The 576,716-nt window shown below is 47.1% G+C and overlaps 1 long non-coding RNA gene across 1 annotated transcript; it reads left to right on the forward strand.

Moving 5' to 3' along the window:
* The first annotated feature begins 24,393 nt into the window (after positions 1–24,393).
* LOC138468531 (uncharacterized) lies at positions 24,394–390,277 on the forward strand. The gene is made up of 4 exons (XR_011268307.1): positions 24,394–24,506; positions 125,292–125,426; positions 221,304–221,361; positions 390,143–390,277. It is a non-coding gene; the product is annotated as an uncharacterized lncRNA (long non-coding RNA).
* The last annotated feature ends 186,439 nt before the right edge of the window (positions 390,278–576,716 follow it).

A 576,716-nucleotide genomic window follows, 5' to 3' on the forward strand; every position in this document is an offset into this window, starting at 1 on the left:
CTATGCCCTCTCTCCCAGTATACAGCTGCATACCACCTATGCACCCATTTTCAACATAATGGCCCTCATTACGACCCTGGCGGAAATCGGAAAACGATGGCGGAAATGCAATACCGCCATCGAATAGCGCTCGGTGCGACTATGACCCGTCACCGCAAAGTACGAAGCCATTAGCGACACCGTAGTGAACGCCAACGCTAACTGCACCAAGCACGCGCGCGCGCGCCATGCGAAACCGCAAACACCACCATGGCGCAAGGGTACGCCAATTCCGACCCTAGCGGACATGTACCTAACGCCATCAGGCATGGCGTAATGTACCATTCCGCCATGGTGAGAAGTACGGCATCGCGAATCAACCGTAAACGGCCCCACTGAGTGCCTGTACACCGCTCCCTGCCCACAAAGTACAACTCCCCGTAGGTGCAATGAAGTCACAATGCAACCATTGAAATGTACAAGTCACCCATGCATGGCAACGAAGAAAAGAAACACAAGAGGGGCCAATGGGAGCTGCAGGGCACAGATGGCACGAATACAGAAGCCATCCCAATGGACATGACCACAGTCCCCCACCAAGAAACGCACGCAAACACAGGCACCTGTGACCAGCAATATTCCGAGATTCACATCATTCCACCAGTCCACCTGGCTGACCGGCATCTGTTACACAAAACCCAATCCCCCGCCCCTGAGCATGACAACATTCAAACTGTCATATTGGCAGCCCCCATCCCTGACCTCACGGGCCTAGTAGGCAAACGCGCCCAGTACAGTACCACGCAACTAAACTCCGAAGCTGGAACCCAATGCAGATCTCCTCACAATACATCGCCCCCCAAATAGGCATATGCCACATCACTTGCAAAGAAAAACGCTACACGGGCCAAATCAGAATAGAAATTTAATGCACATCAAAGTCACCAAGCCCATACAGCCATCAGGCCATGAACTCCAAAACACTAATCACCATTGTGGGCTGCATCCGCAAGAAATGACCAGCCACTACTTGTGTGTCGCCCTGTTCCCCCATGGTACACAGAGCCACATTCACGTACGAAAAGGCAACATGGAAGCGCACAGAACCGCAGGGCCGTCCCAATGGGGAGGCACTAGTCCAGCTGAAAGGCCGAAATGTTGCTCCGAGCCACCAGTACTGCGTAAGGGCATGTGGGCCATTGGCGATCGTCCCATAAGATCGTAATGCTGCTCCACTGATTAACACGAAGCAGCAGGTGTCGGGAGTAAAACCCATCTGCAGGAGTGGCATACAGATGGCAGTGGCAAAAGGGGAGGAGATACCTGTCAACCAAAAGAAAAGAAAAAGAACAGAATGGCCATCAGAACTACATTCCAACAACTCACTTCAATGATCACACGAAGTCCACAGCCATATGCATGCTAGCCCACTCCAAAGGATCATCACCACCCCAAAACCACTTGCGACTCATAACCATCTATATCGAGGTGCAAACACCATCACAAACGAGTGTACCTGTGCATGCGTCTGTCAAAACAGAATCCATCAGATGGGAATGTTAACGTGCATGGACACAAGTGTCTGAGGGCGCGTCGAGACAGGGAGGGCTCAACAAGGCCAGATAGACGATGGTCCCACTATGGCAGCCCTGCATCACATAGCGCAGGGGAGGCGGATAGATCCCAAGAAGCCCTGTACATGGCAAACTCTGTATCGAATCACCTGCCCATGCATCCATTCATCATTCCCTCATCCCGGGATCAAAACGCCTGAATAATTACTCACATAACATTAGAAACATCCATTGAGTCTGTGCGTTATGCAGCCTGCAAAATCCACAGTGCCCCAGCCCGTAATTCCAGTGTTGTGAAGTAACATGTATTTGGGAACGGCCGGCCTCATCGCCCACGTAGCTATTGCGCATCCCAAACTATTCATATCAATCATTGCTTCCTCGCCATGGGCCCTGTCTCAAGGACATTGAACAATAGAACGTTATATTTGCAGTCAGACCTGTGGGCATCTCCTCGCCGCTAGCTGGAAACCGAAAGCGCCGCCCTTCGAATTCCTCATTTGCAACATCACGTCGAAAAGGCATCTGTGGCCGTTTGAAATCACTAATTATTCCATCGAGTGCGGCTCTGTGTGAAAATGGCAACTGCCTTCACCCACAAATGGGACGCCCCGCCCGTCGTTGCAACTCGGTACAGTGATGCATGAGGGCCCACCGTTACTCGAGTACTACGTTCCACTGACCCTTCACAAGTCTGTTCGCGACTGCACAGATAGTATGTGAAACAATGGGACCACAGCAGAATGAACATATCAACCAATCTTACACGGCCATCGGGTACAAATACATGATTGCAATAGCAAGATGCCATTCCCCGAATTGCAGCGTTGTGCGCGGGACGTGCTCGGCCAAAGGGGAGAGCAGTTTGCACAGGTGGAATTAATCACCACAGGTGGAGGCCATACAGCCTGAAAACACATAAATTGCACAGCCAGTCTCCTCCCACAACCACACCGAAATGCTACCGACAGGACTCGCGATGTTGGCCCTGGGGGACCTGATAGCACTGCAAGTGCTCCAACTCCAAGAAGAAGACGAACACCAACTACAACCAGCCGCACGGAGGAGACGCAGGAGGAGGAGGAGGCCAAGGCAGGGCCAGCAAGGCCCACCAGCACAGCCACTACCACCACGCAGGCAGCCCGCAATCCCACGCCTCCGAGCACATCCGTTCAACCTCACTGATGAGCAGATCCACACCCTCTACCGTCTGGACCGGGACACCATAGCCGCCATTGTGGGCATGACACAGGCTGACCTTGTCAGCATGATAGATAGCCCAACCGCCATCCCACCCCTACTGAAGGTGGTGTCTGTACTCCACTTCCTGGCCACAGGCACCTACCAGCACACAGTCGGACAGTTGCATGGCATTTCTCAGCCACTGTTCTCACGGACACTATTTCAAGTGCTCGATGCCCTCCTGCAGCACGCAGACGACTACATCTCTCTACCATGCTCGGAGCAGGAAATTACCAACACAAAAGTGGGATTCCATGCACTTGCCGGCATACCGGGTTGCATTGGTGCCATCGACTGCACCCATGTGGAATTGGTCGTCCCACATGCCATGGAGGCCCAGTACCGCAACCGAAAACAATTTCATTCCCTGAATGTACAAATGGTGTGTGACTCCAACAGGATCATTACACATTGTTGTGCCCGATTCCCTGGATCAACCCATGATTCTATGGTCTTGAGGAACTCTACAATACCACGCTACATGGAGCGACACGCAGGGAACAGATCCTGGCTACTCGGTGAGTCTCATTACATGCACGATTATGTGGGGTATGTGATTTGGCAATGACCTGGCAGGAAGGGGGGGGGGGTGTGCGTACGTATCAATGGCATTCCACATCATACGTTTCTCGTCCACATACAGGTGATGCTGGATATCCACTGAAGAGATGGCTCCTCACACCAGTCCGGAACCCACGGGACCAGCATGAGGAGGACTACAACCATGCCCACTCACGTACCCGTGTAGTCATTGAACAGGCATTCGGCCTACTGAAGACTCGTTTCCGCTGCCTCAGCAGGTCTGGCGGGGCACTCCTGTACCGCCATGAGAAGGTTGCAAAGATGGTCATGGCATGTGTCATGCTCCACAACATGTGCGTACGTAGAAATGTGCCCATGCCCCCTGACGCAGAACTGCAAGCACCTGATGATGGTCATGATGGGGGTGGGGATGTGGCTGCACCTCATGTAGTCTGCGAGGCACCGGAGGCCCGTGACATTCGTCAGCATCTCATTGATGCATGCTTCTAGTACTCACGCCTGGTGGCTGATACATGGACACGGGACTCGTGGCACTGCGTGTGTCTGGGACATGCACAATATGGACTGTACGCCTATGATGGCCTAGTACACAAAGATCAATGTCCACACATCTCATTGGTTGATCGTGCACTTTTTATGGCATATGTGATGTCATGTTGAACACCCTATCGACCCGCCACCCAAGTGAGCCCAACACACCCCCTCCACCCTCCTACCTCCCCCCCGAACACCAGTGTCCAAAGATGCTCATTGTCAGTGGGCTGTCGCTATTGCAAGCCCCCTCTGCGGGTATCAGGGGCACCCCTGCCTGTGGAGCGCAGGTTCCTTCCAGATCTACGTTGGGGGCTGCCCTGGACGGAACTTGCAACGGATGATGTGTCTGCCTGCTCACGTCCATGCATGTCCCTAAGGGTTTGCGAGAGCTCAGTGAGCACACGGCACACTGCGGCAAGTTCGGCACATACGTCTTTGGACGTCGCATGCAGTTCCCCCCTCAGGCTCTCGGTGCTTCTCTCCATTTGGACTCTCAGGCTCTCGGTGCTACTCTCCATTTGGACTCTCAGGCTCTCGGTGCTACTCTCCATTTGGACTCTCAGGCTTTCGGTGCTACTCTCCATTTGTGCCCTTAGCGTCTCTGTACCTCTCTCCATTTCTGCCCTAAGTGTCTCAGTTGATGTTTCTATGTCTGCCTTAGTGGCCCCACATTCATCGGCATGGTCCTTGAGGAGTGTGGCCAGTTGCTGCTGTTGTACGATTAACTGGTCGAGGGACTGTTGCCTCTGCTGGGCCATGGCCATTTGCGGGGGTGTCACAGAGGGGCTGTTGTCCTCATGTTGCCTTGCCACAGGGCTTGTGGGGGATGGCCAGTCGTCGTCTTGTGGGTGCCCCTGCGTGGTATCCTCATGTTGTACGGGATGGGACAGACAGGGGGATTGGGACAGGTCATGGATGGATCTGACTTCGACATCCCCGTTTTCTGTGTCCGAGCATGCTGCCATCAATGGGGTGTCACCTATGGTGCTGCTGCCACCAGAGGCAGTGCCTTCTGTGGCATCCATTGGGGGGACCTGTGGTGGTGGTGTTGTGGGCATGCTGGCTGCTGGGGTGCCTGTTGATGTTCCCTCCTCTGTGCTGCCACCTGATTTGTGCTGCTGCCGTGTCTTGATGCGTGCAGCTGAGGTGGAGGGTCTCTGGCCGTTGGTCTTGGCCCTCTTTGCAGGTGTGCTGGTAGGGGTGTCCTGTAGCTCGTCGTTTGGATCGGACCCTGTGGTGGATTAAAGGAGGGCGAGGGTTATTGATGGGTCTGTGGGAATTGGAATGGCATTGTATCACATGCTTTGGGGTGGTACCTGAGGGTGATTTGGGTCGGGGCCTTGGAGGTGCTTTAATTTGTGTGTGGAGTGAGGGTGCAGTTGTTTGGCAGCCTGCAGTTAGGGTGTGCCTGCTGCACGTGTAGTGCGTGTATTAGGGGTTTTTAATTATTTATGTATTTATTGTGGGTTTTAACGTGCGCTATCAGGCCGATGTGTGTGGACGTTCTCCTGGACATGTGTTTCTGTTGCACTATGTGGACGCATGGTACTTCACATGGATGGACTGTGTGGATTTGGCATTGTTTTATCTGGCCCACCTACCTGTATCTTCGGATGTCTGCACTCCTTTCTCCATCCCTCCGACTCCCTCTATGCTCTCCATTCCGATGGTGGAGGCACAGATTTCTTCCCAGGGGGTCAACTTGATGGGTGATTCAGGACCTCCCCCGGTGGCTGTGGCAATGTTGCGGTTGGCAGAGAGTATGCTGCGGACGCGTATCCGCAGGTCGTCCCATCGCTTGCGGCATTGCTGTGGGGTGCGGGGTGCGGTCCCCACCGCACTTACCCGCTGTGCCACCAGAGCCCATATGGTCTTCTTGTTTGCAAGTGCCGTTCTGGTCATTTGCGTGGAGAAGACGACGGCAGCATTCTCCTGGAGGGTCTCTGTTAGCACGGTGAGTTCCTCACGGGAGAAGTGGACCTGCCGCTTGCGGTCGCACGCTTTCTTCGCTACTTTTCCCATTTTTCTTGGTTTCGCTAGGGTGGGTGACGGGTTGGGGTGTGTTTCAGGGTAGTGATTTTAGTGGTTGTGTGGTTTTAGTGGTTTTATAGGTGTACGGCGGGATGTTTCCCGTTCCGGGCCCATGTTTTTACTTCCGTTTCCGTATATTTCCGGTCACCGTACTTTCCGGTAGGTGCACACTGCGGTGACCGCTAAGAGGGGTGGCGGTATAGCACCTAGGGCGCCGTACGGCGGCGGTGTGGGCCGTTTTGGGGTCATTTCCGCCATCGCGGACTTTGCACTTCCGCTGTGGCGTGGTGCTCGTGCCCGATGGGTCGGAATGGGCCGCACTTTGCTCCTTCGTGCAATGGCGGAAACGCTATTTACGCTGTGGCGCTCCGGTCAGTCACTTTCCGCCAGGGTCGTAATGAGGGCCAATGTGATTAATTCCGAATTATACAAATTCCAAGTATTGCTCTATATGCCCTCTAATACATTATTTGAATATAACAAATGTTATAATAGAGATTTTACCTTGAAACGTTTGCTGCTTTTTATTTTGCTCTTTGTCTCCCAACTAACTGGCTTCCAAAACAAATGCTTTACTAGACACATCATTCAAACTCTCTGCTGTTTCCCTTTACAGTTTATTTTTCCATTTTGTTTTTGCTGATACTATTTATTTATTTTATGTTGTTATTGTTGATTAATAAGGTGCCCCATGGTAAAGGGGTGTGGGTGAGCTGGAACCAAAACAAAGGAGTGGGAGTACAAATAGAGCACATCATTCACACCTCCTCGGTGCACACAGAGCAGCTGAGTGGTTATGAGAGAAGGAGGGAGGAGAAGAGAGACCACTGTGAACCTTGAAGGGTTTGTGAGTGTTCCTGTTTAGGTTCTTTCGTGTTACACTGAACAAGGGTTGGAAGTGCTATAGGTTTACTGCCATTTAAGGGTGCAGAAAACGGTAGTTCGCCACATCTAGGGTGTTCTGGTGATAAGTGCTTGCATAAGCTGAAGATGGCTTGGCAGGCGAAGAAGGGTGGTCTGGATGGTTGCCCACGGCCATGCCAGAGGTTAAGATTAATTCTAAACCTTCCAGTCAGCAGCCCTCTTGTTAAGCTGAAGATTTTAGCTGCTCCTCCCATGGGCGTCTACTAGCCCTGGTGGGGTGGGCAAGCCCAAGATTTTTGGGGGAAGGAGTTGACTACCCTGGCCCACAGTCAGCTGAAGAAACCTTTGCGGGGATGGAGATTGGCAGGAAACCATTACTGTGGGGGGTGGTGGGGAGCATGAAAACAATTACTTGACAGAACAGGTGTGTATTAATTGTTCCTTTGCAAGCATTGGTAATGTCATTTAAGAGCCCAGCTGTATAGCTTGCCATGCGGAGGTACAGTAGGGTTACACCACATTGTTCTCAGGAGAGGGTCGCCTGAAGAGAACAGTTCTGAGTTGTTTTCTGAATTTAAGATTGTTTTCTCTGGCCTTAGAGCTATAGAAAGATTATTCCAAAGTGTGGCCCTGCTACCAGTTAAGGATCTGTCAGATGCTGGAGTTGGGGTGGACACATAGCAAGGAGCTAGTTGAAAGGACGGGGTTAAGGAATGCTGTTGCTCCAGGTGTTTTTCTCAGTTATTGCTGTGTTAAAGCATTGGTAGTTGTCAACCATCAGGTCTTACGTTTGAGCCGGACACTTTGATATTTTCTGTGAGGGAGAGGCAGGGTTTTCACACTTGAAGCCGTTTTGTGTATCATCAGAATACACCTGGAAAGTAGATGATGAGGACTCTAAGACATTAGCCAAAGGTGTTATGCAGTAGATAAAAACCCACAAAGAGAGAAACAAGCCGCGAGGGACATACTCTTCATTGAAATGGGGTGATGAAAACAAGTCTTCAGATTTGACTTGAGATTCCCTGTTTTACAGGTAGGAGAGGAACCATTGTAGGCCAGTTCTTTGTGTACCTCTGTGGAGCAGGATGTGCAGGATGTGATTATTAACTGTGTTAGCAGCTGCTATACGGTTGAGAAAGAAGGAGATGACTGACGTACTCATGTCTTCAGAGGCTAGGAGGTCTAATTTCATATTCACCAGGGCCAATTCCGTGCTTCTACAGGGACGGACCAGGCCGTTATGTTCACAGTAATCCTGTAATTGTTTGGATGTCATATTGTCCAATATTTTGCCAATACATGTTGCCCATTGTGTGAAGATTGGTGGGGATGGAAGGTTCAGCTGTTGGCTTTTTTTGTAGGGGGGTGATGGATTCCTTAAGGCACTTCGGAAACAGTCCATAGGTAAGTGAGATGTCCATCACAGTCTCTAATGCAGGAGCTAAGGGGGCTATATTTTCTTTTATACTTACAGTGGACCTGGGCTAGTTTTTTCACATGCATTAATTTCTTCGAACATCTTGATAATCTCTTCATTGGAGAAAAGGCTGTTGTAAATATATCTGCCACGGACCAGTGAAGATAAGTGGCATAGTTAATCTGGGTTGATTCCTGATATTATTTTTGATCTCGTTGATCATGTTTTGGAAAAGAGTGACAAATAATCTGCTTTTTTTCTGAGAGGCCAAAGATTTTCAGGCACACACAGGGGGATTTCTTAGTTCATTACATATTGTGAAAACTTCTGCATATTGCTTCTGCTCCTGGGAGATACAATAATTAAAACATATAAACCAGCAGTGATCTTATTTATAAAGGTGAAACATGGACAACATGAATGGTAAACCCCCCTTTGCCTCTTGAAGGTAGCATTGTCTAAGGGTGCTCTATAGTCTCCAAGAGCATAGCTCAGGTGCAACGCGCTTGCCTTGGTTGCAAGAAGACTCGGAGCAACAGAGGTTCGAATCCCTGTTCCGCGCTTAGAAACTTTTGGGTATGAAGCGCATCATAAATAACCAATTATTATAATAATAATAAAAGAGGATGTGGGCCATCATGGTAGCATCCACACAATAGTACGGGAATTTCATCAAAATAAGGCTTTATAATTGAACTGAAAGGATACAGAAACTATTAAAAACACTAGCCAACCACCCTACTAGTACACATTATGCAGACATTTGAAGAGAAGGGGCACCCTGGGTAAAGAATAACAGGGGTTTCAGAGGAAAAGAGGCTATGAAGCAAGTCCAATTTCAACATTACAACATTACGGGTCTCATTGCAACTATGGTGGTGTGGCGGTGTGGGTTAAAATCGCAGTAAAGTGGCATCACACCACCGTACTACTAGGTTGGCTGGCAAAAGTTGGAGGTAAATCTTCCTCCTTGTGAGATTTAGCACACAGTAATTCTGCCGATGGTAAATCTGCCAGAAATCTATGGAATCCTATAGACTCACTTTGTGATAACACCATCGGACCAAGTAGCGGTAACTAATGAGTGTGGCAGTAATTCAGCACATTTACCGCTGAATTACTGCCAAACTCATAATGAAGCCCTATGTCTTTGAAGGTATAGTTATAGCTGGGGTACTACCGCCAATTAGACAGGGGGACAGAACCACTGTAGATAACTTAATATCTTCTTTCTGGAGCTCAACACTAGTAAGCAGATCTTTAGGGCACTTTCTGATCGGTCAAAATGGGTTTGAGATGCTCTAACTGCTGCTTTGATGGCATTCAGCAATATGGTGCCATTGAACAAATTGAAATGGCTTGAGGCTTGAGAAGCTTGGGGCAAGCGCTGGGCTCCATGCCATTTGAAGGTTCAACGGGGTCTCAAGGTGGCAAATCACTTCAGCATCAAGATGGGTCTACTGGATCTGACAGACCTATTGTGTGCCCCAGGACGCTAGCTATCAATGGCAGAGCCAAGCTAAGTAACCCCATATGTGCTAAGTGGGTAACCACGTCTAGACGGTTGTAAGGACCAAGGATTCACTGTTGGCAGTTTTTAGCCATGTCAGTGGGTACAGCTATATTCTGGGGATACGCCTAATGCTCTTCCTGCTACATACCATTAGCATGGTCCTACCACCATGCAGTTGGACAGTATGAGTGTGACATAGATGACACCAAATATTGCCATCTTTTCCTTAGGCAGCACAAGTCAAGACCAGATAGAACCAAAATGAATGGGATATATAGAGTCATGAGTGAATCCACAATCTGAGAGTTTCCCTGAAAGAGGCATGCAAAACCTAAATATGTAGAGCATCTTTCGACTCTGCTAAAATGTTTGAATGAATGCAGCATTCTGTTTTAGATTTCCAATTCCTGCAAATATGGTGGATCTGTTTCAGTTATTAGCAGTCATATGGAAGAAGAATCCTGTCACAAAGGTGAAGTGAGGAACTGTGAAGAACACCCTGTAAAACTCACCCTACAGCAAAGCTCCCCACCTTGAATAACCAGACATAGGATCTGTGAGGAATTGCCATCCGGCCAGGGTGCAAATCCCTTGCATTTTGTATTTGTATTAATAAATAGAATATTGAGGGTAATTCTGACTCCAAAAGTCGTAATCTGCTAACAAATTCCCCTTGTATGTCCTTTTCCCCTTTTTGTTGACTCCATGCCAAAAGCATTGTGCATTTGTGCTGTGCCGCATCAGTAGCCTGATCTGTGACACCTGCTCTACTTGTTGCACAGAGCAGGTTTGAAGGTCACAAGATGCCCACTTGACACCCTCAGAGACAGCCAAGTCCCTACAGCACAGAGACAACATTTAAGATATGTATCTCTGTACCCACAACTATGAGAATCATAAGATGCCCATGCTGGTGTCAGGGTACACTCTAAATAAAAGCTATTCCTACAGTTAGGCACAGTGCATGGTGCTATTTATGATTGCAAACTCCACATTCAAATTGATATCGCACATGTGTTATCTCCTGTGAGTCAGCTCCACTATGGAAGAGGATGTGTATTCTGGTCAGCCGGTTGTAGCCCACTAAATGGCAGGACAAGAACGTGAAAGGCCGGGCCTCCTCTTCGATCTCTTTGTGAGGGTTGGTAATACCCTCCAGCTGAGACAGACACACAGCAGGCAGCTGTTCTAGGAATGGGTATCAAGGGAGCACACCCATTCAAAAGGAGTAGCCTCTCACCAGGGTGCTGCTTCTTTAAAGGTCTTTGTTCTCATTAAGGCAGGCTAGCTTTTGGCCAATCACCTGAGGACTTTTACCTTTCAAAGAGTGGTCTTCCACCCCTTCAGAAGATTTGCTCAGTTCCACGTGGATCCTTTAAGGCCCCAGATTCGTTCTGGAGATCTCACTGGACTTCCTTATGGAGAGTTGTACTCTTCAAAGCCATCAGCCTGAGGTGAAGAAGGAATCATCGAAGGCAGAAGCATGATCTGCCCACTCCCACTCCCAGGGCACATCAGGAGTAACCTCTGCTGTGAATCTGGACCTACCACTCTGTACCAGAATTTCCTAAGCTAGGAGAGCAAACCCTGAACAGGAATCAACCTATAATCGAGTCCCCCTGAAAGTACCTCACAACAACCATAGGACCAGACCTGCCAAAACTCCCTGTTCACAAAACCGAACCTGTCACTCCATGTTCACTGCATCTGCAACAAGAGGGAAGTAGCCAGTGCTGGTTGCTCTACTCCTCCACCAATCAAACAAGTGTTTGCACCTTCGACCAACATCATGTCCCAACCTGAGCTTATCACCTAGTAGGCCCGAAGTGACTGCTCAGTGCCGTTACCTGAACCGAAGCACTGGAGAGTCACTCACCGACTCTAACCAGAGGTTACATCCACGGCTCGGCCCAGCTATGCCTGTGAATCACCGCCTCATTTATCGCACATCATCGCATCTAAGATTAACACTTCACCGACTGTCGACGACTGACTCAAACTGCTGGAGTGTCACTCATTGGCCCCTCCCACGGCTAAAGCCCAACTCGGCCTGGCCAACTGCAAAGCGTTCCTGGTACCACCCTGACCTGCATCTTTGAAGAGTCACTGTTCTACCACAAAGAGCAGCTGCCTTCACCCCTACGTGATGCTCGGCTGCTGCCGGGGCCTTCATGATCATGCATGCCCAAACCCGAGCCTGATCAGCTTGCTTCATTGTTCAAGCCTGTGTCTGATGTTGTCAGTCCACCAAGGAGTGAATTCAGGTACTGTTGACTCTGAACTGTCCCCTCAGCCCACTTGGACCATAGGCACTGGTAAGGTCACAATCTCTCCTCTTTTTTACAAGATGTCCTTTTTATGGTAGTACCTTTAACTACCATCCCTGAAACCATGCTCAGATTGCTACGTTGTCCAGTCTGTTGCATCTTATCTGTACTTCCTTGGGGATCACTTTTTTGTATAGTAATCTCTTTTTGTTCTACGTTCAGATGGTGTGTTTAATTAAACTGCTTATACATTTAAAGAACCTCTTGACTGGACATTCCCTTAATTTTGGACTGTGATACTGTTTTATTTGGGTCACTAGTGGTTCACCTTCACACCCGTTTTAAGGGCACAGTCTTCCCTGGGGCCATGTTACCACAAAAGGCGAAGTAGGTACATCTCTTAACGGTACCTGTTTTTCATTTATGATTGTGTTGTGTTCTGGTTTGTAGAAGTGTGAGGGCTGAGTGGGCCATTTTACCCGTACTCATCCTTTTACTGCTGTGGAATAGAGTCCAATTCGTCATAGGACCAGTGCTCTATTCTCATAACTCAGCATGATCAGCCAGGAGGGTGAAAAGCTTAGCTAACACGTCTCACCAGCTCTGACAATACTGATGAAAGAGAAAACTGAGATGCCTTGTAGCTGACAAAATCAACAAAAACTTCACTGTTGAAGTCAAAGAAGGCAAAATTCACCCATGACACTCCCATGTCACTTAGTTCCCAGGGAGTGTGTCCTTGCCCATTTTAAAAATGTTGGTTACCGCTGCACCATGCAAGTTCAACCATCACAGCCCTGTGGATGTTCCCCATTGATCTGGAAGCATTAGCAAGCATGCTTCTGTAGCCGATGTGCTGCTGTAACACTGTAAGACTCAGCTCAGTAATGCCTCAAAGAGACAAACCGGAGAAACAAGTACAATGACTCCCACACCTTGGCTGGCATAGGACATTTGATTAGACAACAGAATAGACATAGCAACAACTTGGGTGAAGATGACTTCTGCAGGTAGTGGTTGGAAAGAGGTTTAGGGAATCAAATGAATATTTAGAGGGATTTCTTGGCATTTTATACAGCAGTGCAGTAATGTTTGTGGAGGGAGGGAGGAACTTTTATTCATTTTTAGTCCAGGATGTCCCTGGAAATGGTTTTCAAAGTTGCATCAGATTACACAGTGTCAGAAAGCCAACCCCATCTAGTTTGAGCTTGGGGCAGGGCTTCTCTGTCCAAGAAAGGTTTGGAAAATGGGTCCAAATAGATAGTGAATTTCAAAGCACATTTGTCCCTAAATGGACATCAAAAGATAGTTAAACATAAGAAAAAAGATATGAAATATTTGTTACGATTAAGGAAAAATTTGCTGGAAGATTTATAACCCATCTTTTGCTACCAGGACATGTGGGAGACAAAGAGGGGGATGGAGGGGAAATGGGTTTGGGGACTGGTAGAGAGGGTAAGAGGAGCAGAAAACCAAAGTGCCCACACAAAATAAGCCCATGAGTTAGAGTCCCACAGACAAATCTCCAGAGTTCCCTCTATGCCAGTCCACCACTGGGTTTATTGTAGTAGTGTGTGGCTGAGTAGGAGTTTAGAAACCATTTCACATCCGTTTACTTCTGTAGAGCAGTAGTCATTTTGATACAGATCGTATTTGAAATCACATAATGGAGGTAATTTTGTGATTAGTCCGAATTGCATGGAGAGGACCACCAACGTTACAATTTATGTGCCTTTGGGCCTCCTCTATCCAATGTTTCAAAACAGAGTGCAAAAGCAAAGTGTTCATACACGTGGAATATCCTTTATGTCTTGCTTTTATACTCACTTTTGTAAAAGTATAAGTGCTAGCCTGCCTTTAGTTCATGGCAGAGAACATCTACACTGGATTCCTATGGAATCCACATCCCTTTAGCAGGTGCAGACAACAACCAGATTGCAAAAGAATGCATTGGTTTTACGGAAGCATGAAAATGCTGCATAAAACCTGGGGGGGAAGATCGTGACTTTTCAGATGTTTTTATAAGATTGTTCAGAACTCTACGGTGGAAAATATTTTGTAACATCATTGTTTTGGATTGCTTTACCGTGACTATGCTAACACTGGTAGATAGAGGATTGGGTTTGTTATTAGGTGCGCTTTTCTTTTTACATAATGTTTTACCTTTTATTTTTGGAAGAGGGTCCTTGCCTTTTTTAGTTGTGGTTTGTTTCGTTTTGTTCAGTGAGGCTACTAGCTCTTTTGTTGGAAGGTTTTCTGTAAACGTTTTAGAGTTGGATGACTATATGTGCTGTACATTTAGTCTTATATGCTCTAGTTTTTCTTTCGTTTTTCTTTCTATTCTACAGAGTTGCTGTTTGGTAGGCATTTTGTTGTGTTTGAGAAAGGTTTTATTGGGAAGTTGTGCAACGTATATGCACGTATGGTGCATGGCTGTGTGGGATATGAATAGAGCACTGTTTGATTGTGAGGTGGTATATAAGTTGTGGTTGGAAAGGTTGTGGGAATATGAGAGTAGAGAGGTGTGATGGTGTCCAGTTAGTGAGGAAGACAGTGGTAGTGTGATGGAATCTGTTTGGTGATTGTGCATTTTTGAGGAACAGTGTGGGTGTTGCAATGATGGTGTGTAGATGAAATAGCAGGAGTGTGTATTGTGGAATATAATGGGCTAGAGTGAAAGAAATGTTGGTTTGAGAAAAGTAGTCTGGAGTAATATATATAGTGGCACTGTGTTGCTATAATAACATACATATAACTGGTCAATTAATGTACTTACTTTGTCCGATCCAAAGGGTATTCGTTTTTCGCTTCTTGATTGCAGTGATGTGTTTCTTTCCTGTAATTGTAAAAGAAATGTAGTGGGTATATTTGGTAATGGTGAAGTACTGTTAGGAAGGAATGGTTATATTTGTAATTGAAAGAGAGGGGTGGGGAAAAAGTTAATAAAATTATTGGACGGTTAAAAATGGTTGCTTTTAGGAGCATGTTCTTGAAATTTAAGAAATGTGTGTGTGTAATTGCAGAAGCTCTGTAACAATTTGTCAAAGCGTAGAAAGGTTGATGGAAAATATTTGTAGTATAGTCGCAATGGCAGTTGTGTATAAGTTAAATGTGTTAGGAGTATATGAATACTTGCCAACATGATGCATTATGATCTGTAGGTGTTTATGTAGTCATAGATTTGTTTTTTTTGCATTATGGGACTTGTAGTTGCACTTTTAGCATTATAAACGTTGGAGTGCAAGTCACCAAATGTAGTGAAAAAAGTAGGACTGCATAAGCAGCTGAAGATTGGAATGGGTTCTGTTAGGAAGGATACATGTACTGTTAATATATTAACCTTTTAACTGCCATGGGTTTCCCCCCCAGTGCCAAGGCATTTTTTGGTGATTTCAGTATTTCACCATGCAAAGCCTTCTAAAATTTTCTCCTTCATTAACCCCTTAAGTGCCAAGGACGAGATATCTCCAGCGCCATTAGAAATGGTGTACCAATACATTTTTCCTGCTTTTGCTTTGTTTTATGCAAAAGTGACACACTGCTGCTGGAAATGGAGATATGCATGTTTTAACTTTGTTTAAAAGGCTTCCCAAGAAATAATTAGAAAAGCACAGCATTACATATGTTTATTTGGAAAACATGTGACAGTTTGGAATTTGCGAAGTTTAGTAGTGTTTTTAACTTTGCATTCTGGGACGTGTAGTTGCAAGTTTATAATGGGCGAAGTAAATTGGAATTGACAGAATGAAAAGGAAAAAAAGAAAGACTTAAGAAGCACCTATATATTGGAATGGGTGCTGTTGGGATGTATGCATGTACTGACAATATGTTAAATGGTGAGAAACTAAGTGGCATTTGAAAATGGTGTATTGGTGTATTTTATTTGGTATTCCCTTATTTTATGGAAAATTGATACAGTACTGGTACTCCTAGACATATGCACTTTTAACTCTACGGAAAATTCTTGCAAAAAGAAACATTTTGAATTGAAGACCATTTTAATCGGTTGCTGCTTTATGTGAGCAGGTGATGACTGCTGCACTGCATGGCATTTGCCGGAGTGGTTGAAAAAGACAATGGGCCGGATTACGAGATGGGTGGTAGCCATGATGCTATTAGCTCCATGGCTGCCTCTCATACCGTACCCGTGTCCAGTCCCGTTCAATGGGGATTTGCCGGTATAGTCCGACCCTGGTGGGACCGGTAAATCCCCATTGAACGGACCATTCCCCATTCCCATTAGAGCTCCCATACGGCTCAATGGGAATGGGGAGGGCGCTAATAATGGGCTCGCGACTTGCAAGCCTGTTATTGGCGCCCTGGTCCCTTAGCAGGACCCATAAGGGACGTGTGGTCAGACCACACGTTCCTTACGGTCCCCGCCAAGGGACCTTACCACACGTTCCTTACGGTCCCCGCCAAGGGACCTTGGAATAGGGCGGTAAGGGATTACCGGCACCAGTCACCTTACCGGTGCCCGGTATCCCTTACCGCCCAGGTCGTAATGACCCCCAAACTGCGTATTGCGAACCTAATTACAAGGTAAGTAGCATATTTTTGAGAGTTCAAGAAAACATTTTTTAAAATATAAGCATACTTGTATTATATTTTCTTAGATGCAAATCTTGGTGAATCTGGAAATAGAAATGTTGGCCAGTTGCACAGTCGTTTTTGATGCAGTTGTGTTTTATTAAGAGGAGATATGTACTGTGAGAGTTCAAGTGTACATATGAAGTGTTGAAGAGAGATGACAGGGTTAGATGTAGAGGTTTTGGATGTGATTGGTGGATGGATATGTGACTGTTTGAAAGCAGCCAATCAGAGAGTGTTAAGAGCATGGAAGTGGAAAGGGTGGAAAGGCTGCACTCTGCAAGCGGGTCCGGAGACACTGCGGCTGTTTGCGGATGGCACGTGCCACATCTCTGCCTTTTGTGGATGGCTGCTATGGAAAAGGGACTGTTGGGAGTAGCCAATCAGGTTTGCTGGGTGTGGTGTACAGGAACAGAGAATGTAGTAGACGTTTTGTTTGCAGGAGTTGTGAGTGCAGTGGTAAAGGCCATGGCAATGTCTTTGAAAAGGCAGACAGTGTGGATTCTGGGGGACTCTTCAATTAAGACATTGAAGGTATATGCTGATAATGAGGGTATCCTTGGAAATATTGGAATGGCAGAAGTGGAAGTTTCCTGACATGCAGTTTGTGACTCAAACTAGGCAAGCTTGCTTTCACTTTGTGAGATTATTGCTCACTTCAAACATCAAGATACTGTGATTGTCCATTGTGGAGGTGACAGTATGGGGAAGTTGTTTTGAAGGATTTTTTTAAAAGCCTAATGCAACTGTTTCCGGCTGCTCAGATTATGTTTTCAGAAATAAATCAGATACGCTCATGGAAAGGCCCAACAAAACTTTTCAGTCCTCAAATTGAACAATCAAGACTATTTGTAAAAAAAGTGTATTTTTTGTATGCTTCAGGAATGTCATATTTTGAGAATGATAATATCAATTCTCATGATGTGAATTTTTTTGGGCGAGATGGAATTCACAATACAGATGTCAGAAATGCAATTTACCTTTATAATGTAAGGAATGCATTAAAGAGGGCCATGGAAGGAAAAAAAAACATAAATGCAAAAAGAAAAAATTTAAAGTTGTTTGTTTACAAACCCCCCAAAGAAAAGGTTCTTTTCAGAGCCACCACTAAAGATTAAATAGCTTACATTGGGTTTAATTTCCCTCCCCGCCCTGTTCAATTGGACAAACTGTCCGCGAACAGCGCTGGGGTCCGCAGACAGCACGTACCACATATGGGTCTTTTGAGGTTACCTTGCATGGAAAGGCGACTGCGCAGGCTGCGGACAGTTGGGGAGGGAAGATCAGCCAATCAGGTTTACTGGGTGTAGTGTACAAGAAGAGAGGGTAGCAGGAGTTTAGTTAGGAGTTGTGAGAGGATTGAAAAGGGCCATGGCAATGTCTTTCAGCAGGCAGAGTGTTTGGATTTTGGTTTACTCTTGGGTCCACTGGGTGAAGGTGTATGCTGAGCATTGTGGAATAGACAAATATCTTGGATTTCCTGAATTGGAAGTGTTCTGGTACGGAGTGCGTGGGAAGAAGCGGTTGGACTTGCTCCCATTTTGTGCAAATATGGTTCAATTGAAGCATCCAGACATTATTATTATTCATTGTGGTGGGAACAGTTTGGGGAATGTGATTGGAATCTCATTGCAGTTTACAATGAAGGACACATTGGGAAAGTTGAAGGAACTGTTCCCTAATTCCAAAATAATTTGTTCTCGAATTTCCCAGAGACAGATTTGGATGCGCTCCAGTTCATTTGGTCCGCAAATGGAAAAAGTGAGGTACAATGTCGATAAAGCTGTGTGTGCTTTTATTCGCGATGTTGGCATGACATTATCCCATGATGAGAACATTCAATTTGATAGGGCAAACAATTTTCAGCGAGATGGAAACCATCAGATTTTTGTGTAAAACATTCATAATGCTTTAAAGCATTTTTTGTGAAAGTGAGAAGAAATAATGAAAATCAGTTAAATGCTTTCTTTGTTTAATTTGTAAAACCAAAAATAAAATAACAATATAAATGCCCAAAACCCCAAAAAACGATTCTTTTAAGAGCAACTCTTTTTGAACGCAAAACAATTACAATGTTTCCAAATATGTTGCCCCGGCCCGACATTTTTAAATGCCTGCAGACTACTGCGCTGTTCACAGGCTTAACGGGATGCACAGGGGCCTGCAACTTTTTTTTCGCACTTCTATTTTTTAAATGTGAAAGGTGGCTGCTAAAAGAAAACTTTTTTTCATTGTTTTTGTATTTTTTGTCACTTTTTCTCAGGAGAGGCAAGATACAGGAATGAAGGGGCACCAACCACAGGGACGAAGGGGCAGGTACAGAGAGGAAGATGTTGGGCAGGCCTTAATCTGGTAGGTGGCAGTGTTTCTCATGCTCCTTGACCACAGCCTTGAAAGCATTCTGAAACTGCTTCCTGCGACAGATCGGAGCTTCACAGCACATACATAGCACTGTGACCCTTGAAAGATAAGGGTCAACAGCATTTTGTATGACCTGTGAAGACGCTGCTAGGATCTTCTGCCCCAAAGGAGTATCCTGTGTGGTGACAGGAGCAGATGAAGATGATGGGGTGGAGGAAGTCAACCTGCTCTTACCTGAGAAAGGTATTGCCTTTCTGAGAGCACTCTGGTGGGCCGATTTGGTGTGGCACCTCATGGAAGTAGTCCCATAGGAATACAAGCCAGGTTTCCTGCGACTGAGTACAACTTTACACTGAGTGCATCGAACCTTGTTTGCATGTGCCTTTGGAACAATTCCAACGGTGGTGAAATTTTTTTTAATCAGGTGGTTTTTCACGCTTTGTACAAGTTCATTCACATTATTAGTTAGTATCGCCTGCTCCTCATCTGTCCCTTCTGCAGCCACCCCCTCCCTCCTTCTCTGCCTTTCCCCTTTTCTCCGCAGACAATGTTTCTAGACAAGTCTGATCTATGAAAGTCTCATCAAAACAGGTTCACCCATGTTCGTCCAAAACCATCAAGGACCACATCAACTCCCTGGCTCCTGCCCTGGCTGATTTATGCAATCACTCCTTCGACCCGGGAATCTTCCCATCCCCTCTGAAGCATTCCCTTGTGCACCCTCTTCTTAAGAAGCCCTCTGCCCACCCCTCTTGCCCGGCTAACTACCACCCAATCTCCTTCACTCCCTTCCTGGGCAAGCTCCTGGAGAAACTGGCCATCTCCCAGCTTATTCTCCACACTGAATCTGTTAGTTGCCTCCATGACCATCAGTCTGGCTTCAGAGCCACCAGAAGCATGGAAACTGCTCTCCTGAACATCCTTGAAGACCTGCTCTCCAACCTCGACTCCAACACCCCTTGAATCCTCATCTTGCTTGATCTCTCTTCTGCCTTTACACTGACAACCATGCCATCCTGCTCAACTGCCTCCGTGATAACCTGGGTATAACTGGTCAGGCTCTGGCATGGCTGTCTTCCTTCCTCTCCGATCGACCCTCCCAGGTCCAACTTGGGTCCTTCCTCTCCGATATCTTTTTCTCTACCTGCGGTGTCCCCCAGGGATCTAACCTCTCTCCCTGGCTGTTCTACCAATACTTGGCACTCCTTGCCCACTGCATCGCTGCTCTCTGCCCCAATTGTCAGTGCTATGCGGATGATACCCAGCACATTTTCAGGCTACCCTCTGTCTCCTCCTCTCCTTCCCTCTTCTGTGACTGTCTGTCTGCTATCCAGGTGCGGTGTGCAGCCAATGACCTCTGACTTAATGCCAGTAAGAGATTCTACTCATCGGCACACCCACTCCCTCCTTCCCTGCAGCCCTCTGGCCTGCCTCTCTTGATCCTCTTCCTGCTCCCACCTGCAAGGCAAAAAACCTCAGGTCATCTTCGTCTCCACACTCTCCTTCTCTCGTCACATCTCTGACGTCTCGAAGAAGTCCCACTACCATCTGCACCTCCTCAGAGGTATTCTTCCTTTCCTCACCTTCCCCCAGAAGTTCACTGTCTCCAGAGCCCTGGTTCTTTCTAAGCTGGACTATTGTAACAGCCTCTATCTAAATCTGCCTGCCTCTACTCTCCGCCCTCTGCAACTTATCCAGAACAGGACTGCAAGACTTGCCCTTGGCCTCAAGCCCAGTGATTGTATCTCTCCAGGACTGAAATCTCTGCACTGGCTCCCAGTGGCTGCGAGGATTAAATTCAAAACCCTCTTCATTGTCCACAAGGCCTTCTGGGGGGTGGGGCCGAAATACCTTCAACTCTCTCTTCCTAAATATCTTCCTTCCCAAGCTCTTCGCTCATCCGCCTCCAACTCCCTCAGGGTCAGTCGCTTCTCCAAGCAACGAGTTGGTGGTAGATCTCTCTCTTCGGCAGGGGTCTCCCTCTGGAACAGCCTTCCTGCCTCCCTGAAACTTGAGGAGAACCATCTCCGGTTCCGGAAGCACCTCAAAACCTTCCTCTTTGCTTCTGCTTCCTCCCTTGCTCTCCCCTGCTGATTCCTGGCTGAAACTGCACTGGTTACATGGCCTCCCTCTCTGCTCACAGGCCCGGCCCTGCCAGTTGCTCAACTGCACTGCCTCCCTGGCAACCCCCTCACTTGGAGACTGGTTCTGTATCCCTACAGTCCCCCTACCTGCACTTATGCCTACACTTACCTTGCACTTGCCACTAGCTGGACGTTTATTTATTCTTATCCTTATATCCCATGTACTGCACTTTCCCCTCCCCCTGCACCCTTGCACTTTTCCCTTTCCACCTTCCCATGCACTTGCGCGATCTCAATGACACCTGGCCTAGTAGGATTGTTATCTGTCTTCCCCTGTCCCCTGTGTATAGGCGGATTATAAATGCCATATCATATCATATCCAATTTTGTTGACAAGTTTTTGATTTATTTACATTTGGGGATGCAGATTCTGTTTATGATTGTGGGGACTGAAAATAATGCACCTGGGGTGTGCTTTCGTCATGAACACTATGTTCTCTAAGAGAAATAGAAATAATTATTTTAATATGGGGTGTACAAAGTATATTATTTGTTCACAGAAAAATATCTATTGCATACTATTGGAGATGTAATTGTCGCTCATGTCATCCCTTGGGAAGTTCTCCTCCAACCATTCCAGTGTGCTTGCCGTTTCCGTGGGAAAGAAAAGGGCTTCTGTTTCACAACACATGTTTATGTAACGAAATATTATAAAACAAAGAAAAAATGCAATGCACTAACTATTTAATAAGAATGTGTTGTCCAGTAAGCAGCTGATGTTTTTAATATGTATCCAAAGTTGTACAGGGAGATTATATGAAGTGTACAATTATGGTTTGTGATTAGAGCATTCCAGAGCAATGTGTGTCATCTCAACAACAAATAGTATTTTTGAACGTATTTGTAGGAAAAGGTATATTGCATGTTGTAAACATTACTTGTGATTTTAGGTACATCTGTTTGTTGGTTGATGGTTATATTATTTTGTGTCTTCCCTATGATTTTAAGTATTCCAAAACCTGTGCCCTGTCCGTGGACTACCTCACTGCTCACGACCTCCATTGCTGCCACACTGGGGGTGGGGGAGTACAATATAAGGGACTTGTAGCACAGAAAATGCACTAGCAAAAACCTATGAAATTCACTGAGAAAACCTTGTAAAGGGACATTATGGTTAAGTTTCACTAATAAAAACCCATGAAATTCAGTGAAAAACTTTGTTAAAGGGACGTTATGGTTAAGTTGCACTAATAGAAACCTATGAGAATAAGTTAAAAAACTTTCATAAAGGGACGTTATGGTTACATGTAGAACCGAAAAACTTCAGAAATTCGCCAGTTATGGTAAGCTAAGCAACCATAAATCGCGCCACCACCATGCACTGCTACGACTATCACCCAGGACATCAAAGATAACATCACAAATATCTGTCTGGTTATGTGGGTCTGAGATCATGATTGGTAATTCCATCTAGCACATGAGACGCTTCAAGATGCCAGTGCACAAATACATGTTGCCTAGAAATCTCAACCCGCATGGGCTATCTATCAGAAGATGATCCTCTTCTAATATGCATAACACAGCAAGGTGACTTCATGGCAGCGTGTCTCATACTTTCAGTTCTTTGAATGCTGATGGTCCATATGTATGCACTTTGTGGCACTATTCATACATGTATTCCAAGTGATGAGTGAGTATGATATCTATTTATTTGACTAATTAATTGACTTGTCATTGTTTCAAATTACTTTACAGTCTACATGTCCAACAATCTCATGTTTTTGCTAAGTTTGGTATCTAATATTCCTTGTTTGTTTATTACTGTCAACCAATCATTGTTTTCTTGTTACTTTTTTAAGATACGTTTACAAAATGTATTTTCCAAACCAAAATCCCCAAACTATATATTCCTTTTTATACTGCCCCTGCTGATTTATATTGCTTTGTATTTAATTAATTTTTTTTTATTTTATATCTGTTTTTTTTAACAGTGATGCTTGGTTTTTTACCCTTGCCTAGTTCTAGCAGAGTCTAAAATTAAAAAGAGAAATTATAAACTATTTAACGTAATAGTTCTCTACTGTCTATTGAACAATTTCTAACGTTATTAACAGATGGTAGTGGCATGTGGTGCACTGAGCCTATACTTGGTGGATTAATGGATGACTGGGAGCCAGAGTTCATAGTTATACAAACAAGTGTTGTATGAGCCAGCGGTGATATGTTTCCAAGTGTAACTGGTGGATACAGAGTATTTGTTAACACACAGGACAATCCTGCAGCATATACCATTGTTTTTTTGCTAAATAAATCTGAATTTATTTTCAGTTTTAATTTCTGGTTCCTTTTAAACACGTGAAACAAAAATCTTAAATATATATTAATTCTATGAATTGCTTAGTATTATATGAAAATCAAATTATTGTTTTGAGAATTATTATTGGTCCCAACATATTGGCCATAATTGACCACATTATACACACACGATGTGTGACTGCCATTCTGCTGTGAACCCATGATTTAAAAAAAGAAAATGAAGAAATAATAAATATGTGAAAATACCTCGTGTTGATGCTTATACACCATTCTACAATGTTCATTTGTCTAATGCTACATCATTGTGTACATGGACATGTCACATTACAAAGCAAAACCATCACAAAGTTATTTGATATCAAATTGCTTTTCATCAAGTCAAATAGATCTATTCAACTCACAATAACCTTTTTGGATTATGTACCAATGGTCCACAATTGATCACAAAATGTATCTGTCAAAAAGAGACTACCACAGACAATTTGTCTCATGCTTGTCAAGATATGGCTTATTGAATCCAAATATCCATTAGCAAACGTGAAGACAAGTCGAGAGTTGCATTCACCTAAACGACACCACCTAAAAAAAGCCATTAGTAGGTGTTTTTGTTCCGTGATTATATCTTTGCGCAAATATGCCAAATAGATGCAGCATGTACATAAATGCCATGGAGCAAATGTTATTTCTTCAATGGTAAGAGAGCATACTGTGATGAAAAAAATACATATTTTTAGAAATAAGGAACATGATACACAGTGCATATATATAAATGTCACTGCTCACATGTTGTCTCGATATTCCCATTGACAGTCGTACATCCAAATATATTTTAGGATAAAACTGGATGTCTATGGTTTCATTAGCTCCATATCACCTTTCAAATGTGAAGTAAGTGATATTGTAAAGCTTCTGATCCCACTCGGCACCATTAAGAACCATGAGGGTTCTATCTCCCCAAGATGGTCGCCGTCCTCGTCTTTCCATAACAAGTCCTTCTTCTGCCTGCCAGTAGCCTGCCACAATCAGCTGATTGGCTACACTGTGGTACAAGAAGCCAATCGCAAATCGCCAGAAGGCGAAGCCGGCCCTGAAACAAAGGCACGAAACAAAGACAAACTACCTGTCCAAGCCTGTCCTGAGCCGTCCGGATCGTCGGCCAGACACGCTGCCTGACCAGCCCCTCACTATGTGAGTACCCGAGCTCCTCAGACTAACATTGTTGATTCTATCATTTTGCATTGACGTCTCGGCCATCCCTAATTTCACCTCTCATGCCGCCAAAGAGCATACTGCTCTGCATGTGTTGTGCCTAATGCTCTAGCATGATAGAATGCATGAGGTTGTTAATGCCCGTAAACTGCTTGTCGTGCCATGTTAACACTACCAGGTCCATTAATCAACGATCTGCATTTACTGTGGAAATTTATACAGACAAATAATGGGCATGCCCCCTGCCATACCAGTATATTTATGCATAATTGCCTACATTTATCACTGTAGCCTATACCATGATACTCGAACCAAGTATACTATAAAGTGACCTATCTCCCACTTCTAACATTGTACCTAGCTATCTGATTACTGTACTACTTAGCCTATATGGTGACTTTCGAATTTAGGTGAACCCCCATGTTGAATCTAGCCACCTGCATATTGCATTTTTTGCAGACACTGTGATTTTCGAATTTAGGTGAACCCTCTCTGTTGAGTCTAGCCACCTGTTACCTGCATTTTTAGCCTACACCCGGATTCTTGAATTTAGGTGAACCCCCACTGTTGAATCTAGCCACCTGCATATTGCATTTTTTGCCTACACTGTGATTTTCGAATTTTGGGGAACCCCCTCTTTTGAACCTATCCACCTTTTACCTGCATTTTTAGCCTAAACTGTGTTTCTCGAATCTAGGTGTACCCCCACTGTTGAATTCCTTCCACCTGCATATTCCATTGTTAGCCTACACTGTGATTTTCGAATTTAGGTGAACCCCCTCTGTTGAATCTCGCCACATGTTACCTGCATTTGTAGCCTACAATGTGATTCTCGAATTTAGGTGAACCCCCACTGTTGAATCTAGCCACCTGCATATTGGATTTTTTGTCTGTACTGTGATTTTCGAATTTAGGTGAACCCCCTCTGTTGAACCTAGCCACCTGTTACCTGCATTTTTAGCCTAAACTGTGTTTCTCGAATCTAGGTGTACCCTCCACTGTTGAATTCCTTCCACCTGCATATTGCATTGTTAGCTTACAATGTGATTTTCGAATGTAGGTGAACCCCCACTGGTGAATCTAGCCACCTTTTACCTGCATTTTTAGCCTAAAGTGTGATTCTCGAATTTAGGTGAACCCCCTCTGTTGAACCTAGCCACCTGTTACCTGCATTCTTAGCCTAAACTGTGTTTCTCGAATCTAGGTGTACCCCCCACTGTTGAATTCATTCCACCTGCCTATTCATTGTTAGCCTACACAGTGATTTTTGTATTTAGGTGAACCCCTACTGTTGAATCTAGCCACCTGCTACATGCATTCTTAGACTAGACTGTGATTCTCGAATTTAGCTGAATCCCCATTGCTGAATCTAGCCATCAGCATATTGCATTGTTAGCTTATACTGTGATTTTCTAATTTAGACAAATCCCCCTCTGTTGAAATTGCACCTACCTATCTGTACACTGCACTCTTAGCTTCTATTGAGACAGACCAACCGAGGTGAACCCCCACTGCTGAAACTGCTCCCTGTCATCAGTATATAACAGCCTTTTAGTGACACCTAACGCTAACTGCAACTATTGACAATGCTAGCCAAGTACCTACTGCCTACAACTACCCTACCTAATATGAGTAACAAAATAAATACCCAGACTCTCATATTCACGATTGGTCTCTTCACAATCATGTCCTCTGCTACCTATTGCACAAGCCCACCCATAGACAGAAACATGAGACTTAGGTCAAGGTTACCCTGTATCTATGAACCCAAAAGAAATAATATAAGCAACACCACTGGACTCCTCTCCACCAATGACCACCTGGCCAAGTGAGCTCAAGAAACTAAAACAGACACCCCAAACTCTGTGCCTGCCCACCCTTACACAAAGAAGCACTTGAGCCAAATTAGACACACAATTAAACCTTCTCGCAATCCCAATCCCAAGAGTACCTTGACGCTAACTGGGTCAATCATTAACGCCAGATCCATGGTAGCCCACTCCACTGAAATTGCGGACATCTTAAACAACGGTAGTCTGGACTTACTTGCCATAACAAAGACCTGGCTCCACGAGGCAGCAGGACCCACCCTGATGATAGCTATACCTGACAGCCACCAGATCCTCAGAGTAGACATACCCAACGCCAAAGGCGGCGGCCTAGCCATCATTTCCAAAACAACCTTGCCAATTAGGCTTGCCACCTCTCCTATGTGCTCATCCTGTGAAATACTTAAAGCTAAACTGCTGCTATCCAATAACCACACGTTGACCATCCATTTGATTACAGGCCCCCAGGACCACTAGGAACTTTCGAAGACAACCACACCAGCTTCATAGCAAATGCAAATAACACTCAAAACCACTCCCAAACCCTGCTGATGGGCGACTTCAACATTGGCCTTATCGACCCTGACAACAAACATGCCAACTCAATAGCAGCCCCACTCAATGATGACGAGCTCACCCAAAAAGTACTCTCTCCTACCCATATCAAAGGTAGAACCCTCGACTGGGTATCAGAACTCAATTGTAACATTGCCATCACCGACATTATCCCACAACTCTGGACGGACCATTATCTAATAAACTTCACCGCCACACTTGATCTCCTCAGCCCTAAAAATAAAAGATATGACTGTCAAAAAACTCATCCCTCTCCTCCTCCCGGCTATTAATGGCCTGGAAAATAACACCGACCCAGACACCTTAGTGGACACTTTCAACAAAGCTATGACCACTGCTTTAGACACTATCGCACCAACCAAACTGTGCAAAGGCAAGCAGGAAGCACACTTGAATGCCTGGTTCACACCCCAACTCAAGGACCTAAGAAAACAGAAAAGAAAGCTTCACGCTATCTGGCGCAACTCACCTACCGAGAACAACAAAGCTAAATTAGCCCATCTATCCAAATTTTATAAGAAAGAAATTATCAACACAAAAAAAGAAATCTATTCGACGATAGAATCACAAAAGCCAAATCAAACACTAAGGAACTCTTTTCCATCCTCCGGGAAAGGAATCCCCCTACAACCAGCAGATAACGTCCCCAAGGACAAGATATGGTGTACTAACATACAAAATGCCCTATCTAATAAAATCACCACCCTCCAACTCATAATAACAAAAAAAGGACTCTCTGTCCCTCTCTGATCAACAATGTCTACTGCTCACTGAGACTAATACTATCCCTCCCTTCAGTTTCAAAACAATCTCAATTATTGACATCGAAAAGGTTATTCTCTCCTTGGAACCCTCCAACTGTAAGGGTGACAGTTGCCTGGCGCAAATAATAATGGATGCAGCTAGAGACTTAGTCCCTTTTATCTTGAAGCTTATACATTCCTCCTTCAAATCAAACACAGTACCCGCCAACCTGAAAGAATCTTGGGTCCTCCCTTTACTCAAAAAACAAACCCTTGATCAATCCATCCTAACCAACTACAGACCTATCACCACCGTGCCATTCCTACTAAAAATCATTGACAGAGTAGCCCACTTTCAAATTCAGGACCACCTGGAAGCCAACCACCTGTTAGTCTCTCGGCAATCAGGCTTCCGCCCCCTCCATGGCACTGAAACAGCCTTGCTAGACCTCAAGACAAAAATTGAGTAGTTAAAGGATAGTGGAAAAACATCTTTGCTACTTCTACTGGACTTGTCAGCAGCCTTCGACCTGGTGGATCATGCAGTTTTATGCAGCCACCTCAGGCTCGCTGCCAACTTCACAGGGGAAGCTCTAGCAGGGGTCCAATCCTTTCTAGCTAACCGGACTATGAGAGTTATCTCCACCTCAACCTGCGCTGATCCCATCCAAATAACATGTGGAGTCCCACAGGGATCCTGTGTCTCACCCGCTATGTATAACATTTTCACCAAGCCACGTTTGACAAGCTGGACAGACTGGGCGTCACCTACACTAACTATGCAGATGACACCCAGATCCTCATACCCCTTTTGTGCAACTATGAAGCAGACTCGGCTTTGGTGAATAAGATATACACCCTCATTCAGGCATGGATGGCGACCCACGGCCTCTGCCTGAATGACGATAAAACCGAGATACTCCTCCTCGGATCCGATCCCAACCTAAAAAAACTATCCCCAAACTGCGCGTCCTTTAACATTGATAACAATATCATTAAGGTTATGCCTGTGGTAAAAACCCTAGAATTTTATCTGGACTCCTCCCTCACCCTTAAGAAGCAAGTCAGCTCCCTCGCCTCCACAACAGTTTACACGTGCAAATCAATCCGCGCTGCCAGACCATTCCTCTCCAGCGCCAGCAGTGTCACCTTGGCCAACGCTCTTATCATGTCCAGGCTAGATTATTGCAACGCTCTGTACTCAGGAGCCAACAAGTATGTCACTGACAAACTTTAACGATTGCAAAACAATGTCTTAAGAGCAGCGCTGAACGTCCCATCTAGAGATCACATCTCCAAATTCAGGAAAGAGACCCACTGGCTAAAAATAAAAGACAGAATCCTCCTTAAAACTATCTCTATCACATCCAAATGCCTAAACAATCTAGCACCCCCGTACTTAGTGGAAAAAATCTCCAGGAGAACTACGACCCGACCAACGAGATCTGCCAACTCATTCATGCTCGAAATCCCCAGATTTAAACTGACCACGGCTGGAGGAACCAGTTTCACATGGGCAGACATTCGGGACAAGGTGGTGGCTGTAAGAAATGTCCAACGCGATGAGATGGACATGAAAAAGCGTTGGAACAACCTCACGTCCAGGGTACGGAGCCTGATGGCCGTACCATGCAGGGAGCCAGCTGCCACTGGAGACGGCACTGTAGAACAACTCATGCTCACACCATGGGAGGAGATGGTCGCTGGCATCATCCACATGGATGGCATCAAGGGTGTGGGCAATACAGAGTTTGGAGCCAGCGGCCAGTCAGAATCTGGTGAATACCTGTGTGAAATGTGCGTCCATACATGGACAACCCTGCATGCATGCCGCAAAGAATATAAACCCATCAAAGTGACATGAGCCCCAGCCATAATACACAATCCAGGCCAGGTCAAAGTCCACTGTAATACCAGTCAGCAAACCAATGACCCACAAACAAGGAAGCCGGTAGGAAGTGGAGGGGATGACATCCAACTATCACCATGGGCATGCAAACCCGAAAGTCCAATGCACACCCACAGCACACAGTACAATCCCCCCTGGCACATGGTGATCACCCATGCACATGCAACACATACATCATGCAACCATGTGAAAATAGCATGTGCATGAATGTCGGACACACAGCCCATCAGCAGCAATTTGCAATGGAGACACTCATTGCACACTCCATGCCCATCATCACGTCCACCTGACTCACACACAAATCAATGCAGTGCAATCACCTAACTTCTGTTTCACAATCAAAGCCTCAACAGTCCTGACACACATCTGGACAGGCCACCCTGTTGGTCAACCCATGCCAAGGTTGCACATCCAGAGTAAGCAGTGCACCCCACACCTGTCACCTGGTTGCCCCTACATGATACATGGTCACAACACAGTGGCAGACACATGATGCATGCCCCCCCTGGAGTAACAATGCACAATCCCCCGCTACAAGTCCACCACGTTCCCCTCCTTGCCAGTTCTCCCCAGAATCCTCTCCCCTGCGTAGCCTCTCCCCATTGCACATGCGCCTTCCCATCAGGAATCATGCTGGGCATTCCAGTACCATCACAATTCATCCTCTGATGGCCAGGATGAGCCAGGTCTCCATTCACACCCTCAACTGTGGCAGACCAACCATGGCGCCGGCCATTCACCACAGCCATTGCCTGGCCCCACAATGCAGGCCATCTCTGACCGTCTCAACAGGATGGAACAGAGGCAGGCTGAGATACAGTCGATGGCCCAGAAACAATTGGGTAATTCCAGGCCATGCAGGACTGTGTCCAGGAGGGAACAGGTGGTTGTCAAAATCCATGGGCAGGAGCACAGAGCACAGCAAAGCAAGCCAGTGTCTGATGAGCCAGAGGGTGCATGATTTGGCTGAACAATTGTCTTCCTCCCATGAGGCCATGGTCAGTGCCATCCACCTCACCATGGAACATGTCCATGAGACCACACAGGGGTGCTCTCAATCCACGACCCCTACTGAGGGTTCATTAGCGAGCATCCCACACAGGCGCTCACAGTGCTGTGCAGCACATTGTGCAATGGCTGATGACAAGGGGGACATGAGATTGCACTAATGGGTTCATGTCCATGGACTAGGTTGAGGGGTCAGAGCTTGTGTTGGGGATCAGCATGTGGGGTCAGTGGTGGAGTTGGGCATCAGTGTGTGGGGTGGGTGGTGGAGTTGGCGATCAGCGTCGGGGGGTGGGTTTTGCAGTTGGGGATCAGCATGTGGGGTGGGTGGGGGAGTAGGGATCAGGGTATGTCAAGTTCTGAATAAATCACTGAAGTTAGTGTTCACGTAAGGTGATTATTCTATGGTTGAGTAAGTTGTGTATTCAGTGCCTCATTGATGACCTTAATGTTGCATAGGAGCATGGTGAAGGCCAATTGTCCATGAGGTCCTTGCAGGCCATCGGGCATTCCATCACATCACAATGTATGCCCTGCGCTGACCTGCTTACTGCTTCAGAGACATTCTCATCTGAGCTAGGGTGTGACTGGGCCTCATCTGATGGCATTTAAATATGCCTTCAAGTGCACAAGTAGTGTATCTTTGCAGTGATGAATACTATCTTTCTTACTTCATCCGGTTTGTACATATGGGCACCACCTGTGGGACATAGGCACCTGAATCTGGCTTTCACAAGTCCAAATGTGCACTCAATTCATGGCCTTGTCCTCATCTGCACATCCCTGTAGGCTCCCTATTGTGGTTTGCCATGGTTCCTCACATGCGTCCTTAGCCATGGTGACTGTGGATGGCCAGCTTTCCATGCAAGACATACATGAACTGTGTGAGGTTGATGTGACTCTTCAAACATGGTACAATTGCAGTCAGTCACATTGCAGGATTGATCACTAATCAAGGATTTGTCAGTGTCATGTCACCTGCAAATCACTTTTCAGTTATGGTTTTGCAGTACATTTGTAGAATGGTTGTGGTGGGTGGCCTGAATGTGTTGTGCTGCATTACATGGCAGGATACCCTGTGTTACCACATGAGTACTGTCTGTGTACTGGGGTGGGTCAGTCAGTGTACTAGATCTGTTCTGTGCATTTCTGGCGTTGCATCATGGTACTTGTAGTAGTTACAATTTGCTGAATATTATGTACCCCAGGTGTTTGACGGTGGTCCTGTGCGTACAGTATGCCTATTTTGTACCCACTAGCCAGGTGAGCTGTGTTCTGTGTCTCTTCATGAACGCTGGCAGGGTGCTTTTCCTCAGTATCATGGCATCATGTGTGGCCCCAGGATACCGTGTGCAGCTGAGGGGAGTGTGAGGTCTCTGCCACATGGCATTTGCACATTAATTGATTGGTACTGTTTCCTATTCCTGTATGCCCGCTCAGTTGCCTTAGGGGGCTAACAATGCCACATGTTTGTAATCCAATGCTGCTATGGTATTGGTGAAATGGACAATGTAGTTGAAAAGTGACTTAGATGCATACACCTGCACCTGGGTGATGTGCATGCCTCATTAGCTCATCCATTACTTGGTCCAGCACCTTAGCAAATGCGGGCTGTGACATCACATGCAGTGTACCCACGTTATGCTGGGATTCACCCATGACACAAATATGTAGAACCGAGGCCAACTTCAGAAAGAGGGGGTGGCAGTTCTGATTCCAATAGCATTCTGAAGATTGGCCTGGATCAGGGTGTGCAGGTCTGTGATGGTCGGGCGGTCTAAACGGTAGAGGGTCACTGATTGGCTGGATCACAGAGTCTGCGAGTTTCGAAGTACCTGAGCAGCAGAGTGTGAGACACCAGAGTGACGGTGTGCAGGACTGTAATGGAAGCAGTACAAACAGGAGAAGAAAAGGGTATCTGGTAGTGGCACAACCACACATGTAGAGTGGTGGGCAGGACACACGAAGAACAGCACAGAGACTACTACTGCAACAGGAATTCTGAATGCTTTACGAGCACCAGCGCCTGCAGGCAGCAGATGTCTGAAGAGGAACTGAGAACAGGAAACTGAAGAATACTGAAGAGACTGAGAAGCAGTACCTGAGCGAGAGTCGAGCCCTGCAACCGTTCCCTGCATAACAAGAGGTACAAGGGGAATTGGGAACAACAGGAGACTGCCTGGGTATCATTATCTATGTGAAGGAACTAGTCCCAGTTCCAAGGATGAAAGAATGTCTAGAAAGTTGAATGATTAGAACTGTACAAATCTAACAGTGCTAATAACAAATAACTCAGTAGGGAAAGACCGTGGGTATATGAGGAGAGGAACTTTTCTTAATCCCGAGGACGAAGTATCATTGAAGACTACAGTTAACAAAGGAAGTGAACAAGATGTAAGAGGGAGATTTAAACAATCCAGGTGGGGAGCCAACAAAGACTGGGAAAATAACCCCTTGGAGGAAGAGCAGGAACATTACATTCAAAGTTGAAGCCTGAAGAACGTGTAACCCTGAAACATATAACGAGAAAGAGGAGATAAATGTAAAAATTGAAAATGATAAAAAAAATATTGAGCCTCAGAGAGGGAGTATCACTGGTAAAGAAAGCCTCGAAAGAAATACAAGTCAATATTATTTGGAAAAGGCTAAACAAATAGACCGTGAGGAGCATATATGTGGTGACAGGAGTGTGAGGAACTATTGTAAGGAAAGGTTCTGCAAAGAGAGGACCACAGAAAGCACAAGATTCAAGAGTTATTTTGAGGAACTGTAAGAGCTGATAAGAAAGACTATCAAAGGAGATTACGCTAAGAAGTATATAATCCAAATGGCAACCACTATATAAAATACTATTCAGAACAAAGAGAAGACCATGGGAAGAAGAGCCATTTTCTTGGCCTATTACTTAACGTATTTAGTGGTAGGGTCAGATAGGGTTAGTTTGGAGGGAGAACATATTTACTTTGGACTGCCTGACCTCAGACAAGCTCCTTTAGTTTCTTTAGTTATGCAGGGTATTAGAATTAGAATTAGCCATAGGAAGAGATAGGCCTTATTCTTTAGTTGTAATACTATTTATTTATTTATTTATTTATTTATGTATTTATGTATTTATTTATTTATAGTTGTATTTAGTTCATATTGAAATTTCTCAACTTACATTATATATATATATACATTTCCATTTAAAACATATAATTCAAATAATACAAGTATAAATACATTATTAATCACACAAATCTTTACATCCTTATCAATAAAAAAATAAAATGTATTATACTTTTATATGGGTCATTCACTGAAAGTAATATTGCATTTTGCCATACTCTATAAAGTGCTATGTGAATCACGCCTGTATCAGTGTTCAGGCAGTATACCCGGAATTCCATGGTTTTAATCGTGTCATAGTTGTGTACAAAATCGGCAAACAGTATCATGTAAATGGGACCTAGGCGAGGACATTCAGTTAGAACATGTTTTGCAATTTCAAAATTGGTGCTCCACATGCACATTCGACTACATGTTCTTTTGTCTCTGGGTAGTTTACATTTTGAGCCCCATAGTGCTCTTACGGGAAGCTGGTTAATATGCAAGAGTAATCTAAGTTTATGGACTCCTGGATCTGGACATCTTATCAAAGAAGAAAGTGTGTAAAATACCCTCTATTTGTTTGTAGTTGTGTAACTTACTTAAGTGGTTGAAATTATTTAGACATTCCAATTTCTCAAAGCTTCTTGTAAATGCTCCTTTCAGTGTGTTATCATTTCCACATTGAGCTGTATCGAACGACCAATTCAGATCTGAATTTAATTCACATACCAGCTTCTTGTATTGGTCTATGTAACACACACTTTCTTGTGACATGAAGTTTTCCCCCAGAGCTTTCAACACTGGACAAACAGGGTGGATTTCAGAGAAAGGCGACCTCTACATAATTGCTAAGGGAGAGTCGTCCTAACTCCAATCTGACATATTGTATGAAACAGGATCGGGGTAGATGTATTATCGTTCGCCAGAAGAAACCTTTGATTTTGTCTACCATTTCAAGTCTCTTATGGCTAAGGCCTCCAGCCCATAGGATATCACAGGGATAAACTGTTGCTATTACATCAGTATAGCTCCCAAAGAGTAACCTGCATATTCAGTTACAAATCTGTGAAACAACAACGTGATTTTCTTTGCGCGACCAGTCTTGGTTTCAATTATATGATCCTAATTGTTATTACAGTGCATCACAATTCCCAGATATTTGTAACTGTCTATCAAGTTTAGGTGATTCCAGATCAATTGAATGGTCACTAAGCTTTGAGGGGCGAACTTAAAGTCAACTACTTGTTGTAACAATGGGGAGTTAGCACATAAGTAGTCCAGCGTCGCATTTTCTTACCGTTGGACCACATGGGTCTACCAGGTGTATCAGCTAAAGTCCTGACATTTAAGTACCATAGATCTCACTCCATCATTAACTCATTCCATTCCTTACATTTGTTATTGGTCTTCAAACATGAGAATACATTTAGGGAGGCAATATTTTGATATATACCTTCCAACGTGAATGGACCACATCTGGCATTCAGATCACCTCCCAATGATATCATATTGTTATTAAATGACATTCCCCACTTAGTAATTATCGCATTGTGTAAGGGATTTGAATCAGGCACACACCCAAGCCTCGCCTAATATGTAGTGCGCAAGTGAAACCCTTCTTTTATTTTTGTCTGTAAGTTCAATATTCTGAATGAAATACCACTCATATCACACCCTTTCCAAAATACCCCCAGGTCACACTGAACCAGGAATCAGGCTAGTTTGTAAAGGTAAAGATGTATTTATTTATTTTATATTCAATCACACATAGGTTTAATATAGATATATATGGGGCAGCAATCACCCAAAGGGTAACAATACAATTCAGAAAGGTAAGAAAAGCAATTGAATTCACTTATAAGGAAGCAAAATAGAAAACAGAGGGAAAAAGAACAGTTTGTTTTGCACACAGATAGCATTTAGGTTAATGTTCCGCCTGCAAAGTTTTGTTTAAATACAATTGAGCAGTCCTACACCAATGTGAGTAATCAGCAGGTATTCAGGAATGAAACACAATGTCTAGAGTTATAGGCAATCTTCCCTCCCTAAACAAGAGAGGAAAACCGTTTTGGCAAATGACACTTGTAAATTGGCAGAGGAAAAATGGCTTTGTGAAAGACTGCAAAAAGGTGCAAAAATGCTTAAATGGAGACAAGTTCTAAAGAAAGCAACACTAATCAGGTCCTAACATACATAAGCTATAATATAAACAACAATACGCACTTGAGATCAAGATGGGATGGAAAAGGCACTTTGAAATGGGGAAATGACACGTGTAAACTTGGGAACTTTGCAAATTTGTGGCAAACTTTTACTTTGCGATATTGAAGAAAAACGGGCCAAATACACTGTTCCGCGATGCAGCTTTTAGTTGTGGAGGTAGCTAAGGATGTTAGCTATCAGTGAGAGTTGAAATGTGCTTTTGAAAATGACAGATGGGTTTGATATTACTATTTCATGACTATGAAAAAGAGAATGCCACAGATGGATCTAATAATCACGTGATCAGCGTAGCCCGTCCTTTTGTGGATACTCTACTTCTTCCTGGGATTTACTTTAGTTATTCAGAATCACTATGGAGTCATGGTTTTGGAACACAGGTAAGACAATCAGCGCAAGAAGGATTCTAACACTACAGGAGTTCTGAAATAAAGATGGGATGGGTTGAGATAGGGATAATACAATGCAGATATACTAAGGGACACTGTTCTTCCTGTTAATACTTACAGAAGAAGTTATTAAATTGGACCGTCAGCGCTGCTCAATGAATTGGATCTGGTCTACCAGCAGCAAGGCACCTCTATGAGATTGGATAAGCAAGGCGGTTCTGGTCAACTCGACTGCACCTCAGCCTGGATTTGGAAGGGCCCCTTCTGGTTACTGGACATGGTAGATAGCAGGATGCAAGTTTTCAGTGAGCAAGCCTTAGTGGTAACAAACCAAATTGAATCAGAATTAAATCCCTTCAAGTTTGGGATGTTTGCAATTGGGTCAGGCTAGCAATAATTTTGCAATGCTAGAGTCTGGATTCTGCAAAGAAATCTGGATCTTTGAAGAACTCTGGAGTCAGCTACAAGTTGAAGAGTTCTGGAATAAGGTGGCGGCATCTGGAAGGGTTCTGGAATCAGTGTGTTGTGGAAGCAGTCTCCTTTTGTGTAGTGAAACTTCTATATTTATACATTACAAATGCCATCCCCCAGTTTATGGTGTGGGCAGAGCTTCAAAACACACCGCCATGTCTGTGAGTGGCTACTGGCATGTGCTTTGTCCTGGTTGGCAGTCTAAACAGAGCTGTCATCTTATGACAGGATTTAGGAACTCCCACCTGGATTTTTACCCAAAACATACGTTTGCATAAATGTACATTTCTACCATTATGTACCCACATATAATTGTACACATATACTTTATACTCAATTATCTACATTTACATCCCCTTCCAATCTTTGTGAGAGCTGTATTGGTAATTCTATGGATTTTTATCAATTTTAACCATAACACTTTGGATTAATTATTTCTAATTAGATACATCTCTGGGCGCTGATCAGGGGATCATGTACATACAATTTTAAGCTTGCAACATTTATAGTTTTGCCACAATCAGTGTTTTAGTGTATCTTTGGTTCCTTATGTAGTATGAACTCTTACCACATCTTCAACTGTCAAGCACGAGTTAAGATTTATAAGTTTGTAGTTTTCACTTGTCTACTTATTTTGGCTGTTCTGTCAAATGTCATGAAGTTCTGAAGCAAAAACAAGTAATTTCCATTTAAAAGCCAGTCCAGGTTTTTTTTCTTACTTTCAAAGTGAGCAAATGGCCAGTCCTTTGAAGTTCACTGAGAAACCTCCTCCACATCCGGCCCCTCCTTTAGGAAGGTGGGTGTCCAAGCCTTCCTTTGTCCTTGGGTCAGTTAGGAGACAAATGTCTGAGGCTTTCTTTGTTTTTATTATGCTGGAACCATTAACATCCATTAGCCTTCCTGTTCTCAAGGAAGTGTCAAGCAGAGATGTCAGTTTTCCTAGGCCAGGTTATAAGATCCGAATTACATAGTGGATTGGTCCCAGACTGGGCCCTTTGACATTAAAGTTTTTTCGTTTCCCATATAAAATATAAGCACAGTTTATAAAGGATTTAAGCATTTTAAAAGAATTAGCCCTTCACCAACAGAGGCAATTTTTGCCATTTTAATCAGGAAATAGAAACACTTTTAAACAGGGTTTGACAGCTAATTTTCTGATGTAGCTGTCAGTCAGTGAGGCCTGGATTCCTCTGAATGCCTGGATAATTCATTATTTCAACACACTTTCCTTTCAATAATTCACTGGGGAAAATGATTGAATTTAGCGCCAAAACAGCACTTTGAAGGTTGCCATTGATTAGGAAACTATATTTAAGAGCATTTTTGGATTTTAGCCCTTCTGTGACCTTGTTTCAAGTGACAGTGACAGATGACAGTTGACAGATGACAGCAGTGATTCCTGTTTTTACACCAACTTTGCCTGTGCGTGTGGCAGGGTGTGCAGCTCTTTGATGGTTTATGCACCATGCGCAATTTTTCAGATTTGGCGCCCACAGGGTTATATCCTCAATTTTTGACAGTTTTCTTTCCCCATTGGCAAAGGGGTGCAGGGTGGCGCAGTGGTGTGGATAAAAATATTCCACAATTTATACAATCAAAAATATCACTAGTGCAGTTTGTGGTAGGGGGACCATATACATTGAACATCAGTCTATTAGGGGCATCAGGATTTGACTTAGCTTTAATTTAAAATAGACATTGTCATTGGTGTCAATCGTGTCTACTCTATTTGAGAGGAACTCATGACTGACACCAATGATCAGACCACCATAAGGATGTCCCTTTAAACCTTTTTTAGCTTTACCTGATGTACCACATGACTATCAATGTAAAAGTTATTATTTAACCATGTCTCTTGGAACATAAACACTGGGTAGGCAGTAAGGATGCTTAAGGATTGACCATTCTTTACAAAATGAGAGTGGTCTCTTGTGTTCCACGATGCCAGTTGTAATTCTCATTCTGGAGGTCCCTCCATTTTCTGTACTATGCACTTCAACCACTATCACCCCATTTGGTTGTTGAGTACTTCCGGCTTTGCGACAGTAGACTTCTTATGAATAGTTGGCACTTTCTGCTTCGTAACATTGCAGTGTTCACAGCAGGGTGTTGTAGAGGTATGTATTATTTCTTTGTCTAGGTTGTAACCATGGTAGTCAAGTGATTCATGCTGGCTCTGAATTAGGGTGGCAGTTGCTGGAAAGATGCAGTGAATCCGGGATGCTGTTCCAAACCCTCTTTTTGTGGGTTCTATGAAATCAAAGTCACATGATTTCAGGATACGGAGAGAGTGTATTTTTGAGAATAGGTTCACCAATGCAAATCTATTTATATGTTTTTTTGATCTTAGATCAATTTTTACACTGATTACCATCACTCGTACATCTAACTCTTGAGTTGTTGCTTCTTTCTCAATGTTATTTTCTAGTTCACTCATGGATACATCTGTAGGTCGTGAGCACATTTTCTTGATGTTTCAGAGACTGGGCTGAATTTCATTTGCTGTACTTTCACTTTGATTTGTTTGTTTAGGTGATGATACTTGAAGGTCAGCATTGCTGGTGTTTTTTTCTTGTATTAGCCCGCTAGTTATTGTTCCTGTGGTCTATTGTCTGTGTTTCTTTTTCCTATTCTCGCTTCCTTGTTTTTTTAGACTTCCCACACAATGGTCTGTTATCAATACAATTTTTGAGTTTAAGTGTTGCTGCTGGATGTCCAACTCTAGATCGATTGAGTTACGTTTCTCAAGTAGTTTTTCTTGCAGTTTACGTACTTTGGAATTCCTGCATCTCTGTTTGGGAGTTGGGTATGTAAGGGGGTAGCCCATCTGGTTGTTTGTTGTTGTAGGCCTTCTGTCCTCATCTTGGGTGATGATAACATTCGGAGGCGAGTTTGCATTGTGGGCCACTGTTATGTTGATTTGATCTGTGCCAACTGTAGAAGCCCATGGACAACTGATAATGATATACAGAAACAACTTGTCTGGAAACAGAGGGTCACTAACCTGGTCCTGAAGGTGTTGCTAGACGGGAAGAATGGAGAGTCCACCCATTCACCCCTCTTCACTCTACGAAGGGTAAGAGCAGAGAGGGATTTCCAGGGAAACCCTTGTGGGGGAGAAAACTCTGAGCAGGGCTGCTATGGAGCAAATAGTCTGGATGTCTGATGAATTCTGATGCCCTAGCTTGTCGGGACTCCTCTTGCAATGTAGTCAAGGTTCTGCTGCAATATAAAGGAACCATTAGAATCTAGACTTGCGACTCTTGAATTCTTTATGGGTCTGAGACTATGCCTAAAGCAAATCTTACCAGATTACCTGGCCCTAGCCAGACCCTTGGAATAATCGTTCAGAGCTGATCTTCGGTCTGGAGTAGAACCCTCAAATTGCGTCCTTTAACAGAGATAAAGGTAAGACAAATGAAAGTTGAAGTAGACAGTAGGTCAAGGTCAGGGTGAAACTTCAAGAATGTAGGGAGAATCACTATGCCCTGCTCGGGGATTAGACAGTCCATCAGGTTTGCCGTGTGCAGTCAGAATGGGAAATACCGGAAGAGTCCTGCTGCGGGCTTCTGGGAAACTAAGTCCCTATTGACTGGCGCCACGTAAATAAACACACTTTGGGGATGGTGAGACAAATCAGCATGAGAGTAATTTCACAGACCTTCTGATTTCCTGTCTAAATATCAGAAGCCTGGCCCGACTCCGGGTTGTAAAATGCAGCGTTCTTGGGAAAAACACTAAGGCAAGAAAGGAAAGATGAGAGAGGTAACACAAGAGAGGAAAAGTAGTAGAAAAGGCTTGTAAGGTGCGCAAACGAATTTACAGAGCGTGGCTGTACATGAAGAGTAGCAACGTGCAGCAGTGTTGTTGACAGGAACTGAAGTATGCTTTCCTGTGTTAGGGGCGTGACCCGACGGATGCGAGTAGCAACGTGCAGCAGTGTTGTTGACAGGAACTGAAGTATGCTTTCCTGTGTTAGGGGCGTGACCCGACGGATGCGTATCATGCATACAGCCGGACCGATGCACATTGGACGTGGCTCCGCTATCTTGGAAGGTCTCCTACCCCACTCTGCAGGGGAACGGAGTCTCAAATGTCTCAGACCCTGATGCTAATGCAGCAGTCGATACCTAACCCAATGCACAATCACAGTGTGCCCCCTCCTATGGGGACTCTCCCCCGGGTTTCCTGGGTGAAGAAGATGGTAGGTCCACACCAAACGTGGTTCATGGATTGCGGTAGCCGGCTCCTAGGTGCGCTCTGCAGGAGATTAGCCCTTCCAATCGACCAGGTATTATAACACCCCCTGCGATAATGAGAATCACATATTTCTGTCACTTCATGTTCGGGACCTGCAGAGGTAAGTATTGGAGGGAGTTGTGAAGCAACTTTAGGATGGAAGTGATTGTGGGTTTCAATTGACAGACATGAAACACTGGATGGATGTGAACCCATGAATCCGGAATGCAAAGACAAAAGGCTGCAGGACCAATTTGAGACAGAATTTGAAATGGACCAAAGTACTTGGGCGACAGTTTAGATGGAATCAAATGCTGTGGTAAAAATCGGGATGTCAACCAGACGTAACTGCCCACATGGATCGTTGGTGCAAGAGATCGGTGGCGATCCGCAAATTTCTTGAGTTTTTCATGCGCTTCTTGAAGAGCCATCTGGGCTGCTTTATGGCTTTGTTGGATGTTCTCGACTAGCATGTCCACATCCAGAATGAAGTGGATGGGAGAGCCAAAGTAGGAAAAGATGTTGAGTGGTATCCAATAGTACAAAAAAAAGAACTGGTTTTAATCGAGGAATGGTATGAATTGTTTTATGCGTATTCCGCTACGGCCAGAAGAGCCTTCCAATTATCCTGGGCAGCTGATACGTAACAGCAGAGGTAGCCTTTGAGTGTCTGGTTTAGCCGTTTCATCTGTCCATTAGACTGCGGTGTTACCCAGAGCTGAGTGTACCTGAAATACCAACAAGAGATCACACTTGTTTCCAGTAACGGGAGGTGTAGTGGGACTCCCCGATCCGATATGATGACTTCTGGCACACCGTGGAGCGAGAAAATGCGTTCAAAAACGACTCGGGTCATCTGTGCAGATGAAGGGAGTCCCGTCAAAGGGACAACATGTGCCAGTTTAGAAAACAAGTCTATGGTTACCATTATCGTTGAACAATCTCCTGAAGGAGGTAACTCCACCACAAAATCTGTGGATATGATCTGCCAAACTGGTTGGGATCCTAACAAGTTTCCTGAAAGGGGAAATCCGTGGGGTCTTGGACTGTAAACAAACTGCACATGACGCCACGTACCCCTGCACGTCTTTGCTCAAAAAAGGCCACCAGAAATGTTGTTGAACCAACTCCCTGGTATTCAAAGAACCTGTGTGTCCTACGGTGAGTGAGTCATGGCATAATCGTAGTATTTCCTTTTGCAAATCTTTCCTTTGGATGTATAACCATTGTCCCTGAAAAAAACATCCTTCTCCTTTTGTCAGCTGGTGATGTTTCAGGAAGGGTGCCTGCTGGGTTTCCAGATGCCTAGAATGTTCCTTGATTTGGGATAGAAAGGCTGAGACTACTTGAACCACTACAGTCTTTGGGAAAATAGGCTCTGACTTGAACTAAGTATTGGCAACAGGTCCTCTCTGGGACAACGCATCCGCCTGTAGGTTGGTTCTTCCAGGAATGAAAGAGAAATTAATCCGATAGGGAGAGAAAAAATGCACCCAGTGGGCCTGCTTGCTATTACGTGTCTGGAAGTTCTGTAAGGTCTGAAGATTATGGTAGTCGGTTCTCACCTCCACCGGGTTTACTGCCCCAAGAAACAGATGGCGCCACTCCTCAAAGGCCCTCTTGATCGCCAACAGTTTCTTCTCCAAGACGGTGTAATTTAATTATGCCGGGGATAAAGTCTTGGAGAGGTAGGCAACTGGGCCTTCATGGCCAAGTGCATGTTGCTGAAGAAGAGCTGCCCCTAAGGCGTGGTGAGAGGCATCAAATCTGCAGTTCCTGTCTGGAGTTATTAGAATCGGTGTACTTGTGAACAGCTTCTTCAACTTCTCCAAGGCTTACTGAGTGTCCGCAGACCAATGGAAGGGAACCCCCTTCTTGAGTAGAGATGTCATAGGCTGGGTAGGAGTTGAGAACTGAGGAATAAAGTGTCTATAGAAATTAGCAAATCCTATAAAACATTGAATATCCTTAACTAAGGAAGGAGTGGGCCAGTTCAGGACTGCGGAAATCTTATCAGGGTCTATGCCTTCTGTGGATAGAACAAATCCTAGGTAGACCACCTGGGGTTGGTCAAACACACACTTTTTCAACTTGCACAAAAGGTGGCTTTACTGCAGCCGACGAAGTGCTTCTTGCACATGGTGCCCATGTTCTTGGATAGACGCAGAATAAATCAAGATGCCGTTGAGATACATGATTATATAATACCAGGGTCGGTTAATGTCCCTAAGGACTTTGGGCCTCATTACAAGTATGGCAGTATTTTGGCAGTAAATCTGCTAAAATATTGCCACAATCATTTACCTTTACCGCCACTTGGTCCCGTGGATTTACTGGGGGATTACATGTAGTGGCGCAGGTGTGTAAATCACCATTTTGGTGATCCATGAAAACCCAGTGGAGTCTATAGGACTCCATTGGATTTTCATGGAATTACTGCTGCGGTAATTCTAGTGATTTTTAGCGGAAAAGTGGAGGATTTACCTCCAGCAAAATGCTGGTGGTAAATCCTCCACTTTCTCTCAAAATTCGGAGTTCGGTGGTGCCTTAAAAACAGTGGTACTTCCGTTACGGACCAACAAAAAGTGGCGGTTACGAAATTACCACCAATTTGTTACTGCAGTGATGAACTCATAATGAGACCCTTTATCTACTTTTTAGGACAGGCTAGGAGCCGGTGGAGTCCATAGGGAACCACTCAAATGTCAGCAGCCATGTTTTATCACGGTGGCTACCTTTAACAACCACAGCTATGTGTGCATGCCCAACCGCCAAAGCCCAGTCGGATTTTCCGCCTGAGCATTAGCCAGGCATGCAAACCTGGCGTCCGCCTGGATTCCTGTTCCAGTATACTGCAATGAGAATCTGGCAGAGAATCCCCCAGTGCAGAGGCGGTAGAGATAGGACACATCTGATGAGTTCTCCACCTCACGGAAAAGAAGGGCTGTACATTGCTCATCATCCAGAAAACGCATCTTTAAGATAAAACACAGTTTGACTACTTTGTCATAGCTCTGTCGCTTTGTTTTTAGACAAGAAAAAATCATTCACAGTGGGGTAGTGGCCGCGTTATTTTAAATATGCACTTTGAACTTCTCAACTGTACCATGACCGATAGAACAGTTGCTATCTGCTTATTCTCATTCACTTTTCTAACTCATTATTTCCGTACATTTTTGGAGAATTGATCAAATATGTGTAATCCATAGCGGGTTATGGTTTGCAGGCTTTTTCATTAGAGACTGCTTGCACCGTGCCCGCGGTCATGGTCCGCACACTGCCAAGGTCAGAGGGCAGCAGATTTAATAACTCGGGATAGCCACACTCTATCATGTCAGTATGCTGGGGCGGGAAATGGAGCAATTAAGAGCTGCAGACGCTGCTGACAGTTTTTGGTTTAGTGAGCCAATGCAATTTTACAGTTGGATGTAAATCTTCTAATCTCTACATGACAGCCATTTCAACAGAGGTTTTATGATTTATTGTCAACCGAAAACAATATGAAATTGGTTCTTACACAGCACATGTGCAGCCAAAATCACATATACATTTCGGGTACCTGATAGATATATATATATATATATATATATATATATGTATATCTATGTATTTTGTTTTGTAGTTGCCTCTCATCTTCAGAGATCTTCACATGCTGTAATCCTTCTTTATTTTTGATAGAAATGTAAATGCCAAATGAAAACATGCAGCTGCTGATTCACAAGGCTAAAGAACAATTTGCGTAACTTGCACCGATGCGTAATTCATGCTCATGCCGCTGCATGGAGTCCTCATTTTTTTGTAATTCGTATACGTTTCCTTGAGGAACTTGAGTACATTTTAGAGGTCACAAAAACGAAGAACATTTTGGACACAGGCTCCGCTGCAAGCCATGAGCTGTGACTGCTTTATGACCACGTGCAAAATGGTATCCTGCCTACAAGACAGGAAACTATTTGAATGAGGAAAGGGTGTCTTTTCTTCAGTAATAAATAATAAAGGCATATCCATTTCAATTCCTCCGACTTTCCATGGTACAATTTCAGAATGATGCCACGCTGAACCGAGAATACTTGAACTCCAAGGATAAAACGAAGGTGATCGTGTGATCTGGTTTTGGGAATCTGCAGCACTGCTGTACCATTTTCTCCTTCTGTGTGCACATTGCAAGTCCCGAGCGAATGAGCAAAGTGGGCTTCTGGGGTGGAGCCTTGCTGGCTGCCAACTGTATATCAGTCAGTTTAAGGAGTGCAAAGACTCATCAGCCATGTTAAAATCAGTACACGGGTCCAGTCACACTCATGAATTCTGAACATGAACAACACATGCCCACATTTTTGGAAACTGACAAACTTCCCTTTACGAAATTGAATGCTAATTGAAAGAAGTTGCACACATGCCCCGCTGCACACAAGAAGGTAGGGCAGTGTCAGGTTGAACAGGAACGAGGCGCACTTTAGAGGAAAGTAGACAGGGCAAGGGGAGGAAAAGTGTCAGGTGAGTTTGGGGGGTGGGTGAGCACCCCATAAAGAGAAATGAGACCCAGAAGAAGACTGAGACAGAATAGGTACCCCGCGGAAAGGTGCATCAGAGCAGGCAACGGACTAGCGCAAGACGGAGCCGCGGGTCTTCGGCACAGTGGGATCAGGTAAGGGTGAGTGGGGGCAGGGGGGATGGGCTTGTGTGAGACGCATACAGACAATGGAAGGTAGGTCGCTTAGCAGCTGCACCAGCCCCCAAAGGGGCGATAGATGTGCATTTGGCATTGTGGGCTGCCCCTCTGACTCGCAGGTGGCCCCACTCAGCTGAAGGGCACGCCAGAAACAGAGGGAAGAGCCTGTTAGAGGCAGGAAGCTGTAAGAAACCCCTTCCGGACCAAAAGGGCCATGTATTCTCCGGCTGCATAGAGGCACTGCTCTCTGTTTTGCACTCTGGTCCAAGGGGCCTTACAGTTGCTATAAGAGTAGGACAACTGTAGTGATTATCTGGTGTGCACAAGTAATATATGGAAAGACACGCACATTAATATAAGGGTTATGGTTTAATGCACAGTCGGAAGGCACAGGTGCGGTACAACAAATTCTGCTAGAGAATTGGCTACAATAGTATATGTACAGGAGATGTTAAAATAGCATAAAAATAAGAAAAGGATGTGGAATGTAGTAAACACATGTCCGGAGTACGCGATACACCAGGTTTCAAACATTAGGAGAACTGTTATCCCCTGAGGGTCTGAATAACATTGAATTGTAAGGGGGCAGAGATGGGTGCACAGGAATAGTTCCATTTACCTGACCAAAGTCAGGTTAAATGTGCTGGGGGAACAGAGAAAGTACACAAGGGTAGCGAGGTCGGACTAGGTCTACAAGACGCTACTTCACAGGTAGTTTAGTGACCTTGCTACTGCAAGGCTGAAAGTAAAGTTGCTGACAGAGCAGCACACACCCCAGCTAGAATAATAGAGCAAGAAGCATCAGGTGTGAAGTTGGATGGGAAAGACAAGGAAATAAATTCCAAGACAGGACCAAAGTAAGTTTTGTCAGGAATATAAATGGTCAGGCGATGGGAGCTCTTAAACTCCTGCTTGCAGCTAAGGGTAGCTCATTACCAACGGCAACTGCCCGGGAAAGGGGTGTCAGGCATGTGACTGCCCAAGAGAGGGATGGTGGAATAATAATAATAAGGAATACAAATATTATCTGATTGTGTAGGATATGATGAAGATACCCGTTCCTCGAACAGATGTTCAAGATAGCCATCACCATTGCTTTTGTTGAGGGAAAGGAGGCACATAGCTGGTGGCAAAAACAAAAAGGGCTCAGCAGTACCAGCATTAGGTCTTGGTTAAGTAGATGGAGGTAGTACTTAAAGAAGGTAGTGCTAGAATGACAAAGGGTGAACGACAAATACACCATCACAAAGTGGTAGGTGTGGCAGGCCACAAGCAACTTCATGGGTACAGGTCCCACTGCACCCCCTCACAGGTGGAATTGGATGCCAACAGCCTTAAAAAAAATTAAATAAGATTCCTCCCAGGTGGGAATGGAGGCCAACAAGATGTTTGAGTTGCAGCCATAATTGGGATATTGCATACACCTGGGAAATGTATTTGATGTTTCTCTTTTCTTTGCAAATAGTGTATTAGTAGGATTTCTCTTTTCTTTGCCTACAGTGTAAATGTCGTAGGACATAATTGCTGACGTAGTGCAGTCCCTGTCACAAGGAACATCTTACATCACAAAATCCTTATCAACCTTTTATTTAACAAAGAAATGAAATAAACAACATAACAGTCTGGTAGTCCTGGTACATTTGGACTCCACTCACTCCATCACATAGTGCTCGAAATGCCCTTGTGACTTTTTCTCCTGCCTTCTTGAGTATCGAGACATGATATGTCCCCCCGCATGTGATCGGAATCGTCCCGACCTATCCTTCACCTTACAGCAGTCTCCTAGTCTGACTGTGGTGGTGGTTTCCGGCTCAGGCATTAGCACAGCGTCTTACTCAGGCTCATGTAAGTTAGCCTGGGCATCTCCATGGAATCTGCAGAACCAACTGCTGTATCATGTCAGCGATTGCTTGCCTTTCTCGGCTGTTACCATTGAGTCCTGTTTCCCGGTAATGGTCCATGGATTCGTCTCATAAGGTAAACACGGCTTGTGTTGTGGGTTTCACATGCGTACAAGTGTTGTGGGTTTCACATGCGTACAAGTACCGTGTCTCCCACTTCCATGAGTGCATCTCCTTAGCATTAACTGTCTTCTGAAGCACACAAAGCCTCTCTGGATCCAACATCACCAGTCCCCTTGACCCATGATCAGGGGTTAGGGATCAGACTTTCAACCCATGAAACGCATCTGCCTGGACAGCCCCAGTGATAGCATGTCGGGTGGTATGATATGCCATAAGAAAAGTAGTAACAGAGTTTCTCAAGTGTTGGTCCTTACCCCGGGCAATACGGAACTCCTTATTGAGAATTCTCATGAAGTGTGCCACATTGTTCCTGGGCTAGCAGGGCGTGATGCATTGTTGCTGAACCCTATAAAATGCCAAGCAGAGTTTAAAATCTTTTCCTTGCAAGGGCAGTCCATTGTCAGATTGTATGGTCTCTGGGATTTCATGGACATCAAACAGCTCTTCCAAAATCAGAATGACGGTGTCCATGGCCATCACAAAATGCACAACTGGAAAATGAGAGAACTCATTGAGCACAGGTAGGAAATGGTCAGATTTCTGCACTATTGCAAATTCAATGCTGAGAACCGTCCATGGGTACATGGCTCTTGAAGGAGATGCAATGGGGGCCCCTTTGCAATGACCCTAGCCACTTGGCACAAGACACACTGGCCAAGTGCATCATTGACCTTGGCCTCCAGCTCCCTGAACCACACCTCTCGCGATTGCGAGCTGTAATTTTGCTCAGCCCTTCGAGTCCCACAAGGGCCAGGTCCTTGATTCTTTCTTGTAGCTTGAGAGGGATGACCAATTGGGACCCGCATAGCAGTACACCGTTAAGGCTGATTTACAGCTCACCCCTCACCATCCATGGGCCTTGGAGGAATGACTGAAACTCTTGCGTCCTATGATGCGTATGTGTCAGAAACGTCTTTCACTCGTCTTTATGCAGCTTGGTGAGGAGATCCTGCCACCCTTCGTTGTGGCAAATGGCATCAGCAACATCCATCAGGGTCATTGACTTTGGGATGACCGACCTTGTGACCATTCTCATGTAGCCTTTCATGTCCAGAATAATCCGGCGTTCTGTCCAGTCTCACCCTGTCACTCTGATGTTCAGCTGCATCTCCTGCCGTGTCCCCCATTGTGGCTTACTGCACAAAAACCCAGACTCATTTAAAAGTGGAAAAGGTCGCTTTAATGTGACAGGCCAAAGCTTACAATCAAAACGCTTAACTGGCTCCATGGCCTAACAAGCTAAAGACATATTTGAACAATCAATTAAATAACTTAAACATGTCCATTTTCCCCCAACAATTAAATAATTAAATAACCAATTTCCTCCCTAATGATCCCTTGGATCCTACCGTCTCCTTGCCCCTTTTCCAGGCGTCCCGCTTTCTCCCAGGGGCCATGCCCCTCCAGGCTCAATACCTGTTCCCCCGGGGTGACCTGCTTGTGCAAACAGCGCCACCCCCTCCTTTCCCGTGTCATTCCCCCATTGTGCTTCCCTCCCCCCACATCAAAAGGGGCCATGCCCCCGGCACCAGAAAAACCCTCCCCCGAGGAGTTCTTTCTGCCCCAACCCCCCCCCCCAACTTTTCTACCTCAAACTTTTTACCCATTCTCCCAGCCAAGCACCGAAGTCCGCCAGGTAGTGATTATTCCCCTACACGGACAAGTGTACCCCAACCTCTCTAAAGATAAGGAGACCCTCATATGTTATTTCCTTATGGTCCATGACCTGCACTGCCACCGAGGCACAAACTGTTACCCTTTCTCTGTTTATCCCCTTCCTGGCCCGTTCTATTGCTCCCCCCTTTTCACTCCCCTTCACACTCATCGCGGCAACAACTTAGTCCATACCACCACTGCTTGAGGCCACATTTCCCGCAACCCCCCTAAGTCCCTCTTCATTTTCCTTAGCAGAGCCAACCCCGTATCTCTCACCAGGTCATTCTCCCCTGCATGCATAATCACCACCTCTGGAACCCCAAGCGTTCCCTCATCCCTGCCAATATAGAAAGCAGCTGATCCCACCGCAGGCCCCCCAACCCGTGCCGTCTCACCACCACTTACTTGTAACTGCACCCCTGTTACCTTCCAAACCCCTTTTCTCCACTTCCTTCCCAGCCCACTTAACAATTGAATGGCCAACAAATCAAAACTTGCGCCAACTCCCCTTCCTTTCGCGCAGCATCTGAAAAAGAAAATACAAAATCACTGACAAGTCAAAAATATTTCAACAACAGCTGGCCCGCAAAGTCCTAACCACCTTTTCAGACCCCCATTATCAAACTCCCTGCCGTACCCCTTGTATTTCCCAGACCTCCAACGTCCCAATCTTTTCACCTTGTCTTCTGAAAAAACCCCGCCCGGTACCCTCAGATGCTGCGCCCATCCTAAAGTAATGAGTCCCAAAATCCTCTTCCTTTTCTCCCACTGCCACCAACTCCTTCCGCAATACCCCTAGCACCTGGAACTGGGCATAAAACCCTGCTCCCATGACCCAGCCGAACCCAAGAGCCCCTTCCCTTCTTATCCGTCTTAGACCTTTTAATCTTGATGTCTAAACCTTCTTCTGTAATTTGAACATCTTCCCATTGCAGTCCCCCTACCCCCCCTTTTCCCCCGACCAACTCGGAAACCCTGAAAGCCCCCAAACAATACCCACGTAAAACAAGTCGCAAACAGCACCCCTACAAGCAATAAACCATTTGTTCCACTTGTTGTGCCCAGTTTGTTCCTTTACATTCCTGCATTGTCCCCCCTGCACCCATTGTCCCCCCTGCACTGGAGGCCCACGTGCACCCCCGTCCATGCAGGCCCTTTAGTTTATTACTCCTCTCACCATTGCACCAGGGGCCAAACCTGCACCCCCGTCCATGCAGTCCCTTCCATATAACTCTTCAAGCTCCTTGCATCCATTACCACCTTTTTCCCTCCTGCACCAGGGGCCCTAATGCACCCCCGTCCATGCAGGCCCCTTTTCTTCCTTACTCCTCTCCACCGCTGCACCAGGGGCCAAACCTGCGCCCCCGTCCATGCAGTTCCTTCCATATCACCATCTTCAAGCTACTTTCGTCCATTACCACCTGTTTCCCACCTGCACCAGGGGGCCTAGTGCACCCCCGTCCATGCAGACCATTACACATAAATTCCTCTTCCGGCACCTCGCTTCTAAGCTCCACTTTTTTTTTTTTTTTTTTTTTTTAATTTAGCTGCACCAGGGGCCCTAGTGCACCCCCGTCCATGCAGACCCATCTCCTCACTTCCCCCCTGCTGCACCAGAGGCGCTCCTGCACCTCCGTCCATGCAGCCTGAAGCCTACTCACCTTGTCGTGTGGCAAGCGTGAGGGCTTCACCACCGTCACCCTACCCTCCAAACGACAGCTACCTCTCCCTTAACAATTTCCACCGTTACCTCCCCCCTGGGCCCTCCCCTACCTACGTATCTTCCTCCTCACCTTTCTCCTGCCCCCTTTAATTTTGCTCCCAACACCTTTCATCACACCTTGTGCCCCCCACCTCCTTTACGATAAACTGAGCCCGACCTACCAGCACACCCCAATTTACCTGGCATGCGGTCCTTCCCCCCCACTTCCTTGCCCCGCTCCTCGCCCTGACCCACTGTCCCCTGCCTGAAAACAATCTGTAACCGGCCGACCCGCACACCTGCTGCACTCGTGTTTAAATTTGCACATCCACCTTGTGCAGCCTTCTTTATTGAACGCCCAACATGCTGTTGAGGGCTGTCCTCCGCCTCCTTCCCCCGCCCCCTCATGGGCGGGGCGACCACGAAAGGGCCGGTAAGGCACAGGCAGCCCACTTGCTGTGTGTAATGTCGGGGAAGGCCTCGTTGGAGCCATCCATTGCAGCCAAAGATCCATGTCTATCTCCCCCCAGACCGCCTGACTATCCTCCGCCATTCTCGCTCTGAATTCCTCATCATAGCGTACCCAGGCAAAACCCCCAAAACTCGTGAAAGCCTTCCTAATTACGTCCATATATTTAAGCAGGGCCACGCAACGCTCCGGGAATTTTTCACAGTACACACTGGCATAAATAATAAACGCCGACGTCCAATTCTCAATAGTCACCGGGACCCTTGGGCGTGAAGCCAGTTCCCTCTCTTCCTCCTTAGACCCCTCCTTTGCTCTCACTTCCCTATGGAGCAATTTAAAGACATCCACAAATTCCCCTGCCTGAATCTTCTCCCTGGTCGCTGCCATCAAGTGCGCCCCCAATGGTTTTGTAATCCCCATGTATGGCCATTTTTTCTCCTTTCTTTTCATTTCACACTCCTTATCCTTTCTGGCTTGCACTTCGAGCACCAATGGCTCCACCACCTTGTCCGTTTGGACCTCCACTGAGCAAATGCTCTTTTCAACCCCCTCGGCTCCAATGGCCTGCACACCAACTTCCTTCCTTACACCTTGAAAACCAGCCTGTTCCTCCCCTGTCCACCTATTTGTAACCCCTCTCTGCCATGCAGATGACCATTCCCTTTCCCGCTCACCTCTTTCCACACCTGCCACCTGCAGCCTGGCGTCCACACCGGTGCTCCTCCTCTCCATTCTTAGAGGGCTCCTACTGTGGGGACAAAACATGTCAGCACACTCACCCAGCCAATAGTTCCCTTGACCCCTTTCACCCCGACCACCCTGCACTTCCCTTTCCCTATCCCACCTTGAACTTCTTCTCTCCTCCCCCCTTTCCCTTTCCGCCCTGTAATCTTCCAACTCCCATTGCCCCACATATTCCTTCCAACCAACTTCATCACCCCTTAAATACCATTGTGGATGCGAGCTCATGCCCGAGATGATTTGCTGATCTTCTTGACGTTTTCTCAGCGGGGTTGTGGGAACCCCTGCCTGGTCCTCTTCTCTCGGGCGAGGCGTTCCGACCTCCACCCTGGAATCCTCCTTGCTAGGGGCTGTGCTGCGCCCTCTAGGCTCTCCTTGCGTTGACCGAGGAGGGGCCGTTTTAAAACCCTCTACCTCCACTTGACCAGCGGGGGCTGCGCAGCGCCCTCCGCCCTCACTCCTCCTACCCGGGGGGGCCGTTCCACGCCCCACTTCATCCTCCTCTATTGATGGGGACCTCTCCCTCCTTCTCCCACCTGCACTCTTCCGCAGGTATTTGCCCCCTTTTCCCCTCTGTCCAGTTGCCCCACTCTGCGCCCCATCACCCCCACTGACATTACTCTCCTGACCTGCCTCATTTTGGACACTCCTGATATCCCCCACCTCCTCCTGGTCATTATTGACCCCAACCCTAACTGGATCCCCATCCAACTGTATTTCTCCCCTGTATGCCCTCCTGTCAATCTCCCTCCTCAACTTCCTTCCTCTGCATTCCCATGCCTCCCCTCTCCCGGCCGCAGGGGTGCAAGCCACCACTGCCGCGAGAGCCCCATCTGCCACTGCTCTACGCTGCGGCCTGCCCCCCCCCCCTTCCTCCCCCTCTCCCAAAACCTCCACTACCGCCCCTTCAAGCTGGGCCTTAGATGCCCTGTTGATAATTTCTAGGGCCTCCCTCAGCACCCTGGCATCCACCCAGCCCTTCTTACTAGCTCCCTGTCCCACCATCGTGCCCGGATAAAATGACAGTGCACTGAATATTCCTTTTAATCTTACACCTAGCCACTAAAACCCCCGAGCCAGCCCTACCCGTGGGCAGCTACCCAGTGCAAAGGAAAGCCCCGAAAGGGGGACTGAGCTAAGCAAATAAGGTATCCCAGAATGTTAATTAACCTAAATCCACTGAATAATACCCCAAAGATACCATTGTATGTTTTATTTTTCTATTATTCTTATTATTATTTATTATTTTTTTTTTAAACCCTTTAAACTACCCTTTGCCCAAACAAAACTTCTTCCTTATGTTCTAACAAATGCCCTCCAACAAGAAACAAACCCAAAAACCAGGAGCCACAGCACAGCCTTGAAACACTTGTGTATAGGAGCGTTTCAAATGCCATATCATATCCCTGCTGCTGAGAAACCCCTACCCACACCCCCTCCCTTCTCGCCTGCTGTGTGTTTTTTTTTTTTTTTAACTGGGCCCCACCGTGCCCTTCCACCACCACAGCCTGCCCCCTGGTGGCTCACCCGCCGCACCGCAGCGCCTAGCAGCCCACTACAGGAAAGAGAGAGCGGCCCCTTTAAGAGGACCGCTCTGCCCCCTCACTGCAGCGAGCCAGCACCGCACGCGAGGACCAGGGAAGCCCGGCCCACACTGGCTCCAACAACGGCCCCCCCAGCCGACCCACTGACCACTAACCCCCACTAGCGAAGCAGGGACGGCACCGGATCCTTAAACCCCCCCCCCGTGACCACACTACGCCCAACGAGGGATGCGCCTCCCAGCGGCGCTCCTGTTCCCTCCCCGGCAACCCGAAACCACCTGCAAAACCGCGGCCCCAGCTGGCGCGACCCGCCCTCCCTGATGAAAAACCACCGACGGCTGCTCCGGTAAGCGGGGGGAGGGGGGGTACCTTATATACAATACCCCCCAATATGCGGAGTCCGCAGACACCAACCCCTTTTCTTTTTTTTTTTTTTAAAAAACAAACGCCCGCCGACACACCTCCACCCTCCCCTACTAACCTAGCCCCACCACTAAACCCCTACCTCCTCTCCTACCGCGACCCCAGGCCCAGCTACAGGGAAGGCTCGGGAGCAGGCGACAGGACAATCACCAAGTCCTAACCGTCGCCTGCCTCCCAAACCTTCCCTGATCCCTTAAGTACCCCTAGGGGGGGCGCTCTGCATCCCCACGGCCACTCGCTGGCCGTGTGCAGCGCCAAAAAACTCCCCGGGGGGAAACGCTTTGCGTTCCCCCTGGGGCCCCCCTTGTGAGCTTTGGATTGCAAAGTGTGTGATTAGACCTGCAAAACTTTAGCCACTCCTACAAAACCTCCAAAAGGCGCGTAGCGCCGGCACGTGAGTCCGGCATTGAGTCCAGTTTCACCCCAGTCACACCCAAGTCACGGCCCAGGGTACATTGTGATTTCAAGTCTCTCCTTTGTGATGACAGCTGTGCCTGTAACTGCCAAACCCACGGATCTCGCGCACACGGCATCAGCAGGGCTTGCACAACATTTCCTCACCACAACCACACAGGGAACTGAACGGAGACCCAAAGGTCAGTGTTCCGTCCTTTATTTTTGGACCTACTGCTTTGTATGCTATGTCTTGTCTCACAAGTCTTGACGTGACCGACCCAGAGTTACTCGACGTAAACAGTGTGTTTGAACCTGCAAGACCGGCTACTCATCATCTTCAAGTCGCGCGGCTACACAAATACTGTCACAAACAATGTCCATACACAATAATGCCAGCTGCAGCGAAAGCTGCGACCCATTACTTACCATCCTGACACAAAAAGAAAAGGAAGTCTCTCTTGTTGCTGCAATGAAAGCGATACTATCTCAGGCATAAGAGATACCAGAGATACCAGGGACATCAGAGACCTGTCTTTCAGACACCCCCTCATTTCAAGACCCCTTTTCGGAAAATCAAGCAAATAATAAGCCAACAACTAATAACCAGACACAAGAACACGAAAATAGTGGAGAGGCAAACAAAAATCACCCTTCTGACTTGTTTGCAGCAAGACTGGCTAGAGACATCTTGGAGTTGAAACAGCAGCTGGGTCAAAGCACCCCATGACCATCAATGTTGAACAAACTGCTGAACGAAATTCAAACAACAAACCCCAGCTGCGAAAACAAAGTGCAGCCACTAAAATCATGAGGTGACAAGCGGTCCTGCCTTTGCCGTGCAAAGCATTGACATAAACCAATCAACTTCTTTCCATGCCATTCCAGCTCATGAAACCTCAAGTCAGACTCCTCTCTTTAATCCGTCCTCTTCATCAACCCATCTACATTCAGTGAGCAAACACCACCATGAGAGACTAACAGACACAAATCCCCCTGGTCAGTAGCAGCAGGAATTCAATTTCACAACAACGTGATGGCTGCCTTATCTATATCTCTGACTCAATTCCTGAAATCTCTTAATGATAATCTCAAAGATCACCCCACGCTACTTGCGATGATTCACTCACTTTTCTTGGAGTGTTTTACTACAACAGTACAAACCCGACTTAATCATGAAGCAGAAACATTGGCAATGTGCCAATCACGACTGTGTGACTTGGCCAGCAGTGATCGCTCAGATAAGCTGATCCTAATGGAAGTGCTTCTTGACTCCATCAAATGGATGAGAAACGAATTTAAAACGACACCTCAAAGTTCAGAAATGGAATACCCTGTGAGTCATGAGTCCACTGATAAATCTGACACTCGCAATTGCACGTTACTTATACCCAACTGAGCTAGGCACTTGAAGCAGTATTTTCTTATTGTATAAGCACCTAACAAGCAAACAATAAAATAAATGAATAAAACAACACAAAAGGGTTGCAAAGAACAATGCTCTCACTAAACAACTAAGGCAACAGACAAGGAAATCTGAACCCAAGTCCACGACAAGATGACAAATGGGGAACTGGCGATATACAAGACCACCACACTAGAACTGGCTCTAAGACAACCTGTGCAAAGCACAGACAAGAGAGAGCCTCCTCCACTCTCAGACCAACTTACAGTTGATAGAGACTCTGACGTGACAACTTCCAAAGGCATCACAGTCTCCTCTACTAGTAGCCAGACTGAAGTGCGCCAAGCAAATGAAGAGGTGTTTGCAAGTTTTAATAAACCACACAACAACAAAAATAAATCATTCTACCAAAGCAAATTGATAACAACCAAAATCAAAAATGCTTGAGGGGGGCCCCAAACCGAAAACAAATGTCTCACAAGCGTTTTTACGGAACCTCTCTTCTCCACCCCTTCATTCTCGCACTCGCTACATCAATACAAAGGAAGACTCCATAAAATGCAGGATACTAGGGATGCAAATGCAACCAGAGAGATCACAAGCCAACCTTTTTTTGAGTCAGTCACAGACCTTGATAAAGATCCTAATATCGATGATCAAGAAACCTGTAAAGCAGACATGTCTGACAAGCAAGATCTCTTGGAAAATGTATCATACTACTTAGATAAAAATGAGGAGACCTCTGAGAGACGACAAGACTCTACTAGAAACGTAGATCTCAGATCTCCATCACCACCAGCCAGCACACACTGTCAGCACAGAAGAAACGAGGTGATGAGACCATTCCGCCCTACTCTCTAGGCAACGAGAAGTAGATATATCACTGACAGTTTTAACGCTGTCATAAAAGCGACGTCAGCTCCATACTAAGCTTCCGCCTATGGCAACAAATGAACTAAACAACAAAAAAGAACTTAACAAAGATCTCTTTAATCCAACAGGACCATAAGGCAAAAAAGAAACAAAACATCTAAACCCTGAAACATCTGAAAAAGTATACTATTTGTAGGAAACCAAGTTAATTTAAACTGGAGCAATGTCCTGCAACTCCTACATTGTGTTCCCTCACTTAGACTAATTGTTAGATGCTAAAACAGCATTATTACCATTTGGTTATGAGCTCAAAGATTGCTGAACATCCACTCACTCTTGGCAACAAAACAAAATGAGGCAACACAGATGCACACAAAAACATTCAACAACAACATCGAATGAGTGTGCCACAAGCTCAACAAATGTACTTTTGGGAAATGCATCAAATCAATATGAAACTAAACTTTTCATAAAGCAAGACTCACAATCAGGTCCCCTGAAAGTCATCTTTTTAAACAATGTTGTTCCCAGTCGCCATGTCATAGAAGACACGCCTGATGATGCAAGGCCAGGAAATAATGCAGACCTGTCATGGCTAACAAGGGTGTTGGTGACTTCTAACAATCACTAGCCAACAGCCAAAGAAATCAAGGACAGCAGAAGCTTAATATCCTGGAACACAAGAGGATTCAAACACCTTTTCAAAAATTCATCCTCAGACCTGGAGCATCATATGTCTTCAAGAAACTTGGCTGAGCTGTTTGCCGTCACAAGACGGATATTCAACATACTTAAACGCAGCATTATAGGGTCAACGAGGAAGACCATACACGGGGCTACTAACCATGATAAAACATGATCATCGACTGATAATTGTGAAAACTGAAAATCCAAATCCATTTGTTCAGTGGACACTGCTTCAAAATGATCCACCTGAGCATGGCGGTGCGACACACACCATAGTGCTGAACTTATAGTGAAACCCAGTCTTGATCAACACACGGAAATGTCTGTGAAGTGTGACTAATATATTACATGAGTGCAATACAGTGCTAAACAATACTTGTTTCATCATTTGTGGTGACCTCAATATAAACTGCCTAGACACAAATGGCAAATCGATTAATCAAACAAAGACCACAAACAATGCTGTAGATACGTGATTGAATGCATGGCTACAGGAAATGACTCAAAGAAATGTTCATATGCTCATTGGGTATGTGAATGGTGGCATTCCTGGAAGACATACTTGGAGACGTAATTCCACCTTCTTCACATTAGATTACATCTTAGTTTCCCGAAACTTTCTTCATAACATTGACACCTTGGTAATCGCTCCCATGCACAACAGTGATCACACTCTCCTAACACTTACTTGTAATTTATGGCTCATCCAGTCATCACCCTTTCCATTAGGTCTGGTAATAATAAATCAAGGGAGAAACTGCCTAACAACTACCAGCAACATTGTAAAATCGATTACATCAAAGTACCTCGAAATTTTGAATGTGGGAAACCCAGGAGTATCCTATTCTCCGCTCCCAGCAATCTACAAAGAGGGGAAAACTGGATTTAGCCAGCCACAATTGAAGCCCAAGCATCAATACAGCAGAATTATGGTCGAACAGAGAAAACTTCTTAGAACAGATCTTAGACGACTAAAAAGAAGTACAAGACCGCCAATGCATGACGCAATAAAACAATGGAAACAACGCTATAAAAACTGTCTACTTTCATTCAGACAGAAATAATGTTAAGAGCCATTTGCAAAACAAATACTAAAGTCACATGGTCACTCATCAACCATACCACCACTCTGCAACAGGCTCTATTAAGTAGTGGGTTCACTGAAAATCAGTGGGTTGACAACTACAACAAGGTGTTTGCCTCAACCAGCAGAGTCATTAAAATTGTGACCAAAAAAGTCACCAAATCATAGTCCTTCGACATCGACAGAAATGAAAGCTTACATGCCATCATGCAATTAAAATTCTCACATGCACCGGGTTCAGACGGACTTACAAATTGTATGTTAAAAGCGGCACCCGGTGCATGGTCTACGTTTATCTTAGCACTATTCAAATAAATTATGACTATAGGGGATCTACATCCGTCTTGGACCACAGCCATCAGACTCCCAATATTTAAGAACGGAGATAGATCAGATCCAAGAAATTACAGACCTATATCACTCTTGGATGTGTTAGGGAACCTTTTTGCTTCCTTTCTGCTGAAATTAATTACGTCTTGGGCCCATAAGGAATATCTTAATGACCCACAACAGACTGGGTTTACCAAAGGAGTCGGCAGGGTACTTAACCTTTACCCTTTGAATGCTCTAAAACTCCAAGCCATCAAAACTAAATCGAATTTATTTCTGGCATTCATAGATCTCCAACAGGCATTCAACAGTGTCAGCAGATCCCAACTGTGGGGCAAATTTCGATCTATGAATCGCCATTCTGATCTACTCCAAGCTATTAAAGCTATTAAAGCTTTTCATACTTACACCTCAATACGCGTCAGAGTCAACCACCAAAGAGCCCTGTCAAGGAACATCAGAACAGAAAGAGGAGTCGGACCTTGCAAAGGAGAAACGTAAATCTCTCTTTCAATGGAAGGAGGGACGAGAGCATTTAGAACAAGTACATTCCATATTCTATTTGGGGATCTGATACAACAAGAGCATCAGTGAATGACCGTGGATATTAGAATTGTGTATCCAAAGTCAAAATGTTAGCCTCACAGGGTGCAATTCTACACGCCAGATATGGCAAGCTAACAATGGTGCCCGTAATCATATTTTACAATCAAAAAGTTGTCCAACTTTAACACACGGGGGCTGAAACTTTAATTGGAAATCTGGAGTGCCGTTTAGGGACAATACTGGAAGAAAATGTTACACCTACCAAAAAATCTTCCCCTTGTGGCTCTCAGATTTGAACTAGTGCTACAATCATTACACTCAGTTCTACTGTGGAAAGCACGACCGAATCTGCCCGTCCATACAACATACTAAAGGCCACATACTACGAGAAACAATCATGGCCCTTGACAGAGTGGAGCGTCAAATGTCTGGCCCACTTGAAGCATCTAGAAATGTCTTTGAAGACCCTAGTAAGCAACCACAGTGCGGTGAAGCGGAAATTGAGAACCCAAGACTGGATTGAAACGCAACAATTTAGAGCTCAATACAAAATGGTTCTTGACTTGTCATCTGAATCTGAAGCCATACACAATATTCACAAATACTTGATGAAGTTTCCCAGCCAATACCATCATAATCAATTTCTGCGCTTAAGACTAAACCTGTACCCTATAAAAGAACTGTTATTTTGCCCGGAAAACAAGACGGATGGAATGAAATTCATTGCTGTTTTTGTAAAAATCCCCAAATTATAGAGTTGACGAAACACCTACTAACATTGCCCTGCCTTGGTCCTGAAGCGAACACTGCATCTAAAAATACATGTGGGTAATATAACCTCCTTATCATGCAATGAGTGATGGAGACTATTTCTCTTGGGAGAAAATCCATCTTGTGTGTGTGCGCTGGTATGGACTTTTTAGAAAAAAGAGCTAAACATAATACCGAGAAGCTAACAATGATATTTTTTAAACCTTGACAATGGCAGTGTCCTCTTGCTCATCTACACGTAAATGCTCATGGTGTGATCATCACATGTGCACGGGATCTATTTGTAAGAAGTTGCTTTAAAATGTAAAACGTTTGTAATAACTAATTGTTAAAATAAAAAATAAAAAAGTAATCTGCCCTGAACAGTACGGTGTCTTCATACTCTCGGAGCTAAAGCAACTATTGTTCAAGGTAGATGGGAGCCTCAGCACCGAACCTTGCATGATTGAGATTAGTGGCTTGTGGTCCGTAAACATGGTCACTAGGTGACCAAAGATGTAGAGGTGGCAGTGACGGCTGCCCATAGGATGGCTAGGGCCACCCTCTCGGTCTTCGAGTACTTCCTCTCTATGGGTCTAAAGATCTTTCTGTCATAGGCAACAGGTTGCCTATCACCTTGGGGGGCCACCTGGATGAGCACCACTCCTAGCCTGACTGGACTGACATCCACCACCAACACTGTCTCCCTGAATGGATGGGTCAAAGTACGCCATGGAGTGGTCTGCAATGAGGACACCATTGATGTTGCAGAATGCCTTCTGCTCTACCTGGCTGCATTTCCAGTCATGGTTCTTCTTGGTAAGAATCTGGAGTGGTTCCATCAGGCTGGTAAGATTGGGGATGAAGTGTCTCCATTCCCAGGAAGCTGCACACCTCTAATTGGGATGTATGAGGTGCTGCATCCTCGATATCCTTGAATTAGCGGGGACCCAGAGTCAGACCCTGCTCATGAACAACAAAGCCAAAGAAGTCCACTGTGGCTGAAGACATTTCCTCTGGTTGAACATTAGCCACTGCTGTTGCAATCATTAAAAAAACTGCAGCCAGCCTCCCCTTGTACTCCCTCTGCGAGGTTCCAAAGGTGAGGACATCGGCACACACATTCAAGACTCCCGGGAGCCCTAGCACACACCCCTGATTGTGTGTTGAAAGACCTTTATAGTAGAGGGCCCCATGATACTCAGTCTCTTATAGTGCAATAGCCCAACTTGTGAGAATAAAGTGGTTATGTGACATCAGTCAAGATGCACTGGTATTCAGATCAATGGTCAAGAAGACTATGGCCCATTGCAGATCCTCAAGGATGTCATTGAGGGTGGGGGTGGGATGCAATTCCAGAAGAGGGCCCTGTTGGGGATCCTCAGATCTACACAGATCTGCACCGCTTTGTGGCACTTTGGCTTGTTACTCACCATGACCGGGGTCACCCACACTGCAGGACCGACCACTTTCTCTATAATATCTGCAATTTCCAACTTGTGGAGTTCTTCCTCAACTTTTTTGCATAGTGGAATGGAATCCTGTGGTGATGAAGTGCGATTGGCTGAACAGTGGGGTCAACATGCAGCAGTACCTCCTGTCCCTTCAGGCAGCCGACACCTTCAAAGAAAGCCTTTAATTCCTCCAGAAACCAGTCAATGTCACTCTGATAAACCTGGTATGCAAAATGAACGAGCCACACAATCTGCCGTCATGGAGCAGCTGAGGAGTGTATCCTTTGTGGCTGGTGTCACATAAAACTTTGCAGGAACCGAAAGCACCTGAGTGTGGAATGCACCATCTATCAGCAGAGGCGAAACACATAGGTAAAGATATGGATGCAAGGCTTGGCCAAATTCAGAGATGGGCTCAACCAGCAAAACTGGGATGATGGCATTACATTTACCGGTGCCCCAGTGGCAATGAAGATCAGCATTACTTTGGAGAGTATGGAGACTGAGCAGTGAGGTTAACAACGCACTCCTCGGGCATCGAAGCTGAACGCTTAGATAAAGTAAATGTCCTCTGCATCATCCATCCCCTTCAAACTGTACAGGACAGAATCGTGGTCATCATCTACAGCAGCAACCCACTGCTTTTGTTGACCTGTGGCGGCGGTGGACGGCTGGGCTGTGAGACTGGCCATGAGCTGCAGAACAGCCTGGCCAAATGTTTGGGTTCTCACACTGACCACAGGTATGGCCACTCAGAGGGCATGACTGAGGATGTGGGAAGATGTGCCCACAAGCATCAATGGATTTGCATCGCTCATCCGACGCTGTGGAAGTCGCCTCCAGTTTGTGAGCCCTCCCTAGCTCGAGGATCGGGTTGTAAGATTCTTTTAGGATCTGCCACTGCATTTGCGAGGATCTATAGTGCTGGATGATCTGTGTCTGTATGTCTTCTGTCTCACTACTCAGCTGACAGGACAATGCAAGCTGGGGAAGATGGGCGTTATAAGCATCAAGGGATTCTGCTGGATCCTGGTGTGCCTGGCGTAGGCGCAACCTGTCATAGTCTCTATTGGCCATAGGGCAAACTATGTTTATAGGGGTTCATTGGCTGCTTTGTATGAGTCATCTCTCATCTACAACATTTTAAAATGTTGGTGAACCTTGCCCTCTGCCCACCTCGTCACCAGTTACAAGCTCTTAGGAAGGACTGTCGCCTCGTATGAATTTGCACAGTGAATGGTATATATCTATCTGAGACTTGTGCCCGTTCTTGGGGATGTCCCCTATTTATTTTCTACAACGACGTACGGTGTACCTAGGTGGGAACATGGTGAAGGAGTCTTGTTAAAATCACTGAAAAATGTCATTGAAAAGTGGGACTGGGCAACTAGTCACGATAAGGTCTCTACCATGAGTCCTCGACATACCTTTTCATTGATGCCCTTTAGATATAAAGAACCCCAAAGATATCTCTTACTTATGCCATCACAGACCAATCGCAGAATCGTCATGGATATTAGACTTAACCGTCTTAATGTCCTGGGGGTTCGTGGAACGTGGATAGGTCTAACCATCGAAAAAAGGACCTGCAGACTCTGTGTGTGGTCAATGACAAGGTGGAAACTATAAGACATGTTCTCACATGTTGCTATTCACTGAGATATACCTATGATAAATACTTTGCTAAACTTGATCGGGAATATAATGATATTGAAAGTGAAAACTTTTGGTTATACTGTCTCTCCGGGAGGAGTAACTATTTGACTATTGTCATTACTCAGATCTGGAAAGTGGCAAAAGAACGTCTATGTAAATTTGAAGATGAGGTGACATTGCTTATGGGCCTCGAGAATGTAAATGAATAGGGCCCTGTTTTTGGCACTGCTGTGTAAGATGTTTACCTACATTGTTGTCCTACTGTATATATTACTCCATGTTTGGGTTTACTTCTGCTTCTTTTTATTTCTTATTTCTCCTTTTTGGTGTGTTAACTGTTTTGATGAATGTAATGTATATGTTAATTTTGTTGTTTTGTAATTATGTTTCTTTTTTCTTCGTTTTGCTTTGTGAAAAGTTCTTTTTGAACTATAACACTATAAAAAAATAAAAAAATAAAAAAAGTAAGGTGTACCCTGTCACCGGGGACATCCTATGTACGACAGGTCTATCCATAAAGAGATGGGTATTGATGCTGGAGGTTCGGAGAAAGGCAGACGGGTGAAGGGCAGAGGAAAGTCAAAGCGAAGAGAGCAGGTCATTTGTCACAGTAAGTGTGGTGAGCAAAGGTGATGGTGAGCAAAGTTTTGCCATGAAGGGCACTCGACACCCAAGCATCATTATATGCATATTATGGACACAAGCTGTAGGGACTGGCTTAGAGATGTAAGAGGGTTGTTTTGGAATTGCTAGTGTCAAGCGTATGTTTCTCTCTCTCTCTCTCTCCTTCCGTACTGATTACGCACAGCTTACTAAACGACTGAATCACTTTGCGTCGCGTTTACTAATTGCTATTACTAATGACCCCTGAGGAAGAGCCCACACATAAACATGCGTCAACTCCCCTGTTTGCTTCTGTTGTAATATTTTGGAAAATACAGAATAACAACTATTCTAGCCAAATACTCTGCAGCCCCGTGCTACATTATCCTCACTATTGGAGAAGGACGAAATGGAATTATAAGTCCTCGTTTTTGCATGTGCTCATCTGTAGGTGGATAGGGGCCCCCTTTGAAGTTTATTCTGTGTATTTTAAATAAATCCAACATTTAAAATACCACCTGGTTATACATTTGTGCAAAAAAGCGACATTTAAGACCTTACATGGAAAGTATTGCAAGGGACTTCAAGACTTTCTTTCTCATTGGGGAGCAGTTTGCACTTTCAGTTCAATGGTTTTAGGACAAATGAAAGGTCAGGGCTTTATAATATTCTTTCTCAATTACAGTATTGTAGACACTTTACAGCACATAATTCTACAGTGACATTAATAAGTGATGTATTATCTGATCTTTTAAATACAAATATTTCAAGTCCTTGCCTAGTGTTTTATCCTTTCCATCCTACTATTAATATTCCACAGTATGATCTCTTTCATTCAGGGCTCAAGTCGAGGGCTGGGGGGGGGGCTTGGGGGAGGGGGGGTGGAGGGGTACTCAGTCCCCCCAGCTAAAATGGGAAGCATGTAATGCCTTCTTTGAATTCATGAATTAAAGCCGAACTCATGGATCGAACAGCAGTTGTCAGGTTTGCAGACCAAACACTTCACCACTGCACTATATAACCTGATATCAGCCCTCCAGATGTCTTCGCTCAAGGGACCAAGCTTTGTTGATGATACTGCCATCTACATTTGTATCAAGAGGGGACAGAAGATTCGCAGTGTTTGGCCTCAGATTCTGGAATAGTATACCTAGGGAGATTAGGACCCTTGACTCACTCTTCAAGTTCCGCTAGGCCTTAAAAACGTTTTTATTTAAATAAAGTTCTAGTCAGCTTTGGCCCTGTTGGGAACTATCTGGCCCTAGGACGGGATACTGAGTTTTTTTATAACTCTGGTAACTAAATTCTTTGATGTCACCTGCGCCATTACACGGTTTAGTCCATTTTGAGCGTGTTATAAAAGCCTTAAAATCAAAAAAATCAAAACCAAAAGTCGCAAACAACTAAAGGTGAAATGTCCCATTTCAGTACTGCATGTTCCAGGGAAACCATTTGTATTGGTTTTTGAAGTTTAAAACATGTACACCTTTTTAACGTTTTCAAAAACACTATTAGAAGAAAATATGCCTTCTTGGTTTTGTGTGTGTGTTGATTTTATGAAAGGCAAATGCCATTCGTCCTGTGCAATTTGGGTAGTTATTCAATTACAAAGCCAATGTAATGAAATGTGCATATTTCACCTTGATACGCTAATTTCTGGCAACGTCCCACCCCATTGACTTTGTTGTTGAGACCCCCCACTTTCATTTTTAGGACTTGACCCCTGCTTTCATTCAGCTCATTCCTGAGTCTGTGTTCCCAACTAAGCAATAAATACAGGTTGCAAAGGCCCCTGGTGTGTTAAGGGAGTGTTTTAAGAAATATTTCCTGTGTCATCGCAAGCACGTGACCCATGGATTCATAGTTAAAAAATGAAATAAATGCCAGACCGACCTAGTGAAGGGATGAAGCCTGAACCAACCAAGAGGCGTTTGGTGGAGGACTTCCCGCCCCCCACCTCCCACCCTGAGAATTTGTTTTGAATAATGGGTTAAAATTGTGCATTTTACGGCACATTTTAAGTGAAAAATTGGGTACAAAGCTTGACAATTCGTAATTGGTTTTGCGGGTAACTCATGGAAAAATCCAATAGATGCAAGTCTCCAGCCATGCTCAGGAGCATTTCCCAATGCATTTTCATGATGACACTGCCCACAATATATGCCAGTGTGAAAACATTTTCTTTTTTTTTTTTTTTTATTTATTTATTTACAAGTATATACAAAAATAATACCAAAGTACAGAGGAACAACAAGGAATATAAAAAACGGATCAAATAAAATCATTGAACATGTTCCAAATCTTTTCATATGTGGACAACTTACATTTCAATCTGTAGATCATTTTTTCTGTACTAGACAGGCTATGCATTTCTTGAACCCACTCCTCAAATGACGGACGGACCTGACCTTTCCATCCTCGAAGGATCAACCTTTTAGCAACAATGGTTGCTCTGAAAAGCCATTTCTTAAGGGAAGAGTTGACTTCAGCCAGCTCGGAATCCTACCCTAGGATCATTGTCTTAAAGTCCAGGACACACCCTACACCCAAAATTCTGACACACACATCACAAATGTCTATCCAGAAAGCCTTGACCCTCTCGCAGGCCCACAGCATGTGTTCCAATGTTCCCACTTCCTGGGCACAACCCCAACAATCAGCATTGTCAGTCATGCCCCTTTTATGTAACGTTTCTGGACACCAATACACACGGTTCAGGATCTTAATTTGTCTAGACCTTTCGCCCAGATTCAGTGAACATAATGAGACATTTCCGCATATATTCTGCCAGGCCTCAAGATCAATATCAGACCCAATCCTCTCACTCCAGACATCCCGTAAATTGTCATTGTTCCGAAAATACGACATGAAAAGTTTGTATAACCTACTGGCTAAACCACCTCCCTGTCCATTAGAATCCGTCAGAAAAATAGTCAAGTCAAAGGAGTCAGACCAGTCCACCTCACCGATAGACCTCTTGAGTCGTCTATAAGCCGAGTCCGACAAGTCCTCAAAACTCCATCTCTCTCTCAGCTCAGCTGCAGTCAGCCACCGATCATCGTTCCCCAAGTCGGAGACCTTTTTAACATTCATTAGGAACCAATCGGGCCAAAAAATTGTCCTGGAGTTATCTCTAATCCTAGGATTCAGCCATATAGAGGCATTCTTACACTTAAAAGCGTCCCTCCCTATCAAAGTCAAGACCTCAATCCAAGAGTTGCGCAAAAAGGACATGGTTAACAGACTTCCCCCCGTAATCTTTGTGTTAGTGGTCAACAGTGCTTCCGGGCCCAATGGCCCATATGCATTCGACTCCGCCACCGCCCATCCGTCCAGTTTACCATCTAAAAACGGAACAAAAGAATGAGCAGAAAATGCTAAATGGTAGGCCTTAAAGTTCGGAACTCCTAGACCACCCAAATAAATTGGACGCTGCAATTTCCACAGACTAAGTCTGGGCGGCTTCCTGTCCCATAAAAATTCTTGCATAAGGCGGTCTAGATCTTTCCAATAACTACACTTTATTCTCAGTGGAACCATGCTGGTTATAAAGTTAATCTTGGGAGCCAAATTCATTTTCAAGGCATTGACTTTACCCCATAGTGAAAGTTTAAGTAAAGACCACCTTTCCAAAATCAATTTGCAATCTCGTACTACCACACTCATGTTTTCATCAACCATACGGGAGACTGGAACTGTCAACCATACCCCTAGGTAGCGTAAGCGCCTATCACACCAAGTTAACCCCAGACCCTCAACCAGGGATTTATCACATCTATTGGACAGAGGCAACACTTCTGACTTCTGGCGGTTAACCTTGTATCCAGAACAATCATGAAAATTCGACAAAATCCTCATCAGACATGGCAGGGATATGTCCAAACTCTGCAACACCAACAAGAGGTCATCAGCATAAAGCCATGCCTTTTGCACCATACCCCAACATTCAATGCCCTGTAAAATCGGTTCATTCTTTATGTAAATAGCTAGGGGTTCAATCGCCAAAATAAATAACAGAGGAGAAAAAGGGCAACCCTGCCTCGTGCCCCGCTTCAAACAAAACGATTCCGACACCACTCCATTAGTCTTAACGTCAGCCGTTGGACTGGCATATAAAAGAGCTACCCAGGAAATAAAATCCTCCCCCAGATTCATTTCCCTCAATACCGAGTATAAATAATTCCAATTAACTCTGTCAAAAGCTTTTTCAGCATCTAAGGACAGGATGGCTGCATCACCTACCAGTCTGTCCGCCATTTCCATGGTTAATAACAATTTCCTGATATTGCTGGACGTACGCCGACTCTTCATGAAACCAGATTGTTCTTCCCCTATCAAGACCGGCATGAACTGTCCTAAGCGAATAGCAAGAACCTTGGCCAAGATCTTGTTATCTGTATTTATAAGGCTGATAGGACGATAACTTGCTGGTTGATTGCAATCCTTATCCTTTTTTAAAAAGACCGAAATCGACGCATGATTGGAACTCTTAGGTAACAACCCAACAATTCTACTTGACACAAACATATCTCTCAGGAGTTCCAAAGCCGAGTTCGGAAGGACCCTATAAAATTCACATGGAAGGCCGTCCGGCCCCGGAGATTTACCTACATTCAGCCCGGAAATTGCGCCTTTAATCTCCTCAATAGTTATCATTTCACCAAGCCTATCACGCTCAGCATTCTGGATCCTGGGCAAATTCAAATTACCAAAAAAGCTCTCACCCCTACCTGTAATACCAGCCTCATCGCCATACAGATTCTCATAAAAATCGCGGAAGATTGAGTTAATTCTAATTGGATCAAAAGTGATCCTACCCTCCTTGTCAATCATGGAAGCAATAGCCGATTCTGAGATCCTTTTTCGCAGCCGGTATGCCAGCCATCTGTCACAACGCTCCCCTTTCTCAAAATATGTACACCTAGAGTAGAACAAACTACGCTCGGACCTCATTGTCAAAAAATCTTCCATTTCTTTTTTGAGCTTTTTCAATTCAGCAAGTTTCAATGAATCTGTTGGATCGAACATCAGATCCCGAGAAATTTCACCAATACGTAAGTCAAGCTCACGCCTCTTACCTTCTTCTCTCTTCCGTTTGCCACTAGACAGCCCCAAACACACACCACGCATACAGCATTTAAAGGCTTCCCATGTATTTGCCACACTGATCTCTTCTGAGCGATTCTCCTTAACAAAATAATCAGCTTCAGTAACTATCCGATCTAAAATATCATCATCTAATAGAATAGAGGTATTCATTTTCCATGAGAAGCTTCTTTTATACTGAAATTTAAGTCTCAATTGCAACACAACAGGGGCATGATCACTCAGTACAATGTTACCAATATCGGAAGAGACCCAACTGTCTGAAGCTGTCCCACCAGTGAAAAACATGTCCAGTCTAGAAAACACTGCATGTGCACTGGAATAAAAACTGTATTGCCTCGTATCTGGATGCTCAAGACGCCATATGTCATTCAAACTATGTTCCTCTAAAAGCGACCTAAGTGCCCGGTGATGATAATCACAACGAAGTACACGGCCATTCTGACTCTTATCCATCTTTGGATCAATCACTGTATTAAAATCACCACCAAGCAGAACATTAGAATTATTCAACTCTAAAAGAGTCTGTGCCACCATTCTGAAAAAGGATCCATCATCCACCGTAGGAGCATAGACATTGCAAAGAGTTAATAATTCCCCCTGAATCTCGATCAACAACGCAATCATTCGACCTTCTTTGTCTGCAATTCTGCGTATAACTTTCATAGGCAATTTCTTTCTAAACAAAATGACCACCCCCCTTGATCTTGAAGTAAAGGAAGAGCCAGCAGCTACGCCAACCCATTCCCTTTCCAACCCAGATATCTCATCCTCCAATATGTGAGTCTCCTGTAAGAAACAGATGTCTGCATGCATGTCCTGCAACATTTGAAACACCTTCTTTTTCTTGAGCAGGTTATTGATCCCATTCACATTCCAGGAGATAATACGCAGGTCATCCGAAGTCCCACCTGAGTGGGAAGTCATCATGACACTACGAATATCAAAAAACTCAAAAGTAAAAGAAACACACAAAAAATGAAAAACAATAAGCAAAAAATAAAAAGAACGAACAAGACAGTGAAGTCTATTCAGCCCAACAAGAAAATTGAACAACATTGAGAACCATCCCCAGGACCCCTCCCAATGATGCAATAAAAGACATCTATGTGGTCAGAAAACCCAACCCAGAAGATAACAACATTTAGTAATGAATGAAAAACCTGAACCCCAGTCATCCCCCCAAAAAGAAGAAACCCCACCACCGAGAATCACGTTGAAAACTCAGAATAGGTATATCAAACAATCACTACTTCAAAACATACAGTTGAACCCCACCCCATACCAATTTGCACCTATCCACAACATCTAAAGAGCCATGCTAAAACAGTGAGGCTAGACAAGGCAACTTCAAATGTATATACACTGTGGCCATACCATTCATAAATATCTAAACAGAGTCCTGGAACCAGGCTACTCCATCACTATGGTGTAAACAACGAAACATCTGAGGCGGCTAAAAAAAAACGTCAATGGCAACTTCTCAATAAAAGTTAAAAGGTAATGAGTAAAGGCAGATATGGACATCCCCATATAATACGTGAAGGATAACACAGAAAAGGGAATGCCTCCTGGTGGTTGATCTAGCCAATGCAATGAGCACATGTACTAAAAACGGCCAAAAATGACCAGAAGTCTGATCCACAGTTCCCTTGATAAACAAGGCTAGGCAAGGGACTGAAGATTGCCGGAATTAAAATAACACTAGCAACCCCAACTTCAAGAGCAGTGAAGGGATTCCAATGTGACCGCAGCGGAGGAAAAGGAAGAACTGCATCCTGGGCACCGCTGTAGTCATGGCCATGAAGAACATTATACCATCACATATCCAGTGAGGAGCAGATGACTGCATGCTCATAAGATGACTGCACTGGGTCAACTAAAAGACCGGGCAGGCAACCTGGCAGTCAAACAGTCCCCCAAAAAGTCTTCCGAAAAAGGCGCTAGATTGCAGTTGGTGGGATGTGAATAGCATATGCCCCAGTAGCACCGAGCGGCAAGGGAATCCTGTGCAGCCCGGAGCGCCCCCACGGCATCCACAGCCCCCGACACGAGGGAAACAGTCCCGACAGTACCGAGCTCCACATGGACATCTCATACCTCAAGCGGGAGACAATGATGCTGTTCTCTGTGACCGGGGGCGCCACTGGAGAGTCCGAACACTGCCCTCCAGGGGGAATCCGCCCAGCACCTACCGGGGAAGAAGAAGAGTGCAGTCGAAGCAGGGCCGCATACGCAAGTCACCGAACCATCCACTCCCGAAGTCGAAGTTGAAGCGAGCGGCATTTCCGTATTCGACTGCCGTGACGACGACGTCTACACGCACATGTCTCACGCAGATGCTGTAAGGTCCTTTCCTCATGCCGCATATCACCGTGAGCCTGGATCCAGAGGCATTCCATCGAATGGCACAGTGCGGGGGTTCCACAATAATTTCAAACAATGCAAACTGCCAAAATCTGGCGGCGCCATTAAAAAAAAAACCTGAATATGAAAAAGAACATACTAAAAATAAAAATATATACAGACATGGTGGGGCGGGGGGACACTAACAATGTCACTCACTGTTCATGGGAGGCGCTGGAAGGCTCCTCTTGTATGTTTCTAGCCAATCTAAAGCCAATGCAGGATCAGATGTGTTTCTGTCCCCATCAGGAAACACAACAGTAAGAACATTATTTCTGCTAAGAAAAGCTTTTAAAATTAGTTGACTAGCCAGTTCTTTAGCACTCTGGAAAGATCTTCTTTTATGTAGGATCTCCTTAGGATAATCAGGATAGACATAAACCAATCTACCGATGAATAAGGCTTTCCCAACCTGTCTGGCAGCTTTCATCAAACGCTCCTTAGATCTTATATGTAAAAAGGTGACCAAAATATGCCGAGCTCTGTTCCCCAGATGTTTACCAATCCGAAAGATATTATCCATGTCTTCATTCCTGATTGTAGAGCACTGGAAACTGTCTTTAAAAATCTGTAAGACCAGGGATGGCAGATCCTCCTCATCTCCATCTGACTCCTCTACACCAACCAATCTGATGTTTCTTGCTCTGATTCTCATCTCCAAATCCAAGCGTTGTTCCCTTTCAGTCTTCAAGTCAGATTGTAGGTTTTTGTATGCCTGGAAGCTGCCAGCAATCTCAGAGCTCATAGTTGAAGAGGATTTTTCTAGTGCTGTGACTCTGCCATCCAGCTGACCGGTTTTCAGATTGAGCTCAGCCATTGTCAGTTTAATATCACTGACATCCTGGGCCACCTGAAGAATGGTTTTGTAGACATCGCCAAGGCTAGGGGTTTCTTCCTTCTCAGGAACTTGTTTAGATTTCTTGGAGGCTGGATTTTCTGCTTCCCCAATCTTTTTCTTGGAGCTCATTATAATTTCAATATAAATAGCTTCAGGGAGAGGTCCAGAGCAGTTGAGTTAAGCTGCTACTCCACTGACAGCCATTCTAGAATCGTGAAAACATTTTCATCCTGACTGTGCCCATACATTTCCATGCTGCCTGCATCGATATGTGCCGGTATTCTCATATAAGGACGCACACATTTTTATTTTGGGCATAATGCCAGTAATGATACTATGAGAAAACATGTCCATGCTGGTTCTGCCAGTATTTGGCAGTATCACTAGATATGAACATACTTCTGTTGGCTTTGTCAAAAAAATCACCTTGCCACAATATGAAAACATGTACAAACTGGCTGCATAAAATCCAGTAAAGTCATTTATTATGTTTGCTTGATCATAGAGTCCCAATAAAGAATGCAATACCACAGTAAGTTATTGTACCTAAATTGGCTTCCTCAAAATGCCAATATAGTCATGTAATAACACTTAACATGCTTGCTTTATCATAAATGCCCTGTAAAAAATGGCATGCCACATTAACAAATGGCCTGACTGGCTGAACAAAAATGCTAGTCGAGCCATGAAATTTCACTTATCATGCTTGATCTATCGTAGATGTTGAGTAAGAAATGTCATGCCACAGTAAGAAATGGCTAGACTGGCTGCGCCAAAATGCCAGTCTAACGAAGTAATAACACTTATCATGTTTCTTTTTTACAGATGTGGCCCCTGCTGTTGTAAAATGATATCCAACTACCCTGCCCAAATCAGCACCCGGGGAATGCAGAAACCAAACAAAAGCACATGCACGCATTCACTCACTCATTCAACACACTCACACAGCATTCACACAGAATTCACTTGCTCATTCACATGTGCAACCATACACTCACTCATTCACAAGTGCAGCCATACATTATACACTCCCTCATTCACACACACATGCATATATGCATAACATACACATTAATACACATTCATATATACAAAATGCATACTTGCCTTCAGCACTTGTCCGGATGCTGCTCCCTGTCTCAATGTTGCCTCCCATAGCCAAGGCCCATCAGATCCCGCGCACAGAGTGCTTCTTGGTTCCTGTAAATGCAGTACCCCATTGAGTCTGAATGTGCAGGAAGGCGCAGGGGCGCCCCTTCGCACATTCAGAAATGCAGTTCCCGAGCCAGCATCCCCAATAGGTCATGCAAGGCTGGGGTGGCAAAACACCCCCAACCTTGCATGGTTGATTGAAGATGCACACTGTGGAACAGGAACTGCCAAAGAGAAACTGCCAAGGAAAACCTAGTTTCCCTTTGACAGTTTAAGCCGCAGCTTCTCCATAATGGGCAAGGGCACTGGAAGGTAGCCGTTGGCTTATACATTATGGATTAACCGCTCCTGACTCTTCCATTTCTTTGACATTTGGAGGCAATGGCTACAAGGAATGACATAGCCACCTGTGGCTTGATAATGGCATAAGGAGGTAATTTGGTCTGAAGGTGTAGAGGGTGGTGTTGGTACAGGCGGTGGGAGGAAGAAGGGAGAGGTGGCATGAGTCCTTGAAGCTGGCCGATTAATGGAGTCCTAGGGAGGAGGGTGTAAGCCGGCAGGAGCTAACACAAGCTTATATCACTGAATCAAGCTTATATTCCAGTACTCCTTATTAGCGCCACCTTCTCCCTTTTTGTTAATTTAAGAGTTTCCATCAGTTGTAGGGCATGAAGTTGAATGATTATGTACTACTTGAATGGAATTAAATTCCTTCCCAGACCACATCAACATTTGGTGATACACTACAATGAGCAACAAAAGCCTCCTATCTTCTCCTCCACCTTGCATGCAGTTCCTGACCAGCAATCCCTGCGTTCCAGACCCAGCATATCAAATATTTCCCTGCCTTGCACTAGTGCCTGTCTCTGCTCTGGTAAAACAGGCATTCATTGAAATTGTGACTTTTGTTTTGGAACTGCAAGTTCTCTGCTTCCTTTATAAACTCACTTGTAACTGCATATTCTGCTGCACTATTTATGAACTCACAGCAAAGTGTTGTTGTCACTGAGTGAAGCTCATACTTCCTGATTCCAAATTGTGTCACACTGAGCACATGTATGGCCAGGCACAATTCCCTTTCACAAACACACATCATGCAGTGGTATCCACGGGCATGATGCGCCTTTTGTGTATGATAATGTGGACTTCTTTTGCATCCCATCAGTGTATGAGCTTTCGTTTGCAATGTGTGAACACTGTGAGTTAAATCATTTTACAAGTGGGAAGTAACTTCTTTTCTGCGATTATACATGTTGAGTTTGTGTCGTGTCTTTGCAAAAGACATGTGAGCAGACCCTCAATGACATTGTCCTCTGTTATATTAGTTAAGAATAATGTTACAGAGAAAGGCCTCATCCATCATCTGGCTCATCATAGTTGGCCTCTCTGTCAAAGACTCCTTTGCCACATTCCATCCAGGGACCTCACTCCAAGTGGCCAAGCCTGTGAGGCATGATATCACAGCACAGTGCATGCTGCACACCTTCCCTCTCACAATTGTGGCAATCTATGCAGTCGTTAAAAGAGGTGGGTTTGCCACACAACCTACTGGGCCTGACCTTGGTCTGGACATTGTTGGTTCCCTTCAGCCTCCATACATTTTTGTTTCTTAACACTATATTTGTTGCAACCGAGGTGTGTTGGTTGGGACTGCCAGAAGCCTTCCATGTGTCCCCCCCCTCTTGGTAATATTCTACACACGGCTATCCTCAATCCTTATTGCTCTATGCAGTATCCCAAATACCTTTATGGTCTCCCGACCACAACATGGTGTGGCTGCATAAAGTAAGCTGTAACGTGAGTCTCACCCTTACCCTTATGGTGGTTTTCCTATATGCACAGGGAAAGATAACATACACTTATTTGCAGACCGACCTGAGGAACCTTGGTCAGATCATCATTGATGATTGGCATTCCCTACCAAAGATCTAGGAGAAGATGAGTCGTATAGTTGGGGCAACGGTTTCTCTTGCCATGTAATTGGAACAGTCTCTCAACAAATTGAATTGCCTGAAGAATACAGAGGCTTATCAGCATGTGTCACAGTGTTTACGCCTCTTAGCATGTTGTTTGGCATAGATTCTGTGGCTGCTATCTTCAGCGCCGACAGGACTGTCTGCGCAGGAATTATAAAGGAGTTATGTATTTCCAGCATTATGTGGTGATAGCAAACACACATTACAGAAATGTGTATTCATGCTTTAAGTGGAAAAGTGCAGGCTGTTTTGGCACTAAGTTGAATACCTGACGTCATACAGTTTTTAGCAGTATCATATGCATGAGATTTAGTGGAATCAGTACGTTCGACTTCATAGGCAAGAGCAAGAATGAACTGCTATTGTTCTTAGGTATATGTGAGGACTAATCAAAACGTGGAGTGGATTTTGTTTCAAGGTTTGATTCCCTATACAGGCCTGTTAAAAAATCAACAAAGTCTATAATCCCGACCTCTGCATAGCCATTGTATCATCGGACATTAGTTTCATATGACCAGGTACTCACTGCACTGCCAGATAATTACTCAAAATGCCAGATTGTACCAAATAATTTCCAGCTACTAAATTTAACATTATGCCAGGTGTGACCATCACAAGGCAGGTAGCGAGCGAGAAAGTGTGGGTGTGGGTGTGTGTGCGCGTGCATGTGTGTGTTGTTGGGTGTCCTGACCCACGTTTAAGCTATCATGCTGCAACATTTGGTGCTGTGGGCTTAGAAAATTCAAGATGGCGGAAAACCCACATGTGCGCTGAAATCCAGGAAAGCTGCGCAGTTTGTGCGCACACTAAAATGGTTGCCTCACTTGCCACCCACCAGTGCGAGAATGAAAGGCCGGGTTGCCATGAGGGAAATGGGTTGCCAAAGGAAAAACAGTAGCGCCGGTTAGCTTCAAAGCGCTTTAAAACCACCATTGGACTACCCGCACAGTAGTCTGAAACCATTGGGAATGGCAATGCTGATTGCCAAATGCAACCTAGAATTGTTGGGAATTCATTTTCTTAAATCCCAAAAATGGGTGCAGTACCAGTACTCACCACTATCCAAAAGCCGGCAGTTTAAAACCACCCTGTGTTTCTCTGAAGGCAAGCCAAAGTGCCTATTTCAAACATTGCAATATGTGCAAAATATTCACTGAACACCAGCAGACATTTGGTAGAATGGAGTTTTGTGTGCCTACAAAATCTGGGAAATGAAGATCATAAGACAAGGTTTATAACAAGACTGGCTGCGCTGTGGATTTCAGCAGTTTAAGTTGCACTGGATTGAAAGACACTAAAAAAAAAAAATCTAAATGTTTAAATTGAAAGAGTGACCTACTTTTGAGTGTCACATAGGTTGCAATTGTTTAAATGTCATAGTTTTGTACTTAGAATCAGCATTCTAGCTGCATGTGTAAAATTGCAAGTTAATTTAAAAAGCAACAAATAACATGACAGTAGCTGAAAGTCTGGCTTAAGGAACTTGATTCTGCCTGGCAACTACCCCCATCAGCAGTGAAACTTGAGTCACCACTGTGTTCCCAGGCCAACCTTCCTTTTGCTGCCCCCACTAAGGATATGCCATCTATCTGATAACTGAATTACCTGGGCTCTGTAAGAGAGTGGACAAAGCCCTCTTCACTCAGGCAAAGGTTTTTATTACCGCAGTCGTAAAATGTAGCTTCCTCTTGGCAGGAGCTGGGAGGAGCACTGCCTGTGAGAGCAAGCTGGCTTGGCAGAAACTGGAAAGACTGGTTTCTATACCATGTGACCTGGGAAACCACACCCCTTTGGAGCCAGAACATAACTTTAAAAAGATGAATAACTCATAGAGCGGACATGTGAAAATTTTATAAATGATACCATAATTCTTGTGATTTTTCTGCCCACATTTTAAGAGGTTTTTCGACCCGGTGGCATGTTCAGGGGGGTGTCAGCGGAAAAGTGGATATTACTCTAAATGTATGCATGTTAAAAATCTGAAACTTCATCAGTTAATGTCCCTACTCCCTGCACACATGTATGTAAAGTTGGGTCAATGTCAGAAATTGCAAAATCAGTTAAAAAGTGAAATATGTGCCAGTTCTGGATGCAAGCTCCCAGGAAGAGCAGAGTTTGAACAGGGGATACCTCCTGTAATGCATGATGGGTGCATATGATTTTAAAACAATATGTACCTCTGCAAATATGTATTTGTTTCAAATCTAGATTTGTGTGTAAATTGACAGGAGGAGTGGACTTTCTGCAGGCTGTAAAATGACATCACTCTGACTCACAGTTCATTCCCCAATCAAATGATAAATGGAAGTTTGACCAATTAGAAGCTGAGAGAGAGGTAGGGTCAGTGATGCTAGAACACACCCACATTCTAAACACATAAAAGCAGACAGACAGGACAGATAGACTTTCCAAATCCATCTGCAGCGGGACGCTCTGCCGGAAAATCCATACTTACCTCCATCAACCTCCAGAAAGCCAAACTAGAGACTTCAATCTATCCAGAACTAAGAGAACCAGAGAGAAAGCAGTGCTGTACCCAGAGAGACCCAGACCAGCAGAGAGAGCTGACCCAGATCACTGTGAAGTGCAGAGGCCAGACCAGACCAGACCAGAGTCCAGTCTAAAACCCTGACCAGATCCTTGGCGAGGCCCATTTCACTCAAGAATATAGTGTGAGTACCTAGAAAACTGTGCAGAACCAATCTCTTAGTTAAAATAATATAATTCAATCCTATTTTAATCTAAGTAGAACTGTCTCCTAACTGTCACCTGTCACTTGTAAAGCTGTCACCTGTGATTTGCTAGTTGCAAGCTGCACTTGTCATTTTGAGCTTTTGAAATTTGCAAACCCAAAAACGACCTTTATTAAATCGCTCATATCTCCGCAACCGTTTGTGCTAGAGACTTGCAGTAACTTTCCTCTGATAGCTTAGAATCGTAGCTTTGAATCGCACCAAGAATCGCATTCCTACCCCTTATAGTTTTACCGCAATCGCGGAACACGCATCCGCGAATTTTACCGCGATTTGCAATTTCTTCACATGTAAAAACTGCTGCTGCTTGCCTTCCATTTGCCAGAAATTCGTTTAACCTGCTAACTATCCCTGAATCATTGCTAGTGTGAGCCTGGACTAATATTAACTAGATACCACTCACCCTGAACCTCTGAAAGGGAATTAAAAAGCATTTCCAGCATATTTCTAATTCATTGCCAGCACATATCAAAGCAATTTGGGCCTGTGTTTTCAAACTTCTGTAGTCTAAGCTTGCTGGATTGAACTGAATCACATTTGATTGCATTTCTGAGAACTGTGTGCTTCCTTCCATTTCCTTGCATTACATCAAGGGGGGGAGTGGATTGCCAGAGAAAAGTGATTACATTGTTTTGTTGAAATCATATTGAGTATTTCTATACTGCATTTCATTCATTCAGCCTTGCATCCATTTGAACTCTATAAGCATTTTGTACCACCTTCTTCTTTTGTTCCTATTCACCTGTGTGCTACCTTATCCATTTCATGTCAACTCATTAGTGATTATAAAGAAGTGTGCTAGTGCCAGATTCTCCATTGTTAATCTTTAACATATCAGATTAAGGGTGATATTCAAGTATTAATTTATTATAAAGTGTGATATATCTATTTTAAATTTTCAAATAAACCTTTTAAACTTGCAAAACAGAACTACTTCTTGGCTCAGTGGGGTCAGGGGGATTCCAAGAGAGGGGTATTATATAGGGGTAGTCATCCAGAACGCATGAACTGGACCTAAAGATATATCAATAAGGGTTTTCATTCAGTATTATAGACTAGGCGTTGACTTAGCTGTAGTGTTGAATTGAATCCTCTTACAAATTGGGGGCTCGAGCCGAGACGTTGGGTTAGATTTACCACTTGTGCAGCTTAATACAGTGTGCTAACTGACGGGATACATACATCCGGTCGGATCACCACGCTGCATTACGCTGTGAAGCATTCCTCAAAAGGGACACTCCAAGAAAAGTTCTGTTCTGCAAAAATAAAATACAAACTTCTGTAAGTCAGGACAGAGACCAATCTCTAGAATGACGACCTTAGTAGACATGAAAATAGCCAGAGAGCACCTCTTGCACAAGCTATTTGTGAGAGGTGAATGGACCGAACAGGGCCAGGATGCGTGGTTGCAGGCCATCACACAACAGGTCACTGAAACAGGGTCAGATATATATAGAGATCAGGGTCCCTTACATGTGGCCCTGAGTGAACTATATATGGCTCCTAAAGCCAAAGATGAACACAATAAGATTGCCAGGGTAGCGGCGTATTTATATTTACATATGGGAGCCGTGCAGGACAAATGTGCTGAAGGCCAAGATCTGGCGAGTAGGCAACTGCTGGCATTACAGAAGGTCCAATCTGACCTGGTCTCTTCTGAGCAGAGGCTGCAGAGGAGCCAGGAGTCAGAAAATGACAGCAGACTGTACATCACTAAAATGAGGGAGGATATGGATGTGCTGCAAAAGGAAAAGTCAGAACAGGATACCAGATTTCTGGCCCTGCAGAAGGAGCACCAAGACAGTTTGGACTCCTTACTGCAGAGCCAGAAAAAGCTGGAGCAACAATTAGACTTTAACAGGGCATGCACAGAGCAGGTAGCCACCTTGCAAAGTCATCTAGATAGAGTGAAGGTAGAGAGCAACAAGCTGATCTTGAAAGACCTGGATACCCAGGCAGAGTTTGATGAGGAACGCCAAAAAGCTGGTGCCCTTCAACGGCAAAGGGACGACCTGGCGGCACAAATGCAGGCTCTTAGTCAGGAAAGAGACGCCTTAGGCCAGGAAGTCTGCCATTTAAAAAGAAAAATGGAAGAAAATCACCTGGCCCACCAGGGACTGGGTGATCTCCAAAAAGAACACCAGAACTTGTTAGAGCACACCAGGAGGGTGGAGGATGCTCTAGCAAGAAAGGAGCAGGCCAATAGGGACACAGCTCAGGAGGTAACCCTCCTGCAGCAAAGACTGGCCCAGTTCTCCAGGACCAACCAGGAAGCACAGAGGGAAAACGAGGCCCTCTGTGAACACAATGATAGGCTCCAACAACAGGTAGCGATGCAGGAGAGACTGATAGAGTCCAGTAAGGCCTTAACTGAAGAACTGAAGGCACAAATGCAGGCTCTTGCATTGCAACAGGGAGCAGGGGCGGATAGAGATGAGGTTCGCTGGGAAAGGGAAACTCCGGAGCATAACCTCAGGAGCCCTAGTACCAGAGGCCCTCATACCTCTCAGTCCCTGGACTCTGCCACCCCCATGTTCCCTGGCGCACATGAGCACAGGGCCACAGGGATGGCAGATTACTATCCAGCTAAGAGTATGGGGCTCATAGGCCAGAACCACTCAGGAATGGAGGGGTGGGCATCCGGGTATGGGCACCCAAGTACAGTACAGTTCAATGGGGAACCCCAGGAGAGTAGGCCCATTAATGGCATCCTGAAAACCTCTGCCCAGTTAGGTCAGTGGAGGGGGTACCCATCAAATCCTGGCCGCAAGGAGGAATCTGAAGACTCCTCTGAACTGCGCAGGGCACAGGAGACCAGGTCCCCACATTCTGCCAGCCATTCCCAGGCTCGCAGAATCCGGGAAAACCCGGAAGAACAGACGGGAACCTCTGGGAGCAGTGCCTCTGAGTCCGAGGAAGAATGGACAAGGGTTACCCGGACCAAAAAGGCCAATAAGGCAAAAAGGGCCTTGCTTAAGGACCCCTTAAAGCAGATTAAGGCGATCAGGAGCGTCATCACGCCTTACCATCAGAACGCTAAGTATTCTGTTTGGGAGCACTTAGAGTTGTTTGAACAAATGATGGAGACTTTCCATTTGAAGGACAGCCAAAGCTGCATTCAATATGTAAAGTGGACCTTCTCCCCGGAATACTCCAGTTTCTTTGCGGGGCTGGAGGACCAAAATCATTTAAGATGGTCCACCTATAAGGCGGCCATCCTGAAACATTTTTCTGTTCACAGAAATCCTCAAGAGGCTCGCAAGGCAGCCTACAATTTGCAATGTGGGGAGGATCAGGCCCCACAAGAATTTGTGCAGGAGTTAAAGCGTGCTTTTGCACAGACCACAAGAAGGGTGCGCACAGATAGTAGAGAGTTTATAAATACGTTTTTCCATGCCTTGCCCAAATATATCATGACCCAGCTCGTGAGGGATTTTCATGAGAAAAGATCTTTAGACTGGGTCATTGAACAGGCTACCCGGATCTATGAGGTGCAGAAGCCCATAGAAAATAAAAGCAATGCCCAGAAAAACCCCAAAGCCAACAGCACCCCTGCTGCTGCCAAGGTGGCAGAGGTAAAGGTCACCCCCGTTTTGGATTTGGAGATGGGGGGGCCTAAAAACCTACCTGCACCTAATAATGCTAGGCCCAGAAGGTCCTCGGGCCAGTCACAGACAGGGAGCCAGGGAGGCGGCCCCACAAATGGGGTCCCTCGCTCTCCTGATTATGTAAGTCCCCGTTACAAGGGAAATCGACCCATCCTGGGTTATGTGTGGACTCCTCCAGCCCAAGGGGGGGGATCCAGCCAAGCACCTAACCCAGGGAACTTCCCTCCAAACTTCCCACAGGAGGGCAGAAATTTACCAAACCCTGGGCAGAACTTTTTCCCCAGATATCCACCCGACTTTCAGCCCCAAAACCATCCATCCTTCTTTCCCCAATTCCCTGAGCCCAGACCACTGAATCCGGGAGAGGGGAGGCCAAGGGTGGAGGGGTACCCAAATCTTCCCAACCCGGGGTATTGCCAGAGGAGGGACAGCTACCCTTCCCGGGATCAGCCCAGGGGAGAAAACAGGGCCCCGTATCAGCCTGAGCGGGTTTCCCAGTTAGAGCGCCAGGTTCAAAACATGGCGCGGGACCTGGGTCACATCCTGAGGGCTCAGCAGAACCCTCAGATGGGCGTGCCGGCGCAGAACGCACCCAACTCTGGGCCTGGTGCTCCAGAACAATGACGGGGCAGCACCCCGATAACGCACCGGTTCCCAGGGAGGAGGCACAAGGGGAAGGGGGGTGTAAAGCCTTGGAGGAAGCTTCCTTCCTCTCTTGTAAACAGCCCCTGGAAACCCAGGAACCGGAAACAAAATCTCTTGCCCCGGAAAGTCTGCCTCCCAAGGAGCAGAGGGGGGGTAGGAGAAACAAAAGACCCAAACAGACTCAATTTGAGGAGGAGGTACAGATCTTCCAATTTGAGGGAGAGGGATCCTCAGAGGATCCTGGGAAAAGGATCTTCTCCTTCAGAGAGGGGGGAACTCCTCCCAAAGAAAAATGGGTCCTTAGGGATGAAAATCCAGACTGGGGAGATGTGGAGACTGAGCTACCGCCGCCCACCATCTCATCCCAGAACCAACAGCAAGAAAATCCCCTGGTTCAAACCCATCCTGGTGACTGCCTCCAAAAAGGGGGGGGCGGCCCGGAACCGGAGCCAGGGGAACCCACAATGGCTCTGATCTCCAGTTGCCAACTTTTTCTTTCAGATTCCCAAGGCTCTCCACAGAATTCTGCCCAAAATTCTTCTCTCGCGATGTCCAAAACCAGAAAATTAGCTCACCAGTTGTCCAAAAATGTGCATTATCTGTGCCCCCTTGAGGAGAAGGAGGGAAGATATTATGCCCCGGTACAAGTACAGGGGCAGGGTACAATCTCGGCACTGGTGGACACTGGATCTCAAGCTACCCTTCTGTCCAGAAGGGCCTTTGACGAACTGAATGCAGGAAGGGGAGAGAATTACCAAATTCCTCTCACCTCTCTTCCTGGACAACTGCAGAACTTTGACGGGAAGGAAATTCCCGTCGAGGGGACGGCAGATTTGGACATTAAAATTGGCCGACATAAGTTGAAACACCCGGTCATAGTTGTGACCCCAGAGGGCACCCCTTGTTTACTAGGGAATGACCTCCTGAGAAGGTTGTCACCCCTAATAGATTGTGTAAACAAGGTCCTCTGGACCCAGACTAGCCGACCAATAAAATTAAAACAGAGTGTCAACCATGTTAGTTTAAACGGCACATGCCACATGGTTGAACAAAAATCTGACCAAGTAGAATTTCACTTCCAGAACAACCAGATTCCAGACGTGACAGTCATAGCAGTAGGACAACAGACCGGTGGTGGGGGGTCCTCTCTATTTCTGAAAATCAACCTTCCTTCCAGTTTAAAGTGGTATTCCACGCTGGAAGGAAACACTCTGAAATTCTTTACTAATCCACAATCAGAAACTCCCACTCCTATAGTCCAGAAAGATGTGAAATCAGCTCAAAGCCTGGCTGATATTCAGCAAATTGAAGAGCAGTTGTTCATCCCTGTTCAGTTAAATGATGGGAAGGACTCTGTTCTCGCTCGAGTGTGTGTAAACAACGGTAAGAGCTTCATCAGCGAAGCCATGTTCCGCCAACTCCCAAAAGATCCAGCCATTCCCACCTTCAAACTGATAGACAAATGGGAAATGGACCTGGAAGCACCTAATTCCAAACATCTCCTGCCAAGCAGGTGTATGCTCAAAATCTCCATTGGCAACAAGAGCATAGTCCACAATTGTTGGGTCGTGCGAGACGTCACTGCCGCCTTTTACTTAGGCAGTGACATTCTCAATCGCTTTGCCATTAGTTTGGACCTAATAAACTTCAAAGCTTGGTCCCGATTAGCGGATAATCCCATGGGCTTTGATGATCCAGAAAAAGCATTTAGGTCAGCTCAATTGCTACCTTATGCAGTTGAAATTCAGATCAAAGAGGAAGTCACCATCCCAGAAAGGACCCGACAATTCTCCCTGGAAGTGAAAGTTAAAAGGGGACAAGAGTTGAAAAACCCTGATGCTTACATACATCTAAATGCTTCTTTCCAACAGCAAGGGTTGGGGGTAAACCCAACTCCATTAGTCAACATAGAACATGACACCATTCTAATAGAGGTGGATAACAGCGACTTAAAGAGTATTACTCTAGCCGCAGGCACCATTATTGGAATGGCGGTTGATGACCGACATTTTTCCATCGACTTAGTAAATGAACTGTTAGGACCAATCCCCAAGGATTGTTTTGACAGTGACAGTGAGGACAATACAACACCAGACAGGATTTTTACCCGGCATGGGGGGAACTTCCTGGTGTACACTTCCTGCCCCTATGGTAAGGAAGATGTGACTTGTGATTTCAGGAGGGATGAGGTGATTTTCCAGGTCCATGAGGGCTGCCTTTCCCACCTGAAGCCTCCAGTCCAAATCAGCACTCTGACCAGGGACTTCTCCACCCAGCTGGAGGAGGCCGCTGAAATAGCCAAACCAGAAGTCTTTCCAGGCTTCAGGCAGATGGTGGAAGAGAGAGTCAACCTAGCTGATGCCTGTGGGACTCTGGAACAAAAGCAAAAGTTGAAACAAGTTTTCTTGGATTCCAAGATCTCTTTGCGGTAGACTCATATGACTGTGGTCGCACTGACATCCACACAACAACAATCCCCACGGACCCTGGCATGACTCCTGTGTTTGTGAAGCAATATCGCTTGCCTCTCGCATCAATGGAGTCCCTTACTGAAATAATTAAGAACCTTGAGTCCAGGGGAATAATCCGTCCAGTCCACAGCACCTTCAATAATCCGGTGCTGGGAATATTGAAGCCAAACGGCCAGTGGAGACTCTGCGCCGACCTTAGGGAACTCAACAAACGGGTCCATACTTCCCGATGGCCTCTGCCCTACATTGACCAAGGGCTGGCCCAGATCCAGGGGTCACAGGTATTCACTGCAATAGACCTGACCAATGGATACTGGACCGTGCCTGTCAGTAGGGAGGACCAATACAAACTGGCTTTTACCTTTGGGGGCCAGCAGTACACATGGACCCGGACTCCCTTCGGATACCTCAACTCCGGCAATGAATTCAACATTTTCCTACATAAGGCCATGCCCGACCTGGGTGCGAGGGGTAACCTGGCTTATGTAGATGATGTCCTCATCAAAAGTTCATCTGTGGAGGAACACATAGCGGAGATCCGTTATGTTCTGACACAGTTGAGGGCTGCCGGAGCAAAACTTTCCTTTCAGAAAGCACAGTGGTGTAGAACCCGTGTTAATTTCTTGGGGCATGAGATTACTCCTCAGGGTCTCTGTCCACAGGAAAAGAAAGTGGAAGCACTTCAGAAACTGAAAGACCCCACAACTCTGCGGGAACTAAGGAGCCTCCTTGGACTGACTAATTACAGCAGAAAGTTCATTGAGGGCTACGCAGAGATCACCAGACCCCTGATTCATCTCCTGAAGGGGGGGGGTCAAGTGGGAATGGGGTCCAGAACAAGCCGAGGCAGTAAAACAACTCAAAAGAAGCCTCTCACAAGCGCCTTGCCTAGCTTACCCTGTCAGAAACAAGGAGTTCTTCCTGGAGACAGGGTTCTCTAATACGTGCTTGACGGCCGTATTATACCAAAAGCATGACAAGGTCAATAAAGTAATCTCCTATGCGAGCAAAACTTTATCCTCTGTGGAGGAAAAATTCAACGATTGTGAGAAGGCACTCCTGGCAACGGTGTGGGCATTGAAGAATTACCGCCCGTTTATCCAGGGGGAACACATCATAGTGGAGACTCCACACCAGCCTCTGCAATATCTCCAAAGTGACAGAATCCGGGCCGGAAATGTGAGTAATTCCCGAATTACTTCCTGGATTCTGTCAATGCAAGGCTTTCCTGTGGAGGTCAGATATGGCCAAAACAAGAAGAGTCCCCTCGTGCAAGGTCTGGCTCACTTGCATGATTGTGCCAGAGAAAACTGTCTCGAGGACGAAAGTCTGAAAATCAAGGACAACATGGAGGCATACCTTAATTCCCCACACAAAGTCTTTGAAGAAGACAAGTGTGAGGGCATGCCCACTGTCTATGTGGATGGATGCTCTTACCATGTTGACAACGACGGGGAGAAAGAACTAGTGGCCGGCGTAGGGAATGCATGGGTGAATGAGTCCCCAGAACCCTCCGCTGGATACAAAATTGGTCCCCGAAGTAGTCAGGTGGCAGAATTGATGGCTGTGCATCAGGCCATCCTCACTGCTGTCCAGCATCAACTCCGCGAACTGGTCATAATCACAGATTCGGATTATGTACGGAACGGGTTTGTGAAGCACCTGGTTAATTGGAAAACCAGAGGCATGTTGTGTGCTAACAACAAACCCTTGAAACATGGGAAGTTGATCCAAAACATTGATGATCTGGTCACCTCGAATGGGATGACCATCTATTGGAAGAAGATCAAGGGTCATTCCAAAGTAGAGGGACCAGACAAAACTGGAAATGACTTAGCTGATCAGCTGGCCAAAACCGGGGCCATCCAAGGGGATCTAATTGAGATTGAGTCCCTATTGGGGGTAATCCAGGTCACTGCTATCACTAGGTCCCAGACCAATGCTCACAACGACCTTTCAATTGCACAATGGAGTAAGGAGACCCCTGATGCTGATTTGATTACCGCTCAGAAGGGGGATCCAATTATTGGTAAATTTTACCAGCACCTTGAGGACCCTGAGAACTTTCCCCTGACGGATACCGATTACATTGGGAAAGAGGACCTAAGAGTGTTGATGAAATGTCCAAAAATGTTCCGGATCCAAGACGGTTTGCTGGTAAGGAAATCCAAAGCTGGCCACGATCAGTGGGTGGTTCCTACCTCATTCCGAAGCCTGATGTTAAGTCACGCCCATGATGCGGCCACCGCCGGTCATAGGGGGTTTCACACAACATTGGAAATCTTAAGAGAGGTTGCATACTGGCCACACATGGGCCAGGACCTCAACCAATATTTGAAGGGTTGTCTTGTGTGTGCACAATTTCAGCCGACATCCCTCACACACCGGGCGCCTTTACAAAAGAGGGGAATGACACTGCCATGGTCAGATTTACAAATCGACTTTGTAGGCCCTGTGATTCGCTCGGCTAGGGGGAATAAGAACATGTTGACTGTGACATGCTTGTTTACCAAGTGGGTGGAATGTCTCCCAGCCCCAAATTGCAAGGCAGAAACTGCAGCTGCCTTGATGATTAACCACATCTTTTCCCGTTTTGGTCTACCTCAAAGGATTGAGTCAGACAGAGGTAGCCACTTCACCAGTGAAGTAATGACAAAGATGTGGGAGATACTGGGGGTCAAGAGAAAGCTGCATATTGCTTATAGACCAGCTTCTTCTGGGGCAGTAGAGAGATATAACCGGACAATTGTGAGCATATTAAAGAAGTTTGTGGCAGATTCTGGGCCAAGTTGGGATATCCGATTACCTCTGGTCCTAATGGCCATCAGATCTACCCCTTCATCTGCAACCAAAATGTCACCATTTGAGTTGATGACTGGGCGCAAGATGGTGCTTCCTCAGCATTTGCTCTATAGGACCCAAGAGCAGACACTGATAAATGCCTCCACTACTCATGAGTATGTAGAGAATTTAAGGAAACACCTCCAACATGCTTTTGCTTATGCTCAGCGGAATCTAGAAAGATCAGCTGATAGCATGAAGACCCACTATGACCTGAAAACTTCCAGGAAGGAATATCAGGTGGGGGACCGGGTCTATCTATACAACTTCCAAAGGAACCAGGCCAAGCAGCGCAAATTTTTGCCTACATGGAAAGGACCCTTTGAGATCGTCGATAAGATCTCCCCTGTGGCCTACAAGATCCGCATCCCAAAAGGCGGTTCGGCAGAGGGGGAAGACAAGTGGGTCCACATAAACCAGTTGAAGTGTTGCCATCCCAGGCACACTCTGCAACAACTGGAGGAATCCTCTGGAATCCTAGCGGGTACTGTCTTAGACTAATTCAGTTCCAATCATAAAACATACCACATCTAGTCTCTAAAATATTGTGATTTGCATGAAACTGTCTCTTAGTTATACTGTTTTTTTTTATCAAAGTAAGAATGTAATGTTTCGTCATGATGAAATGCATATGCTGTCCCACCATCTCAACAGTGGTGGAAAAACGTCTATGAGTAGGTATTGCCGCTCTTCCTTTGTCGTCCTAGGAGAAAAAAGACCTTGAGACTGGCCAAGGAGGATGATCCGGAGACCGGGAACGAAGATCCAATGGGCCCAGTGGACCGCCCAATACTCCCATCAGGACTGGCGAGGAGAACCGATCGATCAGTACCGGATGGAGAAGAAGATGCTGAACTGTGCCATCTACAGAAGAGGAAGAAGATTATGCGGACAGACCGGTGCGTGGGTCAAAACCCATGGGCACGCGACTCCCCATCGACTCAAATTCAAAGTGCAGTCGCGTGGGGGGGGCTTGTTGGGTGTCCTGACCCACGTTTAAGCTATCATGCTGCAACATTTGGTGCTGTGGGCTTAGAAAATTCAAGATGGCGGAAAACCCACATGTGCGCTGAAATCCAGGAAAGCTGCGCAGTTTGTGCGCACACTAAAATGGTTGCCTCACTTGCCACCCACCAGTGCGAGAATGAAAGGCCGGGTTGCCATGAGGGAAATGGGTTGCCAAAGGAAAAACAGTAGCGCCGGTTAGCTTCAAAGCGCTTTAAAACCACCATTGGACTACCCGCACAGTAGTCTGAAACCATTGGGAATGGCAATGCTGATTGCCAAATGCAACCTAGAATTGTTGGGAATTCATTTTCTTAAATCCCAAAAATGGGTGCAGTACCAGTACTCACCACTATCCAAAAGCCGGCAGTTTAAAACCACCCTGTGTTTCTCTGAAGGCAAGCCAAAGTGCCTATTTCAAACATTGCAATATGTGCAAAATATTCACTGAACACCAGCAGACATTTGGTAGAATGGAGTTTTGTGTGCCTACAAAATCTGGGAAATGAAGATCATAAGACAAGGTTTATAACAAGACTGGCTGCGCTGTGGATTTCAGCAGTTTAAGTTGCACTGGATTGAAAGACACTAAAAAAAAAAAATCTAAATGTTTAAATTGACTGAGTGACCTACTTTTGAGTGTCACATAGGTTGCAATTGTTTAAATGTCATAGTTTTGCACTTAGAATCAGCATTCTAGCTGCATGTGTAAAATTGCAAGTTAATTTAAAAAGCAACAAATAACATGACAGTAGCTGAAAGTCTGGCTTAAGGAACTTGATTCTGCCTGGCAACTACCCCCATCAGCAGTGAAACTTGAGTCACCACTGTGTTCCCAGGCCAACCTTCCTTTTGCTGCCCCCACTAAGGATATGCCATCTATCTGATAACTGAATTACCTGGGCTCTGCAAGAGAGTGGACAAAGCCCTCTTCACTCAGGCAAAGGTTTTTATTACCGCAGTCGTAAAATGTAGCTTCCTCTTGGCAGGAGCTGGGAGGAGCACTGCCTGTGAGAGCAAGCTGGCTTGGCAGAAACTGGAAAGACTGGTTTCTATACCATGTGACCTGGGAAACCACACCCCTTTGGAGCCAGAACATAACTTTAAAAAGATGAATAACTCATAGAGCGGACATGTGAAAATTTTATAAATGATACCATAATTCTTGTGATTTTTCTGCCCACATTTTAAGAGGTTTTTCGACCCGGTGGCATGTTCAGGGGGGTGTCAGCGGAAAAGTGGATATTACTCTAAATGTATGCATGTTAAAAATCTGAAACTTCATCAGTTAATGTCCCTACTCCCTGCACACATGTATGTAAAGTTGGGTCAATGTCAGAAATTGCAAAATCAGTTAAAAAGTGAAATATGTGCCAGTTCTGAATGCAAGCTCCCAGGAAGAGCAGAGTTTGAACAGGGGATACCTCCTGTAATGCATGATGGGTGCATATGATTTTAAAACAATATGTACCTCTGCAAATATGTATTTGTTTCAAATCTAGATTTGTGTGTAAGTTGACAGGAGGAGTGGACTTTCTGCAGGCTGTAAAATGACATCACTCTGACTCACAGTTCATTCCCCAATCAAATGATAAATGGAAGTTTGACCAATTAGAAGCTGAGAGAGAGGTAGGGTCAGTGATGCTAGAACACACCCACATTCTAAACACATAAAAGCAGACAGACAGGACAGATAGACTTTCCAAATCCATCTGCAGCGGGACGCTCTGCCGGAAAAATCCATACTTACCTCCATCAACCTCCAGAAAGCCAAACTAGAGACTTCAATCTATCCAGAACTAAGAGAACCAGAGAGAAAGCAGTGCTGTACCCAGAGAGACCCAGACCAGCAGAGAGAGCTGACCCAGATCACTGTGAAGTGCAGAGGCCAGACCAGACCAGACCAGAGTCCAGTCTAAAACCCTGACCAGATCCGTGGCGAGGCCCATTTCACTCAAGAATATAGTGTGAGTACCTAGAAAACTGTGCAGAACCAATCTCTTAGTTAAAATAATATAATTCAATCCTATTTTAATCTAAGTAGAACTGTCTCCTAACTGTCACCTGTCACTTGTAAAGCTGTCACCTGTGATTTGCTAGTTGCAAGCTGCACTTGTCATTTTGAGCTTTTGAAATTTGCAAACCCAAAAACGACCTTTATTAAATCGCTCATATCTCCGCAACCGTTTGTGCTAGAGACTTGCAGTAACTTTCCTCTGATAGCTTAGAATCGTAGCTTTGAATCGCACCAAGAATCGCATTCCTACCCCTTATAGTTTTACCGCAATCGCGGAACACGCATCCGCGAATTTTACCGCGATTTGCAATTTCTTCACATGTAAAAACTGCTGCTGCTTGCCTTCCATTTGCCAGAAATTCGTTTAACCTGCTAACTATCCCTGAATCATTGCTAGTGTGAGCCTGGACTAATATTAACTAGATACCACTCACCCTGAACCTCTGAAAGGGAATTAAAAAGCATTTCCAGCATATTTCTAATTCATTGCCAGCACATATCAAAGCAATTTGGGCCTGTGTTTTCAAACTTCTGTAGTCTAAGCTTGCTGGATTGAACTGAATCACATTTGATTGCATTTCTGAGAACTGTGTGCTTCCTTCCATTTCCTTGCATTACATCAAGGGGGGGAGTGGATTGCCAGAGAAAAGTGATTACATTGTTTTGTTGAAATCATATTGAGTATTTCTATACTGCATTTCATTCATTCAACCTTGCATCCATTTGAACTCTATAAGCATTTTGTACCACCTTCTTCTTTTGTTCCTATTCACCTGTGTGCTACCTTATCCATTTCATGTCAACTCATTAGTGATTATAAAGAAGTGTGCTAGTGCCAGATTCTCCATTGTTAATCTTTAACATATCAGATTAAGGGTGATATTCAAGTATTAATTTATTATAAAGTGTGATATATCTTTTTTAAATTTTCAAATAAACCTTTTAAACTTGCAAAACAGAACTACTTCTTGGCTCAGTGGGGTCAGGGGGATTCCAAGAGAGGGGTGTTATATAGGGGTAGTCATCCAGAACGCATGAACTGGACCTAAAGATATATCAATAAGGGTTTTCATTCAGTATTATAGACTAGGCGTTGACTTAGCTGTAGTGTTGAATTGAATCCTCTTACAGTGTGTGTGTGTGTGTCTGTGATTTATCCTGTATGGCCTCCTCAAAAAATCTGCCGGTAGCACCGGCGGGTTACCGGCAGACTCGCCTTACCGTTTCCACCACCCATATCCCGGTATTCCCGGGATAATATGGGTTGCAGCTGAAGGGTATGCTCCCATTCCCATGCAGTCCAATAGGACTCCATGGACATGAGAACCCTGAAGCACTGGCACCATGAGTAACAGTGCCAGTGCGTCAGTGAAAAATGTGCCCGTAGGGGCCAAAACGTCGGGCAGGTCAGACCTGCCAGTAGTACTCAGCCCCTACCGGCAGACATGTAGGTTGGCGGTCCGGAAAAGGTGCCGGTAACCGTTGTTACCGCACTTTTTTCTGGACCGCCAACCTTGTAATGAGGGCCATGGTCTGTGACTATATTTGGAATAAGGATACATCTGTATTCTATTTCTCGCTCATTGATGACATCGTCACAGGAAACATGAAGGGAGTTCATAAAGGAGGATTGGAAACAGGTGTTAAGACTGCACCAAGCTCAATTGCTCCAAAACCATTCATGCACTCTGAAAATCTCATAGTGATGTCAATAATACAACATTACAAAGCAAAGTAGGTGTCATCCCAACCCACCAATAGGAGTACGAGTGCAAGTACGGCACTACTTCATGAGTAAATCGGTTATGAACACTGTGAGTTGGTTTGGTCCAACACTTAGACACAAGAGGTTCCCAATAAAATAATAGAGTGGTCTGAGCCCAATAGATTGGCTGCTTTTAAAATATACAGGGAAATCACTGGGCTGTTGTGACAAGAGAGAACAGAGGGTTGCCCCAGATATTACCAGTGGAGCGACAGGGTGTCGGGCTGCGGGGGGGGTCAATGGGGCTCATCCCTCGGAGTGTGTGTTTGCTGATAGAATCCTGATTAAGATCACGATTAACTCACAATCAGAGTCCAAGAGGGTAATAGCTGTGCAATCCACCCCTCGATGTACTCTACCGCAGAAGGAAAGTTGGGGGTGGTTGGCTGGTACTTTGAATGCAAATAGAAACCATTAGTGCCGGGAGCCCCTCACCAGAGAACAGGTTGTATTTGATCCTGGAATACGAGGGGCTTCAGCCACTTGTTTAACAACAGCTTGAATTCTCTTGATGGCTTTCATATTTTGTGTTTTCAGGAGACATGGCTTTTGGCCGTACCAGGGGTGGATGGTTTTAACCTGTTTCTGAATTCCACAAAGAAGTGCGTGAAAGGGAGACCCACTATTGGCCTCTTAACACTGTGTAAAAAAGATCTGGGAATAAAAATCGTAGAGTACCGTAACTTGGGAGGGAGGAAGGCGGGGAATCCCTGATGTTTGGTAGTTATAAACATGTATGGGAATCCGTTGGTTTGGGAAGATGGTTTTTTGTGGACAAGGTTATGAGCCTGGTAGACGACTATTGAGTCTTACTGACCCTATGATCGTATTGAGTGGGGACTTTAACATGAATTTATGAAGGCAAAGAAGAAATTGGTAGGGTAAAATCCTGAACCAAACCTGGGACAGAAGAAAAAGCAAGGGGAAAGATTTGGTTGAGTGAGGTGGCAGAGCGGAACTAAATGGGCATACCCCAGGGGATATCCCCGGGGCTCCCACGTGGAGCAGAGGCAGACAGGGCTCTACCCTAGATTACTTCTTTGTCTCATCCAATGTTTCCCCCTGGTTAAAACATTAGATGTCAAAAGTATGATCAAAGTGACCACGAAATGGTTCTGGAGATATCGACCTGCAGGGAGGTTAAGCGATGGAACATCAACCTGGACCTTGTCCCGGGAAGAAATCGGCTGTGCCTAAATCGTAATGAAGTGGTTGCATTGAACAACCGATATATTGCGGCCCTGACCGAAGAGAGCATAAAGTGCGACTATGTATCCCTATTGAGCGTTTACTGGGAGATCAAAGGGCGAGGGGCGAATCCTCCGTTCAAACCGAAACATCAATATGTTCAAGAAGTTGTTGAACTTGAAGGGATGTTAGAAAATTAAGGCTCTTCACTAGAATGGGAAATGGGGAACTGAAAAAAAAGTTAAAACAGCAATTTAAAAATGTGTTATCGTCGCATAAAGCAATCATCCTGCAGTCTGATGTGGAAAACATTTTCAAAGTTCTCTCTAGTAAAGGCTTCCGAAGCCGGTGGTTGTTGCTGAACGAGACAGGGGGTCCGCAGAGAGCACCTCAGTCTATTTCAGTAAATGAGGATGCTTGGGTGACTTTTTTGGGAGGCTTGTATGAGAAATCCCTGACAAAGGAACCCTTGGCCCTACCTCATAGGTTAAAAGGGGATGGGCATTGAGCATTTAGAAATAAGAGGCTATAAAGGATTAAAAAGGCCAGTAATTACAGGGCACTGCCCAGGCGGCCTATCAAACATTATGCTGAAAGCAGCCCTCGAATAGTGGACGAAGTTATGCATGAACCTCTTCACTGAGATCATGACCCACAGAGAGACCCCCAAATCCTGGAAACGGGTCGTGGTGATCCCAATCTTCAAGAAGGGCATTAGGGCAGACCCAAAAAACGATTGCCCGATTGACCTTCTGGATGTTTTAGGAAAGATTTGTGCACCCCTCCTTTTGACCAGATTGAAGAAGTGGGTTATCGAATCTGGGCACTATAACTCGAGGCAACCAGAGTACGTAAAGGAAGTAGGGTGCATATTAAATCTGCCATTGTTAAACATCCTTAAAGTTAGGGCATTAAAGGAGGGTAGGAAAACCTATATCGCTTTTGTCAGTTTTGCACAAGCTTTTGACAGCATAGGAACATGGGTCCCTTGCTCGCTGCACCATAGGGAACCAAGATGCACCTCACTGAGGAGGCCCAACAAAGCCGAAACATGTCTGGGATTGCTTGTGTTTCCGTGCAGAGGGTACCTGGCCTAGCAGTTCAGGCTGGCCTGCTACCATTGGTGAAGTACCTGACTGATTTGCATATGGCTGGAACCTTTTGCAATGGCGCAGATGGGCTATAAACGGTGGTGTGGAAGGTTGCCCAGAGCATAGCCAGTGGTTTAGATTAATTCAAATCCTTCCCCCCTTCACTTTTTTGTTGCAGTTTCTCTCATTCTCTCACCATGTGAGAGAGAATATGCCCAGACGTGGGCCCCTTGCTCACTGTGTCATAGGGAACCAAGCTGCACCTCACTTCGGAGGCCAAAACATCTCTGGGATTGCTTGTGTTTCCACGCAAAGGGGACCTCGCAGTTCGGGCTCGGCTGCTACCATTGGTGGCAGTAGCTGACTGATTTGCATATGGCTGGACCCCTTTTGCAATGGCGCAGATGGGCTTAAAAACTGTGGTGTGGAAGGTTGTCCAGAGCAATGCCAGTGGTTCAGATTCATTCAAAACCTTCCACCCATTACTTTTCTGGCTGAAGTTTGTCTCACTATGTGAGAAAGGGTATGCCCAGATGTGGGTCCCTTGCCCGTTGCGTCATAGGGTACCAAGCTGCACCTCACTGAGGAGGCGCAACAGGGCTGAAACATGTCTGTGATTGCTTGTGTTTCTGTGTAGAGGAGACCTGGCCTAGCAGTTGGGGCTGGACTGCTGCCATTGGTGGCAGGACCTGACTGATTTGCATATGGCTGGACCCATTTTGCAATGGCACAGACGGGCAAAAAACGGTGGCGTGGAAGGTTGCCCAGAGCAATGCCAGTGGTTCATACTCATTCAAAACCTTGCACTCATCACTTTTTTGGTTGCGGCCTGAATAACAACACATGGATCACGTGATCACAAAATGTGTCCTAAGATGTAAACATTGCGGTCCCATTGCGACTCAAATGTGTATCTTCCAAATTACACCAGATCCCAAACACTTACATATTAGAGTCATTTAAGGTGAAACTGTTTTACCCATTCTACCCAATAACGGGTTTACGGAAACTATCGTCCTCCCCCTTACACTGCGGGCCTCTATGTAATCAAAGCACGGGCACTGAGATCACAACACGTTTCCTACAATGTAAGTCAATTTCAAATCTGATGTTTATCTTCAAAATGACGCCAAATGACACAAGAACTTATCCCAGTCTTTGTCACTATTATAATTCTGTCTTTCTCCTCGATAATGCCACCACTCAATGAACGGAGTGGGATCGCTGATAATACCTCTTTATCACCTTTTTTAAGGACTTAACATGATAAAAAGAAAAAGGTGGCTAGCCCTCTCCTTAGAGGGGACATCCTTGTACAATAACTTGTGACTATGGTAATTCACCATCATAATGTTGTAAGTTCCAGGCTCTTTCGATCGGTCAGTGTCGCAGAGGGCTTTAGAATTGTAGTAACCTCATGATATTATAACTCAAAGTTGTAATCTTTTTACCTATGAAGATGACCACACATGGAAAAAAGTGAATGGTGTCTAATCATTGTCCACAAAAGGGGGGAATGGCAGAAATATATCCAAAGTATTATATAGCAATGTTAATACATCTTCATATTGTTATAGGTTCCATTATACCGAAACAGTTCAGCGACACCTGGAGAACGTGCAACCTTTTAGGAACACCATCATGTTATGAATACTAAGTGGCAGAACATAAATATATCACTTAGTAGTAACCTCAAAACATCATCGAAAGCCATACACAAATCATTTCAGAAAACATCACATCATCTGTATTAAAACTTTCCTCATGTCCTAGTCCCATCTTTGTCTAAGATTGTAGGTAACATCTTCGCCATGTTTAGCAATCGTTACAACAAACAGAGGACAATCACATATGGTGTTAACAGCCTCATTAGCATCCGAGTTACCATACTGCTGTTATCCTATCATTATATAATGTTGTGCCACTCCACACTTTCGTTTAGACCAATCACATGACTTTTAGATTCAATTGTTTCCTATTAATTTCCTCCTGGGTCCTCCCTTTTATACTCTTAAGAATAACCCATTTCAAGTCTGTGAAAGAGTGTGAATGGTTAATATAATGCTTCACCAGTTCAATCCTGTACTTAATGCAGCTGTGATGCTCAATGAGTCTGGTTTTAGACTTCCTGTTGGCCTTGCCGATATAACATAGGCCACACAGGCATGTGACCAACTGCACAACATTTGAAGTGTTATAATTGGTATGTTCAGTTATGACCCAATCCTTCTCTAGGCCGATGTTGACAGTTGAGGTTTTGGTAGTAAAAGCATGCATAATGCATGACTCACACGGTTAATGGCCCATCACCGGATTAAAACTCCATAATGTGGTTTGTCTTCTCGTCACTTCAGTCCTTTGGGAAACATCATTCCTGACTTTCATATTCTTAATATTCCTGCTCCTCCTAAAGGCCACTATATGACATGGGTAGGACTAGGGGAACACATTTCTCCAATTTCTGCTGATGATTTGCTTAATCGTGTATGATAGATTACTAAAGCTACGTACTGAAAATAAACAAGTCATCTACCACCTCCTTAGGTTTATGTTCCAATAGAGTTTCTCTGTTGGCTGTTGTTGTAGGCTATTTTGGCCGAACTCTCCACTAGTTTATAGGGATATCCCTGTGCTCTTAATTTCGTAGTTAGTTTGTCAACCTCTACTTGAAATGTTTCTCTTGTACTGCTTTCACACTTTAACCTTATAAATTGGCCAAACGCAATGTTATCATTTACGTGCTTAATATGGTGACTTGCATAATGAAGTAAAGCATTCTTATCTGTATCCTTGCTAAAGGGTTTAACCGAATGTGTACCATCATGGTGGTATATGGTGATATCAAGAAACTTCACTTCCTTCTCACTCAGAAAGCTTGTGAATTTCAGGTATCAATTCTGTTGATTTAACCACACAACACATTAGTTGGCCTCACTCGCTGTACCTTCCCAGAGCACAAACATGTCAACAATATATCTTAGCCATCTCACAAGATGAGAAATGTATAGATTCAACTCTGTATACATATTTACATAAAGGTTTGCTAGGTTCTTAGCCATGGCTGCCCCCATGGCTGTCCCCTCTATTTGTAAATAAAATTGACCCTTGAATTTGCAAAAACTATTAGTCAATTCTGTTTCCATACACCATAAAATAAAGGAGTTACTAACTGGATGGTCAACTGAATGTTTTAACAACGTCTCTTCCACAAGATCACTCGGTGTGACGTGCACATTAGTAATTGGCTGTCACGATCATGGATTTTGGGGAGAATGTAAAACACAGGTACCCTACCATTCTCCCTAATGAGAAATGATGCCTCCTATTTACTTATCATGTTCCTTTCCACAGTAAGGCTCACTTTGGTTTTAATCATACTAATCAATGCTTTACTGGGATCTGACTCAATTTCTGATAGCCACACTCATCTGTGAATAGGACATTGCATTCCTGTACACAATCAACTGCATTCATGATAACAATAGTGCCTCTCTTGACCACCTGTTGGATGACCAATTCTTGGTTCTTCCCTAATATTTGAATTACATTATTTTCCCCTGTACTCAATTTAGAGTGGAGTACCCTAGTGAAGTGGGAAAATGGAAGAACAGGCTCCCGCCCTTCCCCTCTCGCGCTTGGCCTAGAGGATCACGGCCTAGACACCCGCCACGAGAGGAGTTTGCCTATCTACCAGACGACCAAATACCCTGGTACAGGAACATACGGATGTGCCCACCTACCTGCCCAGCAGCCCGCCCTGCCCATGCCGACACCTGCGGCATGGATCAACTCGACTAAACCTACAGGTCGTTAGAGATGCCATGACGACCTAGCCAACGGTCAGCACACCTGTGCAAACATGCACACCGGACACTCCCACACCAATCCACACGAAGAACATACTCCGTGCTATGACGTAGGCGACAGACATACCCACGGACGTGCATCTTTATTATTTTCCACATAGGCTCTCAAAATGCAGAAACGCAAGACGCATAATGAACTTATCTAAAAAGGCTTGCTCACGCTTCTTCTAAAAACCATGTACCATAATGAAGAATATAACGGAGACACGATACTGGGGATAGAGCAATATGATACCGTAACCTAAAGCGCTCTGCATCAAACGGTTCCACCTATGCACCAGGCCCAAGTAGGCCGCAAGCAAAAGCTTCCATGAACATTGAATGAGCAAGAGCTCGGTTGCTGACCCTGCAGAATGAGCCCGGCGAAAGCACACAGCCAAGGGCACGATGTTGCAATCTCGCACGCCGCAAGCCGACGCCAAGGTCGCACCTGCAAGATAAACCAGGCACACAGTGGGAAAAACAATATTAATTGTGCAGAATTCTGCCTCAAACACGGTCCCACCTCACGTGACAAAGCCAAACCTGACAGGATGCCAAGCCCAGGAGGAAGGAGACGCCTGAATCCCACGTTTCAAGACACAGGCAGATACAATTAAAAGACTCAATGGACATCTGCAGCAGTGGGAGTAGTCGACCTCCCAACATATGAATAAATCCTCACATTGTTTACACCTACCCATAGTGAAACATTGTTGCAAATGACAGGTGCACCGCGAGCTGGGAACAGCGATAGTCCCAGACTGGGAGGCTCGCGAGCGGACCAATCAGAACATGGGGCTCTTATCACTGACGCCATTAACATTGACCAATCCTCAGAGGTCTTCATGTAACAATTTTCATGTATCAAATTGAAGGGACAGCCCAAGTATATCACCTGACTGACCCTCAACCACTAACACCGTTCTCTATATGTATGCTATACTAACCCTACCACTCGAGTAACCAATCCAGAGTGGAAATAGGTTTTTTGCTAAACTTTCTAAGGTGACGCACGTAGCGCGTCATACTAAGGTAAAAAGGGCCTGCGAGCCCCACGATTGTGTGTGTGTCAGGACGGACGCGTACGATCCTTGACCCATCCCTGCCGTTTTGTCTAATAAACAGCAGAATCACCTTGCTTCTTGCGTGTGTCTCATACTCTATCTCTTTTGGGATATACGGGAGGAGTTGGGGCCTCCCTGCCCGGAGGTCTGCGGACGGCCCGGCCGACCCCGGCAGAATTTCCCCCCGACAAGTTGGAGGCACTGCTGAGATCTGTTTAAGATCTGCTTTTTTATTTTTTATTTTTCCAGGTACTCCCGTTGCGAGGAGGCCCGGCGGCGCGGCCCCCTCTGCCGCTGCCCCCTTCTGAGGACTACAGGACCATCGCGGAACTGCGAGAAGACCGGACAGCGCAATCCGGATATTGGCCTTCGGGAGCCGGTTGAGAAGTATCCCGCCCGCGGTTGGCGAGTGTCCAGACGTGGTCCAGACGAGGGGAGGTGGCGAGCCGCTTGGAGGGGTGCACGCAGTCGAGCGGCCCCGCATCAAGAGAACTTGGTGAGCATGCCACGCACAACAAGCAATGTGAAATTGTGAGGGAGGGGGGAGGAATTAAATACGGGAGGTGGGAGGTGTTGCACAGGTGCGCGGCGAAGGTTTGACAATTTAGTGTTGGCAATGAATTGAATGGTAGCCGAACGAGTGCGAGAGCAGTCGGCTACGTTACGCGAGAGAGGGGGGTGGAGCACGAAAACATCACGTGCGGCCGCTCGTAGACACTGATTGGCCTAGGTCGCGACTACGTGTAAGGGTGTGTGTGTGTGGTTTCCTACGATTTGGCATTTAGTGATCAATGAGTAGATGAGGATCCCTATTGTTCGAGCAAGAAACTCGATAGGTAGATGACGTTTCCCTGTAGGCGGTAGCTAGTTAGTTGCCCAATACGGAAGATAATTGGCTGGTTAAGCCCTCCTGTCGAGGGGCGTATCATACGCGAGGCGACGCAGCGTGCGCAGTCCGATTATATTATTGATTACCTTGTTCCAGGAGTGACAGGAAGACAGCTGTGAGGTTAACGGGGGTAGATTGCAAGTGTATTTTGGACTTAAAGAATATATGAAGAACTTACCAGTAGTTCGAAGAGATCGGTGACGTCACCAGTAGGGCTTTCATAGGATATCCCGAGCACAAGGCATCTTTCTTTCTGAGAGTGGTGGGGAAGAGAATTGTGGTAAGGGAGTGGAAACGGAGATAAACGGTAATGAGTTGATCGGGGAAAGGCGAAACGGGGGACGTGGCTGCGCACGGAGAACGCCGGCCACGGCAAGTGTAGAAGAAGGAGGAGGAGCAAATGAAAATAGGACGACTGTATAAGAACGCCACAAGGGGTACGCAGCCGCAGGGGGCTACGTGCACCTCGGCCGCAGGGGGCCGTAAGGGTGTTCTGTAAAGGAAGAAAGAAAGAAGAGAATATACAAATGTAAATACTATATTGTAATAATTTTCCTTAGCGGACTATCGCAAGTCCCCAAACTTACGGGGCCAGGTAAAGGTATAAGGCTGTGTATTGTAAGTGTTAGTAAGATAATAGCTACCAAATAGGGGAAGGATAACAAGTGGAGCGCTACTATGTCATACGGGACAGGATCGGGAGGGTGGGGGAACACCCTCACTACCCCACTACAACACATATGTACAACACTGTCACCCCATAGGGAGAAACTGATCAAGTATAGCATAGAATGGACACAGGGGACGGACAACAAAATGACAACACCATGGCCGCCTAATGGTAGCTTCGATCATATACCCAACATTCACTATTAAACCATCTGCATAATACATACAAAGGGAAGAAGTTGACACACCACGTGGAGGTGTTTAACTTATGGAGGATGTTCCAAGGGTCCCGACCAGGACCAAATGGAATGTTCACTGTGGGGGAAGTACCGGAAGAAAAAGAGATTAAGGAGGAAGGAGAGAATGGGGAAAAGGGGAGTGACGGCCCAAAGAACACGGGGAACGGACAAGAGGGAGGAGAAAAGAATAATAACTCAAAAGAAAATGAAATAAAAAAGGAACAGAGCAACGATATACCCCTAGCAAAGGTAGTGAAAACAGTGGGAGGGGGGTTGTACCCTTTAAGAGAATTAGGAGAAATAGAAAGAGGACAGTTAAGGGCGGCTGAGGGGTACTCGAACCCGGCATACAGCCCGCCACCATATGTGGCTCATAGGAAGATGCCAGCAGGGGAGGGGAGGACTGGAGAAGAACCAACTGCGGAAATAGGGCATGATGAGTGGGTAGCTGCGCAGATACTATTAAAATTACGAGGTTCATTAACAGGAGAAGAGAAGGAGGTAGTAAGGAAAATAGACGAGGAAATAGACCAGGGAGAGTGAAATGAAAGGGGAAGAGCTTTTACTACAAAAGGAAGAGATTTTGGAGGAACGACTAGCAGAGTTAAGGGATGAGCAGAATGAACTGATCAAACAGCTCGAGAGGGAGGAAAGAGAGAGAGCGAGGGAAAGGAAAGAAGGTAAGAACGAATTGGAAAAAATAAGGGAACGAACTGAGGAGCAAAGGAGAGAAGCCGAAAGGGTAAAAGCAGCAGCAGAAAGGGTATCAAGAGCAGTACTACGAGAGAGGAAAAAGGAAGAAGAAAAGAAAGAAAAAGAAATGGCAATGTGGAAGAAGAGATTACTATCAGAAACGACTAGGAAATACGAAGAAGGGAGGGTGATAGAGAGTATATTAGAACGGGAGAGGGTGAGATGGGAAAGGAAGAAAGAGGATGAAAGGATATTGGAAAAGATGAGTAGTGAAGTAATGGAGGAATTAAAAAGGAAAAGGGAGGAAATTGGTAGAGAGATGGAGGAGAGAAATGAAGGGGAAAGAGAAGATAGGAGAGGGGAGAGTGAAGTAAGGAGGTATGTATATAGAGACACAGAAGTAGCAACAACATCAACGCAAGGGGGAGCGGTTGGTAAAGAAGAAAAGGGAGAACCGGACGTAATAGACTTAAAAACAGTAACAATCAAGGGGAAAAAGACAGAGTGGGGGCTGCCATTTACGAATGACTTTTGTAGTGAGGAAGAAGAAGGAATGGAGAAGGAAGGAAGAAACAGTGAAAGGGAAAGCCTAGATAAACTATACACCACCCGGACCAATACAGACTCACCATGGATCTGTAGGAGAAAGGATGAACTGGAGAGAAGTGAGGAGGAAGAGCAAGGAATAGCGGAAAGACAGACACATAAAGCCACACCGTCACCATCACACCCTCTCCCATCCCACCCTACATGCTCAACCACCTCACGCTCATTACGTACAACCAAACTCGCGCCCTTCACAAACGAACTGACACCCTATGCAGGTAGGCTTAGAGACCTCCCTAGACGCAGGCAGGAAGGACGAATACACACGCCCACATTAAATACAGGAAATGATGGAAGAAGGGGAAAAGATGGAGAAGAAAGAGTTACGAGCAGGGGAAATGCGGACGAAATTGACGATGTAGGAGAGAGGGAAGAAGAGGAGGGGTGTGAGGACTCGATTATATGGAACCCAAGGGGTAAAACGAGACACAACTTAATGCCACTTCTGGAGAGGGGAGGGGTTAGACCACAATACGTCCCTTGGAAGCATACAGACAAAGAAAATATAAAGTGCAGGCTCCCATCATTAAGTGGAGGTGCGGGTAAATGGATATATGAAATGGAAAAACACACCGCAGGACAGAAACTGGCAGTGGGAGATGTAAAGGGCCTTCTAATATCCATTTTAGGGGATGAGGCGGATGATATTTGGAAGAGAGCGGGATTCACTGGGGTAACAAACTGCAGACATGCACTATGGCAGGCATTGAGGGTACAGTACCCAGACACATCAGACATAGGAGCAATTACCTCACGCAAGATGCGTGAGAACGAAGATCCTGTTGATTATATCCAGGAAATCCAAGAGAAGTGGCGCATGGAAACTAGAGAACAATGGGACAAAACACCAGCAATATTCTATCATATACAAGGGCTCCCAGAAGGAGTTCAGAAACAACTGAAGAAAGTAGTGGGAATGGAAGCAAAAGCATGGCCAGAAATACAACTGACAATAGTGCATCATTGCAGGACATGGCAAGGAAAAATGAAACAAAAGGAAGAGGACAGGAAAACGGAAGAGGCTAAACTAGTACAGAAAAAACTTACTAAATACACAATGGAAGAGGCACTAATAACTACACCTACAACAATGACCCAAAGCCCCACACAAGTAGTGGCTGCACAAGATCCCTCCCAAATACCACCCTCACAGACTATAACACAACAGGTGCCGCCACTCCAACCATACACGACCAACATGGGAGGAGGATACTCAATGCCAGGAGCTGGGTATTATAATTACAACAGGGGAAGAGGAGGAGTTATGAGAGGGAGAGGATACGGATATAACACACAACAGCAGGTGGGAGGACTTAGAAATTCCTACCCCACCGGGCAACCAGTATACCAGGACAACACAGGAAGCTTTCCATGGCAGAGTAGGGAACCACCGGTGTGTTGGAGTTGTGGATTAGTAGGGCACATGTCACGCACGTGTAGAGTAAGACCAGGAACACCATCATGGAGCGAACAGGGACAACCAAGGCCCACACAGGAACAGCAGGGCATACAGCAACAGCAGACGTTGCAACAGGGAAATGAACAGCAACAACTAATAACACAACAACAGCCACAGACATATTCACTGCCACAACAACAGGTAGCGATAACACAACAACCCCAAGCACAACAAACACAACTGGGTAGGGTGACGGTCCTGGGACACAACCCTTACACAGGAAATGGTCAATCGTTGTACCCTCAATAGGACAGCCCACAGACGGCCTTGGTGTGTCCCATCCTGTCAGTAACACCTAATAGTGCGGAGGAACCACGCATAGAGGTAACGATAGGTGACAAAAAATTATCATTCCTTGTTGACACCGGGGTGACCCGGTCTTGCATAAGGGAAGGTAAATTTAAGATGTCAGGCGAAGCCATGAACACCCAAGGATTCTCTGGGGCTAGAGGGTTGGTTCCCTTTACTGATAACATTCCCTTATCAATAGGGGATTATGACATGTCAGTCCCACTTTTATATTATAGTGCCTCACCAGTAAATATACTGGGGAGAGACATCATGAACAGGTTGAATATGACGATCTCCTTTATGGAGGACGGCATAATTTGCTCTACTCCAGGAATTAACATGCTCACAGCACGACAGATTATGCAAGCATACTGCGGACAGACAGCGATTAGGGCTGAGCCAGTAGATGGCGAACTATTCCAGTACGGGACAGACATGGCATTTGCATGGATGCCAGGGATAGAGGGAAAGATCTGGAGGAGGCCAGCAGCCTATTTGTTCAGACCAGAAACACCAGCCAATGAACCAGAAGGAAAGGTGGTATCAGTGGACATTGAGAGCATTATAGCAACAGCTGATTACATTGCGGTACATGCCCAAGACAGAGAAGGAAGAGCATGGAGGGCAGTGATAGCACTAGCAGAAGGATGTAGACTCACCCAGGTGTCAGATGAGGAGCTGTTCTCAGAAGAAAAGGAGGAAGGTGAAATGGTGTTTATGATGAGTGTGGAAATATGGCTAAGAGTGGCGTACAAACAAGTGGCACAGAAAATTGCAATGGCACTTGAGGCACCCACATCCACCCCAGTTCCCTTCTTTGAGGAGGATATGACAAAAGTACCCACATCATTATGGACTACTAGCCCCTATGACGTGGGGTGCATAAAAAGCATAGGGGGAGTAAGGATAAAATTAAAAAAAGGTGCAATACTCCCCAGAGTGAAACAGTACCCACTATCAAAAGAGGCAGATGAGGGCATATATGAAACCATAACGGCCCTTATAAATAATGGCATATTGGTCCCCTCAGAATCACCATGTAACACGGCTGTATACCCAGTGCGCAAGGCTAGAGGGGGGTTTTGGCGCTTCATACAGGATCTCAGGCCCTTGAACAACATAGTAGAAGCAGAATACCCCATAGCCGCAAACCCGGCCACAATATTGTGTGGCATTCCAGCAGAAGCATCACGATTTACAGTGATCGACCTTAAAAATGCTTTTTCTCAATACCATTGCACCCAGACTCACAACATCTGACAAGCTTTACTTACAGAAACACAAAGTGGAAACACACCAGATTGCCACAAGGGTACTGCGAATCACCCTCAATCTTCAACAGAGTAATACAGATGGATTTGGGTAACATTGAAGTGGAAAGCACAGTGTTGCAGTATGTCGACGACATAATAATTTGCAGTACAAACGAAAGAACATGCAGAGAGGACTCATTAAAGATGCTGACAATATTGGCTGAAAAAGGTTACAAGGTAGACATGGAAAAGTTACAGTACTGTCAAGAACAGGTACTTTACATTGGTCAGCTCATATCCCAACATGGAAGAAAGATTGCACCACAAAGAGCACAGGCCATTTCAAAAACGCCAGTGCCACAAACAGTGAGGGAACTGCAGCTGTTCCTGGGTCTGTGCAACTACTGTAGAGCATGGGTATTTGATTACAGCTCATACATAGGACCCCTGCTTGAGGCGTTAAAGGAAGCTAATAAAGGGGAGAAAAAGTTGGGGTGGACAATGGAAATGAAAGAGGCTTTTGATGAACTGAAAGATGCGATATCAACTGCTCCGGTACTGGCAACCCCAGACTATGAGCGACAATTCTTTATATTTTCACATTGCGACTCAGCAGTAATGAAAGCAGTGTTGGCTCAAAAAACAAGCATGGGCTACAAACCAGTAGCATTTTACAGCGGCCACTTAGATCCTGTGATGTTAGGTAATTTCCCTTGAGAACAAGGTCTCGCCGCAGTTGCTTTTGCGGTAGAGAAAGCATCAGCAATCACCATGGGGTGCCCAACTACACTGTTTGTGGAACATGCACTATTTGCAATATTGAATAAACCTAAGTCCACCCTAACCACGCAAAGGGCATCAGGTTATGAGATCATCTTATCCAGAGCTGAACTATCAATTGTTAGATGTAGCACGGTCAACCCTGCAAGGTTCCTAGCAGAAGTAATTGAGGAAGGAGATTATGCACACGATTGTACGCAAATCACTGAAATGTACTCATGTACTAGAAAGATTGAAGAGAACGCACTAGAGGGAGGTGAGCTCCTGTTCATTGATGGGTCATCAACTATCGACCAAAGGGTTGGTATAAGGAGGACTGGGGCAGCAGTGGTAAAAATGATGGAGGTACCGGTGTGTGTGGCAATGAAATGTGTACAACTACCACAGCATTATTCCGCTCAAGCAGCAGAATTAATTGCACTAATCTTGGCATTGAAGGAAAGCTTTGACAAACGAGTGACCATATATTCTGACAGCGCATATGTTACGTCCACTGTCCATTCAGAGCTATCGAAATGGAGAAGAAGAGGGTTTAGGAGAGCTGATGGCACTCCAGTGCAGCATGCCCTCCTATTGGCTGAACTAATTGAAGTAATAAATGACCCCCAAGAATTAGCTTTGGTCAAATGCACCGCACACACTAATGGTGAAGACCACATTTCAAAAGGGAATGCAGCAGCAGACGCACATGCGAAGTATGCTGCATATTTTGGTGAGATATGGAACCCCCCAGAGTCAAAGAGAGGGAGAGGGAGGGGAATGGCTAAGGAGATGTTGATAAGAGAAGGGTACACACATCTCCCAGCCACACAGATAATGGAGCTACAAGCGGCTGCACCAATGGCAGAAAAAGAAATATGGGTAAAACGAGGATGCACAATGTCACCAACTGACGCACTATGGCGCCAGGGTGACACTGGAATGATTGTAATACCACTGGCACTATTGAACACCGCCCTGAGCCAACTACACTACCCAGCCCACACAGGCAAGGAAGTAATTGCAGCACGAATTAGGCACGAATCTGCCCCGAGTTAAATTCTCATGTGTCAAATTTTATCAGCAATTGTCTCACATGTCAACAGTTTACGGCCGGTCACACTCTGAAGGTGATAAGAGGTACTATACCCCGGCCAGAGGGACCCTTCCGACATCTCCATATTGACTATGTTGATATGATCAACGTATGTCAAGGAAATAGGTATATGATTGTAGTTGTATGCCCATTCTCGAGGTGGATTGAAGCAGGGCCCTGTTCACACCCAGATGCATTCAGAGCAGCTAAATTCCTAGTGAGGGAGGTCTTCCCCATGTGGGGTGTGTGCGAGGTACTGCGGTCAGATAATGGCCCACATTTCGCAAACGAAATGTTCCAGCACATCACATCCTTACTGAACATCAAGCATAAATTTGCATGTGCATACCACCCACAGGCCAACGGTATATGCGAACGCCTGAATGGCCTATTAAAGGAGGCAATTGCAAAAATACAGCAAACAACAAAGAAGAGTTGTTTGTATTGCCTTCCACTAGCCCTATTTGAGCTAAGGAATAGACCAGGTTCCGACCACCACCTCACCCCTCACGAGGTGGTTACCGGACGTCAAATGCGCCTTCCCCTAACGCCAACATCAAGAGCATTCACCGATCACGAAAATACTGCAACTGTTCTTGGTGATGAAATGTACCAATATGTATCTTCTTTGATTACTAGTGTAGTGTTTGTGTCTCAACAGCTCGAGCGCACGCAGGGCGGGTCTAACAGTGATCAACAAGAAGACGCGGATAAAGAATTGGAAAAGGAAAGACTGTGCAAAGTTGCTAAAGGTGACCACGTACTACTTCGCAATTTCAACAGAAAGTGGAACAGCCCACGCTTCACTGGCCCCCATCTGGTAGAGGAGGTATCAACGAGAGCAGTAAAGCTACAGGACAAACGTGTCTGGAATCACGTACACGACGTAAAGATCTACAAACTCCAGACCCGCCCCAGCGCCACCGACAGGGCCACTGGAAGAACAACAACAGCGTCACCAATGGAGGAAGAGACTTCTACCACAACTAACGGCCTAAGTGTCCCCATACCCTGCCACCCCCCAGATTCCCCAGAGACAACTACTAGAAAAGAAAGGGGTGATCCCCATACCGCCCACCCCATGGTCACACGATTAAAAAGTAAAGAGACTTCCGCCAGTTGAGCCCCAAACCCTCTGCCCATTGACCCCCTACCCACTGCAGTAATAACTGAACTGAAGGACATTGTCTTGCACATATACACATGTAAACACCTGAATGTTCTCTTTCTTTTCTCTAGCACATGCAGGTACAGCGTATTATTGTACTGCTAAGAAAGTAGATAACTAACAAATTCACTGCCCAGGAGTAGATGGTACCCTCAGACGATAATTACTCGGAAGAATTGTCACACCAATTTGTATATGAAATAAAAAGGCCAACGTACCTGAAAAGAAGGAGGGTACATGTCCACGTGCCATGTTCTATGGCCATTCCTCTTGGCCATAGAACATTCAATGCCCCACCTCCAACCATACTTGCCTGCCCTAAGAGATAGATCGCTTAGATTGGCGTGGGAACAGCTATTTGCCTGGGCACTGAATGACTTGATAGGGAGAGCTCAAAAACGACAACTAACACTAATAACAAGCATATTAAGAGGTTTCAGGCGGGCAACTGTAACGTCGCAAGAATAAGCTGCCGGACTGCAGCAAGGTAAGAGCAAAATGCCGGTGAAATTAGCCTCTGTAATAAAATTGATAGGGATTTTAATGACCACCGGGTTCTTGGCTGCCTCTGTATGGCAGTACAGCTATGCTATCAATATTATTGCTGTACCCAAACCTAATACACCCCCACCCCCAGCTGCAACAGGTGTTACGTCAGGTGGTACTAGTAAAATTCCACACAAGGAAAATAGCGTTAAACGCAGCACATACTCAGATAATAAAGGTATTGACAACTACATACAAGATTCAGCACACATCTCAAACAACATATGGTACCAACACATGACCCACATAGGTAAGCAGACAACAGAAGACAGCTGCTACGTTTGCTCATTAATCCCATACGCCATGAGCGCTTCTCGAACATTTGTTGCCACGGAGATAGATGAAAAAATAGCACGATGTATAATATACCTGGCACTGTTCCAGACGAAAGTAAGATTTCAAGGGACAGCGGTGAAACTGGTGTGGAAAACACGAGATACATATCCATATGAAAACAACTTCCTCAAGACTTATTTGAGTTACCACAAGAGCAGTTTACATGCTGAAGCATTCAGATACATAACATGTGGTCCTGAAAAAGGAGAAACAAAGAAAGTAACACTACAATACCTACCATGTGATTGGTACGCCACTGAAGTCCCTGGTAAAAAAGGATGTTGGGAAAGACCACTGGTGACAATAACAGGGAAGGTGTACATGAACAGCAAATGGGACATAGGAGTGGTTGGCAGCAACATGGTAACAAGAGAAAATATTTCAACTATTGATGGACACAACCATAGATGTTGGATGACTTGGGTCAAGTACGTACCCATGCTCACGTGGATGGAGAAGGATGAAGACCCAATAACAATACTGCCGCTAACTGCGCCTAAGGTATGCTACCAACATAAAGGGGAGGTGGACGTAGGATACAACACCAGCTGTGCAAGCGTGATGGAGTTACCTGAGGGGGGAGCAGGAACAGCAGTAGTAATGGACCATTACTGGGCCTGTGGAGAAAAGGCATACCACACACTGCCCCCTCTGTGGAATGGTATATGCACTATGGTGCACGTTAATGTACCATCACTAGTGGTACCCCAGAAACATGTCAATGTGGCGAACTTCCCCAAAATGGATGAAGGGAACAAGAGGAAGAAGAGATCTGTACAACCTCAGAAGGGGCCAGAGAGCAAAACCAACGGCAATAATACTGTCCTGAATAGAAAGAAAAGACAAGGAGAACCTCTGACAGGAAATTACCTATGGGGAAGGTCGGAAACAGCACTCACTTCAATTCCACCAGAACACAGACAATTCAGCAGAGCAGCAATGTTCTTCTCCTCAATAATACATCCAGGACTACAGGCTTACGCAAACGCAAAATGGCTCCAGATAACTCGATGGGAACTAATGATGACTATTAATTATACAGTAAATGGATTCAACGCAATAAAAGAGGAACTGCGAGCTGTAAGAATGGTAGCACTTCAGAACAGATATGTACTGGACCTCCTCACAGGAATGGAAGGAGGAGTTTGCGCTAAGATAGGACAATCATGCTGCACATTCATCCCTGCCAACGATGCTGACAATGGTACACTGACAGAAGCAGTTTCACAATTGGCCCAGATGCACTCCAAAATGATGGATGAAAGTAAAGGTGTGAAAAAGGATGAGAGCTGGTTTTCAATATTATGGTCATGGATGCCATCTTGGTTGTCAGATGGACTGAAGATTATAGTTGGATGTACTATTTTGGCTGGAGCTACACTGATCATAATAAGATTTTGGAAGGCCCGGAAGGCACGCACCACAGACGAGATGATCGAAATGGTTGGTATGCACCTCTTGATGCCAACAGATGACGGCCAACACACAGGCACAATCATAAAAGTGAGAGAGAAGTTGCGCAACCAGATCATCACCAACCACCTGGACCCACCATCTGTGAAGCTCGAAAATCCAAGAAACCCAAGGAGCTACATAGGGAAATGGGTATACTGCACTCCTGGAGGAACCTGTGCATATATGTATTGGTCATTTGAAGACCATGTTAACCACTATGGACATTTGGGAGGAATAACTAAAATATGGAGAGTGAGAGGAGATAAAGAAAAGGATATGTTTGTGGTCGACAAGTCGACCAGAGGGGGGACTGAAGTGGGAGAGTGGAAGAACAGGCTCCCGCCCTTCCCCTCTCGCGCTTGGCCTAGAGGATCACGGCCTAGACACCCGCCATGAGAGGGGTTTGCCTATCTACCAGACGACCAAATACCCTGGTACAGGAACATACGGATGTGCCCACCTACCTGCCTAGCAGCCCGCCCTGCCCATGCCGACACCTGCGGCATGGATCAACTCGACTAAACCTACACGTCGTTAGAGATGCCATGACGACCTAGCCAACGGTCAGCACACCTGTGCAAACATGCACACCGGACACTCCCACACCAATCCACACGAAGAACATACTCAGTGCTATGGCGTAGGCGACAGACATACCCACGGACGTGCATCTTTATTATTTTCCACATAGGCTCTCAAAATGCAGAAACGCAAGACGCATAATGAACTTATCTAAAAAGGCTTGCTCACGCTTCTTCTAAAAACCATGTACCATAATGAAGAATATAACGGAGACACGATACTGGGGATAGAGCAATATGATACCGTAACCTAAAGCGCTCTGCATCAAACGGTTCCACCTATGCACCAGGCCCAAGTAGGCCGCAAGCAAAAGCTTCCATGAACATTGAATGAGCAAGAGCTCGGTTGCTGACCCTGCAGAATGAGCCCGGCGAAAGCACACAGCCAAGGGCACGATGTTGCAATCTCGCACGCCGCAAGCCGACGCCAAGGTCGCACCTGCAAGATAAACCAGGCACACAGTGGGAAAAACAATATTAATTGTGCAGAATTCTGCCTCAAACACGGTCCCACCTCACGTGACAAAGCCAAACCTGACAGGATGCCAAGCCCAGGAGGAAGGAGACGCCTGAATCCCACATTTCAAGACACAGGCAGATACAATTAAAAGACTCAATGGACATCTGCAGCAGTGGGAGTAGTCGACCTCCCAACATATGAATAAATCCTCACATTGTTTACACCTACCCATAGTGAAACATTGTTGCAAATGACAGGTGCACCGCGAGCTGGGAACAGCGATAGTCCCAGACTGGGAGGCTCGCGAGCGGACCAATCAGAACATGGGGCTCTTATCACTGACGCCATTAACATTGACCAATCCTCAGAGGTCTTCATGTAACAATTTTCATGTATCAAATTGAAGGGACAGCCCAAGTATATCACCTGACTGACCCTCAACCACTAACACCGTTCTCTATATGTATGCTATACTAACCCTAGCACTCGAGTAACCAATCCAGAGTGGAAATAGGTTTTTTGCTAAACTTTCTAAGGTGACGCAAGTAGCGCGTCATACTAAGGTAAAAAGGGCCTGCGAGCCCCACGATTGTGTGTGTGTCAGGACGGACGCGTACGATCCTTGACCCATCCCTGCCATTTTGTCTAATAAACAGCAGAATCACCTTGCTTCTTGCGTGTGTCTCATACTCTATCTCTTTTGGGATATACGGGAGGAGTTGGGGCCTCCCTGCCCGGAGGTCTGCGGACGGACCAGCCGACCCCGGCAGAAATTCCCCCTGACACTAGTATTTGATTATAACTTCTCAACTTCCTCCAATACTTTTTTTCTCAAAATCAAGGGGTTCTCTCTATTGAGACTATGTGAATTTATATTTTGTGGAGGTAGTTACTTATTAGTATTAAGAACCATTTAGACTAAAAGTGTGTTACTCGCGCTCTTTTTTATAGTGTTGATGTGATGTAGGAGAATCATAATTTGGGTGGAATCGATATGAAGTGAGAATAATACCCTTCCAGAATTTCCAAATAACTAAGATATCGTATCAGAATAAGCTAGTGGAATCTCAGTTCGTGCTTGAGTAATCTTTTGGGCCCCTGAGGAATGTCCAGCATTGGGTGGCAACATAAGGACAGAAAGATGTAGGATAATGAATAGTTTAGAAAATTGTATGGATACATGATTTCACTGAATACTCAGGAACAAATGTTTTTGTATTTAATGTCTTGGTGTTTATGTTTAAAGCATGTAATACTGATTGTTATACCCTAAGAAGAAAGTTCTCATGTTTCCTACATTATTTTCTAATTGTATGTGTATAGTTTATATATATGGTGATGTATTTGTTTTGCATGATAAAGTTATATACTTTTTCAAATAAAGTGTGTGAACAACACAAGTCCATTATTTCACCACTAAGTAAGGTTAGTTGAGAGAGTACACTAGGTAGTTTGTAGTTGTTTGAGATTCTCCCTTTCTTTGTTTTTTGTTTCAGTTGCCCAGTAAGTAGGAAGGCATCTGTATACCCTCTCATTTAGCGTGGGTTTACCATTTTATTTGTTCGTCACATCTTTTGAAACAACCATCCATCTTTTGTTTTTGTGTCCATTTTATTCCAAACTACTGTCCAAATGGTTGAAACCCTTACTTACAGATGCTGTTGTAAGGCATCTACAACAAGCTCTGGGGTGGGCCCGCAGCAGTGCTAACGAGGTGATGGTGTTTGCGGTAGCACAATACATGTGGAGAGAATGAGTATTTAGAACCCGAAAGAAGTTAAAGGCATACACGCCACAGTTTTGAAGATCAATCTGTCTGTTTACTGTGTACAATTTTATTTGTAGAAAGGTTTTGAATTTTAGTTTTATATGTTTGTACAAGCATGGTTGCTGATTAAAATTATTTACTTGACCTGGCTTGATTTCACTGGTTTTACCTGACGCATATTGCCAGACAGGGTAGCACCCTACTCTCACCCTACCCAAAGCCTCCTGGAGTTGCAAAAGGGAAGAAAAGGGAATGCAGTGAATAGTGTTAGCGAGGTAGTGCTAGATCCAAAAAGACCACACTACTGGTGGAGGTGAGGGAAGCCATAACAAGCAGTGCTGCCACCCAGAGAAGTCCAATGCTTGGCAGGTGCCAGATGCAGGTGTGTAGGATGTCTGGGAAGGGTATCCAATCAATATTTCGAAAACATATTCTCGAAATGCCATTTTTTCTAAAACAAAATGCCAAATTCTTTTTTTTCGAATGGTTATTTTTTTATTTTATATGTTTTCTTTTTGTTTGGTTACTAAAAAAAAAGTATCAATACATTAAAAACAGGTGGTTGGGAGGAACCCCCCCATTTCAAAAATAAAATAAAAAAAAAACATTTAAAAAAAAACATTCGGCAAAATTGCATTGAGGAAATGGCATTTCGAAAATATTGCGTTCAAAAAAGTCATTATAAACCTCTGGGAAGCATAATGGAGTAACAGGCTGTATATTGGTGATAAGGTGAAGAAAAGTGAAGAGGAGCAGGTGCCAGGGTGGTCAAGAAGGGTCCCCTTTATTGCGAAGAATGTTTGTTGCGCGCACCATATCGATGATGACAGCAAAACTGAGATAATGTTGCAAATCCATATAAATCACATAGGAAGATGCAATATTAAAACTGTAAATATAACACGAACACCAATTTATACAGGGGGGTGTTTTGCTTATACCGATTAGTTGTTACAGAGGCATTCTAAAAGTAGCAGGAATATTCTTGACGAGAAAGAGTATTGTTTTCCTAATAAGGTTGTACAACAGGTCAAGGTTCACATCTAAAATCTTTAGAGCGGATTAGTAATTTTTTTGGTGGTAGTAAACAGGGCTCGAGACCAGGGTCTGATGGATACGTATGTTTCCAGGTCATCAGAGATTGTATGTGGATGCATAAATTAGATTAAGGTGCCAGAAGTCTGTGGAATGGAGATGGCTACCTATAGTTCAAGGAAAATAATGTTTAAACAGACCTGTCTCCATTTGCTAAAATACGTCAGCTAGGCAATGTGCAATCATATGTAAAGCTAAAGGTCTTAGACCAGTTATTGCTAGCACTGAGTTATGTTTTCAATACTAATGTTTAAACCATGCACCAACATCAGAGCCTACTATAATGAATCCCAAGAAGAGGTGTGTTTTAAATATGATCTGAATATAAGACTGAAGATAAACCTGACCAATGAAAATGGATGGATTGGGGAAGGATGGGATTTCTTTGAAGAGGTTTTGTCCAATCATATTTGGGGGTTGGGTGTTAATAAAAGTGTGCATGAGTGTTTTATTATTGTTGCAACAGTGTATAAACTGCCAACTGATGTTGTATTGTTGAGACTTGGGTTAGTTTGGTCCTGCAACACCATCTAACTGTTCCCCAGAGCTTTGTACAATAAACTTCCTATATTTACAACCGTATAATCGCTAAGTGGTGGGCCTGTTTTGGGTTAAGGTGATTAAAGGTCCAGCCCCATATTTGGCGTGTCAGATTGGAGCCCAGGCATTCAGAGACATTGGGGGTCATCTGTCCACACCTCTCAACTGCGACATATCACGTCAGGGACCACTCTTCCATTCATGGTGAAAAAGAGGTCTGCAGATGCCATATTGGTTGAAGGTCCATTTGCTCCCAGGAGACGTGGTGCCACAGCCTAGCAGTGCGGAACGGTTTAACAAAGCAACAGATCAGAGCACCTCGGGTTCACATGAGTACACGGTCGGGGGTGTAAAGCAAGGGGGAAAGAGGGGTAAAAAGTGGTTGTTTCTTTGATTTATGGGGTCTTGGTTTTTGTTTCGCTTTTACGGGGTAAGGGTAGATTTGGAGTGTGGGTGTGAAATTAGTTGAGGTTACTGGGTTTTGGAAAAGTGGATGATGTTTTTTGATAGAGTGGTTGAACTGTTCTGTGTTGTAAGTCCTTTATATATATTTTTAGTTTGTTATTTTAGAGATGTGACAGGATATTTTAGGGCACACGCCAAGTGTGAGGCTTGTCCTGATACCTTTTAGTTTGCTTGTCTGGTTGTTTGGAGCCCTCACCTGAAGGTGGGGTGGTATCTTAGGGTAAGTCCAACCATAGATACCTTTCTGAAGAAGGCCTTGACATTCTTTGGTATTTTCTGTGTGGGCAGAACCCCTCACCTTGATTTTCTTGGTTACTCCATTAGTCAGGAAAAGATGGTCTTGTAGTAGAGAAGACCGCACTAGTAAAATAAAAAGAGAGCGAGAGCAGCGTTCTGTAGTGGAAAACATTTGCCCCACCTATGCTCGAGTGGTGGGGATATCTCGGAAATATTGGCCGCCAAGTGTTTTTGATAAGTTGCTGTCTTGTGTGTATGAGTGAGAAGTAGAATTGAAGTAAATAGTTGAGTGCAGTAATTGTGGTATATGGCGAGTATGGTGAATGAGTGTGAAATACGACTAAGGAATTGGGTAAGTGTACCAAAGGGAGCTCTTGCGTGAACATGTTATTTATTGCGACAAGTTCAGATTTTTTGTGAAACTGTGTTTTGATAAATTGGATTTGAGTATGGAGACTCTGTTGAATCATTTGTGCCATGGCTTTATTGTGAACATTTCAAAATATTTGGGAATGGTTGCGGGAGAGTAAGGGAAAAATTATTAATTCTTGACCTAGTGAGGGATCCTATGATACAGGGATATTGGAGAACCTGCATACCTTTTTAACCACAGAGCACAAGGGCACGAAGTTAGAAAAGCGGTTAAACATTTTGGAATTATAGAGGATGTATGATAAAACTGAGAAGGGCCATAATGTTGAAATTGGGGGAGAAGGGCCAAAAAAGGAGGGGTGCATGAATTTCTTCTGCAACGCCCCCATTTTGGCTGCTGTCCTTTATCACCAACAGCGGGGAACACATACCCTGAGTTTGTACCACGATTTTCCCAAGCAGGGACTCCAGTGGTTGCAATACAGACACAGGTAACGCTTCCATCAGATAAGATTTCTAAGAACTGGGATTCGGAGGACAGTCGAAGGGTAACTCCTTCAATGGTTAGGGAGGCAGAGAGGTCAAAAATAGAGAGCGGGAAGGGGATAGCTCCCCCAATTGCTAGGTTAGCAGATAGATTAAGAGTACAGGAGCAAGAAAGCGTAAGACCGATAGTTAGAAGAGCGAAGGAAGGTTTGGAAATGAGAGCAAAAGAAGAGGATAGGCCTCTTCCTGCAAGGATAGAGGATAGATTGTGAAGAGTGATAGATGTGCAAGAAAGGGAACAGATGATGGACGTGCTACTGCTAGCAAAGGAAGAGCACATTCTGTTATGGTGGCAGAGAGATGAAGAGCGGGAGGAAGTGAGAAGACAGGTAAGGGATGTAGAAGGCAGGTGGTGGAGACATGGGCAGTTTCTTGTTCGATTGGACAACTCGGTTATCAGACCGGTTGAGGTGGACATGGAGAACAGGGATGCTGCCTGTGGTACAAAGGCTGAGCAGGGAGAACAGGAGACAGCACCATAGGGTAGTGCTGATTATGTTTCCAGGCCTGTAGAAGGGGTAGGGGATGTAGCAGTCAGAATAGATGACAAAGAAGGAGAAGAATGGCATGTCGGGCAAGGGGAGCAGGGTGTAGGCACTCTACCTTCCGCTCCAGTAGCAGCAATAGAAATCACACCATGGAACTATAGACCACTCTAGGGTACTCACATGATTATAGATGTTGCTAGTGGAGAGATGGGGAAGCCACAGTAAAAACCGGTATAACTCAGTTTCCGTTGCTCCAGAAGGGTCTGGGTGTGACGTATTATGTCCTGTGGTCACACATGTACCAGAATATTTTTATGAAGATGCTTCCTTCGCTCAGTCCTGTCCATTACCACCGATCCGGAAGAAGGTGTTCAGGTAAGTGACCAAACGTTTTCATTTATGGTTGACACAGAAGCTGCCAAGTCTTGTATTAAGGAAGATGACTTCCCCTTGCCACGAAACTCAAATGACATGCAGGGATTTTCTGGGGCTGTCCTGTTAGTTCTTCATACTGAAAATCTTCATATCAAGGTGGGTAATCAAAATGTATCAGCCACTTTGTTGTATTGGATTTATGCATTAGAGAAACACAGTGCTGGTGTCATGATGGCCATAGGCGACATGAAGAGCTTATTCACGGCCCTAATGGGGGAGTGGTCAGATGAACTTCGGAAGAGGTTCGGGTATCCGGGAGTTCAGTTGGATAAAAATACCCACGATGGAGCAGCTTTTAATAATCTTAGGGCACAGGTATGGGGGCCTTGCAGATTATATACCCCGACACGCCTGATATCAATTCGATTTTAGCTAAAACGATAAAATTGGATGATGATCTTGCCTGCACACATCCAGTGAATTCAGGAGATGTGGAGGGCAGAAACAGGAGAAGCATGGGACAAGAATGCAGTGATGATTTACCACATGCTGAAGAAGGGACTTCCAAAAGAAGTCCAGCACAATTTAGATAAAGCAGTATGGTTGGAAGCCAAGAGTTGGCCAGAAATTCAGGCACACATTATGAATTTATGCAAGAGAAGACAGGAAAAATATAGGGAGAATGTAGAGCAGAAACAAAAAGCAGAGACTAAGCTTGTTCAAATGAAATTGTCAAAGATTTGTTTAGAAGGGGAAGTAATTACAAATACTGTGGAGGGTCAGCAGGGGCAACAGGGACAACCAGGACACAGTGAATTGGGTATGATGCAGTGCTGGAGGGACGGTATGTTTCTTGTTTGACGCCAATGAGATGATTTCTGAGGGGCAGAGGAGGATTTCCACATGGACTTCCCGAGTCATTGGCAGGTTGCGAGGAATGTGTCCCCGGTTTAATGGGCCAAAAGGAAACAAATTATGGAGAATTGTATGGGATTCAGTGTTGGTTGTCTGGAATGTTTGGGCACGTATCATGGGATTGTCATGAACGGCAACAGTACTTTAACATGGGAGCCCAATAGATGCATGCCCCGACCATGCCATATGTCCCAGGTCCTGTGCAATTGCATCAGACACTGATTGAACAAAGCTTAGCAACTGGGGGTGCACAGACCTTTGGAATCCCACCAACCATGCCAGCACAAGCATCAGTGGACTCATGGGACAAGAATCCTTTTCCCCAAGGGACAAATGCACACTACTTAAAGTGTTTTAAGTGTTTTCCTTTCCCAGGTGCTAAAATGTACCAGGAGTAGGGCAGCCCACAAGGATCTCTGATGTGCCCAGTCCTGTCCATTACCACCGATCCAGAAGAGGAACCCTAGATAGGTGTGCAGGTAGGTGACAAAACGTTTTCATTTATGGTTGACACAGAAGCTACCATGTCTTGTATTAAGGAAGATGAATTCTCCTTGCCAAGAAAATCAATGGACATGCAGGGATTCTCTGGGGCTGTCCTGTTAGTTCTTTATACTGAAAATCTTTGTATCAAGGTGGGTACTCAAAATGTATCAGCCCCTTTGTTGTATTGTATGTATACCCTAGCAAAACCTTTGGGAAGGCACATCCTTAGAAAATTGCAGATGTTGATTGCCCTCATGGAGTTAAGTATGATATGTTCAACCTCAGGGATGTATCCGGTAAGGCAAGCAGCACATTTTCAGACCTATTGTAGCAACAGTGCAATTAGGGGTGGTTGCCATGCATACAGCATTGTTTCACTATGAGGTGATTTTTTTGGGAGTTGGGTCCCGGGAATGAGTACAATTTGAGTTTTTATTTTGGCCTGATGTGCCACAGGAAATAATGCCAGGCTCCATTGTTACAATTATCTTAGAGGCTGTAGTGATTAAAAAGAACAGGCAGGTTCTCGCAGGAACATCTGAGGAATGTGACAGTGGCGCACAGTTCTGTGCATTGATCCAACCTTATCTCTAAGGGACATGTCTGACAAGCAATTGTTCGAAGACACTGAAGACACAGGAGAGATGGTCTTTGAATTGGGGTGCTGTGCCAGATAGCGCTAGAGCAAAGGGAAGTGTCACAAACTAGTCTCGAGAGGATAGCTCAGCGGCAATTTGCTCGCCTTGGAAACAAGATGACACAGAACAACACAGGTTCGATCCCTGGGTACGCGCTTAGAGTCCTCTGGGCATTAAGCGTGTTATAAATATCATTATCATATCATGCTCATCATTCAAAATACATCGTCTTTTTGGAAGGAGGATTTGGGAAAAGTGGCGGTCCATTTGTGGGCCAGAAATCCTCATGATTTCGGGCTGCTAAATAGTGTTGGAGCAGTGAGGACACAATTGAAACCCGGTGCAATATTACCACAGGTTAAGCAGTGCCCCATGTCCAAGGAGGCAGACAAAGGGATTCATGAGAACATTATAGCATGGTTAAATCAAGGTATAGTACAACCCTCTGTGTCCCCATTCAATATGGCTATCTATCCAGTGAAGAAGGTGAAGGGGTGCAATTGGAGTATGGTCCAGAATTTGAGCCCCCTCAATGATATTGTTGAGGTGGAATGTCTGGTGTTACCAAATTCTGCCACCATTCTGTGTAACATCCCTACTGGTTAGACCCACTTTGTGGTAGTTGATTTAAAGAATGCTTTTTTCTCTGTTCATTTAGACCCTCATTCTCAGTACCTCATGGCATTTGAGTATCATGGTCAGAGATATGAATACACACAAGGTTGCTCCAGGGGTACTGCGAATCTCTAAGTATTTTTAACAGGGTGGTTCAGATGGATTTGGGGAATTTACATGTGTCCAGTACCGTAATTGGGTTAGTGGATGATATATTAGTCTGCAGCACATCAGAGGAGCAGTGTCGAGGAAACTCAATAACACTCCTCAACCTGCTTGCAGAGAAGGGGTATAAAGTGGACAAAGAGAAATAGCAATACTGTCAGACATAGGTTATTTATTTGGTGCAACTAATATCGCCTACAGGAAGGAAGTTAATGCCAGAGAGAGCCACCACAGTTCAAAATACGCCTCAGTAAATCAAATTCAGCAGTTTTCAGGGCTCTGTAACTATTGTAGATCATGGACTTTTGATTACTCTAGTTATGTGAGTCCCTTACTGCAGGGTCTAAAGGAAGCACAGAAGACAAAAAGTCAGCTAGAGTGGTCTGAGGGTTTTGGGACTTGCTTTTGAGAACTCAAGGCTGCGATCAGCAATCCTCTGGTACTGGTGACCCCAAATTACAAGAAGCCATTCTGTCTATTTTCCCATTCAAACATGCAGGTACTGACAGCATTCCTGGCCGAGCATACATCACTATGCCACAAACATTCAGCAAATTACAGCGGACTCCTAGACCCAGTTATGTAGGGTGGCAGCGGCTTTTGCAATTCAAAAGACTTCAACCATCACGATGGGTTGCCTGGTGACATTGTACGTAGAGCATGCAGTCTTCACAAATCTAGAGAAAAACTAAATCTACATCGACAACTCTGAGAATGTCAGGGTATGAGGTCATTTTTATCAAATTCATTCATTTGTCCAGTGCAATGTCACCTAGTAAATCCAGCAAAATTTGTAGCAAAGCTTGTGCAGCCTAAGGATATTGTTTACAATTATATGACGTATGAAGGAGAAGAGGAAGAGAGGATAAATGTGAAAGAGGATGCCCTGAAGGGGGGGTGAGATGATTTTTGTTCATGGGTCTATAATCATCAACCAAGAGACAGAAAAGAGGCATACAGGCACAGCTCTTGTGGGCCTTGTGGATGAGGAGTACTGGGTCGGATTGAAGAAAGAGTTGCCTTCTCATTATTCTGCGCAAGTGGCCTGGAGGCACTTATAGAGGTGGCAAAATTGTGCAAGGGGAAGGCGGTCCCTGTTTATTCGGACTCCGCATACATCACCTCCACTGTCCATTCTGGGTTATCAAGATGGCAGAGAAAAGGATTTAGGAGGTCTGGCGGTTTCCCTGTCCAGCATGTTTCGCTGGTATCCAGGCTAATTGAAGCGCTAACCTTGCGAGCAAAGATAGGTCTAGTGAAGTGCGCTGCCCACACTAACCACACTAATTCAATAGCTTTTGGATATAATGCTGCAGACAAGGCAGCAAAGGGTGTTGGTATTTTCCTTTAACAGATTCTCAGAAAAGGGAAACCATGTCCCAACAAGTACAGTTACCAGCCCCGTACACCCCAGTCCCGATGCTCCAAATAATAGAAATACAAGGGAAAGCCCCTAGAGAAGAACAGAAGCTGTGGAAAAAGAGAGTATGTATTCTCTCACCAACAGATTTGCTATGGAGACAGGAGGTGATAAGGAAGGTAGTAATGCCTGTAGAGCTGTTTCTTTTGGCCCTAGAGCAACTACATTACCCATCGCATATTTCTCAATGACAAATTGCAGCAGAGCTCCAGGAGAATTGGCTTTTCCCTAACTTACAATAACAGTTAAGTATGTTAGGAGGAAATTGTGTAGTGTGCAAGGAGTTCAATCCTGGAAATACCATGAGGTCAGTAAGAGGGGTCTTGGCCAGGCCCTCAGGTCCATTCAAGGAGTTCCATATTGATTTTGTGGACATGATAAATAGGTGCAGCAATTACAGATATCTTATTGTGGTGGCTTTTCCATTTTTCTGGTCGCTTGAGGTTGGTCCCTGCATACACCCTGATGCTAAATCGGCTGCAATAATTCTGGTGAGAGAGGTATTTCTGAGGTGAGGAATTTATGCAGTTCTTAAATCTGACAATGGAGCCCACTTCTTTAATGCCTTGTTCACAGAAATCACTTTGCTGCTAGGAATAAAACATTGGTCATGCTCGGTGTACCACCTGCATGCCAATGGGTTCATGGAGAGGCTCAATGGGATCCTTAAGGACCTTAACCAAATTGCGTGCAGAGTTAAATAAATCCTGGCTCACCTGCCTTCCACTAGTTTTATTTTACATACAAAATCAGCCAGGGAAGAACCATCATTTAAGCCCTCTCAAAATCGTGACTGGAAGTAGACTACATATACATCTCTCACCTAGATGTATGACATCAGATGCACACAAGACCACATCATTCTTAGGGGAGGAGATCAAGGAGTATCTTACAACATTAGCAAAAAGTGTTAAGATTATATCATCACAAGTTGTGTCTTCTCGCCAACAGACAACAGGAGAAAGTGTTGAGACTATTGACGATCAGCACAAGATATAGCTTATTCCCAGTGACAGAGGACACAGTCTACATCCGCACCTTTGTGCATCATTGGAACGAGCAGCATTACCATGGTCCACAAACAGTAGTCTGTGTGACTCCAACTGCCGTGAAGGTGGAGGGCAATAAGAATTGGATCCACCTAAAAGATACTTGAAGGGATAATGGCAACCCTCCACCTGCACGTGAGCAGGAGCAGGCATAGAAGTTAAGAACTCCCTGAGGGATTCACTGTTCATTTGAGTGCAATGGGTGGTGCAGATGGAGGTCTGGAGTTTTAATAGTTTTGGTGTGAGAAGAGAAATGTTTATGATTGTAAATTTTGTAAAAATTAATGTTTATGTGTTTTTTTTTGGGCCTTGTGTAATCATGTTTGAAAATGACAAATGGGAACCGATTTTAATTGTCTATTCTTATGAAGAATGATGAGAAAATGTTAAGAGGAAAAGGAAATGTTGATAATGATTCTTTTTATTATGATGATGATAAGTTAAATCCCATAATGGATGCACATTGTTTCACAGCTGAGAAAGTATGTTATGGCCATATGAGAAAGGTGGGGAGGGAGAGATCTGTAGGATATTGCTACATCTGCTCTCTCATTCCCCATGCTTCTGGCATTCTTAGGGTGTTTATTCCAAATGAGATGGAGGTAGCAGATGCGCTATGTCTAGTGCACTTAGCCCTGTCCAGGGTATGAGGGCAGTTTAAAGGGCAGTCAATTACAGCATCAGCTATACCCAGTGATGAAGACTGTTCAATGGCCGAGAGGGCAGAGTGCAAAAATATTGGAAGGAGCTCTTTTTTCTAAGAATCGATGGGAGAAAGGGGTGAAGAGTTGCAGAGCTGAAGGAATTAGGGGATTCTCGGAAAAAAGGGTGGCACAAACAAACAAATAATGTGGGACAGTATGGAAAAATAATATGCACTATCTGACGGGGCTCAAAGAACCAGAACAACCTGTTAAGATACAGACACTTAGCAATTTTTCTCTGTGTTTTAAGGCCCTTTGGCACAAATGGGAACTGCAGTAACACTTTATGGATTGCATATTAGCTGGGGGTATGGCTGTCCTTCTTGTCAACTTTTGGATCAGTGGACAGCGTGCATACAGGCCGTTGCCTCCAGCCTTTCGAGGTGTGTGCAGTTTCTCTACCCTTCATGTGCTCATCCTTGTAATCCCTGAAGAGAATTTGATTCTGCTCATCCAATGCATGACATTATATTTGTGCCCCCTTTGTCCCCTGTGCCCCTTATGTCCCCTTCATCACCACATAATGACAAATCAGAGTTTGTGTTTGATAGTGAAAATACTAAACAATTCTGATGCAAGAAAGGGTCAAACTACCACTTAGCAGCAACATAACAGGCCTTAGCAGACATTCCTGATTGATTTTGGCTGTTTAGCCACACAGAAACCTTGTGTTCCTCCCTCCTGGCACCTGGTGTTCAAGCAGCGGCAAATGCCAGATAGATCCATGTGACCTAGTGTGAACTCTTTCTCTTTGTGAATAATTCTGAGTCAGTGTTTAGCGCCATTAAGGAAGAATTGTGTCCTCATAACTTTGCATAACCTGTACATACTTGACCTCTTGACAGCAATGGAGGGCAGAGTTTGCCGGAAAATAGGGGTTACCTGCTGTACATTTGTTCTTCCAAATGACACAGAGAATGGCACACTCACCAGAACTATCGCTGCTCTGCATAAAACTGAAAGATGTCATGGAAACTTAGGCTGGGATCACCATCGACTCATGGATAAACATGTCGTTTCATGGGTAACTCCATGGCTAAGTCTTGGTGTGAAGATTCTGATGCCTTTTTTTGTCTTTTTATTTGTTCTTTTTTGCTCCTGCAAAATCATTTCATGTTGCTGCTTTGTTCAGGTACCAATAGGTGCGGCCATGATGATCGTAAGTCTGTCCAAGACTAGGGCCACCAATACTTCATCCCATACGAATACTCAAACTGAAGTTGTTATGTTTCCTCCACCAAAGTGGCATGCTCCTGTGGAGCAGCAGGTAGGTTACAGAAATGGTGGGGGCACGAGTTGGGTTGATTCAGCAGAGAAGTATGCCCATATTGAGACCGGGGTGAGAGATGGTTTTAGAGATGTTCCCCCAGAGGATGATTATTTGTTAGTTAAAGTATTAACTAAAGGGGGGAATGTTGGGCTGGTCAAGGAGGGTCCCCTTTATTGTGAAGAATGTATGTTACGCACACCATATTGATGATGACAGCAAAACTGGGATAGTGTCAAAAATCCATATGAATCACGTAGGAAGATGCAATATTAAAACTGTAAATGCAACACATACACAAACTCATACAGGGCATTGTTTTTCTTTCAACAATTAGTTGTTACACATGCATTCTAAAAGTAGCAGGAACACTCTTGACGGGAATGAGAATTGGTTACTTAGTAATAAGGTTGTCCGAACTGGGCTGGGCAAGGTTCACAGTGCTTGCAAGAGAACAGATGTCATCTGGCCGTTTGTATTAAAATCTTTAGACAGATTAGTCTTTTGTTTGGTGGTAGTAAACAGGGCCCGAGGTCAGGGTCTGATGGTTAAGACTCCAGAAGTCTGTGGAAGGGAGATGGCTATCTATAGTTCAAGGACACTAATGATTAAACTGACCTTCCTCTAATTGCTAAATTGCATCAGCGAGACAATGTGCAATCATATGCAAAGTTAAAGGTGTTAGGCTAGTTATTGCTAACAATGAATTATGTTTTCATTGCTAATGTTCAAACCATGCACCAACGTCAGAGCCTACTATAACGCATTCCAAGAAGAGGTGTGTTTTGCATGTGATCTGAAGATAAGAATGAGAATAAGCCTGAACAATGAAAATGGATGGATTGGGGAAAGATTGGATTTCTTTGAAGAGGTTTTGTCCAATCATATTTTGGGGTGGGTGTTAATAAAAGTATGTAGGAGTGTTTTTTTTTTATTGTTGCAAAAGTATAAAAAACTGTCAACTGACGTTGTATTGTTGAGACTTGGGTTAGTTTGGTCCTGCAACACCATCTAACCGCTCCAGAGAGCTTTGTACAAAAATATTGCTTCATGTACAACTGTGTACTCGCTTCTTAAGTGGTGCGCCTGTTTTGGGTTAAGGTGATTAAAGGTCAACCCCCACACAGGGAGAGCCCTTGGGAGCAGAACTCGGGAACTGGGGAGCAGAACTCTAGCAAATACTTGGATGAACTGTGCACTGTAGTATTTCATTCTCGCTCATTTAGACTTATCAGAAAGTAATTATTCAGTCCTGAAGAAATGAGCCTCAGCATGGGTGTGCAAGAAGTCAGGAAATGTATTTGGTGGGATGAGATTGATTCCATCTACTAACCAGAAGCCATTGATGACCACATGATGTGGTGGTGGGATTACCAAAGGTGGCACCTATTTTGCATAAAATACAGGAATATTTTTATGGAATTAAGCATAGTTCAGTGCGATTTAACAGCTGATTGCCTATAAAGACTCCTCTTCAGGCCCAGCAAGAGTTAGAAACCATGGCATGTGATGGGGGCTCTGTCTGCATAGCTATAGGGTAAGCAGCAAACAGATTGGAAAAGGTCTGATGCATTAGGCCCAGTTTTATTCAAAGATACAAATGATGGGAGAAAGGTTTTTCCTGCATCTGGAATAGCTGATTAATATACCAGAGAATACAGCCTGTGTTCCAAGCTTTCTGATTGGCTAGCACCCCTGCCTAGGGCGCAAATGCCATGTAGTTGGTGTTGACTTCATACAATGGTAATTTCGCCACTTTCTCTCCAACTTTGGGGTAATTCATAGAATTTCGCGCACAAGTGGTGCACGCGGCTGGCGCACAGTGTGCGCATGCAAATGTCTGCACCAGCCGCGTGCGCTAAAATCGATTTCTGCGCACAGCGTATTCATGGATTTTAGCCTCCAAAACCAGCCATGGTGCAGAGTGCCGCAGCGACCCTGCAGCAGCACCAGTTACGCCCCCAAGAACGCCCTTGTGCAAGGAAAAGTCATCAAAATCCCCAATCCACCGCAAAGGGATGCGCTAACCCTGGACCAGTTTACAGGGCTGCGAAACAGCAAACGGCAAGCGAGGAACGTGTATTACTGGGGTTCGTGTGAAGTTTCACACGCGATAGGCCCTGTTCGAGCGGGGTACGTGTATAACTGGGGTTCGCATGAAGTCTCACATGCGATTGGATCCGGGTACGTGTATTTCGGGGGTGCGCGGGAAGTTTCACACACAAAAGGGCCTGTGCGAGTGGGGTACGTGTATAACTGGGGTTCTCGGGAAGTTTCACATGCGATTGGAGCAGGGTACGTGTATTACGGGGGTTTGTGGAAAGTTTCACACGCGAAAGGGCTTGTGCGAGTGGGGTACGTGTATAACTGTGGTTCGCGGGAAGCTTCACACGCGATTGGAGCAGGGTAGGTGTAATACGGGGTTCGCGGGAAGTCTCACACGCGATTGGATCCGGGTACGTGTATTTTGGGGGTGCGCGGGAAGTTTCACACGCGAAAGGGCCTGTGCGAGTGGGGTACGTGTATAACTGGGGTTCGCGGGAAGTTTCACATGCGATTGGAGCAGGGTACGTGTATTACGGGGGTTTGCAGGAAGTTTCACACGCAAAAGGGCCTGTGCGAGTGGGGTACCTGTATAACTGGGGTTCGTGGGAGGTTTCACACGCTATTGGCCCTGTGTGAGTGGGGTAAGTGTATAACTGGGGTTCGCGGGAAGTTTCGCACACGAAAGGGCCTGTGCGAGTGGGGTACGTGTATTACTAGGGTTCGCGTGAAGTTTCACACGCGAAAGGGCCTGTGCGAGTGGGGTATGTGTATTACTGGGGTTCGCGTGAAGTTTCACAACGTGAAAGGTCCTGTGCGAGTGGGGCACGTGTATTACTGGGGTTCGCGGGAAGTTTGACACATGCGATTTGAGCAGGGTACGTGTATTCCTGGGGTGCGTAGGAAGTTTCACACGCGATTTTGCGGTCAAAGTGGTGTACTGAATTTCGGGGGTGCGCAGGGAGTCCTACACGTGAATTGGCAGTGTGGGTCCTCCGAGGTGTCCCCTCTACACCCTCCATGGCCCCTGCAGACAGCCCACACCACAGGGGACTACCCTGCACCCCTGGTCATGTCCCGCAGGCAGCCCATCTACCATGGGCCTGCCCCCCAGCGAAGCCACATTTCAGCTTGCACTACTGATCGCCCACTCATGTCCCCCTGCACCCCCACCCCCCAGCAGTCAGGGGCACCTGCCAGCAGGCCCCCACTCATGTCCCCCTGCACTCCCACCCCCCAGCAGTGAGGGGCACCTGCCAGCAGGCCCCCACTCATGTCCCCCAGCACCCCATCCCCGAGCAGTCAGGGGCACCTGCCAGCAGGCCCCCACTCATGTACTCCCTGCACCCCCACACACCAGCAGTCAGGGGCACCTGCCAGCAGGCCCCCACTGATGTGCCACTCATGTCCCCCTGCACCCCCACCCCCCAGCAGTCCGGGGCACCTGCCAGCAGGGTCCCACTCATGTCCCCCTGCACCCCCACCTCCCAGCAGACAGGGGTATCTGCCAGCAGACCCCCACTCATGTCCCCCTGCACTCCCACCCCCAGCAGTCAGGGGCACCTGCCAGCAGGCCCCCACTCATGTCCCCCTGCACCCCACCCCCCAGCAGTCAGGGGCACCTGCCAGCAGGCCCCCACTCATGTCCCACTCATGTCCGCCTGCACACCCACCCCCAGCAGTCAGGGGCACCTGCCAGCAGGCCCCCACTCATGTCCCACTCATGTCCCCCTGCACCCCCACCCCCTAGCAGTCAGGGGCACCTGCCAGCAGGCCCCCACTCATGTCCCCCTGCACCCCCACCCCCCAGCAGTCAGGGGCACCTGCCAGCAGGCCCCCACTCATGTCCCACTCATGCCCCCCCTACACGAAATAAAGATGCAGTCATGGCCCACTTCTACACCAAAAAATACCACATCACGCCACCCCATTCTTGAGACGCAATGATTGCCCAATCCACCCTACACTGACATGCCTATCTCAAGACACAAACCAAAACTCAACTATGTACATCAACACATGTCCATCACAAACATACACTGGTTGGCATTGCTTGTGTAAACCCACAATTTCACATGCATCAACCCAATGAGCAAATCCCACACATGGAAATAAAATATGAAAATGTATTATGTACATAAATAAATAAATGAAATGAAAGCATACCAAAAGATCAAACATGAAATGAAAAGCATGTGAAAAAGATGAGTGAATGAAAATGATAAGCAATGCAAATAAATTTGAAAGAAAAACAGTCCAAACTCTCCCTCCACCAACGCAAATCCAAAAAAAGGTTAAAAAAAAGATATCCATTGTTTCATGTTCATAATGATAAATAAAAATGCGAAATCAATCCATAGTCCAACTATTTACAATACATTGTCCTGAAAAAAAAAAACATTACTCGATGTCCATAATGAAAAAAAAAAATCCTAATTAATCCATGATATAACTATATACAATCCATTGTCCAAAATAAAAATCCATTAATCCATGTGCAAAAATCCCAAAAATAAATCAATCCATTGTTCAACGATGTAAAGGGTCTAAGAGCCCAACTAAACAAATGGAACCTACCTAAGAAACTACCTAAAAATATAGCTATATACAAATGTGTGTGGCATTGTCCATTGACCACAAATAAAAGGAAAATGAAAAGGAAAGCTAACTCTAAAAACTATTTACAATGGCAGCGGGTTAGTCTGAGGGCTCACTTTTGGATGTCCCGGGCCAGGGCATCATCGAACACCTGCTCAATGTCCTGGAGGCGGTCCTCTTCCATGGCCCCGAGGGTTCGCAGGGACGACGCCATGTTCTCCTCCAACTCCCTGCGAATTGCCTCGAGGCACTCGGCCCGCCTCAGGGCCCACCGCATGGAGTTCTTCGCCCTGACCATTGTGAGCCGTGCCTCTTCTGCCTGCTACTGCTCTGCATCTATAGCATGGCCTGACCGCTGCCACACGGAAGACACTTCCAGTCCTGGGTCCTCCTGCCCTCTGGCCGATGCCTGCCCCTCCGATGACGAAGGCCCCGAGCCATCATGGCTCCCACCTTGTTGCTGCTGCTGCTGTGCCTCTGCCTGTGCCCTGGCTCCTGCTGCCTGCACATCCTCCTCCGGCTGGGGTGCAGTTTTTGATGTGGCCACCCCTGCTGGACGTCCGACTCCCAACTGTGGCAGGGATGTGTCCTCCACCAGACTGGCCGCAGGGTCAGAGGCAGCTCCACAGGGTACCCAGGTGATACATGGGTGGGAAGATGACATGCAGTATGACCGGCGCATAGGGGGTTCAGTTGAGTAGAGGGTCGGAACAAAGTCCAGCAAACAGAGGAATCTAGCCCTGGTGAGCTGTCCTAGTAGGTCAACGCGGTCAACGAGCCAATCGAGATGACGTGCAGTCTCGTCATGAAAAGACTGCAGGTCACCTCGCATGGCCCATTGACGCAACGCCACCCCACCCAGGACAGGCTCAACCCGGTCCCGGATAGCCACATCCGTAGTGAGAGGAAGGCCAGTTGTTGTAAGCGGATCCCCTCCCTGAAAACCGGTCTGGACGTAGGCATCCCTGCTGGTGCGGGGTGATGCAGTCACAGGATCGGGGACAGGATTACACACAGGCACCTCCGCGGTGGCTTGTGCTGCCTCCTGTCCCTGCCCCTGCACTGCACCACTAGCACCAGGGGAATCCCCACCTCCAGACCCCGTGTCTGTCCCTTGCACGGCCTCCTCCTCCACCAAACCCCCCACCAACCTGGATGACTCCGTGCCATCTTCCTCCGTCGGACCCTGTGGGGTGTCAGCTGCCCCTTCTGCTGCCGAGGAGTCCAACTCCGACCTCCATCTCTTGGACCTTCCCTCGGCAGCTATGGCCTGGGACGCGGCAACGGACTCCTCACTCCCCGACAAGATGACAACCTGGGAGGGGAGCCGGGCCTTGCGTCTCCGGATGGCGGGATGATCCCTGCCGCTGTGCTTCACAGCATCCTCTCTGCCCTCTTATTCAGTTGACGCTGCAGACAGGGAGAGATAAAACACAGGCATTAGGGCACTGTACAATGGACTGATAAACACATGACAGTTGCACAGTGGCATTGTTCAACTACAGACACGGCATCACACTCCACGACACACATGTCATTTTAACTCACACACATGAACATTTCAATAGCAATATTTCACCAGGCAGCACCATCCATACACATACAACAGCATGAACAGCCAAAGGTGAGCCTGACATCACATGAAACACAAGGAGTGCACTAGACATGCACACACACCACCACACTTACATGCATGTCTACATCTCCTCCAACTGTTGCAGTGATGAGATCGCCATACATGTCACATCTGCCATTCATCCTTCTACATATCAGTGTCACGTGCATCCATGTTGCATCACAGTTGCACACTTGTCAGATACACATACATGCACATGTACACAGTGCAGATACATGCATTATGAACCACCATCCATGCCACAACCATGCCAATGTACATACACAGAAATTCTAACATGTGTCCTCCCACACCTGCATTTGCCCAGCATGCTTACCAACACATACACCATCAATGTGTCTCACAACTGAGAGGACTCACATGTGGCAGCCTCACACCCATGTTCATACACATCCCTACATGGCCCTACATAAACACATGTGCAACCTGCACACTACTGGCACGACACGCACAGCGTACTATCAACATGCATGTACACTTACCGCTCGACTCCAGACGGGTCTGCCTCTCAAGGATTTGGACGTAGAGCGCTGGGCATATGCGTTCCAGGACCCTCATTTGATGGTTCGACCGCTGGCCCCGGCACCCCTTGGCATCCGCTGCCTTAGCGAGGTGCCGGGCCTTGTTGAGGGAACTGGACCTGAAGTCCTCCCAGCGCTTCTTGACATGATGTAAGTCACGGACTGCCACCCCCTCCGCGTTGATGGCAGTCACGATGTCCATCCAGATCCTGGTCCGTCCTTCATTGTCGGCACGCAAACTTCCAAGGAGGGCATCATAGTGCCCCAGGACTTGCTCCACCAGGACACCAACTTCAGTGGCAGTGAAGCTGGTGGCCTTCTGCCTCCATGGCTGGGGGTTGCCGGTGCTGCCAGATGGTGTTGTGCTGGACATGGCAACCCCAGAGGCAGGAGTGGGTGGGCAACTAGGTCCTGGGGCTGGGCTGTGGAGCGATGGAATCCCAGTCGGGAGACTTCGTTTCAAGCAGGGGTGATCACAGTAACTACACCCCTGGCTGACGTACAGGCAGCAGATGGCAGGTGGGAGCGTGCTCAGGGCTCTGGGGGGCCTTCTGGGCAGGAGCGTGGTCTTCTGTGTGTTTTTGCGTGGCCAGCTTGATACAGAGTGATTTGGCATGTGAAAAAATTGCATGGCAGCGTGTAATTCGAGGAAAGGGCCTTAGCGCATAAGCGCGTCAGCACACACATGCGATTTCATTGGACCAAAGGCCCCTAGCGCGTAAGCGCGTAAGTTACATTACGCGCACGGCCGTTTCCCTCATAGCACGTGATGACAGAGCACACGTGGAAAAACTGCACGTCGGAGTGTCATCGCGTGTAATTGGAGGAAAGGGCCCGCGTACAAGCGTATCTGACGTGTACGTGTGGGCCTGTTTAAAAGCTACGTGTAGGACACCATTTCCTTGTATGTGCTTTTCGTGGTGAGCGAGTGGGTGAAATCTGTACTTCTTGTCGGTTCACACGCGATAACTTCACCGCGTTTGTAGTTCGTACTCCATGTTACCTCTGACAGCTCTTTTCTGATTTTTTGTTGGGCCTGTTTCCTCAAACAGAGTTCACTTCTCCTTTTGTCCTGTCTCCTCAGACAGCGTACAATTCTTCTTTTGGCAGCGGTGTTGCCAACGCGCACACATGCATATTTTTCACGTTCTTTTTCCAGGCAGACGGTGAGTTCTGCACGTACTTAGCAACTGTGCTTGCCCCGTGTGTCGCGTTCCCCTTCAGAGGTCATTGTAGGCTGCATGTATTACGCGTATGCTTATTTTTGTGTTTCTGGGTGCCACAGCGTAGTGCGGGTTGATTTTTTCACGCACGTGGTCTACGAGGGGTTGCGTGCACGTTAATTTTTGATTTTGGGCTGCCTGTGCGTTGCGTGACCCGTCATCTTCACCCAAGGGTCACAGACAGCCTTGTTAGAGCACTAGGGTACGAATTCCATCTAGTATCCTACCTCTTTGACCCCTAATTGCCCAGTACAATAGTTTACTGCAACTCCCATACGCACAACATCAGTGCCATGGTTGGGAGGTGACCAAGCGGTAAGGGAGGCAAAGGTGGATGACCTTCAAAAAGTGGGCGTGGTGGGCACGGTAGGGGACGTGGCCGGGATTTGCAGGGTGCCTCTATACCCCCATGTGTGGAGGAACAATCAGGGACACCCATGCCCCCCCATGGTTAAGGGAAACATGGCTGACACCATCCCAGCTCAGCCCCTGTTGGACCAGCCCATTGTGGCACCTGACCTGGCACAGGATGACTCCCAGGCTGACTTCCAGGTCAGCAAGTCTAGGCCACGTGTGGCGGTGCAAGTTGTTGTCACCAAGCCACGTGGATGTGGGGCAGCTATGTCATCTGCTGCCCCAAGTATGCAGGGTGGGGAGGCTGCAGGGGCAGCTGCAGCTCCATCCGCCCCAGCTCTGACTCTCCCAGCCAGGACAGTGTCAGTCCAGGTCCATCAAACTGACGTTCCCCCTGCCAACATTACCCTGCAACCAATGCCTGCATCAAGACCTATGGTCATTGTGCATTCCCACACTCCTACTACCCAGTCCACTGGTGATTCTGCCCCTACTGACCAGAGCGGCGTAAGCTCTACCTTTAAAGAAAAGGAAGAAGGGTGCTCTGGCACAACAGGCTGAGACCCCAGACACAGCTACACACTCCGGCACTTCAAGGAAGACTTGCTTTAATGATGCGGAACTTGATGCACTTGTGTCCTATGTGTCGGCACATAGCCGCGAAATGTTGGTGACTGCAGGGTGCAAGACCACACCTGGTCGACGTAGGGCACACTGGCAGACCATCGCCGACCGCATAAGTGCCCTTGGATTTGTGAGGCTCAAAGATGATGATTGCTACAAGTGGTGGAATGACCTGAAACGCAGAGCAAAGAACAAGCTGGCCTCAAATCATGCAGCTACTCTGGTGACTGGCGGTGGGTCTCCACAAGAGGACAACAAACTCACTGAACATGAGTCTGTTGCTGGGGCCTTCGTCACAGAGGAACAGATCCAAGGTGTGTGAGAACTACCTGATTATGATGCATTGTCCGGTGAGTGCCCATGCATGTGTGTGTAATGCATGTGTATGTTGTTTGGGTGACGGGTTCTGATTGAGTGCCAGGTGAGGGTGTGTGTGCCTGAGGGGTATGGGTCACCCATGTGCTTCATCCGAAACATTCAGCGGCCTTGGATGTGGGTGTGACAGTATCCCTTCTGCCCACAGTAGTAATTTAGCGCAACATTACGGCAGTTGTCCTTGAAGTGGCATCTTGCAACAACATTGTTTGTATTTTTCAGTGTTCGTTCAGGCTAATCGTTTCAATTCTCCCACTTTTGCTATGCATTCCTCAGCCCTATTGTCACATTTGTGACATGCTTCTGTCATTGATGAACCCCACATTGGCCCACTTGTGTTACCTTGTTAGGTGAATGGTTTGACCATTCAGGCTGATTGAGTATTGAACTGATCACTTACATTTTTGGGGCCTGTTTGAATGTGGAATATGATAGTTGTTTCCTGTCATGTTGAAGTGCACAACCATTGATGTGTACATCGGACTGCAATCACTGTATTTTTGTACACTGGATGTGTTGCAGTGTGTGGCACATGCGTATTTTGTCACACTATGTAGCATTTTTCATCTCATCATGTCCATCTCACATGGATAGCTGACTGTACTCATTCACTGACATATGGATGTACTTGTGGAATGTACCATGGCTATGGTACATCCCATCTGTGTTTTGGCATGTGTCATGTATGTGTATTGGACGTGCCACTCACAGGCCAAAGTGTGATGGCAGTGCTACCCAGCATGCAGCAAATGTGTTGCTCTTCCATCTTGGTGTCATCAGTGTCTGCCTTTTGCCTCCCCTTCCAACTCAGTGACAGTGCTTGCATGGGAAGGTTATAGTCATGTGTGACATTTGTAAATCATGTACTGGTTCTGTAGCTTGTCAGGCCTATTTGTGTGCTATGGTGCTAATGCCTGTTTCCATTTTTTGTCTGTCATGTTTTTGCAGGGGATGACGCACTTGATGCTGTTGAGGTTGAGGAGATGGTGCAGACCCAGGAGGAATCTCAGGTACGACCGGGCACCAGTGGGGGACGTGGTGTGGTGGTGGTTGAGAACCCAATCTTGCTGCAGACCATTCTGTCCAGGGGTGTCTCTGGGTGCACCTCCCCAGACCTCTATTCAGGTGCTGATTCGGATGAGGAGAACTATGTGCCGTCGCAGGTAAGTTTTTCTGGCAGGGATTCTGTTCTGTCCAACCCACCTGCACCAGGGGTAGAACCCTCTATGGGGATGTCAGTGTTGGTAAGTCCGCCTTTGGCAGTTACGGATGCAGGATCACACTCCGCAACATCTGATCCTGTTCCTGGGCCAGCAGATCAGAGGGGGAATGCAGTCCTGCAGCCTCAGGCAGTGCCAGCACAGCAAGGCACAGATCGCCTTGCCCCAAACAGGAGTGGTGCCTGCCGACGCCGTGGCCATACGCCACCAGGCAATACCGTATGGGAACAATCCATGTACGGTATGGCAACCCAACAGGCATCATCAGTTGAGATGATGGCTCAAGCAATAGAGAGGGTGGCCACTTCCATTGTCCCCCCTGAAAGGCAGATGGAGCAACTACAGCAGGCAACAGACTCCATTTGCCAATCACACAGGGAAGACATGTTGGCGTCCAACAGAGACCGACGGGCAGCACTGGAGGCTCTCCGCCAATCGATATCTATAGAGTCCCAGGGCCACAAGGAAGCCCTCAGGGTAGAACTCCATCACCTCAAGGAGACTCTTTTTGACCTTGAGGCTTCCACTAACTTGAGGACAGAACAGCAGCTGGAGCGGCTCACACGTTCGCTCTCAGCTGAGATGCAGGCAACTCGGGAGGAGATCCGGGCATCACGTCAGGTGCTGCATGGGGATCTCCGCACTATAATCCTCCAGAACGAGACCTTCCACACCCTCATGCTTGCTGCCATGGAGGACCATACCATGGCTTTGCGTGGGCTGCCTCCTATAGCACCACCACCTCCTGATGCAGCAGCAGAGGGTTATGAGAGCGACAGTAGCAGTTCTCTCACATTGGCATAGCCGTGCAGGCCATGAGCCCATGGAGGTGCTTTTTTTTCCCAACATCCACACAGGTGGCTGTTGGTGCGCACCCTGTCCTCGGACCTCCTGGGTGCCCCCCCCCCCCCATGGCCATTTTTTATTTTTTATTTTTTTTTACAGTGTGTTGCCTTGTGTGGACCCCTGGGCATCCACTGTATTCCGGCTGGGCACATGCAGGCTTGTCCTGAGTTTGGGTTAGATGCTTGGGTTCGTGAGACACACACCCCTCCTGCTTCCCGTTTCTATGGGCTTGCAAAGGGTGTGCCCAAGTGACAGTGAATTACACAGTGACGTTGGACTCCCATGAGCTGTGTGGGCAGTCTGTAGTCAATACTGTGTATACATTCCTAGTGGATATTGTTGTTGTATTGTACACTGCATGGTGTATTGATATGTGCTTGTGCATCCATGTCTTCCTCCTAATTTGCAGGTTTATTCCTCATGTCTTCACAAGGCGTCTACTTTGGAGATGGAGTTCATGTTGTAAGCAGTGCACTTACACATTTGCGTGGCAGCAACACTGTACAGTTGGAAGGGGTTGATGTGCTGGCATAATCAGGTTGTAAGACTACCACTACTTTAACTTAGTACTGTCATGTTTTTGCTATGTTTGAGGTTGTGAAACTGCATTGTACTGTTGGTAAGTATTTGGTCATGTGTGTTGTTAGTTCTACATTGTTGGGAGCATATTGTGTGTGGCCAGTTTCCATTAGGGACACTGTACTTTGTGACACTTGTGTCAGGTTTTGGGGATTGCTTTGTTTGCTCTCACATAGCATGACATGCCATGGTGTTTTGGGTGGTGGTGCTGGGGAGGGGTTGGGTGACATGGCACTGTTGTCATGTTGTATTTTGCAAGGGGGTAATGAATTTAGCAGCATAGAAGTGTGTCTTTTGATGACACAGCATTGGTGGTGTTTGTGTAGGTAGGGATGCACACAATGTAACACTTCCAGGTGACCAATCTCAGGCTGGTATGGTTGTGACAGTTGACTGTCCCTTATGTCATCATCATTGATTGTCAGCTGGTGTGTGCCAGGGCTGTGTGCACTCCACAGGGGTGTGATTTTAGGTGAAGTAATTAGCCACCAGCTGCGTACGGGCTGCCTCACCCCGTGCCCTTTCACCTCCCATGCGCAGCGGCCGTGCATGTGGTTGGGGAGGTGGGTGCACCACCATGTCCATGGGCAGGCCCCGGCATGTTGCAATGTTGTGCAGGACACATGCTGCCACTATGATCCTGCACACTACTGGGGGAGCGTATAACAGCTGCCCGCCAGAATGGTCAAGGGAGCGAAAGCGTGACTTGAGCACTCCGAATGTGCGCTCCACTACGCCCCGGGTTGCAATGTGGGCTGTGTTGTATCTTACCTCGGGTGGCGTGGTGGGGTTCCGAATTGGCGTCATCATGTGGGTGCTCAGAGGGTAGTCACTGTCCCCTGGGGAGGCGGTGGGTGATGGGTATTATTAGTGGGGTTGTGACATTACTCAGTATCTGACATGCATGCATGTGCTGTGGCATTTATACTCACCGAGCAGCCATGTATCGCCATGCCGCCCAGCTTCTAGGTCCCGGTTTAGGGTTGACATTCTGTAAATAAAACTGTTGTGGGTGGACCCTGGATAGTTGGCATATACTGAGGTGATGATTCCCTTGGCATCACATACTACCTGCACGTTGATGGTATGCCAGTGCTTGCGGTTTCTATAGATGTGCTCTGATGCCCTGGGGGGACGTAGAGCCACATGGGTGCAATCAATGGCACCTAGGACTTTGGGGAATTGTGCCACCCCGTAGAAATCCTGGACGGCAGCCTGCCTTTCTGCAGGTGTTCTGGGCAGGTATATGTGCCTTCGGACTGATGGGCGTGCAGTCATGATGGCCAAGACCTGGTGTAGGCAGCGTGACTGCGTGGCCTGTGACACCCCCCCCACTATAGCACTTGTCCGCTGAAATGATCCAGTGGCCAAGAAGTGCAGTACATTGAGGACCTTCTCCAGGGGGCTGAGTGCTTGGGAGCACAGAGTGGGTGATGTGAGGTCATCCTCCCACTCACTCACCAAGTCGAGTATTATGTGAGGTGGAAACCTATACCTCCCATACACCTGGTCATCAAGCATCCTAAAAAGGCTGGTTCTGGGTGTGAAAATTCTGGGCCTGACTATCCTCCTCCTCCTGCGGTATCCCACGACCACTGCTGCTAGGAACGGTATATTCATCCTGGCGTCTGAGCTTGTTTGTTGTTTGCGCGCACTTTTATGCTGCGCAGGTCCACGTACGCCTGCTTCCTGCTGGCGTACGTGTTTCCTGATTAGCGCGTCTTTTATGGCGCACGCGTAAGCCCCTTTCGAATCCATGCATACGTGTTTTGAACGTGCGTGTGGGTGTTCCGCGCATTTGCCTCCTGTACTTCCCCCGTGACGCCCACATTTTCACGTGTTGTTCCCCATTCCGCGTGTCATGCCCCCTGTTCCTCCTACTTTTGTTGTGTGCGCCGCGCTATGTGCGATTTCGCTGTGCGCATAGCGCACGCTGTTTGGAGACATGTGCACCAGCGTGCGCCACGCATAATTATGGCACACATCCTGGGATTTACACGCACACAGACTTCCATGAATCGCTGTGCGTGGGTTTCGCTGCGATTTTCGCACTGGCACTGCGATTCGCACGCTTTCGCACACTTGCGCCGAAAATTTCAGCACACATTAATTCCATGAATCGGCCTGTAAATCGGGTCATAATTCTATCACCACTATTTAACTCATGGCACTAATGCCATTCATGTGTAGTACAAGCCTGTAATGTGTAATGTCTATTTTCACTCGGTAGCGCAATCACTTCCACGTTTTACTGCTAGCGCCACATTCTAGATGAGATTGCAAGTGCTGCAAACAATTGTTAATGTTCTGATTTGCTCACTTGGGCCCAAAGCCTGTGGGAAAATAGAGTCGTTGACTTTGCAACTTGATTGACAAGCCGCCGTGATGAACGCAATGCAGCGATATTAATGCCTGCACATTAGCGCTGAATCCTCAGATGATCTACTGGGCAATTTCCCTTAAAAAAGGCACACTGTAGCAGGGACATCTTAATTGCACTTTAATTACTGTTAAGTTAAATATTGCAAACTCTGTATGGCTTTTAGTAGCTGATGTGGTTTGCAGCAATTTTCAGAGAGGAGTAATGGATTCCCAGGGTATTTCTTCCGTCTGTTGATACTGAAATGCACAATGACTTTGAAAGGCAAAATGAAGATGATGATTCTTCTGCGTCAAACGTAATGAGGGAACGAGCAGCTAGGGCACAGCGAATAGAGCTGTGCTCTGGCAGCTGGGAAACTGATATTACCGGCGTATTCATGCAAAAACATGTCACTTTGGCTTGTTGCTGCATCAAATGCACTTTGGGGTTTTGCGTTTGCGAAATCGAACTGCGTATTTGTTTTGTTTGCTTGAGTTTAAAGCTTTTATTTAAAAACAATTGGATTGTTTTAATGATTTGGGGTAACAACAAAAGTGATGTCACAGTATTTTATATTCAGCTTATTCCGACCATAGACAGAAAGTAATGCAGAGACTTAGGGCCTCATTGCAACCCTGCTGGTCCGGCAACAACGGTGCCGTTAGGCTTATTGGCACTGTTGTTACCGGGCCGGCAGAGTACACATTTGCAGGCCGGGTGCCTTTCTGCCCGTCAGGTCTGACCTGGTGGGTGGAAAGGCACCTGCTCGCAGACTTTGACTGTAGCACCGGCACCATTACCAATGGTGCCGGTGCTACCGTCTTCCCCATTGCCATTGAGTCCTATGGGACTCAAATGGGAATGGGGAGTTACTTTTTCCAACACCTGGCTCCAGGGACCGCCAAAGCTGTATTGCCCCGGTGATTCCCCATTGCCAGGTGCTGGAAAAAATACACAACTCCGAAGGCAGCCTGCCGTTTTTACCGGCACGGCTACCGCCAGAGTTGTAATGAGGCCCGAATACTAGCACAGCTTTTTGCGCCCTTGGGCCCCCTAGCTTGACTCAAATTCCAAAAATCGAAATTGATTGACCCGCCTCCCCCCAACCCTCTACCAGCTCTGTATCCAGAGATGGACATGGTTGGAGGAAAAAAGCCTCTTGGGTGAATGCACTTGAGAGGGTTCAGGACTCAGGAGACGGTTTGCCTTTATATTTATTTTTTCACAAACAAGTGGGAGCCCCTTGATCTAGAACAAAAAAGACCAACAAGCGTTTCTATGGGTTGGCTCCCACTCAGTATGGTCTTCAACCACGTTTTAGCTCACTTTATGTTACTAAAGGAGACATTGCTATTGCATATTAAACTGGTCCCGCTCACAAGGACAGCCCAGCACCAAAATGCTAGGCAACTCTCCTCTGCACAAGAGTACTATCAGCAACCTTATACACTTATTTGAGTCCTGTTGGGAATCATCACAGAGCTCCAGATGAGCCCCTCCAAGCACAGTGGGCAAGGCATCCACATCTGCACTACCCTTAGCATGTTTCAGCCTGTTGCACATCTGAAGTGAGGAGTAGCGGAGCCTCTCTATGCACAGTGAGCAAGAGGTTCACACCATGACTTCCCTTCGAATTTTAAGAGTTAAAACCTAAGGTTCCCTAAGTTTCCCAAAATGTACAAACACGTGGGAGCCCCTCTACAGAGAATCAACACGGCCAAATGGCTTGTTCTATGGGGTGGTTCCAACACAGGAGGGTTTACAACCACTTTGTAGCTCACTGTACCTTTCGCAAAAGAGAAATATCTATCTGTATATAAATGTGGTCCCACCGACGAAGGCAGTTCAGCATAGAAATCTTCCTCTGCACAAGAGTACCACAAGCAACCATAGGTATGTGTTGGATTGTCTCTTTTGTAGGGAATGTTTTAAATGATATATTTAGCATCTGAAATTTTCAAGTTCATCTTATATATTTATCTAGCAGTTGTATCACTTACCATCTCAACATATAAATAGTGGATAGCTGTTTTTTTTGGCATAATGACAAACGTAAATTCCCCCAACCTTGATCTCAGTGAAACACAGTAAAGTGGAAGCCTAAATGTTGTTGTAGATGTGTTTCCCCTATAGAAAGAGGATTTCTTCTTCTTGCAGATACCCAAGCAATTTACCTGAGCAGAAGATGATACCCAATACTCACCCTTATAGAGCATGGAAAAAGCTTTGACAAGATTGCTCTGGTTCCGAATGAGCATTAGGTGACTTCACAATGAATGGAGAGGTACTGTCATTATCCCCAGCATAAATCAATTTAATTGCTCAGAGTAAGTATTTTATATAACGTGGTATAGGGCTGGAGGAAATTGTGAAATTCTGATTCGCCAGCCACGGAAGTGAAATCTATAATATGTCGATCCGTTCAACCGAAATCAGCCGCTGTGCCACCCCTGCGTATCGAAAAGAGTGGCGTGAAGTTTCTCGTGCAGTCTCGTGACCCAAAACGAGCCGCGCAAAGTTCCTCATGAAATGGCACGTACCTAGCACGAATCGAAAATAGTTACTGCGTGAACCTTGTACGCATCGAAAAGAGCAACACAAAGTTGCTCTTGCCACTGCGTGAACCTAGTACGAAACGCAAAGAGCAGCACAAAGTTTCTCATGGCACTGCGTGAACCTAGTACGAAACGCAAAGAGCAGCACAAAGTTTCTCATGGCACTGCGTGAACCTAGTACGAAACGCAAAGAGCAGCACAAAGTTTCTCATGGCACTGCGTGAACCTAGTACGAAACGCAAAGAGCAGCACAAAGTTTCTCATGGCACTGCGCAATCCTAGTATGAATAGAACAAAAATCTGCGCGAAATTCTTTCTGCCGCTGTGCTAACCTAGTACAAATTGAAAAGAACAGCAAGAAGTTTCTTGTGACATTGTGCAAACCTACCACAAATCTAACAAAGAAAAGGTTTCTCGTGACGCTGTACAAACATAGCATGGTTAGAAAAAAAATGCAAAGGTTCATGTGCCGCTGTGCACACGGTTAAAAAAAAACATGCACAGTTTCTTGTGCAGCTGTGCGAACCTACCACGAATTGAAAAAAACTCAGTGCAAAACTAGCACGGATCATGGAAAAGCATGCAGAGGTCAGTCGCCACTTTTAGAGCTGATCTGTATGGATGAAATACTGTTTGCAAAATGGTGTCATGAGCCTTGAGCTTTCATCCTCGGGGTTACAGTGAGATGGTTTGTATCAAGAGCACCACAACCGAAGAGAAACATCAAATTAAAATGAAATGTTTCATTCTGTTGAGCCCTAAAGATATGAAGAAAACCCTTTTTAAAGTACACTGAAGAAAATGGGGGCATAGCCCTTTGCAGATCTGTTCAGACTGGTCTGCTATACTAAGTCTGATAGACTGACAGTGAGTTACAAAATCAAATGGCCAACAGTTAAGCAAATTCATTGAAATACCTTTTTGTTTTGGCTGAAGGTTGTTAGCAAAGTCACCTTTGGCCATAAGAGCTTTCGGGTTTGGGTAGATATCAGCATTGGTTTGATTCATACGTACATATATTTATTTTTTTCTGTGAGGATTATTGTTGCGAATGGCGTATTGCGCACGCGTGGATAACTCAAAAGCATTTTTTTCTTGAAAAATAAATATGTCCAGTGCTGGCGGATTGTTGCGTTCATTCTACAAATGTTGTCTGCAGTTTTCCACCCATGATGCACCGTGTCTGAATGTGTGTATCCCCAGCGGTTGTTTGTTAGTGATTGTTTATGTTTGTGTTGGCTTGAATGTCTGGAGCTTGGCTGATCTGATTTTCATAATTCTCCCAACGTGGGCCAGTGCATTATAAAGGCTAGGTGTGTGCTGAAAATACCAAATATCAACACAGACAATAGATCCTGACATGGTGTCTTTTTTGTGGGTCAATGAAAAACATAAAGCAAAAAAAAACATTTGTTCAACATTCTTTTTAATCCTTCAAAAGGTCCTTGAAACTTCAATAAATTCCCCATTAGTATTTGTTTGTGGCAGATCAGGTAAAAGACACATTTTGCGAGCTACCATGCATGAGGTCACAAATCATATGGGAAATCAATTTCTTATTTACATATGTAAAGTTTAATTAACCCTTACCTACACTGCCATGACCACATTTTCCCAATAGATATCTGATTGGAGAATTGATAAGATTTAACAGCACTAGGCACAGACCCAATTATACATAATGGGCCTAGAACACTCTTTTAGAACTTCCCTACGAAATGACACATAGCTGATTATGATGAACACTGAACATGTAACATTAGCAGTATACAGTCATTGCATCGAATATAAAGCTTTGAATGCCAAAAGCATCCGAGAAAAATGCATCGAAAGTAAAAGCATGGAATGCAGTTTTTTTCAAAGGTAAAGGTTTTATTTTAATTATAATGGGTTTTAAGGGGTAAAAAAAACAGGGGTTGGGGGACCCCCCATTAAAAAAAAATGAAGAAAAGAAAATGCATTCAATGCTTTTTTTTTCGTTGTTTTATTTTTTTTTAGATGCTAAGGCATTTGATGCTTTGGCATTCGATGCAATCACTATAAACCACATTAGCACAGCCCAACACCCTTGCAGTACCAATAGAAAAAGGGGGAATTTAGAAGATATTATTAGATTCTTAACAACATGGGCATGTGTATTGCTTTTTTACGCTTTTCATTTCCCACCCCTAACCCCCAATGTTCTGGCCTCTGTTGCCACCGCCCTCCCTTTCGAACTATGTTGCAGTAGAGGATAAGATATGGATTATCCATGACAAATGTTGAACCGCCTCCCTAACTGCACGATAAAGACACACCTCCATATAACGTATACACCTATCATGAATTCTCACATTCTCTGGGCGAGCTCCCAGGCCGCACATAAACTGATGCAGGCCCAGGTGGCAACAATCATCTTGCTATAAGGATTCTTCTTTATTCTTTCCTGCTTCAGGCAACATATTTAACATGGTCGAAAATGTTCCACCTTAACACAGATCTGAATATTTGTAATACATAATATACACACATTAGTACAAGGTCTATGCTAGGATGTGGGCTGTTTACAGTTTATACTTACCCTGCAGTTTGGGTGCATTTAAACTGTGGTAGAGATGTATATGACATGTTTTCTTTTGGAAAAAGTAACAAAACATGTCATTTAAGAAAACATAAGAGGGAATCAATGTAATAAAAAACACCAGAACTTACACTAATGAAAGACTGTAGAGCTCATATTCCATTGTGTCGCAACGTGAATGGAAGGCGCAAAACCCTTGAGTAAAGCTTTCATGCCATGCCTCATTTTCTTGCATTTGTATGGAGGAGAGGAGGGTGGAGTACAACTACCATTTCCACTTCCTCCCTTCCTCTCCAGCATATAAATGCTCCAGCATTTGTGCTTGCATAGATTTTCACCCTGGCGCAAATGCTCGAGATACCGATGGGGCCCGCCAGCTTTATGCACAGGCATGAAGCAGACAGACCCATAGATATCCATTGTAATTGCTGCCTGCTCGCATGGCAAGCAGTGTTTACAATTGCAAATAAACGCTGCCAGACATGCATGTCGGACAGCGTTTATTTGTAATTGTGAATACTGGTTACCATGCAAGCATGGTAAGCAGAGTTCACAATTAAAATTAAACGTTGCCCAACATGTGAGGATGTTGGGCAGCTCTTCATTATAATTGGGGGCGCTGCTTGCCATAGGAGCATGGAAAGTGGCACTCACAACGTAACGTGGTCAAGGGAAACGACGTTGGGTGTCATTTTCAAACTCGGGTAGCAGTGACTCTGATGATCAAACTAGATATAACCAACAACAAGGATTTGGGAACTTTTGACCACCACCCCCTTTTCTTAGGCAGAGGAGGGCTTGGCGGCCCACAATGGGGTCAACCATGATTTCAACCATTTGCCCCAATGAGACGAACATGGGGCAGGAGGCACCAGAACCGATAATCAACAAAGAACCGATGATACACATTTTCGACCTAGCCAACTTAGACATGACCCAATTTCAGATTTCAGTGCTATCAAAATCCTATCGTTTGTTCCAACAACTCAGATGGATAGGTACACTACAGAAATGGAGCTTCGCAGATTCCTGAGGACTGTTAGACTCAAAGCCTTTTTTCTGAACTCTCCTAGTAGAACACCAGATCTATACTCCGGCTTACGTGTACCATCTACATTAATGCCCCAGGACTATCAGATTCCAAGAGAAATCTTGACTTTTTAAAAATGTGTCCTTAAAGATCTATATTGCTTGAAAGAAAAAGGAGTGAACACATTTTGTAAACAGAATATCTCTAACGACGAATTATCTGTCACGAAATATGGTCATAGTCATGAAGCCAGCAGATAAAGGTGGAGGGATAGTCATGATGACTAATGCCCAATACCTAGAAATGGTCAATGCACTATTACAGGATAATGACAGCTATAAAACACTGAAAAAAGATACAGCTAAGGAGATTAAAATAGAGATTGAACAAACTGCAAAATACGGTCATGATCGGAACTGGATCAGTGATAATGAATTAAAATTTCTAACAAGTCAAGGCCGCACTCCAACCATCCATGCATTACTAAAGATCCACAAAAACCTGGTGAACCTACTAGGCAGGCCTATTGTATCTGGATGTGGATCCATACTAGAGCCGCTATGCAAATTCGTCGACGCCTTTCTAAAATCAATGAGTGTCCATATGGGTACTTACCTGCGAGACACCACACATATGATTGAGATCTTTGAAAATCAACCTTTTGACCAAACCAAACAGATACTAGTTACAATGGAAATAAAGTCTTTGCCCACTAGTATTCCTCACGGACAGGCAATTGAATGCATGCAAGAGCACCTTACCCAATTCAACTTGCAAGAACAGGTTCCACATATGTTCTTCATCAAACTCATGAGTTTGGCACTTTGTAAAAATTACTTTGAATTCAATAATGGTGAGTCCTACTTACAAACCAAGGTTATGGCGATGGGGGCAGCTTTCACTGAGAGTCTGGCAATTCTGTTTATGTCCAACTTTGAGACAAGCAACATCTTGTGCGATAGAAACCCATTCATAAAAAATATTTCAAACTGGAAACGCTTTATCAATGACATTATTTTTATTTGAGATGGAATGGAAGCGGAGTTGCTGCTTTTTCCAACCTGGCTCAGTCACATTGACAATAACATCCAATTCACAATGTAGCATTCGGAAGAAGGCATTTTCTTTTTGGATTTGAGAATCATGCATGATGAGGAAACTGAAATGTTGCTTCTACAGAAACGAAAGTGCAAGAAATACCCTACTTCATTATTCGAGTGACCATCCTCGACACCTATGAGACAATTTACCATGCGGACAGTACCTCCGGGTGAGGAGAAACTGCACAGACCTTGCTGATTTTTTGCAAACAAGCAGATGACTTAGATACCAGACTTAGATAAAGGGGATACCCCAAAAATCTCATTAGTTAATCAAAGAAACAGGCCCACTTTATGGATCGGGACTCCTTGCTGACGCCCAAAAATAAAATAATTGAAAATACCAGGATGACTTGTGTCATCACTCATGGGTCTCCGACCTTCCAAAATAAAAAGGTTACTTCTAAACATTGGCCAATTGCAAAACTGAGTTTACCTGAGGAACCTTTTCCAAGATTTGCTTTTAAAAGAGCACCGAATGTACGGGACAAACTAGATCATTCTAATTTTCGGAAGCCACCCCCAAAAACTGGCCTATGGGATCTGAGATCTAGAACAGGACACTATCCCTGTGGTGGTTGTACAGTTTGTACGTTTACAGAGACAATTAAGGAATTCAAGATTGAAGAACGAACATGGACTTTACCAACTTTAAAAAATTGCAAAACAAAACAAGTTGTTTACTGCATGTTTGGTCTACAGTGTATTGGACGGACTAGCCATACAGCCCACATTCGAAATTCAGGTGCAAAACTACAACTGCCCCTTTGGTCAACCACTATATGGAATTACAAAATTCTGCTGATGACATTCTGTGGTGGATCCTGGATGTTATTAGAAATTCAATTAATACATCTAGGTGTTTGCTACAGAAGAAGCACGGTGGATCCACAGAATGGGAACACACACCAAGGGGCTCAATGAGGAATTTCTCCCCCCTTTATGGCAATACTTGTGGATGAACATGCGAACCCTGCTCCAGACTTATTTGGTCTGACAATAGTGTGCCTTATTAAGTTAGATGGATAAAAGGAGTGAATAGCTTTGACAAGGGTCAAGAAAGACCATGTGATAAGCCTCTCTACTGGGCAGAGATACAGAGAGGAATCTCTGCTTATAAGGAAGATGGACATATTTTGATTTGTGTTAATGTTTGCTGATGCCAGCCTTGTGTTGTGGGTTATATAGAATTCTAGAGGTGCATTTTCATTGTATTTGGTAGGAGAGGTAAAGTGGTGTTGTGGACCAGGTAAGAGGTCCACAGCATGATTGGTGTTTGTGCTGCTGCTGAAAAGAAGGACTGTGGGTTATGGAGGACTTTGTCTCAGAGAGAGACTTGGGTGTAGAAACACAGGGGGAACTATTGTGGGGAGGGGTTAGAAAAGGAGGAGAAAAAAGTGAGTGAGGGTTGAAGCAGCATTCATTGATCATTGGTAAGCTGTGTTTTATATTGTTAGCATGGCAGATACCACTATTGTTCATTTATGTAAGACACTTCCCAGATACAAAATTCTCAAGTACCACATTCAGTGGGTCAAAAATACAGCTGGCAAAATGTTTATGCCATGACCCCAAGATGATACTCATTCAAAAACGGTGCTGCAACACATGTGCACATATTTACATGCCACACATAAGGGGAAACAATTGCAGAATAGATTGAGCATTCTTGAACTATGGAAAATGTTTGCAGAACATTAAATTGAGGAGCAAAGTAAGAACGAATGGATGCTTAACCAGCACGAATGAGAGAGCACAGAGCCCACATCTCCTCCTCCTGTTCCCCAGACTAGTGCACATGAATTATATTAATCCCATGGGGTATTTCAATCCCATGTATGCACCCCAAGCGTATATAGGGATGAGGAGAGAAGGTGAACAGGGAGAGACCAGTGCTATTACAGGAAGAAGCTGACGTGTGGTGCAGGATGCAAGCAAAGTTAACAGAAGCAGATGAGGAGTGTTGTAGCGCAGAAGTCATGCAGAGCTAAAAGGGCGAGACAAAGATTGAATCAAATCATTGGATAGAGAGGCAAATATTGATGAAAATCCATGGTGAGAACATAGATGAAGGTAACAAGAAGGTGAGAGGATGTAGAGATAAACGGGAGACAGAGAAGGAGAAAAGGAAAGACAAATAGAGAAGAAGGTAAGAGAGAATAGACGAGAGGATACAAGGAAAGAGAAAAGAAACTGAAAAGAGAGGAAGAAAAAAAAGGAGATACAAGGTGGAGTGAAGAAAGGGGAAAGGAGAGAAGTTCAGAGAGGCACTGTAAGGAAGATGATGACATCACGAGTTGTCATACATTGTTAGGCAAGGAAGAAGAAAACAACACCAACGTAAGAGAAAGCAGGGGAACATATCAGCAAGAGGGAAACAGGGATGTATTGCAAGAGGTAATGAGTGGGACTTAGAGGACAGATCCCCTTAGAAGATTAGAGTTTGAAGACAGAGAGGATGAAAAAGAAAAGGAAACACCATCAGACAAGGAAGATGACGAGGAGAGTGGGGAAGAGGAGGACACACATGCCGTGTTTATTGGCAGGTGTCTAGTGATAGAGGTAGCTTGGTCAGATTTGCAGGTGCCGGTGATAAGATCAGGCCCAGTAAGTAACCATCGCACCCAGAGAAGAGCTTGAGGGGGGCTAAAAGCAATACCACATATGTTAATAGGCTAAGAGATCTACTGGGATGAAAAAATTGTTAGCATGACAGAAGCGCCAAAGAGAACGAAGGGTGTGGCTGCACCATTGCGCAAAACCAAACTGACACAATTCCCTTTATTATAGAAAGGTAGAGGACTAGTGCAGTACATACCTTGGCCGCAGACAGATGCATATACCCTAATTTATAAATTATAGTTGCTTACTGCAGTTGCAGGGAAGTGAATTTATGAGTCAGAAAGAGAGACGGCTGGCATGACATTAGCCATGGGAGACATGAAAAGCTTGTTTGCTGCTCTATGAGGCCAGCATTCTGATGACATTTGGAAACAAGCAGGGTATCCTGGGATGACAGCACAATATACCAACATGGCAGTGCCCCTTTTTACAACTGTCAAGCAGATGTGTGGAGGGCACTTAGGATACAATTCCCTGACACATCAGATATGAGCGCAATAATGACATGGAAAATGGGACCGGGTGAAGACCCATCTGTCTATACACAAGACATTCAGAGGAAATGGAGTTTAGAGACCAGGGAAGTGTGGGACAAAAATATAACCATTTTGAACCCACGAGGGGCCCTTTTAAATAAGTAACATGTCATACAAGGATGGGGTTGCAGAATAACTCTTAAACAAATAATAAGACCGACTCAGGAAGTTGGTAAATTTTCTCCTCCGACTGTTTTATTTTCAATTGTCTAAAGCAGGGAGTTACAACAGACATCAACAGATGTTCAATTGTGCTCTCAATCATTTTCCATAAAAAACACATTTAAGTACTAAAGATTCATCATAAGTGAGATACTGTGTGGCAAACTAAGAAAAACCTACAGGGGATTGTGATTGGTGTAAGGGGAACATCTAAGTATACTTTCTTTAAGGAATCGGTTTGTGATTGGATCTTTATAGTCAGGTGGACAACTTATGCCCACCCCTAGTGCAAGTCATCTTCATAAGTTACAAGATACACTGTATATCATTGGCCATAAAACTATAAGGCCCTTTGTTATATGGCTTTCTACAATTGGTTGGCATGCTTGTACCCTTCTGGAACATTCGGCTCACTAGCAGCACGTAGGCTGGTACCTAGGGGCCAGCGGGTGTACTTGACTTTGTCGCTCCACCCAATTAGCCCAACATCTCTCATTGCTCATGCATTCTGCCATTCAGATTGTCTTTGAACTTGTCCTTGCAAAGAATCACTGCTCCTGAGAATAAAAGGGAGTATAGGCACACTCTTTTCGCAGTTGTGGTTTGTACGCCCAACTCCTATTTCCATCCTTAACTCACGTGACAGCAGACGTATTCCAGCCTGTTTTACAGCATGTCATTGTCTTGAATTAATAAACTTGGCACTCATGGTGTTCTAGTATTCAGAACGGTACCTGGTTACTGCCTTGCTCTTCCTAGGTGGGTACAGTAATATCAACAAGCAAAATGAGCAAGGCCAGGTAGAACTGTCTTCTGAGGAGCGACCACTGCTACAGCCCTGAGTAGGTCACAGAATTCCCATAAAACTGTTATTTCAGCAACATAGGTTTTATTCAAATTGCATTTAGTGTAGTAATACACTGCTACTTACCAATACATAGGACATTCAACATTGAGGACGTACAGAGTGCAGTATCTGAGTTAGAACAAACAAGTAGTCAATATTTGAGACATCTGATTTTTCAGTTTGTTCATTCTGTATAGGTTCCTTGGGAAGGAGCTTAGAGACTTCAGTGGAAACATAGACAGGAAGGTGGCCCATAGGGTGTGGGCACAATCAAAAGTTGAACAACAACAAATAATACATGTCAACACGGAAGCGTTTCGGCCATTATGCATGGAGCTGGGTGAGCTCTAGTGGTGTAGGCCTTCATCAGGACAGGAGTGTCTTTGGGGTGGCGTGTCCTATGTGGTCTGTAAAAGTGAAACAGATAAAGAGCGTGTCAGGATGTAGCTCGTCGATAAGGTCTAGCAGAGAGAAGTTATGAATAATACATGGGGTGGATGCCGGTGCTTACCGAATCCGAGGAACTCAGTGGCTCAAAGGTTGAAGTGGAAAGGTCCACTTCCACAGGATGGATTCCTGATCTTGTGTCAAATGACGCGGTCGTGCCTGTCGGGGATAAGGAAGGTACGATTACAATTGGCGCGGTCCCTATCAAGCCTGTGGTAAGTATTGGGCTGGACAAGGTGATGGTGTAGGTCATAGCAGTGGTGGTGAGGAAAGACCTACTTGTGGTCCCCTAAAAGTGGACAAGAGTGGAGCCGTGCGTCTAAAAGCTCAATCTGCCAATTCACTATTGCATGGTGACCTACTAATAGCAGATGCGGGTGGTGCAAATGCCTGAGTGTGTCCAATACAATGCCTCCGGAAGTGCCTCTGGAAGAAAGGCGGGTGTCACCTTGGAGTGTGGGACATAAGAAGTAGTGTGGTGCCGGCCGTGATTAGTGCATGCTGTGCCAGGTCTAGGTCATTGTGCAAACTGCGTGTAGTGCCGTCTACGATTAGATAGGCACAAGCGGCCCGGAGCGTGTTACATTATGCTAAGTTACCAAGTTAAAAAAGGGGGGGCGTGTGAACCAAGACAGACGGTGCCGGCTCTAGGTCATTGTGCAAACTGCGTGTAGTGCCGCCTAAGATTAGATAGGCACAAGCGGCCAGGAGCGTGTTTACATAACGCTGAGTTACCAGGTTAAAAAAGGGCGTGTGACCCAAGAAAGACCGTGACAACATACTATCTCCGGGTCTATGCGCTAATGCGTGTGTAGTGGAAAAACTTACCTCTCGTGAGCACGTAAAGCTGCCGAGATGGTTCTAGCGGCGATGCGGTGTCTCGGAAGTGCAGGATGCAAGTGTGTAAATTCCCAGCAGGTGCCATGTTTAAAGGCATGGGCCCTGTTGCGGCGTGACTGCCTGAGTGCCTGTTAAGGACATGGCACACTGTCTGAAAAGAGGGGGAGGTTGGAAGCCCCGTGTGGTCAGAGAATGAGGGAAAATGTACTGTATCAACGTGGTGACTGCTGCGTGTAGGAATTGCAGGCAGGCAGTTAGACTAAAATGCAAGTCATGCATGGGTGCAGTGTACATGCCCGGTGTTATGGAGACAGGCGCATGACAGTGATGTCAGTCACTGTCGATCTCGATCGACAAAAAACAATGTCGGGTGGCTAAAGCACCGAAGGAACCTTTAGAGAATGAACAAACTGAAAAATCAGATGTCTAAAATATTGACTACTTGATTGTTCTAATTCAGATACTACACTATGTACGTTCTCAATGTTGAATGTCCTATGTATTGGTAAATACCAGTGTATTATTACACTAACTGCAATTTAAATAAAACCTATGTTGCTGAAATAACAGTTTTATGAGAATTCTGTGTCCACCCGCGCATGGGGTGACCTACTCAGGGCTGTAGCAGTGGTCGCTCCTCGGCAGACAGTTCTACCTGACCTTGCACATTTTTTTGTTGATACTCATGGTGTTCTTTCTTGCACCTTAACAAGGGCTTGAGTCAGCTTCTCACGTTCACTGTTCTTCAAGGATAGATAACCGGTTCTTGGCCACTCCATCCTTTGACACCAGGCCAGACCGCTATTCCAGGCCTATACTCAATCTTCAGCTGTTTTATTACTGCAACACAGCCCTCTGATCCTTCTTCCTTCACGAGTCTGAGCTTACTAAAATATGTGACCCTGATGTGCAGAATTCTATATAATGGTGGCACCGCCTGCAGTCTATTCTCTACGTATAGCTAGCCTTTAAGATCACTTAATCTACTTGTGTTGCTGCATCTGTACAGTTATAAAATGGCTTGAATTTTCTGCAGTGCTCTTCACACATTCAATTTTCATTCCGCAGATGAAAGGTTACTCGATTCTTCACTTCGTCATCAGACTCAATAAGGTCTATGCATCTTCTTCTTTGACCATTCTTCTCAGTGTGTCATGCTCATTTCTTGTGATGTCACCAGCCTGTTTTCCTTTCATCTTCATATTCCTTTGGGGATTTCCTCCAAGAGATTGTCAGCTCTTTCAGGGTACATCATATAGGGTTTTCTAAAAGGATACCTTTTCTCAAAGACTCTCAGTGGAATAGGCACAATCACTGGTATACATAACGCAATTTCTAGCTTCCAACATATAGGCAAGATGGGGGCGTGACTTCCTGCAGAGGCATTCAGCTGCTCTTCTACGCTTTTGTATCACATTTTGTCAGGACTCCCTGAAGAAGGAAAAAGGCAGTAACAGTAGATTGTGGGGATTCAGGCAAAACCATGGCCTGAGATACAATTGACTATTGTCCATCATTGTAAACTAAAACAAGAGATGGACAGAAAGAAGGATGAAGAAAGAAATATTGAAGAAGCAAAACTGGTCCATAAGAAGCTGTTGAAATAAATTGACAATAGAAGGAGCTATATTAACAAATGATGGTGAGAACGAGATCGGGCAGGAAATACAGCAGAAGCAGCTAAGGTTTAATGGTAATTTTTCAGGAAGGGGGGAATGTAATGCTTACCCCCAGGGAATAGGGTTTAGATTTCAAGCACTGCAAGCAGGAGGGTTCAATGGGGGGGAACCACAATTCATAGGACCTCCAATGCAGTGTTGGACATGTGGGAAACTTGGAAACATTTCATAGGTTTATAGAAGTAGGGGAGGCATGCAATAAAACTGGCAGAAATGTGGCCCAAGAGGTGGGTCAGCATACCCACCACAGCATAGCGCTGCATCACCAGAATATAATGTCCAAGATAACATGCAGTATCAGCAAATGCAGGCACTGCAAATGCCGCAAACACAGGAAGGGCCACAACAGCAAATGTAACAATCACTACAGGTGGCACAATCTCAGGTACCACAAACACAAGTGCAACCAAAAATACCCCAGGATGCAGTAGTGCAGTGGGATGCAAACATATTGCTGCAGGCACTGGCAGCACCCAGAGCTGGAGAGGTGACAGAAGTCAGAGGAAATTCTTTTACAGGAACACAACTGAACATGTATCCACAATAGGACGCCCCAAAGGGCGACTCCATGTGTCCAATTCCATTGATTACTCCAGACCCACAAGAGGAATCGAGGGTTGGAGTGATTATAGGTGACGAGACATTTTCTTTCTTGATTGATATGTGGGGGACAAGATCCTGTGTTTGAGAGGAAGGGGCTCCAATGACAGGAATATCAATGGACGCACAATGATTCTCTAGGGCTATGACAATGGTTCCTTTACAGATAAACTCCCTATTCCTGTAGGAGAGCACACAATGGCTATGCCATTGTTATACTCTTGATTGACACCATTGTAGAGGAGGAGCCAAGTACCTGTACTCCAACTGCCCTGCCTCTATTACCTATAGCGTGGGAACCGAAGTATGTGACGTATGCGGAACAGTTAAACCAACAAAGGGCAGAGCTTGGACTCTGTGCAGTGCAAATAAGAATACCCATACCTAAGAAAATCTGGGAGGTAAGGTACCCATTGAGAAAACCGTACCTGCACACAAGACAATATGATGGCCATTTGAATGAGATTTCTGAAGAAGCAGAGCAGATGAATAGAAAAAATGAATGGTGACGTCACACAGAGAGAGATGATGCACATAGAGAAGATGCTGAGACCAGCCAGAGAATGCAGATATTCTATAAGGCATCAAGAAAGTACCATGGATAGGTGACATCTTGGGATCAAGGTGAAGAAGCTTATGCCACAGAAACAGATGAAGATATTTAAGCTAGTTTACACATGAACAGATGCAACAGAAAGGCAAGCAGCAAAGCTAGCCTCAAGCTTTATAGTAAATTGATTGCGGTAAGCACCAATATATATACAGATGCATATGAATGAGTAAAGGATGGATGTTTCCACTAAGCATTATAAGCAGTGCTGAATATTAAGCAAGAAGGCCTCATTTATGTGTGTTGCAGTTAAAAGGCAAATTGAATTACAAATGAATCTCAGCAGAAGGAGTAGTATGAGCCAAGAAGCCAGTGTTTTATCGAACTGGAATTGGCTAACATTGGATACAAATCGTGTGAAAGAACAGAGACTCCTGTTCAAAAGGATTGAGCAAAACAAAAGACGTCAGAGGATTATTAGAAAATAATATTAAATACAGGAATAGGCTTGATTCCATGGTCTCCAGTCACGTGGAAAAAGGAAGTTGGATGATCGAGGTGGTCACACCTACGCACGAGGGCAGGCTTTGTCCGCACTCCTTACATTTCTCAGAGCGCAGTACAAACTCAAGGCCAAACTTCAAAGCACTAATTGACACTGGACCATTGAGGTGATGATTGATTGATACATTCATTGGTGGGAAGCTAGTGTTAAGACGAGCTCACCAACACCTGGATGTTCAATATGCATGCTGCTAAACTTAGGTTTAAAAATTACTGACGGGGGTTAGAAGCCAACCAATTATAGAGGACCGCGCAAGTAAGGGTCCTATAGTTTGTGTAGCCAATAGAACGTTGTGTATTTAGTGATGTTCATAGTGGCCATTTTAAGGGGAGTGCTTAGTTACCCCACCTGATGTTAAGTACCCTATCACTTTCCTTCACTGTTCTATACTGATATGGAACTTATGCTTTAGATATTTACTTAGAGCCTATCACTCCCTTCAATAGGTTTTGTAGTTTGCCACGCAGGATGACGTTGGTAAGTGACGCAGGTCAGCAAGTCACTGATGGTGATTTTGCATGATATAACCTTAGTTTTTACTAAAGATAAGTTGAGAAAGAGGATCAATTGAGTGCTCATGTTCGTTGTACTCCCTGTTTTAGATATTTGACATTAAAACAGACTCCCTTTTGCCAAACTAACTGAGTCGTCTTGATTCTTGATCTATGAAGAAAATCTGCATCCCCATCCATCTCCAGGGTATTGCTACTCATCTTAAAGGGCTGGACGACCCAGTTCACTTGGTAGCAGAGAGATGATGGTTTATTAAAAAATCCATCGACCGTCGACATAAGTAAACTTTAGAGTCTCTGCAATATCGCACGTCCTTTGCCATTCGGCTGACAGGACGTGAACCTCCCTTTAGATAGTGTTTAGTGTAATTGAAAAAAATCCTTGAAAGGAGGGTGCGACGATTTCCCTTAGTTTCCATAAGAATCCCCTCCCACGTCTACGAGAAGCGGATCGGACATCAGTTTGAAGAAGTGGTAAACAGAGGCGTACGATTCAGAGGGTCCGGTGAAGAAAATCTGCGAATGGTGAGTAAGAACTGAGGAGTGTTGCATGCATAGTAAAATTGATGCATGCATAGTAAAATAAAGGAGAGTAACGGAGGGAGGCGGGATGAACATAACATAAGAGTAAGAGTGTGATATATACATATATGGGGAATGAGTTATTGACTTGAGTGTGGCCGACCAATATAAATAAATAATAGCGTGTGAGAGGCCACGATAAAGAGGATACGCCCATACCTATGTTTTAAAGAACGGTAGAAGAAATTTGAACCCAGAGTCCCATAGTGGAACACGTAGAAAACGGATCTCATTAAAGGCTGATCTGAAGGGGTTAACTTACACTTCTTCTAAAGTATTTTAGAGTGCAAGACGAGTCTTAAAGAGAAGATCGTAGGAGATTTATGTGAAGTTTGTCTGTTTGTTTTATGTGGTTTTGAAAAATGATGACGTCATAACGAAAGAAAAATTCATGATAAATAGGGAACTGTGAAATTGAAAAAGAAATGGATTGTTTTTTAATTACACTTGATGAGATTAAAGTAAAATTAACGGGATTGGAGCTTGCAACGATTGGTGCTCGCTCATATTGTGATGTTTTCTTGAAACAAGTTTTTAAACCTGTGACTAAAGCAAGCAAGCGTTAGCAAGTTAAGAGTGAAGGGTTAAGAATGGAGGATGTTACTCCACTTGTGCATCTCTGCAAGCAATTGCCGAAACATGCACCTAAGCTTAGACAGTACTGTGCAGAATGGGTTAAAGGAACCGCAAATAAAATGTTTACGCTGTGGCCGTAAGGAGGGTCACTATCAAAGGCAGTCTTGCATCATATGATGACATATTTGCATGCAGAATATACTGGGAAGAAGTTAGACAAGCGCCTAGCGAGCTTAGAGCTCTGAAAAATGTACTGCCTCCTTTAGATTGTATAATTAATGTATGCAAAGAGGGGGGTGAAGAACTCTCTGCCTCTGTCTGCAATAGAAAACGAGAGTAAGGAAGACAATGGTTATACCCATTAAGGGAACTTAAAGCAATGGCAGGCTATAGTAATACGGCATATGAGTCACCTACGCAAAGTAGTGATGAGGGTCCAGAGAAAAATACTGAGAAAGATGTAATCTCTAAAGTCCTGAGGGACAAGGAGAGACTCCATAAGGAGAGAAGCGATTGAGCAGGCACATCTCTGGATATAGGAAAAGAAATAAAGAGATGGAAAGGAGAAAGAAATAAAGCTGATGAGATATCGCTCTTACAGAACAAATGGATGGGAGGTCATATTTTGCTTAAACTCAATGATAAAAGCATAGAGGATGTAAGACAAAGGGAAGATCCAGACGAGCAAGATAAAAAAGACAAAGAAAGGGAAGAACGATTGAAAGAGGAAGTAGCGAAAAGAAAAGATAGACAGAGACGAGAGCAGTTATGTCAAGACGAGCAAGAGAAAAAAACAAGAGAGAGCAGAAGAGAGCAGAAGAGCAAAGAAAATGTGATAATAGACAAAGAACAGCTGATAAACAAGAGATGCTAGAAAGAGGAAGAGCAGAAGTTAAGAGAAAAAAGAATACAGAGACGAAGGGATGAGGAGATACAAAGGGCAAATGAAAGAAGGGATATCAAAAGAAAAGAGAAAGATAGTGTGAGAGAGGAAGAGAGAAAGCAAAGAGAATTGGACGAAGATATCAAAAGCAAAAGAAGACAGAAAGCATGCAATCTCGATTACCGAGGAAAGGAAATAAGAAATCCTGATCTAAAAGTAGCATCAGAGGATAGAGAGGAATTTTTTTCAGAATACAAGTCATTACAAGGCCCGTCTAGAGCAAATCTAGAAGACGTGTTTGACTCAAAGAGCATTGGGGAAGCGATTGATAAAGTATACCATGAAATGAGAGCTCAGAAGGAGCCAAAGGGGAAGGGAAAAAATTACCGTCTTGAGAGCGCTCAGTTGTAGGACACGGAGGAAGCCTCATGTAGTGCAAGACCTAAGAAGCTGTCTTTAGACAGACTGACTCTAAATAGAGATGATGAAGAGAGAAGTTTCACGAGTTGGGCACAGGAAATGTCAGAAGAGGAACGGGAAACTTTCCATGTGGAAGAGAGAGTTGATGGATGTGGTCCAGAAGGATGCTTTTATATGGATAAGGAAGTAAGACAGTCAGATTTAAATCTACCTGTATCTAAGATGTCAGAGCCATTGACACAGTCAGACCGATCTAGGGGGCAAAAAGGTTAAGATCATTGCCAGATAGAAGGCGATGCAGGCATATCGTCCCAGCGGTGGATAGACAAATGATGAGGTATGAGAATGAGTTTGGAGCTTCACAGTTTCCCTGACTAGCGAAAGTAGGAACAAGAGCACAGTGTATACCATGGCCTCAAATGGATAGAGATAATCTAAAGTGCAAACTCCCGAGTTTAACTTCTGGCACTGGGAAATGGATACAAGAATTGGAAAAAATGACAGGAGGTAATACATTGACTATACGGGACATTAAGGGTCTGTTAATCGCCATACTTGGTGAGAGAGCTGATGATGTGTGGACAAGGACAGGGTACCCTGGTGTGACTACAGTCAACACTAATAACGATGGAGCACCATTTAATAACTGTACGGTGGCACTCTGTAAAGCACTACTATATCCGGACACGTCCGATATGGGAGCTATAATGACGAAAAATATGCAGGAAGGAAATGATCTGTTGGTTTACATGCAACATTTTCAGGAATCTTGGGCGTTGGAAACACGCAAATCTTGGGGAAAATCTATACCGGTATTCTATCATGTATTATGCCAAGGGCTGCCAGAGCCATTACAGAAGCAGCTGAAGAAGTTAGTGTGTATAGAAGCTAAACCGTGGTCAGAGATTCAGCTGATCATTGGTTTTACTGCAGACTCCTGCAGGAAAAGAATCGCAAAAAAGACAATATTCGAAAAGGTGAGGAGGCAAAGTTAGTGCAGAAAAAACTGTCCAAATACGCCATTAAAGGGGCAATGTTGACCAGCGTACACAGATCGAATTAACAGCATATAGCGAACATGCCGCAGGTGAATAATCAAAGGCCGTTTGATTAAAACAATAGTGGATATGCTCCAGGAGGAAGAGAATTTTGAGTAAGGGGTTGGCAAGGTAATCAAGGGAATTGGCAGAATAATCAGGGAAACTTTTAGAATAACCAAGTTGGGTTTCAAAATATGCAGAATGGTAATCAGAGTAGTCAAAATGGGCAGTTTGGGAGACCACCGCCTATATGTTGGACGTATGGAATGACAGGGCATGTTTCTCGCACATGTAGAAGTCAAGGGATGATGTAAAATGACCAGTTTTCAAGAGGGGAGATGTCAAATCCACCTGAATATTCGCAGTAGAATGGAGATGGGTTTGCGCAGAATCAAACAATGCAGCAGCAAGCACCGAGAGTGCACCAAGGCTTGCAACCACAACAGGTAGCAGTTAATCCGCCACAAGAACAGTCGCAGCAATCACCTATGCAGCTTCAGCAAAACACAAACACAGGTCAGTTAATGACTCCTGGGATAAGGGATGTCACGGCCAGTGGAGGGAATCCTTTCATAAGTAATCGGATGACGATGTACCCGCAATAGAACAGCTCACTGGGAGACCTGATGTGTTCAATACTATCAGTGACGCCAAACCCTCATTTTTAGTAGACACGGGTGCAACATGCTCATGTATTCGAGAGGGAAAGATTTCAATGTCTGGCAATGCCATGAATACGCAGGGGTTCACAGGAGCTACAAGCAGAGTTCCTTTCACTTAAGAATCACCAGAGAATGTGACATGAAGGTGCCACTGCTATATTTGAGGCAAACACCTGTTAATATATTGGGATGAGATTTAATGACTAAGTTGAATTTGACAATCTCGTTCACTGATTAAGGTATAGTGTGTTCAACACCAGGAATGCATTATTTAAACATATGCAAAATGATCATGATGTTTGCAGGACAACTAGCTATGAGAGAGATTCCATTAGAACCTGAGTTTTTCCAGTATGAAGTACGCATTCTGTTGTCATGGCTACCATTCCTAGCAGGCATAACAATGAGAACTCCAGATGAATTTCTGTTTAGACCAAGAATACCTATGCTCAAAGAAAAGGGATGAGTTTTTCCCTTAGAGATACAAGCAGATATAGTGCGAGGGGAAATGGTTTTGTTTGATGGACATGATGATGACGGAAAACAATGACTCACAGTAATCGCCATCGGGGAGAGTTACAGATTGACCAATGTCACTGACAAATATATGTTTGTAGATCATCCATCTGATGACAAAATAATATTTGAGATGTGCATTACTTATTGGGTAAGAGTAATTAAAAGAGAAGTTCCTCAGAAAATGATGATAGCACAAAAACGTCCCGAGTATTTTGATGATGATATGGCGAAAGTGCCAGTTTCATTATGGACGACCGGCCCCTATGATGTAGGCCTACTAAAGGGGTTTGGAGAAGTGAAGATTACATTGAAACCAGGAGCAATTTTACCTCGCGCACAACAATATCCTATGTCCCAAGAGGAGGATGAACGTATTTTTAAGACAATTTCTGCCATGATGGATCAGGGCATCTTAAGGACGTCAGAGTCACTGTGTAATATGTCAGTGTACCCTGTGAAAAAAAGTAAGGGCGGATCGTGGCGTTTGGTTCAAGATCTTCGCCCGATAAACCAGATTGTAGAGGCCAAGTTCCCTTTAGTTCCTAACTTGTCTACGATCCTATGTAATATACCTGTTGAAGCACGATTTTTCACTGTGATTGACTTGAAAAATGCATTTTTCTCAATCCCATTGCACAAAGATTTGCAAGATCTGACGTCATTTACGTTTAGGCAAACTTGCCTGAAAAGTACTCATTTACCCCAAGGGTATTGTGAGTCTTCGTCGATTTTCAGTAGAGTCCTTCAGATGGACTTAAGCAATATTGCTTTCGAAAGTGTTGTGTTGCAATATGAAGATGACATTTTAGTCTGTAGCACCTCAGAGGAAGAGTGCAAGCGTGATTCTGTCCAGCTGATGGTTAAATTCACTGAAAAAGGATGTAAAGTTGACAAAGAAAAGTTACAATATTGTCAACAAGAAGTGTTGTACGTAGGCCAATTGATTTCACATGAGAGAAAAAAAGGTTACCCATGAAAGAGCTGAGTTTATTTTAAAAACAGCGAAGCCACACACAGTGAAACATATGCAGAGATTTTTGGGATAATGTAATTATGTCAGGGCATGGGTCTTTGAATACAGCTCGTATATAAGGGCTCTATTACAGGCTCTAAAAAAAGCACAGGCAACGCAGGAAAAAAGCATGTGGACTGAGGAATTGGAAGAAGGGTTTGACAAATTGAAAAAAGCAATTTGCACGGCTCCAGTTTTAGGGATTCCTAATTATGCTGAGGAATTATTTTGTTCTAACATACAGATGGCACTGTTATGACAGCAGTGCTCACACAGAGAACCATGTTGGGGTACAAGCCCCTTGCATATTACAGTGGAATTTTAGAACCAGTAATGAGAGGTCATTTTCAGTGCGAACAAAGTTTAGCCGCCGCCACCACATTCGCCATAGAGAAGGCTGCAAGCATAGTGATGGGATGCTCCAAGACGCTATTTGTAGAGCACGCACTATTTGCCATTTTAGAAAAACCAAAAGGCACGTTGACTTCTCAAGGGCTTCTGCCAATGAGGTAGTCCTATAAAACCCAGAGATCAAAATAGTTTGATGTAAAATAGTGAATCCTGCCATGTTTGCATTTGAGCCAATGACAGAAGGAGAACCTGTACACGAATGCGTAAACTATGAAGAGTTCTATTATGAACTCTCTAGAATAAAAGAGAATGCATTAGCAGGAGGAGAGATTATTTTTATTGATGGTTCTTCACGGATTGATCAAAATGATGGACAGAGGTGTATAGGTGCCGCTGTGGTAAAACACACGGCACATGGGGAATTTCAGGTGCTTATTAGTACTCGATTGCCATCTCATTATTCAGCACAGGCTGCAGAATTATTAGCTTTGATGCTCGCGATCGAGAATCACGCAGACCAGGAAGTAACAGTGTACAGCGACTCCGCCTATGTGACTTCAACGGTAGGGGCACACAGGGTTAGCGTGTTGGAAGAGGAGGGGCTACCTCTGAGCAGACGACACGCCAGTGTAGCATGTCGCCTTATTGGATATGCTTATTAAGGCATTGCAACTCCCAGTAGGCATAGCAGTCGTTAAATGCGTATCCCACAATAAAGGGGCAGATTTGTTCTCACGTGGAAATCAAGCAGCATACGCTGAGGCCAAGTGTGTAGCAATTACAGATGAAGAGATGATGAATGTTGAGACTTCTGATGTGAATGAAAAAAATATTGTTATGATGACTGTATCTGAAGGATACAACCACTTGTCAAAAGCACAGTTAGTGGAGATCCAGGTGGAAGCTCCTCAAGAGGAAAAAAATTTGTGGACGCAAAGAGGGCGTTCTTTAAACCCCTCTGAAGCTTTTTGGCAACAGGACAGCTCTGGTAAACCGGTGATGCCAATAGCCTTATTAAGGGTGGCGCTGGAACAGCTACACTACACTGCACACACAAATAGGGAGAATCTCATGGCAACTATTGCTGAGGATTGTTTTGTGCCAAATTTAATGGAGCATGTTGCATTTTTCATAGTGAACTGTATTGTGTGTCAACAATTCACGGCTGGGCATACACTGTGCACAGTTAGGGGATTCATTCCAAGACCTAATGGCCGTTTTCAGCACTTGCATATCGACTATGTCGACATGATACAAGTATGTACTGTATATAGATACCTGATCGCAGTGGTGTGTTCCTTCTCAAGATGGATAGAAGCAGGTCCATGTACACACCCAGATTCCACCTGTGCAGGAAACATTTTAGTGCGGGAAGTATTTCCTAGATGGGGAGTATGTGAAGTTATGATGTCAGATAATGATCCTCATTTTGTGAATCAGACATTTCAGCAGATCAGCTTGTTGCTTGGTATAAAGCACAAGTTTTCTTCGGTTTATCATCCACAAGGAAATGGAATCTGTGAGATGCTCAACGGCTTGCTTAAAGAAAGAATAGCCAAGTTGAAGCTTACTTTGAAGAAAGGGTGGTTGCATTGCCTACCACTGGCAATATATGCTTTAAGGAACCAACTGGGTTCTGACCACCATCTCACACCTCAAGAAATAGCGATGAGGAGACGAAGGAGGACACCTCTAATGCCTGAATCCAGAGTTAGAAGTGATGTTCAGCCAACTGCAGAACTGTTAGGCATGGAACTGCATGACTATTTGAACTGTATGACTTCCAGTATTTCTGTCATTCCAGGACAGCAGCAGCGATACGGGTGTAGGACAGTATAGAACACAGAAGGAGATGCTTCGACAGACCAATCTCAAAAACTTTGTGTTCCCCAACCTTTCCCCAGAGATGTGGATCTAATACACAACCACGTAAGGAAAAATTGGGACAAACCCCATTTTAAAGGTCAATTCATTGTGGAAGACGTCACGCTGTTTATTGTGAAAGTGCAGGGCATGCATGCTTGGACTTTCCTGTGGGGACGTTAAGATTTATTCTGCAGAAACTCCTCTGCCCGCACCCCTACACGAAGCAAGTACAAGCATCGGGGAAGAACCACAGCACATGCAGACGAGATCTGTGATGAGGAAGAAGGACGCAGAAGCTGACAATTAGAAAGAGAAAGAGTTCATTGGACTGTGGCTTGGTTCAGGACACTTCTTTTAAGCCATTCATAAAAGGGTGGAGGAAAGAAAATTCAAACACTCTGTGCATATCAGTTGCAGGGTCAAGGGAAGATCTGTATTCGTGAAGCCACAGTAGCTTATTGACTTTGGACTGAGGAATGCTTAAGCCTTGATAAGAAGAGGGTTATGCCAGATTCTGATAGTGGATACAACAATCAGAAAAGAGAACAGTACCCAGATTCGTTTAACACTGAGTTCCTGTTTGGATTTACCTATGGTGTTACCCAGTGATGACCTCTGAAGGCACGTTCTTACTTATTTTGGGTTGGTGTTATGTTCTTTCCCTTCGTTGGTGGGGAGAACTACTTGCATACCAGCTTTCTTGTGAGATCCTAAGAATGGCCCAATTATAAAAAGATTGCTTATAGTCATCATTGAACAATTCTTGCAACTACCTGAGTACAGCGAGGAGAGTACACATGCCCCTATCAACTGATGCAGCTCATAGACTAGTCAGTGTGGTGTTATTTCGTCTGATTGAGGAGTACCTGCATCTTGTTGGAAGGCACACTGATGTGCTCACCTTTCTAAGGGATCCGAGAAACACTGCAAATCTGAATGTGATCTTTGAAGGCAGTATCATCCAAGTGAGCATTTATTCTGAGCGAAATCACAGGTCGGTGTAGACATTTTCCTTCGAGGGACAGATCAAAAGGTTGCTGATACAAAAGACTCTTGATTCATGCTGAAAGAAATTCGACATGTCGTCTGGTCTGAAGCAGATTTGAGCCATAGATCGGGAGATAATCTATGTCATTGAGCTTGTTTAGACCTACTGAGGTTGTTTTTCTTCATACTAAAGAGGCATCTACAGTTCGGCTGGTATAAGCCTGGTTCCAGAGATACAGAGAAAGTTGTTTTTGTCATCCAGTAAGCAGACAACTGATCAAGGACAAATTGCTGAGTCAAGGCAGCAGCTTCCAGAAGCAGTTCACAATGCTGATGTATTAAAGTTTGAGTTTTTTCCGCCCCTAGGTAATCAAGATGGGGAATCTCAGCAGCAATATAATATTACCGCATGAAGTGAGATGCTCACGTTGTCCAAGAAGTAAATGTTGTAGGGTGACATATCTTTGTGTCATCTACACTTGCATTGTATTCATACTTATATTGCTTTCATTGACTGTACGAATGGTGTTCTGCATGGGTGCAAATGAAGCTAAGACTCCAGTGCATGCTCTTGAGCAGAAGGAAAATGTATGCATGGTAACTACTAGGCAGCCTAGATCCTATGTAATCATTCCTGTTCCAATGAAAGATGGCAAATTGCTTGAGCTTGAGATGGATGTGACAAACTACCGTTCACATGCAAAGAGTGTCTTACAACTTATTTTTGGACACCAGAGACAGACTTGCCAAGACAGGCATGACAAGGGGTTGGTAGAGGGTGAGCCTGCACAAGTAATACATGCAAATACACCTGGTCCAGTGAGAATTGACCCAAAAGCAGTTTTGAAAATAAGATCCCAGATGGAGATTATGTGAGACATTTTTATGCCTAAATGGGCTGCTGAGCAGATAAGACATTCTGAACTTTCTCCGACTCAAGTAGCACATATATGTGTACCCCGTCCACTGATAGATGCGCCTATGTCTAATCCAGAGAGAAGAAGCTATGTTGGTACACTTCATGAGATGATTATGGAAGCTCAGATGAAAGAAATGAGACCTAAAAGAAGCACACAGGAAGGTAATTATAAATTAAATGATTACCTGGACAGCACGGCACACTTGGGAAATAACATATGGTACCAACACATGAAGGAAGTTGGGAGAAGTACTTCAAAGGAGGAATGCTTCTTATGTGCACTCCTGCCATACAGCATGGGGAAGTCGAAAATCTTCATAGCTGTTGAAATAGATGTCCTGACTGCACATTGCATAGTTTATCTAGCATTCTGCAGTACAAGAGGCCAGTTCATGGACCGAACAGCCTCTCTCAAATGGGCAACTGATTGGACAGACCCAGATGAAGGTGATTATATTCAAGGTATAAAGACAAGAAACAACGCCAAGACGAGGACTCTTGTGATCGACTCTTGTGATCAGATATCAGAAACCTGGAGTAAAAGGAACTGGAATCAGACGGGAAGTGGATAAAAGACTGAAAGTTCCAGGAAAGTCTGCAGAAGACATTCGTAGATGGAAGAACAGAGGCCATATGCAGATTTGGGGAACTCTCCTATCACCAGATGGCTATGAAGAAGGTTTAGTGATCTGCCAATGCTGTGTTTCAGAAATAAGCGAACAAGAAGAATGGGAGGGAACCAGAAACATGGTTGAATATTTGAAGCACCAGGCATGAACATTGGAACAGCAGTAATCATGGATCATTAATGGGTTTTGTGGATCCAAGGCATACATAAAGCCACCTAAAGACTCGGAAGTAATATGCACATTGGATAATGTCCATGTTCCAGCATTAGTGATTCCAAAGTGTGATCTGAATCTCAACAATTTTCAAAATGCAGATGCTCACCTGAGGAAGAAGAGATCTGTGGAGCTGATAAAGAGGATAAAGAGAGAGAGAGAGCTACTTTTCAGCTACTTTTCTTTTCCATAAGAACACAGACTGTTTAGCCAAACTTCGTCAGTGTTCACGTTGACCTGTATGCCAAGAATCCAGGTTGGAGCAAATACCAAGTGGCTTCAGATAACCAGATGGGAATTGCTGCAGACAATTAACACTACTATAAAGGGATTCAATGCAATCAGAGAAGAGATGAGAGTCATAAGACTGATGACTCTCCATGAACAGATATATCTTGGACATGATCACAGCTATAGATGGAGGTATTTATGTAAAAATTGGACAATCATGTTGAACATTCATACCTTCTCATGAAGATGAGAATGGAATCTTGACAGAGACTATAGATATGCTGATGAAACTCCATGGCCAGATGATAGACGAAGTTGAAGACATTGCTGATGATAGCTGGTTTGGATCACTATTCTCTTGGGTTCCACAATGGATGGCAGACATGTTTAAGCTTCTTGGAGCCCTGATCGTGTTGGTATTACTTGGATTTTGTATGATCAAGATAATAAGCTTGCAGTGCAAAAAGACAGCTAAGAAAGCCATAGGGATGAAGATTATGATTGACGTTAAACCAGGATGGAAGCCCAAAGATCTGACAGATGAAGAGATCAGAGACTTTGTGGAGGCCAGTATCCATGCACCTGAGGGAACGAAGTTCCTGTACCCAAAGAACCATAAGAAATATGTGGGAAGATGGATCTATTGCAGTCCAAGTGGACAGTGAATGCTCATGACATGGAACAAGGATGAGCATGTGACATCAGCAGGATGCTTGAAGGGATTCATAAATATATTGATACCAAAGAAACATTTCTTCAGACAAGGATGTCTAGATGTGAAGGATGATGAGAAATTGGTCGATGAATCACCCAGAGGCGGGTGTGTAGAGGAGGAGCCAAGTACCCCTACTCCAACTTCCCTGCCTCTATCACCTATAGAGTGGAAATCGAAGTATGTGACGTATGCGGAACAGTTAAACCAACAAAGAGCAGAGAGTAGACTCTGTGCAGTGCCAATAAGAATACCCATACCTAAGAAAATCCAGGAGTCAAGGTACCCATTAAGAAAACTGTACCTGCATTCAAGACAATATGATGGCCATTTGAATGAGATTACTGAAGAAGCAGAGCTGTTGAATCGCAAAAATGAATGGTGACGTCACACAGAGAGCGATGACGCACACAGAAAAGATGCAGAGACCAGAGAATGCAGATACTCAAGAGAGTACCAAGGATAAGTGACATCTTGGGATCAAGGTGAAGAAACTTATGCCACAGAAACAGATGAAGATATTTAAGCTAGTTTATACATATACAGATGCAACAGAAACGCAAGCAGCAAAGTAATCTCAAAAGCTAGCCTCAAGCTTTATAGTAAATAGATTGCAGTAAGCGCCTATATATATATATATATACAGATGCATATGAAGGAGTAAAGGATGGATGTTTCCACTACGCATTATAAGCAGTGCTGAATATTAAGCAAGAAGGCCTCATATCAGTGTATTGCAGTTAAAAAAAAATTGAATTACAAATGAATCTCAGCAGAAGGAGTTGGATGAGCTAAGAAGCCAAGGTCTTATCAAACTGGAATTGGCAAACAATGGATACAAATCGTGTGAAAGAACAGAGACTCCTGTTCAATAGGCTTGAGCAAAACAAAAGACATCAGAGGAATATCAGAAAATAATATTAAATACACGAAAAGACTCGATTCCATGGTCTCCAGTCACATTGAAGAAGGAAGTTGGACGATCAAGGTCATCACACCTATGCACGAGGGCAGGCTGTGCCCGTACTCCTTACATTTCTAAGAGCACAGTACAAACTCAAGGCTAAACTTCAAAGCACTAATTGACACTATAGATGGAGGTGTTTATGTAAAAATTGGACAATCATGTTGAACATTCATCCCTTCTCATGAAGATGAGAATGGAATCTTGACAGAGACCATAGATATGCTGACGAAACTCCATGGCCAGATGATAGACGAAGTTGAAGACATTGCTGATGATAGCTGGTTTGGATCACTATTCTCTTGGGTTCCACAATGGATGGCAGACATGTTTAAGCTTCTTGGAGCCCTGATCGTGTTGGTATTACTTGGATTTTGTATGATCAAGATAATAAGCTTGCAGTGCAAAAAGACAGCTAAGAAAGCCATAGGGATGAAGATTATGATTGACGTTAAACCAGGATGGAAGCCCAAAGATCTGACAGATGAAGAGATCAGAGACTTTGTGGAGGCCAGTATCCATGCACCTGAGGGAACGAAGTTCCTGTACCCAAAGAACCATAAGAAATATGTGGGAAGATGGATCTATTGCAGTCCAAGTGGACAGTGCATGCTCATGACATGGAACAAGGATGAGCATGTGACATCAGCAGGATGCTTGAAGGGATTCATAAATATATTGATACCAAAGAAACATTTCTTCAGACAAGGATGTCTAGATGTGAAGGATGATGAGAAATTGGTCGATGAATCACCCAGAGGCGGGTGTGTAGAGGAGGAGCCAAGTACCCCTACTCCAACTTCCCTGCCTCTATCACCTATAGAGTGGAAATCGAAGTATGTGACGTATGCGGAACAGTTAAACCAACAAAGAGCAGAGAGTGGACTCTGTGCAGTGCCAATAAGAATACCCATACCTAAGAAAATCCAGGAGGCAAGGTACCCATTAAGAAAACTGTACCTGCATTCAAGACAATATGATGGCCATTTGAATGAGATTACTGAAGAAGCAGAGCTGTTGAATCGCAAAAATGAATGGTGACGTCACACAGAGAGCAATGACGCACACAGAAAAGATGCAGAGACCAGAGAATGCAGATACTCAAGAGAGTACCAAGGATAAGTGACATCTTGGGATCAAGGTGAAGAAACTTATGCCACAGAAACAGATGAAGATATTTAAGCTAGTTTATACATATACAGATGCAACAGAAACGCAAGCAGCAAAGTAATCTCAAAAGCTAGCCTCAAGCTTTATAGTAAATAGATTGCAATAAGCGCCTATATATATATATATATATATACAGATGCATATGAAGGAGTAAAGGATGGATGTTTCCACTACGCATTATAAGCAGTGCTGAATATTAAGCAAGAAGGCCTCATATCAGTGTATTGCAGTTAAAAAGCAAATTGAATTACAAATGAATCTCAGCAGAAGGAGTTGGATGAGCTAAGAAGCCAAGGTCTTATCAAACTGGAATTGGCAAACAATGGATACAAATCGTGTGAAAGAACAGAGACTCCTGTTCAATAGGCTTGAGCAAAACAAAAGACATCAGAGGAATATCAGAAAATAATATTAAATACACGAAAAGACTCGATTCCATGGTCTCCAGTCACATGGAAGAAGGAAGTTGGACGATCAAGGTCATCACACCTATGCACGAGGGCAGGCTGTGCCCGTACTCCTTACATTTCTAAGAGCACAGTACAAACTCAAGGCTAAACTTCAAAGCACTAATTGACACTGGACCATTGAGGTGATGATGGATTGATACATTAATTGGTGGGAAGCTAGTGTTAAGACAAGCTCACCAGCACCTGGATGTTCAGTCTGCATGCTACTAGACGTAGGTGGAAAAGTACTGACGAGGATTAGAAGCCAACCAATTATAGAGGACCGCATAATTAAGGGTCCTATAGTTTGTGTAGCCAATGGAACGGTGTGTATTTAGTGACGTTAATAGTGGCCATTTTAAGGGGAGGGCTTAGTTGGCCCACCTGATGTTAAGTACCCCATCACTTTCCTTCACTGTTCTATACTGATAAAGAACTTATACTTAGATATTCACTTAGAGCCTATCACTCCCTCCAATAGGTTTTGTAGTTTGCCACGCAGGATTACGTTGGTAAGTGACGCACGTCAGCATGTCACTGATGACGATTTTGCATGATTTAACCTCAGTTTTTACTAAAGGTAAGATGAGTAAGAGGATCGAGCGAGTGCTGATGTTCGTCGTACTCCCTGTTTTAGATATTTTGCCGAACTACCAGAGTCGTCTTGATTATTGATGTATGAATACAATCTGCATCCCCATCCATCTCCAGGGTAATGCTACTCATCTTAAAGGGCTGGGCAATCCAGTTCACCATTCAACATATTGGGGAGAGACCTGATGAGTAATTTAAACATGCCAATTTCTTTCACTGAAGAGAGAATAATTTGTTCTGCACCAGTCATTCATTTTGTGAATGCTCATGAGATTTTTAGAGCATTTGGTGGTCAGAAAGCACAGAGCATGGTGCATTTAAACCTAGATGTATTTCTTTACATAGTACAGATCTTACTGGCATGGCTTCCACAAATACAACATAAACTATTGAGATTACCTACCAAATTGTTGTTTAGACCAGAGATACACATGATGTAGAGAAGGGCTGATAACCACAATTGAATTAGAAGCCGCAATAGTGAGAGAAGACAAAGTAATATTACAGAGTTGATGGTGCAGTAGTGATGTGGCGCACTGTAGTAGCGCTTGATTCAACACACAGACTAACTGATTTGACTTATGAAGACCTATTTGAAGATAATGACTCTGATGACAAGGACATTTTTGATATTTGCCTCACATATCATTTGCAAATTGAGTATAGCGAGGTCCCCAATTAATATCATTGATTTGGAAAGTGCCATTATTTATGCATAAAGATTTGGCGAAAGTGCAGAGTTCATCCTGATCAATTGACTCAGCGAGAACCTGGGCAACACAGATCAGGCCCTGGATTGGTTGACCTCCTTCCTTCTGGACCGTCCCTTCTGGGTCCAACTTGGGTCCTTTCTCTCCACCTCCTCTCTCTTGTAAGGAAGGCATGGTATCAAGCAGTGAAGACAGACACAGGTGATCCCAGTTCAAGGGTGTTTTTGAAGTTCAATGGGTTGATTGAACACCTATATAACCCTAAATCTAAGGATGGGAGCAAGCTACGACCATCAAATAATAATAACGCAGTCATAGTGGATTCTCTGTCAAAATAAAAGTGCCTATACTAATAAACCTATTGCCAATCCTTACTTTTAAATAGAAATGGTGTGGAAAAACGATGTATGCAAAAGAAAGGTGTTCAAGAAACAATATGTCATCATAGTTGAGCAGTTGGCTTCCCTTCCCCACGTTTTCAGCACGTGACAAGGTGGCACACTCGAGATTCGCACACAATTGGCTTCTCTGCCACAAGGATGCAGTTAAAAAATAGGTATCTGGGCCTTCTGTGCCAGAGTCTCTCTCCCAATAAAAGTCTCTTATTGCAGAGTGCCTGGTGTAACAAACAAGTACCAAAGTTCCTTTCTCATCAGGATTTTCACATTCACAAGTTCTCTGGTTTACTGTTCACCACGGGTCTCCCTCAGCTGGGCTCAGACCCCCTTAAACACAATACCACAATTGGTCTCCCTCGATCGGGCTCGCACCACGGGACTCCCTCGATCGGGTTCGGACCCTATAATCGCACTTTCTTTGCTTTCATTTTGTTATGAAAATTCAAAGACTTTTGACTGTGCAATGGATTTTTCTAAAACCCTTGCAGGACCGCTTCGATTCACTTCATAAGTTTCACATTATTGCTTTTGTTTCGGCCACTTCTTAGTTGGGTACGCCACAAAGAGGCCTTCGAATGAGCACACCAGCGGTGCCGGATTACTCTGTTACTTTGTCTCGTACCTTCTCTGAGTCATATTTAAAGTTCAAACATTAATCAGCAATTGAGCTTTACTTGCGTCTTTCATCACAGGCATTAATATTCTTCGCTCTTGCACTCTTCATACAATGTTGCTGCTTGCAACCTTGACTTCAACACAGACCGTTCTTGCATCGGTCTCCCCAACTCATTGACTGTGTTGCTCTCTCTGGTGCTGCTTTCATCCTGGAGTCAAGAGTGGTACCACTATGACGAATCAACTTCCGGGGCACCAGTGGTCAAGGGATGAATATCGGTTTCCAAGCCATCAATCAACCCCACACCTCTAGTACACCAGAAGGGATATGAACAGATTGGAATACAAGTGAATTATAAGATCTCCTTGTCCAATTTTGGTAACATGGACAGAACAGCAAGCTTATCTCCGCAAGGTCGTGGATCGTTGGTTAGTTGCAACACAGCGAAATACAATTATTACCCAAGGTTGGATAAAAATATCTTGTTTATTATTACTACAATAGACAGTTCTAACCACTACAAAATACAACCCACCCTGTAAAGGAAAACAGACGGACAGTTTCACGAGGGAAAGGGATGCACTCTGGATACTGACAGGAGGGTAGCTGGTAAAGTAATCACTCTTACTGTTCAAGATTATTTGGTTTCAGCACCAAGAGGGCAGCGGGTCGTAACAGCCTCTAGGGGCCTTCGGAGAGGGTCCAGGGGGGCAGAACCACGATGTACATGGTGCTGAAGAAATTCTTGGTGTTCAACAGCGTCAAGGTCATTCCAGGGCACTTTGCAGCCTTTAAGGCAGCGTTAGTGGTGGGAGACAGCTGCGGGTACCAGTTGGCAGGCAGTTCAGCAAGCGAGGCTGGATGGATGTCTGCAGGCTGTCCGGAGCAGTGGCTTGGGGTCAGGAATCATTGTCTTTGTGCTGGTTGGTGGGTCTGGAATGCTGGTCGAGGCAACTTGGACGGCCATGGTGACTGCAGCGTTCAAGGACTTGTCTGTCTCAAAAATGTCCTTAAAATATGTGAGCTGGATGATGCTTGTGTGGCACTCCTCCTAGCTTCTTTGCAGGGCTTGTGTTCTTTCAAGGTGGATGGCCCAAAGCTCAAGAGAGTGTTTGCAGGCAACAGCATTGTCCTTAGTTCAGATACTCCCTGGCACTTCCCACCTAGGAAGCTTGCTGACAGAACCTAGCAGGGCATGCAGTGTGCTGGCTGGGTACCAGTTCTGAAGTTGCTAGACGGGTCCTTTGAGTCCGGTATTTCCCTCTTTTCCCTGCGAGATGTTTACGGGAGGGATATTGCTTTCCTCTTGGAAGGCCTGGCCTTCTTTCACTGACGGAAGATGTAAGGTAGACTGTACCTTCAGCTGGGGTCAAAATTAGTCCTTCTTCTTTCTCTTTTTGAAACCTTCGGATGATCTGCTAAGTGAGGAGTTCATCCCTCTTTTAAAGCCAAATGGGCCCCAGTGATGGGAGCATGCCAAACCTACCTTAATGAACCAATCCTGGGTCCCTAACAACAATCTTCTGTTGTGCATGAGGTCAGGACCAGACTGCTCTGCAACAGGACAGACCAGCGGGTGACAACATATACCTAAGTCTCACCCATCTCCCTGTCTGTTGTAGATCACAGTGTCTCTCTGATTAACTGAGCATTCTATGACTCTTGATTAAAGTGTAGGGCTCCCTTGAAGTTTGTCCTGGGAACAGACTTCCTGTCTCCCCCAAACCACATACTTCTCCTCTCTGAAGGGGGTCAGCTCTGCAGGGGTTTGCCTGTGGTAAATAGTGGACCCAGAAGTGCAGTTCACTGCGTTTCATACAGAGGGGTGGGAACTAGCTTCAAGTTGACACATTGCATCCAAAGGGGCGTTATCCCCGCCTTTCCTATTTTCTGTACCAGCAACCAAGCCCCTTCAGGCTTGCTTCAATTATCTCTCATTTGTATGCACTGCCACCAGCCGGAGGACAAAGGCAAGCAGATCCATGGAGCCTTTGATATTTACATTAGGCTCCCCATGCTGTAGGAAGGTGTTCCTTTCCCCTCCTTGAAATGCTTTGATGTACCCGAGGCTGTCACATTCGAGTCGAATATGACAGGGGAAGACAGCACTTGTAGGCTGTGTCTTTCCAGAGTAGATGTGACTATGCATTTTGTTGGCAGCAGGTAGACTGTGTGTAGAATGGCCTCACACAGTCCTCGGAGGTTGGTCTCCCATCATTCTGTTTCATTATTAAAAAATCAATAAAGCCCAGGCGAGCATGTTGTCCCCATGCGGACAGTCGAATTCCTCACAACCACGGTGGCTGCTGCTCCTCCCCGACTAGGCCAGTCATGCAGGAGGGCCCGGGGTATCTCCGACACACAATGCAGGATTTTTCAGTCTGTTTTCCTGGCCGTACTTCTTTTCATCTGAAGATATCTGGAAGGTCTCTCAACAGAAAGGTCAAGAGTATCTCCCGCATTGCTCTCTCTTTCTTCTCAGTTTGACGCCTTTCTCCCCTCGTTCAGCTGCCATCTGGAAAACGCTGTTATTTTGTGTGCTCTGCTTCTCTCAGAGTGTGTCTTTTATCCATGTGGGGAAATTTGTTGCAAGTCAGGTGTGAGTTGTTAACAGTAATAAGAGCCCTCCTGCCTCTTTTCCTTTGCAGCTGGGGAGCAGGTGCAAGTGGATCTGGCCTAAACCCCTCCCACCTGGTGCCTTCCTGGTTGTCGCTCTTTTTCACCCCTTAGCAAGCCCCCCTCACACCAGGTGCCGTCCTGCTTGCTGCTCTTTTCCCTACTTAAGGAGCCGTCCTGCCTCTTTTCCTTTGTAGCTGGGGAGCAGGTGCAAGTGGATTTAGGTCACCTGGCCTAAGCACCACAAACCTTCTTAGCCCTGCCTCTTCCTTCATGCTCTTAACTCTTAGATTAAGGGCGTCCGAAGTGAAGGGCAGAAAAAGAAAAGGGCAATTCCTGTTTGGACCTGTTCGGACCAGGAGGACCCAGGGCCCAAATTCTTGCTCAGACAGCAGGTAAGCATGCACCAACATGTGTTTACACCCTCTGTCCCCACAGGCCATCCCAATCCCCTGTGGTCCCCCATGATGTTCCCTTGTGCCCTCCCTTCTCGCACACAGGTGTTGCCTGTTTTACTTGCATCTTCTACCCTGCTTCCCCTACCCCCTCCAGCCTACTTCTGCAGGACTCTGTCCTGATACATTCTGATTTCACCATCACCGTCTTGGGGCCAATGCTGGATTGGACTTTTATGAACTTCATTGATTCACGGTGCTTCACCCTTTCTCAACTCTCATGCTGGACATCCTTTGCATCTTGTACTCATGGTAGCCCTGAATCATGCTGTTCCCATCTTCATCTTGTATCCTGGCTTGCAACATTATGTGTTTCTACTGACTTCTGCAATTGTATTTGCTCTCCCCTCTTGCTTCTCCACTCTTTTTCACTGCTTGCTTTCTGTTCTCTCCTCCTATCCCTTCTCCTATCTCCTCCCCTTACTTTCTTCTATGCACTTACTCTATCAGAATTGTCCCTGGACCTAGTATGATAGCAACCTCGTCTGTCTCCTCCCGCCTCTCCTTACTGCCCCCCCAGCACTATCTGAAATGTTGTCAGGCCTAGTACGATAGTCGCTTGTTGTGTTCCTCCCCTCACTTTCTGCACCCCTCTCCCTCACCTTTTATTTTTCTCCAGCTCTACCAGAAATGTCGTCAGGCCTAGTACAGTAGTCACCTGTCTCTTTCCATTTCCTTCCCACTTGCCCGCTCCCTTCCGTATCTATGTCTTAGCTCTTGCACTATCTGAAATGTCGTCTGGCCAAGGACGATAGTTAATTTCGCATCCTTACTGTTCATGGCTTGTAAGAATGTCTTTGTATTTTCCCTTGTTCCCTCCATTGCCTTGAAGCACTTTGAAACACGTTGTGCATATGCGCTATATAAATAAACTATCATATTCTATCATATCATAACCAGACTTTGCCTGACCATAGTAGTGGGACATTTCAGGTACAATGCTCAGGTATGAGTCTGTTTTCTGCCAGAGCGGGCTGTCCATGTGAAACGCTTTGTGTAGGGAACGGTGGGGTTACAGTTCCCAGCTAGCCTACGTGGTAGGATGGAGTAAAGTTATTATAGGGGGGGGATACTGCATCTCACCATCAGGTGTCCCACTCCTCGAAGACCCCTGACCCAGGTGATCCTCCCGCACTCGTCCACAGAAGACCCCTCACCCAGGTGATCCTCCCACACTCGTCCACGCCCAGGGTCTGCATCCAAATATGATAGCCATGCCGAGGCCACCAGAGGGAGAGAGATCGACAGGGACTAACGGGTGGAACACCTTCTGGTTTTTCACATACGCTACCCCTATGCAATGTAGCCGCATCTGTTTCACAGGGAAATGGGAAAGCAAATCAATGATCCCTGGTTTTTCCCTTTTCGGTGTTCTACAGTGAAACAGTAGGATTACAGGTCTAAGAACCATTGCATGACTCGAGGTTTAGGGTCCTTTTGTTGACTTATCCATACTAAAGGTGAGTGGTCAGTGACAAGTGTGAACTTACTCCCTGGAAGGTATTTTCCGAGATGGAAAACCATTTGATGGCAAGGACCACTAATTCCAACACAGAGTAGTTCTTCTGATGTGGGAAGAGTTTATGACTAGTGAATAGGATGGGGTGTTCAAATCCATCACAAAATTGTGATTGAACTGCTCCTAACCCTGTGAGAGAGGCATCAGTTTGTACCACTAATTCTTTTGAAAAGTCTACTACTTTTAGGATTGGGTTCCGACTCACAATTTGTTTTAGGTTGTAGTAACATGCATCATCCTCATCAGTCCAATAAATCTTCTGGGGTTCAGCATTCCTTAATTTGTCTGTTAACCTGGCTGTTCCAGCTAAGAAATTTGGGATAAACCTATGATATTAACCAATCAATCCTAGTAATGCCCTGAGATCTATCTTGGCCTTGGGCATGGGGGCATCTAGGACGGCTTTCACTTTTTCTTGCTGGGGCTGGATACTTCCATTCCCTATAAAGAAGCCAAGGTATTTCACGGCCTATTGACCCAGCTTACATTTGGATGGATTGGCAGCTAAGCCAGCTTCTCTGAGGGTTTTGAATAGTAGAAAGATGAAAATGATGGTATTCCCAAGTTTTACTATAAATGACTATGTCGTCAATATAAGCCCCACAGAAATTGAAGTAGTGCTGTAATATCCTGTCCATAAGTCATTGGAAAGTGTCTGGGGACCCATGCAGGCAAAAAAGGGAGGACTTTGAACTGGAATAGTCCCAGCGGTGTCGAGAAAGATGTCTTTTCCTTATCAGGCATGTACTAGAACCTGCCAATATCCCTTGGTTAAATCTAGCGTTGAAAGAAATGTTGCATTTCCAAATGTTTCTATTAACTCATCAATGCGTGACATTGGATAGGCATCGAAGGCAGAGATGGTGCTGACCGGCCTGTAGTCTATCCAACACCTCCAGGAATTATCAGGTTTAGTGACCAACCCAATAGGGGAGGAACATGGACTTGAAGAGGGCACGATAATGCTTGCCTTCAGCATTTTTTTCACTTCCTCAACCACTATTTGTTTTTGGGCTTCTGGGAGTCTATATGGTTTCAAATTGACAATTTTTCCCTTTGGAGTTCTGATATAATGATAGGTATCATGTACTCTCGCTGGTTTCTCACAGAATACATCAGGGACTGCAATAACAAGGTTGTTTAAATCTTCCTTCTGTCTAGATAGTTCTTGGGGAATTAGCTCAGAATTGACTATTTTCTCTGGTACCAGACAAGACAATATCAAAGCAGTGGTAGCGGAAGGATTTTCTTTCCACTCCTTTAAGAGATTTACATGGTAAAGGTGGGTATTTTGCTTCCTGCCAGTTTGGGCTATTTTTTAGGTGCAGGTCCCTGTTTGTTTCAGTACCTCATATGGCCCATGCCACTTTGAGAAAAGTTTCTTTTCAGAGGTAAGTAAGAGGACTAATACCTTTTGTCCTACTGAAAAATATCTTAAATTCACCTTCTAGTCATAGGTGTACTTCTGTTGGGCTTGAGTTTTTCCATGTGAGTGTGGACTAGATTCTGAACAAGTTTCATGTGTTCTTGCAATCGGGTAACTGTTTGTGAGAGGGGAATAGGTGCCTCTTCTTTTTCTTCCCAGGTCATTCAGAGCATGTCTAAGACATCTCTTGGTTCTCTACCATAAAGTAGTTCAAAAGGAGAGAATCTGGTGGATGTCTGAGGGGTCTTTAATACTGCAAATAGGGCCCAGGTGATCATGCAATCCCAGTCCTTCCCAACCTTATCTACCAATCTTCTCAAACTAATTTTAAGGGTTTTGTTAAATCTCTCTACCAATCCGTCCATTTGGGAGTGGTAAACTGAGCTTCTTAAGGTGGTAATGTGTAGTAATTCCTTGACTTCACCCATGAGTTTAATCATAAAAGTGGATCCCTGATATATCAGAATTTCCTTGGGGAAACAAACCCTAGAAAAGTATGGTAGTAGGCGTTTTAGGATTTGCTGGGTTGTATTGTTCTGCATGGGGAAATCCTCTGGGTATCGGGTAACGTAATCAATGATTACAAGAAAATATTTATTTCCCAGGCTATAAGTTTCCAATGGTTAAATGGTATCCATCCCAATTTGGGAGAAAGGGAGTTCTATTATTGGTAAGGGGTATAGAAGGGCAGGTAAGGGAATATGTGTGGTGGTTTTCTGGCATATTTTACATATCTGGATGAAGTTCTTTATGTCAGCATAGATAGCTGACCAGTACAATTTCCCACTGATGTGAGCTTGGGTTTTAGATTGTCCTAAATGTCCCCCAGTCAAATGAGGAAGTGCAATCTCTAGCACAATCCTGCACTGGGTTTTGGGGATTACTAATTGAGTTTTAATTAGGCCTTCTCTTGATGTTTCCTTCCTATATAGTAATGCCTGTTTCAGGGAGAAAAATTGATCTCCCCTTTTCTAGTCCTTCCCCCTCAAGAATCAGTTGTAGGAAAGCCTCTGTGAGTGCTGGATTATTTCACTGGGTGAAGGCTAGATCAGGAAGGATTGTAGGTTCTTCTTTCCTCTTTGTCTCAGTGATAGGTGTTTCACCAGCCTCTCCAAAACCTAAGTTACCTCTCTCAGTTCCCTCTGGTTCACATTCATCCTTAAAACAGGGTAATAGAGCCTTCTCAAGAATTCCCTGTGCAATGTTGTCCGCACTGTGTATTTCAAATGGAGTTTTGCCATGGTTCTGTAGGAAAACCTTTATGTCTCCCAGAAAGTCTGGATCTATGACGCCTGCTAGGACATATAGACCAAACTTCTAGGCCAGGACAGCTTTTGGGGCCAATCTTATATAACAAGCCGCAGGGGGTATTAGGACTTAATCTGAGGGATAGTAGCTTCTCTGCTGCTACAAATATCAAAGCCTCTGAATCATTTTGTGGCAGTAGAGGGATCTGAGGATCTGTGCCTATGTGTCTGGCATTGTAGGGTTTCCCAGTTTGTCTCAGCTGATTTGCATCCCACTCCTGATACCACATATAAAGGAAGGCATGGCATCAAACAGTGAAGACAGACACAAGTGATCTCAGTCCAAGGGTGTTTTCTGAACTTCAATGGGTTGGATGAACACCTATCTAACCCTAAATCTAAGGATGGAAGCAAGCTACGACCATCAAATAATAATAACGCAGTCCTAGTGGAGTCTCTGTCAAAATAAAAGCACCTATACTAATAAAACTGTTGCCAATTCTTACTTATAAATACGAATGGTGTGGGAAAATGATGTATGCAAAAGAAAAGTGTTCAAGAAACAATATGTCAGGGTAATTGAGCAGTTGGCTTCCCTTCCCCAAGTTTCCAGCACCTTCCCCAAGATTTCAGCAATGGACAAGGTGGCACACTCGAGCTTTGCACACACTCTGGGTTCTCCACCATGAGGATGCAGGTCAGAGCATCAGTATCCTAGCCTTCTGCACCAAAGTCTGTTTCCCATTAAAAGTATCTTATTGCAGAGTGCCTGGCATAACACCTGAGTACCAAAGTTCCTTTCTCATCAGGATTTACTAATTCACAAGTTCTCGGGTTTACTGTTCACCACAGGTCTCCCTAAATCAGGCTTGGACCCCCTTAAACACAAGTTCACAATTAGTCTCCCTCAATCGGGGTCGGACCACGGATCTCCCTCGATTAGGCAGGGACCCTATAATCTCACTTTCTTTGCTTTCTTTTTGATATTAAAATTCAAAGATTTTTGACTGTGCAATGGATTTTTCTTAAACCATTGAAGGACCACTTAGATTAACTTCATCCATAAGTTTCACTTAACGGCTTTTGTTTCTGCCACTTTTGGCTGAGTACACCACACAGAGACCTTTGATTGAGCATACCCGTGGTGCCAGACTACACTGTTACTTTATCTCTTACCTTCTCTGATTCATATTTAAAGATCAAACATTCAGCGGCAATTGACTGTTACTCACATTTTTCATCACACACATTAATATTCTTCACTCTTGCGCCCTTCATACAATGTTGCCGCTTGCAACTTTGACTTCAACACAGACCAGTCTTGAATCAGTCTCCACAACTCACTCACTGTGTAGATTTCTCTGGAGCTTCTTAGATCCTGGGGCCAAGGACAGTACCACAGTGGCTGCTGCTCCTCCTCCACTCGGCCAGTCATGCAGAAGGGCCCTGGGTATCTTCGACACACAATGCAGGATTCTTCACACTGGTTTCCTGGCCTTACGCCTTTTAATCTGAAGGTTTCTGGAAAGTAACGGTTTCTCGATGGAAAAGTCAAGGGTATCGCCCTCATTGCTCTCCCTTCTCAGTTTGCCGCCTTTCTCCCCTCGTTCAGCTGCTGTCTGGAAAAGGCTGTTCCGTCACGTGTTTTGCCTCACTCAGAGTGTGCTTTCGTGCTCTACCTTTTATCTGTGTGCGGAAGCTTAATGGAAGTCATGTGTGAGTTGTTAACAGTTATTGCCTGACTTTGCCTGACCATACTAGTGGGACATGTCAGGTACAATGCAGAGGTATGAGTCTGTTTTCTCCCAGAGTGGGCTGTCCATGTGAAAGTGTTTGTGTAGGGAAGGGGCAGGTGTTACAGTTCCCAAGTAGCCTGCCTATTAGGATGGAGTAAAGGTATTATGGGGGATAGCGCATCTCATCCATCAGGTGTCCCACTCCCACTACCCGAAGAGACCTCACCCAGGTGATCCTCCCGCACTGGTCCACCCACAGGGTCTCAATCCAAAGGCGACGGGTGTGTCCTGGTGGAAAGAAAGAAGCTGGATAAACCATCCAGCTAAGACTGGTGCTCACGCTTGTGTTCTGAGAACTGAATTTTACTCAATCTTCTTGTAGAGTCAATCAGAATTCCATATGTAAACTGTTACTTCACAACTTTAATTTTATGTATAGGTATAGGTATAATTGATTATGTCATCAATCCATATACATGTTAGACTTAACACCATCCAAGTAGACTGTCAAATACGTATGGTTAACATTGCCTATGCATTTCGGAGTCTTGCTCCTTCCTCAGGGCTAAAACCATAACGTAATATCTCATTACTGAAATCCAACTTGAATGTTTCTATATCTGGTCGAGTGGTGGAAGTGCACCTATTTCCCTTTAGCTCATCACACGGATACGTGTTGGAGCTCGAAAAGAACAGGTGTCCTGGCCACCTGAGAGAGATCCCCAGGGACTAGCGGGTGAGACACCTTCTGGTTTCTCACTCTCTCCACATGTGGTGTTCCCCAGAGCTCTAACTTGGCTCGTCAATGTCTAATTGGCCGTTTTGGCAGACCTGACCTCTACCTTCTCCTCTAACTCTCAGTGTTATTCAGATAAGACTCAGCTCTCTCTCAGGCTCCCCTCAGCCTCCTCTCCTCTCTCGCTCATTCCTGACTGTCTATCCGTGATTCAGAAGTTGTGCACCTCCAACGATCTCTGCCTTAATGCCAGTAATACTGCGATCCTTCTCATTGGGACCCCTGCTCCCACTTTCCCTCTCTCACTCTGGCTGCCCTCTTTGGCCCTCTTCCTTCACCTTCCTGTGAGGCAAAAAACCTTGGTGTCATCTTTGACTCCACTCTTTCCTTCTCTCCTCACATCATGACCTTGCCAAGAAGGCCCACTACCAGGTGCACCTACACTGCAGTATTATTCCTTTTCTCACTTTCGCCCAGAAGCTCACTGTCTCCAGAGCCCTGGTTCTCTCTAGGCAGGACTACTGCAACATCATCTGTCTCAATTTGCCTTCCTCTACTCTCCACCCTCTTCAACTAACCAGGACAGGACTGAGAGACTTATCCTTGGTCTCAAGCCCAGGGACTGTATCTCTACAGCCCTGAATTCCCTACACTGGCTTCCCGGTGGCTGCAATGATTAAGTTCAAAGCCAACTGCATCATCCACAAGGCTTTCTGGGGCCAGGGCCTGCACTACATCCAACTTCCAAAATACCTTCCTTCCTAAATTATTTGCTCAGCTACCTCCAACTCTCTAAGGGTCAGATGCTTCTCAAGGCAGAGAATGGGGGGGGGGAGTTGATCTCTCTCCTCTGTAGGTGCCTCCCTCGGGAATGGCCTCCCTACCCTCTCAAATTTGAGCCAGACCACCTGAAGTTCCAGAGCAACTCAAGACCTTTGTTTTCTCATCTGCTTTCTCTCTCTGCCTCCCCTGCTGACCTACCTGTTTGTTTTGCCAACTAGTTGCTGGCTACCTGCAGAGAGTCACTGGGTAACAGGCTCCTCCATGATCAGTCTCTTCTGCACAGTCTCTGGGCCCACTGTGCACTTAGGGTCTGTAAAGGTAACCTCTACAGTCCCCTGCCTCCTTGCACTTTCTCAGAGCTTTGCTGCCCTAGCTGCACTTATTCAGAGCAATGCTGCTCTGACTTCACTTCTCTTCTCCCTCTCACCTGCACTTCTCCCTCTCTCCTCTGCTGCACTTCGCCCTGTCGCACTTGCACGATCTGAATGACACATGGCCTAGTAAGATCGCATGTCTTTCCCTCCCTCTGTCTTCCCTCCCTTGTCCTGTCACGCCTTGAAACACTTGTGTATATGCGCGTTATAAATGATATATCACATATCACACATCATATATCACATTGTGGACCAACGGTCCATATGACGTTGGCCTATTAAAAGGAGTAGAAGTAAAAATAAAACTGAAGGAAAAATGCCATTTTACCATGAGTAAAACAGTATCCCATTTCCAAGGAAGCTGGTGAGGGCATTTACGAGACCATTGCTGCCCTGCTATGGCAAGGTATATTGTGCCTTCAGAATCACCATGCAATACGGCAGTGTACCCAGTACAAAAGGCACAAGGAGGGCCTCAGAGATTTTTACAAGATTTACGCCTGGTGAATAACATTGTTGAGGCTGAATTCCCATTAGTGCCAAATCCAGCAACCATATTGCGTACCATACTGTCCACAGCCCAATATTTCACAGTGATTGCTTTCTTTTCCATTTCTCTGCATGTAGCTTCACAACAATGGACTGTGTTTACTTATCGTGAATTCAGATTGTAAGACAGTTGTGGATAGAGGGTCCCATCGCCCTCTCCCCAGGCATTGGCACCTTTGGGTCAGGAAGGCACGCTGAAGCACATCAGGACACTGAGACTGGACTTCAAAAGACAACAGGTTTATTCTTCTCAGCAGGGCAAAACACAGCATACAGCACACCAAAGACATCTCTGCAAACTCTCAATTGCCCTGGCCTCTCAGCCCCTTTTATAAAGTTTAGAAATGTGAGGTAATGGCATGATCAATGTACAACCCCTTTTCCTGCCTGTGATTCGTTGGCCTACCTGCCACTCAGACCCAATCTAAACAGGTTGTATCTGTCTCATTCTACATCAGTGGATTCTGCATGAACTTCAAAAAAAAAAGTTATCAATTGATGTCATCATGATTTGCAGAAATCCACCATCTTAGAATTTGTCTGACCATGCCTGACTTATCACAAAATGGTGGATCAACCCATTGCTGATCAGAACTTGATACCTGCTCCAATTTGAATCTAGTTTTTCAGTAATTTATGATAAGCATGTACTACTGAACAAACCTACTATCACGCAAGACATTCTGACCCCATATAATAGATCGATCTTCTAAGCGCTTTTCTGAAAGGCACTACATTTCTGATTTGTTTGCAACATTTGAGTCATTGATCAATCCAACAAGTCATCAACATTCGGTTTGAGGAGGAGGGGGTCTATTTCCAATACAATTAGTTTGAGGGGGGTAGAACCACCTTCTGTACAGTTGCTTCTCACATGGGTACTGTAAATCCCCTGGTTTCTTAAATCAAGTGCTGCAAATGTACTTGGGAAACATCCAAACAGAAAACACGGTCATACAGTATATAGATTGCTTATTAGTTTGCAGAGAAAGACAGGAAGAGTGCACGAAAGACTCAGTGAAAGTATTGACGGTTTTGGTTGAGAAAGGATACAAAGTGGACAAGAAGAAAATGCAATATTATCAGGAGGAGGTGTTGTACATAGGCCAGATAATATCAAAAGAAGGGAGGAAAGTGACACCTGCAAGAGCAGAGGCAATCAGCAAACAGTCAGACTGAATACTGGCAAAGAGATGCACCACATTTTGGGACTCTGCAATTATTGCATGGTGTGGGTCTTTGACTACAGCAAATATGGTAGGTTACTTCTAGATGAACTAAAAGAAGCTCAGAAAGAGCAGGGAGATTGGGCATGGGCAAGTGAGATGATGAATGCACTTGATGACTTAAAAGGAACAATCAGCACAGCTCCCGTGTTAGGGATCCCAGATTATAATAAATAGTTTTTCTTGTTCTCCCAATGGAGTAGTGATGACAGCTCTCCTCACGCAAAATAAAACGTAATTGGGACACAAACTATTGGCATATTACAGTAGGATCTTAGATCCAGTAATGAGAGGCCATTACCCATGTGAACAAGCATTGGTAGCAGCAGCCTTTGAAATTGAAAAGTCAGCGACTATTACAATGGGCTGTTCAATCACATTATATTTGGAACATGCTCTTCTTGCCATACTTGAAAAACCCAAAGGTGCACTGACAAACCAGAGAGCATCGGGTTACAAGGTCATATTATTGAATACATTGATTAAAAGTGTTAGGTGCCGCACAGTGAACCCAGCAAGGGTCATAACAGAACCAGTGGAAGAGAGTTATTATGTGCATGATTGCAGCACCTATACCGATTGTCATGATCACGTGCCCCGTGTTAAGGAAATCACCCTCGGAGGGGAGGTGCTTCTTTTCACTGACAGGTCATTGCCAATTGACCAGAGCAGTCGATTGCAACATATTGGGACAGCAGTGAAGGCAATAGGCAATGGAAAGTTTGAAATTGTTACAAGCGCGAGGTTGCCTGCACATTTATGTAGCACAAGAAGCAGAGTTGGAAGCCCTGATTTTAGTGTTTGAGGCGCATAAGGATGAAGTGGTGTCAGTGTATTCTGACTCTGCACATGTGACAATAACAGTCCTTCAGGGTTGTCACAGTGGAAAAGATGGGGCTTCCAGACAACACACCAGTACACCACGTGCCACTGTTAGAAAGGCTATTGTAAGACCTTGAACATCCATCAGTGATTGCAGTGGTCAACTGTGCAGCACATACGAGAGGCACAGTCACGATTTCTTGTGGGAACAAAGCCTCAGACACAGAAGCAAAATGGACAGTGTATTTTTCTGAGACATTAGACATCACAACTGCCCCAGACAAATACAGACAAATGTATCACATGATGATGACAGAGGGTTTAACACTCAGCCAAAAACACAGATTGTGGAGTTGCAGGAGTTATGGTGAAAGAGGGGGTGCTCTTTATCGCCATCTGAATTAGTGTTGCATCAAGACAGCCCAGGAAAACCGATTATGCTTGTTGAATTGCTCACAGTAGCAGTGGAGCAGCTCCACTATCCAGCATACACCACCAAAGAATGCCTTGTATTGTCGATTTCGGATGACTGGTTTACCCTTGATCTGAATGAGCATGTAACAAATCTTATTATAAATTGTATGAAGTGCCAGAAATGTATTGTTATGTTATGTTAATTGGCATTTATATAGCACCTTATGTATCATTGGTATGACCTCAAAGCGCTGTTAGGTTGAACGCCCTCGGGAACCACAGTCAGTAGAGAGAGAGAGTGTGTCGTATGGTGCGTGGGCGATCCGGATATGTGTGCAGCTGGTGTGGTTGTTGCATGATAGCTGTTTCTTAGTGGTCGGTGTGGTGCTGAGAAAATCAATTGGATGTGTTCAGTCTGGAGGATGGACCCCTAGACTGAGTTTAGGCTGTGTTAGGCCTGAGGAGACACCTAAACTGGCCGGTATGTGCTCAGCTAGCTGTGTTTTAATTAGGATGTTCAAGTGTTTGTGGGGTCATGTTAGTATGAGAACATGAGAACAGCTAGACGAATTTGTCATAGCATAGCTGTGTTCTAGTTGAATGATGGTGTATATGAGACGGTAAGTGTAGTAGTGTGATATGGTGGTTATTAGTGAAGCACCTCCGACCAAGCACGAGAGCAGGACAGGGGCAATACATAGCGGCATACGTATAAAAAGCGACAGGATGGATAGGGTAAACATGTGATACAGATAATGTGGGGATGCAGGTACATAGCATAAACATGGCATAAATAGGAGATATAGAGATATACAAAGATACATCCACTCCATCCGTTCCATCTGTTCCATTTGTTCCACCCGTTCCATCTGCTCCATCCTTTCCATACTTTCAATCCTTTCTGTCATTTCCCTTCCTTTTCCATCTTTTCCATCCACTCCATCCTTGCATCCTTTCGATTCTTTCATCCTTTCCCTTCCTTTTCCATCGTTTCCATCCAGTCCATCAATTTTTTTCTATCCACTCCATCCACTCCGTGCATCTTTTTCCATCCACTCCAACCACTCTGTCCACACCATCCACACTATCCTTCATCCTTTCCATTCACTTCATCCGTTCCATCGACTTCGTCCATTCCATCCATTTCATCCGTTCCGTCCACTTCATCCGATTCCGTCCACTTCATCCGTTCCATCCACTTCATCCGTTCCATTCACTCTGTCTGTTCCATGCACTCTGTCCATTCCATCCACTCCATCAGTTCCATCCACTCTACGGCTTCTATCCATTTCATCAGTTTCATCCACTTCGTCCGTTTCATCCACTTCGTCTGTTTCATCCACTTTGTCCGTTCCATCCACTTCTTCGGTTCCATCCACTCCCTCCACTCTATCCATTCTGTCTACTTTATCCACTCCATCCTTTCTATCCACTCCATCTGTTCTATCCACTCCATCCACTCTATCCACTCCATCCACCCACTCCTTCCTTCCATTCAGATTCTATCCCCTCATCCGTTCCATCCATTTCATCCGTTCCATACACTTCATCCGTTCCATCCACTTCATCTGTTCGATACACTCCATCCGTTCCATCCACTCCATCCATTGCATTCACTCCATCCGTTCCATCCGTTCCATTGACTCCATCGACTCCGTCCACTCTATCCGTTCCATCTGTTCCATCCACTCCATCTGTTCTATCCACTCCATCCTTATAGTCCACTCCATCCGTTCTGTCTAGTCCATCCGTTCCGTCCACTCCATCCATTCCATCCACTTCGTCCGTTCCATCCACTTCGTCCGTTCCATCCATTTCATCTGTTCCATCCACTTTGTTCGTTCCATCCACTTCGTCAGTTCTATCCACTTCGTCCGTTCCACCTATTTCATGCGTCCCATCCACTTCATCCATTCCATTCTCTTCATCTATTCCATCCACTCCATCCGTTTAATTCACTTCATCCGTTTCATCCATTTTCTCCTTTCCATCTCCTCCATTCTTTCCATCTACTCCATCTGTTCAGTTAATTTCATCCATTCGGTCGATTCAATCTGTTCCATCTACTTCATCCATTCTATCCACTTCATCCGTTCCACCTATTTCATGCGTTCCATCCACTTCATCCATTCCATTCTCTTCATCTATTCCATTCACTCCATCCGTTTAATTCACTTCATCCGTTTCATCCATTTTCTCCTTTCCATCTCCTCCATTCTTTCCATCTACTCCATCTGTTCAGTTAATTTCATCCATTCGGTCGATTCAATCTGTTCCATCTACTTCATCCATTCCATCCACTTCATCCGTTCCATTCTGTTCATCTATTCCATCCACTCCAACATTTCCATTCACTTCATCCGTTCCATCCCCTCATTCGTTCCATCCCTCATTCGTTCCATCCACTTTGTCCATTCTATCTACATTGTCCATTCCATCCACTTCATCCATTCCATCCACTTCGTCCGTACCATCCACTTTGTCCTCTCCATCCACTTGATCCGCTCCGTCCACTTCATCCGCTACGTCCACTTGATCCACTCCATCCACTTCATTTATTCCTTCCACTCCATCCGCTCAGTTGACTTCATTCATTCTGTCCATTCTATCTGTTCCAGCTACTCTATCCTTTCCATCCACTTTGTCTGATTCATCCACTTCATCCGTTTCCATTCTCTTCATCATTTCCATCTACTCCATCCGTTCCATTAACTTCATCGGTTCTTTCCCCCATTCTCTTACATCCTTCATCTGTTCCATCCATTCCATCTGCTTCATCTACTCCACTCGCTTCATCCACTCCGCCCGCTTCATCCACTCCACCTGCTTCATCCACCCCATCCAATTCATCCACACCATCCATTTCATCCACTCCATCCGTTTCATCCATTTCATCTGTTTCATTCTTCATCCGTTTCATCCCCTTCGTCCGTTTCATCCACTCCATCCATTTCATCTACTCCATCCCTTTCATCCACTCCAACCGTTCCATCCACTCTATTGGTTCCATCCACTCTAACTGCTCCATCCACTCTATCCGCTCTATTCCATCCACTCAATCCGCTCCATTGACTCCGTCCACTCCATCCGTTCCATCTACTCTATACATTCCATCTACTCTTTGTTCCCTCTATTCCGTCCATTTCTCTTACTCTGTCCGTTTCACTCAGTCTATCCGTTTTAGTTACACTGTCCGTTATAGTCTTCATATCCGTTCGATCGACTCCTTTTGCTCTTTTATTTTCTTTGTTTAAACATCCTTGGATTTCTGTTTGTTGTGGCTATTCATTACATTTCTCTAAGTGTCGATTATTTAAGGAAAGAGCCATGTTTTCAGTAATTTGCAGAATTACAGGTGGTCTTCGGTGTGTCGGATGTGGGGTGGAAGTGAGTTCCATAGAGTGGGGGCCAACGCTGAAAATCGTGATCCTCCTTACCTGACTGAGATGGTGTTTGGCATCACTAAAAGGAGGGCAGAGTTTGATCCTAGAGTGCACGGTGGGTGGTAGGGTTTTAGTTTTTCCCTTATGTATAGAGGGCTAGTTTTATTCACTGCTCAGTGGGCGATGCATGAAGTTTTGAAGGTCACCCTTCGTCCAACCGGGAGCCAGTGGAAAGTTCTGAGAGCTGGAGAGGTGTGGTCTCTTGGGCCAAGTGCTAGAAGCAATTTGGCTGCAGCGTTTTGTGCTCTTTGAAGTTGACATAGTCTAGTCTCGACATTACAATAGATTGACAGTGGTGAGTCTGTTGGAAAAGGAGAGGTATGGAAAAATGTGTAAGAATTTTGAGGTGGTAATGGCAGGACTTACAGACGTTGTTGATTTGGCGAGAGAGCGTTAGGTCAGAGTCGAGGGTGCATCCAAGGTTTTTTACTGTGGTCGAAGTGGTGGGTGGATTTCCGATGGATGATGGCCATGGTAGAGGATGGGGGAGAAGCTCGGTGTTGCCGCACACCATGATTTCAGTTTTAGGGGGATTTAGGAGGAGGTGGTTTGTGGTCAATCAGCGATCAATGTCAAGCAGGCAGGTTGCGAGGTCGGGCTGACAGTTGGGGTTTGAGTTGAGGAGCTTTAGGATTAATTGGGTGTCATCAGCGTACTTATAGCACAGGATATTGTGCAGTCGGATAATTCCTGGGAGGGTGGACATATAGAGGTTGAACAGGATGGCTGATAGGTATGCTCCTTTTGGAACTCCGGTATGGACTGGTCAGGCGGCGGAAGCAAAGGTGGAGAGGAGGGTTATTTGTTTCCTATTGTTGAGGAAGGATGCTATCCACTTGAGAGCGTTTCCACAGATTCCTAGGCAGTGGAGGTGGTTGAGGAGGATTGAGTGGTTGATTTTGTCAGAGGCAGCAGAGAGGTCTAGAAGGATTAGTGCAGCGCATCCCGCGAGTCTGCGGTGATCTTAAGGTTGTCCCAGATGAAGGTTAGAGCGGTTTTGGTTCCGTCTCAGGGTCTGAAGCCTGATTGTGCAGGGTCTAGGAGATTGTTGGATTCGACAAAGGCATTTGGTTGGGAGTATGTGGTTTGGTCGATGAGTTTCACAAGGAACCTAGTGTTTGAGATGGGGCGGTAGTTTTTGGGGTCGAGAGGGTTGAGGGAAGGTTTTTTTAGAAGAGGTTTGACATGAGCAGTTTGGAAGAGGGAATCATTTATGATTGTTCTTGCAAACTCTCCTGTGCAGGTGGATGAGAATATTTCTTTGAGGATTGAGGCGGGGCAGGGATCTAGGGGGGTGCCAGATGGTTTCCAGGCAGAGAGAAGTTTGAGAAATTGGTCTCTTGATGTTGGTGTGAACGAGTCGAAGGTGAGTTGGGTTGCAGTTGCTGTGGCTGGTGGCGGAGGGGGGTGGCTGGTAGGGTGGGTGTATTACCTGGTGGGACCATGAGGGCTAGTTTGTTGTTGAGAGACTTTTTTCTGTCGAGAGCAGTGGTGTAGAAGTGGAGAGAGAGTGAGTCGCAGAGTGACTTAGATGGGGTCAATAGGGTGGTGGTGCAGATTGGTTTGTTTAATTCAGAAATGATTTTGTGGAGTTCCTTGTTAGGGTTTTCACAGTTGAGAATTCAAGAGTTGTAATGGACTTTTTTTGCTTTTTGGATTTCGGCTTTATAGTGACGATGGTGCCGGGCCAGGTTGGATCTACTTAGGTAGGTTTTATCTTTCTGTCATATGCATTTGAGGGATTTATACAGTTGTTTTGCAGTCTTCAGTTCTGGTGTAAACCATCTGGGATAAGGGCCACAGTGAGCGAAGGATTGGGAAGTGGGGGTGAGTAGGATTAATGATATATTGAGCCACGAGTCAAAGGATTCAGTGGTTAAGGGTTCATTATGTGGGGTGGTTGAGGAGATTGAAGTAGCGCATCGGCTAGGTCAGGAAGGATTTTTAGTTTCTTCCAGCATTTGCGTTGATTTGGGGGTTCTGGTTCAAGTATGGGGAGGGGGTGCAAGCAAATGGTGAAAGGCAAAATAAAGTGGTCAGACCAGATGATAGGTGTAAGGGGGCTTAGATGTATCTGATCATGGGAACTAAAGATGGCATCAAGGGTTTTTTCTTTAGAGTGAGTTGGGCCATTCATGTGAAGGCAGAGGTTAAGCACATCTAAAGAGTCGACCAGTGAGTGGGTCATGGGGTTGGTGGGAATGTCGAGCCAGATGTTGAAATCCCCTAGTAGAGTGAGTGTGGGATGGTTTATTTGGATGGTGGCTATCGAATCACAGAGGTTGCTGGAAATACTCAGAGAATGGTGAGAGGAGCAATACCCCGTCCTAATCGACCATTTCAGCATTTGCATATGGACTATGTAGATATGCTCCAAACTTGAAATGGATATCAATAGATGATTGTCGTTGTATGCCCCTTTTCATGCTGGATTGAAGCAGGCACATGTGAATATTCAGAAGCCATATGGCTGCAACATTTTCATGAGGTGTTTCCTAGCTGGGAAGTGTGCATAGTGCTGCACTCTGTTAATGGATTCCATTTTGTAAACAAAATATTGGAATACACCACATACCTATTAAGGATAAGAGACAAATTCTCATCTGCCTACCACCCGCAAGTAAACAGATTTTATGAGCACCTCAATGGCCTCTTGAAGGAATGCATTGAAAAAATAAAGGGCACCCTCCATAAGAATTGGCTGCATTGCCTTCCCTTGGCTCTTTTTGCCTTACGCAATCAGCCAGGCTCTTGCCACTACCTGAAACCTCATGCACTGGTGGCAGAATGCAGAATGAATGTCCCAATTTCTCCTCCAACACTCACTCTAAGTAATGCTGAGATTTCAACCACTGTACTTGGAAGAGAAATGCATGACTATTTAATGGCCATGACTAAATCTCTGAAATATATTTTTAAACAGGTGTAGACGAGGTGGGGGGTTCAAGAGTCAACAAAAATGCCAATGGACAGATTGATATAAAAAGATTGTTACAGCCCCTTCAAGTATATCCAGGCAATGAGATCGATGAACCCTTTGTAGTAATGTCTTTAGCTATGAAAGTGGAATGGTTTATAGTGATAAATTCTAATGACATATCAAAAGTCATAATGTCGAAAAAAAAATTCGGAAAAAAAAATTTGAATGTCTATTTTTAATTGCTTTAATTGCTGTCTTTCGACATAATGTTTTTGACTTTTTCACTGCCTACCAAGTGGAATGACTGAAGGCCTGGCTCCTCTTAAGCAACATCAAGAAGTATTGTCGTGACACCTACCGCCCATGTCCAACGATCCAAGCAAAGAAGACGTGAGAAAACCTGAGATGTGGGTGATGACCAGAGCCAATTAGCAGCCTGAGCAGCATCAGGAAGAATAGAACCGATTAACTGGTTACTTATTCAGAGAACATTTTTTTAACCGTTTTTAAAGGAACATTCCTAACATAACATGGCCATTCCGATTGCAGAAGAAATATCATATGTTCTCCGTAGCAATCTGTTTTTCCTGGTTTTTTAATTTTTTTTCTGAACACTTATCCATTTTTAGGAGCTTGGAACATTTGCCTAACAATTTTGATATTCAATCTAAAAACATATATTGTCTTTGAAAGAAATGCTCTTGCACTCTTAACTAGGTTTTTCTTGTGAACACTTATTTCTCTAAGGAGAAACATAAGAGGCATTTCCTCTGGTGAAATAATGCATTTACTATATGTTATCAGATATTCTCTTTTATTGCTGAGAAAAGTTTATACACATAAACATCTGCAAAAGTCAGATATGCTTGCTATCCTGATTATAGTAATCATTTTTTGTTGATTTTGTTTTGGTATTTGGATTGCAGTAACGGAGCTTGTCACTAACCCTATGACCCGGCCCGTATCCACATGGAATAACATGGTTATAGCCTCTGAAAAGAAAATATGATTAGATCTAAAGAATTCCCTGAATCATTCCCTGAAGCGAGTACATTAATTAAAAGATCAAAAAGAAGTGTGCCACATGACAAAGCCACTTGAACAAGTATTTTGATGATTCCCTCCACGTTTACCAATTATATGTGGTACATGCACATGAGCGAAGTGGGGAGGGAGAAGTCTGATGAGAGCGGTTTTGACTCTTCCCTCATCCCGTATGCCATGAGTGCCTATAGAGTATTTATAGCAACAGAGGTACCTACAAACAGAGCACATTGCCTGACACATCTTGCACTATGCATGACAACAGGACAAATTCAGGATCAAACAGCCTCCATAGAATGGGCAACAGAGGCAGGATCTCAACGTGAGGATAGTTTTAAAAAAGGAATTCCCCAAATGATTAATGGAAAGACACAAAACAAAGTCAAGAAATATGTATTGCTAGGTCCAAATAAGGGAGAGTTTAGAATAGAAGACCACAAATTGTTGCAGTGCAGTGACGCACAAGGAACGAAAACCCCTAGTTGTTGGGATAGGTGCCAATTGGAAATAAAAGGAAGTGTACTTATCCCCGAAGAGTGGGTGATGGACTGATAGGATGCAAAGCACTAGCAGTGCTTGATCAGCTTGAGGAAGTTGTGTCGAATTCAAATAAAGAATGCCTTGAAGAATGGCCTAAATACACAAAGCTGCTTACCTGGGTAGAAGATGAGGGAGGACCAGTACCCATAATACCAGTGAATAATATTACCATGTGCTTCAGGAATAGTGACACAGTGAAGGTTGGACTGACCACAGGCTGTGGGAGTGTTTCGTACATACCAGGCATGAAAGTAGGAACATCTGGATTAATGGACCACTATTGGGCTTGTGGTTCAAAGGCATATGTGCAAATTGCCCCAAATTGGGGAGGTCGCCGCTCCATAGTAATAATAAGTGCACAGACTCTGGTGGTGCTACAGAGTGAGGGGCAGATTGGTGATTTCCCCTGATGAGTAAACATTTCAAAAATAAGAGATGTCTTACCCTAAAACACAGTAAGAGGGAAAACTATTTATTGGCCGCATCAATAGAGGCCTATAATGACATATCAGATGAACATAAACTGTTTGGCCGAGCAGTAACATTCTTTATCTCTTGCCTGACCCCTGGCTTGCAAATAGCAGTGCATGCCAAGTGGTTGCAGATACCAAGATGGGAGCTGTTGCAAACATAAATGCAATTATAAAAGGATTTAATGCAATCAGGTAAGAATTGAGAGCAGTGAGGTTAATGACCCTCCGAAAAAAGGTATGTCATTGATCTCATAATGGCCATGGAGGGAAATAGGACCATCTTGCGGTATGTACCCACCGCCAAATTATGAAGAGAATGGGACACACAGAGGGGCTATAACAGCCGAACAGTAATTGCACCATAAAATTGTGGCAGAGGTGGAAGACATTCAAGATGATTGGCTCGATTACCTGTTCTCATGGGTTCTCAATTTATAGGCGAACACATTCAAAATATTATTGGCCATACTGGTACTGATCCTGACAGCTATCTGTGTCCTAAAAATAGCACTGAACCAATGTAAAAAGGTGGGCAATAAGGCACTGGAAAACAACCATAACGATAAATGTAGATACATAGGTACATGAGTGTACACAAACAGGTGAACTACCCAGCATGTATCCCCTAGACGGCGTATTGGACTTCCTGCGACATTGTCTGAATGTCCCGCTGACCCCCACAATTACACCGAACATTTGGTGGATTGTGAAATAGATTGGGATTGCTGTTTTATGCTATGTGGTGCAGAATAATAATTGTCACAAGGTGGTAGCCTGAGGGGGCTCAGGAAAATATGACTCCCAAAGGAGAGTTATAAGGGCATAAGCAGTTGTGAAGGAGTGGACTAGGGGGGAGTGTAATGGGCCAGATAAATCTGCAGGTAATATACTCCGCCCCTGCTCAGAACAGCATGCAAGTAACACTTCCTATCCCGGCCCCTCGCCAGTATCGTCCAGTTGAGAAAAGATATCAGGTTACAGAGCCATATCGACCCAAGTGTCTAGGGGGGAAGGATGAAATTAAGGGCATAAAGTTGTCGTAATAAACAGAATAGATTGTGTGACCAGTAGAGTGACAGGTAGTTGTCAGCATATATATAGAAATAGATAAATACTAGATGGCTACACACATACAAACAAAGTATACATAGTAAGCACACGTACATATAGACATGGAGTGCACATAGACATGAAGAATATTTGTACATGGACATGAATTACATAAGCACGCAGACATGAAGAATATTTGCGCGTAGGCACAAAAACCATACATACGTATAGCGGTAGCCCATAAAACCATTAACATGTTAGAGTCGCTGGGCACAATATGGCAAAGAATTAATCAAAACACTACCATTTCCCTACTGTAGGGGCCACAGCAGGTCTCACAAATAACAGCTCAAACAGTATCCCACAGCTAGAGCCAAGGTCAGAAACTAAGAAGGCAGTAGTGAATTAACGGAATGCAGTCACAAGATAACAGTTCCCAGGACGAGAAGAGGTAGACTCCCAGTTAATCACAAGAGCACAAACAACCATCCATTTGATATCCAGGTGCATTAGACCGGCAATCCAGAAGACTTTGCAGAAAGTAACTCACTAGCGCCATGAGAGGCCACAAGGAACACAACATGCACATTAGAATTAGCTAAAACCTAAAAGAAGGAAATCCACTCTCAAACACGGTACCCTAGCAAGTGACCCAAATCCAGAAACAGTGGCTATTCATTATGAGCCAAATGCAGATAGGGCATGTGCAGGCTCCCTCAGCATGCACACAGCCAACAGACGGCACACAAGGCCAACTTCAAAGAATAGGGAAAGCCTCATTGGTTTGGGATGATTGGGAGTATTCTTTAATTGAAAGTATGGCAGACCATGGAAGTCTCTCCCCCACTTGTGTCTCACTCATATTGTGATGCCCTGTCAAAATGTCCAATATTGGTGAGCTATATGTCAACAGATAAGAGATCCCATTGCCACACGACCCATGATAGATAATGTCGACCAATTAACTGTCCTTAAAATTATGTATTAAAATAATATATGTAGCAGGATCGGCCCAGGCGGAGCCATCAGATAGGTACCCACCAATAGAGTAACTAAACCCTAAACATTCCAAATGTAGCTCTACCTACTAACCAACCCCAATTCCCCATAGGTTTTGTAAAATGATAGGTATAATATGATGACACAATTGTGTAACAAAACCAGCTTGCAATCATTAGAAATGTGAGAACAATGAGATGAAATGCTTGTATGCTGTCCTAGCTTGGATTTGTTGTTTGAATAAAGCTGGGTTTTGACGTGCACCACAGTCCTCCATCATTTAGTATTGTTTTGACTAATCTTGTTATCCAGTGCATACCACAACAATTTCAAAATAGGTTCTTGAGTCTTTTCCTCTTCCTAGAGAAAATTTCTCTGGACCCCCAAGCAAATGTCCTGATCAGTTCAAACAGTTCTAAACTTAATTGGAATAAATGGTCCTGTGAGTCTGTTCCTTGTCTGTCACAATAGGTTTTGTGAGTCAGTCTTTGTTTCCTTGGGTCACTTTGGAATGTCTTTGACCCCCAATTCGGGGTCTCTATGCTACCTCTAGAATGTGTCTCTTGGTCACGCCTGCTGGGTGCATCACCCCCTTGCAGGTTCCTGTATGTTTTAGCAAGGAGACGGTTTCTTCATTTGGTGTGGAACAGCGACTCCGACTTCTTCGTGGTTGGCTCTCCCTTTTTGGTCCTCCTTACTCCGACCAACAAGACTTTGATGTTGCTGCTGCTGGACACCGGTGTACTGTGTCGGTGGTGTATCAGTCTCGTGGTCTCTTGGCAGTGCAACACTCCTCTGGCACGCAGTATTCCTAGACTTGACAGCCTTCAACAGGCCCCTGGTTTCCTCCACCCACTGCATATGCATGGCTCTGCCTCCCGGATCCCCCTGGAAGGGAGACATCCCTAATTCTGTGCTCCCGGGCAGGCTTCTGTTTCTTGAGCACAGGCCAGTTCTTCTTCCTAATGCAAGGGTCACAGGTCCTTTATATTACTCCCCAAAATGAGAGATAAGGCTTCATTGATTCTTCTCCTCATGGAGAGATGTTACCAAAGCCGGGTCAGAAACCAAACCCTCCACCTTTAAAGGACCTTGTACCCTATTGCACTGCTCAATGCCCACATAGGACACAAACGCCTGTGAATGTGGGCTGCAAGGAGGTGTAGAAAAACCCTTACTTGGAAATTCCTTGCCCCAAAGGGGGATCACCAACAGTTTGAACCCTCTTGCCCTGACACCAATGGGGTGTTGTAGGGGGCATACTCCCCAGTACCAAAAGGGATGGTTTCCCATTGGGGAGAAGGGACAAAATCCATTGATTTGTAACAGGTTACAGAAATCATTGAGGGCTGGAGAATGCAGGCCCATGATAACCTCAAGGAGGCAAAACCGAAGGATTCCGAGGTTGAAGTCCAATTGGCCTTTGTCAAGACATTGTACCAACTTGATATTGGGGGCATTTACATTTCATTTTGTATATGGAGGGGTTTGGATGTTTTGAAGGATGTGTTTTAGTTGATGTTTTAAAGTACAGGGTTTTATCTTTGTTATGAGAAGGTATATCAAAATACATTTCTTATGTTGTTGAAATGTTCTTAAAATTTCTCTTTATTGTGCATGAGGGCGGAGCAACCTCTGACGGGCCCATGGGATCAGAGCTCACCCTCGAGTACTTTAAGATGGGATAGCTGCACCGTGAGGTGGATGGGGTGGAGGATTCTCTTACTCCAACACCAATCAATAAGGACAACTCAAATGGTTTGGCAAAGGTAAGTCTGTTTAATGAAAGTACAAGAAACAGGGAAACATTAGGAAATCATCATTGATGCGATCACCCGTCTCGCTTCAACTCCCAAGTCTTCATTCAAACAGCAATTCTTATAGGCAAAAGTCATCATCATTGACTTGTAACACTCGAAGGTTTGTCATGCAAGTCTATTGGTTGGAAAAGGTAACTTAAGTATAGGTACTATATCTGTATTTGGTAACAGGGTGTGGGTATTGGATAACTCTTACCGGGTGGGCGCATACGCCCATCCCTCTACATCACTCATGCTACATGTCACTACAAGTACAACGTCTCATTGGTTCTACTAACTATAGGACCCTAGATTACTTGGTCCATTGTGATTGGGTCAGTTACACCCCCAAGCATAAATCTCCACTTTAATTAGCAGCATGCAGAATGTTCACCCAGATGCGGCATGCCCCAAGATTCACCCTGCCTCCCTTCCATCAATCAGTACTTTAGGGCTATGTGTCAATTAGTTGGCTAAGGATGGCCTTGAAACTGTAGCTTCTTATCAGGGAAAGTTATGGCATCCTCTGGTTTTGGGAGACATCAGACGTTGGTACCTCTTTGCACTTGGCTGGTCACGTGTCTGTATACCGTGAAGCTGCTTCATTTTCCATCTATTTGCGTATTTGATTCTCTCTTCGGCCTCGCCACCTGCCTGGGCCTCCTTATCTCGACCTTCATGGGCAGGCTGCTATGCTCTTAAATTTTGATTCTTCGGAGTTGCCGCTCTCCTCCCTTCCTTGGGTTGACCTCCAATTCCTATGAGCTGCTTCTTGCTAATTTTCGATGCCGCTCTTTTGTCTGGCTTAGTGCTGGTATATGAATCCTGGCCTGTTGGCCCCTACCATCCTGGGCTTAATTCTCCTTTCATGTAGAGTGGACTGCACTTATATAATGTGCTTCAATGAGGTAGATATATATAGTTGGCGCTTGCCGCTCTATTCTTTTACTAAGCATAGCAAGCTGCACTGTTTTCTTACTTCTTGCGTTACAAGCCTATGTACAGGCGTTAGCTGGTTGCATACTTTCATCCTGCTTTATGGTTTCGTTTCTTTATATTTCGACATCGTCTCTTCTTCTATGTCTGTGATATCTTTATCCATGGTGTTTTGTCTTAGTGTGTCATCTTTTGGTTGTTGTTTGTTCATCTGAACGTCTGTCCGGGCCCTTGTGTCGTCACCATTCGCCTTCGATTAAGACCCTTTGGGTCTCTTCTGGGACAGTTTGAAAGTAGTCTTCATGTCGTGTCAGCTGTTGGTACGGTTGTCTCAATGGGTAACGTGCAGCCCATGGTTGTCTGGTAATTGGCACTTCAACAGGTATTGCTCTTCCGATGGGCACAGGACAAAGCCCCAGCGTGGCTCTCTGCTGGTTTATTTGCTCATCACACGTGACATATCTCGGCAAGTATGTTCCAGGTATTTCAATATGGGTGGCTGGAGTGCAAGCCATATCTGGGACCTCCTCTACACTCCCCCCTCTGGTCGGTTCATCGACCACTTCTGCTTCCTCCTTTGGGTTCACCTTACTTGGTTCTACTGTATTCATTTCTTCTTCATCATCTGGGTTTGTACATGCTGGTGTGAAGGAGTGTCTCTTTGGAGTCCAAATTTGTATCACTCCTTTCAGTCTTCCTGCTGTTTTTACATGTTCGTCTTTGTTCCAGATCATTAGCTGGCATTGTCCATTTGGGCTGCAATAAATCCATTTTCCTTTGTACTTTCTTCGTTTCCTGGGGTACACAAATTTTGTTCCTTCAGGCGCATATTCGCTGGCCTTCACAAATTCTCTTATTTCTTGATCAGTCAGGTCTGTGTGCTTCCATCCTGGATTGACATTGATCATGATCTTCATCCCTATGGCTTTCTTCTCAGTTTTCTGGCATTGTGAGATAATTATCTTGATAACACACAATTCTAATAGTGTCATCAGTAGCAGGGCTCCCAGGAACTTCAATATGTCTGCCATCCATTGTGGGACCCATTAGAATAGTGTTCCAAACCAGCTGTCATCATCAACTTCGTCAGTTTCATCAATCATCTGGTTCTGTAGGTTTGTCAGCATACTTATGGCTTCTGTTAAAGTTCCATTTTCTTCCTCATGAGAAGGTATAAATGTGCAAAATGATTCTCCAATTTTTGCACAAACTCCTCCATCCATCGCTGTGATCATGTCAAGCACATCTCTGTTCTGTAGAGTCATCAGTCGGATTGCTCTTAACTCTTCCTTGATTGCGTTGAAACCCTTTATTGTTGAGTTGAAGGTTTGCAGTAATTCCCATCTGGTGATTTGCAACCACTTAGTATCTGCTCCAACCTGGAATCTTGGCATGATGATCTTTGTGAACACAGATGAGGTGAGGCTGAAGAGCCTGTGCTCATATGGGATTGCATCTGCTTTTGGGAAACTGTCAATATTCAGGTCGCTTTTCGGGATTACTAGTGCAGGAATGTGGACGTTCACTGTTGTGCATATGCCTCCCCAGTTTTTCGGCAGTCTTATGTATGCTTTGGATCCACGGGCCCAGTAATGATCCATAATTACTACTGTTCCGTGAGTCATTCCTGGAGCTTCAAAGATTCGTCTGCGGTTCTGATTCTCTCCCATCTTCCTCGTGCCATTGTTCCTGAAGCACAATTTTGAGTTTTCCAGTGGCACTATCTGCAGGGGTCCTCCTCTGTCTTTGACCCATGTTGGTAATTTTGTGAGTTTCGGCCATAATGATTTGCACAACCTCTGAGAGTTCTCTATTGCTTCCTTATAGGTTCCAAAGACGATCCATGATCGGCAGATCACCACTCCTTCTTCCCATCCATCTGGTGAAAGCACTGTTCCCCAAATCTGCATTTGGCCTCTGTTCTTCCAATTTTTTGCCTCTTCTGGAGTTTTTCCTTGGACATTTAGCTTTGGGTTCACTTCTCATCTGATTGCTGTTCCTTTAATTCCAGGCTTCTCGTACCTGATCACATGATTCCTTGTATGGGCTCTGTTTCTCGTCTTAATGTCCTGTATGTAATCATCTTCATTGGGGTAATTTGTCTCGGCTGCCCATATCAATGAGGCATCCCTCCCCATAAACTGCCTTCTAGTGTTGCACATTTCTATGTGTGAAAGACAGTGTGCTGCTGGGACATCAATTTCTACAGCCACGAAGGTCTTGGATTTCCCCATGCTGTGTGGTAGGAGTGCACAAACAAAGCATTCTCCTTCTGATTTCTTCTTCCAACTTCTTTCATGTGCTGGTACCAAATGTTGTTTCCTAGATGTGCTGTGCTGTCCGGGTAGTCGTTCAGTTCACTGTTATCTTCATGCAGGCTCCTCTTGATCCTTAGTGTTTTCCTGTAGTTTGCTACAACTATATCTCTAAATGCGTCTGTGTGGCTTTTCCTTGCTGGAGGACTCTCGGGCATGCTGGTCGATGGAGAAGGTTTCCTTATCTGCATCGATGTGGTAGGTGGAGGTTTTGCAATTCTCTCCTTCTTTTCTTGCATTCTTTTCCTGCCCTCTATAAGTGCCTTTATTAGCCACAAGCCTGTCACCAGCCTTGTCTATAGCTGCATTTTGGGCCTGGTTCTTCTTCCTTGTGTTGCAACATGTGTGATTGTCAGTACAGTCTTTGTGCTTTTACTTTTTAGTTCCTCATGCCGTTTCTTCGTTCTAGCTATAAACGGGAATACATGATCTATTAACATTTGTGTCTTTGCAGTGAATTCTCCTACAGCCGCTTCTGTCTTGTTAAGGGCTTTTGTCAATTCTTCTTTCGTCGGCCTTTCTCTCGATCCTTTTCGGTCTCTTTCATTATTTTCTGGGACTGATTGTTCGGTAGGCAGTCTCATGCTCTCGATTGCCTTCGCTTAAGGTCCTGTGGCCATTGACACATGCCCTGGTTCGTGTGCATTCAGTGTGTTGGTGCGTGTAGTTGTCAGTGCTATGTTTTCATTCATTCCGTGCTGACCCTGTCTTCAGCTCTTCTCTTCATTCGTTACCTCATGTGTGTTTGTGTCACTGTTAATTACATTAATTTTCAGTTCATTCACTTTACCATCAGATTTTCTCGGGACTGGAATAACTATATAGGGTCTGGGTGCTTTTGTGGGACTCATGTGTACATCATCAGGTGGGTGGACTGAAATTGGAATGCTTCGTGCACCAAGAAAAAATGCAGTTCTGACAGCAAAATAATGATAAACACAATGCATAGATACATGATATTGCGGTAGGCTAAACTGCAGCACTTCCTTCCAGAGAAGCGGGGGCGCCCCTCTGCTTGTGGGAGGACCAGGTTACTGTTCTGGGCCCTCATCTCGATCATAACAAAATTTCAATGTTTATTATTTTCCCCCCGATTCACTATTGTTCTTGAACAGTTTGTATTATAAAGTGTCTGGTGCTTCACAAGTGTCCCCCCTCTTGCAGATGACGATTGTCTATTGATACAGGATGCAGTATCCTTCTTAGACTATGGAATAAATAGATTAGACTAACACTTCGATAAGTCACTTTTACTGTGTTTATTAAAAGAAGGTGAGTTCCCAGTCCACCCCCCCGAATCTGCTTCAGTCCTGAGGACATGCTGGACACTGTTGAATGTGAAGTAATGGGAAAAATGGCAAGCAAAACAAATAAAGGTGAAGTTCTAGTCTCTGATCCCTCGATCTGTCCCTCAGCAGAAAGATAAAGTGCTTACCTCGGCTTCCTCGATCTGTCCCTCGGCGGAAGGTTTCACTGGAATCTCCTCATATAATCTCTCTGAAAATTGGACAGCTCCACTTGCAGCATGATGCCATGGAGGAGCATTCCCATCTGTGCGGTGTTAGCTGGATCTCTGATGAAGGTGAGGACATCAACCCCAACAGGTCTCCCCACCATTTCCGGAAAGTCAGTTACTAGGCGAAAGAGGATGTTGTGCACCAGTCGGCTATCCTCAGGTGACAGGGATATGTGTCCTGCCTTGCTGGGTTCAGGATTATAGGCTCTTCCCTTGACGTGAACAATGCTTGCACTTTCCTGATGCGTGTATTGCAACCAAATAACTTAGCTTGGTCACAGCTCAAGAGTTCAGAATTTGCTGGATCTCGAATAAACATGAGAGTGCCTATGGTTCTCCCGACAATAGCTGGGCACTCCTCTATGATGCGAAATAAAAGCATATTGACGAGTTCATCTATAATCGCCTGTGGTGGAAGCATTTGTGTCCTTTTCGCTGTACTTAGGCAGTACAATTAAGGCTTCCGCGATGACGGTAAGTAGTTGCCTGATTACTTTCTTTTTGGCAGGTTCCTGGATAAAGTCTGGGACACTGGTGACCCTCCCTACCAGCGTGGATATGATACCAACACTAACTGGAAGTAGGTGAGTACGTCCTTTGTGATGTTTCTGCTGGGGGACACCATAAGTGCTGCCAACAAGGTATTGATATTTGATGATTCAGGATACTGTGTTTAACTCTTAAGGTAAAAGTCCTTGATCACTGTCTGTTAAAGTCTTGCTTCTCAACAACGCTTAAGTGTGGTTCGGTTTACAAGTTTGTGTCAACAAAATATGCTGTGGCTTAACTGCACAATTTCCTTCTTCACCCTGCAACTAGGATGCACAGAGTGTCCGTTTTATGTCCTTATCCCCCTTTTTGCTTAGAGGAAAAGCCACAACTTTTACAAGGGGTTCTTTGTCTTGACTTTGCTGCTCATGCATTCTTCTTCCTCATCATGGATCTCATTTGCATGTGCTGAGGTTCTTCCCCATTGTCTGTGGGTTCTTCGCGGTGGGGTGCAGCTAGAGGGCTTTCTCCGATATCTTGTGCGGCGTAAGATGATGGTTGGAACCTGGTTGGTTCAGAAGAGCATACAGTGCCAGTTGAAGGCAGTGCAACCATCCCCTCTTTAGAGTAAGCTTCAACTTGGCTATCCTTTCCTTTAACAAGCCGTTGAGCCTCTCACAAATACCATTACCTTCCGGATGATACGCCAACGAGAACTTGTGCTTTATACCAAGCAATAAGCTAATCTGTTCAAAGACTGAATTTGCAAAATGAGCCCCATTATCTGATCTCATCACTTCACACACCCCCCATCTAGGGAACACTTCCCTCACTAAGAATCTGGCCACCCAGGTAGAGTCTGGGTATGTACATGGACCTGCTTCTATCCATCTAGAGAATGGACACATGACTACAATTAAGTATCTGTACCCGTTGTACACTTGAATCATGTCGACATAGTCGATATGTAAGTGCTGAAAAGGCCCATTTGACTGGGGGATGAGTCCTCTTACTACTTTTAATGTGTGCCCAGCAGTGAATTGCTGGCAGATTATGCAGTTCACCATAAAGAATGCAACATGCTCAGTTAAATTCGGTATAAACCAGTCCTCTGCGAGCGTTGCTGCTAGATTCACTTTTGACATGTGTAGTGGGTAATGCAATTGCTCCAATACTATTTTTAGTAGGGCTACAGGCATTACTGGTTTACCAGTGCTGTCTTACTGCCACATTCCATCAGAGGGGTTTAAAGAACACCCTCTACATTTCCATAGCTTCTTCTCATCCTGTGGTGCCTCCCCTTGAAGCTCCATTAGCTGCGTCTGCCCCACATTACTATAGGCTTCTCTCATGGGTGCACGCCACTTCCACTTCCATGACTGTCTCACCTTTGGAGGCCATGCGCTTGGCTTCCATGTCTACTGCGTGGTTCCCGCGTGACACGAAATCTGTCCCTTTGGTGTGGGCGGTGCATTTCATGACTTCTATGCCCACTGGGAGCTGTAGTGCCTTAATCAGCCTGTACAATAAGGCTGCATGCTGCACTGGCGTGCCGTCTGCTCGGAGGTAGCCCCTCCTTTTCCAGCGCCCTAGTCCTGCGTGCACTGTAGACGTCACATAGGCAGAGTCACTATACACCTTTACTTCCTGGTCTGCGTGATTCTCAATGGGTATCAATGCCATTAGTTCTGCAGCCTGTGCTGAATAATGAGACGGTATTCGTGTACTGACGAGTACCCGAAATTCTCAGTTTCCTATGTGTTTCATTACGGCAACGCCTGTATATCTTAGTCCATCTTCTTGGTCGATTCTCGAAGATCCATCAATAAAAATGATCTCTCCTCCCACCAGGGCATTTTCTTTCATCCTGGGGATTTCATCATAGAATTCTTCATAGTTTGCACAGTCATGTGTCGGCTCTCCTTCAGTGACTGGTTCTGCTATGAATGTAGCTGGGTTCACTGTTTTACATCAAACTACTTTGATTGATGGATTAGATATGATCACTTCATATGCAGAAGCTCTCTGAGACATCAATGTGCCTTTAGGTTTCTCTAAAATAGCGAATAGTGAATGATCAACGTATAAAGTCATGGAACATCCCATCACAATAGTGGTTGCCTTTTCTATGCCGAACGCTATGGCAGCTAAACTTTATTCGCATGGGAAGTGGCCTCTCACTACTGGGTCCAGGATCCCACTGTAATATGCCAGGGGCTTGTATCCCAACAACGTTTTTTGAGCGAGCACTGCTGTCATAACGTTGCCATCCATGTGTGAGAATAGGTAGAATTCCTCTGCATAATTAGGAATCCTGAAAACTGGAGCTGTTCAAATTGCTCTCTTGAGTTCTGCAAACCCCTTTTCCATTGCTTCAGTCCATTCAATATTTTCCTTTGTCGCCTGGGCCTTCTTCAGGGCCTGGAGCAAGGGCCTGGTATATGATCTGTAATCAAAGATCCATCCTCTAACATAATTGCATAGGCCTAAAACGCTCTGCATTTGCCTTATTGTGAGTGACTTAGCCGTCCTCATGATGGCTTCAGCCCTTTATAGGGGGTCATCTTTTTACCTTCATGTGAGATTAGCTGGCCTATGTATAGCACTTCCTGTTGACAATATTGCAACTTTTCCTTGTCAACCTTATAACCTTTCTCAGCCAGTACAGTCAATGGTAAATAGAATCGTGTCTGCGTTGTTCTTCCGTAGAGCTGCAGTTCGAGATGTCGTCCACATATTGCAAGATGACACTTTCTAATGCAATATTGCTTAGGTCCATCTGTAGGATTCTGTTGAAGATGGACGGGGACTCACAGTACCCCTGTGGCAACCTCGTGCTTTTCAGACGCATTTGTCTGAATGTGAATGACGTCAGATCTTGAGAGTCCCGGTGCAACGGGATTGAGAAAAGGGCATTTTTCAAGTCAATCACTGTAAAATATTTTGCCTCGGTGGGTATATTACATAAGATTGTAGATGGATTAGGGACCAGAGGGAACTCGGCTTCAACAATATCGTGTAATGCTCTTCAATCTTGAATTAAACGGCAAGACCCTCCCTTTGATTTCTTGACAGGATAAATCACCGTATTACATGGTGACTCTGATGTCACTAAGATGCCCTGGTCCATCATGGCCGAAATTGTCTTCGCGATCCCTTCATCTGCCTCTCTGGGCATGGGGTATTGTCGCGCTCTCTGTAAAATTGCTCCTGGTTTCAGCTTAATTTTCACTTCTCCCACCCCCTTCAGGAGGCCTACGTCGTATGGTCCTGTAGTCCATACTGAGACAGGCACCTGGGCCATGTCGTCATCAAAGTATTCCGGACGTGTCAGTGCCAACATCATTCTCTGAGGCACTTCTCTGAGACTCACTTCCACCCTTGTCTCTTCTGAGTCTGGTTGTACTTCAAACAGATCGTCATCAGTGATGTCCGTCACTCGACACCCTTCTTCAATGGCGATAATTGCACACCATTGTCTGCCTTCATTATCGTAGCCTTCAACCAATGCTCCCTTCCCTCGCACAGCTGTGGTATGTATCATCAAGGGAAATACTTGTCCTTCTTCTTCATGCATCGGTATTCTTGGTCTGAATAAAAAATAATTGGGGGTTCTCATGGTCCTATCTGCAAGGCCTGGCAATCCTGCCATGAGCACATGCATGCCATATGCAAACATTTCTGGCTCTAATGTTATAGCTCTCATGGCTATGTGCCCTGAGTATGCCCTGATAATTTCACACATGTTTGAATAATGCATTCCTGGAGTGGGGCATACTAGGCCCTCCTACGTAAACGAGATTGTCATGTTCAACTTTGTCATTAAGTCTCGACCCAAAATGTTTACTGGGGTCTGATGTGAATACAATACAGGTACATTCATCTCGCACTCTCCTACGGAGACTGGGAGTATGCCTGTAAAGGGAACTTGACTGTGAGCTCCTGTAAAACTCTGAGTATCTATGGCCTCGCCGGACAAGGAAAACATGCCTTCTCGTATGCACGAGCGTGTTGCACCCCTGTCAACTAAGAAGGAATATCCTTTACCCCGTATGATGACATTCACCATAGGTTCCCTATTAGGGTCTGGTGTCACTGATAGGATAGAGCACATCAGGGTTCCCAGTGAGCTGTCCTAGTTCAATAAGTTCGGCCCACTGTACACTTGTGGATTCCCTCCACTCTCTGGGCTGCCTCCCCTTCCAGAGTTTGTGCCCTGAGACAACTGCGTTGGTGCCTGTTGAAATTTCCCTTGTGGCAAATTCCCCATGTTTGGGGGTTGAATCCCTTTCTGCTCACCCTGCTGCACGCCTGGTGCTTGCTGCACACTGTGTGGTTTTGTGCATTGCCCTGTTGTGAGATCGCAGTTGGATTTGCCTTGCCTGCTCCCATTCCTTGGCTATTCTGCCACAAGTCTTGACTTCGGTACGTGCGCGCCAAATGTCCCGTCATTCCACATAGCAAACATACTGCCGGTGGTCGGATTATTTGTCCGTTTGACATATCTGGGTTGCCCATTTGCACATTTTGAAAACCTCCTTGATTACTCTGGAAACCTCCTTGATTACTTTGCCATCCTCTTCCTCTAAATCCCCTTCCCCTCGGGTACAGTCCTATGTTACCCTGGTTGTTCTGTTGTGGGTCAGCCACCTGTTGTAAGTTCTGTTCAGCTGGGCTAGTTAGCATGGCTCCTTCGAGAGCATACATTGATAATTAATTTTTCCACAAGCTTCGCTTCCTCACCCTTTTGTGTTGCCTAATTTTTTCAATTCTTTTCTTGCAACAATCCACAGTAATGTGTGATAGTTAACTGTATTTCAGCCCAAGGTTTAGCCTCAACCCCTACCAATTTCTTGAGCTGTTTCTGCACCGGTTCTGGTGACCCTTGGCACAAAATGTGGCAGAACACTGGTATACATTTCATCCAGGATTCATGCGTTTCGAGCACCCACGCGTCTCGGGAATTCTGGATATAAATCAACGGATCTTCTGACTCCTTCATTTTTCGAGTCATTATAGCTCCCATATCGGAAGTGTCCCGGTAAAGCACTCGTAGCGCTTTCCATACTGCTGCTCTGCATTTATTGAATGGTGCTCCGTGGTGAGCAGTGTTAATTATGGTTACACCAGCGTACCCTGCCCGAGTCCACACATCATCTGCTCTCTCACCAATTATGGCGATCAGGAGACCTTTAATGTCCCCTATAGCTAACGTGACACCCCCCTGTCATTTTTTCTAACTCATGTATCCACTTCCCGGCTCCCGATGTCAGCATTGGAAGCTTGTTTTTCAGGTTTTCTCGATCCATGTGTGGCCAAGGAATATATTGCGGTCTTGCTCCCCCTTTTTCTAATAGTGGAAATTGGAATGCGCAGCCTTCCTTTGCTTCTCTCATAGCTCTCCTGTCTAGTGCAGGTGTTATATTCCTGGGCTAGTTAGCATGGCTCCTTTGCCTGGCAATGTCCTCAACCTGTCCGCATAGGCGGGTGCCGACACCCCCCTCTGACCATGGGGTGTTCCATCATGTCGGACCGATTGTGTGGCAGACTCTGATGTCCTCGGTGCGGACTCACTAGCACCCGACCATCATACCCCTTTGTCCCTTGGAAGCAGCTTTTCACGCTGCCTCCCTTCTTCATTTGTCTCACACTCTGTTTCCTCTCTGGAGTTGGACATTGATTGTTCCCAATTCACGCAACTCCTTGTGTCTCCATCGTTTTTACTGATTTCTAGTCTGTCCAGGGACAGTCTCCTGCTCTCACTACTTCGGGTGACATCCTCAGTGTCATAAGGTTGAGTGCTTTCCAAGCACTCATCTTCCCTTTCCCTTTGGGATATTTGTTCTAGTCCCATTTCCCCGATGCTTCTGGTGTCGAAGTCATCTTCAATATTTGCCCCAATCGTGCCTGGTACTGAGGCGTGGGCAGGAAAGAATTCTTCAATGTCTTCCCATTCTACAACAGGATTGGGTTTTTTAACTTCCCGCTGCAAATATTCGAGATCGCGTGCCCTCTGCCTACGCTTACGTTCTATGACATCATCACATTCTTTGTGCTTCCTGTCCTCTTCTCTGACCTTATCTTCTTCTTTTCTCCTTTCATTTCTACGTTCATTTTCCCTTCGAACTTCCTCATCCCTTCGTCTCCTTATCTTGTCACGTACTCTTTGATCTTCTTCTAAACCTTGCTGTTTCTGTCTGTCCAAGGCATAGACTGCTCTCTGTTTGCAATCGAGCTGTTTCTCTTGCTCTTCGCGATATAGCTGTTCATGCCTCAGTCGATCCTTCCGTCGTATCCTTTCATCCCTTGACTCCTTGTCTTTCTCTTTTCTCTGTGCCTTGTCTACCCTCTCTTTAGGTCTCACATAATCACTTCCTTCCCCATCGAGTTTCAACAATATCTGTCCTCGCATCCATTCGTCCTTTGCGAATGCTATCTCATCAGTCTGCTTTCACCTTCTTTCCATTTCTTTCCCTCTCTCTCCTTATCGAGAGATGCACTAATCTGTGCCTGATCCTTCCTCTCATCATCTCATTTCTCCTTGTCCCTCGGGACTGGGGAGGTAAGAATCTTGTCCTGATCCTGCCCTCGGTTTTCGTCACTACTGTAAGTATGTAACTCATATGTGGGGTTGCTGTACCCTGTGGCTGCTTTAAGCTCTCTTAATGGGTAGAGTCCCTCAGGCTTACTTCCTTCGGTTTCTGTTTCAGGCGGGGCAGGTGGTGTGGTAGGCGTCTCACCCCGCTCCGTGTAAATGTTTAATATCCAGTCAGCAGGTGGCTCTTCTTCCTTCGACTGTTTGAACATTTTCCAAAGTTCTAGAACAGCAAGGTGTTTCTAGTTTTTTTCCTGTATATGTGGCATGCAAGTAAGTCGTCATATGCTGTAAGACGGCTTTGGATAAGGACCCATTTTGTGGCCACTGCATAAACATCTTGTGGGCGGTACCCTTAACCCACTCGGTGCTGTATTTCTTAAGCTTGGGTGCATGTTTCGGCAGTTGCTTAAATAAGTGTGCCAATGGTGTAAATTCTTCCATGCTTAAATCTGTTCTTCTTTCCTCTCAAACACCACTTGCTTCCATGCAATTTACACTATCAACAATATGAGCGAGCACCAAACACTGCAAGCTCCAAACCAATTTTTTCCCGCCAAAACCTTTTACCACCAATTTACTCAAGAATATCAATTCATGTGCGATTCCCTCTCAACTATAGAATCGCGCAAAAACCCTATTTGATTTCAACAACACAAGACCAAATTTCTTACATGTGACATACAACATAACACATATGACAGACACTTGACAGACTAGACAGACACCAGCTGGACACAAATATCTCTGCCTCTAATTTGTACCCCGACATGGAGTTTAAACGAACCCCGTTCACAACATCTTTAAAAGTGGTGGTAGCCTAGTCATCCCTTATTATGTGGGGCTCTGAGTTCACTTTTCTTCTGACCGCTATATTAAAGAGCAGGAATAAGGCGTATCCTCTCTCTTCTCAGGTGTCTGCCCTGGAATCCTCTCTCTTCTCTGGTGTCTACCCCAGTATTCTTTAATATCTCAGGCATCTACCATGGTATTCTTTACTATCTCAGGTGTCCACCCTGGTATTCTTTAATATCTCCATTATTCTCGAGTCATTATCCCCTTGTTTCACTCACCGCTCGCATGGTTCCTCTCTGGATCCTCGGCATCACCGCCTCCGTTACCGCCTCCTTTAGTCTTTCGTCTGTTCCACTGCCCGTAGGAATGGAAGGGTTTATGTTTATAAAACTGGTCCCTTCATACCCACTGCAGTTTTTTGGAGAGATTTAAACTATCATTGTCCACGGAAAGCTTCACAGTCTACTCGGCCAAATTGCGAAGGACTTGTGATATTGCCCAAGACCTAGAGTTACTTTGTGTCGACGGTCAATAGGTATCTTATTTTAATCAATAATCAATAATTGATGGTCAAAGCCATCCTCTGCTACCAAGTGTGCATGAGGGCAGAGCGACCTCTGATGGGCCCATGGGATCAGAGCTCACCCTCGAGTACTTTAAGATGAGCTAGCTGCACCTTGAGGTGGATGGGGTGGAGGATTCTCTTACTCCAACACCAATCAATAAGGGCAATTCAAATGTTTTGGCAAAGGGAAGTCTGTTTCATGACAAGTACAAGAAATGGGGAAACATTAGGAAACCATCATTGATGCGATCGCCCATCTCGCATCAACTCCCCAATCGTCATTCAAACAGCAATTCTTATAGGCAAAATTCGTCATCATTGACGTGTAACACTCGAAAGTTTGTCATGCAAGTCTATTGGTTGGAAAAGGTAACTTAAGTATAGGTACTATATCTGTATATGGTAACAGGGTGTGGGGATTGGATAACTCTTATCGGGTGGGCGTCTACACCCATCCCTCTATATCACTCGTGCTAGATGTCACTACAAGTACGAGGTCTCATTAGTTCTATTAACTATAGGACCCTAGATTACTTGGTCCATTGTGATTGGGTCAGTTACACCCCCAAGCATAAACCTCCACTTTAATTAGCAGCATGCAGAATGTCCACCCAGATCAGATGCGGCATGCCCCAAGATTCACCCTGCCTCCCTTCCATCAATCAGTACTTTAGGGCTATGTGTCAATTAGTTGGCTAAGGATGGCCTCGAAACTGTAGCTTCTTATCAGGGAAAGTTATGGCATCCTCTGGTTTTGGGTGACATCAGACGTTGGTACTTCTTCGCGCTTGGCTGGTCACGTGTCTGTACACCGTGAAGCTGCTTCCTTTTCCATCTATTTGTGTATTTGATTCTCTCTTCGGCATCGCCACCTGCCTGGGCCTCCTTATGTCGACCTTCACGGGCAGGCTGCTATGCTCTTAAGTTTCGATTCTTCGGAGTTGCCGCTCTCCTCCCTTCCTTGGGTTGACCTTGAATTCCTAGGCATGAGCTGCTTCTTGCTAAGTTTCGATTCCGCTCTTTCGTCTGGCTTTGTGCTGGTATATGAATCCTGGCCTGTTTGGCCCCTACCATCCTGGGCTTAATTCTGCTTTCATGTAGAGTGGACTGCACTTATATAATGTGCTTCATTGAGATAGATATATATAGTTGATGCTTGCCGCTCTATTCTTCTACTAAGCATAGCAAGCTGCACTGTTTTCTTAGCCTATGTACGGGCGTTAGCTGGTTGCATATTTTCATCCTGCTTTATGGTTACGTTTCTTTATATTTCGACATCGTCTCTTCTTCTATGTCTGTGATATTTTTATCCATGGTGTTTCATCTTAGTGTGTCATCTTTTGATTGTTTTTCGTTCATCTGTACGTCTGTCCGGGCCCTTGTGTCGTCACCATTTGCCTTCGATTAAGGCCCATTGGGTCTCTTCTGGGACAGTTTGAAAGTAGTCTTCTTGTTGTGTCAGCTGTTGGTATGGTTGTCTCAATGGGTACCGTGCTGCCCATGGTTGTCTGGTAATTGGCACATCAACAGGTATTGCTCTTCCGATGGGCACTGGACAAAGCCCTAGCGCGGCTCTCTGCTGGTTTATTTGCTCATCACACGTCACATATCTCGGCGAGTATGTTCCTGGTATTTCAAAATGGGTAGCTGGCGTGCAAGCCATATCTGGGACCTCCTCTACACTATAGTCCTTAATCCTGTATTCCTCTTGTCAATGGTCCTTGTGGTGTACAACCTTGGAAGCAAAGTGAATGGGTAAATGAGTGAGGTACTTATAGGGAGACCAGGCTTTTACTGAAAAGTTGATGTTGTTTCATGAGTTGTGACGTGTGTCACATTGACTATGACATTCTACTAGCACATTTCAGGGAATGGACATTGTCATGAATCAATATATAGATAGGTCAGATCATTTTACACATACCATAGTTGCTTGCACATTGTACAGTACTGTGATTATTGATTTGAATGCCTGTGTAATTGTCATGCAAATGTCCGGTATTCGGATGCAGTACACATTTCTCCCAAATCAGATGCTTGCCACATACATAATAAGAATGATGTAGGTCTTATACATCTGATGAAGACATTGCAATTGCTACTCCCTAGAGTGTGATGTACCTAATGTTGTTTTCTTTTTCCTGAGGGCCCCATTGTGAGTGTGTGGCCTGTATATATGGGCCTGAATATATGTGAATTCTGAGTGTACATCATGCAGAATTTCCTGCTGGTCAAAACCCTGTGTGTAGTTTTCATATTTCCATAGATGGCCGTGATATTAGGATGTTGTACACATTGCTTCTAACTGTTCTCTTTGTATCTTTGTATCAAGCCCGTGTACTAACATGTTGAACATGGGTTACTGCACAGCACACATGATTATATACATATTGCATTATTCATTGTCAATGAGTAGTTCAGTGCCAAGTAGACATATCATTGGAGACCAATGATGCCTACATGCTTTGATTTTCTTTACACATGCCACAAATGTGACTAGTCCCATGAAGTTGTCATTCATCTTCGTAGGGGAACAGAATTTCATGTATGGGTTATCACACAGTACGGACGTATGTTTTTCTGTTGCATCGTTAGGAGGTTCTTGAACATGTGATTTGTCATGGCTTTGCCTCTGACTTTCCTTGACACCCATTCGAAAATGGAAGGCATTGCATGGATGTGTTTCACACATACACATTGTGGATGGCAGTTCTTGGCAGGCCATGAGATGTATGGCATTGCATTGGTACATCCCTTACCTGGGTCGGAGCTTCATGTGGAATGCACACACCCATTCTAACTTATGTTGTTTTTGTTTGGACAATGGGATGGATGTAAAACTATTGATATGTTAGTGTTGACCACAGAAATGGAGCCATTGTGCTAGTAGAGCAGCCCTGGATGTTTCTGTTTACAAAATAATTTCACTTACAATACATGTGTTTATCTTAGGCCATGCATTTCCTCTTTCTTGTGGGATGTGTAAGTGCTTCTTGCAGTGGTATCAAAAACGTGGGATTGCCCCACACACTCTGTATTTTGTGGCTGTGCAGCAATACGTGTGTCTAGGCAAGGGACATATTCTGGGCGTGTTGTTTGCAATATTTGGTTGTTGCATTGGTACATTGTTTGCCCCCATTTATTTGTGAATCTCTGTCATGCCTGGTAGAGTTATATAACACTATCTCAGTGTTGGGGCAAAGAGTGTGGCAAAACAGGGTTTTTGTTTGTTGGATGTGTCCCACAGTTTTTAAATACATTGCCTTTATACAATATAGCAGGAACATGTTGCTTGCTACTATGACAAAGCCCCTCAGAGTGCAAACAGTTTGTTCACATATGCGATCTCTGCCTACATTTGCACTAAGGCAATACCCTCTTCTGAGCAATAAGTGATCTGTTTAGATCTGGCATTGGGGGTATTGGGTATATGTATAGGGGAAGCACATGAGAAAACAAAGACTGATACTGCAGAGTTATATTGAGAGACCACCCTTAACCTGGGGAGTGCCCCCCTATCAAAGAGCCCCACAACAGTTTGCTTATGTTTCTTTAGGACTCGCCCTATTGATGACTCATTTAGAGCCACATAAGTCGCCCCGCGCCACCAGTGAGCCAAGAACCAGGCCAGGGTATAGAAAGTATATAGATTTATTTAACTGATAAACTCAATGAATAATACATGTACTTATTCACACACACCACCTTCTTTGTGGCACAAAGCAAAGATTTGCACACAATGACTTTCTTTTTCGGAATGCACAGACAAATATTACTTCACCAAAATGTAGCTTAAAAGTAAACACAGGTTTGATTTGAAAAAAAGAGATCCATCACACGTTCAGTGTTGGATACATTAGGTATCACTTTTCCGAGCACTTCTCCACCAGCCCCAAAAACCCAAGCATCAATTACACACAGCACCCTTCTTTTCAAAGGCCAACTCTAGAGAGCGGGGACGGTTTCGAAATTTCAGTTTTCAGACCCCCCCCTTCACTTAAAGGCCTGTGTTGGGGCGATTGGACAGTAAAATGAGGCTGGTTATTAATGTTATTTTTCAGACCCCACGCCACTTAAAGGCCCGTGTTGGGGAATGTGGATAGTTATGAATTTCGTTTTTGTGGCCAAGGTCACAGTTTGTTAAATATAGTGTTTAAAGAGTGGTGACCATTCGGAATTTCATTTTAAGATAAGTATACCTTTATTTAAATGCTAACTTTTGGGAATGGGTTTCAGATGGGAATTTCATTTTAAGGTAAATATACCTTTTATTTTAAAGCACGTTTTTGGGAATGGGTTTCAGTGGGGAATTCCGTTTTAGTGTAAGTATCTTTTGGTTTTTCAACAGATCTCCTTTGGTGATTTTTTAGGCAACTGTCCCCTCTTCCATAATGCAAGACGTTTTTATTCTCTAAGCCCCTCCCATGAAAATGAAGATTAGGTGGTGCTAATTTATGATCTTGAAACCAGGATTGGGCATTTACATTTCTCTCCAACCCTAGGTCCAGGCCCTCTCTAAGGATTGATTCAGGAGTCTAGAACATTAATATTGCAACTCCCATTTGAAATTTATATTTGTGTTTCCATGTCCAATTCTACACAAAAAATCCAACGTGGCAAGACTTTACATTTCACAAATAACTATGCCAAACCATATATATTCTGCTTCAGCTAGGCAGAGCGGATTTAATAAAATGACAGCTGTGTTCACACCATGTTGCACTGGAACACTGACATTATTTGCCCTTTACACAAAATGTATAATAGTTATAAACATAAAGTTTTATCTCCAAATACCTAATTGTAGGCCCCATCAGCTCACCAATTCAGCAATTTTTAGATTCCGGACATTTTCATGGCAGACAGAAACACTTTTTAGATTACTATTGCAATTCCATAAATCGCATTTGTGGATACATTTTATTTCAACAAAGTCGCCTTGAAATTTTCTTTAAAATTACATATGAATGGACGCAGTGTGACTTATCGTTGCTGAGAAAGACAATAGTTATGATATTTAATTTAAACTAATGGGAAATCATCAGCATGTATGTAAATCTTAACTCCCATTTCCCCATATAGGTTTCCTTTCTCTTGAACTGCTGTAGCCTCTTGGGTGCAATGTTGGTTTAAGGCTGGGGTAAAAGCCATTACATTTCTTTCTTTGAGAGTTGGTGGGCTGAGGAGATACTTATCATGCAGCAGACGGTTCATCTCTGCCCTGTGATGCCATGAGGCCATGCTTACATCTGTCATTTTGTCTTGTAATCTTAAATTGACCACAATTTGTATCTAAAACTTTAAATTTCCAAGTATTTTCCCCATCCAGGGCTGGGTCTTTGTTGATCTGGCCCTGTCGTAAATACTTTAGTTTGCATCAGCTTCACAGAAATTGGCCTTCCAAATAAGGAGCCGTGCAGGCCTTGAGAATCCGCCCCCAACAACAAGAAACATGGTCTGTCTCGGGTCTCAATGAGATTTACATGTCACCTGTGAAAACAAAATAGCATTTTGAATTGTTGCAGGTATTTTGCATGCGAAACATCTTATAAATGTTAATACATTGCATCTCGCCAACACACACCACATTTTTTCCCTGATATATGTATTTTAGCTAGGGAATTATCATTTTTTGTCTTGATTTAAAACTGCAAAACACACCTGCAAGGCCATTTTAGTTTCAGTATTTAAAAACCATGCTTTTCACGTAGAAAGGGCCTTTGATTTTCTCTTGAAAATGCAAATTAAAAGCTGCTTTTTCAGTTCGACCTTTTACTTGGTAATGTAAGATAGGCCTTTAGATTTCCAGTTCTCGGCCATTCACATCTTTCCATTTGATCTCAAACCTTCCTTGTGTTACTTGCAGAAACACGTGCAGTCTGCATTACTAGGCCCATTTTCAGTGTGAACGTTTTTGAAGGCTGGCAGGTCCTTTTTCCAGTGGGTCTCTCAGTTATATTTCTTCAGGCTGTGATTAAACCCCACAATACAAAGACTGATAACCGCAAGGAAAGGCAATCTGAAATGGCTCCTTGTCATCTTCTACTAAATGCAGTTGCAGCATTTAGATTTTGAGATGTTAGATTTTGTAATATTTTTGGAATTAAAAAATCATCATGTGGATGCGCTACATTGATGACCTATCCATTCTGTGGACGTGCCCAAAAGAATATCTCCTTACATTTGTAGATTTCTTTAATCAAAATTAATTGAATGTAACTTATTCCGTGAATTGCAGCACTAAACACATCCCATTTTTAGATTTGCTTATTTTTGTAGTGCAAAACTCCATCCAAACTAAAATGTACTGCAAACATATTGCAGGTAATTCATGTTTGTATGCTATGCCATTCCGTCATAGTAGTAATATTACTAATATTTCCCATTCTGAATTTTTACGGGCCATACATAATTGCTCTTTGGAAAGAGATTTTGCATCTTGTAGAGAATATATGCAATCCCATTTTATGAAAAGAGGCCATACTACTTTGGTTAATTAAGACATTTTGAATAAAGTATCTCAAATGACCAGAACTGATCATCTATAATCTAATTTCAAGGGAAGTCGTACCTGAGACCTGTTCCGACCTTTGGCTCACAATGCAGGAAAATACAAGGTATTGTTAATAAACATTGGCACTTCTTGAGAAAAGACAAGACACCACACTTGGTCATTTGTGACCATCCGAGTATCTGTAACAAACATGGAAAAACATAGGCAACTAGAAGTCATTACATCACACATAGGAGTTTCACTTGGTTAACTGATTCACTTGGTTCTTTTCCATGTGGGTCTTACTCATGATGTACATTAACAATTAAAAGTGATTTGATTTCTATCCCTCAATCTCCATGTAAACCTTATATTAAACACCATATTGACTGTAACCCCAAATTTGTAGTCTAGTCTACCCTTGCTCCAAACTCTAAATAGGAAGTATATTACTTAAACTATTCGAACACATTAGAGCAAACAAAAAGGCAGAAGCAAATTATTCAGTGGCTATCCACTTTAGGGAATTTTACAACAAAGACAACAACCTTTTAAAATGGATTGATTTATGTGTGGCAACTAAATATACAAGGAAGGGGAATAGAGAACTAATATTAAGAAATCTGGAAACCAAACATATAATAGGATGCAATAGTAAATCACCAAATGGTTTGAATGTTACAAAAGGGTTCCATGTGTTCATGTAGAATCAGTAAATGGTTCACTATACCTTCTTACTATAAATAACCTGCAGCGTTTGTTTGCAATGTACATAACCTTTTCATTGTTACTCTTCCCCTCAGGTATACTTACATGGTTACATGTGCTGCTGAACTCTTATTCTTTTCATCTATTATCATGAGCTATCTATGGTAACAATAATTTTCCAATTAGCTATTTGCACTAGGCATTCATTATGTTATTCAAGGCTTAGACAAAATTACAATGCATACATTTAGGGGTTGATTAACTAAGAATTTTCCAGTGGGATTGTGCCTTTGTAAAACACGTTTGTTACTCAGCCCCATAGTCTTTTGCACTAACTACATTAACATTTATCCCAGCAATTATTGTGTACAAAACATGCTCATGCTTTACATACAATTACCCTCCTCCCCCTTTTCTGTGAGTGGGTGTATGTTTTACTGTAGTATATGAACCGTGCACTTTACTGTGTCACATTAGCTGTATTTGACCGTGTATGCCATCCTTTGTGCAATTTGGGACTACAAAACCATTTGGTATTCATGGGGATTACAGTTTGGAATGATGTTGTTTTTTCACAAGTGGTATTTAAGTGTATCCTTTTCTATAGAGTAATATTTGGTTTTGGGTAACCATGAGTAAGCTGCAAGAGAAGTGAGGATTACAATTGATTTTAAAAGATAATGCTTGCTGCCGTGTGCTTTCCATAAGCAGCAATTTATGATTTCTGCTATGATTTTAAGCCATGATATCTCTGTTTTCATTGTCTAACTGACTTGCCTCCTAGCCCCTTGTTTCAGTGTTTGTGCAGAGTGCCCACCCACCAGCAATCACGGACAGGTTTTTTTTTTTTTGCTTCTCGCCTCTCTCCACATAAAAACAGATAAGGTTACTACTTTATACAACTTAAAGTCTGCAAATGCGTAATATATGCACATTAAAGTCTAAACATGTACTTCTCAGCAAGCCAACTACAACTGCAAACCAATGAGAAAAGTCAATTATTTGTATGACATTTATCAAAAAAAAGTGAAAAGCTTTCTCATGTATTTGGCCAAATAAAATTCCTTTTAGTATATTGGCAAATACTTAATTATTCTTTTGATGCATTTATGGATTAATTCATAATATGAAAAGTAAATCCACAAATTCACATTGCCAATATGTCCCATTGTTTTACTAATGGATTTAGTAGTTATTGGTGTAAAAACAGGTTAACTATTAGCAGGAGCGATTTGCAATAAATCGTCAAATAAAATTACCTATTTCCCTCAAAACATTCAGCGTCATTTGTTTTTATAATTTCCTGAAATCTTAAGAAAGTTAAACTCAGGATAACATTCGAAGGCATACAGACTTCATAACCAATGACTACTCCTTTTTAGAATTCGTGTAGCATCAGCATGCAATTTAGAATGATTTCACTCTTTTCTGTGTTCAACTGCTTGCATGAACAAGTGCTGTAAAGTTGTTCCATCAAAACTGTAGGCAGCTAAACAAGTTGAAGCTGGAAATACAATTGCTAAAAGACTGCTAAAGGTTTTGCAGACAAATGTAGAGATTACTTTTATTAAGCAACATTTACCTTTCCCTGCTTTCTGACTTATTTATGGTAAATTGGGATTTTCTCAAATGAATTCATTGTAATCATGCAAGAATGTATTATCTATGCGTTCTACTATTTTTTTTTAGGATGTTGCTTCGTTCCTTGTTTATTTTGTTAATTAAATCATGGATCGTTTCATTATTATTATCTTGCACTTGAATCACTGTAGTCACCATGCATGGCCGCTTCTCCCTCATTTTAGAAAATGCGTTCACTTGGAGGACCTAAAACATTGAAAATGGAGTCGGAGAGGCAATGAGGTATGTAATCAGTGCCTTGATGTCTATGCTTTACAAATGTAAACATAAATAAATAAATAAATATTGATTTTCTGCATCTATTAGGTTTTCCTGTTTGAGTTCTAAGTTTAACATAGCTACACATTGTTTAAACTCTGCACATTTAATAATGAAGTCTTTCAAATTTTGAAAAGTGTCTTTTAACTATTATATCATTTGCATAGTTCAGTTCAGTTTTTAGCCACCAGCATATAAATAACTGAAGAAGGCAAATATAGTACAGTTATGTTTTCACTGTGCTTCTTACACATTATATTGTTGAATGAGACCTCCGCCTCTTGTTAAGTTTAAAATAACAACTTTCAACATTAGGAAGAACAAACATAAACCTCCTCACTTTCCTGCCTTGCCAGAGTAATTTTCATTGGGCATTTTATTTTGAACTATTTTCATACTGTCAGGCTCTATGTTTTCTATCATTTCTACTTCCTAATACGTTTTTAATGCTCCTGCTACTTCTGCCTGATAACGTGAACATATCTGCTTCATGCCTATACTTTTCTGATAAAAAGCAGTTTCAGTTACCCTATGTGCTGCCTCATATGTACAACACGCTCAATGTGACAGGATGCTATCTCCGAAGTTAACTACACTTGATGCAGGTGACATTTAATTTGAAATGTCTTCCCATCGTTCTTGTAATTGTGCTGTTTCTGCATTAGTAATACATGAAGTTCTGATTCTGCTTACCGGCATGAACATGTTTGCTACAAACTAAATATCAATGTTAGTATCCCATAAACTAAGGATAATTGGACAATGATCATTATTGTACTCCAGTTCAACACGATGAATGTAATCTTAATAACGTACAAGATATGGAAGCTTTTAGCGCAGAAACACAACATCGTCACTCGATACTCTCCACTCCTACCTGCAAAATTCATACCAGGGATCTCGTTGACGTCCGAAAAAGTGTACCTCCAATGGCTAGAGAAACTTCAAATTAAGAACCTCGGGGACCTATTCACTGGTGACAGTTTCCTGACCCCCGATCAAGCGAAGGAAAAAGGTGGCACTACCTCGCTAGACATTTTTATCTACTTCAGGGTACGCCACACTCTGCGAGCAATCCTTCCTACCTTTCCACAACAACCCCAAACATGGCAACTCTTACACTCAGTAATTCAGTCTCAGGGTGAAGGGAGACCCCTCTCTCAGATCTACAAAACCATCACTACTGACACATCTCCCACTATGTCCCGAGCCAAGATTAGATGGGAAAGGGCCCTAAATATAACTTTCTCCGACACCGATTGGTCCTTTATCCTTAGACAGACACAGAAGATTGCCCTCAATATCCGCCTCAAGTTAATCCACTTCAACTACCTGCACCAAACGTACTTTACACCAGCCAAAGCAAAAATACAGCATCCAAATTCATCCTTCAGTTGTGAGAGGTGTGGATTGGCATCTGCAAACTTCTTTCATCTAGCATGGGACTGCCCTAAACTGGCCACATTCTGGCCCCAGGTGCTGGAAATCACGAGCAAGATAATCGGTGAGCCGATTCTCCCAGCCAACACGGCAGCGCTGCTGGGCATGACCAGACTGTTGAAGGCCCCTACGAGAAAGCTAGCAGGCATCCTACTGACACTGGCTCGCAGAAGAGTCGCCATGGCATGGAGCCGTGGTCCTCCCCCAACAGTCACCGCATGGCGCAGAGATATTCTTTATTGCCAAGATGTCGAAACAGATTTCATTAAGCTGCTGCCACAACATGCACGCCCACCCGACATCTGGGGACCCTTAGTAACCTTTTTGATGAATGAATCAGCGGGGGCTCCTGCCTCGCCGACCAGTTCTCAGTAGAAGCTGTATCCTCTCGTTAATGGCAACTAGGGAAGTTTCCCTTCTCATACCAACCGCTGACTCGATTTCATACTCATGGACCTGGGGGAGTATACACAATATAGGGGCCGGGGGGCGGGGGGTGGAGGTAGGGGGGGAGGTCGAGGGGGACATGGCTAGGCTAATTCCACCCTAATGTGGGTGAGAAGTTGTTTGTTGTTTGAAAATAATAAAATAAAAAAATAAAATAAAAAAAAAAAAAATTATTGTACTCCAGTTCAGAGCTACCTGCAATTCATAAAGTATTATGGGAGTGTTGCACTTTATATGATGTTGAAAAGCAGACAGAGGATCACTCAACATATTTTTAGTTATTTGCTTTTGCAGAAATTCAAAGCGAAACCTTTTATAGCAGCATTAATTATTTTCTTCATTTGGAATGTTTCAAGTAACATTTATTTAAACAAGTCCCTATTTTATCTTCACTCTCGTGACATCATCGAGTAGCTCCTTCTGCCCATCAAACAATGTGAACGTGTGGAGCATCTCTTGATTGATACTATTCCCTTGAAAAGTAATGGCTGACAGGAAATAGGGCTGAGTATGTATGATAATTTAGCAGATTTTAACACTGATGGAAATGGATGATTACAATGTTTATATGCATTTTTAAAGTAGAATGTTTGATATGAGGTAATGTGTTGATGTGGGAGAAGTGGTTATTTGCCATTTTTAAAAGAGTATTATTTAATTCCAAGCATTGTGCACAACTAACAGCTAGAAAACAAGTTGGCGGTCCTACATTTTGTAACATACCTAGTGTAATGTCTATATCATTTTTCCAAAATTCATGCACGTTAGTTATAATGTTTTTTTAAGCTAACTTCTAAAATGGTATTTTTACATTGTACCTGTTGTACTAAAGTTGATACTATGATATTTTTAAATTGTTCCCTGTATTTAATGTATGAGACACACCATAACACAATGCAGCTAGTTCACTTTCATTAAGTAGATGGAACTGCAATTATGGTATAATCAAAACCGTGGATCTACAGAATACATACAACTGGATCAGTATTCCTTTGAAGAAATTACTTCTTGTCTGTAAGCGATTATGTCTCTATGGCCAACTGGAAATAATTGAAGGAATGCTGCTTCTTCTAAATATTTCCAAATGTGTAACATTTGAACTTGAGTCTGTCACTTATAATATAGTTTGAAAGAACCCCCCATACATTTACGAGAGGGCAATTGATGATTATTCTTCATGTACATTTTCCAATCTTTTTCAAACAATTTTATTTTGAAAGTTGTTCATTTAATGGGACACCACTGTGTGTTTCACTCCATTAATTAGCATTACAAATGTCTTTTATTTGCCTGCATTACTTGCAATGTTACACAGTGAACTGTACTGTACTATCTAATGGTAGGTATACAACTTTTATATTTAATGCATTCAATAACTAATTGGCGGGCCTTATTCCAGATTCATTATAGTTTCAATAGATCATACAGTTTGAATAATTACATTTTCATTGATGTTTACATGTTTAATTCCATCTAAAATTAGAGGTGCTTTCATATAATTAGCTTAGCTATACATCTACCTGGTAATTTGTTTTCATTTCATGTGTGTATAAAATAAAAACACATTTGGAAACAGTCATTATAAGTAGCTCTGCCATCAACACATAAATTGGTAAGCAAACAAAGAAAATCACAGTGTGTTCTCCTGTTTTCTTTCAAGGAATGAAATGTTTTTATTGCTTTTCTATAATACAGACATCTACAGCATGCACAGGTATGCGTATGGGTATTGTTGTATTTCTAGATTATAACTTAATCATCTTTCTGTACATTGGATTGCTCCAAATGTCTTCATGAGTTTCTTTTGAAAAGAAGATGAATTCTGATTTTTCATCATCAATCTTAACTCCAAAACTTGTTTTATATCAACTAACACATCACTAAAGGTTTTAACATATCCCCTTCTAATTAATTAATTGATCCTTGTTAAAATTCTGTGGAGTATTTGCCACACAGATTTTCCATAACATATCATTACTTTGAATAACATTCTGATATGATGAAAAATACTTGGACATATGGTGCCCATGCATGTTTGTATATTCCTGAGTGGCACATGGCTATAGATTTTGAAAGATAATTATTTTGTGCTTAATGTGACATTTACTATGTTTGTAAATAAAATGTTCATAAAAGGCATATGTTGCTTGTGTTATGCTAGGCATTTAGAAACAAGACAATTCTTTTGCATTTTTTAGAACTAACACGGCTATTTGATCACTTTATGTTATCATTAGTTTGTCTTATTAAAAGCTCCTCTTTTTTTACCACTAAAGACTTTAAAATCATTTCCTATTGCCGAAAGATGGTTTACTTTGTACCTTTGTTCAGCATAGTACCTTTTGGTAGACAAATTATGTAATCTTTTATCTGTCATATGTTTTCATTCATACATTTACTAACCTTTATCACTGGATTGGTAATAAATGTTGCATGGTTTTACTTGATTTGCTGTGTATTTAAACAACATGTTTTAATTAAAAAGTCTGCCACCTTTACATATATTACTTTTGGACATTATGTTGTTAATCATTTTTTTAAAGACTTTAACACACAAAATAAACAACATCATTATCTGTATTAGTGAGCTATCAATTAGTTTTACTTTTCTTCTCTTGTTTCCTACATTAGCTGTAAAATCATTGCCATTTTTCTTTCTGTTAGGACACTATTTGTAAATGTGCATCTCTTAGCAGTTTATGTATTGAAGTCTTTTAATAAAGAGCATTTGGTTCCCATATTATTGGTTTTCTTTGTAAATTAATTTTATGGGGTGGGCAGAAAGAACACTTTTCTTAAAAGTACCTTACCATGACGTTCATTATCAATATGTGTGCAATCATCAAAAGGGTGCCAATGACTGTGCCTAAATAATAAATGTCAATTAAAATATACCAAAGAAAAACCTGACATAGTAACAATGTTGCATTCTTCCAGTGATTATAAAAGTCTACATGTTTGAAATGTCGATTCGAATACATCTTTCAAACAAAGAGTTTACCAGTCTCTTGGTCATCTGCCATAGTGATTCCTTTCCATAAAAAGGGACATCTCAATATTCCGGACAATTTTAGACCGATTGCGCTGCTAGACATGTCTGCAAAATGTTTGGCCTCATTATTTTTAAGAGAGCTGTACAAATTTATTTCATCAGGCACATTCTATCACGTTTCAGACCGTATTCAGGAAAGGAATGGGTACCCAATTGAATGCCACAATTCTAATGCATTTGTTATCAGCCTCGCGGCAGGTGAATAATGGGCCAATCTACATGGCACTTCTAGATCTCTCCTCAGATTTTGATAGCGTAATTAGGGAGATCTTATGGGGAAAAATGCAAGCTTTCCAGATACCAGCCCACATTATTGCCATGATAGCTCTATTGCATAACAACACAAATTATAGGGTGAGAATCGATCAAACTGGGCTTCTAACCGACCCTATGTTTACATACATAGGTGTAAAACAGGGGTGCAACTTGGCGGCTACCTTATTTAATTTGTATCTAGCGGACATTGACAACCTTTGATCACACTGTGTTTCTTTTCCGGTCAAACTAGGGGATTTGCGCATTAATTGGTTGGCCTCCGCGGATGACGTGATCCTCTTTGACCGGACTCCATTCGGGTTGCAAAATGAACTGCATCACTTTTCTGTGAGAAACACAATCTTAAGATAAACTCAGCGAAATCGAACATTCTTGTCTTCACTAATGAAAGAAAGATTACATTTTACTGTTGGCAAAATAATGGGATCGTGATCCCACGTACATTGGGTATGATCTATCTAGGTTAAACCTGACAAATAATGACTCAATAATAAAATGGCAAACAGCGATTTCTTTAAAAATAATGCCCTTGATCACTTAGATGAAGATAATACATCAGAAGATCTGTAGGTTTTCTCTTATTCCGCTCATTGAGTTTTACCTTCTTAAGTGGAAGCAATCATTCTTTATGGTTTAGACTTATGTACTTTACCTATTGGACCTTTCCTGAATACTATCCAAGGCATGATTTGGAAGAAGGTCTTTCATTTACCGTACTCACTGCCGAATTCTATTATCGTACAGGAATTAGGGCTCACATTACTAGCTTCAAATTTCTTATGGCGAATTTGTCAAACTTTGCAAAAATGTTACAACCAATCCATAACTCACTATATGAAGACGTGGCTGTTATGACAGAGAATGGCAAACCTAACTCGCTGCATCTGGCTTGTAACTTGTTAAAACAGAGTCTGGGAATGGTTGCAATGCTCCCAGAAGACTTGATGGCACATCTTCAGATTGTAAAAACGTAACTCTTTCAATATGATTGGGTAACTACCTCAGACTTGATTGGAAACTACAATTCGCAGGTAGAATATGCAAAATTTCGCCATAAGCAGAAACCCTATCTTTTATATATCAGGCAGGTTCCATCCTATACTTTTAGACCAATGTACATGCACTTTAAATTCAATCTGCTACACACTAGAGCACGCATGAAATATTGGAAAAACTCTAGCGGGCAGCCGTATGATGTGAATTGTAGATTTTGCAAATCACACAATGTAAGTGAAACATTGAAACATCTTGTATTATATTGTGTCTTCTTTGAAAACAGTAGGCAGAAATATTTGGGTCTTTACTTAAACCTTGATAATGGTGTCACCCTAGAAACATTATAGACACAATGTATGTGGGACAAAGGAAATCTCTAATACTGGCTCTGGTTCATTTCTTGAAAACTATAACAAACAATCTTGAACATGAGAAGGTTGTGGTTGTACCTGATCTATGTACATAGCATAACTACTCTATTAGACATACTGGATAGCTTTTTTTATGAAATGCTCTTTGTGAGGTTCGAAGGAAAATATGGGAAGGGAACAAGAATTCATGTAAAAAACGATTTATATCGATATGTTGAAAATATGATAGGCAAACCCTAAGAAAAAGTTGTACAAAATATTATTCTGAAGGAATTGTTTTGACTTTATTATTTCTGTTGACTGATTTTATATGTAATGAATTTACATTTTAGGTATTCTTTTATTGTGAGTTGTATGTGTTGTGAATATGTTTTGTCATCAAAAACAACAATAAAAAAGTCTATATATACATGTTTTATGTTTGTGAATGTGTATTTAGTCATTCTTTAAGGATACATAATATACAGCACCTAAATGAATTGATGTATGAAAAGTATACAAAACTACCGAAAGTCATTACAACATTTCTATGTAAGGTATGTTCAAGTATATGGGCACAAAACAATGTTTTTCCAGAATTCAATTAATATAAAACAGAATATTTATACATAAAGGTTTCCACATTAGTTACCCCTTATTGATTTTTATTTGTATTATATTCACCACAGGAACTGGTGAACCCTCAATGTTTCTGAAAAATGGAGAAGGCACACAACCCATAGAGATAATATTAAGTAGAGGGTGTCTGCTATCTGTATAGAGAAAATATGGTGACAATGCCAATACTCTGACCTTGTCAAGAGAGGAGGGGAGGGGGGTCCCTTCTCTGCAGGGCTTGGGAGGCCTAACTCAGGGAAATCCAAAGCCAGTCCTACTCCTTCGCTGGACGATGGCAGCTGAGAGGGCCCTAATTTCTGTCCCCACCTTGTCCAATTGTTTTGTTTGTGCAGTCCACCTTTGTCTCATGCAATACCTCATTGACAAGATGCTTGCCAGTATTATTTGGTTTCTCCTAATGACATCCTACCCCAATGGGAAACCACCTAGAAGCACCTGAGGGAAAGCAATGATTCAGCCCTGCATGCCAGTCTCCAGGAGACTGGGACTCCACCACCAGTAACCAGCTCCCCAGGATTCTGCAATCCATCAGTAGCAGAGAGGGACCAGTGGAGAGCAAGGGGAACTGCATGCCACCAGTATGCTTTAGACAGGGAAACTGAGTGGCGCTGCTTATACCCACGGTGAGCATGCACAGCCACTGCCAAATCCTCTAGACTACCCCCTGAATTGAACCTCCCAGGCTGCCATTGCAATTCCACAGTGGCCTCATGTACAGGAAGTGAGCAGGGATCAACTTACTATTTGTAACCTTCGCTGTAAACAACACGTCCTGGGTGGGGAAGCCACGGCCAGATTTGCTATGGACAAAGAGCCAAACAAGAGAGGAGGAAGCAAGATTAGGTGGATTATTTGGCTGAAGCTAGAGGAGGTGAAGGTGGAAGACCGAAAGACCAGCGAGAGGAGGAAGGACCGGTGGAGTTTGGAGGTGACTTCTGGAGATGGTGAGGAATGACTAGAGAGTGAGAGTGAAAACGGTACTGTATTGTGAGTTTGTGTGCTTGTCCATCAAGTGTAGTTAGAAGGGTACGTGTATGTGTGTAATGAACCCAGGGCCAAAGCTCCTGCTACACCCCATAAGTGAGAAATTGATAATCAAATCGCAAAACACGTGGACAGACATCATGCATAAACACCACACCAAGAAGGGCGCCAGTATTTCAGTAAGAATATCATCAAGATGGAAGCCAAATGAGCCACTCAAGGAAAGACACTAGAGGCAGTGCAGTGTTCATGAGCCTGTAATAATCCCACCCAACTGTTTGCACATGCCTAGCCATGCAAGTTCCCTGCTTGCCACAATGCTTACTGTGCTCCTGCTCTTCCTGAGTGTCCTGTTGCGACCCGTGGAACAAGAGAAACATATGCAGCAGCAATAACTCCAAAAGTGCATCATATTAAGAAAGACTGCAATCTGGTATTCCTGGGAAAGATACAAGAAACACAGTAAGCTCTTTCTGCTCGCTGATGTTGGTTTTCTGCTACGTTGCAAACTCTGAACATTGCACATCTCTTGCGTGGTGAGCCTGATAAGTGGACAGTGAAGCAATGTACCACTCCCGTGAGGTCGTACAGGCTCACAGCCTACCCTTTCACTTGAACAACATCTGTGAAGCTAACGGATCTAGGACACGCCACACAGAAAAGAAAGTAAAACAATTGTGTGGGGCAGTTTTTTGGGTGAAAGTAGGGCAACATTTTATGGTAAAAAACAGAATCAGAATACACATCAGCAAAACAGGCTTTTGCACCTCGACCCAAAAATAAATCCTTGTGTCCAAAAACGTGGAAACGAGAGATTTCTTTTGAAACACTGAGGTCTGCACCCTTGAAAACCAAACAAAAGGGTGTATTCTTTGACATATTGTAGGTTGGCACTAATCAGAGCTTTCAAGTACTGTGATGCTAAAAGCCAATGCTGGGATACACAAGCCCCAGGCCATTCCACAAGTCTGGTTCTGTGATGTCTTCTATGCTAATATTGTGCTGGGGAAGACAAAAGTGTGAAATCAGGAGTGCTAATGGCCCCTTTCTCTGACAACCCACAGCTCACTGGGAAATGGCTATTTGCATTCCAAAGGCCCCCATTCTGTGTACTCGCTACGGTAAATGCCTGCATCACGTAAGCCTGAAACAGTGTAATGTATGCATACTTGCAGATTTTATTTACAAGATGCTTGTGTGAAACAATTCTGTCATGTCAACACCAGTAGTGCCATAAACAGTGGCTGGTTGTCTTGTGCATGTAAGAATTTTTCAGGCATCATGGTGCTGTCATTGTTTACAGACTACTTGATTTCGGAAACAAGGGGTGCTTTGAATGAATGTTGAAAATAAGAAAAGGGAGTGTTTTATCAAAATGGGGGCTACCATGGATACAACATTTTACTGAGAGTGCCACTGCTGGGACACTGATGCACTTGGCCATTTTCTCCATTGCTTGAATAATGTTACCTTTGTGAGTATGCAACCTATTTCAACATTAATCAATGCATCTAGTTCCCAACACCTCATAAGTATGTATTGCTGTTTGCTAAGTAGCTAATCACTACCCACCTTAACTGCGGTTTATAAACTCACAAACTCAGAGGTGGTTACTGCATGGAATACAGGTGCATGTATATGGAAGGATGAAAAGCGGTGGGTTAATATGTAGAGGTGACACAGGTGGACGGGGAAGGGGGCGTCAAAGGGGTGAAGGGGTGAACAAAGGGTCTGTTTCACACCAGGATGCATACACTTTTGCACCCAGGCCCAAACGTGCAAAGAGCATTAAAAAAAAAAAAAATACATCGCTACAATTCCTGCATGTCTACTGTCAGTTCAGTTATGAAAGGCTTACTGGTTTATGTGTAGATATGTTACAGCAATCATCTTCATTTCTGCATCGATTTGAGTTGGATTTGATGCGTATTTGTAAGGTACCTATACAACAAATATTATAAGCAGGTGCCACAAGTCATAAAGTTGGTATGGAAACAAGGGGAGTAACCAAACAATAACAATAAATAAACAATAGTAGTCCTACTAGGATTTATCACATTTGTATCATTCAAGTGCACTTAGAAGTGAAGGTGCGAGGGAAGGGTGGGGGTGATGGTGGACCAAGGTATGGACAGGAGCAACTTGGACCCCAGGAGGGGAAGTGCCAGTGTGTGCCATGGGAGGAGGCTACTGGCTAAGTGCTTGGAGGAAGTGAGCGGGAAAAGCGCAAGAGAGCTGTGATGTTCTGTTGGCAGTTTCAGTTCAGTTAACACCATTCCCTTGATATTTTGGTCAGTAGTTGTGATGTACTGGTGTGTGAGGCCATGTTGGATTTGTTTCATATTTGTGGTGTAGTGAAGTGCGTGCGGTTTGTTGTGCAATATATGTATGGTTGTGCTTTGTTTACAGTTTGAGAGGCGTAAGCAGAGGGATGCATTTTTTGGTGAGTTGGTTAGTGGTGGGGCTCCATCGTACCTCCTCCGCTTTGGCTACGTGCATAACGCTTCCCTGCCAGTGTTGCGTATTGTGGTCTGTTAGAGGGTATCCTTCCTATATTCTGTGCCGGCTATTTGCTTTGCATGATTAGGTGTGAACCTAATTTATATTCAAGTGCCTCAGGCTGAAAAAACTTAAAAAGTGTGCACCAATCTAGCTTTTATTCGAGATGGTTAAAGGAAGGCAGTAGCAGAGGACATTGCAACTAAGCTAGTTTGGCGATATATCTCTCTATATATACATAAAAGGGAAATGTGTGGGTATGTGTGTTTGTCTGTTCGAAATATTCCGCATACTTCCCAACATGCTACAAACCTGATATTTGGCATGTGGGTAGGTTTCATGGTGTAGACAATGTAACACGTATAAAATATACATGTTTCTAATTTTCTTTTTCTAAAGTGTTTTTTCAAGCATTCTGCTCTGCTTAGATATGTGTGTGTGTCTGTTCGAAATGTTCAGCATACTTCTCAACATGCTACAAACCTGAAATGTGGCCTGTGGGTAGGTTCCATTGTGTAGACAATGTAAAAACTATAAAATACAGATTTTTCAAATGTTTCTATTTTTAAAGCGATCTGCAAAGCTTGGAAAAGTGTGTGTCTGTTTAAAATGGTCAGCATACTTCCCAACATGCTACAAACCTGAAATGTGTGACCTGGGTAGGTTTCATTGTGTAGACAATGGAAAAGTGTAAAATATACACTTTTGTGTAATGCCCCGTTGCTTCCGGCAATTCCGGAGCTGGTAAATCCCCGCGAGTGTGGCAGCAGCCTGCCGGTTTTACCGGCACGGCTACCGGCAGACTCGTAATGAGGCCCAATGTGTTCACACTAGCACCTACAGGAAAGACTAGCAATATTGTCTACAAATAAGCATTGGTTTAGTTAATTAAATAAACTTCAAACTAGAACTGATGTAGGAATTACTGTGTGGAGAACCAGTACTCCTACTAGTAAATAAGAAAACTAAAACTAAATGTGCCCAGGGTCACACAGAATGCCAGCATTCACCAAGAACATGCACTCATGAATGTACTCTCTTGCTGTTGGCTGATGATGCAATCTTGATTTTTAAGACCCCTGTTAAACCCCTGTTGGGCTAAGATGACAGGTAGACATCTATCATAAGGTTTGTCTTGGGAGTGGACTCACAATAAATATACAAAAGACCAAAGTTATGGTGTTTAGTCCAGTGATTGGCAAGAAGAGACCTAGGTTGAGGTGAAGATAAGGGGTCAAGTTATTGAACAGGTGGACACTTTTGATTATTAGGGAATTAGATTTATGCTAGGGTCCCCGGGTCTGCCCAGATAGAGAAGGCGGTAACAACCTTGGACAGAACAAGCAATGCCATATTGGAATTGACCCGTTCTTTGGGTGGTGGAGCATTGTCCCCTTCGCTCTAATTGTACAACATTCAAGCAAAGGCTTCTGAATATTGAATAAAGGGTCTGATATTTGGGATTATGTTAACTGCACTAAACTTCAACTAATTGAGAATTTCTTAGTTAAAAATCTATCATGGGTACGTAAGAGCACCTCGAATATGGCTTTGCATATCGAATAATCGCAGCCACTTTTAGCTGACACATTGGCCAGTAGACCAACTCTGTATTAGATACGACTCTGGGCCACACCAGATTTGACCAAATATAGAGATGCTATATGTGATGTGGTACCACAACCAGCTGGCTGAGACATCCAGTGGTGTAACCACGTTAGGGAAGAACTGAGTACTTTGGGCTTGAACCATCAATGGTCTGACCCTGTCTCTATAAACTTGCAGAGGAAATCCCTGATTGAAAATGACTATCTCTTAAGGTCACAGCGCAACATTGCTAGCTACTTTCCATCATCGGCCCAGGACCGGGAATATCAAAGTTGTAAATTAACTTTGGGCAAGGAGGTTTACCTGGATAATATCACCATACTACTGGTGAGATCATTGCTTGTGAAGCACAGGTTGGGACTGTTGACCTTGACATGATATGATATGATAGTTTATTTATATAGCGCCTATACACAATGGGCCTCATTACGAGATTGGAGGTAGCCATGGAGCTATTAGCTCCATGGCTGCCTCCAAAACCCTTCCGACTACGTCCTGGTGAATAGAGCAATTACCGGTCCATTCCGAGGTTGGAGGGACCGGTAATTCCCCATTCACCATGGCCATTCCCCATTCCCATTGAGCCCCCATAGGGCTCAATGGGAATGGGGAACGCGCTAATAACGGTACCGCAAAATGCAGAACCGTTATTAGCTCTAGAGTCCCTTTGCGGGTCCCGTCCTTAACGCCTGCAAAATCCAGGCGTTAAGGAAGGACCCGCAAAGGGAACTCGTAGTAGGGAGGTAAGGGATTACCGGCACCGGTGCCCCCTACCAGTGCCGGTAATCCCTTACCTCCCACCTCGTAATGAGGCCCAATGTGTTTTGAAGCGCTTAAATGCAATGGAGAGAACAAGGGAAAATACAATGACATTCTTACAGGCCATGAACAGTAATGATGTGAAATTAACTATCGTACTCGGCCGACGACATTTCAGATAGTGCAAGAGCTATGACATAGATAAGGAAGGTAGGGGGAGAGTGTGAAGGAAATGGAAACAGACAGGCGACTACCGTACTAGGCCTGACGACATTCTTAAATGTGCTACTTTTTTAATGGGGCGTAACTGAATCTGAGATCTGTTCTGTTTGTATTTTTGGGAGTGAAGATATTATACACGTTTTATTAATATGTCTGTATTATGTTGGTCTTGGGGAAAGGGTTTTAAAACCAATCCTGCTGAAATTCAATATCAGGCATATACAAGATGATCTTTATAATATAAGACAAAAGTCGACAATCTGGTGATTTTTGTGTTTGCGAGTTACATATATCTTGCTTGGTTACTTAAATAAAAGGTTCTTAAAAATATCCAGCCGGCATGATCTGTAATTTAAGAACCCTTCAACGTATATTATCTCCTGGAATGTGTATTTTATTCATACACTTATTGTTGATGGGCATAATGTAAACTAAAATCACTTTTAAATGGACTGTTTTGTTGCTGACTGCTGATATGTGGCATTATGATTTCAATTTGTTTATTTTTTTATTCGATGTTTCAATTTTAGTTTATTTGGAATATGAAATGTCTCACAATGGTGTTTTCTGGTGTGGATTTTTAGTTTGTATGCACTTTTTTTGGAGGATGCCGAAATAAAAGCATTTCATGAATGAATTCAGCATTCAGAGTAACACCGCGACGGAGAAGGTAACCGGGCTTTTAAAGAAGTACTGAAAGGAATGTGAGGTACTGAATCGGAAACTCCATGTGATTGGACTGAAGCTCAGCAAGCTCTTCGGTGGCAAGTGCTCCTGCACTTACTGTGCGTGTTAATTGCACTTAAGTGACAAACAGCGACAGGCTCTGTAAAGCTGGCAAGCAGCAATTTTATGCTAAATAAGATAAGAGGAGTGCTTAAAAACTACAATGAACACCACCCGTGATGCCCATGGATCGTGGCAATCACGCCGGAACATGGAAGATACCAAGAGCAGAGGGTGGTGAACATGACAAAGCCGCACGACAAGCAACGTGCAAGTAGTGCTTACGGGACAGAAGGAAACATTGGCAATACTACAGCTGCAGGCAAGCACACACGCACCACCCAATGACAGCAGGGAGTCCATGAATGCGTGGGAGGCAAGAGTCTACATCACATACAACTCCACTGTCTCAAAGACCCTAAACCACGCCTTATCCAAAGAAGGCAAGGAAGAAGAATGGCAATGGACAACCTCCAAGCAGAACTATCTCAGGAAACAGTGGTTCAATGCAAATCAGTGCTCAGCCAGGATACAAGCAACACTCTGCTAGGTCAGCATAAAGGGTGAACAGCACACAATGGGCCACATGACAACATTTCCTGTCTGGAAACAAGGGTGCCGGTAAGCTCACCGGCACCCTTGTTTTCACGACCGGCAAACTACTTGTTTGCCTGCCGGAGCAGCTGTGCCTGACAGGTCTGACCCTGCCAGGCGCAGCGGTCACGGTAGGTAAACCCATCATGGAAACACTGGCACCGTTAGCAACGGTGCCAGTGTTTCTGCGTCCCTACTCCCATAGAGATCTATGGAACTCTATGGGAGTGGGGATTTACAAATTTACCAGTGCCTCACTTTCCGGCCGCCAAACTCGTAATGAGCCGGTGGCACCGGAAAGTCAGACGCCAGTAAAATGTTACGGGTCCAGTGGCAACCCGTAATGAGGCCCAATGTTTGCCAAGGGAGAAGAGAGTGCTAAACGGTGTAAGTCAATGAAGCAAGAAGCATGGAACCGAATGGCAAGCTCAACATTCCGGAATTCAATAAGTTTCAGAAAGCAACAGCTAGGAGTTAAGAACAAGAGCCCCTGTCACAGCAGGAGCACTGCATCAATGACAACCACTGGCCTGGAGACAACTGTGGAGTTCAATGCTCAATAATAATTGCCACTTCCAAGACGTGTGTTGAAGGTGTAAGATTACATCCCCGTCTTACCACGTGCAATACAAATAAATGAGACACACCCCAGGCGGGGAATAAGGCTAAGAGGACAGGTTGCAAGAGTTTGAATGTTTTATCTAGAATTAGCATCCAGAGGACTCTGCTGCCCGAGAGCGCTCTGGCAAACATTACAAGTACATGACAATATAAAGTGAAACATTGTCATAGATGACGCAACTAACATAGGGTACTAGGCCAGTTCAGGATTGGATAGGCAGTATGGATGCATATAGTCCCTTGGGCATTGCTCCGTCCAGGTTGGTTGTCCAGTTGGCGGGAGGGCGGATGTCACAAGGTCCATCTGCCTGTGTCCGGGCGGGGTGAGGGTCAGGTCACTGCTAGGCGGGGTGGCCACTAACTAAGCTAACATAATACAACCTAATAAAACATGCACTAGATAAAAGTCATCACAACTCCTTTGAGCAAATCATTGCAAACCTATAAATTTCATTGGTGTATTTACATTATTACTTATTGGGACTTATATGGGGTATCAGGTTAAGGGTCTTGACCAGTAGGATAACATTGATTGCACTGTGGGTCTGGATTCATCAAAGAGACTGAGGTAGGTTGGCGTTTTGTTAGTAGTGGGAGACAATATACTGTGGCAGAGGTCTGATTTTAACTAAGGGTATGCTGGGGCGGGCATCTTGACGGGGTCACATATCTGGTACATCAAGAGAATACCTTGCAGGGACACAGGGTTATACTGGCAGTAATTTTCCAATAGCGAGGGTGAGGCGGCATGGGCAGGTTTGTGGAGATGGATGAGCTACAGGGCCCGGCTCAAGCCGTTCACACATGGGACAGTGATCTCAGAGGAAGAGTGAGATGTTACATATGTTTTTGTTGCAATTACCTCCGGCTCGAGCGTGAGAATGGAACTGCAAAGTGTTCAGACACAGAGAAAAAGGGTAGGGGCCTTGTGCGCGGTGTGAGCGGCGCTGCTGAGGGGAGAGAAGCTTTTTCGTATTATTGCAGTGAGGCCTAGTCAGAAAAGATGGAGTCGAGGATGCACGAAATGGATGCCACATGTCGTGCACTACAGCCCCATCTACGCAAATGCCAGCCAACACTGGTATTACATAATAACAATGGAGGCATTCCCCACCATTGGAGGCACATGGTTCAAGCTGTACTGAATGCATGGGGGATGGTGGGGCCAGACAGCCCCTCGCTCCCACACAAAGGGTAGGACCTGCCAGTCAAAACCAGTATGCATCATCCACCCATTCCAGATCAGTATGAGTGAATGAACAGCTATACACCAGGGATGTTGGGAAATGGAATGCTTAGAAAAACGATCCCAAAAGGTAGAACATTAGAATAGAGGGTCAAAAACTGCAAAGGCTCTGAGGCATGCTCCCAAATAGAGGACATGGCACTAACGGAACCCAATTATGACACGGATGAGGTTAGGAAGGGATGCCATTGAGGAAAGGTTCTGCATTTCACAGGCACGTGAATAAAAGTGACAATGCCACTATAAAGAGAGATATTTGTTGATGAACAAATATCAGCACCTTGGTGGGGGAGCCAGCCAATCAGGTGGCTAGGAACGCAGGCTTGAACCACTGGAGAAAGCCTGCGTACCTTCCCACCTGACGGCGACTCCCCTGCCGCCATCTTCCCCTGCCTGATTGCTAAAGGACAGTGAGTGCCTGACTCCCAAAGGATAGCTGTCTCCAAGTGTGTGTATATGACTCGTAGTTTGCCGTCACTTTATTGGTAGGGTATCGTAAATTAAATAAATAGAATGGCCCGTGTCCATCATGTGCTCAGAAGATTTGGAGGCTTGAATCATTTTCACAGGTATGCGATATATAAAAATGTGTATTTGTTCTTATGTTCTGAATATGCTATATGATTCTATGCAAAGCGCCAAGTAGTTTACATTGGTGCTATTTGTCCTCTGCCCCTTTCTCACAGGTTCTCTCTTAGGTGATTTGGGGGCTGGGTGAAGTGTGAAGTGCCACTTCACACCTTGCAGCCTGTTTTTGACCACCACAAGCACATTTAAAGTGACACGGCCCGTAGACCGAGAAGACTGGTGCCTCCCTAGGGAATATGTGCTGTTCGCCCTTCCTTGCAGGGGGTTTATAGTAAGGGATTATCACAGGGCAACGGGGCAGCTGAAACCTTAAACGATCACTTAAGAGCTATTAATCACACACGGCCTGGATTTTTTATTTCCAGAATGAAGGTGATTTACTTTCTGATTGAGCTGCTTAAATCCAGACTCTCAACAGGATTTATTTACAGACAGCAGTTTATTTGCAAACTGAACCAGCGGGAGATTTCTTTACAGTATGCAGACTGGATGCAAACAAGACCATCCGAGACCATGCTGGGTCGCCCAAAGTACAAGTTTGGAGGGCCCTATTATGTATTGCTTGTTTGGGACAGGTGGCCTTTTCTAAGTCACCCGCCCCTCGTTTAGGACACACCCAGCACCATTTGACCACCCCTTCCCCTCAGAGCCCACTCTGGGTTCTGTATCCCACTAAAAACTCTCTCAATACTTAACAGCATTTAGCAACCATCACGTCCTTGTGCAGGCTGCATAGAGAATGCATTTGAGTGGAGATCACACTGAAAAAGCATTCCAACGTAATTCCTCATTAGGACTCCGGCGCTAAACCATGGTGCTATTAGCACCATGGTCGATGCCGGTGTCCGCCATGGCGGAATGGGGAATTACCACCCCATTCCGAGGTTGGTGCGGCAGTAATTCCCCATGCCGCCATGGCCCTTCCCCATTCCCATTTTTGCCCCATAGGGCTCAATTGGAATGGGGAAGGTGCTAATTACGGTACCGTAATTAGCACCAATGTCCCTCTGCTGGTCCCTACTTTAACGGCTGGTTGTTAAGGCTGGGTCCTGCAAAGGGACATCGTAATTAGGCGCTAAGTGTTTAACGACGCCGCAGCCTTTTACGGCGCCGTTAAACACTTAGCGCCTGCGTCATAACGAGGCCCATGTGAACAAAATGTATACATTTCAATGAAAGTTTGCCTTATCGATTGTGAAATGCTTGTTATGTTATGTTACTTTGCTAGGTTGTTGATTCCTTTTCATATTTACTGCTACAGCATATGGACCCATTGGAACAGCACTGCCTCTATAATCAGGGTCCGACTGGGCCATACACTTGTCTCGGGCACCAACTAAAAAGTGGCCCAGTTGCAAATGGCAAATCATTCGTTTTGTGACAGAGTACTGCCCAAAGGGGGGGAGTGGGGGGGTTGATAAAATATGATGCAAACTGCATCAGAATATTTATTCAGTAACAATGGTCAAAACGACTTGGCCCGTGGTGAAGTAACTCATCAAACTGGCCCACATTGGTAAAAAAAAAAAAATATTATAATAAAAAAAAGTGGCCCACTTTAAACCAAAAAACTGCCCCACGCGAGCATTTTGCGTTTAGGTACGACTTTGCTAATCCCCTATAGGCCAGTCCGAGCCTGCGTATAACCTCAGCGGTGACCTGTGTTATGATAGCAGCCTGCTTGGCCTTCAGCACCGCCATTTTCCCAATTTACTCTAAAGGGAAAACCATGATAAACGAAACACAGACAGCAGAAACAGCATCGCAACGTCGCCCTTGCATTCCCCCCCAGCGAGCTGCATTCTCAGACGTTTTATTGATAGCGGGAACAGAACACGCGCCTTGTATACTGCGGGCTTTAAAACAGCTGATCCCGGCCGCAGCGAGCGCCAATACTGGTTCCATCTGCTCCGGAGTCCGGTCACCAGCGTGTGCTTATTTCCACCGCAGTACCCCAAACACACTTAGGGCGCTGACAGATTAATGCTCGGTTCTCCTGTGGCATGCATTCTTGGGGTTTTAGACATGTGCTTATAAGGAAATGGAACTCAACGAGCGTTTAATCACGAGCCCCGGGTAAGGTTACTGTACCCAATACAATGCTCTGGCTCCGCTGCAGAAAGGGGCCTGTGGTGTCTTTCCTATAAGTCATACCTGTCACCAGTGCCGCCAGAGACCCGGCAAAGGCAGCCCTGGGCTAAACAAAGCCGGGCGAAAGTGTGCCAAAGGACAAAAACTCGAGCCGCATGTTAAGGGTGCCTGGCGCTCGGAGGACATCGTCGAGCTGCCACAAAGGTTCGCTGAAGAGTTATTCCCCACAAAGTCCTTTCATGCAGGGCGTGTTTATTGTAAGAAGAAACAGAGTATTCGCTCACTCACATGGCCATGTTCTGGGGTTCTTTACCAATATTCACATTTCGATAGTATTGTGTTGTGATTAACTTTGCATGCATCTGGAGCAAGTGACTAGAATCTTGAGACGGAATGCAGGGTTTAGAATGTTTATCTAGGAGTGTGTTCCAGGTTTCTGAGTTGCAAGGATGTAAGCCCTGAGTGAGGATGCCGGTGGGTGTCCTATGTCCCCTTGTACTTACCTGACTCTAAGAACTGTATTTGATGTACCTGAACTTAAGTAAATAAGTTAACAGTTCACTGGAGTGTCAGAGCCATTCATGGCCGGACCCTGAATTCAACACTGGCGACGAGGATGAAGCTGGCTCTGCTGGGGGGACAGCACCAAAGAGAGACACCCACCGCCCCCCTAAGAGAAGTGATTCTCTCTCAGGTAAGAGCGCTGGATGGCTGTGAGGCGCTGCAGGCGCAGTGAGGGCAAGCCTGGCCCAGACAGAGGTGCTATAGAGGCAGTGGCGCAAGAAAGGCCCAGGCAGAGGCGCTGCGAAGGCACTGGAATCAGAGAGCAGCCATGGCTGTCAGCAGGTGCTGCAAAGGCAGTGAGGTGCTGCAGAGGCAGTGGAGCGCTGTTATGTGCAAAGAGGTGCTGCAGAGGCAGTGAGGTGCTGCATGAGGCAGTGAAGGATCGCTGCTTGAGGCAGTGAAGAGGTGCTGCGAGGGCAATGAGGCACTGCAACAGGATGTGAAGAGGCACTGCAGAGGCAGCGAGGTGCTGCATGAGGCAGTGAACAGGGGCAGTGAAGTGATGCTGCAAGGACAGTGAGGCGCTGCAAGATGCAGTGAAGAGTCACTGCATAAGGGGTGCTGCAGAGGCAGAAAGGCTCTATATGGCAAAGTGAGGTGCTGCAAATGTGAAGAGGCGCTGCAGATGTGAAGAGGCGCTTTGCTGAAGTATAGCGCTTTGCTGAAGTGACGATGCGCTTTAGTAAGGGCAAGTGAGCCTCTATGTGATATGCTGCAGTGTGCACTGAGGTGCTGCAAGAGGCTGTCAAGCGGCATTGCAGAGTAAAAGCAATTGGACAGGAGGTCAAGGGAGCTGCTTACAAGTGCCAGTGGAAAGTCAAGAGGTCCATTGGTTAGGAATGGCAGAGGCTGGAGTCTCAAGGAAGCGCTACAGGGAGCTGTGAGGAGCTGCAGTGGATTGGAGCTCAGTGTAGCGCTACAGGCGCTGTGAGGAGCTGAAAATTGAAGTGACTTTGGTTAAAGTTTAAATGAGAAAATGCTGTGTCAGGGAGTCACGTAGATGAACATTGCAGCGGTTGATGGGAGAAAGGTGCAATGGAAGCACCTTTGTTATGTGGCTGCATTACAGAAGGGGCTGGCTCCTAGTTTTGAAGTTTGGTGGTATTGGCCTGCCACGTGGAGGTTGCTGGGTTCAGTGTATTCAGTACAATGATTGCTGATAGGAATATTGTGTCTAACAAGTTTTCTCCACAGGTGGACTTTAAAGCTTAAAATTTGATGAACTATTTAGTTTTTGCTTTGACACAAGTGTGATGTTGGATGAGTGCCAAAACACAAGTTTTTGGGAACTGGCTCTTTAACCCTACATTTTCCCACAGGCACATTATCAGTAAAGGTCCTGCAGGCTTGAATTTTGGACATTGATGGGGCGTTTCCTTTACTTGGTTACCATGTTCAATGCTCAATTGGCCTATATGGTATGTGTGTGGGGAATGGTGGTTGTTGACTCAGGTGCAATGTCAATGTTATAGTGTTTAGCTCTTGCAAGAAGAGTGTGGTTTTAAATTCAGCTAAAACAATGTGATATATATGGCAATGCAAATGTAAACTACTCACTGGTGATGTAGCAGGGGTAGGGAGTGGTGCTGTGCATGGATTTTTAGATCTAAGTGTATGATGTGTAGCGTCAGTGGATGTGGTGTGAAGGGAGTCAGATGAGATATTAGTGTTATGAGTGTTGATTATTTCTTCATTAGAGTTATTAAGTTGATAACAGTGCTCATCATTAGCTGTTCCATGTAGGTAGATTAATATGTTCTCTCCACAGGTGGACTATTCATTTTATTCCACAGATGGACATTAATGTTAATAGATTTTGAAGTGGTGACAAGGTCTACACTTTTGGAGTTGTTTTTGGTTATTGTGAAATGCTTTCTTTAATCTTTTGTTTTTCAGGTGGGAATTTACTGGACACATTTTTTTGATGAAATATTGATCTTGTCACTCATATTTTACTGCTGTTCTTGTTGTCCCTATGGAGGGAAGATGTGTTGTGATTAACTTTGCATGCATCTGGAGCAAGTGACTAGAATCTTGAGACAGAATGCAGGGCTTAGAATGTTTATCTATGAGTGTGTTCCAGGTTTCTGAGTTGCAAGGATGTAAGCCCTGAGTGAGGATGCCGGTGGGTGTCCTATGTCCCCTTGTACTTACCTGACTCTAAAAACTGTATTTGATGTACCTGAACTTAAGTAAATAAGTTAACAGTTCACTGGAGTGTCAGAGTCATTTATGGCCGGACCCTGAATTCAACATATTGCTGCCCCCCTATTGGGCACTTGAATGTCTTGATGGTTTGTATAGCGCCAGCTGCGGAGACAGCCGCTTCGTAGCGCCTTTGGGGAACAGGGGACAGGATACAGACATGTCATATTTTTGGATTAAAACTATTCAGATAAGAACATGCTCGAGGGTGGTCAGAGCAAAAGTGCTAAACCATATCTAGGAAAGTGCTATGGAGAATAATTGCCACAATGAGGAGGATTGCCAAAAGAGGGAAGTGCTACGTAGTAGAGTCAGGGATACAGACAGCAGTGGGGGTGGAGTGTGAGGGGGGAGCTACGATAGTGAAGAGATGACAAGGGCAGCGATCAGGGTCGAGTCTGTGATCTACCACCTTGAAGCGTCTCTTGTGCTAGATGGAAGTACCAGTAAAGATCTCAGACCAAATAACTGGACAGACTCAAAGAATACGGCAAAGTACTACTTTATTCTAAAGCAGGGTACACTGGCAGACATTGGACTAATACTTGCACACACCCACACAAACTTGATTACACAGAGGTCTTATATCCCAATATATGTCATCTATGACGTCGCCCTACGTGCAAACTGTAAAACATATAGGCGGGAGGGATTGGTTAGGGGAACATATCTACTTATAGAAGGAATACGGGTTAGTACTTCATTGGCTGTCTCTCATCTGTAAGACAAACCTCGAAATACTCTAAATACGTATAATTCTGATGACAGCGGACAAAATAACAGCGGGTTGGTCTATGCAACATTGTATAGCAGGTTGCCCCATAGACCCACTGATTGGTTAGCAACCTCGCCCAATGTTTATTTATTTATTTATTTATTTTGACACTTATATAGCGCGCGAAATCCCTGAGATATAAAGGCGCTTTAATTTAGGAATATGTTTGCAGTACAATTGCATTAAGTGCTTCAAGTTACAATAATATTTATGGTGGAATGATGGGCAAATTTATGGTGCCAACCACATGTTGCATGGCGGCAACTAAACACAAATGCAGGGTCAAAATCAATAGGCAAGTACATGGTGCCAGCCACATGTTGCATGGCGGCAACTACACACAAATGCAAGCTCAAAATCAACAGATAAGGGTGAGGTGCCAGCCTTATTTTTCAGGGTTGTAGCTGCACACTTCAGTGGAGTCAAATCAATCGGGGCATTCAAACCAACACACAGGCAACCAGCGGAGTGGGGGCATTATAAACAACACACAGGCGGGGGGCGTGGCTTGGCGCCGATGGCGAGCGGTAGCTGATCTGCCGAGCTCCGGCCGAGACGCCGTTTCCTGATCCTTTTTCTCCGGCTCACGCGCGGCCCCAGCCCTTGCAGAGGGATGTACGGTTGGGGGAAGCGGTTCTGCATCTGAATAACTTTTCGGCCCGCCGAGTTGGACCCCCGGACGCGGCTGTGGCCCCAAAACAGCTCTTCCCCCTCCCGCTCTGGTCGTATCCAAGATGGCGCCTCGCATTGCATAGCAGAGCCTACGAGGGGTACCCCTCTTCCAGCGGACTTCCAGGCCTGATGGGGAGAAGCGGAAGCATGCGAAAGTAAAACGACTCCCCCTGGTGCCGCCCGTCTGATAGAGGACTGGCCCGGCTCGGGTCACTCTACCGATTCAGCCCCACAAGAAAAGGCGCGCGGCTTCCCGCTCACCCTTACACTTCTGAAACTCGCCTCTGTGGCCGCACGACCAGACACGGGGGCAGAACACAGCTCACGGACCGAGATTCGGCTAAGCAGAGGGCCCCACTAGCAACTCCGTAAGGGACCTATTCTTCGAGGCCTAGAACATCCGCAACCATCACCCCAAGATGGCCGCCAAGAGTAAGTCCAGAGCCGCCACCATGGACTCCTTTGTTTCCGCTAAGGTGAAGACCTCCTCTGAAGCCGCCCGGACGAGCGAGGGGGTGGCCGCCGATAACCACTCGCAGATACTTGATGCCATAGCCTCATTAAAAACGCACATTGACTCTAAGATCGACGAATTCAAAGTTGAAATTCAACTGATCCGCCAAGACGCTCGCAACTTGGCGGAGAGGGTTGCGACCGTCGAACAGTCAACGGAGGAAATCTCCGCAGCCACCACAGCCATGAATTCAGAAGTTGCCCTCCTGAAGAGGAAAGTTGCCTTCCTGGAGGAGAAGGCGGAGGAGGCCGAAGGTCGGGCCAGACGGAGCAACGTCAGGATCCTGGGTGTCCCGGAGGGGAACGAGGGGGCAAATACCACATCCTTTGTTGAAACCCTTCTGCTGCAAGAAATAGGGGCCGGCAAACTGACCCAGGGATTCTCAGTTGAGAGGGCCCATAGATCCCTCCAGAGGCGCCCTCCCCCTGGCTCGCACCCCAGACCTATAATCGCTAAGATACTGAACTTTCAGGATAGAGAAACTATCTTACGGCGATCCAGGGAGGGGGGCCCCATCGAGAGAGGGGACTCCAAAATCTCTATCTATCCGGACTACACGCAGAAGGTTCAGAGAGAGCGGAATTCATTTGTCCCGATAAAAGCTAGGCTCCGACAACTGAACCTAAATTACAGATTGCTATATCCATCACGCCTCAGGGTCGTCTACAAAGAGCGGCTGGTATTCCTTGATAACCCAGAGGCAGCCAACATGTGGCTAGAGGATAATAACCTGGCGGATGGCAAGGACAATTCACGGAACGAGGCCTAACCCCCCCTGATCTCACAAGCGACCCCCAATAACAGTAAGTATCATTGTACATGACGCTGGAACACAGAAGGTAATCCAACTTCAGTTTTTCACTTGGAAACTGCCTCGCTCGGCTCCGCCGCCAGGCCCTCGCCCCACCCCCAGCGTAGAATTCACCCGGTCTAGGCACCCGCCTGACCCAGCTCGCGCCCGACTCCCGGATGGGCTCCGACGGCTCGAGAGCGCCTGAGCACCACGACAATGTTGTAGTCGCTGGGCGCACCAGTTTGAGTTCTGTTATTAGTTTTATTAGTTGTACAGTCTTCATGCTTCTTTCGCTAACAAAGACCGAGATGGGTCCGGGACGGGACCCCGACGACTGGAACTTAGTGTCGTTCCCCCCGCAGCCCACCTACGGAGGACTAAAGCTGCGCCGGACTCCGGTGACCGAGTCCCGCATTAAACCCAAAATTCGGACCCGATGGCGGCACAGTTCACTGTGATGACATGGAACGTGAGGGGTATGGGCTCATATCTCAGACGCAATCGTATACAATCCTATCTCAAGAGGAAGAAAGTATCGTTTGCACTCCTTCAAGAGACTCACCTCACGACGGAGGCCATGTCCAAGATTGCAGACCGATGGGCTGGGTCTGTGAGAGGGTCCCCCTATTCCAAATATGCCAGAGGGGTGCTAATATGGATAAGCCCGGATGTGCCCTTCCAGTGGAGGGGAGTGAACAAGATAAAGAAGGGAGATACGTAGTGATTTGGGGCACAATGGAACAGACCCCAGTCTGCTTGGTCAACTCCTATTTCCCACACCACGGAATACCGGCGTACCTCGCCACAATGATTACAAAGCTGATTCGACACCGGGACTGCACCTTCATATGGGGAGGGGACTTCAATTGTGTTGCTGACGCAACCGCGGACAGGTCGCTGGCCCCCCCACACCCGACCAACCTTGCTTCCCGTGCCCTGAGGGAAACTCTGGAGCAGCTCAATCTAGTGGACATCTGGAGGGAACATCATCCGGCTGATAGGATTTACTCCCACTACTCAGCCCCTCACGGAGTCCATACAAGAATTGACTACCTGTTCATCAACAAGGAGCTCGCCCCACATGCTGCAGCTACAGAGTACTTGGGGTGAACGATCTCCGACCACTCCCCACTGACTATGCTATGGCAGTTGAGGGGCCCCAGACCCCCGATCCCCATGTGGAGGATGCCGACTGCAGCACTTGAAGATCTCGAGTTCAGGGAACACCTTGCCGAAAAATTGGAAGATTACCTGGAAATCAACATGGGGTCGGTATCCTCCTGGGGCACATTATGGGAGGCTATGAAGGTGGTGACCAGAGGTGAAATTATATTGAGAGCCGGTGGTACTCGCAGACAATTGCAGAGCACGCTTGAAGCACGAGAAGCTGAGATCTCCCGGCTTGAGTCTGCTCACGACAACTCCACAGAGGCCGAGAACAAATTGAAGGAAGCCCGCGCGGAATGTCGACAAGCATGGGAAAGACTAGAGAAATTTGATTTCGCCACACACACCACCCGATCCCACAAAGAATCGGATAAACCAGGGAGATTACTGGCCTGGCTCTGCAAACGGGAACACCCCAAACATCTCCCAGTGGAGATACGGGACGCCGATGGGACATCCCACACGACCCAGCTGGGGATCAATGAAGCCTTTGCCAAATTTTACACCGAATTGTATGCTCACAAGACGCAAATTCCTACTGAAGACATTATAGACACACTTGAGGAGATAGAACTTCCCCGCATCTCACTCGAGCAGAGAGAGGAACTGGAGATGGAGATCACTCTTGAGGACGTACAAGGGGCGATCAGGTCCCTCTCTAACAACAAAGCCCCTGGCAGCGATGGCCTCCCACCTGAGTTTTACAAGGCGTATGAGTCCATCCTCGCCCCAGTTCTCCACGAGGTCTACCAGGAGGCATACACGAACGGGATTCTCCCCAACACCATGAAAGAAACCATAATCGTCCCCATGCTTAAGCCGCACAAATCGCCCACCGATTGTGAGTCCTACCGCCCTCTGGCCATGCTAAACTACGATGCCAAGATCCTCACATCCATATTGGCTCGCAAGCTGGCCAGAGTGGTGGGATCCATCGTCCATGAAGACCAGAACGGATTTGTGCCTGGGCGCAACACCACTGCTAACCTCAGGAGGCTACAGCATGTAATGGCTGAAACATACGAGAGGGACGAGGATCTGGCGGTGTTGTCACTCGACGCTATCAAGGCCTTCGACTCCATATACTGGGAATGGATCAGGGAGGTCCTGAGAAGATTTGGCTTCGGAGGGGGCTTCATCAGGTGGATCGAGGTCCTCTATAATTCCCCAATGGCGAGAGTGAAAACGGGAAGAACGGTATCAGCAGCCTGGGAAATACAAAGGGGAACGAGACAGGGGTGCCCGCTATCGCCTATGCTGTACATACTGGGCCTGGAACCGATTGCATTGTACTTCAGGCAGCAGCTTTTCGACGCTGGTATCAAGGTGGGCACTGTACACCACATAATATCTTTATACGCAGACAACGTCCTCCTCTACCTAAGCACTCCCGAGCTTAACGCACCGATAGCACTGGAGGTACTAGATAATTACGCGAAGTACTCGGGGATCCGATTCAGCAGAAGAAAATCCTCTGCCTTTCCCCTGGCGGGCCTACGCAACATTCCAGAAAGCAAACTTCCAGTGATAGGAATAGGTTGGCAACTGGTCAAGTTCCGCTATCTGGGGATCAACGTAAGCCATAACTCGCTACTCACGCACGAACACAACACTGAGGCCGCCGTCATGAGTCTTCGACGCTCTATAAAATTCTGGTCCAAGCTCCCATTGGCCATGGTGGGCAGGGCAGCGATAGTCAAGATGATCGTACTCCCCCGATTCCTATATTTCTTTGTGAACATTTGCCATTACGTTCGACCGCCCTTCTTCAAGAAGTTGGAGGCTATCATCAGGGACTTCCTTTGGGGCCCCCACAGGCACAAACTGTCATTATCTGTTCTCTCCCTGCCACATAAAGAGGGTGGAATAAAGCTGCCGGATCTCCAGTTATACTACCTGGCCGCCCAGCTGAGTCACATAACGAAATGGCTCTCAGACGAATCTTCGGCTGAGACGGAACTATTGAGGCAATCCTCGAACAATGTGATCCCCAAGGAGACCCTGTGGCATCCTACACGGCAGTCCCTGGTCACCTCACAGCTGATTGACCTGGGAAGGAAGATATGGGCCAGGTCCTGCTACATCAGGAGAGTACAACACCCATATTCCCCGGATAACCCCATCTTAGCAGACACCTGCCGAACGGATGCAGACCTCTCTACGGCAAGGAGGTGGGAAGAAGCCGGCATATACACATGGGGCGACATGTACGAGGAAGGGAAATTCAGGGACTTTGAATCTCTTGAGGCCGCCGAAGGGATACCCCCGGGCCAGTTCCTCTGGTACCACCGCCTTAAACAGACTGCCAAGAAACAGTGGACCGGCTGGCCGGAGGAACCCTCCCCTGACCCTCTACTTCAAGAAATGCATGACCTCTCGGATGGCTGGAGACCAGTCTCCAGACTCTACAGCAGACTATGCGACAAACCTAACCCTAAAGGCAAAGAACTGAGAGCGAAATGGGAAGCGCATCTTCGGACCCCGATCACGGATAAAGAATGGGAGAGAGCGCTAATATTTCCCAAAAAAGTGTCCAGGAATACCAGATTCGGTCAGATTCAACTGAACGTCCTGTACAGGACATACATGACCCCTCATAGGGTCGCCTCCTTCAATAAGACATCCTCCCCTGCATGCCCATGGTGTGGGAATGATAAAGCGGACATGATCCACATGTTCTGGACTTGCACTAAGGCGATGACACTATGGTCCAAAGCCAAACAGACTTGCATGGCTGCCGGAATGACGAGGTACAAATGGACCCCCGGCGAGTGCCTCCTGGGGAATTACCCCAGACCTAGCAAGTCCAAGCATGCTGTCAGACTAATGGACATCTCATGCATCCTGGCTAAGAGAACAATTGCAATGGCCTGGAAGACGCCGTCGGGCCCCAGGCATGAACGATGGCTTAAAGAACTCGAGAGATGGACAGTAGCAGAAACCAGGGCCTGGCAAGAGGGAATCACGTCAAGCGGCGAAGCCGAATGCGGCACCCTGGAATCATGGAAGGCCCTCCTCAGAGACATACGCTTCAGCGCCGACTACAAACCCCCCTGAAATCTCGCAGCATCACATTGACACTATCCCCTGACGCCAGTACTGGAGGGACAGCCCTCATATGCGACCCCCCCTGCATCCTGAAACTCTGGGTCGCAGGCCCTGACCCATCCATCCACTGTAAGTTCGCTGTAACATGAAGACTGTCGTTGATTTGTTTGTTCCCTCCCCCTCCCCTGACTCCCTTGCACCGTCCCCTCCTTTGTTTGAACCACCGTTTGATTTCTCGTTGTATTGCATGTTTTTTTTCTCACCAAAACCAATAAAATACGTTTTAAAAAAAAATAAACAACACACAGGCAACCAGCAGAAAGCAGGCATGCAAACCAACACACAGGCAACCAGCGGGGGGAGCATTCAAACCAACACACAGGCAACCAGTAGAGGGGCCATTTGAACCAACACACAGGCAACCAGCGGAGAGGCACTCACCTCACAATCCGGGCAATGAACAGGGAAACAAACAGGGCCTTAGAAGGTGGGCCTTGGGGAGGAGTGCCGGCGTCCACCTCCCGGTGTCAGGATTTTTCCTTAAGAATAACCCAGAGACCAATCACGCTACAACTGGAGCTGTGGCAGGTAGGGACAAATGGAAAGATGAATCATGCCACCATCTTGGAAGGTGGTAACTAGCACGAGGCCCTGGTATGGCCATGCACAGCAAACAAACACAGTCATGGGAATCCATGGCGTGCACTCACCAGCTAGGGTGTTAGGAGCCGGCTCGACTTTCAGCTCGACTAGCAGCACATAAGGAAACCAAAACTCAGGTGCTTAAATCACATCAGATTACTCCCCACTCTCTCAATTAGGCCATCATCTCTGATCAGTCTGACCATGAGCCAAAGTTATCTTTCTGTAGTTGACCTTGTAGTTGCTCTCTGTTCCGGGACATTCAAGGGAGTATGGAGCATCACTATGTTCAACTGAGGCTTAATGAATAGCCCTTGTTTTAGACTTCTGAGTCACATTCAGAGAGACCACAAATTTGTCCATTTCGATCTCTTATTTACTACAATTTGATTTAATTATACTGAGTGGCATTGCTCTTCTTGGCCTCTAGAGACTTGCTTAATCCATCTTGTATAGACTTTATACATTTTTAATTGTTCAATACTGGCTTATCTGTCTGCCTCCCTTTGTACTCTGCAGCTATTCCCTGAAATAGCATCCTCGACCCCAAGCCAACATAGACTCCACTTCGTTTTCACACAAAGCTGTTCTTCCAGTGTCTCCTGACTCTGCAACCTTGGCCTGTTTCTGAGGTAGCTGAGTTGAAGCTTTACACGAGCCGGCATCCATTTTCCAATTATCGCCATCCTGGCCACATTGTATATTCCTCTATAGCAAGCTTCTACATGTCTTTTCTACCTTGCATTACTGGATATTTACACTTATTGGTCAGCAAGTTGCATTTGGCCTCATTACGACCCAGGTGGTAAGTTACCGCCTGGGTCGTACCCTTACCACCATGGTGTAAACTACATTTACACCATGGTGGATGGCGGATTTACCGCCCCATTCCAAGGTGAGTGGGGCGGTAAATCCCCATTTCCCATTTTACCCTTCCCCATTCCCATTTTTGCCCCATAGGGCATAATGGGAGTGGGGAAGGCGCTAATTACGCCACCGTAAATTACGGTGTCGTAATTAGCACCATGGTCCCTTAGCGCCATGGATTTTAACGCCTGCAAAAAGCAGGCGTTAAACTCACCATGGCGCTAAGGGACCTCGGAATCAGGCGTTAAGGGTCGGCGCCGTTTACGGCGCCGTTAACCCCTTAACGTCTGATTCGTAATGAGGCCCATTGTCTTCTTTTACATTCATGATTACTTTATCATTTCAAAAATGTTTCTCTTGTTGCTTCAGTTACATCATCTCTCTTCAGTATTTTCATATCGTTTCATTATGGCTTCATATATCTGCTTCATGACATCACTCTGTCCTTGTCCGATTTCACTCAGCACTACATAAGGTCCAATGGTGCGTGCAGACTTCCTTCCACTCTCTCAGTGCGAGGGTACATTCGATACAGCTGTCTGAGTGCATATCGTCTCTTGTACACTCAATGTGATATAGGAAAAACACAGAGGGTCCCACATGCAGCTCTTCTCCTTCTGTTTCAGTATGATGGTGGTGAGGGGCAAGAGTTAGGGTATATGCGTCCAATTGCTCGACGGTTTCAGGGTGCTTTGCAGCTCCTGCGAAAGAGTTCAAAATGGGAGACAGCTGCGGATGTCAGGCGGCAGGCAGTTCGGCGAGCAAGGCTGAATGGATGGCTGCTGGCTGGCCTACAAGGCGGCTTTGTCAGGAATCAGTGTCTTAGTGCTGGTTGGCAGGTCTGTGGCACTGGCCAAGGCATCTCAGATGACGTTAGCGACTGCAGCGTGACAACACTCAGTGGTGCAGTCGGTTGCAGCTCGAGGGACTGGACTGGCTCGATAAAGTCCTTTAAGGACGCTGGTTGATGCTTGTCAATTCACTCCTCCTAGCTTCTTCACTGGGAATGTGTCGTCCTTTAAGGCGGATGAAGCTGGGGTGAGTGTTGCAGGCAACAGCCTTGACCGTGGTTTTCTTCAGAGACTCTCTTTCACTTCCCACCTAGGGAGCTTGCTTGCAGAGCCTAGCAGGGCATGCTGTGTGCTGGCAGGGTACCGGTTCGGGAGCTGTTGGAGAGTTCTCTGGATTATATATCTCGCGCTGAGAGATGTTTAGGTGAGGGATATTGCTTTCAGCCTTGGAAATCCTGGTCTTCCTTCACTGGCAGAAGCTGTAGGGCAGACTGTACCTTCAGCGAGGGTCCAAATTAGTTCTTCTTGTTACTCCTTGCAAAGTCATCAAATGATCTCCCAGAAGAAGGGCTCAGCCCTCTTTCAAAGCCAAATGGCTACCTTAATGAACCAATCATGGGTCCCCACCAAAAATCTCCTGTATGCGTGAGATCGCAACAGAAAAGGTAAAAGGGTGAAAACATGTAATAGTAAGCCCCACCCATCTCCCTGTCTGTTGTGGATCCTGTCTCTGTGGTTACTGATTAAAGCTTCAGGTCTCCCTTGAAGTTGCGTCAGGACCAGACTTTCTGTCCCCATCAATCCACATACACATACCTTCTGAATGAGGTCCCCCCGCACTGATTGCCTACTGTAAACACATAGTCCCTGACAAGACAGGTCACTGCCCTTGATACTGAGAAGGGGGAGCTGGCTTCAGGTTGACACCGTGGTGTTCCTGTCTTTTGCTAGTCCTGCGACCAGGCCTCCCATGCGCCTGCCTGAATTTACACTCATTAGTATGTAAAGCTAACGCACCAGATAACAAAGCATAGAGTGGATCCATGGAGCCTTTGTCAGTTAATTAAGCTGGCCATGGCAGGAGGAAGGTTTTGGCTTCCCCCTTCTGAGATCCCTTGATGTATTCTTCGCTGTCATATTGCAACTAAATATGACAAGGGGAATAGCGCCTGTAGGCTCTGTCCACCCAGGTGTTTATGTCACTTCCTCCTCATGTATCGTCCCCATGGCCCTGCTGGAGGATTTGGGGAATCCTTTCTCGATTTACTGTCTGACCTGCATCTGCACTATACTAACCTTATAGTATTAGGAGACCTCAATCTACGTTTCAACTCCCCTATACCTGCCAATACAAACTTTTTGTTCGATAACATATCTGATCTTGAGCTACACCAATTAGTTCAAGGTCCTACACATATATTGGAGAACAGTATCGATATGACTTTCTCCAAAGATTCTTTGCTGAGCCTTATTGCGATTGAACCAGTGGTGTGGTCAGATCCCTTTTTGATAGCTTGTACGTTTAGGTCATTTAGTCCTTCTATCAAGAGCCTGGCACCTAAAGTACTGTTACGCTCCTGGCGCTCGGTTAACACTAAGGATCTTAGCGCACTGATTACTTCTAGATGCAACTCCGTATCGCCTATATCTCTGTCACTGCTGTCTCAAGTATTTCAAGACACGGCGGATAATCTTGCCCCTCTGAAATTGATTCAATGTCATAGACTGCCCCCGCAGCCATGGTTCTCTGATCAACTTAAAGCAGCTCATCTGAAGGTAAGGCAAACTGAACGTAAGTGGTGTAAATCTTACAATCCCCTTCTTAGAGAATCCTATAAATCTTGCCTCTCTACTTATTTCGCGGATATTAAAACCCCTAAAGCAGACTACTTCTCCAGTAAAATTGAAACTGCCTTGTTTCAGCCAAAACCGTTATTCTCCATTGCCAAATCATTGTCATCCTCGGACTCTCTCATTTCTATGGTTAAGCCAACTCAAGAACTATGCAATGGTCTTTCCCATTTCTTTCTCACTAAAATTGATAATATCCGGACTAATATTGCCAAATCACTAGTTGCGCCTGTTCACAATACTGGTAGGATCCCTATTGCTACATCTTTAGGAAAACCCGTTAAATGGTCCACCTTCCCCCTCTTTACAGAAGGAGAAGTACTAACAGCCATTAAACATATCAAATCCTCCTCTCCGTCTGATGCCATTCCAGTGGAGATTATGAAAAAGACCAGACCACCAGACCTTCTCGAAGCTTTAACTATGGCTATAAATGACTCTTGTGAATCAGGGATTGTTCCACCTGAGCTGAGGGGGTCATTCCACTTCTTAAGAAGCCCTCACTGGACCCTACCATTCTAGCTAACATGCATCCTATTTCTTTGCTTCCCTTCCGGTCTAAGTTACTCGAATCATTGGTTACACCCTTGCTCTCTTCTTTTCTTGAATCCTCTAATGTCTTCAATTCTGCACAGGCTGATTTTAGACCTGGCAGAGGCAATGAGAGTGTGTTAGTATCCGTCCAGGATGACATGTCCAGGCTAGCGGATGCAGGTGGGGTTGGGGCCCTGATTTTCTTAGACCTATCAGCGGCGTTTGACACTGTTGACCACCCCATCCTGCTATCTCACCTTGCCAGATAGGCATATCTGGTCAGGTGCTAGCCTGGTTCACCTCATTCCTGGCGGATCGCACACAGACCCTCTCCATGCTGCCTTTCCTTTCCCCCCTTGTTACCTCACGTGTGGTGTCCCACAGGGCTCGTCTTTGTCTCAATCTTATTTAATATCTACATTTGGGCCTTAGTGTGTCTCATCCTCTTCCATGGCCTCAACTGCTACTCCTACCCCGATGACACACAGATCTTGATCCGGCTCGACAGCAATCAAGCTGAGGTGTTGTTGTGCCTTCGAAGTTGCTTCTTTGGCGTATGGATGGACCAAAACTGGCTCAAAGTGAACGGAGATGAGACGGAGGTCCTGGTGGTTGGGTGTCCCCCTGATCCTTCACTCTGGGTTTCTGCTTTTTGGCCTTCCACTCTTGGTTCTCTTCCTAGCCCGGTTTGCAAGGTAAAAAATCTAGGGGTTATCCTTTCTGCCTCCTTGTCGATGGTGAACCAAGTCGCAGCTGTCTGCCAGGCAGGCCACTACCAATTTAAGGTCCTGAACAAGGTTCCCCCTATGATCCCTGAACCTCTCCACCCTCCAGTGATCACGGCTTTGGTTCTATCTCGCCTAGATTACTGCAACTCACTTTACCTGGCCCAACCCAACAGCCTTGTATGGCGGTTACAGTGTCTACAAAACTTGGCAGCCCGGATGGCAACTGGCACCCCTTATGGAGTCTACCGGTTTGCTAGCGCATCAGATTTAAGGCCCTGTGCATAGTTCACTGTGCTCTTCATTCCCAGGGCACATAGTTCTTTCAGGCTAAATTCTCCCGCTATCAACCTGGACGATCTTTGCCCTATTCTACTGCAGATCTCCTTATTGTATCCAGGTTCCGTCGCACAAGGATAGGTGACTGTGCATTCTCCATAGCCGCGGCCAACCTATGCAATGGGTTACCACCCCCGATTAGGAAGCTACCAAATCATTTCGCTTTCAGAAAAGCACTTAAAACTGTGCTCTTCTAGGCATGTACCTCTGCTAACCTTGACTCCTGGTTTGAACTTGGCCTCCCTCTCTGGCGCCATGATGCCCTCGGTTGACTGCACGCTTAAGAAGTTAACATAACATAACATAACAACCAATAGTACACAGGTCTATGTGTATGTTGTGCAGTGAGCATAGGAAATTGTGTGCAGATTAGCCCCACGCATTTTCTGGAGGTTGATCTGTCATCATTCATTTTCATTTCAAATTTCAAAGAAAGAAGGTGAGCGCACACCCACTGTGTGGATGCTCGAATTCCTCACAGAAAAGAGTAGGAGCAATGCTTTGCACTGAGGAAGGTCTGAGTTAAATAGGATGGCAGTGAATCTTCATTTCCTGCTGTAAGTAATTCAATCCACTGTCCCAAAAGGCTTTGAGAATAACACAAGACATTGAAGGTTCTGCGTGCAGACTTGGGGACGGGGGGCAATGAAGGGAAATCAAGGCCTGAGAAATGTGCTCACAAGATTTGTGATGCAGTGTTAGCTTGGAAGACCTATTTTGGATGACCTTAAGCTGGCGTATCTGGCATTTAGGAAGTTTTAGGAAAAGGCTAGTACAATAATCAAATCTTATGATTTTCATCACTTTGGTCACTTCCATCCTTTGAATAGGATTCAGGAAAGCGGGAAAGAGTTTAATCACATGTGGTTGGAAATGTCATCTATTGATAATCTACTGAACTTGAGGATAAATTAAACAACATGCTATCATGAATGCCAGGCTGATCACTCAATTCGTTGGAACCAGAATTGTCTTTATGCAGAACCCACTCCTCCTCACCTGATTCTTCTATAGACTCCTCGCGTCTTCGCCCCTTTTTTCTTGTGGTCTTCTTTTTTGAGAAGAGATATGGTCTTCCGCGGTTAGAAGCCACCCTGTTCCCCCTCGTAAAACCAGGGAAACAAGGGACTCCCTTTCCGCAGAAGCCATAGGAGAGCAAAAAAGCATATGCTAAAAAAGACCTCTCTTTTGTGTTTCGATCTTGTTGCGGTGCAAGGATAACCAGACAAGGTGCTTTTCCAGGTATCCGAAGGAGAGGATGTTCCAGGTTGCAGAGGATCGCAGAGACCGCTGAGGATCACGTGAATACCGAGCTGGGGAAGGGGAAAGGTAAGAGTGGAATGCCGGTTGAGCAGCGGCAGACCGGGAAGAGGAATAGTGGAAGCGGAGACCGAAAAGAAAGAAGGAGGGAGAAAGTAAGAGGACAAAACGGAGAAAGGATAAATGGACCCGAAAAGAAAGGGTAAGGAAACAGGTAAGCTCAGAAGATGGTAAGCACAGAAGAAGGAGGGCTGAGACCTGGGAAAAAGCAGGACGAGGAGAGAGGGAACGGGAATGGAGGAGATGAGAAGATAAGGCAAAGGGAAAAAAATAAAACGGAACGCTAAGACACGTGAAGACGAGAAATCAGCGAAGAACCAAGGAGGGAAAGGGCACCGGAAAGAGAAAAGCTAAGAAAGGGGCAGAAAGGGAAGAGTACCGGCAAAAGACCAGCAAGGCAGCAAGCAAGAAACTGGAAAGCGAGCACTAGCGACACGGAGCATGAAAGCTTCAGTTGCAACGCGCCGGGCAAAACAAAGAGGCATGGTTAAAAGCGAAACCAGGAAGAGGCCGGAAAAAGACTAGAGCGTAGCAACAGGAAATGGGAAAAAAAAGGTGGAACAATTAATGGCGGCGGAGTTGCCATTGGCTTCTCAGACTCCAAGGGAATCTCCTTGCAAACGGCATGACACATGCTTTCAAAAATGATACCTTGAATCCTTGCCCTCATGGGTCAAAACTGCTGGGGTACCCAAGGAGGAAGGCAAAGGGAAGACCCTGGGGACAGAAATGACAAAATATATGATGTCCATTTTGGATGCGTTAAGACAGAGGTGGTATCAGTGACCCAATTGTGAATCTGGAGGGTGCACTCAAATAAGTGAAGTTGGTCAATCAGGCAGAACGCAATCTGTGTGTTGTTAGTGTATATCTGAAAGGAAGCTGAGAAGAGAGGGATGAGGTCTGCAAGTAGTTACAGGTAAGTATTGAAAAGTCAAGGTGAAAGGATGGATCCTTGTGGAACTCCACAAGAAAAGAGGGTGGGAGAGGCAAGGGATGATGAGATCTGGTTTACAGTTCTCTCTCCGAAAGGAAACACGAGATCTATTTGATGGCAAATCCATTATGGCTGAAGGCGGTAAGTAGGTGGTATGTGAGGATGGAGTGGTTGGCGATATTAAAAATAGTTGTAGGATGTAGCAGGATGAGCAAGGCTGGGATGTTGTTATCCAGATGCATCAGGTGTTATTCCTTCATAAAGCAAAGAGCTCTTTCTGTCCCCCTGGTTGGCCTCAAACCAGATTGGTGACCATTGAGGAGGAGATGGGCTTCACTGTAGGACTGGAGTTGCTGCATAGCCACTTTTTCAAGGGTCTTTCTCAGGGAGGGGGTGTTTTAGATAGGTTGGTAGATGGAGATAATGTTTCAGTCATCATTTTCTTTTTTAATGAGCAGTGAAATTAATGTCTTCTTCAGGATAGAAGGGAAGATAAAAGTCTTAAGAGAACAGTTGATCATATGAGTAGGGGCAGTTGTTAAAGTCTTAATATTCTCTTTTTTTATTTCCTTTTTTTATTTTTTATTAAGATTTATCGTTTGTAGAAAAAAACGTTATCTGTCCTTAATAATCGTTCCTCATCACATGTTAAAAAAAACACACATCAGTAAAAGAATAGAGAAGGTGGGAGGAAAGCAAGGATATGAAAAGGAGCAGGGAATTGAAATTAGGCAAGACGAGTGTCTGTTGCAGTCACATGGTAGAAAATAGGCTGTCATAGGATTTGCGGAAGGCATGGTGGAAAATGTCCTTTATTGGGTCCATACAGTATTACTAGTTCCCTCAAGATCTGTGTTATGTTCGATTAGGAGCAAAGAAAGAGCGTCTTTCACAAAGTTGATATCGCGCAGGTTAATCTGAAGTCTTCAACCTTGCAGATGATCCTCCACCAGTCCTCCATAAAGTACGACTCTTTCGCCATTATGATCCTGCCAGATAGTTAGTTCTTAGGACCGTAAGCCCTGCGCAGCCTGTGACCAAATGTTTCAGGGTTTCTTGATGGTCCTTAACTTTACAGAATGTGCAGGTGGTGTCTACTGCTGTTGTGGCGAATATTTTCAAAGATTCCTGCGTAGATAGAATGTTCTGGCGGAATTTCAGATAGACATTCTGATGTTTAATGCTTGGACATTTTGTTAAATACTTTGAAGGTTGGTTGAATGGTCTTTGCTTGAACCAACAATTTTGTTGCAGCTTGTGTTTGCGTCTTGCTTGTTTGTTCTGAATCCAATCCTGCTGCCACAACTTTCGCTTTGCTAGATTCGGGTTGGTAATCAAAGTGTCTTCTGTGATCCGCATTTTCAGCATAATGTCCTTGCATCCCCTTTTCCAGGCCTTGAGTAGGAACTCTTCGGAGGATGCATGATCCTTTCATATAGAGTACGGGTCTTGAGTATCAGGCATGACACATTTTCTATTTAAGGCCAGGGTTTTCCATACTACCACTCCATGTATGAGATCAAGGCCATTTCATTCCATATAGCTGTTACTGGGGCTCTTCTTGGTAGCTTTACATCTCCAGGATAACCCTTCCAGTATATTCCACATTTTCCATGGAAATTATTAAAGTGATTCCACTCCGTAAGTAAGTATCTTGTAAAAATCCAGGATTGGACAGAATGTAAACTTGCTATATTTTTGGTGGATTGTTGTGGCCTGAGATGCAAGGATTTTTACACGTGTCCTCAGTTCCAGCTGTCTGGGCTTGTCCTCTATGCTTGAGTTTATGGAGGCTCCCAAGTAGACCATTTCCTTTACCAAAGGGAATTCAATGTGATTCAAGGACCAAATGAGGGGCGGAAAGGCTTCTTGGTTCTGCCCTTCATTTTTCTCAGAAGCATGATGTTAGTTTTCCCTTTATTCATTTGCAGCACATTTTTGAGGACGTATTTCTGCAAGCTGGCCTATCACCTCTGTAAGCCAATCGATGTCTGGTCTATCAGGATAAGATCATCGGCATAGAGGGACCATGCTAAAGGAAGCCCATTGATTTTAGGTGGAAATGCCTTGGCTTGGCTTGGGTGAAGTCTTCATGTAAGTCAGAGAGAAAAATATTGAACAGTGCTGGAGCTAAGGGGCAGCCTTGTTTTAGCCCTCTCTGAGTTAAAATTTCTCTTGATAGCAGTTTGTCCGCATTCAATCTTACTTGGACTTTGGTGTTTGCATAAAGTGCCTTAATTGATCCCAATAAGTGATGAGGGCAATTTCAATTTGCCAGCTTTTCCCATAGTAGTTGCCGCTCTACACTATCAAATGCTTTTTTAAGGTCTAAAAAGGCCACGTATATTTAGGTGTGATTTTTAATTGCCGTAATTTTTAGAAGGTTAATCAAGAATAGGTTGAGATATATTCCTACTCCCTTGATGATACCCGCTGGCCGACGGTCTCTTTTCCCCATTTCTGCAGCTGTTTCAATAATATGGCTGCAAAATGTTTTCCCAAAACGTCAAGCAGAGTTCTCAGTCAATAGTTGTTTGGGTCCGTTTTGTTTCTTTCTTGTAGACTGGTACTATGATCACTTTTTTCCAAGATTCTGGTATCTCTACCCTCTTTAGAACATCCTCAAATAGTCGCAAGATGAACGGCGTCTAGGTCAGGCCACCAGGGCCCAGACCAGTTGCTCTGTTTGCTTTTTTTATTAGATCATCCAAGTCAGCCTCATCAAAGGGTATAATCCAATCGCCCCCTTCCTGGCAAGTGCAGTCTTGGTCCATTGGTTCCCTGGGTCCAAATACGTTCTGATAGAAAAATACCCAGTTTTCTTTCGTCACTGCATTTGTCAAAATTGCATCCTGAGGAGTCGATGTTTCATTAACGAATTGCCACATGGCCCTGATGTTTCTTGATGTCATTTCTTTTAGCATTGCCTCTGCCTCAGCCTGGGTTTGTTCTGCTTTGTGATCAATTGACCAATTTTTATAAATGTGTTTTCTTTTTTTCAATGCATCAATGTTTTGGTCCATATTTAAGGATCTGATTTTTCGGAGGTTACATCTTAAAATGGCTTTCTTTTCTGCTATGACATCATCCTGTATATGTTTGTGGATGATTTTTATTTTGCCAAGAACGTTGGATAAAACCTTAAAGTTGAGAAGGAGGGGGAGCTAATTTATTCCACCTCCCCACTCACTCGAAGGATGTATCCCAAAGTTATTCTGTCTACATCCTTGGTGTTAGGTTCCCAATAAGTCAGGAACCTGAGGATATGTAGAGCATGCAAATGAATCGAGTCAATTTAATGAGACGCAGGAGCCGGGGTAGTGAGTTGCTATTTTCTTTATTGTCCGCCCCAGAACTGGCGTCGGAGGCAGTAGCCCCGACCTCTTCCTCTTTCCGTGGCCACGCCACAACTCCCAACACAAACAGAAAGAACGGACACAAACAGAGACTGTGAAATAACGTGTCCATAGAAATAGGACACAACATCTCCCCCCCACTTAAAGAGGGGCGCACCTTGTTACATTTCTTCTATCCATCGAGGAGGTCGACGAATAGTCCTTTTGGACGGGCTCCTCTGGGGTGTTCTCTCCCAGCGCACAGGGGTGTCGCTGTCACTGCCGTCCGCATCTCGCACTTCCACCTGATACTCTGACTCCACCTCTGAGGATTCCTGGTCAGACCTCGAGTGATCAGTGGTCGGTACGGCGTGTCCCTCAAAGGTCTTGAAAAATGACGAATTTCTCGTGATGGTCCCTGTGGGGCTGGCTGCTGTTATCATGGAGCCATTGACGTGCGTCACTTCTAACGGTTCAGGTCTGAACGCCGGGGTGTCCTTGGTGTTTTGTTCTTGCCTTACCAACACCACGTCGCCCACTTGAATGTGGCAAGGTTTGGCCTGTCTTTTTTGATCAGTGTATGCTTTTGTTAGTTCTTTGCTCCGTTTGTCTCTTTTGATGGCATCACCTACGGCTGTTGGCGACGGACGGGCATGGGGATTGTGGGGCAGTTGCATTCGTATGATGCACCCGAACATTAGTGTGGACGGACACACCCCTGTGGTGCTGTGTGGAGTGTTCCGGTACTCACGTAGGAGGGTGCAGATGGCCTGCATGAATGACCTATTTGTTATGGAACATATTTGGAGTGTTCTCTTGAGAGAGCTCATGAATTTCTCAGCCATTCCGTTCGCTTGTGGCCACAGCGGTGTGATTGTTCTATGCTGGAAACCAAGGTGTTCCGCGAACATTGCGAAGTCATGTCCACTGAATGGTGGGCCATTGTCTGACTTTACTGTCGATGGTATGCCGTAGTCAGCAAACGTCTTGTCTAGGGCAGGTATAACCGCTTGGGCGCTTGTAGAGTGAATGAGGTGCACCTCAGGGAATCGTGACATTTCGTCCACAATTACCAGCACGTATTTCCCATTTGCCAGGGGTCCAAACATGTCTACAGCCACTCGGTCCCACACTTGCAGAGGCATCTCTGATGGTTGTAGGGGTGCCGGGAATGTTCGGGGGCCCACCGCTTGGCAGGTGAGACAGTTGCCTAGGATTTGTTCTAATTGTTCATCCAGTTTGGGGAACCAGACCTTTGTTCTCAGTTGTCTCTTGGTGGACACTATTCCACGGTGGCCAGCGTGAGCTATGTCCAGTATTTGCTTCTGCAGGCTGGAGGGGATTACAATTCGGTTCTCTTTGAGAAGTAAACCTTCTGGAGACACTGATAGCGAGTGGCGTATCAGTCTGAAAGCGCGAAGTTGAGCCTTTTCTGTTTCAGTTAGTTCCTTGACATGCCACCGGCCCGTTCGCAAACACTCTTTTATGATGGGCATCATCTTATCTGTGGATGTGGCTTCCACTAGTTGGGCAATGGAGACATGCTTAGGGAGTGCATTGTTGACCAGGAAATTAAGGTATTGGTTCGCTTTTGTGGATTGTCGTTCCACTTGAGCTGGTAGCGGGTATCTGGAGAGAAAATCGGCGGGGTTGTTCTCTTTCCCTGGGCGATGTATAATTTTGAAGGAATACTCTTGCAAGCGTATACCCCATCTGGCAATTCGGGGTGGCATTTTGGCAGTGGGTTTGCCATATATCGTGGTTAGCGCTTGGTGTGAATGGGCGGCCATATAAGAAGAGATGGTAATGCTCACACGCCCATACGACTGCGAGACTTTCCTTTTCGGGTTGCGAGTACGCGCATTCTGTCTTTGATAGACTCCGACTGGCATAGGCTACTATGCGCTTGGGTGCATTGGGTGGCGCTCCCGGTCTGGATTGCGCTAGAATGGCCCCCAGGCCTACGGGACTGGCATCTACGGTGAGTTCCGTGTCGTAGTCAGGGTCGTAATAAGCCATGCAGGACGCTGATGATATGCGTCGTTTAATTTCCTGAAATGCTTTTTCGCATTCGGTTGTCCAGTCAAATTCCTGGTCCTTCCCGGTGAGGACTCTTAGCGGGGTGCTCACTGACGCAAAGTCTTGAATGTATCTCGTGCAATAACTTGCCATGCCCAGGAATGATCGTATGCCCGATGATGAAGTGGGAGTGGGGGCATCCACCAAGGCTTGCACCTTTTCAGGATCTGGACGCATGCCCTTGTTTGAAAATATGTGTCCAAAGAACTTGAGTGTGGTCTTGTTGATTTCACACTTTTCTGGGTTGAGCGTGAGGCTGGCATTTTCCAGCGCCATGCAGACCCCACGTAGCGTGTCATCGTGGCTTTCTTGGGATGTGCCGAAGATAAGAATATCATCACTGTAATTCAAACAATGCGGGATGTGTTTAATTATTTGGTGTATCTCATTCTGAAAAATCTCGGCCGCGGATGACACACCGAAGCTTAGTCTCTTGTATCTGAAGAGCCCTAGGTGGGTTGAGAATGTGGTTATATATCGAGAAGACGGGTGAAGTTCGAGTTGGTGGTAGCCCTTGTTCAGGTCTAGCTTCGAGAAGATGGTGGCCCCATGTAGAAGGTGTATCATGTCGGTCATACGTGGAGCCAGATGTCGCTCTCTTTCGATGGCCACATTTGGAGCACGCATGTCTACGCAGATGCGTATCTTGGATGTGCCATCTTTCTTGGGTACCGGTACTATTGGTGAGACCCATGGAGTCGGGCCTGACGCTGGTTCGATTATGCCTTGTTTTAGTAATGAATGGATCTCGTCTTCAACTTGCCGTTGTATATTGAGGGGGATGCCCCGATAGTGTTGGGCAATAGGTTTCACCTGCTGATTAATGTGCAGTTTGATCTGTTTGTCTTTTAAACACCCTAGTCCTCTGAAAAGTGTCGGAAATACCTTTTGTATCATGTCTTTGGCACTGGAGGTGTATGCAGACATGATCTGATACATGATGCTGATGAGGCCCATTTGTATCGCTGTGCGGAAGCTTAGGATGCTTCCTCCCGGGACTTCACCTCTGATTACATATATTTTTACTTTCTGGCTCTGCTCCTTGTAGTTGCAGTGTGCGTTGAACATCCCAATACAGTCTAGCGGTCTGTTGGACCCGTAGGGGTATATGAGCGTGTCGGCCTTCTTTAAGTCTTTCTTGACTTCCAACGATTTGTATATTATGTCATTGATGACATTCACAGTGGCGCCTGTGTCGATCAAGAATTCTAGATTTTGGCCATTCAGTTGGAGTAGGAGGGTTGGACTGTATTCAGTCGCTGTGGCATTTCCAATGGCATGCACGTATGCCCGCTTTCTTTCTCCACTGGATGAAGATGATCTGATTGCCTGTCTGTCCTGAGGCGAGTCATTCACATATCTAATCCTATGTCTTGGTCTGCGGTGCGGGGAGTGGCGTCTGCTCTCTCGGTGGTTGGACATTTCTCTCTCTCTCCTCTCTTCTCGCCTCCTCGATGAAGGTGCTTGTTCTTTGGCTGAGCTGTGAGAGCGCCTCCTTCCATGCGTGGAGCGTCGATGAGAGTTTCTGCGCGGGCTTTCCCGCCTAGAGCGTCCACCTTCTTGACGTCCGGCTTCCCTGTTGCTTCCTGAGTTCTGGAGGAATTTGATGTTCTTGCAGATAGATTGGAAATGATTGTCTCCCCCGCATTTATCACACTGATGTCCAATCGCAGGGCATGGACCAACATGAGGAAAACGGAAACCGCATCGGTAGCACTTCTTTGGTTCCGACGGGCCGCCAGGCGTGCGGATGGGGCAGAGAGAGGCTGATTTGGCATTCTGCGTGATGGAAATCTTGCCTAGGGACTCTGTTTGTAGTGTTAGTGCAGCGTCTGCTCTTGCAATTTGAAGGATATCTTCTAGCGTTCTGCTTTTTTGCAACAATTTTCTGCGACAGTCAGGGGACCCGCACCCTGCGATGGCTTGAGATTTTAGTGCCTCTTCAGTGGAATATTTGTCAAAATCGCAGTACTTGGCTCTTTTTCTTAGCCTCATAATGAAGTTGTCCATGCTTTCATCATTGTCTTGCGTTGTTGTGTGGAACACATGTCTCTCGTAGTCAACGTTCCGTAAGGGTGCGAAATAAGCATTCAATGAGTCAATAATGCCTTGAAAAGAGTTAGTGTTGTCTTCGGGCATTTCGAACACGATGTCCCTCACCACGGGACCCAAAGAGTGAAGCAGGATGCCTCTTAACCGGCGCTCTTCTCGCACGCCCGAGGCATCAATGTAGATGTGGAGTTCTTTCAGCCATCGAGCCCATCTGGGTACCAGGCTGTTGGTGTCCGTCATATCGAAATGAGGGACCGCTTGTAGCTGCAGGGATTCGGAGGAGTTGTCCTCTCCAGTGCTGGCTGCTCTCGGAGTGGAGCTGGCTTGGGGGCTCTGTAAGCCACTGTCAATATTGTCTGCTGACATGCTGGTGGACATGGCTGGGCTGCGCTGCTGTGGCACTCTACTCACTGTGGTGTCGTGTGTTGAAGGTCCCTCACCACTTCTTTCACCAGCGCGGCCCCGCCCGCTGAACGTGGGGGCTAGCGGCGATTTGGGTTGCATGAGGGCATCACGAGTAGCAGGTGGCCCTTATTCACTGGGCTGCAGCACTTCCCTCCTGGTGCGTGTGTGAGAGCTGCAGGGTTTCCTTTCCCCTTCCACTGCGGCACGCAAGCAAAACGAAAACGGTCGTGCCCGGGGCAGCAACGTTGAATTTTTATGGTCCACACGCGACTCCGGAAGCTGCCTGCGGGTGGGCGTGGGCGGGTTGACGTTGTGCTGCAGGCCGAAAGCAGCGGCGTTGCTCCGCGGCCCGCGCGCGACTTTGAAGTTGCCTGCGGGCGGGCGTGGGCGGGCCGGCGACGTGCAACAGATCTGGAGGCAGCGGCGTTGCTCCGCGGCCCACACGCGACGCTGGAGTTGCCGGCAGGCGGGCGTGAGTAGGACGTCCTCGTTGCCAATGTTAGGTTCCCAATAAGTCAGGAACCTGAGGATATGTAGAGCATGCAAATGAATCGAGTCAATTTAATGAGACGCAGGAGCCGGGGTAGTGAGTTGCTATTTTCTTTATTGTCCGCGCCAGAACTGGCGTCGGAGGCGGTAGCCCCGCCTCTTCCTCTTTCCGTGGCCACGCCACAACTCCCAACACAAACAGAAAGAACGGACACAAACAGAGACTGTGAAATAACGTGTCCATAGAAATAGGACACAACACTTGGGTTTGCGGAAGATCCAGTTTATGCCTTCTGATAGGATTATGCCCCTTTGATCGGATTTGTTTGGATTTTGACTCATATTTGTGTATTTCAGAGGGGAATGTTTGCTTTTTGTTGTTTTTATTACTTCCAGATGTCTACCTGGTATCTAGTATCCTGGCAGGCAAAGATGTAATCGAAGGTCTTGTTATTCGTTCCATTTGACAAGGTCTCTCTTTGATGTTTTAGCAAGGCATAAGAAATTCTTTCTTCGGGGAACTTTCCATTATTTTTACCATAGCAACAGTATCAGAGATTGATAAAGGCTCTAATTATGCAAACGAGGGGTCAGCCTCTTTGTTACCATCTCTTGGGGTTAATGGGTCCAGGATGGGTTAGCCATCCTCTGTTTAGCTGGCAATGGTTGGATGTTAATGATGGTTTCCCAGGGGACTTTGTACAGCAATCCCACCCCTTGTGGGCGAAAGTGTGTTCTGGGCAGTGCAAGTAGAAACAATGTGTACATGGCATGGCCCAAAGACACGTCACGTCCGCAGTCTTGCAGGCGCTGCAGGCAGGATCAATGGGCCCAATGCATGGCCATACCCTACAAGGACTGCAGATAGGCTGCCAGCATGATTCAACATGTCATTAAAAAAGCATGAATTAAAAGTAACTTTATGAACGGTATGTTGTGCTCTCTGGCTCGGTAATATAATTCAGTTGAAAGGGCATATTGTTAACAATGCAAAATCTTTAAATGCCCAGAAATTAGTAGTGTGGGCAAGGTGTGGTCTTTCCCATATTTAAGAAAGATGTAGCATCTTGCTGTGTCCTAACTTAAGTGTGAGAAGGGTTGGTATGGATGGCGTTGGGCCTTTCAACTTTTTCACCCGTGCCTGGGGGGGGGGGGCTGAGCAGCTGCCCTATGTTGATAGTGTTATGACACAGCAACATAAACCTTTAATTTAGGACATTAAATGTGCACTTTACAGTGCACATGTTGCAAGCTGCTTTTGCTGGCCGCCATCTTCGTGGGCATTTCATTAAACAGCAGGATTCTTCTCACCTCATTGCAGTTTTACTCCAGTTCCTTTACAGTGCAAAAGTCACAGGTTGCCTTTGCTGACGCCTTCAGGCCACCTTCAGGCCATCAGGCCCGTCACCCCTTTTGGGCTATTCAGTATCCAGCAGCGTCCTTCTCACCTTTTTGTCTTTTTTACTTCAGTTTCATCTCTATTTGACAAAGAGGGATTCAATGGACTTTTGATGCTTTAGCTCCCCGCTGGCTGCCTGTCCCCTGTTAATCTGCATCCCTGATGCATTCCTTTGACTCCATTGTAATTTAAGCAACCCCATGGGTGCCTGGGACAGTTTTTTGCACCTGTAGCCAAGGCAAGGGGGGCCCTCAAAATCAAGTTGAATTGGGACCCCACCAGTCCTAACATATCTGCAGCCGAACCCGAGGGTTGACCCACTACTAAATATTGAGTGAAGTGTGGCCAAGGTGCAACCTCACCCCGTGTCTCTTATTATTTGAGACAGTGGGGGTTATTCCGAGTATGGAGGTAACCATGCCGCTATTAGCGGCATGGCTACCCCCATACTGGGTACCGGGTCCGGGTTCCTTGAATGCAGAATTACCGGCCCATTCCGACCTTGGAGGGCCCGGTAATTCCTCATTCAAGGAAACTATCCCCATTCCCATTTGAGCCCCCATAGGGCTCAATGAGAATGGGGAGGATGCTAACAACGGGCCCGTTAATAACGGCCCGTTGTTAGCATCCTGGTCTGCTCGCGGGACCGGCTAAGGACGCCTGGTTTTACCACGTGTCCTTAGCGGGCTCCCACAAGCAGACTCATAATGGGGCGGTAAGGGGTTGACGGCTCCGGCACCTTTAGCTGCGCCGTTAACCCCTTACTGCCAAGGTCATAATGACCTCCAGTGTATGGAATGTGGCTGCCTTTTCACTTAGGATTTGCACGGGTTTTGTCAGATGAGTCCTCTAAATAGTGCTAACAAGGCACAGCCAGCTCTCTGTCCCCACAGACAAAAGAAAGGACATATTCATGAACGAAGGAAGTAGCCCTTCAGGCTGCTATCCACGTTTGTAGAACCAATCCATCGGCTTATCATCAATGATGTCATTAACTGGTCTTTTGTACGTCATCCGTGATGGTTTGTACACGCATGAACAGTGCACGTTACCTCAGAGGCTAAGTCCACATACACATATGCACAGTAGCTCCCCCATGTCCCGGTCTTTGGGCAGAGAGACTTTCCAGTGTCTTGGCTTTTAGTGAATTCTTTTGAGTTCTGTAGGCATGGAACAACAATACCTGTGAATGAAGATTGAGGGCACAGACTCAATATATAACAATGCTTATGGGACAAAAGGTTGGTTAATTGAGACAAGCAGTCATTTGCACAGTATGTGGAAACATTTGAGAATGTACACTCTAATTCGGACAGTCACAATGTCAACAATGTCAAATTTGAGATTGTGCACTCTTATCGAGACAGGTAAACTGACAGTAAATTGACAGCAATGGTAAAATATGGTAAAATATGATCAGTAGATTATAGAAATAAGATCGTGTATTCTGTAATAGTAGAATAACAACTATCCATCAATCTTTTTCTAACTTGACAATTCATACATCAGGCATAAATAGCCAGGGAGGAAGTAAATCAACATTTTGAGTAGGCAAGATGGAATTGTACTGCTTAGATTTAATTTATATTTCTCCATCATTGTTATACTAATGTGATACTTAAAACACCGTAGTTTTACCTGTGACATGAAAACGAAAGGATAGACATCTATTACATTTATTGTAATACTACAAAAAAAAACTTAGCATTGTCTAACTCACTCAGATTATGCACTTAAAGATATTCTATATACAGTATAGAAAACGTATTCTTTAAACAAGATCTTTGACTTATTCACTAAAAGGTACGATACAATTCGTCACAATGTTTACATGGGTGACATCATCGATGTTTTACGCGATGACGTCAGCATAACGTGATGACGCTTTTATAAAGCGGCCATTTTGGATTCACATTACATGCGAAAACACAACCGCAACAGTTCAGGTCATGCTGTACTGTGAGACAGGTTCCTTTTTGATCTTTTAGAAACATGATATTTATAATTTTTGAATGACGGCTTTTTAATAATTCATTCTTATAATGCATTCACTATAACAGCAATTTAACACTAAAACTTAGATTGTCTTCCAACAGATTCTAAAGGAAGATCTGATCCTTACGACAAAGTATTTGTGTTCAGAAATAATATTTAACTTCTAATTTTAATAATTAGAATTATTTTAGCAATCAAGTGAGAACCTTTTCTCTTGAACAAAGCAAATCATTTGATTTGAACAGATGTTAAATCCAGAACATACAGATAGATGACTGAAATCTAGCCTTGAAATGGAGAGCATTACATCTACCCACAATGAAGATTAAACCGGTGAAAGATTATATAAGTAAGTGAACATGCTTATTTATTGCTATGTAGTAGATAATTACACATGAAGTCAATATGCAGGATTCTCATCTCAATTAATTAATTTTGGCACTTCTGACTTGGGTGGAAAATAACAGAAAGAGAAATTTGAGCAACTAAGCAAAGGAATGAGGTGCTGATTGCAACAATAGGACTAAGGATTTAGAGTCCACCACCCAAACAGGTTAGCATATGATTGTTATTCTTATAGTGACCATTTTATTAGTGTATTCTTCCAAATGTTATTTATAAATTCATTAAGTAAGTAGAATGAGTTATTCAACAAACATGCTATTGCACACTGTATATACAGCAAATAAGTTTAGTCACAATGAAGTATAATTTCTCTTGTACACAATTGTAGACTCATATACATGAGTTCTTCTTTCTGAAATAATTATTTTTGAAATAATGTTTTGAAAGTATGTTGGAATTTTTGTTTGAATTAAAAATTGCCAATTTTTGTATCATAAAAGGACAATTGTTGACCAAAATACTTATACTCAAATAATATTTATATTTATTGTAGATACATTTTTCTTGAACATTATCAGCCCCTGAAGAAGAGATTAATGGTCTCGAAATGCAAAATTAAAAAAGTAGTTTCCGAAGAGGAACATTTTGAAAATTGTTTGTTTCTAAAAATGAAATATGAAAATTCATTGTAAACATATATAAATTAACTTAGACAACTGCTACCTTATTATAAGGATAGCATCCTCAAAAAAGTTTGGCTTATCTTTCTGAGCCACCAACAGTGTGCAGGAGACGCTATATTGGGAACTTAACTCATAGGTTTTCTCCTATACAACCCATATGCCAGGGTTGTAGTCTTCTTCTCTGCACCTGAAACATCCTAACCATATTTTTTATGCAAATCCTAAAGATACCTTCCAAAATATTCAAATATAATCCATACAAACATGAGTGCAAGGTATATTAGGTAAAGATATAACTGTTAGAAACCACGATAAACAAAGCCTTGGACTGGCAATGGATCTCTGAACGTACAAAAGAATATTTGATTAACACTACTCCTATTGCACCAGTGTTTTAGTCTTTACCCAAGCTTCATAAAAATTCCACAAATCCACCTTTCAGGCCTATAGTGGCCGGGACAGATAGTATTTTTCAACCACTTGCTATTTACCTGGATGCGGCACTCCAACCACTCATTCAAGAAACAGAGACCTATCTTAAGGACTCTTCACGCTTCCTACAATTAATAAATAACTGGACTTGACCAATCCAAGATTGATACTCTTCACATTAGATGTTACAAGTCTCTACATGTCCATTCCACATGGCAAAGGAATAGAAGCAATGGAATGTTTTTTATGTAATCATGACAATTGCAAAATACAAAAAGTCTTTGTGATTGAGATACTACATGTTATCTTATACAACAACTACTTTAGGTACAACGACAAGTTCTACCTAAAAATTGCAGGAACCTCAATGGGGTCATCTGTAGCACCGTCATATGCTAATATTTACATGTATTCTTTTGAGAACCAGTACATACTCAACAATCAAGAATGGATGCCCAAATTGACATTTTTGAAAAGTTTCATAGACAATGTCTTTGTCATATGGGAAGGCACAGTAGAAGAATTTGAGCAATTCTATAAATTACCTGAACAGATGAAATGAACACATCCAATTAACCTTGGAGATAGGAGCACCACAAATCCACTTTTTAGATGTTATGATTCACTACACAGGAACTGAAATTTCAACAACAATTTATCGGAAACCAACAGACCTAAATAATCGTCTGCATTATAGAAGTTTCCATCCAAACCATCTCAAGAAAAATCTACCCTTCAGTCAATTGTTAAGGCTTAAGAGAATGTCATCAAACACTGAAAGCCTACATAAGGAATATGAAAATAAAAATATGAGAACAAAGTTCATAGAACGAGGATTTCCAGAAGAGATTTTTTGTAAAGCGAGGACATGAATAGAACCTCTAAAGAGGGATGACCTTCTTAAATGTCATAAAAAGAAAGAAACAAATAGACTGGTACATACATTAACATTCTCCTCGCAGAGTTTCAATATCAAGAAAATCATAATGAAAAAGTGGGATCTAATACAGATGATTGTTACCTGAACCACCAATGTTGGCCTATAAAAGAGGCAGATATTTCAGGGATTCTCTAATCAAAGCAGAAAGACCCAAAAAGACCACACAAACAGTATTGAAAAAAGGCAAAAAGGGCACCTTTGCATGTTTAAATTGCATAATTGTGCAAATGTGATCAAAGGAAACCATGACAGACACCCAAACAAAGGTAAGGAGATTGCACTAAGGGACTTTGCAACATGTGATTCAAAATGTATTTGTTATCTATGCTTTGAAATGCCCCTGCAGGAAATTCTATGTAGGTAAGACAATGTGGAAAGCCAAAACAACATTGGACTGAGCACAAGTCCAACATCAGGACAAACAACATCAAGTCCCCAATTTACAAACATTTCAGGCATAACAAACATACAACAGCACAGTTAAGATGCCTAATTCTGGAAGTAGCACATCCACTCCCAAGGGGTGGTAACATGCCCAAATTACTCTCACAAAGAGAGTTATATTGGATTCATAAATTGGACTCATTGGCACCACTGGGCCTCAACGAAGAATACTATTTGGGGCCATATCGCTAGAGAATTCAAGACACTGCATAATTAGACTGTGAACACACATAAGTGGCAGCAGAGGATAACAACTGTTATCTTTGTAAACATGGGAATGAAAAGTAAAATAATATCCATGAATATATCTCAAGAATTTTGGAGAATTGATCCCATAACGCGTCTCATTGGTTAAATCAAATGTGCGTAGATGGTGAATACACATGAGATTTGTAAACATGGGAATTAAAAGTATAATACTATCTATGAATATATCTCTAGAGTTTTGGAGAATTGATCCCATAACGCGTCTAATTGGTTAAATCAAATGTGAGTAGATGGTGAATACACATGAGATTTGTAAACAAGGGAATTAAAAGTATAATACTATCTATGAATATATCTCTAGAATTTTGGAGAATTGATCCCATAACATGTCTAATTGGTTGAATCAAATGTGAGCAAACACACCCATATGACTTTAAACGTATTGATAAAGATACCAATCAGATCATTATTATATTTCACATGACCTAGACAACCTTTGGAAGTGGGCTTGAATTTTCCAATCTTTGAATGAATACACAATTTCGGAGTAAATCAGTGATGTGCATTTCAGATTAATGTATAATTTTCATCCACCAATCAGTGGTAATTTTTGTATTTTTTTTAATTCAGTATCGTAATAATAAGTGATGGAAACATTTGAGAATGTACACTCTAAATGGGACAGTCACAATGTCAACAACGGCAAGATTGAGATTGTGCACTCTTATCGAGACAGGTAATCTGACAGTAAATTGACAGAGATGGTATAATATGGTAAAATATGATCAGTAGATTATAGAAAATAAGATTGTGTATTCTGTAGTAGTAGAATAACAAATATCCATCTATCTATTTCTAATTTGACAATTCAGACATCAGGCATAAATAGCCAGGGAGGAAGTAAATCAACATTTTGAGTAGGCAAGATGGAATTGTACTGCTTAGATTTTATTTATATTTCCCACTAATGTGATACTTAAAGTTAACCAGTTACATATAAACAAGAGGTTAGACATCTATTACATTTATTGTAATCCTACATACAAACAAATTTAGCATTGTCTAAATATCTCAGATTATGCAATTAAAGATATTCTATATAAGGTGTAGAAAATGTATTCTTTAAACAAGATCTTTGATTTATTCACAAAAAGATAGATACATTTACAAGACAATTCATCACAATGTTTACATTGGTGACGTCAGCGACATTTCACGCGATGATGTCAGCATAACGTGATGAGGCTTTTATAAGGCGGCCATGTTGGATTCACATTACATGCAAAAACACAACCGCAACAATTCGGGACACGCTGTACTGTGAGACAGGTACATTATTTATCTTTTTAGAAACAGGATATTTATTATTTCTTATAATGCTTTCACTATAACAGCAATATAACAGTAACACATAGAATGTTTTTCGACAGATTCTAAAGGAAGATCTGATCCTTACAACAAAGGATGTGTGTTCACAAAGAATATTTAAATTCTCCAAAATAAGTTCTTCTCCTGGAAAGTTACAGGTACATTATTAGACTAAGAATCATATTAGCAATCAAGTGAGAACATTTACTCTGACACAAAGCCAATAATTTTATATGAACAGATGTTAAATCCAGAACGTACAGTTAGATGACTGAAATCTATCCTTGAAATGGAGAGCATTACAGCTACCCACAATGCAGATTAAACCGGAGAAAGATTATACGAGTAAGTGAACATCCTTTTTTATTGCTATGTAGTAGATAATTAAACATGAAGTCAATATGCGGGATTCTCAGCTTAATTAATTAATTTTGGCACTTCTGACTTGGGTGGAAAATGACAGAAAGAGAAATTGGAGCAACTAAGCAAAAGAATGGGGGGCGTGGCAACATTGACACGGAATAGAACCTGGAGAATCGAGCGGAGGAGGCCGAAGGGCGAGTGAGGCACAATAACATATGCGTGGTCGGCTACCGGAGGGAGAAGATCCTACAGACTATGTGAAGAACATGATTATCCAGCGAATAGGAGCCGGCAAGCTCTCCCAGGGGTTCGCAATCGAACGTGCACACAGAGCCCTGACAAGAAGGCCGCAACCTGGGGCCCTTCTCCGTGCAATCATAGCGAAGATCCTGAATTAGAGGGATCGGGAGAAGATCCTCTAATTTTTTAGGAAAGGAGGCAAGATAACAAGGGTGTCGGCAACCATCACTGCATACCCCGACTACACTATGCAGGTGCAAAGACAACACTATGGATACGCAGCGATAAAAAGGAGACTGCGCACAGCCCGATTTAAATATATGCTCTTGTATCCCGCAAGGCTCAAGTTTTTTCACAGAGACAGAACATACTTTTTTGATACCCCGGAAGATGCAACGAACTGGCTGGATGCCCAGGGCTGCCTGGAGCGTGAAGGTGAGCAGAAGCGAGATGAACACGATAAGTGATATAATGCTATGCCACATGTAGTTGGGTATGAGGGTATCTGGGGCAAAGATATTTGATGTGAATAATAATGGACGCAGACACACATGATTGTACTAATTGATCACAATGTGCAATATATGGACTTGTTGGACTGGAATATAGACTGCATAAATCAGAGGTTGGCGATAAGCGCGCTTAGCATGATGGTTAATGCAGGAGACACAGGAAGGATACGACCTACCCCCAGTAGATAGAGTAAGGAAAAGAGGGTGAAATCTCCCTGCTGAGCCCTGAGTACGGCCAATCACAGTGAAAAGGGCTAGATGCGGGTGTGCCTGAGATCCAGGGATGGCGCTGGGCAACATTTGGGGGTGGGGGGAGCAGTAGCGGGTTGAATATTAAGTTGAGGCAGGGTGGGGAGGGGGGGTGCAGTGGGAAGGGAGTTGGGAAGGGAGTTGGGGAGTTGGGTGTGACAATGTTAGTTGGGGACCAAGCCTATATCTATATACCAATATGCCAAATGAAGGTAGAGGGGAGGGGGAATGGGAAGTTATTGAATCATGGGGGACCTTAAAGTAATTACCTGGAATGTGAGCGGGCTCAATAGCTACCTAAAAAGCAATAAAGTAATGATGTACCTGCGCAGACAGAAAATGGACATAGCCCTGATACAAGAGACTCACCTCACAAAAGAAAGATTAGAGGTGATTCAGAAAAAATGGAAGGGGACTGTTGTTGGTGCAACATATTCAGCTTACACAAGAAAAATGCTTACCTGGGTAGCACTGCATGTCCCATTTCAGTTACTACAGTCCACAGTGGAAGCAAAGGGAGAATGGTTGCAATAAGGGGGCTGGTCAAAAATAAGGAAATAAGCATCATAAATACATATGCCCCAAACCAAGAAACAATGGCATATTTCAAGACTCTGTACACCAAAATGAGCATGTACGTAGGAGGGGCGGTGATCTGGGGAGGGGCCTTTAAATGTACACTAAACCTGGAAATAGACGGATCGAATAACAAAATAGACAGACCCTCCCTGGCTGCCAGGGCGTTGTTGTCTTTGGTGACGGACTTTAGGTTTGAGGATGCATGGAGGGTGCGCCACCCGCAGGACAAACAGTATTCACATCACTCGGCCCCACATAATTTGTATACCAGGCTAGATTATATGTTTGTCACACAGGAACTAATGGCAGAAACAGTACAGGCAGAATACAAAGCAAGGGTCTTAGCAGACCACTCCCCATTGGTCCTAATATGGCAATGCCAACCCCCAAGAGCAAGGATACCAATGTGGCACCTCAGAGCAGAGGCACTAAAAGATACAATGTTTAGGGAGGATTTAAGAGAAGAAATAATGAGTTACTTTGAGACTAATACTGATAGTGTTGAGTGAGCTGGCACGCTGTGGGAAGCCTTCAAAGTGGTAATGAGGGGGATAGCCATAGCTAAGTCCAAGGGACTACAAAGAACGTTATTAATAGAATTACAGGAGGTGGAAAAAGAGCTAGAAACAGCATTGAGCAGAGAGGGTAACACCAAGGAAGATGCTGAAACCATAATCAGGCTGCAACAGAAATGTGCAGAACACTGGGAGAGACTGTGCAATCTAAACTATAAAAAGTATGTAGAGAGACAACACACGGTAGGAGATAAACCTGAGAGAATGCTGGCATGGCTATATAAAAGTGAGACCCCAGACCACCAATTAGAGCAATAATGAAGGAGGATGGGCGTATATTGGACACCCAAGAGGACGTGAATCAGGAATTGCTAAGGTACTATAAACAACTGTTTGGGGAGGAAGGAGGAAATGACTGTAGAGAGATAAAGGAAACCCTAGAAGACATAGGCATGCCGCAAATTAGCACAGAGGAACGAGAAGATCTAGATGCCCCAATTACCTTGCAGGAATTAGAAGAGGTGGTAGTACAGCTACCCACCAGAAAGACTCCGGGGGTCAATGGACTCCCTAGTGAATTCTATAAAATGTATAGAAAGGAGGTGCTTTCCCCGCTTTTAGCAATGCTAAATGAGGCATACGAAATAGGAAAGTTGCCAGAGTCCCTGAGAGAAGCGATTATCATACTGCTCCTTAAACCCAATAAGCCTGGCAAAGATTGCGGCTCATTCAGACCGCTGTCAATGCTTAATCAAGATAGCAAAATGCTCACAGCGGTTCTGGCAAACAGAATGAGATGTATCATTACCAAACTAATACACCCCGATCAGACTGGATATGTGCCACATAGGAATATATCCAACAACCTCAGGCGACTCCGCCGAGTGATAGAGCACACTAAAGGGGATGCGGGCGAAATTGCAATTGTATCGTTGGATGCGATAAAAGCCTTTGATTCAGTCAAATGGCCTTGGCTGATGGCAACCCTGTCCAGTTATGGGGTAGGTCCTGGGTATTTTAAATGGGTCCATCTATTATGTAGTGCACCGCTGGCTAGGGTTAAAACGGGAGCAATAATATCGGAAAGGTGGCAACTTAGCAGGGGTTCTAGACAGGGATGCCCATGGTCCCCTATGCTGTATATCTTAGCACTAGATCCCCTGGCGATATATTTAAGGCAGCAGTATGACATAATAGGGATTAACATAAAAGGGGAGCCACACTTAGGGCCTCATTACACGGGTGGCGGTAAGGATTTACCGGTACCGGTAAAATACCGGTACCGGTAAATCCTTACCGCCTTACTACGAGGTCCCTTTGCGGGTTGGGGGATTTAATGCCTGCTTTTTGCAGGCGTTAAAAACCAACCCGCAAAGGGACCCAGGGAGCAAATTACGGTATTGCAATTTGCGGTACCGTAATTAGCGCCTTCCCCATTCCCATTGAGTCCTATGGGCCAAAAATGGGAATGGGGAAGGGCAATGGTGGAAGGGGGAATTACCGCCCCGCCAACCTTGGAGTGGGGCGGTAATTCCCCTTTCTGCCAAGGCGATGCCGGTGTCTTACCGGCATGAACCATGGCGCTAATAGCGCCATCCGTGTAATGAGGCCCTTAGTCTCCTTGTACGCAGACGATATGCTGTTGCATTTACGATACCCATTTACGATACCCTGAAGAAAACCTCCAATATGTTTTGGAAGTGATGGAGCGATTATCAAAAAATAATGAACATTTCCGCTGGGTAGGTATGTAGGGATCCCGCAAGGTCAATTACCAATTCTACAAATACCATGGGAAGTGAGCACGTTTAGATATTTGGGGATAAACATTTACCATACGGTGGAGGCAGAGCACCAAAATAACACAGAGAAAGTGGTCAGGAACATTGAAAACAGCATGAAGTTCTGGGCAAAGCTTCCCTTGGTGATGATGGGGAGAGGGGCAATGCTGAAAATGGTAGTTCTGCCAAGACTGTTGCATTGTTTCGGAAACATACCATATCTGATAACAAGGTGATTTTTTACTAGAATACATAGCATATGTAGGGAATTTCTCTGGCACGGAACGAGGAACGGAATTGCCCTCTGGAAGTTACAAAATTCATATGATAAAGGGCGTATAATACTGCCGAACTACGAGGTCTACTATCTAGCGAGCCGATTACAATATGTGACAAAGTGACTATCAGAGGACCCAACCTCAGAATCCAGGTTGTTTGGACTGGAATGTGCCCCTTTCTTCCTGAAAGAAATGATATGGCTGCCCAAATCAGATATGAAAGAGCACCCAGAGATGATGATATTGGGATGGAAAATATGACATAGGGTCTGTCAGGTAATGGAGAACCCAGTCCCATGTTCCCCACAAGCATTGGGAACCGGTAGGGATAGCAACAGTGGGAGACATATGGCAAGAGGGGAGGATAAAAGAATTTGGGATGCTGGTGGAGGAAACAGGGTTGCTCAGAGGGCAATATATTACATTCCATAGGATGGTGCGGCGCATCCAAGAGACATGGTTCGAAATAGTACTAGAGGAACAACCAGACGCCGCCATAGAAATGATGTACGATATAGCAGAGGGAGGGCACAAGATATCCAAGATATATGAGTTGGTGATGTCCAAAGTGGGGAAGGAAGTGGCACAACTGAGACAGGATTGGGAGGAAGAAGTGGGTGCCCCTATGAGTGATGGGATGTGGGAGCGGGCCCAAGGGTACCACAAGAAAGTGTTAAGGAATGCGAGGCTACAGCAAATACAATTGTATATAACCCACAGGGCTTATATGACACCCCAGAGGATAGATAAATTTAAAAATGCAGAACGACAAACTTGCCCCAAATGCGGCAAGGAAAACGCCGGTATGACGCATATGTTCTGGGCCTGCCCAGAAATTGAGAAATTTTGGGGTGAAGTAGCCCACAGATTGGAAGAAAAAGGAGTTAAGTTAAATGTTTAAATAGCGTGGGCATGTTTGTTGGGTGGGTTTCCCAGACCACGTAAGCTTAAACATGTAAGTAAACTAAAGAAATTGGCATACGTACTTGCGAAGCGTAGAATTGCCATGGGATGGAAGGCATGCCACAGACCAAGGATGGAAGTATGGTAGAAAGACCTTCAGAAATGGGCAGAAGCCGAAACTGCAGAATGGCAGGAAGCTACCAATACAGGAGGGGATGAAGAAGCAGAAACCCTGACAGCCCGGAAACATTTAATAACCACTCTGTTTGGGCCCACTCAGGACTGGTCGAGCGACCAGGACCCAGCAGAGAACATAGGAGAAGAAACCCCTTCACAAGACGAAAAATCAGATCACGAAGTAGTATAGGCTTGGATGGGGGGTGGGAGCGGGAGATGCAGTAGACATTTTTTGAGTTGCACAAATTGAAAATACTGTAATAACCACTGCAAGTTTGGTTGATTGTTATTTGTTGGAATAAAATTAATACAAATTGTTTAAAAAAAAAAACTAAGCACAGGAATGAGATGCTGATTGCAACCAAACAGGTTAGCATATGAATTTTATTCTTGTAGTGACCATTTTGATAGTGTATTCTTCCAAATTGTATTCATAAATTCATTAAGTAAGTGAGTTCTTCAACAAACATGCTATTGCACACTGTATATACAGCAAATAAGTTTAGTCACAATGAAGTATACTTTGTCATGTACACAATGTAGACTCATATACATGAGTTCTTCTTTTTGAAATAATTATTTTTGAAATTATGTTTTGAAAGTATGTTGGAATCTTTGTTTGAATTAAAAATTGTCAATTGTTGTATCATACAAGGAAAATTGTTGAACAAAATACTTATCAAATTATATTTATATTCATTGTAGATACATTTTCTTGAAAATTATCGGCCCCGGAAGAAGAGATTGATGGTCTCGAAACATGTTGGGCAAAAGGAAAAATGTATTTTCTGAAGAAGAAATGTTTGAAAATTATTTGTTTGTTTCTAAAAATTAAATATGAAAATTAATTGTAAACATATATAAATTAACTTAGACAACTGCTGACTTATTATAAGGTTAGCATCCTCAAAAAAGTTTGGCTTATCTTTCTGAGCTACCAATAGTGTGCAGGGGAGGTGAGTTCCCTAAATTGAAAACTTAACTCATAAGAAGCTAAAACCTTAGCAGGTGGCTGTGACCTGTGGGAGAACCCAAGATCGTTAAGGGATTACTGTGCCCTTTTGGGGAACATGAGACCCTTACAGTATTAGCTGAACCCTGGAATAGCGCCCAAGAATCTTAGGGGGGATTGTGTTCTATTGGAGAATGTGAGAATCTTAATGGGTGGCTGCACCCTATGGGAGAACCCAAGAACATTAAGAGTTGACTGTGCCCTGTGAGAGAACCCATTAACCTTAAGGCTTAGCTTCACCCTATGTGAGTACTCAAGAACATTAAGGGGGTGCTGTGGCCGTTTCCCGTGAAACAAAAAACAGAAATGTAAGTGTCTGGGGGGCTCTGTGGCAGGATCCGAGAACCTTACTGGATGGCTGCACATTATAAGAGAACCGTAGAACCTTCAGGGATGACTTCTCCCTGCAAGAGAACTCACAAATATTGGTGGGATGAAGCACTCTGCGAGAGAATCCAGCAACATTAAAATGTGACTGCACTGTTTGAGAAAAAATGGGAACTTCTGACAAGTGGTCTGATTATCATTTGACAATACGAGAATTCAAAACCTTTATTGACACAATAGGCAAAGACATGTGTAAGACAGCAAATGGCCATGCCTCTCAGTCACTACCAATACAGATATCTTTTTTTTTTATTTGCATTTAGTTCATTTACAAGAATAATTTCGAGTAGAACCTTTGCAAAAGAACAAGTTAAAAACCATGTAAAGAAAAAAATTTAAACATTTAGAATTACATTATTTTACATTAGCATTAGCACACAATACTTTAAAATACAATTTAAAATACAGGTGCAAGAGAAAATATACCAAATCAATTTACCATCTAAGCATTTCATTCTCCACTCAAAATAAGTTCTTTTTCTATATGCTTACAAAAGCTTACTAATTCATAAATTAGACGGTTGTGAGCTCCTTGCATCATACGAGACCATAAAAACTCGAGGCAATCCTCAAACCCTATATCAACAAATTTCATAAATCTTGCTGTACGAATTTTTTTAAAATGGGGACAATAGAGTAGGAAATGCTTCAATGTTTCATGTGGTTCATTACATTAATCAAATCGACATCCCACAGCAAATGTGGTGGCATTTGTTCGCCAGTTCTTAGTTCTGTCTCTAGTATGATAAAGATTAAATCTAAATCGAATATCTGCCTTCCTGGTAGTTTCACAGGGGAATAAAGTGATATGTGCATAGCGAGGGATGCGCTGCTTAACAAAGGCACCGTATTCTTCATAAGATTTATATGTCATAATCCGATCAATAGTTACACACCAGTCTAAATCAAAAAGTTTTTTTTTAGCATAGCAAGGGCGAAGATGAACATCATTCACTGTAATATTCACTTCACTTAAAAGTTGTTGCATTTTCAGTTGGCAATTATAAAAAGAAAGAGGACAGTGGGTACCCAGCATCTTATTCAAATCCGCATATAATGAATTAGTCGGTGGATAATTCATTTTTGCAAAGTGAGATAACTGTCTCCATTTCCATCTAAACGATAGTGCCACCAACCCCAATTCATGACGGATGATGGCATTTGGAATGGACATTGGCAAGAACATTGCTGCTTTTAAAAGTGAACCTTGTAAACAATCCAACATATTAGACATATCACACAAACAAATGTCTAGTGCATAAAGAATGACACTCTCAGTCTTCAAGGACATAAATTCAATTAACGGAGTTAATGAAAATTTGCAAAACCGGGTATAAATCCTTTTCATTTGCGAAAGGAGTGGCCTGGTTTTGCATTTGATAATGTCTGTCCATACTTTAATGGAATTCTGATCAGAGAGATGATACCCCAAGTAAATAGCGTTGTTAATACAAGAAATCTGAGTATCCATAATATGCCATCTAAAACTGCCCTTTTTCTGCTTCACTCAAAATTTCATGATGGCAGTCTTTGCCGGGTTGGGAGTCAAATTGTGATCCTTTGCAAATTCCTCAAAGAGTGTTAATTTCATTTGTAAACCTACAGGAGTAGGGTCAAACAAGATAATATCATCTGCAAAGGCAATCCATTGCAAAGATATACTCCCAACCTTCACAGAAAACAGGTTCATATATTCCCAGTTCTTATCCAGATCTGCCATGTATAGATTGAACAGGGTTGCTGCAAGGTTGCAGCCCTGTTTCAAACCCAGTGCTGTTCCTATTGGAGCTGTGGTGCCCCCGTCCTGTGATATTTTTATTCTATAAGTTGTATTGGTGTGCAATTTCATAATCCAATACATTAAATCATTTGGAATTCCGAAAGCCAACATTTTCATCCACAATAAATTGCGGACAACATTATCAAAGGCCGCACTCATGTCAATCATTGCTATATATACCGGATTAGAGTTCTTATTTTTTGCTCCAGCAATAACGTGCGCAAGGATGATTGCATTTAGAGTGGTACTCATATTCTTTCTGAAACCCGTTTGAAATTTAGAATAAAGACCCTTGGTCTCAATAATTTTCTCCAAATCGTGAAGAAGTAAAATCGCAAAGATTTTAGCCTCAGTATCGATTAGGGAAATCGGGCGATAATTTTCAGGGCAGGAAGGATCACCCCTCTTAAATATGGGGACTATGTTTGCAGTTAACCAAGATGATGGAATTTCCCCAGAGTTGAAGATGGTTTCGAATTTGGTATTTATAATTTCTGCCCACATGGCAGGATCCGCTTTATAGAGACAAGGGGGAAGCCCGTCTGGTCCTGCAGCCTTAGAATATGACAACCTCGAGATCACCCAAATTATGTCACTAATGCTCCAATTAAACCGAGGGATCCTGGTAGAGTCTAGCAATATACCAGGAAGAAATTGGAACTTATGAGGTAGTTGATATTTGGCAGTTATATACATCTGCCATGTCTGATCAGAAATACAATTCGGCATAGATAGCACGGCATTTTTTGGGTCAGCTTTTAGAGTACGCCATATTACTCGGGTGTCATGTGACGTGATGGCACGGATTAGAGTACAGTTCTCCTCATTATGTCTTGAGATTCGGGCAAACCTTAAGTTTTGTTTATAGTGAGACATGATTTGATTCCGCCTTTCTCTGAGTCTTTCAGTACCTAAATCATTGTATTTCAATTGTCTTAGGGCTTTATTTTTTTCCCTTTTCAACAGTTTGCATTTCTGATCGTAGATATGAATATGTTTCACACTGCTGCGGTTTTTACAAAATTTGAGCAAAACGGTGTCAACTATTTTGGAGTAATCCCTATCAGATAGTTTTGTTCTTAAATTGGCACCATATTGGTCAACTCGCAGTGTTTCTCGAGATATGTGTTTAACAATCTGATCGCACAACCCATTGTTCCACCTGATTGAGTGCTGAGGGCGATCAATTTCTACTGCTGTTAGTGAACTATTTGCTCCTAGCAATTGACATTTCAATTTCAATGATGTTATAAGTTGAGCATGGTCACCAATCAATATAGGATCTATTACTAGTGGGGCCATGTAAGCTATAAGATTACGAGATACAAAGATAAAATCTATCATTGAATTCTTAACTCCTCTTTCCCATGTAATTTTTGATTTCATATCGTATGTCACCAAGAGATCCATGTCCCAATCAGTTAAGAGTTCTCTAAACTTGGCTCCTCTAATGCATGCTGAGGTTGCGGATTTAGATAGACTAGTTTCATTCACATTTCTACAGTCACAATTAAAATCGCCACCAAGAATGATCTCACAATTCTGATACATACTAGCGGAAAATTCTAAGCATGCTTCAAGGTCATCAAACATCTCATCAATAGTTAAATTGGCAGGATTCCAATATAGTGAGATGATATTTAATGATGAATATCTGATTGAGGGTATGTCAAGATGAACCCCTAATAAACTCGGAGAGTTCCAAACTAAATTAGGTTGAACTTTAAATGAAGTGTTTATTGCAATCGATAAGCCCCCAGATGGGCGGCCTGATGAATATCTCTTAGCTAATGAGTTAAAAGTAATATAACCAGGGATTAGTAGGGGTTCTGTTTTCATCGACTCTTGGATTATGATTATCGTTGGTCGTTCATCGCTGATAAGATTGAGATGCCAGTTCATTAAATTCACAAAGCCACACGAATTCCAGGATATGATTTTAAGTTCTTTGTGATTAGATAGCTATGTGACTGGTTTTATAGGTAATGAGGTAGTATTAGAAGACAAAATGGCCAAAAGCATGGGTTCCAACCAAGGAAGGCCATTTGTTTGAGCTACAACTTTCAGAATCTCAGCCAAATCAAGTTCAGAGCCCATATTTGTTTTAACAATGGGTAAGGTCAGATCGATACAATTTCCATCGATCACCTTCGGTGGATCTAGGAATAGAGCAGCGTCATCCTCGGATCCGAAGGTAAGTAATACCAAGCCCTCTCTTTTTATTTCCTCCCGATTGAACCAAATAAATTTCAATACTGCCTCAGAACTAAGATAACATAGGGCCCTGAAGTTGTTGATTCTGGCCAGGGAGACTCTGGTAATATCATTAGATTTAACCATTCTCAATAGAGGAATTTTTGAGAAAAGGGAGAAGATAAATGAACGATTAATACGTTTATCTACCAGTTCCTCAGCATTTCCTTCAAATCCTATGATGTATTCCTTTATCTCATCTGACTGCAAGGGCCTGTCTGGGATTGACGCTGAGACAACTGGAATTACTGCTTCCACAGCAGGATTGGTTAATAAATTATTAGGTTGTTTTAATAAGATCTTGCTATAATTGTTTGTGTTCTGATTGTCCACATAGAAAGTTTTACTCAGAGCTACAGAGGCTTCACCATTTTTATACAAGAGAGGATTGGTATTCATATTTTGTGGTAGTGATCTGCTTTGCGCAGGGCCATGTATAAATATACGATTTGGAGTCATTACATTATCAATTGCTCCAGCTTGATCGGAACAACTGAACTTAGGACTCTCGTTATAAAGCACGGCCGATGCCTCAACCAATGTAGTTCTTTTTCCCGTGCCATTTACTGCAATTACCGACTTAGTCATATTCACCTCCTCTTCTATAGTATTAGTTATTTCATCTACCTCTACCTTCCCTGTTTTACCAACGCCATTTACAGCAACTAAGGGTTTGTTTTTGGGCTGTTCGGAGATATTGTTCGCAGAGAGTTCAGTAGTCACATCCCTCAAACATACTTCACTGTAGGTTTTCCTAGTTAGTGAAATCGAATTATCACTACCATGAGGGCCCGGGTGAATAATGTTATTTTTCATCGTACGACATCTCCCTATAATCGGGAAAAAGTCCCTTAAGTTACTTTTTACTACAGAGCCAATAATAGGTTCGGTTAGAGTTGTTACACATCCATTGTCCTGATTTTCTAACACCTTTAGAGACATTTCACATAATTTTGATTTGATCAGAGGTTTAGAATTCGTAATGTTCTCAGATGTACTATGCCAGACCTAAGATTAGCAATCTTAAGAGGAGCAGCACCCATCATTAGTGACTTGGTAATAATACCATTTTGACTTACTTCCTCCGAAGAATTAGTAGCCGGGGTAAGAGCATCTTGGCTTTCTTTGGACAGTTGTTCTACATCAATATGTTCTTCATCGGTTAATTCTGTACTAGGAACTGGGTAAGTATCCTTTCCACGTCCGTCTTTCTTATGGGATAGTGCTTCCTTCCTACGCTTAGCATATCTCTTAACGGCTCGCAAGTGATTTTTTTTAACTCGACGGGACATAAAAGTAAAAGGTTCCTCAGTAACGCAGTGTTCAGTCTCTATTTTTTTTTGTAATTCAATTTCTTCAAGGAGAGCAGATGGGCTATCAGGGAACCGCATTAAAGGTTCCATTTTGGAGAAGTGAGTTGCAATTGTGAAATTCAGTGCATCGACTGATGCCTTAATTTCTTTCAGGTCATTGTCGCACTTACATTTCACAGGTTCAATTAATGCGTCCTGATTGCACTGTTTCAAGCTATTTACACATATATCGTGCCTCCCTGCCTCTTCATTACTATGGCCTTGTCCGCTAATTTCAGATTGAATGGATCTTAGGGTGTCAACTGCAGTGATAAACCCCTCGATTTTATCCATTTTGGAACAAAGATAGTGTAAAATGGCCTTAGTTTCCTTTAATTCAAGATGAGTGAGCTCGTGACCCTTATCAAGAAGATCTAGAATTTTAGTGATCACCGGAAGAGGGGTTGGGGATTGATTTTCAATTTCGCGCACACTGTTCGTACCTACTCCAAGATCATCAATTGGTAATTTATTTGAAACATTAAATTGATCAGGCGAGAATGAAAGCGTGCGCGGAATTGCTCCAATTGGTGCCTCATCCGATACATCATCATCTATTTTAGTACGATAACTCCTATTAGTATTTCCTATGGTGCCCAAATTTGTTGTACCGTATACTAATGGAGTCATCATACTAATAGTTTGATTGACTTGTGCATTTAATGCAGCCATCTTCTGCAAGGTAGTGCTAAATTGCACTTTGTTAGGGGTACAGGAATCCGATCGAATCGTGCTATCACTCATATTTACATCTACAATCTCCTTTTCCTCAACCTTTGTTGGGGCATACATACAAACAGAGGAAGTAGCATGCACTTGGGCTGCATGAATAGAGCAGTTACCAGTATCTAAACAAAACCTCAGGGACAATAGGAATATTCTCATCTACCATGTCAATTAATGGAGCTTCATGATATGAAGTTCGACCTTTACATACCATAGAGTCAATGCTGGAAGATGTTAAAATGTTAGTTATTGCCTCAATGCAACGCCCACTTCGCAGGCCATATCTGTTTCCCAACCACATTCCACAAAACAGCCCAACCCCACTTTTCAGTGTCTGACATGTAGCGTGCAACAAATAATCATCATTTTCATAATGTGAGCTGGTGTGTTAACTACGGGTAGATGTTGTTCCTTAGTCTTCCACAATGAAATGACTGTTCATTTCTATGAATGTTAATTGTTCACCATTGATCACTGTGACGCTTCACTGGTGGTTATATAAAATAGCTCCAGCCACACCAAAACCTCTCTTGAACTGCATACTGGCAGGGGGCAGTTTTTCGAACCCAACGGTAACATGCACAGGTTTTGCACAAATCAGTGGCTTTGAAGGTATTTCAGTGTGCTTCTGGTGGTTGTGGCATCATTTAGGAGTGTTTTGGAGGAGTTTGTTGGTTGCTAGAGGTATTTTTGATTTTGATTGATCCCTGTTTTTATTGTTTATTTGTGTGTGTTCTTTGGATGTCATCTTTAAGCTTCCCTTTGTATGCTTACTGCCTTTTAGAAAAACACCTCTTGTACTTTCCCTTGTTCCCTTTGTGAAACCTGAAAAATGTTATAAAACAAGAACGTTTCCTAACACCTTTCCTTTCCTGTATTTGTAGAAAAACCTATGTGTGAGTGATTCCAAGAATTCTTCATGTGCTGTGCTCTGTCACTATCCCCACTGTTTGTGTGAACCTTTTCCCATCATGTGAGTCTTGTAAGAACCCCTTTGATTGTCTGTCAGTTATTGTGTGTTTCGAAATTGATACCTAAGGCATCTTAGGCATTGTAGGAAAATGTATGGTTTGTACAATGGGACCTTAGGCAGCATATTCTTTTATTTGGATGGAGTGCCAGGTGGAAAAGATAATGGGATGTACTAGTCCTCCTCAATGTCAGAGGTTGAAGGAGTCAGGTGGCAGGGGGAGACTGTCTCAACGTCCATCTGCCTCACTTCAGACTAAGCGTGAGGTACGGGAGGCAGGTGTTGAGGAGAGGTAAATGGTGGTTGAGGAAGGGTAGACAACGGTTATGGAAGGGGAGACAGTGGTGGAGGAAAGGGACATGGAGAGTTGAGTAGAGGGAGACAGTGGTTGAGGAAAGGAATCCTGAGCATGATGAGGAGGTGACAGAGCACGATGAGGGGTAGATGGAGCATAAGGAGGAGGAGAATGTAGATACAAACTTTGATGAAGTTGTGTTGGACACAGTCACTCGAGTCACTTGCCGAGTACCTGCATGAGACCGGGTGAGTACCCTGATCTTGGTGTTGGTGAGAAGAAGGAGGTATTCCAAGAGCAGAAGGAAGAGGTAGCCACAGAGGTGCAGGGGACAAAGGGAAGAACTTGCTAGGTAGAGTAGCAAGAGGTGGCACCCCAGCAGATGGTCCAAGAGGTTAAGGCAGTGGCCACTTCTCTATTTCCTGGTGATGTGTAGAGGACAAGAGAAGCCCAGCCTTTCCTCAAGGATATTTGTTTCTGTTTTTTATTTATTTATTTATAAAGTTCTAAAATTCAATTCACACAGCTTAAATATGCTATCATAAAAAAATGAAATATTTAAAACAGAAAATAGCAGCAGTTAGATATCAATGAACCAAGAGACAACTGAGTACTATGTAATAAAAGAACATCCTTAAGTTTCGTTAAGTCAAGTCAGAAGACATCCCCACCCACAGCATCAGAAGATCTCTGTTCATAGGTGTGGGATTGTTTTATCTTGGCAGAGGGTGTGACTATAAGGGTAAGCAGGGCATTGTAATATGCAACCTCTGTCAGAAGACAGTTCAGTTCGGCAACCCAAGTAAGAGTACTTTGGGTAATCTCTTTGATGTGCAAGCACTCAAGGCTGTGGCACAATCATGTGTTCAAGGAACTCACATCATCTGCCACGGCCAAAGCTAGTGCAGCACACTCATTCAGTGGAGACAGAGGCCACAATGATGTGTCAGATTACATTTCAGCTCATCACTAGTCACACTCTAGCAGGTGGCCTCTATTCCCATGATTCTAAGCCAGCACATCAACCTCCCAGACCTCTCATGTCCAGCCCAGAACAGCATGGCCCAGTGGCCCCATCAACTAGCTTGGACACCTTATCACCAAGAGCTGCACAACCTCCTGTTGGTGATGATATATTTCAGGATGTGATGCCTTTTGGACAGAACAGGTAAGACAGAGAGACAGAGTGATGAGAAATACAGGCTTATTTTGCTCGGAGTATCTGACTTCCGACAGTCGGTGTGAGCTGGATGTTGCGCTGGTGCTGGATGCCATGGATAAACACAGGCTCCCGCACTGCCCTACCCTCTTCTAGAAGGCTGGGCAAGAAGGTAGTAAAGGGGACATGGCACATTGGGAGTGTGCAGAAAAATGGCAACAGTGGCTATGCTAGTTTGTGAAGTCAAATGCATCAAGACAGTACAACCAATAAATCCAATGTTGATCTTAAATGGACTGATGCAGTCAAGAATGTAAAACTCCATAGAGGATGTTGTGTATCTCCGTTGGTTGGTGAAGTCAAATAAATTGTGGAAAAACCTCCAGTTTGTGAGCAGAATACCAAGACTCGGAGAGTGACAACACTGCTTGGTAGACCAAAATGGATTGAGAGAGTGCCAACACTGAATCCAATGTTGGTGTTAACCAGATGGTAGCAATCAAGAATGTGACACTATTTGGAGGATTGTGTGTGTCTCCGGTGGTTGGTGCAGCCAAATAAGTTGAGTGCGAAGCACCAGCAGTAGTAGCACTTTGCGAGTGGCCACACTGTTAGGTGAAGGCCGACTTTGGCAAAAACATCAATAAATTAAAAAAGGTCTTAATCAGACTAAAGCAGTTAATAATGTAACACTATGAAGAAGATGTTGTGTGTCTCCAATAGTTTATAGAGCCAAATATATTGCTGCAGAACCTCGACATTTGCAGTGTGGTACTGGGACTCGAGAGTGGATTGTCTGTTTGGTCTAGCCAAACAAACTAAGAATGAAGGAAAAGGTAAAGATTTACTTTTGCAATGCACCCAACACAACTGCCTAAGCCCAAGTCTCCACCACCTCTCCCCATGACACTCCATCCGTGTGACGTTAGGTGGCTTGCACACAAGTCTTCATCATCTGAAAAATCTACTGGGTAGTATTTCAAGCAATAGGCCTGGTGTAACCGTCCGCTGTAGTTTTCAATGATAAAATGCTAATTCATTTTTATGAAAGCAAGCTTTCTCTCTCGTGTGTCATTGAGGCATCTCCTAAAGTCTAAGGCAATAGCCACAGCAACGCCAAAACCATTTTCACTGAACACAAACCAGGTAGCCGCATAGGCCTTCCACATCTAACTATACAAGAACAGATGGCCACAAGTACTGCTTGCCAAGCCATAATTGCGTCAAATTATCATCAGTACCAAGTTGACATTTGCCAAGAACATGGGTATCAACCATTAGGTCTCCGGTGGATTCTCATAGCTCATAAAGCAGGCGGGACTGAGGGAAGGGTCTGTCCAGCAACCTCTTATGTTTTTACACTCTCCAAAGGCATGCCTTGTTGCAACCTGAACTAGAATCTGGGGTTGTGGAAAATGAGGTTGCACTGAACGATAAACAGTTTTCCAGTGTTGGAGTCCCACACCTCTGACCTTCAACTCTCTCTTCTTGTTCCATGTGGCTTTTGAACACCTACTTAATGCATTCTTACACATGCCTACTGCTTCTGCTTTCAAATGACAACCCCCTATGTTTTCCTCGTCCTCGTGCAAAATCTGTTTAAAGGTTCCCACCTGAGCTTTAAACTTTGGGTTAATAAATAATGCCAGGAGATGGGGAATCTCATTCCTCTTCATCCAAGAATGCAAAATGGTCTGGAAAACCCCATATTATGCAGAAGATGGGAGGCCAAGAAATCCAAAACTCAATAACGGAGATAGTCAAAGTGAAAGGCAAAACCCATCTTTATTAACATCCAACATAAAGCAGAGACATCATACAAGCAGATAGGACACAGCTCTCCAAGCTCTTCATACAAATCAACAGTTTTTATATCAAAACCTCACCATAATGAGGACATCCTAACAAAAAACCTACAGAATGAGGGGATTGGTTAATAAGGGTATCTTTATATCTTTCTATATATGTTAAACTTTCAATTGGATAACTCTTAACTGATGGCTCCTCCTGACACCACTTCTAAAATGATAGCAATGAAAATACATCACTTTTACAATAGTTAATTGGTTATTATAATACATAATGGCTGGCTTGTCACCATGAGTTTAAATTGGTTGGCTTTTCACTGACCAACCTTGGGCAACTGACAGGTCATCAAGACATGAGCCAGATAGGAGTACAGGGAGAGAGGACTACGGGCTGCTTGTTTTCAATTCAAGAAAATGCCATCCCTCCTCTCCTAGGCAATGAACAGGATGGTGGCCTTTGCATTTAACCTTGTGCAATGTCTTGTGTCTGAGAATATGCATAAGGAGTGAGGCAGGTATTCTATCTGTGTTTCTTACTAATGATAAGACAGTGTTCTTCAATTATGGGTCAGGTGTGAGAGGACCGCGTTCAAATTTAATGTACTCTGCATTTATGAAGGTTTTAGCTAATATGAATGCAAATGTTATTGTCTCCTCTACCTCTAGGGACTCTCTTGAGCTTATTCTTCATGGGGTCTTCTACTCATAATTACCTTGCACCTCGCTCAGAATGGTCGGTTGTACTTTTCCAGACTTTAATTAATTTGGGAGTATTCCATTTCCGTCCCGGAAATACTTATCTCGTGCTTTCTCTTTGGTGCTCGGACCCTCTCTAATTTCTTAGTAACCTTGGCCCAAGCTACAAGCTATTCTCTGAGCTCTGCAAGGATCTTCACTTTGTTATTTAAGCATTTTGGACCCTTTTGATAGCTCAAGGCCTTTAATTTACTTAGAAGCATAATGCAGCTTCCATTTTAGAAAAGATGGTTGTCCATCACTGCTGCAGTAAGCTATACTTACATGTCATTCTTGTTGCATTCAGCTTATATAGTACTCATGTTAGTATTCTTCATATCCTTATGGTTGCAATGTTAATATTCTTCATGTATAAATGCATTTTTGACCTAGTGTGTTCTCTTCTTGTTGACTCCATGTGTACTTCATGTCTAGTGAATGTATATGTATGGTTCTATGATCAGTTTAAATGTTCATCGCACATCTTCAGCTTACATTGTGTTCATTCCTTGTCATACCTGCCTGCAATAAGGGCGGTTGGGCTGTCTTAAGGAGTAATGTTTCTCACCTTCACAATATTGGGTGAGGGGAGGGTCATCATTATGCATGACATATTTATCTGTCCCTCAACATTCCTCCCTCTGGTCGAGTTCTCGACCACATCCTCCTTTTTGCTCTCACCTGCATAAGGTATTTTGTGCATCCATATATTAGTCACCCCCCACATGTTGCCTGCCCGTTTTATGTGTTGGTTCATGCTGCAGGCCAAATAAAAGCACTTCCCATTGGCATCATTGTATACGCATCATTCAATGTAGGTACAAGAGTCTTGGGGATAAGTACATTTTGATCCTGGACAGGCAATGGGGCTTTCTGTTATGGGGCTGTGAGGTAGATCATCAGTTTGGACTTGCTCACTTACATGAGTATCCATGTTTAGCACTTTTTCCATTCCAACTACTCCTTTGGCAGCCCCTTTGCAACCATTCATTGCTATTCCCAGAACCCAGAGGGCTATTAGTATTTTAAATGCATTGGCCAGCCAGGAGGTTATCCTTGAAAATAGGTAGTTATAACGGTAATCATTTTCAGGTTCAGGTTCATACACCTCCTCCACCATCTGTGTATATAAGTCTTTCAAGGTGTTTATGACCTCTGTAAGTGTTCCGTTCTTCATAGTGGGGAGGTAGGTACGTGCAGCAAGAAGGTCCAATTTCTACACACATGCCACCCTCCATAGCAGTTATTAAATCAAGAACATCCCTATTATGGAGGGCCATGAGCTGTAATGCTCTCAGCTCCTCCCTTATGGCATTGATAGCTTCCAACAACTCCCATCTGGTTATTTGGAACCAGTTTGCATATGTGGATGCTTGCAAACTGGAAGTAAAGAAGGAGATAAAGAACACTGCCGTCCTACCAAACAATGTATGCTCATCAGATATGTCATCATAGGCCTCCATTGATTTTGCTGAAAAATAGTTTCCCTTTTCCTGGGTTTAAGGATGAGAACCTTTTGCTGCTTAGGTGTGTATTCATTCGAGAGAAATTTTCAATCTCTAATTCACACTGGGGTATTACTAGAGTTGGTGTATTTATTAGCATTATGGAACATATGCCTCACCAATCCGGGGGTAATTGCATGTAAGCTTTTGAACCACAAGCCCAATAGTGGCCATTAGTACGGATGTGCCTTCTTTCATACCTGATAAATCAAAAACGCGCTCATACTTTGTGTTCATACCGACATGCACTGTGTCGTTATTTATGAAGCACAGGGTGGATATTATGGGTACTGGTCCTCCATCATCATCAACCCAAGTAAGTAATTTGGCATATTCAGGACAATATTCCAGGCATTAATTGTTCACATTTTTCAATACCTCTTCAGGCTGTTCTAGTAGTGCTAAAGCTTTGCATCCAATTAACCCTTCAGCCCATCCTTCTGCTGTCTTTATGTATCCCTCTATTTGTAACTGTCCTCTATTCCAGCATCCTAGTATTTGCTTTCCTCCTGCATCATTACACTTCAGAATTGTGTGGTCTTCTATCTGTATCCCTCCTCCTTTCACATCTATCCGTAAACATTGTACTACATTGTGTTGTTTCACAGCTTTTATAATAGAACCCTTTTGTTTGATGTAATTATCTTCCAACTGGGATTTGGCTTTTGCCACCCACTCAAAGGAGGCTGTTACGCCCTGAAATTGCCCGTGGGTCATACACAATGCAAGGTGTGGCAGACAATGAGCTCCATTTTTAGGAATCTCTGTAGCTATAAATGTTCAGGATGCACTCATGGCATAAGGTATAAGGGAACACACAAAACACCTATCTCCATACATCTCCCTTCCCACTCTGCTCATGTGCTGATACCACAAATTATTACTAACACAAACGGATTCATCTAACACACTTTAAGTCTTTCAATTTGTGTGCTTACTTCAGGTATTTGTATAGTTGTCATTTCATCTATGAAAGTTACATTCCTGTATACTGGCTGTGTCACATTATAAAGGACTAATTGTGTCAGCATGAGAAGAATAAAATGAAGGCTACAAAATGTTAAATAAATTGGGCAAATAGCGTTATAGTTAGTGTGTCCACCTTTTGCAAATAGTCGGGAGGTTTGTTTCTTCTAAAAGCTGAAAGCAAATATCTAATATGGTTAAACAACCCCATTCTTTTCACCCAAGCGATATTCTTCTTCAGTTTCTTCAAATAATTAATGGGTTAATATAGCAAGAAAACATCTTCCAAAAACAAAATAGAACTTGATATTAAACTGTAGCACAGCAAAGCTAGTATTCCAAACTGCTAAAAGAGAATACGTATTATTTTTTTAATTTCTATTATTGAGTATTATACAGTATGACAAACAGTCAACTTTTAATACCATCCTTCACATTGCAACCATGGTATAATAGACACTTTCGTCATTAATAAAATACATCCCTCATTGTTACCTGACATGAACGTATCTCAAATGTCATTTTCATTGTATTGTTCACTTACTCCCCATGCTTGCATATATACCCTATTCTTATTTCCTCTAAAACTGTGCTGCTCAATAGTAAATGTTTAGCTGTTTTCATGCAATTAACTTCACATAATCGACAATCCATGCCTGTATTCCTTAAATATTTCAGTACGTGCTCCCAGTATGTCATAAGTGTTCACACCGTTAAACTTAATTCTAATGTTTGCCCAAATCATATGGTTCCCCAAAAAGTGGGAAACATAAGTAGGAGTACTCACTCGCCGTTGATAATATGCTACAAATAATGCTGCAGTGGTTTTTCGTGCAAGATCTCTCACAATTTGTTCTTGATCCTGCTTTTCAATCACATTTTGCATCTCTTTCTTAAATCTCACAAGTGAGAGGGAAAGACTTTCACCAATGGACCTAATGATGCATGTTCTAGCATGCACAGCCAGTCTGCCAATGCAACTGCACTTCATATGATCACCTTTCCTCACCAACACATCTTTGAGTGACCATATTAACGTGCCAGTACTCACATTCATTACTTTCCCATTTGTTCACAGGCTACATGACTCAATATTGGCAGTAATACCAGTAACATCATACACTAAATAGATGTATTCAACCACCATGCTTTTCTTTAGTCGCATAAGCTTGCACAGTATACATCTCTCCAGTTCTGCCAGCTTGGAAACCATCTTTATTCCCCAAAACTCTATTCCATAGGGAAATGTGAGCAGAATGTTGCTGTTATATAGTTTAAGGATGCTGCCCACAGAATAACCTTGCACCCTATGAATCAAGGATTTGATCAGGCCAACAACCTGGGCAGTCCTGAGCTGAACATTCTGTAGCTGTAGCTTGTCGTCTAATTTTGAATCAATCCCACCAATATATTTATAGGAATTAACTCTCTCAATCATATTTGCATTCAATTACCAATTACACAAATTGTCTTTCCTCCCAGTACAAAACTCAAGTGAGAACACCATGATTTGAATTTTTCTAATGGTGATCTTTGTTGAGTTTGTTTGTTTGTTTGTTTGTTTGTTTATTTATTTATATGGCGCACCGGACCCGAGAGTATGAGGGCGCAAGCATTACAAGTATATGCTCAGCTTGGCAAATACCTGGCAAATACCTGCAAACGTTCCAGCAGTGACGGCAAACCCTTATGTTTAAGATCCAACAGTACCAAGTCGCCAGCATATGCTAACCACTGAATACTTGTATCACCTGTTTTTGGAGGAATCGAAGTATTATTCCCAATGGCATCACCCAAATCTGCTAGATATAGATTAAACAGAGTGGGTGCCAAAATGCAACCTTGTTTTAAGCCAGAGCAGGCGTTAATGCATTTACTCTCTCCACCCAGTTGGTTCATCCTCATCTTCACTTTAGTATTCCTATAAAAGGTGATGATCATGTTAAGCAAAACTTGCGGAATGTTCCATCGAATCAGCTTTTCCCGTAGCCTACCCTATAAACAGAGTTGAATGCCGCACTGAAGTCAATGTACGCTACATAAATAGGCAATTTTCTTATTAGCCAACTGTTCGACGATAGTAACCAGACACAGCCCATTATCATTAGTGCAAGAGCCCTTCATAAAATAAGTTGTGTTCATAGGAATAATATTATTATCCCAGATCCAATTGTTTTAACTTCTGAGTAAAACTTAAGCAAACATTTTTGACGGGGCATCAAGCATTGCCAGTAGCTGATAATGAGCAGGTTCTTGCCCGGCTCTTTTTTCATATAGAGCAACTACTATGCTTTCACACCATGTTGTTGGAATAAGCTAGGAGTAACTTTTCAGAGGGAACAACAAATGTAATGCTCCGACCCAGATGCTCAATTCGTTTTTAATCAATTGATTGAGGGTGCCATCCTGGCCAGGTGCTCTACCAGCAACCAATAATGTTCATAATATCTGCACATTCTAACCAATATTCCCACAAAGCATTTGTGCCAATATCATCTAGTTCAGGACAAGTGGAAGGAATTCCCAGTGAGCCTTCAATATGCCTAATCCAATCTCCCTCAAGCACCTTGCATATTTCCGGACAATGCTGTTTGTGTGAATTAACAATGTTCCAGGCATTTTTAGTGATTAATAACGCTACAGTGTGCTCATTCTTTCAACTTGTTACACCCCAAAGTGTATTTTCTGCCTTTTTTATCCACTGTTTGTTTTGTGCATGGCTTATACCAACTCGCAATGCAGAATTCCTAGGATCAAGTGTGTATTGACCGATAACCCTGAGTTCTGCCCCTTAAGAGGTTTTTATTATTTCTAAGAACAATATCAAAGCCATGTCTATGGACTGATTGTGCCTGTTTCCATCCACTTTTAGTGTGTCTGCTCTTTATTTACTATTATACTAGTACTAATTCTTTTCACTCAACTTTGATATGTAGCAATACCTAAGTTAGCCATCTCATTAGTCAGTGGTTGCAGTGTGCAACTTTCATGGGTAATAACAAAGCGGTTAAGTATTTTTCTTGCCATTTCCACCGCCAGTTCCTCCGCTACAGTTAAGTTATTAGTGGTCCATGTCGGTGGTCGGCTTTTTTCTGGATTATTGGTGGATGTTAGACCATATGGTATTATAGCTCATTATTTGTACACGTGTCTGGGGAGATTTGGCATACACAATGCTTATGCCTCCGTATGAATCTGCATCCCACTAATGATATTTTAGGAGTGAGAGGACTATAGATTGCAGTTTGAGGAAATGTAGATTATGTGATCAAGAGAGGGGTGCAGAGACTAATTACCATCTGCTGTTTGCATGCCCCTCACTTTTTAATCAACGTAAGGCCCATTTTGCGTACGTATTGAAAGATTTTAAGGTTATTCAGGCAGGTCGCATATGGCAACTTATTTTTTTCGATAAATCCTTCAAATGGTCCTTAGCTGCTATTCGTTTTCTGCAAGAGGTTTTGGCCTATTTTAAAGAGGATGGTTGCATGAATCAATTGAAACACCTCTTATTTTTCTGTAATGCGTTCTTCTTTTAAAATTTTTTTTTTTTTTTTTACTCTTCAATTGAATAATATTTTTGATGCAAGAAACGACTTTGAGATGAAGGAAATGTACTTTTCTATGCATTGTAAAACTGATGAAGGTCGTTTGTATCAATGTTTATTCTGTTTTTAAGTGAAAAAGTTCTTTTGTGAACTATATCACTGAATACAATAATTAAAACAAATGAGTGGTCTATGTAATGCGATTATTTTGTGAGTTAATGGCAAGTGCACTAGTCTCCCTGTGTTCAATTTGAGGGATCTCCCAATTTAATGAACTTAATGGTGGTAAGTGATCACTCTCTTCCCTATTTAAGATGGTCATGTCTTCCACTAATGTTGACAATTGGGAATATAAAACATAGTCAATATAACTGGATTTGAATGAAGAAGGCTAAGTGAAGTTTGGAGGTGAATCTGAGGGTCAGTTGCCATTAGCCATCATAGGACCTGCAGAATACAGCATAGTGGCGCAATCATTACCACGCTTACATCCTGGCTTACTGGAACTATTTAAGCATATCAAAGGACAAGAGGACAGATCGTTTTCCTCTCCCACACAATCTCTAGGGATTCTAGTGTTAAAATCACAACATATTAGAACATCCGTTGTTTCAAAATAGAAATAGGAATCAACGAAAACCTTGAACTCTCTCATAATCTCACAATGCTCTTTTTGTGCAGGAGGATCATAAATAGTGATGACCAACATATCTTGCCTATGTGGTCCCACGTTACTTCCATTTATTATAATTTTGCCTACCAGAAGGTAGTTAGTAGTGGTGTCAACTTCTACAAGTTGTAATGGGCACCTTACCCCTAATGCCAGTCCTCCTTTTGATCTACCTATTGGCCCTTGTATTGTCTTTTTTGTAAACAAGGTCCAACCATCTATGATAAAAGAGTCAACCAACCATGCTTCTTGCAAAGCAATGCAATGACACTAAACAGATCGACAGATCGATAGATTCCAAGAGACCCCCTTGCTCAAACAGTAGTGAACTCATAACCCAGTTTCATTAGTGCAGCTTCAAGGTGCAAGGTGCAAGGCGCCTGCACCTTGAAGCTGCAATAATGTGATGATAATGTGATTGTGTCATCAGAATAAAAAATGATGTAAGAGGTACCTTTATTTTCTTCTTCCCTGATGTCCACTATTCTTATATCTTGATTATGAATACACTGCAGTGGAAACACCTTGTGGAGTCATTCCATAAATCTACCTCTATTGATGAAATCATCATCCCTATTCCCAAAGATGCATCTTAATTTGAGTGCCCTGCTTAGGGTTTTTTTAGGCTGCATCAAAGGTATATTATGGTGTATTAAAAACAGTTGAGATGTCCGTACAACTGTCCATTGGTTTTTTAACTAAAAGAGTGGCAATGCCACAAAAATCAACATCCGTGTTATTTTGTTCTTTAATGTTACTTGATGTTTCTTGGTTCTTCTTGTGAGAGGGCTTCAAATTTACGATCTTTACTATTTGCACACATAAATGTCTGTCTAATGGTATTTATTTATTTATTCTTTTTGTTTGCTACTTCTGTGCATTTGCCTCTCTTTAGTTCTTGATACTCTTCATCTATTTGCACAGTATGATCATTAACCTCTGTCCTCCATTTATTCTCTTCCTGACATTCCTTAGGAATCAATTGTCTGACCAAGTATCAGTAGTTACTCTTAAATATTTTTCCATAGTAATTGTTTGTTGCTGACATTTATCATCAATCTTGTCACAATGCAGACCTAACTCTTTCAATACTCCTGCTTGCGTAATGACTTTTTCCAATAGGGAAACACACTTCACCACTAATGTAGAAAATAGGTTTTCAACTACTCCCAAAATGTCTACTGAGGTACAACTGACATTGCTCTCAACACGGATTGTGCTATTCTCTAAAATATTACCCTATTCAACATCCTACCCCACCCCCATATTGACATCTGCATTTACTATGATATTATTGATTTCCCATACGTAATCATTACACACAGGGGAGGAAGTGTGTGGTGGAGGGAGAATCAATCAGATGCCGTGTTATTAGTGCGCACAGCCTTAGTACGGCCATCAGTCAGACAGCACAATTGCCTTCTTCCCACCTTAGCTACATTTTCAAAATATGACTGAATGGAAGCTCAATTATCACCACGTTCACCTCCCCATTGGTGATACTTAACTGCTAATGACCTCCTAGTTGAGAAAGGTCATACAGCAACAAGTTCCCGACACTTTCCTCAGGCTGATCATGTGTTTGTACAATGGTGGTAATAGGTAAGGGGCTGTAACAATATTTTCAATAGTCTTCGTAATAAGGTGCGGGACCGTTAATTCTAACTCAGATGCAAATTGGGAATGGTCATCTTCGACAATCATCTGCAGAGTCTCTTTGCTGGCAAAAAAGTTTGTAATCATTGCATTGTCCTTACCTGACATGATGGGACTAGTCGCCTTATAGATCTTCTGCCGCACAGCGTGTTATTCCTTGCAATGGCTCTTTTATTGTGGCTTCAACAGACTCTAGCACCGATATCGTTACAGAGTCATTCAGATCAGGTGACCCGTTAGTAGGATTCCCATTGCTAGTGGAAAGTGTCTCCAGTGACGCTGTTCACCAATTCACAATCGTGCCTGACAGTGATGTACTTTGCGTGCTTCGCGCATGACGCTTCAGTGTCTGGCTCTGGCTAAATATGGACAGAAAGTGGTTCAAAGGGCACCAGGAGCTGCCCCGTAGTCAATGCACTGCTGTCTGGTTATTGGAGTCCTGGAAAGCCTCGTAGCAGGTAAATCCGCATTGCACAGCATTTCACAAAATAAATATAAAAAATGGGGCAATGAGCTTTATAACTGGTCTGTCCACCTTTTGCAGATAGCTGGAAGTATTGTTTCTTGTAAAAGCGAATTTTTAATATGATTAAACAACCCCATTCTTTTCACCCAAGGGAAATTCCTCTTCAGTTTCTTCAAAGAATAAGTGTTCAGAGGAGAACTTGGGTTAATATTGCAACAAAACCCTTTCAAAAACAAAATAGACCTTGATATTAAACAGTAGCGCAGCAAAGCTAGTATTCCAAACTCCTAAAAGAAAATACGTATTCATCAAATAAGTTAAGGCCATAAAAAATATAATTGTTATAGGAAGAATTTGTTAGTTTTTTTCTTTTTTTTCAAAGTTTATATGTCACATTCTGTTTCATATAAATATAGTTGCAAGAATGTTTATTTTATTCTCTGGATATCTATTGAAAGATCAATATGTTTTCACTCTTCTTGCTGCAGATTATATCTTGTCATCGACCTCATCTGGACTTTCCTTGATTCCTGTTCACCTTCAGGTTCAGCGTGGTCTCGAAGGGGGTCTCTCCTTTGTAAAGCTTGATGTCTCTGAGGTGCAGCCAGGTTGACCTTCCTTGGAGATTCAATGGTGTCGGGATTACTGCTTCTACAATATAGGGGTCGGTCAAACCGGGGCCTCTACCCACGGCGTGTGAGGTTTCGACAGAGGACTTTGTCTCCGGGGACCAAACTAAGGGTTTAAGTACCATTGCTGGATCAACTTCTTTGTTTTCTTCATCAGTCTTCTACGACTCTCTCTGCCAATCTCAAAAATGTTGAAACATAAATTTAACAGACTCCGTCATAGCAATCAAATAATCATGCATTTCAGTTCCCAATACATTATGAACATTATCTTCATCAGTTTGTGCTCAACTGGGAGGAGCAATGGGTATGTGCATTTAGCGTCCCATCACCAGCTCATGTGGTGTAAGGGGATGGTCAGAGCCAGACTGGTTTCGTAATGCAAATAGGGTTAGAGGAAGGCAATAGAGCCAGCCGTTTTTCAGGGTCACTTTTAGTTTGGCAATGAGCACCCTTAGAAGGCCATTGAGAGGTTCGCAAATGCCATTCACTTGTGGGTGATGAGCAGTGGAGCATTTGTGTCTAATACCCAACAGGGAATGTGCTCAAATACTTAATTTACAAAATGTGGCCCATTGTCAGATCTGAGCACTTCACACAATTCCACCTTCAAAAAACCTCATGTAAGAGAAATGCTGCAGCACATGTGATATCTGGATGTGTGCATGGTCCTGCTTCAATCCATCGTTAAACGGGAAAATGTTGAAATGTTCCAGTAGGACAGGGTATTGCGCCTCTCACTGTTTGCAAGGTATGCCCAGCAGTGACCTGTTGGCACGTTAGGCAATTCACAGTAAATTTCAGCAACATTCTCTGCCAGTTTGGGACAAACCAGTCCTCCTAAATGCCCACTGCAATACATTCTTGGGATGTGTGTATTGGGTAATGTAGTTGATCTAATGCTATTTAAAGTCGCTCCAGAGGCATAACTGGTTTCCCGGTACTGTCCTGCCACCACATTGCATCTGTGGGGGGCACTGAGCACCCCCCTTCTTTTCTATAATTCTTGTTCTTCTGGTGGTGACCTTCCCTGCAGTTCTGTTATTTGAGCTATGGATAATATGTTAAAGCCCCCCACATTACCAAATTGCATGCCTATGTTTCGTTATTCAGTGCAGTCTCAAAATTGGATATTTCAGGAAAATATGCTGCTTTTTTTGCTTATAATTCAGCCACCTCATTACAACAAGAAATCAAATCAGCACGTTTAGTGCACGCTGCACACTTCACCACAACGATGGCTGATGGGAGTTGGAGTGTGTCTATGAGCCTGTCCAATAACGGCAGTGCTGCTGCACTGGCATGCTGTCTGTATATAAGAAGCCATGCCTCTCCCAGCATGACAGTCCTGCATAGACAGAGTCAGAATACACCGTTACCCCCTCGTCCTCATGTGCTAGGAGTACCAAAATAAGCATTATCAATTCTGCTGCTTGTGCCGAGAAATGCAATGGCAATCTCACACTTATCAGTGTCTCGAAGCAGTCATTCAATTTTGCTTTAACTACTGCTGTCCCAGTAAGGCTTTTGCCCGTGTCCTGATCTATCAACAATGACCAGTCAATGAACAGAATTGACCCCCCCTCCTAGGGCATTTTATTTAACATGTGGTTTATCATCCTAATATTTAGTGTACTTTGTACTTTGTGCAATCATCTACATTGGGGCGCATCCCAAGTCTGGCAGTCCATAAATAAGGGTGCCGGTAGCAATGTGCCGGCACCCTTTCTGGACTGCCTGACTACAAGATTGCCTGCAGTGGCCGGATCTCCGGGAAGGTCCAGTATTGCCAACTGCAGGCATGGTTTTCACGGAGGTACTGGCACTGTTAGCAACAGTGCCCCTGCTTCTGTGCCCCCATTACCTTACCATCACTTCCCAATCACCTGCTCCGAATCACCTGCACTTAACCCTTGCACTGCCACCTGCTGGCCACACATTGTTTTTATTGTTTTTGTTTTGTGCTTTTGTTTATCCAATGTCCTGCACTCCTTCCCCTTCCCTTCCCCTGGCACTTCTCCCCTTTCCTCTCCCTGCACTTGATGGATCTCAATGCCACTGGGCCTAGTAAGACCATTGTCTTGTTCCCCCTTATTCCCTTCCCATGCCTCATTGCACCTTGAAATACTTGTATAGGTGCACTATAAATAAAATATCACATATCATATCATATCTTATCATATTATTCCCATGGAGGCGCATTGGGACTTACAGTTTCTGCAACCTGACATCCCGGCCCACCGCAACCTGTAATATCCCGGTGGCACAAGGATGTCAGGCCATGGAAACAGTGTTATGAGGCCAGCTGCAATCTGTGGTAGCACCAGTGGGTTACCGCTGACCTCATAATGAGGCCTATTGTCTCCTTTCGTCACAGGTTCTGCTATTAATCTGGCTTTGTTCGCTGTTCCGCATCTAATAATTGTAATCAATGGGTTTGAGATAATTACCTCATGGCCAGAGTCTCTCTGTGTAGTCAATTTTCTTTTGTGTTTTACAAGAATAGCAAATAGGGCATGCTCAATATATAATGTCACTTTGCAGCCCATCATAATGCTGGCAGATTTCTCAATTGCAACGGTAGCCCGCTGCCAATGCAAACATCAGTACTCCATTTGAATGAGAAAATAGGAAGAATTCTTCATTAGTCAGGGATCCCTAACATGGGGGCTGTGCTAATTGCTAATTTCAGTTTGTCAACGCATCTATCATTTCGCAAGTCCAGGCAATGTCACTGCTTTCTTTCTCTGCCTCTTTGTGTGTTTAAATATGACCTCACATATGTACTGTAATCAATGAACCATGCACTGCAGTAATTACAGAGTCCTACAAATTTCTGTAACCCTTTCACTGTGTCCGGTCTGAGTGTATTCATGATTATTTCTGTCCTTTTAGGTGTAACCTTCCTTCCTGTCTGTGATGATATTAGCTGACCTATGTATAGTACTTCTTTCTGGCAACATTGCATCTTCTCTTTGTAAACCTTATATCCTTTCTCTGCCAGTACAATCATCAACTGTTTTGAGTCTCTCCTACACCCTTCTTCTGTCTTGCTGCATACCAAAATGTTGTCTACATATTGTATCACTGTTCTGTCAAGATGCATGTTTCCTAAGTACATATGTAACACTCGGTTGAAAACCGAAAGTGACTCGCAGTACCCCTGAGTTAAACTAGTATGTTGTAGTTTTGTCACACGATAGGTAAATTATGTCACATTTTAGTACTCCTCATGGAGTGGGATCAAAAAGAAGGCATTCTTTAAATCAGGCGCTATGAAATATTTAGCTCAGGATGGGATATTACACAATATTGTGTCTGGATTCGGAAACAATGGGAACTAGGCCTCAACAATATTGTTCAAGGGGCGCAAATCCTGAATAAATCTCCATGACCCCCCTGTCACTTTTTTCACTGGGTATGCAGCTTTGTTACCAATATCCCTTGTCACGTTAGGGCAGCAATGGTGTCATGAATGGTGTCATGAATGCCTTTGCCTGCCTCTTTTGACATTGTGTACTGTCTCACCCACAGTAAAATGTCCCCTTGCTCTAATTTGATTGTTACTGCTCCTACTCCTTTCAATAGGGTAACATCATACGGACTGCTAGTCTACAAAATGCTTGGTAGCAGTGCCAAATCTTCCTGGAGCAAGGTCGGCATCTTTTTCACTAATGACATTCTGTGCAATATTTCTCTGTCTTCAATCTTTAGCTCGTAGGTAAGCCGTATATTAAAAATTACTTTGTCATCTGAATCATTGTCTGTAAATAATTCCTCATTTGTCCAGTCAGTCATTCTGTGTCCTTCATCAAGAGCTATCAGTGTCCTCTAGTTTATTCCTTCCTCATCAACGGAATGCAAAATCACTCTGTCCTCTCTCACTATTGTTGTTTCTAGCTCTATTGCAATTACCTGCCATTCCATGGGTACTTCTTTCTTCCTCCTCATCTATGGGTACTTCTGGTCTGAATACAAATTATGTAGATAATCGTAATATTCTGTCCTGTATTCTTGGAAGCCATGCTTATAATATGCTTTCTCCATAAAGGGACACTTCTGGGTATAATGGTACACCCATTTGTGCTTTCTGGCTATAGAAAACTGTTATGAATTCTTGTGCATTTGCATATTGAATCCCCTGGGGCGGTACATATTACCCCAGGTGAGTAAATGGTATTGTCGTATTCAGCTTGCCCATCAAATCACTCCCCAATATGTTGATTGATGCCTTGTGGGAATACAATAATGGCATGGACATTGACAGGCCGATTCATGGAATTAATGTGCGCCGAAAACGTGCAAATCGCAGTGCCAGTGCGAAAATCGCAGCGAAACCCGCGCACAGTGATTCATGGAAGTCCGTGCGCATGTAAATCCCAGGATGTGCGCCAAAATTCTGCGTGGCGCACGCTGACACACACGTCTCCAAACAGCATACGCTACGCGCATAGCGAAATCGCACATAGCGCAGCGAACACAACAAAAGTAGGAGGAACAGGGGGCGTGACACGCGAAATGGGGAATAACGCGTGAAAATGTGGGCGTCACGGGGGAAGTACAGGAGGCAAATGCACAGAACGCCCACATGCACGTTCAAAACACGTATTCATGGAATCGAACGGGGCTAACGCGTGCGTCAAAAAAGACGTGCTAATCCGGAAACACGTACGCCAGCTGGAAGCAGGCGTATGTGGACCCGCGCAGCATAACAGTGTGCGCAAACAACAAACAAGCTCAGAAGCTCAGGAGGAGGAGGATAGTCAGGCCCAGAATTTTCACACCCAGAACCAGCCTTTTTGGGATGCCTGATGACCAGGTGTATGGGAGGTACAGGTTTCCACCTCACATAATACTCGACCTGGTGAGTGAGTGGGAGGATGACCTCACATCACCCACCCTGTGCTCCCAAGCACTCAGCCCCCTGGAGAAGGTCCTCAATGTACTGCACTTCTGGACCACCGGATCATTTCAGCGGACAACTGCTATAGTGGGGGGGTGTCACAGGCCACGCAGTCACGCTGCCTACACCAGGTCTTGGCCATCATGACTGCATGTCCATCAGTCCGCAGGCACATATACCTGCCCAGAACACCTGCAGAAAGGCAGGCTGCCGGCCAGGATTTCTACGGGGTGGCACAATTCCCCAAAGTCCTAGGTGCCATTGATTGCACCCATGTATCTCTACGGCCCCCCAGGGCGTCAGAGAACATCTATAGAAACCACAAGCACTGGCATTCCATCAACGTGCAGGTAGTATGTGATGCCAAGGGAATCTTCACATCAGTATATGCCAACTATCCATGGTCCACCCACGACAGTTTTATTTACAGAATGTCAACCCTAAACGGGGACCTAGAAGCTGGGTCGCATGGCGATACATGGCTGTTCGGTGAGTATAAATGCCACAGCACATGCATATCAGATACTGAGTAATGTCACAACCCCACTAATGATACCCATCACCACCTCCCCAGGGGACAGTGCCTACCCTCTGAGCACCCACATGATGACACCAATTTGGAACCCCACCACGCCACCCGAGGTAAGATACAACACAGCCCACATTGCAACCCGGGGCATAGTGGAGCGCACATTCGGAGTGCTCAAGTCACGCTTTCGCTCCCTTGACCATTCTGGCGGGCATCTTTTATACGCTCCCCCACTAGTGTGCAGGATCATAGTGGCAGCATGTGTCCTGCACAACGTTGCAACATGCTGGGGCCTGCCGGTGGACATGGTGGTGCCCCCACATCCCCAACCACATGCCGCTGCGCATGGGAGGGGAAAGGGCACCGGTTGAGGCAGCCCGTACACATCTGGTGGCTAATTACTTCAACTAAAATCACACCCCTGTGGAGTGCACACAGCCCTGGCACATACCAGCTGACAATCAATGATGATGATATAAGGGACAGTCAACTGTCACAACCATACCAGCCTGAGATTGGTCACCTGGAAGTGTTACATTGTGTGCATCCCTACCTACACAAACACCACCAATGCTGTGTCATCAAAAGACACACTTCCATGCTGCTAAATTCATTACCCCCTTTCAAAATACAACATGACAACAGTGCCATGTCACCCAACCCCTCCCCAGCACAGCCACCCAACACATATTGGCATGTCATGCTATGTGAGAGCAAACAAAGCAATCCCCAAAACCTGACACAAGTGTCACAAAGTACAGTGTCCCTTATGGAAACTGGCCACACACAATATGCTCCCAGTAATGTAGAACTAACAACACACATGACCAAATACTTACCCGCAATACAATGCAGCTACACAACCTCAAACATAGCAAAAACATGACAGTACTAAGTTAAAGTAGTGGTAGTCTGCCAGCACATCGACCCCTTCAAACTGTACAGTGTTGCTGCCACGCAAATGTGTAAGTGCACTGCTTACAACATGAACTCCATCTCCACAGTAGACGGCCTTGTGAAGACATGCGGAATGAACCTGCAAATTAGGAGGAAGACATGGATGCACAAGCACATATCAATACACCATGCAGTGTACAATACAACAACAATATCCACTAGGAATGTATACACAGTATTGACTACAGACTTCCCACACAGCTCATGGGAGTCCAACGTCTCTGTGTAATTCACTGTCACTTGGGCACACCCTTTGCAAGCCCATGGAAACGGGAAGCAGGAGGGGTGTGTGTCTCACGAACCCAAGCATCTAACCCAAACTCAGGACAAGCCTGCATGTGCCCAGACGGAATACAGTGGATGCCCACGGGAGCCACACAAGGCAACACACTGTAAAGAAAAATCAAAAATCAAAAATGGCCATGTGGGGGCTGGGGGTGGGGCCACCCACGGGGTCCGAGGACAGGGTGCGCACCAACAGCCACCTGTGTGGATGTTGGGAAAAAAAACACCTCCATGGGCTTATGGCCTGCACGTCTATGCCATTGTTGGAGAACTGCTTCTGCTTCTGTCACTCTCATCACCCTCTGCTGCTGCATCAGGAGGTGGTGGTGCTATGGGAGGCAGCCCACGCAAAGCCCTGGTATGGTCCTCCATGGCAGCAAGCATGCGGGTGTGGAAGGTCTCGTTCTGGAGGATTATAGTGCGGAGATCCCCATGCAGCACCTGACGTGATGCCCGGATCTCCTCCTGAGTTGCCTGCAACTCAGCTGAGAGCGAACGTGTGAGCCGCTCCAGCTGCTGTTCTGTCCTCAAGTTAGTGGAAGCCTCAAGGTCAACAAGAGTCTCCCTGAGGTGATGGAGTTCTACCCTCAGGGCTTCCCTGTGGCCCTGGGACTCTATTGATATCGATTGGCGTAGTGCCGCCCGTCGGTCCCTGTTGGATGCCAACATGTCTTCCCTGTGTGATTGTCAAATGGAGTCTGTTGCCTGCTGTAGTTGCTCCATCTGCCTTTCAGGGGGGACAATGAAAGTGGCCACCCTCTCCATTGCTTGAGCCATCATCTCAACTGATGCTGCCTGTTGGGTTGCCATACCGTACATGGATTGTTCCCATACGGTATTGCCTGGTGGCATACAGCCACCACGTTGGCGGGCATCACACCTGTTTGGGGCAAGGCGATCGGCGCCTTTCTGTGCAGGCACTGCCTGAGACTGCAGGACTGCATTCCTCCTCCGATCTGGTAGCCCAGGAACAGGATCAGATGTTGTGGAGCGTGACCCTGCATCCGTAACCGCCAAAGGTGGACTTACCAACACTGACATCCCCATAGAGGGTTGTACCCCTGGTGCAGGTGGGTTGGACAGAACAGAATCCCTGCTAGAAACACTTACCTGCAATGGCACATAGGTCTCATCATCCGAATAAGCACCTGAATAGAGGTCTGGAGAGGTGCACCCAGAGACACCCCTGGACAGAATGGTCTGAAGCAAGATTGGGTTCTCACCCACCACCACACCACGTCCCCCACTGGTGCCCGGTCGTGCCTGAGATTCCTCCTGGGTCTGCACCATCTCCTCAACCTCAACAGCATCAAGTGCGTCACCCCCTGCAAAAACATGAAAGACAAAAAATGGAAACAGGCATTAGCACCATAGCACACAAATAGGCCTGACAAGCTACAGAACCTGAACATGATTTACACATGTCCCACATGACTATAACCCTCCCATGCATGCACTGTCACTGAGTAGGAAGGGGAGGCAAAAGGCAGACTTTGATGACACCAAGATGGAAGAGCAACACATTTGCTGCATGCTGGGTAGCACTGCCATCAAACATTGGCCTGTGAGTGGCATGTCCAATACACATACATGGCACATGCCATCACACAGATGGCATGCACCATAGCCATGGTACATTCCACAAGTACATCCATATGTCAGTGAATGAGTACTGTCAGCCATCCATGTGAGATGGACATGATGAGATGAAAAATGCTACATAGTGTGACAAAATACGCATGGGCCACACACTGCAACACATCAAGTGTACAAAAATACAGTGATTGCAGGCTGATGTACACATCAATGGTTGTGCACTTCAACATGATAGGAAACAACTATCATGTTCCACATTCAAACAGGCCCAAAAAATGTATGTGATCAGGCCAATACTCAATCAGCCTGAATGGTCAAATCATTCACCTAACAAGGTAACACATGTGTGCCAATGTGGGGATCATCAATGACAGAAGCATGTCACAAATGTGACAATAGGGCTGAGGAATGCGTAGCAAAAGTGGGAGAATTTAAACAATCAGCCTGAACGAACACTGAAAAATATAAACAATGTTGTTGCAAGATGCCACTTCAAGGGCAACTGCCGTAATGTTGCGCTAAATTACTACTGTGGGCTGAAGGGATACTGTCACACCCAAATCCAAGGCCGCTGAATGTTTTGGATGAAGCACATGGGTGATCCATACCACTCAGGCACACACACCCTCACCTGGCACTCAATCAGAACCCATCACCCAAACAACATACAAATGCATTACACACACATGCATGGGCACTCACCGGACAATGCATCATATTCAGGTAGTTTTCCCACACCTTGGATCTGTTCCTCTGTGACGAAGGCCCCAGCAACAGACTCATGTTCAGTGAGTTTGTTGTCCTCTTGTGGAGACCCACCGCCAGTCACCAGAGTAGCGGCATGATTTGAGGCCAGCTTGTTATTTGCTCTGCGTTTCAGGTCATTCCACCGCTTGTAGCAATCATCATCTTTGAGCCTCACAAATCCAAGGGCACTTATGCGGTCGGCGATGATCTGCCAGTGTGCCTTACTTTGACCAGTTGTGGTCTTGGACCCTGCAGTCGCCAGCATTTCGTGGCTATGTGCCGACACATAGGACAAAAGTGCATCAAGTTCTGCGTCATTAAAGCAAGGCTTCCTTGACATGCCGGAGTGTGTAGCCGTGTCCGGGGTCTCAGCCTGTCGTGCCAGAGCACCCTTCTTCCTCTTCTTTAAAGGTGGAGCGGAGCCAGAGTGGCTTACGCCGCTCTGGTCAGTAGGGGCAGAATCACCGGTGGACTGGGTAGTAGGAGTGTGGGAATGCACAATGACCATAGGTCTTGATGCAGGCATTGGTTGCAGGGTAATGTTGGCAGGGGGAATGTCAGTTTGATGGACCTGGACTGACACTATCCTGGCTGGGAGAGTCAGAGCTGGGGCGGATGGAGCTGCAGCTGCCCCTGCAGCCTCCCCACCCTGCATACATGGGGTAGCAGATGACATAGCTGCCCCAGATCCACGTGGCTTGGTGACAACAACTTGCACCGCCACACGTGGCCTACACTTGCTGACCTGGAAGTCAGCCTGGGAGTCATCCTGTGCCAGGTCAGGTGCCACAATGGGCTGGTCCAACAGGGGCTGAGCTGGGATGGTGTCAGCCATGTTTCCCTCAACCATGGGGGGGACATGGGAGTCCCTGATTGTTCCTCCACACATGGGGGTATAGGGCCCCCTGCAAATCCCGTCCACGTCCCCTACCGTGCCCACCACGCCCACCTTTTGAAGGTCGACCACATTTGCCTCCCTGACCGCTTGGTCGCCTCCCAACCATGGCACTGATGTTGTTGTGCGTATGGGAGTTGCAGTAAACTATTGTCCTGGGCAATTGGGGGTCAAAGGGGTAGGATACTAGATGGAATTCGTACCCTAGTGCTCTAACAAGGCTGTCTGTGACCCCTGGGGGAAGATGACGGGTCACACAATGCTCAGGCAGCCCAAAATCAAAAATTAAAATTAACGTGCACGCAACCCCTCGTAGACCACGTGCGTGAAAAAATGAACCCGCACTTCGCTGTTGCACCCAGAAACACAAAAATAAGCGTACGCATAATACACGCAGCCCACAATGACCTCTGAAGGAGAACACAGTTGCTAAGTACGTGCAGAACTCACAGTCTGCCTTGAAAAAGAATGTGAAAAATACTGTGCACTTTTTCCACGTGTGCTCTGTCATCGCGTGCTATGAGGGAAACGGCCACACGTGTAATGTAACTTTCACGCTTACGCACTAAGGGCCTTTGGTCCAATGAAATCGCGTGCGGGTGCTGACTCGCTTACGCGCTAAGGCCCTTTCCTCGAATTACACGCTGACGTGCAATTTTTTCACGTGCCAAATCACTCCGTATCAAGCTGGCCACGCGAAAACACACGGAAGACCACGCTCCTGCGCAGAAGGTCGAATTACTGCCCCCAGAGCCCTGAGCACGCTCCCACCTGCCATCTGCTGCTGCCTGACTGCCTGCTGCCCGCGTGCCCTGCCATTTGCTGCCTGCACGTCAGCCAGGGGTGTAGTTGCTGTGACCACCCCTGCTGGAACCGAAGACTCCCGACTGGGATTCCATCGCTCCACAGCCGAGCCCCAAGACCCAGTTGCCCACCCACTCCTGCCTCTGGGGTTGCCATGTCCAGCACAACACCATCTGGCAGAACTGGCAACCCCCAGCCAGAGAGGCAGAGGGCCACCAGCTTCACTGCCACCGAAGTTGGTGTCCTGGTGGAGCAAGTCCTGGGGCAGTATGATGCCCTCTTTGGAAGTTTGCACGCCGACAATGAAGGACGGACCAGGATCTGGATGGACATCGTGACTGCCATCAACGCGGAGGGGGTGGCAGTCCGCGACTTACATCATGTCAAGAAGCGCTGGGAGGATTTCAGGTCCAGGACCCTCAACAACCAGGGCCAGCTGTCGAACCATCAAATGAGGGTCCTGGAACGCATATGCCCAGCGCTCTACGTCCAGATCCTTGAGAGGCAGACCCGTCTGGAGTCGAGCGGTAAGGGTACATGCATGTTGATAGTACGCTGTGCATGTCGTGGTGTGCCAGTAGTGTGCAGGTTGCACATGTGTTTATGTAGGGCCATGTAGGGATGTGTATGAACCTGGGCATGAGGCTGCCACATGTGAGTCCTCTCAGTTGTGAGACACATTGATGGTGTATGTGTTGGTAAGCATGCTGGGCAAATGCAGGTGTGGGAGCACACATGTTTTAATTTCTGTGTATGTACATTGGTATGGTTGTGGCATGGATGGTGGTTCATAATGCATGTATCTGCACTGTGTACATGTGCATGTATGTGTATCTGACAAGTGTGCAACTGTGATGCAACATGGATGCACGTGACACTGATATTTAGAAGGATGAATGGCAGATGTGACATGTATGGCGATCTCATCACTGCAAGAGTTGGAGGAGATGTAGACATGCATGTAAGTGTGGTGGCGTGTGTGCATGTCTAGTGCACTCCTTGTGTTTCATGTGATGTCAGGCTCACCTTTGGCTGTTCATGCTGTTGTATGTGTATGGATGGTGCTGCCTGGTGCAATATTGCTGTTGAAATGTTCATGTGTGTGAGTTAAAATGATATGTGTGTTGTGGAGTGGGATGCCGTGTCTGTAGTTAAACAATGCCACTCATGTGCAACTGTCATGTGTGTATCAGTCCATTGTACAGTGCCCTGATGCCTGTGTTTTATCTCTCCCTGTCTGCAGCGTCAACTGAAGAAGAGGGCGGAGAGGGTGCTGTGGAGCAAAGCAGCAGGGATCATCCCGCCAGCCGGAGACGCAAGGCCCGGCTCCCCTTCCAGGTTGTCATCTTGTCGGGGAGTGAGGAGTCCAGTGCCGCGTCCCAGTCCGCAGCTGCCGAGGGAAGGTCCAAGAGGCAGAGGTCGGAGTTGGACTCCTCGGCAGCAGAAGGGGCATCTGAGACCCCACAGGGTCCGACGGAGGAAGATGGCACAGAGTCATCCAGGTTGGTGGGGGGTTTGGTGGAGGAGAAGGCCGTGCAAGGGACAGACACAGGGTCTGGAGGTGGGGATTCCACTGGTGCTAGTGGTGCAGTTCAGGGGCAGGGACAGGAGGCAGCACAGGCCACCGCGGAGGTGCCTGTGTGTAATCCTGTCCCCGATCCTGTGACTGCATCATCCCGCACCAGCAGGGATACCTACGTCCAGACCCGTTTTCAGGGAGGGGATCCGCTTACAACAACTGGCCTTCCTCTCCCTGCGGACGTGGCTATCTGGGACCGGGTTGAGCCTGTCCTGGGTGGGGTGGCGTTGCGTCAGCGGGCCATGCGAGGTGACCTGCATTCTTTTCATGAGGAGACTGCACGTCATCTCGAATGGCTCGTTGACCGCGTTGACCTACTGGGACAGCTCACCAGGGCCGGATTCCTCCGTTTGCTGGACCTTGTTCCGACCCACTCCTCAACTGAACCCCCTATGCACCAGTCGTACTCCATGCCATCTTCCCATCCATGTATCACCTGGGTACCCTGTTGTTAGACGATCCTCTGCACACCAGAACACTGCTCACATCTCCCCAACACCTTCCTCGGTTTCCCACACGACTCCCTCCAGGGTTCGAGGCTCATGTGATTCGGTTTACCCAAAGGATTGAAAGTTCCGTACCAGGTACAATTTACGGGCTCGGTTGCAGCCCTTCCTGCATTGACAGTTGGCATGGAGAACATACAGCAGAAGGGGCGGCGGCACACCTCCACGCCGATCGTTCACTTGCTCACGTGATTCAGAGCGGCGTTTCCCACGTGACCTTGGTGGACGTCACATGACCCCGAAACGCACAGTATATAAAGCCTGATGCACGGAGCACTCATCGCTTCTCAGCTGTCTTCAGACCCTGTTTGGCGCTATGTTTGATAAACACTATTGGATTACCTTGATCTTGGAACTCTCACTTGGACTCCTTCGGATTATCCTTTTGTACCTTTGCTTGGAACTACTTACCTATTGCTCAATTTTGACACGACCCTCACTTGTCTTCGGATCATCCTTTGGTACTTTGTTGAACTTCTACGCTATTTCCCTTTTGGGATTCAAGTTACGCCTTCAGCTATACAGGTGGCTTATCCTGTATCCACGCTTGCCTGCGTTCCTCTTGTTCTAGGGACCGCCTCATCTGAGTCTCGAACCTCCCTCCTAGGTTTCCTGGGTTTTCCAAACACCGGATAGGTAAGACTCTTCAGATCCTTTGGTTCTTGTGATATATTGTAATTGCCTGGCACTTAACCACGTTCTTTTTGCAGCAGCATTGGTGTTCCAGAGGTTCCGTGGATCCGGGAAGTAACATCTCCCACCTGTGGCCCCAAAGGTCGCACAGCGGGTTTCTTTTGGTTTCCCTGTGCGTCACTTGGGGACAGAGGTCTCAACGGTCTACACGACACTCAAGTCAGAACAGACTGAGAAGCCATATAGTCGTGTTAGATAATGCAGGGGTCCACGGAAGAACCCATAGCTGCTTTAGTTCAGGCAATTACAGTGTTAAGGGCAGATATGGACGCCGCTAATACGGTGATTCACCAAAGGCTAGATTCCATACAGAGTGTTCAGCATTCCCTTCCTGCAGACTCTGAATTCGGGGATGCTGCCACTTCAACCACACCTCCTCCGTTGGCAAGTACCCCAGCTCCAACTCCGGTGGTCCTCCCAACCGCTTCCCCTTTGGCCGCTCCTGAACGTTATCAAGGTGACCCCAACAAGTTCAGGACTTTCATCAATCAGTGCAAGTTACACTTCATGTGTAGACCTCTGGCCTTTCCTAATTCCACTGCTAAAGCGGCCTTTGCCCTTTCCCACCTGGCCGGGACAGCTGCCGCTTGGGCTAACCCTTTACTGGAGAACAATAGCCCGGTTCTCTATGATTTTGATTTGTTAGTTCTGGAGATGTCTCGAGTCTTCGATACCCGACACAAGGCACAGTCTAGGGATTTGGAGTTGTTAGAGCTAACCCAGGGTAGAGGGACCTTGATAGATTACATCACCCGTTTCAACCAATTGGTCGCCGAGACTTCATGGCCAGAAAGCAAGTGGGCGGTTATATTCTATAGGGGGTTGAATAACGCAATGAAAGATGTCTTAGCAGTGATTCCTTCTGTGCCCACTCAGTATCAGGAACTAGTGGATCTTGCCCTGCAGGTAGATGCACGTCGATAAGAGCGCAGAGCTGAGTTGGGTCTTTCTTCTCATCCTACAGTTGTTAGTACCCCTGCTTCTAGCGCTGAGGAACCTATGCAAGTGGGAGGTTTACGTAGCCCTATCACGACATCTGAGAGAGAACGTAGGAGGGTGGATAATGCATGCTTTTATTGTGGCACCACGGGACATTATGTGAAGGAATGCCCTCAACGTCCCAAGAAGTCTCAGGTTTTTTGGACAGCTCGACCTTAGATCCGGAAACCAGGTCGAGTTTCCAGTCTTCATCTCCGGGTACCACTCTTGCTTTTGCTCGTGTCCAGCCCATCTTTGTACAGGCCACTCTTTGTCCCTCTACGGGTATCTCTCATGCAGTCACGATCATCATTGACTCTGGTGCCACTGGGAACTACATAGACATTGCTTAAGCCCATTCTCTCAATCTACCTTTAGTGGTAAAAACCCGACCTGAACCGGTTCAGGCCGTAGATGGCACTGCACTAGTCTCTGGTCCCGTCAGACACCAAACTGCTCCTCTATTATTGACCATACAAGATATTCACACAGAGACGCTAAGTTTTGACTTGATCACCACACCTCAATTCGGTATCATATTAGGAATACCATGGTTGCGTGAACACAATCCTCTGATTAATTGGCAAACAGGCACGGTGCTCTTTGAGTCTGATATCTGTCAGAACTATTGTCTCCCAACCCATCAAGTAACAGATACTCCTTCACGGGCCTTGGGAGCTCTTGCTCAACTCACGTTGAATGATGATGGATCAGAGGTTGTGAATTCCCACACAGTCAGAGGGGTAGTTACCGGGATTCCATCTGAGTACAAAGCATTCGAATAAGTTTTCGATCGCGGTTCTTCCGAAGTGCTTCCTCCACACAGACCATATGACTGCCCGATTGAACTAATCCCGGACTCTACCATTTCTTCGGGCAGGATTTATTCTCTGTCCCCCTCGGAAGAACAATCATTGAAACAGTATGTACAGAACGCCCTACGACTAGGACATATCCGCCCCTCTACTTCACCAGCTGCAAGTCCCATTTTCTTTGTACCTAAGAAAGAGGGGGACTTACGTCCCTGTGTGGATTACCGGCGTCTTAACGCCATCACGAAAAAGGATAGGTATCCAATTCCTTTGATCACACCTCTTCTGGACCACTTATCCCATGCCTCCGTTTTCACCAACCTGGATCTTCGCGGCGCATATAATCTAGTGCGCGTTCGTGAGGGCGATGAGTGGAAAACTGCCTTTTGCACCCGTTACCGCTTGTATGAATATCTAGTCATGCCCTTCAGTCTATGCAATGCCCCGGCAACATTCCAGCGTTTTATGAATGACATATTCAGGGACATTCTGGACGTATACATGGTTGTTATTTGGACGACAAATTTGATCTTTTCACGGAATCTTGATGACCATGTAAAGCATGTCCGGGAGGTCTTATCCCGTCTGAGGGAACATTCCCTATTTGCCAAACCCGAGAAATGTCAATTTCATAAAACGTCTGTTGAGTTTCTGGGCTTCCACATTACCCCTGGGGCACTATCCATGAACGAATCCAAGGTTAAGGCAGTCCTAGATTGGCCAGTTCCTCAGACACTCAAGGCCTTGCAGGCTTTTTTGGGCTTTGCCAATTTTTACAGGCGCTTTATTTCATCCTTTTCCACAATTGTGGCCCCATTTACGGCCCTGACCAGCCCTCAGGTACCCTATCGGTGGCAAAAGGAACATCAGGAATCTTTTGAGGCTCTGAAAACCGCTTTCACCACCGCACCGATTCTCCAGCACCCCAATCCCGATCCTCCATTCATAGTTGAGGCGGATGCCTCTTCTTTTGCCCTCGGTGCGGTGTTGTCTCAGACATGTCCTACGACAGGCAAGTTGCACCCGGTGGCATACCACTCCCGCAAGTTTTCCAATACTGAGACCCATTATACTGTAACGGAGAAGGAACTTCTGGCTGTCATGGACGCCTTTCGTGTCTGGCACCATCACCCCCTGGGGGCTAAGCATCCAATCACTGTATACTCAGATCATTGGAATCTACAGGATCTGGCCTCTTTAAAGTGCATCAATAGCAGACAGGTCCGGTGGCATCACTTCTTTTCCGCCTTTGATTTTCACATTACTCATCGTCCTGGAATCACTCATGGAAAAGCGGACGCCTTGTCACGCTTCCGGGTGGAGTCGAGTTGCCAACCTTCCCCAATACTGTTCTTGGTAAGAGTCATGTGATTTGTTTGTTTGTTTGTTTGTTTGTTTTGTTTTATTCACTTTTTATGCGCGCCAGACCCAAGGGTAGCAGGGCGCAGTGGCAAGAAAATGCAAAGCTTACAGGTTACATCAAAGCATAACGTACAATATAAAATACAGTGAATACAAAGTATACGGATTTGAGAAAGGTCAATCCAATTACAGGTAACATCCTAGCAAATGTACAGTAGAGAAAACTGTGAAGTCATGGGGCACAAGTATTTACAAAATATAAGTGGGACACAGATAGTACAATATATACAAGGTTCGAGTGCGGGCAATCGGGTTGAAGGTGACAACAGTCGAGTGAGATCAGCTGAGGTTAGTCGAGGTGAGGAGTTGGAAGACATTTTTTCTAAAGTGAGGGTAGGGAAAGTCAGCTCTCAGGTCTTGTGGTAGAGAGTTCCAAATCTTTGCGGCCTTTACCTGAAAGCTATTACCACCTATCGTCTGAAGTCTAAAGTTCGGTATTGTCTCTGCACTCCCTCTCTGTCACTGTTGGATTCTGTGCGAGCATGGACGAGCAATCATTCTGACCAACCACGGGATTGGGATCCCGTATATTGTGATGGTTTGCCTTTCGTGCATGAACGTCTGTTCCTTCCCACGCCTGACACCCGTAACCTGGCCCTTGAATGGTCTCATGATGCTCCCTTTAATGCCCATCCCGGCCAGGAGCGCACTATGGATCTCCTAAAGCGCTGGTGCTGGTGGCCCTCTATGAAGCGTGACCTGGAATGCTATGTCAACTCTTGCGCTGTTTGCGCTCAGGCCAAACATCGAAGAGGTCGTCCAGTTGGACTGCTGCTTCCGCTTCCGGTACCTCCAAGACCTTGGCATACACTGACGATGGATTTCGTGACCGATCTCCCCAAGGTACGGGGTTTTGACACCATCTGGGTGGTGGTATACACATTCACAAAAATGGCTCGCTTTGTTCCTTGTAAGGGGATCCCTTCGGCCCCAGTCTTGGCGGAGTTGTTTTTTGAATCTGTGTTCATGTTGTTTGGGCTTCCTTCTGTCATTATTTCCGATCGTGGGTTACAGTTCACCTCTCGTTTTTGGAGATCTTTGACTAAACTACTTGGCATCGATACCAGGTATTCTTCGTTCTATCACCCTGAGACTGATGGGCAGACTGAAAGGACGAATCAATTTATGGAACAGTATCTTCGGTGTCTTATCTTGCAGCAGCAGGCATCCTGGTTGAGTGCTTTACGGCTTGCCGAGTTCGCATACAATAACGCGGCTCACTCTGCTACAGGTTTTTATCCTTTCTATGCCCTCTATGGCCAACACCCCAAGGTCCTTCCTGTCCCTGACGCCTCTGTCTCTTTGAATCCTGCGGCCACGGCCTGTCTTAGGGATCTGTCTGCTGTTCATGCTAGTACTTTGGTCCATTTTACTGAAGCAAAGGCCTCTATGAAGTCCCGTGTTGACGGCAAGCGCTTGGCTGCTCCTCCCCTTGCGGTGGGTTCCAGGGTGTGGTTGTCTTCCCGTCACCTTCGCCTGGTGGGTTGTCAGAAACTTCTGCCTCGCTTCGTTGGCCCGTATGTGATCTCTCAGGTTGGAATCCAGTGGCTTTTCGTCTGGTTCTCCCGAGTTCTTGGCGAATCCATCCTGTTTTTCATGTCTCTCTCCTCAAGCCATGTCCTGATTCTTCCCGCCTTCGGGCCCCAGCAGCCCCGGTGTCCCTGGCCTCCCCTGATGTTTTTGAAGTGTCATCTATTTTGGGTTCCCGTTGGTTTAGGGGTAGGCTCCAGTATTTGGTGGATTGGAAGGGTTATGGACCGGAGGAGCGTTCTTGGGTTTCCGCCTTGGAACTTGACGCTCCTGGGTTGGTAGCCCGGTTCCATAAGGATCACCCGTCCTGCCCACGGGGTCGTGGGCCGTTGGGGGGGAGCTATGTTAGATGATCCTCTGCACACCAGAACACTGCTCACATCTCCCCAACACCTTCCTCGGTTTCCCACACGACTCCCTCCAGGGTTCGAGGCTCATGTGATTCGGTTTACCCAAAGGACCGAAAGTTCCGTACCAGGTACAATTTACGGGCTCGGTTGCAGCCCTTCCTGCATTGGCAGTTGCCCTGGAGAACATACAGCAGAAGGGGCGGCGGAACACCTCCACGCCGATCGTTCACTTGCTCACGTGATTCAGAGCGGCGTTTCCCACGTGACCTTGGTGGACGTCACATGACCCCGAAATGCACAGTATATAAAGCCTGATGCACGGAGCACTCATCGCTTCTCAGCTGTCTTCAGACCCTGTTTGGCACTACGTTTGATAAACACTATTGGTTTACCTTGATCTTGGAACTCTCACTTGGACTCCTTCGGATTATCCTTTTGTACCTTTGCTTGGAACTGCTTACCTATTGCTCGATTTTGACACGACCCTCACTTGTCTTCGGATCATCCCTTGGTACTTTGTTGAACTTCTACGCTATTTCCCTTTTGGGATTCAAGTTATGCCTTCAGCTATACAGGTAGCTTATCCTGTATCCACGCTTGCCTGCGTTCCTCTTGTTCTAGGGACCGCCTCATCTGAGTCTCGAACCTCCCTCTTAGGTTTCCTGGGTTTTCCAAACACCGGATAGGTAAGACTCTTCAGATCCTTTGGTTCTTGTGATATATTGTAATTGCCTGGTACTTAACCTCGTTCTTTTTGCAGCAGCATTGGTGTTCCAGAGGTTCCGTGGATCCGGGAAGTAACATCTCCCACCTGTGGCCTCAAAGGTCGCACAGCGGGTTTCTTTTGGTTTCCCTGTGCGTAACTTGGGGACGGAGGTCTCAACGGTCTACACGACACTCAAGTCAGAACACCTGCGGCCAGGCTGGTGGAGGACACATCCCTGCCACAGTTGGGAGTCGGATGTCCAGCAGGGGTGGCCACATCAACAACTGCACCCCAGCCGCAAGAGGATGTGCAGGCAGCAAGAGCCAGGGCACAGGCAGAGGCACAGCAGCAGCAGCAACAAGGTGGGAGCCATGATGGCTTGGGGCCTTTGTCATCGGAGGGGCAGGCATCGGCCAGAGGGCAGGAGGACCCAGGACTGGAAGTGTCTTCCGTGTGGCAGCGGTTAGGCCATGCTATAGATGCGGAGTGGCAGCGGGGAGCACAGGCACGGCTCACGATGGTCAGGGCGGAGAACTCCATGCGGAGGGCCCTGAGGCGGGCTGAGTGCCTCGAGGCAATTTGCAGGGGGTTGGAGGAGAACATGTCGTCGTCCCTGCGAACCCTCAGGGCCATGGAAGAGGACCGCCTCCAGGACATTGAGCAGGACTTCGATGATGCCCTGGCCCGGAACATCCAAAAGTGAGCCGTCGGACTAGCCCACTGTCATTATAAATAGTTAGGTTTCCTTTTCGTTTTCCTTTTATTTGTGGTCAATGGACAATGCCACACACATTTGTATATAGTTATATTTTTAGGTCGTTTTTTAGGTAGGTTTCATTTGTTTAGTTTGGCTCATGGACCCTTTACATCATTGGTCAATGGATTGATTTATTTTTGGGATTTTTGCACATGGATTAATGGATTTTTATTTTGGACAATGGATTGTATATAGTTACATCATGGATTCATTTGGATTTTTTTTTTCATTATGGACATGGAGTAATGGTTTTTTTTTCAGGACAATGTATTGTAAATAGTTAGACTATGGATTGATTTCGCATTTTTATTTATCATTATGAACATGAAACAATGGATATCTTTTTTTTACCTTTTTTTGGATTTGCGTTGGTGGAGGGAGAGTTTGGACTGTTTTTGTTTCAAAAGTTTTTGCATTGCTCATCATTTTCATTCACTCATCTTTTTCACATGCTTTTCATTTCATGTTTGATTTTTTGGTATGCTTTCATTTCATTTATTTATTTATGTACATAATACATTTTCATATTTTAGTTCCATGTGTGGGATTTGCTCATTGGGTTGATGCATGTGAAATTGTGGGTTTACACAAGCAATGCCAACCAGTGTATGTGTGTGATGGACATGTGTTGATGTACATAGTTGAGTTTTGATTTGTGTCTTGAGATAGGCATGTCAGTGTGGGGTGGATTGGGAAATCATTGCGTCTCAAGAATGGTTTGGCGTGATGTGGTATTTTTTGGTGTAGAAGTGGGCCATGACTGTGCATCTTTATTTCGTGTAGGGGGGACATGAGTGGGACATGAGTGGGGGCCTGCTGGCAGGTGCCCCTCCCTGCTGGGGGGTGGGGGTGCAAAGGGGCATGAGTGGAGGCCTGCTGGCAGGTGCCCCTGACTGCTGGGGGGTGAGGGTGCAGGGAGACATGAGTGGGACATGAGTGGGGGCCTGCTGGCAGGTGCCTCTGACTGCTGGGGGGTGGGAGTGCAGGGGGACATGAGTGGGGGCCTGATGGCAGGTGCCCTGCACTGCTGGGGGGTGGGGTTGGGGTGCAGGGGGACATGAGTGGGACATGAGTGGGGGCCTGCTGGCAGCTGCCCCTGACTGCCGGGGGGTCGGGGTGCAGGGGGACAAGAGTGGGGGCCTGCTGGCAGGTGCCCCTGACTGCTGGGGGGTGGGGGTGCAGGGGGACATGAGTGGGGGCCTGATGGCAGGTGCCCCTGACTGCGGGGGGTAGGGGTGCAGGGGGACATGAGTGGGACATGAGTGGGGGCCTGCTGGCAGGTGCCCCTGACTGCTGGGGGGTGGGGGTCCAGGGGGACATGAGTGGGACATGAGTAGGGGCCTGCTGGCAGGTGCCCCTGACTACTGGGGGTGGGGGTGCAGGGGGACATGAGTGGGACCTGCTGGCAGGTGCCCCTGACTGCTGGGGGTGGGGGTGCAGGGGGACATGAGTGGGACATGAGTGGGGGCCTGCTGGCAGGTGGCCCTGACTGCTGAGGGGTGGGGTGCAGGGGGACATGAGTGGGGCCCTGCTGGCAGGTGGCCCTGACTGCTGGAGGGTGGGGGTGCAGGGGGACATGAGTGGGGGCCTGCTGGCAGGTGCCGTTGACTGCTGGGGTGTGGGGGTGCAGGGGGACATGAGTGGGGGCCTGATGGCAGGTGCCCCGCACTGCTGGGGGGTGGGAGTGCAGGGGGACATGAGTGGGGGCCTGCTGGCAGGTGCCCATGACTGCTGGGGGGTGGGGTGCAGGGGGACATGAGTGGGGGCCTGCTGGCAGGTGCCCCTGACTGCTGGGGGGTGGGGGTGCAGGGGGACATGAGTTGAGTGGAGGCCTGCTGGCAGCTGCCCCTGACTGCTGTGGGGTGGGGTGCAGGGGGACATGAGTGGGGGCCTGCTGGCAGGGGCCCCTGACTGCTGGGGGATGGGGGTGCAAAGGGACATGAGTGGGGGCCTGCTGGCAGGTGCCCCTGACTGCTGGGGGATGGGGGTGTAGGGGGACATGAGTGGGGGGCTGCTTGCAGGTGCCCCTGATTGCTTGGGGGTGGGGGTGCAAAGGGACATGAGTGGGTGATCAGTAGTGCAAGCTGACATGTGGCTTGGCTGGGGGGCATGCCCATGGTAGATGGGCTGCCTGCGGGACATGACCAGGGCTGCAGGGTTGTCCCCTGTGGTGTGGGCTGCCTGCAGGTGCCGTGGAGGGTGTAGAGGGAACACCTGGGAGGGCCCACACTGCCAATTCACGTGTAGGACTCCCCGCGCTCCCCCGAAATTCAGTACACCACTCTGACAGAAAAATCGCGTGTGAAACTTCCCACGCACCCCAGGGATACACGTACCCCACTCGCACAGGGCCAATCGCGTTTGAAACTTCCTGCGTACCCCCGAAATACACGTACCCTGCTCAAATCGCGTGTGAAACTTCCCGCGCACCCCAGGAATACACGTACCCCACTCGCAGAGGGCCAATCGCGTGTGAAACTTCCTGCGCACCCCCGAAATACACATACCCTGCTCAAGTCGCGTGTGAAACTTCTCACGCACCGCAGGAATACACGTACCCCACTCGCACAGGCCCAATCACGTGTGAAACTTCCCACACCCCCCCGAAATACACGTACCCTGCTTAAATCGAGTGTGAAACTTCCCACGCACCTCAGGGATACACGTACCCCACTCGCACAGACCCAATCGCGTGTGAAACTTCCTGCGTACCACCAAAATACACGTACCCTGCTCAAATCGCATGTGAAACTTCCCGTGCACCCCAGGAATGCACGCACCCCACTCGCACAGAGCTAATCGCATGTGAAACTTCTCGCGCACCTTCGAAATACACGTACCCTGCTCAAGTCGCGTGTGAAACTTCCCGCGCACCCCAGGAATACACGTACCCCACTCGCACAGGCCCAATCGCGTGCGAAACTTCCCGCGCACCCCCGAAATACATGTACCTTGCTCAAATCGCGTGCAAGACTTCCCGCGCACCCCAATTATCCACGTACCCCAATCGCACAGGCCCAATCACGTGAGAAACTTTCCACGCACCCCCAAAATACACATACCCTGCTCAAATCGCGTGTGAGACTTCCTGCACACCCCAGTTATCCACGTACCCCACTCGCACAGGGCCAATCGCGTGTGAAACTTCCTGCGCACCCACGAAATACACGTACCCTGCTCAAATCGCGTGTGAGACTTCCCACGCACCCCGGTTATCCACGTACCCCACTCGCACAGGGCCAATCGCGTGTGAAACTTCCCACGCACCCCCGAAATACACGTACCCTACTCAAATTGCGTGTGAGACTTCACGCGAAACCCAGTTATCCACGTACCCCACTCGCACAGGGCCAATTGCGTGTGAAACTTCCCGTGCACCCACGAAATACACGTACCCTGCTCAAATCGCGTGTGAGACTTCCTGCGCACCCCAGTTATCCACGTACCCCACTCGCACAGGGCCAATCGCATGTGAAACTTCCCGCGCACCCACGAAATAAATGTACCCTGCTCAAATCTTGTGTAAGACTTCACGCAAAACCCAGTTATCCACGTACCCCACTTGCACAGGGCCTATCACGTGTGAAACTTCACGCGAACCCCAGTAATACCCGTTCCCCGCTTGGCGTTTTCTGTTTGGCAGCCCTGTGAACTGGTCCAGGGTTAGCGCAGCCCTTTACGCTGGATTGGGGATTTTGATGGCTTTTCCTTGCGCTATGGGCGTTCTTGGGGGCGTAACTGGCGCTGCTGCAGGGTCGCTGTGCCACTCTGCTCCACGGCTCGTTTGGGAGGCTAAAATCCATGAATACGCTGTGTGCAGAAATGAATTTTAGCGCACGCGGCTGGTGCAGACATTCGCACACGCACACTGTGCGCCAGCTGCGTGCGCCACTTGTGCGCAAAATTCTATGAGTTACCCCCTAAATGTTCCCCAATGGTGATGGATAATTCGTCAGTAAAAGAAACCACAATTTTCACCCCAGAAAAACCTTGTGCATTCATAGCAATGCATGATATTGGGCATTTCCCTTCTCTAACACAAGATCGAGTCGCCCCTCTATGTACAAAGAAGGAAAATGTTTTATCTCCAATGGTTAGCCCAACTCTCGGTTCCTCTTGTATGTTTGGTATAATTGATAGGATGGAACACATCAAGTCTTTCTGTGGGCTGTCCTATTGCAGGTATAAATCCAGCCCTGTGCCAGTGAAAGGATTCCCTCCCAATACTGTCACAACCCCTATTCTTTGTGTGGGTACCTGTGGTATTATAATTACGTTCCATAGTGCCCTTGCATTCTGTTGTGTAGGTGCTTGTGTCTGCATCAGTACCTGCTGTGTCTGTATTGGGACTTGCTGTGCTTGCATTGGAGCTTGTTGCATTTGCATTGACCTTCTTTGCAGTTCAGGTTGCATTTGTGGGGCTTGTGTCTGATGCTGCATGTGATCTTGGGCATAATAGTCAGTTGATAATGCGCTATATGGTGGGGGATATGCGTTTCCCCCTCTTGGATCAGCTGCTGTCTGCCAATTATGTCTGCCCCTACTTCTACACACGTGTGAAATGTGCCCCATCTCACCACATGTCCAACATTGCTGTGTCTTTCCTTCAAACTTAGGTTGCCCTCCCTTAAAGGAATTATACAACCACACTGTGCAAATGCAATTAATGACATTTTGATAAGATTTAATGGGATTGAATACAGCCAACGCATGTTTTGAACACAGGTCTTCTTCCAGGCTGATATCCGCATATTAAAAACAACCCTGAAACTAATGAGATTCATTTGGCAGCACAGGTACCCAGAAGGTTTAGTTTAGTTTAGTGTATTATTTGTATAGTGCCATCCAGGCGCTTAGCAAGGTTACAGAGTTGCAAAAATAGTACAAAACAGACAATACATGTAATAAGGACATTATACAATCAATTTCTCGTGGTATAGACATCAAAAAATATATACAGGTGGTTGTACAAAGTTGAATATATACATTTGTGAGGTTAAGGCTTTAGTAATAAGTTGTCGTTATAGGCTTCTTTGGCAAGTAGCCATGTTTTGGCTCCGTGTCTGAAGCGGTGAAAGGAAGGTTGAGCTCTGAGATGAGTTGGAAGGGAGTTCCAGAGTTTTGAGGCGAGCACAGTGAAGCTTGTGCCGCCTGCTTTTTGGAGCTTAAATCTGGGCATATTTAACCACTGTGTTTGGGCTGATCTGGTTAGGCGAGATGGGGTGTGAAACGTGAAGTTGTCCGAGAGGTATCTAGGTACTTGGTTAAATAGACATTTGTGTGTGAGAGAGAGTGTTTTGTATTCGATTCTCTGAATTATGGATAGCCATTGAGTGGAGCGTCTAGTGTTAGAGATGTGTTCGTGTTTGGGTATGTTCAATGCTGATCTTAGTGCGTTATATTGGATAACTTGGAGCTTTTTGATGTTCTTTTGGCTGGTGCCCAAATAGAGAGCATTACAATAGTCGATTTTTGAGAGTACTAGTGATCTGGCTAGCGTAGTACAGTTTGAGGTTGAGAGGTAGGGTCTGCTGGCATTGATGAGCTTACATGTTGTTAGGGAGAATTCTCTGTTTAGGCTGAATTTCCTAACCTAGTGAGTCCCCCAGCAGCTTTGCTGGATTTCTGGAGTTTGTTTTTTTCCATCCTGCCAAGAGTGAGACTCTTTTTCTCCCACTCTTGGACATGAATGTGGTTAATTCCTTTAAATGTCAATGTGTTCTATGGGCTATGGGGTCTTTTACTCCATAGGGTCTCATATGTTTTGCTATGTGTGTTACACCGCACCCTCCGTGCCATAACACTGGGGCGTCCTAGAGGACCCCCACCATAGACTCCATACCCTGGGACTGACTACTGTCTCCCAGGGCATGTAAAGTCACCATTGGCTTTACTAGACCTAAATTTACTAACAGAACTAGTACAAACCATCCTGTTGTGGACGTACTCGTAGGGGTAATTCGATTGCCCCTGGGTCTGTTATTCGAGGGGGCACTGTCCCGTCCCCCCTCGTCGAGTTTTGGCTGGTGGCAATGGAAACTACTTGTTATATTCGACCCTGAATATAACTGTATGGGATTCTTCCCATTGTTGGAGGTTAATACTTTTTCTCATTAGTCTCTAACATACCGCCAGTTTATTTGTCTTAAATAAATCTACCGGTTAGTATTTTCTGCCAGAACTCGGTTTTTAAAATGGCGTCTGTGCTCATCTCTGTAACTCCGAACCAAAGGTTGAGCCCTTTGTTCCACTTTTGGCAGGCTTCTACACAGAAGCCCTCCAAAGTGGTGCCATTCTGTCTGGGTACCACAGGGGGCGTGGGAGGGGGTTTAGGCACCCTGGACTGAATTGCCATGCCAACTCAAGTCACACTCTGGTGTGATTGGCCCAAGTGGTGAGCCACCCCGCTCACCACTTAGCATGTTTTGATTGACAGCTAGGCTGAATGAATGGGGGTTTTCTGCATAAAAGCAGGGCTTTTGGGACTGGATCTTCAGAAGTCGCCACAGGACCTAAGAATCCGACGAGGGTAAAGCTGAGCCGACCTGCAACGACAACACCTCCGGTGGAGCCCTGCTGAACCGACTCACCACTTCCCAACGACAGAGGAGATCTCCCCGCCGGAGAGTCTTCTTCCCCTGACTGGTGGGCACAACCAGTCCCCTTTGCTTTTTCTTCGCTTCCAGGGCGTAGTGGTCGAATTGCCCGTGCTGAGCACCCCGGCAACCGGATAGCCACTAACCCGTACCGCGACCAAAAGGTGGTGCCTTGTGACAGAGCACCCCGCGGCTGGTCTCTTCCCTGGTGGTGCAACGATCTTCAACTTTCCTTCGACGACGAGATCATCCCTTCTCTTGGCAAAGCCTCGACTTGCATCCACCACCAGGAACAACTGCCCCGCCGGAGCTGTCTCGCCACATACAAGGTACCATGTCCGCCTGGCTTCCCTTGTGACGGTTAGTGTGAGGTATCTTAATCCTTGCCTCTCCATTGGGTCGCCTCCAAGCCTTCTTAACTTTCTTTTCTGAACTGGTCCAATCTTTCTGTGACAATTTGCAACAAAGACTCGAAGTGCATTTCCACTGTAATACTTTTTGGGACATACCGCCTTGCCTCTCTCCGAGTGGGCCTGGCCTCTGAACTTTGCGATCTACAGTAGACCCTGCCTTACTGGCCTTGCATTTGTTCATAAAAGTGTTGGTACCGAGTTGATTTCATACCCTGCCTTTTCGCTCCCGTCCTAACGAATACTAGAGTGTCATCTAGGTTAAAGCATTCACCTCTGTCTGCAAATAAGTGGTGCCGTTGAACCTAGACTTGTCGAACTATTGTTAGAGGAGTGAGATACTTATAGTAATTGTGATTGAAGTTGTTTACCGTATTAGTGCCTGTGTGTTTTTCATAGATGTGTCTTTATAAATAAATAACTATATATCTTTACACCGAAGCTCTGTTTCATGTTTGCTTGTTCTACTGTGTAAATTGCCCTATTTTGTATACTCCACATACTGCCTAACTTTTCTTGAGAGAGGTCTGACTGCTCAGTCACAGCTACCAAGTGAATCTGTGTGGTACAGACTGCTACCAAGTGGATTTACTGCCAAACACCTGTAGTCCTAAATCTTTTGCAGTGGTCCCAGAGGGAACTGCATAGGTTTCCGCCTAACACATGTGTAAGCAGGGGTGGATGAGATGGCGTTGATTTGTCTAATCAATGTGAGGGAGGAATCAAGATAAATCCCCAGAGTTTTAACACTGTTGGAGACAGGTATATTGTTACCGTCAATGGTGAATGTCTGGTAAAGTTTGTCGAGGTTGTTGAGTCTGGATTGGGTACCTAGAAGAAGAAGCTCGGTCTTGTCATCATTGAGGCAGAGTCTGTGTTTGGCCATCCATTCTTGGATAATGGAGTAAATGTTGTTGAGTACGGTGTTGTCAGTGGAATAGTCGCCTGTTAGTGGGATGAGTATTTGAGTGTCATCTGCGTAATTCGTGTAGATGACACCCAAATTGTCCAGTATGTCGAAGGGAGGTTTCGTAAACACATTGTATAATGTGGTGGAAACACAGGAGCCCTGGGGGACGCCGCAAGTGACAGGGACCGGTTCAGTGGCAGCAGTGGGAGCAAAGACCCTCATGGATCTATTATTCAGGAAGGACTGTATCCATGCATTGGTCTTGTCAGAGAATTTGGCTGCTGAGGTTAGATGTTTGCAGAGAATATCGTGGTTTACCAAATCAAAAGCGGCAGAAAGGTCGAGGAGGAGAAGAAGGGCTAGTTTGCCATTGTCTTTGAGATTGTCCATTTGTGTCTTGAGATCGATAAGGGCTGTCTCTGTGCCGTGTTTCGGTTGGAAGCCCGATTGCTTTAGTCCTAGCAAGTTGTTTTTCTCTAGGTGGTTCTGGATCTGCAGGTAGGCAGCTCTGTCGAGAATTTTTAGCAGGAAGGGCACAGTAATAATTGGTCTGTAATTGGTGGGTATCTTGGGGTCTAGAGTGGGTTTCTTGAGTAGAGGTAAAACCCAAGAGTCCTTCAAGTTATTGGGTACTATACTGGATGTGAAGGATGAGTTAATAAGAGAGGTGATGAAAGGGGCAAGGTGTTTGGCTGCGTCTTTGATAACTGGGACTGGGCAGATGTCTTCTTGACATTTGGAGGGTTTAAGAGAGTTTATTATATCTTCAACCTCCTTTGTAGTGATGGTAGAGAATTCAAATAGGTTATTATTATCCAATTGTGTGGTGTGGGTGGGTGAGGTGGGATTGTTTGCAGGTGAGGCTTTCTTTCTTTGACTCAATTTTGGATTGTAACATAGCAATTTTGCCAAAGAGTACTTCTTGTATGTTGGTACACCAAGAGATGTCTTTGGTGCATGTGTCGGGTATGGGAGATGGGGACTGAAGGTCTCAAAGGATATTGAAAAGCTCTTTGGTGTTAGATTTGGCTTTGCTAATTCTCTCATTATACATGTTTTTTTTCCTTTGGATGATTGCTGACTTGTAGATGTTAGAGGCTAAGGAGTAGGATATTTTATTATTAACGGAGGGAGACTGTTTCCAGGCTGATTCGGCTTGTCTTTTATTTTTGCAGAGAGTTTTTAATTCAGGTGTGAACCAAGAGTTGAGGTGCGCGCGTGGTTTGGCTTTTTGTAATTTGAGTGGTGCTACAGTGTTGATGGCCTTAAGAATGGTTGTGTTGTAAAGGTCTACTAATTCTGTGGGGTTGGTGATGGTGGGTGTGAAGTCAATAATAGGTTGGAGTAAAGGGATGAGTTTCTCGACTGTGATGTTTTTGCTGTTTCTTGTGAGTGTTGGTGGAGTGTTGGGAAGGGGTGCCAGTATTTTGTTTATCTTTGTTGATGGTGAAGATGATGAGGTGGTGGTCAGTCCAGGCGCATGGTGTATTGGATAGGATAGAGGTGTTGCAGTTGGGTCTGCAAACCAATATATAGTGTGGCCTTTGTTATGTGTAGGTTGAATGATGTGGTGGGTGAGTCCTAATTCTAAGATGGTGTTTGCGATTGCACTTGCTTTGTCATCTTTCTCGTCATTATAGCCCAGATTGAAGTCACCTAGTATGAGTATCTGTGAGTTGGGTTTGGTGTTGTTAGAGAGCAGGAGCGCTATGTTTTCGTTAAGGTGGACACATTTATCAATTGGAATTCTAAATTTGTAATATACTCTATCATATGCGTCTGTGGGGGACACTATATGGGCAGCACAATTCGTACTCTGAAAGTCAGGATTCGAGAACATGTTAGTACCATATCCAGTCAAGACGCCAAATATCCACTTGCCATGCACTAGCAACGTCATCATAACACTAAAGACATATGATTTGTCGGTATGATACAAGTGACCTTACCACCGAGAGATGGCAACTGACAACTCAAGTTGAGGCAGTTGGAAGCATGTCTCATTTGCAAATACACGACTGTTTATGATGGTTTTTAACACAGACCATGAATTTTCTTTCTTTTTGTAAACATGCAAAGCAAATGCAATTTACCTAATTTGAGATTGAGATGTTGTTTTAGTTAATCTGATGCCAGGTATGCAAAGTATTTAGTATTTGGTGTTTCCTAAGCATTGCGTAAACTGTTCGAAACTGTAGCAAAGTAATCACAATGATTGAAATCCAAACTGGAAATCATATATAAGGTTGCTTCACTATCACTGTATAATTGGAATATGTGTTTGATGCATCTGAATAATGTATGTATATATTGAGTCTTTGCAATGTTGGGCCCTGTTTGTGCAAAATCAGAGCAGAGGTAGGGTGAATGTCCCTTAGTGTTGGAAGCAGGTCACTGCTTCCAGATAATGTGGATGTCGTGGTAAAACAAAGCACTTTTTGCTTTGAGGGCACTGGCCCTATATTATATGTCTTGAAGAATGGCAAATCTGTTTGGTTGTAATTGCAATCAGCATTCTGCAGCCTTGTATTCGTAACTAGCAACGGGTAAAACCTTGAGCTTAATATGAAACTCTTGTTACACATCAGCAAAATTGCCACTAATATTATAACTATGGTGCTTTTTACACAGCCACGGTAGTGGGTGTGTAGTTATGGTTAAGTTGCTAATCCCATAGGAAGAGCACTTTTTGGGTGGTTTATAACTTTGCTCCCCCTGGACGAATCCTCACCAAACTTTGCATAAAAAGTATATGGCCCACTCTTTTTTGCACAGTTTGGTGAGGTGTGGTCCAGGGGGGGTCAAGGTTATAGGGGGGGTCCCAAAATGTCTTTTTTTCCCATAGACTGAATGGGGGAAAACTTTGCTCACACCTACAGCCCAAACCGCTGGACGGATTTTCACCAAATTTGCAGCAGGAGCAGTGGCTTGGTCCCGAAAGCATGCTTTTATAAATTTGGTGAAAATCCATCCAGTAGGTTTTTAAAAAATGACCAAAAAGTAGGTCACAAAAAAATAGTGATATCTATGTCCGCTCCGCAGACACACTTCCCTGTTCACCCTGCGGACAGGACACCGATTGGTTACTCGGCTTGCGTCATGTCCGTGTCAGATTTCTGGAAATGCCCGCCACCTTAGATTCACGGACATCTTGCAAAACTTATCAAATAATCTCTGAGAAGGTGAGGGGTGATGAGGATGGGATGGGATATGGCTGCAAGAAGCAAAAAAATGGTGTTTTTTGCTGTGAAAGTCCGCAAACAGCTCAGATGTTTGCGAACAGTCCTGTGAAAGGTTGCGGACACCTCTGCATTACTGGTTTGGAGAAAAGCAGTTCTTGGATGGCTTATAACTTTGGCACCACTTAATGGAACTGCATGTAATTTTGCAATTATATTTCTGACCTGATCCGGAATGACTTTGCAAAGTTTGGTTTGATTCTGTCAAGAGGCGGCAAAATTAGAGGGGAGTCCCAAAATAGTGTAAAGGCTTATAAATGAGGTGCCATTTTATGAATCAACACTTAATTTGGCAAACTGAAAATAGATCTAGATATAAATGTTTTTGAGAAGTTTGGTGAGATTCCATCAAGAGGGAGCAAAACTAGAGGGGGGTCCCAAAATATTGTAAAGGCTTATAAATGTGGTGCCATTTGACAAATCTACACAAAGGTTTGCAAAAAAGATTATAGATCTAGATATAAATGTTTTCGTAAAGTCTGAATGGATTTTGTCAAGTGGGGACTAGGTTTTATGACGATTGTATGTGCATACATTTGACACTTTTGAAAAAATAAAACATAGGTGGATTTCCAGCAAACTTGCGTGAGGAGCATTGGCAAGGACCTGTTTTATTTTTTGACAAGTGTCATAATGTAGCTACAAAAAATAGCAGTATACCTTTAGTGACTGAGGGGTAGCCTGTGGCCATGGGCAGTGGCAAGATTGTCTGGGTCATGGATTAAGATCATGTTCCGGACAATCTGGCTACTGGCCATGACCACAAGGGACAAAACATAGGATTAAAGTGGCCATGTCCACCTGGGACTGGCTTTGTGGTAAAGTTATTCGAAATTAGGATAGATTTGAAAGGGAAGAAAAATGTGCTTGTGGTAATATGGTCATAGGGTTCTCTTTTTGCCTTCTGCAGGCTGCCATGGAAAGCGAAGAGGGGCCCTGTATGGAACCCTCACCTACCCTCACCTTCTCTTTCCATGGTGGTCATCTTGGAAAAGGATTTTCCTTCCTACACCGGGACACCCTAGGCGTCTCGGTGGAGGAAGACAAATCCTCTTTTTTAGTACCCCGGGTTCCCGCTTTGGGAAGCTAGGCAGCTAATGGCCTTCATCCCCATTTCAGGGGCTGGAATGGGGGGATAATGGTCGAGAGACCATTTTTTTTGGCAGGAGAGCTTAGAACGAAAGGTGGGGAGGGAAATGAGGGAAGTGGCACCAAACACTTATATGGAGGGGCAGGTGGACAGGGGAAAATGTTGTGCACGTGTTATTTCTAAGGTAGGGGGCAGTGTTTCTCATGCTCATTGATTCTCATGCTCCTTGATTACAGCAGTGGTGGTGTCTCTTGGGGAGGAGGGATGGCATTAGCTGATTCTAATTTAAGATAAATAACAGTTTTACTAAAAGTATGTACTGTGTACTAGATTGTTAATGGATGAGCATGAATAGGTGTTGGAGCTGTGCAAGGGAAATTTTGAAGTTGAAAGTTCCTAGACGAGTAGAAAATGCAGTTCCGAACTGTCCGCGAAGTACAGCTCTTATCGTGAAGTGTGTACGGTTTTTCAGACACGTCATCATGCCGCACACCAGCATATAGTCATCTGGCATGCTCCGGAAGGTCTGCAATGAAGTCAGATATTTGTAGACAATATGGTTAAGTTGCACTAATAAAAACATATGAAATTCAATGAAAAAACTTTGTTAAGGGGACGTTATGGTTAAGTTGCACTAATAAAAACCTGTCATGATGCCTACCCCCGGACATCCAGACCAAGTCCATCAGTCCAGGGAGCAGGCATCCAGACACCTATTGAAAACCCAGCCAATCCGGCTAGGGGCTATCTGTGTTCAGTCCTGGCGCCGTAGGTGCCAGGCTCATATATGGGATCAGTCCTGGCGCCATAGGCGCCAGGCTAATATGAAGAAACTTACCTCATGCAGACCATGCTGCAAAGAATCCAAGCCAATGTGAGGCCTGGAAGGAACCACTTTGTTTCAGGGACAATTTTTTACTCGGGTGTGGTCTTGGGGAACTTCTTACCAGGGACTACTTTGGAGGCTATTTAAACCATGCCTGATGAGCAGCACACGCTTCCCGTTATTCTGCATCCTGCAGCGTAACGCTCACCATGCCTGTCAGTCCTGTCAGTCCAGCATCCAGTGTTCTGCCAAGCCCACCTCGAATCCGGAGCTCCTAGAAAGAAGGGAAATAAGAAGAAAAGGTTAGAGCAAGAACATTACCTTCATTCTTCATCTGATCCTGGATCCTGCGCGCATCCGAACAAGGAAAAATACTTTATTTTGTGCGCGTTGCACCGCCAGCTGCAGCGCCGCGCTATACTTCACAGCACTTCCTCGACCCGGCGCTGCTCCATCATTCATCGCCGAACTCCCGGCACCTAAGGGGACGAAGAAAGACAATAAGGTGAGCCGAGAAAACCAACAAAGACAATTTCTATTATCATTATAGACTTACCGAGTTACCGCCGGAAATATTATTCTTCTACACGCCACATCGTCGTACGCTGCACCTGTAAGGAGAGAGAAAGCAACAGGTTAAGCACTGGCATTTTCTACCAGACAGTGTTGGGTAACACAGACTCTTACCTAAAGACAATCAGCTGCTACGGGACAACCTCCTCTCGAATCAAGCTGCAAGACAAAGGAAGGAATTGGACAAGAGTGAATAACAGACATTTTGAACTCTTGAGAACCAAATACTCACGGCTCCTCGCCACTTACCTCAGAGTCAATATTTGTCTAGAACTCACCCAATTCCTTTAGACCAGTGAAGTAACTGGTTATCTACGTGCCCCTGCACTCCACGCAGGATGGAGAGCTCATCATTCAAAACCATAAGGTGAGACTGGTGAAAGGGAATATCGGAGGTGATTAGTGGGAAAACGGTGGGGGTGTGATAGCTCAATCCACGGGTGGCTAATTCCTTTTCTCCGCTTTCAGGGGAATACTCCTACGGGTCAAGCAGACGAAATTGAGCAGGCCAGTCCAGTCCAGTCAGTCATCTCTGCACTACAATTCACGTTGGTGGAGGCCGCAGCTATCCAGTTCCGACCGTCGCCCCTGTGGGAGCCAGGTGAGCGTAACAGAACGCGAAGCCGCCCTACAAATTCCCACCCGGGCGCTATGGAGACCTCAGAAACTGACCAACTGGCCCAATTATTAGGGGAACTTAGGGCAGAAGTACATTCAGCCCGCCAAGATACTAATGCTCTCAGGAGAGAACTGATTGTGTCTAAGGAACGCACTAATGATCTTGCTAGGCAACAGCTGCAAAACCAAGCTGGGCTCGGGGGGAACCCAACTCCTGCTCCATCAAGCAACACTGTGCAAATAGTTTTACCTGGAAATATTCCTTTAGCGCCACCCGAACGCTTTGCCGGAGACCCAAAAAGGTTTGCCGTATTTATGAACCAGTGCCGCTTGCACTTTTTATGTAGACCTGGAGCCTTTCCGAACGATAAAGCCAAAGTAGCCTTTGTACTATGGTATCTCAGTGGCAGCGCAGCTGATTGGTCAATTCCACTAGTCAACAAGGATGATCCTCTTCTTTGGGATTTTCAGGGCTTTCAAATAAGCATGGATAGACTATTCGCCCGACATTTACAAGGACATGCCTTGGATAATGAACTTTTGTCCCTACGACAGGGTAACCAGGATCTGCTCACCTACATCGCAACCTTTAATAGGTTGGTGGTGGAAACCGGATGGCCTGAGGCAAAACGAATTACGTTATTTCATCATGGACTCCTAGGAGAACTCAAAGATGTGTTAGCTCAAGTAGTGAATACACCCCAGGTTTGCGCTGAATATATAGACTTGGTGGTCCAGTTAGATCACAGACTTCAGAATAGAAAGGCTGATCGAGCTAAATTTGAGAATCGGGTATTTATCAAACCCAACGTTACCCCCAAGGGAACAGATGCATCAGAACCCATGGAGATCGGGGGGGGTTAAAGGACCCTTGACTCAAAAAGAAAAAGAAAAGAGACGACAATTGCAATTGTGTCTGTACTGTGGAACCTCGGGACATTTTCTGCGAGATTGCCCTGTTAAACCACCCACGAAGGTGGTAGGAGTTCCGGACAAAAGCCATGTATAGCCTTCTCGGGAAACGACCACGCCCGACAAACATAGAGGTCTGCTTGCCGAGCTTAAAAAAGGACACTCAGACCTCGCACCTAATTGTGCCAATGGTCCTTATTGATCCAAGGCAGCCATCACGTATGCATGCAGAAAGAGCATACATTGATAGCGGGGCCATCGGAAACTACATGGTCCACGAATTGGCTACAAGGATGAACCTGCCTCTTTGCAAAAAGACCACAACTGATGTCATCACCACTGTCGATGGGACTGGAATTGCCTCTGGGCCAGTAACTCACTCCACTACAGAGGTGAAGCTGTTGGGTCAAGATGGGCATCGAGAAAGCACTGTGTTTGACTTAATCAAGGCCCTGCAGTTCCAAATAATTCTGCGAATGCTGTGGTTGGAAACACATAATCCTTGTATTGAATGGCAAGAGAAGAGAATAACCTTCCCGGATTGTGCAGACACCTGTTACCCGGAAAACACCTTGAATAAAGGCTTGGCCACAGTCGTTACTCCTATTGCGCAGTTACCTCAGGAATATCAAGAATTTCAGGATGTTTTTCTGAAAGAACAGGCAAACATGTTACCGCCTCACAGATCATACAATTGTCAGATCGATCTTTTACCCGGTGCACAACCTCCATGCAGTAGGATCTACGCCCTTACGGAGTCCAAAAACCGTCATCTACGACAATACCTGGATCAATACCTTGCTAATGGATTCATTCGTCCATGCAAGTCCCCTAGCAGCCTCAGCTTTATTCTTCGTGCCCAAAAAGGAAGGTGACCCGAGAACGTGCATAGATTATCGCGCATTAAACCAAATTACGATAAAAAACCGATGCCCATTGCCTCTGAATCCCCGAATTAAAGGATGCTTGTATCTACATCAAGTTAGATCTCTGAGGGGCATATCATCTGGTACGTGTAAAGGAAGGTGACAAATGGAAGACTGCCTTTCGCACCAAGTATGGATTGTTCGAATATCAGGTGATGCCTTTCGGGTTGTGCAATGATGTCCTTCGAGAACTCATTGACGTCTGTGTTGTTCTATACATAGACGATATCCTTGTGTACTCCTCCTCAGAATCAGACCATATTAAGCACGTTTGTGCCGTTCTTGAAAAACTACGCCAGCATAAGTTATATGCAAAATTGGAAAAATGCGTTTTTCACTATACAGAAGTCGAACTTCCTTGGATTTATCCTGACCCCAAAAAAAGTTTGAATAGACTCTCGAAAGGTGGAGGCAATTCTCAAGTGGCCATCACCTACTTCAGTTAAAGGAGTACAAAGCATGCTTGGATTTGCTAATTTCTACCACAGATTCATTCCAGAATTCTCACATATTGTACACCCCATCACAGCACTCTTGCGAAAGAATAAGCGCTTCGTATGGACCGAAGAAGCTGAAATGGCCTTCCAAGAACTAAAATTGAAATTCACATCTGCACCTGTTTTAAAGCACCCATGCCCTGAACATCCATACGTAGTAGAAACTGATGCATCCAGTTTAGCCATGGGGGCTGTCTTTCCCAGAAGGATCCTGAAACCGGCCAACTTCATCCAGTAGCATTCTGGTCAAGAACGTTTTTGGCACCCGAATTAAACTATGCAGTTACCGATAAGGAGTTATTGGCCATCAAATCTGCATTCAAGGCTTGGCGGCATTATCTTCTCGGTGCCAGGCATACCATCACTGCAATCACCGATTACAGGAATTTACAATATTTGAAGACAGCCAAGGCCCAATCATCACGTCAACTTAGGTGGGCCTTGTCCTTCGCGGAATTCGATTTCGTGATTACTTATCGACCAGGTTGTAAAAATGGCAAAGCAGATGCCTTATCTCGTATAGGAATGGGAGAAGCATATTGGAACCCTGAACCGGTGCCTATAATTTCGGAGAAAAGAATCCTTGGTATAACTACTTTACAAACGCTAGAAGACATTAGTTTAAAAATCAAACAACTTTTCGATCCAGCTGCCTTGCAGGAATGGCTAAAGACAGGCCAAGATTATTCAGTCATCGATGAACTACCCTACTATGAAGGTCGCCTGTTCCTACCACACACGGAACTACAAGAACTAGTTATCTCCAATTATCACAATGCTTTGATTGAGGGACACCCAGGAATTACAAAGACAGAGGCCAAAATTCGTAAAGTCATTTGTGCAATCTTGTGATATCTGCACCCAAAACAAGAGTCTGAAGAAGAAACCAGTTGGTCTTTTACAACCTTTGGATATTCCGCCTACACCATGGCACACCCTGTCCCTAGATTTTATTACTGACCTTCCCCCATGTAGTGGATTTAACACCATTCTAGTAGTGGATCTTTTTTCCAAAACGGCTCAATTTATTCCTTTAAAAGGATTACCTTCAGCTTCAACTTTGGCCAAGGAATTTCTTGAAAGATTGTCCGAATACATGGATTTCCTTCCGTGTTGGTCTCTGACCGAGGTAGTCAGTTTATTTCGCAGTTTTGGAGGAAATTCTGTCAATTGGTGCAAATCGACATGAGGTTATCAACCAGTCATCATCCCCAGACCGATGGTCAGACCGAGAGGACCAACCAGACTCTCGAGCAATACCTACTTTGCATGTTACATCAAACCCAAGGCAATTGGAAGGATATTTTATGGATTTCCGAATACGCATACAACAACTCTGTACATTCAGGAACCAGACAAAGCCCCTTTTATACCATATATGGGCATCATCCTCGGACCTCAGAACTCGACTCGCCCCAACACTTGGAAATGCCCGCAGTGAACCATCTACACGCTACTATTACACAAGCCTTTAAGGAAGCAACTGAACATTTGAAATGTGCAAAAGAAAAATACAAGAAAAATGCAGATCAACAAAGAAGTGAAGCCCCACAATACCAGGTTGGGAATCAAGTTTGGCTAGCTACAAGAAACCTACCTCTAAAAAGAACTCGGACCTGTAACCCTAGATATTTGGGACCTTACACCATTAAAGCCAGTATCAACCCGGTGGCCGTCAAATTGGAATTACCTTCCAATATGCAAATTTATCCCGTCTTTCACATTTCACTTCTGAAGCCAGTACAACCCGGAACCAGGTTAACCAAACCACCGACCCGATCCTAATAGATAGGGAACCTGAATTCGAAGTTAAAAATATCCTGGACTCTAAGATGGTCAAATCACGACTTTTTTATTTAATTAACTGGAAGGGTTACGGGCCACAAGAAAGGTCATGGGAGCCTAGTGACCACGTTCATGCACCTCGATTGGTGGAAAGATTCCATCGGAATTTCCCAGACAAACCAGGACCAAGGGGAAGAACGACCTTAGGAGGGACCTTGGGGGGGAGTGCTGTCATGATGCCTACCCCCGGACATCCAGACCAAGTCCATCAGTCCAGGGAGCAGGCATCCAGACACCTATTGAAAACCCAGCCTCCCAGGCTAGGGGCTATCTGGGTTCAGTCCTGGTGGCGTAGGTGCCAGACTCATATATGGGATCAGTCGTGGCACCATAGGTTCCAGGCTCATATGGAGAAACTTACCGCATGCAGACCATGCTGCAAAGAACCCAAGCCAATGTGAGGCCTGGAAGGAACTACTTTGTTTCAGGGACTATTTTTTATTCGGGTGTGGTCTTGGGGAACTTCTTACCTGGGACTACTTTGGAGGCTATTTAAACCACGCTCGATGAGCAGAACACACTTCGCGTTATTCTGCATCCTGCAGCGTAACGCTCACTGTGCCTGTCAGTCCAGCATCCAGTCTTCTGCCACGCCTGCCTCGAATCGGAGCTCCTAGAAAGAAGGGAAATAAGAAGAAAAGGTTAGAGCAAGAACATTACCTTAATTCTTCATCTGATCCTGGATCCTTCGCGCACCCGAACAAGGAAAAAGACTTTATTTTGTGCGTGTCGCACCGCCAGCTGCAGCGCCGCGCTATACTTACCAGTCTTCACAGCACCTCCTCGACCCGGCGCTGCTCCATCATTCATCGCCAAACTCCCGGCACCTAAGGGGATGAAGAAAGACAATAAGGTGAGCAGAGAAAACCAACAAAGACAATTTCTATTATCACTATAGACTTACCGAGTTACCGCCGGAGATATTATTCTTCTACACACCACATCGTCGTACGCTGCACCTGTAAGGAGAGAGAAAGCAACAGGTTAAGCACTGGCATTTTCTACCAGACAGTCTTGGGTAACACAGACTCTTACCTAAACGCAATCAGCTGCTATGGGACAACCTCCTCTCGACTCAAGCTGCAAGACAATGGAAGGAATTGGACAAGAGTGAATAACAGACATTTTGAACTCTTAAGAACCAAATACTTACGGCTCCTCGCCACTTACCTCTGAGTCAATATTCATCTGGAACTCACCCAATTCCTTCGGACCAGTGAAGTAACTGGTTATCTACGTGCCCCTGCACTCCACGCAGGATGGAGAGCTCATCATTCAAAACCAGAAGGTGAGACTGGTGAAAGGGAATATCGGAGGTGATTAGTGGGAAAACGGTGGGGGTGTGCTCGCTCAATCCACGGGTGGCTAATTCCTTTTCTCCGCTTTCAGGAGAATACTCCTACAGGTCAAGCAGACGAAATTGAGCAGGCCAGTCCAGTCAGTCATCTCTGCACTACAATTCACGTTGGTGGAGGCCGCAGCTATCCAGTTCCGACCGTCGCCCCTGTGGGAGCCAGGTGAGCGTAGCCAAACCTATGAAATTCAATGAAAAACTTTGTTAAGGGGACGTTATGGTTACGTTGCACTAATAAAAACCATTGAAATTCACTGAAAAAACTTTATTAAAGGGACATTATGGCTAAGTTGGACTCATAAAAACCTATGAAATTCAATGAACAAACTTTGTTAAAGGGACGTTATGGTTAAGTTGCGCTACTAAAAACCTATGAAATTCAGTGAAAAAACTTTGTTAAAGGGCATTATGTTTCAAAGTAAAACCGTAAAACCCCTGAAATTCACCAATTATGGTAAGCTAAGCAACCATAACTTGCGCCACCACCGTGCACTGCTTAGACTAGCACCCAGGACATCAAAGATGACATCACATGAAATGAAAAAAGAATGCATAATGGTGAACTTGGCTCTGATGTCACCCAACGGGTCATAATAATGGGTATCATTCATATCAACTTTTCACTACCCCATATAAGACCTGTGTGTGTCGTTTGGTGATTAATGCCCTGTTCTCATGTGCTCATATTCTCTCTTCTATGTTTTGTTCTTCCTTGGTTATATGTGACAACTTCATTTCCTGATAGTTATGGTTGGGTTCAACCAATGTATTTCTATTTTTATTTCACTGGATTCAGTAAACGTACACACATTCTCTGCCTTGCTTACCCCCTCCCCTAATGCCCCTGTTTGCATTTTATTTGATTTGAATGTTCAAAATGCAAAATCTTTGTTACTTTCGATAATGCATGTTTGTGACTTCTCATATTATTTTGGGTTGTTTTAATATGTAGATATCAGCTTGGAAGAAGACCTGTGGTCAAAACGCACCTCGGCTATATTAAATCCCATAAAATCTGATCAAAATTTAATTAATTGGGGGTCATTACGACCCGGGCGCAAAGGGATACCGGGCACCGGTAATGACACCGGTGCCGGTAATCCCTTTGCGCCCTATTCTGAGGTCCCTTTGCGGGTCCTTCCTTAACGTCTGGTTTTAGCAGGCGTTAAGGACAGGACCCTCAAAGGGATACTGGGGTCAATATTGGTACCGCAATTTGCGGTACCGTTATTGCCGCCTTCCCCCTTCCGATTGAGCCTATGGGCGCTCAAATGGGAATGGGGAATGGCATTTCAAATGGGGACTTACCGGTCCCGCAAAGGGCGGAATGGACTGGTAAGTCCCCATACCACCACGTCGGTGGCAGTACCGGTATTGGTGCTAGTCACGGCGCTAATAATGCCATGACTAGCACCAACCTCGGAATGATGGCCATTGGGCCTCATCAGAAGGTTGGCGCTAAAAATCTTGCCGAACCGGCATGGCGGTAATAACATGTCCGGCTTGGCACCAACCCGCACATAGCGTATGATCAAGAGTGCGCGGGCGCGCGCATCCCTGTGTGCTGGTTACGGCCGTACTGGCATGCCGGTAACGACTCCCAAACCCTCACACAACGGCATCGACCAATACGCACAGAACGGCTCCGCCCTCGGCAACCCCTAAATACCGTTACCGTTATTAACATAGTGCAAATACCAGACCCGGAAGTAACGTCATCGTGCCGGAACGGGAAATGCCATGGCGGCCATCTTTAAAAACACAATCCATTGCTATCCTCCACCTACAGGACCCTCTACACCCCAACTCCCAGGCCACCACTGACAACATGTCGAAGACCACCCGGAGAGGCACGGACCGCCTGCGCAAACCACGTTTTACAGACGATGAGCTGAACATGTTGGCTGACACCCTTGTAGCAGATGCAGAAGTGGTGTTCGACCTCAGGCGTCCAGCCCAGCTCAGGAAAAAGGCCACCTGGGAAGAAGTTGCCCAGAAAGTAAGTGCAGTCAGCACCACCGCACACACAGTGCGTGATTGCAAAAAACGTTGGGACGACCTCAGGCTGAGAGTCCGACACATATTGTCAGCTAATTGGAGCCAGGGGCTGGCAACAGGAGGAGGACCACACTCCCCACTGAAATTGGCCAGATGGGAGGAGACCTGCAGCTCCATCATAGACGTGGAGTCCATCGAAGGAGTCGGTGAAGCAGAGTTTGGCGTGCCAACATCGGCAGATGAAGGCGAGTGTCCCTACTGAAACAGTAAAAATTATCATAATCACCCTCCCCCAATTGTGGCTGCTACACCAGCCAACAAATGGGCCATCATGCACACCTACACATATCCATGTACGCATTCTGGGTCTACCACCATCCCATCCCAATGCATGTTGCGGTCATACACGAATACACCCACAAGACACATATCATGGGCATGTGCCACCCAGGACGACCCTCCCAAAACACATCAATGTGCAACTGCACCCAACAATGTGTACATGTGGACACGACTACGCTATCAGAATCCACTCTTCAACATTGCATGTACACAGTCCCCTACAAATTCACGAATGCAACTGATCAGATGGCGCCACATGTCCAATGACTAATGCATGCACAATGCAAGCGGAACAATCACTGATATCCTGCCACTCTCTGTTCCCCACAGGTACGGATGCTGACAGTGATGAAGTGCAAGGGAGTGCACAATGCACAACACCAGCCAAAATGCCTAGGAGGCAATCTGATGGCACAGGTCCATCAACCTCAAGTGGACCAAGGATGGGCCATGCGGGAAGCGGGCCAAGAACCGGTGCAAAAAAAGCACCACAGACAAGTACACAGGAAGAGCTGACACCTGCACCTGCATCTGTGGTCACACCATCCACACTGGCTGAGGACACAGCAGGCATGGAGGATGGCACACATTCTGCTGCTGCCAGCACAATTGGGGAGATGGCTGCATCGGCTGATCATAGTGTTGATGAGGTAGCTGGGCCGGACAATGAGGGCGATGCAGGACTTGTCCACTCAGAGCCTGTAGTGCACACACCAAGCCTGCAGGCCACCCCACAGGACACACCTCAGCGGGACACATCCGACCAGGGCAGCCATGGACAGTGGTCTCCGGCCATGCACAGCCCCATGATCCATGCTGTGCCACCACATCACCCACCAACCACAACCCACACTGCCATATGGGACCTTGAGGGACGTCTCTCCAGGATGGAGGCCCGGCAGGAGGTGATGCAAGGCTATGTGCAGCGGTACCTTGCTGAAGGGGAGACAACACGCCATATTATCCAGGACAACACTGCGTCCGTTATCCAGGCCATTAACTCAAATGCACAGCAAGTGCGTGGTGGCTTCAATTCCTTGGCTCAGAAACTCACCAGGATTGCTGACCGCATTGACCAACGGCAAACCCAGCCCCTTGGATCACAACCATCCGGGTCATCCGCCTCATCCACGCCATCGGGCTCGAGGCAGACCAGCCCTGTGCGCATGTCCCTGCGGAGTTCGCGGCGCACAGAGATCCAACCCCCAACTCCCAAGGGGGCTCAACAGTGGCAGGGCCACCCTGCATAATCCCTTTGGGCATACATGCAGACACATGTTGTGCCATAGTTGACTTTGGGTGTTAGGGGGTGGGTGGAGGGGTGGTGGTGGGTGTAGTGTGTTGTACTGGGGTGTTTGGGGGAATGGGAGTAGGTGGGGGTGGGTGGAGGGGTGGTGGTGGGTGTAGTGTGTATTACTGGGGTGTTTGGGGGAATGGGAGTAGGTTGGGGGTGGGTGGAGGGGTGGTGGTGGGTGTAGTGTGTAGTACTGGGGTGTTTGGGGGAATGGGAGTAGGTTGGGGGTGGGTGGGGGGGTGGTGGGGCATGGATTGTTGTATCATGTTGTACTTAATTCCTCACGAATACACCAGTTGTGTAACAAACATCACATGAGTGGACATTGCTGATTTATTGCATGTCAATTGCTTCATGGTGATTCGCGCACATGTGCCCACACACCCAGTGCCCACAGTTCACAACACATGGCACCCTCTGCATCAAAGTACATCAGAATGATTGGTCTATGACCATTTGGCGCACTGCGCGACCCTCACGAGTTTCACGTCCTGGCCTATGTCCTACTTCTACTCCTTCCTCTCCTTCTACTTCACCAGGTGGTGGCAGCTCCACGTCAGGTGGCAGGTGTATGTTCCGCCGGATGCACATGTTATGTAGCATTACACATGCCGTGATGATCTTGCCCACCTTCTCAGGCCCGTATATGAGTGCCCCTCCCGACCTGCTGATGCAGCGAAACCGTGCCTTCAAAAGGCCAAACGTCTGCTCAATGACCACACGTTTACGTGTATGTGCACGATTGAAGTCCTCCTCGTGCCCGTTCTGTGGGTTCCTGACAGGGGTGAGTAGCCACGGCTTCAGGGGATATCCAGCATCACCTACATGGGAGCAGAAGGAGGAATGTGTGAGGATGAGGCTCAGTTGACAGGTGTGCTCAGCCTGTACATCATTCAAGGTCATATGCACTATCTCGTCATTGGCAGCCACATCCACATGACTGTCAGCCCTGTACAGTGCATGCCAATCCATAGAGGGAGTCTTGTGTGACATACACGACCTAGGGTCCTAGGACTTTAAAGCACCAGTGAATGTATGTCTTGGCTAGGGGCATTTTGCATGCATATGTGAGGGCTGTGTGTCTGCGGATGACTTAAGAAACTACCATTCCCCCCAATCCATCTCGTCATTGGCAGCCACATCCACATGACTGTCAGCCCTGTACAGTGCATGCCAATCCATAGAGGGAGTCTTGTGTGACATACACGACCTAGGGTCCTAGGACTTTAAAGCACCAGGGAATGTATGTCTTGGCTAGGGGCATTTTGCATGCATATGTGAGGGCTGTGTGTCTGCGGATGACTTAAGAAACTACCATTCCCCCCATCCATCTGCCCCCATGGCCCAGAGGGCATTCCCCTAGCATATGCATGTACCTCCCCCCCAATCCATCTGCCCCCATGGCCCAGAGGGCATTCCCCTAGCATATGCATGTACCTCCCCCCCAATCCATCTGCCCCCATGGCCCAGAGGGCATTCCCCTAGCATATGCATGTACCTCCCCCCAATCCATCTGCCCCCATGGCCCAGAGGGCAGAGTCACCCAACAGCCAGCCACTTCGTACAACGTCTCCTTCCATGTAGCGGGGTAGTGAGGAGTTCCGCAGCACCATGGCATCATGCGTGGATTCTGGGTATCTGGCACAGCAGTGTGTTATTATCTGGCTGGCATCACACACCATCTGCACATTGATGGAATGGTATAGCTTCCGATTGCGGTAGACCGCCTCCACGGCATGTGGGACTACCAACTCTACATGGGTACAGTCGAGGGCACCAATTACATTGGGCATGCCTGCCAGTGCATGGAATGCTATTTTGGTGGCATTTGCCTCCTGTGGTGTCCTTGGTAAGGATATGTAGGCATTTGCGTGCTTAAGTAGTGCATCCAGCACTTGGTTCAACACAACAGAGAAGCATGATTGGGACATGCCATGCATTTGGCCCACTGTGTGTTGATAAGTGCCTGTGGCCAGGAAGTGGAGCACAGATGCCACCTTCAGCAAAGGGGGGATGGCTGTGCGGATGTTCATCAGGCTGACCAAGTCATCCTGTATTAATTCCACTATGTTGGTGATGGTGTCTCTGCAGGGTACAGGGTGTGGATCTGTGCTGGGGTTAAGTCAAATGGATTGGACCTTATACGTTGGATTGTTGGCTGTCTGCGGGGAGCGACTGCCTGCACTGGTGGTATTTGCTGGGCATGTCTCACCCTCCTTCTCCTCCGGCATCTCCTCTGTGTTTCCTGTTGTACTGCCTGCTCAAGGAGTAGCAGTGCAGGCATGTCCTCCAGGCCCAGTATGGCAAGTACAAGTGGTAGCATTTTGCCTTGGAGGGGGGGTGTGGTGTGTGGGTGTGCTCCTTTTGTGCTGACCCTGACTCCATTGCCTCCATCTGTGCTGATTGAGTGCACCTGTGGCACTTGGTTACACAGCAGTTTGCTGTTTACGGGTGGTCCGCAATGCCGGTATTGCCGGCATCATGGTGACCCTTCTTACAGGCATCTCGATGCCGGTATGTACTTGTACGTGTGACTCGTGGTCTCCCCTTCTTTGCGGCATGCCGGTATTAAGGCCGCCCCATATGTGCGCGTGCCCGCGTGCCGGTACGGTGGTGCACGGCCAAAGCGGGTCCTTGGCGATGCTGGTAGCAATGGCATCTAGGGTCATGATACACCGGCCCGGTAATGGATGCCGGTATTGCCTTACCGGTGCCGTTCTTACCGGAGCGCCAACCTTGTAATGAGGCCCATTGTATTTGCGCAGTGTGTTTATGTGATTCCTTGAATTGTTATTCTTTTTTGGATTCCTTAGGCAGAGGATCCAGTTTGACACAACTACCTGCAGCAGTTACACTTTACTGTTACCTTGTTTGCAATTTAAATGCCTACTTAATCGTCTTATAACAAGGTCACAGACCCGACAAGCACTTAGGGTTATAGTCTTATGCCCCACATGTTTTGGTTTGCCCTCCATTAGATTCCCCTCCCTGTGGAGTCTGAAATCCGAACCCCCTGTCTCTGTGCGCACCTCCTCATCCTCACAGAAAATAATTACATTCTCCACTTTATGCAAAATTTCCATTGGGTACCTGTACTACCTGCGGTGCTCCTTGTGTAAAAAACCCTTCTCCTCCACCTATCAATACTGCTCCTTCCACTGAAAACTTCAACAATTTTTTCTGTACTAATTTTGCTTCTTCCATCTTCCTATCCTCAGTTCTCTTTCTGTATTTCTCTTGTTTTAACCGACAGTGGTGAACTATTGTCAGCTGAATTTCTGTCCATGGCTTCACTTCCATTCCCCCATTTTTTTTCAGTTGTCTTTGCACTGCATTGGACAGCCCCAGGCATAATATATGATAAAATATAGTTATTTTTTGTCCCATGGTTCTCTCATTTCTAGCCACCAGTTTTCCTGAATCTCTTGAATATACAATAGCTGCATCCTCATCATCACACATCATTATCACAAATCTTGCATGTCATAATTTTAATTGCGCCCATGTCTGATGAGCCTGGGTACTGAACCCTAAGTGCTTTCCATACTTCATCTCAGCAATTATTAAAGGTGCTCCATCATGACTGGTGTTTAATGTCGCCCATCGCTAAAGTCATTCCTACTGTCAACCTTTCTAATTCATAAATCCATTTACTCACTCCCGGCGTCAATGAAGGCAACTTACAAACTAAATGATTTTCTCATTCTATTCATGTACAGGGTTCTCTCTTCTAAGCTGCTTGTCCGCATTTTCTGGGCATCTGGGATATTTAATGGGTTCTGGCCTTCTCCTTCTGATGCCTCTAAATCAAACCATGCTGTCTCTTTCCCTGTCCTCATGCTTATAGGAGGGGCTTCTCTGGCATCTTCTTTATATTTCTCTTTTTCCTCATATTTAAACATTGGGCCTCATTACGAGGACGGCAGTGATCCACTGGTGCTAACACTGAATACACCGCCTGACTTCCCAGTGGCACTGGGACATTACAAATCCTGGTGGCCCGGGATGTCAGGTGGCGGATTCGGGAAGTCCCCATTCCCATGGAGTTCCATAGGACTTCCCGGGAATGGGTTCACGGAGGCACCGTCATGTTGTTAATGGTGCCAGTGCTTCTGTGAAAACTCTGTGGGCGGGGGCCATTGCACGTGGCAGGTCAGACCTGCTGGGCATAATGGCGCCTGCCCGCAGAGCCAGAGTGTGGTGGTCCAGAAAGGGTACATGTACTTTTCTAGTGGTACCCTTATTACTGGACTTATTATTAGATCCATTGTGTCAGCACTTTCATCCCCTTCAATGTCACCTCTGTCCTCAAAATCTAGTCTTCTAAGGGGACTCATTATTTACGTTCCACTTATCACCTCCTCCAATGCATTCCTTCAAATGTCTTGCAGAGACCCTCGACAGTTCCCTTTTATGCTACTTGCCCCATCCCTTCTACTTCTATATACATTGCCAATCGTACTTTGAATTTCTTCTCCCTCTACTTTATCTGGAAGAGTATGTTTTTTAAGTATCTCATCCACTTCCTTACAGTGTTTTCTAAACTCTTCTCTCTTTCTCTGTCTGGGGCCAAACGTCTCCTGATAATCTCAACTATTTTCTATTGTCGTTGTTCCCTAATGCTTTCCATCTCTAATTCTCTCTTTCCCTTTCTTCCTCCCTTTTCCTTTCTCTTTCCCTTTCCACATCTCTCTGTCTTTCCGTTTTCTTTTCTTCTTCGTGTTTCCTTTCTCTCACTTCTCTTTCCTGTCTCTTTCTCTTGTTCCCTGTTCCCTTTTCTCTTCTTCTATTTTCTCTTGTCTTTCTCTAAATTCCGTTTCCTTTAAAGTCGTCCATGCCTTTTCCATCTAATTTGAGCATTATTTGTCCTCTGACCCATTCATTTGGGACAATGGCTGTCTCCTATCCATTTCCCTGCCTCTCTTTCTGTCTCCCAAGCTCTTTCTCTGCCTATGTCAATTTCGCCTGCACCTCACAACATTAGTTACATTCATTACATGTGGACACTGGTCCCTGCTGACTTATTTTCTCCTTATGTATAAAATTTTCACTGCTATACGTGTGGAGTTCATACGTGGGGTTAATGTATCCTGACACTGCTTTTAATTCTCATAATGGGTATAATCCCTGTGCTTTGGGGGATGGATCGCTACTCTGGGGAGAGGGGGCCAACCCATCGGAACTGTGTCCCTGCCGTCATGCTGATTGAGCATATATTCTTTTATGGATGGTTCCTTCATCTCCTCTCCATACTCTTTCCACAGTTCCAGAAAGGCTAGTCGATTCTGCAACTGTTTCCCTTTATATGCATCCTGTAAATATATTGTCATGTGTTGCAGTTCTGACTTCCAGTCATAAACATCTTGCCCTCAAGGTACCGCACCCACTGGGCATGATACTTAAGGATTTTATCCTTGTACCAGGGTAAAGCTTCACATAGATAAATAATGGGAGTCGTTCCCACGATGACGCATTACAGTTAAGTTCACTAATACTTATCAAATCCCTGTTTCAACCCTACCTCACTCTCTTTTACCTCTCCTTAACACTTCCCCCTTATCCCCGAGACCACGCCTTCTGCGTCACCTAAAGACCAAGAGAGACACCACAACCGCCTCTCATGCAACAGACCGTGCCCTTTGGTCCACATCACAACTTCACCTCCTCAACAATATATGCCACTCTACACAAAACACAAACACCTCCGCCGCAGAAGGTATGTCTGCAAGTTGAACATGTGCTGATTTTAGATATTGCTGTTCTGTGATATTTGTATCATATTCTGGATAAATGCAAGGTAAGTTATGATTGTGATTGTCATAAAAAGTCTGCAGTATAATCTGTTAATAAATGTTGGCGTGCTTTTTATTGTATATGTACACTACTGTATATTACCAATCAGAAGGGTCTGAGTAATCCAGCATCATTTGTATGGGAATGATTTGCAATAGTGTGCATAATTTAGGTTGTGGTGGGGCAGGGTCATTGTTGTTGGATGATTGGGCCGCATGAGCCAACCTATTTTCTTACCAGGGCAGATGAGGTGCTCCCTTGCAGAGAGATAGCTTCAGCTCCTTTGGGAACCACAGGGGTGAATTGGGGAGTCTGATTGTGGAGGAACTTGTTCCATAGTCTGGGTGCATAGCTTGAGAAAGCTTGCCTTCTGACCACTTCCGTTTTAGTTTTTTGTTTAAAATCTTGACTCAGACTATCATGTCATGGGTTTGGCAATCCCTAGTGCAAAGAAGACAAGAAAACCAGGCTTTTTTTTATTGTGCTGCTACTGTGTGGAGTTTGCTGCAAGTTGCACTACTGTGGAGTCCTTCTCTACTAAGCTTTAAGAAAGAATTGAAGGGGGCATTGACCTAATTGTGCAGATTATGTTTGCTCTTTGTAGTTGTCCTACATTGATATCGTTATGAAATGTTATATTGTTGCTGGTTTAAAATTCGTGTAACATTCACCCCGAGGGCGAAAATTATTTAGAAATGGACTGGGGTTAATTATTGAATGAACTGGCGTCCACCCTGGACTTAAAACCTCTGAACTGATCATCGAAAAACATGAGGGAAGGTGGAGAATAGAAGGGGGCAAGGTGGGACTGTGAGGCCTCTGAGAGGGCGGGTAGGGACATTGTGAACTGGAGGAGGCATGTACTTGCACCAAACGATGATGGGGGAAGAAGGGTGTTGGGCTATGGGTACACTGATCCATAGAGCGTGGGGAATGGGATTTGGTCAGGGGGGTTGGAAAGTTTGGGATAGTTATATTGTCGGTCACTGTGTGTTCTACAATATGAAAATCCCATTAAAATATTTTTTTCTTTTTAAATGAATGTAATATTCTTTCAGATTGTTCTTCTTGATTTATTTTTGTATGGTATTTTTTATTACTGTATGGTATTTTGTATCACTGTAAAGTGCTCCCTTGCCCTGTTGGGTAGGTAGAAATTAAATAGTGAATGCTGCCTTCCTCAGATGTTTTGTTTTGTCAGGCACATGCAGTGGTATGCTGGCAGATATTTCTTCATAGAGGATGTATCAAGTCCTGACTATGTTTCAGGCATAGATAGACAGCCACTGAGGTTGTGGGCATAAATGTAAATTCCGTTATTTGCCTTTCTGCGATTGAACCTTCATTTGGACGGGGGTTAGTTGATGAGCTTAGCATGATTAGCCTTTGACTCACTGAGTGGTTTGGACAGAACTGTCTTCATTTCTTTGGACTGACTCTGCATAAGTGAATCTGACCTGTTAAGTATAAATTGGCTTAACATTACTCTGAGACAAACACAAATGCCCAGTCCCCCAAGAAGCCACATTCAGGCAACTGACTCAAAGTGGCTAATCCTGTGAGCAGACTACACAAGAGAACCGAACAACCTTTCCTTCATCGCTTTAGACGCAATCATCCCTTTGGTGGGTCGATAGAGTATCAAACCATTTCTGGAGGTCAGCGTTTGTGCTCGGGTTTGATTGTCCCTCTATGAGAAACTTCAATTTAAATGTTCTCAGTTTTAAATAGTTATCAATCCTATCTCGGGCCAAAATGTACATTTAAATGAAAATTATCTACAAAGGCCGAAGATGGTACTTATGTTCCTAGGTTGAAAATGATACCTTCAATATGTTTTGGCTTCTCTCCTTTCCCCTTTTGGTTTCCCTGCATTCATCTGTACGTGGCTTACTCTTGGTACTTGCACACCAGTCAGTCTTGTCTACCCTCCCAGATAATCCCCTTCATAAATGAGGAAAGGTTTTAAACTTTTTTGGGTGATGAAGCCTCCACAGCTTTAAGGGCATTCTTCAACGTTTTGAGTAATTGTGCAACCATGCGATGAACGATTCTAGTCCCACGCAACAATGTTCTAGAAAATACCTTCACAGAAAATGCTTGCTATTGGATGCATGCTCGACTCTGTCCTAACCCTATAGCACCAAGTCAACAATGTCTCTAAGTCCTGCTACTACCACCTCAAAATTCTTAGGCACATTTTTCCATACCTCTCCTTTCCCAACAGACTTGCCGCGGTCCAATCAATTGTAATGTCAAGACTGGACTATGCTAACTCCCTCTACCTTGGAATCCAAGCATAGCACATGACTAAATTACAAAGAGCACAAAATGCTGCAGCCAAACTACTTCTAGCACTTGGCCCAAGAGACCACACTTCCCCAGCGCTCAAAATTCTTCACTGGCTCCCGGTTGGACGAAGGGTGACCTCAAAACCTTATGCATCTCACACCGAGCAATGCACAAAACCGGACCGCAATACCTTCAGGACAAGCTAAAACCCTAACATCCATTGTGCACTCTCAGATCAAGCTCTTCCTGCCTCCTAGTGATACCAAACACCAACTCTGTCAAGTTAGGTGGATCATCATTCTCAGCCTTGGCCCCCACTCTGTGGAACTCAATTCCACCCCACATCCGACTCACCGAAGACCTCACGTCTTTCTGCAAATTACTGAAATGTGGCTCTTCCCTTAAAATCAACTCTTAGCACAAACAGAACAAACAACCAAAATAAATAGAAACCAAGTTTGTTGAATCAGAGATAACAATCCAGCGTAGAGACCAATCAAACAAGCAGAAAACTAAATCGGCCAATGTAATTAAAATGGAGAAACCTAGTAGAACGGATGAAGTGGATGAAACGGATGAAGTGGGTGAAACGGATGAAACGGATTAAACGTATGAAGCGGATGAAAGGGATGAAGTGGATGAAACGGGTGAAGGGGATGAAACAGATAAAGTGGATGAAACGGATGGAACGGATGGAACAGATGGAACGAACGGAGTGGATGGAACGGACAGGAGCGGACGGAAACGAATGGGAACGGATAGGAACGGACGGGAACGGAAGAAGTGGATGGGAACGGAAGAAGTGGATGGGAACGGATATGGCGAACAAGTAGAATTTATTTATTTTATTTATTTTATTTATTTTATTTATTTATTTGTAGAGCGCTGAACTGCTCGCAGGCATCAGGGTGCTTACATGAAGACATAGACAAATAGTGAAGACAAACAATATACAGGACGATTCATTACATATAGGGGTTGTCCATCAGAGGTCATAAAGCCTTATCTCGAATTACTTAAAAAGCAAGGTTTTACGTTTTTTACGTAAGGAAAATAGATTTGATTCCAGTCTAAGGCTAGTCGGAAGTTTGTTCCAGAATGCTGCCGCACGAGTGGGGAAAGCTCTTCCTAGACCTAGTTCTTTTTTGAATTTTGGAGTTGTTATCAGTGCCTTGGCTTCAGATCTTAATGTTCTGGTAGGGTTGTAGGGTGTAAGTTTGGTCTTAAGGTAGGCAGGGGCTTTTCCATAAAGGCATTTATGGGTTAAGCACAAGGACTTGAATTGTACGCGGTCTTCCATTTTCAACCAATGTTGGTCGCGTCTGGCTACGCTGATGTGATCTCTCCTAGATTTTAGTTTGATGACTCTTATCGCCTGATTTTGAATCAGTTGGTACTTGTGTAAGCTTTGCTTGCTGGCACCAGCAAAGAGAGCGTTGCCATAGTCCAAACGTGATAGAATGGTGGCTCTGGCAATAGTGGCGCAATTTTTTTCATTGAGAAGGGGTCTCATTGCTTTGAGGAGACGAATGTAGTAGTTGCAGTTTTTGCTGACTTACATGGCTTGAGCATCTGCATTGAATGTAGCTTCCAGCGTCATGCCAAATGTTTTCACTTTACCAACTACTTCAATGCAAGATTCCTTGATTTGAAATGCCTTGTAGTCGGATGTCAGTTTAGCGCGAGCCTGAGTAGATCCAAATACCATTAACTCGGTCTTGTTGCTATTGAGGCACATCCAGTTATTGTTCATCCACTCTTCGATATTCTTGTAGAGGGTGTTCAATTTAATACTGTCTTTAACATAGTCACCGCTCAATTCCATGACTAGCTGAGTATCGTCAGCATAGTTAGTGAAAAATACTTGAAGTTGTTCTAGTAAACAAATGAAAAGGATGAGTAGTTTACAGAATGGAACAGATGGATTGAATCAAGTGGATGGAACAGATGCAGAAGATGAAACGGACACAGTAGACTGAACTGAATGAGTGGGTGGAACAGATGGAATGGATGGAACAAGCAGAATGGATGGAACAGGCAGAGTGGATGGAACAGTCGGAGTGGATGGAACAGGCAGATTGGATGGAACAGGCAAAATGGATGGAACAGGCAGAGTGGATGGAACAGGTGGAGTGGATGGAACAGATGGAGTGGATGGACTGGATGGAGTGGATGGAATGGACGGAACAGATGGAACTGACGGAACAGATGGAGTGGACGGAACAGATGGAGTGGACGGAACAGATGGAGTGGGCGGAAAAGATGGAGTGGGCTGAACAGATGGAGCAGGCGGAACGGATGGAACGGATGGAATGGATGGAGTGGATGGAACAGATCGAGTGGATGGAACAGATAACCACCATATTACACTTCCACACTTAGTCTCTCCTATACACCAACACGCAACTAGAACACAGTGATACTATGACACATTCGGTATAGCTGTTCTCATACTAAAACACGCCACATACTCCTCATCATCCTAATTAAACATCAGCTAAGCACACCGCTAGCTTAAGCGTCTCCTCAGTCCTAACACAGCCACAAAACAGTCTTGGAGTCATCCCTCCAGAATGAACACATATACCTGACCTCCCAACCGCTACACCTACCGCTAAGAAGCAGCTATCATACAACTACCACACCGGCTGCACACATATCCGGTGCACACACGCACCTTATGACTCTTTCTCTCTACTGAATTGAACTACAGTTCCCGAGGGTGTTCAACCTACCAGCGCTTTGAGATCATACCAATGATACATAAGGCGCTATATAAATGCCAAGCAACGTAACATAACATAACATAACATTTTCACAAGTTCTAAACTACCGTACAACTTGAATCCTGCACCAGCAAGTACTACACAAATAAATACACTACGGCTGTCTTTTCAACTCGTGGTGAGGTAATCTTCTCATATTGTTATTACCTTATAACGAGGTGTAGCAGGCATCCTTTCTTGACCTTTGCAAGAGATATCCCATCATCATTATTACCTCATAACGAGGTTTGGTGCGAAGTCATCATCTTCATTTTTTACTTCATCACAATTCCCCCCATATACAAATAATCCCCTCCCCTTCGTTTTGCCAGGCCGATGATACTATACTTACATCTGTGGATCGGCTGACGGATTCTGTATCGAGTCTCCCCCAATAAGCCAGCCACCCTCTGCCCTATGGGGTGCCCTGTGGGGACTGCCCAGGAATTTTCTCCAAGATGGCACCTGTCGACCTCTCCCTGATCACTTGTGATACTGCTCTCCACAGGTAACCTTGTAGTCTTTGGGACATGGCAGGGAATCCTCTGCAATCCGATTACCCTAGCCAACCATTAGCTTTGCTTCCATATTTTAAGATAGTCTGGAAAACCCCAGATTATGCAGAGGATCAGAGGCTAGGAAATCCTGAACTCAATAACGGAAATTATTAAAGTGAAAGGCAAAACCCAGCTTTATTAACATCCAAAATAAAGCAGAGACAGTATACAAGCAAAAGATTGCAGCTCCATAGCTCTTCATACAAAGGATCAGTTTCTATATCAAAAACACATCAGAGAGATGACATCCTAATACAAAACCTACTTGATGAGGGGATTGGTTAGTAAGGTCTCGGGAAGTTAGCTCAGAAGCAATGTGCTCGCCTAGGAAGCAAGATGACACAGAGCAACACAGGTTCAAACACCGGGTCCAAGCTTAGAAACCCCTGGGTATTAAGTGTATTATAAATAACATATCATATCATATCATATCAAGGGTATCTATATACACGTTCTATATGTGTTAAACTTTCAATTGGATAACTCTTAACTGATGACTTCTCCTGATACCACCTCTAAATTGACAACAATGAAAATACATCACTTTTACAATAGTTCATTGGTTAGCATAATATGTAATGTGTGGCCTGTCACCCGGCGTTCTAATTGGTTGGCTCTTCACTTACCAACCTTAGGCCACTGACAGGTCGGCAAGATATGAGCCAGACAGGAGTAGGGGAAGAGAGGTCCACAGGCTGCTTCCTTTCAATACACGAAAATGCCATCCCTCCTCTCGTAGGCCACATCCTCAGGGGAACTCTTTGAGCTCACTTTAATCAAGTCTTGCCATCAAGCATCGCACTCAAAGTGCCTGCCAGTGTTTTTTCAAAGCAGTCATCTGAAAGCTAATTGTCCTCATTACGAGTCTGCCGGTTTTGAATTAAAATGCCAGTCATTCTATTTACCTGCACGTTTCCGGACCGGCATACTCCTAGTTTGGTGGTGGGGTGGCTGTAATTACCTCCAGCTCGGAGCTGGAGGTAATCCAGCATCTCACTATCAAAAAGTGTTGGTATTACTGTCACAAATATTAGCGGTGCTGGTAATACTAGCAAATCCCCCCATAGAGTCCTCTGGTACTCCATAGAATGGGGATTTACAGCCCTTACCAGCACCTGTTATCTGTCGGTAATTCTGGCAGACCATGGTCCCGCTAACGGTATTAACGTTTGTTTGTATACTGCTGGATTTACCAACGGGATTCCGCCAAACCTGCAATGGGGCTCACTGACTTAATTGGAACTGTAAACGTGCTACTGGTTTAATAAAAATGTCTTAGCAGGTCTGCCTTCAGCCACTCAATTTATAAGCACTATGCATGTCGTTCACTGAGTCCTGTTAAAACCAAGCATTGACAAAGCCAACAGTTTTGGCTTGTGTTTTAGTATTAGGAATTTGCCAAGCACTGCTATTGGATGCCCAGGTACTAGTACCATTGTGCACCTAGTATCATCAGTGGCCAGTTAATACCACTATGGCTGTGCCTGGCAAATGCCTTTCCTATGCCTACACAAAAGCCCAAACTGTTATGCTTGTTTAAAGGCAGCATTATATTTATAGGTGCCTCCATCACATGAAATGCACAGCCTCACATGCCCCAGAAATGCTAGCTAATATTTCAAATGCATCATTTAGTCACCAAATGTAATGTGCAGCCTCACTTGTCTGGTTGCTGCCAATCATATGCCACACAAAGTGATGTAAATAGAGGCATTACTATTACCCAATTTTATGGTAATCAATGTATCTACCTCCAAAGGTTGAAACGCTAAGAAAAACCTGACACGGAATGCAAACTTGCAAAGGACAAGCTGGCCACATGTAAGAGGCGAGCACATTACTTGTGAGCTATCCACCCGGAAGCTCACACAGTTATAATGCTTGAGGTACTGTACAGCCTCACGCATTGCATGTTACCATCATATGACAAGCAGAGCCTGAAACGCCACAGTAATGCCACTCAGTAGCAGTTAATTCCTCATATGCATGGCACAGGCCCAGTTTGCCTTAGAATGCATGTTATTACAACTATTTTCTAAATGTGGCTTTGTGAAGCCGTCCAACCCCTGTGAATTTGGTTTCTTTTTCTATATCCTGTCAGGTTTTTCATAAATGTTACGGACTCAAAGTACTTTGTTCTCTGGCACAGTTTCTTTTTCACATATGTTTCTTGTGGGGGAAATCCCAAGGGTCTCTACACATTGGCATTTTCCTCTTTTCATGTGTTACTAATGTTGCTTGTCCATATGCTTTAAAATTCACCATTCAGCTCCAGTGGCAACCGAAACCCCTCGGGTAGAATCAGCAAACCCCTCAAGCGGTGGCATTTGAATAATGTCATGTTTATGAATATTACTCGGCCAATCCACGTCTAAGTCTTGAAAAATAATGTGTTCGTCTTAAAAAACCCACGGTCATTAGGATAGTGTTTTGGGAAACTGCGTTTTGGGCTGTGATCAATGCAACTGCTGGTCAAAGAACCATATCAACGCTTTTCCCCACTAAAACATGTTTGTGGGTACCCCCGCCTTGCAGTGAGCTGTCATTCCAGCTCTATACCAACCAGGTGACAGTGGCTACCTCCGGGATCCATATACTCACCCCTTAGATGAGTCCAGTGGTCAGAGGGCAGTGGTGGTGCAATGCAGCACTGAGCAAACATTTGGAATCCTGAATGTCCAGTTTTTGCTGCTTAGATCATTCTGTGGTTTGCTGCTGTACGACCCTGTGGCCTTGTTAATATCATAGTGACATGTAGTTAGTGTCTCCAGAGCTCTGGTCCTTTCTAGGCTGGACTACTGCAACAGCCTCTTCCTCAATCTGCCTTAATGCTCTCTTCACCCCCTTCAACTAATCCAGGACGGCAAGACTTATCCTTGGCCTCAAGCCCAGGGACTGTATCTCTCCAGTCCTAAAATCTCTCCACTGGCTCCCGGGTTGCTTTGAGGATCAAGTTCAAGATCCTGTGCATCACACACAAGGCTTCCTGGGGCCTGTGACCCTGCTACATCCAACTCTCTCTTCCTAAAACCCTCCCTGCTAGAGTCCTTAGTTCTTCTAGCGCCAACTCTCTGCAGATCAGACGCTTTTCCAAGCAGAGCGTGGGGTGTAGATCTCTCTCGTCTGCAGGACCCTCCCTCTGGAATGGCCCCCCTGCCCCTCTCAGGCTTGAGCTGAATCGCCTAAAGTTCCAGAAGCTTCTCAAGACCCTCCTTTTCACTTCTTTCTTCCCTCTCCCCCTCCCCTGCTCATGTCCCCCTCTGATGCATTTGACTGGCTGCCTGATTCCTTCTGAGTCATACAGAGCATTAGGCCCTCCTCGCCCAGTCTACCCCATCACCTCAGTCTCTCCTGACCAGGGGCACCGACTTCAGGTTTTCCCAGGGGGTGCCGGGGCCGGAAAAAATAAAAAGTCCCATTTATAGTATAGGGACTTTTAACAGATGGCCTTTCCTGTGGGGTGGGGGGGTGGTGCCCGAGCACCAGAGCACACATGTACTCGGCATCCCCTGCCCCTGACCCCTCTTCCCATTCTTGCGCTTGCCTTCCGGGTGCCACCCTCCGCCTGTACTAGCCTGGCAGGGCCTGCACCCCTACTGAGCGTGGTCCAGCTCCATCCTCGCACTTAGCATGTGCACCTTCTTTCCCTGCACTCCCTGCTTTCTCCCGGCACTTGTCCTTCTGGCCTTCCCTAGCACGCGCCTAGTCCAGGGGTCCTCTTTCTCCCCACAAACTCCTCCCCCAGCACTTTTACGCTCTCCACTCAGACCTGCACTTCCGTTCCCACCAAACCATTATTGCATTCCTCTCTGACCGGCAATTACCCCCCCTCGCCATTACCCTGCAGTTCCTGTTACTGCACTTGCACAATCCAATCTGAATGTCACAAGGCCTAGTATGACTGTTTCGTTATTCTCATCCCTGCCCCCCCCACCCCTTTTTATGTCTTGTGGCTCCTTGAAACACAATTTTCTGTGTAGGTGCATTATAAACACCCAATAAATAAGTAAATAATGGGCCTCATTACAAGTTTGGTGGTAGCCTTGCTGGTAAAACCGACAGGCTGCTGCAAAACTTGTGAATTTTTCTGACACCCACGAATGGGCAATTACCAGAACATTATGGCCCTGCCGGACGTGGTAATTGCCCATTCGCGGGCGCCAGAATGAAATGCTCCCCATTCCCATTTGATCCCCATAGGGCTCAAAGGGAATGGGCAGGTCGGATGCATCGGCACCATTCAGAATGGTGCCGGTGCATCTGACATGCTCTGCTCGCGGGTGCCGGTGCGCCCACCAGGACAGAACTGGCAGGCGGGAAGGCACCCACGAGCAGAACTCGTAGTTTGCCGGTCCGGTAACAACGGTACCTGCAAGCTTACCAGCACCGTTGTTACCAGACCAGCAAACTTATAATGAGGCCCAGTGTGTTGCATATCGAGTACCCTGAAAACACTTGTCAGTCATGAGTTGTGCATAGAGCCATCACTACCAAATGCTGATTAAAAAGCTAGGTGCTTCACATAAGACACTGTGAGACCAAGCTGGGGCAAGTAGCTTCTTTACTTGAGATCTAGGCAAACAGGATTGCAGGTGTCAGGTGAGTGCATTAGGTAAGAGACATATGGAGACATCCACCGGCACCCTCTCAGTCAAGCGGCTCTCTTTTTCAACTGACACTCAGGGAACACTCAAACACAAACACTGACTCAACATTACTGAGGCAGGCATTCCAAAGCACACAAACTCATAGCACAGGGACAGGAGAGAAAGCAACACATAACACTGTTGTTAATGGACCGAGGGATGAGGGATTGGGTGTAATATTAACTGGCATTGAGATAGTTCAGATAGGCTCCGGTACGTGTGATGTCCGGTACGTGTGATGTCTGAAATGATCCATTTTACAAGGTGCATTAATGACTTAATATCCCACTGCCACACGCTGCTGGCATACTCTGGCATGCAATTCTTGTGTCAGATGTTGTTATATTTACACTGTCCTCAAAGATAAATATTTAAAATTCCCTCGGGTGGATATATAGGGCATCAGTGAATTCATCTATTTCCAACACTATGACAGGGACATGAGGTTTCACCTTTGCCAGGTGATACACACCTGGCTTTTTTGCTGGCACAGCTGATGGGGCATTGCTGGAGGGGCAGCGAGGGGTTGCATACTGCAAGCTGCTGGGGATGTAGGATAACTCCTTTGTGTCACTGCTGTCACTTGAGGGTGTGGCTACTGTGGCTACATATGCCAAAAGGGTAGCTTCTATGTGGTTGCCTGACACAAGTGGCTTGCTATGTTGTGTTATTTGTATTCAAGTTGTGTACCTGCTTACCAGATTCTAGGCCATGAATGTGGAGTGGCTGACCGTCTTAGCCCATAGTCCCTGCTCCCCTTTCCCCCTGAGGAAAAGATGCTTGATAAACGGGTTTGCGGGCCCACTTAATACATTTGGATCTCATCCTCCCAACTTTATCCCTTTAGGCAGGAGTGGAGTTGATGTCCAATACTTTGCACATCATCCATGCCCTCATTTGGAGCTGCAGAAGGAGTGGTCATTTGGGGATGCCCCAATGGATGTGAGGGGTGTACTGTTTGGGCTATTCAGCCCTACACTGCATGCATTGAGCTCCAGGTGCTGATTGGCCCACTGCCCGTGCCATAGGTTGGGTCTTGGGAACAGAGGAGGTGGAGACGGACCAACTGTTCACATACCTTTATTCAATCAGACTAACTCCTTCCATTCTGATCCCGTCACTGCCCTTCTCCACCCTCACCCCAACTAAGTCCCTCCCACACAAGGAGGCTAACAGGCCTCATGTGCTATCATGACACCTCCCCCCTTGTTGAACATGAGGAGGGATCAGTTCATGTTCTTTATGAATCTCATGCGCTTCATCTTGACCCTCACTGGTCTGGTCGTCTGGCTGTCTGGCATTCTGTATCAGCTCTTGGGGTAGGTTGTCGCAACATCTGTTTCGTCCCATTCTTCCTCTGATGCCTCACTGCCTCCCAGGTACCACTCATCCCAGTCCCCATATGTGTTCTCTTCCTTGTCGCTCTCTCTGAGAGTCTCCCCCACAACTTTCTTGACATGAGAGATGTTCCCTATGATGGTCCATCCATCACTGTCACTCGCTGTGACCATCGTGCCATTTCTGTGGGACACTGTGAGAGTCTTGGAAGCAAACGTGGGATCCACCTTCCTTTGTTTCGCTTGTTTCACCAGCAGCTGATCACTGATGTCTAACACTGTTTCTCTGGCACCTCCCGGGTGTCAGCCATTTCTTTCATAGTTTGCTTGGCAACCGCATCTCATGCCCTCATATCAAAGTATTTGTTGCGTATCTCCCCTTACTCTGGGTTCTGAGGGGGCCGTGTTCTGATTCGACGGCCAGACATGAGGTTGGCCATGCACTTGCCAGTGAAGCGAAATGGAGCATGCCAGTACTCTCTCAAGAATTGATATAGGACTTGTTCAATTTCTATTATGGATTTTATATAGTGATGTTTTTTTTCAATAGGTAGACCCCCGCCTCACCTAATCTCTGTAAAAAAGCTTGAAGGTTAGTACCTGAATATGGCACTTAAACAAGTATATTTACTATTTAAATAACTAGCTCACACTGAGTCGCTCTACTTGTAACCCCCCAGGTGTCTGCAGGCAGTATATGCAACAACACTTAGGAACAAATAGCTCCAAAGCCCTGAAGTTGGAACCTTAATATTCCGAAACGCGTTGGCAATCCTACAATCTAAGAGGAGCCTTTTCGGATATATTTAGGACTCAGCAGCCTCTGGCCACTGTGCAAGCTTGTGTGAATGTTGTAAACACAAGCCTTCATTTGTCTAATGTTGACTATCATTGATTATTTACTGTTGAAAAATATTTTTGATTACTCTTGAAACAATTGGTGGAATGAACACTGATGATGGATTCGAAGGTTTGTTATGTACTATGACTTTTCTACCGTGATTATATAAAAAAGATTCTTGTTTCACCAGAACAGAGGACACGTCATTTCTTTGGAAGTATTCTGTTGCTTGAACTCCACTGTTGCAGTTGGAATTTGGATTATGATATTTGCTCTTCAAAAATTATTCTGATATTTGCTCTCCAGGAATCATTCTATAATTTGACTAACTAAATCAAGAACCCAGATTGACTACACTGGTCTACTTTGGATATACCCGGTTTGGGTGCACCACTACTTAGGCCTCTGAATTCTTTTGGACTATTCGTCCCCCAAGGAGTGCATTATAGGGCCACCCCTTGGCAACAATCGTTTTTTGTTTTATGGTTTCACTCAGCGCCAAGTGGAATGTCTCTGAGGGGCGCACAGGGATGGTGGCTGGGATGTCTTCCCGACATGGTCAATCAGCCTCCCAGTCTTGTGTTGCTGTGGGGCCCCCTTGTGGTACTCCTGGGCGGTGCCTCTGAGTCCGCAGTTGCAAGCCCACACTGTGGTCTATGTGCGGGATCCCCTACATACAGTGCTTGTTGTGGGCCAACTGGGCCTTATTCAGGGAACTGCACCCTTTATTCTTAGAGCTGTTGGTGGGGGACAAGTCAGCACTCACGCCCGCTGTCCTGGGTTCTGCCTTCCTTGCAGTAGGGGAGACCTCTCCCATGCACACGTGAACCGCCGTGTGCAGGAGAGGGGGGGCTCAGATTGATGCTGTCAGCGTCTGCCACGCGATTGTGGCACGGACGGCGGGACCTGCTCCTCAAGGTTATTGCTGCAGGCCGCTCTGCCTACGAATATCACCCCCGCTGCCCAGGTGTAGTACAGGGGAGTGGTACAGTGATTGCAGGCCAATCCGCCTACCATATTCACCGCCTCCGCCCAGGCGCGTCGAGCGGGCGGGGCGCCGCTTCTGCCTTAGCGGCACACATATTAATGAGCCATCCCACAATGTTGCGTTACCTGGAAATCTAGGGCACCAGCTTTGTGAATGTTTACCTCGTGACGACATGCGTGGTCTTGCAAAGACATCTTCGTCTGATCGCGCTTCCCCAGGCGGTGCATGACCTTTTTCTAATTTGGTCACAAAATGTGGTAAAATGACAAGCAAAACACAGCTTGCAGACGCATTAAGGGCCTGGTTACAAGTTTGACAGCATTTTCTCTGGAAATACCACTAACAGGTAATACCGTTTCTGCATGCGCTAAGCCTGCGGTAACTTGCAGGGTCTTCACGATTTCGAGTCTTGCTTACCCTTCAGTTATTCCCCATTTTGGAGTACCAGGAGAACGCATGACAATTTCATATTACTGAATACGTTCATGCTTTTGTGAGGAGTTTCTCTTCCAAACAAAAGCTAACATACAAGATGAGTTTTCGTATGCTCGTTATAACTCATGGTCATGTTTTCAGAATTCGTGTCAAAATTTGTATGCAAACTGTGACACACTAACAACATTAATGTTTTTTTTTTTTTTTAAAAGATGATTGCGTACTAAAAAACGTAGTTTGGTGGGGCGGTAAAACGTCATGTTTTACCACTACCACAAACTTTTAAATAGTCCCTAAGTAAAAAGAAAACTCAATCTTTAAAGTATGAATTTTGATGCAAAGTAATACATTTAAATTAGTTTTTGCCGTCAAATGCATTGTCTTTAAATTCCAATGGAATGTCTTTAAAGATCAGTTTCCCTCAAACATGGGACCAGTGCGGTACTTTTGGGTGGAGTGTGTTTACTTCGGTTTTATTATTTTTAGTTAAAGAAAAAAAAAGCCGACGGCACTTGGAGGATTATTCAGTACTTTGTCGTTTGGCATGCGGGGATGTGCCATCAAATCCACATTCTAAAGGAATACTTAGAAATGTTCCCTGCCCCTGCATTTCACGCCCCTTCTCCTCCCTTACCTTGCCTTTCTCCTCCCATATTTGCCCAGTCTTCGGCGTTTGCAGGGCACCGCATAGGGACATGAAAGGCTTTTCCGCGGCCATGTGCATTAGTATGTTTATTAAACCCCTTCGGGATGTTTATGCCGCACTTAAGAGCGATGTCACATACGATCCATCTGCCTCCAGGTCCAGCAGGGCTGGCAAGTACTTCAAGCAACCCTGCTTGTGTTCATCTCCTGGGTCCCAGCATCTAGCATGAGGCAAGGCCTGTGGAAAACAAAGAGCGCCATTTTAACGTTCTTCAAATAAAGGGGTCGATTCATGGAAATAACGGGCGCCGAAAATTCCCGCGCAGAGGTGCCAAAACGTGCGAATCGCAGTGCAAGTGCGAAAATCGCAGGGAAACAAGCGCACATCGATTCATGGAAGTCCGTGCACGAGAAAAACATTGGATGTGCGCTAAAAATGTGCGCCGTGCACGCTGGCGCACAGGTCATCCAACAGCGTGCGCCACGGCCACTGCGAAATCGCACATAGCGCGGCGCACATCACAAAAGTAGGCGGAACACGGGGCGTAACACTCGGAATGGGGAACAACGCGTGAAAATATGGGCTTCACGGGGGAAGTACAGGAGGCAAGAGCGCGGAACGCCCACACGCTCGCCTACAACCCGTATTCATGGAATCGAATAGGGAAAACCAGCGCACGGTCAAAGACGCGCACAGGGCCAAACAAGTACGCCACAAGAAAGCAAGCAGGCGATAGCGCCCCTGCGACTGAAAAAAATGTGCGCCAAAATGTGCGCTAACAAAAAGCACCCATATACAGCCATGATGAATGGGTCATACAGTGGCCCTCTAGGACAAATGAGGTGCAAAGGGGCACCGACAAACACGGACACGCGCTGTGTGAAAAATAGCTTGTGCGCGTGTTCCTGGGTGTGCGGGAAGTTCCACACCGATTGGCCTGGGTACGTGTACTTCGGGGTGCGCGGGAAGTTCCACACGCGATTGGCCTGGGTAGGTGTACTTTGGGGTGCGCGGGAAGTTCCACACGCGATTGGCCTGGGTACGTGTACTTCGGGGTACGCGGGAAGTTCCACACGCGATTGGCCTGGGTACGTGTATTCCGAGGTGCGCAGGAAGATTCACACGCGATTTCAGCAGGGTACGTGTATTTCGGTGGTGCCGGGGAATGCTACACGTGATTTGGCCATGTGGGTCCTCCCAGGTGTTCCCTCTTCACCCTCCACGGCGCCTGCAGGCAGCCCACACCATAGGGTACTAACCTGCACACTGCTCATGTCCCACAGGCAACCCATCCACCATGGCCATGCCCACCAGCCAACCCACATGTCACCTTGCACTACTGATCACCAACACGTCTCCCATCACCCCTACCCCCCAGCAGTGCAGGCGCAGCCTCCACCAGGCCCCCACTCATGTCTCCCATCACCCCCACCCCCCAGCAGTGCAGGGGTAGCCTCCACCAGGCTCCCACACATGTCCCCCTGCACCCCCACCCCCAGCCACCAGGGGCAGCCTCCACCAGGCCCCCACTCATGTCTCCCATCACCCCCACCCCCCAGCAGTGCAGGGGCAGCCTCCACCAGGCCCCCACCCATGTCTACCACCACCCCCACCACCCAGCCACCAGGGGCAGCCTCCACCAGGCCCCCTCCCATGTCTACCATCACCCCCACCCCCCAGCCACCAGGGGCAGCCTCCACCAGGCCCCCACTCATGTCTCCCACCACCCCCACCCCCCAGCAGTGCAGGGGCAGCCGCAACCAGGCTCCCACCCATGTCTACCACCACCCCCACCCCCCAGCCACCAGGGGCAGCCTCCACCAGGCCCCCACTCATGTCTCCCATCACCCCCACCCCCCAGCAGTGCAGGGGCAGCCTCCAACAGGCCCCCACTCATGTCTCCCATCACCTCCACCCCCCAGCAGTGCAGGGGCAGCCTCCACCAGGCCCCCACCCATGTCTACCACCACCCCCACCCCACAGCCACCAGGGGCAGCCTCCAACAGGCCCCCACTCATGTCTCCCATCACCCCCACCCCCCAGCAGTGCAGGGGCAGCCTCCACCAGGCCCCACCCATGTCTACCACTACCCCACCCCCCAGCCACCAGGGGCAGCCTCCACCAGGCCCCCACCCATGTCTACCACCACCCCCACCCCCAGCCACCAGGGGCAGCCTCCACCAGGCCCCCACTCATGTCTCCCATCACCCCCACCCCCCAGCAGTGCAGGGGCAGCCTCCACCAGGCCCCCACCCATGTCTACCACCACCCCCACCCCCCAGCCACCAGGGGCAGCCTCCAACAGGCCCCCACTCATGTCTCCCATCACCCCCACCCCCCAGCAGTGCAGGGGCAGCCTCCACCAGGCCCCACCCATGTCTACCACTACCCCACCCCACAGCCACCAGGGGCAGCCTCCACCAGGCCCCCACCCATGTCTACCACCACCCCCACCCCCAGCCACCAGGGGCAGCCTCCACCAGGCCCCCACTCATGTCTCCCATCACCCCCACCCCCCAGCAGTGCAGGGGCAGCCTTCACCAGGCACCCACACATGTCCCCCTGCACCCCCACCCCCCAGCCACCAGGGGGAGCCTCCACAAGGCCCCCACTCATGTCTCCCATCACCCCCACCCCCCAGCAGTGCAGGGGCAGCCTCCACCAGGCCCCCACTCATGTCTCCCATCACCCCCACCCCCCAGCAGTGCAGGGGCAGCCTCCACCAGGGCCCCACCCATGTCTACCACCACCCCCACCCCCAGCCACCAGGGGCAGCCTCCACCAGGCCCCCATTCATGTCTCCCATCACCCCCACCCCCCAGCAGTGCAGGGGCAGCCTCCACCAGGCCCCCACCCATGTCTACCACCACCCCCACCCCCCAGCCACCAGGGGCAGCCTCCACCAGGCTCCCACCCATGTCTACCACCACCCCCAACCCCCAGCCACCAGGGGCAGCCTCCACCAGGCCCCCACTCATGTCTCCCATCACCCCCACCCCCCAGCAGTGCAGGGGCAGCCTCCACCAGGCTCCCACACATGTCCCCCTGCACCCCCACCCCCCATCCACCAGGGGCAGCCTGCACCAGGCCCCCACTCATGTCTCCCATCACCCCCACCCCCCAGCAGTGCAGGGGCAGCCTCCACCAGGCCCCCACCCATGTCTACCACCACCCCCACCCCCCAGCCTCCAGGGGCAGCCTCCACCAGGCCCCCACCCATGTCTACCACCACCCCCCCAGCCACCAGGGGCAGCCTCCACAAGGCCCCCACCCATGTCTACCACCACCCCCACCCCCCAGCCACCAGGGGCAGCCTCCACCAGGACCCCACTCATGTCTCCCATCACCCCCACACCCCAGCAGTGCAGGGGCAGCCTCCACCAGGCCCCCACCCATGTCTACCACCACCCCCACCCCCCGGCCACCAGGGGCAGCCTCCATCAGCCCCCCACTCATGTCTCCCATCACCCCCACCCCCCAGCAGTGCAGGGGCAGCCTCCACCAGGCCCCCACTCATGTCCCCTATCACCCCCACCCCCCAGCCGTGTGATTTGCCTGGGTACGTGTACTTCGGGGTGCACGGGAAGTTCCACACGCGATTTGCCTGGGTACGTGTACTGCAGGGTGCACGGGAAGTTCCACACGCGATTGGCCTGGGTACGTGTACTTCGGGGTGCGCGGGAAGTTCCAGACGCGATTGGCCTTGGTACGTGTACTACGGGGTGCGCGGGAAGTCCCACGCGCGATTAGCCTGGGTACGTGTACTACGCGGTGCGCGGGAGGTTCCACACGCGATTGGCCTGGGTACATGTACTTCGGGGTGCGCGGGAAGTTCCACATGCGATTGGCCTGGGTACGTGTACTACGGGGTGCGCGGGAAGTTCCACACGCGATTGGCCTGGGTATGTGTACTTCGGGGTGCGTGGGAAGTTCCACACGCGATTGGCCTGGGTACGTGTACTACGGGGTGCGCGGGAGGTTCCACACGCGATTGGCCTGGGTACGTGTACTTTGGGGTGCGTGGGAAGTTCCTCACGCGATTGGCCTGGGTACTTGTACTTCGGGGTGCGCGTGAACTTCCACACGCGACTGGGCCTGTGAGAGTGGGGTACGTGCATTCCAGGGGTGGGCGGGAATATTGACTTGCGACTGGGCCTGGGAGAGCGTGCTACGTGTATTCCTGCGGTGGGCGGGAAGATTCACACGTTCGCCTACGACGTGCCGAAAAATAAATGGTCCAATCCTGAAACACGTATGCCAGCATGAAGCAGGCGTACGTCGACCCGCGCAGCATAAAAGTGCGCGCAAACAACAAACAAGCTCATACGCCAGGATGAATATACCGTTCCTAGCAGCAGTGGCCGTGGGTTACCAAAGGAGGAGGAGGAGGATAGTGAGGGCCAGAATTATCACTCCCAGAACCAGCCTTTTTGGGATGCCTGATGACCAGGTGTATGGAGGTACAGGTTTCCACCACACATAATACTGGACCTGGTCAGTGAGTGGGAGGATGACCTCACATCACCCACCCTGTGCCCCCAAGCACTCAGTCCCCTGGAGAAGGTCCTCAATGTACTGTACTTCTTGGCCACAGGATCATTTCAGCGGACAAGTGCCATAGTGGGTGGGATGTCACAGGCCACGCAGTCACGCTGCCTACACCAGGTCTTGAACATCATCACTGCACGCCCATCAGTCCGTAGGCACATATACCTGCCCAGGACACCTGCAGAAAGGCAGGCTGCCACCCTCGATTTCTACGGTGTGGCACAATTCCCAAAAGTGCTAGGTGCCATTGACTGCAACCATGTGGCACTACGTCCCCCCAGGGCATCTGAGCACATCTATAGGAACCGCAAGCACTGGCATTCCATCAACGTGCAGGCAGTATGTAATGCTAAGGGAATCATCACCTCAGTATATGCCAACTATCCAGGGTCCACCCACGACAGCTTCATTTACCGAATGTCTACCCTAAACCGGGACCTAGAAGCTGGGCGGCATGGTGATACATGGCTGCTTGGTGAGTATGAATGCCACTGCACATGCATGCATGTCAGATGCAGAGTTATGTCACTACCCCACTAATGATACCCATCACCTCCTCACCAGGGGACAGTGCCTACCCTCTGAGCACCCACATGATGACGCCAATTCGGAACCCCATCACGCCTCCAGAGGTAAGATACAACACAGCCCATATTGCAACCCGGGGCATAGTGGAGCGCACATTCGGAGTGCTCAAGTCACGCTTTCGCTCCCTTGACCGTTCTGGCCGGCAGCTGTTATATGCGCCCCCAGTAGTGTGCAGGATCATAGTGGCAGCATGTGTCCTGCACAATGTTGCAACACGCCGGGGCCTGGCTGTGGACATGGTGGTGCCCCCACATCCCCAACCACATGCACGCCCGCTGCGCATGGGAGGGGAGTGGGCACTGGGTGAGGCAGCCCGTACGCAGCTGGTGGCTAATTACTTCACATAGAAATCACACCCCAGTGGAGTGCACGCAGCCCTGGCACATACCATCTGATAAGCAATGATGACTCGACCTGACAATTAAGACGAACAAAGGGACAGTCAACTGTCAGAACCATAGCAGCCTGAGATTGTTCATGTGGAAGTGTCACAATGTGTGCATCCCTACCTACACAAACACCACCAATGCAGTGTCATCAAAAGACACTTCCATGCTGCAGAAATGAATACCCACTCGCAAAATACTACATGAAAAAAGTGCCATGTCACCCAACCCCTCCCCGGCACGGCCACACAACACACCATGGCATGTCATGCAATGTGAGAGGAATGAAATTAATCCCCACAACATGCCCCAAGTGTCACCAGCTACAGTGTCCCTAATGGAAACATGTCCACACATGAAATGCTCACAGTAATGCAGGACCTACAACACACATTACCAAATACTTACCAAGAATACCAATCACCTACACAACCTCCAACCTACCTTAAACATGACATTACAGACTTAAAAATTTGCTAGCCTCGCTACCTGATGATGCCAGCCCTCCGAACACTTCCAAGTATACAGTGTTAGCGCCATGCAAGAGTGTAGGTGCACTGCTTACAACATGGACTCCAGTTCCAAGGTGGACCGCATTGTGAAGACATGAGGAATGGACCTGCAAATTAGGAGGATGAGATGGATGCAGAGGCACATATCAATACACCATGCAGTGTACAAAACAACAACAATATGCACTATGAATGTATACACAGTATTGACTAGAGACTGCCCACACAGCTCATGGGAGTCCAATGTCACCATGTACGTCAATGTCACTTGGGCACAGCCTTTGCAAGCCCATGGAAACGGGAAGCAGGAGGGGTGTGTGTCACAAAAACCCAAGCATCTGAACCAAATTCATGACAAGCCTGCATGTGCCCAGCCACAATGCAGCGTATGCCCACGGGAGCCACACAAGGCAACACACTGTCCCAAAAAAAAAAAAATATGAAAAAAAAAAAGACAAAATCAAAAATGGCCATTAATGCGCCCGGGGGGAGTGGGGGAGGCCACCCAGGAGGTCCGAGGACAGGGTGCACACCAAAACCCACCTGTGTGGATCTTGCGGAAAAAAAACACCTCCATGGGCTCATGGCCTACACGGCTACCCTATTGTGGGAGTATCACTGCTGTCGCTCTCCTCACCCTCTGCAGCTGCATCAGGAGGTGGTGGCACTATGGGAGGCAGCCCACGCAAAGCCCTAGTCTGTTCCTCCATGGCTGCAAGCATGCAGGTGTGGTAGGTCTCGTTCTGGAGGATAAGTGTGCGGAGGTCCCCATGCAACAACTCACGGGATGGCCAGACCTCCGCCCTAGTTGCCTGCATCTCAGCTGAGAGCGTACGTGTGAGAAGCTCCAGCTGCTGTTCTGTCCTTCTGTTTGTTGAAGCCTCAAGCTCAACAAGAGTCGTCCTGGGGTGAAGGAGTTCCACCCTCAGGGCTTCCCTGTGGCCCTGGGACTCTATGGAAATGGCTTCCTGCAGAGTAGCCAGTGCCGCCCGCCTGTCCCTGTCGGACGCCAACATGTCCTCCCTGTGTGACTGGCAGATGGAGTCGGTTGCCTGCTGTAGTCGCTCCATCAGCCTTTCGGGGGGGGACAATGCAAGTGGCCACCCTATCCATGGCCTGAGCCATCATCTCTGATAATGCTGCCTGTTGGGTTGCCATACCGTATATGGATTGCTCCCATGTGGTATTGCCAGGTGGCTGACGGCCACCACGTCAGCGGGCACCACACCTGTCTGGGGCAAGGCGAACTGCGCCTTGCTGTGCCGGCACTGCCTGAGGCTTCAGGACTGCATTCCCCCTCTGATCTGCTGGCCCAGGAACAGGATCAGATGTCGCGGAGTGTGACCCTGCATCCGTAACCACCAAAGGCGTACCTGCCAACACTGAAATCCCCATTGAGGGTTCTAACCCTGGTGCAGGTGGGTCGGACAGGACAGAATCCCTCCCAGGAACACTCACCTGCGACGGCACATAGGTCTCATCATCCAAATCGACACCTGAATACAGCTCGGGGGAGGTGCAGCCAGAGACACCCCTTGAGAGCACGACCTGCAGCAGTTGTGGGTTCTCACCCACCACCACACCACATCCCTCACTGGTGATCGGTCGGCCCTCAGACCCCTCTTGGGTCTGCACCATCTCCACCACCCCAGCAGTATCAAGAGCGTCATCCCCTGCAAAGACATAAAAGAAAACAAATGGAAACAGGCCTTAGCACTATGGCACACAATTAGGGCTGAGAGGCTACAGAAACAGTACTTGATTGACACATGTCCCACATGACTAAAACCCTCCCGTGCATGCACCGTCACTGCGTGTGAAGGGGAGGCAGATGGCACACATTGATGACACCAAGATGGAAGATTAACACATCTGCATGCTGCCTAGCAGTGGCATCACACATTGGCCAGTGAATGGCAGGTCAAATACACATGCCATCACACAGATGGCATGTACCCTAGCCATGAAGTGAAGAGGGAGAGGAGGTCACCAGTTGTTCATTCAGTCCAGTTTGCTTATGTAATTGATTTTTTCATTGAAATGGTTCAAATGTTTAACCAGCAGCTGCCAGTCCAAAATGGTCCTATAGCACAGGGACATGTCTAAACTAATCATGTCCAGGAAACTAAGCCAGTCCACTGTACCATAGCCATGTCAGACATGTGACAATAGGACTGAGAAATCCCGAGTAAAAGTGGTGGTATGCAAACAATCTGCCTGAATAAACAGAGGTAAATAAGCAACAATGTTGTGGCAAGATGACACTCCAAGGGCAACTGGCGTGGTGTTGGGCTGGATGTCTAATGTTGGCAGAAGGGATGCTGCTATACCCAAATGCTGGTGCCAAGAATGTATAGGAAGAGGCACATGGGTGACCCAAACCACTCAGGCACACACACCCTCACCTGGCATCCAAACAGAAGCCCTCCCACACACACCATGCACATGGATGACACACACATGCATGTGCACTCAGCGGACAATGCCTCGTAATCTGCCCGTTCTCCCACGCCTTGGATCTGTTCCTCCGTGACGTAGGTCCCAGCAACCTGCTCATGTGGAGTGAGTTCTATGTCGTCTGCTGGAGACCCACCTCCAGTCACTAGAGTTGTGGCATGACTTGAGGCCAGCTTATTCTTTGCCCTGCGCTTCAGGTCATTCTAGCGCTTGTAGCATTCATTAGCTATGCGCCTCACGATTCCAAGGGCACTTATGATGTCCACAATGGTCTGCCAGTGTGCCTGACGTTGTGCAGGTGTGGTCTTGGATCCTGCAACAATCACCATTTCGCGGTCATGTGCGGACACATACTCTACAAGTGCATTCATTTCGGCATCATTGAAGCTGGGCTTCCTTGATGGGCCGGACTGTGTAGCCGTGTCTGGGGCATCACCCTCTACTGGACGAGCACTCTTCCTCTTCCGCTTGGAAGGTGGTGGGGATCCTGAGTGTCCTACGCCGCTCTGGACACTAGGGGCAGGAGCGTGGGATTGCACACTCAGCATGGGAGTTGGTGCAGGCATTAGCTCAAGTGTGATGGTGTCAGGGGGAATGTCAGCATGATGGACTTGGACCGACACTGTCCTGGCTGGGTGTGTGAGAGGTGGGGTGGATGGAGCCGCAGCTGCCCCTGCAGCCTCCCCAGCCTGCCTACGCGGGGCAGCAGATGACCTAGCTGCCCCTGATCCACGTGGCCTGATGACACCAACGTTCACCGGCGCACGTGGCCTAGACCTGCTGACCTGGAAGTCAGCCATGGAGTCACCCTGTGCCAGGTCTGGTTTCACAGTGGGCTGGTCCAACAAGGGCTGAGCATGGATGGTGTCAACCACGTTAACCTCAACCGGGGGGGCATGGGTATCCCTGACTGCTCCTCCACACATGGGGGGCTAGGGGCACCCTGCAAGTCACGGCCACGTCCCCTACCGGATCCACCGCGGCCACCACTTGGGGCTCGGCCACCTTTGCCACCCTTACGGCTTGGTCGCCTCCCAGCCATGGCACTGATGTTATTGTGCGTATGGGAGTCGATGTGAACTATTGTCCTGGGCAATTGGGGGTCAAAGGGGTTGGGTACCAGATGGTAATCGTACCCTAGTGCTCTAGCAAGGCTGTGTGTCACCCCGGGGAAAGATGACGGGTCACGCAACGCACAGGCACCCCAAAAAAGGGAAGTAAGGTGCACGCAACCCCTCCTAGACCACGTGCGTGGAAAAATAAACCTGTACTATGCTGTGGCACCCAGAAACACAAGAATGAACGTATGCGTGTCACACGCAGCCTAGAATGACCTCTGAAGGGGTACGCGACACACGGGGCAAGCACAGATGTTAAATACGTGCGCGACTCACCGTCTGCCAGGAACAAAAGCGTGAAAAAAATAGCGCGTGTGCGCGTTGGCAACACCCCCGCCAAAAGGAGAATTGTACGCTGTCTGAGGAGACAGGACAGCAGTAGAAGGGAATGCTGTTTGAGGAAACAGGCCCAGGAAAAAGAGGAAAAGAGAAAAAGCTGTCAGAGGTAAAAGGGAGTACGAACTGGAAACGCTGTGAAGTAAATCGCGTGTGAACCGACAAGAAGTACAGATTTCACCCACTCGCTCTCCACGAAAAGCACGTACAAGGAAATGGCGTTCTACACGTACCTTTTATACACACGTCACAGACGCGCATACGCGATGAGGCCATTTCCACCAATTACGCGCTTTGACACTCGGACGTGTATCTCTTTTTTTTACACGCGACATTCTCTACGGCCATGCGCATGACGTCACAGCTGCGCATGGTGGCCTTTGGGCCAATGAAATCGCATATGCGAGCACACGTGGTAAAACTGCACGTCCGAGTGTCATCGCGTGCAATCGGAGGGAAGTGAGCGTACACGCGATTGGCCTGGGTACGTGTATTTCTGGGGTGCGCAGGAAGTTTAACACGCGATTGGTGGAAATCCATGTGTGCTCTGTCATCACGTGTAATGAGGGAAACACCCGCGCGCGTCACGTCACAGACGCGCTTACGCGCTAAGGGCCTTTGGTCAAATGAAATCGCATATGCGTGCTGACGTGCATACGCGCTAAGGGCCTTTCCTCGATTTACACGCAGACGTGCAGGATTTTCACATGCAAAATCACTCCGTATCAAGCTGGCCACGCGTAAGCACACGGAAGACCAGGCTCCTGCCCAGAAGGCCGAATTACTGCCCCCAGAGCCCCGAGCACGCTCCCACCTGCCATCTGCTGCTGCCTGACTGCCTGCTGCCCACGGGCCCTGCCATTTGCTGCCTGCACATCAGCCAGGGGTGCTGTTGCTGTGACCACCCCTGCTGGAACCAAAGACTACCACATGGGATTCCATCGCTCCACAGCCCAGCCCCAGGACCCAGTTGCCCACCCACTCCTGCCTCTGGGGTTGTCATGTCGGGCACTGCAACATCTGGCACCACTGACAACCTCCGGCCAGAGAGGCAGAGGGGCACCAGCTTCAGTGCCAGGTGAAGTTGGTGTCCGGGTGGAGCAAGTCCTGGGGCAGTATAATGCCCTCTACGGAAGTGTGCGCACCGACAAGGAGGGACGGACTCGGATCTGGACAGACATCGTGACTGCCATCAACGCAGAGGGGGTGGCAGTCCGCGACTTCCAACATGTCAAGAAGCGCTGGGAGGACTTCAGGTCCAGGACCCTGAACAAGGCCCGGCGCCTCTTGAAGGTAGCGGATGCTAAGGGGCGCCGGGGCCACTTGTCAGAAGATCAGAAGAGGGTCCTGGAACGCATATCCCCAGCGCTACACGTCCAGGTCTTTGAGAGGCAGACCCGTCTGGAGTCAAGCGGTAAGTGTACATGCATCATGATTGTAAGCTGTGCGTGTGGTGATGTGCCAGTAGTGTGCCGGTTGCACATCTGTTTGTATGGGGCCAAGTATGGGTGGGGGTGTACAGGACCGTGAGGCTAACACATGCGAGGGCTGTCATGTGTGAGACATGGGTGGTGCTTGTGTGTGTAGGCTTGCATGCCAAATGCAGTTATGTGGGCACACATATTTGGATGAATGTGTATGTAAGTGGGCATGTTTGTGATGTCACGCATGTATGTTGTTTTCAGCTGCATGTATCAGCACTGTGTACATGTGCATGTGTGTGTATTTGACAAGGGTGCAACAGTGATGCAACATAGATGCATGTGACAGCGGGATGTGGAAGCCTGATTGGCAGATGTGACATGGATGCCCATCGGAACACTGCGACAGTTGGCTGAGGTGTACACATGCATGCAAGTGTGGTGGTGTGCGTGCATGTGTAGTGCACTCCCTGTGTTGCATGTGATGTCTGGCTCACCTTTGCCTGCTCATGCTGTTGTATGTGTATGAATGGTGCTGGCAGTTGCGATGTGGCTGTGGTATGGCTCATGGGTGCAAGTTGAAATGACGTGTGTTGCCGATTGTGATGCCATGTCTGAGGTTTGCCAATGCCACTCATGTGCAACTGTCATGTGTGTATGTGTCCATTGTACAGTGCCCTGATGCCTGTGTTTTATTTCTCCCTGTCTGCAGCGTCAACTGATGAAGAGGGCGGAAAAGGTGCTGTGGAGCACAGCGGCGGGGATCGCACCGCCAGCCGGAGACGCAAGGCACGGCTCCCCTCCCAGGTTGTGATCTCGTCGGGGAGTGAGGAGTCCGGTGCCGCGTCCCAGGCCGCAGCTGCCGGGGGGAGGTCCAAGAGGCGGAGGTCGGAGTTGGACTACTCAGCAGCAGAAGGGGAAGCTGGGACCCCACAGGACCCAACGGGGGAAGATGGCACGGAGTCATCCAGGTTGGTGGGGGGTTTGGTGGAGGAGGAGGCCGTGCAAGCAACAGAGACGGGGTCTGGAGGTGGGGAATCCACTGGTGCTAGTGGTGCAGTGCAGGACCAGGGACAGGAGGCAGCACAGGTCGCCGCGGAGGTGCCTGTGTGCAATCCTGTCCCTGATCCTGTCACTGCATCATCTTGCACTAGCAGGGATGCCTACGTCCAGACCCGTTTTCAGGCAGGGGATGAGCTCACAACAACTGGCCTTCCTCTGCCTGCGGACGTGGCTATCCGGGTCCAGGTTGAGCCTGTCCTGACTGGTGTGGCGTTGCGTCAACGGGCCATGCGAGGTGACCTGCAGTTTTTTCATGAGGAGACTGCACGTCATCTCGAATGGCTCGTTGACCGCGTCGGCCTACTGGGACAGGTCACCCAGGCCGGATTCCTCCGTTTGATGGGGCTTGCTACGAACCCCTCCTCAACTGAACCCCCTATGCGCCAGTCGTCCTCCCTGCCTTCGTCTCACCCATCAGTCACCTGGGTGCCCTGTGGAGCTGCCTCTGACGGTGCGGCCAGGCTGGTGGAGGAGGCATCCCTGACACAGTCGGGAGTCGGATGTCCAGCAGGGGTGGCCACATCAACGACTGCACCCCAGCCAGCGGAGGATGTGCAGGCAGCAGGAGGCAGTGCACGGGCAGAGGTGCAGCAGCAGCAGCAGCAGCAGCAACGTGGTGGGAGCCATGATGGCTCGGGGCCTTCCACATCGGAGGGGCAGGCATCGGCCGGAGGGCAGGAGGACCCAGGATGGGAAGTGTCTTCCGTGTGGCAGCGGTTGGGCCACGCCATAGATGCGGAGCGGCAGCGGGCGGAAGAGGCTCGGCTCACGATGGTCAGGGCGGAGAACTCCATGCGGAGGGCCCTGAGACGGGCCGAGTGCCTCGAGGCAATCCGCAGGGAGTGAACATGTGGACGGCCCTGCAGACCCTCGGGGCCATGGAGGAGGACCGCCTCCGGGACATTGAGCAGGAGTTCGATGATGCCCTGGCCCGGAACATCCCAAAGTGAGCCGTCGGACTAGCCCGCTGCCCTTGTAAATAGTTCTATAGTTAGTGTTAGGTTTCCTTTGGTTTAGCATTTTTTTTGGACCTTTTGGACAATGGGCCACATTTTTATATATAGTTATTTTTTTTAGGTAGTGTTATTAGATAGGTTTCATTTCTTCGGTTGGGATCATGGACCCTGGATTGTTTATCTGTACATAGTTGACTTTTGGATTTTCAATTTTTATTATGATTTCGCCATGGAGCAATGGTTTTCGATTTTAATTTACCTTTGGATTTACTTTTGTCGACTGTGACTTTGAACACCTTTCCTTTGCATTATGATTTGTGGTTTTGCATTATTTCACAGACCTGCTTGTTTTTTTTTATTTCTATTATTGTTTGTTTATTTTTGGTTCAATTTATGTTGCTTTTATGCTTTTAATACATATTTTTTCTTCAAAGTTCAATGTGTAGTATCATCTCATTGGTTTCATGCATATCATGATATGGGTTTTGGCATTCACTGACACCCATTGGGTGTATGTGAGGAACATGTGTTCATTTCCAAACTTGCAATTGGGGCTCTACCATGTTTTTGCCATTTTCAAGTGGGTGGATGCAATACTCGGGTGGGTGTTTGGCATTTGGAGGCTGACCATAAGGGCCAGGGATCTACATTGTGGTGACATGTTGGCTGGGGGACATGAGTGGGGGCCTGGTGGAGGCTGCACCTGCACTGCTGGGGGGGTGGGGGTGATGGTAGACATGAGTGGGGGCCTGGTGGAGGCTGCCCCTGGTGGCTGGGGGGTGTGGGTGATGGGAGACATGAGTGGGGGCGTGGTGGAGGCTGCCCCTGGTGGCTGGGGGTGGGGGTGGTGGTAGACATGGGTGGGAGCCTGGTGGAGGCTGCCCCTGGTGGCTGGGGCGTGGGGGTGATGGGAGACATGAGTGGGGGCCTGGTGGAGGCTGCCCCTGCACTGCTGGGGTGTCGGGGTGGTTGGAGACATGAGTGGGGGCCTGGTGGAGGCTGCCCCTGGTGGCTGGGGGGTGGGGGTGATAGGGGACATGAGTGGGGGCCTGGTGGAGGCTGCCCCTGGTGGCTGGGGGGTGGGGGTGATGGGAGACATGAGTGGGGGCTTGGTGGAGGCTGCCCCTGGTGGCTGGGGGGTGGGGATGGTGGTAGACATGGGTGGGAGCCTGGTGGAGGCTTCCCCTGGTGGCTGGGGGGTGGGGGTGATGGGAGACATGAGTGGGGGCCTGGTGGAGGCTGCCCCTCGTGGCTGGGGGGTGGGGGTGCAGGGGGACATGTGTGAGAGCCTGGTGGAGGCTGCCCCTGCACTGCTGGGGGGTGGGGGTGATGGGAGACATGAGTGGGGGCCTGGTGGAGGCTGCCCCTGCACTGCTGGGTGGTGGGGGTGCAGGGAGACATGAGTTGGACATGAGTGGGGGCCTGGTGGAGGCTGCCCCTGCACTGCTGGGGGGTGGGGGTGGTGGGAGACATGAGTGGGGGCCTGGTGGAGGCTGCCCCTGGTGGCTGGGGGTGCAGGGGGACATGTGTTGGTGGGCAGTAGTGCAAGGTGACATGTGGGTTGGCTGGGGGGCACGGCCATGGTGGATGGGGTGCCTGCAGGACATGTGCAGGGTAGGCCCCTGTGGTGTGGACCACCTGCAGGGGCCGTGGAGGGTGTAGAGGGAACACCTGGGAGGACCCACACGTGCAATTCACGTGTGCTGCTCCCCGCGCACCGCTGTAATACACGTACCCTGATGGAATCGCGTGTGATACTTCCTGTGCACCCCAGAAATACACGTACCCTGCTGCTTTTGCGTGTGATACTTCCCGCGCACCCCTGGAATACACGTACCCTGATGGAATCGCGTGTGATACTTCCCGCGCACTCCAGAAATACACGTACCCTGCTGTTTTTGCATGTGTTACTTCCTGCGCACCCCTGAAATACTCGCACCCTGCTGCTTTTGCATGTGTTACTTCCTGCGCAACCCCTGGAATACACGTACCCTGATGGAATCGCGTGTGATACTTCCTGTGCACCCCTGAAATACACGTACCCCGCTGATTTCGCATGTGGTACTTCCTGCGCACCCCAGAAATACACGTACCCTGCTGCTTTTGCGTGTGATACTTCCCACGCACCCCTGGAATACACGTACCCTGATGGAATCACGTGTGATACTTCCCGTGCACCCCAGAAATACACGTACCCAGCTGCTTTTGCGTGTGATACTTCCCGTGCACCCCTGGAATACACGTACCCTGCTGTTTTTGCGTGTGATACTTCCCGCGCACCCCTGGAATACACGTACCCTGATGGAATCGCGTGTGATACTTCCCGCGCACCCCTGAGATACACGTACCCTGCTGCTTTTGCGTGTGATACTTCCCGCGCACCCCTGAAATACACGAACCCTGCTGCTTTTGCATGTGTTACTTCCCGCGCACCCCTGGAATACACGTACCCTGATGGAATCGTGTGTGATACTTCCCGCGCACCCCTGAAATACACGTACCCCACTGATTTTGCGTGTGATACTTCCCGCGCACCCCTGAAATACACGTACCCTGCTGCTTTTGCGTGTGATACTTCCCGTGCACCCCTGGAATACATGTACCCTGCTGCTTTTGCGTGTGATACTTCCCGCGCACCCCTGGAATACACGTACCCTGATGGAATCGCGAGTGATACTTCCCGCGCACCCCAGAAATACACGTACCCTGCTGTTTTTGCGTGTGATACTTCCCGCGCACCCCTGAAATACACGTACCCTGCTGCTTTTGCGTGTGATACTTCCCGTGCACCCCTGGAATACACGTACCCTGCTGTTTTTGCGTGTGACACTTCCCACGCACCCCTGGAATACACGTAGCCTGATGGAATCGCGTGTGATACTTCCCGCGCACCCCTGAGATACACGTACCCTGCTGCTTTTGCGTGTGATACTTCCCGTGCACCCCTGAAATACACGTACCCTGCTGCTTTTGCATGTGTTACTTCCCGCGCACCCCTGGAATACACATACCCTGATGGAATTGCGTGTGATACTTCTCGGGCACCCCTGAAATACACGTACCCCGCTGATTTTGCGTGTGATACTTCCTGCGCACCCCTGAAACACACGTACCCTGCTGCTTTTGCGTGTGATACTTCCCGTGCACCCCTGGAATACACGTACCCTGCTGTTTTTGCGTGTGATACCTCCCGCGCACCCCTGGGATACACGTACCCTGCTGCTTTTGCGTGTGATACTTCCCGCGCACCCCTGAAATACACGTACCCTGCTGCTTTTGCGTGTGTTACTTCTCACGCACCCCTGATGCACACGTACACAAGACAATCGCGTGTGGAACTTCCCGCGAACCACTGAAATACACGTTCCCCGATTGGCGTTTGCTGTTTGCCAGCCCTGTCAACTGGTCCAGGGTTAGCGCAGCCCTTCGCGATTATTTGGGGATTTTGAAGGCTTTTCCTTGCGCGAGGGCGTTCTTGGGGGCGTAACTGGCGCTGCTGCAGGGTCGCTGCGCCACGCTGCGCAACGGCTGGTTTTGGATGCGAAAATCCATGAATACGCTGTGCGCGGAAATCGATTTTAGCGCACGCGGCTGGCGCAGACATTCGCACGGGCACGCTGTGCGCCAGCCGCGTGCGACAGTTTTGTGCGAAATTCCATGAATTACCCTGAAAATGTATACTCTTGGGCCACAACATATAAATGCTGTTTCGTGTTGTGATGCAATGACTGCTGCTCTGCAGGAGTAGAGGAATGTGTGGCGGCTAAGCACCCTACTCAGAACCCACTGCCACTACGCCAGCATTAACCCCAATCACAAAGGTGAAACAGGTGCAGTCTGGGTAGTGTCCCCGCTCAGCACGCATCACTCACACGCTAACGCAAGACACAAACAAAGGACAACCACACCGTTCAATTTATGAATTGTAACTAACTTCAATGCTTTTCTGCCCAGCCCTCGATAACGGTTACAAGACAATTAGACGGTTCCGGTCCGCTTCATCATGTGAGCGGCCACAGCCTATGGCATGACATCACAATCCGGAAGGTAGCTCCTTCGCCTCTTTTGGTAGCACCGACAGAGGACAGGGTGTATCTTCAGAATGGGTGGTAACTTGCACACTTGTGCCACAAACAACGACAGTACGGTGGTACTAAAAAAAAGAACGTCGCACCAACGTGCGCTAAAAATATAACATTGAGTAAAAACGAACGATGCATACAGCTTGATAAAACCACTAAAGATCCCGCCATATAAAGGAAACACAGAGAATGCAGACTTTGAGAATGAAGGGCACTCTGGGTTAAAAGGCAAAGGCCCTCAGGCAGGATATTTCAGCAGCAATGTCATTGTTCAGGGATCTGTCTTTGAAAGGCAAGAAGGGGGGCACACACGTCACTATGGTTCTTTAAGGGTGACCAGAAGCACAGGGCCACTTCGACAATGTCAGCCCGGGCTTCTAGGCACTTTCCTGCCATCGAGCCTGTGTCAGGACATTCAAGTCGCGATGATCCAGTGGCAAGTCGACATTGAGTCAGCTTCGAGCTGGAGATATGTGTGGATCGAATCCGCACTCAAGACTGTTAGGAAAGAATTGCCTGGACGTCAGTTTTCATAAACCTATCCTTCTACTCGGGTTCCTGTCCCACATACTATACAGAGGGGAATAAGCAGAACCCCAAAAGAAACTGCCAGCAATTTCCCAAGGCTGTCACAAGACAGAAACAACACGATGGACAAAATATTTCCAATAAAAATAAAAAACCTTCCTCACCCCTCCATGCTTGTATGTCCACACCAGTACCTTTAATAGTTCCAGGCAACCAGCAACCTGGTGAGGAGTTGTCAATCCGGAAAAGGTGGAAATTCGCTGTTACGAGGACTTCTAGTCACCAACACGAGGACTCAAAAGTCCCTAAAACAAGTCCACGTGCAAGTCCAATGTTCTGAAAAAAGGAAGCACACTTCTCTATCCTGTAATCCCAAAAAAGGTGCTCAGTTCCAAGTTGTCAATGTTTCTAGAGGGGTTCATACAAGCAGTGCATGTGGTGGCAGGCAAATCTTGGGATTCAATAACAAGGGAGTCCAATTCAGGAGTTGAAGACTAGCAAAGGGAGAGAATGACGAGGCAGAACATCCAGAATAGAAGAAAGGAGAACGAGAAGACACGCCATGGAGAAAACCAGCTTCTGGGCTGTGGGTACGGGGCAGACCAGCCTAGAGGATGAGCAGCCCAATCAGCGAGAGAGAAATGTGAGGAAAACTGTATCCAAATGAGACGAGTCCTTCTCTGTAAAGCATTGAGGAGTGTGGAAGTGCATAGGCAAGCACCTAAAGGAGAGCATGCACTGTGCACACAGACCCCTGGAATAATGAATGTTGTAGTCGTGCCGTACAGGAGGTAGCCTCCACTCATTCCCACCATACACGGCGTGGCAGAATCCTCTGGAGCAACCTGGACGCCCGGAGCTGGCGTCTATAACAGAAACATTTCAAGTCGGTTGGTCGAAATTGGTCGATTTGGGGCAAAACGTTGCCTCTGCTGGTTTGAGTCAGCGTTCAAGACGGACAAGTTGATGGCTTCCAGTGGCTAGAGTTCGATTTAGAGTCGGATGGAGATGATGCTTCTGTTGGGTTAAGTCAGTGCTTGTGATCCGATGAGTCATTTGTCTCCAGATCAGCGAGCCAGTGATTGAGTCACAGAGGCGATGCACTTCACTGGGTTAAGTTCGCATCAAGACAGCTAACAAAGCAGGTAAGTGGTCCTAAATCTTTAGAGTGCTAAAATCAGCACTGCAGGTCCTCTAGTGGCTCGAAGTGAATCGAGAATGGGCAAGCCTATGAAAAGAAGCCTCAAGATGACAAACAGGGTTCTTAGCTGCTCTGGGCTTCTGTGTTGCTGGGAGGCCCCATCCAGGGTCGCCAGGGACAAGGTGAGTCCTTAGTTCTTCATGTCCACGTCAGGAAGTTTGTTTAGCACCTGCAGGGGGTCTTTTGCCTCCAGTGAGCAGTATCCTGGTGGCAGAGCACAGGCAGCAGAGAGGCCTTAGCCCACAGCAGGGTCACCCCCAATGTTCCCTCGAGGATGGATAGGGAATGGGGGACTCCCTTGCCTTGGGGGTCTCTGTCTTCACCTCCAGAGAAAGGGGCCTTGTGAATCCTTCTTAGACATCTGAGAGTCTAACGATGAACCAACTAAAAGAAGCATTTCCTCCCTTTTTAAAGGAATGAAAAGTGAAATGCAAATGAAAAAAATGTGTTCAAAGCAAGCCTGTTATCAGGGGCCCAATCCAGGCTGCTCTAACAAGTGCTCTTTAATTTCTGACATCTTATCCATAGTGCTATGTCTGCAGGAAGAGGGGAGTGCAGGAAGTTTTGAGAGCCCCAGCAGAATCCAAGATGGTGGAACCCTTCACCTAGCCTAAACCTGTCTTCTGACTACTCCAACTCCTCCCACTTCCCATGTTTGCCTACTTCAAAAAGACTCCAGTGATCAGTACTCCATGTTGGTGTGGCTTTGTTATGCCAGGATTGTCTTTGCAGGACCAGTTCCCTCTGGGACAAAGGTTTTGCCCTCCCTCTGAGGATTAAAGAAGCAGCTTCCTGGGTATTGCTCCACGTGGTTGTTGTGGAGACATACTATTTGTATGATATCCGAATGCTGTGACTGTATAATTGTACAACTCCAGTAGCCACAATGGCATATGTAGATACGGCTTATTTTTTACAGTTTAACTTGCCACCAGAGTGATTAGGGTGCACAATTATTATGTTTTGAGCTAGAGGTGCAGAAAGTTAAAAAGCCTCTTGGTACTTTCCAACTGAATAGAATCACTGAACAAGTCATTTATTTTATTGAACCATTTTTAAATGTTTCCAATATTTTTCCAGTTGGTTGATTTTCTGATAAATATTTGTTGTAATCATTTACTATGATCCATTCATTAATGTACTCCCAGCAAATGGGCAGATTGGTGCTAATGCTGACTTGGAATAGTTAGAATGAAGTAACTATATCAAGGCAGGTCAACAACATTTACTTATGCGATACACTTGACTACATCTGCACACATGCATAGGTACTCTACTGTACCACAGTGCCAAGCATCTAAACACAAGTCATTTGATGCCTGTAAGAGAATGTTATAGTTGAATAAAAGGAAGCCAGGGCAGTGCAATAACCTCTTCTTATTGTGAATGGCATTACGAAAGTCCCCACACCACCACCACAAGATGTACATGACGGTTTTGCCTATCTTCTCAAACAAAAGCAAAAGTCCAGGTGAATATTTTATGAGTTAGGCATGGGGCAAACCTGCACATTGAAAGTTCAAATCCTGTCTTCACTGCCTCAGCTCGTCATCCTTTTGAGGTTCTATAAATTGTGTACCATTGAACTGAGTAATGAGAATATTGTTACAACACTTAGAAGCAAGATCAATTAGCCATTAAGCACTATATTTAAACCCTGATATTATTATGCCATCTTGAACTTAACTGGAAGGGAATGGATGAGTTATATTTTGACTACCATGAAGGTGTTGCTTTGCGAGCAGCTCATGAGAGCGGAACCAGCTGTGCATTAAAATTGTACTCCTTTAGGAAACCTAATGGTACCTTTTTCAAAACAGCAGTGTGCTTTGCTAAACAGAAAGTGCGGCTGTTGCTGCGAAGAAAATATAAATGTTATGCTTTGTAGACCCTCTCAGGATATGGTGGAATTGATTTGAAAATGTCGGAGCAAATACATAAATATTGCAGCACAATGATGCATATATATCGGCATTTCTGCTTCACTTAATAGGTGGCTATTAAACCTCTAGAAATCCATTGCTGGTGTTCCTGCTGTGCCTCCTGGTTGAAAAAGCTCTTGCAAGTGAAAGGCTGGAGACCACTAGGAGGAGCAGAGGAGCATGGCTGCATGAGCAGCTCTCTCCCCACTCCGAGATGTGATCCAGAGCTTCACAGCGGTGCAGATGTGGCAGAGTGAATAGGTTGTGTAGGGTGGGAGCGTTGTGGGCTTTGTGATCTGCATTCCTAGTGGCCCAGGGATGTCTGGGCATCCCACTGATCCGCGTAATCTTGATTCATTTTTGGGGCAATCAAATGGGGGGTGGTGGCACGGGGGATAGGGGAGCATTCAACCTTACTAGGCATCGATGGAAAAATAGGATCTTTGATGCTATTGTCTGATACAGGGTCGGTACGAGTGGACACTGCGATTTGGGATCAGGGGTGATATAAAGGTAGCGCTGTTGAATGTATATGAACTCAACTAGGAGTGGTTGCTTCCTTTCTTTGAAGATTTTGTAGAATACCCTCATAACTTGGGGTAGAGGGTGGGGATGGGGAGGGCAGGGGTATTTGAAGAGCTTCTGTGTAAGTTGTAGGATCACTTTGTTTATGGTCTTTCTGCTCCCTCCTTCAAAATCGAATACAACTGTAATTTTGCTAAAGTTCTTGCAGTTATTTCCATGATTTAAATGATGTGTGGGCTCTGGAACGCTGGCCCGGTGAGCGTCACATATCCTTTATTGACATTGATTAATGCTTTAGACCAGCGGTATTCAAACTGTGCGGCGCGACCCCCTGGGGACCCGCACCCGCCTGACCAGTGGGTTGCACACCCACAGTCTGAATTTGCTTTGTACATTTCTTTTTTTAAATGCAATTTTTCTCTGAAGTCTAGAATCTAGACTAAATCGAATCAGGTCTTCAGCATGCAATGAACATGTGTAATGCTACCATTGACTTGCACTCGGCTATCATTACACACGTTAGTCAATGCATGCTAAAGATCAGATTTATCACATAGTATAATGGCCACAACATACAGTATTGACGCGCTCTACACTATTGGGGACTTTGGATCTTGCATATTCTGTTAAACCATGACATTAGTTAAGTGTGTTATTTAAAAGACGATTTGAGGAACACCATAAAAGAGGGTGACTGCTGAGCAAGCTAAGGGGTTTGCATCCATAATAGGTCTTTCTACAGGATCGCCACCTTCATCTGCTTGATCAAACATATTTAGGGCTTCCTGTTTTCAGAGTTCTTTTTTAAAAAATAATTCTTGGGCTGACATTTTTTCAAAGTGTATTTGAGTGCATGCATGAGAGCGAGGGTGTTTTCATGTGTATGATGGATGTGTTGATGTATGTGTGCATGTAAGTGTGGATTATGCAATATATGTGAGTGAGTAGATGGTGGCTCTGTGCATGCATGTAACTAAGCTAGTGACCTTTGTTCTAGAAAGACTTGTTAATAAGCTGTGCAGTTCAGGGATGGGGGGTAAGAGTGTTAAATAAGGTTAATTGCAGCATTTTAACTCATTATTTTGAAAATATTCCTGGGGGAGAACACCCCCGGCCACCCCCTGCTTGGTTTGAGCTTCCTCACTATGCTCGGTCGCAATGGCATATCTGAGGGAAATATTTATGCCCCTCCAGTAAAAGAAATCACCTGCAGCCTCTGGCCCTAGGACTGTGCTGGGTGCAGGGTGGGTGGGAGCCCAGGGACTGTGGTAGAAGCAGGATGGGGGAGCCATGGAATAGTGGTGGGAGTAGGATGGGGCGAACCCAGGGTTTATGGTGGGGTGGGGAGCGCCCAGGGACTGGTCTAGGGGTGGGATGAGGGAGTCCAGAGACTGTGATGGGAGCACGCGATAGTTCATAGCCATTTGGACTTACTGTCCATTTGTAATTTTTGGGGGGTCCCGGCCTGCCACATTTTGCTAAGGGGGGGGAACCAGGCCAAAAAAGTTTGAAGACCACTGCTTTAGACTTACTAAAAAGAGAGGCACATTTTTAGCATCATTTTTGAAAATCTGCAGCACATTTGAAACAGACACATTTAGCATTTTTTGTTGTGAGAGCAAAAGAGCAATAATCTTGAAGGTCGGAGGCTTTGAACCATTTCCTTAATCGGAAGGATGGTTTTATATTTCCAAAATGGGACAACAATGGATTTTAGTGGGTGCATGCAGGCATAGGCCGGATTACGAGTTTGGAAGTATGCATACGCGAATTACCAGGTGCCCGGAAAGGTCTGCATGATTCCAAGTTATGCAGACCTTTCCATTGTTCCCATTTTGGAGACCTATAGGGTCCGGTTAATACCGCATGTGGTAATTACTGCATGTATTGTGTGGAGGTACTTTCCTAAAGAAGAGGCAAGGTAGGGATGCTCAATGCACCCTTATGAAACTATAAAAGTTTAAGAAAAAGAAACTTTATGATTTATTGTAGGCACTTTGGTGTGGTGTGCACACAGTACATAGTCTTGAGGTACTGTGGTGTTTTCGGCACTTTAGAACAGCACCGAACATCAATGAAGCAATTGAACAAGAAGTGCTATTTTAACATTTCAAAATGCATCGGATCCCATGCTACTGTCGGAATGACTGCATTATCATACAATGCCTTAACCCAAGAAGCAGACATGTTATCAGTATGAGCAATGGAGAAATTCAAAGGCAGACTGATCTTATGCATGTGTTAGGTTGCAAAATTCTGGATGCATTTTGATGATTATTTCTGCCCTAAAGTAGAAAGGTCTGTTTATATTGGTGTTCATGTAGTACCAAGACGTTTCAAGGTCCATTTCTCAAATCGAGAGCACAGTATACATGAGAACCATGGCTATATGCAAGTCCATGATTAATGTAAGATAAAGGCCACCTTCACATGTGTGCCTCTTGTTTGGTTCCCTTAGGTCTGCACAGTCTCCAATTGTCAACTGGGCTTCAATATTTCTACTACTAGGTTATTAAAGTTACCATAGATTGGACTAATGACCCCATGGGATTTAACATTTTTGATAATCTCTGTGAGTGAATCGATGGACAAGAGAGGCAACCAATCTTACAAATACCAGGGCCACATCGGGGTCTGTTGGTATTTTTTTCCAATATTGGGTTGTATGTTCACAGTCATATGGATCGACATAAAGAAATGTCTAGAAATCAGAAACACTCCTCTCAATTGTTTTCTTTCTTAATCTTTCTCCCAGGAATATGTTCTTCGAACATCTGAGTGAAACCTGGGAAGATTTATGGCGTGGCAATTTCTGAAGTATCCTCAAGTTGGGTGGAGAGATCTCTATTTGTGGTACCTACCTTGAAAATCCTTGTTGCAGAAGAATACTATTTGAATTAATAAAAGCTTTTTCATTAAACAAGCATTGTCCTTTTCTTATCTTGATCAATATATAGTATTTTTAGCAATAATGGCTTATTCTTTTATTTGGGCATTATCAACATAAGGATGAAAATTAGCTGACCGAAATTCTTTCTTGGGATTATGGAACACCAACTGGTTTGCCCCTATTCTGCCCCAGACTTTGTTGTTAATAAAAATCCAATGTAATTGCAAATCTATATAGTGTGTCAATGGCAATCTAAAAATGAAAAGTAGCACCTCTTACAAACCCATAAATTATGATGTATTGTCTTATGCAACGAATCCAGGGAGTTCGTCCCTTCTCCCCATGGAGGAGGCCCCCTCTTTATGACTAGGGAGGTGAGCCCAATATGCAACACGGCAGGGAAGGGGCAATGCAGACGGGATCGCACTGAGGGTGACCTCCTCCCACTGGGGAAAAGGAATGCCCTAATGACACAACATCCCCTCTCCCCTTTCCTAATAATCCAAGTTTTTTGTAGGATATATGGGGAAGAAGCAGGACCAATGTGTACAGGGTTCCTTTAAGCTGAGAAGCTGGGTTTCTAGCCGGGATATGGTGCCACCTTTCACTGAACACCTGGACCAACTGGATTGTTTCTTCCAAACCACAGCCACAGAGCCAAAGAAGAAGAGAACATCCACCCAGCAGGACAAAGCTCAGCAGAGTAGATATGCGCAAAGGAAGAGTCCCACGGAAGACGTGTGTTGAGGTGGGTGACGGATGTCAGAGCTATGACAAAAGTGGAGTCCCCAAGCAGCGTGGGGGTGCTGAGGCAAGAAGCACCACCCTCACCATCAAAGATGGCAAATAGCATCTGGAGACGCCAAGGCCACCACTTCTCACATGGGTTAGCTAATTCAGGCCAAAGCCCGGGACGGGCGAATTAACAAACTACCAGGTCAGAAGTGCCTATAGCCTGAGAAGGTCCAACCAAGGAACGGCAGTGGTAAGACATGCCCATAGCCCACAATGGGTGAGTCAAGACTCTACCGGGACTAGAGAAGCCCATAGCTTGAGAAGGTCAAGCTGAGGAAAAGCCAGGGCAAGACACGCTCATAAACCACGAGGGGCGAATCAAAAATCTACCGGGCCTAAAAGTGCCATTAGCCTGAGAGGAGCCAAATGAGGAACTGAAGAGGTGAAAGACGCCTATCGTCCATGAAGGGAAAACCTCTAAAACAGAAGGGCCGCAGATGCCCTTAGTCTTCAATATGTGAATCGTAGGGCAATCTGAGGAACTGAATGGGCGAGAGAGGCCTGTAGCCTATACTACAAAAGCTACCACAAACCAGGCCAAAGATGTCCAGGGCCTACCCGAGGTCAAAGAGAGAGATGTGTACAACCTGCGAGAGCTGAATCAAGATAATGCTGTGATATGTATTATGTATTGTAAAACATAGCACTGAAAGACAGTGGGTAAACATGTCGCACAGTTATTGAGGATTACTTCAGCTGACATTTCTTAATACAGGACACCAGATAAAGTTCAGGATCCAATCAGTTCTCACAAGTTCATTAGCTGAATAGATGCCAAGGAGTAAGGAAAATAGCCATTCAAAGGCATGACAGCAGTTCTCCCTTGGATCAGTTAGCAGACGAACTTGAAGGCCTGCAGAATATGGCATGGTTTCAAATATCTATGCAAATGGATCAGGGTAAGGAAGCCACCAGGCAGCTATTGAGAGAATATCCCAAAGTATACGGCTAAAACTGAGAAGGCCCTGTGGTCCCAAAGAAACTAAGACTAGTGTGCCAGGTCCTGTAGCACACTAGAATGGAAAGAGTTGCAATTGGAGACTGTTCCACTGAAATGCAGACAAGAACCTTGTTGGGAGCCAGCTGGCCTTCTAGGGCCACAGTCCGTGCTGGCGGCTCTGCATGGTCGTTGCTCTCAGAGGTCACAGTGTAGGATACATTATGACTTTTGCACTGCACTATGGCTAAGGCAGATGGGATTAAGAGTGCCTCCATAAGCAATTGAAGGATAGGGGTACCAGCTAATGCCAAATATCCATACTGCTTCCATAACACACTGAAGTCGTGCATCCCACCACGGGCATATCCAGAATGAGTATACATTGTAGCAGCTTTTCCCTTTGCCAGAAATCAAGGACGGACGGGTGCTACTAATTCAGTAACCCGGGCAGCGTGAACATGAGGCAGTTGGTAAACCTCTAGTACCTCATGCAATTTGCATACTGCATAACCCGCTAAAACTCCACTGAGATTAATACATAAACTAGAACTGTCCGCAAACTGAATCGTCTCGGGATTATGCAGAGGTACAGCAAAACAAAAGAGGTGATGGCTGCAAGGTTTAGAATTAATCTTAAACTCTGGCATTGCTCTAGGCAACCCTCCAGACCATCATTCTTCGTTCATCGTTCTCCATCTGCCGTTTGACGTTTGCCTCTGGTAGTACCTGTTGCCACCTCTGGCTTACTCATTGACATTGCCTCATCTGCTACACCTACGCTGCCCGTTACCATCCTTGTATATCTTATGCAGCTTATGTAGATGACAGGCACTTACCTCATTACGGCCTCTGCCCACCCTCTAACTGCCTTTGTGATGTAGACCCCACGCCACAGGGTGTGGCTTTCCATTGTTGCATATTACCGACTTGTAACTGCATTTGTGATGTAGGAGAATCACCATAGGGTGTGGCTTTACATTTCTGCATTTTCTTACTTCTAACTGCATATCTGTTACAGCACTTGCACGACCCGACGGCCTCGAGACCTAGTAGGAGCGTTATTGTCTTGTTTCACCTTCTCCTACCTTGTTTTGATGCACCTTGAAACACCATTTTGCTGCATAGGCACATTACAAATATGGCCATAGCCCGAAAAGGGTTAACCAAGGAACAGCAGGGGTGAGTGATGCCCAAGGAATGAACAAGAGCCAGGCTGGAGAAGCCCACACCTTGCCCGAGGCTTGAGACTCAGAACATCCTGGGAACCTCAGATACCAGCATTCTTGGAAGTTGAATTTCCAAGCCCTAACAGACAATAACACTATGCATGAATGTGGGATAAAACACAGGTATTGAGCCGAGGGCTTGGTGAACAAACTTGCTTGTGAAATTTTGTTTATCTGAAAAGCCTGTTCCTTTTCCTTTGAAATTCAAGAAATATTACTTTTGGTTGTGGAAAAGACTCGTGCAGCAGTGGGGCTGCAGAAGCCCGCCGCCTACCTGATACCAGTGACTCAGAAGGTCCAGGAAACCTCAGAGACCAGCATTTCTTGGAAGCTGTCTTTCCAGGTCCTAAATGACAAATCGCAGAATCCCTGGGGACGGGATAAGCGCAGGTACCTTGCATGGGCCTTTTTGAACAAACTTGTTTGTGACCTTTTGTTTATTTGAGAATACTGTTTTCTTTGAAGTTTAAGAGACTCCACGTTCATTGGGAAGAAACCCTACTTCAGAGACTTTGTGGACCAGCGGTGGGGGTCAGAATCCAGCGTCCACTAAATCTCCTGGATGGAGTAGCCCTGTTAAAAGCACGAGCTTAGAATTATTTTCTGTCTTCTTTTCTTTCTACGATAGCGACAGGCCAGTTTAGGTTTTAGACCAAGGACTTTACTTTTATTGTGACACCCTGATGGGCCCCCGTGTATAGTTTTGCAGCATTGGGAATTCATTTTAGTGATTGGGAAAAGAGAAGGTTATTCTTTAGGTTTTTCTTGAAAACATTTTTTGACCCAATTCTTGCTTACCACGCTTGGTTCTAATAGTAATATTCAAAATAACCCTGCTAGTAAACATGTGTTTTCAATCCTTAATTTTAAGGCCAGATTCCCATTTATCTAACAAATTAAATGTGGAAATCCTCTCATCTTTTTGTCTTGCCTGATCAGTTTTTCTTAATAATGCTTCTTTCTTGAGTTAAACAGAATTTTTAGAGAACTGCATTCTGACCACCATTCATTTGAATGGGGAAGAATTTGAACTTTCCTTTCCTATGTATAGCAGCTGGACTGTTTTATCATCTGGTTTACACCCTGGTTGGCCTGGACCCACACTAGATGTCCACTGCGGATAGTTTTTCAATGTGCGTTCATCCAGAGAACAGAAGCACTCATTATTTGGTGGAAGATTTATTTTGAAAGGTTCAGTGGAAGTCCCCTCACTATCCTCTTGTTGCTTCATGGATATCACGTGCATAGCAAGGGCCCGACAGCCCCAATGGTGTTGGCAGCCTGCTGCCCTATATTCGGGGGTGGGGGGCCCTGCCTCAGCCCTCAATCTGACTAAAGTCAGGGTTAGGTCTGGGCTTAAGTCGAGAAGTGGTGGCTAGCAGGCAGCATTGGATGGGGTCGGTCTGCACCTGGCTCCCGTGCACATGTCAAACACCAGGAAGCTTTCCCCGCATCCTGGTTCCTGTCTGTGTGGAGCACGGGAGTTGGAGGCATGGAGTGAAGACGGAGCATCCAGTCCAGTCTGAAGCTGGTTGGGAAACAGGTAAGAAAGTGTATGTGGCTTTATATGTGTATGCGTGTGTGGATCTCAGATGTGTGTTCGTAATGTATTTATGTATACATGCGTGCGTGTGTGCATGCGTGCGTGTGTGCGAGCATACGTGCGTGCTTACATGTGAATGGTATATGTATGGGTGTTAGTGCACTTGTCGTGTGATTGAGAATGCAGTGTGTGTGAATGTTCTGGGAGCACGTGTGGAGAATGCAGTGTGAATGTTGTGGGTGCACGTGTAAGTTAATGTGAGAGAATGCATATGGGTGAGTGCATGGTATGAATGTGAGTATATGTGCGTGTGAGGCACTGGGGGGCCCAGCGGGCACTGGAGCATTGACATTTTCTATAAGTGACATGGCATGTTTTACTGCCACTTTTGGGCAAAGGCAACTTGATTAGTGTTATTACATGGGAGCGGGTGGGGGGTCAATGGGATAGGCAGCCTGGACAGTTTTGTTTCTATGTCATGGTAGTGTTTTACTCGCATTAAGGGCAAGGTCCGGCTGACATGATGTCTTTTCTTAAATTGGGGATAGAGGGGCATTTCTGGAGCCAGCAAGAAAATGTTTCCTTACTGTGTCATTGCATTGTTTAGCAGTGTTCACGGTTAAGTCAACCTAGAGTGTTCTTCCCTGTTTGGTGGGGGATTATGTGCAGCTAGCAAGAAGCTGTTTTCGTACGGTGGCATGGCTTTTTATTTACTGGCGGTAACGTCCAGAGCAAAGTCAACATGATAATAGTTCTTACATGTTAGGGTGATTGGGGGTAGTATTTGTGCAGCCAGCAAAGAGATGATGTTTTCTTACTGAGGCATGTTTTTTTCTTTACTGGAGTTAAGGGCAAAGTCAACATGAGGGTTATTATGTTGAGATATGTAAATTCGTGCAGGTAGCAAGGAGATGCTTCCTTACTGTGGCATTGTACGTTAACTGGTGTTTAGCAATCGTGTAGCCAGCAATGATATGTTTTGTTCCTGTGGCATGAGTTTTTTGTTTACTGGCAATAAGAGCAAAGCCAACAGGAGTATGTTCTTACACGGGGATACTAGTATATATTGGCAGAGCCAGCATGAACATGTTTTCTTATGGTATGATTACTGTGCTATTACTGGCCATGCACAGTGGTGACTGGTAAATTTGTGGGTCAGGGGCTAGACATCTCCCCCTTGTTTCTATGCTAGGTGAACGATTTAAGCTTTGATTAAAAAAACAAATGAATAGTTTTCACCTAGTGCAGTGCATGGCATGCCCCTGCAGCAGCATGATCATCCTGGGCATTGCACATGATATGATATGCTATGTCATTTATAACGTGCCTGTACAGTAGTGTTTCTATGCATGAGGAGACAAGGGAGGGAAGACAGAGGGAAGACAATACAAATGATCTTACTAGGCCTTGTGTCATTCATATCGTGCAAGTGCAAAAGCGCAAAGTGCATGGGGAAGGGAGAGGGGGAGTGCCAGTGAGATGGAAAGGGGAAGTGCAATCAGGGCAACATTGCTCTGAGTAAGTGTAGCCAGGGAAGCGCGATTCTGGGTAAGTGCAAGGAGGCAGGGCACTGTAGAGATTACAGTTACAGCCCCTAAGTGCTGGAGCCTGGTACCCAGTGAGACACTGAAGGTTGAGGGTAGCCAAGTTACCACTAAGTGCAGCAGACAGGTAGGTCAGCAGGGCAGGGAGAGAGAGAAAGCACAGGAGAAAAGGAAGCTCTTGAGCTGCTTCTGGAACTTCAGGTGGTCCGGCTCAGGTTTGAGAGGGACAGGGAGGCCATTCCAGAGGGAGGCACAAGCAGAGGAGGGAGATCTATGCCCCACTCTCTGCCTGGAGAAGCGTCTGACCCTCAGAGAGTTGGAGGTAGCTGAGCAAAGCGTGAAAACAGAAAAAGAATATCAAGGCTGAGTACCCCAAAAGGAAATACACCAAACACGGGTTACAAAGTACTTTATTTTATACTGAATCCAGTTACAAAAACAGAGAAAAATCGGCCCTCAGTTCAACACAACGAACTCCAGCGTGGTTCAGTGTGTTCAGTCAGAGACGCTGTACATTATAATGCATTTGCTTTTTATACATTTAGTGGGAGCGATGTCCAGTCTCAAATAACCCGTCCAGTCTCAAATAACCGCATATAACTGGTTTGCCTTTAATACATGTATCAACAAGCATATGCAATAACTGTGTATTCTAAAGTTTTCCATGCAGGCCTTCTTAAACATTAATACAATGTAGTTAAACAGATGTTCTTCGTTCAGTATTTGAATACGTTGTCTCAACGTATGCTCGTGGATTAGTTTCATTGCACGAGTAATCCTTCTACACATAGGTCAATGAAGGATAAGGTCTCAGTTCATGACCTCAACAAGTGGCCTGCAGGCAAATTACACATTAGCTATGTACAGAGGTCAAGACGGCCATGTTGTATTCTGGAATGACATCGTCCACCATTTTAGCTCACAGGATGACTTTTACACGAATCCTAAAATGGCGGTTTGACCTAAAATGGCGACTTACATGTATTTAAGGTCAGGACCTTGCAACACAGATTTCTTTCGCAAGCGACTTTCGAGCAGCTTGGCGTAGGCCAATATTAATATATTTATTACAATAGGAGGCACGATATACTTTCTATTTCGACAAACCCTCCTTTTGGCCTATACCAAGTGCTAAAAACTACTTTGGATCACCTTGCAAATAACTCCATGCATCATTGTCCATGCACCCTGAATCACCATCAGACATATCTATTGCCATTAGGTCTTTTGCTAAAATATCCTTCAATACGTATTCTTTGGAAGTCTTATCTGGGGCATACACTTGATGTCCTATCGAATCTATCGCTTGTGCGCAACATCCCCCTAGCATCGAACACATGCCAGGCAGACACTGAATACAGCAACAAAGAAACAACAGTATTCCCAAAATAATCAATAAAACCGAAAGCACCTTCCAACCCCAAGATCACAAGAAGTCCCAGAACCAAGCGCTCAGATCCCAGTTCCCTCGGGAACATGCACTTCGCAACTAAGGACGTGTAGATTCTGTATCGCCTTGAAGATAGTTGGGGAGGAATCTGGTATGAAAACACAGCAAGCGGACCCCACTAATTTGCATACTCCACCACGCTCAGCTAGAATGACATCTAATGCCATTCGATTTTGAAGTGCTACTAATCTTATCGCCTTTTGTTCTAACGTCATATTATAGAGTATGTCCGTGGTCCGGTTAATGGTTCTCTCCAGTACTCTCGCTAGTTTTCTGATATCTTCTGAATTCGCTATCTGCCCCCAAAATGGCACAACTGATTTAGCTATATCTCCCAAGCCTTGTGCTGGGGTGTCACCATCCCCATGCCGCCGTGGACGAGCCTTCGAAATTTCTTTTGTAATAGCTATAAACACCCCAGGTAACAGGATCCCTAAATAAGAGGTTCCCTGCCAATCCCTGGGCAACCACGGGAATGCTACATTACCGCAGACAAAGTAGACAGGTTCGCCTACATACAAAGGTCTGTTCTCCCCAGTCAAATTTGCAACGTTGGCACAACCTAAAAAAATTCCCATTGACTGAGTTCCATTCCTCTGTATGCAAAAAGAAACTGAATCAGGACTATGGTTAACAGTGTAAGAAGGAGGCATGGCATCCTTATTGCCTATTGGAGCCATTTTAAAGGAAATCAAAGATTGGAAAGGACGAGACAGTTTGTCAGAAGGCCTAATAGAAGCAACATTCGGTTTACTCCTATTTGCAAAAAGCGAGCATCCCAGGGGAGTCAAAACACGTTTCTCAAAACTATTCAAATTGGGGCCATCAAAGTTCCTGAGATGCTATCATTCCATCGGCCAAAGAACAGTGCTCTAAGAGAAGCATAGCAGGCAGTTGTCAATGGTAAAGGATGAATATACCAACCTAGCCCCTTATCCCCGTGTTGCGGTAAATGTGACCAGACCCAGCAGTTGGATTTATTAAAAATGGCATGTGTAGCATTCATGATAAGTAGTAGAGTGTTATTGTGGTACCTTTGTCTGTGCTGGGAATTTCAAGGGGATAACGTATGCAAATGTAAAAAGGGAGTAGGAACAATGGGTGAACTTTCAGTAGGCAACAAAAGTTCTAAAGAGTGAGTTTCCTCGAGGTACCATAATCCTAAGGCAGCGACTATTAAAAAACCAAATATCATTATAAGAATAAAGCAATATGTTTTCAGGGCGCAGGCATTTTGTCCATTGTCCCGGTTGGTCACCCCCTTATTTACAAGTCCCATACGAGCGGTAGCGGTGGCGGGCATCGTAGTCTTCAAACGAAAACTCCAAAGTTTGTTGCTGGCGACCTCCTGGTCGAGCGACTTCTTAGTCCTTCCACCACCCCAGCCAACAGAATCCCCTTTCTCAAATTTGGGCAAAAAGCAAGCCCTCGATGACACTTTTCCTTCTCCGAATGCACAGCCGAACCGTGCCGTAAGTCTGTCAGATGCACAGCAAAAACGTTGCCAGAGTCTATCTTCGTGGTCGCAGGTTATATTGTACTTTTCCTGGTACTGATTGATCCGGAAACAATATGTCGTCACTTCCTGCTGGAAGCAACGTGTCGGAGGCAAGTGAAGGGGCTGAATTTGAAACAGCCGTTTCTGGGTGCAAAATTTGTCAAGAGTATGGAGATAAAATGGCAGCTTCCCCAAGCCTCCCGGGCTCAGAGATATTCTCCGACACACTCTCAGTGCTGCTTACTGCTTTGGGATCATTGGTTGCAGTATCAGCGAGGGGTTCTGTTTCTTCTGTAGCGTGTGGCATGGGATGAGGACGTTTCTTGATGTGCCACGCGTGGATCCAGTTCTTTCGTCCAGCTACCCACATTGCTGTCTTGGTGACCAACAGGACTTGGAATGGCCCACGCCAGCGAGGCGCGAGGCAGGAGGTGCGCTCAAATGATTTGACGAGATCCCAACTCCCAGGCCGTATGCCGTGGCCCGGACCCTCGTATCGCACAGGTAAAGCTTCTCGTACCTGGTGATGAATCAAATACAGGTTTTTAGTCAATTGGCTACAATAATCTGAAAGTAGAACATTTTCAACATTCTTCAAAGTTCAACATTTTGGAAGGTTCCAGATATTGGCAGGTCTGCCCATTACCACCTCAAATGGAGAGAGCCCAGTCTTAGTTAGAGGGGATGTACGCATGGCTAGTAACACGATCGGTAAGGCGTCCGGCCATTTTAGTTTAGTGCCGGCACACGTCTTAGTGAGATTGTTCTTGATGATACCGTTGTGTCTTTCTACTAGTCCGGCGCTCTGAGGATGTCTGGCCGAATGGAACAGTTTGTCAATTTGTAATGCTGTACATATCTGTAGAATTACAGCAGCGACAAAATGTGGACCATTGTCCGACCAGATAACTCTCGGCAAACCGAACCGGGGGAAGTATTCTTTTAACATGGTTTTCGCAGTGGTCATGGCTGTAGCATCTTTAACAGGGAAAGCCTCAACCCATTTACTAAAGGCACAAATGACCACGAGGACATACTTTAGATTGTTGCATCGTTCCATTTCAATGAAATCAAAGTGAATAACTTTGAAGGGGACCGAAGGTGGCCCAAAACTTCCCCTTGGAGTTGATGTCCCCTTTCCCACATTGTGTTGTAGGCAAATCATGCAGTTCTAGACATAGCGCTGGGCAATTTTCGAAATCTTGTCCTTTGCCCAAACTTTTTCTAACATTTTCGTAACCTGCTGGGCACAAACATGTGTAGGGCCGTGTGCCATGACAACCATCATCATGACATAGGCGTCAGGTAACAGCCATTTCCCTTTGACCATGTCCACCCAACACCCATCATCATCAAGTTTCACCAAGCCTTCAGCCCACCTCTTAGACTCTTCCATTGTGGCATCAGCTTGGATATCCTGTACAGACCCAACACCCTCATCCATTACACAGGCATCTACAGTCTCCCTTAAAACATACATCTCTGTGAAGAGATCTGTGGCAGTTTGTCTAGCTATCTGATCAGCGAAAGCATTCCCTTTTCCAATATCATCTACAATCTTTCGATGTGCTGCACATTTTATAACTGCTAACTGAGTAGGGAGCGCAAGCGCTGAGAGTAGTTGTACTATTAGGGAGCCATGTTGAATCTTGGTGCCATGCGAAGTTAGGAACCCTCTTTCTGACCAAAGTCTCCCAAAGTTGTGAACCACCCCAAAGGCATACTGACTATCAGTATATATATTTACTGCAAGCCCATCGGAAAGTTCACAAGCTCGGGTCAATGCTATAATCTCTGCGGCCTGTGCATAATTATGCGTAATTCTCTTAGTTTCCACAACCATGCTCAATGTAGTGATTGCATAAGTGGCTGTGGATGTACCATCCAGAAGTTTAAAGCAGGAGCCATCACAAAACAGCTCTCCTTGCGGATTATCCAAAGGAGTATCTTTCAAATCGATTCTACCCTTTGTTTCTTGTTCGGTCGTATACAATCATGTGACTCTTCATCGCCGCAAGTAGTATCTTGCCGAAAAGGTAGGAGTTCAGCCGGATTAAGGACACAACACCTCTTAATTTGAATGTGAGGAGCAAACAAGATCAATTCATATCTCGTCAACCCTGCAGAAGTGAGGTGTTGCGTTGGAGTTCGGTTCAATAGAACATCTACAGAGTGAGGCACCATCAGGGTTAGATCATGGCCTAGGACCATTCCCTCACTCTGTTTTACAGACGCAGCAGCAGCAACGACAGCGCGCAAACATCTTGGTAAAGCGCATGCTACAGGATCAAGGGCGGAAGAATAGTAACCGCACAGCCTATTCTTCCCTCCATGTTCCTGCCTTAATACAGCCAAAGCACATCCATCACATTCATGCACAAACAACACAAATGCCTTTTCATAGTTTGGTCTGCCCAAAACTTGTGCAGAGCATAATACAGTCTTAAGCAAGTAAAGAAACTGCTGGTGTACCGCGTTCCATGGCAATGGCGAAGAAATGCCCTTCTTCGTCAAAGCCACCATCGGTTTGATCACTAGTGAGAAATTCGGGATCCACAACCTAAAGTAAGAAGCCATACCTATCAAGGCCTAACTTCCTTCTGTGTATTTGGGACAGACATGCCAGAAATGTGTTTTATTCTTTCAGGTGTCAAACATTCTTCCCTCCTTTGACAGGAGATAGCCTAAATAGGCGACCTCCTGAAAACAAAATTGACATTTTTTAAGCGAAGCTTTGTGACCATGCTTAGCTAGATGAACAAGTAATAACACAGTGCCCTCCTTACAGGCACTCTCAGAGTCAGCAGCTAGAAGCAAATTGTCAACGTTCTGAAGCAAAGTACAGGTAGAGGGCAATACAAGAGTATCAAGTTGTTCTTTCAAAGTCCTACTATAAATGCTAGGACTCTCTGTGTACCCTTGAGGTGCACGAGTAAATGGAAACGAGCGTCCCCCTAAGGTGAACGCAAACAAATATCTACTATCCTTGTGTATAGGAATACTAAAGAACGCATTCTTTAAGTCCACAACACTAAAGTAAGTAGATGTAGCTGGAATCATGGTTAGGATTGTCGTTACATCAGGCACAATTGGAAATTGTGGTGCCACAACTTTATTAATGGCACGTAAATCAATTATAAAACGGAATGGAATTACATTATCGCCTTTCTTGTACATGGGTAAAATCGGACTAATGCACAAACTTCCTGAAATTTCTTCAATCACCCCGCGATGCACAAAATCGGAAACAATACATTTCAAAGTTTGCTCGCCCTCAACCGAAATCTTATACTGGGGAATGCGTGGCAACTCAATTCCATGTTTCAAAACTATTTTGACAGGCTCAATCTGTAAAACACTGACATCATTATCGTTGACAGCCCACAAGCTCTCTGGTACATCAATGAATTCTGGAGGCAAAGGTCTAGTCAAAAATTGCGAGACAGAAAATTGTTGTGGTGAAATCGTCAAGCGCACTCCATCAGAAGAACAATAAATCACTGCATTTAATTCTTTTAACAAATTCAACCCCAGCAAGTTCTCTCCACAGTCCGAAGTCAACAGAAATGGACAGTGGTCCGTAAAGGGACCCAAAGAAATAGGTACCGGCATAGAAATCGGACAAACAACTGGTGTACCAGAAAACCCTACAGAAACGTTGGTTTGCCCTGACAGTGGAATATTTGGAACCCGCAAATGATCAATGGAACACTTCTGTGCTCCAGTGTCTATCAAAAACTGATGTTTCCTATTTCCCACAACCATTTCAACGTAGGAACCTTTCTGATTGATGGGAATAGGTGTAGGTTCCAAACCCTGCTTTGGGCAATCCTAACGAAACAGAATATCATCAAAAGGAAGCTCTTCAGATAAACATGCAGCGGAAGGATGATCAAATATATTCCTGGTGTCCATATCCGGAGTCTGATTGTTCTGCGAAAAAGGTTGCTGAGGGTCCTGTGTAAACTGACCTCTACCAGGGCCCCCTACGCCCAGGCGACTTCTGGATCGCCGACCCATATTACCAAATGTATTATTCGACCTTTGTTGAAGGACGGGGCATTGTGCTCGCCAATGACCCCCTCGACGACAATAAGCACCCTGGGTAATGTTCACAGGACCTAAGGGAACATTCCCCTGCGGGACATACTGACCTCTAACCTGAGAACTACCCCCTCTGGGGCCCCTAACAATTTGCTGCAATAGCACTTTAGTTTTTAATCGCCTTTCCGTTTTTCAATCCTATCTTTTTCATTATTGACATGGTTCTCATAGTACTGAGCCATGTGCAGTACTTCTGATTATGATTTTGCCTGCCAAGCACTCTCAGAAGACATAATTTGTGACTGGATGTCAGGCAGCAATCCACGTACAAATTTGTCCACAAATAATCTTTTCCCAGACTCTGTGCCTAAGTCTTGTCCACTGAAATCCGAGAATACCTGTTCGAACCGATTAAAGAACTCGGTAGCACCTTCAGACTTTCCTTGGACACAGGCCGTAAGCTTGTCCCAAATAATTCTCTTTTCAGGAATTATGGTTTTTAATTTAACAATGATTCTATCAGGCAGAGTTAATATCACCTGTTGCGGTCTTTCGCCAGCTGGCCTTTCCCCATCGAGTCTGGTTATATTCGCCCATGTATCTCCCAACCCGGGTACATTGTCAATAGTTCTAACTTGTTTCCATAAATCTACGCGCAGGAGTACAGGAAACAACAAATCAATGTCACCTAAGGTGAACACTGAGGACTGCAAAACAGATTCTATCTCTTTATAGAATCCTGTCAGATTTGCCTAATATCGGGAATAGATTGCCTAATAGTATTCACTTCCTGTCTTGAAAACGGGACGTGAACGAACTGTGATACATAATGTGCAGGAATGTTCACAGTGACTATATTATTTACAGCATCGGCCGCAACCTCAACCTTCGGGACAAATGTCGGAGGAACCTCTCTCATAGGCAACTGAGAAATAGGTGACTCCGAACGCTTACTAAGCAACAGAGCCAAGTCGAGCGCTAAAGCAGTCGAAGAAATGTCAAGTGAAAAAGCTCTCTTATAAATGCTCAATAACTCTGTGGGACAACTAATCTTCCTTTTTACACATTCATCCTGCAGGTATTCTACCATTACCTGTATCACTTTCCTCTGAATTTCTAACGTATATTGACGATATGTGTCATCTACCTCAACTGGAGTTATCAATATGTCTGAAATCCATCTAATGCCGTCTTTCTTACAAATTCGCATTTCCTCCGATATCGGTTTGCGACACGGAAGGAACCGTTTCTGTACATACATATTTTCCTCTTCATCATCCTCATTCTGTAACTTTTCTAACTCCTTTCTATACCCAAATAACCTCTCGACATGCTCATTTACCTTCTCCACAGTGTCTCTAGAAAGCGCTAGAGTATTTAGATCCCTTAACCCTTGTGGAACATCCGCATTATTTAATCTTCCCCACATTATACATAACTGAATCCCTAAACCTTCAATAAAAATATTTTTCTCAGGAAAATTATCCGTATTACAAAGTGTGGCAAAAACGCTAGCTTGATCATCCTTCTCCATACAATGCTTAGCCCATACAATTAACTCACGTTTCTTCTCCGTATTGCGAGTGATAACTTTTGTTTCTGTACCTCGATCGATTACAAGCGGCTCAGGACCACTTGGAAGAGAGGGAGCAGGCAAATTCGATGGAGGTAATATAACTGGTGTGATAAAAAGAGATGGAGGAGCAGGTGGAGGGACAAAAACCGGAGGAATAGGAACAACAGGTTGAGCAGGAAGAGCAGGAATAACAGCAGGAAGAGGTACAGCAGTGGGAAGAGGAACATACGGAGGTGGCGCAGAGGCACCAGGCCTTGGTTCATTTAATATTTTGTCAATAAACTCATCAGAAATATGAAGATCTTTAGAAGGATAGATTTTGTGAATTCCAAGTGAGAAAGCCCTATCCATATTTTTAGTCGCCTCAGACTGTTTGTCTTGGTCATATAACAACGCTTTTTCAGTGTTCGTTTTATGACGATGTGCATGTTTCTCTCTACCTTTAAGTTGTTGCAACGCTTCTTTTTTCCAATTCTGCAAAACATCAAATGCTGCAGGTCTAGCCTTTTTCCTTAACAAGACTGACTCCAAATATTCAATATGAGGGATTGTCTTGATATGGGCAAAATCTTCCTCGGGGCCAGCCCTTTGAGAGCAAAAAATACCCAATTCAGCCCAAAATACAGGTTCTATTGTGCTGAGCAGCGATCTCATGCTAGTGACAGATGACACCTTCAATAAGTTTTAGTATTTATTCTAAACAGTGAATTTCATATACATTTGGTATTCAAGTTAGAGAAGATTACAAAGCACAAAACTTAGAGAAATGCAAAATATAGAGAAACATAGAACTTAGATAAACATAGAGAAACATAGAGAAACACAGTCTTACGCCCCTTCAATCAGCACTGGGAGACCCTGGCCCTCATAAGCTAGCTATAACAAGCCCCGCTCAGAGAACAGCGCTGCAGGATGCCGTCAAGAGCTTGAAATTCCGGGCACTTGATCTGGTTCGAACCAAGTCCACAGGACGATCTCCCACCCGAGTCATGTGAGCATGTGTATTTTATAATCTCGTGCTGCCCGTCCGTGACGCACAGTTCCAGAACTTTCCCTGTGCAAAATATAGGCTGGCTCATGGAAAAAACCCAACTCTGTTAATTTCCACTGCTCCTTCTTCTGAGCCCCTCCCAGGCTCCCTGGAGCCCATCTGCCAAAGCTCAGGAATGTCTTATCAGTGCCTTCCCAGAGAAAAGGAGATTAGCTTGGGGCCATGCAGGGCTACCGTTAGTGAGGCAGAATATTCTAAGGGAAGCAGGGATGTATTAACCCCATCTGCAAGCTCTAAAAGGCATGCACTCATAGCTTAGTGTTTATAGCGCTTAAGACTGGCTATCTAAGCGCTATATAGGTGCCATAATGTTCCAAACACTCCAAAAATACCTATTAGCTACAGAGCTAGGGCCATCTCCCTGCCTGTCTATCAACAATGCATAATGTGACCTATCACTCATACTAGGCCTGCATATTCCTTGTAGCTCACTACTGCATAATGGAAGTGCTACAACAGACTACTGTCAGCATTTTGGCACATACTTTGAATACACTATTGGCTTTCAGCGGCTAATGCTGTCATCTAAAGCCCTGATTGGCAAGGTTGCAATTTTGTGTATCACTACATTCCACCCCTATTCAACGTGTGTGCGACAAATGCTGACTAATACACATCATTATAGTATTTAGTGCAGTGATAAAGACCTTGGGGCTTTGCAAGAGGTTTAAGCAAACTACCTTCTAGCGGTTAGTTAGCGTGGCATGCAAGGTTAGTAAAAAACACTACCTAAACAAAAATGTACACAAAGTGAACAGTGACATATACCCTTGCCAAAACCTGGCCTACACAAAAATACCTACACAAAGTGAACATGGGCATTTACCCTAGCCAAAACCTGGCCTACACAACAACACCTAAATAATTATTGTATAACTGATTGTCAGTTAAAAAGCAGCATGCAGTTAGAATGTCAAGGCAATCCAGTGTAGTCTAATTTACAATGCACTATTGCATTTATGTATGGTTATCAATTCTAAAACCTGGCATTCTTTCACTCTAAGGGCCTACCCTCCCCCCTGATCCTAGGGCATTCAAACGTGACTATGGGCTGTGTGATTAGACACTTCCCCCATGTATGTGGAACCCAACCAGAAACTATCTAATTTCGTGAACAAGGTGAACCCATGGGCACCAGGTTATCTAAATAAAAACAATTCTACTAATTTACATCAAGCATGGCATGTGTTATTCATGCAATCAAAAGCAAGCAATTTCATCCATATGTATGCTGGTAACTGTAGCTCTGCGTGCCAGTGTGTGGAAGATGGTCGCCCCCACCCAGTAAAAAGCCAACACCTGCTGATTAAACAATGTTTGCCATACAATGCATCGTGTGTATTTAGCAGTCTTGTTGACCTGCCCTATGGCAGAAGAAATGTCTTCATACCTAAAATTCTGCCATCTTCAGTGGTTGCCAATACTTGTAGCAGTGTTGGGCGTATCAATGAACCCCACTAGGCTAGAAGTTCTATAGCAGAGCTGGCATCAGAACCCATAGTGGCTAGCTTATTGTGCACAGTTTCTATGTCACAAACATATAGAGCTCCTGCAATTAATGAATCTAGCTCCCTAGCTACGCGCACTCTAGTGATGGGCCATAGAAATGGACTCCATTTGTAGCAGCTTGGTAGTACTAAGGAAACATTGCCTCATGATAAATCTATGTCTAAGTGTATCACTGTAATAATGGAGGTGTGCATTACCAGCCTACAATTTACATGTTGCCTTACTACTGGAAAATCTAACATGTTCACAGTGTCTACCTATTGTGACTTGGAGAATACCCTTCTTCAAGTGGGATATCTACCATATACAATATTAGTTTTAGCCACAAACACCATACTACCCTCCGGCAGTGGCTGTTTCATCACACCATTGTGTAAAATGCATTTAGTCAAGTTATAGTCCATAAAATCTTGGCGAGAACACTCGCTGCAGTTCTTGGTCAGAAAAACATCACATTAAACAAATTTAAACAAATCTTTGTATCCATTCACTGAAACATTTGGGCCTATGACTTCATAGACACCAGTCATATGAGTCAGTGACAAAAGATGTCTGACAATGTGCCAGGCTAGTACGCTAGCAATTCCATGTGGATACTCATTTGTAGCGCTTTTCCAAAGAATTATTCCAAATGTCTACAATCAAAAGGTGACTCTTTGCATTAGTGTGCTGGAGACAGCTGTCCCCACAAAAACATGAAACTGGTTGGTTTAACAAAAACCGTGTCACACACTGTGTCATAAAATCAAATAACTAGTCAGTCATGGTTTCATTTACCTGCTTTAAGCTGGCTGTAAAAGTATCCAGTGTTTCAAAGGTTACCATCTCAAATTAGAGTTCACACACTTGGCAGCATTACTTCAATTAAGGATCTTAACCTACGCACAGGTGACTTTGATGTGCGCACTCATTTTATCTCAAAATAAATTATGCTCCTGCTTGCATAATCCTGCTGCCCCAACAATTCATAAATCATTTTCCTGCCTACGTGCAACGTAGAAGTTTTTTTTTTTCAAAAAGCAAAGCATCTCTGGTTAAAGCAATTCAGTTGGAAGAGCAAAACCATTTCGTTTTTTCAGATTCATCTCAAAAAGTGCATTTAAAAACCATTTTTCAATGTGTTAGCATTCAAGTGCTGTGTCACACAGCTGTTTGTGGTGCATGATCTTACAGTCCACAACTCATTGTCCATAGTCCTTTAAACAAGAAAGGCAAGACTTGTCAATTAAGTTATTTCCAGCAACTGAATCATTTGAATGTGCAGCATCAAATATTTGATAACTAGCCAAGTCTGCACCATGCCAGTTCAGCAAAAGTTATTACTCTGTTGGACACCTTTCGCAGGTTGCAGAACAAATGTCCTCATACGTCATGCATGCTAGCGGCATTGAGTGCGGTGCAGGGCACGTTTAAAGTTGACTCGCTTTCTCTGAGCATAGTTTGCTTGACTGATCAGTGTCACCCACAAATTGAATACATCTACATCTGTCAATGGCGCGCTATTGTCTTGCTTTTTTGCCTAGGCAAAATACAAACAAAAATGTTAGGATGCCATTAAAAGTACAATGTCATTATTCATCAATATCAGCGTTATCCACCCCTTCCCTGAACACCACCAGCATCTTCAGAAGTCTCACCAGGTAACTACACACTTTATCATTGCTACTGCAATTATTTATCACCCTTCTGCATGTTTTCTGGGGGCTTATTTACACTCAACCATACGGGGTGTAACTGCCTAATCACAAACTCATTTGTGCAATGCAATCATAGTTGGTCAATGGTACCTCAGACTGATCTGTGCTTTTACAAAAGCCATATGATAAGTACCCAGGTCGCACAATGCTTTTCTTTTTCACCAAAGCGATCACGAATGCCAGGCGCCAACTTGCTTCCAGTGTCTCATGATCTTGATTTAGTTTGCCCTGCTGGCATCACTCCATTTTTCAAAGGTAAAGTCCTTCAGTCCAATATCGCCTGCAGTTGCACAAGCAGCTTTGTTTATTTTTCTCCATACAGCTAGTGTCTTTCAAGCCTCTGGTTTTTTCACTTATCATTTTTTCTCAAAGGGTGTTATAGTCTAAGTCAGTTTCTTTTGTTGCTTCAACAAATCATTCATTCTTGCACTAAGCCGTGAGGCTTCTGGATCATGGCTAATGTGCAGTGTTCATGTTGTACTCCATAGCCCCGCTCTGCATGTTGTCTCTTGCAAAACGGCTAAGCGCTTTTTGTCAGTTTTGCTTCCATCTGGAATGCCATAATGTCTTTGTCAGTTACTCCAGCCCTGGCAATGTAGCTTGCATTTTGCCAGCTGTGTATTTTTTCTTCTCAAAGCGCCTAGAGGTTTCTTCTCCAGTGCACAGCGCTTTACTTCAGTTCGCATCACATGGAGCACTGGAATGCAGCTTGCACAGCAATAGCGTTTCACTTCACATCACATCACATGGTGCATGGGAATGCGGTTTGCATGGCCATGTCTGTTGGAATGGGCAGCTGTCTTTTCTTAGCCCATTCACAGATGCACAGGTTCCCCAATGTTCAGATGTGATGTGCCCATCTGCCATCCTGCATGCAGCCTTTGTTTTCCTTCCAGTGTTACTGGGCAAATTCTTTACTTCTGATCAGCTCTGTTATTGCATGCCGTTAGAAAGCTTGCGTACATCAGCATTTCTGTCTTTGCACCCCCTCTCCTCAGTTTTTTGCTCACACTGGGTGTCTCTCACAGGGGATGGAATGCAGGAATGTCAATGTTTATCTTTCGCGCAGCAAGCTTATCTCTTTGCCTATAACTCTTACTGTGGCGGCTTCAATGGAAAGGCACTCGTTTCAGACAGTTCATCCAGATTAACTCTTTCTTGCATTAAACAGGAGTGCAGTATTCTGCTTTTGTTTGCCTTCCTGCACCTCGCCCAAGACAGCTTCAAGGCACAAGCTCTGCACACACAGCAAGACTCTTATTTTCAAAAGAGGCACTTTCCTTGTCATCAGATTCTACTCCATGTAATTTTGCAAAATGTCAAAGCGTCTTTTAGCCTGTTTTGAACTGATTAATGTCTCATTTAAAAGCATACGTTTTTTTTTCTCTCCTTTTTCCTTGTAACCTTGTAGTTTGGCTTCACGAGCTCACTCCAATGCAATGTGCGATCTTTCAAAAGAACCCACAACCCACTAAATCTTTGTGCTATCTTATCACACACAGATTTTTCATTCTGTTGTACCATTGCCAGAATATAACCACTTATTTCAGTGCATTTAAAAAATGCCATATTTAGTGCAGCTCCCTGCACGGTTTCCCTGCAAGAGCAACCCACACTCTATATTGCTTGTGGGCTGTTATTGTGTCAACAACATTTTTCACCATGTATCACAGTCAACAGGTCACTATTTCCAAACATGCATCGCTTATAAGGCAACAGTACAAATCCATGGCATAGCGTGGGAACAGTCAAAAATACTCCAGGGGCAATTTAGAGGCAATTTAGAAAAATATAAATTGTTTTTTCCCCCCAAACCATTGCAAACTGATTCTGCAATTTCAAATCAATACACAAAAATCGAAAATCCAAATAACATCACTCACTTTCTTTTTTAAGTGAGTCTCTCCCCCATTATAAGCATGGCACAGCTTAAAATGCAATATAACCATTTTAGTGTGTTTCCTTTAAACACAATTCGCCACCAGCACATGGAATTTATAGTTGCCAAAAGAAAAACAAACCCTTTAGGCTCTCAGCACAGATGTTACTCTTTCTCCTAAGCACGGCTCATTCCCCACGTTATTTTTCAGGAATGTCAACACTTCAAAAGCATACATCAAAAAAGCAAACCTTCGCCTCCGAACATTGCAGCCCCCCACTCGCTAGCACACTGGGGTCAATGGTTAAATTACTATTCACAATTTGCATGTCAAATCCTTGCAATTATTTTTCCCTGCCCTCATGACAGAATAGAGATGAGAACTCCGTCTCACTTTGCATTTCAAATTACAACTTAAAACTAGGGAAACCGCATGATAAGATTCTTTCCTAATTGAACATACATCTTTCTTGACCATTCATCGGAGCGCTTTAAACAAAGCCATTTCCCGCTTGTTTATCGCCTTGTACTCCCTGGCTCCATTCCCAAGCAATAAGTCAGTCACGACTGATTTACTGAAGGGAGTCTTAACCACACAAGCTATCGGCCACGGCAAGCCGACACAACGCTGCTGTCTTTTGAAGTCTCAGAGCTGCAGTGAGACCCCCAAGGAATGTGACAGCCTGCTCTTCACTCTACACTGTGTTCTCTCACACAATTTGTCACTTCACAGCAAGGCACTGCTCTGCACAAATCCCACAAAGCTGCCACCAAATGTCTTGATATGGGCAAAATCTTCCTCGGGGCCAGCCCTTTGAGAGCAAAAAATACCCAATTCAGCCCAAAATACAGGTTCTATTGTGCTGAGCAGTGATCTCATGCTAGTGACAGATGACACCTTCAATAAGTTTTAGTATTTATTCTAAACAGTGAATTTCATATACATTTGGTATTCAAGTTAGAGAAGATTACAAAGCATAAAACTTAGAGAAATGCAAAATAAAGAGAACTTAGAAACATAGAGAAATATAGAGAAACACAGTCTTGCGCCCCTTCAATCAGCACTGGGAGACCCTGGCCCTCATAAGCTAGCTGTAACAAGCCCCGCTCAGTCAGAGAACAGCGCTGCAGGATGCCGTCAAGAGCTCCAATTCCGGGCACTTGATCTGCTTGAACCAAGTCCACAGGACGATCTCCCACCCGAGTCATGTGAGCATGTGTATTTTATAATCTCGTGCTGCCCGTCCGTGACGCACAGTTCCAGAACTTTCCCTGTGCAAAATATAGGCTGGCTCATGGAAAAAACCCAACTCTGTTAATTTCCACTGCTCCTTCTTCTGAGCCCCTCCCAGGCTCCCTGGAGCCCATCTGCCAAAGCTCAGGAATGTCTTATCAGTGCCTTCCCAGAGAAAAGGAGATTAGCTTGGGGCCATGCAGGGCTACCGTTAGTGAGGCAGAATATTCTAAGGGAAGCAGGGATGTATTAACCCCATCTGCAAGCTCTAAAAGGCATGCACTCATAGCTTAGTGTTTATAGCGCTTAAGACTGGCTATCTAAGCGCTATATAGGTGCCATAATGTTCCAAACACTCCAAAAATACCTATTAGCTACAGAGCTAGGGCTCTCTCCCTGCCTGTCTATCAACAATGCATAATGTGACCTATCACTCATACTAGGCCTGCATATTCCTTGTAGCTCACTACTGCATAATGGAAGTGCTACAACAGACTACTGTCAGCATTTTGGCACATACTTTGAATACACTATTGGCTTTCAGCGGCTAATGCTGTCATCTAAAGCCCTGATTGGCAAGGTTGCAATTTTGTGTATCACTACAGGGATCTCAAAACTACCATTGATTGGCCACTGAAGTTCGGAAGCATGTCTGGTTTGTCTGTGCCAAATATCATTAAATACTATACTTCCAATGCCATACTTACAGTAAATAGTACATGCCGGCGACCCCTCCCGTGGTGCGGGATGGCTAAATTCCAAAGATTGTCTATCACTGGGGAATAATGCCCTAAAGCAGGTAGATAATTTCCCAGGCATATCTCAAATTCTTGGTGTTACCTGGTCAATAATTGTGTCTGCAGATACAATGCGCCAAAATTCAAATTGTCAGGGTTAAATTAAGAATCGGGTCACGACTCACCTGACCAACCCTAAGGAGGCCGATCAGTACTTCTATGAATATTACCTAACTAATCTTACCTCGTGTATGGTGATTTCGGCAAATCTGCCCGCCTCGATAAGTGGACCCTCGTCAAGAAGCCGTCTCGGACCACATGCTTATCGTCCATGGATCGGGTCGTGCAGCGCTGTAGATGTGTCGCGTTTCGTTCAGGGGGCCCCTTATGTCACACCGTCCGATCCCGGTCCAATAGCGTGCGTCAACCTTCAACAATCCGGCATCAATCTTGAGGGTCCCTATTCGGGCGCCAAGTGTGAAAACAGAAAAAGAATATCGAGGCTGAGTACGCCAAAAGGAAATACACCGAACAAAAGTTACAAAGGAACATACAAAGTACTTTATTTTATACTGAATCCAGTTACAAAAACAGAGCAAAATCAGATAGCTATCAGCCCTCAGTACAACACAACGAACTCCAGCGTGGTTCAGTGTGTTCAGTGAGAGACGCTGTACATTAGAATGCATTTGCTTTTTATACATTTAGTGGGCGCGATGTCCAGCCCCACTTCGGGTTAATATTCCTTTTAATACATCACTGATCTAGGGTTCGTGCCAAGTCTCAAAAAAACGCATATAACTGGTTTGCCTTTAATACATGTATCAACAAGCGTATGCAATAACTGTGTATTCTAAAGTATTCCATGCCAGCCTTCTTAAACATTAATACAGTGTAGTTAAACAGATGTTCTTCGTTCAGTATTTGAATACATTGTCTCAACATATGCTCGTGGATTAGTTTCATTGCACGAGTAATCCTTCTACACATAGGTCAATGAAGGACAAGGTCTCAGTTCATGACCTCAACAAGTGGCCTGCAGGCAAATTACACATTAGCTATGTACAGAGGTCAAGACGGCCATGTTGTATTCTGGAATGACATCGTCCACCATTTTAGCTCACAGGGTGACTTTTACACAACGAATCCTAAAATGGCGGTTTGACCTAAAATGGCGGCTTACATGGATTTAAGGTCAGGACCTTGCAACACAGATTCCTTTCGCAAACGACTTTCGAGCAGCTTGGCGTAGGCCAATATTAATATATTTATTACAATAGGAGGCACAATATACTTTCTATTTCGACAAAAGGGCTGGAGAAGAAAGGTATTTTGGAAGAGAGAGTTGGATGTAGTGCAGGCCCTGGCCCCAGAAAGCCTTGTGGATTATGTAGAGGGTCCTGTACTTTATGCTTCAGCCACCAGGAGCCACTGGAGAGATTTCAGGGCTGGAGAGATATGGCCCCTGTACTTGAGGCCAAGGATAAGTCTTGCAGTCCTGTTCTGGATTAGTTGCAGAGGGCAGAGTGTAGAGGAAGGCAGATTGAGAAAGGGGCTGTTGCAGTAGTCCAGCCTAGAGAGAACCAGGGCTGTGGAGACAGTGAGTTTCTGACGGAAGTGAGAAATGGAAGAATACCTCTGAGAAGGTGCAGCTGGTAGTGGGCCTTCTTGGCAAGTTCTTTGATGTGAGGAGAGAAGGAGAGAAGGAGAGAGTGGAGTAAAAGATGACACCAAGGTGTTTTGCCTCACACGAAGGTGAAGGAAGACGGCCCAAGGAGGGAAGCCAGAGTGAGAGAGGGAAAGCGGGAGCAGGTGTCCCAATAAGAAGCATCTCTGTTTTACTGGCATTAAGGCTGAGATCGTTGGAGACGCACCATCATGAATTGTGGATAGACAGTCAGTTGGCTGAGGGGAGCCTGAAAGAGAGCTGATTGTCATCCGCATAACACTGAAAGTTAGAGGAGAAGGTAGAGATCAGTCAGGCCAAAGAGGCCAAGTAGACATTAAAGAGCGAGGGTGAGAGGATAGAGCCATGGGGAACACCACGTGTGGAGAGAGAGGTGGTGGAAAGAAAGGACCCAAGTTGGACCTGGGAGGGTCAGTCCAAGAGAAAGGAAGTCAACCACTCCAAGGCCTGATCTGTGATGCCCAGGTTCTCACAGAGTCGATTGATCAGGATGGCTTAATTGACCGTGTCGAAATCAGAGGAAAGGTCAAGGAGGATGAGGACAAAAGTAAGGCTGGAGTCAAGATTACAAAGCAGATCTTCTCAGGTGTTCAGGAGAGCAGTTTCTGTGCCTCTGACTGCTCTGAAGCCAGACCGATGGTCATGGAAACAACAAACAGACTTAGGGCCTCATCATGAGTTGGGCGGTAACGCCGGCGCTAATAGCCCTACCGCCAAACCCCCGGCGCTATTAGTGACGGATCACGGGTTTGGCAGAACAGTTAGTGCACATTCCCCATTGGGCCCATTCGGGAATTCCTCATTCCCCATTGGGCCCAATGGGAAAATTTCACGCTATTACTGCCGGCGGATTTCCCACCAGTGGTAATCGCACCGAAAATCGGCAAATTTGCCGCAGATTTCCCCCCAGCTCATAGGTGGGGGAAATCCGCCATAGCCATGATCTGTCGGACCCTTAAATGCGGCGGAAATAGCGCTACCACTGCATTTAAGGGTTACCGACAAACTCGTGATGAGGCCCTTAGTGTGGAGAGTAAGCTGGGAGATGTCCAGCTTTTCCAGGAGTTTGCCCAGGAAAGGAGTGGTAAATATCGGGTGATAGTTTGCTGGACAGGTAGAATCAACAGAAGGCTTTTTTAGGAGGTGGTACACAAGGGAGTGCTTGAGGAGAGACAGGAAAGATCCAGTGATGAAAGAGTGATTGTAAAAATCGGCCAAGGTTGGAGCGGGGGTGTCATTGTGGTCCGTGATGGTTCTGGAGGAGCAGGGAGACCCTGTTTGGATGACACTTTCATAGATTGGACTTATCTAGAAACATCGTCAGGTGTTGTCAGAGAGGAAATAGAGCAAGGAGGAGAACAGGGAGAGGCGGCCAGAGGGGGGCCAAGAGAGGTAGAGGGAGAGGAAGAGGACACAGAGGACAGGATGTCCTGAGTTTTAGTGGTGAAGTGAGCAGTCAGCGCCATGCAGAGGGCCTTGGAGGGAACAGGGGAGGTGGAGACTGCAGCAGGATTGGCCAGTTCCCTACACTTATTGAACAAGTAAATTGTGTTTCAAAGCGCCCACAGGGCAATAGGGAGGGAACCTGTTGTTAATTAAATATAACAATGTAAAATAGAGGTGAACCTACTAAGTCTTGTGAGCATTCAGAACATGCAACTGCCAAGAGAGGGAAGGGGTAGGGGATTAGGGGGTTACGTGCTAGGTTTATCAAATGGAAAGTGCTAAGGAGTGAGCAGCTGTAAGTGCCTAAGTTCAGTGGACAACCACCTATAAATATGTAAGTGCAGGCCTGTGATGGCACAGGCCAGTGGGTGCCAAAGGCAAAGTGCTTGGAGGGGCGGAGGCTGTAGGCGATTGGGTGTGGGAAGCCAGGACCCAGGAGGACACGTAAGGGCCCTGGTCACCAATCTCAGCAGCCATGGGGTTTAGCGGAGGATGGAGTAAGGGAAAGAGGAGGTGAAGAGGAAAGTCTTGAAGAGCTTCAGGAAATGGAGGAGATCCAGCTCAAGACAAATAGGAATGGGGAGGCAATTCCATAGGAGGGAGCCTGGTGAGGAAAGAGATTGGCCACCAGCTCGCTGTTTAACACCCAGATAGTTGGTGCTGGAGTAATGTAAAGATCTTGAGGGAGAGTATTTAGTGAGAGCAAGTTGCTGATAGCATGGTCCCTGGCCCCAGACATCCTTGTGGTTGATGCTGAGGGAATTGAATTTGATTCTTGTAGCAACCGGGAGCCAGTGGAGAGTTTTTAGCGCTAGAGAGATATGGTCCATGGGCTTGAGGCCAAGGATAAGTCTTGCAGCCCTATTTTGGATTAGCTGGAGGGGTTGTAGAGAAGAGGAGGGTAGATGAAGGAAGAGGCAATTGAAATAATTAGCCTAGAAAGAACCAGAGCTCTAGAGACATTGAGATTCTGGGGAGTTCTGAGAGGGGAGGAGGCTATAGGCAATTTGTTGCAGAGAATGTGTGAATTAGTGGACAGTTGTAAATGTATCTTTCTCATGTTTGGAGTTTGATGAACTTGGCTTAGGGCCAGCACCATTTGGACCTCTTGTTCAAGATCAAGTTCAGGCAGGTTGAATGAGAATTCTGTAAATATAAAGATAGATTTTGAAACCTCAAATGAAATTGTAGCTCACTCCCTCTCCTTATATTCCTGGTCACTGCCTCTAATGGAGTGTGGTCTCTAGAAAGAACTGGAGATAAAATAATACCATTTTTTTCAGTCTCTCCTCAGATTCTTTTTTTTTCTTCTTTTTTGGTCTTGTTTCTAGTGGTTTCTTGGTTATTCTTATTATTGTTTTAGATTATTTCTTATTCTTCTTTAAAATTTGATTTGTTGTTCTTTTGAAGGTGGCAATCCACCTTTGAAAGAGGGTACTATTGTAAGGCTCCAGTTGGTTTGTGCCAGTACTTTGCATGTTAGGTGGAGGACTGTTCAGTTGGTTTTGAGCAAAGGGTCTTCTCTACCTGTTAGTATCTATTCCAGCATAGGAGTAGGTTTTTAACCCCTCTATTTGTAAATCCAGTGAATAATCACTGTTCACCGCAACTACCTTGGTGGTGGCTGGCCCATCCGTTTGTGGTACTTTTCTTTATTTCTCAGAACTGTTGGGTTCTGAATCTCAGAGGTCATTGCAGTTTGGGTTCTAATCCACGCGAATGATCTCAAGTCATCAAAATTGCTAATTAACTGAGTCACTTCATACTTCAGAAGGGTGCAAAGGGAAGTAGGTTTAACATCCCAACTCTTCATATCAACATAAAGACACAATTGGGAACACTGCACACTTCAGTTCTTGTCCAAAGTCCCTAGAATGTTGATGCTTAGCACACAAGTAACAATAGATTGCGTTGAGGGCTTATTGGGGTTCTATGTTTTGAGAAATATTGTAAAAATGGCACCTTGAAAGAGGGCCATTCATAGTGATTTTGATATTCCAGTCTGGCAAAGAAAACTTTAAAACTGTGGAGAAAAAGTCAATTTGACGCACTCAATATTGTTGGGTCATTTTTCAATCAACATGATGTCATCAGTTGTTCATACAATTCTAAATCTTCCCAAAAAGAATATTTTTTATTTTTTATAATAAGCAGTCATAAAGTGTTGTATGCCTTTAATCCGTTTGATTGGTTCCTTCAGAAATTGTGATTGTGGTTCTCTTTCTAATTCTTATCACTGGAGTCCAGTTTCCCTCATGAGAGTCAGAGCCACTACGTAAAGCCCTCTCCCTTTTTAGATATTTATTCTCCCCATCTTAATGATTGTAGAAAGGTTTCTAATGTGTAAGATACAAAGGATCCCCTCATTTATGTATTTATTTATTTATTTATTTATAGATTTATAGGTTTTCACAAGCCCGCAGGCATCAAGGAACCAACATAAAGACAGAGGACAACACAGAAATAAATGGGACACACACAGAAGAAAAAGTGAGAGCAAGACTCTCACAAATGCTCACTTAAATAGGAAAGACTTAACAGCTCGGCAGAACTTTAAGTTGCTTCCTTCGAAACTCAAAGCAGTTGGGAGAGTGGTCCAGAGCTTGGCTGCTCTAGTGGGAAAAGACCTGCTCAATCCATTGGTCCTTTTGTAGGTTACTCAATTAATCTGACAATGGTTTCCAAAACGCAAGGGCCTACAGGGGGCGTATGGGTATACCAGTGACTTTAGATAGAGAGGAGGAACTTCAAAAAGGCAGTGGTGTACTAGTGTGGCAGTTTTAAAAGCAATCCGATCTTTCACCACCTGCCAGTGAAGAGCTCTTCTTTCGGCCAAAATATGCTCAGATCTTGGTATATTTTTGATAATACACACAGCGTTGTTCTGAATTGTCTGACATTTTGTCAGGCAAGCATTGTTAAATCCTTCTCGTTTAGCTGTTCATCATTGGTCTTCATGGTTATCTTTTCTGAGGAGTTGGATGCTCAGAATCAGCGTATCCCTGTCTTCCTAGGGGTTCTGTTCATCATTGTTCTTCAGGGTTATCTTTTCTGAGGAGTTGGATGCTCAGAATCAGCGTATCCCTGTCTTCCTAGGGGTTCTGTTTTTTTTTCTCCTAGTCCTTTATGTAAAAACAGGTTTTTAGAATGCCCTTTCTGGGTTGCAATCCCAGTTTCTTAAGGTTAGTCAAATGAGTTAAATAGTCTCTCTGTTGGATCATATGATATATTTCCTGTTCTCTCAGCTCATTTTGATACATTTCTTTATGGATTCGCTGTTTGGGAGCACTCTCATTTCCGCTCCTGTCCATTCTTGATAGTCAAAGTAGGCCATCCAACCTCCTGTCTCCTCAAGGTCTAGAATATTCTCTTGATCTGACATGAAACTAAACTTTTATTTTCTCTATCAGTGTGTTTGGGAAGGAGAAATTGTGTATCTGACTATGACCAGCTGTACCAGATCCAATATTATTTCTCAGGGAAGGTCTGGGAAGTACACAGGAAGTCTCCAGGATATGTCTATGGACTGGAACTACTGATTCAGAACTCAACACATTTTCAGTAATTTCTTGTCTTAATCTGGCATTGTTATCCATTTCAATTATATTGTGTTTACATTGCACTAATTTTTCCCAAGAAACAACAAGACTGGTCTGCCTATAATTGAATGCTTTAGTTCTTGAAGTCTGTGATATGTTGTTACTGCTTTTGTAAGGAAAACTGTTCTTGCTGACAAGCATGTATTTCACTCACTGTCTCTTGGTGTGTAGACTGCCAGCTAGCTATCTCTTTCTTTTTTTATTTGCAACACTGCATCAGTAAGATCCTTCATTCATTTTCCTGGCTTCTCTCTCAATGATACATGTTCTTTTATTCTTCTTACTATCACTATCACTAACTGCAAACACCTTGTATCTGTGCTGGTGCTGGTGTCGATTTTTAGATGAGTTGGTGTATTTCTTGGTGGCAGTGTATTTTTCGGGTTAAGCTGGGTTCTCTTTCATTTCATTTTTATATGTTGTAACTCATCAAACTCAGCCTGCAAATTCACGTCCTTTATCATGCGTTTTGCAGCCGTTTCTTGACTTTGTTTGAGTTGCCTTTTTATAGTCATAAAGTTCTTTAATAAACCATTGGTGTAAATTGTGTGATCATTTATTGTACCTGTTAATTTGTTTTGTGTTTGTAAACACCAATGGTGAGCATCATTAATAGTCAACCTTTATTATTCTATGTACTATTTACCTTCTCTGCACACTTTCTTTTCATCTTGTATTGCCTCAAAGAGACTACACAGTTATGTAATTGATGGCTAGTTGGTATACAAAGCCTCCTTCAATTATATTTTTCTTTTTCTATCAGACCACTTATTTGCAGAATGTGCATACATTCTGCTGATAGGTTTTGAGCAGTCTGTGTCTGTATTCATGCAAAATTTTGTTTCAGCTAGTCTGTCCTCCACCAAGTTGAGGTGGGAAAAAAGATCAGCTGAGAGTTTCAGAAGCTGTCAGGCCGATTCATGGAATAATTAGCGCGGCGCAAGTGGGCAAAAACGTGCGAATCGCAGTGGAATAGCGAAAATCGCAGTGAAAGTGCGAAAATCGCACGAAAAGCAGCGCACGTCGATTTATGGAAGTCCGTGCGCGAGAAAACCAGCGGATGTGCGATAAAAAGTGCGCCGCGCACGTTGGTGCACAGGCCATCTAACAGCGTGCGCCAGGTCACAGCGAAAATCGCACAGGCCACAGCGAAATTCGCACATAGCGCGGCGCACGCAACAAAAGTAGGCGGAACACGGGCGTAACACTCGGAATGGGGAACAACTTGCAAAAACGTGGGCGTCACGGGGGAAGTACAGGGCACAAGTGCGCGGAACGCCCACACGCTCGCCTACAACACGTATTCATGGAAAAAGCGCACGCTCAAACCAGCGCACAGGCACAAACACGACCGCCACAAGAAAGCAGGCGGTAGCGTCTCTGCGGCTGTAAGAAATGTGCGCCAAAAGGTGCGCCAACAAATAGCACCCATATACTGCCATGATGAATGTCCTATACTGTGGCCCTCCTGGACAAATGACGTGCAAAGGGGTACCCACAAACACGGACACGCTGACAAAAAATACGTGTGCGTGTATACCGGGGTGCGCGGGAAGTCTCACACGCGATTTGGCCGGGTACGTGGATTTCAGGGGTGCGCGGGAAGTTCCACACACGATTCCATCAGGGTAGGTGTATTTCAGGGGTGCGCGGGAAGTTCCACACGCGATTCCATCAGGGTACGTGTATTTCAGGGGTGCGCGGGAAGTCCCACACGCGATTACAGCAGGGTACGTGTATTTCAGGGGTGCGCGGGAAGTTCCACACGCGAATAGCCTGGGCGCGTGTATTTCAGGGGTGCGCGGGAAGTTCCACACGCGAATAGCCTGGGCGCGTGTATTTCAGGGGTGCGCGGGAAGTTCCACACGCGAATAGCCTGGGCGCGTGTATTTCAGGGGTGCGCAGGAAGTTCCACACGCGAATAGCCTGGGCGCGTGTATTTCAGGGGTGCGCGGGAAGTCCCACACGCGATTACAGCAGGGTACGTGTATTTCAGGGGTGCGCGGGAATTTCCACACGCGAATAGCCTGGGCGCGTGTATTTCAGGGGTGCGCAGGAAGTCCCACACGCGATTACAGCAGGGTACGTGTATTTCAGGGGTGCGCAGGAATTTCCACACGCGAATAGCCTGGGCGCGTGTATTTCAGGGGTGCGCGGGAATTATCACACGCGATTTGGCTTGGTACGTGTATTACAGGGGTGCGTGGGAAGTTACACACGCGATTAGGCTGGGTGGATCCTCACAGGTGTTCCCTGTACACCCTCCACGGCCCCTGCAGGCAGCCCACAAAACAGGGGACTACCCTGCACACCTGCTCATGTCTCCCACCACCCCCACCCCCCACCATCCAGGGGCACCCTCCACCAGGCCCCCACTCATGTCTCCCACCACCCCCACCCCCCAGTCACCAGGGGCAGCCTCCACCAGGCCCCCACTCATGTCTCCCACCACCCCCACCCCCCAGCAGTGCAGGGGCAGCCTCCACCAGGCCCCCACCCATGTCTCCCACCACCCCCACCACCCAGCACTGCAGGTGCAGCCCCCACCAGGCCCCCACTCATGTCCCCTATCACCCCCACCCCCCAGTCACCAGGGGCACCCTCCACCAGGCCCCCACTCATGTCTCCCACCACCCCCACCCCCCCAGTCACCAGGGGCACCCTCCACCAGGCCCCCACTCATGTCTCCCACCACCCCCACCCCCCAGCAGTGCAGGGGCAGCCTCCACCAGGCACCCACTCATGTCCCCTATCACCCCCACCCCCCCGCCACCAGGGGCACCCTCCACCAGGCCCCCACTCATGTCTCCCACCACCCCCACCCCCCAGCAGTGCAGGGGCACCCTCCACCAGGCCCCCACTCATGTCCCCTATCACCCCCACCCCCCCAGTCACCAGGGGCACCCTCCACCAGGCCCCCACTCATGTCTCCCACCACCCCCACCCCCCCAGTCACCAGGGGCACCCTCCACCAGGCCCCCACTCATGTCTCCCACCACCCCCACCCCCCAGCAGTGCAGGGGCAGCCTCCACCAGGCACCCACTCATGTCCCCTATCACCCCCACCCCCCGCCACCAGGGGCACCCTCCACCAGGCCCCCACTCATGTCTCCCACCACCCCCACCCCCCAGCAGTGCAGGGGCACCCTCCACCAGGCCCCCACTCATGTCCCCTATCACCCCCACCCCCCCAGTCACCAGGGGCACTCTCCACCAGGCCCCCACTCATGTCTCCCACCACCCCCACCCCCCCAGTCACCAGGGGCACCCTCCACCAGGCCCCCACTCATGTCTCCCACCACCCCCACCCCCCAGCAGTGCAGGGGCAGCCTCCACCAGGCACCCACTCATGTCCCCTATCACCCCCACCCCCCCGCCACCAGGGGCACCCTCCACCAGGCCCCCACTCATGTCTCCCACCACCCCCACGCCCCCAGTCACCAGGGGCACCCTCGACCAGGCCCCCACTCATGTCTCCCACCACCCCCACCCCCCCAGTCACCAGGGGCACCCTCCACCAGGCCCCCACTCATGTCTCCCACCACCCCCACCCCCCACCATCCAGGGGCACCCTCCACCAGGCCCCCACTCATGTCTCCCACCACCCCCACCCCCCCAGTCACCAGGGGCAGCCTCCACCAGGCCCCCACTCATGTCACCCACCACCCCCACCCCCCAGCACTGTGGGGCACCTGCCAGCAGGCCCCCACCCATGTCACCCACCACCCCCACCCCCCAGCCACCAGGGGCACCCTCCACCAGGCCCCCACCCATGTCACCCACCACCCCCACCCCCCAGCATCCAGGGGCAGCCCCCACCAGGCCCCCACTCATGTCCCCTATCACCCCCACCCCCCGCCACCAGGGGCACCCTCCACCAGGCCCCCACTCATGTCTCCCACCACCCCCACCCCCCCAGTCACCAGGGGCAGCCTCCACCAGGCCCCCACTCATGTCTCCCACCACCCCCACCCCCCACCATCCAGGGGCACCCTCCACCAGGCCCCCACTCATGTCTCCCACCACCCCCACCCCCCCAGTCACCAGGGGCAGCCTCCACCAGGCCCCCACTCATGTCTCCCACCACCCCCACCCCCCCAGTCACCAGGGGCACCCTCCACCAGGCCCCCACTCATGTCTCCCACCACCCCCACCCCCCACCATCCAGGGGCACCCTCCACCAGGCCCCCACTCATGTCTCCCACCACCCCCACCCCCCCAGTCACCAGGGGCAGCCTCCACCAGGCCCCCACTCATGTCTCCCACCACCCCCACGCCCCAGCATTGTGGGGCACCTGCCAGCAGGCCCCCACCCATGTCACCCACCACCCCCACCCCCCAGCCACCAGGGGCACCCTCCACCAGGCCCCCACCCATGTCACCCACCACCCCCACCCCCCAGCATCCAGGGGCAGCCCCCACCAGGCCCCCACTCATGTCCCCTATCACCCCCACCCCCCGCCACCAGGGGCACCCTCCACCAGGCCCCCACTCATGTCTCCCACCACCCCCACCCCCCCAGTCACCAGGGGCAGCCTCCACCAGGCCCCCACTCATGTCTCCCACCACCCCCACCTCCCAGCAGTGCAGGGGCAGCCTCCACCAGGCACCCACCCATGTCCAACCCATGTCTCCCACCACCCCCACCTCCCAGCAGTGCAGGGGCAGCCTCCACCAGGCCCCCACCCATGTCCAACCCATGTCTCCCACCACCCCCACCCCCCAGCACTGTGGGGCACCTGCCAGCAGGCCCCCACCCATGTCACCCACCACCCCCACCCCCCAGCACTGTGGGGCACCTGCCAGCAGGCCCCCACCCATGTCACCCACCACCCCCACCCCCCAGCCACCAGGGGCAACCTCCACCAGGCCCCCACCCATGTCACCCACCACCCCCACCCCCCAGCACTGTGGGGCACCTGCCACCAGGCACCCACCCATGTCACCCACCACCCCCACCCCCAGCATCCAGGGGCAGCCTCCACCAGGCCCCCACCCATGTCCAACCCATGTCTCCCACCACCCCCACCTCCCAACAGTGCAGGGGCAGCCTCCACCAGGCCCCCACCCATGTCCAACCCATGTCTCCCACCACCCCCACCCCCCAGCACTGTGGGGCACCTGCCAGCAGGCCCCCACCCATGTCACCCACCACCCCCACCCCCCAGCACTGTGGGGCACCTGCCAGCAGGCCCCCACCCATGTCACCCACCACCCCCACCCCCCCAGTCACCAGGGGCAGCCTCCACCAGGCCCCCACTCATGTCTCCCACCACCCCCACCCCCCACCATCCAGGGGCATCCTCCACCAGGCCCCCACTCATGTCTCCCACCACCCCCACCCCCCCAGTCACCAGGGGCAGCCTTCACCAGGCCCCCACTCATGTCTCCCACCACCCCCACGCCCCAGCACTGTGGGGCACCTGCCAGCAGGCCCCCACCCATGTCACCCACCACCCCCAACCCCCAGCACTGTGGGGCACCTGCCAGCAGGCCCCCACCCATGTCACCCACCACCCCCACCCCCCAGCACTGTGGGGCACCTGCCAGAAGGCCCCCACCCATGTCACCCACCACCCCCACCCCCCAGCCACCAGGGGCAACCTCCACCAGGCCCCCACCCATGTCACCCACCACCCCCACCCCCCAGCACTGTGGGGCACCTGCCAGCAGGCCCCCACCCATGTCACCCACCACCCCCACCCCCCAGCATCCAGGGGCAGCCTCCACCAGGCCCCCACCCATGTCTCCCACCCCCCACCCCCAGCAACCAGGGGCAGCCTCCACCAGGCACCCACTCATGTCCCCTATCACCCCCACCCCCCCGCCACCAGGGGCACCCTCCACCAGGCCCCCACTCATGTCTCCCACCGCCCCCACCCCCCACCATCCAGGGACACCCTCCACCAGGCCCCCACTCATGTCTCCCACCACCCCCACCCCCCCAGTCACCAGGGGCAGCCTCCACCAGGCCCCCACTCATGTCTCCCACCACCCCCACCCCCCCAGTCACCAGGGGCACCCTCCACCAGGCCCCCACTCATGTCTCCCACCACCCCCACCCCCCACCATCCAGGGGCACCCTCCACCAGGCCCCCACTCATGTCTCCCACCACCCCCACCCCCCCAGTCACCAGGGGCAGCCTCCACCAGGCCCCCACTCATGTCTCCCACCACCCCCATGCCCCAGCACTGTGGGGCACCTGCCAGCAGGCCCCCACCCATGTCACCCACCACCCCCAACCCCCAGCACTGTGGGGCACCTGCCAGCAGGCCCCCACCCATGTCACCCACCACCCCCACCCCCCAGCACTGTGGGGCACCTGCCAGCAGGCCCCCACCCATGTCACCCACCACCCCCACCCCCCAGAATCCAGGGGCAGCCTCCACCAGGCCCCCACCCATGTCTCCCACCCCCCCCACCCCCAGCAACCAGGGGCAGCCTCCACCAGGCACCCACTCATGTCCCCTATCACCCCCACCCCCCCGCCACCAGGGGCACCCTCCACCAGGCCCCCACTCATGTCTCCCACCACCCCCACCACCCACCATCCAGGGGCAGCCTCCACCAGGCCCCCACCCATGTCTCCCACCCCCCCACCCCCAGCAACCAGGGGCATCCTCCACCAGGCCCCCACCCATGTCCCCCTGCCCTCAGGTCCTGACGATACACAATCATGGCAGTAATGGGCAGCATACCCAGCACAAACACCCAGGCAAGGATTGCATCCACCCACATAGTGAATGCAATTACATGACACAACCCCAATGGCAAGTATGTAAATGAACACATGTCCGTCACACACACATACACAATGGCTGCAAGTGAATGTCAAAACCCATATCATGACATGTATGAAACCAAAGACAAAATAACACAAGTGGAAGTAAAAATAAAAAATGTATTAAAGATCAAAAATAAGTAAACAAATCAAACATACAACTATGTGGATAACAAAATAAATGGTCCATGTCGGAGAACAAAAGTAAAAATCAAAAAAAGAAAAAGGAATACAAAAACAAATGTTGACCAAAGCAATATCAAGTAGAAGGAAAAGAATGAAAAACCATTTCCACATGGTGAACACAATAATGAAAAAAAGAAAATGTTCCTTCAAAAAACAAACTAAATACAGGAATGTACCAGGGTCCATGAGCCCAACACCATAAAGGAAACCTACTACTACCTAATGAAAAAAATATATACAAAAAAGTGGCCATTGTCCGAGCGGTCCAAAATAATAAAAACAAATAAAGGAAACCTAACACTAACTAACTATATAACTATATACAAAGGCAGCGGGCAAGTCCTGCGGCTCACTTGTTGATGTTGCTGGCCAGGGCATCATCGAACTCCATGTCGATGTCCTGGAGGCGGGACTCTGTCCTGGCCCCGAGGTCTCGCAGGGATAACCCCATGTTCAGTTAAAACTCCCTGCGAGCTTCCTCGAGGCACTCAGCCCGCCTCAACGCCCGACGCATGGAGAACTCCGCCCTGACCATGGCGAGCCGCTCCTCTTCCGCCCGCTGCCGCTCCGCACCTATCCGCTGGACCAACTGCTCCCACACGGAAGACACCACCATCCCAGGGTTGCCCTGCCCTCCGGCCGATGCCTGCCCCTCTGATCTTGATGGCCCGAGCCATGATGCCTCTCACGTCGAGCCCGCTGCTGCCTCCGACGCCACTGCCTCTGCCAGCACGACGGCATCCAGGCTGATGGAAACCACCGACGCCGTCGTGCACGTGCCCTTCCTGATGATGCTGTCACATCTTCCATCTGCTGGGGTCCAGTTGCTGTGTTGTCCACCCCTGCTGGACCTCCGACTCCCAACTGTGGCAGGGATGGGATCCCCACCGAGCTGGCTGCATTGGTCGGGGCAGGTCCACAGGGGGCCCTGGTGGCATCTGGGCTGGAAGACGGCAAGGAGAACGACTGGTGTATAGCCTGCACAGAGGAGGAGAGGGCCGCCACATTGGCCAACACATGCAGGAAACCCCCGAACATGGCTGATCCCAATTGGGCCACGTCGGCATGGTGCACTTCGTGATGACGTGCGTGCTCCTCCCGGGAAGCACGCACGGCATCACGAATCACAGCCGTGCGCATCGCGACCCCAATCAGGACCTTCTCCGCACGGCCAGGGGTTCCCACGTCTGCAGGTGGAGGGGAGTCAGGTGACATGGACATCCCCTCTACCTGCGGACGGGCCTGGGACGGGGCATCCCTGCTGGTGCATGGTGGTGCACTCACAGGGTCAGGGACAGCGACATGCACAGGCCCCTCCACGGTGACCTGTGCTGCCTCCTGCCCCTGGCCCTGGACTGCACCACTTGCACCAGCAGGGATGCCCCCACCAGGCCCCATGTGTGCCCCAGTGGCGGCCTCCTCCTCCTCTGTGCAAACCACCAACCTGGATGGCTCCTCACCGTCTCCCACCGTAGCAGGCCCCTGTGGGGGCTCACCCACCCCTTCCGCTGCAGCCGTGGGGGCATCCCCGCCGCCTTGCTTCACAGCGCCGTCTCCGCCCTCTTCTTAACTAGCCGCTGCGTAGAGGGAGACAAAGAACACAAGCATCAGGGTACTGTACAATGGTCCCCTAGACAGGAAGCAATAGCAGATGACCACCACTGTCAAAGTACACTTCCATCATGTCCCTCCACAACACATGGGTCAGTCCAGGCAAAACACACACAGTAACAGGCATGCTGCATGCCATGGACATTTCCATGCATGTCCAATGGACTCTTGAAACATTCAATGATATGGAACTCACATGCATCATGGCTCATGCCTTTCACATGCACACACTTCAGCTCAGTCACATCCATCTGGCCCCAAACACAACAAACACAGCGGATACAAGGGCAATTTGGCTGCTTCACTGAATCTGTGCATTGTCACACACATGTGTCATGCATCCATGGCATGCACAAGTCACAGACACGCAGGTCAGCCACACAGACATGGCTGCCACATATGTACCTGGCATCAGCACCCATCCCTCACCCCCACCCATGTCCCGGTACAGAGACTGGCATGCTCTCATGTGTAAAATCTGCATAGGGGTCCCCATGCGGCATTTGAACACATGCAACAACCATGTGGGTCACACATCACTGGTTGCACATGCATTACCATGATGTCCATGCACACATACATGCATACATGCCCTATGGCACACATACAGGCAAGTATCATAGACCCAGCACACAGCAACATGCCCTGTGTCACACAGTAATGCTTGGACACTTACCGCTCAACTCCAGACGGGCCTCCCTCTCAAGGATCTGGGCGTGGAGCGCTGGGCGTACGCGTTCCAGGACCCTCATCTGGATGGAACTCATGCGGCCCCGGCCCCCCTCCACGAGGCGCCGGGCCTTCACAAGGGTCCTGGACCTCAAGTCCTCCCAGCGCTTCTTGATCTTCTGGACGTTGCGGGTTGCCACCCCCTCCGCGTTGATGGCAACCACACAGTCGGCCCAGATCCTCTCCCGTCCATCCTTGCTGGCGCGGGACGATCCAAAGAGGGCATCATACTGCCCCAGGACATGCTCCACCAGGACACCAACTTCGGTGGCAGTGAAGCTGGTGCCCCTCTGCCCCTCTGGCCTGGGGTTGCCACTGGTGCCAGATGTGGAAGTGCCCGACATGGCAACCCCAGAGGCAGTTGTGGGTGGGCAACTGGGTCCTGGGGCTGGGCTGTGGAGCGATGGAATCCCAGTCGGGAGTCTTCAGTTCCAGCAGGGGTGGACACAGCAACTGGACCCCTGCAGATGGCTGATGTGCAGGCACCAAATGGCAGGGCACGGTGGCAGCAGGCAGGCAGGCAGGCAGCAGCAGATGGCACGTGGGAGGCTGCTCGGGGCACGGGGGGCAGTAACTCGGCCTTCTGGGCCGGAGCGTGGTCTTCCGTGTGTTTTCGCGTGGCCAGCTTGATACGGAGTGATTTGGCACGTGAAAATTCGGCACGTCAGCGTGAAATCCGAGGAAAGGCCCTTAGCGCGTAAGCGCGTAAGCACGCATACGCGATTCTATTGGTCCAGAGTCCCTCAGCGCGTAAGCGCGTATGTGACGTGACCCGCACGGGTGTTCCCCACCCAGCACGTGATGACGGAGCACACGTGTAAATACTGCACGTCAGAGTGTCATCGCGTGTAATTGGACAAAAGTGCGCGTACACGCGATTGGCCTATGTACGTGTATTTCAGGGGTGCGCGGGCACTTACACACGCAAGTACGTCAGCGCACCTGTATCCCTTTGTGCGTGTGAATTTCCAAACGCTATTGGACTGGGAACTGGATTCCAGGGGTGCGCGGGTCACACGCTCGCCTAGAACACGCGCAAAGCATGAATTTGCGCACTTTAACAATAACAAGCCAGACGCCAGGATGAACATACCGTTCCTAGCAGCAGTGGCAGTGGGCTACCAAAGGAGGAGGAGGAGGATAGTCAGGGCCAGAATATTCACACCCAGAACCAGCCTTTTCGGGATGCCTGATGACCAGGTGTATGGAAGGTACAGGTTTCCACCACACATAATACTGGACCTGGTGAGTGAGTGGGAGGATGACCTCACATCACCCACCCTGTGCTCCCAAGCACTCAGCCCCCTGGAGAAGGTCCTCAATGTACTGCACTTCTTAGCCACTGGATCATTTCAGCGGACAAGTGCCATAGTGGGTGGGGTGTCACAGGCCACCCAGTCACGCTGCCTATACCAGGTCTTGAACATCATCACTGCACGCCCATCAGTCCGCAGGCACATATACCTGCCCAGAACACCTGCAGAAAGGCATGCTGCCGCCCTGGATTTTTACGGTGTGGCACGATTCCCCAAAGTGCTAGGTGCCATCGACTGCACCCATGTGGCTCTACGTCCCCCCAGGGCATATGGGCACATCTATAGGAACCGCAAGCACTGGCATTCCATCAACGTGCAGGTAGTATGTAATGCCAAGGGAATCATCACCTCAGTATATGCCAACTATCCCGGCTCCACCCACGACAGCTTCATTTACCGAATGTCCACCCTATGCCGGGACCTAGATGCTGGGCGGCATGGCGATACATGGCTGCTTGGTGAGTATGTATGCCACTGCACATGCATGCATGTTGGATACTGAGCAAGGTCACAACCCCACCAATGATACCAATCACCACCTCCACAGGGGACAGTGCCTACCCTCTCAGCCCCCACATGATGACGCCAATTCGGAACCCCACCACGCCACCTGAGGTAAGATATAACACAGCCCACATTACAACCCGGGGCATAGTGGAGCGCACATTCGGAGTGCTAAAGTCACGCTTTCGCTCCCTTGACCGTTCTGGCGGGCAGCTGTTATACGCTCCCCCAGTAGTGTGCAGGATCATAGTGGCAGCATGTGTCCTGCACAACGTTGCAACACGCCGGGGCCTGGCCGTGGACATGGTGGTGGCCCCACATCCCCAACCACATGCACAGCCGCTGCGCATGGGAGGGGAAAGGGCACGTGGGGAGGCAGCCCGTACACAGCTAGTGGCTAATTACTTCACATAGAAATCACACCCCTGTGGAGTGCACACTGCCCTGGCACATTCCATCTGACAATCAATGATGACTCAACCTGACACTGATCCTGAATGTCTGGAGAATGAACCGTGAATACCATATCAGCCTGAGATTGTTCACCTGGAAGTGTCACAATGTGTACATCCCTACCCACACAGACACCACCAATGCAGTTTTGTGGAGTTACACATTCAAGCAGCTAAAAAGAATACCCACTTGCAAAATGCAACAAGAGGACAGTGCCATGTCAGCCAACCCAACCCCAGCACCGCCACACGACACACCGTGCCATGTCATGCTATTTGCAGGTAAACAAAGTAATCCCCACAACATGACACTAGTGTCACTATGTACAGTGTCCCTATTAGAAACCTGCAACACCTGAAATGCTCACAGCAATGCCGGACCAACAACATACTTGAGCACTTACTACCATTAACATGACATCACAAATTTTACATATTAGTAGTCTCACCACCTGGAAATGCCTGCACTCCCACCACCACCAACTGTGCAGTGTTGGCGCCATGTAGAGTTGTAGGTGCACTGCTGCCAACATGGACCCCATCTCCAGACTAGAGGTCCTTGTGTAGACATGAGGAAGGGACCTGCAAATTGGGAGGTAGACACAGAAGATGAGTTACACATCAATGCAACATGCAGTGTACAACACAACAGCAATATGCACTAGGAATGTATACACAGTATTGACTACAGACTGCCCACACAGCTCATGGGAGTCCAACGTCACTGTGTAATTCACTGTCACTTGGGCACACCCTTTGCAAGCCCATGGAAACGGGAAGCAGGAGGGGTGTGTGTGACTCAAACCCAAGCATCTGAACCAAATACATTACAAGCCTGCATGTGCCCAGCCACAATGCAGCGTATGCCCACAGGAACCACGGAAGCCAACAAATCGTCCCAAAAAAATAGGGAATAAAATAAATAACAATAAAAATAAAAATAAGAAACAATCAAAAATGGCCATTGATGGGCCCGGGGGGGTTGGGGAGGCCACCCAGGAGGTCCGAGGACAGGATGCACACCAGAACCCACCTGCGTGGATCCTGGGAAAATAAAACACCTCCATGGGCTCATGGCCCACACGGCTACCCTGTTGTGGGAGTATCACTGCTGTCGCTATTATCACCCTGTGCAGCTGCATCCGGAGGTGGTTGCACTATGGGAGGCAGCCCACGCAAGGCCCTAGTCTGCTCCTCCATGGCTGCAAGCATGCGGGTGTGGTAGGTCTGGTTCTGGAGGATGAGTGTGCGGAGGTCCCCATGCAACAACTCACGGGATGGCCGGACCTCCGCCCTCGTTGCCTGCATCTCAGCTGAGAGCGTACGGGTGACACGCTCCAGCTGCTGTTCTGTCCTTTGGTGTGTTGAAGCCTCAAGCTCAACAAGAGTCGTCTTGAGGTGAAGGAGCTCCTGCCTCAGGGCTTCCCTGTGGCCCTGGGACTCAATGGAGATGGCCTCCTGCAGAGTCGCCAGTGCCGCCCGCCTGTCCCTGTTGGACCCCAACATGTCCTCACTGTGTGACTGGCAGATGGAGTCGGTTGCCTGCTCTAGTCGCTCCATCAGCCTTTCTTGGGGGACAATGGAAGTGGCCACCCTATCCATGGCCTGAGCCATCATCTCGGATGATGCAGCCTGTTGGGTTGCCATACCGTAAATGGATTGCTCCCATGCGGTATTGCCAGGTGGCGTACGGCCACCACGTCGGCGGGCACCACACCTGTCTGGGGCAAGGCGAACTGCGCCTTGCTGTGCCGGCACTGCCTGAGGCTGCAGGACTGCATTCCCCCTCTGATCTGCTGGCCCAGGAACAGGATCAGATGTCGCGGAGTGTGACCCTGCATCCGTAACCACCAAAGGCGTAGCTGCCAACACTGACATCCCCATGGAGGGTTCTGACCCTGGTGCAGGTGGGTGAGACAGAACAGAATCCCTCCCTGGAACACTCACCTGCGACGGCACGTAGGTCTCATCCGAATCAACACCTGAGTACAGCTCGGGGGAGGTGCAGCCAGAGACACCCCTTGAGAGCACGACCTGCAGCACTTGTGGGTTCTCCCCCACCACCACACCACGTCCCTCACTGGTGGTTGGTCGGCCCTCGGACCCCTCCTGGGTCTGCACCATCTCCACAACCCCAGCAGTATCAGGTGCGTCTTCCCCTGCAAAGACATGAAAACAAAGAAATGGAAACAGGCATTAGCACCATGGCACACAATGAGGGCTGAGAAGCAAGAGAACCAGTACTTGATTGACACATGTCCCACATGACTAAAACCCTCCCATGCATGCACCCTCACTGCGTATGAAGTGCAGGCAAATGGCACACACTGATGACACCAAGATGGAAAATGAACACATTTTCTGCATGCTGCCTGGCATCACACATTGGCCTGTGATTGCCAGGTGAAACACACATGCCATCACACAGATGGCATGTACTATTGCTATTGAGTGAAGATGGAGAGGAGGGCAGCACCTATTCATTCAGTCCAGTTCCCGCATGTAATTGCTTTTCTAATTCTAACAGGTCAGATTTTTCACCTGGAGCTGCCAGTCTGAAATGGTCCAATTGCACAGGGACATGTGTGTACAAATGATATCCAGGTAACAAAGTCACTCCACTTCACCATAGCCATGTCAGACATGTGACTAGTGGACAGCGACATGGCTAGTAAAAGTGGGGGAATGCAAACAATCTGACTAAATGAACAGTGAAAAATAAGCAACAATGTTGTGGCAAGGTGACACTTCAAGGGCAACTGGCGTGCAGTTGGGCTAGATGTCTACTGTTGGCAGAAGAGATACTGCTATGGCCAAATGCAGCTGCGCAGGAAGTATAGCATGAAGCACATGGCTGACCCATACGACTCAGGCGCACACACTCTCACCTGGCACACAAACAGAAGCCCTCACACACACACCATGCACATGGATGACACACACATGCATGTGCACTCACCGGACAATGCCTCGTAATCAGCCAGATCTCCCACGCCTTGGATCTGTTCCTCCGTGACGTAGGTCCCAGCGACTGACTCATGTGGAGTGAGTTCCATGTCTACTACTGGAGACCCACCTCCAGTCACTAGAGTTGCGGCATGACTTGAGGCCAGCTTACTCTTTGCCCTGCGCTTTAGGTCATTCCAGCGCTTATAGCAATCATTGGCTGTGCGCCTCACGATTCCAAGGGCACTTACGATGTCCGCAACGGTCTGCCAGTGTGCCTGGCGTTGTGCAGGTGTGGTCTTGGATCCTGCAACAATGACCATCTCGTTGTCATGTCCGGACACATACTCGACAAGTGCATTCAGTTCGTCATCCGTGAAGCTGGGCTTCCTGGATGGGCCGGACTGTGTAGCCGTGTCTGGGGCATCAGCCTGTGCCGGACGAGCACTCTTCCTCTTCCGCTTGGAAGGTGGTGGTGATCCTGAGTGTCCTGCGCCGCTCTGGACACTAGGGGCAGGAGCCCTGGTGGACTCTGTATCAGGAGTGTGGGATTGCACACTCAGCATGGGAGTTGGTGCAGGCATTGGCTCTAGTGTGATGGTGTCAGGGGGAATGTCAGCAGCATGGACTAGGACCGACACTGTCCTGGCTGGGTGTGTGAGGGCTGGGGTGGATGGAGCCGCAGCTGCCCCTGCAGCTTCTCCGCCCTGCCTCCTTGGTGCAGCAGATGACCTTGCTGCCCCAGATCCACGTGGCATGATGGCATCAACGTGCACCAGCGCACGTGTCATAGGCCTGCTGACCTGGAAGTCAGCCATGGAGTCAGCCAGGTCTGGTGCCACAATGGGCTGGTCCAACAAGGGCTGAGCATGGATGGTGTCAGCCACATCAGCCTCAACGGGAGGGGGGGAGGGGGGATTATGGGTGCCCGTGACTGGTCCTCCACACATAGGGGGACAGGCTCACCCTGCAAGTTACGACCACGTCCCCTACCGGATCCACCACGGCCACCACTTGTGGCTCTTCCACCTTTGCCACCCTTACGGAATCCTCGCCTCCCAGCCATGGCACTGATGTTAATGTGCGTATGGGAGTGGATGTAGACTATTGTCCTGGGCAATTGGGGGTCAAAGGGGTTGGGTACCAGATGGTAATTGTACCCTAGTGCTCTAGCAAGGCTGAATGTAACCCCTGGGGAAAGATGACGGGTCACGCAACGCACAGGAGGCCCAAAAAAGGGAGATGACGTGCACGCAACCCCTCCTAGACCACGTGTGCAGAAAGAAAAACCTGCACTACGCTGTGGCACCCAGTAACACAAGAATGAACGTATGCGTGTCACACGCAGCCTAGAATGACCTCTGAAGGGGTAGGCTACACACGGGGCAAGCACAGATGTTAGATACGTGCGTGACTCACCGTCTGCCTGGTAAACGAGCGTGTAAAAGGAGCACGTTTGGTTGGCAACACCCCCGCCAAAACAAGATTTGTACGCTGTCTGAGGAGACAGGACAACAGTAGAAGGGAACACTGTTTGAGGGAACAGGCCCAGGTAAACCAGTAAAAGAGAAAAAAGAGAAAAAGCTGTCAGAGGTAACAGGGAATACGAACTTGAAACGCCGTGAAGTAAATCGCGTGTGAAACGACAAGAAGTACAGAATTCACCCACTCGCTGTCCACGAAAAGCACATACAAGGAAAACGTGTTCTACACGTACCTTTTATACATGCCCACACGTCCAGCGTCACTTACGCGGCGTGTACGCGCTAGGGCCATTTCCACCAATTACATGCTTTGTCACTTCTGCGTGTAGGGCCATTTCCACCAATTACACGCTTTGTCACTTCTGCGTGTAGGGCCATTTCCACCAATCACACGCTTTGTCACTTCTGCGTGTAGGGCCATTTCCACCAATCACACGCGATTACACTCTGACGTGCAGTCTTTCCACGTGTGCTCTGTCATCACGTGCTGTGTGGGAAACACCTGTGCGGGTCACGTCACAGACGCGCTTTCGCGCTGAGGGCCTTTCCTCGGTTTTCACGCTGATGTGCAGGATTTTCACGTGCCAAATCACTCCGTACCAAGCTGGCCACGCGTACGCACACGGAATACCACGCTCCTGCCCAGAAGGCCGAACTACTGCCCCCCAGAGCACCGAGCATGCTCCCACCTGCTGCTGCCTGACTGCCTGCTGCCCCTGCACTGCTGGGGGGTGGGGGTGGTGGGAGACATGGGTGGGGGCCTGGTGGAGGCTGCCCCTGGTGGCTGGGGGTGGGGGTGGTGGGAGACATGAGTGGGGGCCTGGTGGAGGATGCCCCTGCACTGCTGGGGTGTGGGGGTGGTGGGTGACATGGGTGGGGGCCTGCTGGCAGGTGCCCCACAGTGCTGGGGGGTGGGGGTGGTGGGAGACATGGGTGGGGGCCTGGTGGAGAATGCCCCTGCACTGCTGGGGGGTGAGGGTGGTGGGTGACATGGGTGGGGGCCTGGTGGAGGATGCCCCTGCACTGCTGGGGGGTGGGGGTGGTGGGAGACATGAGTCGGGCATGAGTGGGGGCCTGGTGGAGGGTGCCCCTGGTGGCCGGGGGGTGGGGGTGGTGGGAGACATGAGTGGGAGCCTGGTGGAGGCTGCCCCTGGTGGCTGGGGGGTGGGGGTGGTGGGAGACATGAGTGGGGGCCTGGTGGAGGCTGCCCCTGCACTGCTGGGGGGTGGGGGTGGTGGGAGACATGGGTGGGGGCCTGGTGGAGGATGCCCCTGCACTGCTGGGGGGTGGGGGTGGTGGGTGAAATGGGTGGGGGCCTGGTGGAGGCTGCCCCTGCACTGCTGGGGGGTGGGGGTGCAGGGGGACATGAGCAGGTGTGCAGGGTAGTCCCCTGTTTTGTGGGCTGCCTGCAGGGGCCGTGGAGGGTGTACAGGGAACACCTGTGAGGACCCACCCAGCCTAATCACGTGTGTAACTTCCCACGCACCCCTGTAATACACGTACCAAGCCAAATCGCGTGTGAGAATTCCCGCGCACCCCTGAAATACACGTACCCTGCTGAAATCGCGTGTAAAACTTCCCGCGCACCCCTGAAATGCATGCGCCCAGGCTATTCGCGTGTGGAACTTCCCGCGCACCCCTGAAATACACGCGCCCAGGCTATTCGCGAGTGGAACTTCCCGCGCACCCCTGAAATACACGTAGCACGCTGGGAGACATGAGTGGGGGCCAGGTGGAGGGTGCCCCTGGTGGCGGGGGGTGGGGGTGATAGGGGACATGAGTGTGGGCCTGCTGGAGGCTGCCCCTGCACTGCTGGGGGGTGGGGGTGGTGGGTGACATGGGTGGGGGCCTGGTGGAGGCTGCCCCTGCACTGCTGGGGGGTGGGGGTGGTAGGAGACATGGGTGGGGGCCTGGTGGTGGGTGCCCCTGGTGGCTGGGGGGTGGGGGTGGTGGGTGACATGGGTGGGGGCCTGCTGGCAGGTGCCCCACAGTGCTGGGGGGTGGGGGTGGTTGGAGACATGAGTCGGGCATGAGTGGGGGCCTGGTGGAGGCTGCCCCTGGTGGCTGGGGGGTGGGTGTGGTGGGAGACATGAGTGGGGGCCTGGTGGAGGATGCCCCTGCACTGCTGGGGGGTGGGGGTGGTGGGTGACATGGGTGTGGGCCTGCTGGCAGGTGCCCCACAATGCTGGGGGGTGGGGGTGGTGGGAGACATGGGTGGTGGCCTGGTGGAGGATGCCCCTGCACTGCTGGGGGTGGGGGTGGTGGGTGACATGGGTTGGGGCCTGCTGGCAGGTGCCCCACAGTGCTGGGGGGTGGGGGTGGTGGGAGACATGAGTGGGGGCCTGGTGGAGGCTGCCCCTGCACTGCTGGGGGGTGGGGGTGGTAGGAGACATGGGTGGGGGCCTGGTGGTGGGTGCCCCTGGTGGCTGGGGGGTGGGGGTGCAGGGGGACATGAGCAGGTGTGCAGGGTAGTCCCCTGTTTTGTGGGCTGCCTGCAGGGGCCGTGGAGGGTGTACAGGGAACACCTGTGAGGACCCACACAGCCTAATCGCGTGTGATAATTCCCACGCACCCCTGTAATACACGTACCCAGCAAAATGGCGTGTGATAATTCCCACGCACCCCTGTAATTCACGTACCCTGCCAAATCGCGTGTGATAATTCCCGCGTACCCCTGTATTACACGTGCCCTGGCTAATCGCATGTAAGACTTCCCGCGTACCCCTGTAATACACGTTCCCTGGACAATCGCGTGTTGAACTTCCCGCGTACCCCTGTAATACACGTACCCTGGCTAATCGCGTGTAAAACTTCCCGCGTACTCCTGATATGAAGGTTGCCCGCTTTGCGTTCTTTGTTTGGCAGCCCTGTAAACTGGTCCAGAGTTAGCGCAGCCCTTTGCGATGATTTAGCGATGTTGATGGCTTTTCCTTGCGCGAGGGCGTTCTTGGGGGCGTTACTGGCGCTGCTGCAGGGTCGCTGCGATTCTCTGTGCCACGGCTGGTTTGGGAGCATGGAATCCATGAATACGCTGTGCGCGGAAATCGGTTTTAGCGCACGTGCCTGGCGCACACAATCGCACGCGGACACTCTGCGCCAGCCGCTTGCGACACTTTTCTGCGAAATTCTATGAATTACCCTGTGTGTCTCTCTTCTTTGATATTGGAAACCATGTAAATGTTTTGTAATGGCTGCTTTAATGGGCTGTGTTCCTCCCAAATAATTGCTACTACTTTCTAAAGGTATTACCCAAATTGTTTGTTTACAATTGTTCAAATTAACAATTGACCGAATGTGAAGGGTCACAATTGACCTTTTCACAATTGACCGTATATATATATATATATATATATATATATATAAATATATATATATTCAGTGAAAAAAACTTTGTTAAAGGGACGTTATGGTTAAGTTGCGCTACTAAAAACCTATGAAATTCAGTGAAAAAACTTTGTTAAAGGGACGTTATGGTTAAGTTGCGCTACTAAAAACCTATGAAATTCAGTGAAAAAAACTTTGTTAAAGGGACATTATGGTTAAGTTGTGCTACTAAAAACATATGAAATTCAGTGAAAAAACTTTGTTAAAGGGACGTTATGGTTCCAAGTAAAACCGAAACTTAACAATAATGACTTTGGCCCTCATTACGACCCTGGCGGAAAGCGACTGACCGGAGCGCCACAGCGTAAATAGCGTTTCCGCCATTGCACGAAGGAGCAAAGTGCGGCACATTCCGACCCATCGGGCACGAGCACCACGGCATGGCGGAAGTGCAAAGTCCGCGATGGCGGAAATGACCCCAAAACGGCCCACACCGCCGCTGTACGGCGCCCTAGGTGCAATACCGCCACCCCACTTAGCGGTCACCGCAGTGTGCGCCTACCGGAAAGTACGGTGGCCGGAAATATACGGAAACGGAAGTTAAAACATGGGGCCGGAACGGGAAACATCCCGGCGTACACCTATAAATACACTAAAACCACACAACCACTAAAATCACTACCCTGAAACACACCCCAACCCGTCAACCACCCTAGCGAAACCAAGAAAAATGGGAAAAGTAGCGAAGAAAGCGTGCGACCGCAAGTGGCAGGTCCACTTCTCCCGTGAGGAACTCATCGTGCTAACAGAGACCCTACAGGAGAATGCTGCCGTCGTCTTCTGCACGCAAATGACCAGGACGGCACTTGCAAACAAGAAGGCCATATGGGCTCTGGTGGCACAGCGGGTAAGTGCGGTGGGGACCGCACCCCGCACCCCACAGCAATGCCGCAAGCGATGGGACGACCTGCGGATACGCGTCCGCAGCATACTCTCTGCCAACCGCAACATTGCCACAGCCACCGGGGGAGGTCCTGAATCACCCATCAAGTTGACCCCCTGGGAAGAAATCTGTGCCTCCACCATCGGAATGGAGAGCATAGAGGGAGTCGGAGGGATGGAGAAAGGAGTGCAGACATCCGAAGATTCAGGTAGGTGGGCCAGATAAAACAATGCCAAATCCACACAGTCCATCCATGTGAAGTACCATGCGTCCACATAGTGCAACAGAAACACATGTCCAGGAGAACGCCCACACACATCGGCCTGATAGCGCACGTTAAAACCCACAATAAATACATAAATAATTAAAAACCCCAAATACACGCACTACACGTGCAGCAGGCACACCCTAACTGCAGGCTGCCAAACAACTGCACCCTCACTCCACACACAAATCAAAGCACCTCCAAGGCCCCGACCCAAATCACCCTCAGGTACCACCCCAATGCATGTGATACAATGCCATTCCAATTCCCACAGACCCATCAATAACCCTCGCCCTCCTTTACTCCACCACAGGGTCCGATCCAAACGACGAGCTACAGGACACCCCTACCAGCACACCTGCAAAGAGGGCCAAGACCAACGGCCAGAGACCCTCCACCTCAGCTGCACGCATCAAGACACGGCAGCAGCACAAATCAGGTGGCAGCACAGAGGAGGGAACATCAACAGGCACCCCAGCAGCCAGCATGCCCACAACACCACCACCACAGGTCCCCCCAATGGATGCCACAGAAGGCACTGCCTCTGGTGGCAGCAGCACCATAGGTGACACCCCATTGATGGCAGCATGCTCGGACACAGAAAACGGGGATGCCGAAGTCAGATCCATCCATGACCTGTCCCAATCCCCCTGTCTGTCCCATCCCGTACAACATGAGGATACCACGCAGGGGCACCCACAAGACGACGACTGGCCATCCCCCACAAGCCCTGTGGCAAGGCAACATGAGGACAACAGCCCCTCTGTGACACCCCCGCAAATGGCCATGGCCCAGCAGAGGCAACAGTCCCTCGACCAGTTGATCGAACAACAGCAGCAACTGGCCACGCTCCTCAAGGACCATGCTGATGAATGTGGGGGCACTAAGGCAGACATAGAAACATCAACTGAGACACTTAGGGCACAAATCGAGAGTAGCACCGAGAGCCTGAGAGTCCAAATGGAGAGTAGCACCGAGAGCCTGAGAGTCCAAATGGAGAGTAGCACCGAGAGCCTGAGAGTCCAAATGGAGAGTAGCACCGAGAGCCTGAGAGTCCAAATGGAGAGTAGCACCGAGAGCCTCAGGGGGGAACTGCATGCGACGGCCAAGGACGTATGTGCCGAACTTGCCGCAGAGCGCCGTGTGCTCACTGAGCTCTCGCAAACCCTTAGGGACATGCATGGACGTGAGCAGGCAGACACATCATCCGTTGCAAGTTCCGTCCAGGGCAGCCCCCAACGTAGATCTGGAAGGAACCTGCGCTCCACAGGCAGGGGTGCCCCTGATACCCGCAGAGGGGGCTTGCAATAGCGACAGCCCACTGACAATGAGCATCTTTGGACACTGGTGTTCGGGGGGGAGGTAGGAGGGTGGAGGGGGTGTGTTGGGCTCACTTGGGTGGCGGGTCGATAGGGTGTTCAACATGACATCACATATGCCATTAAAAGTGCACGATCAACCAATGAGATGTGTGGACATTGATCTTTGTGTACTAGGCCATCATAGGCGTACAGTCCATGTTGTGCATGTCCCAGACACACGCAGTGCCACGAGTCCCGTGTCCATGTATCAGCCACCAGGCGTGAGTGCTAGAAGCATACATCAATGAGATGCTGACGAATGTCACGGGCCTCCGGTGCCTCGCAGACTCCATGAGGTGCTGCCACATCCCCACCCTCATCATGACCATCTTCAGGTGCTTGCAGTTCTGCGTCAGGGGGCATGGGCACATTTCTACGTACGCACATGTTGTGGAGCATGACACATGCCATCACCATCTTTGCAACCTTCTCATGGCGGTACAGGAGTGCCCCGCCAGACCTGCTGAGGCAGCGGAAACGAGTCTTCAGTAGGCCGAATGCCTGTTCTATGACTACACGGGTACGTCAGTGGGCATGGTTGTAGTCCTCCTCATGCTGGTCCCGTGGGTTCCGGACTGGTGTGAGGAGCCATCTCTTCAGTGGATATCCAGCATCACCTGTATGTGGACGAGAAACGTATGATGTGGAATGCCATTGATACGTACGCACACCCCCCCCCCCTTCCTGCCAGGTCATTGCCAATTCACATACCCCACATCATCATGCATGTAATGAGACTCACCGAGTAGCCAGGATCTGTTCCCTGCGTGTCGCTCCATGTAGCGTGGTATTGTAGAGTTCCTCAAGACCATAGAATCATGGGTTGATCCAGGGAATCGGGCATAACAATGTGTAATGATCCTGTTGGAGTCACACACCATTTGTACATTCAGGGAATGAAATTGTTTTCGGTTGCAGTACTGGGCCTCCATGGCATGTGGGACGACCAATTCCACATGGGTGCAGTCGATGGCACCAATGCAACCCGGTATGCCGGCAAGTGCATGGAATCCCACTTTCGTGTTTGTAATTTCCTGCTCCGAGCGTGGTAGGGAGATGTAGTCGTCTGCGTGCTGCAGGAGGGCATCGAGCACTTGCAATAGTGTCCGTGAGAACAGTGGCTGAGATATGCCATGCAACTGTCCGACTGTGTGCTGGTAGGTGCCTGTGGCCAGGAAGTGGAGTACAGACACCACCTTCAGTAGGGGTGGGATGGCGGTTGGGCTATCTATCATGCTGACAAGGTCAGCCTGTGTCATGTCCACAATGGCGGCTATGGTGTCCCGGTCCAGACGGTAGAGGGTGTGGATCTGCTCATCAGTGAGGTTGAACGGATGTGCTCGGAGGCGTGGTATTGCGGGCTGCCTGCGTGGTGGTAGTGGCTGTGCTGGTGGGCCTTGCTGGCCCTGCCTTGGCCTCCTCCTCCTCCTGCGTCTCCTCCGTGCGGCTGGTTGTAGTTGGTGTTCGTCTTCTTCTTGGAGTTGGAGCACTTGCAGTGCTATCAGGTCCCCCAGGGCCAACATCGCGAGTCCTGCCGGTAGCATTTCGGTGTGGTTGTGGGAGGAGACTGGCTGTGCAATTTATGTGTTTTCAGGCTGTATGGCCTCCACCTGTGGTGATTCATTCCACCTGTGCAAACTGCTCTCCCCTTTGGCCGAGCACGTCACGCGCACAACGCTGCAATTCGGGGAATGGTATCTTGCTATTGCTATCATGTATCTGTACCCGATGGCCGTGTAAAATTGGATTGATATGTTCATTCTGCTGTGGTCCCATTGTTTCCCATACTATCTGTGCAGTCGCGAACAGACTTGTGAAGGGTCAGTGGAACGTAGTACTCGAGTAACGGTGGGCCCTCATGCATCACTGTACCGAGTTGCAACGACGGGCGGGGCGTCCCATTCGTGGGTGAAGGCAGTTGCCATTTTCACACACAGCCGCACTCGATGGAATAATTAGTGATTTCAAACGGCCACAGATGCCTTTCCGACGTGATGTTGCAAATGAGGAATTCGAAGGGCGGCGCTTTCGGTTTCCAGCTAGCGGCGAGGAGATGCCCACAGGTCTGACTGCAAATATAACGTTCTATTGTTCAATGTCCTTGAGACAGGGCCCATGGCGAGGGAGCAATGATTGATATGAATAGTTTGGGATGCGCAATAGCTACGTGGGCGATGAGGCCGGCCGTTCCCAAATACATGTTACTTCACAACACTGGAATTACGGGCTGGGGCACTGTGGATTTTGCAGGCTGCATAACGCACAGACTCAATGGATGTTTCTAATGTTATGTGAGTAATTGTTCAGGCGTTTTGATCCCGGGATGAGGGAATGATGAATGGATGCATGGGCAGGTGATTTGATACAGAGTTTGCCATGTACAGGGCTTCTTGGGATCTATCCGCCTCCCCTACGCTATGTGATGCAGGGCTGCCATAGTGGGACCATCGTCTATCTGGCCTTGTTGAGCCCTCCCTGTCTCGAGGCGCATTCAGACACTTGTGTCCATGCACGTTAACATTCCCATCTGATGGATTCTGTTTTGACAGACGCATGCACAGGTACACTCGTTTGTGATGGTGTTTGCACCTCGATATAGATGTTTATGAGTCGCAAGTGGTTTTGGGGTGGTGATGATCCTTTTGAGTGGGCTAGCATGCATATGGCTGTGGATTTCGTGTGATCATTGAAGTGAGTTGTTCGAATGTAGTTCTGATGGCCATTCTGTTCTTTTTCTTTTCTTTTGGTTGACAGGTATCTCCTCCCCTTTTGCCACTGCCATCTGTATGCCACTCCTGCAGATGGATTTTACTCCCGACACCTGCTGCTTCGTGTTAATCAGTGGAGCAGCATTACGATCTTATGGGACGATCGCCAATGGCCCACATGCCCTTACGCAGTACTGGTGGCTCGGAGCAACATTTCGGCCTTTCAGCTGGACTAGTGCCTCCCCATTGGGACGGCCCTGCGGTTCTGTGCGCTTCCATGTTGCCTTTTCGTACGTGAATGTGGCTCTGTGTACCATGGGGGAACAGGGCGACACACAAGTAGTGGCTGGTCATTTCTTGCGTATGCAGCCCACAATGGTGATTAGTGTTTTGGAGTTCATGGCCTGATGGCTGTATGGGCTTGGTGACTTTGATGTGCATAAATTTCTATTCTGATTTGGCCCGTGTAGCGTTTTTCTTTGCAAGTGGTGTGGCATATGCCTATTTGGGGGGCGATGTATTGTGAGGAGATCTGCATTGGGTTCCAGCTTCGGGGTTTAGTTGCGTGGTACTGTACTGGGCGCGTTTGCCTACTAAGCCCGTGAGGTCAGGGATGGGGGCTGCCTATATGACAGTTTGAATGTTGTCATGCTCAGGGGCGGGGGATTGGGTTTTGTGTAACAGATGCCGGTCAGCCAGGTGGACTGGTGGAATGATGTGATTATCGGAATATTGCTGGTCACAGGTGCCTGTGTTTGCGTGCGTTTCTTGGTGGGGGACTGTGGTCATGTCCATTGGGATTGCTTCTGTATTCGTGCCATCTGTGCCCTGCAGCTCCCATTGGCCCCTCTTGTGTTTATTTTGTTCGTTGGCATGCATGGGTGACTTGTACATTTCAATGGTTGCATTGTGACTTCATTGCACCTACGGGGGGTTGTACTTTGTGGGCAGGGAGCGGTGTACAGGCACTCAGTGGGGCCGTTTACGGTTGATTCGCGATGCCGTACTTCTCGCCATGGCGGAATGGTACATTACGCCATGCCTGATGGCGTTAGGTACATGTCCGCTAGGGTCGGAATTGGCGTACCGTTGCACCATGGTGGTGTTTGCGGTTTGGCATGGCGCGCGCGCGCGTGCTTGGTGCAGTTAGCGTTGGCGTTCACTACGGTGTCGCTAATGGCTTCGTACTTTGCGGTGACGGGTCATAGTCGCACCGAGCGCTATTCGATGGCGGTATTGCATTTCCGCCATCGTTTTTCGATTTCCGCAAGGGTCGTAATGAGGGCCTTTGACTTTATATACATGTCATATGGAACTGACTAGATCTCTTCTTATGAACTTGATGTCCGCGAACTTATTTAATGTTCGCGGACATGTTCGGAGAACAGTACCACTACCTAAAAACTGTGGAGGGGGGTTGGGGGGGTATGTTTGATTGTTATATCATAATATAAGAACAATTAACAAATTCAAAAAGCAGCACACAAACACATTATATATAGTAATACATAAGACATGTAACCCATATATGTAACACACTAACCATTCATTTAAATAAATATGTTCTGAAATGGAATATACCACAAGAACATAAATTGGCTTCCAACATAATTACCTCACAGACACAACAGAACTGAGAACAAGACCAGACCCACTGAATACATAGGACTTATTTTACCAGAAATAGTAAGTGTACTTCATTTTACTCATATATTTATAAACTTTCTGTATTAGATTAAAAAATATATTATCTTTTCTTTTTTTTTCTCACAGAAATGTCTAGTACTCTGGAATGGCTAGAGGACAATTTCCCACATGAAGAAATGTCACAAGATAGTGAAACTAATGGTAAACACTTTATAATATAAACCATTTAAATATTATTATTTTGTATACATTTAACATATATATATATTTTTTATACAGAGCATCACAAAATAGAAACTACCTCTGAAGAAGCTGTTATGGAAAACACGCTTGACAACATAAAAGAAAAAATTGATTTACTGTTGACCAATTTTAATAATTTGAAAACTTTTGTTGAAGATCATTTTAAAACAAAAACGTCATACCATTGCCTCACATGTACTTGTCCCTCCTCACCATATCCCAGTCAATTATCCCCAAACCCTCTCCATAATCCAAAACGTTTTGATGAGATTTCCATCCCTTCCTCACCTAATACCAATCATGTTGAAACCCCAAATTCTCCTGTTTTTGTTTCTGTTTCTGCTTCACCTTGCGATATATATATATGTTAAATAAAGTTTAATTTTTATATTGTATTGTGAATAGTTTCCTTTTTTTTTTTTTTAAACAATAAAAGTGTCCGCGGACAGTGCGAGTGTTCTGAAATGTTCGTACATAAACGAAAATGGAGGTGTCCTGAAGAACACCACACCTGTTCGTAATGTTCGCTAGCAAGTTGAAACTGTTCTAAGAACACACTTGCTGTCCTGAAATGTTCGTAAAGAAACAAAAATTAAAGTGTTCTAAAGAACACTATATCTGTCCGTAATGTTTGCTATCAACTTAAAACTGTCCTAAGAACACAATTGGTGTCCTGAAATGTTCGTAAATAGACAAAAATGATGTGTCCTGAACAACAGTACAACTGTTCGTAGTGTTCGCTACCCAATTGAAAGTGTTCTAAGAACACAATTGGTGTCCTCAAATGTTCGTACATAAACTAAATTACACGTGTCCTGAAGAACACTATATCTGTCCTTACTGTTCGCTACCAAGTTTAAACTGTTCTAAGAACACACGCGGTGTCCTGAAATGTTCGTTTCACGTGTGACGCACTTTTAATTACTTCAGAACCCGAACAGTGGCCCTAGGACATCAATGCACATGCGCTAACCAATCTCTGTGCACTTGGTGTCCTGCGGACAGGCGCCTTCTTCGCAGACTAGTTCGTAAACAGATCATATGACCGCTCCCACGCTCATCGTGTGTCCTGAAATGCGGACACTGTTCATGTCCCCGAACAATTTAAAAGTACATTTTCAGTTAATCCATAATATTTTTCAATAAAATCTCACCATGCCACAAGTCCCACATAGCAATCTTGAGTTTCTATATACCTTTTGAAACTTTCCGATCCTTTTTTTGTGTTCGATCTGTCCGCGCACAGTGCGCATGTCCGCGGACCGCGCACAAGCACCCCTATAAAAGACCACGCCCAAGAGCTTATTCCCATTGTGTTTCTGGCTATTCTTCAGAACACAGTGATTTTTGCTGCCACCTGCAGACTACACCATCATCGACATGGCATCCTTGGCTGCTGAACTGCCACTTGGTGCTGCACCTGCTTCAGCACCACCACCACCCCCTCCACCACCACCACCTCCCCAAGGGCCTGAAGAGGGGAACAGGACTGAGGATGCGGAGGAGGAAGAAGAGGATGATGAGAATGAGGTAGAGGAAATCCCTACTACCCGCACTAGGCGTGAGTCTTGGGTGTGGCGGTTATTTACCATTCATGGGAATGGTCCTAAGGCTCTTGCGAACCATGTTACCTGCAATGAGTGCAAAATGATACTCAGTCGCGGGAAGCACAGTAACTACAGCTTTGGGACCACTACTATGAAGCGACACCTGAGGTCATTTCACTCTGGGGCTATTCGCAGGGTTGTACCTTGCGAAGAACGTAGCAGGTTGATTTCCTCTACTTCATCCTCTGTTTCTGATCCTGTCACCACAAGGTCCACCTCTGTGGGACAGCGTCTTTCTCAATCTGCCTCACAGGCCATACAGAATGCTGATGACCCTTACCTTTCGAGGGTCACAGTTGTATGTATGTACTGTGACACAGTACTCTGCAGGGGGGAGCGACTTCGGAGTGCTTTTGAGACTATCGTCTCAGAGCATGAGAAGACCTGCTCACTACCCAAATAAAACCCACTCTACATCTTCCTCTCTCAGCTCGCCCTTTCTTATCCCTGTGGTTGGTGTCCCCCCTTTACCCTCCTTTACCCTCCTCTCCTAGTGTGTCGTGTCTGAAAAACCAAAAAAAATACAAAATTACAAAAATCCCAAAAAAATAAGGCTCTTTTCAGAGCTGCTTTCCCAGTTAAAAAATAGAAGTGAAAATAAATGAAGCAGGGCTCTTTGTATTTTTTAGAAGTCTGCGAAGAGTTCGCGAACATTAAAAAAATTGGGTTACTACTCCATCACAAACATTGTAATTTTCTCTGGAAAGAAGTGGTGGCTCTGAAAAGAGCCTTTGGGTGGTGTTTGTAAGTCAAAAATTGTAAATGCTTAACATCTACTTCAAAATCGTTGTTGTAATTCCAAAAAAGGTCGCAATGCATTTTGTACATTTCTCAGAAAAATCTGATTGCCAGCATAAGTAAGATGGACTCCATCTCTGCGAAAAATGTATGTAGTACAAAACATAATATTTTCATTGTGAAAAGAAGACATGCCAAAATCTCTTAGAAAGCCACAAACAGCCTTATTAACATTGCGCCTTGCTTTTTCCATTTGTAGACCAAATGAAGAAGAACGAAGCCACATTTGTCTCTGCGCAATCCGTGAAAATATCACTTGAGAATTAGGAAACATGTCCATAACCTTCCCCAGTCCTTCTTTCATAGCAAATTGCAAAAAAATTCCAGTCACATGCCCTAAACTGTTCCCTCCACAATGAATTACAATTATGTCTGGATGTTGCTCTGTCTCCAAAGTAGCACAGAGAGGTAGCAAATCCAACCACTTCATTCCACGTACTCCATGCCAGTGTACTTCCACATGTGGGAATCCAAGATCTACAGCTACTCCACAGCTTTCTGCATGCACCTTCAACCAATGTATCCACGAATCTCCTAAAATCCAAACAATCTGTTTTCTGAAACACACAGCCATAGCTATCTTTTGTTCTCTCAGCAAAAAGAGAATCTCAGAAAATCTCTCCTGGCACAACACACCCACCAAACTTTCCTGGCCAATCCCTTTCAGTGCTTATTCTCATTTGCATGACTTCTGAACCCAAAAATCCCCGGATGTAACTCCTGCTGTCCGGGAACTACCGCCATGTCCGCGGACATATCGTAACATGAACAGCCCTTCTACCATTTCCACTACACTCTCTCTGCCATTCCCTCATTGGATGTACCTCAAAAATCACATGACCATGCACCAATCACATTCAAGACCTCTACATCTAACTGCATCATCATAGATCAGCACTGCAAATGTACTCTGAATCTCTTTGAGTACAAGTGTCATATCATTGGCAAGCAGCATCTACCACAAATACTGTACAAGTCTTCAAGATTTCTACTTGCAGCTCCATGCATATCCATATGAATGAACACAAACTTCAGGTATGCATATTTTCTGTATAGTAGATGACACAGCTCTCAACCATTTTTGTTTTACAGGTGGGTGAAATCACCCGATTTTGTTTTTAGCGGGTGAGACGCCCATTGGAATGAATGGGCATGCAGGAGGCTTGGCGGGTGAGTCTGCCCTTTACAAGGCGTGTGACATCCGCCAAAAGCGTGTGAGTTGAGAGCTATGGTAGATGAACACATTTTCAAACAGACTTTTACCTTGTAAAATCTGTAAAATGAATTTACTGTACTTTTTTCAATTTCCTAAAATCAACTACCACTTATACACCTTTATACTTTTTACTTTCTTTATACACACACACACTCAAATCATGTTAAACTAACATTTTTAAATGAAATATATAGACTACATATATTCAAACAAAATTGCATGCAAACACAATCTATGTTTAAACCATTATAAAAATACTTATACAATTTCATATTTTTTGTTTTTATTTATTTATTTACTTAATTACTTTAAATTAGACATGACATTGAGGCGCTGTTACCTAGAACAGTTTACTTACAGAAATAGTGGTATTCACTAATATATTGTAAATTTCACAAGACATAGTAAAGATATTTTATTTTTGCTACAGTTAGTCATTCAATACAATTTGTTCATTAAGAACATATCATATGTACTGAACTGATGCAATGTATCTTATGTAAATAAATTAGTTTAATGGTTTTACAGAAGGCACTGAGGATTTCAATTAAAAAAATCAATATCTAAATTAAAAACAGTGCTATATGCAAACAAAGTTACTAATTTGAAGCTTTTACAGTTGCAGTGAAGACCAGTTTCCTGAAAAGAAGCAGCCGAATTCGAAGAAGAAAGAAAAACTAAGAAGTTACCTGTTAATTTAAAAAAAAAAGTAAGTAAAATATCACCATATTTATATTATTAATCAAATATACTATAACATTAATACCAGCTATTTTGGTTTCTTAAAATAGAGATTTTGTACCATTTTGTCCAAAAATGTTCATGTCGTAAACAGCGATTTACAACCAGAATGGCCCACAAATTTCTATTTTTGGACACACAAATTAGCCAACTGAACCACTACAATTTTCATATTATAGAACCAACAACTGTTTTAATTGTATACATTACATTTACTATTTGTACTTTTCCACACCACTTGCTTACTTTTGTTTGTCATCTGAACCCCAGTTTAGTGACACATAAATTCAAGAATACCTATCCCTACTAGTTTTAATTCCCAATGCACAATCACACACCATTACATACATCTTTATCATCTTACTCAAACACTCATGCACACAGCACACATACATTCCAGAACACCCCAACCCATATCTTCTTTATTTTTTTCAACAGACCCTAAAGAATGCCTACCAAAAGACAACTCCGTAGAAAGCAACGCAAAATTAGAGCAAATGAAAATAAAGGTGTCCAACATAAGCATCCATCTCTAGCAGAATTTGGAAAAAAAGTTGAAACAAAACAGCTAATATAATCATTTCGTGAAACACAAGAAGTTTCAAGTACAACAACTTTGCTTCCTCTATCAAAATGTAAAACAAACCAAAAACAATTAACAGAAAATCAGCTATCAGTACAGATAAAACTACTTCTTCAAATTTTAATATAGTGTAAAGTAAGCATACCAAGAAAAGTATTTTAGCCAAAATATACCGTCACAAAGTCCTTCAAAATCTTATAAAAAGAGGAGAGAAATCAGGTTCAAATCTTAAAACCTATCGTAGGAAATTAATCTTAGAAGCATTGATGGACAGTGCAATTCTTCTCAAAAGAAATTTATTTATTTTACTGTTAAACAAAATGAAACCACTAACAAAACTAATGACTAAATTACAAAAAAGACTTCTCAATAAGCGAAATGTCAACAGAAAGAACTTCTTAAGTATCTGCGGAGGTGAATGGAATCACACTACGAGCACAGAACCATATATTAATGAAGAAGCGTATAAACAAAAGCAAACGAATACAAATGCCATAAATAGCAGTGGTCGAGGTTATGAAAAAGTGAATAATACCAAAATGGAACAAGAAGTACTCCTTACAAAAATATGCCCTGAAAACTTAGAATTACCCCTCCATTCAACTGAATCAGAACGTCTAGTGTACAAATGGCCATGCACGTCAATGTGTAACATTCCCAAACAATGTTTCAAATCTTTACACCAATTCCTCAATAAATATGTAAAAAGCAAAGACAAAATCAAAATTAAATTACTGCAAAATATAGATACCTGTCCAGTGCGCAAGTACACAGGACTACAAGGACATTCATTGGCCTGCATTACAGGACCTACTTGTAAAACCTCTTTCCATGATATCAAAAGGATATCAACACATCATTCAACTATAAGAAATCTAGTCTATAAACTGTACTATGCTAAAAGTCCTGCTTTAGCACTAGCAAAGTTAAATAACATCCTTCTACATGGTACAGCAAAAGACCTACTTGAAGAAATTCACTATATCCAGAAAAAATATTTTGGAAGTGAAAGCCATTTTCAGAATGAAATAGCTTTAAACCAATTAAGCAACAATTTTACACATGGCAACCTTTTGCTAAACACATACAAAAAAGAAATACTAAAATTTAAAAGTACATCAGCTGAAGTACCAAACCATGTATGTGTATGTTGCCATAGAATTTTTTTATAAAAGTAACACAAAAACTGTGGACCTATCATACACAATAGAAGACAATGAAGATTCTAAATGGTTTGAATTAGCTCTCTACCTTCTAGCAAAAAAACAAATATGAAATAACTGAGCCCTTAATACTTTGTAGTTATTGCACTACAAAACTTGACAACAACCAAACTCCTTCACGTTCTATCACAAATAATTTGGAATTATACCTAGTACCAAAACCTCTACAACAACTTAATTTACATGAGAGCATCATAATTCAAACAGTACACCCATTTCAAGCAATAATACGCCTTCAACCAAAAACAGCAAAATTACCTCCCTCTGAATTGGTAAAAGGCATTCGTGGAAAAGTAGTTCATTTACCATTAAATCTAAAAGAAAATGTGCATACTCTAGGAGTGCAACGTCCAATGCAGCAATCTTTAATTATATTAGTAAATGGAGTACCTACAAAAGACAAAAAAAATATGGCAACAGCTGGTAGATTTATATAAAGTTAGACAAGCCTTCCAATATCTTAAAGAGAATAATGAATATTACAAAGAAATGAATATTGAAGAAAACTTGAAAGATACAACTGAAATAATTCAAGAAACACAAGAAGCTGGTCAATTTGAGCTACTAGATACTGCTACAATATCAAATACTTTAGACCAGTATACAATTCATCCTTTGCACTGTAATGACACCGTACAAGATGGACTGGAAACTTACCAAATGTGTCAAACAAAAGGATCGCCAATCAGTATATGGGAAAAAAGTATAGAAGCACGTGCTTTTCCTCTACTCTTTCCAACTGGCAAAGGAGGAAGGTATGATGATAGACCTATTCAAATATCAGCTTCAGAATACCGCTCATTACGGATGTATTCTGAAGATCCCAGATTTAGACAAAATGTGGAATACATATTCCACCTACTCTTTGAAAGTGAACTAGCAACTTTATGTTACAGAGTTGCACACATATTAAAATCAGGATCACACTTTCAAAATATGACAGCTACACAATTATTAGAGAAAGTGCAACAAAAGGATGAGGTTTTACAATCAAATATTACAAATCTATTAGCAAATATGCGTGGTACTAAAGAGTACTGGTTTCGACGTCATGGAGATGTACGTTGTATGATTAGAAACCTTGCCCCCCCCCACTTGGTTTGTTACATTAAGTTGTGCAGAATATGCATGGGAAGATTTACATGATTTCCTACGCATATCAAATAAAAACAAAACAAACATAGATATTCTAACACCTGGAGAACTTTGTTCTTTGGATCCTGTTAATGTTTCAAGATATTTTCACCATCGCTTCATTGCTATGCTACATTTTATTTGTAATAAAACTGTTCCTCCCCTTGGAGAAGTGCAACACTTCTTTTGGAGAAAAGAATACCAAGCCAGAGGAGCACCACATATCCACATGCTTTTATGGATTAAAGATGTTCCTAAATTTGGTCAAGACAGTGATGCCACTGTTTTACAGTTTATTGAAAAATATGTCACTTGTGAAATTCCATCATAAGCCACAAATAGTGATCTTTGTGCACAAATTTTACAATTTCAAAGACACAAATGTGGAAAATATTGTCGTCGCAAATACAAAAACAAAGGCAAATACTACACAAAATGCCGATTTGGTTTCCCTAGACCAGTTACAAATACAGGTCAAGTAAACAACCTCATGTCTTCAGTTAGACATACTGTTAAAGGAAAGTCACCTAAAAATACATATTACATAAAAAGAAAAGAAGAAGAAAAATATATCAATGATTATAATGCAATCATTGCCCACTTATGGAATGCAAACATAGATGTGCAGTACATTGCAGACAATTCTACTGCAGTTGCACAATATGTCAGAGCATACTTAACTAAAGCAGAAAAGACAGAGCTCCAAGACCTCTGGAATGACCTGTCATCAGATAAAACAGTATCTCAGAAATTATACAGCTTGTGCATAAAAATGCTCACCCATAGAGAATGTGGATCTTATGAAGCAGCTGATCGTTTAACTGGTACTTCATTGTATGGTAAATCTGAAAATATAGTATGGCTAAGTCTTGGTCCAGCTAAATCTAGAAAAAGAGTTCTAAAATCATATGAAGATATAGAAACAATAGCCAAACATGATCCCAACAGCCAAGACATTTTAAAAAACAATTTATTGGACACATACTACCCAAACAGAAGTAATACTTTGGAAAACATGTGTCTATACCAAATAGCCCAAAACTACACATACAAAAATATTATGAAACCCGATGAAAAAAAAGGTAAATATAGAGTGACAGACTGTGAAGGTAGCTTAGTTAAACTCACTAAACCAAATGTAATTAATCATATCAAATTGTTATTGAAGACTCCTCAACATAAAGAAGTATATTACATGTCCCTGCTACAACTCTTCAAACCATGGAGAAAAGAAGAACAATTACTAGATAACTATGACTCATATGAGGATGCTTTCAAAGCAAATGAAAGCACTATAACTGATGTAAACTTTACACAGTACAAAACAATGACAGCGACATGAAGAAGAACTCCAAGCTCAACTAGATAAGGATACTCCTGACAGTAGTCAACCTTCTGTAACAGGAAGCCAAGAACCACTGGGAGAACCACTAATAACAAATGAGGCAGAATTAGCTATGATAGAAGTAGAAAACACCATGTGTCAATATGAAGATAAGGAAGACTTAACTATACTACAATCAAAACTAAACAATGAGCAAAGTAGCATTTTTCAAGAAGTAACAAATCAAATTGCACATGGTGTAAAACTTGAAAATAAAGAATGTTCCTGCCATAATTATAAACCTATACTACTGTACATCAGTGGTGAAGCTGGTTCTGGCAAAACATTCCTAATCAAAATCATTAGTAAGTTCCTTCAACAATTCACAAACAACAAACTGTCAGCTGTTGTCACTGCCCCACAGGTTTAGCTGCCTAAAACATAGGTGGTCTTACATTACACCGATTACTACTATTACCAGTAGAACACCAGAAAAATTAGACTATTACTAACTTTCTGCAGAAGCTGCAATGGAATTACGCAGAGTATTGAAACAAATGAAAATGCTACTAATAGATGAAGTGAGCATGGTCTCCAACCTGATGTTAGCTTTGATTCACCTCAGATTACAAGAAGTACTCAAAACAGACTATGAAGAGCTCTTTGCAGGAAAACACATTATTGTTTTTGGAGATCTGCTTCAATTAACACCAGTAAAAGGTGAACCAATTTTTAAAACATTAGGGCACAAACTCTGCCGTAAAACTGTTGGCAGCATTGGAAATGTCAACCTTTGGCAACATTTCCAATACAGAGAATTAACAGAAAACATGCGCCAATCTGCAGATCTAACGTATGCCATCATTTTAAAAAGTTTGAGAGTTGGTATACTTTCTAAAGAAGCAGAAGCAACATTGAAAACCCGGCACATTAATGAACTTTATGGCGATAATGCATGTGCTACAGATGTTATGGAACAATTAGCCCACACAAATGTCAATTGTATGGCCTTAATGCCAACTCTTGCAAGCTGTTTCAAATTCAATGAAATCATGCTAAGTAAAGAAATGCAACCAATAATGGAAATTAGCGCCACAGACAAACTAGATGTACATGGTATGACACTACCCATGTGTGACCAAGCCACAAGACTAAATAATTTAGAAAAATCAATCTCAAACACAGAAGGCTCAGAAAAGATGTTAAAATTATCCTTAAATTGCAGAGTAATGCTTAAACGTAACCATGACGTGGACCAAGGACTAGTTAATGGAGCACTGGGTACAGCTGTTGGCTTTCAAACATACCCACGTGACAACAAAATTCAGTTTGTCAATATACTCTTTGACAAACTTTCAGAAGTAAAACGGATAGGACGCTCAACAGCTAGATTCCTTCTCTTCAAAGATATGTATGTACGCAGAGAACAATTTTCTCTAACTCTTGCATACGCAGTCACAATTTGGAAATCACAAGGTCTTACCCTAGACAAAGTAATGATAGATATTGGTAACACAGTCTTTAAAGAAGGCATGAGCTACGTAGCACTATCATGTTACGTACACTTGACGGTCTATTTCTAATCAACTTTGATGCAAGTAAAGTAAACGCTGATATTCCTTGCATTTTAGAATATTATAGACTTCGCTCACTATACACTCCCTATCTAAACACATATTTTCAGTTCCACAAAAACTAAAACGTTGTAAAAGAAAACTAAATCAAACAGAAATGCAACAGGACGTCACTGCAAATCCTCCGAAGAGAGTAAAAGAAACTAATACTTCATCAAGTACCACAAACAAAAAAGAATCAATTAGAGAAAGTAAACCAGGTACTTCTTTAAAGAAGGAAGACAAACTCCAAAAAAAGCAGTTAGATACAGAACTACCTGGACCATTTAAATTCTCAAATATAGTTGGTGTAAGTTGCTATGCAAATGTAGCAATGAATATTCTATTTCAATTACCACCAATTGTTGACAACATTTACTCACACAGTACAGACCCATTGTGTTTGCAAATGTTAGTACTTCACAGAAATGCAGCAAAGAATCCTGACAACACATTTACAGGGTAATACATAGAATTTCGCAGAAAAGTTTCGCAAGCGGCTGGTGCAGAGTGTCCGCGTGCGATTGTCTGCGCCAGGCGCGTGCGCCAAAACCGATTTCCGCGCACAGCGTATTCATGGATTTTAGGCTCCCAAACCAGCCGTGGCGCAGAGTATCGCAGTGACCCTGCAGCAGCGCCAGTAACGCCCCCAAGAACGCCCTCGCGCAAGGAAAAGCAATCAAAATCGCTAAATCATCGCAAAGGGCTGCGCTAACCCTGGACCAGTTTACAGGGCTGCCAAACAAGAAACGCAAAGCGGGTAACGTTCATATCAGGGGTACGCGGGAAGTTTCACATGCAATTAGCCAGGGTAAGTGTATTACAGGGGTACGCGGGAAGATTTTCACGCGATTAGCCAGGGTACGTGTATTACAGGGGTACGTGTGAAGTTTTACACGCGATTAGCCAGGGTACGTGTATTACAGGGGTACGCGTGAAGTTCTGCACGCGATTAGCCAGGGTGTATTACAGGGGTACGTGGGAATTATCACACGGGATTTGGCTGGGTACGTGTATTACAGGGGTGCACGGGAAGATACACACGCGATTTGGCTGGGTACGTGTATTACAGGGGTGCGTGCGAAGTTACAGACGCGATTAGGCTGGGTGGGTCCTCACAGGTGTTCCCTGTACACCCTCCACGGCCCATTGCAGGCAGCCCACAAAACAGGGGACTACCCTGCACACCTGCTCATGTCTCCCACCCCCCACCCCCCGAGCAGTGCAGGGGGAGCCTCCACCAGGCCCCCGCTCATGTCTCCCACCACCCCCACCCCCCAGCAGTGCAGGGGCACCCTCCACCAGGCCCCCACTCATGTCCAACTCATGTCTCCCACCACCCCCACCCCCAGCAGTGCAGGGGCAGCCTCCACCAGGCCCCCACTCATGTCTCCCACCACCCCCAGCCCCCAGCAGTGCAGGGGTACCCTCCACCAGGCCCCCACTCATGTCTCCCACCACCCCACCACCCAGCAGTGCAGGGGCAGCCTCCACCAGGCCCCCACTCATGTCTCCCACCACCCCCACCCCCTAGCAGTGCAGGGGCATCCTCCACCCGGCCCCCAATAATGTCCCCCACCACCCCCACCCCCCAGCCACCAGGGGCAGCCGCCACCAGGCCCCCACTCATGTCCCCCTGCACCCCCACCCCCAGCAGTGCAGGGGCAGCCTCCACCAGGCCCCCACTGATGTCCCCCACCACCACCCCCCAGCCACCAGGGGGAGCCGCCACCAGGCCCCCACTCATGTCCCCCTGTACCCCCACCCCCAGCAGTGCAGGGGCAGCCTCCACCAGGCCCCCACTGATGTCCCCCACCACCACCCCCCAGCCACCAGGGGCAGCCTCCACCAGGCCCCCACTCATGTCCCCCTGCACCCCCACCCCCAGCAGTGCAGGGGCACCCTCCACCAGGCCCCCACTCATGTCCAACTCATGTCTCCCACCACCCCCACCCCCAGCAGTGCAGGGGCAGCCTCCACCAGGCCCCCACTCATGTCTCCCACCACCCCCACCCCCCAGCAGTGCAGGGGCACCCTCCACCAGGCCCCCACTCATGTCTCCCACCACCCCCACCCCCCAGCAGTGCAGGGGAAGCCTTCACCAGGCCCCCACTCATGTCTCCCACCAACCCCACCCCCTAGCAGTGCAGGGGCACCCTCCACCAGGCCCCCACTCATGTCCCCCACCACCCCCACCGTCCAGCCACCAGGGGCAGCCTCCACCAGGCCCCCACTCATGTCCCCCTGCACCCCCACCCCCTGCAGGACAGGGGCAGCCTCCACCAGGCCCCCACTCATGTCCCCCACCACCCCCACCCCCGGCAGTGCAGGGGCAGCCTCCACCAGGCCCCCACTCATGTCTACCACCACCCCCACCCCATAGCAGTGCAGGGGCACCCTCCACCAGGCCCCCACTCATGTCCCCCACCACCCCCACCCCCCAGCCACCAGGGGCAGTCGCCACCAGGCACCCACTCATGTCCCCTATCACCCCCACCCCCTAGCAGTGCAGGGGCAGCACCACCAGGCCCCCACTCATGTCCCCCATTACCCCCACCCCCCAGCAGTGCAGGGGCAGCCTTCACCAGGCCCCCACTCATGTCCCCCTGCACCCCCACCCCCAGCTGTGCAGGGGCAGCCTCCACCAGGCCCCCACTCATGTCTCCCACCACCCCCACCCCCCAGCAGTGCACGGGCACCCTCCACCAGGCCCCCACTCATGTCTCCCACCACCCCCACCCCCCAGCAGTGCAGGGGCACCCTCCACCAGGCCCCCATTCATGTCCAACTCATGTCTCCCACCACCCCCACCCCCGGCAGTGCAGGGGCAGCCTCCACCAGGCCCCCACTCATGTCTCCCACCACCCCCACCCCCCAGCAGTGCAGGGGCACCCTCCACCAGGCCCCCACTCATGTCCAACTCATGTCTCCCACCACCCCCACCCCCAGCAGTGCAGGGGCAGCCTCCACCAGGCCCCCACTCATGTCTCCCACCACCCACACCCCCTAGCAGTGCAGGGGCACCCTCCACCAGGCCCCCACTCATGTCTCCCACCACCCCCACCCCCAGCAGTGTAGGGGCACCCTCCACCAGGCCCCCACTCATGTCTCACACCACCCCCACCCCCCAGCCACCAGGAGCAGCCGCCACCAGGCACCCACTCATGTCCCCTATCACCCCCACCCCCTAGCAGTGCAGGGGCAGCACCACCAGGCCCCCACTCATGTCCCCCATCACCCCCACCCCCCAGCAGTGCAGGGGCAGCCTCCACCAGGCCCCCACTCATGTCCCCCTGCACCCCCACCCCCAGCAGTGCAGGGGCAGCCTCCACCAGGCCTCCACTCATGTCTCCCACCACCCCCACCCCCCAGCAGTGCAGGGGCACCCTCCACCAGGCCCCCACTCATGTCCAACTCATGTTCCCAACCCCCCCAGCCCCCAGCAGTGCAGGGGCAGCCTCCACCAGGCCCCCACTCATGTCTCCCACCTTCCCCACCCCCTAGCAGTGCAGGAGCACCCTCCACCAGGCCCCCACTCATGTCCCCCACCACCCCCACCCCCCAGCCACCAGGGGCAGCCTCCACCAGGCCCCCACTCATGTCCCCCTGCACCCCCACCACCAGCAGTGCAGGGGCATCCTCCACCAGGCCCCCATTCATGTCCAACTCATGTCTCCCACCACCCCCACCCCCGGCAGTGCAGGGGCAGCCTCCACCAGGCCCCCACTCATGTCTCCCACCACCCCCACCCCCCAGCAGTGCAGGGGCACCCTCCACCAGGCCCCCACTCATGTCCAACTCATGTCTCCCACCACCCCCACCCCCAGCAGTGCAGGGGCAGCCTCCACCAGGCCCCCACTCATGTCTCCCACCACCCACACCCCCTAGCAGTGCAGGGGCACCCTCCACCAGGCCCCCACTCATGTCTCCCACCACCCCCACCCCCAGCAGTGTAGGGGCACCCTCCACCAGGCCCCCACTCATGTCTCCGACCACCCCCACCCCCCAGCCACCAGGGGCAGCCGCCACCAGGCACCCACTCATGTCCCCTATCACCCCCACCCCCTAGCAGTGCAGGGGCAGCACCACCAGGCCCCCACTCATGTCCCCCATCACCCCCACCCCCCAGCAGTGCAGGGGCAGCCTCCACCAGGCCCCCACTCATGTCCCCCTGCACCCCCACCCCCAGCAGTGCAGGGGCAGCCTCCACCAGGCCTCCACTCATGTCTCCCACCACCCCCACCCCCCAGCAGTGCAGGGGCACCCTCCACCAGGCCCCCACACATGTCCAACTCATGTTCCCGACCCCCCCAGCCCCCAGCAGTGCAGGGGCAGCCTCCACCAGGCCCCCACTCATGTCTCCCACCACCCCCACCCCCCAGCAGTGCAGGGGCAGCATCCACCAGGCCCCCACTCATGTCTCCCACCACCCCCACCCCCCAGCCACCAGGGGCAGCCTCCACCAGGCCCCCACTCATGTCCCCCTGCACCCCCACCCACAGCATTGCAGGGGCAGCCTCCACCAGGCCCCCACTCATGTCTCCCACCACTCCCACCCCCCAGCAGTGCAGGGACACCCTCCACCAGGCCCCCACTCATGTCCAACTCATGTCTCCCACCACCCCCACCCCCAGCAGTGCAGGGGCAGCCTCCACCAGGCCCCCACTCATGTCTCCCACCACCCCCACCCCCCAGCAGTGCAGGGGCAGCCTCCACCAGGCCCCCACTCATGTCCCCCTGCACCCCCACCCCCAGCTGTGCAGGGGCAGCCTCCACCAGGCCCCCACTCATGTCTCCCACCACCCCCACCCCCCAGCAGTGCAGGGGCACCCTCCACCAGGCCCCCACTCATGTCTCCCACCACCCCCACCCCCCAGCAGTGCAGGGGCACCCTCCACCAGGGCCCCATTCATGTCCAACTCATGTCTCCCACCACCCCCACCCCCGGCAGTGCAGGGGCAGCCTCCACCAGGCCCCCGCTCATGTCTCCCACCACCACCACCCCCCAGCAGTGCAGGGGCACCCTCCACCAGGCCCCCACTCATGTCCAACTCATGTCTCCCACCACCCCCACCCCCAGCAGTGCAGGGGCAGTCTCCACCAGGGCCCCACTCATGTCTCCCACCACCCACACCCCCTAGCAGTGCAGGGGCACCCTCCACCAGGCCCCCACTCATGTCTCCCACCACCCCCACCCCCCAGCAGTGCAGGGGCACCCTCCACCAGGCCCCCACTCATGTCTCCCACCACCCCCCAGCCACCAGGGGCACCCTCCAGCAGGCCCCCACTCATGTCCCCCACCACTCCCACCCACCAGCCACCAGGGGCAGCCGCCACCAGGCACCCACTCATGTCCCCTATCACCCCCACCCCCTAGCAGTGCAGGGGCAGCACCACCAGGCCCCCACTCATGTCCCTCATCACCCCCACCCCCCAGCAGTGCAGGGGCAGCCTCCACCAGGCCCCCACTCATGTCTCCCACCACCCCCATCCCCCAGCAGTGCAGGGGCACCCTCCACCAGGCCCCCACTCATGTCCAACTCATGATCCCAACCCCCCCAGCCCCCAGCAGTGCAGGGGCAGCCTCCACCAGGCCCCTACTCATGTCTCCCACCACCCCCACCCCCTAGCAGTGCAGGAGCACCCTCCACCAGGCCCCCACTCATGTCCCCCACCACCCCCACCCCCCAGCCACCAGGGGCAGCCTCCACCAGGTCCCCACTCATGTCCCCCTGCACCCCCACCCCCAGCAGTGCAGGGGCAGCCTCCACCAGGCCCCCACTCATGTCTCCCACCACCCCCACCCCCAGCAGTGCAGGGGCAGCCTCCACCAGGCCCCCACCCATGTCTCCCACCACCCCCACCCCCCAGCAGTGCAGGGGCAGCCTCCACCAGGCCCCCACTCATGTCTCCCACCACCCCCACCCCCCAGCCACCAGGGGCAGCCTCCACCAGGCCCCCACTCATGTCCCCCTGCACCCCCACCCCCAGCAGTGCAGGGGCAGCCTCCACCAGGCCCCCACTCATGTCTCCCACCACCCCCACCCCCCAGCCACCAGGGGCAGCCTCCATCAGGCCCCCACTCATGTCCCCCTGCACCCCCACCCCCAGCAGTGCAGGGGCAGCCTCCACCAGGTCCCCACACATGTCCCCCACCACCCCCACCCCCCAGCCACCAGGGGCAGCCTCCACCAGGCCCCCACTCATGTCCCCCTGCACCCCCACCCCCAGCAGTGCAGGGGCACCCTTCACCAGGCCCCCACTCATGTCCAACTCATGTCTCCCACAACCCCCACCCCCAGCAGTGCAGGGGCAGCCTCCACCAGGCCCCCACTCATGTTTCCCACCACCCCCACCTCACAGCCACAAGGGGCAGCCTCCACCAGGCCCCCACTCATGTCCCCCTGCACCCCCACCCCCAGCAGTGCAGGGGCAGCCTCCACCTGGCCCCCACTCATGTCTCCCACCACCCCCACCCCCCAGCAGTGCAGGGGCAGCCTCCACCAGGCCCCAACTCATGTCTCCCACCACCCCTACCCCCCAGCCACCAGGGGCAGCCTCCACCAGGCCCCCACTCATGTCCCCCTGCACCCCCACCCCCAGCAGTGCAGGGGCAGCCTCCACCAGGCCCCCACTCATGTCTCCCACCCCCCCACCCCCCAGCAGTGCAGGGACACCCTCCACCAGGCCCCCACTCATGTCTCCCACCCCCCCACCCCCCAGCAGTGCAGGGACACCCTCCACCAGGCCCCCACTCGTGTCCAACTCTTGTCTCCCACCACCTCCACCCCCCAGCAGTGCAGGGGCAGCCTCCACCAGGCCCCCACTCATGTCTCCCACCACCCCCACCCCCAGCCACCAGGGGCAGCCTCCACCAGGCCTCCACTCATGTCCCCCTGCACCCCCACCCCCAGCAGTGCAGGGGGAGCCTCCACCAGGCCCCCACTCATGTCTCCCACCACCCCCATCCCCCAGCCACCAGGGGCAGCCTCCACCAGGCCCCCACTCATGTCCCCCTGCACCCCCACCCCCAGCAGTGCAGGGGCAGCCTCCACCAGGCCCCCGCTCATGTCCCCCACCACCCCCACCCCCCAGCCACCAGGGGCAGCCTCCACCAGGCCCCCACTCATGTCCCCCTGCACCCCCACCCCCTGCAGTGCAGGGGCACCCTCCACCAGTCCCCCACTCATGTCCAACTCATGTCTCCCACAACCCCCACCCCCAGCAGTGCAGGGGCAGCCTCCACCAGGCCCCCACTCATGTCTCCCACCACCCCCACCCCCAGCAGTGCAGGGGCACCCTCCACCAGGCCCCCACTCATGTCTCCCACCACCCCCACCCCCCAGCAGTGCAGGGGCAGCCTCCACCAGGCCCCCACTCATGTTTCCCACCACCCCCACCTCACAGCCACAAGGGGCAGCCTCCACCAGGCCCCCACTCATGTCCCCCTGCACCCCCACCCCCAGCAGTGCAGGGGCAGCCTCCACCTGGCCCCCACTCATGTCTCCCACCACCCCCACCCCCCAGCAGTGCAGGGGCAGCCTCCACCAGGCCCCAACTCATGTCTCCCACCACCCCTACCCCCCAGCCACCAGGGGCAGCCTCCACCAGGCCCCCACTCATGTCCCCCTGCACCCCCACCCCCAGCAGTGCAGGGGCAGCCTCCACCAGGCCCCCACTCATGTCTCCCACCCCCCACCCCCCAGCAGTGCAGGGACACCCTCCACCAGGCCCCCACTCATGTCTCCCACCCCCCCACCCCCCAGCAGTGCAGGGACACCCTCCACCAGGCCCCCACTCGTGTCCAACTCTTGTCTCCCACCACCTCCACCCCCCAGCAGTGCAGGGGCAGCCTCCACCAGGCCCCCACTCATGTCTCCCACCACCCCCACCCCCAGCCACCAGGGGCAGCCTCCACCAGGCCTCCACTCATGTCCCCCTGCACCCCCACCCCCAGCAGTGCAGGGGGAGCCTCCACCAGGCCCCCACTCATGTCTCCCACCACCCCCATCCCCCAGCCACCAGGGGCAGCCTCCACCAGGCCCCCACTCATGTCCCCCTGCACCCCCACCCCCAGCAGTGCAGGGGCAGCCTCCACCAGGCCCCCGCTCATGTCCCCCACCACCCCCACCCCCCAGCCACCAGGGGCAGCCTCCACCAGGCCCCCACTCATGTCCCCCTGCACCCCCACCCCCTGCAGTGCAGGGGCACCCTCCACCAGTCCCCCACTCATGTCCAACTCATGTCTCCCACAACCCCCACCCCCAGCAGTGCAGGGGCAGCCTCCACCAGGCCCCCACTCATGTCTCCCACCACCCCCACCCCCAGCAGTGCAGGGGCACCCTCCACCAGGCCCCCACTCATGTCTCCCACCACCCCCACCCCCCAGCAGTGCAGGGGCAGCCTCCACCAGGCCCCCACTCATGTCTTCCACCACCCCCACCCCCCAGCAGTGCAGGGGCAGCCTTCACCAGGCCCCCACTCATGTCTCCCACCACCCCCACCCCCTAGCAGTGCAGGGGCACCCTCCACCAGGCCCCCACTCATGTCCCCCTGCACCCCCAACCCCCAGCCACCAGGGGCAGCCTCCACCAGGCCCCCACTCATGTCCCCCTGCACCTCCACCCCCAGCAGTGCAGGGGCACCCTCCACCATGCCCCCACTCATGTCCCCACCACCCCCACCCCCCAGCCACCAGGGGCAGCCACGACCAGGCACCCACTCATGTCCCCTATCACACCCACTCCCTAGCAGTGCAGGGGCAGCACCACCAGGCCCTCACTAATGTCCCCCATCACCCCCACCCCCAGCAGTGCAGGGGCAGCCTCCACCAGGCCCCCACCCATGTCCCCCTGCACCCCCACCCCCAGCAGTGCAGGGGCACCCTCCACCAGGCCCCCACTCATGTCCAACTCATGTCTCCCACCACCCCCACCCCCAGCAGTGCAGGGGCAGCCACCACCAGACACCCACTCATGTCCCCTATCACACCCACCCCCTAGCAGTGCAGGGGCAGCACCACCAGGCCCCCACTCATGTCCCCCATCACCCCCACCTCCCAGCAGTGCAGGGGCAGCCTCCACCATGCCCCCACTCATGTCCCCCTGCACCCCCACCCCCAGCAGTGCAGGGGCACCCTCCACCAGGCCCCCATTCATGTCCAACTCATGTCTCCCACCACCCCCACCCCCCAGCCACCAGGGGCAGCCGCCACCAGGCACCCACTCATGTCCCCCATCACCCCCACCCCCCAGCAGTGCAGGGGCAGCCTCCACCAGGCCCCCACTCATGTCCCCCTGCACCCCCACCCCCAGCAGTGTAGGGGCAGCCTCCACCAGGCCCCCACTCATGTCTCCCACCACCCCCACCCCCCAGCAGTGCAGGGGCACCCTCCACCAGGCCCCCACTCATGTCCAACTCATGTTCCCAACCCACCCAGCCCCCAGCAGTGCGGGGGCAGCCTCCACCAGGCCCCCACTCATGTCTCCCACCACCCCCACCCCCTAGCAGTGCAAGGGGCACCCTCCACCAGGCCCCCACTCATGTCCCCCACCACCCCCACCCCCCAGCCACCAGGGGCAGCCTCCACCAGGCCCCCACTCATGTCCCCCTGCACCCCCACCCCCAGCAGTGCAGGGGCAGCCTCCACCAGGCCCCCACTCATGTCTCCCACCACCCCCACCCCCCAGCAGTGCAGGGGCAGCCTCCACCAGGCCCCCACTCATGTCTCCCACCACCCCCACCCCCAGCAGTGCAGGGGCAGCATCCACCTGGCCCCCACTCATGTCTCCCATCCCACCACCCCCACCCCCCAGCAGTGCAGGGGCAGCCTCCACCAGGCCCCCACTCATGTCTCCCACCACCCCACCCCCCAGCCACCAGGGGCAGCCTCCACCAGGCCCCCACTCATGTCCCCCTGCACCCCCACCCCCAGCAGTGCAGGGGCAGCATCCACCTGGCCCCCACTCATGTCTCCCATCCCACCACCCCCACCCCCCAGCAGTGCAGGGGCAGCCTCCACCAGGCCCCCACTCATGTCTCCCACCACCCCCACCCCCCAGCCACCAGGGGCAGCCTCCACCAGGCCCCCACTCATGTCCCCCTTCACCCCCACCCCCAGCAGTGCAGGGGCAGCCTCCACCAGGCCCCCACTCATGTCTCCCACCACTCCCACCCCCCAGCAGTGCAGGGACACCCTCCACCAGGCCCCCACTCATGTCCAACTCATGTCTCCCACCACCCCCACCCCCAGCAGTGCAGGGGCAGCCTATACCAGGCCCCCACTCATGTCTCCCACCACCCCCACCCCCCAGCAGTGCAGGGGCAGCCTCCACCAGGCCCCCACTCATGTCCCCCAGCACCCCCACCCCCAGCAGTGCAGGGGCAGCCTCCACCAGGCCCCCACTCATGTCTCCCACCACCCCCACCCCCCAGCCACCAGGGGCAGCCTCCACCAGGCCCCCACTCATGTCCCCCTGCACCCCCACCCCCAGCAGTGCAGGGGCAGCCTCCACAAGGCCCCCACTCATGTCCCCCACCACCCCCACCCCCCAGCCACCAGGGGCAGCCTCCACCAGGCCCCAACTCATGTCCCCCTGCACCCCCACCCCCAGCAGTGCAGGGGCACCCTCCACCAGGCCCCCACTCATGTCCAACTCATGTCTCCCACAACCCCCACCCCCCAGCCACCAGGGGCAGCCACCACCAGGCACCCACTCATGTCCCCTATCACACCCACCCCCTAGCAGTGCAAGCACAGCACCACCAGGCCCCCACTCATGTCCCCCATCACCCCCACCCCCCAGCAGTGCAGGGGCAGCCTCCACCAGGCCCCCACTCATGTCCCCCTGCACCCCCACCCCCAGCAGTGCAGGGGCACCCTCCACCAGGCCCCCACTCATGTCCAACTCATGTCTCCCACCACCCCCACCCCCAGCAGTGCAGGGGCAGCCTCCACCAGGCCCCCACTCATGTCCCCCTGCCCACAGGCCCTGACAATCCTCAAGCATGGGCCTCATGGCCAGCCACCACAGCCCAAAGACAACCAAGTATTACATGCGCCCATGATACTTCTCCAATGGAAACAATGTAAATGAACACATGTGTCTCACACACACACAATGGTTGCAAGTGAACCTGAAAACCCATATCATGACATGCATGAAAACAATGAGATGAAACCACACATTGAAGAATGAAAAAATCTAAATAATGTATTAAAAACAACAGTAATGGCAATCAAAATTAAACAATATACACAAGTATAAAATAAAGCAAATTAAGCTGGCTGTCCCTTTTCAAATTAAAATCAATAAATGATAATCCAAAAAAATGTCTTCCAAAGTTCAAGTCCATAAAAAGGAAATGAAGGGAAAAAAGAAATAGAAAACCATTGCTCCATGAAAAAAATATTCATAGTAAAAAAAATATCCAAATGCAAAGTCCAACTATGTACAAAGTATTCAGGGTCCATCATCCCAACAGAAGAAATGAAACCTACAAAAAAACCTATCTAAAATGGAACTATATACAAAAGGTGGAGCAGTGTCCGTCGACTCCAAATAAAAATAAACAATAAAGGAAACCTATCACTAAATAACTATATACAATGGCGGCGGGCCAGTCCAGCGTCTCACTCAGTGGTGTTCCGGGCCAGGGCATCATCGAACTCCTCGTCTATGTCCCGGAGGCAGTCCTGTTCCATGGCCCCGAGGGTCCGCAGGGACGCCGACATGTTCACCTCCAACTCCCTGCGGATTGCCTCGAGGCACTCGGCCCGCCTCAGGGCCCTCCGCATGGAGTTCTCCACCCTGACCATCGTGAGCCGCGCCTCTTCCGCCCGCCGCCGCTCTGCATCTATGGCGTGGCCCAACCGCTGCCACACGGAAGACACTGCCCGTCCAGGGTCCTCCTGCCCTCTGGCCGATGCCTGCCCCTCCGATGTTGAAGGCCCCGAGCTATCGTGGCTCCCACCTACAGCCTCCTGCTGCTGCAGCTGCTGCTGTCCATGTACCCTGTCCGATGGTGCCTGCACATCCTCCTCCATCTGGGGTGCAGTCGTTGATGTGGCCACCCCTGCTGGACGTCCGACTCCCGACTGTGGCAGGGATCTGTTGTCCACCAGCCTGGCTGCACGGTCGGAGGCAGCTCCACAGGGCACCCAGGTGACACATGGGTGGGAAGATGGCATGTAGGACGACTGGGGCATAGGGGGTTCTGTGGAGAAGGGGGTCGGAACAAGGTCCAGGAAACGGAGGAATCCAGCCCTGGTGAGCTGTCCCAGTGGCTCAACGTGGTCAACGAGCCATGCAAGAAGACGTGCAGACTCATCATGAAAAGACTGCAGGTCAGCTCGCATGGCCCGTTGACGCAACGCCACCCCACCCTGGACAGGCTCAACCTGGTGCAGGATAGCCACATCCGCAGGGAGAGGAAGGCCAGGTGTTGTAAGCCAATCCTCTCCCTGAGAACGGGTCTGGAGGTAGGCATCCCCGCTGGTGCAAGATGATGCAGTGACAGGAGCAGGGACAGGATTGCACACAGGCACCCCCACGGCGGCCTTTGCTGTCTCCTGTCCCTGATCCTGCACTTCACCACTAGCACCAGTGGAATCCCCACCTCCAGACCCCACCTCTGTCGCTTGCACGGCCTCCTCCTCCACCAAACCCCCCACCAACCTGGATGACTCCGTGCCATCTTCCTCCGTTGGGCCCTGTGGGGGCCCAGCTGCCCCTTCTGCTGCCGAGGAGTCCAACTCCAACCTCCGCCTCTTGGACCTCCCCTCGGCAGCTGCGGCCTGGGATGCGGCAACGGACTCCTCACTCCCCGACGAGATCACAACCTGGGAGGGGATCCGGGCCTTGCGTCTCCGGCTGGTGGTGCGACCCCTGCCGCTGTTCTCCACAGCACCTTCTCCGCCCTCTTCATCAGTTGACGCTGCAGACAGGGAGAAAGAAAACACAGGCATCAGGGCACTGTAAAATGGACTCATACACACATGAGTGGCATTGGTAAACCTCAGACATGGCATCACAATCCCCAACACACATGTCATTTCAACTTGCACACATGAGCCATACCACAGCCATATTGCAACAGCCAGCACCATCCATTCACATACAACAGCATGAGCAGCCAAAGGTCATCCACACATCACATGCAACATAGGGAGTACACTACACATGCACACACACCACCAAACTTGCATGCATGTGTACACCTCCGCCAACTGTCGCAGTGTTTTGATCGACATCCATGTCAGACCTGACAATCATTCCTCCACATCCTGTGCCATGCAAGCCCACACACACAAGCACCATCCATGTGTCACACATGAGACCCCTCGCATGTGTCACCCTCACGGCCCTGCACACCCCCCTACTTGGCCACATAAAAATACATGTTCAACCTGCACACTCCTGGCACACCACCACACGCACAGCTTACAATCAGTATGCATGTGCACTTACCGCTCGACTCCAGACGGGTCTGCTTCTCAAGGATCTGGATGTGGAGCGCTGTGGATATGCGTTCCAGGACCCTCATCTGATCTTCCGACAAGTGGCCCCCGTGCCCCTTAGCATCCGCTGCCTTCAGGAGGCGCCGGGCCTTGTTGAGGGTCCTGGACCTGAAGTCCTCCCAGCACTTCCTGACACGTTCGTAGTCGTGGACTGCCACCTCCTCCGCGTTGATGGCAGTCACAATGTCCATCCAGATTCGAGTCCGTCCTTCCTTTTCGGCGCGCAACCTTCCGAAGAGGGCATCATACTGCCCCAGGACATGCTCCACCAGGACACCAACTTCGGTGGCAGAGAAGCTGGTGCCCCTCTGCCTCCTTGGCCGGGGGTTGCCACTGGTGCCAGATGTTGCAGTGCCCGACATGGCAACCCCAGAGGCAGGAGTGGGTGGGCAACTGGGTCCTGGGGCTGGGCTGTGGGGCGATGGAAAAGCAGTCTGGAGTCTTCGGTTCCAGCAGGGGTGGTCACAGCAACAGCCCCCCTGGCTGATGTGCAGGCAGCAAATGGCAGGGCACGTGGCAGCAGGCAGTCAGGCAGCAGCAGATGGCAGGTGGGAGCGTGCTCAGGGCTCTGGGGGGCAGTAATTCGGCCTTCTGGGCAGGAGCGTGGTCTTCCGTGTGTGAACGCGTGGCCAGCTTGATACGGAGTGATTTTACACGTGAAAATCCAACACGTCTGCGTGTAATTCGAGGAAAGGCCCTTAGCGTGTAAACGCGTCAGCACACGTCTGTACATTCATCGGCCCAAAGGCCACCAGCGTATGCGCGTCTATGAAGTCACGTGCACGTTGAATATGGCACACGTTGGAAATGTTGCGTGTTAAAAAAATGAAAGACACATCCGAGTGTCAAAGCGTGTAATTGGTGGAAATGGCCTTAGTGCGTACACGCAAAAGTGACAAAGCGTGTAATTGGTGGAAATTGCCCTACACGCAGAAGTGACAAAGCGTGTAATTGGTGGAAATGGCCCTACACGCAGAAGTGACAAAGCGTGTAATTGGTGGAAATGGCCCTAGCGCGTACACGCCGCGTAAGTGATGCTGGACATGTGGGCCTGCATAAAAGGTACGTGTAGAACACCATTTCCTTGTACGTGCTTTTCGTGGAGAGCGAGTGGGTGAAATCTGTACTTCTTGTCGTTTCACACGCGATTTACTTCACGGTGTTTCAAGTTCGTACTCCCTGTTACCTCTGACAGCTTTTTCTCTTTTTTCTCTTTTTCTGGTTTTCCTGGGCCTGTTCCCTCAAATAGCATTCCCTTCTACTGTTGTCCTGTCTCCTCAGACAGCGTACAATTCTTCTTTTGGCGGGGGTGTTGCCAACGCGCACACGCGCTTCTTTTTCACGCTCTATTTCCTGGCAGATGGTGAGTCACGCACGTATCTAACATCTGTGCTTTCCCCGTGTGTAGCCTACCCCTTCAGAGGTCATTCTAGGCTGCGTGTGACACGCATACGTTCATTCTTGTGTTACTGGGTGCCACAGCGTAGTGCAGGTTTTTTTTTCCGCACACGTGGTTTAGGAGGGGTTGCGTGCACGTCATCTCCCTTTTTTGGGCTTCCTGTGCGTTGCGTGACCCGTCATCTTTCCCCAGGGGTCACATTCAGCCTTGCTAGAGCACTAGGGTACAATTACCATCTGGTACCCAACCCCTTTGACCCCCATTTGCCCAGGACAATAGTTTACAGCCACTCCCATACGCACATTAACATCAGTGCAATGGTTGGGAGGCGAGGAATCCGTAAGGGTGTCAAAGGTGGACGAGCCACAAGTGGTGGCCGTGGTGGATCCGGTAGGGGACGTGGTTGTTACTTGCAGGGTGACCCTGTCCCCCCATGTGTGGAGGACGAGTCAAGGGCACCCATAATCCCCCCCCCTGGTTGAGGCTGATGTGGCTGACACCATCCATGCTCAGCCCTTGGTGGACCAGCCCATTGTGGCACCAGACCTGGCTGACTCCATGGCTGACTTCCAGGTCAGCAGGCCTATGACACGTGCGCCGGTGCACGTGGATGTCATCAGGCCACGTGGATCAGGGGCAGCAAGGTCATCTGCTGCCCCAAGTAGGCAGGGTGGAGAGGCTGCAGGGGCAGCTGCAGCTCCATCCACCCCAGCTCTCACACACCCAGCCAGGACAGTGTCGGTCCTAGTCCATCCTGCTGACATTCCCCCTGACACCATTACACTTGAGCCAATGCCTGCACCAACTCCCATGCTGAGTGTGCAATCCCACACTCCTGATACAGAGTCCACCAGGGCTCCTGCCCCTAGTGTCCAGAGCGGCGTAGGACACTCAGGATCACCCCACCTTCCAAGCGGAAGAGGAGGAATGCTCGTCCGGCACAGGCTGATGCCCCAGACACGGCTACACAGTCCGGCCCGTCGAGGAAGCCCAGCTTCATGGATGCCGAACTGAATGCACTTGTCGAGTATGTGTCCGCACATGATAACGAGATGGTCATTGTTGCAGGATCCAAGACCACACCTGCACAACGCCAGGCACACTGGCAGACCGTTGCGGACATCGTAAGTGCCCTTGGAATCGTGAGGCGCACAGCCAATGATTGCTATAAGCGCTGGAATGACCTAAAGCGCAGCGCAAAGAATAAGCTGGCCTCAAGTCATGCCGCAACTCTAGTGACTGGAGGTGGGTCTCCAGTAGAAGACATGGAACTCACTCCACATGAGTTAGTCGCTGGGACCTACGTCACGGAGGAACAGATCCAAGGCGTGGGAGATCTGCCTGATTATGAGGCATTGTCGGTGAGTGCACATGCATGTATGTGTCATCCATGTGCATGGTGTGTGTGTGTGTGAGGGCTTCAGTTTGTGTGCCAGGTGAGGGTGTGTACGCCTGAGTCATTTGGGTCACCCATGTGCTTCATGCAATACATTCTGCGCGGCAGCATTTGGCCATAGCAGTATCCCTTCTGCCAACAGTAGACATATAGCCCAACAGCACGCCAGTTGCCCTTGAAGTGTCACCTTGCAACAGCATTGTTGCTTATTTTTCTCTGTTCATTCAGGCAGATTGTTTGCATTCCACCACTTTTACTAGGCATTTCTCAGTCCTCTAGTCACATGTCTGACATGGCTATGGTAAAGTGGAGTGACTTTGTTACCTGGATATCATTTGTTTAGACATGTCCCTGTGCAATCGGACCATTTTGGACTGGCAGCTTCAGGTGAAAAATCAGACCTGTTTGAATTAGAAAAGCTATTACATGAGGGAACTGGACTGAATGAATAAGTGCTGCCCTCCTCTCCATCTTTACTCAATAGCAATGGTACATGCCATCTGTGTGATGGCATGTGTATTTCACCTGGCAATCACAGGCCAATGTGTGATGCCACTGCCAGTCAGTGTCAGAACACCAACTTCTACTGCAAGTTCCTGCTTACCAGGCGGACTTTCGAGAGTCAAAATAGCTAGGAACAGCAGCAATCGCTTCCATTCCTTTAAAGGTTTGTTTCAAAGGCATTGGGGGTTGCCATGGCGACGTTGGCCACGAGTACGTCTGCAGTCACGTGTTGCTCCGGTTTCCCGGTCACATGACTCTCGCGTTGTGGCCACGCATATTTAAGTCCGCCCCGTTTGCCGTTTCGGTGCTTCTGATTGTTTTCCTCGGAATTGTACAGTGGCGCTTGTTATTTGGATCTTGTCCTTTCTCGACCTCTTGCCTGTCTATTGGAATTGCTCTTGTCTTGCCCACGGTACTTCTGATCTTGCTCCTTCTCGACCTCTTGCCTGTCCATTGGATTCCTCTTGTCTTGCCCACGGTACTGCTACGAACAGCTGCTACGACCCGGACTTCTTTTTGACTTCGATTCATGTCTCTTACTTCATTTTGTCTGCTTACCTGGTTTTGAACCGGAACACTTGGATTGTTCTACTTACGTCTCTCAGAAGAAGGATCTCTCACCTTAGGCGTACGCGTGCCGGCGGGAATAGGAAACAAGTGCTGGACTAGAGACTGCCTATAGCACTTTTGGGACCTCGCTGAACTTTCTAGGCGTACTCGTGCCGGCGGGAATAGGGTTGCACCGGACTCAAGAAACCTTCAGCATCTGTGAGACTGTGTTCTTCTCGGACATTCCTTTTGGAGCCGATTGGATCTTATTCATCACATCTTCCTCGTTGCAGCCCTTCATACGGATATACATGTAAGAATTTTCATTTAGTGTTCATTTTTCAGTTATTGGCTCTTATGCTTTTCTTTTCCTTATGTACGTTCTTGTATCATTACAGAAACTGTTTAGTTCCATTCTACTGTCGTTTTCCTGTCGGATATGTACTGCATCTTATCCTACTGACGACCAGTGAGCTCCCAGTGTGTCCTGTACAATTGCCACATATTACGAAGAAACTTGCAGTCACCCGGAGTTCCAGAGTGTCCTGTTCCTTCTTCAAACATCTTTCAACCAATTGAGCGCTCAGACTGTTTTTATGCACAACTGAGTGTTACATTGGTGGGAAGAATATATTACTGCACTACGGGTTCAACAGCTCCTCTTCGACCACCAGGCGCTTTATCCTGTTAAGGTTCACTGATCTGACAGTCAGCATGCAGAAAATGTGTTCCCCTTCCATCTTGGTGTCATCAGTGTGTGCCATTTGCCTGCCCTTCATACGCAGTGAGGGTGCATGCATGGGAGGGTTTTAGTCATATGGGACATGTGTCAATCAAGTACTGGTTCTGTTGCTTCTCAGCCCTCATTGTGTGCCATGGTGCTAATGCCTGTTTCCATTTGTTTGCTTTTATGTCTTTGCAGGGGAAGACGCACCTGATACTGCTGGGGTTGTGGAGATAGTGCAGACCCAGGAGGGGTCCGAGGGCCGACCGACCACCAGTGAGGGATGTGGTGTGGTGGTGGGTGAGAACCCACAACTGCTGCAGGTTGTGCTCTCAAGGGGTGTCTCTGGCTGCACCTCCCCCGAGCTGTACTCAGGTGTTTATTCGGATGATGAGACCTACGTGCCGTCGCAGGTGAGTGTTCCTGGGAGGGATTCTGTTCTGTCCCACCCACCTGCACCAGGGTCAGAACCCTCAATGGGGATGTCAGTGTTGGCAGCTACGCCTTTGGTGGTTACGGATGCAGGGTCACACTCCGCGACATCTGATCATGTTCCTGGGCCAGCAGATCAGAGGGGGAATGCAGTCCTGCAGCCTCAGGCAATGCCGGCACAGCAAGGCACAGTTCGCCTTGCCCCAGACAGGTGTGGTTCCCGCCGACGTGGTGGCCGTACGCCACCTGGCAATACCGTATGGGAGCAATCCATTTACGGTATGGCAACCCAACAGGCAGCATCATCAGAGATGATGGCTCAGGCCATGGATAGGGTGGCCACTTCCATTGTCCCCCCCCGAAAGGCTGATGGAGCGACTACAGCAGGCAACCAAATCCATCTGCCAGTCACACAGGGAGGACATGTTGGCGTCCAACAGGGACAGACGGGCGGCACTGGCGACTCTGCAGGAAGCCATCTCCATAGAGTCCCAGGGCCACAGGGAAGCCCTGAGGCTGGAACTCCTTCACCTCAGGACGACTCTTGTTGAGCTTGAGGCTTCAACAAACCGAAGGACAGAACAGCAGCTGGAGCGTCTCACCCGTGCGCTCTCAGCTGAGATGCAGGCAACTAGGATGGAGGTCCGGGCATCCGGTGAGTTGTTGCATGGGGACCTCCGCACACTCATCCTCCAGAACGAGACCTACCACACCCGCATGCTTGCAGCCATGGAGGAACAGACTAGGGCCTTGTGTGGGCTGCCTCCCATAGTGCAACCACCTCCGGATGCAGCTGCACAGGGTGATAATAGCGACAGCAGTGATACTCCCACAATAGGGTAGCCGTGTGGGCCATGAGCCCATGGAGGTGTTTTTTTTTCGCAAGATCCACACAGGTGGGTTTTGGTGTGCACCCTGTCCTCGGACCTCCTGGGTGGCCTCCCCAACCCCCCCGGCCCATTAATGGCCATTTTTGATATATATATATATTTTTTTAATTTTTTTTTTTTTTTTGGGTCAATGTGTTGCCTTGTGTGGCTCCCGTGGGCATACGCTGCATTGTGGCTGGGCACATGCAGGCTTGTCATGTATTTGGTTCAGATGCTTGGGTTTATGTCACACACACCCCTCCTGCTTCCCGTTTTCATGGGCTTGCAAAGGGTGTGCCCAAGTGACATTGACATACATGGTGACATTGGACTCCCACTACATGTGTGGGTAGTCTAGTCAATACTGTGTATACATTCCTAGTGCATATTGCTGTTGTGTTGTACACTGCATGTTGCATTGATGTGTGGCTCATCATCGGTGTCTACCTCCTAATTTGCAGGTCCTTTCCTCATGTCTACACAAGGCCCTCTACTTTGGAGATGGGGTCCATGTTGGCAGCAGTGCACCTACAACTCTACATGGCGGCAACACCACACAGTTGGAAGTGGTGGGAGTGCAGGCATTTCCAGGTGGTGAGACCACTAATTCCTTACATTCGTAATGTCATGTTAATGGTAGGTTTGAGGGTCAGTAGCTGATAAGTGTTTTTGCTAAATACCTGCTCAAGTGTGTTGTTGGTCCTGCATTACTGTGAGCATTTCAGGTGTCGCGAGTTTCAATTAGGGACACTGTACATTGTGACACTTGTGTCATGTTGTGGGGAATACTTTGTTTACCTGCACATAGCATGACATGGCACGGTGTGTCGTGTGGCGGTGCTGGGGATGGGTTGGGTGACATGGCACTGTCCTCATGTTGCATTTTGCAAGTGGGTATTCATTTTAGCTGCATGAATGTGTTTTTTCACGAAACTGCATTGGTGGTGTCTGTGTAGGTAGGGATGCACACATTGTAACACTTCCAGGTGAACAATCTCAGGCTGATATGGTTTTGACGGTTGATTCTCCAGACATTCAGGATCAGTGTCAGGTTGAGTCATCATTGATTGTCAGATGGTATGTGCCAGGGCAGTGTGCACTCCACAGGGGTGTGATTTCTATGTGAAGTAATTAGCCACTAGCTGTGTACGGGCTGCCTCCCACCGTGCCCTTTCCCCTCCCATGCGCAACGGGCGTGCATGTGGTTGGGGATGTGGGGGCACCACCATGTCCACAGGCAGGCCCCGGCGTGTTGCAACGTTGTGCAGGACACATGCTGCCACTATGATCCTGCACACTACTGGGGGAGCGTATAACAGCTGCCCGCCAGAACGGTCAAGGGAGCGAAAGCGTGACTTAAGCACTCCGAATGTGCGCTCCACTATGCCCCGGGTTGCAATGTGGGCTGTGTTATATCTTACCTCGGGTGGCGTGGTGGGGTTCCGAATTGGCGTCATCATGTGGGGGCTGAGAGGGTAGGCACTGTCCCCTGTGGAGGTGGTGATTGGTATCATTGGTGGGGTTGTGACCTTGCTCAGTATCTGACATGCATGCATGTGCAGTGGCATTCATACTCACCAAGCAGCCATGTATCGCCATGCCGCCCAGCTTCTAGGTCCCGGCTTAGGGTGGACATTCGGTAAATGAAGCTGTCGTGGGTGGACCCGGGATAGTTGGCATATACTGAGGTGATGATTCCCTTGGCATTACATACTACCTGCACGTTGATGGAATGCCAGTGCTTGCGGTTCCTATAGATGTGCTCAGATGCCCTGGGGGGACGTAGAGCCACATGGGTGCAGTCGATGGCACCTAGCACTTTGGGGAATAGTGCCACACCGTAAAAATCCAGGGCGGCAGCATGCCTTTCTGCATGTGTTCTGGGCAGGTATATGTGCCTGCAGACTGATGGGCGTGCAGTGATGATGTTCAAGACCTGGTGTAGGCAGCGTGACTGCGTGGCCTGTGACACCCCACCCACTATGGCACTTGTCTGCTGAAATGATCCAGTGGCTAAGAAGTGCAGTACATTGAGGACCTTCTCCAGGGGGCTGAGTGCTTGGGAGCACAGGGTGGGTGATGTGAGGTCATCCTCCCACTCACTCACCAGGTCCAGTATTATCTGTGGTGGAAACCTGTACCTCCCATACACCTGGTCATCAGGCATCCCGAAAAGGCTGGTTCTGGGTGTGAATATTCTGGCCCTGACTATCCTCCTCCTCCTCTTTTGGTAGCCCATGGCCACTGCTGCTAGGAACGGTATATTCATCCTGGCGTCTGAGCTTGTTATTTTTTTTGCGCGCAAATTTATGTGTCGCGGGTCGACGTATGCCTGCTTCCTACTGGCGTACGTGTTTCTTTGCGCGTGTTGTAGGCGAGCGTGTGAAACTTCCCGCGCACCCCTGAAATCCAGTACCCAGGCCAATAGCGTGTGGAAATTCCCGCGCACCCCGGAATACACGTGCGCTGATGTACTCGCGTGTGAAACTTCCCGCGCACCCCTGAAATCCAGTACCCAGGCCAATAGCATGTGGAAATTCCCACGCCCCCGGAATACACGTGCGCTGATGTACTCGCGTGTGTAAGTGCCCGCGCACCCCTGAAATACACGTACATAGGCCAATCGCGTGTACGTGCACTTTTGTCCAATTACACGCGATGACACTCTGATGTGCAGTCTTTCCACGTGTGCTCCGTAATCACGTGCTATGAGGGAAACACCTGTGCGGGTCACGTCACAGATGCGCTTACGCGCTGAGGGCCTTTGGTCCAATAGAATCGCGTATGCGTGCTGACGCGCTTACGCGCTAAGGGCCTTTCCTCGAATTTCACGCTGACGTGCAGGATTTTCACGTGCCAAATCACTCCGTATCAAGCTCGCCACGCGAAAACACACGGAAGACCACGCTCCTGCCCAGAAGGCCAAATTACTGCCCCCCAGTGCCCCGAGCAGCCTCCCACGTGCCATCTGCTGCTGCTGCCTGCCTGCCTGCCTGCTGCCACCGTGCCCTGCCATTTGGTGCCTACACATCAGCCATCTGCAGGGGTCCAGTTGCTGTGTCCACCCCTGCTGGAACTGAAGACTCCCGACTGGGATAACATCGCTCCACAGCCCAGCCCCAGGACCCAGTTGCCCACCCACTCCTGCCTCTGGGGTTGCCATGTCGGGCACTTTCACATCTGGCACCAGTGGCAACCCCAGGCCAGAGGGGCAGAGGGGACCAGCTTCACTGCCACCGAAGTTGGTGTCCTGGTGGAGCATGTCCTCGGGCAGTATGATGCCCTCTTTGGATCGTCCCGCGCCAGCAAGGAAGGACAGGAGAGGATCTGGGCTGACTGTGTGGTTGCCATCAACGCGGAGGGGGTGGCAACCCGCGATGTCCAGAAGATCAAGAAGCGCTGGGAGGACTTGAGGTCCAGGACCTTCGTGAAGGCCCGGCGCCTCGTGGAGGGGGGCTGGGGCCGCATGAGTTCCATCCAGATGAGGGTCCTCGAACGCGTACGCCCAGCGCTCCACGCCCAGATCCTTGAGAGGGAGACCCGTCTGGAGTTGAGCGGTAAGTGGCCAAGCATTGCTGTGTGAGACAGGGCATGTTGCGGTGTGCTGGTTGTCTGATACTTGCCTGTGTGTGTGACATAGGCCATGTATGCATGTATGTGTGCAGGGACATCATGGTAATGCATGTGCGACCAGTGATGTGTGAACCACATGGTTGTTGCATGTGTTTAAATGCCACATGGGGAGCCCTATGCAGATTTTACACATGAGAGCATGCCAGTCTCTGTTCCTGGACATGGGTGGGGGTGAGGGATGGGTGCTGATGCCAGGTACATATATGGTAGCCATGTCTGTGTGCCTGATCTGCGTGTCTGTGACTTGTGAATGCCATGGATGCATGACACATGTGTGTGACAATGCACAGATTCACTGATGCAGCCTAGTTATCCTTGTATCCGCTGTGTTTGGGGTGTATGAGGCCAGATGGATGTGACTGAGGTGTAGTGTGTGCATGTGATAGGCATGACCCATGATGCATGTGAGTTCCATATCATTGTATGTTTCAAGAGTCCATTGGACATGTATGGAAATGTCCATGGCATGCACCATGCCTGTTACTGTGTGTGTTTTGCCTGGACTGACCCATGTGTTGTGGGGGGACATGATGGAAGTGTACTTTGACAGTGGTACTCATCTGCTATTGCTTCCTGTCAAGGGGACCATTGAACAGTACCCTGATGCTTGTGTTCTATGTCTCCCTCTACGCAGCGGCTAGTGAAGAAGAGGGCGGAGACGGCGCTGTGGAGCAAGGCGGCGGGGATGCCCCCACGGCTGCAGCGGAAGGGGTGGGTGAGCCCCCAAAGGGGCCTGCTACGGCGGAAGACGGTGAGGAGCCATCCAGGTTGGTGGTTTCCACGGAGGAGGAGGCCGCCACTGAGGCACACATGGGGCCTGGTGGGGGCATCCCTGCTGGTGCAAGTGGTGCAGTCCAGGGGCAGGGGCAGGAGGCAGCACAGGTCTCCGTGGAGGGGCCTGTGCATGTCGCTGTCCCTGACCCTGTGAGTGCACCACCATGCACCAGCAGGGATGCCCTGTCCCAGGCCCGTCCGCAGGTAGAGGGGATGTCCATGTCACCTGACTCCCCTCCACCTGCGGACGAGGGGACCCGTGGCCGTATGGAGAAGGTCCTGATTGGGGTCGCGATGCGCGTGGGTGCAATTCGTGATGACGTGCGTGCTTCCCGGGAGGAGCACGCACGTCATCACGAAGAGCACCGTGCCAATGTTGCCCAATTGGGATCTTCCATGTTCGGGGGTTTCCTGCATGTGTCGGCCAATCTGGCGGCCCTCTCCTCCTCTGTGGAGGCTATACGCCGGTCGTTCTCCTTGCCGTCTTCTGGCCCAGATGCCACCAGGGCCCCCTGTGGACCTGCCCTGACCAATGCAGCCAGCTCGGTGGGGATCCCATCCCTGCCACAGTCGGGAGTCGGAGGTCCAGCAGGGGTGGACACCACAGCAACTGTACCCCAGCAGATGGAGGATGTGCCGGCATCATCAGGCAGGGCATGTGCACAACGGCGTCGGTGGATTCCATCAGCCTGGATGCCGTCGCGCTGGCAGAGGCAGTTGCGTCGGAGGCAGCAGCAGAGTCAAAGTGGGAGGCATCATGGCTCGGGGCCATCAACATCGGAGGGGCAGGCATCGGCCGGAGGGCAGGAGGACACAGGACAGGAAGTGTCTTCCGTGTGGCTGCGGTTGGGCCAGCAGATAGGTGCGGAGTGGCGGCGGGCGGAAGAGGCGCGGCTCACAATGGTCAGGGCGGATAACTCCATGCGGCGGGCCGAGTGCCTCGAGGCAATCCGCAGGGGGTTGGAGGAGCAGGTGGCGTCGTCCCTGCGGACCCTCGGGGCCATGGAACAGGACCGCCTCCGGGACATAGACGAGGAGTTTGATGATGCCCTGGCCCGGAACACCACGGAGTGAGCCGCTGGACCTGCCCGCCGCCTTTGTATATAGTTCTTTAGTTTTAGGTTTCCTTTGTTTCTTCTTATGATTTGGAGTCGACAGACACTGCTCCACTTTTTGTATATAGTTGCATTTTAGTTAGGGTTTTTTGTAGGTTTCCTTTGTTCAGTTGGGCTCATGGACCCTTGGATGTTTTGCACATAGTTCTTCATTGGATTGTTTGATTATTTTTTTTTTATTTATTCACCATGGTGCAATGATCTTTGCATTTATGTTTCTCTCTCGGATTGATTTTATTTTTAATGTGACTTTGGACAACATTTTTTTGGATTTGGATTTGTATTTTTGATTTCTTTGGACAGACATGCAGCTTATCTTTTTTTCATTGCCATTGTAGTTTGTTTCATTTCATTTGCATTCATTTTTTTTTAATACAAAATTTTGTTTTCATACTTCACTGTGTGGTATCATCTCATTGGTTTCATGCATGTCATGTTGGGTGTTTTCCCATTCAATTGCAACCATTGTGTGTGACGGACATGGGTTCATTTGCTTTATGAACATTGGGGGTGTAACATGTAATTTCCATTTCCATGTGGGTGAATGGGTTACTTGGTAGGGCCTTTTGGCTGTGGAGGCTGACCATAACGCACATGATTGGGGATTGTGAGGACCTGGGTGCAGGGGGACATGAGTGGGGGCCTGGTGGAGGGTGCCCCTGGATGCTGGGGGGTGGGGGTGGTGGGAGACATGAGTGGGGGCCTGCTGGAGGGTGCCCCTGGATGCTGGGGGGTGGGGGACATGAGTGGGGGCCTGGTGGAGGGTGCCCCTGCACTGCTGGGGGCTGGGGGTGGTGGGAGACATGAGTGGAGGCCTGGTGGTGCTGCCCCTGCACTGCTGGGGGGTGGGGTGATAGGGGCCATGAGTGGGGGCCTGGTGGAGGGTGCCCCTGCACTGCTGGGGGGTGGGGGCGCAGGGGGACATGAGTGGGGGCCTGGTGGAGGGTTCCCCTGGATGCTGGGGGGTGGGGGTGGTGGGAGACATGAGTGGGGGCCTGGTGGAGGGTGCCCCTGGATGCTGGGGGGTGGGGGTGGTGGGAGACATGAGTGGGGGCCTGGTGGAGGGTGCCCCTGCACTGCTGGGGGGTGGGGGTGGTGGGAGACATGAGTGGGGGCCTGGTGGCGCTGCCCCTGCACTGCTGGGGGGTGGGGGTCGTGGGAGACATGAGTGGGGGCATGGTGGAGGGTGCCCCTGCACTGCTGGGGGATGGGGGTGGTGGGAGACATGGGTTGGACATGAGTGGGGCCCTGGTGGTGCTGCCCCTGCACTGCTGGGGGGTGGGGGTGGTGGGAGACATGCGTGGGGGCCTGGTGGAGGGTGCCCCTGCACTGCTGGGGGGTGGGGGTGGTGGGAGACATGAGTGGGGGCCTGGTGGAGGGTGCCCCTGCACTGCTGGGGGGTGGGGGTGGTGGGAGACATGAGTGGGGGCCTGGTGGTGCTGCCCCTGCACTGCTGGGGGGTGGGGGTCGTGGGAGACATGAGTGGGGCCCTGGTGGAGGGTGTCCCTGCACTGCTGGCGGGTGGGGGTGCAGGGGGACATGAATGGGGGCCTGGTGGAGGGTGCCCCTGCACTGCTGGGGGGTGGGGGTGGTGGGAGGCATGAGTGGGGGCCTGGTGGAGGGTGCCCCTGCACTGCTGGGGGTGGGGCTGGTGGGAGACATGAGTGGGGGCCTGGTGGTGCTGCCCCTGCACTGCTGGGGGGTGGGGTGATAGGGGCCATGAGTGGGGGCCTGGTGGAAGGTGCCCCTGGATGCTAGGGGGTGGGGGTGGTGGGAGACATGAGTGGGGGCCTGGTGGTGCTGCCCCTGCACTGCTGGGGGGTGGGGGTGGTGGGAGACATGAGTGGGGGCCTGGTGGAGGGGGCCCCTGCACTGCTGGGGGGTAGGGGTGGTGGGAGACATGAGTGGGGGCCTGGTGGAGGGTGCCCCTACACTGCTGGGGGGTGGGGGTGGTGGGAGACATGAGTTGGACATGAGTGGGGCCCTGGTGGTGCTGCCCCTGCACTGCTGGGGGGTGGGGGTGGTGGGAGACATGAGTGGGGGCCTGGTGGAGGGTGCTCCTGCACTGCTGGGGGGTGGGGGTGGTGGGAGACATGAGTGGGGGCCTGGTGGAGGGTGCCCCTGCACTGCTGGGGGGTAGGGGTGGTGGGAGACATGAGTGGGGGCCTGGTGGTGCTGCCCCTGCACTGCTTGGGGGTGGGGGTGGTGGGAGACATGAGTGGGGGCCTGGTGGAGGGTGCTCCTGCACTGCTGGGGGGTGGGGGTGCAGGGGGACATGAGTGGGGGCCTGGTGGAGGGTGCCCCTGCACTGCTGGGGGGTGGGGGTGGTGGGAGACATGAGTGGGGGCCTGGTGGAGGGTGCCCCTGCACTGCTGGGGGGTGGGGGTGGTGGGAGACATGAGTGGGGGCCTGGTGGTGCTGCCCCTGCACTGCTGGGGGGTGGGGGTCATGGGAGACATGAGTGGGGGCCTGGTGGAGGGTGCCCCTGCACTGCTGGGGGTGGGGGTGCAGGGGGACATGAGTGGGGGCCTGGTGGAGGGTGCCCCTGCACTGCTGGGGGGTGGGGGTGGTGGGAGACATGAGTGGGGGCCTGGTGGTGCTGCCCCTGCACTGCTGGGGGGTGGGGGTGGTGGGAGACATGAGTTGGACATGAGTGGGGGCCTGGTGGAGGGTGCCCCTGGATGCCTGGGGGTGGGGGTGCAGGGAGACATGAGTGGGGGCCTGGTGGAGGGTGCCCCTGGATGCTGGGGGGTGGGGGTGCTGGGTGACATGAGCAGGTGTGCAGGGTAGTCCCCTGTGGTGTCAGCTGCCTGCAGGGGCCGTGAAGGGTGTACAGGGAATACCTGGGAGCACACAGCCAAATCACGTGTAGAATTTCCCGCGTACCCCTGTCATACACGTACCCAGCCAAATCGCGTGTGGAAATTCACGCGCACGTACCCTTCCAAATCGCGTGTGGGACTTCCCGCGCACCCCTGAGATCCACGTACCCAGCCAAGTCGGGTGTGGAAATTCCTGCGCACGTACCCGGCCAAATCGCGTGTGGAACTTCCCGCATACCCGTGAAATCCACGTACCCTGCCAAATCGCGTGTGGGACTTCCCGCGCACCCCTGAGATCATCGTACCCAGCCAAGTCGCGTGTGGAAATTCCCGCGCACGTACCCAGCCAAATCGCGTGTGGAACTTCCCGCGCACCCCTGAAATCCACATACCCTGCCAAATCGCATGTGAGACTTCCCGCGCACCCCTGAGATCCCCGTACCCAGCCAAATCGCGTGTGGAAATTCCCGCGCACGTACCCGGCCAAATCGCGTGTGGAACTTCCCACGTACCCCTGAAATCCACGTACCCTGCCAAATCGTGTGTGAGACTTCCCACGCACCCCTGAGATCCACGTACCCAGCCAAATCGCGTGTGGAAATTCCCGCGCACATACCCGGCCAAATCGCGTGTGGAACTTCCCACGCACCCCTGAGATCCACGTACCCAGCCAAATCGCGTGTGGAAATTCCTGTGCACGTACCTGGCCAAATCGCGTGTGGAACTACCCGCGCACCCCTGAAATCCACGTACCCTGCCAAATCGCGTGTGAGACTTCCCGCGCACCCCTGAGATCCACGTACCCAGACAAATCGCGTGTGGAAATTCCCACGCACGTACCCAGCCAAATCGCGTGTGGAACTTCCCGCGCACCCCTGAAATCCACGTACCCTGCCAAATCGCATGTGAGACTTCCCGCGCACCCCGGAATACACGCACACGTTACTTTTCAGTCAGCGGGTGTCCGTGTTTGTGGGTACCCCTTTGCACGTCATTTGTCCTGGAGGGCCACAGTATAGGACATTCATCATGGCTGTATATAGTTGCTATTTGTTGGCGCACCTTTTGGCGCACATTTATTACAGGCGCAGAGACGCTACCGCCTGCTTTCTTGTGGCGGTCGTGTTTGTGCCTGTGTGCTGGTTTGACCGTGCGCTTTTTTGCCCTATTTGATTCCATGAATACGTGTTGTAGGCGAGCGTGTGGGCGTTCCACGCACTTGCACCCTGTACTTCCCCCGTGACGCCCACATTTTAGCAAGATGTTCCCCATTCCGAGTGTTACGCCCCATGTTCCGTCTACTTTTGTTGTGTGCGCTGCGCTATGTGCGATTTTCGCTGTGGCGTGTGCGATTTTCACTGTGACCTAGCGCACGCCGTTAGATGGACTGTGCGCCAACGTGCGCCGCGCACTTTTTTAGCGCACATCGATGGTTTTCTCACGCACGGCCTTTCATGAATCGATGTGCGCTGCTTTTCGTGCGATTTTCGCACTTGTACTGCGATTTTCGCTATTCCACTGCGAATCGCACGTTTTTGGCCACTTGCGCCGCGCTAATTATTCCATGAATTGGCTTGATAGTGTTTTTGGAATAAGACGACAATTGGACTACTGTGCTGGAATGGTGAAATTCACTATAAACTCACAGGAAGATCCACAAGAATTTCTAATGTACTTACTACAAGTACTGGAAAACAAAAACATACCTATAAATGAAATCTTTCAGATTTCATACATGTGGAAACATACATACACTCTCTGCAACAATGTGACACAAGAAGAAATCCCCAATGAACGCTTCATATATATATCAATACCAAATTGTGAATCCATTCCATTTCAGCAACTTGTACAAAATGCAAACCATGGTAGATTATGCTCTACCTGCAATTCAGATAATCGCTCCACGTTAGTAATACAAACACATAGTAAATACATAATACTAATGCTTCTACGTTACAATGCAGATGGTACCAAAAACAACTGCAAGCTGACTGGATTCACACATGGTCAAATATCACTTGGTAAGAAAACCTTCACAACAATAGGTATAATCTACCACGCAGGAGCCACAACCAATTCAGGGCACTACACTGCATACATAAAAAAGAAATGTGGATGGTTTGAATGTAATGATAGTACCATTACTCTAAAACAGAGATTACCAGCAAATCTTACAAACACTTATTTGGTGTTCTTAAAACCAAAATTTGATAAATAAACTGTATTTAAACCTTTAAGTAAATTTGTGTTACAAAAATATAAACTGTTAGAATACTCCAAAAGCTATTTAACTGCTCAAAGATTCTACAACAACTAATCAGATAAATGAATACCACTAAATTAGACCAAAAAATACACAGTTAGAATACGCCAATTGGTATCTAACTGTCCCAAAATTATAAATGTGTGTTAAAATAATATAAACTGTTAGCATACTCCAAAAGATATCTAACAGCTCAAAGATTCTACAACAACTAATCAGATAAATGAATACCACTAAATTAGGCCAAAAAATACACAGTTAGAATACGCCAATTGGTATCTAACTGTCCCAAAATTTAACAATATCCAAATAGGTAAATCAAAACCACTAAAATATATTAAAAAAATAGACAGTTAGAATATGTCAATTGGTATCTAACTGCTCCAAAATTTTATAATATCAAAACAAATGAAGAATCTGTTACTGCTCCAAAAAAAATACAACAAAGCAAAGTATAAAGCATTAGCCAGAAACAACAAATGAACACTGAAAACAAACAAACAAATAAATTGTAGCATAACAGAAAAAGGTTTTTTTTTTAATCCAACATGGATTTTTTTTTCTCCCACAGACCCAATGATTTTAGCAACAAATACAGAAACTGAGCAAATTGCACAGTACTCTGATTTGTACTCTACTAAATATGAGGGTCGGAAAAAAATAAAAGTATATTGCTTATACAATGTAATAAGTCATTACAAAATACTAATACTAACATGCTATTTTCTTTTATCACAGAAATGAAGAAGAAAAACATGGACTCCCATTACTAGACCAAACAGTAAGTATACAATAATAAGGACAACCATAGCAGCATATCACATCCATAGTATCTAATACCTTTGTTCCTTATGCATTTGTTTTTCACCCAAAGTTATAAGCAAATATGAATGTGATATGCTGCGGTGGTTGTTGCCACGGCATACAGTCTTGGGTGCATGGCCAAATGGCCATGCACCCAAGACTCTATGCCCTGGCAACAACCACCGCAGCATATCACATCCATAGAGACAAACATTTCAACTATGATCTATGGGAAACTTTTAATATCCGCGAACAATGTGAGTGTTCTTGGAACACTTTGAACTTGCCAGCGAACAATACGGACACCGTTTTCAGGACACCCCCTACGAACATTTCAGAACAACGCGATAGTTCTTACAACACTTTCAACTTAACAACTAACAATACGGACAGCGTCCTAAGGACACACCCTACGAACATTCCAGGACACCGGGAGTGTTCTTAGAAGCGTCTTCAGAACACCACCATCTTGTTTATTTGCGAACATTTCAGGACACCGCGAGTGTTCTTAGGACACATTCAACTTGACAAAGAACAATACGGACAGCGTCCTCAGGACACCCCCTACGAACACTCCCCGGACACCGGAGTGTTCTTAGAAGCGTCTTCAGAACACCACCATCTTGTTTATTTGCGAACATTTCAGGACACCGTGAGTGTTCTTAGGACACATTCAACTTGACAAAAAACAATACGGACAGCGTCCTCAGGACACCCCCTACGAACACTCCCGGACAACGCGAGTGTTCTTAGAAGCGTCTTCAGAACACCCCCATTTTGTTTATTTGCGAACATTTCAGGACACCGCAAGTGTTCTTAGGACACATTCAACTTGACAGAGAACAATAGGAACAGCGTCCTCCGGACACCCCCTACGAACACTCCCCGGACACCGCGAGTGTTCTTAGAAGCGTCTTCAGAACACCCCCATTTTGTTTATTTGCGAACATTTCAGGACACCGCGCGTGTTCTTAGAACACATTCAACTTGACAGAGAAAAATACGGACAGCGTCCTCAGGACACCACCTACGAACACTCCCCGGACACCGCGAGTGTTCTTAGAACAGTTTCACTTTGCTTGTGAACAAAACGGACACATATTGACTCCTTAGAACACCCCCTAGTCAGTTTATTTAGAACATTTCAGAACACCCGTGATGTCCGCAAACAAATCGAACACAAAAAGAACGTCTAACACATAAAAAACACAACTTTCATCCTATCTCACACACTCCCACCCTCCCCAAACACTCCTACACACCAACACACTCTATACACATTTTGAACAAAGTTTCACAGCGCTGTCCGGGGACGTCCGCGAATCCAATATGGCGGGCGCTACCGAAAAATCTGACACGCTTCACGCTCCACGCCGTCCAATCAGCGAACACTTTGCATGTCCGCGAACATCACGCAAGACGATTGGCCAATCAGGACACTTTCCGCGGAGCGAACAGGGAAGTGTATCCGCAAACCGAACACAGATATCACTAATTTTTTTTACCCACTTTTTGGTCATTTTAAAAAAAACTACTGGACGAATTTTCACCAAATTTGCAAAAGCACGCTTTCGGGACCAAGCCGCTGCTCCTGGTCCAAATTTGGTGGAAATCCATCCAGCGGTTTGGGCTGTATGCGCAAGCAAAATTTTTTTCCCATTCACTCTATGGAGAGTGAGTATAATGTATACAAATATGAGCATATAGAGGGAAGGTAGAGTAATAAAAATAAAACTATGACAAAGTGCTGATAACCATAATGATTATCTTCATGCACAGAAAGGATTGCTCTCTTTCAAGCCTATATCTTCCACTATGTACATGTTTCATATGATGTGACAGGACCCCAAGTCTACAAATATAGTACCTTTTCAATTTTTACTCCCTGACTGTTACTGAAGAAAACTACGTGGCTTCGATATGTCAGTAAAGGATAAAAAGGGAGAGCCAGCCATGCAATGTCATCAGTTATGTCATCAATGACATTTGTGATGTCATCTTTGATGCCCTGGGTGTTAGTGTTAGCAGTGCACGGTGGCGCGAGTTATGGTTGCTTATGTTACCATAACTGGCGAATTTCAAGGGTTTTTCGGTTTTACTTGGAACCATAACGTCCCGTTAACAAAGTTTTTTCACTGAATTTCATAGGTTTTTAGTAGCACAACTTAACCATAATATCCCTGACATGTAACATAGAACATACTAACCCCCTCGTAGTGATTTTCATGTCCGCGGACTACCGCCATGTCCGCGAACACATCGAAAATCTGAGCGTGGTGAATGTAAATTTAAATAGTGTGCCCCATTTCCCCTTTGAAGTTGGCTCTGAAAAGAGCCGTATTTTTTTTTTTTACAGATGCTTGACAGACACCTGTTATTTTATATTTTTTTTCTTGTTTTTTTTTCTTACTTTACTCCTAAAATCTTCACATAACCTTCTCCAAAGCAACCCTTACATTCCAAAATAGAAAGGCATTTCCGGTAAAAGATAAAGAAATGCCATCTTCTTTAAAATTAACAGCATTACTGGCATCAATATTCTCATTGTTACAGAAGAACATACCAGCTCTAAGCATGAAGGCACACATGCCTCGGTTGATGACACACCTAGCAATGTTTTGCTGAGGACAAAAAACTGAACTATTGTCCCATATTGCCCTAGGTAGTAATCCAGAAAAAATTACTTTCGCATTTGGAAGGATCTTCATTATGGCTTGAACCAAGCGTTCCAAATCAGCCAACAAAGTAGGGGCACTGACGTTGCCCAAATGGAAAGCACCATAGTGCAAAACTACCACATGCGGACTGTTCATCGTGGCCATATCCGCACAAACTTGTACAATTCCCTGTACATTGCAATCAGGCACAGTGCTCCACACCACCTCCACTCCTTTCACATCAAACTTCGTTGCACCATGCCTGCATTCAGCGTACTGCTGTAAACCATGCACAAACATATCTCCGAGCACCAACACCCTGACTTTCTCCACTTCTGCCATCTTCACCACACACAGTCTCTTTCAACACAAATCCACTACCTCGACATCTGATTGGCTGATCCGTACAGTCTTCTTTCCATGTTGGATTTCCTGGAAAAACCCGGATTTACCACGCCCTGTCCACGAACAGCCGCGGTGTCCGCGGACGGCGTCCACTTTACTCTCTGTACCATTCCCTCATTGCATACAGCTAAGCAATCACACAATACGAATAACGTCCTCAGAACACCCCCATTTTGTGAATTTTCGAACATTTCAGGACAATTATCATTTCATTATTCAACATATTAACATTACAAATATTATACTTTTATCTTGTACTCTGCACACAATGCTATCTTTCTCCATTAGTAGCTCAGTATACTACATAGAATCCCATAATACAATGCTATTTATTGATATAAATGCATCGTTCAAAGCACTAATAACGGTATGATATTTATTGCAATATCCTTGACACTTTTTTTCGGAACATTATAATAAAAATCCCTAGTACACAAATTCCATGAAAAGTACATACACATGTGATGTCATCAGTGATTTCATCAATGACATTTGCGATGTCATCTTTGATGTCCTGGGTGTTAGTCTTAGCAGTGCATGGTGGTGGCGCGAGTTATTTTTCATAGTTTATCATAACTTGCTATTTTCAGGGGTCTTTCGGCTGTACTTAGAACCATAACGTCCTTTAAACAAACTTTTTTTAATATCACGCAAACAATATACAAACATGGCGTGCAAAAACCAACTTCTACAGATGGCTTTACACAGAATGTTGCAAAGTAAGAATTTATGCTCGTTCACAGTGAAGGTCAGCTGCTTCCATTTTTTTCTCGGGCCCCGGAGAGGCTCACGAAGCAGACTATAAGGTTGTATTGTGTTTTGACCTTGACAGACAGAGATTGTGATGAAAGACTTCTCTTGAAGGAGTGTTGCTAAAACGTAAGAGAAGATAAAGATGAAATTTCTGAAACGAAACCACTTTTACATATTATATCACTATACGAAAGATCGTTGGCCCACGCGGAGTCGTATTTTGGGACTGCACCACTCGTAGACAATGGAAATTGCAATTGTACTGTAAGTAACCCTTTAGATTACTTTATACCAAATATAATTACAATAGCGTATCATTAAAGACCGCTGAAGTTGAACTTGTTCGTTGAAAGTGGCATAATGTTTTCTACCGCCCACTATCACTGCCGAATTAATCCCCTGTCGTTTAGAGGGCTCTGAAAAAGGTAGACAACACAGAGTGGGTTAATATAAATAATTTCACCGGTCTATAGGCGGTCAAGCGCTCTACTCGCTGTGCCACTTCACTGTAGCCTGTCAAGTGGCACAGCGAGTACAGCGCTCGCTTTGAAATCCGTGCACAGCTTGCTAACGCAAGTTCGAATCCCGGCAAGGCGAAACTCAGCCTTTCATCCTTCCGTGGTCGATAAATGAGCACCACACACCATGGTTAATAATAAGCACCGCTTACATACCTCACAGTTCTTCGCGCTATATGAATGGGAAAATATTATTATTTTATTATTAACATACTCTGTTGCTTCGATAGCAAATAGTTTCACGCCCTAATAAATAAAATGATGATTTTTAATGAAGATCGGCTGGTGAGACTAATTTATGTTTTTTAAAACAGGTACGTGGCCCCATTTTGTCTATGTCACGATTTACAGACTCCAGCGGATGGGGTCTTCAACTGCCAGGTGCAAGTCCAAATATGCAACTTCATGACCCTCACCATTTTATGGGACAATCGCCAAGGACCAATATGCCCTTACGCAGTATTAGCGGCTACAAACAAAATACCAACCAATAGGGTGGTCCAATGGCTCGTTGTTGGAGCAACCTTCCGATTATCAGAGCGACCATTTACTGCTTTTATCATAAACCAACAGCCTATCTACCGCAAAAGAACAACGCGTGGCTCCAAATAAACTTTTGCTGATCGACAGCAGAGACAATAGCAAATCGCTGAATATTCACTAAACATTTTATGTGAAATAAATGTACTTTACCAAATGTACAATCCTGCTGTTTACTTTTAAACCACAGTTTCATATTCCGAATTGTGGCGCACTGAGTTGTAAGCTGATCGAACACTCTCTGTACTGCAAAGGAACATCGCGTGTCTCAACATGAACTTTTGCGGATCGACAACAAAGACAAATGCAAATTGCTGAATATTCTCTAAACATTTGATGTCAAATAAATGTACTTTACAACATTTACAATCTTGCTCTTTGCTTTTAAATCACAGTTTCATATTCCGAATTGTGGCGTGCTGTGTTGTGACATAATGTGTGTTGTCTTCCGGGTTCTGTGTAAAGTCGCGTAGTACTGGAGGCGACTGGGCGCATTTCATTATGCACCCTGTAACGTCACGGAGAAAAGCGGGGAATATGAATGCTTTCATAATATCAGGCTTAGGGGCGGGAGATATGATTTAGTGTCGCAAAAGCAAGTCAGCCAGGTCAATAGCGCCAGTCATAGGATTATCACATAATGTTGACGCACACCAGCTGGATTTATCGTTTCTTTAGTGGACAAAAAGTCGGTTGACGCCCCTAGGAAATTGTACTATTAGCGAACAAAAGGAGTGCTCTTAAAACACTTTCACCCTGACAACGAACAATACAAATAACGTTCTCAGAACACCCCCATTTTGTGTAATTGCAACCATTTCGGAACACTGCGAGTGTTCTTAGAACACATTCAACTAGACAGATTGCAATACGGACAGCGTCCTGAGGACACCCCCAGTTTGTGTATTTACGAACAATTAAGTACACCGCGAGTGTTCATAGCTCATTTTTACCTTCCTTGCGAACAAAAATGACACATACTCCGTCCTTTAAACCATAGCTCTCAACTCACACGCTTTTGGCGGGTGTCACACGCCTTGTAAAGGGCAGACTCACCCGCCAAGCCTCCTGCATGCCCATTCATTCCAATGAGCGTCTCACCCGCTAAAAACAAAATCAGGTGATTTCACCCACCTGTAAAACAAAAATGGTTGAGAGCTATGTCTAAACACCCCACCATTTAGTTTATTTACAAAATGTCAGAACAGCTGTGTTCTCCGCGGACAAATCGAACGCAACAAAAAGGTCTAGCACATAAAAAAACAAAACATTGAACCTATCTCATACCCCCCAACCCTCCCCACACACTCTTGCACACCAACACACGGCACTATATACAATTTTTTATCCACGTTTCACTGCGCTGTACGCGGTCGACTGCGAATACAAGATGGCGGGCGCCACAGAAAATCTGACGCGCTCCACGCCCCTCGCCGTCCAATCAGCGAACACGTCGCATGTCCGCGGACATGACGCAAGCCCATGGGCCAATCGGGGTGCTGTCCGCGGAGTGAACAGGGAAGTCCATCCGCGAAGCGAACGCAGATATCACTAATTTATTTGCCTTACATTTTGGTCATTTTTAAAAAAACTACTGGACAGATTTACACCAAATTTACAAAAGCACGCTTTTGGGACCAGGCCGCCGCTCCTGCCGCAAATTTGGTGTAAATCCGTCCAGCGGTTCGGGCTGTAGCCGTGCGCAAAGTTTTTTCCCATTCAGTCTATGGGAAAAAAAAAGTTTTGGGACCCCCCCTATAACTTTTCCCCCCCTGGACGAATCCTCACCAAACTTTGCAGGAAAATTCAGAGTGACCCAACTACTTTTTTTCCAAAGTTTGGTGAGGATCCGTCCAGGGAGAGCGAAGTTATAAGCCGCCCAAAAAGTGCTCTTCCTATGGAAACAGCAACTTAACCATAACAGACAGCATAGAATCCTGGGCCATTTTTATTTATTTATTTATTTGATTTATTTATTTGCATTTGTTAAACGCACTTGCAGCCCATAAGGCATCGAGGCGCTGTTACAGAGGATACAGAGATTTGAAATTACATACAGGTGCCAGAAGGCTCTTAGTTACAGTTTGGCAGCATATAAGCAGTGGAGGATACAGATTTAAATTACACAAAAAGTCTGGTTTTGAAAGCGTTTCAAAAGGCTAGGTGGGACTCAATGAGTCTTAGGTGAGGAGGCAAGGCATTCCAGTGCGTGGCTGTTAAGGTGGAGAAACTGGAGCCACCAGCGCGCACTTACCGTGAGGTAGGCGTAACAATTGTGTTGGCATAGATGGATCTGAGCGGTCTTGTGGCTGAGTGCCCGGTAATTCTATTAGTCAGGTAAGGGGGGGCAAGTTCGTGGAGGCATGTGTGGGTGAGGGCAAGAGTTTTAAAGACAATTCTCTCTTTGACAGGGAGCCAGTGTACTTGCCTTCTGATTTCGGAGATATGGTTTCTCCTTGCGGTGCCGGTGGCTGCCCTTAGTGCGTTATTTTGGGCTAGCTGTAGTTTGGCCAGGTTTTTGTTGGATGTCCCCACGAGAAGGGCATTACAGTAGTCAAGTCTTGACCCGATGATTGCCCTGGCAATAGTGAGGTAACTTTGACGGGCCAAGAAGGGCCTGGCTGCGTTGAGGACTTTGGAATAGTAGGCTGAGGAGGCAGCGATGGCATTGACCTGTAGAGTGTAGGTGCGATGCAGGATCCTTGGGGGACACCGTAGGTGAGGAGGCTTGGGGTGGCAGTGGCAACTTCAGAAAAGACTTTCATGGCCCTTTCTTGGAGAATGGAGGTGATCCACTGGCAGGCTTTAGGGGAGAAGTTGGCTTGGGTGGCTAGGTGGTGACATAGGGTATTGTGGTAAACCAAATCGAACGCTGTGGAGAGGTCAAGGAGCAGAAGGAGGGCAGGTTTGCCTGCGTCTCTGAGATCATCCATTTGGTTTTTCAGGTCTAGGAGGGCCGTTTCAGTGCCATGTCGGGGCGGAACCCAGATTGCCATAAGCCGAGGAGACGGTTGTCCTCTAGGAACTTTTGGACTTGCAGGTAAGCTGCTTTGTCCAAAATTTTGAGCAGGAAAGGTACAGTCGTGATGGGCCTGTAATTCCCCGGGACGGTAGGGTCGAGTGAGGGTTTCTTGAGGAGTGGGCATACCCAGGCTTCCTTAAGTCCTAATGGGACATGGCCTGATTGGAAGGATAAATTGATAAAGTCTGTAAGGAAGGGGGCTAGCCTGGGTATGGAGTCTTTGATGAGGCTGGCAGGGCAGGCATCACCTTTGCAGTTGGAAGGTTTAATAGAATTGAGCAGGGTGATGACCTCTTGCACGGAGATGTTTTTGAATTCGAACAGCGGGGAGGACGTGGTCTTGGTGGGTGGCTTGGCGTGCATGTTCGCTATAATGTTGGAGAGGGATTTTTGGTGGCCACGAATTTTAGTTTGGCGGGTGTTAAGCTTCTATAGCATGGCAGATTGAATGCTGTTACACCATTTCTCATCTTTGATAACTGAGGAGGGGGGGCAGATGGTTTTTCGAGTTCCCTCAAGATGGTGAATAGTTCCTTAGATCCTGACTTGGCGTCAGCGATCCTGGTGTTAAAGGAAGCAGCCTTTGCCAGAGTGATGTTGGTCTTGTATGATTTGGAGATGGCTTTGAACTTCTGTTTAGTGGCTTCAGAGGGGTTTGCTTTCCATGTGGATAGTGCAATCCTCTTCTGCGCACGTTGGTTGAGGAGTTCTTTGGAGAACCATGAGTTGGCATGTTTGGCTTTTTTAGCTTTTTTGAGAGGCAGGGGAGCGATGGCATCCACAGCTGACATGATGACTTCCTTGAAGGTGTTAGCTAAGGTATTCGGGTTGTTTGAGGAGGGGACTTGAAGGGTTGGGTTAAGGAGGTAGGGTTCCAAGTTCTTGACTGTGAGAAGGCGTGAGCTCCTGGCGTAGGTGGCAGGGCATGGTGATGGCAGAGAAAGAGCCACTTTGTTGGTTCCGAGCATGAATTGGATGTAGTGATGGTCGGACCAAGGAATAGGGTTGTTTTCCGTGATGAGAAGGGAGAAGTTGTGATGGCAGACCCAGTCAAGGGTGCGACCTTTGATGTGTGTGGGCTGGGAAATGGAGTGCACGAAGCCTAGGTTAGAGAGTGCCTTCTTGAGGTGTTTCGCAGGGGAGTCTTTGGGGTTGTTCAGCCCTAGGTTGAGGTCACCGAGGAGTAGAATCTGTGAGGTCTTTTTGATGTTGTGAGACAGTGCAGTGATAAGGGTGTCATGGAAGTCGGTGCACGATCATGGGGGTCTGTAGACAATGTGCATGGATATGGTGCAGTTGGGTGAGATATTACTTTTTAAAGGGAGGTAGTCGCTGTTGCTGTCAAGGATGCCTTCAGCTTCTCTGATGGAAAGAGTGTCTCTAGCGATGAGGGCAACGCCTCCACCTCTCTGAGAGGTGCAGTCTTTCCTAAGGATTGAGTAGCCAGGTAGGATGGCCAGTGATAGGGCTGGACCTGAGCTTTCAGTCAGCCAGGTTTCAGTAAGGATGAGGAGGTCGAGCTCGTCTTTTATAAGCAGGTCGTTGATGTCGAGGGCATGGGCTGGTACGAAGCGGGCATTGAGCATGGCGCACCTAAGCGTGTGGGTAGCGGGAGGCAGTGGGAGGGGTGGGCTGATAGGTGGTGGAGGGTCAGATGAACTAAGTGGTGTGGTCAAGGGAGTGTCAACTATAGGGTCAAAGGGCATGGAAACATCAGTGAGCTGCGCACAATCAGTGGGGGCACCAGCAGTAGGACCAATAGGCATAAGAACATCAGTAAGTTGCACACAATCAATGGGGGTGCCAGCAGTAGGACCAATAGGCATAAGAACATCAGTAAGTTGCACACAATCAATGGGGGAGCCAGCAGTAGGACCAATAGGCATAAGAACATCAGTAAGTTGCACGCAATCAATGGGGGCACCAGCAGTAAGACCAATAGGCATGGGATCATCGGAGAACTGCACACAATCCAGTGTGGCAGTGGGGGCGCTAGCGGTGGGTAAAGTGGAGCAGCTGGGTGGAGGTAGAGATACAAAGTTAATGTTGTTAGAGGGGTAGTGTTTGTTGGTACGACCCTTGCAGACCTGGCTTGTCGTGGCAGAGGACTGCGGGGCAACCCTGGGGCCCAGGGCACAATTGGTGGCAGTGCACCTGAGTGCTAGTGGCTGGCTTCTTGTGGCCAACCTGGCGTTGCGGTAACCCACGGTAGGGGTACAGCTGATGGGCTTAGTGGGCAGGATGCGGGACCGTAGTCGCGCATTCCTGCTGTTGTACAGCGGAGGGCGTGCAGATGCTGGCAGGGTGGGCGCACATGGGGGGTGAGTCAAGGGGGCATTGAGGCTGTTGGCCTTACCTTGAGCTGGTTCAGCAGAGTGTTGGGGCGCCATCTGCGCCCTCGAGCAGCGGAGAGCTGCAGAGAGGGGTTGAGGCCTTGTCTCCTGGCCTCTCCTCCGCGACTCTGCCTCCCGGCTCCACTCCCCTCCATTTAAAGCAGGAGGGGAGGGCTCAGGAGGGCGCGGGAGCGAATCACGGTGCTGGTTGAGCGTTGTGTTGCCGGTTCCCAAGACAACAGCGGCGGCGGCCATCTTAAGGCTGGTGCAGTCCCCGTGGAGGGCCGTGGGGGCAAGGAATATGCGGGGGCACAACGGTGCCTCTGTACAGGATGCTTCTTTGTTCAGGGGGTGACGGTGGATACTCCCTCGCAGCGGAGCTGCAGAGAGTGGTTGAGGCCTTGTCTCCTGGCTTTTCCTCCACGGCTTCGCCTCCCGGCTCCACTCCCCTCCATTTAAAGCAGGAGGGGAGGGCCGAGGAGGGCACGGGAGCGAATCACGGTGCTGGTTGAGCTGTGTGTTGCCGGTTCCCAAGGCAACAGTGGCGGCGGCCATCTTAAGGCTGGTGTAGTCCTCGTGGAGGGCCGTGGGGGCACGGAGTGTGCGGGGACACAACAGTGCCTCTGCACAGGATGCTTCTTTGTTCAGGGGGTGACGGTGGATACTTCCTCGCAGCAGAGCTGTAGAGAGGGGTTGAGGCCTTGTCTACTGGCCTTTCCTCCGTGGCTTCGCCTCCCCGCTCCACTTCCCTCCATTTAAAGCAGGAGGGGAGGGCCGAGGAGGGCGTGGGAGCGAATCACGGTGCTGGTTGAGCGTTGTGTTGCCGGTTCCCAAGGCAACAGTGGCGGCAGCCATCTTAAGGATGGTGCAGTCCTCGTGGAGGGCCGTGAGCTGTTAAATCAACAGCTACATCTCAAGACAATTTTAGACTCAACATTTGATCACAGATACTAATCAATATTTACTGATCAATAATCGCTTATCAAATAAACAATCATCTGAATTATAGTTCACACTCCCAAAATCTCAATATTTTATGAAGCTACAATTCCACCAAATTACAATGCAATGGTGAATTTGTCTATATTTCCTATTCCAAAAACAACAAGTATCCTTTATGAGATGATTCAGCAGGGACTATCTAATTCCGTACAGCAATGCAACCTTACACATATCTGTGATTTTGGGCATACTCTATTACACAATACCTTTATGTTTTGACATTGGTGACATTGCAAATTCTGCATCCCAGATGAGCCCCCATTTTCGTTTAAATGACATCTATCTTCAAATTATATTTACATTTCTCCAATGGTCGAATTCAGTGGGAACGGTCGGGAACGGCATATCACTACTTTCATTTCTTTATGTTAACAGTTTCACTACTTTTTACAACCATTTTCTCCATTCCGAAACTGTTCTTTGTGTTGTTAAAGCATACTTCTCTGCTTTACCATCATATAGTAGTTACAGCTGAACTGAAATCTGTTTCAAGTTAATTGGCTGTCAACGAGCATGGCTGCAATCCTGAAAAATATTTTGCGCATTGGCTCAATTCCTGCCTACACTGTACCCCACCAGGGCACAGTTCCTCTACATTTTTTGGTACACTTCTACCACTGCATTTCTCTTGATTGATGTTTTTACAGAGAAATATCCCACCCTACAATGCCGAGGAAGAAACAAGTTGAACATTTTGTTTTATTTGAAATAATAAATCAAGGAATTAAATGTGGTCCCTTAACTTTCAATACTGGGAATGTCACCCAAAATATATCAAATAAATAAATGCAGCTTGTCCACAGAAAAGAATTTACATCCTGCCTGCTTGTGTCTCACTGTTTAATTCTAATGTATACACGCATTCATACATAGAACAACAATTATGAATAACTATTTTAGATATTAGAATAAAACATCAACAAATATAGATATGCATAAAGGCATTGATTATTTGATTCAAAAAAGAGAAAGCAGTTATCAGGATAAACTTTGGGACAAAACAATTGCACTTAGTTTTCTCTGAAACCATTAAGAAGTATTAGCATCAGAGAAAAATATTGGCTTTCACATGTGGTTCTCTGATGGAAATTATAGAGGCCGATTCATGGAATAAATGTGCGCTGAAATTTCCGGCGCAAGCGTGCGAAAGCGTGCGAATCGCAGTGCAAGTGCGAAAATCGCAGCGAAACCCACACACAGCGGTTCATGGAAGTCTGTGCGCGTGTAAATCCCTGGATGTGTGCTAAAATTCTGCGTGGCACATGCTGGTGCACACGTCTCCAATCAGCGTGCGCTAAGCGCACAGCGAAAGTGCACATAGCACAGCGCACACAACAAAAGTAGGCGGAACAGAGGGTGTAACACGCAGAATGGGGAACAACGCGTGAAAATGTGGGCGTCACGGGGGAAGTACAGGAGGAAAATGCACGGAACACCCACATGCGCGTCTACAACACGTATTCATGGAATTGAACGGGGCTAATGCGTGCGCCAAAAAAGACGCGCTAATACGGAAACACGTACACCAGCAGGAAGCAGGTGTATGTGGACCCGCGCAGCATAAAAGTGCGTGCAAACAACAAACAAGCCCAGACGCCAAGATGAATATACAGTTCCTATCATCAGTGGTTGTGGGATACCGCAGGAGGAGGAGGAGGATAGTCCGGCCCAGAATTATTACACCCAGAACCAGCCTTTTTGGGATGCCTGATGACCAGGTGTATGGGAGGTACAGGTTTCCACCTCACATAATACTCGACCTGGTGAGTGAGTGGGAGGATGACCTCACATCACCCACCCTGTGCTCCCAAGCACTCAGCCCCCTGGAGAAGGTCCTCAATGTACTGCACTTCTTGGCCACTGGATCATTTCAGCGGACAAGTGCTATAGTGGGGGGGTGTCACAGGCCACGCAGTCAAGCTGCCTACACCAGGTGTTGGCCATCATGACTGCACGCCCATCAGTCCGCAGGCACATATACCTGCCCAGAACTCTTGCAGAAAGGCAGGTTGGCGTACAGGATTTCTATGGGGTGGCACAATTCCCCAAAGTGCTAGGTGCCATTGATTGCACCCATGTGGCTCTACGTCCCCCCCAGGGCATCTGAGCACATCTATAGAAACCGCAAGCACTGGCATTCCATCAACGTGCAGGTAGTATGTGATGCCAAGGGAATCATCACCTCAGTATATGCCAACTATCCAGGGTCCACCCATGAAAGTTTCATTTACAGAATGTCAACCCTAAACCGGGACCTAGAACCTGGGCTGCATGGCGATACATAGCTGCTTGGTGAGTATAAATGCCACTGCACATGCATGCATGTCAGATACCGAGTAATGTCACAACCCCACTAATGATACCCATCATCACCTCCCCAGGGGACAGTGCCTACCCTCTGAGCACCCACATGATGACGCCAATTCGGAACCCCACCACACCACCCGAGGTAAGATACAACTAAGCCCATATTGCAACCCGGGGCATAGTGGAGTGCACATTCGGAGTGCTCAAGTCACGCTTTCGCTCTCTTGACCGCTCTGGTGGGCAGCTGTAATATGCTCCCCCAGTAGTGTGCAGGATCATAGTGGCAGCATGTGTTCTGCACAACGTTGCAACACGCTGGGGACTGCCGGTGGACATGGTGGTGCCCCCACATCCCCAACCACATGCACGCCCGCTGCGCATGGGAGGGGAAAGGGCATGTGGTTAGGCAGCCCGTACGCAGCTGGTGGCTAATTACTTCACCTAAAATCACACCCCTGTGGAGTGCACACAGCCCTGGCACATACCAGCTGACAATCAATGATGATCACATAAGGGACACTCAACTATCACAACCATACCATCCTGAGATTGATCACCTGGAAGTTTTACATTGTGTGCATCCCTACCTACCCAAACACCACCAATGCTGTGTCATCAAAAGACATACATCTATGCTGCGAAATTCATTACCCCCTTGCTAAATACAACATGAGAACAGCGCCATGTCACCCAACCCCTCCCCAGCTCCACCATCAAACACACCATGGCATGTCATGCAATGTGAAAGCAAACAAAGCACTGCACAAGACCTGACACAAGTGTCACAAAGTACATTGTCCCTAATGGAAACTGCCCACACACAATATGCTCCCAGTAATGTATAACTAACAGCACACATTACCAAATACTTACCACCAACACAATGCTGCAACACACCATGGAAAAATGCAAAAACATGACAGTACTAAGTTCAAGTAGTGGTAGTTTTACAACCTGAATATGCCAGCACATCGGTCCCTTACAACTGTAGAGTGTTGCTGCCACGCAAATGTCTCAGTGTACTGCATACAACATGAACTGCATCTGCAAAGTAGACCACCTTGTGAAGACATGTAAAAAAAAATAAAAAATAAAAAACGGCCATGTGGGGACCAGGGGGTATGGGGGAGGCCACCCAGGAGGTTCGAGGACAAGGGGCACACCAACACCAACCTGCGTGGATGTTGCAAAAAAAAAATACCTCCTTGGGCTCATGGCCTGCACGGCTATGCCATTGTGGGAGAACTGCTGTCACTCTGCTCATCCTCTGCTGCTGCATCAGGAGGCGGTGGTACCATGGGAGGCAGCCCACGCAAAGCCCTGGTATGGTCCTCCATGGCAGCAAGCATGCGGGTCTGGAAGGTCTGATTCTGGAGGATTAAAGTGCGGAGATCCCCATGCAGCACATCACGGGTTGCCTGCATTTCTGCACGCATGGCCTCGCGTGATGCCCGGATCTCCTCACGTGTTGTATGCAGCTCAGCTGAGAGCGAACGTGTGAGCTGCTCCAGCTGCTGTTCTGCCCTAACATTTCGGGAAGCCTCAAGTTCAAGCAGACTCTGCCTGAGGTTATGGAGTTCTACCCTCAGGGCTTCCCTGTGGCCCTGGAACTCTATTGATATGGATTGGCGCAGAGTCTCCAGTGCCGCCCGTCGGTCCCTGTTGGACGCCAACATGTCTTCCCTGTGTGATTGGCAAATGGAGTCTGTTGCCTGCTTTTGTTGCTCCATCTGCCTTTCAGGGGGGATAATGGAAGTGGCCACCCTCTCCATTGCCTGAGCCATCATTTCTACTGATGCTGGTTGTTGGGTTGCCATACCGTACATGGAGTTTTCCCATACAGTATTGCCTGGTGGCGCACGGCCACCGCGTCGACGGGCACCACACCTGTTTGGGGCAAGGCGATCTGCACCTTGCTGTGCTGGCACTGCCTGAGGCTGCAGGACTGATCTGCTGGCCCAGGAACAGGATCAGATGCTGTGGAGTGTGACCCTGCATCCGTAACCACCAAAGGCGGACCTACCAACACTGACATCCCCATAGAGGGTTCTACCCCTGGTCCAGGTTGTCAGGTGTATTGACCCACGTTTGAGTCATTAAGCTGCAACATTTGGTGCTGTGGGTTTAGAAAATCCAAGATGGCCAAAAAGCCCACATGTGCGCTAGAATCCAGGAGAACCGCGCAGTTTGTGCGCACACCAAAATGGTCGCCTAACTTTCCACCCACCAGTGCGAGCGTGATGGGCCAGGGGTGCCATAAGTGGAATGTGTGCCAAAGGAAAAACAGCAGTGCCTGTTAACTTAAAAAGCCCTTTGAAATCACCTTGGTTTCTCTGAATGCAAGCTTTCAAACATTGCAGGATGTTCAAAAATCTCACTGTTACGAACCGTTCCCAACGGTGGTCTTTTCTGCGCCGGTGGCGCTTCATGCCATCTATTCACGCCGTCACTCCCAAGATGGCGTCGCGGAATCGAATGGACGGTCTAGAACCCCTTCCATCCATTGAGGAAACTCCGCCCGGTGATTTGATCACGTTACTTAAACCGCCGGAATGGAAGACTCAGCGCGTTGCTACTGTTGTTAGTGGTCACGCTCTGTAAGTCTTCACTTAGGAGAAATACTGGAATTTCGTTTCCGAATTGGTTCCAACCTTCCACCTCCTCCCTTTATTGAAATCTGCTTATCTATCCTCTTTTCTCTTTCCCAGGCTGACCGCGACCAATCACTGTCACTTCATAGCGTTCAAGAGCTTGTTACCGGTGAAGTCGCCTTCAGACCTGCTCACAGTCCGTAGGTTACCTCCCCTCTCCCTTCGATTCACATTTCATCCCACAGGAAGCCTCGTTCTATATTTACCTCTCATTGTTTCCCCCTCGTGTCTATTCATTAGGAATCTCCGGACTACATCTCCCATCATTCATCCCGGGAATCTCCATTCACATCCCCCTTCGTACTCAGACTGGGTAGGTGGAGCCAAACCCCTTATATATTCCTACAACCTGTCTTCTATTAAAGCATCACTGACCTTGTTTTCTTCCTCTCCCAAAGTTCCCGCCGGTCCCGAACCTCTCAACAAACCCACCTCCGAGAATCGGCATAGCAATCGGCGAACTATCGGAGAACCTCCGGGAGAAACCCGCACGCTGAAACATTTCCACCTCGAGGCTGCAGCAGAAGTCTTGTCAAATCCCATTAACTCAACGCTCTCTTTTTCCCCTTTACAAAGGGTTTCCCTGCCGCATCCTTCATTTGCAGAGTTAGAGGCGAAGGGAGGGTGTAACAGGTGAACTCCTGATAGCCTCATCTCACTATTGAAGACAAGGTAGGAAATCTCCAGTTGTTGTGCGGTGTTGGGGGGAAACTGAGTGAGCCATTACGTTCCCACGGTTACAACTAACTCTAAAGTTAACAGATAGCAACGCCAGTGGGTGGTAGCTGGGTAGCGTTTTGACTCTCTTGGTGCTCCCTACCTCACCGCAAATTAGTATGGAGCAGCAGGTCCAACAGTTGATGTCGGCTGTACAAGCCGTCTCAGGAGAGGTCCAACAGCTTAAACAGGAAAACCAAATATTGCGACAACAGGTGGGTCGCTCAGCCCATAGCTCAGAGGTTCCCCCGGGTCCACTTCCATTCGGAAAATTCGATGGAAATCCACATGCCGTTAAGGAATACCTAGAGGCTTGCACAGTTCAGTTTGCTTTTAAGGCAGCCTTTTTTCCTACGGATCGCGACAAGGTGGGCCATATGATCGCCCAAATGACGGGCGCAGCATTAGCATGGGCTACCCCCCTTGTCACTAATAATATCCCGATTCTGGACTCCTACCTCGCCTTTTGAAACAGTGTCAAAAGCATGTTTGGCAGGCAAGAAATCACGATAGCCTCACAAGAGAGGCTGTTGGACCTTAAGCAGGGAAGTCAGGACCTCTTGACATACATTACTAGGTTTAAGCAGATGTCCGCCGACACCTCCTGGGCGGACGACGCTCTAGTTACCATATTTCGACGAGGGCTATCTGAAGACCTAAAGGACGAAGTTTCACGAGTCCCCTGTCCTCACAACTTAACGGAATTTATTGCATTAACAATGCAACTAGACTATCGCCTCCAGGAAAGACAGCGAGAACGACACAAGGGTCGTTCACAAAAAGCCTTTTCTGAAGAGACAGTCCCTCTACCCAAGACTTCAGTAACAGAAGAACCGATGCAATTAGGTTCCACTAGAGGTCCTCTTTCTCCAGAAGAAAGGTCCAGAAGAAAATCGTTAAGTTTGTGCATGTATTGTGGGGCTAGTACACATACGGTAAAGGAGTGTCCCCTTACTCCCAAAAGGAAATCGGGAAACGCCAGCGCCCGGCCGTGAGGGGAACAACGGTCCAGGGCTCTTTGACAGTTACCGGTTCCCTATTGGCCATACACTCGGATCCCGACCCTGTCCCAGAAAGCGCCATGATTGTGCTAGAAGTGACACTATCCTGGGACAACATACAGCTTCAAAGAGTGTCTGCTCTCATAGATAGTGGAGCTGCAGGGAACTTTATTGACGATGTCTGGGCGGCACGACATGGTATTCCGAGAAGAGCAAAACCCATAGCAATCCCAGTGCAAAGCGTGGATGGTAGCCCCTTAACCTCAGGACCCATTACTAATCATACTGGCCCTTTAAATATGAGCATTTCTAATCACCATGAATCACTGGTGTTAGACATTATCAAAACAGCCCATTACCCGTTAATCTTAGGGTTACCTTGGTTGAGAAAACACAATCCTTACATAAATTGGGCTGCTGGCACTTTGTTCCTAGGCTCGGAACACTGTGTTCAACACTGCTTAGGATCAAACAACCCATCCCTAAACCAATCAACAACCAACCAGGGGCTCCACCAGGTGAAGATTCTTCCCCCTGTCTACCAACAATATCAGGAAGTCTTTGCACAGACAGAGTACTCCTCTCTTCCACCACACCGCAGAGATGACTGCGCTATCGATCTAATCCCTGACAGTCCTCTCCCCTTTGGGAGAATGTATATACTATCTGCCAAGGAAAAGGAAGTACTGAAAGATTACTTACACACACATGTACAGAACGGGTTGATTACTGAGTCTAATTCCCCGGCAGCAGCTTCTTTGTTTTTTATCCCGAAAAAAGACTCTGCCGAACTTCGCCCATGTATAGATTATCGAGGGTTGAACAAAATTACAGTCCCAGACAGGTACCCTATGCCCTTAATCCCTGACATATTGGAGGCGGTCAGGGGTGCACAGATATACACCAAGCTAGATCTCAGGGGAGCCTACCACTTGATACGCATAAAATCCGGGGATGAGTGGAAAACAGCCTTCCGCACCCCTTTTGGTCACTACCAGTACCAAGTTATGCCCTTTGGTCTTACCAACGCTCCCGCAGTGTTCCAAAGGTTCATGGACCACTTGTTCACAGATATCTTGCTACATTATGTTATCATCTGTCTGGACGATATCCTGGTCTTTTCTCCCAATGAAACTACACACGTTCAACATGTCAAAAGTGTCCTTTCCCGTCTGCAAGATAACCATCTATTTTGTAAAATAGAAAAGTGCGAATTTCATCAAACTTCGGTCACTTACTTGGGGTATGTCCTTTCACCGCAAGGAATCTCTATGGACCCGACAAAGATCTCCGCCATTAGGGACTGGCCATCCCCCAAGTCCATCAAAGACATACAGAGGTTTTTGGGATTCGCCAACTTTTATAGACGGTTTATTCCACACTTCTCTTCTCTTTCTCAATCACTTACACATTTGCTCAAAAAAGGGGTCCCATTTGTTTGGACTCCCGAAACCCAGACCTCCTTTAACGCTTTGAAATCCATGTTCACTAGAGCACCCATTTTGGCAGTTCCAGATCAAAACCGACCATTTATAGTGGAATCAGACGCTTCCCATTCGGCACTTGGAGCGGTCCTATTACAGCCGGATGCACAGAATATGGAAAGACCACTAGCATATTTGTCAAAATCCCTCACTCAAGCGGAACTCAACTACACAATCTTGGAGAAGGAGCTCCTGGCTATAAAAAGAGCTTTTGAGGAGTGGCGACATTTGCTGTTGGGAGCGCAACACTCTATAGAAGTGAGGACGGATCACCAAAATCTACGAACCCAGCAGTATGCACAGACATGCAATAGTCGCCAAGCTCGATGGGCACATTTCTTTTCAACGTTCCGAATCACTTTTACCTTCATTCCAGATAGAGTTAATTTAAAAGCGGATGCTCTATCTCGACGGGAGGGCAAGGACCATAAGAGCTTTAAACCGGAGCCCTTATTCCCCATTGCTAAGTTCATTCCAGTCATACATCTTTTTATACAGAAAATCCGAGATCATACTCAGAGGATGTTGACGGTCAATCCAGACATTATCACTCAGCAAAAGTTATCAGTTAACAACGGACTCCTATTTAAAGGAGATAGGCTATTCATCCCTAATGAAACCCTTCAATTGGAGGTACTGCGACTATGCCACAATTCACGGATCGCTGGGCATAGAGGAATCTCCAATACCGTAGAACTGACCTTCAGGCATTTTTGGTGGGCCACGGTTAAGGAGGATGTACGGGAATACATAGCTTCCTGTGCAATTTGCCTACAGACTAAAGTTCCTCGCAGACCACCGGTGGGGAAATTGGTACAAATGCTCCTACCCAATAGACCCTGGCAAATTATATCCACTGACTTTATTGTGGACCTTCCAGACTCGGACCATTATTCCACCATTATGGTCACCGTGGATTCGCTAACTAAAATGGCACATTTCATCCCCCTTCCATCTGTACCTTCTGCCCTACGTATGGCCCAAGTCTTTTTGGATCGTATCTTCTCTTTACATGGTCTTCCCGACACGATTATATCTGATCGGGGTCCCCAGTTCACCTCCCGGTTCTGGAAACATTTGTGTAACACCTTAGGAATCTCACATGCTCTGAGTTCGGGCTTCCACCCTCAATCTAATGGACAAACGGAACGCCTAAATCAGACGCTAGAGGGATACCTCCGATGCTATATTTCGGCAGCACAAGATAATTGGAAAGCCCTACTACCTCTTGCAGAATTTGCGTATAATAATGCTGTGCATTCGGCCACAAAAGTCAGCCCTTTCTACTGTACCTATGGCTTTCATCCTTCCGTATTTCCATCAGTCTCCCCTTCTTCCTCAGTCTTCCCGAGCTTGGAGAAGCTTTCGGACTCCGTTCGACAAGGACACCAAAAGGGCATTGGAAGCCTTGAAGGTGGCACAGGATAGAAGCAAGGCGCAGACGGACAAACACAGATCCCCAGATCCTCCTCTTGCTGTAGGGGATCATGTATGGTTGGCCAGGACGTTTTTGCCCCGGAGACTCTTCCCTTCTAAACTGCCCATAAGTACTTTGGACCTTTTAAAGTGCTTGAGCGGAAGGGATTGGTGGCCTTCAAATTGGAGCTACCCAGGTCATGGAGCAGGATCCACCCTACTTTCCATGTCTCTCAGCTGAAACCGGATATTCGGAACCGTTTTCATCTTGTCCCTACTGGTACACCCCCTCCGATACTTCGGAGTTCTGGCCTTGAATACGAGGTATCAGATATCTGTGATGCACGTTTTCACAGGGGGTTTCTGCAGTTTTTGATCGATTGGAAGGGCTATTCGACGGCTGAGAGATCCTGGGAGCCCGCCTCTGCGGTACATGCTCTGCGCTTGATTCGCGCCTTCTATCGCCGGCATCCGGGTAAACCGGGTGCCGCCTCCTTTGGCAGGGGGCATACTGTTACGAACCGTTCCCAACGGTGGTCTTTTCTGCGCCGGTGGCGCTTCATGCCATCTATTCACGCCGTCACTCCCAAGATGGCGTCGCGGAATCGAATGGACGGTCTAGAACCCATTCCATCCATTGAGGAAACTCTGCCCGGTGATTTGATCACGTTACTTAAACCGCCGGAATGGAAGACTCAGCGCATTGCTACTGTTGTTAGTGGTCACGCTCTGTAAGTCTTTGCTTAGGAGAAATACTGGAATTTCGTTTCCGAATTGGTTCCAACTTTCCACCTCCTCATTTTATTGAAATCTGCTTGTCTATCCTCTTTTCTCTTTCCCAGGCTGACCGCGACCAATCACTGTCACTTCATAGCGTTCAAGAGCTTGTTATCGGTGAAGTCGCCTTCAGACCTGCTCACAGTCCGTAGGTTACCTCCCCTCTCCCTTCGATTCACATTTCATCACACAGGAAGCCTCGTTCTATACTTACCTCTCATTGTTTCCCCCTCGTGTCTATTCATTAGGAATCTCCAGACTACATCTCCCATCATTCATCCCGGGAATCTCCATTCACATCCCCCTTTGTACTCAGACTGGGTAGGTGGAGCCAAACCCCTTACATATTCCTACAACCTGTCTTCTCTTAATGCATCACTGACCTTGTTTTCTTCCTCTCCCAAAGTTCCCGCCGGTCCCAAACCTCTCAACAAACCCACCTCCGTGAATCGGCATAGCAATCGGCGAACTATCAGAGAACCTCCGGGAGAAACTCGCACACTGAAACATTTCCACCTCGAGGCTGCAGCAGAAGTCTTGCCAAATCCCATTAACTCAACGCTCTCAAGCGGCACAGGGTTTTTTCCCCTTTACAAAGGGTTTCCTTGCCGCATCCTTCATTTGCCGAGTTAGAGGCGAAGGGAGGGTGTAACAGGTGAACTTCTGATAGCCTCATCTCACTATTGAAGACATGGTAGAAAATCTCCAGTTGTTGTGCGGTGTTGGGGGGAAACTGAGTGAGCCATTACGTTCCCACGGTTACAACTAACTCTAAAGTTAACACTCACTGAACACCAGCAGACATTTGGCAGAATGAAGTTTTGTGTGCATACAAAATCTGGAAAGAAAAAGAGCCCAAAACAATGTTCATAACAAAACTGGCTGAGCTGTGGAGGTCAGCAGCTTAAGTTAAACTGAACTGAAAACCACTAAAATCGAAATGTTTAATTTAAATGAGGGACCTATTTTGGAGTTTCACATAGTTCGTAACTTTTGAAATGTCATAGTTTTGAACTTAGAATCAGCATTCTAGCTGCATGCGTAAAAATTGTCAGTTTGATTTGAATGTTGAAAACTGGGAACAAAAAGTGACATTTAGCTGAAACCTGGCTTAATGAAACTGGATTCTGCCTGACAACTACCCCCGACAGGAGTTGAAACAGCTGTGTTCCCAGGCCTGGCTGCATTCTGCTGCCCCACAAAAAGGAGGTCACATGGCCCTGTTGATTGAACGGGGAGTGGCAGCTGGGGCACTGCAGGAAACTGAACAATGGACTCAGGCAAATGTTATATTGGGGGGGGCGTAAAGTGGCTTCCTTTTGGGGAAACTGGGAGGGGCAGTGCCTCTGCTAGCAGCTGAGCTGGGGGAAGTGGATAAACCAGTTATTCCATCCTGTGATGTGGGAAGCCACACCCCTTTTTGACCAGGGCATAAGTTAAAAAGATAGATAACTCATGGTGCAGACTGATCAAAATTATATAAGTAATATAATTATTCTTGTGATTTTTCTGTGCACATTTTAAGAGGTGTTAGGACTCTGTGGTATGTTCCTGGGGATAGTAGCGGAAAAAAGGTTGCTACTCCAAATGTATGCATGTTAAAAATCTGACACTTTATCATCTGTAACCCATATCCCTGGTGCACATTTGTGTAAAGTCTGGAAAGGTTTAGAGGTCGTTATCTGGATGAAAAGGGGAGAATTCTGTCATCAGTGGACACGACATCGTACAAAGACAGGGATCGGATGGTTTGGTGCTACAAAAAATATGTTAACTGGACCTATAATATTACAAAAATGGTACATAGATTAATATGTATTTGGGTCAGAAATAGATGTGTGTGCAAATTGACCAGGGGAGGATCCTCTGACCCATAAACCGACCTCATCATGATGACAATCCATTTCCTTCCCCCAATCATGGGAGAGGGGAGAATTGGGCCAATGACAAGTAGAGAGGGGCAGGCTTAGCTAGGCCCAGGCACACACCCATTTTCAAAACACATAAAAAGAGACTGCTGGGACAGGTAGAGACATTCAATTCCATTTGCTGCGGAGCATGCTGACCGACAACTTCACATCCAGATATCCAGACTTCAAATCCATCAATCTCCAGAACCTGTAGCAGAAATTAACTCCAGAATTTGTAGCAGAGAGGCCTGAATCCACCAGCTGAATCCTCTTCAGCAGGCCTCAAAACCAACCAAACTATTCAACAGCCGGGCGAGCTTTTGAATAGCAATTGAATTTTTGCCAAGAATTTTCGCAAGAACCTGTAGCAGTATCCAGAAAGCAGTGCTGTATCCGGAACCCGAGAGAACCACAAACCAGACCGTTATGAGCAGATCCGGTGCTTGACAGACCCAGACAGACCCAGAGAGCAGAGCTGACCCAGATAGCCGAGACTTCAGAACCACCCGCCGGAAGTCCCGTCCAACCTGACCAGACCTACACGCACTCGCGAAATTTACAGCGATTTGCGATTTTGGCTCAATTTCTCCACTTGTCAAAATAGCAGCTCCATTCTTTCTTTTGTTAAAATCTGTTTGCAACTTGGTAATAACTCATAGAGCATTGTTAAAGTGAGCCTGAACTAATATAAAGTAGCCATCACCTACCCTGAACCTCTAGAGGGAATTAAAAGCAATTTTAGCACCTTTTCACTTCCTTGCAAACCACATTAAAGTAATTTGCCTGTGTTTAAAACTCATCCCTGTTTTCCCTAAGCTTGCTGGGAGAACTGGAACTGTGTATTGCATTATAAAGTGTGATTTGTTGGGATTCTTGAAGACTGTGTGCTCTCCTTCCATTGCTGTCATGACTCGGCAAAATTGCCCCTTCTGGACCTCATGGTCATTGTCACGAAGGGCTTGTACGCCTTGTTCCTCCCAACATGGCCGTACCAAGCTACGTGCTACGCACTAGCTTTCACGTCGTGGCAAGTACTATAAATTGGTCTCGCCCCTGCGGGTCAGCGCGTCTCAACGCTATCTTCGGTAGTGACCCGACGTGTGCTTACTCTCTACTTAGTTTCCTATGATCATCTTACTTCCTTCCTTGCCTTTTATCCTGTTGCTGGATTTCCCCCCCTACTTACTCGTTCATCGCTATCCTGGATACCCTGGAACCACGAACTTCCCGGAACTCTGAACGCGTCCTGCAACCTGACGAGGCTCGGGCGAGCCTATTCAAGACCTGAGCGATCCACAGGAAGAGTCCTGCGGCCGAACAAGGGAGATCCCGATCACAGGTGAGACGGGGGGAGATTTACGACAGTTTGAGATGCCAAACGATCAATACGAATTCTACCATGGAGAATACTATTCAGGACCTGATGCGAGGAATGCAAGAACTTTCCACAGAGATGCAGAATTTAAAAGCCGAGAATGCAGCGCTAAGACAGCTTGTCTTGTCACGTGACTCCGCGAACAAGGACAGCGTATTATTGGGAGGAGTGGTTGATAAATACGACGGTTCAACAAAAACCTTACGTGGATTCCTGGATTCTTGTTTTGTACATTTTACCTTCAAGCCCTACTATTTCTCAACTCCTAGGGCTAAGGTGGGCTTCATAATATCACATCTTTCCGGTAATGCCCTTACATGGGGCACTCCTTTACCCAATTCAGGGGATGCTCTCCTGGATGATTATGAAGGGTTCATTGCGGAACTCAAGACCATGTTCGAACGACCAGAGCTGGTCCACGGTGCTCAAGAGAAGTTACTTGACTTCCAATAAGGATCCCAAGACATGTTGACCTATGTTACCAGATTCAAACAGCTAGCCAAAGAGGTGGAAAGGCCCCTGGAAGCCAGTTTTACCTTGTTTTGCAGAGGTCTAAATGAAGAGATTAAGGACGAATTAGCCAGGGTGGCACATCCTAGTTCATTCCAGGCCCTCCTGGACTTGTCTATGCAAATAGACTTCAGAATACAAGAAAGAAAGGCCGAAAAGAAAAAGAATAAAGTCTCAATTCAAAGAAACTCCCCAGAGAATACTACAAGGACAGAATCTGCCAAGAATCCGAGCACTGATTCTGAACCCATGCAACTTGGAGCCTTTCGTGGACCAATTTCCCTGCAGGAAAGGTTAAGGAGGATAGACACTGGCTTATGCATGTATTGTGCCTCAGATAAACATCTAGTTAAAGAGTGTCCTCTGGCTCCTCCCAGACGCTCGGGAAACGCCAGCTCCCGATCCTAAATGGAGCAAGGTTTTGGGAGAGCGATGTTTGCTCCACATCAATTCCATCCTTGAACGCTCCTGGACAAAACAAATTGGTGATATTACAGGCCTTTTTATCGCCATCCAAGGACAAGGTCTACCCCATACTGGCCTTGGTGGATTGCGGAGCAATGGGAGTCTTCATTGATCAAGATTGGGTCAGAAGTCATAACATTCCATATGAAGCAAGAAGTTTTTCACAGCCAGTGGAAGCAATTGACGGAAGACCTCTTTCCTCAGGACCCATAAGTCTGCAAACAAAGGAGATCCATCTTTCCATAAATCATCATCAAGAAAGGATTGTGTTTGACATTATAAAATCAGCCCATTACCCCTTGGTTCTGGGCATGCCCTGGTTACAAAGGCACAATCCATATATTAACTGGACGGCCGGATCCTTATTCCTGGGCTCGGAGTTCTGTATGAACCATTGTTTAAACCTGGATACCTCAGTCACAGCTCCTATAAGTCTACCAAGGTGTCCAGAGACACCACTCATGGTTTCCAATATTGTACAAGTTCCAGAGATCTATCAAGGGTATGGTGATGTATTCTCTACTGCCATTGTTCAAGCCTTACCTCCACATAGACCCGAAAACTGTGCCATAGATACTGAACCCTCAGCAGTGATTCCCTTTGGCAGGATATTTATCCTTTCAGAACCCGAAAAGAGAGCCCTCCGGGAATACCTAGACACTAATCTTGAGAACGGCACCATAAAACCTTCAAAATCACCAGCTGGTGCTTCGTTGTTCTTCGTTCCAAAAAAGGATACCAAAGAGCTCAGACCTTGCCTGGACTATTGGGGCCAGAATCAATACACCCTGAAAGACAGATACCCACTACCCCTGATCTCGGATATCCTTGAAGCTGTGAGAGGTGCAGTGATATTTACGAAACTGGATCTCCGAGGTGCTTACCATTTGATCCGTATCCGGGAAGCAGACAAATGGAAAACAGCCTTTAGAACACCCTTTGGTCACTTTCAATACCTAGTCATGCCCTTTGGTCTGACTAATGCTCCCGCAGTCTTCCAGCGTTTTATGGATAGGGTGTTCTCTGACATGTTATTTCTCAATGTTATCGTCTACTTGGATGACATATTGATCTTCTCCAAGGACTCCTTGAAACATGAAGAACATGTAAAAGCAGTACTTCAACGACTCCGTGAAAATCAACTCTTAGCCAAACCAGAAAAATGTTTGTTTTATGTTACATCAGTTCACTATCTGGGATTTGTCCGTAGTTCAGAAGGAATTAGTATGGACCCTTCAAAGGTGAAGGCCATACTGGCTTGGCCCGCCCCAACATCTGTTAAGCAAATACAATCCTTCCTGGGGCTTGCCAACTTCTACCGGAAGTTCATTCCCACCTTCTCCGAGATTGTTCAACCCATTGTTAATCTCCTGAAGAAAGACGTTCCATTTAATTGGTCTATACCACAAGACAAGGCATTCCAACGCTTGAAAGAAGAATTCACTCAGGCCCCCATCCTGGCCCAACCTGACATAAACCGTCCTTTTCTAGTGGAAACTGATGCCTCCAATTACGCCATTGGAGCAGTTTTAAAACAAGAATCCGATGATAAGTTGGAACGTCCCATTGCTTATCTCTCACGGACCTTGACCACCAGCGAGACTCACTACTCAGTTCTGGAGAAGGAGTTATTGGCTATTCGTCATGCCTTCACTGAATGGAGACATTTACTCCTGGGTGCTAAATATCCATTTCAAGTCCGTACTGATCATCGAAATCTTCAGGTCCTACAATCCATGGAGTGCAGGAACAGTAGACAAGCTCGATGGGCCTACTTCTTTGCTCAATATCAATTTCAAATTTCACATGTTCCTGGATCGCAAAACTTGATTGCTGATGCCCTTTCACGGCGTCCCGACTACGTTCCCTTGGAGGATAAGATCTATCCTAAAATGTTTCCACCCACAATCTTTGTAGCTCAAGTGATCAATCTCCTGGAAGAAATCAGAGCACAGACTCAATTATCTGAACTCTGGAAGGACATATCGAAGAAGAATCCCTGGCGTCTGACAATCAAGGAAGGATATTTATTCAAGAACAATTCAGTGGTCATTCCGACAAAAGAACTTCAACAGAAGGTAATGAATCTATGCCATGATACTCTTCACTCCGGCCATCGAGGAGTAACCAACACCTTCCGTCTTATACAAAGACAATTCTGGTGGCCAGGGATGAAGTCCAGTGTAGTTCAATACATCAGGACCTGTGCTATTTGTAGTTAGAACAAATACAATAATCAGAGGCCGGCAGGTCTGCTTCTACAACCTACGTTGCCAATCAGACCCTGGGAAGTTATTGCCACTGACTTCATTGTTGAATTACCACCTTCCCGAGGATATACAACCATCATGGTAACCATTGACTTGTTCAGTCATCTAACTCATTTTACACCATTGTATAAACTACCATCTTCCTCAGAACTTGCTGGAATTTTCCTGGAACATATTTTTCGTCTTCATGGCCTCCCTTCCAAGATTATTTTGGATCGGGGACCTCAGTATATTTCACAATTCTGGAAACATCTCTGTCGTGTTCTAGGAATCCAACGTGCCCTTTCTTCAGGCTATCATCCACAAACCAATGGGGCAACGGAACGAGTAAATCAAACCCTGGAACAGTATCTTCGTTGTTTTGCCACCAAGGTTCAAGACGATTGGTCTCTCCTCATACCTTTAGCCGAATTCTCCTACAATAACTCAGATCATTCAGCACTCAAGATCAGCCCTTTCTATTGCAGTCAAGGCTATAACCTGTCTGTTTTACCATCAGTTCTTCCAGAATCTACTCCGGTTCCTACCCTTGACTCTTGGATTCAGACGCTAATCGACTTACAAAGAGAGGCAAAGGATCAGTTAGAACAGGCCCAGACTCGAACCAAAAGATATGCGGACTCTAAGAGAAGACCATCACCTTCCTATTCAGTTGGCGATCAAGTCTGGTTAGCCTCGAAAATGTTACCTCGACATCTACGACCAAACAAATTAGCTCCTCGCTATTATGGTCCATTTTCTATAAAGGAGATCATCAATCCTGTCTCCTTCCGACTTAAGCTCCCGGATTCCTGGAAGAAGATACATCCAGTCTTCCATACTTCCCTGTTGAAACCCTACGTTAGTTCTACTCGAAAACCCTTCAAACCCACACCTGTTGTTGTGGACGACCAGTTGGAATATGAGGTGTCCAGGATATGTGATTCCAGGTATAGGAGGGGTCGACTACAATATCTGGTCGAGTGGAAAGGCTACTCCCCTAGGGAGAGAACATGGGAACCAGTTTCTAATTTAAAGACCCCTCATTTTCTCAGAAGATTCCATCTTATTCACCCAGGCAAGCCTGGAGGAACCAGTCTTCGGAGGGGGGATGCTGTCATGACCCGGCGAAATTGCCCCTTCTGGACCTCATGGTCATTGTCACAAAGGGCTTGTACTCCTTGTTCCTCCCAACATGGCCGTACCAAGCTACGTGCTATGCACTAGCTTTCACGTCGTGGCACGTACTATAAATTGGTCACGCCCCTGCGGGTCAGCGCGTCTCAACGCTATCTTCGGTAGTGACCCGACGTGTGCTTACTCTCTATTTAGTTTCCTTTGATCCTCTTACTTCCTTCCTTGCCTTTTATCCTGTTCCTGGATTTCCCCCCCTACTTATTCGTTCATCGCTATCCTGGATACCCTGGAACCACGAACTTCCCGGAACTCTGAACGTGTCCGGCAACCTGACGAGGCTCGGGCGAGCCTATTCAAGACCCGAACGATCCACAGGAAGAGTCCTGCGGCCGAACAAGGGAGATCCCGATCACAGGTGAGACGGGGGAGATTTACAACAATTTCTTGTATTGCATAGGGGGGGAGTGAATTGTCAAAAGAAAAAGTTATCATATTACCTTTTGCTAAAATCATAACAAGTTATTTCTGTACTGCATTTTATTCCACCTTGCATTTCCTTGAAACCATCAAGCATTTCAGCTACCTCATCCTCTACACTACTCCTAAGTAACCAAATCAGTGTACCCCTGTAACATTATCCATTGTTGATCACGTTCATATTCTGAAGTGTGATATCAGTTATCAATTTATTATAAAGTGTGATAGATATATATTGTGGAATTGTCCAAATAAACCTTTTAATTTGCAAAACAAACCTACTTCTTGGCTCAGTGGGGTCAGGGGGATTCTAAGAGGGGGGTGTCATACAAGGGTTGTCATCCAGAGTACTGAACTGGATATGAAAATACATCAATAAGGGTTTTCCTCAGCATCCCAGACTAGGCATTGACTTAGCTGTAGTGTTTTTTGAATATCGCTTACAAGGTGGGTTGGACAGAACAGAATCCCTGCCCGCAACACTTAAATGCGACTGCACATAAGTCTCATCATCCGACTCAGCACCTGAATAGAGGTCTGGGGAGGTGCACCCAGAGGCACCCCTGGTCAGTATGGTCTGCAGTAACATTGGGTTTTTACCCACCACCACACCACGTCCCCCACTGGTGCCTGGTCGTGCCTGGGATTCCTCCTGGGTCTGCACCATCTCCTCAACCTCAACAGCACCAAGTGCGTCATCACCTGCAAAAACATGAAAGACAACAAATGGAAACAGGCATGAGCACCATAGCACACATAGGCCGTGACAAGCCAGAGATCCAGTACATGAATTACACATGTCCCACATGACTATAACCCTGCCATGCATGCACTGTCAAAGAGTTGGAAGTGGAGTCAAAAAGGCAGACACTGGGGAGAGCAAGATGGATATGCAATACATTTGCAGCATGTTGGGTAGCACTGGCATCACACATCAGGCTGTGAGTGGCATGTCCAATACACATACATTGCACATGCCACCACACAGATGTCACGTAGCATAGCCACAGTAAATTACAAAACTTCAGCAATATGTCAGTGAATGAGTACTGTCACGCATCCATGTCACATCGACATGATGTGACGATTGATGCTGAATAGTGTTGCAAAATATGCATGTGCCACACACTGAGACACATCCAGTGTCCAATAACACAGTTATTGTGGGCTGATCAATGGTTGGTCACCTTAACATTACAGGAAACACCTGTCACTTTCCACATGCAAACAGGCCGTAATAAAACATTTCTGCAGCCCAATACTCCATCGGCCTGAATGGTGTAATCATTAACATAACCAGGTAAAAGTAGTGGCCCAGTGTGGGCTGTAAACAATGACCGAAGCATATAACATATGTTGCAATAGGGCAGAATAATGTGTACTAAAAATGGGAGAGTGGAAACAATCAGCCTGAATGAACACTTACAAAATCTGACCAATGTAGTTGCAAGATGACAGTTCAAGGTAAAGTGCACTAATCTGGGCGTAATTGGCAACTGTGGGCAGAAGGGATACAGTCATACCCAAATCCAAGGCACGTAAATGTATGGGAGGAAGCAAATGGGTGACCCATAACACTCAGGAGTACACACCCTCACCTGGCACTCAATCAGAACCCGTCACCCAAACAACATACACATGGATTACACACACACGCATGGGCACTCACCGGACAATGCCTCGTAATCAGGTACTTCTCCCACAACTTGGATCTGTTCCTCTGTGATGAAGGTCCCAGCAACATACTCATGTTCAGTGAGTTCGTTGTCCTCTTCTGGAGACCCACCGCAGTCACCAGAGTAGCGGCATGATTTGAGGCCAGCTTGTTCTTTGCTCTGCGTTTCAGGTCATTCCACCGCTTGTAGCATTCATCAGCTGTGCACCTCACAAATCCAAGGGCACTTATGCGGTCCGCGATGGTCTTCCAGTGTGCCCTACATTCACCAGGTGTGGTCTTGTACCCTGCAGTCACCAACATTTTGTGGCTATGTACCGACACACAGGCCATAACTGCATCAAGTTCCGGGTCATTAAAGCTAGGCTTCCTTGACGTGCCGGAGTGTGTAGCCATGTCTGGGGTCTCAGCCTGTTGTACCAGAGCACCCTTCTTCCTCTTTTTCAAAGGTGGAGCGGAGCCTGTGTGGCTTACGCCGCTCTGGTCAGTAGGGGCAGAAGCACCGGTGGTCTGAGTAGTAGGGGTGTGCGTCAGTTTGATGGACCTGGACCGACACTGTCCTGGCTGGGAGACTCAGAGCTGTGGTGGATGGAGCTGCAGCTGCCCCTGCAGCCTCCCCACCCTGCCTACTTGGGGCAGCAGATGACATAGCTGCCCCAGATCCACGTGGCTTGGTGACACTAACTTGCATCGCCACACGTGGCCTAGACTTGCTGACCTGAAGTCAGCCTGGGAGTCATCCTGTGCCAGGTCAGGTGTCACAATGGGCTGGTCCAACAAGGGCTGAGCTGGGATGGTGTCAGCCACGTTTCCCTCAACCATGGGGGGGGGGCATGGGTGTCCCTGATTGGTCCTCCACACGTGGGGGTCTAGGGGTGCCCTGCAAATCCCGGCCATGTCCCCTACCGCACCCACCACACCCACCTTTTGAAGGTCGGCCACCTTTGCCTCCCTTACCGCTTGGTTTCCTCCCAACCATGGTACTGATGTTGTTGTGCGTATTGGAGTAGCAGTAAACTATTGTCCTGGGCAATTGGGGGTGAAAGGGGTAGGGTATTAGATGGAATTCGTACCCTAGTGTTCTAACAAGGCTGTCTGTGACCCCTGGGGGAAGATGACGGGTCACCCAACGCACAGACAGCCCAAAATCAAAAATTAACGTGCACGCAACCCCTCGTAGACCACGTGCGTGAAAAAATGAACCCGCACTACGCTGTGGCACCCAGAAACACAAAAATAAGCGTACGCATAATACATGCAGCCTACAATGACCTCTGAAGGGGTACGCAACACACGGGGCAAGCACAGTTGGTAAATGCTTGCGCGACTCACCGTCTGCCTGGAAAAAGAACGTGAAAAAGACACGCGTGTGCGCGTTGGCAACACCCCCGCCAAAAGAAGAATTGTACGCTGTCTGAGGAGACAGGACAAAAGAAGAAGTGAACGCTGTTTGAGGAAACAGGCCCAAAAAGAATAAAGAACGCTGTCAGAGTTAACAGGGAGTACGAACTTGAAACTCTGTGAAGTAATCGCGTGTGAACCGACAATAAGTACAGAATTCACCCACTCGCTCTCCACAAAAAGCACGTACAAGGGAATGGGGTCCTACATGTACCTTTTAAAGCGGCCCACACGTACAACGTCACTTACGCGTGTACGCGCTAAGGCCCTTTCCTCCAATTACACGAGCTGATACTCAGACGTGCAGTTTTTGGACGTGTACGATGAACATGCACCCATGTTAATGGACACTCCCCCGCGCATCACGTCACTTACGCGCGTAGGCCCTTTCCTCGGATTACACGCATCCACACGTGGACGTGCAGTTTTTCCACGCGTGCTGCCACGTCACGAGGGAAACGCCCACGCGAGTCACGTCACAGAAGCGCTTACGCGCTAAGGGCCTTTGGTCCAATGAAACCGCGTACGTGTGCTGACACGCTTACGCGTGAAGGGCCTTTCCTCGAATTGCACGCTGACGTGCAAGATTTTCATGTGCCAAATCACTCCGTATCAAGCTGGCCACGCAACAACACACGGAAGACCAGGCTCCTGCCAAGAAGGCCGAATTACTGCCCCCCAGAGCCCCGAGCACGCTCCCACCTGCCATCTGCTGCTGCCTGACTGCCTGCTGCCCACGTGCCCTGCTATTTGCTGCCTGCACATCAGCCAGGGGTGCAGTTGCTGTGACCACCCCTGCTGTAACCGAAGACTCCCGGCTGGGATATCAACGCTCCACAGCCCAGCCCCAGGACCCAGTTGCCCACCCACTCCTGCCTCTGGGGTTGCCATGTCGAGCACAACACCATCTGGCACCACTGGCAACCCCCAGCCAGAGAGGCAGAGGGCCACCAGCTTCAGTGCCAGGGAAGTTAGTGTCCTGGTGGAGCAAGTCCTGGGGCAGTATGATGCCCTCTTTGGAAGTTTGCGCGCCGACAATGAAGGACGGACCAGGATCTGGATGGACATCGTGACTGCCATCAACGCGGAGGGGGTGGCAGTCCGCGATTCACACCATGTCAAGAAGCGCTGGGAGGACTTCAGGTCCAGGACCCTCAACAAGGCCCGGCGCCTCTTGAAGGCAGCAGATGCCAAGGGGCGCCGGGGCCACCTGTCAGACCACCAGATGAGGGTCCTGGAACACATATGCCCAGCTCTCCACATCCAGGTCCTTGAGAGGCAGACCCGTCTGGAGTCGAGCGGTAAGTGAACATGCATACTGATTGGACGCTGTGCGTGTGGTGGTGTGCCAGTAGTGAGCAAGTTGCACATATGTTTTCGTAGGGCCATGTAGGGATGTGTATGAACAGGGGCGTGAGGCTGCCACATGTGAGTCCTCTTAGGTGTGAGACACATCGATGGTGTATGTGTTGGTAAGCATGCTGTGCAAATGCAGGTGTGGTAGCACACATATTTGAATTTCTGTGTATGTATGTTGGCATGGTTGTGGTGTCACACATGGATGGTGGTTCCTGCTGCATGTATCGGCACTGTGTACATGTGCATGTGTGTGTATTTGACAAGTGTGCAACTGTGATGCAACATGGATGCACGTGACACTGTTATGTAGAAGGCTGAATGCCAGATGTGACATGTATGGTGATCGCATCACTGCGACAGTTGGATGAGATGTAGACATGCATGTAAGTATGGTGGCGTGTGTGCGTGCCTAGTGCACTACCTTTGTTTCATGTGATGTCCGGCTCACCTTGGGCAGTTCATGCTGTTGTATGTGTATGGATGTAGCTGCCTGGTACAATATTGCTGTGAAGTCTGAAGTTTGACACTGCCTCTCATGTGCAACTGTCATGTGCAACTGTCATGTCAGTCCATTGTACAGTGCCCTGATGTCTGTGTTTTATCTCTCCCTGTCTGCAGCATCAACTGATGAAGAGGGCAGAGAGATTGCTGTGGAGAACAGCGGCAGGGATCGCACCACCAGCCGGAGACGCAAGTCCCGGCTCCCCTCCCAGATTGACATCTCGTCGGGGAGTGTGGAGTCTACGTCCCAGGCCGCAGCTGCTGAGGGTAGGTCCAAGAGGTAGAGGTCAGAGGCGGACTCCTCGGAAGCAGAAGGGGCAGCTGAGACCCCACAGGGTCCAACGGAGGAAGATGGCACGGAATCATCCAGGTTGGTGGGGGGTTTGGTGGAGGAGGAGGCCACGGAAGGGACACACACGGGGTCTGGAGGTGGGGATTCCACTGGTGCTAGTGGTGAAGTGCAGGGGCAGGGACAGGAGGCAGCACAGGCCGCCGTGGAGGTGCCTGTGTGTAATCCTGTCCCTGATCCTGTCACTGCATCATCTGGCACCAGCAGGGATGCCTACGTCCAGACCCGTTTTCAGGGAGGGGATGAGCGCACAACAACTGGCCTTCCTCTCCCTGCAGACATGGCTATCCGGGACCGTGTTGAGCCTATCCTGAGTGGGATAGCGTTGCGTCAACAGGGCATGCAAGGTGACCTGCAGTCTTTTCATGGAGAGACTGCACGTCGTCTTGCATGCCTCTTTGATCACATTGACCTACTGTGATGGGTCACCGTTGCTGGATTCCTCCGTGTGCTGGACCTTCTTGCGCCCCCTCGTCCCCTGAACCCCCTACACGCCATTCGTTCTCCATGCCATCTTCCCACCCATGTGTCACCTGGGTACCCTGTGTAGCTGCCCCTGACCCAGCGGCCAGGCTGGTGGAGGACACATCCCTGCCACAGTCGGGAGTCGGACGTCCAGCAGGGTTGGCCACCACTACAACTGCACCCCAGCCGGAGGAAGACGTGCAGGCAGCAAGAGCCAGGGCGCAGGCACAGGCACAGCAGCAGCAACATGTATGGTGGGAGCAATGATAGCTCGGGGCCTTCAACATCGGAGGGGCAGGCATCGGCCATAGGGCAGGAGGACCCGGATTTCAAGTGTCTTCCGTGTGGCAGGGGTTGGGCCACGCCATAGATGCAGAGCAGCAGTGGGCGGAAGAGACACGGCTCACAATGGTCAGGGCAGAGGACTCCATGCAGAGGGCCCTGAGGCGGGCCGAGTGCCTTGAGGCAATTCGCAGGGAGTTGGAGGAGAACATGTTGTCGTCCCTGCGAACCCTCGGGGCCATGGAAGAGGACCGCCTCCAGGACATTGAGCAGGAGTTCGATGATGCCCTGGCCCGGGACATCAATAAGTGAGCCATCGGACTAGCCCGCTGCCATTGTAAATAGTTAGATAGTGTTAGGTTTCCTTTCTGTTTTTTTTATTTTGGGGCGATTGGACAATGCACCACGTTTTTGTATACAGTTCTTTATTAGGTAGTCTTTTTTGTAGGTTTCATTTCATTTGTTGGGCTCATGGACCCTGGATTGGTGATTTGTGTATAGTTGAACATTGGATTTTCTTTTTTTTCTTTTCATTTCACCATGGAGCAATGGATTTCACTTTTTTTTCCCTTGGATTTGCTTTATTGGACTGAGACTTTGGACACATTTTCATTTGGATTTCTTTGGATTCTGATTTCATATTTTTCATTATTTTCTGGTCATGCTGCGTTTTATTTCTTCTTCACATTATTGTGTGTTTTCTTTTCATTACATTCATTTTGGATTCAATACATTTTTGTTTCATACTTCGGTGTGTGGTATTCTCTCATTAATTTCATGCATGTCATGATGTGCGTTTTCACATTCACTTGCACCCATTGTATGTCTGTGACGGACATGTGTTCATTTACATACTTGCCATTCGGGTTGTATCATGTAATGGACATTTCTATGTGGGTGGATGCAATACTTGGTTGGGTCTTTGGGCTGGGGTGGCATGGGGTGTGATGTGGCTGGCCATTAGGCCCATGATTGAGGATCGTCATGACATGGGTGCTGGGGGACATGAGTGGGGGCCTGCTGGCAGGTGCCCCTGACTGCTGGGGGGTGGGGGTGCTGGGGGACATGAGTGGGGCCTGCTGGCAGGTGCCCCTGACTGCTGGGGGTGGGGGTGCTGGGGGACATGAGTTGGTGATCAGTAGTGCAAGGTGACATGTGGCTTGGCTGGGGGGCATGCCCATGGTGGATGGGCTGCCTGCGGGACATGACCAGGGGTGCAGGGTAGTCCCCTGTGGTGTGGGCTACCTGCAGGGGCCGTGAAGGGTGTAAAGGGAACACCTGGGAGGACCCACACTGCCAATTCACGGGTAGGACTCCCCGCGCACCCCCGAAATTCACGTACCCTGCTCTGACAGCAAAATCACGTGTGAAACTTACCACGCACCCTGAAATTACACGTACCCCGCTCCGATCTCGTGTGAAACTTCCCGCGCACCCCAGGAATGCACGTACCCCACTCGCACAGGGCCAATCGTGTGTGTAACTTCCCGCGCACCCCAGTTATACAGGTACCCCATTCGCACAGGGCCAATCGCGTGTGGAACTTCCTGCGCACCCCCGATTTACACATACCCTGCTCCGATCGCGTGTGAAACTTCCCACACACCCCAGGAATACACGTACCCCACTCGCACAGGGCCAATCACGTGTGGAACTTCCCGCGCACCCCGAATTACACGTACCCCACTCGCACAGGGCCAATCGCATGTGTAACTTACCGCGAACCACAGTAATCCATGTACCCCACTCGCACAGTGCCAATCGCGTGTGAAACTTCCCGCGCACCCCCGATTTACACGTATCCCGCTCCGATCACGTGTGTGACTTCCCACGCACCCCAGGAATACACGTACCCCACTCGCACAGGGCCAATCGCGTGTGAAACTTTCCGTGCACCCCCGATTTACATGTACCCCGCTCCGATCGCATGTGAAACCTCCCGCGCACCCCAGGAATACACGCACCTCATTCGCACAGGGCCTATCACGTATGTAACTTCCCGCACACCCCAGTTATACATGCACCCCACTCGCACCGCTCCGATCGCATGTGAAACTTCCCGCACACCCCAGGAATACACGTATCCCACTCACACAGGGCCAATCACGTGTGAAACATCCCGCGCACCCCAGGAATACACGTACCCCACTCACACAGGGCCAATCGCGTGTGAAACTTCCCGTGCACCCCGGATTTACACGTACCCCGCTCCGATCACGTGTGAAACCTCCCTTGCACCACAGGCATACACGCACCCCACTTGTACAGGGTGTCATGATGCCTACCTCCAAGGAGCCAGGTCCGACCCAGCAACCCCAGAGGCAGGCATCATTCCCCCCAGGGAAGTGCCAGCGGGCCCAAGCTGGGGCCCTTTGGACACAGTCCTGGCGCCTTAGGGGCCAGGCTCATGTTGGACCCCTGCCCTGGCGCCTCAGGTGCCAGGCTCATAAAGCTAGACATGTGTTCAAGTGTTTTAATGTGCACTTACCTGATGCAGACCATGCTGCTACATCCAGGCCCTCTTGAGGCCTGAATGGAACTACTTTACCTGTGGGACTACTTTCCACCTGGGTGTGGTCGGGGAAGGATACATACCTGATCGGTGGAAGGATACATACCTGGAACTTCTTCCAAAGCTATTTTAACCACACCCGATCAGCAACTCACGCTTCGCGTTGTTCTGCTCCTCGCAGCTGGACGCTCACCGTGTCAGCTCCTGCATCTGGACTTCAGCCACGCCTGTCAGCATCCTGGGTCGCCTGCAAAGGGAGATAAGAGAGAATTGGAGAGAAAGAGACCTTACCTGCTAAAGCAGCATCACGGAGACATCACACCGACGATCCTGAAAGGGAAGACATCATTTTAAAAGCATTTCGCTTCGATCGCTGCAGCGCCGCATTTCACTCAACTTTCCTGGGCGCCTCCATGAACATTATTATTAAGCTTGAACTTTTGAACATGCAACAGAACTCTTACAGCGCCTCACCTGAATAGTCAAGCTTATTTTGGACTCCCATCAAACCTCAATCCAGTGAAGTAACTGGGTTTCAACGCGCCCCTGCATCAGAAGCAGGATGGAGAACTCATCCTTCCAGACCCTAAGGTGAGACTTCACGGGGAATCGTGGAAGGGTATCGTGGAGGGTTGGAAGGGAGTGGGAGGCTTGAGCATTATTCCGTCAGTCGGTAATACTCCCTTTTCACGCACAGGGGAATATTCCTGCGAGCCAGAGAAGCCAGAGTAGAGGGGCCCTTCCTGTCCATCTTCAGAGTCCCGCGCTTCACCATTGAAGAAGCATCAGCACTCGAAGCCAGACCTGCGCCTCCGTGGGAATCAGGTGAGCGTGACAGAACGCGAAGCCTACCCACAATTTCCCACCCGGGCGCTATGGAGACTTCCGAGACAGATCAGCTGGCCCAGCTTTTGGGGGAATTATGGGCAGAAGTGCACTCAGCCCGCCAGGAGACTAACGCTCTCAAAAGAGAACTGATCCTATCAAAGGAAAGAACAGATGACCTGGCCAAAAGGTTATAGCAGGCCCAGGCAGGGCACACTCCTTTACCTAATTCCGGAGGTACTTCTACATCAATGGGTTTGAATAACACAGTACAAATCAATCTACCTGGACACATGCCTTTGGCCCCGCCTGAACGTTTTGCGGGGGATCCCAAGAAATATGCCGTCTTTATGAACCAATGTCGTTTACACTTTCTATGCAGACCCGGGGCCTTCCCTAACAACCAGACCAAGGTAGCTTTTATACTATCTTACCTCAGTGGCAGTGCTGCCGATTGGTCTATTCCATTGGTAAATCAGGATGATCCCATTCTCCAGGATTTTCAGGGCTTCCAGGCCAGCATGGAAAGATTGTTTGCTCGACACTCTCAAGGACAGGCCCTTGATAACAAACTGCTATCCTTACGACAATGTAATCAGGATCTCCTGTCCTACGTTGCCACCTTTAATAGACTGGTTGTGGAAACTGGATGGCCAGAAAACAAAAGGATCACATTGTTTCATCGAGGCCTGCGCGGAGAGCTTAAGGATGTTCTAGCTCAGATTGTAAATCTACCCCAGGTGTGCACAGACTACATAGACTTGGTGATTCAACTTGATCACAGACTTCAAAATAGAAAAGCAGATCGGTTCAAGTACGAAACCCGAGTACCGATCAACACCCACGCTAACTCCAAGAGTACCGACCTATCCGAACCTATGCAAATCGGCGGTGTTAAAGGACCATTAACGCAGAAGGAATGAGAGAGAAGGCGGCAAATGCAACTTTGTTTGTATTGCGGGACTTCCGGACACTTTCTTCGAAATTGTCCAGTCAAACCACCTAAGAAGGTGGTTGGAGCCACTGATAACGATTTATTGACACCTGATTCGGGAAACGACCTAGCCCGACAAGCTTAGGGGTCCGCTTGCCGAGCTTGAAAACAAACTCTTTGACCTCGCATTTTGTCATGCCAATGGTGCTCGTGGACCCAAAACAGCCTCAGCAGTTGCATGCTATAAAAGCATACATTGACAGTGGAGCTATTGGAAATTACATAGACCGTGAATTGGCTTCCAGGATTAAGCTCCCTCTCCGCCCGAAAGTAACCCAAGATGTCATTACTACAGTAGATGGAACCGAAATAGCCTCCGGGCCTGTAACGCATTCCACTGTTGAAATGACACTGGTGGGTCAGGATGGACATCGGGAAGCAATCGTGTTTGATGTGATCAAGGCCCCACAATTTCAAGTAATTCTTGGAATTCCTTGGTTAGAAACACATAATCCCAGAATTGACTGGCGAGCAAAGAAGATACGTTTTCCTGATTGTGAACCAACTTGTTATCCAAGGAATCCAGTTATGGGTCTAGCCTCAGCAACTTCCATCCCTGTACAGCTACTGTCAGAATACCAAGAATTCCAAGACGTTTTTCAGAAGGAACAGGCTAACACGTTACCTCCCCATCGGTCTTATGATTGCCAAATCGATCTGGTACCCAATGCTCAACTACCTTGTAGTAGGATTTATGCTCTTACGGAACCTGAGAACCTGCATTTGCGTCAGTATTTAGATCAGTACCTAGCCAATGGTTTTATTCGCCCGTCCAAGTCTCCTGTCTCCTCAGCTCTGTTCTTCGTGCCGAAAAAAGAGGGCGACCTTAGAACATCTATAGACTATCGCGCCCTAAATCAAATAACGATTAAGAATCGTTATCCTCTGCCCCTGATCCCTGAGCTCATCGACCAGGTGAAAGACGCTTGTGTGTACACCAAGTTAGATCTCCGAGGAGCTTATCACCTGGTGCGTATAAAAGAAGGCGAAGAATGGAAGACTGCATTCCGCACCAAATTTGGGCTCTTCGAATATCAGGTGATGCCCTTCGGTTTGTGCAATGCTCCTGCCGCCTTTCAGTACTTTATGAATGATGTTCTTCGGGAACTTATCGATGTCTGTGTCATTGTTTATATTGACGACATCCTGGTGTACTCTTCTTCAGAATCCGATCACAGAAAACATGTTAGGGCAGTTCTTGAGAAATTGCGCCAGCACAGACTATTTGCAAAGCTCGAAAAATGTGTTTTTAATACCACAGAAGCTGAGTTTCTCGGATTCATCCTGACACCTCAAGGAGTCCGAATGAACTCGCGAAAGGTGGACGCCATCCTCAAATGGCCATCTCCTAGCTCGGTGAAGGGAGTTCAGAGCATGCTCGGCTTCGCCAATTTCTATCGAAGATTCATCCCGGAATTTTCCCGAACAGTCCAACCCATCACAGCTCTCCTAAAGAAAAACAAACGCTTTGAATGGACTCTTGAGGCCGAACAAGCCTTTCAGGACCTGAAAACCAAATTTACTTCTGCACCTGTATTGAAGCACCCGCACCCAGATCTCCCTTACATTGTGGAAACCGACGCATCCAGTTCGGCCATGGGAGCTGTCCTGTCGCAAAGAGACCCAGAAACTAACCAACTACACCCTGTGGCCTTTTGGTCCAGGAAATTTTCTCCTCCTGAAATCAACTACGCAATTACTGACAAAGAGTTACTGGCTATTAAATCTGCTTTCAAGGCTTGGCGTCACTACCTTCTCGGGGCAAGACACACCATCACCGTAATTACGGACCACAGAAATTTACAGTATTTAAAGACGGCCAAAGCTCAATCTTCACGACAACTCCGATGGGCTCTATTCTTTGCGGAATTTGATTTCGTAATTACCTATCGCCCTGGCTGCAAGAATGGTAAAGCGGACGCCTTATCCCGGATTGGCATGGAAGAACCCAATTCGAGTTTAGAACCTGTGCCAATCATACCTGAACAAAGAATCTTAGGTCTGACTTCATTGCAAACTATTGAGGACATCCAAACGCAAGTAAAACAACTTCTAGACTCTTCAGCCTTACTGGAATGGAGTCAAAAGGGTCCTCATTACACCGTTAAGGATGATTTACCCTACTTCCAGGAGCGGTTGTTTCTGCCAAGTAAAGAATTGCAAGAACTTGTTATTGCCCATCATCATGAATCATTAATGGAAGGACACCCTGGTATCGCTAAAACGGAGGAAAAAATCAAATGCCACTTCTGGTGGCCTTCTTGGAGAAAAGACATAAAGTCTTTTGTATTGTCTTGCGGAATTTGCGCCCAAAACAAGGGTCAAAAGAAAAGGCCAGCTGGCCTACTTCAACCCTTGGATATTCCACCGGCACCATGGCACACCTTGTCAATGGACTTTATAACTGACCTGCCTCCTTGTGCTGGTTAAAACACTATCCTTGTAATTGTGGATCTATTCTCCAAAATGGCCCACTTTATCCCTTTAAAAGGTTTGCCTTCAGCTTCCACCTTGGCCAAGGAATTTCTGGAGAATATAGTTTGCATACATGGTTTCCCTTCCATATTAGACTCGGATCGTGGAAGTCAATTTATCTCCCATTTTTGGAAGAAGTGTTGCCAACTAGCACAAATAGATGTGCGGTTATCCACCAGCCACCACCCCCAGACCGACGGACAAACCGAGAGAACCAATCAGACTCTCGAGCAATATCTTCGGTGCATGTTACACCAATCCGAGTTAAATTGGAAAGACATCCTTTGGATCGCAGAATATGCATACAACAATTCAGTGCATTCTGGAACCGGACAAACTCCTTTTTATACTTTGTATGGTCACCATCCTCGGACCTCTGACCTAGATCCATCTCTGACCCTGGAAATGCCTGCAGTAAATCATCTGCATTCCACAATAACCCGAGCCTTCAAAGAAGCCGCAACTCATTTACAGCAAGCCAAGAAAAAGTATAAAGAAAACGCTGATTTGCACCGAAGTAAAACTCCTCCTTACCAAGTAGGAGACCAGGTATGGCTAGCAACGAAACATTTACCCCTCAAGGGCCCGCGAACCTTCAATCCCAGATTCATAGGACCTTATCCCATCAAGGCTATAATCAATCCCGTGGCCTTTAAACGGATTTACCGTCTAACATGCGTATTCATCCAGTTTTTCATGCATCACTTTTGAAGCCAGTACAACAGGGACCCGACTGTCCAAGCCTCCAGACCTAGTTCAAATTGAAGGGGAATTAGAATTCGAAGTTAAAGACATTTTAGACTCCAAGGTGTTAAAGTCAAAACTCTTCTATCTTGTTGACTGGAAGGGATATGGACCTCAGGAGAGACAGTGGGAGCCTAGTAACCATGTTCACGCACCACGATTAATACAAAGGTTCCACCGGAGATTTCCGAACAAGCCAAAACCCCCGGAGGGAACAACCTTGGGAGGGGCCTTGAGGGGGGGGTACTGTCATGATGCCTACCTCCAAGGAGCCAGGTCCGACCCAGCAACCCCAGAGGCAGGCATCATTCCCCCCAGGGAAGTGCCAGCAGGCCCAAGCTGGGGCCCTTTGGACACAGTCCTGGCGCCTTAGGTGCCAGGCTCATGTTGGATCCCTGTCCTGGCGCCTTTGGCGCCAGGATCATAAAGCTAGACATGTGTTCAAGTGTTTTAATGTGCACTTACCTGATGCAGACCATGCTGCTACATCCAGGCCCTCTTGAGGCCTGAATGGAACTACTTTACCTGTGGGACTACTTTCCACCTGGGTGTGGTCGGGGAAGGATACATACCTGATCGGTGGAAGGATACATACCTGGAACTTCTTCCAAAGCTATTTAAACCACACCCGATCAGCAACTCACGCTTCGCGTTGTTCTGCTCCTCGCAGCTGGACGCTCACCGTGTCAGCTCCTGCATCTGGACTTCAGCCACGCCTGTCAGCATCCTGGGTCGCCTGCAAAGGGAGATAAGAGAGAATTGGAGAGAAAGAGACCTTACCTGCTAAAGCAGCATCACGGAGACATCACACCGACGATCCTGAAAGGGAAGACATCGTTTTAAAAGCATTTCGCTTCGATCGCTGCAGCGCTGCATTTCACTCACCTTTCCTGGGCGCCTCCATGAACATTATTATTAAGCTTGAACTTTTGAACTTGCAACAGAACTCTTACAGCGCCTCACCTGAATAGTCAAGCTTATTTTGGACTCCCATCAAACCTCAATCCAGTGAAGTAACTGGGTTTCAACGCGCCCCTGCATCAGAAGCAGGATGGAGAACTCATCCTTCCAGACCCTAAGGTGAGACTTCACGGGGAATCATGGAAGGGTATCGTGGAGGGTTGGAAGGGAGTGGGAGGCTTGAGCATTATTCCGTCAGTAGGTAATACTCCCTTTTCACGCACAGGAGAATATTCCTGCGAGCCAGAAAAGCCAGAGTAGAGGGGCCCTTCCTGTCCCTCTTCAGAGTCCTGCGCTTCACCATTGAAGAAACATCAGCACTCGAAGCCAGACCTGCGCCTCCGTGGGAATCAGGTGAGCGTGACACAGGGCCAATTGCATGTGTAACTTCCCGCGCACCCCAGTTATACATGTAACCCACTCGCACAGGGCCAATCACGTGTGTAACTTACCGCGAACCACAGTAATCCATGTACCCCACTCGCACAGTGCCAATCGCGTGTGAAACTTCCCGCGCACCCCCGATTTAGAAGTATCCCGCTCCGATCACGTGTGTGACTTCCCACGCACCCCAGGAATACACGTACCCCACTCGCACAGGGCCAATCACGTGTGAAACTTCCCGCGCACCCCCGATTTACACGTACCCCGCTCCGATCGCGTGTGTGACTTCCCGCACACCCCAGGAATACACGTACCCCAATCGCACAGGGCCAATCGCATGTGAAACTTCCCATGCACCCCCGATTTACATGTACCCCGCTCTGATCGCATGTGAAACCTCCCGTTCACCCCAGGAATACACGCACCCCACTTGCACAGGGCCTATCACATGTGTGACTTCCTGCGCAGCCCAGTTATACACGTAGCCCACTCGCACAGGGCCAATCGCGTGTGAAACTTCCCGCGCACCCCCGAAATACACGCTCCCCGCTTGCCGTGTGCTGTGTGCAGCCCTGTATACTGGTACAGGGTTAACAGCCCTTTGCGCTGGATTGTGGATTTTGATGGCTTTTCCTTGCGCGAGGGGCGTTCTTGGGGGCGTAACTGGCGTCACTGCAGGGTTGCTGCGCCACTGTGCGCCACGGCTGGTTTGGTAGCTAAAATCCATGAATACGCTGTGCGCGGAAATGGATTTGAGTGCACGCAGCTGGCGCAGAAAGTCGCACACGCACACTGTGCGCCAGTCGCGTGCGCCACTTGTGCGCTGAATTCTATTAATTACCCTGCAAATGTGACAGATATTTGGTGCCTAGCTTAGGCATAGATGCAATTGAATATATTTGTAGGGTTGAATTGGAATTGGTTTTGTGGGTTCAGGAATGTATTTTAAATGTTCCGACAGTAACCCAAAACTCTCTCTATTCCCTTGGAATCAGGATTACCCCCTCAACACCTTCATGCAATCATTTAAGGAAAATATTTAACTGAACCTCAATCTGGAAATATTAATACAAAACCCCAACCAGGTATCAAAGAAACTTCATGAAGCTGACTGGATAAACACCCTGGAAGTCGCAAACAACTATTCGATGACAGCCAACCTACCCAGCACGCCGATGAAACTCGACGGGGTACGTGGATATCTACACAAGTTCCCAGACAAACGGCTAAGCAGAACTTTTTTAAGGTTCAGACTAAACCAATTGAAAACTAACGAAGTCCTAGCGACCCGAAATCAATCCAGCTCAAACAACTGTCGGTTTTGTGAAACATCGGACACCGTGGAGACTACTAAACATCTGATCCTCGAATGCCCGGGCCTAACAGAGAACAGACACCGATTCTTGGCCGATCCTTTGAAGAACTATCGCACCCTCGATTCAGAAAATCTATGGGCCTTATTGGCTAGCGGTAACAACAGAAGATGCACCATCGGTCTCTCTCTGTTTTTGGAAAAACTGAACTTGTGAAATTGGCCTTTCTGTTAAAAGACCCCATTTGGAACTAAAAATGAACAATTCAATAATCCATCATTGGTCGGATTCCCTTCCTTTTTTGTAAAAATTGTAATACAATTAAATCAAATAAAAAAAAAAATTAAAAAAAATGAAAATATTTTAATTACTTTATTGATTACAATCTTCCTGCCTCCAAACTCCAGTCCCTTCCAGTTGAAGATCTTCACTCTTTCCTGACAATCAAGAGCTAGCTCACTCAAAGCACTTTCCCATTCACTCTCAAGGCTGGACAAATCCTCCAGCATCAAACGAAAACAACATTGAAACCTGACGACTTCAGCAAATACATGCCCATAAAGAATCTTCCCTTTCTATGTAAGATCCTTGAGAAAGCAGTAGCTACACAACTCTTCCAATGCATCAATGCCAACTACCTTCCTCAATCCTACAAATCTGGCTTCTGAACCAGTTGCAGAACAGAAATGGCTACCATCAAGGTGATTGTTGATGCCCTTAATATCCGCGATGATGGCCATCCCTGCCTCATGGTTCTTCTCGACCTCGCTGCTGTTTTCGACACAGTAGAACATAAACTCATGAACATTCTACATTACAGCATGGGGATCACGGAGACCATCCTCAGATGATTCAAATCCTACCTCACCAACCACTACCAATCCATACAAATAGATCCACAGCCACCAATACACAGATGACATGACAGCTCTACCTCAAGATCTCCTTCACCAACACAGACATCAACAGGCTCAAAGGTTGCCTCTCATTGATTCAGCCCTGGATGTCTAGTGCTAACCTGAAGCTCAACCCCTCCAAGACTGAATTTCTACTGCTGACCAACAACGCGGAACCCCCTGACATCCAGACCTGGCCCCCAGCTATGAACCTCAAGGTCTTCACACCCCAGCTTATCTTGTGCATCAAGTCCCTTTGGTTCTACATTGAAAGACACCTCTTCTTCAAGGAGCATATACCATGGAAGACACATGCAGCTTGGTGCCAATGTTTTCTCCTGTGGAAAACTATTCCAGCAAACAACTTCAGATCTGCTGTACAAGACTTGGTTCCCTCCCACCTTAATGGAGGAAATCTTCACCGGAAGGCCTTCCTGAAATGTGTCCACATGCTGCAGCACGACTCATGAAAGGATTCTGCAAATTTGACAACATCACCCAGAGCTTCATCAAGCCGCACTGGCTTCCAGTGCAAGCAGCTTTAATCTTCAAATCCTTTTGTATCATCTACAAGACAGTCACTCTCAACTCCCAATTCTATTTGACTGAGAAGTTCAGCATCTTTGAAGGCCTACGATCCACAATGAGAAAGGACATGTGTAGACTTGAACTCCAATGGGGTAGGAAGGAAAGAACCAGAAGACATACCTTCTCTGTGTATGCCCCAAGACTATGAAACCTCCTCCCTGTCAACCCCAGACTTGCCTCATCACTTCTAAATTTCAAGAAGGACTTCAAGGCCCTCCTCCTCAAGGAATAGCATCTACTTAACAACTATGTCCACACTCTTTCCATGCCCCACCTACCCTGAAACTGGGCAGTCTGGTCCCCCATTTCCTCCCTTAATTGCCTGTAGATCCCTTTCTGCAAAACTGACCAGCTTCACCCTCCCGGTTGTTAGCTCCCATCTCCCTTATATTAATTCTTGCAATCTTTCCCCTATGACTTGTAAAGCACTCTGCTGCTTCCTGAAGCCAGGTATGTGCTCAATAAATACTCTTATAATAATAATAATAATAATAATAATAATAATAATAATAATAATAATAATAATAATGCCAGATACCAGTCAAAAGGACTTGTTATTCCATAATTCAATTTGATATGTCTAAAGATTCTAGAGATCCCACATTGCAAAAGATAACCCCCAATACAATGATGCTACTTAGGGTTTCAATTGTTTATTCTAAATCACAAAGCACATATGCTGTGCAATATATATTAACCATTTCAGTGACATAACCTTTAAATAGGGATTCCCCAAAAACGTTTAATTGGTACCTGGAATTTTCTTAATTATTGGGAACTTAGTCTGGATACTCTGCCAACATTTTACTCACTTTTGGTTTATCTTTCAAAGACTCAGGACGGGTATGGACATCAACAGGCTTCAGGCATCACCACTGGATAAACTCGTTATTTCAGCTTGTTCCCCTGATACATAATTTCAGTCAGGTAATCTGAGTCAGCCTTGGGAATTACCTTTGCATGCAGTCTCATGTCTAAAAGGCCTTTTAAAGGAGATTTTCCATCAGTTACTTCCAGTTGGGGTCCCAGTAAGATTTTCTCCAGTCAGCCAGGCACTCTTTCTTTTCTGCTTTCCCAATAAGCTCTCCCTCCTTCCTGTGTTTGAGCATGAGCACCCAGCAAGCTCATTTGACGTTGCATTTTTGGATTGGTCAGAGTTATTAAAAAATGCAAATTAATAAATAATCATTTTTTATATATTTCTTTCCATATTTTTATATATTATTTTTCAATCACACAATTCGTGTTTTTGCTCTGAATCTAAAACGGTATCCCGTTTTTGATTTGGGCCTAGGGTTCCAAACTTAAAAGGGATTTCCTATGGTCAATTGAAATGTATCTCTTAGTTGCATATATTAAATCTGACATGTCATTCTTTTTAAATTGATCTGCATTTCTTTGTGGGCTAAATCAATATCCATAGGTATCTGCTGTTATGAACATACCCCATGTTACTTAACAGCAACACTAATTGGTAATCTGCTGCTATGCCTCCAGCTGCATGCTCTTCCAAGTTCAGAGGTCAAGTTTTGAGGCATCTACTATTAGCTTAAATATTAAACCCATGGATTTGACCTGAATCCCTAATATAAATATCACATTTTTAAATGTATGGTTCTGTCATCTGGAAACTGGCCTATGACTTAAATAAACAAAGATATGAAATAAGCCTTTTTAATGCCTTGATGAAAGGGATGCATAATTGATCTGGGCATTCCGGACTTCAAGGGAGCTGACTTCTGCATAAACATATGGTATCAGGCGAACTGGAGTTCAGAGCATAGTTTCACAAAATGATAAAGCTACATGAGATATATTGTGCCCCAGGCAACAGACAAATGGTCACTTTAAATCATTTCTATTTATAACACCACTTAATACTTTGTTCTGTTTCTGTATGTAATTTCCTTGCAGCATACTAGCATTAAAGTTGTACAGTCCTGCATGTCCCTTATACACAACACCACAAATAAAGAATATATTCATTTTACTCCAATGCCCTGATACCTCAAAAAAGGATTTAGGTAACAAGGTGTGCAGAAATTTAAATTATGTATTGTTTCACAAACAATTTTTTCCCTTAAGATATAATCCAATTAATGGTATCTTCTGTGTGCATTTACAAGTTATAAAGAAAACAATGAATCCATTTGGTATCTGTGCCCGAATCAATCCGGTCTGCCAAGATCCCACAGTGGCATAACTAATTGAAAAAGAAAAATTAACATTTTTAACAACAAAAACTGGCCATTTATCCGCTTAAACATACCAACACATGTCTCATCCAGTGTGGACTTGATATTGCCACAGCAACGCCCTCTTCCTTAGGGTCTAAACATAAATACAAATAAATCCTTAATATTATGTTTAAGATTGGGCAATGATGTGGTTGTGACACATAATTGAAAATCAGTCTAAGATATTACCTTCCTAAACATAATGGGATGCATCTCAATGGTTTGTTTCTTTGATTTTCTTTTGGCCAGTTTGGTTTAATTTGTATATAGTACAGGAACCAGAAACAACACTGGGCACTATTGGCATTCATCCATCAGTTTGAACACTATTTTATTTCATTGCTGAACTTGATTAAAAAATATCAATGTGCTTAATTACCTTAATGAAAAGGTTTGTGTCAATTAAGATACTCTGGACAACTGTTTGCTGGAGGACGTTTTCTGTTTCTTTATTCTTATTATTTGTTATCTGAGTTTTTCCCTACAAATTTAAAATATACAACTGATATAATGCCGGACTATAGCCCCATGGTTAAAAAAAAGTAACCGTTGTCGGTGCCAATTCTACCATAGAATAACTTTGAATAATTTATGGTAGCCCTGCTTACCTGCAGTTTCCTGTTTCAGCTTGCATGCGGTGCAATTGCTGAATGTGTATGGCATTCACTATACTTGCCGGCGCCATTTTGAAATCCATAGAAATAGCCTTGCATCTATGTGCGCAGTTATAACGGTGGGCAAGACGGGAAGTATACAGACCTAAGCTTATCAAATCCGGGATCCACAAGCCCCTTCTCAAATGTTCATGCCTATGTGCTTAGTGACAATGTTTGACAGCACAAATTGCTGGAGGTTGTTGGAATCACGACTTGTCTTTTGTATTCACAAGGACAGTTGCTTCTTTGTAATGGACATAAGGAAGATAGTAGCACTGGCCAAAGAAGATGTGATAAACAGGAGCATGAGAGATGAAGGCTTCAGCACAGCTGTTGTCAGTGGAGTTTTTTAAACAAGTAAAGCACACGCTAATCTTAATGTTGGCTATTTATTTATTTACTACGTTTGGTCTAGATATGAGGAATATTGTTTAGTTGAAAGCAAGACTGCACATCTGAATATGCTAACATCTAAACTAAGATATTTTGTGGTTTTTATTTATTAAAATGTTCGCTCCTTGGGATCATAGACTTACATATAAGTATAATATTCTACATGCAACCAATTTAAACAAGAACACAGGTCTGTAGGCAGTCTGGGATGTTAAAATATTTGTCATCAAATGCTGGTGAAAATAAAAGGCAAGACAACATTGGTGGGGAATTCATATTCAAAGAATCTACTGCGATAACATACAAGCAATGCTCTACATTTTTGTACTGAAACTGGAAAAACATTTACTGCTTATGTAAAAAAAACATCCAATGATTATTCTAATTAAATAAAGGTTTGTTTTTCCTCAAACCAAATACCAAGGTTACATGCAGCAACCTCTGACCGCCATGTTTCTCTATGGAAGCACTGTTAGATTGCCAGTTGTGCACAATATTGCTCTGCTATTACCAAAGGCCTGGCTGACCGCAACGTTGTTTCTTTCTGCAAGTCTGATTTTGCTTATTAGTGTTTCCTGGATCTGCCAGAGCTGCTGGTCTGTGGCATCAAATGCAGAGATCCCATTGATAAAGATCCAACCTCAGAAATCATTTCTTTTGGCGGATTTCCTGAACATACAAATGAGTTCGCCTTCTTAGATCTCAGAATTGTAAGCATTTATTTTCCCTGAGCCACTTGTGTTTACTTTCACTCAAGGCCAACCTTACCCAAATTACGCTGCGTCAGTATAAATACTTGTTTCATACCATTGCAACACATCTGAATGTTAGGGCACATGCTGTAAAGAAATAACCATTATTCAACAGCAAACCGAGCAGGTCAGATGAATAAGTTCAGCTGGGTATTACATCATCCACATTTGTATTGTATTTGGAGATCGCTGTATTTCTCAAACCTTTAATATTTACAGGTGATGGAAGTGGGTTAGGTGGGTTGGGCTGCATACAAGGATGCCTGCTGCTTTTCTGCTGCATCTCAGACGTCTCCAGGAACCTTGCAGAAATAAGGAAAGAGGGTAGAATGTTGCTACTTTACAGGTTATTTAGAACTTGTCGAGTAATTTTAAACAGGGTTTACTTGTTGAGAGGGGACAAAACATTATTTCAAAGTGATTACACTTTTGGAAAAGAAAATTTACAGTGAAGGTTAAGTACCTTTAGAGTGCAAAATTGTATTTTTTTTATTTTAACAAGCTAAGAGTGAGAGAAGGTAACATTATTTGTAGGAGATCATTTACCAAGAGTTCAAGGAATGGCTTTATATTTTTTTTTATTTATTTATTTATTTGATTTATATTTCAGGCCAAGACCTGTAATTTTATCAAAAAGATCTGCGCATTTAACCCTTCAAGATTCTCCGGAGAGTTGGCTTTCGACAGATCGAGGTACATCTTTTTATAAACCGTAGATACGTTTCAAATATCATTGTTCAGATGCTCCTTAGGTTTGTACTAATGCGGCGTCTTCGATGAGGAGAATTTTCTATATAATTTGTGGGTCTTTTGAGACCAGTTCTACTTTTTCTGCCGGGAGATCTTACACTAGGTGTCTTGCAGATTGTGTGTTGGCTGCCTCTTTTATTACGCAAAATATGGAGGCCGTTACATTTTGCTGGCACTTGATTTGGTCAATGCTTTCAGGGAATGATGACCTGTTTCAGCGTGATGGAGAATGTATTATCTGCAGAGCACTCTAGATTTTGTATAGACTTGATTTTACCCCTCCATGTAGAGACAGTTACATCATCTAGAGGGAACTGAGGATTTAGGCAGTGGCACTGGGAGGTTTTTTCCAGTTAGTTATGAAACATTCTGCTTGATTATGTTTTGCCAGATGCTTGCTTAAATGTACCATGCAAACAGAGAGGCCTCTACCTTTTGCTTGCATATGAGTGTCACACTACATTCAGAAAACACTGCATTCTTTGGAGGGCGGTACTGACAGGCAATGGGACAACGACGTGTGGTTTGTTTTGGTGTGTTACAAAGCACTGCCTGCCTGAGGATTTTGCACAAGTCACTTGTTTGAATACACAACACAAAAGTCATGGCATGTCTCTGATTAAACTCAATTCTCCTTTAAGCACATCTCTGTCCAACCCCTCACTTCCACCCATGTTACTACCCTCCTCATCTATCTCCAACCGCACACCCTCAAAACGCTCCCCACTGATGTCCCTGCTGTTGTAAAGTGTGACCTCAACCACCTCTATAAAAGTTTTTAAGGCCCAACAGCTCCACCTTGACTCCACTCTCCATGACAACTCACTAGTCAACCTACATAATCTACCAACACACATCCATGGCAACTCTCTCAATATCATAGTCTTATCTTCGACCGTTATCTGCTCTGCTCTCACAATTGCTGCCATCCTCCTCAGACCACACCCTTATTTATTTCACCATCTGAATTTCCCCCCACAAAATCCCCCCCCCACCTCCCCTTCCTCACCTATCACCACCCATACATGTAAGCCCAACACCATGGTCAACAAGTTAACATCTGACTCCATGCTTTCCCACTTCCACTTGCTCATTCCATTGAACTCACCATTACTGAATTCATCTCTGCACTATCCACCACTTCCATGAAACTACCCTGCACATTCCTTAAACCCCATCCCACCCACATCCTCATTTACGGATCTCCCCATTCATTTAGCTACAGATGACAACCATGCATTGCTGCTTATGCTTCTGGCAGAAACACCAAAACCCTTGCCTTGTCACTGCCTACAAGGATGCTCTACTGACCCTGACTACAGCTGTCCTAATATCCCATTACACATTTTGTTTCTTCTTTTTGCTCACAGCCTCACAAACTATCAATGACACTCCATGCATGCCATGCCCCCCCCCCAAGAACTGCGCTGTTTCCTTCTTTACCTCTGCTGATTACTTTGCATCCTACTCCTCTAATAAAATCATTAGACTATGGGACACCCTATCAACACTTCTATCTTTCCCACCCCTTCCTCATTCTCCCCTCCTGCAATCTTACCCACACTCTCCTCTCTATCCACTTCTCCACTGCATCCTCTGCTCAAATTCTATCCATCCATCACTCTTCCAACCCATAATGTGCTCTGATTGACTTATTTGCATCGTAGATTGATATAGAACGTGCACCTGTCACCTCCACTCTCCTCCCCACCCTCTCAGCGTATAACCAGACAGCCACGGCCATACCTCTCCTAAGGAGACCAATTTCTGGACCCATCAACCCCTCATTCTTCAGGCTTGTCTTCCTCCTCGCTATTATGCTAAAATCCTCACGGGGGTTGTCTTCCACCGCACAGTCAACTATTTGTAGGTGCATTAACACATCCACTCCAATCTGGATTCTGGTCCAAACACTCCACTAGGCCTGCTTACCATGCTCATTTGTCTTCCATTCTCAATCTGCTAGACCTGCTGCCATATTTGACAATGCCGATCATCCCTATCTCCTTCAAACTCTTTCCATTCTTGGCCTCAAGGGCACTATTCTACACTGCGTGTCCTCATATCTCTCTTAACCGCTCCTTGTCCATCTCGTGGGATGCCCGCACCTCTTCCCTGACACCCCTATCAGTAGACGTGTCTCAAGAATCTGTCCTAGGTACATTTCCTGTCACCCTATTATTTCTTTCTCAGCAAACCTATTTTCTCCTTTAGCTGTAACTCTCATCACTTTGCGGATGACAGTCAGACTTTCTTCTTCTTTGCTAAATGCATAACCAATTGCCATCTGTCCATGGGTGGCTGAATTCCTCATAGACAGAAGTCAACGTTCTCTGTGCCTCCAACGTCAAACCTACTTTTCACAATCCAATGTCTTCCGTCCTACTCTCCCAGTCACCCACAGTTCGCAACCTTTGGGCTCTCATTGCCAGTGAACCTTTCCTCCGGTTCATGGCTACTGCCACCAAAGCCAGACTCAACCCCATAAGCATTAAAAAAAAACCACCCACACCTCACAAAAACTAAACTAAAATGATAATCTCTACTCTTGTACTCAGCAAACTGGACTACTGCACAAGCCAAAATCTTAGCCCACACCTTTGCTCTTAATCAACCATCAAGAGAGTCCCTAACTTGAGACACGTAGGGCCTCATTACGACCCAGGCGCTAAGTGTTTAACGGCGCCGTAAAAGGCTGCGGCGCCGTTAAACACTTAGCACCTAATTACGAGGTCCCTTTGCCGGACCCGACCTTAACGGCTGGTTTTACCATCCGTTAAAGTTGGGTACCGCAAAGGGACCTTGGTGCTAAGTACGGTGCCGCAATTTGCGGCACCGTACTTAGTGCCTTCCCCATTCCCATTGAGCCCTATGGGGCAAAAATGGGAATGGGGAAGGGCCCATGGTGAATGGGGAATTACCGCCCCGCCAACCCTGGAATGGGGCGGTAATTCCGCCATTCACCATGGCAGACCCCGGGGTCGTAATGAGGCCCATACCCTTTTCAACCTTCCCGGACCCTCCTCCTCCTTTACATACTGTCACCATGTTGGATAAGTCCTCAAGCAAATCCGCTCTCGCTTCCAATTCCTGCTACACATGTATGAATCCATTTATGGTCATGCCCCTCACTACCTCGCTGACTGCATTTCACTGTTCTCTGCCTCTCAAAATGTCTGCTCATCGCCTCTTCAAAATATATCAGTGCCCTGCACCTTTTGTGTCTACTTCTGCTTACTCTCCTTTCCCTACTTTCCCCACTTTAGTGGATTGCTCTTCCCTGGCCATCAAAGGCATCTTTTCAAAATAATTCTTCAAAACACAGTTCAATCTCCACTTGCAAGTGATAGACGGGGCCCCCCAATCCCTTCAGCTCTTCTATCCAAACTTATTTCCAGTCCCATCACTCCTGCATTCTGCCCTCAGGACCACACTATGTAATATGTAATATGTAATTTGTAAATGTTTAAATACTGGCATCAGGCTGTCAATGTTAACACATATTGTGATTTCCTCCTAGATCCCTTCGCTGAAATATATTGTCCATCTTACCCCTTCTTGGCTGGTATACATCATTCAATCAAGCAATGCTCTTATGTAAAGACACCTTACCATAGGACCGCCCCCGCCCTTTGTTATGTCCCACTTTCTGCTCAAATGGCACTGGGTTCTTCAATAAATACAAAAAAGAAGTTTCATTATTGTGAGGAGGGTGGTACTTAGTGGCACAAGCAGGTTGTTCTGGTGAGCAAGGCAACACCACCAGCTTGTGGATGTGTTGTCAGGCTCTTGATTCAATACACAGCAACATAGCAGAGAGTGCTTTAGATTTAGCTTGCACTCGATTGTAAAACTACTTTTGGAAGCAAAACAATGTTTGGAGCGTCACTCACCCAGTGACTCAGAGTTCAATCTGACATTCAGCCCTGAAACACCATACTGAGGCTCCATACCTCAGATATCTCACTGGACCTACTGCCAGTGCAGGGCACAGCCCGGTTTCATCAATTAACTTGAGCACAGTCGGAAATTAGACCCCAGCCATCTCCAATTATGCTTGCTAAATGCCAAATTGTCATTTATGTTGGGAGTATACCTGCTGTAACCTCTGTAGAAAACAAACGCCCTGGGGAGACCATGACAATCACTCACCCCTGCTGATAAATTCCAAGTCAGGTTTACTTTTCATAACATGCAATACCTAAATTGCATGATGCAGGAGTGCTCATGGTGAGAAAGACATTGGAATTGTGAAAGGGTAGGAAAGTTAACTTCACCTTGAACATGTTAGTCAATAGGCAAAGCAATGGGAACACAGATGTTTAAACTCACTGGGTCACCTTCCAGACTAGTGGCAGGCAATAGGAGGGGTGGCAACAAGTGCATGCTGCTTGGTAACAAGGCACTCAATACATGCATGGCTTTGACTGCAGCACACACAAGAAAAGGGGCATAAGAGAGCAAGGGGTGACATAGCTGCAAGTATCCCTCAGCGTAGTGATGGCAAATAACTGCTACAAGGCCATCACTGCCCTTCAGCATGGGCAATACATTCTACCTCTCACCGTCCTGCTTGCTCTCCGTGGTGCAGTGTGACTATCTAATGCTGTTCCTTATTTGCTTGCAGTGTGCTCTCCTCCAGTTGCATCACAGCACCCCTCTTTTCCCTCTGTTCAATTCTTTCTCCATGGTCATTATTTCCGTTAGTAACAGTAGTAGAATGAGAGCTCCCTGACAAATGGATCTCTATGCCATGGCAAGATTTTCAAATGCTTTTCCTGTTCACAAAAAACTGTTTTCTTCTCATCAATGCTCGCACCATATCCAAAAACAGCATGGACATCCACAATCTGCTCCTGTAGGGAAATACCAAAATAGTTGGAACACTCTCTCAATCCCAAAACCTTACCTTCACTCTCTCCAAGCATACCAACACAATCCTTAAGTCCCCCTCAACATGCTGAACACTACTCTCTGGCCTCTGACTTCACCTATCATTGCAGAATGACTGTGTTAGCTTTTTATATCTCTCCCCTTCCTGCCTAGAAGGTTGCCTGAGCTCCCATTGTACTCCCAATCGAGCGGTTTTGGGCCAATCTCTGTCTAAGCTACTCTAAACTCATACCACCTCTGCCCTTTGTGGGCTGGGATTTCCCCTGGAAGTCTTTATAAAGGCCCTTAGCCCCACCCCCTTTTCAGTCTCCATTTGCTTTCACTGAGCAATGTGGTCATTGTGGCCATTTGCTCTCTGGCACTCTCTTGTATTAAGTAAGTTAACAGCTTTCAGGGGGTCCCCTGGTCTCCCATAAGGCTGTGTCACTCTATGTTCATTCCAGCCCTGTCGCTGCTGCTCCCCTGCTCTCCTGTAGCATGACTGGGAAGTCTGTTGTGGGTGTTCTCTCTCACACATTGGCTCTTGAATGGAGAAGCCTATGCCTTTTTCATTTCGGTACCAGTCTGCTCCACTTGCTCTAGTCCAGTCCTTGTCCGTTGGACCAAAATACATTGTGGTACTTGTATGTATTTTGAAGGTGCTGCCTCCGGGAACCATTTTTCATCCACGGGGGCGGAGGAGTCTGGTACAGGCTGGTAATATTAGTATCTCGGAAACCACCTGAAAGACAAGAGAACGAGACCTGGCCAGGATAGAGGCTGATGGGCATTGGGTCAGGGAAAGAAGTATCAATGTACATGGACGGCTCCATGCAGACCAGGGATCCAGGCGTCAGGGTTACCCTTAACACCTCAGACCACTTCTAGGATAGGTCTGTCTCTGGTGTTGCTGCAGTAGGCTGCCTTCCCCAAGCTGAGAGGGGTCCTTGACGCCCTATATAGGGTCAACCCGGTGTCCCTGTCACATACCCCCACCCTTTCTAATAGGTGTCCTCCCCTACCAAAGCTCCTCAGTCTAGGCCAGGGGACATCATTTGACTGCATCCTTCCCCCATTGAATTTATTGCCCATTTCTTAACCTCTTGGACTTTTCCTTGAAATGAGACTGGTCCTCTTCCCACTCATTTTCCTCCATTCACAGAAAGTATTTTGCTCCTATATTCTGTTTCTCTTCTGACATGGACTAGCAGGAACCGACCTCCATGGGCTCCTCATTTCTCTGTTCTGGTCAAAGCGAGCAATATGGCCATTTCTTTTCAATCATAACACCTATTGACCAGGTCTTGTCAGTTGTCAGTATACAATGCCAGGACTGGAGCGTCTCCTGTTGTCTCTCCAGGTGGTGCCTCCACCTTGCCCATCTGTGTAGGTTTCCCCAGGGTGCTTGGGAATCAGGGCAAATCATCTTCTGGTACTAATCGGGAGATGCTACAAAGAATTGGCCCTTTGATGGTCATTGGACATTTGGACCACTTCCTTCAGCGTGGGTTTATGGAGCTGGCGAATGACCTTCTGTGGGTGCAGCGGTTGAGACACCATAAACTGTGCAAGAACCATTATTTCTTTTACCTCCTCAAAGTTCTTCATCCCCCGCCATCTCTTTACGTGAACACTCATCCACTAGAATAAATGTCTCTGTGTTTCATCCAGGCAAAATGCCACCCCTCGCAGCCACAACCTGTAATGCATGTTGTCATGCCAAACGTGCTCCAGGATTCACTTCTTGACATTTTAATAGGGGTTGTTCCCTTCACGGTTTAGGGCCTGAAAGCCTGTTGAGCCTCGCTAGTAAGTAGTGTCACTATGTAGTGGGCCCAACTGACCCAGTACCATCAGCTGTCGTGGTCAGCCTCCTGAAGAAAATGAAGAATACGGCTGGATATTCTCTCCATCCCAACACTGGAGCACCGCTGATTAGACTAGCAGGTGACCTGTTCTTTCAACTAGGACACCTTGAAGCGAGATACATTTTCTTGATGCTGATGTTTATTATGTGTTGGCCCTCGACTAGTGCCTTAGGTGCGCTTCCATGTCAGTTGGGGCGGGTTCTGTCCTTCTAGAACTCTCGGCCCTCTCCTTGAGCTGCTTGAATGGGACCTCTCTCTCTCCTCCCTCTCATCAGTGAGGCAGGTGTCTCTCTACTGCTGGATGGTGGGTGTCCCTGGGATTGCTTGAGGCCCCACTCACTAGTTTGGGCCGTTTTTAGTCTTCTTGAGCATTCCCATGATTCACCAATTATTATCACAGCTTGGTCTTCGGTCCTTTGCCAGGATTGTGTGGTCTTCTGGTGGCCTCGCAGCTGGTTGGTGGCATCTATCTCGGTGCTTAAATTATCCCACAATGACATCACTTGTGACAAGATTCTCAATAAGTCATGTGGACATTAAATACGTTTTCATTTTTATTAAAAAAAAAGCATACAGGAAAAGGCAATTGGCTCCAAATCTAGGGACGGTCACTGTACACTTTCCATCGCACTTCACGGGGACTCCCAGCTACCTAGCACAGGCTTCCCTACTTTTAAAAAGTCTTTAAAAATACTGCTTCTCTACAGCCAGGGTACCCTTACTGTCTAAGCTGACACTGCTACAGGGAGCCTAAAGGCCATAGACTTATATACCTAAATCCCTCAGCGACTTTCTAAACAACCTAATTAGGCATAGTCTGACTGCCGTCTCCAATAATGTTTCTTATGACAGTATTTCAGTTCTTCTCATCTTGAAATACGCCGCCATTCTCTCTCTCTCTCTCTCTCTCTCTCTCTCTCTCTCTCTCTCCACCTTTCAGCCTGCATTCCTACCCTCTTTCTCCTGATCTACCTCTTACTTCTTTCTCTCTCTCACTCAACCACTCTCAACTCCTCCTTCTCCCTCTCCTAATCTTCTTTCTAAAGAAGCCCAATCTCCCCCCCCTGCGCTTAGAGCCAAGCATACATCAAGCATACAACAATAATTGGCACCACTCTCTCAATCCCAACACCTTATTTTCACACTCTCCAAACACACGAAAAGTCTCATCCAAGTCTTCCTACACCTGCTGCACACTCCTCCCTGGTCTCTTTGCCTTCCTTCAGTATCACCAAAACACATTGGGGGTAATTCAAAGAATTTAGCGCACAAGTGGCGCACGCGGCTGGCGCACAGTGTGCGCGTGCGAATCCCTGCGCCAGCCGCGTGCGCTAAAATCCATTTCCGCGCACAGCGTATTCATGGATTCCAGCCACCAAAACCAGCCGTGGCGCACAGTGGCGCAGCGACTCTGCAGCAGCGCCAGTTACGCCCCCAAGAACGCCTCTCGCGCAGGGAAAAGCCATCAAAATCCCCAAGCCAGCACAAAGGGCTGCGCTAACCCTGTACCAGCACAGCAAGCGGGCTACGTGTATCACTGGGGTGCGCGGGAAGTACCTCACGCGATTGGCCCTGTGCAAGCAGGGTACGCGTATTTCAGGGGTGCGCGGGAAGTTCCACACGCGATTCCAGCAGGGTACGTGTATTTCAGGGGTGCGCGGGAAGTTCCACACGCGATTTCAGCAGGGTACGCGTATTTCAGGGGTGCGCGGGAAGTTCCACACGCGATTCCAGCAGGGTATGTGTATTTCAGGGTGCGGGGGAAGTTTCACAAGCGACATCAGCAGGGTACGTGTATTTCAGGGGTGCGCGGGAAGTTCCACACGCGATTGGCCACGTGCGAGCAGGGTACGCGTATTTCAGGGGTGCACGGGAAGTTCCACACGCGATTTCAGCAGGGTACGCGTATTTCTGGGGTGCGCGGGAAGTTCCACCCGCGATTCCAGCAGGGTACGTGTATTTCAGGGGTGCGCGGGAAGTTCCACACGCGATTTCAGCAGGGTACGTGTATTTCAGGGTGCGGGGGAAGTTTCACACGCGACATCAGCAGGTTATGTGTATATCAGGGGTGCGCGGTAAGTTCCACACGCGATTGGCCCCGTGCGAGCAGGGTATGTGTATTTCAGGGGTGCGCGGGAAGTTCCACACGCGATCTCATCAGGGTACGTGTATTACGGGGTGCGGGGGAAGTTTCACACATGACATCAGCAGGGTATGTGTATTTCAGGGATGCGCGGGAAGTTCCACACGCGATTGGCCCTGTGTGAGCAGGGTACGCGTATTTCAGGGGTGCGCGGGAAGTTCCACACGCGATTCCAGCAGGGTACGTGTATTTCAGGGGTGCGCAGGAAGTTCCACACGCGATTTCAGCAGGGTACGCGTATTTCAGGGGTGCGCCGGAAGTTCCACACGCGATCTCATCAGGGTACATGTACTTCGGGGTACGGGGGAAGTATTACACGCAACATCAGCAGGGTACGTGTATTCCAGGGGTGCGCGGGAAGTTCCACACGTGATTCCATCAGGGTACGTGTATTACAGGGGTGCGTGGGGAGCACCACACGTGAATTGCATGTGTGGGTCCTCCCAGGTGTTCCCTCTACACCCTCCACGGCCCCTGCAGGTGGCTCACACCACAGGGGCCTACCCTGCACATGTCCTGCAGGCACCCCATCCACTATGGCCATGCCCCCCAGCCAACCCACATGTCAACTTGCACTACTGCCCACCAACGCATGTCCCCCTGCACCCCCAGCCACCAGGGGCACCCTCCACCAGGCCCCCACCCATGTCTCCCACCCCCCTCCACCCCCCAGCACTGTGGGGCACCTGCCAGCAGGCCCCCACCCATGTCCAACTCATGTTCCCCACCCCCCCACCCCCCAGCAGTGCAGGGGCATCCTCCACCAGGCCCCCACCCATGTCTCCCACCACCCCCACCCCCCAGCAGTGCAGGGTCACCCTCCACCAGGCCCTCACCCATGTCTCCCACCCTCCCCACCCCCAGCACTGTGGGGCACCTGCCAGCAGGCCCCCACCCATGTCCAACTCATGTTCCCCCCCACCCCCCAGCAGTGCAGGGGCACCCTCCACCAGGCCCCCACCCATGTCTACACCACCCCCCAGCAGTGCAGGGGCACCCGCCACCAGGCCCCCACCCATGTCTCCCACCCCTCACACCCCCCAGCACTGTGGGGCACCTGCCAGCAGGCCCCCACCCATGTCCAACTCATGTTCCCCAGCCCCCCACTCCCCAGCAGTGCAGGGTCACCCTCCACCAGGCCCCCACCCATGTCTCCCACCACCCCCACCCCCAGCAGTGCAGGGTCACCCTCCACCAGGCCCCACACATGTCTCCCACCCCCCCACCCCCCAGCAGTGCAGGGTCACCCTCCACCAGGCCCCCACCCATGTCTCCCACCCCCCACCCCCCAGCACTGTGGGGCACCTGCAAGCAGGCCCCCACTCATGTCCAACTCATGTACCCCTGCACCCCCACCCCCCAGCACTGTGGGGCACCTGCCAGCAGGCCCTCACCCATGTCCAACTCATGTTCCCCAACCCCCACCCCCAGCAGTGCAGGGGCACCCTCCACCAGGCCCCCACTCATGTCTCCCACCACCCCCACCCCCCTGCAGTGCAGGGTCACCCTCCACCAGGCCCCCACCCATGTCTCCCACCCCCCCACCCCCCAGAAGTGCAGGGACACCCTCCACCAGGCCCCCACACTTGTCTACCACCCCCCCACCCCCCAGCACTGTGGGGCAACTGCCAGCAGGCCCCCACTCATGTCCACCTCATGTACCCTTGCACCCCCACCCCCCAGCACTGTGGGGCACCTGCCAGCAGGCCCCCACCCATGTCCAACTCATGTTCCCCACCCCCCCACCTCCCAGCAGTGCAGGGGCACCCGCCACCAGGCCCCCGCCCATGCCCCCCCACCCCCCAGCATGCAAGGTCACCCTCCACCAGGCCCCCACCCATGTCTCCCACCCCCCACCCCGCAGCACTGTGGGGCACCTGCCAGCAGGCCCCCACCCATGTCCAACTCATGTTCCCCATCCCCCACCCCCCAGCACTGTGGGGCACCTGCCAGCAGGCCCCCACACATGTCCAACTCATGTTCCCCACCCCCCCACCCCCCAGCACTGTGGGGCACCTGCCAGCAGGCCCCCACCCATGTCCAACTCATGTTCCCCAACCCCCCACCCCCCAGTACTGTGGGGCACCTGCGAGCAGGCCCCCACTCATGTCCAACTCATGTACCCCTGCTCCCCCACCCCCAGCACTGTGGGGCACCTGCCAGAAGGCCCCCACCCATGTCCAACTCATGTTCCCCATCCCCCCACCCCCCAGCACTGTGGGGCACCTGCCAGCAGGCCCCCACCCATGTCCAACTCATGTTCCCCACCCCCCCACCCCCCAGCAGTGCAGGGGCACCCTCCACCAGGCCCCCACCCATGTCTCCCACCACCCCCACCCCCCAGCAGTGCAGGGTCACCCTCCACCAGGCCCCCACCCATGTCTCCCAGCCCCCCCACCTCCCAGCAGTGCAGGGTCACCCTCCACCAGGCCCCCACCCATGTCTCCCACCCCCCCACCCCCCAGCACTGTGGGGCACCTGCCAGCAGGCCCCCACTCATGTCCAACTCATGTACCCCTGCACCCCCACCCCCCAGCACTGTGGGGCATCTGCCAGCAGGCCCCCACCCATGTCCAACTCATGTTCCCCACCCCCCCACCCCCCAGCAGTGCAGGGGCACCCTCCACCAGGCCCCCACCCATGTCTCCCACCACCCCCACCCCCCAGCAGTGCAGGGGCACCCGCCACCAGGCCCCCACCCATGTCTCCCACCCCCACCCCCCAGCAGTGCAGGGTCACCCTCCACCAGGCCCCCACCCATGTCTCCCACCCCCCAGCACTGTGGAGCACCTGCCAGCAGGCCCCCACCCATGTCCAACTCATGTTCCCCACCCTCCCCACCCCCCAGCACTGTGGGGCACCTGCCAGCAGGCCCCCACCCATGTCCAACTCATGTTCTCCACCCCCCACCCCCCAGCAATGTGGGGCACCTGCCAGCAGGCCCCCACCCATGTCCAACTCATGTTCCCCACCCCCCCACCCCCCAGCACTGTGGGGCACCTGTCAGCAGGCCCCCACTCATGTCCAACTCATGTACCCCTGCACCCCCACCCCCCAGCACTGTGGGGCACCTGCCAGCAGGCCCCCACCCATGTCCAACTCATGTTCCCCACCCCCCCACCTCCCAGCACTGTGGGGCACCTGCCAGCAGGCCCCCATTCATGTCCAACTCATGTACCCCTGCACCCCCACCCCCCAGCACTGTGGGGCACCTGCCAGCAGGCCCCCACCCATGTCCAACTCATGTTCCCAACCCCCCACCCCCCAGCAGTGCAGGGGCACCCTCCACCAGGCCCCCACCCATGTCTCCCACCCCCCACCCCCCAGCACTGTGGGGCACCTGCCAGCAGGCCCCCACCCATGTCCAACTCATGTTCCCCAGCCAACATGTCATCACAATCTAGATCCCTGGTCCCTATGGTCAGCCTCCAAATGCAAAACACCCACCCGAGTATTGCATCCACCCACTCATAATTGGCAATCACATGACAGAACACCAATTGCAAGTTCCGAAACAAACACATTTCCCTCACATACACCCAATGGGTGTCAGTGAATCTCAAAACCCATATCATGAAATGCATGAAACCAATGAGATACCACACATTGAAGTTCACTAAAAAAATATGTATTAAAGGAAACATAAATAGAATCAAAAATAAAGAAACAGAAATGTGAATGTACAAAAATGAAAAGAAGCATGTCCGTGAAAAAAAGCAAAACCAAAAATCAAATTCCAAAGTAATGGTGTCCAAAGTCACTGTCCAGAAAACAAAATCCAATGGGAAATAAAAAAGAAAGCCATTGCTCCATGGTTAAAATGTGAAAGAAAAATACAATCCAACATTGAACTATGTACATACGAACAAGCCAGGGTCCATTATCCCAAAAAAAGAAAGGAAACCTATCTAACTACACTAACTAATGAAACAAACTATATACAAAAATGTGGCCAATGTCCGAAAGGTCCAAAATAAATCCAAAAAAAAATGAAACCTAACACTACCTACATAACTATGTACAAGGGCAGCGGGCTAGTTTGACGGCTCACTTGTGGATGTCCCGGGCCAGGGCATCATCGAACTCCTGCTCAATGTCCCGGAGGCGGTCCTCCTCCATGGCCCCGAGGGTCCGCAGGGCCATCGACGTGTCCACCTCCAAACCCCTGCGGATTGCCTCGAGGCACTCGGCCCGCCTCAGGGCCCTCCGCATGGAGTTCTCCGCCCTGACCATTGTGAGCCGTGCCTCTTCCGCCCGCTGCCGCTCCGCATCTATGGCGTGGCCCAACCGCTGCCACACGAAAGACACTCCCTGTCCTGGGTCCTCCTGCCCTCCGGCCGATGACTGCCCCTCCGATGTTGAAGGCCCCGAGCCTTCATGGCTCCCACCACGTTGCTGCTGCTGCTGTGCCTCTGCCCGTGCACTGCCTCCTGCTGCCTGCACATCCTCCGCCGGCTGGGGTGCAGTCGTTGATGTGGCCACCCCTGCTGGACGTCCGACTCCCGACTGTGGCAGGGATGCCTCCTCCACCAGCCTGGTCGCACCGTCAGAGACAGCTCCACAGGGCACCCAGGTGACTGATGGGTGGGAGGACGACTGGCGCGTAGGGGGTTCAGTTGAGGAGGTGGTCGTAGCAAGCCCCATCATACGGAGGAATCTGGCCTGGGTGACCTGTCCCAGCAGGCTGACGTGGTCAACGAGCCATTCGAGATGACGTGCAGTCTCCTCATGAAAAGACTGCAGGTCACCTCGCATGGCCCGTTGACGCAATGCCACACCACTCAGAACAGGCTCAACCCGGACCCGGATAGCCACGTCCGCAGGCAGAGGAAGGCCAGTTGTCGTGCGCTCATCCCCTGCCTGAAAATGGGTCTGGATGTAGGCATCCCTGCTGGTGCAAGATGATGCAGGGACAGGATCAGGGACAGGATTGCACACAGGCACCTCCGCGGCGGCCTGTGCTGCCTCCTGTCTCTGGTTCTGCACTGCACCACTAGCACCAGTGGGATCCCCACCTCCAGACCCCGTCTCTGTTGCTTGCACGGCCTCCTCCTCCACCAAACCCCCCACCAACCTGGATGACTCCGTGCCATCTTCCCCTGTTGGCCCCTGTGGGGTCCCAGCTGCCCCTTCTGCTGCCGAGGAGTCCAACTCCAACCTCCGCCTCTTGGACCTCCCCCCGGCAGCTGCGGCCTGGGACGCGGCACCGGACTCCTCACTCCCCGACGAGATGACAACATGGGAGGGGAGCCGGGCCTTGCGTTTCCGGCTGGCGGTGGGATCCCCGCCGCTGTGCCCCACAGCACCTTCTCCGCCCTCTTCATCAGTTGACGCTGCAGACAGGGAGAAATAAAACACAGGGATCAGGGCACTGTACAATGGACACATACACACATGACAGTTGTACATGAGTGGCATTGGCAAACCTCAGACATGTCATCACAATCCCCAACACACATGTCATTTCAACTCGCACACATTAGCCATACCACAGCCATACCGCAACTGCCAGCACCATCCATACACATACAACAGCATGAGCAGGCAAAGGTGAGCCAGACATCACATGCAACACAGGAAGTGCACCACACATGTACACACACCACCACACTTGCATGCATGTGTACACCTCTGCCAAGTGTCGCAGTGTTCGGACGGGCATCCATGTCACATCTGCCGATCAGGCTTCCACATACCGCTGTCACATGCATCCATGTTGCATCACTGTTGCACCCTTGTCAAATACACACACATGCACATGTACACAGTGCTGATACATGCAGATGAAAACAACATACATGCGTGACATCACGGACATGTCTACTTACATACACATTCATCCAAACATGTGTGCCCACACAACTGCATTTGGCATGCAAGCCTACACACACAAGCACCATCCATGTCTCACACATTCCAGCCCTCGCATGTGTTAGCCCCACGGCCCTGTACACCCCCAACCATACTCGACCCCATACAAACAGATGTGCAACCTGCACACTACTGAAAAATCACCACACGCACAGCTCACAATCAGGATGCATGTACACTTACCGCTCGACTCCAGACGGGTCTGCCTCTCAAGGACCTGGACGTGGAGCGCTGAGGATATGCGTTCCAGGACCCTCATCTGTTCTTCCAACAAGTGGCCCCGGCGCCCCTTGGCATCTGCTGCCTTCAAGAGGCGCCGGGCCTTGTTCAGGGTCCTGGACCTGAAGTCCTCCCAGCGCTTCTTGACATGTTGTAAGTCGCGGACTGCCACCCCCTCCGCGTTGATGGCAGTCACAATGTCAGTCCAGATCCGAGTCCGTCCTTCCTTGTCGGCGCGGGAACTTCCGAAGAGGGCATCATACTTCCCTAGGACTTGCTCCACCAGGACACCAACTTCGGTGGCACTGAAGCTGGTGCCCCTCTGCCTCTCTGGCCGGGGGTTGTCAGTGGTCTCAGATGGTGTTTGCCCCGACATGACAACCCCAGAGGCAGGAGTGGGTGGGCAACTGGGTCCTGGGGCTGGGCTGTAGAGTGATGGAATCCCAGTCGGGAGTCTTCGGTTCCAGCAGGGGTGGTCACAGCAACAGCACCCCTGGCTGATGTGCAGGCAGCAAATGGCAGGGCACGTGGGCAGCAGGCAGTCAGGCAGCAGCAGATGGCAGGTGGGAGCGTGCTCGGGGCTCTGGGGGGCAGTAGTTTGGCCTTCTGGGCAGGAGCGTGGTCTTCCGTGTGCTTACGCGTGGCCAGCTTGATACAGAGTGATTTGGCACGTGAAAATTCGGCACGTCAGCGTGTAATTCGAGGAAAGGCCCTTAGCGCGTAAGCGCGTCTGCATGCATACGCAATTTCATTGTACAGAAGGCCCCTCAAGCGCAAGTGCCCCTGTGACGTGACGCGTACAGGCGTGCATGGGCATTTCAGCACGCATGAAAAACTGCACATCCGCGTGTAATACGAGGAAAGGGCCCATGCGTGTAAATAACGTGACGCGCGCGTGCGTTTCCCTCAGCACGGGTTAAAGGTGAGCGGGCCCAGCAGTTCGCTGTACGTGCCTTTCGTGGAGACCGACGTGTGTTGCTGCTTCCTGTTGTTTTGCGCACCATCACAACTTCACAGCTATCAAGGACGTATCTCTTCTTTTGGCGGGGGTATTGGCTACGCGTGTTTTTCTGCATCGCGCTAGTCAGACTGTGAGTCGCACACGCTCTTTTTCCCACTGCGGGTGCCCCTGTGTATCGCACCCATGTTCGATGTCATAGTAGCCTGCGTGTCCCATGCGTATGCGTTATTTGTGTTACTGGGTGCCACCGCGTACTGCGGGAGGTTGAATCCACGCACGTAGGCTGCAGGGTTGCGTGCACGGTTTTGCTGCAGTTTTGGGGTGCCTGAGCGTTGCGTGACCTGTCACCACATCACCGGGGTCACATACAGCCTTGCAGGTGCAGGGGGGCTGTTAACATCTTGCTTCCCACCCCCTTCACCCCAACTGCCCAGGTCAATTGTGGTGTACACCTCCCATTGGCACCACTCCATCTGAGCCAGCACTACTACATCTGTGCCATGGTTGGGAGGGCACCAAAGGTGAGGGGCGCCTCAGCTGGGCGTCCTCCTCGTGGCGGGCGTGGTCGGGGACGTGGCCGTGGTGACCAGGGAGTAGGGGGACTCCAGGGTGTCCAGGGCAGCCACAGAGGGGGAAGAGGCAGGGGTGCGCCACTTGAGCACAATGTTGTGCCATGTGTCGGTGCAGTCATGCCACCACCCCCTGTGGTTCCGGGGGATGCAGCTCCTGCATCTGGCACTGGCACCCGTACGACCCGGCAGTCCGTTCCATCGACTGCCACGGGCCCAAGGGTAGTGGTAGCTGCAGGTGCAGCTGTGGACACCGCCACCCAGGCTCAGGGTCTGCCAGCGCAGGCTGCGTTGGCACTTGAAGAGCCCTTGGTAGATCTTCAACAGGCCAGGGGGGGAAACCATAGGGGCATGCCGGGCTGCTCAGACCAAGACACGTGTCCCTGGGGCAGTCATGTCATCTGCTGCCCCGAACAGCCGGGTGTTGCCAAGTGCAGGGGCAGATGCACCCAAAAGCACCCCGGTTGTGAGTCTGCCAACCAGGACTGTTGCGGTCAATGACCCTGCCACAGCTGATGTTGCTGTGCAGGGTCCATTAGTGGGCACCCAGCTGCCACTGACACAAGTCAGGCCTTTGGTCATCCCTCCACCTGCCACTCCCTTGGCCCAATCCACCGAACCCACTGGCCATACTGGTCAGGGCGGCATTAGCCAGCCAGGGTCTGCGCCACAGTCCAAGAGGAGGAAGGTTGCACCTGCAGCACAGGCTGGGACACCACACACAGCCACGACCTCCTGCACATCAAGGAAGAAGCCTTTCTGTAAGCAGGAACTGGACTTCCTCGTGGACTACGTGCGGGGCCACAGCTGTGACATGCTAGTGGGTGCCAATAGTCAGACTACGGCTGCCCAACGTGACACCCACTGGAAGCATGTTGCGGAACATGTCAGTTCATTCGGCCATGAGGTGCGCACAGCGCAGGAGTGCAAAAAGCGTTGGAATGACATCAAGCGCAGCACTAAGGCTAAGCGTGCCTCTAATTACAACTTGACTCTGGTGACTGGCGGTGGGCCTGCACCAGAGGAGGAAGAGCTCACTCCGCATGAGACTCTCGTTGCAGAGTTCATACCACCTGAATTGGTCAAAGGAGTGGGAGAGATGCTGGACTTTGATGCGCAGTCCAGTGAGTGTTGATGCGTGTTTGTTGAGGACGTGTGTGTTTCACTTGTGGGATGCGTTGTGCATGATTGCTGCTACATGTGACGTATACATGGTTCTGATGTGTAAGTAATGCAATGCTTCCGTCATGCATGTCTCCTCTGCCTGCATGCGGGACTCCATGTAGGCATGCTCCCTTGCCCCTCCTCCGTCACTCTGCACCCCAGTTCCACCTTTGCACTGGTCTGCTTCAATCTTGCCAATGTGTACTTTCTTGTTCATGTGTCCTGTGTAGATGCTAACTTCCAGCGTAGAATCTGCCAGACATATGCCTTGTGGTACAGCCTTAGTACTCGATGCAGGGTATCTCACTTGTACTGTGCATGGGTCAGATGTCCCGCAGGGACATGAGTGCCCATTCATGCTCCATGTGCATTGCACGCATGCCCCTATGTGTCCTTGACTGGATGATCACTGTAATATAAGTCCTTGGTTACATACATTGCCTGCCATCTCATCAGCCTTCCCATGTTAACTGTGGCTCAGTCCTGCGTTGCACACATGTTTAGGCTCTGACAATCTGTGTGGCTCACAGGCCTCAGCCTGTTCAATGGCCAATGTCTCTGTCCAACTCTTGTTGTGTCTTCTTCACACGTGGGCGGCCTCCGGAGTTTTCATCATGTGTCCTGCCTACTGTCCCAGCATCATTTGCAGTGTTGTCATTTGAATCACATTAAGCTGTTGATGCCAGTCAACACTGCCTGTCAATACACAGGTGTATGGTCAGCCTTTTGATACCATGCTAGGCATCCCTGCTTTGGTACTGGGGTGGAGGGGTGCTTGGCTTCTAGATATGGTACACATTGAATGCACAATGCACGTGATGTGTGAATTTGACATTGCACTGCCTTCACATTTCCTGGCACACACTATGGAGTGCTTGTACATGTAGGTAGTGAGTGGCGTACACATTTTGTGCACTGCATAGACCCACTTCCATGGAAACTGCCACCTTTCAACAGGTCTGATCACAGAAGCTATTCAAAGTAGACCCAGCATGCATGCCAGGTCATATGTTGTGTGTCACATGTCTGCCAGATGCCTTTGCTGTTGGTGTGTGTGTGTGTCGTGTGCTTCTGACATGTGTAGTGACCTTTTTTCTCTCTATTTTTCAGGTGATGACGCAATGGAGGCAGAGGATGGTGTTGTCATGCCAGACACAGGGTTGGTAACACCACATCAACCCGGCACTAGTGGGGGTCGTGGGGTGGTAGGCCACGAAAACCCCCAAGTACTGCAGTCCATCTTGTCTCTGGCTGCCTATGAGTCCAGCCTTGATGACGACTCTGACGTCCATGTTGAGTTGGATGAGCATCAAGTCCATGGTCAGGGGTGAGTGATTCTGATGTGGACACTCCTCTGTCTGCGACACCTGCACTGAGGGATCAGACAGTCTTGGTTCCTCCGCCCGTGGTGGATCGGGACGCAGGGTCACCCTCCACACCAGTCACTGATGTGCCTGGGACATCACGTCGACGGGGGCATGTAGTCGTGCAGCCGCAGGCGGTGCCAACACAGCGAGGACCCCCGGTCCTTGGGTCCCGCAGGGGTCAAGCCCGGCAACGCGGTCGCCGCGCGCAACCGCTGTATACTGAGTGGGAGCAAGACATTACTGCCAATTCCGAACGGCAGGGGGCAGCAATGGAGAACATCGCTGAGAGCATGGAGCGTGTGGCCCGATCTGTGCTCCCCCTGCTAGGCAGGTGCTTCTCCAGCAGCTGGCGGCACGGTCCACGGCCCGCTCGCTCAGGCTGGGCTTGGCGCCCTCAGACAGGGCACGCCAGGCTGAAATGTCGTCTCTGCGTCAAGCAATTGCTGCTCATGCAGGGGCGCACATGGATGCCCTGAGGGAGGAGTATGCTTCCCTCAGATCCACTCTGGGTGTCCTTATGATGTCCCAGAGGCAGCAGGAAGAGGAGAGGTTTGCACAGCTTGAGCGTACCATCTCGGCTGAGCTACAGGCTTGCCGGGAGGTGCAGCGGTTGTCCAGCCAGGCCTTGCAGGAGGAACTCCGTGTTACACGTGCTACCTTGCAAGAGGAAGCACGTGTATCACGTGAGGTTCTGCATGCAGACCTATGTCACATCGCCACACAGAACCAGGCTCACCCGTCCGGCAGACTTGCTGCCGATGAGGGGCAAGCTACGGCTAGGCGTGGCCAGGCTACTGTGCCACATCCTCCTTTACAGGATGAGCCAGACTCGGACGACCATCTGTCTCCCACATAGGTCGGGCTGTGCAGGCGTTGAGCCCATGGAGGTTTTTTCTTTGGCTCAGCATCATCGCATGTGGATGTTGAGCAGCATCCTGTACCTCCCCCCTCCTGGGTGCCTCCCCTCCCCCCCGGGTCGTATGTGGCCATTTTTGATTTTTCTTTTAGTTTAGTTAGTTAAGTTTCTGTTTGATAGTTTGTTTAATTAGGTAATGTAGGTTTTCCATTGTTAGTGTAATTAGTTAATAGTTGATTTAGTTTAAAATTGCTAGTCTATTGTGCTTTCATGTGACGGTGCGGTGCTTTGTGGCTTTTGAAGGCATCCACTGTCTGTTCCAGCTGGGCCCTTCAGGCTTGTCTTGTGTATGTGTTTGCTGCTTGGGGTCCTTGACTCACATATGCCACTCCTGCCTCCCTTATCCATGGGCTCGCAAGGATGGTTCGGTGTTACAGAATATTACACAAGGGCTTTGGACTGTCATATCTGTGGCATGTCTGGTGCTGTGTGACTTGTGTTGACACCCCTAGTGGGGATGATTTTGGTGTTATTGTCCACTGTTCAGCTTTTGCTAGATGGGGTGTGTCATGATTAATGTGTACACTGATTGCTATGCATTGTGTAGTATGTTTCATATCTTTCCTGTACACGTGCTTGTTGCAATTCATGCTGTAGATAGTGTTCCACACTTTGAATGTGAAAGACGGACTGATGGTGTGATTTGTGATGTGACTCTCTGACATGGTCAAGTAATGAGATGCCTGATGAGACACACACAGATGACTTTGAAGCATTAATCATGTGTTTCATGCCCTTTCTGCAGGGGGATGAGCCTCCAGAGCACCTTTGCCAGCAGACATGGCCCATTGGACGACGGAATTCTGGACCCGTTTGTTGGTGCCCACATGCACATGTGTGCACAAGCAGAGGCACAGGGATTGCAGACCCACATCCTAGAACTGCTGACATGTTCCAAGGAACTCCAGGCAAGGTGAGCATCACAGGGGGGCCACGACACAGCAAAGCTTGCACCAGGTGAGTTGCACATGCAGGCTTAGTCACAGCACTGAGGGTGAGCTTAGACGAATATTGGTGTTGAAGCACACAATGCAGCTCAGATGTGTTTGTGGACTGATGGCTGTTGATAGTAGGGTTGTCTGGGACACATGCAGGGGCAGTGGCACATACCCTCCGGTACACCAAGGTCCATTGAGGCACTTGTATCAACCATGTAGCCTTCCGAGACATGGAAAGGGGCAGCTCACAGGGACATACAGCAAGGGACATACTCGGGTGCAGTGCATGTCTTTTTCATGTACTTTATGATAAATGCACTGCCAACTTTGTTTCGGTCATGGTGGTACACAACTTGCTCTGTAGTCATGGCTTGCTATATGGGTCTGTCTGCTTACCCAGGGAACATTGCATGTTGTGTGAATTGTGACACATTGGTGTTCCATTTGCCACGCCCCCACCAGCAGCTGACTTACTGCATTGACTGTGTATGACCCGTCAAGGGGGTGATGTTATATATGGGTACGAAGCATCGGCACCAGATTGTCTGTTTGTAGAGTAGTTTGTTGCTATGGGGCATGTTTGGTGTTGTGTTTTTGTGTAATTGGCATGTACAGGTTGTTGACTGTGGCTCTCTTTGCAGCATTGCAGTGCTCCTGTAACAGGACCTGAGAGTGCGCAGGCAGGAGGCCAGCACTCAAAACCAGAGCTAAGTGTCTTGTTGTGTTCTTTTTCGAACTGCTCTGCATAGGCTTGCTGGGGAGTGTACTAATGCATGGATGTATGTGTGGTTCAATTTGGTATGTTTTTTCTCCCTAATCACCCGTGATCCTATGCAATTTTGAACCCTGTACCCTCTACCCGGTGTTCCTGCTTCCCATACCTATCCAAGCAACGTTCCCTGACCCTCTTTCCCCGCTGGGGTTGCGGATGCCTGTGTAAGCCCCAAACTTGCAGGCGCCAAAACCCTAGAGGGGGTGGTTGGTTCGTACCACTCCTGAGCCTGGACTACAGAAGGCCATGACAATGATGTCCAAGTTTGTTTGGATTGTGTATGTGTTCATGCAGGTAGTAAATTTTCGTGCATTCCCTAGTTTGATGTGTCATTCCTCCTCCCCTCTCCTCCCACTCATTCCAGTCATCCAGTGTGTCAACACCTGTCCCGACTGCATATCCCTGAACCTCCTTCCCCACCAGGGTCTCAGGGGCCTGTGTGAGTTTGACCTTGCAGGCACCCGGGACATGGTGGGGGTGGTTGTTTCGTGACACTCCCGCGCCTGTACAGGGGACCTGTGACAGTACACATCCGTTCATGGTGCATCATCCTATGTCATGTATCACACATGTTTCACATCATGTCATGACATTGTTTTGCTGTGGTACCTTGGTTGTTGCATCATTGTGGTAGTACTTGGCCTTTGTGAGGTACTGCTACGTCAAGTCATCTACTGGAGGGTGTTCTGGTTCGTTTTTCTGGCTTGGATTTTGTGATTTTGGACATTGATTATGAGGGTGCAGGCACCTTTTTACACACAAGGTGGGAGATGGTGACGAAGGGTAAAGGTGATCCTGTGGCCAGGTGGAATTGAGGTTTGAAGGCTCCATGACCCAGGTGCAGTTGTTCAGTGGGTCATGGTCATTTGTGAGGGAGGGGGGGTTGTTGTTGATAATTGCCTTGCCCTGCAGTGTGATGGGAACTCTGACATTGTAATGGTGGTATCCTATGTACATGTTGTGTTCTGCTGATCAATGCCTGTTCATGTGTTGTGTTTTCCTTTCAGGTGCGAGGGGATAGTTGTGGTTTGACATGCTGGGGTGTACACATAGTGAATGTTCACATGTGATGTGTAGAGAACACTAATGGTCACTTGAGTGCACATGCATATGTGGAGTGCATGTCCTTGCAGAACCACACACTTGCACTCTGATGCACTACATGTACTCCCACCCTTGCATATCCACGTGTACACTGTTTGCCTTCTGGTGCCCACTGTGTCCCTGCAGCACATGTTCTGTGACTGATTATGGATCCTGTACATGCCTAATTTGCTGTTTGATGTGGTCTGTCACTTAGATGTGATGCTTAGGGTGTGCATCACACACAATGGCTGTTCACTGTGCTGTGCGCTGAGCTGTGTGTTGCAGGAGTAGGACACTGCACACATGAGCTGCAGCGTTGATTTTGCAATGCACAATGTGCATGTAGACAGGCATTCATTGTTATGTTACGTCTACGACTCTTGTAATGCATTTGGAAATGACTTATTTTGGGTGGGAGATTTTGTTGGTCTGTCATTTCATCTGATTCCGGGTCAGGCATCATTGTCTGATGCGACTGTACATTTAGGACATGGCAATGTGTTCCTTATCGTTACTGTGTTGGTGTATGGGTATTGCTTGCCATGTCATGTTGTGGTTTAGGAGGGTTTGAGTGACATGACAGTGATGGCCATGGCCTGTTTTGCAGGTGTGTGTGATGCACACCTTGCATGTCAGGGTCATCCGCTTCTCAGAGCAACTAGCTGGGGGTAGATCTCTCTCCGCGGCAGGGCCCTCCCTCTGGAACAGCCTTCCTGCCTGACTTGAACTTGAGGGGAACCATCTCCAGTTCTGGAAGCACCTCAAGACCTTCCTCTTTGCTTCTGCTTTCTCTCTGCCTCTCCCTTGCAGAATTCTTCACTGGAACTGCACTGGAGCTGCAACTGGGCAACTCTCATCAACCTTGGTCCCTGGCCCAGCCACTCTCCACTTGCACTGCCTCCCTGGCAACCCCTGCACTGCGGTACTGTCTCTCTATCCCTACAGCCCACCCTTCCCAGCACTTGTCTGCACTTACCTTTGTAGTTGCCACCAGCCGACCTATGTATTTTTTTTTTGGGCTACTTCCCCTGTACTGCACTCCCCCCCTTCCCCTTGCACTTTTCCCTTCCCCCTACCCCTGCACTTGCACAATCTCAATGACACCTGGCCTAGCAGTACCGTTGTCTGTCTTCCCTTGTTCCCCCCTCCCTGCCTCATCGCACCTTGAAATACTTGTGTATAGGCCATATCATGTCATATGTCATATGTGTGCCTTTTGGTCACACAGGATAGCTTGTGTTTAAGTAGCTAGGGATGCATACGATGTGGCACTTCCATGTCAACTATCTCAGGGTGGTAGGGTTGTGACAGTTGACTGTCTCTTTGTCATCATCGATTGTCACCTGGTATGTGCCAGGCCTGTGTGCACTCCGCAGGGGTGGGAGTTTAGGTGAAAAATGTGGCCACAAGTTGGGTCCGAGCTTCCTCGCCACGTGCCCTGTCCCCTCCCATGGGCAGCACCTGGGCCTGTGGTTGGGGATGTGGGGACACCACCATGTCCACAGGGACGCCCTGCCATGTTGCAACATTGTGACATTGTGCAGGACACATGCTGCCACAATGATCCTGCACACTACTCGTGGTGCATAGAGTAGTTGCCCACCAGAGCGGTCAAGGGAGCGGAAACGTGACTTGAGCACTCCGAATGTGCGCTCCACTATGCCCCTGGTTGCAATATGGGTGGCGTTGTATCTTACCTGGGGTGGTGTGGTGGGGTTCCGGATTGGCGTCATCATGTGGTTGCTCAGAGGGTAGGCACTGTCCCCTGGGGAGGTGATAATAGTTGAGATTATTAGGGTTTGGATATTTGTCTGTGTGTGACTTGCATGCATGTGCTAGGGCATTTGTACTGACCTAGGAGCCATGTGTCGCCATGCTGCCCAGCTTCCAGGGCCCGGCTCAGGGCGGACATTCTGTATATGAAACTGTCATGGGTGGAGCCAGGGTAGTTTGCATAGACAGAGGTGATGATTCCCTTTGCATCGCATACCACCTGTACATTGATGGAATGCCAGTGCTTGCGGTTTCGGTAGATGTGCTCAGTGGCCCTAGGTGGACGTAGGGCCACATGGGTGCAATCTATGGCACCGAGCACTTTGGGGAAGTGTGCCACCCTGAAAAAATCCAGGACAACGGCCTGCCTTTCTGCGGGTGTTCTGGGCATGTATATGTGCCTGCGGACTGAGGGGCGCGCTGTCATGATTGCCAGTACCTGGTGTAGGCAGCGTGACTGCGTGGCCTGTGAGAGCCCTCCCACTATGGCAGTGGTACGCTGAAATGACCCAGTGGCCAAAAAATGCAGGACATTGAGCAGCTTCTCCAAGGGGCTAAATGCTTGGGAGCAAAGGGTGGGGGATGTAAGGTCATCTTCCCACTCCCTGACCAGGTCTAGGATGATATGGGGTGGAAACCTATACCTGCCATAGACCTGGTCGTCAGGCATCCCAAAAAGGCTTGTCCGTGGTGCGAAAATGCGTGCCCTGGCTATTCTCCTCCTCCTGCGGTGTCCCACGATCAGTGCTGTGACAAATGGGGCATTCATCGTAGCTGTATATACGCGTTTGTTGTTTGCGCGCACTTTTATGCTGTGCGCGGGGACGCTTCCGCCTGCCTTCATGTGGCGGACGCGTTGATGCCTGTGCACGTCTTTTGCCGTGCGCGGGTTTCCCGTATTCGGATTCCTGGTAAAACTGTACATCCGAGTGTCATCGCGTGTGATCGGAGGGAAGTGAGCGTACACGCGATTGGCCTGGGTGCGTGTGTTTCGGGGTGCGTGGGAAGTTCCACACGTGATTAGCCTGGGTACGTGTGTTCCGGGGTGCGCGGGAACTTTCACACGCGATTGGTGGAAATCCACGTGTGTTCTGTCATCACGTGCAATGAGGGAAACACCCGCGCGCGTCACGTCACAGACGCGCTCACGCACTAAGGGCCTTTGGTCCAATGAAATCGCATATGCGTGCTGCCATGCATATGCGCTAAGGGCCTTTCCTCGAATTACACGCAGACGTGCAGGATTTTCACGTGCCAAATTACTCCGTATCAAGCTGGCCACGCGTAAGCACACGGAAGACCACGCTCCTGCCCAGAAGGACAAACTACTGCCCCCCAGAGCCCCGAGCACGCTCCCACCTGCCATCTGCTGCTGCCTGACTGCCTGCTGCCCACGTGCCCTGCCATTTGCTGCCTGCACATCAGCCGGGGGTGCTGTTGCTGTGACCACCCCTGCTGGAATCGAAGACTCCCGACTGGGATTCCATCGCTCCACAGCCCAGCCCCAGGACCCAGTTGCCCACCCACTCCTGCCTCTGGGGTTGTCATGTCGGGGCAAACACCATCTGAGAGCACTGACAACCCCCGGCCAGAGAGGCAGAGGGGCACCAGCTTCAGTGCCACCGAAGTTGGTGTCCTGGTGGAGCAAGTCATGGGGCAGTATGATGCCCTCTTTGGAAGTTCCCGCGCCGACAAGGAAGGACGGACTCGGATCTGGACTGACATCGTGACTGCCATCAACGCGGAGGGGGTGGCAGTCCGTGACTTACAACATGTCAAGAAGCGCTGGGAGGACTTCAGGTCCAGGACCCTGAACAAGGCCCGGCGCCTCTTGAAGGCAGCGGATGCCAAGGGGCGCCGGGGCCACTTGTCGGAAGAACAGATGAGGGTCCTGGAACGCATATCCCCAGCGCTCCACGTCCAGGTCCTTGAGAGGCAGACCCGTCTGGAGTCGAGCGGTAAGTGTACATGCATCCTGATTGTGAGCTGTGCGTGTGGTGATTTTTCAGTAGTGTGCAGGTTGCACATCTGTTTGTATGGGGTTGAGTATGGGTGGGGGTGTACAGGGCCGTGGGGCTAACACATGCGAGGGCTGGAATGTGTGAGACATGGATGGTGCTTGTGTGTGTAGGCTTGCATGCCAAATGCAGTTGTGTGGGCACACATGTTTGGATGAATGTGTATGTAAGTAGACATGTCCGTGATGTCACGCATGTATGTTGTTTTCATCTGCATGTATCAGCACTGTGTACATGTGCATGTGTGTGTATTTGACAAGGGTGCAACAGTGATGCAACATGGATGCATGTGACAGCGGTATGTGGAAGCCTGATCGGCAGATGTGACATGGATACCCGTCTGAACACTGCGACACTTGGCAGAGGTGTACACATGCATGCAAGTGTGGTGGTGTGTGTACATGTGTGGTGCACTTCCTGTGTTGCATGTGATGTCTGGCTCACCTTTGCCTGCTCATGCTGTTGTATGTGTATGGATGGTGCTGGCAGTTGCGATATGGCTGTGGTATGGCTCATGTGTGCGAGTTGAAATGACGTGTGTTGGGGATTGTGATGACATGTCTGAGGTTTTCTAATGCCACTCATGTACAACTGTCATGTGTGTATGTGTCCATTGTACAGTGCCCTGATGCATGTGTTTTATTTCTCCCTGTCTGCAGCGTCAACTGATGAAGAGGGCGGAGAAGGTGCTGTGGAGCACAGCGGCAGGGATCACACCGCCAGCCGGAGACGCAAGGCCCGGCTCCCCTCCCATGTTGTCATCTCGTCGGGGAGTGAGGAGTCTGGTGCCGCGTCCCAGGCCGAAGCTGCCGGGGGGAGGTCCAAGAGGCGGAGGTTGGAGTTGGACTCCTCGGCAGCAGAAGGGGCAGCTGGGACCCCACAGGGCCCAACGGGGGGAGATGGCACGGAGTCATCCAGGTTGGTGGGGGGTTTGGTGGAGGAGGAGGCCGTGCAAGCAACAGAGACGGGGTCTGGAGGTGGGGATCCCACTGGTGCTAGTTGAAGTGGGAGAATGGAAGAACAGGCTCCCGCCCTTCCCCTCTCGCGCTTGGCCTAGAGGATCACGGCCTAGACACCCGCCACGAGAGGAGTTTGCCTATCTACCAGACGACCAAATACCCTGGTACAGGAACATACGGATGTGCCCACCTACCTGCCCAGCAGCCCGCCCTGTCCATGCCGACACCTGCGGCATGGATCAACTCGACTAAACCTACACGTCGTTAGAGATGCCATGTCGACCTAGCCAACGGTCAGCACACCTGTGCAAACATGCGCACCGGACACTCCCACACCAATCCACACGAAGAACATACTCAGTGCTATGAAGTAGGCGACAGACATACCCACGGACGTGCATCTTTATTATTTTCCACATAGGCTCTCAAAATGCAGAAACGCAAGGCGCATAATGAACTTATCTAAAAAGGCTTGCTCACGCTTCTTCTAAAAACCATGTACCATAATGAAGAATATAACGGAGACACGATACTGAGGATAGAGCAATATGATACCGTAACCTAAAGCGCTCTGCATCAAACGGTTCCACCTATGCACCAGGCCCAAGTAGGCCGCAAGCAAAAGCTTCCATGAACATTGAATAAGCAAGAGCTCGGTTGCTGACCCTGCAGAATGAGCCCGGCGAAAGCACACCGCCAAGGGCACGATGTTGCAATCTCGCACGTTGCAAGCCGACGCCAAGGTCGCACCTGCAAGATAAACCAGGCACACAGTGGGAAAAACAATATTAATTGTGCTAAATTTTGCCTCAAACACGGTCCCACCTCACGTGACAAAGCCAAACCTGACAGGATGCCAGGCCCAGGAGGAAGGAGACGCCTGAATCCCACGTTTCAAGACACAGGCAGATACAATTAAAAGACTCATTGGACATCTGCAGCAGTGGGAGTAGTCGACCTCCCAACATATGAATAAATCCTCACATTGTTTACACCTACCCATAGTAAAACATTGTTGCAAATGACAGGTGCACCACGAGCTGGGAACAGCGAAAGTCTCAAACTGGGAGGCTCGCGAGCGGACCAATCAAAACATGGGGCTCTTATCACTGACGCCATTAACATTGACCAATCCTCAGAGGTCTTCATGTAACAATTTTCATGTATCAAATTGAAGAGACAGCCCAGGTATACCACCTGACTAACCCTCAACCACTAACACCGTTCTCTATATGTATGCTATACTAACCCTACCACTCGAGTAACCAATCCAGAGTGGAAATAGGTTTTTTGCTAAACTTTCTAAGGTGACGCAAGTAGCGCGTCATACCAAGGTAAAAAGGGCCTGCGAGCCCCACGATTGTGTGTGTGTCAGGACGGACGCGTACGATCCTTGACCCATCCCTGCCGTTTTGTCTAATAAACAGCAGAGTCACCTTGCTTCTTGCGTGTGTCTCATACTCTATCTCTTTTGGGATATACGGGAGGAGTTGGGGCCTCCCTGCCCGGAGGTCTACGGACGGCCCGGCCGACCCCGGCAGAATTTCCCCCCCGACAAGTTGGAGGCACTGCTGAGATCTGTTTAAGATCTGCTTTTTTATTTTTATTTTTTTTTCCAGGTACTACTGTTGCGAGGAGGCCCGGCGGCGCGGCCCCCTCTGCCGTTGCCCCCTTCTGAGGACTACAGGACCATCGCGGAACTGCGAGAAGACCGGACAGCGCAATCCGGATATTGGCCTTCGGGAGCCGGTTGAGAAGTATCCCGCCCGCGGTTGGCGAGTGTCCAGACGTGGTCCAGACGAGGGGAGGTGGCGAGCCGCTTGGAGGGGTGCAGCAGTTGAGCGGCCCCGCATCAAGAGAACTTGGTGAGCATGCCACGCACAACAAGCAATGTGAAATTGTGAGGGAGGGGGGAGGAATTAAAATACGGGAGGTGGGAGGTGTTGCACAGGTGCGCGGCGAAGGTTTGACAATTTAGTGTAGGCAATGAAATGAATGGTAGCCGAACGAGTGCGAGAGCAGTCGGCTACGTTACGCGAGAGAGGGAGGTGGAGCACGAAAACAACACGTGCGGCCGCTCGTAGACACTGATTGGCCTAGGTCGCGACTACGTGTAAGGGTGTGTGTGTGTGGTTTCCTACGATTTGGCATTTATTGATCAATGAGTAGATGAGGATCCCTATTGTTCGAGCAAGAAACTCGATAGGTAGATGACGTTTCCCTGTAGGCGGTAGCTAGTTAGTTGCCCAATACGGAAGATAATTGGCTGGTTAAGCCCTCCTGTCGAGGGGCGTATCACACGCGAGGCGACGCAGTGTGCGCAGTCCGATTATATTATTGATTACCTTGTTCCAGGAGTGACAGGAAGACAGCTGTGAGGTTAACGGGGGTAGATTGCAAGTGTATTTTGGACTTAAAGAATATATGAAGAACTTACCAGTAGTTCGAAGAGATCGGTGACGTCACCAGTAGGGCTTTCATAGGATATCCCGAGCACAAGGCATTTTTCTTTCTGAGAGTGGTGGGGAAGAGAACTGTGGTAAGGGAGTGGAAACGGAGATAAACGGTAATGAGTTGATCGGGGAAAGGCGAAACGGGGGACGTGGCTTCGCACGGAGAACGCCGGCCACGGCAAGTGTAGAAAAAGGAGGAGGAGCAAATGAAAATAGGACGACTGTATAAGAACGTCACAAGGGGTACACAGCCGCAGGGGGCTACATGCGCCTCGGCCGCAGGGGGCCGTAAGGGTGTTGTGTAAAGGAAGAAAGACAGAAGAAAATATACAAATGTAAATATTATATTTTAATAATTTTCCTTAGCGGACTATCGCAAGTCCCCAAACTTACGGGGCCAGGTAAAGGTATAAGGCTGTGTATTGTAAGTGTTAGTAAGATAATAGCTACCAAATAGGGGAAGGATAACAAGTGAAGCGCTACTATGTCATACGGGACAGGATCGGGAGGGTGGGGGAACACCCTCACTACCCCACTACAACACATATGTACAACACTGTCACCCCATAGGGAGAAAATGATCAAGTATAGCATAGAATGGACACAGGGGACGGACAACAAAATGATAACACCATGGCCGCCTAATGGTAGTTTCGATCCATATACCCAACATTCACTATTAAACCATCTGCATAATACATACAAAGGGAAGAAGTTGACACACCACGTGGAGGTGTTTAACTCATGGAGGATGTTCCAGGGGTCCCGACCAGGACCAAATGGAATGTTCACTGTGGGGGAAATAACGGAAGAAAAAGAGATTAAGGAGGAACGAGAGAATGGGAAAAAGGGGAGTGAAGACCCAAAGAACACGGGGAACGGACAAGAGGGAGGAGAAAAGAATAATAACTCTAAAGAAAATGAAATAAAAAAGGAACAGAGCAATGATATACCCCTAGCAAAGGTAGTGAAAACAGAGGGAGGGGGGTTGTACCCTTTAAGAGAATTAGGAGAAATAGAAAGAGGACAGCTAAGGGCGGCTGAGGGGTACTCGAACCCGGCATACAGCCCGCCACCATATGTGGCTCACAAGAAGATGCTAGCAGGGGAGGGGAGGACAGGAGAAGAACAAACTGTGGAAATAGGACATGATGAGTGGGTAGCTGCGCAGATACTATTAAAATTACGAGGTTCATTAACAGGAGAAGAGAAGGAGGTAGTAAGGAAAATAGACGAGGATAATACCAGGGAGAGTGGAATGAGAGGGGAAGAGCTGTTACGACAAAAGGAAGAGATTTTGGAGGAACGACTAGCAGAGTTAAGGGATGAGCAGAATGAACTGATCAAACAGCTCGAGAGGGAGGAAAGAGAGAGAGCGAGGGAAAGGAAAGAAGGTAAGAACGAATTGGAAAAAATAAGGGCACGAACTGAGGAGCAAAGGAGAGAAGCTGAAAGGGTAAAAGCAGCAGCAGAAAGGGTATCAAGAGCAGTGCTACGAGAGAGGAAAAGGGAAGAAGAAGAGAAAGAAAGAGAAATGGCAATGTGGAAGAAGAGATTACTATCAGAAACGACTAAGAAATACAAAGAAGGGAGGGTGATAGAGAGTATATTAGAAAGGGAGAGGATGAGATGGGAAAGGAAGAAAGAGGATGAAAGGATATTGGAAAAGGTGAGTAGCGAAGTAATGGAGGAATTAAAAAGGAAGAGGGAGGAAATTGGTAGAGAGATGGAGGAGAGAAATGAAGGGGAAAGAGAAGATAGGAGAAGGAAGAGTGAAGTAAGGGGGTATGTCTATAGAGACGCAGAAGTAGCAACAACATCAGCGCAAAGGGGAGCGGTTGGTAAAGGAGAAAAGGGAGAACCGGACCTAATAGACTTAAAAACAGTAACAATCAAGGGGAAAAAGACAGAGTGGGGGCTGCCGTTTGTGAATGACTTTTGTAGTGAGGAAGAAGAAGGAATGGAGAAGGAAGGAAAAAACAGTGAAAGGGGAAGCCTAGATAAACTATACACCACCCGGACCAATACAGACTCACCATGGATCTGTAGGAGAAAGGATGAACTGGAGAGAAGTGAGGAGGAAGAGCAAGGAATAGCGGAAAGACAGACACATGAAGCCACACCGTCACCATCACACCCTCTCCCATCCCACCCTACATGCTCAACCACCTCACGCTCATTACGTACAATCAAACTTGCGCCCTTCACAAACGAACTTACACCCTATGCAGGTCGGCTTAGAGACCTCCCTAGACGCAGACAGGAAGGACGAATACACATGCCCACATTAAATACAGTAAATGATGGAAGAAGGGGAAAAGATGGAGAAGAAAGAGTTACGAGCAGGGGAAGTACGGACGAAATTGACGATGTAGGAGAGAGGGAAGAGGAGGAGGGGTGTGAGGACTCGATTTTATGGAACCCAAGGGGTATAACGAGACACAACTTAATGCCACTTCTGGAAAGAGGAGGGGTTAGACCACAGTACGTCCCTTGGAAGCATACAGACAAAGAAAATATAAAGTGCAGGCTCCCATCATTAAGTGGAGGTGCGGGTAAATGGATATATGAAATGGAAAAACACACCGCAGGACAGAAACTGGCAGTGGGAGATGTAAAGGGCCTTCTAATATCGATATTAGGGGATGCAGCGGATGACATTTGGAAGAGAGCGGGATTCCCTGGGGTAACAATAGCAAACACATCGCATGATGGGGCACCATTCGCAAACTGCAGACATGCACTATGGCAGGCACTGAGGGTACAGTACCCAGACACATCAGACATAGGAGCAATTACCTCACGCAAGATGCGTGAGAACGAAGATCCTGTTGATTATATCCAGGAAATCCAAGAGAAGTGGCGCATGGAAACTAGAGAACAATGGGACAAAACACCAGCAATATTTTATCATATACTAGTACAAGTGCTCCCAGAAGGAGTTCAGAAAAAACTGAAGAAAGTAGTGGGAATGGAAGCAAAAGCATGGCCAGAAATACAACTGACAATAGTGCATCATTGCAGGACATGGCAAGGAAAAATGAAACAAAAGGAAGAGGACAGGAAAACGGAAGAGGCTAAACTAGTACAGAAAAAACTTACTAAATACACAATGGAAGGGGCACTAATAACTACACCTACAACAATGACCCAAAGCCCCACACAAGTAGTGGCTGCACAAGATCCCTCCCAAATACCACCCTCACAGACTATAACACAACAGGTGCCGCCACTCCAACCATACACGACCAACATGGGAGGAGGATACTCAATGCCAGGAGCTGGGTATTATAATTACAACAGAGGAAGAGGAGGAATTATGAGAGGGAGAGGATACGGATATAACACACAACAGCAGGTGGGAGGACTTAGAAATTCCTACCCCACTGGGCAACCAGTATACCAGGACAACACAGGAAGTTTTCCATGGCAGAGTAGGGAACCACCGGTGTGTTGGAGTTGTGGATTGGTAGGGCACATGTCACGCACGTGTAGAGTAAGAACAGGAACACCATCATGGAGCGAACAGGGACAACCAAGGCCCACACAGGAACAGCAGGGCATACAGCAACAGCAGACGTTGCAACAGGGAAATGAACAGCAACAACTAATAACACAACAACAGCCACAGACATATTCACTGCCACAACAACAGGTAGCGATAACACAGCAACCCCAAGCACAACAAACACAACTGGGTTCGGTGACGGTCCTGGGACACAACCCTTACACAGGAAATGGTCAATCGTTGTACCCTCAATGGGACAGCCCACAGACGGCCTTGGTGTGTCCCATCCTGTCGGTAACACCTAATAGTGCGGAGGAACCATGCATAGAGGTAACGATAGGTGACAAACAATTATCATTCCTTGTTGACACCGGGGCGACCCGGTCTTGCATAAGGGAAGGTAAATTTAAGATGTCGGGCGAAGTCATGAACACCCAAGGATTCTCTGGGGCTAGAGGGTTGGTTCCTTTTACTGATAACATTCCCTTATCTATAGGAGATTATGACATGTCAGTTCCACTTTTATATTATAGTGCCTCACCAGTAAATATACTGGGGAGAGACATAATGAACAGGTTGAATATGACGATCTCCTTTACGGAGGACGGCATCATTTGCTCTACTCCAGGTATTAACATGCTCACAGCACGACAGATTATGCAAGCATATTGCGGACAGACAGCGATTAGGGCTGAGCCAGTAGATGGCGAACTCTTCCAGTACGGGACAGACATGGCATTTGCATGGATGCCAGGGATAGAGGGAAAGATCTGGAGGAGGCCAGCAGCCTATTTGTTCACACCAGAAACACCAGTTAATGAACCAGAAGAAGAGGTGGTTCCAGTGGACATTGAGAGCATTATAGCAACAGCTGATTACATTGCTGTACATGTCCAAGACAGAGAAGGAAGAGCATGGAGGGCAGTGATAGCACTAGCAGAAGGATGTAGACTCACCCAGGTGTCAGACGAGGAGCTGTTCTCAGAAGAAAAGGAGGAAGGTGAAATGGTGTTTATGATGAGTGTGGAAATATGGCTAAGAGTGGCGTACAAACAAGTAGCACAGAAAATTGCAATGGCACTTGAGGCACCCACATCCACCCCTGTTCCCTTCTTTGAGGAGGATATGACAAAAGTACCCACATCATTATGGACTACTAGCCCCTATGACGTGGGGTGCATAAAAAGTATAGGGGGTGTAAGGATAAAATTGAAAAAAGGTGCAATACTCCCCAGAGTGAAACAGTACCCACTATCGAAAGAGGCAGATGAGGGCATATATGAAACCATAACGGCCCTTATAGATAATGGCATATTGGTCCCCTCAGAATCACCATGTAACACGGCTGTATACCCAGTGCGTAAGGCTAGAGGGGGGTCTTGGCGCTCATACAGGATCTCAGGCCCTTGAACAACATAGTAGAAGCAGAATACCCCATAGCCGCAAACCCGGCCACAATATTGTGTGGCATTCCAGCAGAAGCATCACGGTTTACAGTGATCGACCTTAAAAATGCTTTTTTCTCAATACATTGCACCCAGACTCACAAGATCTGACAAGCTTCACTTACAGAAACACAAAGTGGAAACACACCAGATTGCCACAAGGGTACTGCGAATCACCCTCAATTTTCAACAGAGTAATACAGATGGATTTGGGTAACATTGAAGTGGAAAGCACAGTGTTGCAGTATGTCGACGACATAATAATTTGCAGTACAAATGAAAGAACATGCAGAGAGGACTCATTAAAGATGCTGACAATATTGGCTGAAAAAGGTTACAAGGTAGACATGGAAAATTTACAGTACTGTCAAGAACAGGTACTTTACATTGGTCAGCTCATATCCCAACATGGAAGAAAGATTGCACCACAAAGAGCACAGGCCATTTCAAAAACGCCAGTGCCACAAACAGTGAGGGAACTGCAGCAGTTCCTGGGTCTGTGCAACTACTGTAGAGCATGGGTATTTGATTACAGCTCATACATAGGACCCCTGCTTGAGGCGTTAAAGGAAGCTAATAAAGGGGAGAAAAAGTTGGGGTGGACAATGGAAATGAAAGAGGCTTTCGATGAACTGAAAGATGCGATATCAACTGCTCCGGTACTGGCAACCCCAGACTATGAGCGACAATTCTTTATATTTTCACATTGCGACTCAGCAGTAATGAAAGCAGTGTTGGCTCAAAAAACAAGCATGGGCTACAAACCAGTAGCATTTTACAGCGGCCACTTAGATCCTGTGATGTTAGGTCATTTCCCTTGCGAACAAGGTCTCGCCGCAGCTCCTTTTGCGGTAGAGAAAGCATCAGCAATCACCATGGGGTGCCCAACTACACTGTTTGTGGAACATGCACTATTTGCAATATTGAATAAACCTAAGTCCACCCTAACCACGCAAAGGGCATCAGGTTATGAGATCATCTTATCCAGAGCTGAACTGTCAATTGTTAGATGTAGCACGGTCAGCCCTGCAAGGTTCCTAGCAGAAGTAATTGAGGAAGGAGATTATGCCCACGATTGTACACAAATAACTGAAATGTACTCATGTACTAGAAAGATTGAAGAGAACGCTCTAGAGGGAGGTGAGCTCCTGTTCATTGATGGGTCATCAACTATCGACCAAAGAGAATGTATAAGGAGGACTGGGGCAGCAGTGGTAAAAATGATGGAGGTACCGGTGTGTGTGGCAATGAAATGTGTACAACTACCACAGCATTATTCTGCTCAAGCAGCAGAATTAATTGCACTGATCTTGGCGTTGAAGGAAAGCTTTGACAAACGAGTGACCATATATTCCGACAGCGCATATGTTACGTCCACTGTCCACTCAGGGTTGTCAAAATGGAGAAGAAGAGGGTTTAGGAGAGCTGATGGCACTCCAGTGCAACATGCCCTCCTATTGGCTGAACTAATTGAAGCAATAAATGACCCCCAAGAATTAGCTTTGGTCAAATGCACCGCACACACCAATGGTGAAGACCACATTTCAAAAGGGAATGCAGCAGCAGACGCACATGCGAAGTATGCTGCATATTTTGGTGAGATATGGAACCCCCCAGAGTTAAAGAGAGGGAGGGGAATGGCTAAGGAGATGTTGATAAGAGAAGGGTACACCCATCTCCCAGCCACACAAATAATGGAGCTACAAGCGGCTGCACCAATGGCAAAAAAAGAAACATGGGTAAAAAGAGGATGCACAATGTCACCAACTGACGCACTATGGCGCCAGGGTGACACTGGGAAGATTGTAATGCCACTGGCACTATTGAACACCGCCCTGAGCCAACTACACCACCCAGCCCACACAGGCAAGGAAGTAATTGCAGCACGAATTAGGGAAGACTGGTTCTGCCCCGAGTTAAGTTCTCATGTGTCAAATTTTATCAGCAATTGTCTCACATGTCAACAGTTTACGGCCGGTCACACTCTGAAGGTGATAATAGGTACTATACCCCGGCCAGAGGGACCCTTCCGACATCTCCATATTGACTATGTTGATATGATCAACGTATGTCAAGGAAATAGGTATATGATTGTAGTAGTATGCCCATTCTCGAGGTGGATTGAAGCAGGGCCCTGTTCACAGCCAGATGCATTCAGAGCAGCTAAATTCCTAGTGAGGGAGGTCTTCCCCAGGTGGGGAGTGTGCGAGGTACTGCGGTCAGATAATGGCCCACATTTCGCAAACGAAATGTTCCAGCACATCACATCCTTACTGAACATCAAGCATACATTTTCATGTGCATACCACCCACAGGCCA

Source organism: Ambystoma mexicanum, chromosome 4q (assembly GCF_040938575.1).
Source record: "Ambystoma mexicanum isolate Mex_15411 chromosome 4q, UKY_AmexF1_1, whole genome shotgun sequence".
In the NCBI taxonomy this organism is placed as follows: Eukaryota; Metazoa; Chordata; class Amphibia; order Caudata; family Ambystomatidae; genus Ambystoma; species Ambystoma mexicanum.